At 39.9% G+C, this 576716-nt stretch overlaps 14 protein-coding genes and 4 long non-coding RNA genes across 38 annotated transcripts in view; 7 read left to right on the top strand and 11 right to left on the bottom strand.

Moving 5' to 3' along the window:
- FERMT1 (FERM domain containing kindlin 1) overlaps positions 1-9314 on the top strand; it is a 21031-nt gene extending 11717 nt beyond the window's left edge. The window contains exons 9-15 of the mRNA XM_064146100.1: positions 17-66; positions 2429-2553; positions 3792-3898; positions 4627-4848; positions 5493-5617; positions 7462-7603; positions 8871-9314. Of these exons, the coding sequence (XP_064002170.1) occupies positions 17-66; positions 2429-2553; positions 3792-3898; positions 4627-4848; positions 5493-5617; positions 7462-7603; positions 8871-9044 (945 nt within the window). The 3' untranslated portion in view covers positions 9045-9314. The remainder of the gene's footprint in view (positions 1-16; positions 67-2428; positions 2554-3791; positions 3899-4626; positions 4849-5492; positions 5618-7461; positions 7604-8870) is intronic.
- Positions 9315-15242: 5928 nt separating this feature from the next.
- Positions 15243-24115, top strand: LRRN4 (leucine rich repeat neuronal 4). The gene is made up of 5 exons (XM_064146099.1): positions 15243-15348; positions 16557-17280; positions 18457-18661; positions 20285-20422; positions 21410-24115. The coding sequence occupies exons 2-5, from the start codon at positions 16593-16595 to the stop codon at positions 22740-22742; spliced, it is 2364 nt and encodes a 787-aa protein (XP_064002169.1). The 5' UTR covers positions 15243-15348; positions 16557-16592; the 3' UTR covers positions 22743-24115.
- A 7771-nt stretch (positions 24116-31886) lies between these two features.
- On the top strand, positions 31887-39611 carry CCT4 (chaperonin containing TCP1 subunit 4). Its single transcript, XM_064146095.1, has 14 exons — positions 31887-32139; positions 32821-32873; positions 33116-33205; positions 33900-34008; positions 35128-35270; positions 35937-36058; positions 36164-36296; positions 36443-36582; positions 36875-36971; positions 37260-37370; positions 37596-37726; positions 37834-38068; positions 39012-39125; positions 39419-39611. Exons 1-14 carry the CDS (start codon positions 32022-32024, stop codon positions 39431-39433), a joined length of 1611 nt encoding a protein of 536 aa, XP_064002165.1. The 5' UTR covers positions 31887-32021; the 3' UTR covers positions 39434-39611.
- A 909-nt stretch (positions 39612-40520) lies between these two features.
- LOC135176765 (uncharacterized) lies at positions 40521-47723 on the bottom strand. Of its 2 annotated transcripts, XR_010302812.1 has the most exons (6): positions 47640-47723; positions 46126-46178; positions 43744-43866; positions 42892-43001; positions 42131-42206; positions 40521-41896 (listed from the first exon to the last, which is right to left on the bottom strand). It is a non-coding gene; the product is annotated as an uncharacterized LOC135176765 (long non-coding RNA). The 2 variants fall into 2 exon arrangements; XR_010302813.1 differs by lacking the exons at positions 46126-46178; positions 47640-47723 and adding an exon at positions 44839-44926.
- Positions 41265-51125, top strand: FAM161A (FAM161 centrosomal protein A). 2 transcript variants are annotated; one of them, XM_064146093.1, is made up of 7 exons: positions 41265-41471; positions 42628-42875; positions 43355-44536; positions 44921-45088; positions 47347-47446; positions 48818-48969; positions 49608-51125. In XM_064146093.1, exons 1-7 carry the CDS (start codon positions 41352-41354, stop codon positions 50074-50076), a joined length of 2439 nt encoding a protein of 812 aa, XP_064002163.1. In that variant the 5' UTR covers positions 41265-41351; the 3' UTR covers positions 50077-51125. The 2 variants fall into 2 exon arrangements, with proteins under 2 accessions (XP_064002163.1, XP_064002164.1); XM_064146094.1 differs by lacking the exon at positions 44921-45088.
- Positions 48759-91079, bottom strand: LOC135176763 (uncharacterized). Its single transcript, XR_010302810.1, has 3 exons — positions 90836-91079; positions 87445-87521; positions 48759-50578 (listed from the first exon to the last, which is right to left on the bottom strand). It is a non-coding gene; the product is annotated as an uncharacterized LOC135176763 (long non-coding RNA).
- A 21233-nt stretch (positions 91080-112312) lies between these two features.
- On the bottom strand, positions 112313-133171 carry LOC135176766 (uncharacterized). Its single transcript, XR_010302814.1, has 3 exons — positions 132530-133171; positions 118998-119037; positions 112313-112920 (listed from the first exon to the last, which is right to left on the bottom strand). It is a non-coding gene; the product is annotated as an uncharacterized LOC135176766 (long non-coding RNA).
- XPO1 (exportin 1) lies at positions 131366-177528 on the top strand. 2 transcript variants are annotated; one of them, XM_064146090.1, is made up of 26 exons: positions 131366-131783; positions 132197-132251; positions 135943-136074; positions 143636-143737; positions 147515-147587; positions 156003-156064; positions 156143-156187; positions 156277-156458; positions 157016-157064; positions 157150-157269; positions 157366-157494; positions 158222-158380; positions 163024-163221; positions 163816-163954; positions 165519-165700; positions 166469-166625; positions 166743-166906; positions 167647-167781; positions 168624-168807; positions 170151-170257; positions 170654-170848; positions 171751-171919; positions 173246-173380; positions 173478-173637; positions 173717-173813; positions 174356-177528. In XM_064146090.1, the coding sequence occupies exons 3-26, from the start codon at positions 135949-135951 to the stop codon at positions 174500-174502; spliced, it is 3216 nt and encodes a 1071-aa protein (XP_064002160.1). In that variant the 5' UTR covers positions 131366-131783; positions 132197-132251; positions 135943-135948; the 3' UTR covers positions 174503-177528. The 2 variants fall into 2 exon arrangements, with proteins under 2 accessions (XP_064002160.1, XP_064002161.1); XM_064146091.1 differs by lacking the exons at positions 131366-131783; positions 132197-132251 and adding an exon at positions 132979-132998.
- A 1070-nt stretch (positions 177529-178598) lies between these two features.
- LOC135176764 (uncharacterized) lies at positions 178599-184282 on the bottom strand. Its single transcript, XR_010302811.1, has 3 exons — positions 183401-184282; positions 183216-183274; positions 178599-179039 (listed from the first exon to the last, which is right to left on the bottom strand). It is a non-coding gene; the product is annotated as an uncharacterized LOC135176764 (long non-coding RNA).
- Positions 184283-184306: 24 nt separating this feature from the next.
- Positions 184307-315327, top strand: USP34 (ubiquitin specific peptidase 34). Of its 5 annotated transcripts, none has more exons than XM_064146086.1 (81): positions 184307-184858; positions 202957-203044; positions 206117-206534; positions 212799-212849; positions 213027-213176; positions 218308-218375; positions 225918-226110; positions 230956-231017; positions 238739-238820; positions 238911-239003; positions 241019-241144; positions 241510-241639; positions 242221-242256; positions 242650-242780; positions 243288-243904; positions 244358-244572; positions 246282-246397; positions 246482-246609; positions 247488-247577; positions 248385-248480; positions 249561-249643; positions 250926-251080; positions 251946-252059; positions 253002-253101; positions 253221-253380; positions 253736-253862; positions 253957-254104; positions 257189-257289; positions 258046-258255; positions 258858-258983; positions 259565-259687; positions 259802-259885; positions 260208-260294; positions 261866-262066; positions 263355-263437; positions 264502-264542; positions 265462-265586; positions 266639-266791; positions 267961-268065; positions 268610-268665; positions 268762-268882; positions 270230-270413; positions 275619-275782; positions 276494-276559; positions 279002-279148; positions 279234-279290; positions 279388-279465; positions 280192-280286; positions 281258-281430; positions 282076-282229; positions 283334-283412; positions 284761-284814; positions 284911-285006; positions 286708-286772; positions 286869-286944; positions 287054-287101; positions 287797-287862; positions 289399-289479; positions 290610-290695; positions 291854-292022; positions 293195-293269; positions 293538-293689; positions 294092-294140; positions 294247-294351; positions 294476-294520; positions 295861-295965; positions 297288-297435; positions 298365-298999; positions 300404-300561; positions 301491-301569; positions 304752-304878; positions 305590-305697; positions 306732-306836; positions 306959-307083; positions 308131-308283; positions 309202-309325; positions 312129-312208; positions 312790-312930; positions 313036-313182; positions 313693-313852; positions 314060-315327. In XM_064146086.1, exons 1-81 carry the CDS (start codon positions 184816-184818, stop codon positions 314665-314667), a joined length of 10803 nt encoding a protein of 3600 aa, XP_064002156.1. In that variant the 5' UTR covers positions 184307-184815; the 3' UTR covers positions 314668-315327. The 5 variants fall into 5 exon arrangements, with proteins under 5 accessions (XP_064002156.1, XP_064002157.1, XP_064002155.1 ...); XM_064146087.1 differs by lacking the exon at positions 184307-184858 and adding an exon at positions 192592-192662 and having other exon boundaries at positions 263376-263437; XM_064146085.1 differs by lacking the exon at positions 184307-184858 and adding an exon at positions 192592-192662.
- Positions 315247-330180, bottom strand: LOC135176762 (activator of 90 kDa heat shock protein ATPase homolog 2-like). Of its 2 annotated transcripts, XM_064146097.1 has the most exons (10): positions 330049-330180; positions 329734-329924; positions 325284-325369; positions 324598-324712; positions 323933-324024; positions 323422-323544; positions 322151-322252; positions 320566-320617; positions 319897-320321; positions 315247-319178 (listed from the first exon to the last, which is right to left on the bottom strand). In XM_064146097.1, the coding sequence occupies exons 1-9, from the start codon at positions 330126-330128 to the stop codon at positions 320146-320148; spliced, it is 1017 nt and encodes a 338-aa protein (XP_064002167.1). In that variant the 5' UTR covers positions 330129-330180; the 3' UTR covers positions 315247-319178; positions 319897-320145. The 2 variants fall into 2 exon arrangements, with proteins under 2 accessions (XP_064002167.1, XP_064002168.1); XM_064146098.1 differs by lacking the exons at positions 315247-319178; positions 324598-324712; positions 325284-325369 and having other exon boundaries at positions 320025-320321.
- A 1025-nt stretch (positions 330181-331205) lies between these two features.
- Positions 331206-350082, bottom strand: LOC135176758 (cadherin EGF LAG seven-pass G-type receptor 1-like). Its single transcript, XM_064146092.1, has 18 exons — positions 349937-350082; positions 348801-348969; positions 347315-347523; positions 345184-345363; positions 344372-344591; positions 343610-343746; positions 342591-342734; positions 340607-340851; positions 340047-340156; positions 338693-338827; positions 338047-338183; positions 337240-337437; positions 336810-336904; positions 335815-335970; positions 335130-335327; positions 332610-332735; positions 332031-332232; positions 331206-331655 (listed from the first exon to the last, which is right to left on the bottom strand). The coding sequence occupies exons 1-18, from the start codon at positions 349985-349987 to the stop codon at positions 331482-331484; spliced, it is 2886 nt and encodes a 961-aa protein (XP_064002162.1). The 5' UTR covers positions 349988-350082; the 3' UTR covers positions 331206-331481.
- Positions 350083-350372: 290 nt separating this feature from the next.
- LOC135177083 (protocadherin Fat 4-like) lies at positions 350373-375077 on the bottom strand. The gene is made up of 20 exons (XM_064146749.1): positions 374912-375077; positions 365619-365779; positions 364565-364609; positions 364119-364217; positions 363544-363633; positions 362780-362890; positions 361961-362077; positions 361229-361319; positions 360594-360706; positions 359619-359792; positions 358996-359124; positions 358341-358598; positions 357942-358040; positions 357664-357836; positions 355934-356082; positions 354669-354976; positions 353705-353974; positions 352399-352536; positions 351560-351776; positions 350373-350593 (listed from the first exon to the last, which is right to left on the bottom strand). Exons 1-20 carry the CDS (start codon positions 375075-375077, stop codon positions 350373-350375), a joined length of 3129 nt encoding a protein of 1042 aa, XP_064002819.1.
- A 3145-nt stretch (positions 375078-378222) lies between these two features.
- On the bottom strand, positions 378223-406219 carry SANBR (SANT and BTB domain regulator of CSR). Of its 7 annotated transcripts, none has more exons than XM_064146077.1 (22): positions 405911-406219; positions 404802-404854; positions 402677-402842; positions 400675-400861; positions 394111-394204; positions 393067-393305; positions 392168-392226; positions 391255-391415; positions 390327-390413; positions 390115-390225; positions 388267-388390; positions 387938-388090; positions 387552-387697; positions 387141-387240; positions 384902-384934; positions 383260-383359; positions 382337-382431; positions 382203-382231; positions 382034-382107; positions 380950-381038; positions 380560-380613; positions 378223-378468 (listed from the first exon to the last, which is right to left on the bottom strand). In XM_064146077.1, the coding sequence occupies exons 3-22, from the start codon at positions 402824-402826 to the stop codon at positions 378331-378333; spliced, it is 2223 nt and encodes a 740-aa protein (XP_064002147.1). In that variant the 5' UTR covers positions 402827-402842; positions 404802-404854; positions 405911-406219; the 3' UTR covers positions 378223-378330. The 7 variants fall into 7 exon arrangements, with proteins under 7 accessions (XP_064002147.1, XP_064002148.1, XP_064002151.1 ...); XM_064146078.1 differs by having other exon boundaries at positions 382337-382428; XM_064146080.1 differs by having other exon boundaries at positions 378352-378468; positions 380522-380613; positions 382337-382428.
- Positions 406220-410638: 4419 nt separating this feature from the next.
- PEX13 (peroxisomal biogenesis factor 13) lies at positions 410639-417214 on the bottom strand. The gene is made up of 4 exons (XM_064146076.1): positions 417069-417214; positions 414333-415027; positions 413815-413940; positions 410639-413326 (listed from the first exon to the last, which is right to left on the bottom strand). The coding sequence occupies exons 1-4, from the start codon at positions 417140-417142 to the stop codon at positions 413031-413033; spliced, it is 1191 nt and encodes a 396-aa protein (XP_064002146.1). The 5' UTR covers positions 417143-417214; the 3' UTR covers positions 410639-413030.
- Positions 417107-448548, top strand: PUS10 (pseudouridine synthase 10). 2 transcript variants are annotated; one of them, XM_064146074.1, is made up of 18 exons: positions 417107-417391; positions 418774-418910; positions 420627-420890; positions 422416-422502; positions 427943-427977; positions 430778-430889; positions 432458-432519; positions 434934-434979; positions 437078-437142; positions 438112-438197; positions 440702-440827; positions 442444-442500; positions 443366-443442; positions 443535-443590; positions 443715-443832; positions 445745-445887; positions 446486-446585; positions 448171-448548. In XM_064146074.1, exons 2-18 carry the CDS (start codon positions 418785-418787, stop codon positions 448207-448209), a joined length of 1599 nt encoding a protein of 532 aa, XP_064002144.1. In that variant the 5' UTR covers positions 417107-417391; positions 418774-418784; the 3' UTR covers positions 448210-448548. The 2 variants fall into 2 exon arrangements, with proteins under 2 accessions (XP_064002144.1, XP_064002145.1); XM_064146075.1 differs by lacking the exon at positions 420627-420890 and having other exon boundaries at positions 417113-417391.
- A 2475-nt stretch (positions 448549-451023) lies between these two features.
- On the bottom strand, positions 451024-482650 carry REL (REL proto-oncogene, NF-kB subunit). Of its 2 annotated transcripts, none has more exons than XM_064146072.1 (10): positions 482462-482650; positions 477085-477227; positions 474158-474306; positions 469895-469986; positions 458593-458733; positions 455326-455430; positions 454806-455018; positions 454414-454482; positions 454227-454301; positions 451024-453602 (listed from the first exon to the last, which is right to left on the bottom strand). In XM_064146072.1, the coding sequence occupies exons 1-10, from the start codon at positions 482466-482468 to the stop codon at positions 452851-452853; spliced, it is 1746 nt and encodes a 581-aa protein (XP_064002142.1). In that variant the 5' UTR covers positions 482469-482650; the 3' UTR covers positions 451024-452850. The 2 variants fall into 2 exon arrangements, with proteins under 2 accessions (XP_064002142.1, XP_064002143.1); XM_064146073.1 differs by lacking the exon at positions 482462-482650 and adding an exon at positions 482307-482357.
- A 28873-nt stretch (positions 482651-511523) lies between these two features.
- Positions 511524-527390, bottom strand: PAPOLG (poly(A) polymerase gamma). Of its 5 annotated transcripts, none has more exons than XM_064146067.1 (23): positions 527245-527390; positions 524551-524709; positions 524410-524476; positions 523684-523765; positions 523424-523533; positions 522580-522633; positions 521117-521228; positions 520502-520591; positions 519800-519938; positions 519575-519647; positions 519373-519493; positions 518970-519054; positions 518536-518589; positions 517830-517934; positions 517462-517571; positions 516390-516511; positions 516144-516313; positions 515098-515204; positions 514782-515020; positions 513800-513871; positions 513171-513227; positions 512519-512639; positions 511524-511890 (listed from the first exon to the last, which is right to left on the bottom strand). In XM_064146067.1, the coding sequence occupies exons 1-22, from the start codon at positions 527259-527261 to the stop codon at positions 512541-512543; spliced, it is 2244 nt and encodes a 747-aa protein (XP_064002137.1). In that variant the 5' UTR covers positions 527262-527390; the 3' UTR covers positions 511524-511890; positions 512519-512540. The 5 variants fall into 5 exon arrangements, with proteins under 5 accessions (XP_064002137.1, XP_064002136.1, XP_064002140.1 ...); XM_064146066.1 differs by lacking the exon at positions 527245-527390 and adding an exon at positions 524965-525301; XM_064146070.1 differs by lacking the exons at positions 512519-512639; positions 527245-527390 and adding an exon at positions 524965-525302 and having other exon boundaries at positions 511524-511893.
- Positions 527391-576716: the final 49326 nt, after the last annotated feature.

Raw genomic sequence — 576716 nt, 5'->3', positions numbered from 1 at the left:
TAATTATTCCTGATAGGAGGACATCACAGACATCCCGAAACTTGCTGATAATCTCAGGCTAGTTAGGTGAGTTATTAAAACTAATAACAAAACACAAAAAAGAGATCTCTTGAGCTTTTCGTTCTAACCTAACAGCAGATCCTACAGTTAGAAATTAACAAATACACCAGATAGGTCTAACTAGCCTAACACCACCCTCTTCAAATCTTTCTCTCACTGCTTCTGAGCAAGATTCTCAGCAATTCTTTCTGGCTCTTGGGGTGCTGGGGTGCCTACACTTGTGCTTATTAAAAGACTGAGCTCTTTTCCTAGTATTTCCTAGTGGTCATCAATCATCTCTAAACAAAAAGCGCTACAGTTATGTTTTCAATTGCATTTCACTGTTTTCTGCCACTGAAACACTGGAAAAAACTTTCATTTCTTCCTCAGAAGAATTTCTGAAAGGAATCCTGGGGATTTATTTATTTCTTTTAAAAAAAAAGAAACCAACAAATAACCCCTTTCTAACCAAACACACCATCTTTTTTCCTAACATCAAAAGGAGTTCCTGTGATCCCACTGTAGTATTTTGTTTGATGAGTTATCTAAATAGTTGTGGCAACCTTAGGTCTGTAAACACCTTTTATCACAAAGCAGGTTTTGTGTTTTAGGAAGACAAAGATTTCTATTGCACAAATGTTTATCACATTCTTTCTATTGACAAACTGTATTTGCAGTCAGTGAGCTGAAAACTGCACCTGAAAATGTTTAACTGTTAGGAATGGTTAATTATTAACTTCCAATAGGTTTTTTATTTGACATTCAAATTACTAAGGTGGCTTAAGATGAAAGGGAATTTAAGCCTTTTAAGTTCTGTGAGTTACTCACCTCTAACAACAGATTGTTTATTTTTGCCCAGCAGTAGAGCAGATTGCTTTGAAAAGCATTCAGTGGTTATATCTCATCATTAAAAATTTCCTATATACATAATAAATCACTTACTAAACCTAAGACATTGTAGGAACTAGGGAAGGTGTACACCATTTCTTAAAGGAACAACATTTTGTTACTACAATTATTTGCTTAATTGTAAACCTGACTGCAAAGCTCTTCACAGCATGCTGTCAACTCTGGTCATACAGTGAACTTTTAGTCACATTTAGTCAAATGCATAGCACATTAGCACACTCGTAAGTGCTGCTTTCAGGTGAGTGACAGTATTGTGGAGAATTACAGCTTTTTCAAAACCAATGACAAGAAGCTTCCCAAAAACTTTTTCAGCAACTGTTTTTGATAAATAATTTTGTTAAACTAAAAGGAGTCCCTTTGTTTTCACTTTATTTTTTAAAACTATCTCTGCACTGAGAAATCAGATGCCAAAATGTTTGGCAGCTTTGAAAATCTATTTTTTAAATTTAAACCAAAAAAAAGTAGTAATTTTCTAGCAAGGATTCTAAACTAGGATTTCTAGAAAAGCTCTGAAGAAAGGAGACAGAGCATAATAAATCAATGTTCTCCAGCTAGCCATATACTCTTTGTACTATCATCTTAAATTTGAGATTTAACAGAGAGACTTTTTAACTTCATTGTTCACCTTTGTAGTAGTCTTGAAGCTCATTTCTCTATTAATAAATACCTATGTTTTTCTCTCTCCTGAAATATAATGAACCTAGGGTTTTATTTCCCTGCCCCTCCTGTGGCTTTGTTAGTGTATTCTCAGTGGAATTATTTATGACTTTTCATCTAACTTGAGAAGTGGGACTGACACAATCATTATGTTTGACCATTAATATCTATCAGTTTATTCTAAATTCATAAGCATATACTTTTAAATTTACTCTGTGAAAGAAATCAGTTAAAAGAAGTTAAGTTAAATAATTAAAACAGGATTATATCCATCTATGTATATGTGTGTGTAGCTGGAATAACACTGCCTTAGAGGGAGAAGATGATTTAACTATTACCTTTCCTTGGAGAGCTGGGGAGCTTCTATAAACCTAGTGAAAGGAACAGGAATTTGTTGCATTAGATACTGTTCAGATAAAGCCAAAAAAGATGGTCTCTATTCCTTTACAATATAATGAATACAAGTTACCTTTATGGGTGCAACTCTAATTAAGGAGCTATAGGAAACTGAAGCTAATTTTGGTGTGTGTGAACAAACTAGTGTGTTACGTTAGTGTTACTGAGTTCCTGTAAAAAGCAGAATTAGTCTTGTTAGAAGGGAATGGCTTTGATTAGCAGCGGCTTTGAGGAGTAAAAACAACATCCATACCCAGGGCAATTTGGGTGCAGTGTGGAATCCAAGTGTTTGCCACCCCTTTAACTGACACAAGTATGAGTAACTCAACTGAAGCCATCTGTGTGACCTCAAAGCAGTTTGAGATCCACAGTAATATTTGTAAGTGATGACAATTTGTACAATATAAAATGTGATTTTTTATTTTAGGCCCAGGAAGCTGTCACTCAAAGCTATCAAGCCATATTGGTTTGTCTTTAAAGACACTTCGATATCCTATTTTAAAAACAGGGAATCTGCACAGGGGGAGCCTATAGAGAAACTCAACCTAAAAGGTAGGAATGGAATTTTCCTGTCTTTCCTTTTGCTGTTGTGTTTGTGAACTGAGTAAATCAAGACAGCCCTGCAAGACTCAGGAAGGGAAGCACAGTAGCATTTAGTCTTGGCAGTTTTTCAGTTACTGAGACTCAGAGCAGGCAGCTCAAAACAAGGTTTTCTGGACCTGGCTTGTAAAATGCCAGGTATTGATGAATTCACTTAAAGACAAGTCAGAAAATGTTAATCAGTGTGACACTTTTATTTCCAAATATTTTTACTCTCATTTAAATGGTCCTACTCACCTCTGTCCTTGGCACGCTGGTAGTAGAGGCTGGTGACTGCGCAGCAAACAAGAATGACATAGGTTGCAACCTATATACTGCTCTGCAGGGATAGCTCCAAGACCTTCTCTGGGCCTTCCTTGTTTCATGTGTGGGGATTTCCACAACTGTGTCTGGAGGAGAAACCACAGGTGTACACACAGCAAACACCATCACCATATACAGCATCCATCTACATTTACTCCTGCAGGGACTTCATTAGTTCAGCATCAGGGAGCCAGTGATGTCCAGGATTCATCCTAGAAGAAACCTTTGACATAGAAAGAAGATTGAACCCTGTGAACAAATGGCTCTGCATACCAATCTGCATATCCTCAGTAGGTCAGATAAATTGCATGGTAAAACTAGCCAGAGGCACTGGAACCTCACAAACAGCCCACAGCCATGGTGCCTCTTAACAGGAAGGAGGTCTGTAGGCATCCACAAATCCAGATGAATACAGAAGGCCTGTAATAGCAACATTGACTTGAAGTACCAGATCCCAAGAGTTCTCTGGGATTCCAGAGAACTGGCCAGCTCTGCTGTATATGTCACTGATGTCTCATTATCAGTACTAAGCTGCTTCTGAAAATAGAATCCAGGCTTTCAATTCATTTACACTAAAATGTCTACCTCATCAGCTCCTCTCCATTTTAATTGAGTGTTTCCTAAGATCAGGCTGAGGTTTTGAGAGCACTTGCATCCTCGCTCTTCTGCATTGACTAACATGCCCTGAGCTCCATCACCCTGGCAAGCTAGACCAGGCAGTGAACTAGAATCAAAACCTCTCATTAGGCTTAAGCTTCAGAAGTCTTGGCCTTTGATCTCAAAGAAAATCAACCATTAGCCACTGTTCTTTAGTATTAATTAGCACTTAAAAGTTACTGATATAGCAGTTAAATAAATTAATTTCTTTCTAATGCTCTGTGATCTAGGATGTGAAGTTGTACCAGATGTGAACGTTGCAGCAAAGAAGTTTGGGATCAAATTACTGATTCCTGTTGCTGATGGCATGAATGAAGTATATTTAAGATGCGATAACGTGAGTAATAAGAACAGGGAAAGTTTGTATTCTAGATTGATTGGTAGAGTGCCCAGAAGGCCCACTGCCCTGTCTTAGAATTTGTACAGAAAATAAGGATGCTGCAGAGAGTTTATCTGTGTGTTTAGTAAAATACTTAGTAGTTGAGGAGACAAAAGGACAGTAATTCTGTCTTTAGCAGTAGTTCCCAGGTAAAGCCACTGCATAGAGGATACTGTGATACTGTGAGGACAAAAAAAAGAATAAACTTTTTTCAAAGTAAGAAGAGGTAATATAATATTTTGTTCTGAGGGTTTTTGGAGTACTGAGGTTTGGAGTCTGTTCTCTTCTGTTTTCTTAACTAGAACTTTTCCCATTCAGATGAGGGTAGTGTGATAAGGATCTGACATTCATTTTCCATTTCCATTTATTTATTTGCATTGGAACTTATCAATCCAAATCGTGAAAAAATGTTCATTAGGTGGAAAAAAGTCATGCAAGAAAATGTTTTAAATCTATTCTAAAGTACTGAACTTTGAAAATTTAATCCCTAACTATTCTGCAAAGGCAGCTCTGCAGGTGGAACTAGCCCAGTTAGGGAAGGACGATAGTACTGTGGCAGCTACATGTCCACACAAATTAAGTGGAACAACCCAGAGTGGTTTTATCACACAGTAAAACATGTGTGAGCAGCAGCCATCTTCAGAAACGTTTTGTCCAAAGCCATCAAACAGTTGTCTTTGTTGCAGGAGAATCAATATGCTCGGTGGATGGCTGCTTGTGTTTTAGCCTCAAAAGGCAAAACAATGGCCGACAGCTCTTATAATCCTGAGGTCAACAAGATCCTTTCATTTCTAAAGATGAAGAACTGGACCATGTCTTCCCAGGCTGTCTCTGATTCAGAAAGCATAGATATGAAGCCAGAATGCCTTGTCTCACTACGTTACACCAAAAAATTCAAGTCCAAGCAGGTATGCTGAGCATGGCTTGATGGTTGAGTATGAGTGGTTCCAATGATTGCTTAAAGGTGAGGCTGAACAGAGCATCATTTGAAAACCATGCAGCAGAATCATCTTGCAGTACTCATCTGCCTCTTCACAAGAGGCCTTTCCTTTACAGTGAGCACGGAGACACTTGGCACATCTTCCAAGCACTCCTACATCCACACCATCTCCCAAGTCATTCTCATCATGTTCTCCTCCTGATAATGCCATTCCTGAAAGTCTTCAGAGTAAGCAACCAAAGTTTTCAAGGACAGGAAGTTACTGTCTTGCATCTTGAACAACAGTGCTTTCGTGTCCTCTCGACTGGCATGCCTCTCCTTCTTAATTCCTTGCCTACTGCTTTTGCTGCCTACCCATTCTCAGGACACAGTCTCCAGAGCAGTACACTGGAGCTAGACCCAGTGAAGCACAAACCCAAACCTGAGTCCTTGCTGCACTGTTCTTCTCTTGTACCTCGGGTTCTGTCCCCAGGTGCCCTCTGTAGTGTATGAATGGTGATGACTAAGTGTCTGAACACAGCATCAGAGCTAATGATGTTTCATTTAGTGAAAGCAATTAGATTTTTGTTCTCCAGTCAACTGAAAACTTCCTCTCTTCCTGTTTTTTCCCAGTTGGTTGCTCGTATTCTGGAAGCCCATCAAAATGTATCCCAGATGACCCTAGTGGAAGCCAAGCTGCGTTTTATTCAAGCATGGCAGTCCCTTCCTGAGTTTGGCTTGTCCTACTACATTGTCAGGTAATCACAGTGTCACAGTGATATCAAGCTGCCTTAGTGCACTCATGCTCAGTGACTTGCAGGAAGTTCTTTCACTCCCTGTTGTGGAAACATTTTCTATTTTTTTTCCTCCACATACCTTTTTTAATTCTAGTAATTTCCAAACTGCTGAGGTTTTTTTTCTGTAGTAGTAGCACTCAGTGGCTCCATGGCTGGAGTGAGATACTCTTATTATGCCTGCCTTCATACAGACCTGTCAGGTTTTGCCTGAAGTAACATCTCACTAGGATTAATCCTTTATTGACATAAACTCACTAAAATGCAGAACATGCATGTCTTGGTGTTCTCAGGTTTGCAGTACTCTTGTTCATTCCAGCTCTTGCTCTGTGGATTGATCAGATTCTATAATCTGATTTTCGGATTTTGGATCAGATTTTATGATAAGATGCTTTTTGCTGCACATAGTTTCTTTGATATTTAAAGAAAACAGCAAACATGACCCCTTTCTTAGGTGGATTGGAAAGCACAGTCAGCACAAGAAAAGTCCTGTTGTGCTGACAGCAGTTTCCTTGGACACTTAACTTGAACATGTCAGGGTTCTGACCTGCATTATTTCTTCTTAACAAAGCACCAAAAAAATTAAAAGTAATAACACAGCCATACTTGGAGGTACCTTCCTTAGTTTGTGCTTTACATCTCTTCCAGGGCTACTTAGGAATCAGCAGCAGTATAAACCTGAACCATTCCTTGGCACAGAAGTGAGCTGACAAAGAGCAGCTCTTATCTGTAGTGTTGAATTCTCTGGTTTCCAAAACCCAGTAGCCTCATGTGAAACTACCAGGTCACATTGGTCCTTAGATGTTCCAGCTCCTGAGCCATACCTGGGAGTCATTTGAAAGCACACTGCTTGGCTGCAGGCAGAATTCTGCCTGGGACTCTTTTCCCAGTTGAGCAAAATACAAGTTCAGCCCTTAGAATCATAGAATCAACCAGGTTGGAAGACACCTCCGGGATCATCCAGTCCAACCTATCCCCCAGCCCTATCCTTGTCACTATTCAATTTACTAACACAGATAGGGATGTTTTACCCCATCTGTCACCCTGAATTCCATTAAACAAACAAAGCAAACCAACACCTACACTGAATTTTGTTGCATAAACAAAACAATACTGAAAACATTAACAGTAGGCAGATGAGATTTCTTCCAGCCTTCAGAATTAGAGGAAGTGTGTTTCTTTACCAGAGTAATCTTTCCCTAGCTATTCCCAACTCAGAAATTTCTGTCCCCTGGAGAGTTGTGATGCTTTCATCTTTGTTTTTCATCTCTAATCAAAAGAAAGTTGAAATACCTCAATATTTTTGTAATTTGATTCATACCCAGTAATATATGATATTGCTAACTATTGATTTTGGTAAGTTAATGGTGATGCAGGATATAAAATTGTAACTATACTTAATTATGTATATGACATATGGTTACATAAATACAATTTTGGTGGATACAACTAGAAGAACATCTTTCGACATCAGTAAAATAAAACAAGGAAAATTATTTGGGACATTTTTCCAGTAAAAATACAGTTAAATTCTTGTATTTTAGCAAAACATGTATTTCAGCAGAAAACAATCAACTGGAAACATTTTGGTCAGATCTACCTCCCTGATTATTTTCAATCATGTACCATGATTTGCCAGCATACGTTTTTATGCTTTATAACAAATACTGTTCTTTAAAGAAGGGCTTAAGATCTCCATAGTCCCAGGCCATTGTGACTTGCTGCACATGTTTTGCATTTTAGGGAACACTTGAAATGTTTTTCTTGCAAACCAGACATGCTCAAAGGTTTGTCATTGTTTTTTTCAGATTTAAGGGAAGCAAGAAGGATGATTTGCTTGGGGTGTCCTATAATAGGCTCATACGAATAGATATAGCCACAGGAGATCCTATCACTACGTGGAGGTTCTCCAACATGAAGCAGTGGAATGTGAACTGGGAAATACGCCAGGTAAAACTGGAATGGCTCTCTGCATTCAGTCATTGCACTTCAGAGACATCTTCTTTCAGGACATCTTCTTAAACCTCAGTGTAAAAAGATTTTGAATGTGTTGTGACATGTTATTAAATAATCTGTCTATATTTTTTCTTAATGGAGTCTGTAGTAAAAAATCAGAAACTAAAAGATCTTCAGTTTAAAAAGTTCCTACCAAGCTTATTCTTTGTAAGTGGCCCTTGATTTTGATGGGGTGAAAGACAGAGATGCAGTGATAAATTCCAACCACTATGTTTATGCTCTGTCACAATAAAAACGTAATTTTCACTCTGTATAGGCTACCTCATGCATCACACATGTCGTGACTCAGTCTTTATTAACTGAGGAGACAGGAAGTCAATTTGTCTTTCAAATCCCAAACTAAGATTGCAGAGCCAAAGTAGGAGCTCCTGTGTCAGTATGTGGTCCTCTGTGATTTATAGTAGGGTGCTTTGTACCCTGATGAAGGCTGCTCAGTAGGGTCAGCTGTTGCCCAGCAATCCACTGGAGAGTTTGGGTTCAAAAGCTTGTAAACCCAGCTCTGTAAATTCAGGGTGTCTGAGGTAGAACTAGCATGACCTGATGTAAATTCAAGCAGCCTGCTTTTTCTGGTTCCACCTGCAGGAGGCAGAAGAGATCAGGTACTATCCCTATTGCTCTCCTACAGAACTCCCTGTGTGAGAGCCTCTAGTGCTGGTAAAGCTGCTGGGTTTGTTTTAAATCCTTCTGATTTAAAAACAAAACAAAACAACAAAAAAAAAACCCAACACCCACAAGTTTTTTGTTTAAATGTATCCAGTTAGCAACTAAGCTCAGTTTGCTGGAATTTAGAACTGACAGTAGCTGCAAATCAAAACCTCTCTCTGAAAAGCAGATTTAAAGGCAGCAGGTAACAACGGACAGTATTTAACATTATTAAGTGTACAAAGAATTAGGAATGCCATTCTTGCTCTTTTCAGTGTTCATTTTATATGCCACTAGAAAAAAATGTAGTTAAAAGCATGGTTTTGTTGCCTTCCTACACAAGCAAAAATATTCTGACCACAAGAGGGCCCTGCCATAGCAGAAAACTATCAAGCAGCCAAATGCCCTCAGCATGCAGCAGACCTGGAAATCTTGGTTAGCAAAGGCAGGTGCTCCTTTATCTCAGTGTTTATGGCCCAGCTGTGCTCTCACACTTGCTCTTTTTTCCCCAGGTGCAGCTTCTTTCTGTCCCTGATTTTGCCATGTGTATTTTCTTTAGGTTGCAATCGAATTTGATCAGAATGTGTCCATCGCTTTCACATGTCTGAGCGCAGACTGCAAAATTATCCACGAGTACATTGGGGGCTACATCTTCTTGTCAACCCGTTCCAAAGACCAGAATGAAACACTGGATGAAGAGCTGTTCCATAAGTTAACTGGTGGTCAGGAATGAGGTGCAGTAAATTCTTTTCCTTCTGCCTGCTTCTCCCAGCAGCTAAGAAGAACAGAGGCTAAACAAAATCTCTGACTGCTGTTTGCTGAATCTTGTATATGTCAATCAATTTTGTCATACCACTGGACTATTTACAGTTGTTGTTAAACACTGAAGCCAAGGTCACCGGATACATCATCAACATTAGGAAAACTAAATTGTCTTTGCTTACCTTTTGTACAGCTAGGAGTTTTTAATAAAACCAGTGTTGAGCCGCTTGCCATTTTTTCATCTAGTATTTTTAATTGCAACAATCTGTTTAAGCATCCAGAACAAGTACTGAATATAACACACAGCACATTTTTTTTCTCTGTTACAACCATGCAACTCCCACTGCTAAAACTAGCCATTGCTAAAAAAGTCAGTATTTAACAGAACCAAAGCTGATCAAATACTCATTTTCAAGCTGCATGACTTGTCTAGCACTTACACCGGGAAAAAATACATTCCATTCGTGTTCTGAAGGCCAGCAGACTGAGTTATCACAACCCAAGTACTGATTACACATTGATCAAAAATGTAACACCCATGTCTACCTTCAGCCCCTAAGCAGTTCCCTTAAAGCCAAAGGACATACCAGACACCTAAACCAAAGCAAAAACTAGATTCAAAACGTCAGTCCTTTGAGGAACTTCATTAATTTCCAGGTTGAAAAAAATGCTTTAGATACTATTTAAAAATACTTGCTTGTTAAAAAGGCTTCTAAGTGTCACCTTTCTGCCCACATTACTCTCCTTCACAGTGACATTAAACTCTAAAACTAGTTTATGAGTTGAATTAGGAACTAAAATGCCTGTAGAAATTATCTTACTCATGTATGTAACGCCAAATGCAAAGAAATTACTCAGTGGTGCTGTCTTGAAAGAGCCTGGTGTGTGGAGTTTATATCATACCTAAAGCCTCCACCGAGGCTTTGCAGTCAGGATGATCATGTTTCAATTGGAATAGGCCTTTAAAAGATTGAGTCCAATCATTATCTAAGAGCCAGGCAGGGTGATAAAGCACATCCCTTAGCACCACATCTTTGTGTCTTTTAAACACCTCCAGGGATGGGGATTCAACTACCTCCCTGGGGAACCTACTCCAGTATCTGAGATCCCTTTTAGTGAAGTTTCTTTTAATATCCATTCTAAACCTCCTCTGGCACAACCTGAGGCCATTTCCTCTCGTTCAATCACTTGTTACCAGGGACAAGGGACCAACGCCTATCTCACTGCAACCTCTTTGAAGGGTGTAAAGAGGAACATGGTGTCCCCTCAGACTCATTTTCTCCAGATTAAACCACCCCGGTTCCCTCAGCCATATGACCTGTTCTTCAGACCAGCAGCTTCGTGACCCTTGTCTGGATCCACTGCAGAACCTCAATATCTTTGTTGTAGTGAGGACCAGGCAATGCTGACTACAGAGGGACAATTAATTCCCCGGTCTTGCTGGTCACACTATTTCTGATGCAGGTCAGGCTGCTCTTAGCCTTCTCAGCCACCTGGGCACACCGCTGGCTCATGTTATCCAGCTGTCAACGAACACTCCAAAGTCCTTCTCTACTGAGCAGCTCTCCAACCATTCTTTGTAAGGTCTATAGTGTTGCATGGGATTGTTGTGACCCAAGTGCAGGACCCAGCACTTGGCCTTGTTTAGTGTTACACCTGTCTAAATCCTTCTGTCGAGCCTTCCCACCCTCCAGCAGATCAGCAGTCTCTCCCAACTTAGCATCATCTGCAGACATACTGAGGGTGCACTGAACATTCTTGTCCATATCATTTATCAAGATATTAAAAAGAGCTGGCCCAAATGCTGAGCCATACTGATGACTGTGCCTGAATTAGAGCCCCTCATTTGGCAATGACCGACCCCTGAAAATTGTTTCTGGGGAAGCACAAACTGTGCTTGCCACTCTGAAAGCACAGCTTGTCACAAAACTGTTGCAAGGAAGCCCCGTAGTTACTACCCGTTGTCTAAACGATTTGTGCAGATGAAGAGAGACAGAGGAACTGTGAATGCAATTGTCATTACCAGTGTGGCATATGTACCTACTTGCAGTCCAAGCTGTCTGCACTGGGATTTCAGAGAAACTGCCTACTATTTGCATTTTTCTTCCTGCCCCTCCCTTAGTCTCACTCCATGTGTCACAGCCTGATGAGTAAAACCTCTTGCTGCTCTGTACACAGGAGTTCCAGCTCATCCTAGCTGGCTGTGAGCCCCTCTGTAATTTTAGCTTTAAGGGAATAGTCTCTTCCTTGCTCTTGTCCTCCATTGTTCCTTTAGATCACCAGCTGTCTCTCTCCTTTCTCCATTCCATTCACCCTGCAAAGCTCTTCTGTGATAGATAAGGAACAGGTAGGAAAAGAATCTGTTTTGATCCAGATGCTTTCAGAGCTGCATATGACTATGGCTCTACTTCTACAGTCATCCCCAGAAAGACCAGAGTAGGAAGGCACAATCCAGTGCACTCCTGTACCTCCATAATTCCGGGCTGGATATGGCCAGCAGCTACTGAGGAGGCCTGCACCATCCTCTTCTACCTGGCACCAGCACCAGCCCAACTCAGGAGCAGCCAGTCATAGCATCAAGTCATCTCTGATCCCACTCTACCTCACCCAGCATGTCCCTGCTAGATGCCAGAGTGTACCCTTAATGCCATGAGGTACCACACCCTCCTTACTCATGATGAGACTTGGCTTTCACTTGCTCATACCACCTGATTTACACATAGAGTAAAAGATCATGGGTTCAGTGATCTATAGTAACCAAGCTATTAATTGCTTGGTGCCAGATATGTGAGATGTTTTACAGAGAGAGTAAAAGCAGGACAAGGGCATCTGCCCTGAAATTTCGCAATGCAGAGACAAAATCCTGTCAGGAATGTTGTTTAGATAAAACCAAAAACCTTTAGGAAACTAATACCTCAGCCTAGCTGCAACCCTATTCTGTCCATCCTGGTTAATTACACCAAATCCAGGACAGGGTAAAACACTGCCAATGTCAGACTGCTGCTGTTTGTTCTTACTCATCACAAATTCCACAGGGGATTTCACCACTGCCTTCAGCATGTGTTACTGCAGCAGACAACACACACCCCATAGTTTTCAGAAACCTCAGGCTAAAATAACCCTGCCCATGCATTATGTCCCTGTTCTCTTTAGGAAAATGTCTTGCTCTGTGGCCTGGCCTGTAAAACACTTATTTGGCTGGATTTAAGTGTCATTCTCCAGATTTTTTTCAGGATATTTTCATTATTAACCATCACATGGATCATAGCCAGAGAGAAACATTCATCTCCTGAACTTTACAACCTGGTACCATCCTCGCCTTCTCCTGCTCTCTCCTTGCTCTGCTTATCTGGGTGTCACTAAGGAATGCAGGGCTCATCCCTAGCATTCCTGCAAGCAAAGGGGTTTTGTGCCGCACTTAATCAGCCTCGGGGAGGTGTATCTTGTTTCAGCTCTGTGTGCAACACCCATGTAAAAAGGCTGATGAAAATGCCTGCCTTTACAAATGTTCTCCCAGGTTGCCACTGAAACTTTTATAAAAGTAGAAGAATAATCTTAAGAAACACAGCCATGAGACTCACAAGGGGAAATCTCTGCCTGCTGCTAACAGATGAGTTCAAGGAAAAGGGTAAGAAAGGGCTGCTGTCTGCCCTGGGAAACCTTCAACAACACCTGGGCAGCTGTTTTGAGTAGTACCTCAGCAGTAATACTGCAGGTAATTACAGTTTGCAGCTAGGCAAAGAGCTAAGAAAATAGGACATTTGCCTCAAAACCTCGGAATCTAAAAAGCAGAGACAAAGGTGGAAAAAAAAAAAAAAAAAAAAAAAGTTCAGTTTCCAAGCATGGTCTGCTTCTTTTGAGTGGTTATTTTAGCAGTGAGAAATCAAATGACTCTGGGTCTACCTCCCTTCCACCTTCACTGAAATGAGTGGCCCACTTGGCTGGCCACTCCACAAGGCTGCTTGTCTTAACCTCCAAAATGAAGTCGTGAGACCCCAGCTGGAGTACTGCATACAGTTCTGGAGCCCCCAACACAAGGACATCGAACTGTTGGAGCAAGTCCAGAAGAGGGTCACAAAGATGATCAGAGGGCTGGAGCACCGCTGCTATGAGGACAGGTGACAAAAGTTGGGGGTCTTCAGCCTGGAGAAGGTTTCGAGGAGACCTTGTAGTAGCCTTCCAGTATCTGAAGGGGGCCTACAAAAAGGCTGGGGAGGGACTATTTACAAGGTCTTGTAATGACAAGATGAGGGGTAATGGGTTTAAACTGGAAGAGGGGAGATTCAACTAGATGTTAGGAAGAAGTTCTTTACCATGAGGGTGGTGAGACACTGGAACAGGTTGCCCAGGGAGGTTGTGGATGCTCCCTCCCTGGAGGTGTTCAGGGCTAGACTGGATGAGGCTTTGAGTGACCTGTTCTGGTGGGAAGTGTCCCTATCTATGGCAGGGGATTGGAACTGGATGATCTTTGAGGTCCCTTACAACCTAAACCATTCTATGTTTCTAAGTCAGTAAAGATGCACACATTAGATGTATGGCAGCATTTGGCTCTCCAGGTTTCACAGAATAGATTTTTAAGAGCTTAAAAGTACTACAATACCCAATGCAAAGTCACTCTCTGTAAACGCTGAGCTAGCAGCAGAAAATACAAGTACTTAACAGCCCAAGGAAAGCGAGGCCAGCCCCCTGCTCCTTGGCTTCTCAAAGAGAAGCCTTGCAGCCAGCAGGTGTGCAGATCCGGGGGGAAGGCAGGGTTTCCACCACCCTGGCACGGGCTGGACCTTCCTATTATACCAAATTCTTCAGATTTTTCTAACCTACTCTGATCTGCCCTTTGAACCTAAGAAAGCACAGCTCTCTGAAGGTACCTGTTAGTGAACACGCTGACTGAAGTGCAGGCCTGTGAGCTGCTACACCAGGGTTCATCTGGGGGATTAGCCCTAATTTAGGAAACTATTTGTCTTGTCTTAGAGTCATTCCACATGGGAACAATATGTACACCTCCCCAGCCTCCAAGGGAACTGCAATGGCTCCAGAGAGTCCTACTAAAAGACCATATCTTGTTCTGTGGATGTTCTGGTGTTTTTCAAGGCTCTCTCCCCATGCAGATAATGAATGACATGGTCAATAGATAAGGTCTGCACACATGCAGACACAAAGTTTTTGAGAAAGCAAGACCTTTGTCTGCACTTTAGCACCAAAGCAGACAGGTCTGTGCTGCCTTTTGTTATGGAACTATTTTGCCGTCTTGACAAATTAAAAACACCGACTACTGTTCTCCCTGGAAATTTTGATCATTAATTGTCTTACAGTAGCAATTGAACATCCATCTCTTTGCTATTACTTTGGACCAGTCACTATCAATTCACCCCTTTCCAGTTCCTGGCTTTACCCTCAGCCTTTGGCCAGCCTATTTATTATCTGAACGGTGGGAACGCTGAGAAACCCAGCTCAGGGCAGATCCCTTGGAGGCAGATGTTTCGGATTGTCAGCAAAAGGAGGAGAGAAGGCGCAGGAAGGGAGTTCTTCCAAGCCACGCTGTATGGCTGATGCAGAACAGCCCACGCACAGCAGGACCAGGAGAGGCCCTCCAAATCCATCATGCGCAGCCTGAAATGCCACAGGTCCTCGCTGTCGGCAGAGAGAATTCCTCTCTGCAGCACTAGCAGGTGAGAGCTTTGCTTTGGACACTTCCAAGAGTCTTAGAAAAGTCATTTAACCTGTATGAACACTTCCAGAACTCAGTCTGAAGAGTCTTAGAAGAGAACTATAAATACTTGAAGCCTTTTATTGGCGCCCGGGAAGCCACCAAATCCCATGCCGGCACAAAGAGCCTTAGCTTTACATCAGCTAAGAAACACAATGATTCCTCTCCCTTCCCCCCTGTCAGAGGAGGACCAGAAAGCTGGTCCTATAGACAAAGATCTTTTCCCTCTATCCCCCCCCCCCCCCCCCCCCCCTTAAACAAAGACAGAGAGCAGCCCTGCCCGAGTGTTGGGAAATAAGAGCCCTCCCACCCACCTCCTGCTAGGGCCAAGGGAGCGGGAAAGCTGCCGGGAGCCACCCCCTCTCTAGGCGGGAGAAAGCTGGATGCGGGGGAGCAAGCCTGGAACAAAACCTCGCCTGCGCTTGTGAGCAGCGCCACAGCCAGGGCAAGCCGGGAGGAGAGGAGGCACTGCAGGCTCTAGGCTGAGTCACACCGAAGGGTATAAAACCGAGGCCAGGCCACTGCAGCACGCAGAGCTGAGGCACGACGCGCCAGGGCTTCGGGACAGGTATGTGCCAGCGGCTGCGGTTCGGAGCCAGGGACTCAGATTGAATCCAAGATTAGCATCCGGGAGCCCAATTCCTCCCGTCGTCTCCCTGCCATGTGCTGGGAATACAGCGGCTCCTGTGACTAGGAAGCCCTGAGGGTGCTCGGCTCTTGCCCAGATCCAGATGACAAAAAGGACACAGACAACTAAGTCATACCACTTCGCTGGTCCCCACTTCAAACCCAGAGTGGCAGCCACAGATGATGGTCTGGGCAAGACCTGGCACGGCTCAGGGAATAAATCAGAGGTATTTCATACTTCATGGAGCCTTCAGTCATCCCCTCCACTGTAATGTATTTCCGAATTAGGAATGCCCATTGTAACACGCAGCAGCACAAAAGACAGCAAGAAAAGCATCGGTTTGGAGCTCTGATTGATTGCTTGTTCTGACAGAGATTACCTGCCTAGGACAAGTCATTCTGGAAGGGTTGTTTTGTTTTTTAAAAGACAAAGACCAAGCAGGAGCGGACAAGGACAAGAAGGGAGCAGAGAGGGAACTGTAACACTAAGTAACATGCCTCTTGGTGAGCAGGCCTTTGGGGCCCTGATCCAGGAGCTTAGTTTTTGTTTCTGACTGCTTTCACTGAAATGTGGTTCAGGGGATGTATTTTCAACACATCCTTTCCGCAGGAGTTCAAGTGTGTAGTGTATCTGCAGCGCTCACCTGCAGCAGGACCTCAGCCCTGCCACTGCCTGGCACACAGGCTGTGGGCACTGCGAGCTGGAGTAGAGAAGGGCTTCCTCAAAGCAGTTTGTTCAGTGTAGTACCAACTCATATTTGTATACTAGAGTACCCCTGTGCAGCACAGAGGCTGCCAAGCAGAGAGACTGGGGAGCCCACCTCCCAGGCTGTTGCTGTTCGGGGTGCCAGACTGGTACTGAGGGTACTGATGTGGGAAACAGACATATAACACAATTCAGTTGCTTTCTGCATGAAAAACTGTACGTATGCTTATCTAAAGATTGCATACGTCTGTCCCCAAGGGCTCATGTTTATTTAGGCTTAATTACAGAAGAGACATTAACTATCACTTCCTTCCCCTGTCTGGGTGCAATAGGAAAGCACTTAAAAATATTTCACTTATAAATAGCTTGTACCTGCCTGGAGGAATTTAATTTAGCTCCTAATGCTGTTTTGTTTTCCCTCCCCTGAAACAAAAACCAAACAGACTTTGCAAGTTAATTGCAAGCTACTTAGGAGAAGAATGTTTTCAAGATTGCTCATCCTTTCTCTGCTGGTGGTAGCATCAGCATCAGGCCAGGTGAGCAGAGCCGAGCCTGCAGCATCCAGAGATGTCACCACCTTTTTCCAGCTGGCTCAGGAAGACCCTTGGGAGAACGTTAATCTCACCAGCATGTCTTGTGAGGATCGGAAGAACAGAACCTGGATCACCCTGCAGCTGACCAACAGCAGCCTGACAGCTTTCCCCATCTGCCTTCCAGATGCCCTGGAGACTTTGGATCTCAGCAATAACCTCTTAGAAGAGGTGAATGGCACAGATATAGCAAACCTCCCACGGCTGCGCATCCTCTCACTGAAGCAGAACCATCTTTGGTCGGTCAGATGGGGATCTGAAGCCCACAGCAGTCTCCTCTCCCTGGACTTAAGCTTTAATAAGCTGTCATCTGTGCCATCATACCACAGCTCTGCCCTCCCTAACTTGAAGTGGTTGTCCCTGGCTGGAAATCCACTACTTGAAATCCAGCCACTTGCTTTTTCATGTTACCCTCAGCTACAGTTCTTGAACCTCTCTGCAACACTGCTTGGCCAGGATGACAGCAGAGGAATTAGTGAGTCTGCTTTTGCCATCAGCACATCTCCCACTGAGGCCATAAATGGGTCTGGAAGCACCATCAACACACTTGATCTGAGCGGGACCTTTCTTGAGAAAAGTAAGTTTCCAGATTTCCCACTAAACATGGGGCTTGGTCAGGCTGGAGGGAGCAGAGGCTTTGCTGGGATGACAGCTCCCGTTCTTGCAAAGTCCATGGTGGAGAGCAAACACTGAAAGCTGCACTCAGCTGATCCAAATGTGCAAGGTACTCTCCAGCTGGTCATGTAACTGCTGGGGAGAAACCCTCAGAGAGAGAGCTTCTCAAAGTGCAGAGAACAGACGCCACCAAACAGGACTGTTTGTCCCACTGTAGTCCGTCACCTTTATCCTAATTCCACGGTCCGCCCTGAGATTAGCTTTGAGACGTGCAGGAGGAAATTAGCTTCTCTTTCCAGACGTGCTGCTGAAGTCTGTCTATTGCCACAGTTACACTTGCGTTATATAACTGCACTGAAGTACTACAGAGAGGCTTTTTGTGTCAACCACAGCAGGTCAAATACTTCCGCACAGGGAGACAGTCCCTGCCCCGGGCAATTTACAGCATGATTTTTAACTTCTGCTTGCCTGCCAGCCTCGTTTACAACTAAGGTGCTCAGGCAGACAGATGTTAGATGCCTTGCCCAGCTGCCCTCAGCCTGGGGCAGAACCAGAACCATAAGGCACTCCTCAAACTACAGGTTTCGCCCCAACTCACATTTTAACAGATATCCTACATTTCCTCCGTGAATTTGCCTAATTCCTCTTGCAGCAGCAAGTTACACGATTGTGCTAGTCTGAGGCTAATTCAGTCCTGGGATGGAAAGCACTTTTGTATAGAACCTATTCTTTTCATTTTATGCCTCAGCTCTTTTTCTTATGCTAGGACAAATAAGTTATTTGCCTTTCTCACGCTAGTCAAGACTTCGTAGACCTCCATCCACCACTTCATTGAACCACTGTTGTTTTAATCTCACCCAAAAGGAAAGTTACTCCACATCTCTTATCAGTTTTATTGCCCTTATATCTTCCCTTCTTTTCCTCAGCATGACCTGCAGGTAGTATTACAAAAGTGGGATTGCATAGGTATTTATGCACTGCTCTATTGATTTTTGTTCCGTTTCACTCCCAGAGAGAATAGATGCAGAAGACCTCAGAGATACTTGCTATCTCCGTGAATTCAAAACTTCTTTCTAGGCAGAAATGCACAGGAATACTCCATTTAGGGAGCTGGTATAAATCCTTTTTTCTGCTTCAGTTCAACCAGAGTGGACCAGAGACTTGAGCAACCTCAAATCACTTCACCTTACAAAGATGTCACGATTAAGAAGCCTTGATACCGATTTCTTGAAGTCCATGCCTGGTCTTGAAGAGCTGAACTGTCAAGACTCCCCCTCACTGAGTTTTGTGAGGACAGAGATGTTTGACAGCGTTCCTCATCTGAACTACCTCTTGTTTCAGAAGTGAGTTTTCTTTTTTGTGTTCTTCCTCACATGACTCTGTCTCACAGCACCATGGTGCCTGGGAGCTGATTTCTATGTAGAGTTTGCTGCTTGTCCAATATGTTTTTTAGGAAAGAGAAATGGTTTGGGTGCCATGGACAAACACTGTCTTGTAGTCTAACATGCCTGTGATGTAAATCTGACACAGCAGAAGAGCTGTTAACAGCCCTAAGAAGTGGCACAAGACCTGTAGCATAGTTACAGGTGGCTTGAGATCACATCCATCACGCTCCAGCTCTTCTGCCCTATCTACCAGTTCAATAGATGAATTTATCCTAGCACTCCTAAGATTAGCACAGATCCACTGAAGCCCAGATGTGATACAGGCTGTGCTTCCAACATCTATAACGGCAACATCTCATCAGAGACGAGGGTCACTGAAGGTTCTTCAATCCGTAAAGGATGAGTCATAGAATGGCTTAGTTTGGAACCTTAAACATGATCTAGTTCCACCCCTTTGCTGTGAGCAGGGACACCTTGCACTAAACCAGGTTGCAAAATCTGTACCTTGGAAGCTTGCAAAAATCCTGTCTCCCACTTCTAGTGTGAGAGATTCCTTGCTCAGCATTAGTAAAAGCAATGATTTCGTCCTTGTTCCAGAGGTAACACCTCAGTGTGATTTACTTAGGATGTCACGCACTTATTGAAATATTAAGGAAAACGAAAGCCTGAAAGTGATTTATCAAAAGAAGAGTTGGTAAACTGCACTCAGAACAAACAGTATAAAAGATTTGGAGAGCATTTAAAAACATTTGTATAGTAATATAGGCCCAGATTAGAATAATATCGGAAAACAAACACTCAAGCACTGGCTGTGCTCTAGGAATCAGTTTTAGGAAGACAAACCAAATTAAGCAAAAATCTCAATGCATTCCATCCCCAACTAGACTGCCACGCTGAGTTCACATGGCACTTTACAATACCTGCAAGAAAACCAATTCGAAGTGGTAAAAATCATGACCCAAACAACAACATAAAAAAAACAAAGGAGTAGCAGTTAAAGTCAGATAAAGGAGAACATCTCCTGAGCACTCAGACTGCGCTGAGGTCACACTGTAACACTTTCTGCTGATAGAACAGCTTAAGAAGTAAAGATAAGCTAGGTCTTCCTGTGTTAGTCATTTGACTTTGGTAGGTGAGAGTTTGTATTATGAGAGGCAATTAATAGGCAGGGATGTTTGTCACAGAAAAAGTCAAGCCGTTACAAGGAGGCTGAGAGAGAAGCTGGAGAAACGGTATTGTGTAAAACAGTTGTAGCTGAATGAAGGTGGAGAGGAGAGCATCTTTCTCTGAAGACTATCGCCAAATATTAAGTCTTTTCTCTTCCCTTATCTCTAAAGGTGTAATCCCCTTAGCACAATTTTGTTATGCTTGAGGACACAGCAGCTACACTGGGACAATGAGAGAGACCCATAAGTATTACTCTGGACTTTACAGTGCAGAAGTGTTGGTGTTTGTAACTTGGCTACTTCCAAGGGAACTGAGTACCTTGCTTTGTGACTTATACACGTGCAATACTAAGGACACTCCAATCCTCAGAAGGTAGCTCAACATTTGCTAATTATTGCATTTGTCATCTTTTAGCTGTAATCTGAGTTCCTTTAATCCCTGGAACGCCAGTTCACCAGACAGCATCATCCTCAATTTGTACGGAAATCCCCTGTCATGCGACTGCCAGCTCTCCTGGCTGCTCTCCAAACCCAAGAAACTTGTGCTGCAAAAGTAAGTAAGGTCGACAAGATAAAGTAATGCTCTTCACACAAAATGTCTAAGTTATTTGGGGACCAAACCACAGAATCACAGAACTTTAGAGGTTGGAAGGCACCTCCAGAGACCATCGAGTCCAACTACCATCCAAATTCATATTCCTTGTGTGTTGCTCCCTTCCACAAGAGGTAGAAACACAAAATAAAATCCCCTTTAGGGACAAAGCATGGCTGGATTACACTTGAATACACACAAATGTGATGGGTACGTGTAGAACAGTACACAATGTGTTACTACGTCTAGATTCTACTTTAAGGTGAGAATAGCTTATTTTCTATTTCAGTTCATATTTCTGTTAGCTGGAGATGAAAAATGAGCTAGCATGGTGGCCTTCATGAGCCAGCACTGGGAGCAGGAAACTGACCACATTGCAGAACTCCAGCTAATTATTTCCTCCTTATTCCTTCCCTCACATTCCCAAGGCCTACATCCGAACGGGCAATCAGCAAAGCCTATTTGCAAATAGCACCATTTTCACCTATTGTTTTCATGCTCTCCTACAGTTTTACAGCCTCATTACAATAAGCTGTAGTTAAAAGAAGTAGTTTGCATATGGATGATCAAGATCTCTTGCTTTGAAAGGCCACCAAGATTTGTCCCCTGTAGCCGAGAAAGCAGGAAAGTAGACTGTTAGATTGTTACTTGTCAAGATGAGCTTAGCGGTTGGATTCTTTACAAAAACATGCAATGCCTGAGTAAAGAGAGGACTTGAGCTTAGTCATTTAAAAGCATATCCCTCCATCAGCACAGCTGCAGCTGGCTTATGGATCTTGGGGACCTTGTTACATCTCTCAGCATGTGTTTCTCACAATGCATCATTGAAGTCTGACCTTTTACAGCAAGCTGGGTTTGGACAGCAAGTTGACAATTCCAATCCAAGCAGCCTTACATGAACCTGTAGTGTTCTTGTGCATCTTACATATTTTAACTTGAACTCTGCAGGGCTTCAGAGACGTTTTGCAACGCAAGCCAGGAAGGCTGGGGCAGACCTGCAACATCTTTCTCACTGATAGAGCTGTACGATAAATGCCAGTCTGAGAGAAACACTACGCTGCCTGATTCAAGCACATTTGCTGCCGTACTTGATGCTTTCAGCCTTAACAGTTACAATGCCACCGCTGTAGTAACAACAAAAGACTCTGCTCTGCTAACTAAAGACACTTACACCAGCTCCCTAATTCAGAGGAACACAATGAGCACGCCAGCAGCCAGCCCAGCTGAGCTGATGCTCATAAAGGCCAACAGTCCTTCCCACGAGATGGTGGCAGTTTCTGAACCCACAAGCAGTCCACCTTCCTTTGCATCCATAACCATCTCCCCTGGTTTTGTCCAAGAGCTTTATAGTCAGTCTTCAGCTTATGGTTTCACAAGTCAAACTGCAACAGATGAGCACAAGAGAGAACTCAGAACAACCAGTGCGACCACTCCCCAGGAAAGCCTATTTAACCGGCCCACTAGTGAATATTCCAGCAGAGCAACAGAAAATCCCACTGCCACTGATCATTATGTTCACTCCTTTGCCACTCATGCTGGGGAAGGTACACCACAAACAAGCTTCCCACAGATGAACGCCACAAGGACCAATGCTCAGCCAAAGCCTGCACCCACCAGATCACTGATACACTATATAGATGACTATGATTATGATGCACAGTCAACAGAAACCCCAGTGCAACAGGCATACATCTCCTGTGACTACAATCCTTGCAGGCACCTTCAGAAGCCATGCAGGGAACTTCAGAAGGCATCCCAGTGTTTATGTCCTGGCATGTCAAGGGAAGATGAGGTTCCAGATCCACCGAGACTCAGAGAGGTGTCTGAAATTACAGACAGCTCTGCACAGATACGCTGGTGTGCCCCGAATTCAGTTGTTCACACCTATGCGCTGATGCTTCATGCCCAAGGCGAAGAGGACAGACAGTTTGTCTTGGACAATATTTATTCCACAGCAAGGCAGTACACTCTGTACAGTCTGTTACCATACACCACTTACCACATTTGTGTGACTGCTTCAAACAAAGCAGGATCAAGTCAGACAGTAAAGCAGGAAATTCTGGGTAACTCATGCACCAGATTTAAAACAAAACCCAGCTACAAGATTGTCTTTGCTGCTCTGTCTGCAGCAAGTGGACTCCTTCTCATTTCCACAATTATTTTGTCCGTCTGTTTGTGTAAAAAATGTAAAAAGCCCCAGAGTGAGCAATATGGCACACACTTAGTCTCTTATAAGAACCCAGCATTTGATTATCCATTAAAACTACAAACAACTAATTAGCTCTAGGTGATAACTGTATACATTCAAAGGTCTCTATCACCTTGGTACAATTTTGTGAGACTCTCAAAATGTCTTCCAGCAAAGCTATGAAGTATCAGGCTTCATAGTCCTTACATTCCTAAGAGAGAGAAAAGCACAAGAAAAACTAATAATGAAGGTAGTGAAGCAGAACAAAAAGCCTTTGGATTCTTGTTTATGTGCTAAGAAACAGCAAACCTGGACACTAACCTTGGAAAAGTGTTTTTATGACTACCTAACACGTATTTTACACAGTAAGAGGCTGCCCTGAGAGCCACCTACCTCCAGTATCATGGATACACCCCACTGAGAGCTAAGATGCATCTAGCTAAACAAGACAGACTCTGCTTTATTCACATCAGTGAAGTCAAGTTTCCAGTTTCTTCTAGTGTCCATCTAGAGGTATTATCCAAAAAGAGATTGTTACTGGTAGGAATGAGAGAAAGGTCTGCTTGGGCTCCATGGCAAAGTGCTGTGTAGATCTAACTCTGGTGAGTGCAACTGCTCAGGCCATCATACTCAGGAAAAAGAAACATGAAGACGAATTGTAAAAAAGGAGAGCAAACTCCTGCAGGATCCTTGGGGCAGGAGTAATTGATTTGTTCTGGTTTTGTACGATGTCTTCCACAACTGAGGCTCCCAAGTGCCATCAAAATACCAACTGCAGGCAGTGAGGAGTGTGCAGTATAGCAATATCCCACAGAAGGAAGGAGGACGTCAGCATTTGCTCCACAGTTAGTTTTAAGCAGATATGATTGCTGATAATTTACCTCATACAGAGGCAAAGATCCAAGTAATGAAGCAATTTGATGCCTGTGTTTCTGAGACTTGAAAAATAAATCCCATCCACCAGCAGCACAATGTACTTTTGGGTGCTAATTTTTGCTACAAAAATACTAAGGTCTGCTGAGAATCCCAGTTCTTCAGCAGCTTTGGCCATGCCATTACAATTCAAATAGAAGTTTGTGTTTGTCCTGATCAAATACTTCATATTCAGAGAACTAAAGGTTTATATTCCAGTAGCTGTGTGTTTTTGCTGCTGTACCCTGCTGTACAGATACAAGATGTAAAATCCCCCCAGATCTTAGAATGTTTAAAGGTACTACTCAGTGTAAGTCTGTGTTCCATTCAGTTTTTGGTTTTTTTTTATGCTTCCAGTACTAATGGAAATAAAAGCTACAAAGTGAGGTTCTAGTTCTTTGTTAAAGTTCTAGATAGTTGTGTTGTCTTTACCATTTACAACATTTAGCCTGAGAAATTAACTCAAACATTATGTTATGTTGTTTTGGAACAGACTTTCATCATATAGTAATGTTTTGATTATAGTAAATTTGTGTTACCTGGTGTCATAAGAACTTTCATTTTGTATGTGCCATCCTCACCATTTTAGGCTTGCAGTCCATTCCTGCAAGTTTGTCCTTTCCCCCTATACCACTGGTGAGAATGACACCAGCATTGGTCAGATGTTCATTGCAGACTCCCCCTGTGTCTGTCTAGAGCTTGTCTGATCTCCATGACTCAAAACTCACGAGAGGCAAACCTGGGATGATGTTACACCTCACTTCGAAAATCTCTTTTATTTTTGCATTCTGGTTGTTCAGACTTTTCCTAGTTTGGACTTAAGTCTTTCACATTTATTTCAGGCCTAAGTTTTGCAGTATTTTCTGGAAGGTCTAGTAAACAGGCACAGATGATATTTGAACTAAGTAGGAGCCTTCAGTCTTTGACTCATAATTCCAAACTGGGGAAGAGATCATATATTCCCCTTGTGTTTGTACCACATAGCTCTAAGAGACCTTGACTGGGGTCTTTGGTATTACCAGAAACAAAGTGGAGAAACATGAGATTTGTGAATAGCAATTTATGTAATCCTCAAGATTAGCTCTAGGGCAGGATGACAAAAAAGATATTGCAACTGAAAATACTGTTCCAACTTAACTATGAGTTAGTCAAAGCAATGACTTTTAAATTATTGTAACTGTGCTTTCAAAGAAAACTGATGCATACTTCCAGAAAAACTGAATCACCACATTATAAATTCCAGACTTACTGTAGCTGCACCTACTGACTCTGAAAGTAAACCCTATAGAGCAAGAAAGATTTTAATTAATGGGGTATAGCTATCTTGAAGCTCATTTTCTGGCTTCTACATAATCCCAGCATAACTGCAGAAAAAAATTATCATCCCTATTCCTCAACATCAAAACCCAAAGCTATCATTCCTGTAAACACAACTAATAACCATTTTTAATGTTTCCTGTATTTCCATCACTGTGTATTGACACAAGCAGCAGAGCCAGCTCTCACTACTGGTTGGGACTGGGGCAGTGAGGGGGAAGCAACCAGAGAGCTAAATGGAAACTTCCCCACCCAGGTATAAAGCCATGTGACAAAGTTGCCCAGCTCTGTTCTGCTTGGTTGCTCCTCCTCCTCTTCCTGTTTACATCCAACAGCAAATTTGCTTTGTACATCCAACTGTGAAGACATGAGCCTTTAGCAGCACAGCTGAGATACACATCTCTGAAATAGTTTTAAAAGCTAACAAAAAAAACCCAAATTAACAACTCACTTTCACAGTTCAACCTGTCCTGTTTGCCTGAGAGGAAAGTGCCTTGGGAGAAGCACAGAGAGCATTTAAATACATCTTTAAAAGAACTTGTGTAATTTTTTGTTCTGGCTTTTCTTAAGAAATAATCTGCATTTCTAAGAACCTCCTCCATTCACACATCAGTGTTTTTCTTCTCGATGCAGAAATCAGGTGCAAGCTAAAGAAGTCTAAAAGAGTCAGTGACACATGTGGGTCACGGCCAAAGGCACACTGCTCCACCTCTAACTCAGCATCCAAAAATCAATTACAAAGTCTCACAGAGTCTTACAGAATGCAGCAGCACTCTGGGTAAGTGGCCTCCCTACAGTAAAAAAGCAGCTCTCCAAGAGTCAGAAATCATACAAGAAAAGGCCTTGCTGGCTGAGGGAGAACAAAGAGGGACCACCACCTTGTCTTCAGTCCAACAAATGCCATTTAGAAAGCCCTGTCCTGGCTGGCAGAAGCAGTGGGTGGGAAAGCCCAAAGCAGGAGGACAGGGTGCATTAGCCTGACCTGCCTTCATGACAGAAGGCAGTCTGCTTTTGAGAGCTGTCCCTTGCCAAAGGCATAAGGCACATTTAAGGAGCCGGCTTGGAGACAATGCAACCCAGGGTAGGAAGCTCACATCATACCACTGGCTTTATCTGCCTCTGTGTTAGGGTGCAAAAATCAAATCCTCATCTCACTTTGGCAGGTACTGCACTGGCACAAACATACTCCTCCGCAGTGATGTCCAGGAAAACACATTCAGTGGTAGTAAAAACAAGGATGCCCCTGACGGTTTGGAATCTTACTTGCCAAAAAGCATTCGTGCTTTACCTGTGAAACACAGAGATATTTATCACAGGTATGGGCATGTTTGGTGTTTGCAGAAATAGATACTCACAAAAGAACATGTTTGAATTCCTGGTGCCTTTTCATTTGACGCAGTTTCTTCTGGAGCAGGACAATGTATTGCAACACTAATTCCAGCCTCTTTAAAAAGTAATCAAGCAGGACAACAAACAACAATATTCTTTTCAAATACATCCAGGACATAATGCTTCACAGCACGGCTGGTGTTGTGCTGTCATCTAGTGGGAGATGGGGGGAAAAATCTCCCCAGGTATTCTCCCACATGGAAACACTCAGCAAAGAACCTTCAGCTAGCACCCTGCCGATCTAGCCTCACTAACTTAGGCTATTTGTGTAAGTTTTTGCGTGTCCCAGTTATGGCATCTCTATAGACACAGGCTGCTAAGCAAGCAAGAAACAACCACCATTTTCACAGCTAGAGCTGACCAACTCATAACTTCAAGCTGACATTTCTCATGCCACAACACATTCTAAAAGCTCTTTGACAATGAAGCTCCTTTTAAAGTACAGTCTTTAAAAAAATTGTGTGAATGCATAGGAATCCCTTTAACAAATGTTTCACGGAATTACCAGTGTTTACCCTAGTGTCTCAGCAGAATAAGCCCACTATAGAGTCTATTTCTTCTCTTCCAAACCACAGCTTTGTATTAGCATTGTATTTCCTGCTGCTATTTAACCCTCACACTTCAGTGGTGGATGTCATTACCTACAATACATGTAAGAATACTTCCATAGCACTTGGTGTATTTCCTGACATATTACAGCAGCACATACCCACATTTTTGCTAGATCCTTTGCCGAAAAGCTGAGCGAGACACCTTTTCAACTGCTTAACAGGGCTCTCAGGTTATGTATTATTTTAAAGGAACATAAGTGTGACGGTTTGGGTGTTACTTGCCCCCCCACTCTTATGAACTCACCCAGACTAGACTGAGCCAAGCTGGAAATAAGGAACAAAGCTTTATAATTACAGCTTTAGCACAATGTACAAGCAGGTATTTACAATATATGCAGCTATATACAAGTTAAAAAAGGTAATACAGAAACATAACACCCTTCCCAGAAACCAGAGTCCCCAGGAGGGGCTCCCAACCACCCTTCCACCTCCTTTCCACCCCTCTACCTTATCCCAGAGTTTGCCTTACATGCAAGGTGAGTTTGGAGGATCGGACACGGGGGTTAGAAAGCAGAAGGATTAGTTACACAGACAGCCGGTTAGGGAGAAAAAGTGCAGGCAGGCAGAGACACACAACAATTGTGTTATCTAGTTTGTGTTCTTCATTTTATACATCTCAGCAAGCCTATGAGGGAAGTAGACACCACCATTGTTTCCTTTTCACAGCCTATAATCTAAATTCTCTCACTAAAATACCCCAGCTGGGTTCAAATTAGCACAATAAGGGAGATAAAAACACACAGGAATCCTTACAAGAAATGGAGGGAGTATGAGAAAAGGAACAATAAGCCTTTCACAATACGCAGTCCATTGAATATACCCAAAGAAGAAACCAACAAAGTCAAAAGAAATCAAGTAAAAAATACCAAGTAAAAGCCATAAACCCTATAATCCCTCATTTAGTGTCTCCTCCAAACAGTGGAAGCATTGACATAGCCATCCCTGCCACTCAGGCTGGCACAGGGCTTGGAAGCTCCTCAGGGCTCAGACAGCAAGACAGTAACTTCTGGGATGAAACTCCAGATAGAAGAGGAAAAAAATCTCATTCAGCTCTAGGTAGATACTTTCTTCTTTGAACCATCAAAATCTATTCGATGTGCAAAACATTTTGTGCTGGGAAGGCACGAGTACTGCGGTTTTTAAATGCTTAGAAGTGCCTCACTCTTATCAGAGCATGAGTGAGCAATGGTACTTAAGTTATCTAAGGCCATTAGGTGAAATGATGTCACCCTCTCTTTGGCAGTCATTTGTCATGCTGTCATCACCATTGCCTTGACAATACTCAGCAAGTTATTTCCAGGAAAAAACACCCTACGCAAGTCTAACGCTCCTGTCCAACCTGATGTAAATGCATTGAAATAAAGATACACATCTTAAGCATTTTTCATCTTGCAGATATATCCCAGAAACCCCATTTTGCCCCATATCACATGTTTAGGTGTCTGCTGATGATACTTATGTTTTGAAGGTTGTTCATATTGCTCATATTGCAGAAGAACCAGCAAGGATCACTTGATATTTGGATTTGTATTTGACAAAATACTGCATAAACAGATAGTAAAGAAGTTTACGATCTAATTGCATCACACTAGAAACAGTGAGGAAGGAAAATCAGGAGACAGACGTGACATGATCTGTGCAGAATCACAAGCACATTGTACAGCAGTAACCATGAGGAACATTGGGAGTGACATTGATAGCAGTTTAATACGTCTACCCAAGTGAAATAAAACACTGAAAGACACAGAAACATCCCAAAAGGAGTCAGTCTTCATTGTGCCTTTAAGTAAAAAACTCTCTTTGTGCAGCTGCCTAGACACTCAAAACCAAAAAAAGCAGAGTTTCTACCATGTTTAGTCACAACTGGCTGCAGGTGCAAGTCCTATTTCAAGGATAGACTACTAAGCACACAAATCCCAGAAACTAAGCTTAAAACACCCTAAAAATTGCAACACCAAGATCATGTGTGGGTTTATTCTGTAGGATTTATCATCATGTCACTGCTCCTTAGAAATGCTGGAAAAGGCGGGTTGGACTTGATCATCTCTTTGGGTCCCTTCCAACCCCAACATCCTGTGATCCTGTCAGAAAACCAGGTCTGTTTTGCCACTGGCATAACCAAACCCAAAGGCCAGTTCAGCACTAGAGAGGCAGTATCTGCCACTGCCTAAATTTACACAACATCCTTAAAGGTAGCTAAGACACTCATTATGTACATGCAGAAGAATCCAAGACCTTCTGTGACACCGCAAGAAACCCTAATGATCCCTAACCTGAGGTGACAGAGATGGCTGGCTACAACGACCTGGACATACCTCAACAGCTCTTTTCAAAGTTTGTCTCTCTTCCGATCCTAGCTTTAACACTGCATTAGTGTTACATTTCCAGTATTTAGTACTGTTGCACTTAGTGCTTGATGCACTTTAAGATCAGGATCAGAAATATCAATGGTCTTAGTAATTCTAGATGTGTTTCTGAGGATTTAGAAGTTATCTAAATCGAGATCAAGATTCTTATTAGTAGATCTTTGCTCTATGATCAGGATGCATCCTTACCTTTATAACTAAAACTTTTCTTTGTGTGTTAAAAAACAGAATATAAAGAGGCAAAGACCATTTATTTCCAGAACCTTCTCTCTAGAAACAGTCTCCAATAAAGAGCAGTTAATCCATGTTTCAATGGTGCACAAATACAGTGAAAAAAATAATCAAAACCAGCTGTTCAGAATGTTTGAGGTATGATGAAATCCTTTCACTATAGTCTTTTTTCCTGTTTTCTTCTGTCACCAGAACTATCCAAATGCTTGATTTTTGCATATTGCCACACAAAGCTGCTACTGGCAGTAGAAAATTTCTCACCACAAGGACATGTTTTACTTGCAGTGAGCTCTTGAGACAGATGCAGATACTTGAAAGCAGAAAATAAGGTTTGCCTGTTTCTTATAAAGTACTTGCTTACCAGTGCAGGGAGGTATTTGCTGTGTAACTGTCTACATGGGAGCACTTCACTGGCACCGACATATTCTGATGGATGTGCTTGATCTGCTTAACTAAGCTAGCAGCAGTTTGTTACAGACTCCAAAGGAGGTGAAAGCCTGAGCTAGAGATTTCATAGAATCAACCAGGTAGGAAGAAACCTCCAAGATCATCCAGTCCAACCCAGCACCCAGCCCTATGCAGTCAAGTAGACCATGGCACTAAGTGCCTCATCCAGTCTTTTCTTGAACATTTCCAGGGACAGCAACTCCACCACCTCCCTGGGCAGCCCATTGCAATACTAATGAAATCCATGTAGCCAATTTCATTGATGTAAACTGTTGTCCAAGTCTGGGACTAAATCTGCACCCAGCTGCACCTAAACTCAGCTCCGAGAAGGAGTTCAGAAAGCAAGAGGGTCCGCTCTGAACTTCATGACTCAACAGGAGGCTCTCCTTCAACCTGTTGAGTCTCTGGTCTTTGTGTAAATCATTCTACTTCAATTTTACATCAATTCCCTTTGTTTCTTATTTGTACTAACAGCGACCCCTGCATTCAAGCCTTGCTAAATTACATTAAACCCACCTTTGTTAATATGTATGACAGTGATCTTGTTGACCTAACTTGCTCATCCATAATAACATAAATCCTGACTTTCCACATCCAGTCAGAGATGTGCCATAAAATGTATATGGTCGAGACTGGATTAATTTTGTAACAAGAACAGCAAGTCCTCTTTGTGGATTCATGCACGTGCTTTACACCAAAACATATTATGATTGTACTCTGTTCAGGGTGAAAAACATAATTTACCTAGCTACTCAGAAATCCCTCAGAAGACAAGTGTACAGAATTTTTACAGCAATACAACAATCAAGGAAAGGTTAACCTAACAGGTACTAGCTATATTTCAGCTGTAGCATGATTTTTACTGGTAATAAGCCTACCTTTATCCAACACTGCTGCAGGCTGAAGGCACTAAGACATATGGGAAGACCAGGATGCTATAAAGAAGTGTGTTCTTTTCCTGCAATTAAAGTCTGTCTTATTTCACTTGCTATAAAGCTGCTGCTTGAATTCCTTTTAGGTAGCAGGTTTTGCAAAAGCTACAACCAGTGCCACTTAAATCAGCTGAGATGGCAGCAGGAAAACAACTGCAAGGTGCCAGCCTTGGGTCAGACCAGAAAGGACACAGCTATGCTCTCACCCACTGGTGGTTAACATGGCACTACTGTTAATTGCTTTATAACTGACACTCAAATACTTCTTGCACAGCTGTGCAGCCTCTGGGCAACCTGAGCCACTGTTTCTCTACCCTCAGTGTAAAAAAAAACCCATCATTTTATCTAGCCTAAGTGTTCCCTCTTTTAGTTTAAAATCATCACCCCTCGTCCTGTTGCAACAGGATCTGCTAAATGATGTCTTCACCCTTCTTAGAGGCCCCGTTTAAGTACTGAAGGCCTCAGTAGGGTCTCCCTGGAGCCTTCTCATCTCCAGGCTGAACAACTATCTCAGCCTGTCCCCGTGTCAGAGGTGTTCCAGCCCTCGGACCATAACCTCTCACAACCATAGGTGTCTGCAGTAAACACTTTCCCTCAGAGCATTCTCCTTGCCACTAGCTGCTACTCAGGTGAAGAAATCCTCCAGCCCTCTGCTCCCTGAGTGGCGGGTGGAGAGGCAGTCGCCTGGACGGAGGGGCTGCAGGTGACACAACCTCTTACCCACTCCCGGGGTCTCACCTTCGCTGCCCAGGCTGAGGGGCGGCAGCTAACACAACCCCTCACGCACGGCCAAACCCCGCCCTCAGCGCCCACGTGCCACGGTCCTCCCTACCGCTTCACCGCAGCCGCACCCTGACGCCCCCCAGCGGTGGCGGCGCGGACCCAACCCCGCCACTGGCGCAGGGCCGCCCCGAGCGCCCCGCCCCGCCCCGCCGGGCGAGCATCTCCGCAAGGCCCCGCGGCGGGCGCGGCGGCGGGCGGGGCTCGCTGTGCTCCGTTACCAGGGCTCAGGCGCGACACGGGCAGCCGCGTGACGTAACGCCGGCGCCGAGTGGAAGGACCCGGGCGCGTTCTGTGGCGGCGAGGGGTGGCGCTGCGTTCTGGAAGGTTCCCGGCGGGGAGGTCGGTTCCGCAGGGTGTATCCGTTTCCATCGGCCGCGGGCGACCATGCCGGAGAACACTGGGGCCAAGGCCCAGGGTGGTGTGGGCAGTCGGGCCAAGGGCACTTACCAGGACCGTGACAAGCCCTCCCAGATCCGCTTTAGCAACATCGCTGCCGGCAAAGGTGAGGCGCGGCGGGAGCCAGCCGTGGGGGAGCTCCGCTCCTCTTTTGTGCTGAGGGGAGGCGGCCTCTGGCCTGTCTCCCGCAGGCAGCCCGGGGCCATGCCGGTAGTTCTCGAGGAGCGGCAGCTCTTCCCGCTCCAAGCCAGGAGGTCCCTGTGGGGAGGGACGGTGCGGGGTGGAAGATGTCTTACAGTGCTGAAGCTTAACAGCGGAGCGTGCATTGCTTTGGTCTGGGACAGCACTTAGGTGCGGACATTGTCGTCGCTCTCCCAGCGGTACAAGTTCAGTCCTGTGTTAGTGAAAGGTGGTTCTGTATTAGCGGGCGATTTCTTGGGGCAGGTGACTCCCCAAGCCTGGGGCCACTGCGTGTCGGGGTGTGCTATATTGGGCATTAGGCGCCAGCCTTGCTCGGATTACTTAAAATCCTTCAGTGTTACCCCATAGTTGTAAAATGGCTGCGATCAGGCGATCGGATGTTAATTATATTTGAAAACAGTTTTGCTCTTAATGCTGATATTGCAGTGTTTCATATCATACTGTTAAGGGTGACAGTGCTGGCGAAGTAACAGGGAACTGGTTACTACTGGGAGATACCTTCTTTTCAGAAAAGGTGTTTAGAATTATGGACTGAGTGCTTGTAGCTCTTGAGGTCAACTTACAGTTTTTTTCCCCCTCTTCCTAGCTGTTGCCGATGCAATTAGAACGAGCCTTGGACCAAAGGGAATGGATAAAATGGTAATCCTTATTCTTAAAATATTGCTTACTGGGAGATACTGTGAAGTCAACCTGGTTTATATGGGATATGTAATCATTTGTCTTGAAATTCTCAAGTTTCATTTACTTAAGCGAAAATGTGAACTAAATGCACATCTCAGTTTTAGAAATCATGCCAGGAAAAATATTTTACTTTAAACATCAAATGAAATTAAAGATACGTGGTGACTTATCAGAACTCTGTTTCTCCTTTTATTTCTCAGATACAGGATGCTAAAGGAGATGTGACAATCACTAATGATGGTGCTACTATTCTGAAACAAATGCAGGTTCTGCATCCTGCAGCCAAAATGGTGAGTGGTTCTTTACATTGCTCAGGCAACGATAGAGGTTACAGCTTAATATTTGGGCCAAAAAAATGTGCTAATGCTTCATGTGGATTTGAGCTTTAGTGACAGCAGTAATCTGTGCATCATGCTGCAGCATCACTTACTTTAATTGTGAGATGGGTTGAATTATTCCAAGTCCTTATTTTGGCATTTCATGCGTGTGATTTCTTTGAACATGTCTTCAGAGAATCTAGCCGAAACCTTCTCTCATCTACGGAGAAAAGTCAGTGATAGTCTACACTGTTCGGAAAGAAGAGAATGAGTTATGTTATGGTCAGGTGATACAAGGATGCAGTACTCTGTTCTTTGAGAAGTGTGGTTCTCTTAGATTTGGTTGTGGTTGGAGATGGAAATGAGCTTGCTGTGACCCTCCTACAGGAGAGGAAAAGGAAGATCCGTTAGATAGTAAATCATTTTCAAGGTTGTGAGAAAAGGTTTGCTTCTGTAAGGGATTTGTTTTACTATAACTGTATTTCAGCCAAATAGGTTTACAGATACGGGAAGCAAGGTGCAAAGGTGCAAAAAGTACATAATCAACATTGGAAAAGATGTTATTAGAGTTAATTCCAACAGTGCTATGTTTTTTACTACTTTTTAATACTTGTCAGTGTTTGTGATTAAGTAACTATATACACTTATGTCATGATTTGCCCTTTAGTTGGTAGAGTTATCAAAAGCACAAGATATTGAAGCTGGTGATGGCACTACATCTGTTGTTGTCATTGCTGGAGCTCTTTTGGATGCCTGTTCCAGGCTTCTTCAGAAAGGTAAATACATATATTTAATATGGAAGCATAATTGGAATTAAGTTGCCTTTCTGCTTGGACATGTATCATGAATTCAAAGTTGCTGGGTTTTGATGAAATGTGAAAGGTGTCTTGAGTCCCTGCAGCCAGGTTTCACTCATGTCCCACTTCTGGTTAAAAAAACGTTTTGGCCTTTCATTTTTAGTTGAATATATTACTGTTGATACAAGAAATTGTTCCTAGATGGTATGATGATAGTTGCCTTGTAAAAACTCAGTGCAATTAATACTTGTATTTCTCACATGGACAGAGAGATAGCCTATGAAGGTATAAATGAAATTTGGGATCAGTGATTCTACAGATGTACTGTCTTCCATCTCTTACAATATAGGGACCTTGGAAAAGCCTGATCAGGAACAGATATGAATTACAGAACACAATAATTAGTGCAGTTTCTGTCCTGTTAACTCAGGATCTCTATTCGCTGTCCAACCAGATAACACTTCAGTTTTTGCATGCACTGGACATGGAGCACAGGTGATTTGACCTGCAGAGTTCTTTTCTGTCTCAGATCCAGACTTGATGATGATTTGCTTAAACTTGCCTCATCTCAGTACACACCATGTTATTGTCCTCTTTCTGGGCCCTATCCTTTGAAAAGATAGAAGGGATACATCACATACTCCAGAGAAACTGGGGAACTTTGTACACAGTGGTGGGTAACCAGTATTTGAAAATGTGAAATCTGAAAAGCCCATTGGTGGGCTCCTCATAGGTATTACCCGAACAGTGGCAACATTAAGAATATCAAGGGTAAAGAAAACTTTGAGAGAGGCTGTTTCTGGGGTGTCAGACACTGCAGAGAAATGTGTTGTACTTGCCCCTGAGGTCAAATTATTTGCAGCATTATAGCCTTTTATTCCTCAGCTTTAACAATAGAAAGGAATAAGAGAGGTCATTTACTCTTCAAGAACACACTTTGATAAAAAAGTCTTAAATTTATTCTGACATGAGTCTCTAAGTTAGTTTTAAAATGGAAAGAGAGGGTAAGGAAAAAAGGCAAATCACCAAACAAAATCAACCAGAAGCCAATAATTTGAAAGCCCAACTATCCTAACAACCTTTTTGTACTGTCCACAGGAATTCACCCCACCATCATTTCAGAGTCATTCCAAAAAGCTTTGGATAAAGGTATTGAGGTGTTGACCAACATGTCACAGCCAGTTGAACTGAGTGACAGAGAAACCTTGCTGAACAGCGCAACTACTTCACTGAATTCAAAGGTGGAACTGACATTTGAATTTGGTACTTCCAGACTAGTTGAGCCTTCAGTGTTTCCCAATTTCTCCTACTGTTTATTCACTGAAAATACCAGCACATCACAAATCTAGCTGGTTTTCAGACACTGTCTGCCTTCTTTTTGACTAACCTGTCAGAAAGCTGTGGTTGATGCACATCAAAATGCTCAAACTGAATTTCAGTCTGCAATACTTAGTGGTCTGATGGTGACAAATCTAAATATGCTTCAACTGAAAACAGCAACAAAAAATGGGGTGGGATACTGGTTGCTTTTTAAAACAGTCTGTGCATGCAGTTCTTGCTCACATAGCAGGACTTTCGGAAACAGCATCAAAATATGGTGAGGTGTGCTATTTTCCCTTCCAGCAGAGTAATCTGGGAAGCTCTCAAAGTCTGATTTTAAGAATCATAAGAAAGAGAAATTCACATCCCTAAGCATATGTTTTCCCAACGAAGTAACTGCTGTTTCCTTTGAGTAACCCTTAAAAAGATACCAAATTAAAACATCTGGCTGATGGACAAGGAGCAGAAAGGAGCTTTGTTTCATAATACAGAAGTCAAGCACTAAGATGACAACTATTATTTTGAAATTGCTTGTTTATCAGTGTCAAATACCTCACTACTTTTTTCTCTGCTGTTAAATCCTTTAGGTTGTGTGTCAGTATTCTAGTTTACTTTCTCCGATGAGTGTGGATGCAGTGATGAAGGTGATTGACCCAACTACAGCTAGTAGTGTGGACCTCAGAGATATTAAAATTGTTAAGAAATTAGGGTAAGAAACAATTTGTAACCAAGACAAGTTTTGTTTCTCTGAAACCTCACTTTGGCTTCCCAAAGTGCCAGAGTCATAGATTGTTTTTTGATTTTTGTTTTCCAGAGGCACAATTGACGATTGTGAACTGGTTGAAGGATTAGTCTTGACTCAGAAGGTGGCAAATACTGGTGTAACCAGAGTGGAAAAAGCTAAAATTGGCCTCATCCAGTTCTGCTTGTCTGCTCCAAAGACAGATGTAAGTTAAGCTATGACCAGAGTGAAACCTTTTCCTCTAGGACCTAAGAGCTGCAAATGTAGCAATGCTTCTTTTTTTGTAAAAGATGCGTAGTGTCATTCCTATTCCACAGCTGTAAGGTCTGCTGCTTTCTTTTTTTAAACCAGATGGACAACCAAATAGTTGTTTCTGATTATGCTCAAATGGACAGAGTGCTGCGCGAGGAGAGAGCCTACATTCTGAATTTAGTGAAGCAAATTAAGAAGGCTGGATGCAATGTGCTGCTGATTCAGAAGTCCATTCTGCGGTATGTTAATACCAGTTTACTGGGTTACTGTTAGTGTTTGGGGGAACAATCAGTTGTTTGGAATGCATGGAAAATTGAAGCCAAAGTCACATTTGGCAGAGTGTCATTGTAGCTGCCAATAGTGCCCGTACATTTAGAAAGCCTTAGTATTGTGTATGTTTTGAGTTTAATGATAATTCCTAACTTCTAGTCTGAAGAATTTAATCACTGCTGGTAAGAAGCATACAGGTGGCTAATATGGCCCAGTTACGAAACTGGCACTGTAGACTGACTACTTCTCTCTTGTTTGTAGGGATGCCCTTAGTGACCTAGCTCTCCATTTTCTGAACAAAATGAAGATTATGGTGGTTAAAGACATTGAAAGAGATGACATTGAGTTTATATGCAAGGTAAAGTGAGTTATATAAATGGCCATTGAAGTAGTGCTGTTGAAAGTCACCTCAAAATTTAATACCCAGCCAGTGCAAGTGTAATTATTACACTTAAGAGCAGACATTTTCTGGAGAAAAAAGCCCACTCCATCAAGCGGTCATATTTTGAGAAAGATTTGGAACAGATGTGAGAGCCATTCTCCTAACTGCATTTCCCTGTACTATGCAGCGCATCTCTGTACGCTGTATACTTGCTCGCTGTGGTTCCAGTTCTGAAGTTCTGGGGTTTTGTCATTATTTTTGCAGACAATTGGAACTAAGCCTGTTGCTCATATTGACCAGTTTACTCCTGACATGCTGGGATCTGCTGAGCTGGCAGAGGAAGTCAACTTGAACGGTTCTGGGAAACTAATAAAGGTGAGTTAGAAAGTGTTAACACCTACTTAACACTTACCAACTAGTTAGCAGTTATGAGAATTTTTTACTGCTAGGGTTACTACATTTAAGGACCTACTTGTAATCCCTGAGTAGCCAGCGACTTGAAAAATGTGGTGGTTTAGCTTAGCCAGATGCTGGTACTGTTGTAGAACTTGTAAATGCCAACTTTTCTTTCCAGTCACAGTGTTTGTTTTTACGTTTCAGATCACAGGCTGTACAAACCCTGGCAAAACTGTAACCATTGTGGTACGTGGATCCAACAAACTTGTTCTGGAAGAGGCTGAGCGTTCGATTCATGACGCCTTATGCGTCATAAGGTGCTTAGTTAAGAAAAGGTAATGGCCTCCATTTGGTTAGAGTAATTTAGCCTCTTGATAATGTAGAAAGCAAATCACTTGTGTACTTATGTGAAGTGAGTTTTGATTTCAATTTCTGTCCTTAGAGCTTTGATCGCAGGAGGCGGAGCACCAGAGATAGAGCTGGCACTGCGCTTGAACGAGTACGCACGCACGCTGAGGGGCATGGACTCCTACTGTGTCCGGGCCTACGGGGACGCATTGGAGGTCATACCATCCACACTGGCTGAAAATGCAGGTCTCAATCCAATCTCAACAGTGACAGAGCTGAGAAACAGACATGCTCAAGGAGAGAAAACTGCTGGCATTAATGTTAGGAAGGTAATGAGAAGTTGTGTATGCCTCACACAGCTTTAAGAAACTACTTGGGCATGGAAAGGAAAGTGCTTGGCATTAGGACTGAACTAAGAAGAGGGCAAGTTTGTGTCTCATTGACAGTATTCTTTCTAGGTTTAGCTTTGAGGTAGATAACTAATATTGAGGGCTGGGACTCCTCTGCCATGTTGACAGGCTGAGAGGACTGGGATTATTCAGCCTCAAGAGAAGACTCCAGAGAGACCTTACTGAGGCCTTTCAGAACTTAACAGACCTCTTTCAAGAAGGATAGGGACAGACTAGTAGGGCCTGTAGCAACAAGACAAAGGGTAATGGTTTTATACAAAGAGGTTGATGAACACTATCCCAGGTTGCCCAGAAAGGTGTTAGGTGTCCCATTCCTGGCAACATTCCAGGTCAGGTTGGACAGGGCACTGCACAGCTTGCTCTACTTGAAGATGTCCCTGCTCACTGCAGGGAGGGTAGATGAAATGACCTATAAAGGTCTCTTCCAACCCAAAAATATTCTATGATTTATACCTTGCTTTCTTGAGGCTTTAACAGCTTTTCTTGATAATAGCAGATACTGAAATGCCGTACCCACAAGACAAGGAACTTCTATATCTCTTCCAAAAACTTTTGTCTACAGAAGTGGATTGATGTAAAACGATCCATAAATTTTATCTGCAGTGGAAGTTTGTTAGGAGTAGCACAGTGGGATAGTTTCTTTTAAAGTGTTGCCATGTTTAACCTGGCATAACTGTGTTTATCTTTAATCCTGGCTAATTTTAACAAATGTATTAAGTGCTCAGGGAAACAAGAGGCATACCATAGTATTTCTGGTGAGGACAGAAGAGTACAAGCCCTTTGATAGTTCAAAGTTCACTGTCCTGCTAAATCTTAACTGTAGTCTTGCCTTGCACAAAGTAAAAGCTACTTTTTTTCACAGGGTGGCATTTCCAATATCCTGGAGGAGTTGGTTGTGCAGCCACTGCTTGTGTCTTTGAGTGCATTGACTCTGGCAACAGAAACTGTGCGCAGTATTCTTAAGATTGATGATGTGGTGAGTAGTGTTGGTATTGGGCTTTATTTGATTCCCCCCCCAAGCACCAGGATATTTGCCATCTAATTTGCAGTGCTTCAAAGTACAGTTATTGTATAACGTCTTTGGTTTACATGCTGCTGAGATAATTTGTTCTTTTAATAACAGCAATTGGAACAAAATCAAATGCATTATAAATACTGTACCTTAAAGTAAGGAGTTAAAAGTGACTGAAAATCCAATCTCCTCAGACAAAGGAGAAATATGTAACCTGTGGACTTGTTACAGCTGTCTGACTGGTCTCTTCCTTGCAGGTAAACACTCGGTAAGCTGGCCAGAGGAAGTGGGAACTGTGCCCTAGAGCTCCTTCCCTATAATCTGGAATATCGTTTCCTCACCTGAAGCGCCTGTGTGAATTATCTTAAAGTCCACAAAGTCTTGTGTACTTTTACCATGTTTTCACAAAGGAAACGATGTTTATCAATAAACATGCAGTAGTCTGCCCGAGTATTTGCCTTGTAATTTTGCTATGAATAAGGTAAACTTCTTTTCTTTACTATGTGCTTGTATTTAGCTCTGAAATGTTCAGCATCTCTTTTAAGGTCATAGAATGGTAGGGATGGGAAAGGACCACTGGAGTTCACCTAGTTCAGTGCTCCAGGCAAAGCAGGATCATTTGGGGCAGGCCACACAGGAACAAATACAGGCACGTTTTGAAAGTCTCTAGATAAGGAGACACTTTACCCTCTCTGAGGAGCCTGTTTGAGTTCTTTGTCACCCTCACAGTAAAGTTTTTCTGAATGTTGAGGTGGAACTTCCTTTGTTCCAGCTCTAACTGTTCCCTGTTGTTTGTTGCCGCTCTGGTGTTCAGCTTCACGGTGTGTTCCCAAAAAGCCCCAGGGATGAAACTTTAGGACCACATCCACAAACACCTTCCACCCCTCAGATTAGGTTTTGCTTTTCCAAACGGGTGAAGTCAAAAGGTAGGCCATTTTATAATCAAATTACACTTTCCTAAACCAAGTCGCAGACTATACATCAAACTTGATAATGCCTGAAGGAAACTAGCACCGTTGTACGTGTCACTGCATTATTAGCTGCAGTCATGCTTAGGTGAGCTGCAGGGGGTTCTCAGCCACCAGGGAAATCCCAGCTGCCCTAGGTATGTTAATTTAACTTGTTCTTAATTTTGCACTGTGTGGTTTCGAATAAGCATTTTCATTTTTTAATTCTCAGCATGAAATTTCAAACTAACCCATCCATCTTTAAGACTAATCCTCTGTTCAAAGGAGAGTGTTTTTTCCATGACTCATTTCTATTTGATTGGTTAGAGCTGTGTGTTTTGAGGACCAGCTATTGCTGAAATATTTAATTATGACCCTGCTAAGTAAAGCATTCAGGATAACTTAAATACTAATGAGTTAGACAATCTATTTAGGCATTATTGCTCTGCATTAATTATGTATTACCTATTCTTACATTAAAAAAGACAACTTACCTCATGAGATCACCTCTACCACTGACCTCCATTTCGTTAGTAGCTTTGATTAATGCTTTCCTTACCCACCATTGCAAACTTTGAGTTCTTGACAAGAATTAGAACTACTCTGTGATGTAATATTTCCATCTGTGTCTTTACATAAAAAAATTCTTTAATGTAGTTCAACGAATAGGTTCAGAATTATTACTGCTTCTCTGCAGAGGTAGGAAAATTTTCCTGCCGATCCTGGGTTACCCTTTTCCTGTAATTGCTTATCGGAAGTGTGGAGGTTAAGACGGAAGATTGTTCAGTAATTTGAGAAGCAAAAAATATGCGGGCTTGTCCGGGAAAGAAGTGAAGGTTCCCACTAAACTCTCGAAAAAAAATCCTACAGACAGTAGTGAGCAAGAGCTGAAGGGGCAGAGGATGAAGTCGAGCTTCAGCTCCGCGCTCTGGCACTCTAGGGCAGGGCGAGAAGCGGAGCGGGGCTGGAAGGGGAAGGGTTGGCTCCAGGGCACTGCCGGCCTCACCTCACCCGCCCGCCGGCCGACCCGTGGCGGGCGGGGGCTGTTCGTCGCCCCGAGCCGCACCGTCGCTCACCCTGCAGCACCCTGCCAGGCTCCGCGCCAGCGGCCGCTAAATCCCTCCTCTTCCGCTCAACGCCCGCCTCCAGCCGCGCCGCGGAGGCGGAGCGGGAGAGTCGACCGCGGCACTGGGGGCGCCGGATCCCTGCTTTGCTTCCCCGCCAAGCCCGGAGAGCGAGCGCCATGGAGGCTGCGCACCGAGCGGCGCGGCTGGCCGCCTCCTGCCTCCGCACTCCGCTCGACCCGCGCACCCGGGCCCCCGCCGCGCTCTATGAGCGGGGGCCACCGCCCGCCGCAGCTCAGGTACTGCCGAGGCCGCGGGGTGTGGAGGGAGTTACCCGGGCCCCAACGGGCGTTGGACCTTAAGGATTGCTGGGCAAGCCGGGGACGCGACAGGCCTGAGCCTGCCCTGGCACACACAGATGTAGGAAAACTCGACAGATGGACCGGCGGCAGCGCCTCTGCAGCGCCGATCTCTTAATGAGCTTGGTGATGAGCCCCGGCGTCTAGGGAACAGATGTCCGAGAAGGACGCTTGGGTGGGTGTCTGCGGGTCGAGCACTGAAACAGGAGGTTCACACACGCAGTGTCAGAGCAGATTAGCAAGCGCTGGGCAGTGGGTCCCGTCGGGCGTGCTAGAACAGCTTTTTCAATTTGCCTCTTTGATGGTGTCATTCATACGCTGTTAGGTCACTGTACTACAGAGGAGGTAAGGTAGAGATTTGTGCACTGAAAACAGGAGTAAACATAGGTAAGATTTTTTCTGTTATTATTTTTTTAGGATGTCAAAGCGTTTAAAAACATTTCTATGTGGAAAAGTATTAGTCTCATCTTTTAGCTATTAAACTAAAAACATGGTAGATAAAAATAACGTAAAGAGAGCCTTTGTAACACAAACTAAGCTGGTTTTAATAACTTCCCTAACTTGTGTCAGCTTTCAAAATGCACAAAGAATGTGCTTACCTGCACACAGCTGTCACCACCTGCCGAATAGTAGTGTAACTCCAGCTGTGCAGAATCCGTGTTGTTGCACAGTAAGCTATGGAAGCAGGAGCTAACAGTTACACACGATACCTAATGACTTTTTAGTATGCTTCTGGAAACGGGAGGCAGAGAAGGTTCTGTTGGTTTGTTCTCAAATAAAGGGTTTTCGAGGGATCTTTTAGTATTGAAGGAGAAGTTACACTTTACAATAAACATTTTTTTTCTTTTATCACATCCTTTTTATCATAATTCCTGGTACAAATATATTGATTACAGAGCCAGACTTAGGACTTTTACATGCTTTAAGTAGGACTCTTAGAATATAAATTACTATGAAATTATTCCATGTAACTATGTTAGCATTTTTATCTCTGGTGTTACTGTGTCATTCCTTAGCCTTAATCAGGACAAGGCAACAATAAGAACCTTGCTCCCCCTTTCCACCAGTCAGAAATCTTTACAAACACCTCTTCTAGGACAGTTTTGATTTGGATACAAATACCAACAAAGATCAGACCTGCTCTCCAAATGGAGATTCTGACAAGTGGATGGACTTGTCCAAAATGTACAATTCAAATCAAGAGTATTACTTGAAGTTAGAAGAGCTGAAGAATGCTCACCTGGAGACCATGGCAAAATTAGAAACTATGTATCGGAATAAACTGTATTTAAAAGGAGTACAAGCCTTGGACAAGGAAAGTGCTGAGCCTAATGCGTGTTGTAGGTAAGTTTGGTGGTACCTTTTAGGTGAAGATGCTCCAATCCTTTGCAGACATCTATAAAACAGTAGTTTTTTTTTGGGGTATTGTTTGTTTTCTCTGGGGATGTAAAGTGTTACTCTTCCCGTTTCCTATAAGCAGATAATGACAGAAACGTTAGTCTTAATAATAAAAAAGCGTATTCTCCTTGCTAAGCAGCTGTGAAACGTATACCTTTGTGCAGTCAAGTCCAAGTAACATAGTAAAGAGAGGTGCCTTTCCTTAAGAAGAGCTGACTTGCTCATGATTAGCACCTACTTAAAAACTATGGTCTGGTGTGAGTGCCCAATGTGCTTCTCTTTTCCCTTCTCTTCCCCCTTGCCTCCTCCTCACTTCACTAGTGCCACTAACTTTTGTTTCTAGTGATAGTATCCTAAAGTAGAAGTTTGTGTCTTTACATGAGTGTCAGACTGGACTCAAACCAACTTTACTTTCCCTTTTAAAGGCCGACTTGGGAGAAAAGCACATACCAGCCTGTAAATTTGCACAAATCCTTTTCAGACTCTGACTTAAGTGATGCCTTAAGATCAAGTCTATCTGATGGGTCTGACAGAGAACTAGCATTCGAAGAAAGCAGGAGTGAAACAGGATCATCCACATTTGCTAAGGAAAGGATTGAAAAAATGTGGGATGGGTTCTCCGTGGAAGACTACATCTCCCGCATCAAACACAGCTTACCAAGCTCACCTGTTGTCAGAATGGTACGTAAGAAGCAGAAAGCATGGTCACCAAAGATTACTGTGCCCAAGCCTTTCCAAATGACTATCAGAGAAGCTAAAAAAAAAGAACAGAACATCAAATCCAAGTCACAGATTGAAATGGAAAATAACTTACTGAAGAAGCAACTAGAGGAACAAGCAGAGTGTCAGAAAAAATTCCGAGCTAATCCAGTGCCTGCTGCTGTTTTCCTTCCACTATACCATGAAATTGTGCAACGAAATGAAGAACGTAGGAGGTCTGTGAAAGAGAGAAGCAAAATCAATCTCTTGGCTTCTCAGAAGCCATTTAAATTCATTGAACGAGAGAAGCAAAGAAATGAAATTAGGAAAATGCAATTAAAAGACCTTTCTGCACCTGAAAAGAAAAAACTGTTCCAAGCAAAACCAGTTCCTAAATATGTTTATAGTCCAGCTCTTAAGGACAAGCTAAAGGAGAAAGAGCTCTACAGAGAAATCAGGATCAGAATGAGAGCTGAAGAGCTGCTTCGTAATTCGTCTCTACCCAGCAGCAGACTGGCTTTACCGAACGCCAGTAAAAAGAAGAAACACAAGTGCATTGACCCAAAGGAAACAGAACATAAACCAAAGACCAAGTCAAGTGTTCCAGATTTTGATCTACTACACCAAAAATTTCAGGAACGGCTCCTGCAACAAAAACAAGTGAAGCACCTTACAGTCTGTGAACCTTTCAATCTTCGTACTCCATATATTCCCTCAAATAGGGGTAAGATTTTGAAGGACATTCAGGAGGATGAAGAAAAGTTGAAAGAAACACGCTGGCCATATGCCTCTCCAAGATGCAGGCCTCAAATGAGACATTCAAGTACAAATTCACATCTCTCAGGCTTCGGAGACTTTAAATCACCCAGAAGTACAGAATGCACAAGACGACGGCTACAAGCCATAAGGTGACTGCTTTAGTGATGAGATTCTACATTTTAGATATAGTGTAAGAGTAGACTTTGTATTTTCACCTATGTAGTTAGTTCTTCCATGCAGCAAAACCATGACTTAGTTTATTAATAGAATGCCTTAATTATAGTACAATGCTTAAGATATTTAAATGTACCTCTGAATATTTATGATTGTTACAAGAAACAGTGCCTTCTTTCTCAGAACATCCATGGGAAAAGGACAAATGATTGCTGTCCTCTAGAATGTGCCTGAATCCTTTAAAACAGCCACATATCTTCTGTCATCTTAGGCCAACCTTGTTTCTCTGTTGAATCTCTTCTGCTCACGTTTTGCACTTGATTTAAACTGAATTCAGCCTTAGTTTATTTTTCCACCAGGAATACACTTGAGGGAAAAAGAAAGCTGGAAGAGCAACAAAAAAGGACCAGAACAAAGCAGAAACAAAGAACCAAAAAAATCCAGAAAATTGTAACAGCTCGGGCTGAGGCAAATGACCCACATCAGAGCCTAGCTCAGATGTCTAAATCAAAACTAAAAACATTCAGGTATTTTGTTGCATACCCCTGAATGCTGAACTGCTCATTCTACATTGTATGTTAGACATACAATGTAAAAAATAGCCTAGTCTAAGCTGACTTAATTACACATCTTACCATTTATATACTGTAGCTAGTAAAAAAAGTGGCCAAGTATAGTATGTCATCTGGGAAACTGTTGCCTGTCCTGTTGGTTTCAATCATTATGTTCCACCTTACAGTGTTGTGTCTTGTATTTTCTCAATTGACATACCAACTAAAGAGGAAAGCTTAAAAAAAAATAAGGAAGAAAAGGAGTAGTGTAACTACTTGGGGATGGTGAGAGGTACTGACTGCTCTGCCTCTGTTGCATCATTCATAGGCGTGATTTTCGGACTGCAGCTATGAATCCTTATTTCCAGTAACCAACATTAGCAGGGCAAAACAATACAACGATGAATGTGAGATATGCCTGATTAAGAGATTCATGGCTTGAAGTAGCAACTTCTGAGTTACCATGCAAAAGTTTAAGGGGGTTAGAATATGGAGAAATTAGGATAGAGGTTAGGGCTATCTTTATGGCTATGAGTTGAAAGGTAATGAAATAGATTTCTTCGCTCTCACTTTGCTTACTTGGAGTCTCTATCACTAACATAGAAAAGTGTGGAATTATTCTTAGACTTAAACCTCTGGGCTGGTATAAGCAAATTTGCTAAAATAGCAGCACCACCTGTGAGACAATACTGCACATCATAGTAATGATTATTCACCACCAATGTTACTTCACTCTGACCAGAAAGACAAAAATCAGCGGAAACTCAGAAGTGCTGTGGCTCAGTCAGAATATACTAGAAGCACCACTGTGACAAGCATTTGTCTTTAGCATGTGGGCAGTCAGTGACTGTCCAGCATGCATCTATAGCTACCTGCCACCTTCACCAAAGCACATATAGGAAGGATCAGTGGTGTAGGAGTAGGATTTATGCAGGCTCCTTGTGAGCAGAGATGCAGGTCAAAGAGTGCAGTGCCTCAAGTGCACTTGCTTTTGCAATATAACCAGCAGATACCATTAATAACAGCAGCTTTATAACGTAAGTGTCCTCAGGCAGATCTGCTGACTCTAGGAGAGAAGCAGAAAACAATTTGAGTTACAGTAGCAGGGAGCAGAATTAAAGGGAGACAGTGGGTGTGTTTACAGATTTAATTAATTCAACAGTGAGCATCACATCACAGTATATAGCTTAATCAGATTTCAGGACTATTGTAAAACAGTCATGCTTAGTTCTTGCCCACACAAAATTAGACTATTAGAAAGCAGGATTACTTCCTTAGTGTGATGCATTAAGGCTGGTAGAAGTGCTTAACTTGATAATGCTTATTTCAGCATAGGCTAGGTAATAAGGTATATTACTGTAAATGCTCTTCTAACAGGTAATTAGGTTTGCAGAAAGCTGCCCAACAGAGCAGGTAGCAACAATGAAGTTCACTCTCTCAAAATGGTGAATAACCTGCCTTAATGCACAGCATATTGCAGAAATTCAGAGGATGGTAAGGGAAGGAGGCAGGGGGAGACATATGGGTAAAATGCCCCATAGCTCTCATACTCACCCTTAAGTGTCTGACTTAGTAATGGTAGAGCTGGTCCAGTACAGTACAGAGGGTGCATCACAAACAGATGTCTCTGTCACATACCAGGGATTACAACCCCATACTATCTGGATTATCTAGTGCTTACTAAGATCTGACATACCATTTCAGTTGATCATCTTGCTACACTGACTGGACCCTTGACAAACCAGCTAGGAAAAAGCATATTATGATCCAGCACCTGGGTAGCCCTCTTGTGACACAGACTACTAAAATAGCAAGATTCTTACCACTTCACTTTAATGTTTTTTTATTTAATAACACTGATTTCCTATAGTGTATCCTAATTTTGCTGAGAGCAACTGGAGCATCTGAAAAATCTGTGTTAAAAAAATACACAACTAAATACCCAAATTGTAAAAAAACCCTAAGCATCCAAACCCAGCCAAAAATCCACAGTCACACGGCCTCTAAACCTCACTAGGCAGGACCTTTCTGCTTATACAAAGTGACTACTTCAGAGATAGTTTTGTTCAGTGTTTGTGGGCAAGCAGTTGCTATGAAAGTAAGGCAATATACCTCAAACCTTGTAACCTCCAGAAGTAGGACGATATTTAGTTTGTTATGAGCAGTTTAGCTGCTGTAGAAAATTCTTGTATTACAGATTAACAATAATTTTTCTTGCACTTTATTTCCTTTAGGAATTATGAGAAGCAGAGAATGCAAGAATATTTGCAAGAGTTGCAAGAAATGGAAGAAAGAGTAAAACAAAGGCCATTGCTTTTTGAAAGAGTCACTCAGGTTGTCTTGCTTCTGTATTACTTTTCTTCAAATGCTGCATAAGACATATGTAGTCAAACATTTTTAGAAGACACCTAAAAACTACCTTCCACATGAGTATATGACGTCCCTTCCAACCCAGACCATTCTCTATGTCTGTGTCAATCCCTGTTGCCCCATCTGCATACAAATGTTACTAATTGTTGTGACTAACCTTTCATGGTGTGCTTACACAGGGAACTGAGATGGCTGTTATGAACATGTTGTCTGATCCAAGTACTCTTAGTGCCTCCTGTAAGATCAGATACAGTGTATTTTTCTTTCTGCATTTCAGTACAACCATGTGCTGCTAGCATGGTCCCTGACCTGTTCCCAAAGTCAGAGAGGCAACAAGTCATAGGTCACTGATTTTCTTGTTGTATTGAACAAAATCATAGGATGCACTGGATAGGAAGTAACCTCTAGAGGTCGTCTAGTCTAAACTTTGCAGTAAACAGAGACATCCCTAACTAGATGAGGTTTCTCAGAACCCCATCAAGCCTGAACTTGAATGGCTTCTGGGATGTGGCCTCCACCACCTCCACGGCAACCTGTTCCAGTGTTACACCACCCTCATAGTGAAGAACTTCTTCCACATGTCCAATCTAAATCTATCCTGCTGTAGTTTAAAACCATTGCTCCTTGTTCTAGTGCTACATGCCTTTGTAAACAGTGCCTCCTGAGCCTTCTTATAGGGCCCCTTCGGGTACCGGAGGGCTGCTAAAAGACCTCTCCGGAGCTTTCTCTTCTCCAAGCCGAATAACTCCAACTACCTCAGCCTGTCTTCACATGAGAGATGACCCTGCCCTCTTTGTGTCTCCATCTCTGGATCCACTGTGTCAGGTCCGTGTCCTTGTGTTGGGTGTCCAGTATCTGGACACAATACTCCAGGTGAGGTCTCACCAGAGCAGAGCAAAGTGGCAGAATTACCTCTCTCAACCTGCTGGCCACACTTCTTTTGATGCAGTCCAGGATGCAATTGGCCTTCTAGGCTGCAAGTGCATGCTGTTGGCTCATGGCCAGCTTCTCATCCACCAGAACTGCCAAGTTCTTTTCTACAGGGCTGCTCTTTTAGGGCATTTTTTTCCCATGTCTACATCTTCTCTTTCCTTCCCTCCTCTATATATGGAATATATAGGTCGTTGCTAGCTGGTGGGCACAGGAAGCAATCCAGATTTGAACTAGTACAGGAAAGGAAAATCTGGTGTGATGTTTTCAAGTATTGCTTTCTCATTCTTACCTGCAGTGAATTTGCCAGATGCAATTAAAGAAACTCTATTATCAGAAGCAAAAGTATCAGAAGATAGGCATTTAATGCATTCAGGTAACACAACCATTGTGCCTTTCCTACAGAAAAACGCCAGAATAGCTGCAGAAAAGCATTATTCTAACAGACTGAGAGCCCTGGGGATATGCCCAGAGTTTGTTTCAAGGAAAGGACAAAGAACCAAATTGCTACAATGCTCCAGTGTTGAAGATCTTAACTCCACCAATGCCAGAGAAAGGTAGAGGTTAATGAAGGTTGTTTGGTGGGGTTTTTTGGCCACTACATACGAAGTAATTAGAAAGCAGATTTTGATGTGTACGTTTTGGTTGGTGTTTCCTTTTAAATTCTATGTTTGTAGTATTTGCCAGGTAGATATTTGACTGTGTTTATTAATGTTTGCATTAATGTGCATTTTTTTTGTTGTTTTCCTGAGTTAAATATTATTTCATTAAAGAGAAGAGAGCACTGCATGTGTTACATAATGTGCTTCAAAAAAAAGACAAAAGACTAATGAAAACATTATTATTTGTTCTTTTCACCAATAATTTGGTCAGGTTGCTAGCAAGTCAATTATGAATTACTTTTACTGAAATTTTAAATTAAACCTTATGAAACTTGCTTTTCCATATCCATTAGGTGTTATGATTTAAAAGGATGCAGAAATAATAAAGCTGAAATACATAACCAATAGTGTAGAGTTACTTTCTAGCATAAAAGAAGACTCTAGTGTCTTCAATTCCCTTTCCTTTCCCTTCCGCAGTTCCACCCCAGCCAAGTCTACCACGATTTGTCCTAGATGACTTGAAAGCAGTTAAAAACCTACTGGAAAACATCTTAGCTGAAAATAAAAATCACACATGCAAATTGTCTTTTCAGAGTCATCATGGAAGGGAAGTCCTTTGAGGAATCTGCTGACAGCAGTCCTTGGTCTGAGCAGTCCTGTGAGGAGGAAGAGGAGGGAGAGATGAGAAGAAGTGTGAAAACTTCCACTCCTGATGGCCAGTTCACTGAGCTGGAGAATGAAGAAGAGACAAGAGACAGCCCTCATGCAGATCAGCTTTGCCATGCAGGGGATGCTGAGTCGCATTCCAACTCTCATCAACGCCATGAAGAGGAGGATTACGAGGAGGAAGAGGAAGCAAAGGCAGGCCTGTCAGTTGACCATTCCCAGGATGAGGAAGAGGACAATGATCAGTCAGGACCCAGCTCTCAGTCCAACCAGTCTCATGAGCATGAAGAAGAAGGTCAATCTGACCCTGAAGCTGAGGATGCCTTCAGATGCGAGGATGAAGAATATGAAAGTGATGATTCAGAAGAGGAACCCAGCAGTGATGAAGCTGACTGAAAGGAAGACAGAGAGGATGGCCTGGGGCCCAGGAAGCTATTTCATTGCTGGCAGTGAAACAGGCACCACAGAAAAACTTGGCACTCTGCTACTGATACAAAATGTTGTGAATTTAAGCCTCTTAGATTAACAGTCTTTTCAGCACAGAAGTTTTGTCTGTTGTCTATTATGGAAGATGAAGTTACTAATTTATATCACCAAAAAAAAAAGAAAGAAAAAGTTGTATCAATCTTCTTTATTTCAATCTTCTGTGACACTAATGCATAAAACAAACTGCAAAACTGCTGTTTAACTGTAACCTCTTGCATGCTGTGTTGGTAAGTACCTGAGGTCTTAACGTGTCCGTCTCCTTCTGCATGCTAGCAAACTCAGATGAGATTTTGGAGTAGTCTCAAATATTCCAGTATTTCTGGGATCTCCTCCTGCAGTATCTTCAAGCATAGCAATGAATAGTCCAGGAGGTTCCGTGCAAGACCTTTTTAGATTCTTTTTAGCAGAGCAGCTGTCAGGAAGACAACAGTGTAGTGAGACAACATGGCCAATTTAATTGTTTAGTTCTGCCCTCCTCTTCCTATGGGTTTTGTCTTAAGCTGAATAATTTCAGACATGGGTGAGATGAGTGCCAGGGCCAGAAAAGATGACTGCTTTTGAAGGAAATAAGATGTTTGATCAGCTCTACTTTGCCCAGCTGAAATATTAACTACTGCATTTGCTGTGGGCTCTCTCTACAGAGGTGAAAATGCCTAGAGCACACTGAGAGCAGCCACTTAAGCTTTCACAGAAATCTTAATGCTTACAGAGAAGATGTAAGAGTAAGTCAACAGAATAAAGTTATGATGCAGTTCTTGTATTACTGTGTAACTGAGCCCCAAGTCTGTCCTTTCAGCTCCATTTTGTTTTGAAGAGCTCTTCCTGTGATCATGTAAAATTATTCTTAGTAACATAACAAATGCTGACATTAATCTTCATATTTCTTTACTGAGACATACACTGTAAAATAGAGAATCAGATAAAAATCTAGCCCTACATGCATTAAAATATGGAAAGAAGTGTGTCAGTACCTTTTCTTACACACTTGCTACTCAGGACTTCAGCTACTATGCAACGAAGAATGCAAATGGAAGGTTTGGGTTTGTTTTGTTTCTTCTGCTATTACTAAATCTGTTGATATTTCGTCCTCCTAATTTTGAGAAACTATGCAACAATTTTTATCACTATTACTTTATTTTTGAAGAGTGAGAATAGCTAATATGATTTTGAAACTTTAACTTAATAAAATGTCCATTGTGTGCACATATATATATATAAAATACATGAAAGTATCAATTATTACCTCAACAAGGAAAATCAGTTTATGGTCTCCAGTAATACTTCACCGTGCTACAGTACAAACTCAAGGTTGGTTTGCTTGTGCTTGTCAGTATTCTATGATTCTGAAGAGTTGTACAATAAGTTATCAAATTTATAGTCACATATTACTGATACTTGGCTCTCTAGTAAATCAAACTTGCTGTCAAAAGAGACAGAGTAACTCTAAATGTTTTTCATGAAGATGAATTGAAGAGATTTCAAATCAGAAAATTCAAATGTTTTTAAGATCTAACAGCACTCAACTAAGTGTTCCAAAAGAACATACCTACATAATAGCTGAACTGTTAAGAAAGTAAAAACATTACTAGAACTCCTTTGAACTGGAAGGAAGTAGCAAAACCAATGTTGTTTAAGGGTTTATAAGGTGTCACTGGGGACATGTGCATAACTTAGAGTCTGTTTTTCACTGAATTTTTAGTACAGTAAACTTACTAACAACAAAATTAATGAGCATGGCTAAATATAACAAGGAATCACAGAATTAATCAGGTTGGAAAAGACCTTTAAGGTCATGAGGTCCAACCTATCACCCAACACCATCTAATCAACTAATCAAGAACTAGTGCAGCTTTTGGAGGTGCCGTGTTTTTTTTTAAAGAGAGCCAACAGAGATTAAACTCTCTAATCTAATTGGAGAGAAAATACAGAATTATATTTAGAGAGAGAAAACAGCAATGGACATTACAAAGCAATTACCATGGCAAACCCCCTTGAAGTTTCCCCCATCCCCAAAAAACTAAATCTACTTTCCCCAGTGCTCAAATACTCCCCCCTCCAACGCCTCTGCCATCCAAGAGACCTACTGCTGACATGTTCCCGATAAATTGGCTGCCGCCACACACTCAGGGCAGGAGGAGGAGGAAAGGAGAACGAACTGACCTTGTTGTCAGTCTATAAAGACAGCAGAATTATGGGATTGAATAACAATCTTCTAGTCCCCAGAAAATGTTTTTAACCCTATGGCCTCAACCTGGGACAGGAGGTTATGCCACAACTTTTTTAGCGTTTCTAACAAGTTTTGTAGATTGACGTGAAATAAGGGGGTGCAATTAATAGGGTTTCTGTAGATTTCCAGTAAGCATTTGCTATCAAAGGACTTCAAAGAAACCTGCCTTACTGTAGGAGAAGGGTCTTTATGAATTAGCAACCAGTTAAAAGTTCAGGAAAGAAAAGGTCAGTTCTCAGTGTAAATGCAGTTATCAGCAGACGTTCCAAGAGATTGAAAGTGTTCAGCATATCCAGCAGTAGCTGTTCCAGAGGGTCTGCTGAGGCCACAGAGTTATTCATTGCTGTAGACAGAAACTGGCTGCAAACAACATAGTGAAGGGTCTCATAGCAATGACAGAACAGGTGAAATGCAGTTTTAATGAGTGGAAATAAATGCATGTAAAAATATTCCTAAATAGGCAGTACTGTATGCTGAAAAAAACAACTCCATCTGAAATTCCATTTCCTCTCATCTTAAAAGGAATGTATTATATAACTTGAAGACAACAAGAATGATCAAAGGTAGAGAGTGGTTTTCATATGAAAAGAAGGTAGTTTGGTTTTCATATGATAATACATGCTAGGATTCATGTTATTTAATTTGGAAAAGAGATGAGATTGAAATTTGAGATATTAAAGGAACCAGTTATGAAAATCACTTTGAGCAGCACAGCTTTTCAAAGGGGAAGAATCATTAAATTCAAGTTAAAAAAAAAAGCAAACCAAAAAACACTCACAAACAAACAGAAGTTCAATAATATCATTACAAATAAAAAGGGAGAAAGTGTTCCAATAAGGAATTAAAAAGGAAAGAAATAGCAAAGAAAAATCACGGACGAGAGAACAAAAATCAGGAGAAACAAGTCAGGATGAAGTAAACCTCATAAAGTTTGGTACAACGGTGAAAAATTCTTCAAAGACTAAGAAGTGTGGACATCATGCTGCTGAGATGAACAATAGGCTGGTCTAAAACCCAAGTGATTATTTGATTTTGATTTTTTCCTCCCCAGTCAGGAGGATTATCTAAACTATGGACAAAACAGGAATAAACTAATAGAATGTTGGCATTAAAATGAAAATTCCTGTATTTAAAGGGGAAAAAAAAGACTCTCATAGCCTCAACATGCAGATCCAAATCTGAGTGAAAGATTTTGCTAAAGTGCCAAGATGCAAAGTAATGCTATAGGAAAGAACAGAATATTTAGTACTCTGCTAGAACTCAAAACATTTTGATACAATTAACACGGAGGAGAAAAGAAAATAGTTCACAGGACATGACCTAATAGAAGCATTTAAGGTAAGAAGCTCGTTAAATGAGAAATGATGATAAGTTATGCTTTCAGGAGCAGGAGGAAGATAAATAGAAAAACTTTCTCACAGATTATGGAATATTGTCTCTTTAATATTTTAATGAATGGCCAAAGTACAAGAGTAGAAACATGTTCAGTAATTTGCAATGAAAATGAAAAAAGGTGTATCCAAGAAATGGATTAAAAATTCCAGGTGGGAAGAAGGGAGTTTCTCATGGCACTGAGTCTGAGCAGTAGCCTTGGCTGGGAATTGTGTACTACACCCCACTGCGTATCTGCTCACATCTGCCACAGGCTCTCCACTGAGAGAAGCTGTAGCCCTGTCTATCACACTAGCTAAAGTTGGTGTTAGAGGCATTGTTTGAGGGGTCAGCATTACTGCATGGCTGCAAAATATATGATGCAGTGTATATAATCTGTAGGGCATACACATCCCAGAAAAGGGACACAATTTCTGCAAGTTCACTGCTTGTAGGCAGTAGAGTTGCTGTGGAAAGGCTCTAATAGCTGGTGATCCCAGACTGAAAATGGTCATGAGGTTGAGGGACCTGCACTGTCATAGACCAGATGCATTTACTTAGAAGTGATATTTTTAGCAGTAGCAAAGCCCACAGGAAAAGGAGTGTCATTGTCAAGTAAACCAAATACAAGTAAGAGGCCCACAGAGAAATAAAAGCTACTTTCAAGTCACAGCCAGACGCAGTGCCCTGTGTGACTGTTCAGTGTTCAGCCCATCTAACTTGCACTGAATACAATCTGAAAATGTTGATATTGATAGGTGCATATGCAGCTTATTTATATATATTTATAACTCTCTGTGTATATAATTATATATATTTCAGTGTTTTAAAGGAAGAAGAAATTTATCTGCATTTCTCAAGCACTCTTGGTATGTACAACTCTGGTTCTTCTAGAAAAAAATCTTGTGTACATAATTACCATAACATTAAGCAGAAAATATTAGATTGTTACCTTTTACAGCTTCTGCAAATGCTTAGAAAAACAAAATAATTCATCTTCTTAATGAAAATGGTTCAAGTCATCACTATTTTGAGTGATGACTTTATTTAATTATAGTTTCATTTAGAACTCTTGGGATTCTGGAACTGCAGAAAACAGATATTTGCCTGAGCTCAGCCGATAAAGGCACTCTAAAGATCAATATATATAAATAAATCATTTCTAAAAGTACACCTATACAGTTGCCTACAAATTGAAGTAACACACCAGGTTTATATGCAGAAGACATTTGTCCAGAGATACTAACTATTCCGTTATTACAAGATATGGCAGTTGCATGCTTACAAACATGCATATGCAGATAAAAATGGAAGTGTTTTGAGCTTTGTCCTCCTCCTTCACCAGATTTTCAGTTACAGGTCTCTGACTGTACAATACTTTGATAATGACTTGATTTAAGGAAAAAAAAAAAAATCCTGCAGTACAGCAAAGATCAAAATTGCCTTTTTCTTCATCAGGAATTTCAGATATTTGAGGAATGTCATGTCAGAACTAAAACTTAACAACAGTATCAGAAAAAATACCAGTCCCTACTGTAAGTGAAAATCCCCAGCAGCCAGCTGAAGAGGCAGAGAAATCAGGAATCATGAGTAGGGCAAGCAGTACAAGAACAAAGCAAGCTGCAGAACCTGATGGACTGCTTTAGATAGTAGTTTTGTATGAAGAAGTAACAGCATGGAAAAGGCTTCCACTGTGCTAAGTGTGGACAGCACACAGAAAATAAATCCTCATCCAGTCTTGCCAGGCATCTCAGCATATATCAGAGCAAATACATCAGGTTCACTCACAGACCAAATCCTTTTATAAACTGCTGAGCACATAAACCAGCTTGCTTGTGCCTGAAGAACACAAGCTCTGTCCTCCTTTTCCTTTTTTTTTCCTCCTTGTTTTCCAGACCATTTAATTTAGTCAGATTAACTCACTAAAATAGCCCAGCCAAAAGGTGGGAGTGGGGTTGAGAGATGACAGGGACAAGCAAGACTTCATCTTTTTAGTGCTGGCTAGTTGTGATCAGTGTCTTACGGAAGTGCATCCCAGGATTAGCGACATGAGAACACCCCCCACATGCTCAAGCAGGACAGCAAAAAACACATGTTTGTGGACAGGAAAGATGGTTCTTTTCTGATAATTAAGCTTGTAAATGAGACCACCTTTAGTTTCATGAACACAAATGGTACCAAGGAAGCCAGTTTTCAACAGGACTCAAAGCAAGCATATTTCTACTTGTGCAGCACAAAACTTGCTACCAATAGTTAGGGCTTACTCAGAATAAGCCAATTACTAACTGTAGATAGGCAGGTTTACAATAAGAAGGTCAGTACGATTAAGCAGATTACTGATTAACAGTGAGCAACCACAATACTGACAGCTTAGGAAATTCTAGTTGCTAGCATAATGGGCGGTTACAAAGCATCCCATTGCCACGTTATTCATTCAGATCACTCTGTGTCAGACATAGCCTTCTACACTTAGAGATGCACGTCGTGCTTATGAAGGGCTTCTGTTCACTTGCTACACTTCAATGCACATTTCATGCCATCCTACACTTTCTAAAATGGATAAAAATTACAAATGTAATTTGCATATCAAGTAAAGCAAACAAACATAAATCAGCTCTTACAGCTCTCAATATGTGTGTCTCATTCTAATTAAGTTCTGCTTTTGTGAGCTCAGTCCAGTAACACCTTTGCTCCTGCAGGTATTGAAACTGCCAAGGGCACCATCACAGCTAGTCAAGCAATGAATTCTTTGATCTAATGGTGAAGATGCCACACAAACAGTTAGGTGCGAGCTACCACATTCCTTGATGACAGCTAGTCTAGTGTATCCAATGCAAAGTTTTCTAAGAGAAAAGGTAACCCCAAATATTACATAGCAGAATCTCAAAGTACTGAGGCTAGACTGACTTGCACTTGCCTGCTTACAGGACAGCTGCAAAATATACATTTCTAAGAAAACTTGTCAGTGGATTAATACATTTTTATGATAATGCACCAAGGGAGGTTTAGATTGGACATGAGAAAAAACTTCTTTGCTGAAAAGAGTATTCAGGCATTGGAATGGGCTGCCTAGGAAGGTTGTGGAATCACCATTCCTAGAGACACTCAAAAAATATGTAGACATGGCACTTTGGGGCATGGTTTAGTGGACACAGGGGTGTTAACTTGAATGTTGGATCTGATGATTTTAGGGGTCTTTTCCAATCTTAACATACTATTCTGCAGTTCTCCAAGAACAGAGGTGCTAGTACATTAGCACATTAAAGAACTTATGTTTCTGAGACTACCTAGAAAGCACTGTGACATTGTGCAATTACACACCACTTCACACCTGCTTTGACACATTTAGCACTGGTGAGGCACTAAGTGTACTGGGTATTATTCAACTTTTATACAAAGTAACTAGAACCAAGATGTTCTCTTTTATTCAACAGCTAATTCTCTTTTAAAAAGACACCTCTCTCTTTAAAAAGACACCAAAGTCGACTGTCTGCTCTCCTCACCCTAATGTAGTGCAAGCATTCCATTTATTTTTCTCAAATGTCTACACATTTTCATTTGGTTTAATTTCCTGATCTGTTTCCTTGCCAGCCATGCTGCTTTTGCCAGCACAAGGTGGCAATGAGAATAGCAGCAAAGAAGGAAAAAAACAACCTCTTTCAACAGTAATATCAGCATAAGGTATGTGAAAGAATGCTCTGCAGTCATAGGAGTCTGTCTGGGTCCAGTGACTGCACAAGAGAGCAGGAGAGCTGAGCGAAACAAATCTTGCCAAACACTCAACTCCAAAAAAAGCAAAACCATTGCCAATGCCAGACTCTCTTTCAGCAGTCAAAACCTATAGCCTCGATCTCAATTCTGGAGCATATCTTATTTAAAAACAAAACAAAAGTAACCCTTTTCAAAAACAACAATCCCAACAGAAATCTAGGAAAGCCACATTCCAAAGGATAGAATAATTGTCCACATGGGAAACAACAACAGTCTTTTAGAGGGTTTGGTTTGGTTTAGGCAGTTTGCTTGGTTTGGGGGTTTGGGTGGGTTTGGGTTTTTTTTTTCTTTTTCTGTCTATTTTTTTCTTTGTTTCTTGTTTTTGTTTCTGAGTAGGTAGGAGGGGATTGTGTGGGGTATTTTTAGAACTTCTTGCCATACAAGCTTTTTGGAGTCTGTATCCCAGACGTTTTGCTGCGGAATGTCTACTTATGTCCCAGTCATAGAAAGAACAATCATAACAATGTGTTGTACTAGGTACTGTAAACACTTTATATAATTAAATAGAAAGATAAGGGGGAAAAATAAAACCAGAATTATTTTCTTTTCAAAGGAAATCACATCCTTTTTACCCTTGCATCTTTTATCCTTGTTTTAACAAACATTCATTTTAGGCCATAACTTAACACAGTATCAGGAAGCCTTGGCACAAAGGTACTACAACAACGTGTACTTTCTTTGCACTGTGTGTGTGAGACAGCATTGCAGATTTCAAGGGACTTGCTGGAGGTTAACAAGTGTTTCAGGGGCTGTTTTCCTAAATCACAGCTGACAATCCCTGTAGCACTGGAAAGCACTGCAGGTTGTGAAAAGGAAGGTGACTTGTTGAAACATCTCCGCTCTCTAAAGTTGTCCATTTCACGATGGAACAAATTCAGTAATCAATTGCTTATCTGGCCCAGATCCCAGCTTGATAAAATGAGGATATATAGCAAAAACTACTCAGCAGCACATTTCCAAGCACTCATATTCACAGCAAGACCTCTACCTTTGACTTGATAGGAATTTCAAGAATTTGGTGCTCAGGATTTAACTGCTAGAGGAAAAAAACATTGTATCCCACTCCTCTTAGACACAGTCTTGTGACTTGCAAATTCACAGCGCTAGAGAACATGGAAGTGTCAGGATGTTTTAACTAATCCCCTCACTGCTTTGGCAAGAGGAGTACATCTTCACTAAAACACTTCTCTTTTCACTGTAACAAACACAAAGTTCACACTGAAGTTTTATGCTTCTTTCCTAATAGAAACATAAAGAGATCACATCAGTTATTTTTTACTGTAAACAGCTAAAAAGATGTTTCTCTATCTAATGGAGAAGACTGAGAGGGGATTTAATAAATGTTTACAAACACCTGAGTGCTGGTCAGGAGTGGGGGACAGGCTCTTCTCACTTGCTGCCTGTGATAGGACAAGGAGCAATGGGGGTAAGTTGCAGCACAAGAGGTTCCACCTCAACACAAGGGGGAACTTCCTTACAGTCAGGGTCACAGAGCACTGCAACAGGCTCCCCAGAGAGGTTGTGGACGCTCCTTCTCTGGAGACTTTCAAGGCCTGTCTGGATGTGTTCCTCTGTGATCTGTGCTAGATTGTGTGGTCCTGCTCTGGCAGGGGAGCTGGACTCAATGATCTCCTTGGGTCCCTTCCAACCCCTTATATCCTGTGATCTACTCAAATACCAGAGGACATTGAAAGAAAGTCTCTATTCTCTTGCAATTTCAGTGGTGCAAAAATTGCTCTTTATTAATCTCTCCCAATACAGAAGACAAACAACAAGACACCTTTCTCTCTTGTATTTCAAAAGTCAAAACACTTCAGAGTAAGTATAGGAACCAGGGAAAAAAAATGCTGTACATTGGCATACATGCAGCAATACATTTCCATTTCCTTTGATAAGCATCTTCTCACCTTCTAAAACAATATTTCTCTTCCCCCTTTTTTCCCCCTCAATCCTTTTGAGCTTGGATTTCAGCTCTTGCATTAAGACAGTTTACTGTGCTTCAGGATGGTCCTCTGGGTCTGCACCTCCTCTTCTCTGAGTTAAGGATGAATGCTTCCCCTCTTCCAGCTGCACAGAACATACATCTTCCTGCAGCTACCACAATAAAGTTTCATGCCCAGGGTCCTCTACATCTCTCAACCACAGGCCACTGGACAGCTGTAGTTCTTCACTAGCTCTCTTTGCTGTCTCTCCATTAGTATTCCTTCCCAGCTTCCCTATTTCCCAGCACTCTAAGGAAGGGAATACTTTGGCCAAGAACTATACTCATTTCCTCTATAATCTTAAGACTATGATGATGGTTCTTCCTGATGTGATAATTTAGAAGTATCTTCAATCCTCTGAGTTGCTTTAAAAGTCTCAAGCTTACATTCAAAAAATCCAAGACCTACATCTGCTCAAATCAACACCAATTTGAAGATTAGAGCTCACCTGCACTTTAAATTCCTCCCAGCTGCTTAATGCAATTATCAGTTCTGGCAAATACTTCCTAGCAAAGGAGAGGCCAGAGTTTATCCTAGTGTGTGGCTCACCACAAAGACATAAAGCTTTTGAACAAATTCAATTTGTGGTCAGAGATAAAAATAACATCAGTGAATATCCAAGGCAGTCTGCCTTCATTCTCATGATGTATGTGGCCTGCCAAAAAACAAAACCAAGCAAGCACACACACAAAAATCCCCAACAAACTCCAAACAAACAAACAAACAAACAACAGCACAGCACTCCATGTTCTAACTGAGCAGGTATCAGGGAACTTTCAGAATGAAGAAAACAACTGGTTGCTTCCAAGAGCCACTCTGCTGTGGCTGTACACTGAGAACACCAAACAAAGCAGTTTTCTTTATCCCCTCTAGTAAAGTTGTAAACTTATATGTCAGAGTTACTTTATCAGGAGGTGCAAGATAGTAGATACATTAGCAGAGAAAGGACTCTATTCAATCAATAAAGGAATTGATATCTGTCTATAGTTAGAAAATGCCTTTTACAGAACAAATTGTTCTTCTGGATCATTGAGACGTAAAAGAGTTTTATTGAGTTTCTAAATGCACAGGTACATGTATAATTAATATTGTCTATCTGCCAACATTAGCAGTGTTTTAGGATTTGTTCTTTCCTTTTCAAGAGTGCATCTAACAGCTATGGAAAAAGAATAGACACGCAAAAGAATTATGACTTCCCTGTATAACAAGCAAATACAGAGGCTGCTCACTCACACAATCTATTGAGCAGGAAAACAAGATTGAGTCTTCTCTTTCTGGCCTAATGGTGAGTGACAACACAGTGGGCCTCTGGCTTTTCTATTCATAAAGCACAAATAATACTCACCCACATACCAAGTATTGCCTGAGATTATTGAGCAGAAAGGCCTTGCACAAGCCAAAATACAAACTAGGACATCCTAGGGGAAAGACAGGGGGATTTTCATTGTGTCCCAGAAATCTATCTTCTGCCCAATACAGGCAGTGAGGCAAGAATGCTTGTATTTACAGCCAGGACTCTGCACCAGGCCTCCCCGACAGTGTTGGCAGTCTCACTAAGCTGACTTTGGAGCTCAGTGCAGACCTGAGACACACTGGCAGCACAGGTTCTCCTGCTAGAGGCTGTTGCATACTTGCAGGTCATCTGCTGCACGATGGTCAGCAGGCATGCTTCAGAAGAACTAAACTGATCTTCGAGTTTCTGAAGCATATAAAAGAGATTAAAGAAATCAAAGGGTACTTCCACATTGGTTTGTATGCAGAATGCACTCGATGCAAATCTAACTGTCCATGCATCTTGCCTTGTGATTCACATCACCAAGTGGTCTCAAAAAATTTCAGATCAAATCAACTGAAAGATGCATCCCAGACATCACTGGGTGCCTAGCCCCAAGGACTGAAGAGCTAGTCAAAAGCAGAACTATTGAAGCACATGTAGCTCAAACATTAGGTCGTGCACTGAGAGGTCCCCTTTCCAGACTGCTACACCTGCTGATGGAGGTGCAGCCAATGCCTCGAAGTACAGAGCAAGGACGCCGTGGAGGACATCCAGCAGGTGGCGATCTGCTGATAGCAGTGACAGTGAAGCAGAGTAGAAGGTCCTACTTCTGGCAGAGGGCTCAAGGACAAGAATGTGGGAAGAGGAAGATAGTGTGGGGGGAAAGCATACTTAAGTTTTACATTATCTACTTATTTTTCTCTTTTTGAAAAGCTCAAACAAAGCAATCAGCAACTGTGCAGAAATACTTGGTGTTACAGAAGAAGTGTTTTCTTAATGGTGTAAAATCATTCCCCAAAAGAACAACTTTCACTTCACCGATTCCCTGAAAGCTGTTTTATTAGGATGGGACTTAACAGCATGAGAAAAGCTTAGTGGTATTATTCTATGCAACGTTTTGTTAGCAGACCAAAGAAATAATGAACTATAACCCTCTGAAACATGAGTCTGTTACCACTAATTTCGTAGAGAAGTGAAGATGTTGATGAACAGTTGTGTTCAATGCTTTGAGTCTCCTTTAAAAACCAAACCAAAATACCCAGCAGACATAATCCATACTATCAATACTATAGGTTCTCATCCCTTCAATCTTGGCTCCAACATAATGAGAAAAGATGCACTTGTCATAAAGAGCACTGGACATGACTTTGTATAGAAGGGGTGAACAAATCCACATAGAACAGAATATAGCCCTTTTTTTGGTGAAGAATTCCCTCTGTCATGAAGCACTGTAACATACACTGGCAAAAAGCAAAAGAAACTGAAAAGAAAAGGCATGGGGCACTTAGTGCCATGGTCTAGTTGATTGGATAGGGCTGGGTGATAAGTTGGACTGGATGATCTTGGAGGTCTCTTCCAACCTGGTTGATTCTATGATTCTAAGGCTCAATCCTCTATAACTGAAAGGCATAAGACTTGCCTAAGGAAAGCAGACCTCTTCACTGTCTCGGTCTGGAGGCATTTCATCTGTTCTCATCTTTTCAGTTCAGCTTCCACAGTCCTTTTCTGCAAGGCCTCTTTGATACTTTTGGACCATGACAGGAAATTCTTGTACTTGTTCCAGATCCTTCTATCCTCTTGGCAGTCTGAACTTTGAAGTGTTTCAGCTGCCTATCTGAGGGAATCTTTGAACTGGGCAACTAACTTGGATTTGTTTTCCAGTTTCTCTAGTTCTACCACAGTGAAACTTCTAAACATTGAGTTTTACAAATATTCACCTAGGTACTCTAAGAAGCACTCAGAGCAACACAGAAAAAAGTACCAGAGACAAAAGGGGTTTCCTTTCACATACAGGGAAACAAACTTGGAAGCTGTAGATTATATGATGTATAGGTTCATAATCTATTCATCAAATCTATATCTTAACCAGGGGGGGAAAAAAACGGACAGAGTTTTAAAAGCATTTAGAAGGCTTGTAGCCTCAAATCATCTATTTTCTTTACCTCTCCAGCCTTCCTAACCTTCCACTAACATCTGTCCACTCAGAAGCAAGCATTTGTGCAGCTTCACTTATTTCAGCATATGCTTGACTCAATCCTTGCACTATGAGTTTCATAGAATAGTTTAGTTCTAGTTCCAACCTCCCGCCTTAGGCAGGGACACCTCCCCCTAGAACAGGTCACTCCAGGCCTCATCCGACCTGGCCTTGAACACCTCTTCTCAGCTATCTTTAAAAAGTTGTACTCTAACTGGGGGGGAGGGGGGAAGTATCCACAAGGCAGAGTGCGAATTCCCCACTCTAGGCAACTGAAATGTTCAAAATGCCTCTCTAGGCATTACTTACAGCCACATAAACACAAGTTCCTATATATTTCAAAAGCATTAGAGAACATGGTCACAGGTCTCCTGAAAAGAGTTCACACAGAAGATAGGGTTCAAAGTACAGGCTTCTGCCTTTCCTTCTCCCTTCTCTGCCTGCTAGTCTCACCAACAGCAGTTATTCCCAGAAAAATCAGCATCTTCAACACATGTACAGATAGCAAGTATAAAAGAAAAAAAAAAAAAAAGGAAAAATTATTTAGTTTTGAGGAGGTAAAACTTAGCATTTCTGTAGCAGATTAGGATGGCAGAGAGAAGAAAAGCAAAATTAAGAAGCACCAACATAATTAATTACACTTTTATATTATACAGTTTTATTCCTCGTGACTAACAAACAGCCTTAAATTTACCTTGGTCTTAAGGAGCTTTTATAAATTTCAGTCTGTAGCACTATTAGTTAGAAACAGCAGTTTGAAATTAAAAGAATTGCACTCTTTCATGTAGTTCAGGCAGCATGTCAGTACACATCCCTGCTTGCTGTTTCTTGGATGAACACAAAGAGCATTTACCAACCACGATTCAATCAAAATTAGTCTAATGGCAAAAAATTTGGCTTTGCCTTTCTTGCATTTGCCTTTTTTCCCTTTTGATTCTTCTGAGCAGAAAATGCAGTTTTTCTCCAATAAAACAGAAATAAGAGAAGATAAAGATTTCTTCTGAACAATAATAATAAAATCGAGTATGTCTCATGGAACTACAACTTGCACTTCCCACAAAGATAATTTTCTACTGGTCAGGTCAGTAAAAGACTTTCTTATTAAATAACTTTCAGTTAAATATTAAAATACAGCCTCACAAAAGCATCTGTCTGTAGAACTGGTCATATTATACAGATTATATAATACTACAGAAGTATTACTCATTAGCAAGTTTGCTTCTTTTCAGCAAGATTCACAGCTGCTACAGAACCACAACAAATTTCATCTAAATAAAAAGTGGCCTGCTATTACTTCCATACATGCTGCCATAAGACTCAGAGAGTCACTAGAGTAACACCACAGCATTGCATCAGCATTTTACAACATCACAGATCACCATTTAAGGGCTTCAGCTGGTATTTAGCATGCAGTCTCCAGCTCAGGGTGAGAAATATCCAACTTACATCCAGTTTCTGTCTTCATTGTAGTCGCACTCCTTGCAAGATACGTGGGAAGGACAGCATGTTATACCTTGTTCAACATTATGCAATTACAGCCACCTTTCTCTCCTCTCCAAACCCTTAAATGGCAAACTATTACTTACTAGCTACAGGCCAATTAAGAGATGAAGTTGGGTAAAAGTATTGTCTCAAAATAGCACTTAGGTGAGAGACCAAACTCCAAGCAGCTATAGAGAAAAAGGGGTATGTTAGTAGCAGTCCTTTGGGCACATCATTTTTAGCCTCCTGGTGGTCCTACCAATTTTTAAAAATCAAAAGAGGTTGTCATAAACATCAAACTTCTCTAGAACAAATACTGTCCTGTGCAGTAGGGTGTAAAGACTCAGATTTTTTGGTGAGCTTTGCAGCTGCCTACATTGAATACAAGGGAAAAGAAAGTAGCTTTAACTGTGTGGCGTCATGCGAAAGCTCTAATAAACATCTCTAAGGCTACCTTTTTGCAGACTCAGGAAGAAACTACATCATATGCTTGCATGCTGCCTATACTTACATGCCTATACTTAAATGCATACACCTAACTTGTTTTACAATTAGGAAAATGCAGTAGGGGCTAGAGAAAGTTAGGAGGACTATTCATTTAAACCTATTAATTTAGATGTATTCGTAGAAAAATACTTTAGAGTCCAGAGAAGTTGAGTCAACTCACCCGGAAAAGGCATCCATAATGAGTGCAAGTTTTTGTGATCTGCTCAAAAATCTTGCCATGAATAGGAAAAATGGATCTCTATTACATTGAATTAGAGAAGTCTTAATTTTTGATCCATCTCTTATATTGAATTAGAGAGGTCTTAATTTTTGATCCATCTTGCTTCATACTCAAAACAAGAGCTAAAAGGCAATTTCCAGAAGAGCAGAAAAAGAGAAAACGTGTGAGTTTTGATACAGACAAAGACTGTGCTATGTAATTTCAGGAAACACAGAGCAAGATGTGCACCCTTTTCAAAGGTTTGTCTCAGAAGCTCATTCAAATTAGGAGAAAAAAAAATCATGGCTGCATAATGCTCACAGCAGAAATGCTAGAATTAGCTCACTAGGGAAACCGTTTTGGAGCTGAGAGGAGAAGAATGAGTGATCTTATTTCTATAGCACTTCTTAAGAAAATGTGAGCTAGCCCAAGGAAAGAAGCACTTCTGTAGAGAAGAAAAGTAGTGTTTTGCCATGATCTTCAGTGGGTCATGAACCAAGAGCCAAGATCTGCTTCCTTAAATAAGATAACCTAAAAGGACTTGTATTTCTGTGGAAGCACTCCTGACAGTACCCTGAGTAGAACTGCATAGTATGAAAAATAGTTTCCAGCTAAGGCAGAAAAGCACAGATTTTTTTATTACAAATAATCTTTGTAGCCACAATATATTTTGATGAAGACTTACCTATAACTGAAAACTGATTTTATCACCACTTTTCCCTTTTAATACCTATAGTGTGACTAATTCATCTCCAGGAAAACCAAAAAGAATTAAGAATAGTACTATTAATACAAACTGTACCTCTTAATCAGTGCTTTAGTGCTTTGTTAAAGTTCCTGCTACTGGGGAAATGGCAAAGTCCAGATGTAAAACATACTTGCAGATCTCATTGGTTTTCAGTGAGAAAATATGCATTTTAAAGGCTTCTTTTAATATATTAAACCAGTAAGTCCTTTAGGCCATTAGTATCCTGTGTCAAACTCAGAGGGCTACACTTCATTGCTTGTAAAACTTCATTAGTAATTTTCTATCCAGCTGCCTGGCTTCAAAGACCTATGTGCAACTTAGGCCTTAAATGAGAAATTGCAAATCAGAATAGATAAAAAGAAAGATACTTTACACAGAGTTCTGCAATCAAGGAGGAAATCAATACACTTAACTTGTTATAATGCAAGGTAAAGAATTTCTACTGTCAGAAGTGGAAAGCTTGGAACTTCCTTGAATAAAAATTCCTATCTCAAGATTATGTCCTCAACAAGAAGAGGATTAAAATGTAGGCGAGCGTCCAGACTGCATGGAATAAATAACCATGCTGAAAAGGGTAAACATGAGAAATACGAGGTACTCAGAAAGCACATGGACATAGTACAACAAAGCCATCATCTTAGGTTACATTTCCAGGTGATAATGAAGTGTGGTGATAATAAAAGACTTGCCACTAGTAAAGATCGATTAGATTTCACAAAGCACAATAAAAAGGAGATAGAAAGAAGTTTTATGCAATTTTAATAGACCATCTCAAGGAATGTAGAACTGAAACTGCTGTTGGAGGAATAAACTACATTCCTACCTAACTTAAGATGAACACTGAAAATAAAGAGGCTTCAAAATTAAGATAAAATCTTGAAATTCCATATGACCATATTCAGTAAACAGTGAAAGTAAGTGGGGGTAGTATCACATTATAAATGTTGCAAAAATGGCATCAGTATTTAAAAAGGAAAATGTGACAGTCAGTTCTGGGGCTGCTAACCCAGCCTTGATAACAGGCAGAGTTTGAAGAGAGATACTTTTGTAAAAACAAAGATACAAACCTTAGTGTGCAAGATGAGATACAATGCAACAAAGATTTCCAAAAGACCAGTTATCTGCTAACCAGGCATTTGTCTTGGATTACTTCTACTTTATTATATACACTTAGAAGAATCACTTCTCGTGATTTCAGCCTGGATTTCAGAACAACATTTCATGTGAAGAGTTAGTTAAAATGGAGACAAGAATACAATTGTAGGATGGGACATAGCAAGCCAGGGAAGAGACAAAGTGGAAAGCATCAGACTAAGGAAAGGCTAAAACTGATTTTATTTAGCAGTCTTTCAAATAAATAGTGGAGAGAGGGAGGAAAGCAAAAGGAAATCAAGAGCATGCTAACAGCACAGAGCTCGGAAGACTCCAGAACTAGAAGGTATCGGCTTGTATTCAAGCTTCCAGTTGCACTAGGTTTTCACCTTTTATAGAGTTGCCCAATATTGGACAACCATTAAAGAACAAAGGCCAGAATAAAACAAAAGATAAAAAAGCTTAACAATTTCCTGTCCCTTCTAAGTGAGTCTGAGAGATTTTTTTACTAGCACATAGACACCTAACTTCCACACCCTCACCACAGAAAATCTTACCTTTTAAAAAGCCAAACACTCACATTTATATTTTTCACGAGCTGAATCTAAACACATGGCAGCCTGAGGGCCAATGTTTCGAGACATTACAATAAATTAAGTTCAATAAAAATCTTGCCTCTTGCCTCTAGAAACAAAACAGAATTCACTGTTTCTGTCCTACTCCGATTCAATTTTATAGGCAGTGTTTAAATTACATAATTAAAGATTCCTGCTCAAGAGCTGGTATTCTTGATTTAAACAGCATCATGGACAAAATAAGGTTTCAGTATTAATAGAGATTGCCACTTTTCTGGAATGATAAAGCGTTAAAAACTACACAAACCAAACTAGCATTTTGAAGTGCCATGAGAAGAGATGATATCATTACTACAGACCATCTGCTAGGAAGAGCACGGAGCAACAAATGATGAGCCAAAATCACTTATGGCATAAAGGGGCAGGGTTCCACTGACTTCGGGAAATTCCCAATGTTCCTACGTAGTACAGATTAATAAAATGACACACATTACAGACCAGTAGAGGTGAAATAAAGTTAAAACCTTGTAGATTTATGTAGCAAGCTCATTTAGAGCAATTTATTCTTTTCACTACAAATATAATAGTAGATGCTAAAAATCAAGACTGTGACAGCTACTCGTAGCAGTCAAAAAGTAGGATGTTTCTGCAGAGATAAGAAAGCACATATGGTCCTCACTGCCAGCTAAGGGTCCCTTTTAAAACAATTTTCCTCAACCTTATTTGCTTTACAATTACACTAAATCCTGCCATGATTGCTCTCCTAGAGCACTTAGAGAATTTGGCTTCCCCTGAAGATGTATTTTTCCTTCCCCTAGTTACCACCTTTATTATTGATTTTAAGATAATCCCTGCAGTTACTAGAAAAAAGCTTTGGCAAGTTTCCTTAGAGGCCTGCAGATGCCTATTACCCATATCAATAGAGCATCCTTTCACCCTCTTAGCTACCATCCTCAGTTACTAACTGTTTGACTATGCATTTATTCTGTTCAAGAACCAGCAGGGAGAACATTTAATATCCTCTCACTAACAAACAAGAAAGGCAACAGCTGATGGCCTCAGCAGAGGGTCTGCTTAGGGAATCCGTCCCGGAGAGGACTGGCTGGACCTAGCTGTTGAGAACTAAGCATTTTCCCTCCCCATGGCAGAATGTGCTGTAAGAAATTTGGCCCATTTGTTGGAGAGGAGATTACACTATTTGAAAAACTCTTTTAACTGATACAGAAGAACTGTAATCAGAAAAGTACTTTCACCAACATCTGTGACACAGAGAGGTTATATAATAGAGAAGGGCAGTTTCTAATTTCTAATAAGGAAAGCAAACCATATTCCTGAATATGACCTGCTAGCATGTTTGCTGCTTTCTGAGAACTAATTGGCTAAACTGAGAAGAAAAGCTTAAATAAACTCTTTTTAAGCTATTTGTACAAAACTCAGTACTAATAGCTGGCTAGACCTGCCTGTGGTGTATGGGGTTCGGTCATGCCTGCTACTCCAGCAACAGAATCAACCAGAAGGGCTACCTTATATAGAGGAATGCGACATGGCTGCCACTGTGTGGTGGTTTGGGTTGCTACCCCACCCCCCCACACTTTTAGAAATACCCAACTAGACTCAGCCGGTTCTGGGAATATACATGAAGGTTATATTTACAGCTGGCACAATATACAAGCAGATATTCACAATATATACAATTATATACAGAAATATACAAATGAAAAGGTAATACAGAAACACAACTCCCCTCCTAGAAACCTGAGTCCCCAGGAGGGGCTCTCAACCACCCCTGCACCTTCCCCCTGCCCCTCTCAACCTTACCCCAGTCCTAAGGAAGAAAAGAGGTTCAGCCAAGAGGTTAAGAAGCAAAGGTGAGTGGCAGATGAGGTTAGGGAGATGCAGCTCAGCCAGACCCCAGCCAGAGAGTGAAGTCAAAATGGTAAAAGTGTTATCTAATGTTTACATTCTTCTTCAGCGAGACTCTGAGGGAAGGAGACATCACCATTGTTTTCCTTTTTCACAGCCTATGGTCTAGTTTTTCTTACCAAAACATTCTATCCTGCTTCAAACTAGCACTCACTGCCAGCTTTGTTAGGTGTGCAGCCAATGTAGTTAAACCGCTTAAGCGTTTGATGGTTGTTCTGCTCGTTTCGGGTTTTTGAGAGAATCATCAACTGTGGATTTATTTTTTAAGGCAGAGAAGGGAGAATTAGATTATAGTCCTCAATTTTTCTATCAAATGAATACCTTGGAAATCATAAAGCAACTACAAGAATGCCAAGGCCTATCAAACACAACTCAAACATTTCCCCTTTTATTTTCAGGATTTGCAATCCTGTTCAGAGGATGGGGCACCAACACCTCAGAACACGGACAAAGGAAAACTGAAAAGGCGCAAAACTTTAAAGAGGGGAGTTGTGCTTTGTCTCAAAAAATGGGTAAGAAGCGCCTTTAAAAGAAGCTGTGCTCTCCTTGGCTTCCAATTGCTCCAGCTGCCACTGGAAAAGGGACAGAAGTGCTCAGGGTTAAAAGCTTCCCCCCTCCCAGGCAATCAAGAGATGAAACGACAAACTCGAACTCTGGCTCCAGGCCAGCCCCTTAAAAGGAAGCCAGAAGTGTTTGAAGGAAGAGGGCTGATGCTAGGATCTGGCCGCTGCCCATCTCTCCGACAGCAGTCGCTGCAATCCCAGGGCTGCAGAAGCTGCCCTGCACTGCAGGGAAAAGGGAGGAGTCTCAGCTGCTCTTCTTCTGGGCGGATCTAACACTATCAGAAATTTTGCTGCCTCTGTTCTTGTCCCGGCTTGCTCAGGTTCACCAGGGCTGGTGCAAAGCTGGATTGGAGTTGGGCAAATACCCTTGCAATTTAGAGCTCCTGCTTTGGTTCCGAGAGGAGGCAATCTACCAGTTTTCTACTAGTGTGAGTACAACCACGTGTGGGCTGCTATCTATCTGATAGATGGAAAACGGAAGCCTTTCGTTTATTTCCATCCAAAAAGTGCTGGAACTTCAGGCTGCTGGGCATGTGCAGCAGCTCACTGTATGGCATTCACAGCAGTGCTTACCACAACTGCACTTAAGCTACTTGGTCAAAGATTGCACAAGCAGCCACGGGTTGAGCCAAAGGACTTGAGCTAGCTGGCCACTGAGAAGATGTCACCAGAGACTCAGGCAGCTGACAGGATCAGTGGAATTCCTACTGCCGCCTCTCTGAAAGCAAAACAAACAAACGAACATCACACACACACAACTAAGCAACCCAAATAAAAGGAAAACAAACAAACAAAACTCCCCAAACCAAACAAAAAACCACACGCACAGCGAAAAAAAAAGAGTCCAGGAAATCAAACAGGCCTCCCCCTCCCCCCCTCCCCACCCCCAGTAGAAGTATTTGTTTTGTTTTTAATAAAATAAAAAAATATGAAGCATTTGACAAGAGACTGAAACAACAAAATAATTACTGGTGCGTGGAAATGTTTTTGACTTAATCCGGCGGAGTTTTGTTTTCCACCCCAGGTACAAACCTCTAGCACTCGGGATTAGAAACAAAGTCTAACAGACCTAACTCTTGAACACAAGCAGTTTCACTGTAACATGATGCCAATGCCATGACTGAAACCTGATCACTATGACTTTCTTCCATTAGAATTTGAATGCTGTTACTACCACGTACTCCAACTTTAAACATCAATAGTTAACATGACAATTCATTTCTACAGCATATCTGTTAAAAAATAAAAGCATATGAGAAGAGGGTCTTGGTTTATTTATAGGCAAACCAGCTGTTTTCTGCATTCCATAGGCTAAGCTGAGGTCTGCTCCAAGTCCCATGTGTACCGAGAGAGGCTGGGTACAGAATTACCCTGTGCAGAAGCAAAATGTGGAGCTCCTTTCCTAAGCAGTGACGCCCCTCTATTGTTTGCTGGCACCCTCTTATAGAACACAGCTTTACTGGTGATTCACTTTAATCATAATAAAAGTGCTAAATTTTGATGTTGGGGGCAAACTCACCCCAGCCTGGAGTTTGGGTTAATTCATTTTAGAAGGCAAAATAAAGAGATACCTTGCACACATGGAAGAAAATAATAGTCTCTAGTCAAAGCAGCCAATTCACCTAGATCAGATAAAGACATGTTCCTCATCTACACACAAAATTATTCTGGTCCTATCACACAGGTACCCAGATATAGCAATTTTCTTGTACTGTACATCTTTATCTACCCTCCTGTGTTGTTAGGTGCAGCACATCCTAACGTGCATCTGCCAGTTCCTAACTGAAGTATAAAGCATTATGTACTTTTGTTAGTTAACACTGGGTACATAAATGGGTATTATTACAAATAGGCCAAAAAAAATAAATCCCAAAACACAGTGTTGCATTTACAAGCCTCCTCTGCACAAAGATCCAGAAGCAATGAGTATTTGTTCATGTTACATGTATTTGTTCTCAAGCAATAACTTGCACTGCAACAAGAAGCTTCCAGGTCTGCCTAAACATTCACTCTTACATGGATTCATGCTCTTAAACCCCATTATTGAAATAGTCTGCACTTCTGCCCTTTTATGTTTTGAAGTTAATATTCTTTTAGAGGAGATTCACATCTTTCAGATTGATGCTTTTCTATCATAAGCTTAACATAGCTACCCATTTCTTAATTTCATGTACATAAATGAGGAGGCACGTCCCATGCTGACATCATCACCAACATTATGCCAAGCAGCAGACAGCATCTGCAGTCTTGCCATCATGCTGTGGAAGAAATCAATGACATGTTCTAGATTACTTTGCTTTACACATATAGACTGCAGAAAGTCAAACAAACACCAGCAAGCAATTCTTTCTCCCAAGAATTCCTATGTAGGATCCTTGCCCTGTTCTCAAAGGCCAAACATAAATCAAGAAGAGACTTAAAGTTCAAGACAGAATAAGAGTTCCTACTACTTACAGTTTCAGATCAAACCTCTACACAACCACGAATAACCTCAAATGAACTGTTAGCATAATAAATCTCTCCAAAACAGAACATTTGAACACATACTAAATAAAGGCTGTTTACTGGCCATTGTCATTTGGACTCTTCAAACACACTCAGTAATATTCATCCATCTAGTGAAATCTGCTCTGTAGTTTAAAGGGGCACACAAAACTTGTACAAAGCAACATAAAATGATGTGTGCACATACTCAGGTATTAACACTGATTACAATGATCAGTTTCATTAAACCAGGCAAGTTTAAGCACAGACAAGCCCTGCAGTGTTTTACTACTGGACACATTTTAAAAAGATTGGGTGGAAAAAACCTGCTAAGTTTAAAGTATTTTCCCCCTCCATTGCCCAAACATGCTCATCCTGCTGCTCAGATAACATGATTTGTGCTGTGCCATTCAGGTATTGCAGAGTAACTGCTGAATAGGTTTGCTTTAGGGGGTTGCCTATGAGATGTAGTGTTTTCCTACGTATAGCCAGCTCAGTCTTTACTACTACTTGCGACCTTCTTACTTTCACAGCCAGCAGGTGCTTCAACTGCTATCTGGGCTAAGCCTGTGATAAATTACACTGTAGACTGAAGCAGTTCTCAGATGGCTCCCTAACTGATGCAGCAGGCAAACGACTGACAGCCATCTTCACACAGCCCTGCTCTTGTGTTCTGAGCATAACTCTGCAGAGCATAAGCAATGCAAAGTGTAGATTGTGGCCCCAAGGTTTGTAAACCTCAGGCTAATCATACACAGCATATTGAAACAGGAGCTCAGTGTGCCTTTTTCCTCTCTGTTTCCTCTGCTTTCTCAAAAGCTGTAACCAACTACTTGGCTTATTTTTCATGTGAGGCTGCCAGCTTCTATAAACAGACTCAAACTCTGGCAATCATGCAGAATTCTGATTGCAATACCTCTGCTTTGCTATCTATTTTTGTAGACACTTATTTCAAATACTTACAAGCCAAGGGTATTTTCCTTTGGTTAACTATTCCATCTTAAATGGTATGTTTGATAAATTCACCCAGAAAAAGAATCCAACTATCCCTCAGGTGATTTGTACTACATGAAAGAGACTTAAAAAGAGAGGATTTCTCTCTATCATTGCCAGATTTGCAAGTCAGTATTCTATACACAAACATGCTAATTTATTTGTTTTTCTTATCTTCCTTCTTTCACTCTCTCAGATGACACGAGGCATGCCAAGTTCATGGTGCTTCCCTAACGCTGCACTGCTCTTCATTTACTCTTCCAAAGGGAACATGCTCTACATCCATTTGGCAAGATAGCTTTTAAAAATAGGAACACAAAATTTAGCGAGGAGTTCAGGATAACTTACAGAAGATACAGCAGGTGCAAGCACAGGACATTTTCTGATGGTAGAATGAAGAAAAACTTCACTTGTAAAGGGCTTAGAGGGACTTTTCCAGGTACTTCTGTTGTACAGCTTTTAAAAATTATAGTAAACAACCTCCTGTAAACAAGCCTGGCCAAACTAGTAAGTGAAAGTGTCATTTCTGAGTGATGTTCAGCTCACCTGATAAGCCTACCAGCATTTTTCACTCTACAGTCCACCAGGCTCCTGAGATGAACAATCTACATCTGCATCACAGAGCACTTTGTCCAGACTCAGAACGTTTAGGCTCCTAATTTCTCCTAGGTCTAGAATTTGGGACCCTAATTTCTTTGCAGAGATAAGCACTAAATAAGGCCTTTGCTACAAGAGATCCTTGAAAGCTACTGCTTTGGTTGCTGCCTAAAGGGAGGGAGCCAGCCTGGAGCAATACCACAAACTTATTTTGGTATGGCAATCAAAATCCCTTTCACCCTGTGTGTACTATAAGGTGGTTTTGATTCAGTTTTAGAAGGCCAAGTTGTACCAGACAAAACTGTACTTTCTGAAGAGGACCAGGAAGGTGTCCATGCCTTCTTAGTTGCTAGTTCTCTTCAGATGTCTCACTTTCATCCATTTCTTTCTGTCACAGAATTCCAGGTCAAAGACAGCAGAAGTTCAATAAGTGGAAATAAATCCAAAGAAAAACATATCTCAATTTAATCTGTGATTTACTGGAATTTTGAGTTGGGACCAGACATGTGGCCTTACATGCATACGTGGCCCTGTATTTTGAATGTGTGACAATTCCAGAAAGCAGCTCATGGTGTTTATACTCTAAAAATATCATGGAACAACTTTTCTGCATGAAAAATATGCTATTGTTTATTTTGGATTTCTCCCCCTCCTCCAATGCTGAATACATAAGATTTATTTGGAGATCAGCTTTTTCTTTTGCAGCGCAAGGATTTTTTTCTCATTGTTGAATTCAACACATTAACGTGGTAACTGGTTGATCCTGTTGAACTTATTTCAAATTCAGCCAAAGTCAGTCTAAAGATTCTTCTAGTTTGCAGTCAGTTTTACACATCCACTGGATTCTTCTGTTCAACAGCAGAAGCACTGGGGGACATGTTTCTTCTATGCAGAAGCACAGACACACTTTTGACATAAGATATGGATCAAATCTCCTTTAATAGACAGGATCCAATTTTATATTTAATTGCTGTCCATCTGACTGGTCTGCAGGTTCCATCAGTAGTAGGTGAACAAACTAGGAGCAATCCACAAACTAAGAACGTGAGTGTAACTACCTGAAACTACCCGTTTCAGTCCTGACAGGATTTCTGGCATATCACTGTCTTTGATCAGACAGATAACTCTGATCAGTGCTGTAAAGCTGTAGCTCAACATCCATGCTTAAACCTCTCCACTTCCAGCTGATGCTCTCTTGAGCGGTAACTCTCTATGCCATTTATCTTTGTCTTTGCTACAGCAAAGTGTAATCCAATCCTTTTATGCCAGACTATGTGCTGGCTATACTGCTCATCTGATATCCCTCCAGGGAACTAGTTCAGAAAACCAAATGGTCCCACAAAAACTTTTCTGCCAGCTAGGTCACTGAGGTATCCCAGTCTTCTTACAGAGACAATACAAGGCAGACGGTGAGTGCTCTCGGGGCAGTTATCCATCCACATATTCATATATAGCTGTAATGACAAATTTAATCTCATAATGTGGAAGCATCCGTACCTTGGACCACCCTTCAGTGGGCCATCTACCACCTTCAAAAGGCAATGCACTAGACAAAAGCACTATATGCATTCCCTCGTGTGCACCTTATTATTGCCCTGTCTTGGCATGTGCTACAAAGAACACCGGTGCTGAAAATACTTGGGTGTGCTTCATAGGTACTATTGAATTACACTGTTCAAAAGGCTCACAGGTAGCAATAAGCAGCAGAAGTCTCCTGGTTGAATAAAGAAAGCTAGGAAGGGGAAATAATTGTCTAAGGAAGTGTGAAAGATCTTTTCCATAAACTAAAGTTATCATTTTCAAATAGCAAAATAGTATATCAGGGCATAGTATAAATGCTATGAAGGACTACTACAAAGAAAAAAAAACCTGAAGCTTTCCCAAGTGTCAACACTGAATATAAGTCATTCATACAGCTTTTCTTTCTAATATCTCCCTTACAGCTTTAGTTTCAAAGACCTCAAAAATCTTCTTGCTTCAATATCTGAGGAGCAGCCATCTCCTCTGTTATAGCACAATAAAAGATCAAATCTAAGTCAAGCTCAGCTCCACTTATTTTACTATCAGGTACAACAACTGCAGGTTAAATTGTAAGCAAGTTTTGGAACTAAGGCAATGCCTATTTGTAAAAAAAAAAAATATTAAATACAGCCTAATTATCTTACTGTTTCCACAGTTTTTTCTGGAATGCAATTTGTCTTCATAGACTTTCCCCCCAAACTATATCAAGAACTAGGTAGTTCTTAGTGTCATCTTTCAAGCTAAACTAAATGCCCCACAACAGTCTCAAACTAAAGGTTTTATTGTTCTATGACTGAATGATTTAGGCTCATTAGTGATTTTTTAATTCCTTGTGCTTAAAATAGTATACTGAACTACCAAGAATTCAAGAAGATTTAGAGAAGCTGTATTTCCTAACGCTGACAAAATGGCAAAAAGCCAAAGACATCTCCTCTGGACTTCAGAAAGTGAAACAAGAGTAAATACAGCCAAGAATTAGACTAGAAATTCAAAACTAGAAGATGTGCAATCAAATCTTGGCTTCATAGTCATTATAACAAAATTCCCAGAGGGTTCATCTTTCATCCAAAAACATCCTACTTGAGGCACTACTCAAATTTTCAGTGCTTCAGAACACTGGATCTCAAATCCAGCAAAGTAAATGACTAAAGACTTATGCAGGACTGCTCTGGTTAATGTTGGCAGCCAGCATGCCTGGAGTATCAGACATTTCACACTCTCTCTCATTTCCTTATTTGACTTTGCTGACCCCAACTATGATATGGTGAATCATATCTTGTCCCCAGGCATTCCAATTCTACCCAGCCCTTAACTCTCACAGACATCCCCACTGCGGCTTGGGGATTTATTTAAAGGCACACAAGTTCTGAGTTACTGTTGTACCTTTCTAAGAAAAAGAGATTCAGTGCAACCTCTGCAGATAGTCTCTTACCAGCAAGACAATTCTCCTAAAGTTTCAAACCTGCTTCACAGACTGCTCATGCAGTGAACTTTATTGATCATACTGTTAGCATCTTGGGGAAAAAAAAGTGTGATTAGTAGTTCTACACAGCTATTAAGGCAGCCATTGGACAGAACTGACCACAAGAACATATCTGAGACCATTTTCAGGGGAACTGTTACTGTTTGTCCATCAACAACAAATACAGAACAAGAATATAACATGCATGTTATTGAAATAACCTGTTAAGCATTAGTATACAAGCAATAATCAGTGGCACTCAGTGGAAGCTTGGAATTATTTTGCTAACTAGACAAAAGAGGCTTATTTTGTGCTTAAGAATAGTAGTAAAAGAAAAATACTTAGATTCCTCAGCACTAAGTGCTTAAGGTTGTTTATAAACAATTGATAAAGCCTAACAACCATCACAGTGCCGATTATTTTTAAGCAGTCCATGCCAACATTTTCAGAAGGAGCTTTTACAATCCACTTTTGTTACCTATTCTAGACACTTAAATGGTGGTGATATGTATGGAAAAAAAAGATAGCCATGCAAATACAGGTTTTCAAAGTACAAGGATCTTTCTGAAATTTAGGATGTAAAGGACCAGTTCATAGATTATTTGGTATTCTTACTGCTGGATTTTCAAAATGCTGTTATTCTGCTTCTATATTCTATAGTGCCTACTACACCACTAGCACTCGAAATAACAACTGTCAGTATAAAGATATTACCCAAAACAGGTGTTATTTCAACTATTCAAAATTCCTTTAAAGACTATCCAAATTCCACTCTTCACTTTAAAACAAACAAACAAACAAACAGGCTGTTCAGAAGTGCTTCAGTTGACAACAGGAGAATGATGTCCCTGCAAAGGGGATTTGGCCAGCAGATGGTGTTTAGTTAAAACACAGCAGGAAGGACAACATATGAAATGATCTTTTGTTGCATTTCTTCTTACAAAATATTGGTCCTGCCTAAAGGGGAATAGTCAGATTTGCACAAAAGGCTTAATATCTCACATTAAGCAAGAGTAAATGATATTGCCTGCCAAGCAGCCACAGACAAAGGAAGTTTGCACAACAGATATCACAAAACAAACCCAAAAGAGCTTGCTGTCAAATTGCTGCCCTTATTCATCAAGGGAGAGTAGTATGGATGGCAGTCTCCCCAGGCTGTCTCAACAAAGACCTGGGAAAAGAACCTGAGGCTTTGCAATCATCCCTGTGAGACTGAATTATGCAGTTGGGGACCATTGATTCAGTTAAGCAGCAATGCCAGGTAACCACTCTGAGGTTTCAGGTTCTATGATGACTCAGCTGCAACACCCTGGGTCACACAGTACAGAAAGGACCTATCTGCTTCCACAGCCGTGGGATGTTACAGAAGCAAATTCTACACTTGCATACGCTCTGTAGTGGTTTGGGAGTTACCCCCACCTCCACACACCCCCACAATGGATTTACCTAGACTAGACTGAGCCAGCTGGAAGTTAAGGACTGAAGCTTTATATTCACAGCTTAGCACAATATACAAGCAGGTATTTACAATATATTACAAATATTAACAGCTATATACAGCAATATACAAGTTAAAAGTAACACAAAAACACAACACACCCCCCCAGAAATCAAAGTCCCCAGGAGGGGCTCCCAACCACCCTTCCACTTTCTTTCCACTCCCCTCTCTTACCCCAGAATCTGCCTTATGTGAAAGGTGAGTTGGAAGGATCAGCAAGGGAGATTAGAAGGAAATGATTAGTTGGGTTACACAGACCCAAGCAGAAGGGCAGAAGCCCAGGGAGAAAACGCAGACACTGACAGACTCTGACAAACTGTCTTATCTATGCTTGAGTCCTTGTGTTTATACATCTCAGCAAACCTATAAGTGAAGTAGGCATCACCATTGTTTTCTTTTCACAGCCTATTATCTATTTTTTCTCATTAAAATATTCCAATTAACCTCAAACCAGCACACTTTCATAGGATATCCAAGTACTCAATTAAACAGCAAACACACCCTACTTTATTTAGAACCAAAATGACAATATTCATGCAGCCTAAACTAGAGCAACATCTGTAATTTGTGGTATTTCAACACAACAGATTTACTGTCGGATTCAAAGACACTGAGCTGTGTGGCAGAAAGCAGGAGGCAAGCATCCACGTCACTCTAGGGCACAGCTCCATGGGAGAAAGGAATCTGTGTATCCCTCTATGCCAGACAGTGAAAGAGAAAATTTTCCTTTCTAAGGCAGACCAAAAGCAGAAAGATTAAATAACTTGTGACTTCACAACTCAGTAGGACAGCCAGACCAACATTAATACCCTGTTCTGCTGCAACATCTGCTTATAACAAGGAGATATAAATTGCAAGCTATGATGAGCAATGTTTGTACTATGGTTGCCAAACTAAATAAACACCTAAAAAGCTCCAAAACAAAAAACCCAAACAACCAAACACTAAAACCAAACCAGAAAAAAGACAGAGAACAAAGCAATTGGTGCTTGATAAGAAAATAATAAATCTCTCAGAGATGACCATGTCAAGGCCTGCATTTTCCCATCACCACACAGGTTTCTGGAGTATCAAAGAAGCATTTCCAAGGAGCAAATCATAGAATCAACCAGGTTGGAAGAGACCTCCAACATCATCCAGTCCAATCTAGCACCCAGCCCTAGCCAGTCAACTAGACCATGGCACTAAGTGCCTCATCCAGTCTTTTCTTGAACACCTCCAGGGACGGTGCCTCCACCACCTCCCTGGGCAGCCCATTCCAATGGGAAATCACTCTCTCTGGCAAGAACTTCCTTCTAACATCCAGCCTATACCTACTCCAGCACAATTTGAGACTGTGTCCCCTTGTTCTATTGCTGGTTGCCTGGGAGAAGAGGCCAACCCCCACCTGGCTACAATGTCCCTTCAGGTAGTTGTAGACAGCAATGAGGTCATCCCTGAGCCTCCTCTTCCCCAGGCTAAACAACCCCAGCTCCCTCAGCCTCTCCTCATAGGGTTTGTGTTCCAGGCCCCTCACCAGCTTCCTTGCCCTTCTCTGGACACATTCCAGTATCTCAACATCTCTCTTGAATTGAGGAGCCCAGAACTGGACACAGTACTCAAGATGTGGCCTGACCAGTGCTGAGTACAGGGGAAGAATAACCTCCCTCGTCCTCCTGGCCACACTGTTCCTGATGCAGGCCAGGATGCCATTGGCTCTCTTGGCCACCTGGGCACACTGCTGGCTCATCTTCAGCCTACTATCTACCAGTACCCCCAGGTCCCTTTCTGCCTGGCTGCTCTCCAGCCACTCTGTCCCCAGCCTGTAGCACTGCTTGGGGTTGTTGTGGCCAAAGTGCAGAATCCTGCACTTGGCCTTGTTAAATCTCATCCCATTGGCCTCTGCCCACCTATCCAGCCTGTCCAGGTCCCTCTGCAGGGCTCTCCTACCTTTCTTGTACCAGTAGTCACCAGCATGTCCAGTACATGAACAACAGATGTTGAGAAAGAGAAGGTATAGCAAGCAGAAAACAGTGCAACTAATACATATGCTTGTCAGCAGTTTTCATTGAGGAAGGCTTGAGAATGTTATGAAGATCTAAACCAGATGATAAACAATTAGTACAAATACATGAAAATGTGGGCACTCTACCAGTTGGCATAAACCTCCAAATTCAGATCTTTCTTTACCACACTAAAGCCTGCCTAACAGTTAGCAATGAACCACAAACATTTCAAAGGTTTCCTTCTCCCAGTTGTTGCTTTAACAGTGGCAGACAAACATACACAAACTACATTGCTAACAAATACATTTTCCCCATATGCTCTGCTTGTTTAAAAAAAAACCTCTTAAAAAACAAACAGGAAGGACAGTATTTTAAGGATGACTAAATACACCATCCTGATTATCATACTGTGTTATTATACACCACTTAAAGGGGTTAAAGCCAAATAATTTCCATGGAGGAGGAAGAGAACTAATAATACACTTTTTGGCACTTAGCATAAACATAATTTTTATTATAGTGATGGAGAAAAACAGATTACAATGGAAAGCAATTTAAAAATCTGTTTTAAGAAAGGGGTGATGTACAAATATGTTAGTGTTTGCAAGCCTCTCCATGCTATCACTGACTCAATATGCTCAAAAAAGCAGATTTCATTTTCCTAGCAGGTCCACTTCCTTAATTCACCTTCACTGTACTTGTGCACACTTTAGTCAAAGGCCAGAAGCCTTCCTTGGGTGTAGAGTTGCAAGTGAAATCTGTCCTAGGTTCACAATTAAATTCAAGTAAGGATTTTGGAATAATCTCTTTGTGAAACCACATGAAAGGGATATTTCCATTTGCTTTTAGATTTAAGCAAGGATCTAACTAGAACAAAGAGAATGTTGCCTTGTTGCCACTGAGGAAGAAAACAAACTGGCTGTCCCTTTGCAGTTCAGATACTACAAAGATGAGCAATAAGAACAGAAGCAGTATATCTGCAGGAAGAGCTGCAAGCCAGGTCCAGCTAAAACTAGTTCTAACCCATCCATTTCTCCCACTATTGCACCTTTCATGGAAGGTCCTGTGGAAAGAGAAAGAAATCATCAGAGAAAAAAAACAGATGCCATGGAAATAGATGTGTAGTCTTACTTTTCAAGCATTCTACCACACAACATACCCAGAAAAATGTATCTCACCCACACTGCAGCTCTTGCTACCAAACACAATCACAAATTTTCTACGTTCATCAAGATTAATTGTACACCAGGGCTAGTCTGAAATCACAGCATCCTTACATCCAGGAGTCTCTATACTCACCACTGAGCTATGCAACAGGCTATTTCTCCTCCCCAGAAGCCTGAAGTTAGCAAAGCCCTGTGTAAACAACCTACAATAAATACAACTGTCTCATTACCGTAGGCTTGGTAAATTATAGATTAGTGCAATGGTAGGGGTGGTATCAAAAGTCATAGTTAAGGAAAAAAAGCAGGAAAGAAAGCCCCAAACAATCTCAGTAGCTACAGTAAGGTTGGGTAGGGACATTTAATATCTGAAACTAGCCTGTGCAAATGCACTATTCAAAAATTAAAGCAACTCCAATTACAAGGCTTCTCACCCAGCAATTTCGGTTGCAGTTGTATCAATGATAGCTGCAAACATTTGGAGAATGAAAATCACACAACTTGCATAAAATTCCTGTGTATGTGTACTAACCAAGGAGCAATCAGAAGTACCTTGAAAGTACAGGGTCTGTCTTTGACAGATCTCTTAAAACAAGGACAGCAGTTAATTAAAATAAAAATACACCTCCCTCACTGGAATAGCCATTGCTTCCTGTAAACAGAAGCAGGGCTTGCTGTAGCCAAGAACAAATTGCTGCCAGCTGCAGGGTTTTGCAGCTACTGGCAGGTCAAGGATGGCTGCTTGGCAGGTGGGAAACAGGGGTGGGACACACACAAGAAAAGGCAAATGTCTAGAGCTGCTGCCTTTGTCTGGAGATGAGAAGGAATTCGCTCAGTACACAGAAGCAGCCCTCCCCAGTCATCATCCCTTCATTCCCCACAAGTGGTCCATTGCCTCACCAGAGATGTCCCTGGAAGAGTGGAGTAACTTATGGCTCCTCCTTGTACTCACCAAGGAAAAGCACAGAAGCAGCATCAGACCCCTTGACAAAGCCCTCCTCAGGCAAAGTCAGAGAGGCAGACCACTGTGCATTCATGGCTGCAGCCAAGGGGGCTGCTGGAACAGAGAGACTAAAGGTGAAAAGAGACACAACTAGAGAAAGTTAACCAAAAACAGAAAAGAAGAGGAAAAAGAAACTTTGAAGATAATAAAATGGATGAATGAACAAAATCAAATTTTACTTCTAGTTTTGTTTTCAACAGTGACCTTAATTGTTGGTTGGTTCAGCTGCACTTAAAAAAGCAAAACAAACACCAAGCCAGGACATTCCATGGTTGCCTGCATTCTAAAAAACGGATGTGAGAACAGAGAAGTGACAGATATCTGGATATTCTGGCAGAAATTCCAGTGGAAAAAATGAGTCCAGTTGATGTTTTTGTTCTTAGGAATGATGATTTTTCTCTTTAAATTCTCCTTGAAAGACTTTTTTCTTATTCACACTTGTCCTGATTTTGGCTGGGATAGAGCTATTTTTTTCCTAGTAGCTGGTACAATGTTATGCTTTGGATTTAGTGTGAGAATACTGTTGATAACACACTGATGTGTTAGTTATTACTAAACAGCACTTAAGTTGAGGATTTTTTTTCAGTTTCAATTTCCCATGTGCTGCCAGTGAGGGTGTGCACAAGAATTTAGGAAGGAGCATGGCCACAGCTGACTCAAACTAGCCAAAGGGATATTCCATGCCATAGAATGTCATGCTCAGTATATAAACTGGCCAGGGGGATGCTGATCACTGCTCAGTGACTAGCATCAGTCAGCAGGTGGGTTTATTTCTCTTTGTATTATCTTCATTTTAATTACTATTACTATTGTTATATTTTATTTAGGTTATTAAACTGCTCAGATGTCAACCTAACAGTTCTACTGTTTTTCCAATTCCAGTGGGAGACGAGAGGAATAGTGAGTGGTGCTTAGTTGCCTGCTAAGGTTAAACCACAACAGTACTTAAATTGTTTGTTAGGAAAACGTTTTGCATTTACATCTTTGATTCTAACACTAGGGCTTTTAAATCACTCAAAACAGCTGTTAATAATGCAGTTGCAGTTGTATTCCACTATTTGGCAACCTAAAACTTCAAAATTCCTATCCACACAATGCATGACAGAATCTGTCAACCAGAGTTAATTTAGAATCAGACAACAATGACTTAAGAGTTTATGCACAGGGCATGGTACACACTCAGGTAAAGAGCGTGGAGCATGCTTTGAAATGTGTCTGACTGTGCAAGCACATAAGCCACCAATAACATTACAACACTTTCTCCCTTTTATGTTAACCAAAGACAAATTCAACAACACTGTGCCTGAGGCTCTGCAAACACGAATCCCAAGAAAACAAACATTGAGTTTCTCAACTGTGATGATTATCATTTTTCTTTAATGCACACATAGAGAATAGCATTTTACACATATTTATGAACATGTGTAGACATTGTCTATTCATGCAACACCTAGTCCTAAGCTATTCAAGGAAGAAATGGCATCTTTAGAAACATCAAAGATTTATTTCAGTTTTATAAAACCTGAACTACAAAGTTCTATCTCACAGCTTCTAGCACCTTTATAAACATAAACTACTATTTTAGCAATTTAGTTGCGTGATGATGCTGTTGATAATATGTTGGCAAATGCACTGTCAAGCATTGATGTAATCACCTCTTAATAACTACATCTCTTCCCATTATCAATTGTTAATGTTCCCTGGGCTGGTGGAAGCTCAATTTGGCCACACAACTTTCACGGCTGTGGGGTTTTGTGCACTAGGAGCTCCTACTGACTTGAAACAGGAGCAAGAGGACTTAAAACAGGGCATAAACCAGTAAGAATCAAAAATATGCAAAACACTACTGGTTGATTCAAATGTAACAAAAAATGTTGCTGGATAATACTTGACAACGGCAAGGGAGAAAATACGATGGTAACAAAGTGTCCTGCGTTCCTCCTTGGTGTATAAACTCCTCAGTAGGTTAAGTACAACCTTGAAGAAAATGATGAGCTATGGATCTCTGCTCAAGTGCATAGATCTGTCTTAATATTGGTATCACAGTTTTCACATACAAGAAGTAAAAAAAAAAAGTTGCATGTGAGTTTCACTAAATTCCATGAATATTCTTTCTTAAGCTTCCATAATGATGAGTCTTACACACTGTGATCCCAACACTAGGGAATTGTGCCTTTTTTTATTCCTGTTAATGAAATAAGCAAGAGAAAAAATGCTTCTTTGTGCAGAACATAGATAAGAGCAGGTAGATCTAAAACTGTGGCAAAAGGACACAATCCTATCTGAAGCTCAAATATGAAATAAAATTAAACAGAAAAAAAAAAAAGCAGCAGAAAAAAATCTAAATCTTCCTATACTTTTCACCTGCCAGCTCCAAATGGGCACAGCAATTTACTGTGCCATACTCACAGGCTGGTATTGCTATCTTGTGGAACTTTGGTTTAGTCTGTGGTAGATGGCTGCATTTTAAACAATAATAGAAGAGGACTTTGTATTATCAGAACTCATGCCAAGCAACTGTACAGAATTTTGATTGCTCTTTCATTTTGCATGGGGCAAAAAATTACTTCCTCCAGCATGTGTGTGTTCCCTCTTGGAGACTGATAGCAACGTAAAAGCCAGGGTAACTGATATTGGCTACAACCCACTTGGATATGACCTTTACACTTCACTATTTTAAGTATTGACTACTCCCAAGGTTTAGTCCTCAATTCCTCACTTAGAATGCTGATAGATTCTAAATAGTGCAGGATTCTTGGTAAAAATACTTTTCTTATAAAACAGGAAGTGCCTTTTTTGTTTTCACCACTGGTCTCACTGTCACTATTTTAAGAAGATATAATTGTATGTATTGTGTTAGCGACTTCTTAGGGGTTTAAATACTACTTTAAAAATTAATAAAATAGTATAAAAGGGGAAATACTGAGACAATTTAGGGCCTATTAAATCAGAGAAAATGTTCCAGGACTACTTTCAAATGACTACTGAGTGCTGTTTTCCAGTTTACGATTGAGGCATGATTTTTATACCTCTTTTTATATCTTTTATCTGAATATTTCTGGATAGTCTTGGCTTTTAAGTAAGCTGGAAACCATTCAAAGATGGCAGTGATTTTTTCAGATCCAAGACTGAAAATAAAGCTTTCAGATCCAAGCCCACAAGTTCAGATATCAGTAGTTTGTGCCAATTCCTGCAAACAAGAGAATTTAACCTGTACATGTCTATGACTGAACCAAAACGTTTCCCTGGTTTGTTCTAGAGTTGCACTGTCTTCCAGGATGTGTACAGCTACAATATCTGTTTTGTAGGGGAAATGGATCTTTTGTGAAAGGATGCACTGAATGTAATTCTCCACACAGACTGCAATTAACTGATATTGCTACTGCTGCTAGCAAAGAGGGTTAAAGTGGTAAGATTTCCATTTTGCAAAGATGCAGATCTTCAGTCAAGAGCAAGATAATCTAAGTTTTTCTGAACAAATGAAGTTACAACAACTAGGTCAATGGTTTTTTTGGTTCTTTTTTTTTTTTTTTTTTTTTTTTTTTTTTAGTAAAGCACAGTTATTTGAGGCATTTTATTCCTATATAAAAATTCTATAACTTAAGCCTATCACCACTAGAAGAGGTATTCCCCAGCAGTGACCAGGGGGTAGTGTGTAAGACAGCAGGATCAGACTAGGATAAGATTATTTAGCTCTTCAGTTGTAGAAACAGCAGGTGTTTATCTGAAACCCTCATCAGCAGAATAATTGTGGATGTGTAACACTGCAGTGAGGTGAAAACGGATTGTTTACAGCTACACCAGAGATGCTGATTGTGAGCTCCAGTCTTGACTCTTACTGAGATTCTTTCTCTGTAACAGAGATCAGCAGTATTTCAGTGAGGTGAGGCTTTCACAGCTTTCTGAAAAGCTTAAATAATACAAACATTTAAGAGGCGATTTCTGAAAGCTCAGAGGTGGCTTTCAGCAGAATTGATACTTCTGAATCACCAAAAGAACTCAGGAAACTTTCCTGGGAACTACAGGGAATTATTACATCTTACTGAATCAGTGTGATGTTTTTAATAGGCAAACTAGTCTAATTACAAAACAGGCTCACCGACTCTAAATGCTACCCAGCATGACATCGCCCAGCTTTACAGCAGCTGTTACAACCTTAAACCTTTGTAGTCATTCAAGTGAATTTGAACTCCAAGAGTCTGCTGAAGGTGACAGATTTGCAAAAAGGCTTTACTATAGCATACTAATACAATTAAGCCTTGAAGCCAGATCCCTAAAATTATTTCAGATAGACAGGCTGTCAGTCTGTACAAACATCTGTCACAAGAGGCCTCCAGCACTACGAGGTCTTAGTGACAAGAAACAGATTAGAGGACTGGTGTCCATGTTTGTGTCATGGCAAATAGGTACTTAGAATGTTTTACATGTAATGAAGCCTTAATAGGCTAATTGCTGAGGAATTTTGTTTAAATCTTACTCTTGGAATTTCTCAAAATTCCTGTTTTTCTGTTGTTACTGCGGAAGAAGCAGAGCCACTACCCAAAAGCCCCTGATGAATAAAATACCATGAAGTCTTCATTAATCAACCATTATCACCCTCAGCTTGCAGCTGTGTGCTATTATACTGCATAGCTTATTAACTCAGCTGAAAAATAAGCCCACCTTAAAACAAGTACTTCCAAGGGCTTCAGTTCAAGGGGTGGAGTGGTCCAAGTTGCTGCACATGAATCAGTATTACTCTAAGTGAAGGAAGGAGAAGCCATCATCAAAGAAGAAACGGAATCAATTTGAGATGAGTGTCGATCATAAAAATCACACCTTCATGTTAATGATAGTGGTAAACGGGCTGTTTTGTGTGTAGTTCTCAGCCCATGAAAGGCCTCCTCTTCTAACTGACACTCTGTGATCTACTGACAGGTATCAGACAATATTTGACTTCAAAATGTAAGATACTCTACTAATGTAACAGCAAGCAAATTGATACTGTAAATCAGAGCCTTCAGGTCCTCATCATTAATAAGATGGATTGGTTATGTAATGGGAAACCTAAAATATCATATCCTAAGAGATATGTCAAATATTTAAACTAATTAAACATGATCTGAAGACTGAATAAAACTACCCCTCGATTATAAACATAACACAGTGGAAGACAGGTTCACATTTACCACAGACAAATTACCTTTTTTTCCACGATTAATTTCTGAAAATGCTCAGAAACTCAAAGTACCACTACTAAATCACAGAGTCATAGAAGTATTTAGTTTGGAAAAAATTCTAAGATCACTGTGTCCAACTGCTGACCTAACACCACCATGGCCATTAAACCACATCCCAGAGTGCCATGTCTACACAGGGTTTTTAACACCTCCAGAGACAACGACTCCACCACCTTGCTGGGTAGCCTATTCCAATGCCTGATCACTCTTTCAGTAAAAAATGTTTTCCTAATATCCAATCTAGACCTCCCCTGGAGCAACTTTGGACCATGTCTTCTCATTCTACCACTGCATACCAGAAGAGACCAACCCCCACCTCACTACTTCCTCCTTTCAGGTAGTTGTAAAGAGTAAGAAGGTTTTGGCTCAGCCTTCTCTTCTCCAGACTAAACAATCCCAGTTGCCTCAACTGCTCCTCTTAAGACTTGTCCTCTAGAATGTTCACCAGCTCCTTGTTGCCCTTCTCTGGACACACTCCAGCAACTCAAAGTCTCTCCTGTGGTGAGAGGCCCCAGGGGAATACATTATCTGAGTTATGGCCTCACCAACACTGAGCACAGTGGCAGTATCACTTCCCTATTCCTACAGGCCACACTATTCCTGATACAGGCCAGGATGCTGTTGGTCTTCTCAGCCACCTGACCATGCTGCTGGCTCATGATCAGATGGCTGTCAAACACCTCTAGGTCCTTTTCTGCCAGACAGCCTGTAGCATTGAATGGCATTGCTGTGAACCAAGTGCAGGTCCTGGCACTTGGTTTTGTTGAACTTCATACAATGACTTCAGCCATCAATCAAACCTGTCCAGATACCTCTGCACAGCCTTCCTACCTTTGAACAAATTGACACTCCCACCCAATTTGGCATCATGTTTATCCTGACAAAAGCAGCTCCTGCCCGACACAGGGCTGGAGGAGGAAAGGAGAACAAGTTGGCCTCACTTGAGTTTATAAAAGGGATAGCAAAATTATGGGATTGAATAATCATTTTCTAGTCCCTAGAGGATTTTTTAACCTCTAGGTTCCCAACCTGGGACAATGATCTAAATTGCAGTTTTCTTGTCAGTCTTGCTGAAAGAAGCGGTACTCAGATCGCAGACATATTGCATACTTAGGACTCATGATCCTAGAGACCAGGGGAAGAAAATAATTAATTACTGAGCTGAAATGGCAAACAAGTTCTAATAGCCTTACACACTTCTGCTAAACATCTGTTAAAGAGTGAAATAGTCATTGGCATAAAGCACTTGAATCCATCTGCACTCTTTTCTCTCGGCAGGGGTTGTTTTATGTGGAGCACAGAAGAGACTTGGATGTGGAAAACATAATATACTAAATATTAAGCACTCCTTAAAAATGTGAGTTATCTTTCTGTGCCTAAACACTTCAAAATGTGAGTACCAAATGGCACTTTTAATTGAAACTTTGATAAAATACAATGGGAGAAAAATTAATTTTTAAAAAGTTACATGAAATCCAGAGTTACACATTAGAAGTATTTAAAGATTTAAGCAGAGTAAAAGAACACTAGCATGTCCCACTGAAAAAGAAAAGCTTTCCTGCAAATGCATCAGTCAGAAAGAAGGACAAGTGAAGGAGACTCCCTGCAAGGCTAGCACAGGTGAGCATGTCTCTGAGGAGCAGGACCTTGCCATAAAATGTGCAGACAGGGTGCACCTCAGGCTGTGCTTCACCACCTCTCTAGGCCAGGCACACTGATGGGAGGAGCACATGGGCATCAGCCTGGCCACCTGGGAGACCTGCAGTGGGATAGGGACTATGGTGCCCCTGTAAACTGCTCTGAGGGGTTCTTGGATGCCAGGGCACATGTGTGGGAGTCTGAACCTGGACTCAGGCAACACAGCTGGTGCTTTTTCATGATTTAAGTGGCACTCATCCAGCCTCCAGTCCTGCAAGGCCCATTGCCTTGATGGAGAAACAAGGATGCTCATCACCTGAACAAGGAACTTCATATCTTATAGCATATGACCTTAACCTCCAAATGATAATTTAAACAAATATCCTTATTTACATGTGCAAACTCTGCAACACCAGTGAAACTTCTTGCATTATTATTTTCCTTTAACTGGTGTTCGATTAAAAGATACCAGTAAGGGAAAATACTCAAAGCATTAAATCCAGTTCTGTTCACAGTAAGAAGTACTGATGTTGGAAACAAAACACTGTCTCTGAGTACACTTTCAAGAGCAATGCTCTGCATATAATGACCACAAACATGCAACACTGCATGTGACTGCTCATATTTCTACTTTGTTTTGATTTGTCCTTGACCACCTTGAGAAAAAACTCTAGTACTGCACTGTTAGTCAACTCAGAAGTGATGTATCAGCTGCCATGAGAAAAGTCCAGCAATGCAAAAACTACTACTAGCAAAAAAACTTAAAGGAATCTGAATTTCACGTTATTAAATAAGTTTATAAACTACACTTGCTCTTGTTCTCAATGTGGAAATAAATTTCTCACTAGGTTTGCAGGACGACTTCATATGTATAATGGACATCTCATGCCATCAGTACTTTCCCTACATTGAGCTTTATTCTCTTGTATTTTTTGCCCTGACATTTGAAAGGAACTAAAATAGAAGCACTGAGAGATGACACACACACAAATTCATTCATTCTTTCAGCATAGACTAGTGTATAAATGAAAAGCTAGCAGCAGACCACACCTGTTTTGACAAAAATAATGGCCCTTTTCCTTTGCTAATACTAATAATTGCAAGAGAAGCCCAAAAGCAGTACTCAAATCTGTAAAGTGCAGACATTTTCAATGTGGTCTCTGATATAGGTAGAAATTCTGCAATTATGTCCTTACCATGAGTGTACTACTTTCATTGTTCCATCATCTCTCCTGTGGGCATCAGTAATCCGCATGACAACGCTCAGTTCTTCAAGTCCAGATAAAGTGTACCCTCATTGCCCTCACTGCATGCAAAGCAGCTACAGGGTAACCACCAGCAGAGTTGCCCTTATTGCCAGCAAAGGGATTTGTGAGGTGACTGAGTTAAGATTTGTGTGAACTGAAATGTTAATTGGTGACATGTGAAAACACTTTTTTCTGATCTTGGTTGAGATGCAACCAATCATGTCAAACTCTGCTGCAGGCTGAGTCAAGCGAAAGACCAAAATAAATTAATTGTGTGATAGGAACAAGCAGCAGCTGAGTGGTATAAGCACTATAGCACTATTGCAGATCACAATAGTTAGTACTCATCTATATTCTCATTGTTCTGCAAGGCACCAATTTAATAACAGATAACTTACCAAAACAGGAATATTCAAGCAGCTGATAATACGAAGGACATCCATTCCACAAAATAACTACACATAATCAACTCAAACCCCAATCAATTTACCAGGTCACCACACTACTTTGATGCTTAAATATCAGACAACCCCTTAACCTTCTTTTAAAGTATGTAGAGGATCATGCATTCAATTTCTACGGTGGGGGGGTAGGGGGATCAAAGATCTGCTTTACCTAAGCAAATGGCTGTGGTCACAGGTAGCATGTGGCAAAAGGTCACACACTTAGTACGCTCCAAGAGCATTCAGGTAACCATAGCTCCAGCCACGTGTACATCTGCAGCTCTAACTAAGCATCATGATGCTACTCACCTTCCCTAGTGATGCAGAAAATGTGCTTCTCTAAGTGCTTTTTTAATCCTAGGAGATCCTTAGGACTCCAGATTCCCTTTCACTTACCAGTCCTATCTTAGTGCTAGCACTGACATCTCCTTTCTGAGCACACTCTCAGAGACCCCAAACTTCTCACAGGACCCCTGAGGCCTCAGGGAAAGATGTTGAAAATGTTGTTGTACTCTGCTTCTTTTTTGCATTAAACAAATGGCCCCAAACTCCCAGTCGTTTTCCTTGCAGGGTAAACTCAGCAGCACAAAATCGTCTTTTAAGGTTCCATGTCAATAATGGCTCTCAGATCCTAAGCCAGAGGTAAGCATATTTCAGCTTGGTTAGCATGTTCCACGAGAAGTCTGATACACGTTTGCCTCACACTAAAACCAAAAATCCTTTTTTCCCCCCTACTCTTCTCAGTAATATCCACAACATTTCAGTTTCCAAGCGCCCTGTTCTTGCCCTGAAATATTCACAATGCACTCATTAAAGGGGCATGAGTTAGACACACAACAAGCATGCATTCAAGAAGTGTATCTGAATCTTACGGAATTCTTTTCTACTTCATGGAGTGTTATCACTGTTGTACCCCACTCCCTTGAGCAGAGAGATTCTCACATCTCATAGATGCCAAAATCAGATGAAATAACTCTGTTGTGACTGACTTTCACAAAGATGATAATTACTTACAGGTTTCAATCATGAGTGATGTCCCTCACTTGGAGTAACTTATTCAGATATTTTTCATTGCGGTCCATTGGCCCACAAATGTAAGAAATAAAATAGGTTGTAGGCTGAAGATGAGCCAGCAGTGTGCCCAGGTGGCCAAGAAAGCCAATGGCATCCTGGCCTGCATCAGGAACAGTGTGGCCAGTAGGACAAGGGAGGTTATTCTTCCCCTGTACTCAGCACTGGTCAGGCCACACCTTGAGTGCTGTGTCCAGTTCTGGGCCCCTCAATTCAAGAGAGATGTTGAGGTGCTGGAACGTGTCCAGAGAAGGGCAAGGAAGCTGGTGAGGGGCCTGGAACACAAACCCTATGAGGAGAGGCTGAGGGAGCTGGGGGTGTTTAGCCTGGAGAAGAGGAGGCTCAGGGGTGAGCTCATTGCTGTCTACAACTACCTGAAGGGACATTGTAGCCAGGTGGGTGTTGGGCTCTTCTCCCAGGTAACCAGCAACAGAACAAGGGGACACAGTCTCAAGTTGTGCCGGGGTAGGTACAGGCTGGATGTTAGGAGGAAGTTCTTCATGGAGAGAGTGATTGGCATTGGAATGGGCTGCCCAGGGAGGTGGTGGAGGCACCGTCCCTGGAGATCTTCAAGAAAAGACTGGATGAGGCACTTAGTGCCATGGTCTAGTTGACTGGATAGGTCTGGGTGCTAGATTGGACTGGATGATCTTGGAGGTCTCTTCCAATCTGGTTGATTCTATGATTCTATGATTCTAGGTTAATAACAAAATGCAACATCAAGTGAAGAAGTGAATACTCACACATCAACTGGAAATTGTGCTATCCTCCACTTTGTCTTTTCAAGATGAAGTTAATGTAGTTTTGATCCCTCCTCTCCTCCAAGTATTATGTTTGTGTTGCAAAGGGACGTAAACTAAAATGTCTGTCACTTATGTAAGCTACAAAGCCAAATGCTTAATTCAGTTTAAATATATTAGTTGATATTTGTAAAGTACATCAATATTTCCTCAAAAAAAACCCACAATTCATCACGCCATCATAATTCAGACATTGACCCTCTCCAATCTCTCCAATAGCACAAGTAAACTCGTGCAGTGAATTGCAACCAATCTGCAGTCTTATCATAATTCCTTCATGAATCCTGACAATTCTTAAAGACAATTAGAAATTTCACAAGAAAAACATTCTTACTGCATCTGAGAAATGGTGTGAAATGTTCTGCATTTATCCAAATGAAATACATTATCTAAGTCTGCAGAAAGAGGTTTCTTGAGAGCATTAATAATACTGAAACAGAGGATCAAATAACTGTATCAAGATGCATTCATTTTTACTTTCTAACACTGCACAAAGCTGAATCAAAACACCACAAAGCAAGAACTTGGCACAAATCTCTCCTACGTAAGTAATAAAATATAAAACAAAGTCTCAGTTCTCATCAGAGTATCATATGAAAAGTGAAAGTTTTAAAGGCATATTACACTGTTTAATCTCTATGCCCCTTTCAGAATTGTACTAGGATTTGATTCTAGAAGCGAAAGTGAGATCCACAACAATCCCAGAAGCTCAAGTTTTCTAAAAGCTAAGCACCAGCAGCTTCGTGGTAAAAAAGCTGATGGTTTCTTCATCCATTTTGGATGACACAAGTGGATCACAGGGTGACTTCCTCAGAAACTGTCAGGTGATTTAAGGCCAAGACTAACAATTTCTTTCAAGGAAATCCTTCTCCTTAGAGAGGGAAAAAATCACAATGGCAGGGTAGAGATAACACTTTACTGGCTGCTAGCAGACAGATAACAGCTGTAACTAGAGGAAAAGTAACTTTGAAGTGTAATGCAATTCCCAGACCATTCAAGGTCCAGAAGTAATCCATTTACAGCTAAGAACTATATAAATATCACATGCTAGAGAACGACAGGACAACGATATGAGAAACTGAGAAAGGAAAGAGGACTATTGAGAGAAATTAGGAAATCCATATCAGGGATTCTTTGATTAGAAGAAAAAAGTAGTGAATCAAGTCTCATGTGGGACACTGTATTTTGACATAGTCCTTAGAGGGCCAGAGAAGAGACTGCAGCATTGCCCAAAACAAAACAGATTTTCTTTTTGACTCTCCACGATTTCAGATGGAAGCTAGGCCTAATAGAAAGTATGGTAAACATAATCTTAAAAACCCAGACTCACCAAGGAAGATTGTAGATGATGAAATAAATGTGAACAGAAGCTTTTCTTCAATAACTACATGTTTAGCAAGATAATCCCTGAGGATTCCTCCAATCCTATATAAATTCTTGCCTGGCCCAAAAACACAGTACCCTTCAAGCCTTTTTTGTACTCTTTGGAGAAGTACTAAAAGGTCATTGCAGCTGTTAGGCTTCAGGGACCTTCATCAATGCTCTGCTTCAACTGAACCTCACTTGGCACTCAAGAAATAAGGAAAAACAAGAACAGGAAAAAGGGAGGAAATACAGCATATTTTGAGAACACATAGCACTACTTCCTAAACTATCTTAAGACTTACTTTGTCCTAATTAATGAAGAAGTGGAAACAAGCCTATATGTCTGCTGAGCACTGGATATGTACAGCAATCCCCCTAACCAGAATACACAAAAAACAATCCCCAAAAGCCAGGACAGATCAGTGTTATCAAAAACTGTCATATAGGGGGACATCTCTTGACAGAGCTCATCTCATGAGCCACTTCTAAACTCGTGCAGGCATTTGATTCTATAGTACTCCTGTACCAACATCTCTGCTTCGGAGGAAAAACAATGTGTGAGATCCTCAAGCACTGCCACTTGTGCTAGAGGAAGCCAATTACTAGCAAGTGCTTCTCCAACTACCTGCAAGCCACAAAACTGCATTACAGACTCAAGTGGTGAATATATAGCAACAGACAACTGAAGAGACTACTGTGCTAGGAATTTGTTAGCAAAAGTTGCAGTGAACTAAAAATAATTTTTTTAATTGCCACAAATAATTACCAAGTTGGAGGGAAAAAAAACGCTCTATCCTTTTCTATAACATACCAATTTTTGGTTAATTCTGTGGCACTCCAAGCATTTGTACATTAAGATTTTCATCTGGCTGTAGGAAACCTGTGCAACAAAATTCTAAGAGATCTTAGCAAAGGGAAGATGGTATTTCTCAAACAAACCCAAAACTAAAATAATCTGACTACACTGACTTTACTCATATTCTCACACTTAACACACCTACAAGCATCAAGTTTTCTTTATCAATATATTTTATGGCTGCAGTTTGGTTCCCCATCTTCTTGACACCTTATCTTTATGTTAGTTCCTCCTCTTAATTTGAGTGAAATCGCACATGTAGTCATCTGTAGTCATTAACATGCTTTTACCCCTTGTTCTACCACTCCCTCTGCAGCCACTACAAAACCCTCTTTGCCCCCATACTAGTTGTGCTAGTTTGAAGCAGGCTAGAATGTTTTGGTGAGAAGAACTAGATTACAGGCTGTAAAAAGAAAACAAGGGTGATGTCTACTCGCTCACAGTCTTGCTGAGAAGTGTAGGAACAAGAAATAAAACGATTAAATAATCACTCTCGCTTGGGCTGCTGGCTGGGCTGCATCTCTCTAACTTCACCCTCCATTTTGGGCTAACCCACTTTGCTTCTTAACCTCTTGGCCGAACCTCTATTCTTCCTTGGGACTGGGGTAAGGTTGAGAGGGGTAGGGGGAAAGTGAAGGGGTGGTTGAGAGCCCCTCCTGGGGACTCAGGTTTCTGGGAGGGGAGTTGTGTTTCTGTATTACCTTTTACCTTGTATATTTCTGTCTATAACTGTATATACTGTGAATATCTGCTTGTATATTGTGCTGCTGTAAATAAATGGCTTCATTCATATTTCCAGAGCTGGCTGAGTCTAGTCTGGGTGATTTCTAAAGTGTGGGGGGGGCACAGAACACCCAAACCATCACACTAGTCTTAAGATAGGTCTACATATTTTTAGTAACTAAAACAAAACAAAAAAAACTCCAAAGAACCCAAACAGCTGTACTCGTTTGTGTAAAGTCTGAGAAATTTGTAGTTCTAGAACTAGAAAATTAGAAATTGGAATATTTAAATTAAAAAAAAAAAAAGGCAGTATTTGTGATGTTATCACAAAGCATCAAATGGTTCCTTGTAATAAATAAATAATTCAATCCCTGTCTACTAAATGCATTTGTCCCTTGAAACAACTCCAGACATGTAACATGGTGCAAGGCATGACCATTATCTAGCATGGCTGACCTCAGTTTTTCCAAGTGTTCTAATGATCACCAATTGGGAGAAACAAGAGAGGATAAATTTCTTGCAACAGAAGTCAATTTTGGTTTAAGAATGCAATCCTGAATGTGTATTACTGTAATGAATTTATACATACAGTGTGCAGCATCTGCATAACAGAGTGTTTGATTCATTTGCTCAGTCCAACTACTTGTTTTGGTGGAAAGAACTAGAAATTAATTTTATGTGAGGAAGAAATCTGTAACAATACCAGCAGAGTCAGGGAACAGCAATGTAGGGAACAACACCAACTCTGTCACAGTAAGGACACCTGACAGGCAGATTAGTCACAACAGGCATGTTATATTGATTATGGCTGGTCATATGAAAGCCCCTCTGCTGTTTACATACAAGTAGCATCAACTTTCATCCTAGGCTATTGCCATTTTGGAGTTGATTTTACTTGGATCTGACTACACATGAATACATCTTCTGCAGTTGCATCCCTTGATGAGAGAGTATTTTTCTCTTGGAACTGATGACATATTTTCAGCATGTGCATCAAAATGCTGTAGTATATATTTCTGCCTTTAATCCTCTCATTTCAAAATGCACACTACACAAGAATAGCACACTGATACAGATTAAGAGTGCTCCATGACCTGCTTGGAGAGGTAAAACAGATACACCATCAGTTTCAGCTGGAGACTGTAAAAAATGTTTTGAATTGCCAATCAACAGCCTGGAAAGAAATTTTGCCTAGAATTGTCTTAAAGTGAAAATAATATATGCATTTGGATAGAAGACTTTCAGTCTTTTAAACTAGACCTTCACCCCAAGAACCCCCAAAATCTTCTATTTTCTGAACTTTTACTGTATCAGGGACTGACAACTATTTCTTTTGAGTTCAAAATTAATCCCTTATGTTCAGTTACAATCAGTATACATGTACTTGAAGCCAGGAAACCTGTAGACCAATATAGATTTCTTTAGGCATGCCCATGTTTCAGGTTTATTTTCTTCCCTACTTGTTCCTCCTTAATTCTTAAAGGATTTCATCACAGTGATGTGAAAGATCCTGAAATTTGAAGATGATTTGTGCTGCCTGTAGAAATACAAAGTGTTAGTACACTATACTGCTACCACAGTAATGTATCATTATATTGCAATATGATCTACTGTCCTCTGGGCCTATTGTGTCACTGCCTCACAGTCATGGTCCAAATGCCTTCAAACTTAGAAGTGTAGTGACTGTGGGCCAGTGAAGAATAAAGGGCAAGATCAGACATGTCCTGCATTGATAAACCCAACATGAAACCTGCATGGAAGAGATGGAATATAAAAGTAGTTTGGTTAACTCAAAGTGGAACTATGATGTATCTGTGAAGTAGCAAAGCCTGATCTCCTTTAGGATTCTGTCTCCCATTTATTTCTCAATTTCACCTGAAGCTTTTCTATTAGTTGTATTTGATGTAACCACACACCCACAGACTTTGAAGTTTAACTGTATTGTGTCACCTTAGAGAAAATTGTAAAACGACTGAATCAAAATGTAATCACATATGACTCATTTACATTTTGGGTTTGGAGAGTTTTTTGTTGTTGGGAGTTTCATTGCCTTTCACATTCTAAAGAAACCCAATTACTTGTGGAGCTTCGCTGCCCCCCTCCTCTTTTCAAACACAGGGCTGGCATTCTGCAACTCTCAAAAGTTTTCAGGCCTTCAGTGATGTAATAACCTTTGAAAAAATGCTTTTTATAGTCAAGGGGGTCTGATGCCTGCATTTTGGGAGAGAGCTACTGACCTACCCACATAATTTTTTGTTGAGATTATTCTGGAAGAGCAAGCCTGCATTTTTCCTGACCTGGCCATAACACAGTTGCAAATTAACACTGTAAAGTACCAATATCATCTCATTTTTCTGGGTGAAAAGATAAAGAGAGCTTTGATCTGAGTTCACGTTTGTGTCATTACCCAATTACGTGTTTGAGCATGAGACTAGTGATGTGTGCATTTTGAAATGACTGGATTAAAGGCAGAAATTATATACTACGGCATTCTGGTGCACATGCTGAAAACATGCTATCAGTTCCAAGAAAAAAATAGCTCTTTCGTCAAGGGATGCAACTGCAGAAGATGCATTCAGATCCAAGTAACGTAGTCAGATCCAAGTAAAATCAAATCCAAAATGGCAATAGCCTAGGATGATGCATCTCTGGAGATACTCAAAAGCCTCCTGTGTCATCTGGTATAGGCGATCTTGCTCTAGCAAGGGGGTTGGACTGGATAATCTTTTGAAGTCCCTTCCAGCCCCTAGAATTTTGTCAATCTATGTGATTCTTATGTCTAACATAAATCTACCCTGCTCTAGTTTAAAGCCATTGCCCCTATTGCTACAAGCCCTTCTGAACAGTCCCTCTACAGCCTTTCCATAGATCCCCTTCAGGTATCAGAAGGCTGCTATTAAGTCTCCGCAGTGCCTTCTCCAGGCTGACCAGCCCCAACTCTCTCAGCCTGTCCTTGTACGAGAGGTGCTCCTGCCCTCTGATCGTCTCTGTGGCCCTCTTCTGGCCTTGCTTCATCATGTCCATGTCCTTCTTGTATTGGGGCCCCAAAGCTAGACACAGTACTCCAAACGAAGTCTCACCAGAGCACAGAGTGATAGAATCACCTCTCTTGATCTGCTTGGCACAGTGTTTTTGATGCAGTTTAGGATGCCACTGGCGTTCTGGGCTCCAAGTGTTTACTGTTGGATCACATCCAGCTTTTTGCCCATCAATACCCCTTATTCCTGTTCTGACAGAATGCTCTCAATCTCATCATCCCCTAGCATATACTGATATTGAGGATGGCCCCAACCCAGTTGCAGGACATTGCACTTTGCCTTATTGAGCCTCGTGAGGTTCTCCTTCTCTAGCCTGTCTAGGTCCCTCTGGATGGCATGCCATCCTGCAGTCTTATCAACTGCACCACTCAGCTTGGTATTATCTACAAACTTGCTGAGGGTGCACTCAATTTTCCTATCTGTATTACTGCTGGAGACAACAAACAGCACTGGTCCCATTATGGACCCCTGTGGGACACCTCTTGTCACCAAGCCATTGACCACTACCCACTTACTGGCATGCTATTTCTTGCTTTTTCTTGAAGGGATCTAACACCATTTAAACCTTAAAAAGCAGATTTTTCCTTCAAGCATCCTCAGCATTTGCCCAAAGTATTTTTCTAAAGAGCAACAAAAGACCATCTTCCTGTTCACCTTTCTTAATGGAGCTGTCTATTCATTCAAGTAGCATTTTTCAATGCCATCTCTCAATGTTCTACACTGTAAGTCTGACATATCCTTCTATAGTCAGTTGTCACTATGGTACATTTCTGGTGATAATACCATGGGCAGCCAGAGCTGAGAACTAGACTTCCAAATCAAACAGTGGTTTGTATCTAGGCCCCACAAAAGAGAAGGAGAGAGAGGCAGGAGATTCTTTTCTTTGTACCTTTAGCCATCTGGTTGCTGAACAAAAGTTTATCCTTCCACATGATATGACTGTTCAAGAATGTGTTTCCCCACACAGGAAGGAAGCTTTATTGGGGTTTAACCCACAGCATCATTTGTGCCTGAAAATTATTTGCCCTCTGGGTCTCTCAGAAAGCATTTCCCTGCATGCACTGAAACCTCACAATGCAGTGTCAAATGTCTTTATTTCAGTCTTCAAGGACAAGAACATGATTAGATATTTCCTTAAGTTAATGGAGACAGAGATTCAGTACAGAGTATTATTTTTATGGGAGCAGAGCTCATAAAAATCAGTCAGTGTCCATTCAAATAGTCAGAAACAAGATTGGAAAGTAGATTTTGGCCTTTTCCATTTGGTCACCTTATGGTCATTCATGGACCTTCCCCATAATATTTCATGGAGCAGTTCATGAGCAAGCCCTAATGGTAACAATCTCATGGGCAGTGCAGATCACTAATAGCATAAAGATGTGGAGATGGTTTGGGGTCTAGAAATGACCTTGCTTCCTTTACCACAAAGCTAGGTATCCATTTAAATTAGCCTGTCTGAAGCTGTCTTTCTGTGTAAACAGCAGCTTAGAAGCCTTGTATAAAAGCACTGAAGTCATGTTTGCAGTGCTGCAGTTACTGCATGAGGTTGTTATTAGTGATTCAGGTAATTTTTTCCTAGGCTCAGTGTTAACAAGCCACCTCTCACAAAGCTGTGGTGTGCAAAATAGGAGCAGGTGATAAATACTATTTTTCAGCAGTTGTCCAAGGCATCTGTGGAGTATTCCCAAAGCTCTGCTGTCAGCTTGTTCTGACCAGTGCTGTAAATTACAGTGGTAATCTAGACTGCTGGTATTTTGAATTGTCACAGCATCAGAGTTTAGTCATCAGTTAGTGAGGCAGTTTCCACATTACTTGTAACCATACTGGTTACATCCTCTCTTTTAAAATCACCCTGAATTGACAGCATACCCTAACTTAAACTTTGAATTGTTCTTATCTTTCCTGATGAGAGTTTCTACAAAGATGCAACTATTCAAAACCACCATAACATGTTTATGTTATTGGATGTATACAAACAGAACAGCCAAACCACTTTCAGCTTCAAGATAAAATGGATTACTGCTGGTTTAAATCTCACAGGGTTCCCAAGATCATCAAGTTCCTGATCACTTTTCCTGCCTTTGGAAATTGCCAGAGATGCACAGCTGGGACAAGAGAGTGGCAGGGGCTGTGTATTTGCTGAAGACGTGTATGCAGCATTACAAAATGTGCAAAAAAGGAAAAGTATTTACCAGGAATTAATTAAGCATACTTTACAGTAAGGTCTAGTAAGGTCTTCGGTACTGATTGTGGTAAAGGCAGCATTTTGTGAACACTTCAAAAGGGTTTCTGAAGAAGCCAAATGATAGATTAAAAAAAAGGATAGATAAACATAACCCTTCTTTAGTACCAAGTGATCTACGTAAAAAGCCTGTGCTCAGCCTCAGCTGTCAAGACCTCTTTCTCCATTGCAAATTGTTTTCCAGGTTAATTTTACACAGGACTTCAGCTGCAGATGAGCCGGGTATCAACGCAGTGGGAGATGGTAGGGATCTGTGCACACCACATAGCAGTTACATCTCTACGGCTGTGGATGGCTATTTTCAACTAAAGGAAGACAGGCAGGGAAGCAGAGAGACTAACAGCTGAGGAACCAAAACAAAAGCCAGTACTTGCTTCTGTCAGACTTAGTCATGACGTTGATTAAAAGTCACTCAGTATGCCTGACCCTTACATCCTCATCCTCTCAAAATGCAAATAAGGACACTGTACATCGTTAATTTAACTATGTGCTCTTCGTGGCAAGAAAAATAATGTCACAGTATGCCTGTCACAGGTCAACACCCATTAGAGTGAGAGTTCAGACTTCAGGCACTACTGAAATATAAGCAACAACAGTCACTTTATTGTAAGAATCCCAAAAGCCAGACCCAAAATATGCTGCACGGCTCCAGCTACAACTTTAAAATATATCTTACAAAATATTTTTTGGGTACTTTTGTTTTGGAGGTTGACATGAGTTAGTGATATTTCTTACCATCTGTGGCACACTCATTCAGAACGCTTTGGGGAACTATTACTTCATGCTGGTCAAACAATTCACTGATCTGTTTACAGAAAAACTGTGCTAAATAGCTGGACTGTTGTCATGACCCTTCACCCAGATCTTCTGATAGCGGTTACTAGAATGTCACGTAAAAATAAATTAAACAGCATTGGCCAAGTTCTTACTAAAAGCAGTTAGGGTAAGCAGAAAGCTAAATTCCATATTACATTTAGTGAATGAAGTTCTTTCACAAACAGCTTTCTTGTGGATGAATTAGTTTCACAGCAGCATTTACCACTACGAGCAGTCTACATCCTTACGAAACGCAAATAGCTACAAGCAAATATTATTGCATAACTGCATATGTGTGCTCTGATCCAATACACAGAAAAGGAGTAAAGACTAAAGTAAATTCTTAATAAAGCCCATTCCTAATTCTGTAGATCCCTTTTCTCATACTGAGTCACACTTGCTATGATTTTCCTCCAGAATTATCATGCTTAAGGATCATGACAGTTTATAGTGAACAAATACTGGTAAAACACAGATGCAGATTCTGACATTACAAATAGCAGCTTTAGATTAGGGCAATTAAAGCAAATTTCTCATATTAAAAGTATATGAGACCAACCCCCAAACTCCTCCTTTCCTCAAATGAAACCAACCCTTTGCCACACCACTTCCAAGAGCACTCAGTCTTTCTTACACTGAATCCCTTCAGCAGGTATTACATTTCTGAAGGAGTAGGGCAGTTCTTGCAAGAGAAGCCATCTGCAGTCCAGCTGAAGGCCGTAACTTTCTACTACCAAGCCTACTTCTCCTCACTGTGTGCAGCCAGGCTGGCCTGACCTTTCAGCAGTGCAGCCCCTGTCTTTGTCTCCTGTTTATGTGCATGCCAGCAGCCCAGCGCAGGGTTAAAAATGGGGGGGGGGGGAAGAAGAAAGATGAGGAGACAAAAAGCAAACGAAAGAATTGAAATGCAAGATGAAATCAGGAAGCAAGGGGATTTGCTACACAGTTACAGCTGCAAGTAAAAGAGACTGATCCAGTTTCCAGTGAAGTTTGAGTTGCACTTAGTACAATCACAAAGCATGCTGAAAACATGCACCTTTTCAGTCGAATCTCTTGCTCAACTGGCACACATGGACCTGTAAATGACTTTGCAAATCTGGGCCCTAAATACAGAACCCTCTGCTGAGGGCAGTACAAATGTCTTAAGTACACACATTTTTTTTTATTCCCCTCTCCTTTTTTTTTTCTTAATTGACAACTTCAGATGGAAGAATATACATACTCCTTCCTCTCTTCTCCTTCCTACCTCCAAACCTTCTCTTTCTCTTATCCTGTCAGCCCCCCCAGGCACAATAGCCTAGCTGTGCTATTGAGCCCACCATGAACAGACAGGAATCACAAGAGGAACAGAGCCATGGGAATAGCAGGGCTGCACATTGCACACACTGTTCCTATCATGCAGAGTGCTCTGCTCTTAAGTCCAGATCAAACGAATCAGATGCCTGCCTTGAACAAATGCTCAGTCCATCATCCTTTGCCTTTCCTTCTCTTACTCTCTGACATAATAAGCCCTCCATCAAAGAGCTGGACCCTGTGCTAAGCTCCTTTTAGCTCCCAGATTAAGGTTATAAATTGTAGGAATAGAGGGAAGCCTGACTCAGAGTTTGCTGAGGTTTAAAATCCATCTGTCTGCTCCTTGTTTCCCTGGAACGGGGTGGTGGTGCCACACCAGACACGGTAAAGACCTGGCTGTGTAAGAAGTAACAGAAGTCATATGAGGTCAGAGGAGGAGCTTGGGGTCACTTTTTTTTTTTTGCACTGATGCTAAAAGCTGGGCTGCACAGTCAGTACACAAGGCAGCAAAAACTATAGAATGAAAGTTTCATTTTGGTGGGATAGAGAAGTTTGTCTTCTAATGTGCAAAATGTCAGGGAATATATTAAGTCAAAAAGGAAGGGTTGATACAAGATCATGGGAGGCTGTCCCTAGTTTGTTTGGCCCCAGAGACTGAGTATTCTGCAAAACTCAATGACAACAGAAATATAAGACATTATATTTTAGTGCCTTACTACTATACCAAATATTGTCTCTCCAACATGTTTTCATATACAAAACACAATCCCATGAAATAGACTCAGTTTGATTTTAGCTACAGCAGTGAATATTTTACTCACATGGAACAGCATGAGACTTTTTGCAGTCCAAGGCTCTACCATCCTTTTTCTGTTCAACAGAGTTCCCTTTGGATGAATAATACCCAGCAAAACTCAGAACAGAGGTGGAACCATAATAGCCAGAACAACTTTTCTAGTTATTAGTGGTTCACAATGATTAATATACTCTTTAAAAAAAATTACTCTCAAAGCCCAGAAATACTCCCTGCCTTTGATTGCTCTCACTAATGCAAATCATGAGCACCTTCTCATGACTGATGCCCTTTCTGAAAGTGGGTCCAGTACTTGACTGTTGAGCATTACCCTAAATCAATAAGTGAATTTGGACCATAGGTCCTTTTTCTTTGCTTTTCTGATCGTCTGAGACCTTATGGTCTCAGGAGGTCTAGCACTCAGCTGATTCTAAGAGCATATCTTTCCACTGATGGTAATTTCTATGATTTATTCTTACACCAGTATTATCACATCATCTCTTCATACAAAGAGCATTTATCATCCTTTAACCTCATAACTAAATGATAAAAGGTATTAAAATTTATTACAATTGGCTCTTCATAGCTTTCTGCAGTATCTTAGCCAGTCTTCATTATGCTAGTCTCCCTCATTTTGTTCTACCAGTATAAAACAGCATGGTCCCTAATCTAGGTCATGAATTGGTTGTTGTTGCTTCTTGTCTTTTCTCAGCAAGAGGAAAGTCTACTATGCACTATAAATCCTTATGGGAATGTTTTCACATCAGCAGTGGACCTCAGGACCCCTGCTGTTGGAATTAATGAGAACCTGCCAACTCCTGTCACAAAAGCAGCCCACCTAGAGACAGGTACTACTTTTATATCTCTTTGGTAAAAGAAAAGAGATGACTTGTTACTGAAATATTAAGAGGTATCATCAGAAAACAAACGAAATAAAAATAACATGAAATTCATTTACTACTACATTGTCTTGAAATGGATGGACTTGCTAGAAATGTTCTACCTATGTAATCATTGAATGTTCAGACAGTACAATTCAGGAGCATCTCTGGACTGAAAGAACCCCATGCCCCACTGCAAAGATATTAGCACAGGTAGCACTTTCAGGAGGTTACACTGTAGCTTTATTTCACTCTTTGAGAGTCACTTCATACCTCTGAAATTATATTAATAGCGTTGTACTTTGGTTGTTTGGGTTTTTTGTTGGTTTTGTTTGGTTAGGTTTTTTTGGTTGTTGTTGCTTGGTTTTTGGTTTTGGTGTTCTGTTTTGGTTTTGGGTTGGGGCGGTGACAGACACTGGGAATTGCAGAACTCCGTGTAAACATTAGTGAGCAAAGTTTTAAAGGTGTGCCCATTCAGAAGAAAGGATCACAGAAAGCAGAAGATAAATTGTCTCTCTTGATTCTTAACATTCTTGAAAGATGACCTGAAGATGGTGCTTTCAATGGACACAGCCCATGAAGCAAGAGACTAGAGCATTCCACTCAAAATTAAGCTTGCCTCCTGCTGTGTTTAAAAAACCTTGCAAGTGTATGTACACAAACCACAGGTAAGCTGTGTGAGAGTTTTGTCAATTACATCCCTGAGAGCAAAACTGAAATGCATAGGAACAAGAAATGTATTTGTAATTTAGCAAGAAAAAACAAAATTGGTGAAAAAGCACTCCCCATCTGAAATGAATACAACAGAAACTAAGTAAATAACATCTCCTATTAAATTAAGAGTCTTTTGTTGAGAATAGGTGTGAGTGGACTGTGTAGGTATTTGTAAACCTACAGAATTAGACAGAGCTGCAAACTCTTTGGATCTCAATCCAGCGACATCTGTTTAAATCTGGTAAAATACACTAGTTATGAATAATCATATTACAGTAGTACCTACAAGAAGAACATTAGTATAAACCTACAAATTTTGGACCACCTATAGCTATTTGCTCCCAGTTTTCAGGAGGCTGTAGACAAAACATATTTAGCATATTAAGGAATATGGAAGTTCCCTCTAAAACTAAGAAGCAGTTTCCAACTTGCCCAGAGTAAAGGAGGGTTCTTTTCTTCCAGCAACACAAAGTAGGTTAAATTGAGATTCCTGCCCAAAACAGAAATCTACAATACTTCCCATTGGTAGTGAAACCAATCCAAATTCATAGCATTTTTTATATTATGAAAAGAGTAAGTGTGTTCACAGAAGTTGTTAAAAAAAGAACAAAGAGGAAGATAGGAGTTAGGATCTTCTGCTGGTTGAGGCAGCGAAAGCGGGATGTGCCAGAGTCCTATTAGAAATACATTTTCAGCCTTGCTACTGGTTGGAACTGGGGGCAGGGAGCTGCAGCACTCTTGCCTCTTTCAGGCTCTGGGATATGACTTGGTATCTTTTCCTCACAGAATAACATGAAAAATCCTCCTCACAAATTCCATCAGACTTAAGGGGAAAAAAAAATCCTTATATAAGAGGTTTGAACCTGAGTTCAAACAAGTTACATGGACAATTATATACTTCACTTGGATGACTGTAGTAATGGGAATGTTGCAATAAGTATTAACTAATATGAAAAGGTTTTTTTTGCTAATTATTTCTTGGATTTGCTCCCTCTGTACATAACCATAACTAGAAGGACATTGGAGAATTCACAGATCTGCTTTTTATGTCCTTGAGAGATAAAAGCAAAATACAACAATGAAAGAAACTAAGCTCACTGCAGAATATTTATTAGAATGTGCACAAAGTGTATTAAACACACAGGTGATAACAATGATAGTGAAATAGCTAAGAACTGAGTGTGACATCTGAGCTTAATAAAAATCGCAGCAGATACCATAGTCCATTATAAGGCTGTAGATACAAAGACATTTCAGCTAAAAGACCTTAAGTAATCCTGCACTGTGCTATACAGAAGGTTCCCCCATACTAGCAGCTTCGTTACTTCAGGCTGGACACAGTCTAAGCAGACAGAATCCACGAGGGGGAACATGAGGGAGCTGTAAGGGGCTAGATTGTAATTACGAATTACTACAGAGAAGCATGAGTCCCTCTAACATGTCTAGACAAACTGTTCACAACACTGACCAAGTGTGATTGACACAGCAGTGAAAAACTTTTGCTGGCTCTATGAGAATGGACGGTGTAGGGGTGTAGGGCATGGGGGGAAAGCACAGGTGAGACAAGGGTTAGTGTACTAGCTTGCACTTTCAATCGGAAAAATCAGAATTACCTACCACCGAACACAGAGAACATAGAAAATTAAAAGTGTGCCAGTTATCCACGGCAAGTTTCTTTCTTTCTCCATACTGTGAAGTCACAATTCAGCTGGGAACTGACATGCAGATCGCATTCAGACCAGTAGATGGCACAAACAATTTATTTCACCATATTAATCCTCTTCTAATGGCTTTTAATCGATCACACCATAGTACCTATGAAGTCCACGTCATTTTGGTGCCCGGTCAAACACACCCAGCGTACAGGAAAATCAGTAGGTTCTAAATGCCAAAACCACCTAAATATTTACAGCTAAAACAGTTCATCTTTGGGCGTACTTCTGAGCATATGAAAGTGCAAACTAAATCACTCATAGCAGAGCCAGTCATGGGTTACCAAGTTCTGCAGAGGTTCTAAGCATGAAAAATAAATACTAAATTATAGATAGAATGTTTATTATTAAAAAAAAAAGAATACAGACTCCTGAAACATCAGTACCTTGCTATTACAAACGTGTTGGAAAACCTTAGTTCTTGGAAAGAAAAGGGAACAAAGGAGTTGAATCACACTGGAATACAGGCCTGGGGAAGTCTGTTCTGAACAGCATGGCTCTTGCTGTTGTACAATTTTGACAGAATTCTTGGAACACTACAGAAAAAAAAAAGATTCAGGCTACTAACTCCATTTTCTAAACTACAACAATAACCTACACATACATAATTATAGCATAAAATGATACTTAATTTAAAATTTAAAAAATGGCATGACATTTTATGGGGAAAACCACTTAGCTTTATAAATGTTATTCTCTGCAGAGGCACTATTAAGAGCTGTGCAATCATAGGGTAAATAATGCTTGTATCTGTTGGTTAAGCAAGAATGCTTTTCTGCACTGAGCCAAGAAATTTTGAACTAAAACCTCACTATTAAGAGCATATTGATTTTTCTTCTAATCCAATAGAACTGCAGGTAGACAAATCCCCAGGCAGTGCTCATCCCTCCTACCTCTCATTAGATCTAGTGTTCATGCAAATCTGTTCAACAGATTGATCTGAAATGAAATATTTTGGTTGAATAGGTTTATTTTCTGCTGAACCGATCCACTTTCTGCCACATGTTTGTTAGATCCAGTGCAAGGGTAGCATAGGGAATATGTAGGTATAAGTGGAAGAATCTCAGATGTACCTGACTTAAGCATAAAGCCTAACTCTGATTTAAAAGTGGGACAATGTGCTCTGGGACATTTGATGAGAGTATTTTAATGGAAGCATTTACAATTCACAGATTGAACTGAAAACAACAGACATTTTCTCATTGCAGCGAAGAAATATTAGCATAACAATGAGTTCATGAAATTTAGTGCTGTGTTTTCAAAACAGTATTATACCAACATTTAGCCAGTTTATTCAATAGTTTTACTGCAGGAATAGACAGATGGGCTGTTTGACTCAAATTCTGAACAGCTCAGACATCCACAAAACATTTCCAGGTTGTCATAGAGAGCAGTAACCTGGTCAACAAGTCACTAGAAAAATTCTCCCACTTGTCACTCTCAACCATCAGGCAAAGGTTCTAAATTCACTGATCTCATCTCACCTGGCAGTATGAATTTGGCTCTCATGACCACAACTATTCCTGCTGCTTTAGCCTGAATATAGCCGTTCCCTGTCTGAAGAGGATCTACTCTTCCTCTGAGGAGCTGGTTTGCTGAAGGCAGCAATGAAGGCAGAATTCAAAATTTTAATCACCCCATTAATGGCTGAGGAAGGGAGTCAGAGATACAAGAAACTTAACAGGAACCACAGACAAACATTTACACATTTCCAGGACATGTTAATTCATTCCTAACTGCAGCTCTTTCAGCTGAAGAGGCTGTGCTGTCTCTCCATCGAAGTCACACAATTTCTTTTTAACACATTTCTGTTAAGATGAGCTACACTGATCTATACCTGCTACTAGAGTTGTTTATAGTAGCCTGCCTCACTTTGACTTTCTTAGTAATATCTGCAATTGATATGTAACAGTATTGATAGTACTTTATATTGGAAACAGACAGTTACTGTATTTGTGACTGCGTATTTGTATGGTCTTCTCCAGACTAAACTCCCTCAGCCTCTCCTCACAAGGTTTGTGTTTCAGGCCCCTCACCAGCTTTGTCACCCTTCCCTGAACACGTTCCAGCACCTCAAAATCTCTCTTGAATTGAGGAGCCTAGAACTGGACACAGTACTCAAGGTGTGGCCTGACCAGTGCTGAGTACAGGGGAAGAATGACCTCCCTTGTCCTACTGGCCACACTGTTCCTGATGCAGGCCAGGATGCCATTGACTCTCCTAGCCACCCAGGCATACTGCTGCCTCATGTTTCACCTACTATCTACCAGTAACCCCAAGTCCCTTTCTACCTAGCTGCTCTCCAGCCACTCTGATCCCTTGGCCATTCTGTAGGTGCTTTGTGACGGCACTCAAGATGACCTGTTCCATCACCTTGCCTGGCACTGAGGTCAGGCTGACAGATCAGTAATTTCCTGGTTGCACCTTCTGGCCCTTCTTGTGGATGAGCATCACATTGGCCAGCTTCCAGTCTCCGGGGACCTCTCCAGTGAGCCAGGACTGCTGATAAATGATGGAGAGTGGCTTGGCCAACTGTAGTGGAGGCAGGGAATTAATGTGGCCGAGTCAGGAATTTTATATAAAAATAGAATTATTTTATTTTCCTGAAAACCCACCCCCAAAACTATATACACAGAAATTAATTTAGCTTTAATTAGCAGATTCAGTTCGGTTGAGAAGATCTACAAGGATACCATAAGTAATTTGACTATTTTGGAAGTCAGAAGTTGGAAAAGGCTTGAGCTATTAAATAATAGCGTTCCCCACTTAATAATAAAGCTGAGCCAGTTACTCACAGGTGAGCCAGGCTGGCTGAAAGAAGGGCGGTCCAGCTGCTTGTCCCCTCGCTCTCTTTCAGAGGCCTTCAGAGGGTCGTTAAGACCTACTGAGCCTGCATAAAGGGTGCTAATGGTGGGAAGCCTGCTTCGGAGCAGAGCGTCAGAGGCTCTTGCTGCAGAATCTATCCAAGGTGGGAAGTCCCCCAATATTTATACCCTTCCTAGACAAAGAGCAGAGTTACCACTTCCTACCTGCGAAGACCACAGCCAATCCCAGCCCGATTCCAGTGTGGGCACTGCACGGAGCAGGCCCCGTGCCAGAAGGGCCCCTCGCTCTCCCCCCTTCACGCCTGCAGGGCAGGGGTGGGCAAACAGGTCTTTTCCCACCTTTTCCTCCCCCATTCAAACCACAGAGGGAGAGGAATTTAGGGGTATACAGGACTCCAGGACACCAGCTCCTCTGCCAGCTCTCTCAGCATCCTATGATGGATCCCATGTGGATCCTCACAAGACCGTGGGACCAAGTGGCTCAGAATATCCTTTACTGCTTCCTCCTGGATTACAGGGGGACTACACTGGTCTCTGACTCCATTTGCCAGCTCAGGAGGCCAGCTGTCCTGAAGACAACCTATCCCACTATTGAAGACTGAGGCCAAGAAGGTGTCAAGTACCTCTGACTTTTCCTTATCCTTCTAATAAGGAGCAGAGGTTGTTCTTGGCCCTTCTTTTGCCATTAATATACTTATAGAAATTTTTTTAAAATTCTCTTTAACAGCAGTGGCAGCCTAAGTTCTAAATGGGCTTTTGCCTCTCTATATTTTTTTCCTACAAGATTTAGCAACATCCTTGAACTCTTCCTAGGATACCTCCCTGTTTTTCCAAAGGTGATACACCCTCTTTTTTTCTTTAATTCCTTTAGAAGCTATTTGCCCATCCAGTGTGGCTGTCTCCCTCATCAGCTCATCTTCCAGGACAATGGAACAGCCTGCTCCTGCACCTTCAGGAGTTCTTTCTTGAAGTAGGTCCAACCTTCCTGGATGTTGATGCCTCTCCTGGTTTCACCATATATTGAAAACTCTATAATTTCATGATCACTGGACCCCAGACAGCCTCTGACCACCATATCTCCCACCAGTCCCTCTCTATTTGTGATCAGCAGGTCAAGCACAGCTGCATCCCTGGTAGACTCATGTAACAGTTGAGATAAGAAGTTGTCCTCCATACACTCTAGGAACCTTAATACTACAGAGAAGAGGCAGCCTAGAAAGTCCCAGCAGATGTCTGGCAGGTTAAAGTTGACCACAAGAACAAGGGCAGGTGACCTTGAGGCAGCCTCCAGTTGCTTAAAGAATAATAAACCAACCTCTTCTTCCTGGTTGGGTGGTCTATAACAGACTCCAACCAGGATGTCAGCCTTCCCCTTAATTCTCACCCATAGGGATGCAACAATTGTATTTGTACCTCATGAAGGATGCCTATATAAACACAAATTGATTCTTTGTCACAGCTGCCCAGAGAAATCCTGACCCAAAAGCAGCTGTTGGGAAACTGTTTTTTCAGCTCTGATAGTATCAATGTTAGTTCAGGTGGGACAGCTGATCTTATTCTATTAGGACCAGATTAATTCTTGCCTAATCTAATCTCCCTTCAACTTTTGAGAAAATGAAATTCAGTAGACTTCTCCTTAAACGCTATAGATACAATAATGCCTTTGCTAAACACACACTGCAATGACAAGCCCAAATTTACAGGATGGTCTTGGACTTTCACAGGACAAGACCCTTCTGAACTGTAAACCAAACATACTTAACATTAGTATTCAAGCAATGAACTTCAAAGAGCAGTTTGTCATTTTGCATCAGTAGTAATCTAATGGTAGATTTGTAGGTGAGGCTCCATAAACTCTCTTTTTTAATTTTTAAACAATACATGGATAGAAATGAGAAAAGATATGTTCAAAGCAAAGTTCAAATCCCATGATCTCTAAAGTAAAGTGCTGGATCAGAAACAGGCAAAAAAGACTACCTCAGCAGGATACTGGAGAAGGATCAACAAGTGGAATTGCCCTTTGACAATGAGTATTGCTGAGATGAAAAGCACAAAGTACTAGCTGACAAACAGAATAATGATGATTACAGTCACATGCTTTTTAAATACAAGATGGAGTAGACAGAGTTACCCCAGCTGAACAACAAAACACTTAGTATTGGTTATTTCCTTATAAACTCCAAGCTACAGAAATGCTACAAACATTTGGTGGAAACTTTTCTTCCAGTACAATGTAAATACTATCCTCCCAAAACTGCAGTAAAAATCTCTGTTAACAAAGGAAATGTGAACTGCATTAGAACGGTGAGTTAGTTAAAAAGAAAGCTACTTTAGATGACTACATGGCTATGGGCCTCTGACAAGACTATTTAAGGGTTGTTTCTCCCAAGATTGTAACAGAAATAGCAGGCATATTGAGTTTTCAGACTGGTCAGCAGCAAGTTTCAAGGGTCCTCAATTTTCTGAAGGGACAAAAGACACATCATTTATTGTTGTTGAAATTGGCTCCTCTGGGTCAGGGATTACTATTCAAAGAGTGACTACAAATTCCATAGTTTTTCCTCTAGTCAAGGAAGGGAAACGAATGCCATACTTAAGTACTTTATCAACTCTTGCCACAGAGACAATTTATTGCCTCTGAACAATAAGCATAAATACAAAATTAAATACCCAATTGATAAATGCTCACTACAGTCTGCAAAAGGGGGGGGGAAATCCCTTACAAATAACAAACCAACAATCCAAAGCAGAAAAAAACCTTGTCACCTTCTCTCAAATATGCTAATTTTGAATGCCTTGCAAGACTACCATCTCACCTGTTGTGACAAAGGTCTTTCAGCTAATATGTTTGACTCCACAGTTTCAGGCAAAAAATATTCCTCTGCATGTATGAGCACAAAGTCCATGTACCTCTCAACTCTCACTTTGTGGGGATGCTGCAATTTATTTCCTATATTATCTTCTGTCTTGGTAAATTTGGGGACATAGCATCTGCCTTTGGCTGTGAGAGTGCACTATGCTGTGAACTACTAGGTCCTGGAACTGGTGGTACATGGAGTCAGTGAAAAATGAATAAAAATTATATCTAAGTGGTAAAAATACTTCCTTTTCCTCTTGTGAGTAGCTATGGCAAAGCTACAATTAACCTCAATTAACAGGAAGTGTAAACCTTAGACAAAGAATATATTGTTCAGGTGTTCTTAATGAGAGCAGCATTTGACACTATTTAATCTGTCTGTAAAGGGAGCTCTGGTGAGGTGAAAACAAAAGTGGCTAAAGCTTAATCCAGAAGGAAAAAAGGTGTCTCCTCATTCTCAACACAAAGAAACAACTCTTCTAATGAAAGCTACTCAGAAGAGTTCAGTCTATTTGACTGCATCAGTAGGTCTTAATGGCCCTAAACAGCCCTGTCCAAGACCTTCGCCCACATCCCATCTAAGATCTGATTGAAGTCCCTAGTCCTTTTCCAAAATGCACAGGTAAGTTGGACAGATCTGTGCTCAGTTTGCCTGACTTGAGTGGACTTCCTGCATTCCTGACCTCCAGGCTGCCTTATCACCACTCATGTCTAACAGTCATCACATTTCTGATGATCACTGGGTTGCACCCAGAATGTGTCAGTGTCACAAACCTCATCCAGCTACTGGAAAACTGATTTTCTGCAAACCTCACCTTAGACAGTAAGTAATGTAACAATTAAGAACTTCTTCATTGTTCTTGCTGTTCCTTCCTCCTACTGAAATAAATAATTAAAATGCCAACTTTATACTCTATCTACAAGTCTGGTGGAATGACAGAAAAAGATCCATTTGACTAAAAATAAAGGAAAATTAAAGGGGTCAGTTCTGTACAGGAGTTAGTATAGTTTCTAGTGTATTAACATTTTCAAGTAATGAAGTTTCCCTCAAAGCCCTTGAGATCAATTTTATATTCCATACACAAGAACTGTTTCCTATTGCCTTGCTCTGTGCCATTGCAGTTCTAGTAACCTCTTGTGGACTATGCAAAAAATAGCACTCCATGACTGCTCTTTGTATCAGTTATACAGCTGTCACATACAACAGCAATATTTACCTACACAGACTAATCTCAATGCCATCAATCCAGGCTGCTAATAATTTTCATTTACCAATGAATTTTTAAACAGCATTCCCCAAATTTTAATATCTTGGGCAATACATCATAGAAAAAAGTTAAGTCAAAGGATTTTAACTTTGGTTTCTTATTCTTAAGGTTGTTTTTTTTTTAATTGAAAATGTCTCCGTAGATATGAAATTACTTAGTTATATACATATGTAACTTGGCTATGCAGTTGTATACTTTTGAGGGGAGTTAGATTGCATCCTATTTCAGACATACAATTCACTCTGTATGAAGCAGGAAGTGACATTACTGGCTGGTTGGACAGCTGTTGACCTGGGAATGTCCCCATCTAACCTATACATTCTCATATAGCAGAAGATCCTAATGAGCTTTGTTAATTGAAGCATTTGATTACTGTAAAAAGACTGAACATCAGGAGCATACATTTATTTGTCTTATTTACCACATAGCTGTTTGCTTGGGTTTTTTTGTATTTCCAAACTATGCTTTTATATACAGTTAAGTAATTGCAAACCTCTACTGCTGTTACAAGTTCTGTCACCCTTCTTTTTTCCATTTAATCCTAGCTACATACCTATCCCTACTAGTAAAAATTTTCTACAGCCACAGTGATCCATACTCAAGTTAAAACTAATCACTTTTGTCAGGTTAGATTTCAGTGCCAGCTTAAAGCATATGTGGAACTATGGCCTCATTAAGCAGTCAATTTTATCTAATTACCAGAAGTCACAAAGGATGACCCTGCTACTGTAACATTTCACAGCTTCAATTCTCAAAATTTGTGGGTTATGTTCTCCCCTTTCATCAAACTTATGACCCAAATACCAGCACATATGAACAAATTGTTAACACCCTTGAGACACGTTTTGTATCTACAGTGGTCCTTGCTTCATAAATTACTGCTGTAGTACATGCTGAACAGTTCTTCAAAGAAATTTCTCACCTGATTTTGCAGGCATAGCCTCATACACACCTTATTCCACTTGGTGTCAGGAGGTAGAGGAAGACATGGTGTCAGGCTGGGAAAATTCAAATGCTTCAGGCCCCTTTTGTAAAGCTGTTACCCAATCCCCACTATAGGCAACACAGCATCAGACTAGGAGATGGCCGTTTCCCAGTTTGAAAATCTGTTACGTTCAGGATCCCAAACAACAAAATAATTTTATTCCAGCTAAAGTAGACAGCTTGGTTTGTGTTTCTGTTACCAACTATCTTATATACATGCAGCATACATATCGAAGAGAGGAAACGTTTTGCCTCTGGACCATTTATAAAATAACAGGCCTTTCATGAGCTCTTATCACTAACCGACCAGAGTGGGGGCTAACAACAGCACATTGTCTTCTACAACAATTTACTGTATCCATTTTTTTACCAAATAAAACAATAAAGCTACTCTGAAAGCTTATAGATTATCATAATTGTTTAAGATAGTTGAAACATTTCAGCTATTTAAAATAGCTGAAACAAAATGAAGTAGAAACATTATCTATTTCCATGAGAAAATCTCTTATTTCTCTTGACTTCCCCTTCTGTGTGCAGTCTAGACTATGATAATAGATTTGCCAATTATTTTTATTACATAACTTTGGAAACCAGACTCTCATAGAATTTGTTTGTTAGAAAAAAATCTGCTCTGAATAAGAGGACAATGTGTGGCTTCAAAAAAAACCAAACAAACCATGAATTCCTCTATCCTTGGTTTGCTTTCCAAGTTGATTTTTCAGTCTGGAAAAGCTAAAGCCATTAAATATATTTTAGATTGTGTCAAACAATTATCTATAGGTAGAACTCCTTTTCTTATACTTCTTCCTGTGCATAAGGAAGTAGTAGAACTTCTCAAGCAAGGAGAAACAGGATTTGGCAATAAATCACTACTCCCAATGATAAAGTGATCATCCCAAACCAACATAAATAAAACTTGTAGTCACCAATTCATCAAACTATTGGACTGAAAAGAGCCACATCAAAACAGCACATTCTGCTAGTTACCATTGAAAAATTCTGAAGTACTATTCCCATTGTCACTATCTACTCCTATAAGCAGAATGTTTCCTGTTTCCTACCACCTGAGAAATTAAGGGTAACAAATAATGTTAAGGAAATGTTTCATTCATGTCCTCGATTATTTCTCTATATACTGAAAAAGTGTTTTTCACTGTTCCTCTCAACTAGGCAAGAGATAGTCAGGCTTACAAGACATACTATATTTTTGTTTTAAAAATAAGGTTGGTTTAGATGTGGTTTCTGCTAAGTACTTTTATTTTTTTTGCTTTTGCCCTAAATAACAGAACCTTCTGGATTAGTTCTCTGTACTGTTTTACAGTTGAAATGGATAACAATTCTTAGTGGTCAGTGTTGTTAGTGGAGTCCTGCTAATGGTTATTGATCATACTTGAGCAATATATTGAGTATCACATGCAGAATGTCCTTCTCCCATTTAAGAATCTCATATAATGTTGTCATTTAAAAATTGTGACATTATATGCTAATTATTTTCATGAGGTTAAAAAATTAAGCTAGGATGTACATCTCCACTGTAAGAGGAGTTGGTGTCTTTACTTTTTAACCACAGATTTTTATGGAAGAATGTCTCAAATTCATAGAAAATATTTAGCAGAAAAATAAAAAACAATAAATAAATACCACACACCTCCCAAATAAAACACTAAAAGAAACCCCTGACCAACCCCTCAAAAAACAAACCCAAAAAACAAACTCAAAGAACCCCACAACCAAAACACAACCAAACAAAACCAAAACAAAGCCTCACAAACAAAACCTCAAACCAACAAAAAGGCAGCATGGAAATGTATTACTCTGCTACAACCATTTAAAATGTTGCAACCCAACAAGAATATGAAATAATTTTCTATCTCCTCACAACTTTAAATATAGCAATTTTAAATAAAGCAAGGGTGAAAGAATTAGCAGATGAAAATTAATTTTGTTTCATGTACACTATCCTTGATTTTTTTTTCAATTTTGTAGCTTGCAGTTCAATAAGTGACCTACAACTAAAATTTAGCATCCAAAGTCCTTTTCCATCTACAGTCTAGGGTGTTTTGGAGAGATCTGGGTTTAAGGCTAATTGCTGTTAGATGGCACTTTGCTAAATCATATTTCTTTCCTATAGCTGGAGTTACAAATGCCACTATTTTAGTTCCCTTTTAGAAGGAAATAACTTGTGAAACAGTTCAGCCAGAAAAAATAATCTACATATAAAGTTCAGGTAGGGGAAAACCAGAATCAAACTCGATACCCTGTGAACACACAAAATTTTCAGCTAAGTTTGTAATGAGGTTTAAATGAGTAAAGGCACATGAGGTTTGCATCTGCAAAACACTCACAGTGTTAATATAGGCTTTCATTCTGACCCAGACAGTTCACTGAACACTTACAAGAGAACACATGCTTCCAATTATCAATTTTCTCTGTGCTAGAAGATCCTAAGACCTGCATTTCCAAAATGATTGAAATCTAATTCCCCAGTAAGGAAACACATCCAGCCATCTAGCCTGCAGTCCACAAGGAAAGAAGAAATTATAAAAGGCCTGTCCATCAACATGTAAGAGTTGCCCAGCTATGCCTCCTAGCACCATCCTCTCCTCACATTTTGGGCAGTAACTGCAGTTATTTTGACACAATGTTTTCTTACAGGGAGAATTGTAGTTAACTTTTGACATTGAAGGTGTCACTGACATGCCCCTTGGAAGTGCAGTGACCTCTGTCACAAATGGAATGCATGGTGGCTTCTGCTACAGTGTGCTAAAGCACAAGGCTTACACAGTATCTCCTTCTCTTTAGCTCCTTCAGAGGAGGACTTGAACTATCCCTTGCTGACAGACCACTCTAAATCAATGGAAAGCTTTAGCTTTTCAAAATTTATATATTTTGCTTCTTGTAGAGATGTACCTAGTCATAAGATATCACCACAGACAATGGGAGAGTCTGGTCTACCATGTAATTGTGCACTGACAGAGAAACTGACATCTGTTCGTATCAAGCATTAAGTTTCCAACAGGTTTGGACACACAATACTGCCATTTGCTTTGGAGTAGGATTTTGTTGTGTCTTTTCTAGTCTGGATGCCAAATTTCTCATTCTATGCTGCCTCAAAAATTAATTGCCTATTAGTACCCAGACACATAAAACAGAGATTACAGGGATGCTGCCTTAAAAAAAGCAGCTGTCCAGAGAATTCTCACAAAGTAAAAAAAGAACTCTCAAGGATAAATGCTGCCTTTTTTCTTTTTCAGTCTTAATGTTCCCTTCACAGTCCACATAGGGCATTCAGAAAGAAGCATGATCAAAGATTAAGTTTAGTCACACTTATGACAGAAAAAAACCCTGCATTTGAAAACATAGCTTGCCAAAGGCTGAACATTGATTTATGGTAGACTGAAAAGACATGAGTGAATAGAATAAAGCTTACCACAGAAAAAGCCTCTCTAAATCAAGTTCACGGAGAAAACCTGGGGAAAAAAAAAATCAAAAGCCTTAACAAATTGAATCAAGATTGCTTATACATTAATCATTAATAGTAGATTTACTTGAAAATCTATAAGGTCATCTTCAGAAAAACTTGGGAAAAATGTTAGAGTGTTTATGTCAAAACAGTGTTATTTGCCTGAAACAGAAAGATGCAGTTTCCTACAAATCGTTTCTTAGTATCACCTCTCTGAGTACAGCCTAAGTAGCGATTCAGCTTGTATTCCTTTCCCTTTCTACCTGTCCCTCTTTCTGACGTAAGAAAATGTTCATTGAATTCCAAAATTTAAAGAAGCTTGTTTTGGAATTACAGTCAGGTGCTCATCATTTGTGGAAGAAATTTTAGTGCTATATGCTACTTAACACAGAACTGGGAAAGTGACCTGATCGTCACGGTATGATGGTATAGAAGGTAAAGACAATGAATTAAAAACATATGGACCTGCCCCACGGTAGTTCAGAATTTAGGATCAGAAACGATCCTACGTTATGACTAGACTGAGATAAATCAAAGTTATATAGCCATCTCACAAGGAAGTACAACCTGTATTTTATACTGATGTTTATGAATTTTGTAGCCATAAAACCTACCAATTATCCTCTACCACATTTATATCCTTGCATCCACAATCCCAGTTACAGAAGGGGTGCTACTGTTATCTGTGGATAGATTTTTCTTTTTTCCAGATATGCCTTCCTCACTGGGAAGTTTAAGTCAGATTAAATACCAAAAGATATATATAGTGAAACCGAAACAATAAAGATAACTGGAAAAAAAATGTTAATGTAGACAGACAAAAATCATTGTTATGAAGTAATTAAGCATTGAAAAAAAAAATAACAACATAAAAGTTGTAAAGCACTGTAAAGTTCCCAAAGTCCAGCAGATCTATATACCCACTGAAATCACAGAGGACATAAAGCTTTCTCATTCTAATAAATACCAAGAATTTACCAAAGACAATCAGCTTCAGTACATTTATTCCTAAACTACAATTCAATTTCACTTATTAGAGAGAAAATAGTCTCAAAAGTTACAAAAACTATGCAAGAGCTGGTAATATCAATACATTATCACAATTAAATATTAACATTTCCACTTTAAAAAGAAAGTGGATTTAAGTAACAGACAATTATGCAGAAAAAGATGTTGGATTCATTATTGGGAAAAGTTTATTGGTGGAATCGATATTTGGCAATGATATTTAGAGCGCTGAACATTATGGACTATTCCACCTCAGATTCCCAAACCACAGGTACAGTTCATTTCTTACTTTAGAACACAAACCCCGCTAAATATCTTTTTGTAATCCTGTAGGTGATTGAAAAGGTTCAGCAGGTTAGACCAAAACAAGGCTAAGAAATAATATCAACACCAGATAAGCCAACCCTTCTTACTTTTAGAAATAGTGAATGTTTCAAACCTTATCATAACTGGTTCACTGAACTCTGAGTTTACCTCCTTGCAGGATTCAATTAACATGGCCTTGTATCACTCACTGTTTGCACAACACCTCTGTTCTGAGACATACACCTCAGACTTACACCAGTTTTCTAGTATGGTTCGTGTCTGCAGATATCCCAATTATTCATAGAGCTTTATTTAAAATTTGGAAATGTTTATTACAGTTTGGCAGTTCTTGAAGAACTTAGTTTATCTAAAGAGTTCTCTTTGGTTACTGAGTATTACTACACTGAAACATTCCCTCCACATTATATATCTCTCTCTCATTGTTCACATGTTTACATGTTCAGTTCCATTTAAAACTTTTTCAGTAAAGATACTGTAAATTCCCTTCTTTGAATAATTTGACTGGAACAAAGAGGAAAGCTTCTTATTTTTTCCCTTTGCCTCCTGACCACACTCAGGCATCAGCACTATTCAGAGAGCAAGCAAGCATAATTCACGTGGCAAGCAAGATGTTTCTAGCAAAAAATTCCATTATCAGGAAATACCATAAAGATCACACAGTTAAAGGACCGCAAAAGGAGAATTTATACTTTGTAATACATAATTGTTTTTTCCCCACATTATTTTGCTTGGTTCCTTCTTAGAATGTAGTTTTCATGGATTTATACATATTGTGAAAACTTTTTACACTTGTCAGTATGATGACTAATCCTTACTTACAGCTATTCAAATGATCTTAAAATTGTCAGCATTAGCATTTACAGATCATAGCTTTTGCAAATTTATTAATTAATTTGTTCCCACCTATTTTTTTCCTCAGCCATGTTTTACATACTTCATACCTTTAGTATTTTTTCCTAATTGTTAATTACTTATCACCACAAAAATGAGCCCATCTGTTTCCAACGTACTGATAATTATATACCCAGGCTTATCTGCAATATCTGGAGTGGTCTCGAAACTACTTTAAGGCAGTCACTACCCTGTTTCTGTTCAAACTGATGCCCACAGACCCTTTCTAATTACACCATCTCTGCCCTGTTACTGAGCAAAGATCTATCTACTTTGGTCTTCACTTTCTCCCTCAGCTATTAGAGTTTTCCAAGTTCTACCTTGTACAGAATTTCTCATTTTTCCCCCCTAAGAACCCAATGGCTTATATTTTTCCTCTCCACTCAGTTACACTCAATTTCCTGTTTCCAAGATTTTTAGATTATGTTGTGTTATTTCTTCCTACTCAGTGCTTGAGCACCCAGCAAATGCTTTTAATACTCTTAATACAGCCTCTTTGAAATAACTGATCTAGGATGTTCATCAACACAGACAAAGTGATTTCTTCCATATGAGAATAAATCAAATGCAAAATTACCTTGCCCAAATAGACAATACAGTCAAATGCGATTGTGATACCGTACTAACTTTGGAACATTTAGGAATGGGTAATTCTCAAAGAATGTATCTATTGTGTAAACTAAAAATCATTAACTATGTAAACAATAAGAAATCATAACTGTGGGCTTGAGAAAGAAGAGCAGCAAACTGGTTTAGATTGACTCTGCAGTCAGTCTCATCAACTGTATCACAACCTAGGAAAGCATGCACAAAGAACTTCAGCTACAGGCCATAGGGAAGAAGAGAATGCATGTCCCAGGTGACCACCAGAGAATCCCCACAGTATGGAATGGGCATGCATACAGGAGATTCACATATGTAACTAATTCAATTAACTAACATGAACACCCTAATCACTTCTTAGAAAAATAGTGATTATATGTAAGTTGTAAGCATACATTCTCCAAAATGTACTGTACCAAAGTGATCCTCTAAATGTCTGGCATAGAAATAAAGAAATGCCGGCTTCCTAACACCTCATTGGTCTTGCTGTATTCAGTAAGAATTGGGGGGGGGGGGGGAAGTAATTTAGAAGAAAAAACATAAAACTATTAGGAACAACAACAGATGCTCAGCAAGAAGAGGGAGACTTTGGCAGTATTAGTTCTGTAATTTCTACAATTACAGGAAGTGAGAGTGTAAGGACATAACAAGTTTTCTAGAGTCCTTTCATTAGCCAAACATTTATTAGTCCTATCATATTAATGCGACAACTAAAGTGGATAGCTACATGATCAAGTGGGAGCTACAAGGCTTCCTTTCCTGCTTTCAGGAGAGCACTTTTGCAATGGACACTGCATGGTAAGGTAAAAACTCCAGTCAGTACACTCCCCACCAAAAGAATTATTTTAGAAAGGGACTTTTTCTGAAGAATGAAGTAGCTGAAGTTGTTCATAATGATACTCATGACATTAACATAGTGTTAGCTGCGTATTGCTCAGACATTCTTGGAAAGTTACAGCTGGCAACTTCCTCTGAATGCCTCATTCTTTTCACTTCAGTGTCACTCAACACCTCAGCCTTCTCCTTTCTTTCACTTTACTTTTCTTAGCTGCATTTTTCTCCCTTCTCCGGTCTTTGTTTACTAACCCTGCTTCACTCTGTAAAGAAATTGTGACACTAATTTGCTGTTTCTCTCTCACTTGTATGACTTCTCACTTTCAGAACATCAGCTTTCCTAGGGGCACACCACTCTCCTTTCAAAAAGCTTCAGGAGACCAAGTCAACTGTAGCTAAAGAAGACTGGCTAACAGAAAACTTAAAGGACCAAAAAAGCATTCAACAGTTAAAAAAAAAAAAAAAAAGTACATGGGATTATTCCACATATTTCAGTTTTGTTTTTGCAAAGGAAAGCTAAAGCTAAATAATCTTATTTCCAATTCCAATCTGTAATTTTTCTTCATGTGCTCAACGTGCAGTATCAGTGATACTGGCATACACACATATATGCTTAAAAAACCCAAAACCCTACACACACACCAGTTCAATGCACCAAATTTTCAGAGGTGACAAAGTAACAGAGGTTTGAATTATTGTGGAAGATGAGTACAGTAGATCTGTAAACACTCCTTCAATATGGCTCAACAATATATGTACAAGACAGCTAATTATTTCAGCATGCCTTTCATAGGCCACAAAGCACTCTTAACGGTGTTAAAATAAACATTAGTAATGTCTGTCAAATGAAGAAAATAATGTGGATATGCTAGGAACTAAACTGCATTCAAACAGACTTGAAATAAGCAACATTTTCACATACAAAATGATTTCTGAAGACTTATATACACTAATAAACACCCTCCAAGTTTTTCCAAACCCCACAGACAGGATGTGACCTTCTACTCAAGGTAGGATCAACACTGAATTCAGACCAAGATGCTAATATCTTTGTTGTGCTTAAGTATCCCCATGGTAAAAACCCAGCCTACTCATCTCCAGTAGCGAGAATACATCTGTTTAGGCCTACTGGCTCTAGTTGTACTACCATGTACTCAGTAATGCTCAGTGTTTCTTGTAAGCTCAACACAGGCACTGAGGGCTCCTAACAGGATTCCCCTCACTCTTCTCTTCTTCAAGCTGAAGCAGCCCAGCTCCTTCAGCATCTCTTCCATTTTGACACCTGTCCTCACACAGTTTTCTTGTGCTGATGGACCAGAAACCAGGCACAGCATTTCAAATGTAGCTAATGAGTGACAAGTAGCAATGGAATAATCCTTTATCTTGATCTACTGCTTATGCTCCTGTTGATAAAACTTAGTATGCCATTAGCTTTTATCAGTACCAGGACACTGCTGACCTGAAACTCAAGCAAATGGTCTTATTTATTTCAGCAAGGCCTAACTATGAGATTGAACATTTAATAAAGAAGCTGACAGACAAAACAGTGGCACAAAACAGCAAGCATAAACTTACAACAGCTAACAACATGTGTGGCAGAGAAGTTGAGATCCAAACATGCCCATCCTGTTAAAACAGCTGCTTTTTACATGACTGCTCAGTTTCTAAACTACCCTTCACCTTGCTCATTAGAGAGAAATATTCCATTTTTCTCATGCTACAGCATGTTCAGCCACAGCTTGCATAAAGATAGAAGGCCAATTTTGAAAAAATATTAAAGTACATTATTTGAGATAAGCACAGACAGTGACACTGCCTCCTACTACAGAAAAAACAGGAACTTCCTAGCCAAGAACAGGATTTAGCTGTTGTGTTTGTTGCTGGTGCAACTTAAGACCATGTCACTCAGGAGCATTACAAACACCTGGTGAAAATATGATAAAACTTTTCTGCTCTTCTCTTAAACAGAAACAGTTAACAGTCAGTTAACAAGCCAATTTCAAGGATTTAAACTGCTTTCACTTGCACAAGGCCCAAATAAAATAAATAAATAAAAAAAGAAAATAAGCAGAAGTAAATGTTCTGCACAAGCCAAGGAGTTAAAGAATCTCACTTTTTAGTCTCTTACATCAATTTGTTTTTAACACCAGGCTAGCTAGAACATCAAAACACACATAGAGATACTGTTTAAGTACAACAGCTACAGTTAACCTCATTTTAACCCATCAACAGCTGGCTACGTCGATTGGTTCTGTTTGAAGCACTTTAAAATTCAATCCCCTTGGCTACAACACTACCTTCAATTCTAAGTCACACTGTGGAAACTACAGGTTTCTTAATTCTTACACAAGCAGATCCACTAGAACATGATAAACAAGGAGAGTTAAACAACACACTATTACCATCATGACAGATGTTACAAGATGCAGCTACTTTTATTAACGATAAAAAAAGTGAGTGCAGTCAAATGCTGCAGAAAATTTCCCAAGAGATTTGACTTACGAAAGAAAAAAAAACCCACACCAAAAAACAACAAAAGAGCACAACCCCCCCCCCCCCCCCAATCAACCAAACCCCACAAAAAACCTCCAGCCCAGCAAGCAGCCCTTTTGGTGTGACTGTTTTAAGACAGTTGTTGCTTGTAAGAAAAATATCAAAGTTAGTTTCCATTCATAAAGAGCACAACTCACAATTTGTGAACTTGCTTACTACACAGATATATAAGCATGGGTCACAAAACTTCTACAAACACCTGCTCAAGCTAAGGCAAGCTCAGATAAAACATAACTACTGATCACATTTTTTTCTGTCCCTCAATTCTCCAGATGACCTGCAACTATCCTGGTGGCATGGCAATTTTTCCAGTGATGTATCAGATAGGATCTAATATTGCATCACATGGCCTTGCATCTTCCCAGCTCCAGACAAAATATAAATATGTATTGGTTACAAGTGTGATTTCCCTAACTACTTCAGAATTGTATGGAACTCAATGACAAAACACAAGCTCACAAACTGAAGATTGAGAAATTGGAACGTCCACAGCACTTCTAAAACCTGCAATGCAATTGCAAACCTTGCATATTACTAGAAATCTTCTGGTAGTAACTGTAGAAGATGGACCTTAAATTGTTACCTTTCACAGAATGAACAGATTAAAAATAATAATTAAATATATATATATAGGAAAAATGCAGGTTTGGACCATGATCCAGTAGTTTCATGATCACTACAAACTACATGTAAAGATAGAAAGCTAAAAGAAATATTTAAAAATTAAACAACTAAATATATTTTTTGTGACTTAGTAGAAAAAAACAGTCTAAGATTGTCCACTTTGTTTCTGCTAGGACACAAACTTCACAACAATGTAGTAGTGATCTTTATTTATCTTAGTTGATATTTTCTGTATGACCATGCTCCGTGTCCTACAGCACTCAGTAAGACATGCTACACTGAAGCTAGTTGTCTGAAACAAAAAGGAGCTTGATGTTTCTAAGCTGTGCCCATTCAAGCAGGAAATACATCACATCATTACTCAATATCTAGTGTTAATGATGTAAAATGAATTTTTTTTTAAACTGTGATCTCAAAAGCAGCCTGAGCTAAAGAAACATATGTACTGGAATAAGATAGCCTTCTGAAAAGTAATTTTTCAGTTAAGTTCTGGACTACTGCATATACTTTGCAATGCCAGGATTTCACATAGTATTGTAGAGCTAGTAGTTTAGCTTATTTAACATAATGGAGCAAGCTCACAGCATGAATATATAAAAAACCTGTTAATGGACTCCTAGTCAAAAGAGTCACTTCCCACATGAATCTACAAGGCCTTATATCCTTTTGTAGGAGCTGATTGTTTTTAAAGAAGCATGAAGCTTTATTTAGAGGTAAGCTTTAAGACTTTCTCAGCAAGCAGTCAAAATATTATATACAAAAATTGTAGAGAATAAGTTGTTCCAGTAAGGTTACCCATGCTCTCTGATAAAACTTCAACAGGAGAAACCAGGAGGGGCACCAACAGAACCTCCACACTGGACTTCCGAAGGGCAGATTTCAGCCTATTTAAGGAACTAACTCAGAAAGTTCCTTGGGAAAAAGCCCTTGAAAACAAAGGGGTCCAGGAAGGTTGGACCTACTTCAAGAAAGAACTCCTGAAGGCACAGCAGCAGCTGTGCCATTATGCTGGAAGATGAGCTGACGAGGGAGGCAGCCAGACTGGATGGGCAGGGAGCTGCTGAAGGAATTGAAGATTAAAAAGAGAGTGTATCACCTTTGGAAAAGAGGGGAGGTGTCCCAGGAAAAGTTCAATGAAGTTGCTAGGTCTTGTAGAGGAAAAAATAGAGAGGCAAAAGCCCATTTGGAGCTCAGGCTGGCCACAGCTGTCAAGGAAAATAAAAAATGTTTCTTTAAATATATGAATGGCAAGAGAAGGGCCAAGGACAACCTCCAGTCCTTATTAGATGGAGAGGGGAACATAGTGACAAAGGATGAGGAAAAGGCAGAGGTGCTTAACACCTTCTTTGCCTCAATCTTCAATAGTGGGACAGGTTGTCCCCAGGACAGCTGGACTCCTGAAGTGGTGGATGGAGTCAGGGACCAGTATAGTCCCCCTCTAATCCATGAGGAAGAAGTAAGGGACCTGCTGAGACATTTGGATCCTCACAAGTCCATGGGACCAGATGGGATCCATCCTAGAGTTCTGAGAGAGCTGGCAGCTGAGCTGGCCAAGCCACTCTCCATCATTTATCAGCAGTCCTGGCTCACTGGAGGGGTCCCCGAAGACTGGAAGCTGGCCATTGTGATACCCATCCACAAGAAGGGTCATAAAGAAGAGCCAGAAAACTATAGACCTGTGAGCCTGACCTCAGTGCCAGGCAAGGTGATGGAACAGGTCATCTTGAGTGCCATCACAGAGCACCTACAGGATGGCCAAGGGATCAGGCCCAGCCAGCATGGGTTTAGGAAGGGCAGGTCCTGTCTCACCAACCTGATCTCCTTTTATGATCAGGTTACCTGCCTGGTGAATGTGGGGAAGGCTGTGGGTGTAGTCTACCTGGACTTCAGCAAAGCCTTTGACACCATATGCCACAACAAGCTCCTGTCAAAGCTGGCAGCTTGTGGCTTGGACAGATTCACTCTGATATGAATCAAGAACTGGATGTAGGGCCAGGCCCAGAGAGTGGTGGTGAATGGTGCCACATCCTATTGGCAGCAAGTCACTAGTGGTGTTCCCCAAGGATCAGTGCTGGGCCCAGTCCTCTTCAACATCTTTACTGATGATCTGGATGAGGGGATTGAGTCCAGCATCAGTAAGTTTGCAGATGACACCAAGCTAGAAGAAGGTGTTGATCTGTTGGAAGGTAGGAGAGCCCTGCAGAGGGACCTTGACAGGCTGGATGGGTGGACAGAGGCCAACGGGATGACATTTAACAAGGCAAAGTGCAGGGTTTGGCACTTTGGCCACAACAATCCCAAGCAGCGCTACAGGCTGGGGACTGAGTGGCTGGAGAGCAGCCAGGAAGAAAGGAACCTGGGGGTACTGATAGATAGTAGGCTGAACATGAGCCAGCAGTGTGCCCAGGTGGCCAAGAGAGCCAATGGCATCCTGGCCTGCATCAGGAACAGTGTGGCCAGTAGGACAAGGGAGGTTATTCTTCCCCTGTACTCAGCACTGGTCAGGCCACACCTTGAGTACTGTGTCCAGTTCTGGGCTCCTCAATTCAAGAGAGATGTTGAGGTGCTGGAACGTGTCCAGAGAAGGGCAATGAAGCTGGTGAAAGGCCTGGAACACAAACCCTGTGAGGAGAGGCTGAGGGAGCTGGGGTTGTTTATCTGGGAGGAGGCTCAGGGGTGGCCTCATTGCTGTCTACAACTACTTGAAGGGAGGTTATAGCGAGGTGGCACTTGGTCTCTTCTGCCAGGCAACCAGCAACAGAACAAGGGGACACAGTCTCAAGTCGTGCTGGGGTAGGTATAGGCTGGATGTTAGGAGGAAGTTCTTCCCAGAGAGAGTGACTGGCATTGGAATGGGCTGCCCAGGGAGGTAGAGGAGGCACCGTCCCTGGAGGTCTTCAAGAAAAGACTGGATGAGGCACTTAGTGCCATGGTCTAGTTGACTGGATAGGGCTGGGGGATAGGTTGGACTGGATGATCATGGAGGCCTCTTCCAACCTGGTTGATTCCATAATTCTATGCTTCTATGTATAAAATAACTAGACAAAACTCGTTAAACTGTTGATGTAATTATCTCTCACCTTAAATAAAAAATGCTTTTGCTAACAAAAACAACAAAAAAAATCCTCCAAATGGCAACCATAAAAAACACCCAAACCCACCAAACAAACCCAAACAAAAAAAATTACAGGCTAACAAAAAGTAAAAGAACATAAGGAAGATCAAGGCAGCTTGGAAGAATAACTCTGATGTTACTGAACACTTGGTTTGCATTCATGTCTTACAGAATGATCCTAAAGCCTTTTTCCAGGTAGTTTTATTCTCCCCTCACCCTGCCCACCATTACCCCAAGCATGATATGGCCAAGTATTTCTTTATATACATACTCTATTCAGTTCTGCAACAGATTTTTAACAAAGCCATGGAGAACTTACTGCAGCAAGTTCAACCAAAAGGAAAAAAACAAACAGAACTTGAGAAGTTTGTATTTCACATGCTCTGATAACTACCAGGGCAGATCACTTAAAACCCTAACTGATAAAGAAATTATATGCATTGATATAGAAGCATAGACGCTGCTTTCTGCATTTTCCAATTCCTTTTTGTAACTTGTATTTTAACTAACACAACAGTCAGGAATCAAAAGGCTTGGTTTTGCTAAGCTTATCTTACAAGCTCATAATTGCTGTTTTATTTTATGGGTGGTTGAGAGTTGCAGTGCAAGAAAGTAGTGGTATAAAAAATTAATCTATACATATCCCACTCAGTAGTCCTGAGTAGTTCACAGGACTTGTAAGGACAACTTAAACATTTTTCAGAAGACCACTATTAGTACTTTCAGATCTTTGCTGGGTTTCCATTTTGAAAGCAAACAAAACCACACACGTCCCCTAAACAAAAAGCAAACAAAAAACCCAAACTCCCTGAAGTGCTGCAAAAGTATTTGAGAAACTGACCGAATACAACTGTAAAGACTTAGAATTTCAGACTGTAGACAATGTAAAGAGACTGGTTTTGTAATCAAGTCAGCATTTCTGAAAGGATGTCTTTGTGAAGTCTCAAGCAAAACACAAACAGTATGGTGCTATTCCTATTTGGATACCATCAAGAGTATCAATTTGGTAACAAGTTCAACTAATAATGTATTGCTATTCAAAAAAATCAAAGGGGAAATTTTGCTTCAGATTAGGTGATAAAAACAACAAAGTTCTTTCCTAGAAGGACATTTAAATACTTCACATCATCCTCATTTTGGAAATGAAGGCTTTCATAAGTTTTATATGGCTGGGTGTTTGATTTTTGGATTTTTTTTCAGATAAGGAGATAGGGTTGTAAAGAAATACATACACAGGTACCAAGTACCTTCACTGCATCAGTTTTTCCGTATGAAAGTTGGTAAACACATTCTTCTGCTCGTTCAGGCAGGGATGAAACATGCAACCATACCCCGCTGAATCTGCACCACACTGAAAAGCCACTCTTTGCCCTGAGATCACCTCTGTCCATATCAGGTAGACAAGCATTCCTTACCGAGTTCAAGATTTCTCTTGTGTGTGGGCAAATGAGCCTTGCCTGAACCACACCTTGGAAAAAACCAGTGAAAGGCTGTACACAGACGCTGCTCCAAGCTAGATACCCCATGACTCGTGGAGAACATCACACACACACACTGCCCCTTCTTTCAAACTGCACAGGCCTTGTTAGAGGAAACTTAGGTAAAGGGTAGGCCAGCACCCATCGCTCACTATTACCCAATCTGCTCACTACTACCCCGTCTGCCTACAAGCTGAACACTTAATCACCCAGCTGCCCTAGGACCCCAATCAAGACTACATCCCAGGGCTCCCATATGTGTCACAGACCGCCCCAGAACCCAGGAGTCCTGTAAGATAAGGCTCACCATTGCCATACAGCCCTAAACCGTTCTCTCAGACAGTACTCCCTCAACTCAGTGCGGCACTCCCACGGAAGCAACACCTCAACTGTAACGGGACTTGGGGCGAAGCCTCCCCAGTGGGCTGAGGCCCCCTTTGTCCCATTCCCGCTCAGGCACGAGCCGCGGCTTCCAACGACCGCCACCTACCCACGAGTTGGCACTGCCCCTCCCCCGCTCGCTCCCCTCAGCAGCCCGAAAAGCCGCGCTCAGACACACGCGTCACACAAACCCAGCCACCAACCAGGGCACGGCAGCCCTAGCTCCCGCGGTTTGCGAGCTCCAGGCAGCTCCGCTTTGGAGTGACGGTTCAGCTCAGCCTATCGGCCAGAAGCGGCCCGCTCCCGCTCCCGCCCCCGCCCCCGCCCCCCCCCCCCCCCCCCAGCGCACAACGCCGTTGGAGAGGGGGGCGGATCCTTTCTATCTTATTCCCCCCCCCGCGGCAGCCGCTCTCCCCTCCGCCCCTTCGAGAGGCGCAGATAATCGGCAGACCTTCTGCCCAATAAAAATGGAGGCCGCTTGCGCGGCAGCATGGCTCGGAACCAATGGGAACGGCGACTGGGCGGAGGCCCGAGGTTTCCAAACGCTCCGCGGCGCCATGGGCTGAAAACTAAACCGAGATGGAATCTCCCAGTCTGAACCGGTTTGAGCCGGTTCCGAGTCTGTGGCATTAGGAGGGGGAGACGCGCCGCGCTCAGTCCCTGCTACCACTGCTGCGTTCGCTGCGGTTCATGCGACCTGTTCGTAGGGAAGCCTGTAGAGGAAACCGCCGCTGCAGCTGAGGGGGCAAAGTTTAGTGCTAGCTGGGGGGGGGGTGGGAATGGGGAAGAACTGAATGCTGGCCAGGCCTAGGGGAGGGCGGCAGCAACAGGAGTAGCGAGAGACTGAGCCGCGCGGGCCCGGGCCTGGGCAGCCAGCGACGTGGGAAAGCGAACCGCGGGCTCGCCGAGCCGAAGACCCAGCCTAGGGTCGCGAGCAAGGTAGACGTTCTCCTTTTTCTCCTACCCGGGGCCTTGACAGACCGGAGCTCTGCGCCAACCTCCTTTTTCTCGCCCCGCACGAGAGGAGAGAAGCGCGCCCCGTCTGTTGTGCGCCCGGCGGCGGGCGGCCTAGGCAGAGGTGAAGGCACCGAGCGGAGCGTCCGGCGGGGGGGCGCAGGCTGCTTGTGGGCGTCTGGTGCAGTCAGGCCAGGGCACGCTGGCTAGGTGGTAGTGTGGGGAGGAGAGGAATAACGCTCGTACCACGTACACAGCGCTAAGGAGGTTACGTTCGTCTTTACCCTCACCACCACTCCGTGTTAGGTTTTTTTTGTTGGAAATTTTTTTTGGCGAGCGTGAGTGGTTTTTTTTTAGTCGTGTTTATTTAATTTTTCTTTTTTTCGGCGTGTGGCTAGAAACTTCGTTCACCCGCCCCTGCTTTTGAAGGAGAAGGCTGTAAGAAACAACTAGGTAAGTACTGAGGCTGTGGGGAGAAGGCGAGGGGTGTCGTTGCCATGAGTAACGCGGTGAAGGTGGGGGAGGGAGGTATGTGGGGAGATGGCGGGAGAGGGTGTGGGGGAGTGGGAGGGTATGGCCCTTCGTGTGGAGGGCCCAAAGTCTTCACTGTGGAATGGGAGGCGTAATGGGCTGCGAGGGGAAACCCTGAGGAGGGAGGGCGTTTGAAAATCAAGTGTGAGATACAAGCATCCTAGGCCTGGCAGAGCGTCTGCGGGGAGCGCATAGCTTACCGTGGATGCTGGTGCCACGGGAAAGACGGCAGAAGCGCCGGGAAGCCGTTGTTGAGGCGTACGGCGGAGGCCTGCCTTTCGCTGCTAGGAAGGCTGAACGATTTGGAAGGGTTTGGATCGGGTACGGGCAAAACTAGGGACATAATCTGTAAATTATTAGGAGTGGAAGTTTCCAGAAATATTTTTGTATGTCTGTGCAGCAGTATTGAAACGTCCGCCTGGATCACGTGGGGGCCCTGTATAGAGCGGAGGGAGGGAGCGGAGGGAGGGGCTGCGCCGCCGCGGGCCCGCCGCGCTCCGCAGGGCCCCGGCCCGCCCGCTATCGGTCCGGAGTGCCGCCGCTGTCGTACATTCTTGCCCCTGAGTGGTTTTCGCACCCTCCATTTGTCCGTGGGCTGGGGATCTGGCCATCGCGGGAGCAGCGCGGCCGTGGCTTTGCGGCGGGAGCAGGGCAAGGCCTCTGCTTTGGGTGGGTGTGAGTTATTTCGGGTGCGGCCGTAGCGAAAACGAATGCTCCAAGGTGTTGGGGAGATGTTTGTGAAGCCGTCTTATTTAGCCTCATGCGCGGGCGCACGTGTGTAAAGTAGCCAGGGGGAAAAATCGGCTTATTGCCATGGCAGGTGTAAAGTGAATGTATTTGTGATGTCCTCGGTTTCATACCGTGTAGCTGGAGGAATTTACAAGTAATGCAACTGATCTGTTGGAAGAGGATAGAGGGGCAGTAATTTAGTTGCTTTTAGCAGCGGAATTGCATGGTTAGGAATGGGGCAGAGTGACTCTCTCAGGGTTTCTTTTTTTCAATTGCTATCCTTAATGAGCTTTAAGTAGCTGGGTTGAAGGTGATCTGGGATTTATTGTGAATACTCAACATGTCTTATCAAAATGTGTGTTTCTGTTACGCATTAAATGAACGGGGTATATTGTAATAAGTTCACTGTTCTGTTAAACTTTAAGGGTCCCAGGGTCATCGAGAGTTGGAGTGGAGTAACTATGTAAACAGTACTGTAAATGCAGTTCTTTTGACCTTCGGTAGATGTCAGATTCTTTATACCTTGTTCAGATTTTTTTTCCTTCTGTTTATTCTCTGTTGGAGAGTTGATGAGTGGTGATTCTTAGAACCGAGGTTTAAACCTGTTCCGGAGTTCATGAATGGTGTGAGAAGGAAAGTATACAAAATAAAAGATTAAAAACTTCTAATAGGTACGTAGTTATGAGTAAGAAATCGAGTTGATTTCAGTTAGTACTGACCACAAAGCCGCCATTTCTGCATTTCAGTTTTCGAGTAGGTGGGTAGGTCATTGAAGATAATGCAGGGAGTGGCAAAGGGCCCTATTCAAAACATTTCCTTTCTGCTTCCATGTGGTTAATAACTTCTCTTGATCACGTGGTTCTTAGTTTGCGCTTGCAGAGCTGCTGAAAACCACCGAAAGAGCCTTAAATCTGAAATGATTGACCCTACCAGAAGAGCAGATGATTTACGGCGTTTATTGTAGTTTGAAAACCACTTTCCGAGTTCAGCCGAGTAATCCAGATGTGAACAAAAAGGGGCGTGCCTGAAAGCAAGCGTGGCTGGTAGGAGTATTAACCCTTGTAAGCCGCAAAGAATAGTAATTGGTGCAATTTAATTGTGGTGGTGGTGCTTAACTGATCCTCTGCGAGTTGAAATTTCTAGGCGCCCTTCTGAATTAAGGAAAAGAAACTGACTTGCAGTTTTATTGATTAGTAAATTTCAAAACCTGGAGTTGAGCCGGGATGTGTGTCTGTGGAGAGGATAGATGTGGAGTGGTAGTTTTAATTTATTTTGGTTTATATTTGATGTTTATTTCCTTTCATTTTTCAAGGTTGATACCGTAAAAAGAACGACTTCATGTGGAAATTGAGCCCTCAAAGTAATTGTTACTGTAGTAATGCTAACTGAGTTTTTACTTCAATATACAATTAGAATGTTTGGCCTTTAAAATGACTTGTTGTTCAGTAAACGGAATTGTTTGACATTACTTCCAAATGGGCATTTCTAAACAAAATATTTTCCTTGATTGTGTGCTACTGCATCACTTTTCACTTTATTGTTAGTTACTTGGAGTGAGGCACAGGTTTGTCTTGTTGTTTACTTTTGAGCCTGGCTTAAGAATGCAAGACGTGAATTCTTCCATACACAAGAAGTTACTTAAAGCAGATGTAACTTCTAGCTTGTTCTAAAGAGCAGGTTGGCTGAGTGCATGGCAGGGAAGAAATTCAGATTATATTGTTGTGAGTATGCATATAGCTGTTGGGTGACTTTTGGAGTGATCTTGGAGTTGTCCAAGTTGTCTTCTGGATGGTACACAAGTGAACAGTTTTATTTGAAATAAATAGCTTTAAAGAAGATTCTGAAAAGGTGATTCTGATAGAGCTGCTATAGAGGGGATGAATGCATGTTAGAGTTGTTACTGATTGTCAGGACAGGGCAGTAAACTTGGTCTCTGCTCCCAACGTAAGGGGTGGTGTGAAAAGACTTAAATGTGTATTGCTGTCTGTAATTCTGTGGTTTCTGCCTTATTTGTGTTTCTTCCGATTGCATTTATTGTTCCAGTCTCTGGCTGGAAGGCATCTCACATGCACACCCACAATCACCCCCCTCCTCACCTGACTTCCTTTGCATAATATCGAGGCTGCTGTATCTGGGACAAAGAGTTAATGCGCGTGTCCCTGGCTTTATGGGATTTGAAACTTCAGTAGAATTCTACTTCAGTTCAGAGTGATCTGACATGGTGCATGGGGTAACTTGCTGACTTAAGAGTCCCCTTACTTCGTTGTCTCTACGTGCCTTAACTGTTGTCATTTCAGTGGTAGTTTTTTACTGTTAGATAGTTAAAGGGTTTTTTTGGTTGGTTTGTTAGGTTTTGGTTTTTTGGTGTGGTCCTTTATTCCCCTCTCCCAAGTATATGAAAAATGCCTTCTGGCTTGTTTCTGACTGTGTATGTAGGTCACGTTTCACTTCCATAAAAAATTGTTTAAAAGCTTTTAGAACAGAGCTAAATGTCTTTGACCTCAAACTCGAAGTGGGACTGAGATTTCTCATTAGGGTTTTGATTTGTGATGATACTAAGTATTTCTTTCAGCAGATTTACTGGTTTACATGTTCAGAGCCTGATAAGGGTTGATGCCTGCTTTGAAATAAGTTTTAGGGTTTGTGTTAATACAGCCTGTTGACCAGCCAAACTCACATGCTTTATCTGCTGGAGATGGGGCATGAACTTTTTGTTCTGCTACTTTCTGAGCCTTCCAAGGAATGTTGTGGGCAGGGCTATCTGTTACTACTAGTGTAGCTCCTCTCATTCAAATGATATTCTTAAGTTGAAGCATTTGCTTTGCAACTACATCTAATAATCATTTCTCATTAACTGATCAAAGTTCTTCTGTTTATTTCACAGTAATCTATGCCAGCAATTATGACAATGTTAGCAGACCATGCAGCTCGTCAGCTGCTGGATTTTAACCAGAAACTGGATATCAATCTCCTGGACAATGTGGTGAACTGCTTATACCATGGAGAAGGTGCACAGGTAATACGGACTTGGAATCCATCTTTGTTAGCCATGTTTAATCTTAGAACAAATCAGCAGAGCAAAATTCAGTAAAAATCAGTAATACTGTTGAATTTACTCTGGTAGTGATTGGAATATTGCTAATAATTCATGTGCCCTGGTTTAAAGGCAGACCTCTTGTGTAATGTGAACATTGAGTTGTCTTAAAATGTTAGTTTGTTTTATCTTAATTTCTAGCATGCCTCCTGCTGTTGAAAGATACTAGCAAGTACAATTTGGTAAGAGCACTTCTGCATGCAGCCGTCCTTCTCTGACTTACTTGTTCAGGAAGGTCTGAGTTACCAGTTACAGACAGAGTTGTGCAGCTGTTGGTATAATGCTGGTCTCACTGAAGGATTGTATTTTTAGAGAAGAACCTTGATGATTCTATAACTGTACTTGTAGTGATAAAGAAGCATCTATATTGTATTTGTAGCGATAAAGAAACCTATATTTAAGGAAAGAGTTTGTTCTTGTGTCAAGTAATTTTTTTCTTGTTACTGTTTGTGTGTGGAAGTTGCACTCTCTTCTTGGGACAGTGCAGATTGTGAAGTCTTAAGCTTAAGTTGGACAGATGTATTTATGTGCTTGCATATATTGCCTTGAGAATTAACTTTGTATTGCTTTTATCTATGTCTTGAACTACTTAGGAAGTAAGACTTAAATGTTGAAAGCAAGTATTGCTGTAAGAGTGTTGACATGTATCCTTTCCTGGGAGATTTTAATTGTTCATACTTACCACATGGAGAATTGTGGTGTCAGGCATCTCTTAACTAAGATACTCCTGCAGAAAAATAAGTGAATTAAAACAAGGCAAAGTGTCTGGTGCTTTTCTGTCCCTTTCAGCTGGTAAAATAAACAGTAATATACTTGTTTATGCTCATTTTATATATGTCTTTAGCTTTTGTGAGGCTTGATAATATGAGTTCCTACAGATTGTGAACCTTGCTGGTTTCTGAAATACCTCTGTTTTGAGTTCTCAGGCTCAAAATAGTTTCTATGTCTATTTTTTTAAATAATCATATTACATCAAACTAGCTTTTCCCATGAAAGTATGGCTTTCAGTGATACGTTTGTTTACTGCCTTAAAGAATAGGTGGCACTTAGAGTATTATTTAGTACAAATGAAGTTGAAGTTGGGGAGGTTTATAAGGAAAATTGAGGATTTACACTAAATGATAGAATAAAGCTGCTTGGAAGAGGCTTCAAATATCATCCAGTCCAGCATCTGACCCAACACTGAAGGGTCAGCACTAAACCATATCTCGAAGTACCACATCCACATGTTGCTCGAACACCTCCAGGGATGGTGACTCCACTACTGCCTTGGGCAGACCATTCCAACATTTGGTAACCCCTTTAGTGAAGAAATATTTCCTAACATCCAACTTAAACCTCCCCAGTGCATCTTGAAACCATTTCCTCTAGTCCTGTTGCTTGACGCTAAGAAGAAGAGGCTGGCACTCTCCTAGCTCCAGTCTCCCTTCAGGTGGTTGTAGAGAGTGATGAGGTCTCTACTCAGCCTTCTCTCCTCCAGACTGAACAACCCCAGTTCTCTCAAATGCTTCTTGTAGGTCATGTGTTCCAGATCTTTCACAAGCCTCGTTGCCCATCTCTGGATACGTTCCAGCACCTCAATGCCCTTGCTGCAGAGAGGAGCCCAGAACTGAGCACAGTACGCGAGATGTGGCCTCACTAGTGCTGAATACAGCGGGATGATGACTTTACTGTTCCTGCTGGCCACTGTTTCTAATGCAAGCCAGCATACCATTGGTTTTCTTGGCTACCTGGGCATACTGCTGACTTGTATCTAGTTGACTGTCAACCAATACCCCCAGGTCCTTTTTCGAGTTGCAGCTTTCCAACCACACGTTCCCCATGAATTTCTGAAGGAGAATGCTGTGTGACACATTGTCCAAGGCTTTACTAAAGTCCAGGTAGGCAACGTCCATGGCCCTTCCCTCATCCACTCGGCTGGTCACCCTATGGTAGAAGGAGGTCAGATTAGTGAGGCAGGACCTGCCTTTCATGAACTCATGCTTACTGGCCTCATTGCCTGGTTGTCTTGTATAGGTTGTGAGATGGCACTCGGTATAATCTGCTCCATAACCTTTCCTGGCACTGAGGTCAGACTGATAGGCCCTGTAGTTCTCTGGATCATCCTTCTGGGCTTTCTTGTGTCACGTTTGCTAGCCTCCAGTAAACTGGAACCTCCCTGATTAGCTAGGACTGTTGACAAATAATGGTGAACAGTTTGGTAAGTACATCTGCCAGCTTCTTAAGTACTCTTGGGTGGATCCCATCTGGTCCCATAGACTTGTGCACATCTAAGTGCACAATAGGTCATTGGTCATTTCCTCATGGACTGTGTGGGCTGCTTTCTGCTTCCCATCCTTGTCTTCCACTTCAGGGACTGACCCTTCATGGAGTAACTGATATCACTGACAAATACTGAGGCAAAGTAGCTGTTCATCAGCTCAGCCTTTTCCTTGTCTTTGGTCACCAGGTTCCCTCCTCTATCCAGTAACGTGTGGACATTCTCCCATGTTCTTCTTTTGCTGTTCATACTTAAGAAAGCACTTTTTAGTATCTTTAATGACACAGGCCAGGTTGAGTTCTAGTTGAAATTTGGCTTTTTTGATTTTCTCCCTACCTATCCTTGCAACAAGAGCCTTGTACTCCTTCTGAGTTGTCTGCCCCTTATTCCATAGCCAGTGGATGTCCCTCTTCTTCCTGAGTTCTTCCCGAAGCACTCTACTTAGCCAGGCCAGTCTTCCATCCCATCGGCTTGTTTGCTCATTCTTGAGGACAGCTTGTTCCTGTGCTTTGAAGATTTCCCTATTGAGGAATGTCTAGTGTTCCTGAAAGGACTCCGTTACCTTTCAGGACTGCCTCTCAGAGGATGCTGTCAACCACTTCCCTAAACAAGTTGAAATCTGCCCTCCAAAAGTCCAAGGATGTAGTTCTGTTGACTCCTCTCCTAACTTCACTAACTCCACCATCTTTTGATGACTTTGTTCAAGTTGTCCACCAACTTTTATATTTACTAGTCCTTTTCTGTTTGCGAGCAGCAGCTCTAGTACCAGCTGTGTTAGGAAGTTACCTTCCATGGGCTTGAAGAACCTCTGAGGCTGCTTTCTGTCTGCTGTATTGTATTTTGAGCAGATACCTGGTAAATTGAAGTCTCTCACAAGAACAAGAGCTAGTGATACCAAGATGTCCCCAGACACCTATGAAACACTTCACCAACCTCATGATCCTGGTTGGGCAGTCTGTAACAGCCCCCCATCATGATACCTGCCTTTTTGCTATTTCCCCTGGTTCTTACCCACAAGCATTCAACCCTACCATCACTTTTGACATGCTCAAGACAGTTGAGGCCTTCCCTGACATGTAGGGCCACCCCACCACCTCTCCTGGGCCAGTCCCTTCTGAGGAATTTATGATCATCCAACACAACACTCCAGCAGTGGGATTCATCTCGTCATGTCAGGGCAATAATATTGTAGTTTTCCTGATGGACAGTAGCTGTGAGCTCTTTTTACTTGTTGCCCATGCTCTGTGCACTGGCATAGGTAACGCCTCAGCTGGGGCATCTTTTTGTGGGGTAGGGGTCTGTTCCTTCTTCCAAGGTCCTAGCTTATCAATGGCCTTTGCATCTTCTTTATCTTGTAGCTCCCTATCCCAAATCTCTCTTGAGATAGTGGAGCCATCACACTGTCCTATAGGTGTTTCAGGCTTGTCTTCAGCGAGCCTGGTCCTTCCCCTTTTCCCCCTTCCAATTTAGTTGAAATCTCTTTCTGTACGTTCAGCTAACTCCCACGATAAAATCCTCTCACCTGTTGAACGAGGTGTACCACATCAGCAGGCCTGGCATTGTGTAAATTGACCAGTGATCAAAATTCCCAAAGTTCTGCTGATGGCACCAGGCTCAAAGCCAGAAATGAATCTCAGAGGTCTTACTCAATCTGTCTTGATCCCCACTACTGGAGGGGGTGGTGGAGGAGAACCCTGTGCTCCTGTTACCCTGACCAGTTTGCCCAGAGCCCTGAAGTACCTCTTAACAGTCCTCATTTTGTTTTTTTCTAGTTTGTTATTACTTGTCGGGAAGGTCAATAACCGATAATAATCTGTGGATTCCCTATCAGGATGAGGAATCTTCTTGTCATGTTCTTAACGTGGACCCCAGGGAGGCAGCAGGCTTTCCTGTGGGATGGATCAGGTTGGAAAATCAGACCCTCTGTCCCTCTGAAAAGGGAATCGCCACCAATAATTACAACCCTTCTCTGCCTAGATACAGGTGGTTTTGATAGGTGGTGCTAGTTTCTTGGGAGCATTTTTGTCTTTGTCGTTGCTTGACTGTCCATCAGAGTCCAGGGCCTCATACCTGTTACGTAGGAGCGAATGGGAATGTGTGGGAGGCTTTGCCGTGCAGGGACTTGTTTCCATTTACTCTCATTGTGAGCTCTGACGATTGAGTCTGCTTTGGGGAAAGCAGTGTGTGACTGCAGTGGTCTGTGTCTGACTCACACTCCCTGATGCTTCTCAGCCTGCTGACCTGCCCTTGGTGTTCTGTTACCAAGTGGACGAGCTCCTCTACCTGGGCACATACCTGGCAGGTGAGCACTGTGCTGCCCTCTCCTGCACCGATGTCATAGCTGAGCACTCTGCAGCCTGGTGCTTGCGTGGTTGCATGCCTTCCCTCTAGCGCAGTCTGGATAGCTGCATCAGTGGCGGTGTGTGTGTGTGCGTGTGCAGCATGTGAGGAGGCTATCGCCTTCTGCAACGGGGCCGACAGTCTTTTCCCTGCCCTCTCGCCCCTGCCTGCGCGAACTACCGCGCAAACTGCTGTGCCACACCCTTCTTGGCGCGTCGTGCCTTTTTTGCCCACCCTGTTTGCCGGCGCTCCCGGGGCGCTTAAATAGTCTGAGGAGGATATGTCACTGTCCACACTTGGCCCGCTTCTCTGGTGGAAGGTGCTGGCTCCAGAGCTGGGCTGCATTTGATCTCTGACGGGCGTGGTTTGGAAGGAAAGAAAACCGTTTCTGCTGATTTTTTTTTCTGCCTTGCTGAACTGCAGCGTTGGTGTCGGCTGTGGAGGCTGACAGCAGCAGATTTACTGAGACAAATTGTCAAACAGCTGTATAGTGTGGTGTTAGAAAATCAGTGCAATGAGAAGCAAAAATTCAAGAGGTGGTGCTTAACTGGCAAAAGTGAACTATGATATAAATGTACTTTAAATACATGTACTAATACGTGTCACTTGATTGAAATTTTGGTTGGTTGATATTGTACGTTTCCAAAGGTGAAAATATTTCAGTGAGTCTGTGAGCTCTTCTCTTAAGGAGCTGAAAAATCCCTGCAGGTGAAGATGCTTTTCTCCGGAGGCTGACAGCTCAAATAATGACTTAAAGGTTGACAGGAATAATAGAAGTTGGGAAAAGTAAATACTAAAATAGAGACTAACAGTGGTTTGCCTGAAAGTAGATTAGGGTAATGCTAGGGTAAAAAGAATGCAGCCTGGATGGCTCATGCTGAACTTGCTTTCACATTCGCCACCTGTCTCCTTAATTCTTATCTCTTCTTGCAAACTTTGTACATACTAACCTGCATTAGGCGAGAAAGAAACCATTTTCTGTCCTAGATGTCTACACTTATTTTTTGTTTATTGGAAAAGAAATATCCCCAACTCAATTCCAGAACAACACCTTACTAATCAGAGGTAAGACGGTTCATAGATGTTTATCCAAACTCATCCCAGACTCTTGATTTTGTTGGTCTGTTAAGTCTTCACCTGTTCAGAAGAATTATTTGCTCACTGATTTTGGTAGCAACCACATGATGAGACTTCAGTTTTGATTATTATTTCTTTATTTGTATATTGTCTTCATGAAACTACAGGAATTAATACTCAGTGAAAGGGGTTAGTGGGTGTGTGAGAGCAAATTTTTCAGTGCTTGAGAGAAGGACATTGAGTCTCTGTATTTTGTTGGTGTTGACATTTGATCCTGTGTGTCACTCTTACTAGAAGCACTTCAGGAGACCTGTGTGAAAAGGCAGTCAGGTTGAACCTCGAAGAACTAGCTGTTCTTTCTGTCTTATATTGAACTGCATCAGAAGTGGTGGGTTTTGTTTTTGTTGGGGGCATGGGTGTTGGAGTTGTTTGTTGATGATTTTGTTGTTAGATTTTTTTTGTGTGTTTGGTGTGGGTTTTTTTTAAGCTCTGATCTCATGCTGTGAGAGTATGATTGTACTGCCTTTAGATGTAAAAGGAATATTTGTGTGGTATTTCTCCATATCAAATCTATAGGGACTTAGTAGTTAATACTAGGCTGGGAGTTGCTCCACTGTGTTCAACTGTATTAAGTGGGGATGCCCAGTTATCTACATATACTTCAGACATTGTTGCTCTTTACTCTCAAACCTTTCAATTTGGTAAATCCTATATTTGGCTTATCTGTTTCTCACATTATCACGTATATAGATTTGTGACCTTTTTAGGGTGTCTTAATGAAAATACATATTTTCTTAACACCAGTTGGTTAGCTCCATCACTTTATTGCAACAGACTAGAGGTTAGCATAATTGCAGTTAGTTCTAACTGCTGACTTAATTTCTAAAGTAAAACTCCTTAGTAATTCTACACTGCAGTGAATGGTCCAATCAGTTTGTGTTCATTGTGATACAAAATGTTCATCTTGCAGGTGATAAACTTTGCAGCAAGATTTGTCAGTACACTATGCTTTTGGAAATGGTGAAGGGCATTTGGCTTTCTGGGAAAAAAGCTAAAAACAAACAAAAAAAACCCTCCAAACCCCACACAACCTTAAGGACTTACAGGCTTTTGATAAAGCTGAAATTAATTCAGCTATTTCAATGTTTAATGACCTCAGATAAAGTTTTTGCAAGTTACCAAAGCTGTAGTATCTAGTACAGCAGTGACTAGTGTCCCCAGGAAAGAACAAACAATTAGCATGACCACCTTCCTTCCGCCCCCATAATTTTTTTTATTGCTGGTAGGTACTCAAGGGATTCCTCAGAAGTGGAGATTGGAGGCTGTAATGCTCTGCACCACAGTTTTTCAAAAGAAAATACATAGTTCCTTCGTTAATAGCTTTGCAGCATGTTAACAATACTACTGAAAGCTGGCTTTTTATATGAATGCTTCCAGTAGAACTGGAAAGTTTGGGTGCTCTTCAGTAAAATTTTAGCTAGTTGACTTCCTTGAAGGGGAGAGGTCTTCATTCCCTAGTATATTTTCCCTGTCATGTGTGCTGTTCATCTTTGTTCATTACTGGTCTAAGCAAATAATTTGGTACAGAAGAGGGAACTAAGCGGATGACTTTTTTTTTAATTTGGTTGTTAATAAACTTTTCAGTGGCATGCAGAAGGTGGCTTCAGGGACCTGATGTTCCTGATGGTGTTTTGCCAAACTCTTGGATAAGTGATTTAAAGATGTGTTATGTGTTAATGTCTTCACTAACAGTATGTAATTGCCTAATCTAATACTAATACTTCTATTTGTCAAATTTGTTTTTAGCAAAGAATGGCACAAGAAGTCTTGACGCACTTAAAAGAACATCCTGATGCATGGACAAGAGTTGATACTATTTTGGAGTTTTCTCAGAACATGAATACCAAAGTAAGCAAATTAACTTTTATTTATTTGGTGTTCTTCTTTCTTCCATTCATGAACTTTGAGGAAGGTATCTCATTTTTAGTGATAGACTTCCTTGATCCAAATCACATTTTTAATTGTCTCGTTCCCAAAGTTGGATTTAAACAAGAACTGTAAATGAACTAAAGAGATAAATTGGAAATAACAGGTGATTGAGCTTTTTGAAGGCACATACAAGCATAATGTTTGTTCCAAAGATTGATGTGTGTCTGTATACATCTGAGTAATGAAAAGTCTCCTAGAGCCACATTTTGTCCTTGGGTGAGTGCTTTGGCTGTGTTTGATCATACCGAGAGCCATGTGCACGTAACCGAGGAGAGAATTTGTCCCTAGGTATATTAAAGACAAAATAGAAACCTCCTTAGGCCAAGATTTTGAGTGGTCAATGGAAGTTAAACACCCAAAATGCTCAATAGTGTGAGATTAGTCTATTAATATGCAGAGAACATTTGCTTTGTGCTGCTGTTTAAATCCATCCATCATGGTAGAGACTAAAAGAGTCAGCATCCCTTTTTTTTCTGCCATTATAAGTGCTTTACCTAAGACTTCAGAAGTTTGAACAGAAAAGTTGATCGGAATGTGTTTTCACTGTCTTTAAACTCGATGATTATTATCTCAGATAATCAACATGCTTGTTTTTCTGGTTGATACACACTGTGTTCGAACAGAAAATAATTGTGTTTGGATGGTTTCTGAAATCAGGCAGTATTCATGAAACAGTTCCATTTTTTTTTCATTGCTCTCTGAAATTTAGGGGAAAACAGTTTAAAGAACTTCCTCAAAGTGCTAACCTTTAAGTAACAGTGTTTGCCTGTTTGCTTGCCTGGTAAACTTTGCTTTTTATACTGACAGACATTACTAATGTTTAAGTTGATTTATCAACAGTATTTTTAAAAACTCAAATTTGTCTTGTGAAAAATGAGATGATTAGAGGAACAGAAAGAAAGCAACAGGTAAAGAATTCTTCAATTTACATAAATTACAAATGATTTGGTGCTAAATTTATGCACTATGACATTTGGCTTTATGCAATCATATTTTTTCTTTAATTAAGCTGTTAACACTACCTGATATTAATCATAATGTTCCATTATGTTGATTGCTTGTAATAGGAAGAAAAGGGGTGTCTTCCTGTGCAACTGACACAGCTAGGCTTTGACGGCAGGCCTCCACAAGGTCTACCCTTTTGATTCCCTTTAACTGAATTCTGTTCATCAATTGTTTTTGTTTCTTGGGAGGTGGGAGGGAAAGGGATTCGGTGCATAGAATAAGTAATAATAAGGGTGCCATAGACATTTCTGCCATAGGGATCATTTCATGCTTTTTTTCAGTATTTGCTGTTACCTGTCCCTCATCTTCATAACTGGGCAGTTATAAGGCAGTTGCAAGCAAATCAAGGGTAAATGAATTCTCAGACTCCCATTTTAGGTACAGTTGAGATGTGTTCACGTGTACTGTTGCAGTAAACTTAATAAAAAAATGCACTGATAACAGTTGAAGTGGCAGAACTCATAACTGATGACAGTGAATTTTTTGGGATTGGTGTATCTCTTGATAAAGGAAAAATTAAAAATTTAAGTCATTAAATCAAATGAAACTTACAAGCAAAATAAAAACTCCAGAAAGCTTCTTGCAGAGTGTTCAGGCAGGCTGCTGAAGCCTTTCAGTGTTATATGGCAAGAAGGATACATAGGTGAAGATGGTATATAGTGATTTTATTACTGCTGCCATTCCATTTTGTGTGTGTGTGTGTGTGTGCTAGGAAAAGTTGGTATTGGTAGTCCTGAGCTGTCCAGGATGCAAGCAGAGGGCAGAATTGTAGCTGCCTATGTACAAAAGAATGTGTAGGAACCTAGGTAGCATGAATCTCATCACTCTTCGAGGTGCATGAACGTACACTGGGTATTTGAGAACATACTGAGGGATAGATGGGCAGATCGTTAGAGGTGCCTGTCTTTACCTCTGATTTGGAGAAATCCTAAGTGAGGAAGGACTGTAAAAATAAATTCTGTCCTTAGTATGTTTAAGCTGTGGTTATCTAGAGTTTCTGTAGACTATAACTAGATGTGTGGTTTTGGTCTTAAAAGCTAAGTTAACTTTTGGAAGACATTTTGGAAACAAACTCTGTTTTTGTTTAGCTGCTGTCTGAAAGGGCTGTGACTAAGTATGCCTGTAGAATGTAGAAGTTAAACTAGTTGAGAGCTTCTTCAGGAAAGTTAGCACTGTCTAATTATTGCTTATACTTGTAATTGTTTTTAGGAGGTTTTATAAGTATGTTTTGTATTGTGAGCCTTGATGAGTTGTGGGTGACATGTAAATTTACAGCAGTGACTGAAATCACATTGTGTGAGGTGAAGCATTTTCTTCAAGAATATTTTCATACATTTTTCTTTATTAGCATTGCCTTGATTTCATTTAGCTTTTACATTAAAGAAGTAAATTTGCAAATTAAAATCAAATTGATAAACTTTTGCTGCTGACCATGATAAAAATGCACCCACTTTCTATTAAAGTATAATCTTTTTTGGTACCCAAGATTGCAGAAAATGTTTTGAAAATACAGGGTGGGTGTAGCTCCTGGTAACCTGGATGCCATAGAGAAGCAAAGGAATGAAGGTTATGTTAAGATGAGAACAATGAAAGCCTTTTTTTTAAATACAATGTAGTTTGGACAGGCTACATTGTGTTTTTTTAATTGAACCAAAATTTATATGATCCCTTTGGTTGAAATTCTAATGATCCTACTTTGTGTAACAACTAACCATTTTAAAGAGGAACTCTTATTCTCAGCCAAACTTCATACTGTGAAATTTGGGTTTACCTTTCAGGCAATGATTCTATTTTATTTTTTTTCTTTATAATCCATGGCACATAAAGTAAACACAAAACTCTTTGTCCCTTTTTCTCTTCTGTCTATTCATGCTAATAGGGTTTTGCATATTAAAGTTATTGGATCATATAATCACAAACTTCTTTCCCTGTTACTGTGAGTTGGCAGTAGGGACAAATGGGCAGAGGGACTGGCCTTACTGATTACTTTGCAAACTTAATGGTTTTGGGTAAGAACATAGGAAAGAATTCCTGAAAGGTAAAAGGATTTTCTAGAGCTTATTCACATTTTTGTTATTCTTTGACTGAGCACAAAAGTTCATCTTTAAGTAGTAGAAATAGCTGCCATATTGGGGTGGGCATTGAAATTAAATAAACCTGTGGGTTGTCTTGCTGTTCCTGAAGTAACAAAGGAGTGCAGTTTGGGAAATACTTTCTTTAGAAAGTGTCAGGAAATGTGATGCTTAGGACAATATTTTTTTTTTTTCCAGCTCTTAGTGCAATGTTAGGAAGCTTGAGTCCATCCAAGCTGCTAAATACTTTAGGAGCCTGGTTGTGTTAATACGTGAACATATGAGCAGTCATTTATGATGCAAATTCATACCTGGCTGCCACTTTCTCTTTTCCAGATAGCCAGAATTGTCTACCAAAGGGCTTTTATTTTTTTTTTTCCCCTTTCCCTCCCCCTCCTGGTGTGAGCATGGTTAAACAACAGGACTTAGTATAGCAAAGAATAAAACAAAAAATAAATGCATGAAAACTCAGTAAATGGGTGAATAGACATGTATGTAATAAAACTATAATAATCTTGAAGTCTTAGGTGTTAAGTGTGAATGTCTGATTGAATGAGACTCCTAAAAATTAGGTAGTCCTACAGTAATGTACTCACATTTTGTTCTTCTCCAATTTCAGTATTATGGACTGCAAATATTGGAAAATGTGATAAAAACAAGATGGAAGATTCTTCCAAGGAACCAGTGTGAAGGTAGGGAGGGATTTTTTTTTCTTTTCCTCTTAATTTTGTGTGTTACCTGAGATATTTGACTATCAGCCCGTAAGTAGTCTTCAGATTCAAATACAATTTTGCTATTAACTTCATGTTGTAAAACCATCCATGCTTTTTTGGATGATGGAATCATGTCTTCCTTTTTGTAATAATGGTCTCAGCGAGATGGTGAGTACTTCAAATTCCATGCATTGAAATGGAAGGTTCAAGGTGTGAGGTTTTGAAGCATCATCACTTAAGTGTTATACAGACTTACAGGGCAAACTTATTCAAAGAGTTTTAACCCTAGGCAGCCTGTGAGGCTAGCTTCTGGCTTTTGAGGTAGAGGTTTTGGTTTCCTGTATTTGGCACAGCAGGCTGTTTTCAGGCAGTGAAATACTACAAAGTCTGTATAATTCGTGTTAAGTGTGCGTACAGCTAGATTGCTGTAGTTGTAAGTGCAGTGTTGGACAAACCCCAATCTTCAGTCATTGCAAGGAATCTGGAAGTCTTAAAATAAATGCTGTGGTTTAGTTTTGTGTAATTTCCTTCCTTTATTGCAAGCAATATGAGTTGAATTTTAGACAGTAGCTATGATAAATAATTTTAATATGGGATTGGTACTTATCCATGTTGCTTTCTATCAAGTCATGACTGAAAGAAATTCAAGTATTAAGTACAACTACTTAAATTTATTGACATAAAATGTTACCATTATATACTTGGGTTTATACTAAAAGCTATTTTTGTATCTGAACAGTTATTCCAAATTTTTTTTTTTTACTTCTGTGAGCTTTTAAAAACGTGAAGATGTGCTTTAAATTTTTACAATCAGTGCTGTTGTCCTGAAACTATATTGATTAAAACATAATTGTAAATGTCTATGGAAACAGCTGTATAGAGTGAGACATTTTTGCAATTAGTCTTCTCACTTTTCCAGCATCCTATATATAAGTTGACAGATAAAATGTATCCCTTTTTGGAAACAGAAATGCGGTTTCACATTCATTCTGCTTTTGGAGGCAGGCTTGTAAATTTCTACGGAACTGCTTCAGCTGTTCCTTAGACCCAACTACTACATTTTGAGAGGCATGGAGAGTACTGTGAAGTTAAGTCTTCTGTGTGTTTTTAATTTGAGATACCTCATCATACTCAGATCTTGTTACATTTCTGGCTATGAGCATTTGGTTTCAGCCTTAGGAAGTTTTGGCTGTGGGAGCAGAGCAGATAAAGTATGGAGTCAGCAGTCTGAGGCAGTAACTTAGCTTTCTACTGCCCACTGGTGAAGGCAAGTGTAGTAGAGTAGGAGATCGCACAGGTAGATTTACTTGATAGTCATGAATTCAACAAATGCTAAATCCAGAAAATAATTCAGTAATCATAAGTTTTTAAATGGCAAGATCTTGATGCACAGAGCAGGTGAGAAATAGTAGTGTATGGGATAATGTTGTTGGCTGTGTGTTGGGCTGAAACTGTTCTTGAGATGCTGAGATAATACTGGATACATAGCTGAAATGAACTGTCAAACTGATATATATGGCTAACTTAAATAAATTGCAGGTGCGGTAGTACTATTTGACTGGTTCCTGTCACCTGAGATGATATAACAGTAGCTCATTTCATTACAATGCTGTGTATAGTGTCTGTAGTTGTGCAGTCGACTTTATTTTGTGCTTATTTTCTTGACTCATACATCTTTCGAAGATACCAAAGGGAAAAAAGTCATCCTTCATACTAACAAATGAGTGTCCTTAGAAGAACCTTTAAAATAATTTGCCCTTCTCAGAACTAAACTAAAACTCTGAAAGTGACTTAAATCCTCACATAAGTTAATTTGCTTTTGCTTATCTGCCTTATCCTCCTTTTCTGTAGAGAAACCAAATGTATTTAATATACCATGGCATTTGATCCATCTCAGCCTCAATGATGGAGGAGGAAGTATAGGTCTCTTATGTAGTTCCATCTGGCCTGTGGTGGTTGTAGGATTTTACTTGCTGATGATACTGGTTGATAGAAAAGAATTGCTCCGCAGCTCATTCAGATGGTTTGATTACCTGGGAAATAAGAAGACTGCTGAAATAGAGGTTTCATTAATTCTCACTCTTGTTTTTTGATCAATTCACAGAATTCTGTGAAAATTCTGTGAAGTTCTTCACTGTAAGGGTGAACAGGTTGCCCAGGGAGGTGATGGAAGTCATGTTCTTGGATGTTTTTAAGGCCAAGCTGGATGTGGCTCTGGGCAGCCTGATCGAGTGGAGGGTGTCCCTGCCCATATCAGGAGGGTTGCAACTAGATGATCCTTGACATTACTTCCAACCGTGACAATTCTGTGATTTGGTGATCTCTCTGCAGGAAGTGTAACTAATGAAATACAGGCATAGGAAGTGGAAACTTGCTACAACAAAATAATGTTTAGTGAAAAACAGTGTGTGGGTTATTGATAAGTTAATTGTACCTTTTACCAAGCAACATGTCTAATAGGATTTGTGCTGTAAATACAGCTGACAAATCTTATTTTTTGTAAGATGAAATTAAATCCATTTGAGAAAATAATTGTTTTCCCTTTGTAGTGATATTAGTGCTTCAGAGTTAAAGTTAAGAGCATACCTAAGTTGAGAAATTACTTCCCTAAAGTTTATTGGAGAAATAAAAATATACCATTAATTACAGAGCCTAAGTGAATGGTCACCTCTTGTTGGGTGATCTGTTTTTCCCCCACTAGCTGTACCTGAAGTTGTGCATCAGAATGACTTGTTAAGCCTTGAAGTTAACCAGAGTTTTGTAATTGCTTCTATCAGAAGTTTCTGGGAAATCTTGCCTTCCACTCTGGAATTCCAAATGCAAGTGAATTTTTTTTTCAGATGTGTTGCACGGACTCCATTATTAAGTTTGCTTCTAGAATAGCTTTTAGTCTTTAGGTCTTTTAACTTGTAAATAGTTTTCCTGTTCCTCAGTTATAATTGGATTTTGAAGGTTGAGCATTAAGTACTTCTGGAGAGTTCGTGAGTAACTTCTTGAATTTACTTGTGTTTAGAATTAGCACTTTGAACCAGTTGGTTGTCTAGGCAAAAGTGGAATTTATGGGGCACAAAATAGGCAGAATTCAGTTAAATCAGATGCCTGGCCTGCATGTCCAGCTTCGATGTGTTTAGTCTTTAACTGTAGCGGTGAGTTATACCTGCTTTTTATTGTGTGTGTAGTACTTAAGAGAATGCTTTGGATTGCTGTTACATGTATGCTTATGATGTAAAGTGATGTTCATTCATGGTGCTTTAATGAAAGGTGGGTGTTATATTCCAGAACATCCCGCACAATGGTTAATTAGGCTTATTTCTACAACATTGTATTATGATTATCAAGTAAAAATGCTTCAGGTTGAGGTGACACTAAATTGCTTCAAACTCTGATATTTTATAGAGTTGATTGCTTAACAATACTTATAAAGTATGCAGTTTGATTAGTGTTGTGGTCTAAAAAAGATCTTCTGTCAGTGTGAAAACCTGCCTAGAAATGAAGGCTATTTAAAAGGTTTTCCAGTTAAATGATACATTTCATTAATCCTGTGATGTGAAATGAAATTCTGTTCCAATGAAGAGAGATTGTCTGGAGTGTTCTGAATTAGAATGGATAAGCACTTACTCATTATGAAACCTGAATTACTTGTGCAGACTTTCTCATTCTGAAGTAAGGAGAAGGAAAAATAAAAAGGTGAAGTGTTTAGAGAGAAATGTAGTTTAGTTGGCTCCTAGGAAGGTCCTGGAGCTGATGTAGAGGAAACTGCTGTAGGAGAGATTTTTCTGTAGAGTGGTTAGATACTTTAATGGAAACTTCTGGCCTGCTTCATGAAGAGCTTTTTTGATTCTCTGTGTAACAAAGGGGAGAATTAACTACATGACACTGACATTGAGGAGCACAAGCTTTATGCCATTTAGAATTATTTTCATGAAGTGGTTGTTGAAAAGCAAATACATGGAATGGATTTGGTTCAGCATGAGTGGGGGAAGATGATTTGTTGGCCAATGTGGAAAAGCATTGTTTCTTGATACTAGCTAGTAAGATGGTGCTTCACACATTTTTGGGAATACTTAAATAGTTCATTACAAGTGTCTATACATACAGACATCCCTGGAGGGAACAAATGAGCTTTAGGGTTTGAAATGGTAATTTTGTTTGGAAAACAATGTTAATCTGCTGAATTACATTGTTCCGGCTTCATTTATGCCTCTTAAGCAGATGTGTTAGTAAACTAATGAAAACTCGTGTCTGCAACACCAGCCAGAATAATCTCCAGCACTCATTAAATATTTTTGCTGTATAACTGCATAAAAGGATGTGCTTGTGTATCTTAAGTGTAAGGAGTGGTTTCATTTATTACAGATCTGTGCTTCCTAACTCTGATAATGATGGGTTTAGATTACACAGGTTAGATGTGTAACCTGTGTTACCTAAAAGCACTTCTAGAGATGAAACTGTAGGATTTCTTGGACTTAAGCAGTTTAGTCTGCAGAACTTACTAGTGTTTGATAATGTTATGTTCCTCACTGTCCCAGTCTAACTGAAACCATTGATAGGGTCACCTGTGAAAATGCTTGTTCCCTCCCATTTTGGTTTTACTGTGTGTTTGCTATATAGAGCAGCAGCTCTTCACGTAAGAGCTGAAATACCTGATGTTTTAGAAAGTCCTTGAGTTCATGTCCTTGCACTATCCTCCCTGTTTTTTCCTTGTACTAAGTTTAGCATCATTAGCATTTTCTTTTAAGCTGCCTAGGCCTTCTGATGATGATGGATGTTCAGCTTTTCTGATAATGACAACATATTCTGATGTTGCAGTTAGATTGATCCTCAACTGTTGTGGATAAAGTTACTCCTCACTGGTTCCCTTTTTGATGTCTCTGAACCAGTAGTGATGATTCTCTGGCCCTGTGATGGTTTGGGAGTTACCTGCTCCCCTCCCCTCGCTCTTGTGAAATCACCCAGACTGGACTCAGCTGGATGGAAGTTAAGGAATGAAGCTTTATATTTACAGCTTATCACAATATGCAAGCAGATGTTTACAATATTTACAGCTATATACAGCAATATATAAGTTGCTGTATATATAATACAGAAACACAATGGCCCTCCCAGAAATCAGAGTCCCCAGGAGGGCCTCCCAACCACCCTTCCACCTTTTTCTCTGTCCTCTACTTATCCAAGCATATGCCTTAAGTGCAACGTGAGGTTGGAGGGTTAGGGCAGTTAGAAAGTAGGATTATTTGCACAGAAGCAGCCTAGGGAGAAAGCATGGGCTCCAACAAAGACACACAGTCTTATCTATGTTTTGTGTTCTTGTTTTTATACATCTCAGCAAGCTTATGAATGAAGTAGACATCACGACTGTTTCCTTTTTGCTGACTATAACCTGTTTTTTCCTCAAACTAGCACAGGCCTTTTAGTGAAATGGTTATAGAAGCTGAGCTGATGGAAGATAGTAATAATTTTAGAAATACTAAACAATTTTAGTAACTATTTTTCTACAGGTTCAGCCTCTGAGTAAGTTCTTGGGCAGGTAGTGGGTCTGCCAGTTCTGTGTCAGTGGCACTTCTGGAATCAGAAAAAGGATCATCTCCCTTGTATCTCAGATTGTTCTGAGATCAGTGTAGTTTTAACATCAGCTAGTCCGTCAAGAATGCTGTGTGTTCTGAGTATTGTGGTGGTTGTGATTTCTTCCCCCTTACCCCCCTTCTGTTTTATTGAAAGATTTCTTCTCCAGGAATGTCTGTCTCTTCCTGTTTGGCTGAGTGAGGAGTCTGAACTTGGCGGTTGTATTGTTGCCATCTTAAAGGCTGGTTCAGCTGCTGCTGTGATGGAAGGAAGTGTTCTAGGCAGTGGATGCATGGCTCATGTATGTCCCTTGCCGCCTTCTTTAACATTATGCTTCTCTTGAAGTTCTCAAAGCTTCGGTGTTAGCAAATCCAGTTAAGTGTATTACCCTTGGACATTTTTTATGTTCTGCATGAAAATAGTATCTAGCCTATGTGTTGATTTTTGTCAGAATATAAAGTTGAAATGTCTTCATCCTACTGATCATTATCTGTCTTAACAGAAGGAACACAACGCTGCAGGTTAAACAAAAATTAAATTACCATGTAGGAAAAAAAAGCAATGGAGAATTGGATAGCTGCAGCTTTTAAAGGGATGAAAGCCTTCACTTTATGCACTGAATTGAAGACCTTAAGAGCCTGCAGCATATGTGAAAGCTAGCAAACTTCTCAGATGGCCTTTTTTTACTGTGATCACCATTATTATTCAACAGGGAAGCTTTGGAGCAGAACAGCTGTTTCATGTGCTGATCTCAAGGCCAGATCTATGGTAGCATAGGATATAGATTGTAACTGAACAGCATAATCCTACTGATGAAGTAAGATGGGAGATGCGTAGCTTTGGAGTTGGAAGCCTGAGGACAACTCACTTTTAAATTACTTTCTGAAATGCAAAGAGTTGCAGCTGTAGGCTTCCTCTAGTAGTTTGGCTAACAGTTACAGTAGTTCAGCTTCTGGCGCAGCAAACTTATTTCCATAATATTTTGGGGCTTTTGTTGGTGAATTATTGTGATGCATCAGCAAAGTGTGTGTTTGTTAGCTTCAAAATACTAGGGCAGGGGGGCTGTGATGTCAGACCAATGCCAGTGCTTGGTAATAACTTACCTAGTGAATGACACTGATACTTTATTAATGGCCATTCTTCTGGAGTGCTGTGGATTGATCCCAGTTGGTAATAAGTTTTATTTGTAATTGGAACTACTTGTAGAACAGCTCCTGTCTTGTTCATATCTAACGGATTGAAGTCAAACTATTTTTTTCTGCTTTTCATGAGAGTGCAATTACTAAGCTTTCTTTTAATCTGTTGCTCAGGCCTGAAATGGGGGCTCAGGTTGGGGAGAGGAGGGTTAGGTTGTGAAAATGCTTTAGAATAGTGACTAGGAGTTAAAAAATGTCTTCAACTGCTTGAGTCAGTTGACTGTCATGTTGAAGAAACGGGTGTCACTGGATCTTGGGTTCATACATTTGAACAGTGAAAGATAGACCTATTCTTTCTTCCTGTGACAGGAACTGTTTGCTCAGTTTGAAGTGATTAATTGCTGGTGTGTTCAGATTGATCATAGTCAAAGCTGTGTTGAAATAGAGCTCATGGTAATAATCAACATAGTTCATGATTTCAGATCTTCTGTACATACCTTGCGTTGGGGTCAGATATTCATGTACAGAATGATTTAAGATACATATATTGTGAAGAAGAGACACTTGGAAAGCAATTCTTTCTGTGTCTTCAGAAATTAATTGGTTAATGGTTAGGAGATTAACCTTTAGCTACCACATTGCTACCATGTTGTTTCTTTTGTGAGGGAGCTGAAAACTGAAGTAATAAGCATTTGTAGAAATAACAAAATGAGCAGTTTAAATATAGTTTGTGCCTCTAGTTGCTCAATTTGTTAATCTAAGCAAAAGCAATAAATTTTAATTTATTTACAATTTTGTAGTCCATAACATCCATGTGTGCTATGAAGCCACAGTAGTCCAAATCCAAGTGCATTATACTAGACTGATGAATGAAGTTGAAAGTTTTGTTCTTTTAAGGTAATGTAGGGAAATGTTTGCTAATCTGCCACAAGGATTTACTTTGCAATGCTGTGCATAGGAATTGCTTTGTTTAAAATGGATCACTGACGTATACTGGAGCATCTCTGAACTTTTGCACATGGTGAAGGTGATGTATCAAAGCTTTCTGTGCTTGGCATCAAAACTGGAGTCACACTTAGAAAGCTCTATTTATTCTTGGAGTGCACTTTGTTAATAAAGTATTAGTCAAAATACACCGAGGGATTTCTTGTTTGTATTTTGGCTTGCCATTGTAATCATTTGGCTAAGGCAGTAAGACTATCCCAACGTTGGAGTTAGGAGCATGATCTGAAAATGCAGAATGGATAAAAATACTTCACAGCAGCGTTTGTAAGTACCTATCACTATAAATGTCAAGGTCTGGACAGGGCCAAATGCCATGTTTTTATCTTCAGCTTAATACTGTGTTGTGCAGTGCTGTCAATGCACCATTACTCAAAACTGCATGCAGCCTTTAGGAAGCTGATGGATTGATTTGGTGCATATTACTACAAGTACTCTAATCCTTAGTCTGTTTTCCTTTTGTTTTATTGAAGTAGCTCAAGCATAAAGCCATTTTATACTGTGAAATGTACTCTTGCAGAAGTGATAGGAAGATGGATTTTTCCAAAATAGAACAGAAGTTGAGAGATCATCAGAGACATATGCATATATGTTCCTTTTTAAAAAGAGTGTGAGGAATATGAACTCAAAAATAGTAATTTCTACATTTGTGTTAGTTTCATAGTTGAAAATAAACTTCCTAACTTTTCTGCAGGTATTAAAAAATACGTTGTTGGCCTAATTATCAAGACCTCGTCTGATCCAACATGTGTAGAAGTAAGTGAATTCTCTTCAGGGGAAGAAGAGGGAAGGGACTATTATGCATAACCTGACCTCTTCTCTTCTCTTCTCCAGAAAGAGAAAGTATATATTGGGAAACTGAATATGATTCTTGTTCAGGTAAACTAGAATTCGTAGAGTTTTAAATCTTGTTGTAAAGTCTTTGGTTTTGTAGTCACTTTCTAACGTATGGATACTTCACTTCACAGATACTGAAACAGGAATGGCCAAAGCACTGGCCAACTTTCATAAGCGATATTGTGGGAGCAAGCAGGACTAGTGAAAGTCTTTGTCAGAACAATATGGTGATCCTTAAACTATTGAGTGAAGAAGTGTTTGATTTTTCCAGTGGGCAGATAACTCAAGTGAAAGCTAAGCACTTGAAAGACAGGCAAGTATACACATAGATACGAAAAAGTCTTAATTATTAAGGTAAAGTTTGTACTTTCTGCTGAATAGTTGCATTTGCTTTGGAGCGTTGAGTATGTACAGCTAAGCTGATTTTTGAGACTAAGCACATGACTGATTTTTCTTTCAAGCAGCGCTGTTAGATGATGCGAAACTTGGTTTATACATGAGGTGTATCTACCTTATTGCAAGCAGCATCTGTTGACTGGTGGTTCCAGCCCTTTTAAGAGAGCATTCTGTATTGCTTGTATTCTCAAGCCAGAATTCGCAGGCACCAACTTAAGGCTACTTTGATGCAGACATGTGGTGCTGAGGGACTTGGTAGTTAATGGTTGTACTCGATGTTATTAAAGGTCTTTTCTAACTGAGAATATGCATTATTACAATGGAAACTGGTACATGTCAGGTGGCATGTAAGTGCCTCCATGGATGTAGGTCTTTAGAACATGTCCTGTGAGTGCATATACGTTTTGGTTGAAGTAGATTGTTTTTGGTGTGTGGAAATGTTTAACTTTTTCTTGTAATTTTCTTCTTTTACAGCATGTGTAATGAGTTCTCTCAGATATTTCAGCTGTGCCAGTTTGTGATGGTAAGTCTTGTTTATTTAATGATGTGTTTAAAAATTCCACCCCATCACACTTAACAATGTCATAAACACTAATGATTGTTTACAGGAAAACTCCCAAAATGCTCCCTTAGTTCATGCAACTTTGGAAACTTTGCTACGATTTCTGAACTGGATTCCTTTGGGATACATATTTGAGACCAAGTTAATCAGCACACTAATATACAAGGTACTCATGCAAAAATTGACAGCTTTTAAATTACATTACAAAAAAGCTTATCTTGCAGTGGTTTTATAATGCTCTTTATTTTTTTTCTCTCACTAGTTCTTAAATGTTCCCATGTTTCGAAATGTCTCTTTGAAGTGCCTCACAGAGATTGCAGGTGTCAGTGTAAGTCAGTATGAGGAACAGTTTGTAACACTTTTTACACTGACCATGATGCAGTTAAAACAGGTAATGTTTCCTCTAAATCTCTTTGGACTGTTCAATTTTGCGAAATGAGCTTCTGTAGAGACTAGCTCAGCTTACAAGTTTATATTCATTATAAAAGCTGATGGCTTTATCAGAAGATGCTCAGTATATTTTTTTCTTGCTGTAGATCGCAGCTGCATTTCTGCTGCCTAGGTTTGTTTTGATTAACTTAAAAGGTACTTGGAGCACCCAGGCTGTCTGATGGGAAAAGCTGAGATGCAGCTAAGTGTACTGCATGACTTGTAAGATCTGAACTGATTTAAACCTTTCCCAGCTGCTGTAAAATTGTTGAAATTGACAAAATGTTTGTCATATAAAACCCATGTTTTGAATTTATGTAATGAAGTCTGAGCAGTTCAGATTCAAGTGCATGACTTCGTAGCTTTCCTCATTATATTGGTGTCTTTCTACTGGCCTAATCTTCCCCCATCTTGTAGTGGAGCTATAGGATTTTGATTTAGTTAAATTCTAAGGCAGATTGTTTGCACAGTTATTTTGTGAATCTGAAATATATTTGTGCAGTATCTACAGATGATCTTAATTTGTAAGTGCCTGTGCTTCTGGCATTTCCTCAAAACAGAGCTCTGTAAAGAGGGGATACCACAAACTGAAAAAGGACTTTTTTTGCTGAAAGAGCAAAATGCTTGCTAATATACAGTAGTTCTAAATAAAAAAGGGAAAATCTTTATTTTGTCTATTTTTTAATCAGATGCTTCCTTTAAATACCAATATCCGACTTGCATACTCAAATGGAAAAGATGATGAGCAGAACTTCATTCAGAATCTCAGTTTGTTTCTCTGTACATTTCTCAAGGAACATGGTCAACTAATAGAAAAAAGATTAAATCTGAGGGAAACATTAATGGAGGTAGGTTGCTCACTTTAGTACATAAAGTGTATTTTTATGCTTAAGGGATATGACACTAAAATCTGTAGCTCTTTATTTTATGTAAGAGGAAAAGAATAACAACTGTGTTCCCATTCCATTATTAGTAAATAGCATGGATACTAAAAACTTTTTCATTAAAATTTTTGCTTCCTAGTGTGCTTCAGTGCATCTGTACTAACACTGTACAAAGATGAAGTCTCTCTCCTTGTTTCTTTTTCAGTGTTTTCCATGGGTCCCTGCATAATGTTTTCAGTTTAGTTCTCTTACAGAGGTGTTGCTCTGGCCTTAACAAATACTCTGCTTCTAAATAGTTCAGTGATTCCATCATCTTCTAGGTTCTTGCCTAATTTGTTGTTTCTTGAAGTTTAACTGAAAGGCTTTAAATATAATCCTCAAGGGTGTTTCTGTTTAATCAAGATGATGTATGCCAGGAAAGCTTAATGGCAAACATGTACCAAATGATTATGCATGTTTTACTGTAGTATTATGGGTCTTAGAGGAGGGCTTGCAGTTCTCAATATTGAGCTATCTTACAGGAGTTACTGAGAATCAGAATTGCAGTTGTCCTTCCCCTTTGCTTGTTCCCTTCTCTTGGAGAGTGCTGTATTCTTTTCGTATTTGCAGTGAAGTGCAATTCCATTATCAAATGTACTGGGAGCTGTGGAGATGACTGGAAATTCAGTGAAGAGTGAAGGGTTGGAAAGGTGTAAATTCTAGATGACTATGAGACAGTCAAGTTTTTATCTCATAGTGGGTCTAGATCACCAAATCAGGATGTTTTCAGTTATGTATTTTTAACTGTGAGTAAAGGTTTTGCTGAGGGTGAACTGTTCTATGGCAATGTTTTTACTAGCTCACTCCCGCTACTGATCTGCAAGGGGGTGAAACTGGCCCTATAGCCCATTGGAAGCCCTGCTTCCCTGGCCCGAATCAAGCCCTGTGCAGGTATGAAGGTCATAGAATCAGCCAGGTTGGCAGAGACCTCCAAGGTCATCCAGTCCAACCTCTCACCCAGCCCCGTCCAGTCAACTAGATCATGGCACTAAGTGCCCCACCCAGGCTTTTCTTGAACACCTCCAAATGCAGCCCATTCCAATAGCAATTCACTCTCTGTGAAGAACTGCCTCCTGACGTCCAGCCTATACCTCTTCTGGCACAACTTGAGACTGTGTCCCCTTGTTCTGTTACTGGTTGCCTGGAAGAAGAGACCAACCCCCACCTGGCTACAACCTCACAGTTGAGGTCTGCCCTGAGCCTCCTTCTCTAGGCTGCACACATGCAGCTCCCTCAGCCTCTTCTCACAGGGCTGGGTTCTAGGCCCCTCACCAGTTTCGTTGCCCTTCTCTGGACATGTTCCAGTATCTCACCATCTCTCTTGAATTGAGGAGCCCAGAACTGGACACAGTACTCAAGGTGTGGCCTGACAAGTGTTGAGTACAGGGGAAGAATAACTTGCCTTGTCCTACTGGCCACACTGCTCTCCTGGCCACCTGAGCACACTGCTGGCTCATACTCAGTTTACTATCTACCAGTACACCCAGGTCCCTCTCTGCCTGGCCGCTCTCCAGCCACCCTGACCACAGCCTGTAGTGCTGCTTGGGGTTGTTGTGGCCAAAGTGTAGAACCCTGCACTAAGCCTTGTTAAATCTTATCCTCTGTGACGAACTGTGCTGAGACAGAAATAGTAAAACAATACTGCAGTTTAAACGTGGAGTGTAGATTCTGATGGGAGGGGAAAGTGCATCTTGCAGGTGGATCAGCTGTAATCTAAGGCTTCCGTTTTCTAGCAACTTGCCTCAATACATGTTTTCTGGAGGTAGACCTATATGGAAAATGTATACTACTGAGTTGGTTGCAAATACCAATTTGTAGTTAATTTAAAAGATGGACTAAGGAGTATAACATTTTTAGTTTAAAAAGAATGTCAGCAGTTCCTAAATAATTTCTGAACTTGCAAGCTGTAAGCTTTCAAAATAATTACCTATGTTGAAGTTTTCTTAGGAAGACCTGTATAAAAGAGCTGAAGCTGTTGCATGTCCTGCAGGATGGTAAGCTGGAGTGCAGGTTTTAGGTCAATAGACCTCCTCGCTTGTCCATTATAACTTACACTGTGTTCCTCAGAATTGAGTTTTGTAGACATCAATATGTTAAAGTGTTTCACAAAGTTTTAGGGTGGCCTAAAACTGTTTCAGATTTCACTTCTGTAAATTGCAATGTGATAGAATGTAGTTACCCAGTTACTTTAAATGTTCTATGGCATTCTAACCTGCTCTTGAAATGTATCTTGCAGCGTATCAATGATAACTTCCTGATGCAGGTAGTGGAGGAAGCAACAAGGAGAGGTGCACTGCTGGACCTTGTATTAACTAATAAAGAGGGACTGGTTGAGGACATTAAGCTTGGGAACAGCCTTGAGGACAGTGACCATGACATGCTGGAGTTTAGTATTCTACAGGGTAGAATCAGACCAATAAGTAGAATTGCAACCCTGGACTTCTGCAGAGATAACTTTGTGCTCTTCAGAGACATGCTTGCAGAAATCCCGTGGGCTAAGGCTCTGGAGGGTAAAGGAGCCTAGGAAAGTTGATTAATTTTAAAGACCACTTCCTCCAAGCTCAAGCTAAGTGTGTTCCCTTGAATAAAATGTCAGGTAGACATGCTAGGAGACCTGCATGGTTGAATAAGGAGCTCCTGAAGGAAATCTCAGGGAAGAAAGAAACTTAGAATTCATGGGAGAAGGGATTGGTCACTTGGGAGAACTATAGAGAAGTAGTCAGGGCGACAAAGAAGGCCAAAGCCCTCTTGGAACTGAAGGTGGCAAAGGAAATAGAATAAGAAGGGCTTCTTCAAGTACATCACTAGAAAAAGAAAGAATGGGGAAGGTGTGGGGGCAGTGCTGAACAAGGAGGCAGCCTTGATAACTGAGGATGCAGAGAAGGTAGAGTTGCTGGATGCCTTCTTTGCTTCAGTCTTTACACCTAAGGCTGAACTCCCCTATGTACTCCAGACCCTGGATGAAGGAGAGGAAGCCTGGAGGAGGGAACACTCCCCACTGGTCAGTGCAGACTGGGTTAGGGATCAGTTACACAAATTAAACATTCACAAGTCCATGGACCCTGATGAGATGCACCAAAGGGTGCTGAGAAAACTGGCTGATGTTATTGCTCTGCCACTCTCCATCATCTTTGCCAAATCGTGGCAGACAGGAGAGGTGCCTGAGGACTGGAGGAGAGCCAGTGTCACTCCAGTCTTCAAAAAGTGCAAGAAGGAGGTTCCAGGAAACTATAGACCAGGCAGCCTCACCTCCATCCCTGGAAAAATGATGGAGTGGCTCCTGCTGGAGGGCATCTCAAGGCATTTGGAAGAGAAGAAGGTTATCAGGAGTAGTTGGCATGGATTTACCAAGGAGAAGTCAGGGTTAACTAACCTGGCAGCATTTTATGATGCCATAACTGAATGGGTAGATTCAGGGAAACCAGTGGATGTAGTCTACCTTGACCTTAGTAAGGCCTTTGACACCGTCTCCCATGACATTTTAGTGATCAAGCTGAGGAAGTGTGGGGTGGAAGAGCAGACAGTGAGGTGGGTTAGGAACTGGTTGCAAGATAGAGTTCAGAGGGTGGTGATCAATGGTGCCAGGTCCAGCTGGAGAGCTGTGACTAGTGGTGTTCCCCAGGGATCAGTGCTGGGGCCAATCCTGTTCAGCGTCTTCATCAATGACATTGATGAGGGCACAGAGTGTCTGCTCAGCAAGTTTGCTGATGACACCAAGCTGTGGCTGTGCAGCCATCCAGAGAGACCTGGACAGACTGGAGAGCTGGGCACAGGGGAACCAGATGAAGTTCAACAAGGACGAGTGCAGAGTCCTGCATCTGGGGAGGAATAATAAATGGCATCAGTACAGGCTGGGAGGTGATCTGCTGGAAAGCAGTCCTGTGGAGAGGGACCTGGGGGTCCTGATGGATAACAAGTTAACCATGGCACAGCAATGTGCCCTTGTGGCCAAGAAGGCCAATGGGATCCTGGTGTATATTAGGAGGAGTGTGTCCAGCAGATCAAGGGAGGTTCTCCTCTCCCTCTACTCTGCCCTGGTGAGACCTCATCTTGAATACTGTGTTCAGTTTTGGGCTAACCCAGTTGAAGAGGGACAGGGATCTGCTGGAGGGGGTCCAATGGAGGGCTAAGAGGATGATCAGGGGACTGGAGGGCATGGCTTATGAGGAGAGGCTGAGGTACCTGAGGCTTTTTAGCCTGGAGAAAAGAAGACTTAGAGGGGATTTGATAAATGTTTATAAGTATCTGAAAGCTGGCCAGAGGGAGAGGATAGGCTCTTCTCTGTTGCTCCCTGTGATAGGACAAGGAGCAATGGGTCCAGCAAAAGAGGTCTCGCCTCAACACCAGGGGTAGGTTCTTGACTGTAAGGGTCTCAGAGCACTGGAATAGGCTCCCCAGAGAGGTCGTGGAGTCTTGACTTGTAAAGTTATGTCACTGCAACATTAATGTCTCTTGTTCCTAGCTTTTAATTAGGCATTTTATCAACATTTGGATAACTGAACTTGCCACAATGGCAGTGTATCTGCAGAAGTAACTAGTAACTAGATATTTAAACCACACTTTTCCAGGCTCTTCATTATATGTTACTGGTATCAGAAGTTGAAGAAACTGAAATCTTCAAGATTTGTCTTGAGTATTGGAATCATTTAGCTGCTGAGCTCTACAGGGAAAGTCCATTTTCAACATCTGCTTCTCCATTGCTTTCACCAAGTCAACACTTTGATGTTCCTCCAAGGAGACAGCTCTATTTGCCTGTGTTGTCCAAGGTAATCTCTGCTTAAGTAAAGATACTGTAAAATTTTATATGCTCTTCCACAGTTAGAGATTATACTTCATGTAAGAAGTGACATGATTGGAGAATTTGTAATGGATTCAACTCCAGCTATTTAATCTGTATTTCTGCAATTGCAGAAATACTTCACGATGACATGAGTATGCAATAGAAGTATTAATATATTTTTATTTTTAGGATACTTATGAACGTAAGACTTAAAGATGTATTGCTTATAAATATCTGTAAGTGTAAAGGCTGGAGTGTTGTAGTTGGAGGACAAAAATGTGTGCATGGAAAAACAGATCTTTGAAAGATACCTAGTATTACGTATGCACTTTGAAGGTCTAGAAAGTATACTTAATAGGTTGAGGGTTTTTTTCCAACTACTCAGCTTGTTCGTAGAGAGTGAAGTATCAGCAGGCTCTGTTCTTAATATCTTTATAGGTAACATTTTCCTGTGCAGTCTTAATGAGCAATAATAACTTTTAAGTGCTGGGTGGAGCAGAGTGCTTTGGAAACACTCATGGAGCATTCTGCATTGACATGTTAGCTTGATTTAATTTAAACTTCTCTTTGCAACATGCAGGTTCGATTGCTAATGGTTAGCCGCATGGCAAAACCTGAAGAAGTCCTAGTTGTGGAAAATGATCAAGGGGAAGTAGTACGAGAATTCATGAAAGATACAGATTCCATAAACTTGTATAAAAATATGAGAGAAACGTTGGGTAAGTGTCCTAGCTGTTTTTGTGCTGCAGGTCTGTGATGCTGCAGCATGTATGTTACAGAATATTAATGATCTGGATTACATGTGGGGTAAAATGATTATTGGTGAGGAGTACTATAGAGGTTTGAAAAGGAAGAGGCAGTGTTGGTCTGAATTCTGTTTTAAATGTGTAGTGTTGTGTAACTTTAAGCAATAATGCACTACTTAATTTACCCCCTTCTTTTGGTAGTCCTTTATGCGCTTGTTTCAGACCCATTGAAACCTCAGTTTTGTCAGAAACGTATTAAATTGGAAGGACTTCTCTGAAGAGGACTTGTTGGTCGTTTCACTTGCAGTTTTACTCTTCTGTAGAACAAGCACTCCTCAACACTCCTCATCTAAAATGTTTACAGTATTCATAAACAACACACAGAATTTCAGTCTGAACTTAAACTTCAACAATCTTTTTCCAGTCTCAACTGTGACTATTTAATCAATGAATTAGTATTTCCTTATGTATTGTAGTGTTTTCTTGAGGCAAGATAAAAAATTCAGTTGTAAGGGCAACTAGAAGGGACAAGGGTGGGTTAAGATCACATTTATGATGTTAAACCCTAAATAATATATTTGTTTGTATCAATGCAAATGCTTCAAGGCAACAGTGTTTAAGTTAGAACCAGGAGTGGGGTGCTAAAGCTGTGTTATGCAAAGTGTTTGTGGATTTTTTTTTTTTAATTCTCACATTTGTACTTGAAAGGCAGCATTAGATTAATTGTTGTAATACTTTTTCAAGTCTTATAACCTATTCAGTGCATTAACCAATTTATTGCATTAAGAGTATTGCTCTATATCCTGACAGTTTAGTCACATTTCCAGATAAAGGATTATGTGTATGGAAATGCAGATTGAGTTAGCGTTTGATTTCTGGTGTTAGCTATTGCTTGTAGCATGTTATCTTTAAGAATCACTTAATTGCAAGAAAAAAAGTGGAAAAGCTGTTCTGTGGCACAGTGAAAATCCATTTTCTGCACCTGGCCTTAAATTACTTGTAACTTCCGATTTCAAATTTTACATTGGAGATGTTCATCTTGGTAAGGATTGATGCAACAGTCTGAGTTCTGATATTTGACTCTTGCCATCTCTAGAGTTGTTCAAGAGTATCATCTTTGCTTTAATGGTGCGTTATTGCCACCAACAGACTACAACACTGAAAGTGCAGAAGAAAATTAGGTCCTTATCTACAGCCAATCCCATTTCCCTATATGACCATCAGTATACTTTTTGTTAACGATTTAACTTAGCAGCTTCACCAGTATATGAGTCATTAATTGATGTAGACTGCTCATGTTGCTAGCATGTGGTGTTTTGACAAGATACTTTAGAACAAACGGAAATTCTCAATGAAATTTCTGTCTTAAATACAGTTTTAGTGAATATTGTGTTTCAATTTTTATCTCATTCTGTCATGAATTCAGTGAGGAGCCTTGCACTTTCCTAACAACTTGGTTCAAATTTAACTTTGCCTGTGGAATTCCGATCCAACTTGTTGCTTTAAAATGTGCCTGTTCAATGTTGGTGTCTTTCAGTTTATCTTACACATCTGGATTATGCAGACACAGAAAGAATTATGACTGAAAAGCTTCATAATCAAGTGAATGGAACAGAATGGTCATGGAAAAATTTGAATACTCTGTGTTGGGCTATTGGCTCAATCAGCGGTGCAATGCATGAAGAAGATGAGAAAAGATTCCTTGTTACAGTAATTAAGGTACCATGATATAAAACTGACAGCTTTCTCATGCTTTGTACCTTATGCTCAAGCAACTAAGCTTACAAAAATACTGCGGTGTCATCTTAGTAATAAGGCCCCTTGGTGGGGCAAACAAGCTGATACAAATGAATTAATGGGAAATTGTAAGGCTGATAAAATCTTTATGCATGAGTAATGCATTAATCCAGATAGCCTTTTTGCAGTGAAAAACTCACAGAGAAAAGATCGTTTACGATGAAGTGTTTTTCTTTTCGGATGTGGAAGAGATGGAAAGGGGATTATTCATGAAATTAAGTGGCAAAATAACCCACATCTTTAACTACTTGGCACTCTGCTATTTTGCCATGTTTCAAATACTGATCAGAGAGGATTTTTGGTAGATACATGCATGAAAGAAGGTTTTACAACTGGAATGGATCCTGTAAGTGATATAAAATAATACAAAGGAGCTAATTCTTCTGTTTGATGTGGAACTTCCTGGTATCAACTGCTGGATCATTACTAAATATTGTGAGGCTTGTTGAAGACCTGCCTGAAGAAATGTTTAGATGTTTTGAAAACTATCACTTCCTAGTTGAAAATAATGTTTCTGGTCTGGTTGAAACTTTAATTGCATCATCCTGGTCCTTTGGACTTGGAAACTAAAAGAGTTGCCCTTTCCCTTTATCTTCAGCATACCTCCTTGTAGGATTTTACACTGTTTTATAGTGCTTTTATTTGGACTGGACAAACTTGACAGGAAACTAAAATTATGCTATTTTGTAGGATCTCCTGGGACTCTGTGAACAAAAGCGAGGAAAAGACAATAAAGCCATTATTGCATCAAATATAATGTATATAGTAGGTCAATACCCACGATTTTTGCGAGCTCACTGGAAATTTTTGAAGACCGTAGTCAACAAGCTGTTTGAATTTATGCATGGTAATTCACTTTTTTTGTAGCTTCTTTAATTACTAAAGAAAAGGTGTGATGGTCATACATGCACATATATGGGGTGGGGGGGAATACAAATCAGTAACTGATCTAATTTTAATTTAGAAACCCATGATGGAGTCCAGGATATGGCTTGTGATACCTTCATAAAAATAGCACAAAAATGCCGCCGACATTTTGTTCAGGTTCAAGTGGGAGAGGTCATGCCATTTATTGATGAAATTTTGAACAATATTAATACTATCATTTGTGACCTTCAGCCACAGCAGGTATGTTTAATTTGGGATCATGGATAATTTTCGAAGTTACTATGTGTTATAGTTTAGTAGTTGTTTCCTTTTTAGTAACAATTACAGCATCTAATAGTATCAAGCTGCAGTATTGAGATCTCAATTAGAATGCTTGGAAGGAGACCTAAAGTTCACTTAGTTGCACTTTAGTTGGACTTTTGATTTCTGGAATGTTTCAACAAGTAAATAAGATACACACTTTATTTTTGTGGTTCATATTTGGGAAAGAGTAATAGCACAATATAAAGGTATACTTACAGGTCTTGTCTTGGTGAAGGGGGGTGAGGAGCAGTCCAAAAGCAACTACATCTAGAAAAGGCACAGCTTGTCAAGTGTGCACATGCAGTGCAGTGCGGTGTTGCAGTAGGGTACTGAAACTTAAGGGAAAGTGGATCTGCCTTCTGGAAGAAGGTGCTTAAAGGAGTTATCTAATCTAGTCAGCAGTTTAAATGTCTGGAGTTAGGAGTTAAATGGCATATGTCTGAGCTTCTTGACTTCAGTATATGATGGTAGAATGAAGAACAACTCAAGGATATATGTAGTGTTTACAGAGAAGGGGATGGAGGTTGCTTTTATATATGATGAAGGAAAGAACAGAGAAGGATTTTGTGAAGTCAGAAGGTGGAAAGGTATTTAGACAGTGGAAGTAATTTTCAATCTAGTGTGGAATTTTCTGTATTCTTCATTTTTAACCTTCCTGTTTGACCTGTTCCAACCAGGTGCACACTTTCTATGAAGCAGTAGGCTACATGATTGGGGCACAGACAGACCAGACTGTGCAGGAGCATCTCATAGAAAAATACATGTTACTACCTAATCAAGTATGGGACAGCATAATTCAGCAGGCAACAAAAGTAAGCTCATAAATTTTAAGTGGTTTTTTTTGTGTTCAGGTAAAGAAATATGTTAAATGTATCTCGTACTCTGAGTTTATTTCACACATGGTATGACATGAAATGTACATAGCTGTGGTCGACTTATTAAATAATGGCTAAATAGATGTTTGACATGGTGGTGTTTTGAGAGAGGAAGTGTAAATAACAAATACTGTTCTTAATCTGATTTAAGGGACAACTTTTCTGCACTATGTGGAATGTTCAATAGTTCAGTTACTTTTTCCCCAAGGCCCACTTTTCACTTGATTTAGAAGCAAGTTTTCTTTTTCAATAACAGAAAAGTTTAAGTGCTAAAAATACTATTCATATATCCTTTCTCTTTCCACCATTTTTTAAAAGTACATGCTTCTTTATTTTCTTTTCCTGTCTTCTAAAAAATACTTCTGTTCTTTAACGTGTCAAGAGATAGTCTTGCACCGTGCAAAAGATCCATCAGCAGTCAAATCTAAGATCCTGTAACGTAAGCAAGCCTGAGTTAAGTTTCATGTTCTGGCTTAATACAAGAATATACTGCCTTGGGACAACTTCACCTTCTTAGTGTTTCTCTTGAATGAGCATACTGCTTGTAGCACTGCAGCAAAAATAGTGTTGTAGAGAAAGCAAAATTAAATCAGTTGAAGTTTTAATCTGTTTGAAGTAGTGGCAAGTGCCAGAAAGTAAACAGAAGTACATATTAAAAGTGTGGAAATTTAATAGCCATCTTAACGTGCTGTGTTAAAGAACGTACATTTAAATATAATTTCTTCTGTTGAAAGCTGAAGCAAAGTTTTATTGACTGAACTGGCTAACTTTTTTAACAGAACGTTGATATTCTGAAGGATCCCGAAACAGTTAAGCAGCTTGGTAGCATTCTAAAAACCAATGTAAGAGCATGTAAAGCAGTTGGCCACCCCTTTGTGATTCAGCTTGGAAGAATTTATTTGGATATGCTGAATGTGTACAAGTGCCTAAGTGAAAATATTTCTGCAGCTATTCAGGCTAACGGTAAGAGATTTCATCTTCTTGAAAATAGGGGTTAGCAGTCTGTTATTGGGGTATGTTCCAAGTAGACTAATTTTATACTGTGTTAAGTTTATTGTTTGGGACAGTAGTAAATGACTGAAAGTGCTCACTTAAGGTTTTTTATGTGTTTGTTAACCAGGTATTCAAATAAATAACTTATTTTGGAAGGAGCTAAAAACCATCTGTAAGCAAGTTTGTCAAAGATGCAAAACGCCATAGAGTTGGTTAGAATAAATAGGCATCTTGTGGAGACAGTGTAGCATGTGTGTGTTTTAGCTTATTCTAATTTTGAATATTAAAACACTATTTTAAAATAGAGTATTATCAAAACTTTCAACAGATTTTGGCAGTGTTACAATGGTATTAAATACCTTTTATTATTAAATGTTATGGTAGTGAAGATGTCTTAAAGTTGTCAACCAGGATTGCAGTCACTAAGAAAGAATTATCAATTACCTATTTTTATCAAATAAGCAAGGGCCTGTGCCACCTCAGAATGTGCGTTGTAGTAGCTGGAGTTGTCATTGTATTCTGTATTCGGACCAGTTTTCTTGCCAATGCAGATTATGGTATTTGAAAATGCTAATGTAAATAAAGCCTGATAATGGAGCAGGTGGTTTACATTGAAGTGTTTCTTACAGTTCTGAATAAAATCTGGCTGAGAAATTGGTAACTTTTGACTCTGCATCTCCGTAGTGGCCAGAATTTCTTCTGGTCAGGGAGTACAGAGTTGCAAAGGACTGTAGTCTTGATGTGCTACTTGATCAGCCCCTGGCTATCTCAACAGAGGTGGCTCTGATGCCAGCAGTGAGTGATCCGATCTTCTGCCTGCACTCAACAGATATTTCTCTGCATATACAGTAATGGTTACGTGCTGTGCATTTGATGAGATAGCTTTGCTGATGAGGGGAAAGAAACATAAGGATGAGGCTTCTTAAGGATAAATGCAGACTTTTTATGTAAAGACAAAGGGATTGTTTCTTGTGGATGAAATAAGGAATTTAATTGTTCTATCCCTTCTGCCCCCATCAGTCACTCAATGAGAATCACATGTAAACTCATTCCATGTAGTTAAATGAATGTGTGATTTCCCTTGAAAAGTAAGTTGCAGCTTTGGTTTTTGAAGTCTTAAGTTGTGTGCTAGCATTTTGAAGTTTCATAATGGCATCTTGGATGTGTGGAGCTAGAATGAGCTATGTGCCTAAGTTGTCTTTAATAGCCTTTGTACTTAGGGTGTAAAAAGCAAGCATTCTCCTCTTTGAAATGTCAAGTTAATCTTTTTGTTACACTTACCCTGATTTAACTGAAGTTTTAATACTTTTCAGGTGAAATGGTAACAAAGCAGCCCTTGATTAGAAGTATGAGGACTGTAAAAAGGGAAACATTAAAACTAATTTCTGGCTGGGTGAGCAGGTCCAATGATCCTCAGATGGTAAGTAGATAAGTTTAATACAAATAACTCATAATTACAGACAGAATTACGAAGAACTGTAATGGTTTTTCTGTTCTGTTAACTAGATCAGTTGGTGACAGGAACTTGCTTCAGGAGGTCTGTGAAATACAGGAAAAAGTAGGATTGTACAGATGCAAACTTAAGCCTGGTTTGGGATGTCTCAGTTAATTTTAGATGAAAGTTAAGGAAGTCTTGCTGGGTGGTGGGTACAGAGAGTGAGTGGGGAGTTAGTTTGTGGAAAATTAATGTATTTAGGATACACTTCTTAGGAAGTATATCTCCTGTCACTAAATGAGTAACTTTGCTATAAACTGTATGCTAGAGACTTTGTTTCATAACTGCATTATTATAACCATGGCTCACTCTTTCAATTAGGTAGCTGAAAACTTTGTTCCTCCCTTGTTGGATGCAGTTCTTATTGACTACCAGCGAAATGTTCCAGCTGCTAGAGAACCTGAAGTACTTAGTACTATGGCTATCATTGTAAACAAGTTGGGTGGACACATTACTGCTGAAATACCTCAGATATTTGATGCTGTTTTTGAGTGCACATTAAATATGATCAACAAGGTATTTATAATTAAACCTTGGATAAGGCATCTGCCTAGTGATTGAAGATAAAAAGGAGTTCTGTAAGATGTCTCAACTGTTTGTACATCTCTAATTGAAAGATAATATTTTTTGTGATGGAGACAGTGTGTGGTGAACATAGAATTACTGATTACACAGCTTTTATCTTGTGCGAAATTACGTGGGGGATTCGTGCCTTCTTCATCTGAACATTGTTTCCATATGTGGTGTCTTTGCAGTCACAAAGTGTGTTTTTGGCACTTGAAATTCCTGCTCAAACATACGTGTTTAGAAGCCTGGATGTCTGGGTAGAGATCTTAATCTCATTGCTTGAAATTTCTGTTTAGCTTTAGTATTAAGTTACTTGGGACTTGGCATGTTGTGGTTCTGGAAACAAAAGTGTACTTAAGTCAGATATCAGTGTTGGGAGTAACTGCTAAAATTCATAAATACTTAAAACTTAAGAATGTAAGTATTATTCAGTAATTTGGAGCATTTTCTCACTAATGCACCTCCCAATGCTATGGAGTGCAGTAGGTATTTGCATAATACTTGAGCACTACTAGCTTAATTAATGTTACTCTGGAGCAGGATATAACCAGAATAGTAGTACCCCTGTAGCAACATGGGCACTTACCATCTGTGTACTAGAGTAGGAGTTAAGGTTATGTAGTGACAAAATGTGCTTCAGCCTCTTACTATTGTGTAACTGTAGAACTGGATGGTTTTATCAAGCCCCAGTGAGAAGTTGACAGAGAAATGTAATCATTGCAGTTAAGGTTATTTTAAACTTGAGGTCGAAGTGCTGATCTGTGTCAACTATTGACCTACTCTACTTAAAGAGGCATCGTGAGATCACCTGTTAGGAAGTTTGATGGTTGCTTTTTTCCCTCTGCTTCTAGGACTTTGAAGAATATCCTGAACACAGAACAAACTTCTTCTTGCTACTCCAGGCTGTAAATTCAAATTGCTTCCCAGCATTCCTGGCCATTCCACCTGCACAATTTAAACTTGTTCTGGATTCTATTATTTGGGCTTTCAAACACACAATGAGAAATGTTGCAGATACAGGTAAAATGAAGTGTTTCATATGCAGACTTAGTTTGCAGTATCAGATATTATGGGCAAGTGTTCGTTTTCTTGCGTTTTTTTAAAGCCAAACTCAATATTCTAGTAATGTGATTCTAAACTGCATTAGCACAGTAATATTTTCTCTCTCTGTTGCAAGTTGTCAGGCCAGGTATACATTAATGGGCTTGAAACATTAGGCTGCTGTTTTGTTTCCACAGCTGTTTGAGAGCACTGCTACAGTTTCTGCTCACTTCCTTTTCAATGTGAGGGTTAGCACTTTCCTGAAATGCTTGAACTGATGCAACAGCTCTCTCTTGCTATAGGTGATGTCATAGCTGTCTTTTGTCATACTGCCTGTGGTGTTTGGCAGTGTGACAGTTGCTCAGAAGCTACTGAAAGGTTGAGCAGAAAAGGAAACTATTTGAGGCTGGATACTTCACTGTCTGGCAGCAACCCCTTGACACAAGGGAAGAGAAAGATCCTTTGTTGTTTAGAAGGTGGTTTGTTTCCCTTGGATAATCACAAGGTGTTTAATGGATGACATGTCATTGAGCAGCTGAGTGTATCACTTTTAACTTCAGAGGGTTATCAAGGATATCTTGGTCCTAGGGTTAAGCTATTGGATAAAAATATAGGTGAGTTGACATCAGTTTTTTAGCTAATTGTCTTGTATCAGGAAAGGATGGGGATAAAGGATACTTTCAGTGCCTTTTCAACTGGAAAGGTCATGATGGTTTTAGGTAATTTTAAAAACTAAAACATTTCACAGAATGCCAAACTTTCTTTGGTTGGAAAATACCCCAAGGATTGTTCAAGCCCAGCTGCTGACCTAACACTATCATGGCCGTTAAACCACATCCCAAAGTGCCATGTCTACATTTTTTTATGAGCACCTCTGTGGGCAGCTTATTCCCAATGCCTGATCACTCAGTAATGAAAGAGAAGGTAGTTGTAGAGAGCAGTAAGGTCTCTCCTTGTTTCTCCTGCATAGTGAACACTTATTTTGGTAGAGGGTTTCTCTCACTTTCACTAGTACCAATAGTGATGTGAATTGGTTCTGTGCCTGTCAATAGTGTAAATCAAAATAGGATGCCATGTGCTTGTGGCGATAGCCTTCCAGTGTCTACTTGAGGAAGTGCTGGAGAATATGAACTCGATGGAACTAAACTGATTTTTAAAGTTCCTTCCAACTCAAACCATTCTATGAATATCGCATGTCCGAACTTCTTGTGATATTTGTATCATTTTGAAAACGGAAAATTCTGTCTTAGAAGTTTAAATAACTGTTTTGTTGGTAATTGATTTTTTTCTATGCATGTTTCCTAGGACTTCAGATACTTTATACTCTACTACAGAACGTTGCACAAAAAGAGACTGCTGCCCAGAGTTTCTATCAGACATATTTCTGTGATATCCTTCAGCACATTTTCTCAGTTGTAACAGACACCTCACACACTGCTGGTAAGGATCTGTGTGATGTGGGTGGTGAAAACTCCTTTTGATGGTCAGAATGACATTCTGAATAATAACTGTGTATGTGTAACCTCAATCTCTTCAGGTTTGACAATGCACGCGTCCATCCTTGCATACATGTTCAACTTAGTAGAAGAGGGGAAAATAAGTACTCCATTAAACCCTGGAAATCCAGTAAACAACCAAATGTTTATTCAGGAGTATGTTGCTAACCTACTCAAATCTGCGTTTCCTCACCTGCAAGAGTAAGTCTGCTGTGTTTCTTTTACTGCTCCAAAGTGGATTCTTATGTCTTGAGATGCTAACTGATGTGTTTACTGTTAGTGCCCAGGTTAAGCTGTTTGTAACAGGACTCTTCAGTTTAAACCAGGATATTCCTGCCTTCAAGGAACACCTAAGGGATTTCCTGGTCCAAATTAAGGTAGGTTTGATGTGTTTCTTTCAAGAAATGAGAAATTATTAATGATGTCATCTGTTTCACTGTGATTTAAATTTTATAAATGAGGCCCAAATGCATACTATTCCTAAGATTGCTGCAGAACTTATTCCAACATGAAATAAGTTGGTTTTTAAGCAGATTTTGTTTCAGTTTTACTTGATATTTGGATGTTTTGAATCTTGCTAGAAATACTTCTTTTTCAAAAGACACTACAAGCCAGGAAGATTGTTGAGAAATATGTTAAAATCTGTAATAAATACTTTAATGGTGATAGGCTTTAAAGGCTGAGTTCCTAGAGCATCCTGTAGTGTTACACTTAGTAAAGACCATAAAATACTTTGCCCTTACATGAATTCTTACCTTGAGAAAGCAAAATGGGTCAAGTCCTGACAGGGAATGTGAAGGGAAGATGTTTTGTTTTCTGTGTCGTTCTGGATTTTGGATGTTTATTACTCTGCCTAGAGTATTTGACGAGTTTGTCACTTATTTGACAATGAACTAACAATTTTATTAAAATTATATAGGAATTTGCAGGTGAAGATACGTCAGACTTATTCTTGGAGGAAAGAGAAACAGCCCTTCGGCAGGCACAAGAGGAGAAACATAAACTTCAGATGTCTGTACCTGGCATCCTTAATCCACATGAAATTCCTGAGGACATGTGTGATTGAAAAAAAAATAAAACCAGTTTTGCAGTTTTCTTTCTGTACAGCTACTTTGTTGTGATAGAAGAGAACAGCACTTGGATATTTGTTGACCAAAATGATGCCAATTTGTAAATTAAAATGTCACCTAGTGGCCCTTTTTCTTAAGTGTTTTTTGTATAAGAAATTTTCTGTGAAATATCCTTCCATTGTTTAAGCTTTTGTTTGGTCATCTTTATTTAGATTTGCATGAAGTTGAAAATAAGGCATTTTCAAAGTAATTACTTCATGCCCATTTTGTTGCTAAGGGGAAAGTAGGCAAAATGTAACTTGTGAAAGACTATATCACAAAATAATACAGTTTCCTGTCAGAGTTACCAATTTTATTTAGGGATCATTTTCTTTCTAGTCTGTCTTCCAGTCTAGAAGAAATGGTCACAAGTAAAACAGATTGAATTAATTGTTAAGCAGAGGATTATAGTGCTGCATTTGTTTTGATGAGTTAGCAGCTTTTGGGACTGGACTGAGTGGTAAGGCTAGGCTACATGTATTTGCAAGTTGTATGGCAAGTTCGCAGCAAGATCATGTGCATATCATCATCCCATTGTAAAGCAACTTCTGAAGAGTATGGGAACACAGTACAGTTAGTTATTTTTACACAGTTCTTTTGTTTTTGTGTGTGTGCTGTCGCTTTGTCGACAACAGCTTTTTGTTTTCCTCAATGAGGAGTGTTGCTCATTTGTGAGCCTTCATTAACTCGAAGTGAAATGGTTAAAATATTTATCCTGTTAGAATAGGCTGCATCTTTTTAACAACTCATAAAATAATTAAAAAAACAACAAACTGGCTTTTGAGATGACTTATACTAATTTACATTGTTTACCATGCTGTAGTGCTTAAAGAACACTACTTAAAAGCAAAATAAACTTGGTTTACATTTATTTTTCTTTCTTTGGCTTTATTCTTTTATTGGATGGAAATGCTGTGATCACATCTAAGATCTGTATATTGAAGGTGTAGGAAAAGTTTCTTGAGGTCCAGGTAACTTGCTTCTGGCTTGCCCTCACCTCAAGGACTTTGGCTGTGCTTAAGGTGAACTAAGTTGGATTTCATTTGGAAGTAAAAGTAGCTGTTCTGACTTACCTTCATGAGTAAATATTCCATACTTCATTTACTGTAAAATGCCAAGAGTAAGGTACTTGTGCTTTCTTCCTAGATAGACTCCCTTGCAATTTACTTCAGAGGTATTGCACTGTATCTTGAATAAAAAACTGATGATAGGACATGTTAACAGGTGTACACAAAAGCTACCATTATTTTTCTATCTGAAGTTTTGTAGTTGAATCATTTTAAAAGCTTTACGAAGTGTGGATACAAGAAGCAGTATGAACAGTAAGAGTATGTTCAGATTTAGCTTTCCTCTTATTGTAATGTTTTCTATTTGCCCACAGTTGATGATAAACTCTCCCAAAGTTTTTTCATTGATTTGGTCTCTAATCTGAAGATTGTTACTGTGATGCAAAGTAATTCACAGCCATTCACAGAGCTGCAAAAGAAGGTTAGACAGTTGTGGAGGTGTTCTATGTATGTTTAGATACTGTTGTTTAACTTTGCTGTATATTCCTTCTGAAGTAGAACTGCATGAGTTACCAGTGTTCATGAATTTAGCTATGACCAGATGTTTCCAGTCTTAAGTATTGGCCCCTTCCTGTTGGTGAACATCTCTCCATTTGTTTTACTTGACTCTAAAAAAAGGCAAAGCTGCTCCTGTGTGGAGATTGTTTTGCAATGTGAATGTGGTGAGCTTACATTGCTACTGTTTGGAGAGGAAGTTCCTCAAACCCATTCTGACTAGGATTTAGACTACAGTCTACCAAAATGGTTGTTTTGATAGTTAAAAAACTCTCCTTCCGAGGCTTGTGATTTGAGCATTCCCCAAGTCTTTTGTCCGGTTGATGTATAGCATTCTGTTCCACTTGGTGAAGGTGGAATCATCTTGAACAGTTAGTTTAAAAGATCTGAAGTACTGTCAAAGGAGGGCATATCTGTAAAGGACAAAATATCTTGTGAACAGGCTGAGTTGCAGCAATGTAGAGCTACAGATTTATCAAAAGCTGTGCAGAGTATCTTACTGAAATAAACACCACTCTGTCAGAATGATCCCATGCTGTGAATTGCAGAATTAGATAGCAGCCTGGTTCTGACATCCTGTGGCATAAACAGTGTATTGAGAGTAGTTCTGAACCAAAAAAATGTATGTATGCTTTACTTGCATAGGACGTTTTCCCATATTGAAGATAGTCTGATGCTTATGGTCTGCTTATTTACTGAAGAGTTTAACCTGACCTAAACTCTCAAACCACAAATCTGAAATGTATTTTTCAAGTTGATTCAGAGTTGTTTCATTAATACTTCTTGGATTACCTAGTAGGAAAACTTCTATCTTAATTTTTGCTTCTTTTAGATCTAAAACTTTATTCTTCACTCATCTTAAGAATTGGTGCCTTTTTCTGATCTCTGCAAATGCTCTAAAAATGTGCAGAGCTCTGGATACCAGTAAAGATTTGAGTTGTGTGTGCATATTTCTAATGCATTTACCTTGAATGTTAAAAATAGTGGAAATGTACATTGAAGAAAGTTCTAGTTCTTACGCACACTCTGTAAATTAAAATACATGGATACAAAGCATGAACTATCATATAAACATCTGTGTAACTTGTAATTAACATGTAAACCAATGTTTTGTGCATATTTATATACAGATTTTTCAAACCTCAAAATTCTGTGTACTCCAGGTACATCCATAAATACAAATACTACAGGGTGTTTTCTGTGTTTACATAAATGGATTGCCTGTTAGCTGATGAAGACACCCCAAGTACTTGTTTCAGGCTACCATGATGTGTTTGCTACTGTAACTGAAGCAGATTATTTTCCAAAGCCTTTTAGATTAGGTTGTTTGGTTTGTTTTTTAACTAGAATAATTTGGTGTGTGTTAATCTGATTGGATAAGTGAACTATTTTCCAATAAAGCTAATATTTATGCAAAAAAATCTTTAGAAAGGCTCATCTCTCAAGGAAGCTTTAGGAGTTACTTCTAATAGTGTTTGGCACTAGAAAGGCAGTAAAACTGCAGGTATGGGTTTCTTAATGGAAATGAAAAGACAAGGAAAAGATGCTGTAAAGAATGCACTAAAAGGCAGAGAGGCTGAGTAAAGAGGAACTTACATTAGTGCTGAAGTGTGACTAGGAGTCAGTCTGTGCTGTACTCTATTTGGGATCTTTGCATAAATAACTGTTAATCATTCAACACTTTGAAGGCACTGCTTAGACTTGCATTTTCTTCTGACTGAATAGGTTTGTCTCCAAATAGAGCAAAACCAGAGAACTGAAACGGAGATAAAAATGTTTTGGTGTGAAACATGAGTAAAGCACCGTAACTATACCTACCCTTCATGAATGCACTTCTGCTCTTGATCTTTTGACAGAATTTAGACTTTGAGGTTTAGGAGATCATGTGTCATTGTCCCAGCTGGGTTATGGTGAGCAGTGTTCCTCTGGGAAAAAGCTTGTCTGTGCCAGTTGAGGCATTCCCTATCCATAAATATTTCACATACAATGCACCTTAAAGCACATACAATCACTAATGTCATACATACACACCTGCCCTTTGTGCTGCCATTGTTCTTTCTTGCTACCTGTGAGTGCTTTTGCTCTTAAGTGTATACTAGAAAATACAGCACTACAGAAGCATGGGGTTGATAGGAATATTTTTGAAGTTAGTGAGAATGATGGAAGTTAAAGATGAAAATCAGACACCCTTTCACCCATTGTAAGTTAAATTTGAAGCAGCAGGTTTTCCTAGGCTGTACAGTGGGTAGTATCTTCAAATCCTCCAACAGTTTTTGTTTTGAACATCTTTCAAGTCTTGAGAAGTATGTAGTTTTTCATTTCAAAGACCATCAAGAAGCACTGGATGATTTAGATCAGAGAATGGAGGGAGAAGTTAAAATTGTTTTCTGTGATGTGACTAAATGCTGAGCATGTATCTGCACTATAAAAAGCTGACTGGAGTTCATTTACTACGACTGCTGCTTACTTAAACACATGTACTGATAACCAGGCAGTAATGACCCATTTTGTGGCATCACTTTAGCATTGAATCTGGCTAAAGTATTTTTGCATCAACCTTTATTTTTTATGAGCTCAAATCTTTGCAATTAGCATGTGAATTCTACTCTGACTTCACTAAATTGAGTAGTTTGCTTTCAGGCTTAACCTGAAACCACAATTTTAATAGTCTCCCAAGTGAGCACTCTAAATGGGTGCTTTACCAGTAGCAAGTCCAAAAAGAGGTTCAGATGTAAAAAAAACAAAACACAGTAATCCCAAACAAAACCCCCCAACCAACCAAAGTCCAAAACTGTCCAAGCTGTTTCTCTTTTGCTGGTAAGATGGTTCAGTTGCTGGTGGCACTGTTGCTCGTGCTCAGGTATGTAGCTGTTGCTTTGCTTTCAAACACAAAGGATGAGCCAACCAGTTACCTGACATTGTACTTTGTAGACTGAAATTAAAAAACAAAGATTGAGCCACATTGTGAGCAATACTGTCCCCAAATGAGGTTGAAAATGTGGGTATAATCCTCAGGCTGTCTTAACTGCAAAAAGCAATATTTAGAGTAGCTGCATTGAAAGTCAGTGAAATCTTCACCAGGCCTTTATAGGTACAGGAGAACTCTGATAAAGTAACTTCAACTGAATTCATATAACCAATACTGCAACCTAAGAAAAAAGCTCTAAGAGGCAGGCTGAGACTACAAATTGCAGCTTACCCGTGTGCAGTGTGATTCTTGCCACACCCAGCAGCTATCAATAATGCTTATTATTGGACTATTTTCCTACTAAAATGCTGAGCAGCACTTTATTAATTGTGGTGTAAAGCATCTGGTTTTGGACTAGTAGGGCTATGAGTTTGTGTGTATTCTCTAGTATTTGGGCAAAGTTGTTCTAATTGAATTTGTCTTCACAGGGTGCTGGAATTGCATACTGTACTTGGATGTGTATCTTGTTAGTTTCATTACTGTATTACCAATTAATTGCTAAAAAGTGTAAGTCTAACTGATGTGACTGCACTTCAGCCAAGTTTCATTGGTAACTTTAGAGGAAGTGATGTTTAGAGAAAAGAAGGATCTCCTAGGTAATGGATTCCAACCATTTACAGCATCATTCCAGACTGGAGGTTACATAGAACTGAACTGGCCAGAATTCACATTTGACAGCAAAAATTACTTGCTTTCCAGCTGTTACAGTTCCTATCTCCTCAGCATATGCTGAAATCACCTTTCACTGTAAATCTAGAAGCAGAATAATAAAAGGTGTAACCTATACTGCTGCTACAGAAACTGGGAACCTACAGCAGCACAACAAAGTTCAAAGAAGGTAAATGCAATCATCCTATATTGGGCAGCTCTGGCTTTGAGTAGTCCATATGTTAAAGGACTTCTTAAGTTTTTCACATTCCACAACTCTGCGTCCTATTCCATAGTTCTCAAGTCAAATGACCATCTAGCTATGTTAACACAGAAAAGGTTAAGATACAAAATATGAACCTAGAAGAGGCTGAGAAATACCAAAGGAGGAATAGAGGCAGTAACCAGTCTTCCTACGTCCATTCATCAATCACCTCCTTGATTGGTTTCATTTTTTTGTGGTTTTGGTGAGTGTTTTTTGCCACCTTTACCATGAAGAAAAGACTTACAGTATTAGGACAGACACAGTAAGACATTAAATTTTGAAAGCATGAAAGTTCTTAAACTCTTAATACAGTCCTAAGTTTGTATTTAGAATTTTATTTTTGCTAAGACCTTGCATTTAACTAAGTTGCTCCTCTGGAAGAACTGTGCTGGCTGCTAACCAGAGCAAGTATTTCCAGATTAGGAGCATCACAGTTGAAGGAAGGAAAAGCAGCCTCCTGGGGATCAAAAAAACTTGCAAGGATAGCATATGGGGAGAAAATAAAGGTCAAGAGAGAAAAATCAATACATAGAAGGGCAGGAGGCTGACAATCACTGTAACCAGGCCCATTACAGCTCTTGTCTTATGCTTGAAAGTTAATTTTTAAAAATGCAGTTTCATCTCTATTGAAAAAAACCCAAACTTGTGTGCAGTAAGAATTTGAGTGGCAGTCTACCAGTCTGCACAAAATGAATGACTCAACATCACCCATACTCTTGTCCTCCCTGAACCACATGTCAAAAGGCCTTTTCCTAGTGCTGAGTCTGGTGTTTATGTGGTGTTGCAATCAAATCAAATGAATTGTGAAAAGCCCAATCTTTTTTAAGATATTTTGGCAGTTAATTCTATTATAAAATTTTATCTCTATGAAGGAGAAAAAATAATACAAATCAGATGATGCAGATTGTGGAACTACATGTTCTTCTTCCAATAAATATGGCACAGAACTCATATCGTGTAGCCACTGAGTCATTCCATGCCAGTGGGAATACCTGTGCCATGTGATGCTAGAAGTTAAGGAAGTGAGCAAGCATAACATTTTGGAGATAGAAGGGTTATATGATTTTTGTGTGATGAGGTTAAGGTGCTTGTTAAGCAATTTGTACAGCTGTGACTTCCAACTTCAGCAGCATTAGTTTTAATAGTAAGGGATTCCAGTAAACGAAGACTGATGATTCAGAAAACAGCATGTAGTGTATTATAAAGACAAGTTACAGAACCACAGAATGCTTTGGAAGGGACTGTTAAAGAAATTTAGTCCACAGTCTCTGCAATGAGCAGTGATGTCTTCAGCTACAGCAAGTTGCTCTGAGCCCCAAACAACCAGAGATGTAATGTTTGCATTCTTACTGTAAAAAAATTACCTAGTCTAAATCTCTCTTCTAGGTTAAAACCATCACCTTTGTCCAGTCACAATAGGCCCTGCTAAAAAGATTGTCTCTATTTTATAAGCCTCTTTTAAGTAATGGAAGACCATAAGGTCTGTCTAAAGCCTTTTTCAGGCTGAACTCAAACTCCCTTTGCCTTCATAGCAGATGTAGTCCAGCCCTGATTGTTTTTGTCATGAAAAAATGTGGGGAGAAAGACATACAAAGAAAGATAACTGAAACTGTCTCAGGCATTTAGAAGACAGCCTAACATCAAGTAAAAATAACTTTGTGTAGATATACAACATGAAAGCCTCTGACCCACCTTTGACACATCTCAGTCTTTGAAAATAGTGCTATAGAAATGAAAGGTGATTGTTACCTGAATTGAGGCATAAGCAGAATGTGCCAATTGTAATATTCTTGATTAGTCTCTTATTCTGCCATTTTGCAGTTTTCAGGCTATTTGGAAGAGATGACACAACACCAACAAAAAGGGCCTTAAAGGGTTAAGTACATCTGTGTCATTTTAATGTTATTTTAACTACCCCACCAGTATGGAGGTTTAGTTATTAAACTAGTTAGTTTAATAGATAACTAATTAGTGATGGCTAGATTTCTGTCTATCATAGAGAATAATATAGTTTATAAAAGTCTATGATTGTCAGGAAACAGAATGTCTTTAAGGTACATGTAATGAGAAATATCATAAGTTTCCACTATTTTTTTAGTTTATTTGCGGTCCACTTTCACTCTCTTGTATTGGCATGCTCTGTTACTCCCACAACTCCTCTTTGATAAGTACTTGCATTAACATGATGTGGATTAAAACGACAGACACCAAGGAACGTGTCTTTCATGTACTCTTGAAGAAGTTAATATTCCCCATTAGTTTAATATAACGGATATTTCAGCAGGCAATGTTTAAGAATAGCTTTTCCTGTTGATAATCTGAACTTGGAAAGCATTTCTAAAACAAGTAGTGATGAAGCCTAGGCAAAAGATAACCTAGCTATGGTCTCATCTACCACTGTAGTTGTAGCTGAGAGTAGATCTGTGGTTTACAGCAGCTAGTCTCTTTTTTGAAAAAATGCAGTGGACTTGTCTTAGCAATCCTTAAGGCATCCATTTATTAAACTAACCAACTAACCACACTACTGTTACCAGACTGTATACATATGTACACGGAATTAAGAACAGAAATGTGCTATCAGTCTTGTATATTTCTTCCATTTAAGTCACAGTCACAGAATTAACCAGGCTGGGATGGACCTCTAGGATTAGCGAGTCCAACCTATCACCTAACCCTTCCAATGAACTAAACCATGGCACTAAGTGCCTCATCCAGCTTCCTTTTAACCACCTCCGGGGATGGCGACTCCACCACCTCCCCAGGGAAGCCCACCGGCGCCTGGGTGACTGGGAGAAGAGACCAATCCCTGCCTGGCTACAACCTCCTTTCAGGTAGCTGTAGAGAGCAATGAGGTCTCCCTTAAGCGTCCTCTTCTACAGGCTAAAGAAGCCCAGCTACCTCGGCCGTTCCTTGTAGGGCTTGTGCTCCAGGCCCCTCATCAGCCTTAGTGCCTTTCTCTGGACACGTTCAAGCACCTCACCATCTTTCTTAAATTGAGGGGCCAAAACAGCGCTCCATTTTTAATGTTTTTTCCTAACTTGGAAATTCTGGGTTGTTTTGCTTTCTAATTAACTGTACCACACCTGCACTGCAGCTATTAATAAACTCACGATCCTAATCCCACGTACGGATCAGTGACCTAGAAGCCCTCGGAATAATACTGTAACTCACCACTGGGTGGCACTAGAGAAACAAAAACCAGTGCACGGTTCCAGAGTAATACCTACCCTGCGGAGAAACAGCCGCCAGGCCTCACCGAGGGATCCCGAGTTCCAATTAGGTGTACCTGGGAGAAGGAGCAAGAGCAAGGTTGAACAGACGGCAAAAAGAGCGGGTGTTTGTGTCTCCTATCGGAAACTGCGGTGTGCCTTAAAACTTGTTTTCCAAGGGTCTGGGAGCTTGTTAAGTGTACCTCGGAGTTAAGTGGTAGTTGTAATCGTTATAAATTATGCATCTTCATGTGAAGTTTCACTTGTTTTGCGAGATACTGTCTTAATTACAGGACGTGGTATTTCCAGCTCTTCACAGATTCTGTAGTCGCCATTAGCCATGTATTACGCAGAATAAATCGAAAACTATCCAGGGTAAAAATAATTTAATTTGCATAGAACCGTACCGCAGCACCTAAAAATCCCCTTTTTTCGGGAGGACCGACACGCGTCCGCCCCGGAGGCAGCTCTCCCTCTCCTCGGCCGGGATTGGGCGGGAACCAGATGGCCAAGGACTCTTCCGTCCCGTCAGCGGAAAGCGCTAGTAACTACCCAAAGACAAAAGACCTGGAAACCCGCCTGAACTCGGCGGCTGCCGTGCTCCGCAACGTGCTCATAAGGCGCCCGGTGGTGCTGTGGGCCGTGTGCTCGGCTCTGTCTTCAGGCCGGAAGTCCTAAACGTTCTCTGCACTCTAGGAGGACGGCTCCAGCTCGGACAAAGTATATCGTGCTAATAATGAAACAGGAGGGAGTATCCGGGCAGTGCTCCACACCCGTCGAGTCTGTCACTAGGGCCATCCTCCGGCAACCCTGGAAGAGGCAGGTGCGGAGGCAGCTCTGCCCCAGGGTCCCGAAGCGACGACGAGCGGATCACGCCTCGGCTGAGGCCGCTCGCTTTAAGCAGAGGAGGCCGCACCTCCGTCGCTGTCAGAGCGGCGCGTACGCGTTATTGGCGGAGACTCCCTCCCGGCGGGAGGGAGGCGGGAAAAGGGGCAGGGAAACGCGCTGCCCGCCCTGCCCCCGCCGCGCGCCCCGCCGCAACCGCCGCGGCCGCCATTTTACCCTCGCGGCTCCAACTGCCGGCCCGCCCCCTTCCTCCTCCTCCTCCTCCTCCTCCTCCTCCACCCCGCTCGCCAGCCCGCCGCTCGGCCCGTGGTGGGGAAGGCGGGGCAAAAGGGAAGAGAGGAGGGACTCTGCCACCTCCGCTTCGCTGCCTGGTCGGAAATTGCCGAGCTGAGCCCGAGAGCCCTGTCCCCCCTTCGCTCTCGTCCCCTCCTCCTCCTTCCCCCTCAGCAAAATGGCGGCGCGTGGAGTCACTGGGAGCCAGTGAGTGACTCGGCTTCTCCTCCCCGCCGCCGCCGCTACCGCCGCCGCCGCCACAGGCTCATTTGCATTGATCAACCTCCCCATCCCCCCCTCCCCCGGATCCCAGACCGGCCCCTGTCTCTCCTCCCCCTCCCCCTTCTCTTCCTATTCCTTCCCGCCCCCTCCTTCCCCTCCCCCCCCCCCCCCGACTGACCCCCGCCCCGGCCCCCATCAATCATCAATCAGCAGCACCGAGTGGATCAATCAATGGTCGGGAGGAGGCGGCGGCGGCGGCTGCTGCTGTTAATGAACAATGTGTGAGAGCTGCGCCGAGCTGCTGGAGGTGTTAAATGAGAGTAAGTGCGGCCGCCCTCCCCTGCTACCCTCCCCCCAACGCTCCTCGCCCCGGGCCGGGACCCTATGTACCCTCCTCTATACGGGCTGGGTTATAACCCCGCTTCATCTCCTTTCTTGTCGTTTCTTTCCCCCACCCCCACCCCATCCGTTGCCTTTCCCTGGTCGTCGCCTGGCTCGGGCCTCCTGGGCGAGGGGGTTGCTTCTTTACAGGGTGGCCATAGGGGCAGATTCTGCCTTGCCCTGTGGCTTCCTTCCTGCTTTTCCCTCTTCTGCGTACCGGGGCTGGGCTATTTGCGGCCTGAGGAGGTTGCGCCGAGGGGCTGTCTCCTCCGGGCCTTTCGCTGAGTGTCGTGTTGTGTATGTGTTCCCCCTCCTCCTTTCCCCTTTTCCCGCCTGCCCCCCGGGTGGCTGCGTGTGGGGCCGGGCGGGGACGTGACCCTGCCGTTGGCATGAAGAGCCCGCTCCTCGCCCTGCATCCACGGGAAGCCGCAGCGGGGCCTAGCTAGTTCCTCGCTTGGCTGCGGAGGTGCCTGAGAGCTGCTCCGGTGGCAGCTAAGCAGCTGGAGGCCGGGCCTGGGCTGGGTCCCTTTTAAACAGCAATCAAGGTGGCTCTGACTGATCCTGCCGCCCCCCTCCTCCTCGCCTATCCGCGGTGTGGTGTGGTTTTCGGGTACCCATTTTTCCGAAATGATTGCTTGGCTGAGAGGAAACTGGTGCCTAAGGAGCCTGGCTCGGCTTTGCGAGGGCCAGGCTGGCGGCGGTGGCGAGGGGGTGCTAGGGGGAAAGGTGCTCTTGGGTGTTTCGCTTCGGGGGTGATCGCTTGCGTCCTTCCGAAGTTTCCTCTACAGGTGTTACCTAAGTAGCTGAGAAGGTCCGAGGATTAATTCAGCAGGTATCGCCTCGGTACCGCTGAAATTTTCATTTTGGGCACGAAATCCCCTTTACTCCAATGTAGTAGGCCTCGCGTATCCTCTAGAACCAGCTCTCTGTTCTCCGTGGCAGTCAAGGTACCTTCCTAGTTTCTCAGAGACTTGTCTCCTTGCACTGCTTTATGAACAAAGACTTGAAAACATGATTTGTAGAGGTGCTGACTAATTTTAATGAACCTTGCAGTTGAAGTGTGTGATTAGCGGGAAGTTTAACTGTCTCAAATTTTAAACGTTTTTCTGATTTGTACACTTCTGTCTGCTTAGAGGCAAATCGTGTTCTAATGAAGTGAAGTATAGAATGCCTCCTAGAACAGAATTTGGGTAGAGTTTTATTTGTTTTTAGCTCTTGTGAGGCCAGATTTTATGTGGTGTATGTTTATTCCTGAGATGCGTAAGTAGATACTATGAATGTTGCTCTCTTTCGTGCTGGGGATTGAGGGAAGTATCACACTGAGTGATGGACAGTTTTCTCTGGGGAAAGGAGAAATGGATGTGTTGAACTAACTTTCAGGAGAACCCAGGGGCTGCACTAAAGTTTAACATCAGAGGGCTGTTGGATCTTCAGAATCATATGCCAAATTTGACAGAGCTTGTAATTCCAGTATCTTGGTTTGAACAATTGTTGTGAAGTTTACTTAATTTAGCATGCATATCTTATCTTTCTCAGCTGGAGAGGTGGGGAATATGTTGATAATATAGACCTAAATGCTTATATAAGCAGTAGGTTCAAAATAAGGGTGAACTTTCCATGGCATACTGATGACAGCTGTTTGAAGGTACAACTTCACTTGGTTTGATGGATTGGTGAATAATCATTGTTTAAACTTGGCCAAGATTGGCATGATCAAATAGAAAAAAACAAAAACCTATGTTAAGTTTGGTGTTTCAAGAAGACTCAGATATTCCATTATGAATTTGTTTTTAGAACCATTTAAAATAATTGGAATTTAGGCAGCTAGCTATTCCCTTATGGGTAAAGCAGAATCTTAAGTCACTTTTAGTTTTTGATATATGACTAAAGTATGGATAATTGAATGGCTCTGTCTAATCAAAGATACACCCTTGATATTTTGAAAAAGAAATTTGGCTTTTAAAGTCAAATTTACTAGAGAAATAGTGTGTTGTTATTGCAATATAGTTAACTTCCAGAAATACTGATCAGGGAACATTTCGTTTGACCTTCCATTCACGGAAACAAACACTCTTTGAATAGAAATTATTATGTTGTGTGTTTGAGTACAGACATACATGACAGTGTGTTGTGTGTGCCACTCACCTTCTGGCTGTGTGAAAATAAGTTGTAAGGGAGGTATACTTTCTTTTAAAACTTAAAGTTGTTTCCATTTCTTAGATAACAATTAAAAGGAATAAACATAATGTCAAGCCTTTTTAAAGTGCTGCAGCTAAAATGAAAAATGGTAGTAAAGAATGAGGTCATGCCCAAAATGTGTGAGCCAGAGACTGCCAGCAGTTTCCTTTTCTGCCTGCTGAGCATTTGGGATTGCCTCTTCCCTGAAACTACTGAAACAGTGTTTTGAATGAGGTCCAGGAAACATAATCTAGTTTGTTTTAGAAATTTCTTGCTAAACTAAGCATTTCTACACGGAACAGATATTGCCCTTTGTCTTAATTTACCTTAATGTTTACAAAATATTATTTAGCATCAGTTGTATGACAGGTCACTTAGTGAATTGGCAAACAGCTCTTAATGTAGTGTTTTAAAAAGAACGCACAAGAAGCTTTGGTTTTCTTTAGTTGTCAAATTACGAATGTTAGAGGGATGGATTTGAAAATCCTGCAAACAGGAATATTTTTATAAGTGTATCAGTCTCATTTGAAAATTGATTCAGTAGTAATAAGTTCTAGAGCTTTTGTTGAGCAGTGACCTTCTTGTAGGCCATGTGTTTGTTTTGCTAAAGCTCCTTACAAGGGTACAAGTTCTTAGGCCTGATGTTGAAATAGGTAGCAAATGGGGTTGCTTCTGTGCTGCTCATAAGGGCTGTCTGAGATGTAGTGTAGCTGAAAACCTGTAGTTTTAAAAACTTACTTTTTGGCCAAAGGTTTGTCTGTATATGCATGTATGTTTTAACATAAAGCTTCATTGCTGTGCTTAAGCATAAGAAGCAGGAAATGTTTTCTGGATAGAAGCAGCAGTGTTAGTGTTTTTGGTTGTTTTTTTTTTTCTCTTGCACCATCTTTATTTTTAGTGTTTGAGTGTGAAACCCAGTAAATTCCCTGATCTTGAAGTTATGTCATGAGAAGTAGTAGATTCAAATTCTGATTTGATTCGGGGACTCAGTAAAACACAAACTCCTATATGAGATACTCAGGCTTTAAAGCAGTTTTTGCATTGCAAGACAATCTGTTATTCTCTCAGAATCAATGGCTTAATTTTAAATCAAGTGCTATAGGTATGTCAGCGTCACGTATGTTCTCCCAGAAAGGGGCTTAATAGGAGTAGTCTATGAAAAGTCTGGTCTGATTTCTGAATTAATCTTCCACAACATAAACTTTTTTTCACTTTCTATTTAGTGTTACTAAAAAAAGAGGAAGATGCACTTTATTTTGAAGGTAAAGGCATTTATTTACAAAAGACTTTAGAATAGGTTCTCATGGCATTAAAGAGAGTCCCTTAAACGTGCACAGGTTTTAACCGGAAAAATGCATGGAGAACATTTATGCTTTTATGTTAATTTACAGCATTTTGTATCCCCAAGTGAACTCTGATATTGACACAGTCTACATTTCTTGGTTTCTCTGGATGCCAGTTCTTGTCAGTCTAGGAGGGATTATATTGAATTACATTTGTTCTTTAGTAATATTTACATTACTGTGCTCTTCAGAGGCTCTGATCAGGATATATCTGTTTTGCTAGACACTGCACAGATACCAGGTAGTCTTAATCCTCAAGTAAGCCAGAAAATAAAGGTAGCATTAAATGTGGATATTTGTGTTGCAACTTTTACACCATAGTTTTGCAGGTTGCTGTGTCATACCTGAAGCTATGGTAATGGTTTGTTTTGTTGTTCTTGTTTGTTTTGGTTTGGTTTTGTATAACAAAAACTGGAAAGAGGCATCATAGCATGGAAAAATAGGGGAGAGTTGTACAAAAGCTCCTACAGTTTTAGGTAATTTTTGTAGAGCTAGGTCATTCCAGTTCTTGATTACTGGGAGTTGAGTTTGTTCTCTGCCCAGCATTCTGCTTTGCTTTCTTCAGTGAAGTCCTTTTGTAATCCTAGCAGCTCTGAAACCTTACAAAATCAGTTCATATTGACGAAAAGAGGTCTCTAAGTGTTACTCTATTACCCAAGCTTGTAGGCCATTTTTTTCTTACATTTTCTCTTAAACCATTTGTAAAATGTAAAAAAAAAAAAAAAAAGGAAAAAAAAAAAGGAAAAAAAACCACCAACCCAAACCCACTACCAACAACAAAACCCTCAACAAAAATAACCAAACAAAAAACCTAAGCCAAACTAACCAAGAAACAAGCAATCCACAAAAACAAAACCCATACAGTTTACTCAAGCACACAAGATGGATGTACACTAATGTTGTTGTTTTCTGTTCATTATCACTATCAGATGGCCAGCAGAACTGCTCCAGTATGATCAGATCCATAAAATACTTAAGATACTTGTGTTTTACTGATTGTATAGCTTTAGGATAGCTCTGAATTTGGTTGCTAAAGATGCTTGATTCAACTTATTGTCACATAATTTTGGCATTTAAGAGGTACAAAGATGGCTTAGAGGTTGAGTCAGGCTATGTTTATCTGGAGGTAGGCAAGAAATTAGGAGTGTTGTGAAACATTTGCAGCATTCTGTTTGGGATACGGAGAGGATGAGTGTTTTATGCTGTTAATATATTAGGTACAGATACTGCGTAATTAACGTCGCTTGGTCTACATGAGCTTCTGTCACCTGTTCAGTGCTTGCTGATAAGCTTCAGTATTGATTTTTTGACTACCCTTAGTGTTGTGTGCAGGTCTAGTGTTTCATTTGGCTCTTTTATTCCTCTGTGCAAAACTGTAAGACTCTTGTCTTTGTTGTGTGCTGCTCATTCTTTCCCCCCTTAGATTCACATTTTCTTTCTACTTATATGATATTTCCATGTTTGGAACCCCTTCAGGGGTCCAACTTTGTTGCACTAACCTAAGTCATTACTGTCTGCTGCTGAAGAAAAGAAGCTCAGTGTTTATAAAACTTAAATTGAATAGTTGCTTCCCATTTACTTTTGTCTTTGACCCTTTTTAAGAGGATGAGGAGCTAGACTTGAGTGAGAGTGGAAATTACTTTCCTTGATAGCAGTATTGCCCGATGGTAGTTTTTCTGGACTGTGGTGCAGTGTTACCTCAAATAAATCAGAGTAACCAGAGGGAAAGAAAGTAGGGAAAGGAACTTGTATCCTCTTTAATTGAGAGCTTTCTCAAGGAAAAAAGAAAGGTGACACTGCGATTAAGTTATTCAGACTGGTTTGTAATTATAAAGAAGTTGAAGAAAAAACCTCCATGACTTGAATAGCTAAAAGGCTTCTATTTTTAGAAAGATATTTCAGATTTTATTCTGCTCAGAGAGTTTAGTTCATGCTACTTGATGTGATCAAAAATGAATTTGTCCTGAAACTTTTCCTGTTAAGGCTGTTCAGGACTCGTTCTTTCTTGCTGCTCAAGCCACTTGATCACTGAATCTAAAGATTAGTTACATAAATCCCATTGTGCTAATTTTTGTTTTGAGTGACAGACAGCTGACATGAATTTACTGAGATGTCTTTCTCTTTGTGTATGAGGGCATCTTCTGTTGGATAAGTACTTGGTAAAATAGACTTAAATGTTAGGATAGCTTTTAAGATTAAGCAAGTTCTGGAAGTGAGCATCCTTACGTTTCTTACCACATGAAAAATTAAGGAGATAATTCCTTTAGCTATAGTAGAGATTTTCAAGTTTTATGCTTACAGACGCTCTCAGCCTTCTTAGTAAAGGGCTGACACAGACTCTGCAATCACAATCCTGCTTACTTCTGTGAATAACTTCAAGAAGATCACTCACTGCATACTTCTAAATTTTTTTAAAATAAAGATATTTGGCTAGTGGAGAACTTGAAGTCATCTTGTCTCCTCTGTAGAAAAACTTCCTGTTAGACTTTTTTTTTTTTTCCCTCAGTATACCTGCAGGTGCTGTATGGCTTTTCTTCTGTAGGAATAGATTTCAAGTCATGAAAGTACCAGCAATTCCTGAGCCATGTCCAACATGATGTCTTTTAGGCTATTGTAGTCAATGTCAGTTAGGGAAAAATGAGTCATCATAAATGGCCTTAGATGCTGAGGTGTTGTGGAATGTAATGGAATCATTGTTGGTAGGGAGATGGTTGAGCTGGAAATTTCAGGCTGTTGTTGAAGGGAAAGTACCTTGGAGAGCAGACATTGGCCCTCTTTCACTCTGCCTCCTGCCTTGGAGGCAATGCCTTGGCTTTTGGATGACCATCAGTTTTGCTTTCCACAGAAGGAGTTGCATGGCTTCAGGGGATCATGAGATTCACACTTTCTTTCAACTTGTAATTTTTTTTTTTCTGTTTTGGTTATGTGTTTGTGTTGGTTTGTTGTGTGGGGGATTTTTTTTCCCTACCATGTTAAATGGTAAAACATATTTCTTCATTGTTAATACTGACTTTTCATTTTTGCCTTTTAATTCCTTGTAACTGTGGTTTCTCCATATTGCAGCACTTTGCTTCTATCTTCTATATTCAGGTAATGTTGAGTCAGAAACACAGATCTTGCTTCCTGATCATGTTTCATGAACCAAGTAATGATCTGTCTACGATTTGGCATTTTTGAGATCAGAAGGGGAAAGCAATATTTACTTCTTGATTCCTTTAATTTCTTGTATTCAAGTATGTAGTTTCACTTAAATACGTGATAACATTCATACTTCATCCCGTACCTCATCTTCATTGCAAATCTTGGGTTATTTTTCAAAGTTGTTTCTTCTTTTTTCTGTGCTCTTTTTCCATGCATCTGTTTCCATTCCACTTACCCATATGCTCTTTCTTCTCTCAATCCTTCACCCTGTTTAATTCTTAAGTGTTGCTGTATATATAGTTCTGTGTCCTCATATTGCTGTTTCCTTTAACAGGCTTCCATGATAGATTTGGTGTTTTACCTTTCCAGTGTTCACTTGACTCTAGCTCTGATTTAGAAAAGATGGAGGAATGTCACAGTCAGAAGTTGCCTGTGGATGATAGCAGTGCTACATTGGTGTCTTCATGCTTCCAACAAGTCCTCTTAAGTCTCCTGCTGTACAAAAGAGAGTTTCTTAGTGAGGGAAAGAGCGGCTTTTATGTTGTACTTAAAAATTTTTTTTAATGCAGCTCATCTACTAGTTTCACCAGCTCAGGTAGCTAGTATGTAAGGATTTTGCAGAGTAAGCTCTCCATTAATAGTTGTCATGATACTGGGAAAGTGTGAAAAATAAATCTTAACCATCTTCATTAGCAGATAGTTGTGATTACTCAAGGCTGCTTATATTAAGAGCATGCTGCAATTAAACATAGTTATGACCATTTAATTTTTGTTGTTTAAGCATATGTTTGGGTAGGTTGTTTTTTTTTTTCATTTTGTGTAGCAAATAGGCAGTTTCTAGAATTTCCTCTCTGAAGAGGTGAGATGCTGTTCTGTTCCCTTCACTTGTTTGGGAATTGATTGCAATCTGACATACCACTGTGAGGATCTCTGTGGTTTTCTTAAGGCTATGAAAAAATACAGGCTTATTTGTAACTTTACTAGTTGTACTTTTGGAATTTCCCAGGTACGGCGTGTATGGTGAATCAAGGTGAACTTCTTGATGAAATTTGGTGTAAATGCATTACAACTATATACTTAGGTATGGAACTCTTCTGGTGGAAGATGTAGTACTGGAACTACTTGTTGAAGAAGTTGAAACTTGTCAGGAAAAATCCATATAGAAAAAGGCACTTTTGGGTGTTGAGCACATATTTAGCTGATCTGTAGAAAGTCTGTAAATAAGGCTTTAAAAATACATGGCAATTGAAACATGATTTCTGGATTACCATTTGTGCAGATCTTTGGTTCCTTGTTAGGAAGTGAGTGGCAGTCTTTTTGCCTCTTCAGAATAGACTGATGACACCTCCAATTCTATTAACTGACTTCCTCTTGAGAGTTTTAAAATCTGTGTGGTTGTACACAGAAGTGAGGAAAGGTTTAGGATGACAACCATAGCAAAAGGCTTACCATATACACATCAAAAAGTTTTTCTCTACACTTACAAGAGCAGAAGTTCTGCTTTTGAAGCTGCAAGTGAATTTTCCTGGTAGGTAATCTGTTAACCTACTACATGTTCCTGAGGAAGAAACTGCATGGTATTACTGCATGCTTTATGCTGTGCTGCACAACACTTGTCTTTCTCAGCTTATGTTTCTCAACTAATTTTTGGTGAATTCAGTAATTTTTAGTGATAGCTTAATTTTGGGAAGTGGTCAATTGCCTGTTCATTCATCTTTGACACGTAACTATTAAATTCTTCAGAATGTAAGTTGTAGTGAAAACCAGAAGTTGATAAAATTTGAGTTCTATGTTTTCACTGCTAGTGAAATTGTTTTTTTATATAGCTAAGTGAACTGAATAATTAATATTTTTTAAAGTCATCTTCTGCCAGTATGTGATTTTTGCAAATCTGGTAACCAGTTTTCATTTTAAACTCTTGGCATCCACAAACCTGACAGTGCTTTCGCTTCTACACTCTTGTAGAAGCTTGAACAGTGCTGCAAATGGACAATAGCATGTTTGTAGAGGAGAACAGTGCCAGAAAAGCTGTTGAGCAGCCAGAATATTGAAGTCTGTTGGGAGATTTGGGAAATGGCCTGTCTGTGAAAGACTGGCATAGTGCAGTTTATGGCACCACTTTCAGTCACCCGATGTTTAGAACAAGAGATGTATGATGGAGTTACTGTCTGAGCTAGCAGCAACTGATACAAGAGTCAGTAAAACTTTTCCTTCTTGGAACTAGTATAGGGTAGCATTTGGTAATTTGAGCTCAAAAGCTTGTTAAAAGTAAGTTCCTTTGCTTGGTTTAAAAACAGTTAATACACTGAAGTCTGCACAGATGTTGCCTTCATCTCTTTCTTTCAATCTACTAGCTTTCAGAAAAAAATATTTGCTTTAGTCAGTAATTTGCAGAATGCATCATGTGTTTGGGTGAATTATTAAACACTGATTATCTAGCAAAATTGAATGCAAAATTTGAACATCCATTCAAAGTTGGGGGAGAATGCAGCCTTACTCCGTGTCTAACCTTTTTCAGTATTACCATTTTTAAGTGAGGGTTGCTTGTGTCTATGATGGGGGGGAAAAAAGATCCTTTGGTGTTCAAATGCTCAACAAGCTCTTCCTGGACTTTCAACTGAAACTGCCTTAAGCTCCATTTACAGTAATGAGCCATTGCTCATTTGTCAGTCTTATCTCCATTTTCAAGCCAACTCAAATACACTTTCTCAGAAATTAATCATATTTGACTCTCAAAGATGTTATTTTTGAAACTTGGAGCACCATCTTTAGGTGATCTGTTAAAAATTGGCTGGTAATCTGTTGCTTCTTATGGGCCATGGGGGCTCAGTAGTGGGCCTTTCTGGATATGAGGGAAAAGCAGTTGTTTTCTGTAATTGATTCATAGTGTATCAAATAGCACAGCTGAAGTAGTTTGCAAGGTTCTGTCTTGAAAATAGAATGCTTCCTGGAGTAACTATTTTAATTTTTGTTTTCCTTGCTATTTTCAACTAAGATTAATACAAAAACTCTTCAGTGTTGGGAGCTTTGTTCATGCAATTAAATATTTGTTCTACTTACAAAATAGTTTGATAAACTTTGCATTTTCTAATTTCACCTTAAAACAGTAGTTCAGAGCTGGAGTATTTAAAGAAAAGTAATCCAAAACCAGAGACATATTTGGAAAGTTAATATATTATTGAAAGAATGCAAGTACTCTGTTTTAAACTGAAAGTAAGCAGTCCTTTATCAGACCAGTAGTTTGGGCACTGACAGTGTCAGCTCTAGCTTTGAGATTTGCTTTGGGGTGGTTAGTGATGTGCCAGGAAATTCTGGGTTTATGCATTGCTTGTCCAATCCTGATTTGAACTCTTCAGAAACTTGTAGTGGCTGTTGTCAAAATATTAAGATGAACAACCCTACTGTCTGTGTTTGATACACATTTTGGTGATGTGAGGCAGACCTGATTGTATGAAAATGCTACTTAAAATGATCTGACTTTTTTTTTTAAGAGGAACTTTAACAGCTTAGTATACAGGCAAAACCAGTCTTCTCAGAATTGCAATGTCTTGTATTGATTCAAACCCAATTTACAATACTGATGTTAAATAGGACTCTTAAATAAGACACACATATACATATTTTTGTTTCTAATTCCAGCAAGTATCAGAAATGCTTTGAAATTTCTATATAGTTTCTTTTAATTTTTTTTCCCCTTTAGTAACACGCAACTTGCCTTTCCCTGGAGGGAGAGGGCAGTGATGTCTTTGCTGCTGAAAATCCTGAGATAACAGAAGCATTAGAACATACATTACAAAGATACCATAGCTAATTTCCCAGACATCTTCTGTTTGACACAACTAATGTTGAACCAGAGCTGAGAGACCCTGCTGGACTCAGGCTCATGCATGATGTACCATCAGGCTGCATCTCTCCTTGATCAGGCTTCCTGGCAACCTGGCCACACTGGTCTTGAGCAGGCTTTGTGTATTCCTACTGTGTGGTGCTGGGGTCATTGGGCCCTTTCAGAAGCTGGGAGATTGAAAAGGACAGTGCTGAGACTCCTGATGGATCTTCTTGGGTCAGCAAAACATGAGCAATATGCAGTTTGGACTATTTTGTTTTATCTACAACCAGATAATCCACAAGATGATCTTCAACCATTTCCTGCTAGTATGTGATCAAAAAAAGGCATACTTGTGTTTCAGTGTATTGATACAAGCTCATTATGCTTCTTCACTGCTTGATAATAGTCTTAACACTTCTCTGTATCCATGCCACTTTGGATGTGATACTGTTTCTTCTCCTGCCATCAGCATAACTCAACCTGAACTCTGTATTTCATGTTCCCAGCTAGTCCAGATCAGATTTCTACTGCTAGATCGCACCGCATTAATTCAGTCTTTGTCAACGTTGCTCATCTCAGCGGGAACTGTGAATTTACATGGCGTAATAACTGAAACTTTCCGTTGTCTGGAAATTGCAGTGCTGCTTCTGGACTTCGAAGTGGTTAATGAAGTGGCACAGTTGTGTTTTGTGTTTGCGATGGTATATCGTAAGAGTTCATCTAGATTATAGTTCATCTAGGTGTCTTTGAGTAAGACCATCTCCAGTGTTCTGGGGAAATCATAGCTGATAACTAAGATTTGATTGCATTTCAAACAATTTCATATTGAACTGTTCTTGGGAGGAGTTGCTGTGGCATGTTCTCTTTGGAAAGATGAAAGTTGCAAGACGCTTTTAAGATTAAGGACAGTTGTTGGCTTAAGAAGATGTCTGTGTCCCTTGTAAAGGTGGCATTTTAACCCAAAGCAATCATGGCCTAGCATGCTGAAAACATTAGGATGACCTCACTTTTGAAAGGTGACAATTCTTGTATTTCCTACAGCTGAAATTTTCCAGTTCAGTTTCTGTTATTTTGCTTCAGACTACATTAGCATATTATAGTAAAAGGAAAATAGATATTTGCTGGAGAAGATATAAGATAGAATGGAAAGGGAAATGTTGAAATTCCAAGAGAGACAATGTGGTGGTGTTTGTAGGGAAACAGGGAGGTATATAAAGGTAGCAATTACCTAATATAATCTGATTTACCCTATTTTGGCAAAGTTGTGTCTTAAAAGTGCTGTCTAGCTGTTGGACACAGCAAGTCTTGGGCTACTCCTAGTTGTGTAATTACAATGTAAGTTGGAATGCTTCAGTCTCTCCTGATCTTGTGGTGTCTATGAGGAATTATGCAGGTGCTGAGTAACCAGAAGGTGACTAATTTAGGAGATAGTTTGGGGTCCAGTTGTAACTGCTTTTTACTTACTCTCAAGTAGCTTTTGTATTTCCATTCATAAGAACACAGTATTGTGTAGACTTGCAGACTTTTACCAGATTTGTCAAAATTGCTTTATGTTCAAAAGTTTGTGTCTGACAGGCCATTTATGTGATCACATGTTTTTTTTTCCTAAGGAAATGAGACTTGAAGGGTTGCCTATTTCAGTTTTCAAACTATTATGTTGACTCTAATATTTACTTTGTAATCTCTGTGCTTTGTAATCAAAAGCTTGCTGAAAAGCAAATTGGAGTATTTATAAATACAGGAAGTGTAGAATTCAATCTAGTATTAAAGTGAATTCAGATGTTGTGCTAGTTTGAAGCTAGCTAGAGTGTTTTGGTGAGAAGAATTAGATTACAGGATGTGAGAAGAAAAGAGTGGTGATGTTTACTTCACTCATAGGCTTGCTGAGATGTATAAGAATGTAAATACAGATACAGCAGTCGCTCTCTGGGCTTTGGGCTGTATCTCTCTAACCTAACCTGCTGTCTGTGTGACTAAATCCACCTGCCTCCTAACCCCTCTGGCTGGCCCTCCAGTCTTCCTTGGGCATAAGGCAAGATCTGGGAAAAGGGAGAGGGGTGGGAGAAGGTGGAAGGGTGGGTGAGAGCTCTCCTAGGGACTCGGGTTTCTGGGAGGGGTGTTGTGTTTCTGTATTACATTTTTTAACTTGTATATTTTTCTATATAATTGTATATATTGTAAATATCTGCTTGTATGTTGTGCTAAGCTGTAAATACAAAGCTTCATTCAATTTCCAGAGCCACTGAGTCTAGTCTGGGTGATTTCCAAAGTGTGTGTGGGGGGCAGGTAACACCCAAACCATCACGGATGTGTTGTGGAATGGCAGTGAGTATAGTTACCCGTGATGCTATGCTACATTGGTTGGTGAGGATGAGCATGGACAGCTCAGATTGGAAATACAGTGTAAAGGCACTAAAAAGCACCTTTAGCCATCATTACATAATTTCATTACTGCAGAATTTTATATTATACATCTTTTTTTTATACTAACCTGGCATTTGTACACTGTTTACAATAGTAAAGAACTTGTATATTTTATTTGTTAGTGCATTCCAGAGTTGTTTTTTATCACTCTTTGGCTATGTGTATCTAGTCAGTGTTCTGGGAGGCTTTCATTCTATCAAGACTGAGGAGAAGAAAGAAGACTAGTTTTCCTCGAAGTTTTAGGGAATCTTTGACAGTCAAATTATCTCCACTGAACTTTTGAGTTGACACTGTTTAGATACTTGTATAAGATGGCTTTTTAAAAGTTTGGAAGACATCTGGTGAATCCGTATAAGGCAATCACATTTTTTTTTTATAATAAGAAAGGAATAATTCTAATAGATGAAAAGGGCATGGGTTAGGGTTACTCTGTGGGTATCATCTTAATTCCTGGTGATGATAAATGAAAATAAACTCCCTACAAATAAGAGAAAATGTGTTAAAAATGTTCTGGTTTTCTATGTGAATAGTACTCCTATAGAAAATCATGTATATGTATTTTTTCAAGATTAGCATTATTCTTTATGCTCTGGCATTTAGTGCCATGGATCTTGTTTTGTTAAGTCTGTATTAGGGAACTATTTCTGTGAATAATGTCCATTTTGAAAGTGATCTAGTCTTTCCCATGAGAAACTGATACCAGATGAGGCTTGGGGAAGGAGAAGGGAGCAGAATTTCTGTGCAACTATACCTCATTACAGCTTTGAATAGGTAGAAATTAGTTATGTATATTAAAGTTTTTCATTGTTTGCTTTCTACTATATTATGCTTCTGAAAGTAGAGAAACTGTATTTAAATTGTTTTTACTTGCCATTTGATTTTGTACTTAGTGTGATAGTGACCTTTGGATGTAAGATATTCCTTGTAAGTCTAGCATGATAGTTGTCCTTGAGGTCTAATTACAGTTTGTTCCTCCGGCTCTGAAGTTCGTTCTTATGACGTGAGCTTTGTTTAATCACAGTTGAAGTTATATTGTTCCTTCTTTGTAGTTGGTTTGTTTTTTTCTCATATTCTGTAGCTTTTTTTTGTTTAGTGTCTTCATTAGTGCTTTATCTTTCTTAGGTTGGGAGGTCGCATTGTTTTTAGTACTCAAAACACTTTTCTAGCACTCTTTTGTGGAAGATTGGGTAAATGGCCCACATTGAGTTAAAACCAGGCAAGTAAAACTTCAGAAGACTGGAGAAACAGAAAGAGAACACTGTTTTTTAAGTTTTGATTTTTTTTTTTTTTTATGTCCATCTTGAGTTTTGGCTTATCAGCTGCTTGAATAAACTGTTACATTTTAAGTATGCCTGGAGTGGTTTTCTTTCTGCCGTTGATGATGGGGTTTTTGTTTATATTTTAAAATAACACCTGAATACTGAAGATGTTTTTAAAAAAAACAGGGCAAGCAGTAATTATTACTTCAGGTCAGTTAAGCCGCTCTGCACTTACAGTGTTTGACAAAAAAGAAATCTCTAAACAATCTTGTAAAGATTCACTAAAATGAGACAATACAAGTATGCAAAAGGGACCTAATTTCCTACGTTGCATTTGTAGAATATGTTCAGCTGGAATTTACCTTCCGCTGTCTTTGTTCAGTTCTGACTTGTATGGATCTGTTTAAGACATTCACAGTTCTGTTTTTCATACTCTAATACTAACCATATCTTCAGGGTTTTTGCCTGTAGATGAGCAATGTTAAGATGAAGTTACTTCATGTGGAATAGGGCACGTTTATGATTGCAGTCACTACGAAGGTGTTTAATTCCCTCAGCTTCACACTCCTCACACTTTCTGTCCAAGCACTCCCAGCTTACGTAGCTGCCACTCTGAGTGTTCAATGGCTTGCAAAGCTAACGAAATTGTGGCTCGCTTTCAGTTAGATCGGTAAATTATATTTGCTCGTTTCCCAGTCTGACTCTGGGGTCCTGCAGGAAGACTGATTGTTGTTAAAATGCGGGGTAATGGATACTGTTAGTAGTGTGGACTTGAAGTGGGTTATGTTGATTTTGAAATTGGATCTAACACAGGGCAAAGGTGTTTGTGTGTGTGTAAACTAAGAGGGAAGCTGAGAAGAAAAATATGCTGAGTGAATTCAGGAAGAAGAAAGTTGAACCCAGAGAACTCGGGAGTAAATTACAGAAGGCATTTTTAATATTGCTAGCTTGTGAGTGCCTGGAGAAAAACAGCCACTGGAGACATGGGCAAAGGAGCTGACCTAGGAGTGGAGTGCCAGTGATGAGACAGACTCCAGTAGATCATGGAATGACTGGCTGTGAAGCTCTAGAGCACGTATTATCAATTCTTATTGATGGACACACAGAAACTGCTGCCACTCTGATGTGCTTCAGATGCTGTCAGAGTACGAGTATGCCTTAGCATATCCTGTGGGAATTGCTGCCTCGAGTACAAAACCAGGGAAAGGCTTATCCTCCAAATCAATTTTCAAGAAGGAGACTCATTACAGAAAGTTTTTGGAAAAGTTTTATATGGTTCTTACTACTACTTTTGAAACACTGAAAGCGTGAGAGACTGGGGAGACAACAGATCGGGACGATGGAAGGCAGGGTGCTTGGATATGGGAGAGAATGAAAGGACATGCTTTATTTGCACGTGAATGGATCTATCTGTTTTAAGTACTGTCCCATTCAAGGCAGAAGAAAAATATGTTGAAAGGACTGAGACGTCGTCAATTGGAAGTGAAATCATATGGAGCAAGGGAGTCCTTACAGAATTGACTAAAAGCAACAAAATATGCAGGAATCGTAATGAGTATAGTTGTTGCTATTGCTTTTGTTGTTGGTACTGTTTTCAATTAAAAAAAAATACTAGGAAGGCATCATAAGTGATTGTTTTTCAAGCTGCATGTGTCCCTAAAGAGAAGTACTGTAAATCAATAGTATCCACAAAATTGGTATGCAGAATGAGGTAGGAAGTCAAAAGCCCAGGATGTGTATTTGAGTTGTGAGGACATGAATTAGCTGAGTTGAAAAATATCCTTTCTGCTAGGGAGCGAAAGAGAGGGCTTCAACTGAGGTCCTGGAGGAGAAGCCCTGCTAGGTGTGTTGCTGCCCAATTTGGCAGGCACACAATCTAGTGTGTCAGCTCAGTGGAAAACTGCAGCTTCAGTGTGGCTGCTTCTGTTTTGACCTTCCTGAGTATTTTTAGGAACAAAGACAATATTATTTTTAGGTACAAAAGGGAAGTCACATAGGTAGTCACTACATTTATTACCAGTGATTAGTAAATAAGACCAATTGAAATGGGTCTGCTTTTGAGTTGTAGAATGCATAAACAGGGGAATAACAGTATTTTCCACCTAGTACATATACCTCCTGGTTATTGTAGCTTGGGGGATAAGCTTCAGTATTTCCATAACTTCTACATTCTGTATACTGTGGCAGTTGTAGCTTTTAAGAGACAGTTTCCTTAACGTTCAGGTTTCATGTTTCTCAATCTCATAGAGAGGAATCTCTGAGTATTTCAAACTATTGCAGTGAAAAGGCTGCTCTGGAAGTTAGGAGCCACTGTCCTGCTTGTTACAGTGTGTGTTTAAGCAGGGTGATGTGGAGAGTAATGTAGTTTTTTTTAATGTATGAATGTGTGTGTAAGATCCTACAAATTAGAATTAGGCTTGCTGCTAATGAGGTATTGTCAGATTTGAAGGAATTCATCTTAATGCAATAATGCTCATAAAGTTTGGAAAACAAAGGTTTCATAAGGCGTTTTCATGTGGGGGTAGTTTTTGGTGTGGTCTGTTTTTGTTGTTTTCACTTTTGTTAATTTTTTGTATTTTTTTTTCCAGCTACTATCTATAATTAAGGATCTGTCTTCTGTAGCATGCTTGGTCTGAATTAATTGATTGACAAAATTGTTGGTTTCTTCAGAGCTGTGCTTTGGCCTTAAAAGTCATGTTGAAAAGAAAAGAGATTTTTAAAACTTATTGGTGTTGTATCCTATTGAGGGAGTTTTTTTGGACACTTCTATATTTGTGTGTATGCATATGAAAAGATGTATGTAAGTGCACATATAATGCCCTTATTTCAGAGAACGCATAACTAACTGGTTTTGTGTGACAGCCCTCTGAAGTGATAGTCTTCTGAATTTACTTTCTAGTTACTGCCAGCAAACTTTTGTTAGCTTTAGTTTTTGGAAACCTGTATTGATAGCCCACATAGGACCTTACAAGGCTGAGGCTGGAAAAGAGACTGAGATAGAAATTCTGAAGAGCTTGCTTCTGTTAAAAGACCTTTCCTACAAATCTTGCTTGTGAATTAGATTCATGAACATGTAATACTTGAAATGTCATGTGAAGTGTAGAAATTATTTTGTTAAAAATGAATTGGCCATCTTAAAAGAAAGGCTGACATTCTTTTGTGTAGAAATTGGTAATTTAGGACGAAGGATGACGTGAGAATTGTGCTTTGATAGCTGGAGAAAGGGTGTGTGGCCAATAGACAGACTCCAGTGCCCTCATATACAGTTGCTTAATGTGTAAGTTCAGATGTGGACTGCTACTGATAGTTGGCTTCTTAGAATGTGGAAGTATTTTTTTAGATGGTGGTGGAAGGTATTTGATAATGCTTCATTGAACTATTGGGGATTTGAATTCATTGTGTAACTGCTCTGGTTTCTGGTTGTAATAAATGGGGTAAGCATTTCTCATTTTCCCAAGTAGTGATTCATTGTGGTTAAATTACTAGAATTGAACATGGCTAGTTTAGAATAACTTATATACACAGCACATTGTTGAATAGTTTTGTTGTGATGTTAGTGGATAAAATCATTGATGAAGGTTGGTATTTGAAAATGCACGTCAATTTGTAGTTCCCAGTGGATCATATGAGGAGTTCTTCATCAGTAACTTGCTCAGAATACTGTGCAGCTTTTGTTATCAAGTTAGTTGCATTTAAGTCTTCTGCTTACTAAAGCAAAAAAACCAGATTTGGTTGAGGACTTACATTTTGTAAATATTATTTTCATAATGGCAAATTATGTATTTCATGCTATCAAAGATAATTAATAAAAAAATATAACAATTGCATGGAAGTTTTTTTTGCTAATATGTTTCTGTTTTCTTTAGTATCAGATGTTGAAGGTGCTGATGGATTGCAGCTCAGAAAGGAACATGCCCTCAAGATATTTGCTTACATCAATTCCTGGACACAAAGGTAATTTTGGTTTGACTTTGAGTGTTGGTGATACTGTATCTCAACAGTAGGTTTCCCTTCTTAAAAAAAAGTGGAGTAAATCAGAATGGACAAGTTACAAATGTGTTGAAAAATGATACTTGGAGAGTAAAGAACATTTCACTACTTAGAAAGTTAAACACGTTAGTGCATTTTGGGCAAAGTGTCTTTTGATTCTGATGGCATTCCAGATGCTGTAACATTTGTGTATCAGTAAATAGCCATATTGCAATGACAAATACTGTGTGTTTCTGCTTTAACGTGAGATCTTCTGACCACCTTCTGTGGAGGCAGGGCAGGGTAAGAAGAATTTAAGAAGAGATCACTGTGAATGCAACCACCATGTTAAATATTTCTGTGTCCTAATACACTAAGTCGAGATGATGAAAGGTTGCAGTCCATAGTTACTAAACGGATAAAATCTGTTGCTCGTGGTTGTATTGAGTGAACTACATTATTATTTCTCATCTGTGACTTAAATTGCTGTTGGTAGTCATGTGGGAGTTTTTGGATCGTTTTGGGCTTGGTTTTGGTTTGTGTTGTGGTTTTGGGGGGATTTTTTTGTTTGATTTTTTCTGCTTTTTTTCTTTTTTTGTTTGGGATTTTGTTTTGTTGTTTGTTTTGTTTTTAAGTAGTTGTATCAGCTGTTCCGCTTACTGTACAGATACCAATTTTTTTTCCAGCACGAGGAATTATACAGATAGTAGTATTTAGAAAGAATCTGTAGTAAGGGTGTTTGAAACTCAGTGTGCAGTATGGAGAACAAATTGGTAAACATTATTCTGATACTTAGAAGACTACAAAAGAAAGTAATGTCACATTTTGAATACCTGCCCAAATCAAGTACTTAAATTCATGATCTTTTACAGTGTGCTGTTAGCCACAAAGTAGGAATTTTAAGCCAAACCAGCAACAACAGAGACCAGAATGCTATAGTTCTGACAGATCCTAAATCCCAAGTTTGTCTGAGAACAGTTACACCCTAGTCCTTTTTCCAGGTCATCATCTGTTTCAGAGTTCTGTTCTGTACAGCATCTATAGCTTGACAAATCCAACCTGAACTAAAAAAATAAGACTAGGTAACTTTTAACTCTTTATTTTCTTTTTACCTTCCATATGCGTGTTTTCATACTACAGAAGATAATAGAAAACTGTCCTTAATCTGCTTAAAGCAGAGTCAACTGAAGAGGCTGCAGGAAGGAGTTTTACTTTACAATCTAACTTAATGTCCTGTTTCCACCCTGTCAGATGGGCTTTGTAGAGTTCTTGTTGTTTTGTGCTTGAGACCTTCCTTAAGAACTACTTTTCATTTTGTCACATGTAGTTTAAATCCCTTTCCTTCAAAAGGTCAGTTGGCAATTAAGCCTAAGCAACACCTTTTTCTTCCATCTACTGGTAGTTTTCTTCTGGAAAATATTAAGTTCCAAGAAGTTGTGTTTGTAGCATACTCATTTTTTGGATCTTTATTTTTTTCAGATACAGGAAGATGTAGAGGGTTTACACATACCTCTGTCCTGAAACAAATAACATCTCTACAAGTCAGTCACAGGAATCTATGTTTCAAATAGACGAGGGCACACTTCATTTACGCAACATTAATAAGATTTTTCTTTCTGCGTAGGTGGAATTAGACGTTCTATATGCTTTATCACTTATGTTCTGGAATTGAGGAATACTGTAACCCAGTGAAAAAAGATACGTGTATTCAGAAGGTATATAGTTCAGGAGCTATAGCTGAAGGTCACGTTTGTATTGCATCAAGAGAGGCAGCACCATCTACCTGTCACAGTTCTGAATTCTCTTTTTTTTTAAAGTATATCTTATGGACTCTAGTGACTAAATGAAATTCTGTGCTTTGCAGAGAATATTTAACCACCACTTTTTGGTAGCTGCTCACCCTATCTTTTGCCTGGTAGTTTCTTTGAGAAATTGTGTGTGCAACTTTTCGATTATTTTTGGTATCTGATCTCTCTAGTCATGGACTGGAGTCCATTGTTCTCAGTTGAACAGGACAAAGGTCTTTACTGCAAGACAGCTACCACTTTATATGGCAGTTACATTGCTTAGAGTTTGAGCGAGAAGGAGCAGAGTCCAGATCAGAGATTGTTAAAAGCATGTAGTTTTTCATGTTAGTCTTCAGTGAAACACCCTTCCATATTAATTGTTTTCTTCTTTATATTCTCCAGTATTTAGATCCTTTTAGAGGAATATCCTCCGCCTCTTGTTCGGAGCAAGGAGGTTGCTTCTTTGTGTGGAAGAAACAAATGCTCCCAGACAGTAGGTTCTAGGATGCCTGTCTTGGGAGGTTTATGTACCCAGAATCTCTTTGACATATTGTTGCCCACAAACAGAACTGTATTACAGAGCTTTCTAGCTTGATCATTTGATTGATTTTTTTTTCTTATTACAGTGACAAAAGAGTGGTGTGTAACATCCCACTTTTTCTTTACTGTTTGCAGTATGTTGTTATATTCAGAGGAACAATCTCCGAGCTTGCAAAGTCAAGAAAGTAATTAAGATACTTGATGCTGCTTTTGTCCATGGGGTTTCTATCCAAATGCAGATACAGGAAGTGAACTTAAATACTCAAAATTGTTTTTCAACGCTTTTGATTTACAGGTTATAATATTTAGTTCTTACACAACTTACAAGCATGTCAAGTGGTTTATTGCAGTAAATATCAATAGGGAAAACCAGATGAGGAAACAGATTCAAGAATATACTGAAGAGTATTGCTTTTTTAGTAGTACAGTGACATTGCCAATAAGATTTCTTTTGTACATTTTACTTCAGTCACAGATAAGTGATAACAGGGACTTCATAGTTGTGTTAAGCATTTGGAAGTAATGGGATGCTCCCAAGGCTTAAGGAAGGTTTTGTGACTCTTGCTGGTAGTTGAATAGTCTGTGTCATTTGGTTTTCTTTACTTTTATGGATCTGTCAATTATTTCATGTAAAATGTTTTAATCTGAAGCATTGTTTTTTGGTCAGTTACCTGTTCTGATTTCAGTGACTTCAGGAATTTTTATTTTTATTTTTTCTGCTTTCTTACAGACAATGTCTGTGCTGTTTCAAGGAGTATAAACATTTGGAGATCTTTAACCAAGTAGTATGTGCGCTTATTAACTTAGTGATTGCCCAAGTTCAAGCTCTTCGGGACCAGCTCTGTAAACATTGCACTATTGATATAGATTCAACATGGCAAGATCAGAGTAATCATGCTGATGAGCCCCTGAATGTAGAAAGAGAATCTCATGAAGAAAATGGAGAACGACAAAAATCTATAGAGAAAAAAATAGATTCTGCAAGAACTTGTATCCTGACAGAGGAGGAGTCCACAAAGAACACTGATGCTTTTAACTTATGGAGCACTGATGAGAAGGAGAAGTTGTTACTGTGTGTGGCAAAAATTTTTCAAATTCAATTTCCTCTGTACACTGCTTATAAGCATAATACTCATCCCACGATAGAGGTATATCTTTATGTGTATATTATTTTGTGAAAGGTTATTTGTTCTCTTTGAGTATATGGTACATGTTTGGTGATAGTTGCTTTTACACTGGGATGGGCAAGTTCAGCTCTCCTGTTAACTTCAGTAGAACTTTTCAGGGAAACACGTAAAATTACACATACTCTTACACTTTCTTTAAAATATGCTTAATTGTTATAGGTAATAGATAAGTGTTGGATGGAACTGTCATTGAATTATTGTACTGTTTAATAGGAAGGCAAAAACGGGGCTACAGCAAAGCTTTTCTTCCAGAAGGTAGCCCATTAATAGTTGACTAATTTCTTTCCATTACAATTTGTGGTTCTAGAGGCAAAACTCCATGAACTAAAGTTTATAGACAGCTGAACTCACTTGTTAGAATAGCTGTTTAATTGATTGGAGTAACTGTGCTCTGCTCAAGTAGCTTTGTTCTATGGTGCTGATTTTTCTCTGTGGTATTTGTTATGGGAACAATTCACATTTTTATATTTTCTTCTGATAAAAACAACCAAACCCACCACCAACTGAACAACAAATGAAAACCCCCCAGAAAAAAAACTCCATGAAAACAACCAACCGCAAAAAACCCAAACGCCAAACAATGACAAACCAAACTACAAAATTTTCAGAAATCCTGCAATGTGCAGTTCCCAGTTTGCAAAATGCAGTGATATTAGCATTTTGTGATTGAAATAGTATAGGCCATGGGAAGATTGGATTTTGATACAACTAGTAGTCAAATAACATATAAACAGTCCTTTCACAATACTTGTATGCAAAGATGAGGTGTGGTTTTACTTACATATAAAAGCAAACCAAACTTTAGAAAGTCCAAATGAAGAATTAAAATACAGTTAACTCGGCCTTTGTTTTATGTGGAGAATTTTGGGAGTTCTGTTGGAGATCCAAGTAGTTAAGTTTGCTTTTCAAACTCAAGTCCATATGCTTAGAGGAAGAGCTACATCATCTTCTCCCAAAAAAATTCTTGGTCTGTTCAGGAATATGTTTAGCTGAAAAGTACAGATGACACACTTAAAACAGGATTTTCTGTTTTATGATACCTCCAAGTCTTACTGCAAACCTGATTTGAAGCAAGAAGGGCTCTCATATCTGAGACTACTAAGTTGTCTCAATTCAATGAAGATATGTTTAATATCGAAATTCAAAATTAAATTCTGAACTTCAATAAATGAGTTACTCATGATAGCAGAAATTTTTAACAGTAGAAGAGATAACATTGCTACTTTAGAATAGTAGAACTCTAGTGCTTCCAAAATGTATAAAAAAAATCTTAGTCTATTATAAAATAAATACTGAGGCATGTTACACAGGATCACAGAACTTCAGGGGTTGGAAGGGACCTTGAAAGATCTAGTCTAAGCCCTGTGCCAGAGCAGCATCACCTAGAGTAGGTCACACAGGAGCATGTCTAAGTGGGTTCGGAAGGAGACTCCACGACCCTTCTGGGCAGCCTGTTTCAGTGTTCTGCCACCCTTACAGCAAAAAAGTTTTTCCTTATGTTCATGTGGGACCTCCTGTACTCCAGTATGCACCCAATGTCCTTTGTCCTGTCCTTGGACATAACCAAGAAGAGCCTGGTTCCATCCTCCTGACAGTCACCCTTTACATATTTATAAACATTAATGAGGTTACTCCTCAGTCCCCTGTTCTCCAGGCTAAAGAGACCCAGCTCCCTCAGCCTTTCCTCATAATGAAGATGTTCCACTCCCTTAATCATCTTTGTGGCTCTGCCTTGGACTCCTTGAAGCAGCTCTCTGTCCTTCTAGAACTGAGTGTCCAGACCTGGATACAGTATTCCAGATGCAGCCTTACCAGGGAAGTGGGGGGGAAAAAAAAATCCCATCCCCCTCCCGCCAAGAGAAAAGAGATAATAATGAAATCTGGCAGGTTAGTGTGTCTCTCTGATCTGTGTGGACATTGTAGCCAGGTAGAGGGTGGACTCTTCTCCCAGGCAACCAGCAGTAGAACAAGGGGACACAGTCTCAAGTTGTGCCAGGGGAAGTATAGGCTGGATGTTAGGAGGAAGTTCTTGCCAGAGAGAGTGATTTCCCATTGGAATGGGCTGCCCAGGCAGGTGGTGGAGGCACCGTCCCTGGAGGTCTTCAAGAAAAGACTGGATGAGGCACTTGGTGCCATGATCTAGTTGGCTAGATAGGGCTGGGTGCTAGGTTGGACTGGATGATCTTGGAGGTCTCTTCCAACCTGGTTGATTCTATGATTTAAAATATCTAGCAGAAAAGTAAAGATACTTTGCCCTCGTTTGTCTGTACCTCCGGAAAATATTTTTTCATTCTCCACTTCCCTTTAAGCTGTATTTTTAGGGTGTGTTTTGGGTATTACTTGCGTGCCCCCACCCCCGCCTTGGCAAATCACCCGGACTGGACTCAGTGGCTCTGGAAAATTGAATGAAGCTCTATACTTACAGCTTAGCATAATATACAAGCAGATATTTACAATATATACAGAAATATACAAGTTTAAAAGTAATACTGAAACACAACAGCTCTCCCAGAAACTGGAGTCCCCAGGAGGGACTCCCAACCATGGTTCCACCTTCCTCCCACTCCTCTACCTTACCCCAGACTTTGCTTTATGCTCAAGGTAGTTTGGAGGGCCGTCCAGGGGGCTTAGGAAGCAGATGGATTAGTCAGGCAGGTTTGAGAGAGAAGTTCATGCAGCCCCAAGAGACAGAGAGCAACTCTGTTACCTATATTTATGTTCTTCTTCTTATACATCTCAACAAGCCTATGAGTGAAGTAGACATCACCACTGTTTCCTTTTCACAGGCTATAATCTAATTCTTCTCATCAAAATATCTCAGCTAGCTTCAAACTAGCACACTAATGAATGTATTCAATAAATTGAATGGCATGTGGTAGTGTCTAGAACGATAGCAAATCACAATACAGCAGTTTATACCATGTGTCCAAACCACTTTACGGCTACACATGAAGTCAAAAATAAATTGCACCAGGCACACTGAGATTTTCTTTTCAGTGAAATTGAAATGAAGAAAGAATACTTAAAATTGCCATTAAAAAAAAAAGAAATGTGCTTATACACCAAAAAGCTGCTCCAGAATTGTTGACTGCGTATTCCCTATGAAGCTAGTTTCAGTGGGTGTCCTAGAGGAGTACAAAAGATAAATCATTTCAATAGTAATTGATTTATATTTTCTAAATGACAAGATAGATCTACCCTGTTGTACAGTTACTACTTGCAAAGGGCTGAACTATGGATTTATTTATGTATGGTGAAAGTTTAAAAGGCAGGCCAAAATGGATGATGGGAAACCTGAAATCCACAAATCTTAACTTTGTCTTATTTTCATATACGCATATATTTGTGAGACAGCCACTGTTGACTTGTACCAATATGTTTTGCAATAAGGCAAACCCCCAAATCCATTCCATTGAAAACAACCTGCTGTGTTGGCAGGTTTTAACTTATTGTCAGGTATAGCCAAATTCATTCAACAATAATTAATTGTATCTTGTGATCCACTGTAGCATACACAACCACAAAATACTTATGGTCTGGAAAAAGGGAGATTTTCTAATGTGAAACAGACTCAGGTCTCACCTCTCACTGACTTCAGAAGTTCCTTGTACTGCATTCTTGAGGTCAGTTTATGCAACCTCATTGAGTCGTCATGGCCAGTATGGTTTCGCTTTGTCTAAAAGTGACCAGTCAGGCTGTCATTTACAGTTTTCCACTCTAAGGCTTTCACGTGGTCTTACTACCTTTTGGCAACAAGTAGCAGTCACTACTACTCTTAATCTTTGTTCTGTCTGCACTTCCAAGATCTTTGTTCTTAATGACAGCAGGTATCTTGAAGTAGGGTACTTCTACTGGGTTCTTGCCAAAGCCATTTTACACTTGATCATCTAGTGGAGAAGAAAAACATCCATTTTGAAGTAGGGGATTTCCCCTAGTTTGGGAGTTTATGAAGTTGGATGAAGGGTGAAGTATCATTTGTCTACAAAAGGAGGTTTGCCTGTGATCCTATTGATTCTCTCCTTAAATGATACTGGCTAAGAATTATTTGTGTCCTTCAGAACATTTCTGAAGTGAGAGTTAAGACCATGGTAGTCAGAAGGGCTGTGTATTCTTGACAGCAGAAGCTACCTTGAACAAGTGGCCTTGCAGGGGCCCGAAACGCCGCAGCAGTATACTGTGTACGAAGACAGTGAAACTACCTTATGAAATAAATCGTGTACAGTCTTAAATATGAGTCTGTATAGACAGAATGTCTCAGGTTTTCTCAGACTGATGAGGAGCTTGCTGAAAACTGTCTTTTGAAATCTTTCACATAGGTTAAGTTAAATCTCTATGACATGTTCTTTTCATACGTTGTTCAGCAGATGTAATACTTAGAGTGAACACTTCATTGAGAAAAAAAAAAACAACCTAGAAAATGGTGGATCTTAAAATCTTGCAGAGAAAGAAACAACAATGTAAAGTGCACTCCTGAATTTTGCATTGCCTTAGAATGAGGAATGAATCTGAAAGGAGTTAACCAGCCATTTAGCAGTTCTCAAGAGAGGGTGAAATGAAAGAGGAAAAAATCAGTTGCTTAGATGTCTGTAGCTGTAGTCTCTGATTCTTTGCTTTCAAGTGTCCTGTATCAAGACTGTGTGTCAGACCTCAGCATCACTCATCTGAAGTGATGATGGGTTTTAACACCATGTTAGATTCCCATGAAGTTCTTTTATATCTATATAAATGTGATCTTAAAGTAATTCTCAGTCTCTGTTCTGTTTCACATCTGCAAGAATAGAAGTCATACTTCCAGATTCAATCTCTCAACTGCAACACTTCTAGTAAGCTTTGCAGAACTTGCACAACAGACCCCTGTGAGTTTTTGATTTGTTTATTCCAATAACTGTATTTCAATCAGGAACAAATCTTTATTAAAACTAATCATATTTCTCACACACTCTGCACTTTTCATGAGCAGATCGTTGAACACCTTTTCTTGCTACTTGAAAACATACCACCTACTGGCTTCAAAGCTGTTTTAAAAATAGCTGTTAGAGTATCACAAGTTCAGGCATGACTTAGAGTTCAAAAGAAGACAAAAGAATGCTTAGTTATAATATGAGCATATTGAATAATTCAAAATATTTGTATCACACTTAATCCATCCAAAATTGCTTGCCTTCAGCATCTATGGTACAGTTCTAAGAGGCTTACTCCTACACATATATTTCAAATATGTTCAGGAAGCTTCATTTGAAAACTTGATGTTGAACTTACATTTGGTTTGTGAATATGAAAGCTAGGTGTTTGGCATGAAGGGATGGGAAGGAGAAGAGTGTGTGCTGTAACTATCTGCAACTATCCATAGAAATGTTGTATTTTTACTGTCGCATTTTATGCTATCATTGGTATCATTTTGCCCCCAACCATATGCAGGACACACACAATAAGTGTTACAACCCTAATGAAGAAAGCTTCTGCTTTATACTGTTCAAGAAGTGGATGTTGTGACCATGAAAGCCAAAAACTATTTTACCAAACGCTTTTCAGTTTAGTACTTCTAGAAAATAGATTTCTTGTTGCAGCAAATTGCTAACAGATTGATAGGGTGATAAAGTTCCTTACTCCTCTTCAGTTAGCTTAATCCTGAAAAGAGCATTAGATGCTTATATTTTATGATGTGTTTTGTTAAATATAGAAGAGTATAGTAGCTGAGGTTAGAATTTTAATATTCTGATGGGAAAGAATAATTTAATGGTTTACCCTTGTAAGTCACTAAATGTAGGATTGTAGAATATCTGACATTTCATTTAAATTCAGATGTTTGGATATATGCCATATCTCTGTGGAAAAATTGCATTAAAAATACTTAGGTTGTTTTCAGTTTTGTAAATCTCAGGCTGGTATGTAGCCAGACTGTCCCCTTTGCTGCTTTCCTTTTGGAAAAATTGTTGATCTGAAGGGGGCTGAGATTAAAGAATGGTCTGTTAATGCAGCTGTTGAGAGCCTCTACTGAGATGTAAGCCTAAGCATATATTTGTGCGCTTATTAGTAAAGGTAAAATGGGAAATTTGAAAACTATGTTTCGTAGTGTGAAAGTGGAGAAAAGCATCTGGCTTCCTCTAAATTAAGGTGGTTTTTTTTTTCCTAGTAGTTGACTGTAATACCTGGTAATGGTGTGTAATTTTTTTCTCTATAAATGTGTTTTATTGTTAATTGTATTTTTTTATTCTTTTTAAACAGGATATTTCTGCTCAAGAAAGCAATATACTAGGGGCATTCTGTGATATGAATGTAAGTTGTCAATTTTTAAACAGGTGCACATTTCCTAGAAACATTAAAATAGCTCTATTTGTTCCTCTGCATAGTATTGTATTACACTAGTGTAGCTTTGAATTTACAGGATGTATTAATGGATCTAGCATGTATTGTTCAAACTCTTTTTTTGTTTTTTAAATCAAATATTTCTAGGATGTAGAAGTACCATTGCACTTGCTTCGTTATGTTTGTCTGTTTTGTGGAAAACATGGCCTTTCCCTCATGAAGGATTGTTTTGAATACGGAACCCCTGAGACACTGCCATTTCTTATCGCACATGCATTTATCACAGTGGTATCTAATGTAAGTATTTGCTTTAAATCATTGAATGTTACAAAAAGTAAAAGGACTGAAGCTTGGAAGAATTCTGTGGGACCAACAAGTGAGAGAAATGTTTATAAGATTTTTCTTGTTAGAAATGGAGGTTTGCTTTTCCACTGGGTATTTTATCATGCAAACCCTATACGTCTCTTTTAAGCATACAGGTAGTTTCACAGGTTTTCACGTAGATAGGAAGATTGTAACAACCTCAGAAAATATTTATAAAAATGTTGTCAAATGATATTTCTGTCTCTATAATTATGCCATGGAAACATTTTAAGCTTTTTCAGGCTATATTAACTTCTTACCAATTTCCTGTGCAGCACAAAGGAAAAGCCTATGGATTTCTTTCTGTCTCAATTTCCTGTGATTTTATGTCGTACACAATTTCAGCATAGCAATAACTATCTTTTAGTTTCACTTAATTTCAGAATACATGTCCTTCATAATTTCTTCTTTTTGAAATAATAGTGGGTTTTGATTAGCAGAATTACAAACTGATTTCAGTGAAGAGTCAAAGAATGTGATTGATAGAAATAAAAGTCTCTGAAGAAGGACATATGTAATGGGAGAAGTTATGACCTGTCCGTTGATGTTACATGTGGACAAAAAGAAAAACAGTAGTTTGTTATGTATTGTATGAAGCAGATTTAACATGATTTTAACATCAATTGCAATCAGATTCTTCTTTGCATACATTTTACCTCCTTCCTTGTTGCTGTTACTGAACAGCCAGGATGATGTTTTAAATAAGGCCTGGAATATGTCTGCATAAAGGGAACCAGTAACTGAAGTAAAGCTAGTGTTGGTGATCTACAGTGCTTGCTCCAGATCCTTTTAGTTTAATAGTTCTTAACTTGTAGGCGAGAAAATAAGTGAGTAGGGCCATGATATGGTCTGTTCTTGTACGCTAGCACAGGCTGATCGTTGCAAAACCTCTGGATGTTAAATTGTGGAGGTTGGTTGTCTTCTGCCCCTTTCAGTATGATCTGATGAGCTTTCAAGAGATAATCTCATGAGTTCTTCATTCTCCAGCTCTTGTCACTGTAGCCTGTGATTCTCATCAGACCGTCTGCTGAAAATATGTGGTCTTGTAGGTTATTCTGATTTAGAAGTAAATTTTAGTCATAGAACCCAACTTTGCTGCATGTCTTGATTTCTTTTTTTTTTTGTGAGAATGAACAAAATGGTTCTAAATAATGAGTGGCAGCTCCCTATCACCCAAATATTTTTTTTCAACTAGAGTTCTGACTGCAAATCCCATTTCCTAGCTGCCATACTAGTGAATGTTGATAAACTTTCTACCTTTGTTGTCCTTTTTCTAGATCATTATTTTCTCCACATAAATTATTACTTCTTAGTGATGTTCCCTAACCAAAAATACTTTTCAACAAAGTTTTTGCTGTCTGATAATTGCTTAGCAACTGTGCATTTATCTCTTGTTCTAGTAGGTAATATGTTTTGCTGCCTCTTTTAGCTGTTTTAGATGAACAATATGGTTAAACCTGCCAGATAAAATGAAATTCAGCCCGGACCATAATCAGAAGTATTGTTTCATCAATCTTTTCCAGCACCTTTTCACCATTCAATTAGAAACTTTGTTTTGAGCTCTGTGTGGCTTTGCTGGCAAATCTGTGTGAGTTAGAGGAAAGCTGGTGTGAAAAACAAACCAAACCAAAACCAAACAACAAACAAGTGTGAAATATCAACCCCCCCAAAAAAAACCACTTTAGATTTTCTCTGTGAATCTACTACAGAAAGTGTAAGAAAGTGTTGTGTGTGTGCATTTTGGTGTCACTCAGTTTACCCATTGGCAGGGCTTCTGACTTTCAAATGCAGTATACTTATTAGTTCTGAATGAGGCAGCTAATTTTTTGACAAAATATATTTTACCTTGCTGATACACAAAAAGAAGATATTTTTCTTTCTCCTTATAATGATATATAAGATTCTAATTTTGATGTAATGTTTCTTTTTTCCCTATCTCTTTATATAATTGCAATATAATGTATACATCTTAGATAAATATAAGTAATTTAATAAATGTTTCTGATTGTCTGAAATTATATCCCAGTTCATGTGAGTTTATGCGAGTTGCAGGTAGTGCGAGACCTATGACTGACTATGTTGATAAAGCTCATTGAACAACTCTGCAATGTCAGGTGTTAACTGGTTCACAATGTATAAAGCCAAAACCATAGTTAGTGCATAATGACTCTTAAACAGAATTTCACAGTTATCCTAACTCTTGAGAATGGCAGTTGGGTAGCCATTATTGTAAAGACTCCCTAGAAATATCCGTGCTGAAATTAATTTTGAAGTCACAAGTCCATGAGGTGAAAGAGTTGTTTAGCTACTGCCTAAATGTTTCAGAAGTCTTTTCAGAAAAACTGCAGTGTGAACTAACCAACTTCTCATTAAAAGGCTAGGTTTAGTAGTAAGCTCTAGGACACGAAATAGGTGAGCTGGAAATGGTAAATTGAAATCAAGAAACATCCAGCCTTCACTAGACAAGGTTGCCTAGTGGTGCAGAAAGCATTTACTGTGCTTTCTCCACAAAGGAGGGAGAATGCCTCCTTAAGTGCACTCTACAGGTGCATGTAAGAGAAAACAAATTAATAAAGTCTGCGAAGAACAGAGATACTTGCTTGTGATTATTGGTGTCTCCTTAATATGGAGGACATGCAAATTATTTGAAGTTGTTTCTTTGATTTTTTTTTATCTGGCAAGTCTCATTTGAGTAAATGTCTTTGTCAGACAAGCTTATGTTTGTAATAGTAAAGCCAGAAAGTGTAATATTATGCAGTTTTCTTCATGCAGAGAGTTGGCTAGTTGGCACTCTTTTTCTTTCTCCAGCTCATGGCTCTACAAGCATTCTTAGCAGCCTCTATTGTGGGAGGACTGACTATTCCTTCTTAGAATATTTTTTCACTGTCTTTTTTTAATTAGATACATGGTTCCTCCTTTCTTCCCACATTTCATATTCCTTGGTATTTGCACAGTCTACCTGATGTTGTGTTGGTCTCCCTAAAGAGCTAGCAGACACAGGGAAACTGGTAACAGCTTGTTCTGTAAGGAGTTCAACTCTCACTGAAAAAGCCTTTCGTTACTTTGCTCCGTAGCGTCTCAGTTCTGGGGGTGCTGGGGAGGAGTAACTGCCCTCTTAGTGGAGAATTAATTGAAAAATGCTGATATTTTAAAAAAATGTTGGTTTAATTGTACTGTATGACAATTCAGAACTTCATTAAGAAGTAATAACGAGAGATGCACTGCCTTTTGTAAATGAGCTGCCTAGATAAAGAGCAAATAATAAAAAAGAAAACCAAAAACCTCTGAAGTTTCAGAATGGAACGAATGCTGTAAATACTTTGTCCTGAAAGCAATGAAAAAAAATCTGATGACAGTAGTGAGTTTTAATGTGACTCTGTGTATGCTGGTTTTATGTCACATAGGTTATGCCATTTTATTGAAATAATTTTGTATATTTGAGTTCATAATTAAAATTGCATCTTCATTTGTAATGAGAAATCCATTAATATGGTTCTGAGAGTCAAGGTTATATATAGTGCAAGTATACAGATGAATGAAATGGCTTTAGAAGTTTGAATTAAGGTAGAGTGAAAAATGCTGTGAACAATACACGATGTGAAAATGAAATTATCGAAACATTTCTTTCACAATTTTTAAAAATTTCATATTACATATGAAAAAGAGCATGTGGTGTTAAAAATCAGTCTGTGTAAATAGAGTCTTTGATATGCTTGCAGTTCCATGTCAAAAATATTTAATTCCCATTTCTGGAACAAGCATCTTCTAGTCACACTTTCTTTGGGATGTTAGCATTTTTTTTCTTCTTGAAACTGCTAATTGGATTAGAAGCTTATTCCACATTTTGTCTTTTTTGCAATGTGAAGATTTGTCTGGTGTGACTTGCAAAGTAGGTTAGTATTGTTACTGTGTAGTGTGAGTTGAACTGTAAAATCGTAAGTCTGAAAAAGTCTTTTCCAGAACTAACTAAAAAAAACAAAATTTGGCTACTTCTGGAAATGTTCAAATGCTGGTGAAACAGATTTATTACAGCCTGGTATTTTTCTTTCTTGGCAAGAGGAGAATTTAGATTTTTCTGCATACTGAATTTCCCAAAATTGCGGCAAGAATTTAGTCCTTAGCCAAAGTTTATTACATCAGTTGCAAAGATTGAAAGTTCTTTTCAGAATCAACATGAAGATGTAAATTGGCATGACAGTGTTGAATGACTGATAGCTTTAGCTGTTCACAAGATCTGTGTGCGCACATGACTAAAATTATGTGGGCCGTAGTAACAGCTGCTAATGTTTCATCTATGCTCAATCCTTACCTGGCACGTAGTTGTCTTTCTGTAACAGGTTTAACAGGCTCAGCATTCCTTTTTTGAAATGCAGATGGAACTTCTAACTTTACCTGTGTAAGTAGTTTGGTTAGTCCCCTTTTTCTTGCAGTAGTTCTAAATAGCTGTTTCAGGGTTTTTCTCTATGTATGTTTTCTTCCTGCATACAGTTTTGCAAAGGTGGTAATAGCAGAATGGTGAATATTGGAATGCAGGTATGGTAGTAAGAAAACCTGTGCTTAATCACTTGTTATAAACCATAATTTTATTTTACAGGATGTATAAGCCCTAAGAAGCAAAACATCCAGAGAAATCAAATAATTCTACTTGATTTAGAAAATACTTGCAAAGAACGGGAAGAATGGAATCATTTTATTTTAGACTGTGTAAGAAAAAGGAGTAAGAAACCTCACAAGGCTGAGCAGCATTTTTTCCTATTGGAGAAACTACAGAAAATAGAAAAAACCTGAGACATCTGGGCAGTATGATACTAGTTACACAAAGTTTGTACATACCAGTTGACTAGAAGAAAAAAGTGGAACTCCTGTTTTAAGCCACAGGAGCATTTCTAACATAAGTTTTGTAAATTAGAAAATTAAGGAGTTGAAAGAATGAATGCTGAATGAAAAACGACAACAAAGCCTTTTATTAAAGTGGGTTTGCACGTGCAAATGTACCAACAATATTTAATTTTTACCATCTCGTTAAATGTTATTAATGATTTTTTTTTTTCTATTTGCATTATAGATCAGAATATGGCTACACATCCCTGCTGTCATGCAGCACATTATACCCTTTAGGACTTACGTTATCAGGTAAACTTTTAATTTCAGAATTTTTCTTGTGGGACTTTTTGACAGCATCTATTTCTAATTTTAGCTGATACACTTTTAATTGTTCCAATCCTTGCTTTGACTGACTCACCAAGGAGAGTGAAGATAATGTTTAAAGTCAGTTTGGGCAGCTCCTTGCATCTGTCTGATTTCAGTATCAATCAGATCACTCTTGTTAATAGCATCTTTGGTGTGACATCCAGCCCCGTTCTGACATGTGACAAGTTCAGTTGTAATATAGTTCCACTTACCACAGTATCTTATAAAACTTTACATAAAATTTACAGTGAGACAATGTAAGTAGAAAGCAATGTGTAGTCACGGAGTTTTCCTGCACTGAGTTTCGCTGAGTTTTAACACTGCTTTGCATTTCGATGTTCTGCATTTCCAGCTGGCAGGAACTGAAGTGTGATCAAAAGTCTACTTGCACTTTTAGTATCTAAATATATCCATCCCTAAAGATTGTCTTTATATCAGGTTGCTTATCATGAAAGACACTTTAAAATTAACATAAAGATATTTAATTATACAGCAATTTATTCAGTTTCTCAGGACAACAGAAGAAACTCAATGAGCTGCTGATGAAATTATCTTGCAATGTCTATCTGCCCAGAGGTTGAAGGGCGTGGTTACAGCTAATTCTCCTTCCAGTGGCCCAGTGTTAAACATTTCTGGTGCAGACAACCTAAAAGGCCGCTGCTCTTGCATGGGGCCGTATCTCCTCCAAGGCTCTAGATTTTGTATAACCAGAATACTAGAAATGAACCAATCATAGCAATAGCAATAAAAGTGCCTTTACAGATCGTATGGTCTTAACTATGCAAGTATAAAATCACACTCATAACAAAAAATAATTACATTGCCAATGAAGAAGTGCATAGAAAGCGAGGCTTAGAACTATGTTGCATATTTAGAAATCTTCTGAGTTTAATTGTAAAAAAAAAAGACTAATAATGTAAGTACTGGCTTGGCTGTTTATGTGACTTGCCATAATGTGGTTTCTACCAAAATGATATCAGCAAAGAAGAGAGTATGCTCATCTTCTTTAAAGTGTAGCACTCTTGACTTACAGTCCAGCTGTGTGCATTCCTTTAATGCTGATGTGTTATTTTTTAAATCTTATAAAGATAATAATCGTTAATCACAAATCACTCTAGGAGAGAGAGACAGGGTATCTTCAATTTTTTGTCTCCGTACATATTCCATTAATGGCTGTTCATGTACCTGGAAATTTGATTCATGAGCCTTATCTTGCAACTTTCTTCTTGCAACCTCTGGAAATTTAAAAGAGTGTTGAAGGATCAACAATTAGAAATAAGTTAATAGGAAACTTGGGGGAGACAGAATGGCACAGTTTGCAGTCTTTGTTGTTAATTCTCACTCATTTGTCATCCTATAATTCTATAAAGCATTTTCTGATTTATAACTGTAGATGTAATTAGGGATACTAGGATGATTAGATTTTTTTTCTTGCAATTTTCCCTTTTATTTTTGTTTTTCCTTCATCGCTTCCTCCTTACCCAAAGAACTGTAGAACAGCTTGAGTTGGAAGGGATGTTAAAGATCATCTAGTTCCAACCTCCCTGCTGTGGGCAGGGACACCTCCCACTAGATCAGGTTGCTTGAAGCCTCATTCAGCCCAGTTTTAAACACTTCCAGGGATGAGGTGTCCACAGCTCCCCTGGGCAACCCATTTCAGTCTCTCAGCATCCTCATAGTGAAGACCTTCTTCCTAATGGCCAATCTAAATCTAACCCTGTTCTAGTTTAAAGCCATTGCCCCTTGTCCTGTCACTGCATGCCATTATAAAAAGTCCTTCTTCAGCTTTCCTGTAGGCCCCCTTCAGGTAGTGGAAGGCCACTATAAGGTCTTCCCTGAGCCTTTTTCAGATTCAGTAGACTTAAATCCCTCAGCGTGTCCTGGTGGGAGAGTTGCTGCCACCCTCTGATCATTCTCCAACGGACACATATCTTTCTTGTTTTGCCAGCTCCAGAGCTGAGTTCAGTACAAGAATTGGATGCAAAAATACTTGTATCTGATTTAAAATGTGATTTATCAGCACCTTGTTGCCATAAATAATGCCCTTGATGTTTGTTCTTAGCATTTACAATACCTTCATGTCATTTCAGAGAAGGAAGGTGATGTTCTTTCAGATTCTGTTTTTCATAGCTGAGATTTCGCAATGGGACATACGGCTTACAGGTCATATAGCAAAAATAATCTCTAGACCTATGCTTTCAAATGGGACTGAAGTTAGCACAGGTGCTTTTGGTAAAAGATTACTTTCTCAATGTATGTAACTCGTTATATTTGGCTGTCAGGCTTACAGATCTTGTCTTAGCAGTGTAGATCTCTATATCTCCATCTGCTTTTTACTTTAGTGAGGGGGAAAAAAAAAAGGGCAAACAATCCTCAACACAAGCTAAGAAAGAAGAGGCTTTGGAGAGGGTTTTAGTCTAGAATGAGCTCTTGGGACTCCAAGTGACTCATAATCCAAATGGTTGATCATGTAGATTCCTTGCAAGAATTGCATTTTAGCATGGTGATCAGCATAAGCAGAAAGAGATCATCCCACTGGTATCTTACCAGTGTTTTAACATTTCTGTGCCAGTTCTATCATTATTTCTAGTAGGAGTGAAAAAAATCAATAGCAAAGTGTGTATTTGTGTAGAGGAGACCGCTGCTGAATTTTGCAAAGAGCTCTGTGTAGCATTAGCACTACCTGATACTGTATTCAGTCCTAATCCTTTTTCCTGCCCTCCCTTTTTCCTCTCTCCCACTTCAAGATGGATCTTGGGAGATTTTTTACAACGGCTTCATGTCTCTGCCTGACTTATGGGTAAATAGAATGCTCTGTGCTCAAGCATACTGGGAGGAAATTCCAAGTGGCAGTTGCTCCTGTGTTAGTTGAGTACCCTTAGCAAAGGGCACCCTTTTGTGTGGTGTATGCAGAGGAAGTGGAAGCTTTGAGCAGAATTATTGGTCTGCAGTACTTCCTGTGGAGTACAATCAGAGAGTGCAGCTGAAAGAATTCAGATTGCTCCTCTACTTCAGAATATTTTTCTCAAGAATTTGGGCTTTTTTGAGAGTCCCCAAGACCACTCTTTGCTATTAAAATGAGCTTGTAATAAGCCTGTAAGTTTTCAGTTGCTCTCTCAGCACCCTGGGATGGATCCCATCTGGTCCCATGGACTTGTGAGGATTCAAGTGTCTCAGCAGATCAGTTACTTCTTCCTCCTGGATTACAGGGGAGCTATACTGGTCACTGACTCTGTCTGCCAGTTCGGAAGGCCAGTTGCGCTGGAGACAACCTGTCCCACTATTGAAGATTGAGGCAAAGAAAGTGTTAAGTACTTCTGACATTTCCTCATCTTTTGTCACTGTATTCCCCTCTGCATCTAATAAGGTGTGGACGTTGTCCTTGCCCCTTCTTTTGTCGTTAATATATTTATAGAAACATTTTTTGTTCTCCTTTACAGCAGTAGGCAGTGTAAGTTCTAAATGGGCTTTTGCCTCTAATTTTTTTCCTACAAGACCTAGCAACACCTTTAAACTCTTCCTGGGATACCTCCCCTTTTTAACAAAGGTGATACACCCTCTTTTTTTTCTTTAATTCCCTTAGAAGCTCTTTGCCCATCCAGTCTCTCTGTCTCCCTCATCGGCTCATCTTCTGGCACACTGGGACAGCCTGTTCCTGCGCCTTCAGGAGTTCCTTCTTGAAATAGGTCCATCCTTCCTGGACCCCTTTGGTTTTAAGGGATATTTCCTGAGGAACTTTCCGAGTTAGTTCCTTAAGCCAAAATCTGCCCTTCGGAACTCCAGTGTGGAGGTTTTATTGATGCCCCTCCTGGTTTCACCATATATTGAAAACTCTATAATTGCATGGTCATTGGACCCCAGGCAGCCTCTGACCACCAGAACTACCTAGGTGATAGAGGAAGAATGATGAGGAAGGTAGAATGTAAAAAGTTACACTGATAGGAGGAAAGACATAGTCTAGGATGTTTTTTGGACAGGGAAATAGTTATGTGAGTGATATGAAAACAATAAATAGGAAATGATAATTCACATTTTTTCAAAAGTGAGAAATGGAGAACATGCAGTGCAGTTGTCAGGTTGCAGATTTAAGAGTTAAAGAAGATTGTTTTTCAAACAAATGTAATTGTGGAACTAACAGACATTGTTTAATGAGAAAGCCAGAAGTATAAATAGAAAGAGATACATGAATTCACAGTGTTAGATAGGTTGGTCAATTTTTTTTATATGTATATGGGATAAATTTTTAATCTGCTTTTAGAGTGGCTGTTTTGGACTAAATAGAGTAGTATCGCTGTTCTTATGTAAGACAGTGTGGTAAATTTACAGTTAGTGTAAGGGAGGAAGAGTGTTAGTTGCCAGTGCTAGCTGAGTAGTTCTTTTTTGAAAATGAATAACATTCTTCTGGTGAAAATGAACCCAGTTTACTGATACAGATAGGTTTAGGCCACTGCATCCTTCCACAATAAAAATGGGGCTTGGGCTATTCTGCAGCTTTCTGTACTTTTAGTGCTTGTAGTAAACAAATGATAACATTTGATCTATGCCCAGTGTAAAAGTCTCAATAAATGTTCTAGTGCAGATACAATTTACTATCTTAAACATTTATGCTGTGCCTGATTACATTAAAAAAAGCCCTAAGCTGCATCTTAACAAGTAATGCGTCCTCTTTTCTCTGGAGCTTTCTGTAGGGACTTGGCAAAACAGATTTTACTGTTGAAGTGCTTCTTTAGCTGTGAAAATGCATCTGCATAATGGTTTCAGTTACTATAAAGTGGGATATTTTTCTTCAAACCACTACCGCTTAATATTATAAGACAAGTCTGATTGAGGCTTGGACTTCAAGAACCTCAAAAATGTTGTAGCATGAATTTTATGAATGAAGGTAGGTTTACAGTGATCCTCTTGCATTAAAATTAAAAAACATTTTATTGTGTAAACCAGATTAGCGTTGCATCAGCAGACTTTATCGTGTGAGGAAGGTTTCAGGTGAAAGTCCTGTTCAAGAAATCTAGTGAAGCCACTGAAACTCTAGTTTCTGTGTATGTAGATGTGTGCATTTCCACTTGTCTGTTGAATGCAAGCACTCTTTATGTGTCCTATGTATAGTAAGAAAATTATTACTATTTATTTTAACATCTTTGAGATCTTTAGAAATGCTTGACAAAACTATTGACTATGGCTCGATGTGCATTGTGAACATGGGAAAACTTTTGGAACTAGGGCTGATAATAGCTTACGTGTGAAGATGAGGAGATAAACACTGATCTGAGGTTGCTTACAGTCCTACTGAGTTTATTGTGTTTTGTGACATGGACCAAATGTTTGATCAGTGTAATACCTGGTTAAACGTAGGTCACTGGCACTGTTTCACTGCTGAGCTTTTCCACAAGAGCATTCTCTTCTCAGAGCTACTTTTACTTTGTTTAGAACTTACAGCACAGAACCATTACTTTCTTGCCATGATTTGATTTCTGGTGCTGCACATGAGAAGACAAGTTTCACATTTATTAACAGTGCCTTGGCCCTGAACAGTCCTTCTTTTGTCTTACCATTAATTTCTATCTACAGTCTCTGATTTTTGCAGTGAATTCTCTTCTGTGTTTGACAATGTTAAGTATCATTTAAGTGTGTTTATTTTAAATCCTCTACACAAGACCTGTGAAAAAAGGCCTCAGTCTAAATAGGAGTCAGGGCCTGTATTTTTACTTATGTTTAAAATTTACTGATGTTTATGTGATACTAATGCAAAGGAATGGTGCACAATGCTAGTTAAGTCTACTTTAATATCTTTTGTGTTTAAAAAAAATATTAATGCATCTATTTGGATGATCTCCAAGGGCAGATCCAGGCTTAGGCTGTCAAACAAAGACATTTTTAATGCACTTCTATGTGGTTATATCAGGCAGAGGTACTTAATGCTCTCTTTGCCTCAGTCTTCAATAGTGCAGCGGGTTGTCTTCAAGACAACTGTCCAGGTTAGGGGTGACCTCACTGCTGTCTACAGCTACCTTAAGGGAGGCTGTAGCCAGGTGGGGGTTGCTGTCTTTTCCCAGGCATCCATCAACAACACAAGGGCACACAGTCTCAAGTTTTGCTGTGGGAGGTACAGGCTGGATATTAGGAGGAAGTTCTTGACAGAGAGAGTGATTTGCCATTGGAATGGGCTGCCCAGGGAGGTGGTGGAGTAACCACCTGGTTACTGGTGGAGTAGCCATCCCTGGAGGTGTTCAAGAAAAGACTGGATGAGGCACTTAGTGCCATAGTCTAGTCGGTTGGACAGGGCTGGGTGATAAGTTGGACTGGATTATCTTGGAGATCTCTTCCAACATGGTTGATTCTATGATCTAATTTGGATGTAACAAAAACTTCAAAATGCTGAAATACAACAGAAAATAATGTGCTAACTTTTAATGCATGTCCTATGTAATGTTTAATTGCTTCAAATTAAATTCAGGAAAACTTGTTCTATAAATGTTTCTCGTACATTCACTTTAGAAGACATTCTCAGTTATTTCTATGTGAAATTTAAATGCATTTCAGTAGTTGTTTAGGTAAAGACTGAGTTTGCACTAGCTTCCATAACTTTTATAATTGATTGTTTTTTCCGCCTGCTATTTGCAGAGAATATTTATATTGTGATTCATTGTACATGATTAGGTGACCTCTTATCTAAGATGTCTGCAGTAGGAAGAACTTAGCTTTTTAAAATTCTTTAGCATTTATGGTTTCTGTGTAAGATTTCCTGTGATCTTTAACGATGTTTCTTAGGCATCCTTAAAGATCATAATTGCAGTCAATAGAAGGAACAACTTGGGCATGTGTTCTTTTACCAATCCATAGCAAAAGCAGTACTGTGGCACAGAGAATAGTGGTATACAAGCACAGATGGTGCATGGTTGTGACAGAAAAAAGTGCATGTACCACATTTACTGTTAATTTTATGAGAATGTGATTGCACAATTATATTGGGGGTTTTTTTCTGTTCTATGACTGAGGCTGCAAACAGGGATATATTAACCTTCAGAGTATTGTCACTGTTAGACCAGGACATTTGTGGTCCACCAACACTGTTTCCAGAAATTCAGTTTTAAAGTATATTAATATATTAAATAGATTGTGATGCTTGAGTTTTAAATAAAGTAAATAAACATGATGTAGCTGTTTGGAGGGGGCACCTTCCCATGAAACAGGTATGAGGTTTAGACTTCAATCTCTGTGGGTTTCCTGTCATTTTGTGGAATTAAGGAAATCTGCAGGGGTTTAAAATAAGAAATGGATTTACTTTTTAAAATATTCTGTGTAATTGTGTTTTTCCACAGTGTTTTGTATGTTTACTGTTGCTAACATCTGATAGAGTACTTTGAGACTTAATGCAGCTATTGGAAGTACATATTTGCTATAATGAAGATGGTGTTTCATTGACTCTTCTAATTTGAATCGTAGTAATTCTTTTTTTTCTTTTCTTCTATGTGTAATTTATTCTAGGTATTTATGTAAACTGTCAGACCAGGAGTTGCGACAGAGTGCAGCCCGGAATATGGCAGATTTAATGTGGAGCACAGTTAAAGAACCATTGGATACAGCCTTGTGTTTTGATAAAGAAAGTCTTGATCTTGCATTTAAATACTTTATGTCTCCAACTCTAACAATGAGATTGGCTGGGCTGAGTCAAATAACAGTAAGAACTTTTTTAAAAATATAAATAATATTTAGAAAAATATGTTTCTTCTTTAATTTGTTTTATGAGTTACAGTCTTAGTTTGGGGGCTTTTTAATATGTGAAACCAGCAGAATCATGCCTATAATTAGGAAATTGTAGACATCATTGTGAATAGATGGCTATGTTTTGCAGCATATGGAACTGTAACGCATTTCCTGAACAGTTTGCATGCTAAACAAGTCTCTTATATTTTGTGACAGTAACGGTGAAATTAAGTCCCTTGACATGGCTGTATTTGCTTTCAGTCTATCGTCACTTTTACCCTTATGGTGTCTTCATTCTGTTATAATTAGCTGCTTTTGTGCGTTGTACATACCTTTCTTTCTTGTTCGTTTCTCAAGTATAGTTTCTTTTTCAAGAGATCATTTCTGTGTTAATTAGATGACTGAATTGAAAAGATTAATATATGTAGCATCAGATAGAAAGAGATTAAACCAAAAAAAGAATCACACCTTTCTCTTTCCTATGAAATGCTCCACATACCTCCAGTCAAGATACATTGTGCATCTTTTTGTCTGTCATTGCTTCTTATGTGTGTTATGGCCAGAAGTGACCATTTTTATTCATCTTGGTGTTTTCAGTGTTTCATATCTTCTGACACTCACATACTTAAGATTTTTAGCTGATATTGTCATGTTTGCCTTAACGTTCAAAGTGGTGTATCATTATAAACTATATACTAGGATGAACATAGTTCTTCTCTAGTTTTGTAATATTTTTTGAACACACTTGACTTTCTCTGTTCTGACTCCTTACATAGTATCATTCAGTTGCTCTCCTCATTGCTGTCCATCAGTAAACACAAGTTTACGGAAATTTGATTTTGCTTTTCTCTATACTTACATGTAAAAGTACTCCTAATAGTTTTAATAAATGTTATAAGGTATATGCAGTCAGATTATTGGTGGTTTTAAACAAAAGTAAATTATGTAGGTGTGTGACTCACTAAGTTGATTTGGTTTGTTTTTTTTCAGTAAGTCCATAAATTACGTCAAATGTTATTCTAAGTGTGGCTTCATTTATCAGGCTTGAGGGCATTGGGCATTCAGTTTTACATTTATATGAATGAAAACATAATATATTTCATCCAGTAGAGATGCTGAAACAAGATACAGAGAAAGCTACCTTTGTGAAGAAATAGTGACATTACTGATGATGTCTTCTTAGGTGAAAATATAACATACTTTTTCATCTTTATTGCTACACACTTTATAGAGTTACAGATGTTTTCTAATATCTGGCAGATACATTTTAAAATATGGCCATTAACTGGACATAAAAATAACTTTCTGTTTTGTATTCTGCACAGTTTGGGAAAAAAATAATCTTCACAATCATTGATTTTAAAGTGTATTTCCAGTGTTTGCATAGTTACATTTTTATTTCTATAAGTACTGTCCTTAGGGTTTATACGGTTGTCCTTGTTCAACTACTAATGTATGTCTTTTTGTATATCACAACCAAAAGGAAGCCTGAAAATAAGAATGCATCAGTTTACTTTTTCAGGCATGTCGCTAATTTGAGGGTCTGTGAAATGGTGTAATTTTATGATTGATAAATATGACTGCGAAAATGAAATTTCATTAACAGAAGCAAAATTTTACAGTAATTTTAGCTTAAAGCAAGTTCCTTTCAACTTTTAAAAAAGTGGAGTATCATTAATAAGTTATTGGGACTTTATGTGAACAGTCTCTAAAACTGCTCTGAAACACTGATACAACTTCTTCTTCTTATTGAAATCATAGGAATTTTTCTCTTCTCTGTTTTTTTTTTTCTTTAAAGATCTTGTGATATCTTTGGAAGAAGTATCTTTTGATCTTTTTTGCTTCACCTTTGAGTCTGAGAATCATTTTGTTTTAATTTTGTATGCCTTGCCTGGAAGAACTTTTAACTGTCAGCTCTATGCAATTTGAATGTCAAATCTCAAGCACAGTTTAAAGAAATGTTGTCTGCTGAAGTTTTCTACTGTCTTTGAAAACAAAGATGTGATGTAGTTCAATTCCATTTTAGTATTTTCACACAACTTTCTCTATTACGGTTGTACCTTCATGACTGCTTTCTTGAAGTTTCTTTTATCAGTTTGTATGATGACTTGAATTTGTCAAAGTAATTTTACTGAAATGTTCTTCTCAAGCAACACAGTTTCAGCTTCCCGTTTTGTATGCATGACTTTACAACTGCAATACCTGTTTTTCTTTCTTGGTTTGTCAGAAGTTGAGCATTTGGTGTTCAAGCAATTCTTCACCTCGGTTTTGAACAGATATGAAGATTCAAATAAGATTTTAAGTGAAATTATGTGCAATATAATTTAGAGATTGAAATTTTTGATACATTATTTCAAAGAAAAGTGTCTTCTGAAAATTTGTATGGATAGCTTACTCAAATGCAGATTCTAATTTCAACTCACAAGATCAAGACTACAGTAGATTTGGTTAAATAATTTTTATAGCTTGCCTGATTGTTTCTAATGGAAGGTTTGTTCTCAGCATAGAGACAGAATTCTTTCACCAAAAATATCAGTGAATTTGAACAGATGAATCTCTCCTAGCAGGGAGGTGTTGATTTGTGTCTGCCAAGATAGTGGTTCTTTTTTTCCCTGTCTTACAGCCAGCATGACCAGTCGTAAAATTAAAGCTTTCACTTTAGTAGAACCTCTTGAGACAGAATACATGCTGCATGGCATGCAGGGATTATATTTGCTTACCACCAAATATAGACTTATCCTCCCACAGGGATTATATTTGCTTACCACCAAATATAGACTTATCCTCCCTTTGAAGAGTAACATATACATAATGTGTCATATCATCTGACTAAAGTCCTTATTTACAAAACAAGGTTGAAGATAGACACATGAAATTTAATTTTAACAAAGTGGAAATGTGATTGGTTGAATATGAAGTTGGAAATAGCTACAGAAAAGAAAAGCAAAGTGTAAACCAAGATATACCTGAAGCTTTATTTTTGCCGTTGCTTGTTAATCTGATTTTGTCTACGAGTCATCTGTTGAGGTGGTTCAGCTCCAAAATACTGTCTTTTCTCATCTCTCACAAATAGGACTGTCTGTTTTCCTATCATTCCCATTACAGATGAGCATAAGCATATGAAAATGAATATGCATCCATGATTGGGCCATCCTTCCTTTTTCAGTTTTTCACCTCCTTTTTGCTTTGGTCTGTGCATTAGTAACGTTTCTGGGTTTCCTGAACAAATTTAGTGCAACACTCAAACAGTGTGCTTTTATTCTTCTTGCATTGGATTCTTACATAGAAATTTTCATTGCTTTTGTGCAATGTCTTGTCTTGAGACAAGACAAGTTAGGGAGACACCTTTTTATTCTCAGCTTCCTTTGCTGAAGAGTTTACACCTTTGTAGAACTTGGCATCTAACACATTTGTGTTAGATTCATCAAGTATCAGGCCACACGTGTCTTTAGTTTCTTTAAATGCTACATGTATCTTAAAAAACACTGTCTTTTCTGCTCTCTGATATTTCATGGTAATGAAATGTGAAGTAAACAAAATGTTAGGAAATGAGTGAGAATAAGGTGGTGCAACTCTGTTCCCTGTGTACTTCATTTTGCACTATTATGTCAGAATTTTAAGACTTTAGTTGAAATTATTGTAAAATTTGTTTGAAAATCCCAGTGAAAAAGAACACCTTTTATCAAAATTCCTTTGAATAAGGATTTGGTGTGGGAAATTTGGATCAAGATGTGAGTATGGATTTAAAATTGATGATAGTAACAGTTCAGTACACTTACACCCCGTGCGTCCCTTACGAAATGTTTTCAGAAGCTTCCTTATTAGATGCAAGTCAAACTGGTCATAACAGTTTTTTCATGAAGCTCTATTCACACTTCTAAATGTGTTCAATTTGCAGATATCTGTAAATAACTTGTCAGTTTTGTAATCAGGCTGACTTTGCATGTTTTCAGTTTTGTTCAAAATTTTTTTTTTCTCATGAAAATTGACAAGATTAGGCATAAAAGATCTTTGTGTAAGGACTGCAGGAAATCAGCTGGTACCTGAATTACAGAGTGCATGTACCAGACTTGTATCAAGAAAGAAAAGCATAAATACTTTGCCAAAGTGACACAATAAGTTTAATTTGAATTTTAAAAAATGACATTACTGTGTCTTTAATTTTTTTGAAAACAAGGTGACAAATAAACATAATATTAAATGTTTTTTAAAATACTGTATACCTATAAAGAACTGCATACAAAGCCACCTGTATCTGAAAAGCTGAGGAAAAAGATAGGTAAGAGTTGTAAAACTTTTAAGAAGCTTTCTTTTTTCTTGTCTAGTATTTCTTGAATTTATTAGTTCACATACCTTTGAAAGCATAACTTAATATAAAAATATATTTTTTTCCTTCTTCAGTATTGTAATTTCAACCCTGATAATGTGACAAAAGAGATCTTTGCTGCTGTAGTAAATGTTATAATGATGAGGAAACTCATCCTAAAACATCCATTTCCAGAGTATATGTTTCATTCCTCATGAAAACCAATGTGCACAGTGACTGCTAAATACCTTGTCTTGATTTCAGGAGTGGGTGGAGTTTGGTAACATCATTTAATTGCTCTAAGGAAAGAAAGTTTGATTACAGAGGAAGACTGAGCCTTCTTGCCTGTTAGAACGCCTGTTTAAATTTTTGCCAAAGCAATGTATTTAAAACCTTTGAAAGTACCAGAAAGTTTTGTTTGCTGCCACTAACATTACTTTTAAATACAAGATAATGACCTCACAAAATGTTTAGATACAATTTTAATTTTTTTCTTCCTTTTTCTAACTGTAGAACCAACTTCATACCTTCAATGATGTGTGTAATAATGAGTCATTAGTTTCAGACACAGAAACGTAAGTAGGAACATTATTATGAATACTTCTAAGTTCTTTTGTATTGTCATTATAGATTATACACAGTGGGGAGTTGTGATAATCTGAGGGATTTATTAGAAATATTCCAATCAGTGGCTTAATAAATGTTTTTCAATAGTAAGTTTAAAAATATTTCTAAATGTTTCTGGATTTGTTTTACTGTGTTAAAAGGTAGAGTCAAGGTAACCTTTAGAAAAATGTAGACACTGAAATAAATGTCTGTAATGGGCTGTTATTTCCATTGTGATGTATGATAAGAACCAGCTAATTCGTATCTGAGCAGTATTTTTGCCACCTTCTTAACTTCTTCTGATTAGTTAGTCAACTAAGATTTGAGATTTGTCTTGCCATCACTGGCTCTCCCAGGCTTGTGGCTAGTTTTCCATCAAGTCTGTGAAGCTATGTTATTTGTTGTTTTTCTTGAAAGTTCTTATTTATATAATCTGGGTGTGTTTAACAGTTCTAAAGGGAACTCCTATAACAGGAATATTCATGTGTGGAATTGTATTCCAATGAGGAAATTTATTGTTTTCTGTAGTAACTCTAAACTTAGAACTGTTTAGAATTTAGACAAAAGGATTTCTTTAGTTAGGTGAAATAACATTCTTTTGGGATAATAGGAGAAATAGGTAAAATCTAGAATCTTACTTGTGTACCCTCTTTATGTTTATCTTGGAGTGTGATCTGCTCTTTGTGTTTATCCTGGGGGTTGCATCCACGTGCACATTTGTCTCAGTACACACATGCTCTCCACCATCTTTTGCTTGTTAATGAGGAACCAGTTGCAGTAGCAGCTGACTTCTTTTTTTCATTTGGGTAGCTTTATTATGGTTTCATTTTAAGACCTTCTTATTGGAGATCAAGTACTGTAGACTCCATGTAAATAACAGCTTAAGTATTTGGAGTGAAATTTATGGTAACAGGTTATTATTTTAAAAACAAAGAATCAGAAGCTAGGGCAGTTTTGCTTCATCAAGTTGAGAAAATACCTTGAAAATACAAAACAAATAACAGGTTGTGATCAGCTTTCTCTTGTTCTTTGTCACTAAGTCAATATGTAAACATGAATCCATGCTACTATTTCAAAGTAGTTTTAATTCATAGCGTCGGAAAAATCCTCAAGAATTCTCATCACATATGGCTCAAATTTCATACTGCAATCTGATGAAACCTGAATGTCATGTCATTAAGCTCATGTACATTTAAAAAAAAAACAAACCTCGCATGTAATCACACATTTATTAGTTTAATACAAGACTAATGCAATATATGCTTACATATCAATATTATTTCTATGTTTTGTGTCCTGGCAGCAGTGTTGGGTTTTATCCAAATCCTCCAGTTCCATAGCAATATAAGGAGCATAACACGTTGAGTCTGAGGTGGCTTGGTTGGCTGAGATGTTTTCAAAATTGTACTGCCAGTTTATGGTGTACTGTTAACACTGGGACTGCCAAATCTGTTTTATCTATTCCTTCTCTTCTTTGCTTCATGTTGAAAATCTGAAATTAAGGTGTTTCTGGTTAGTTTGTCTTTTAAAATAGTTTTTAAACTAGTAGTAACTAATTAAAGAACATTTACCAGAAGTTACTCTACCAGTTAAACCTAATAAAAAGTTTTCTGATTTTCTGTGTCAAAAGTAAGAAGGGAAAGTTCTTGACAGGGGAAAAGAGAAGGATGCTTAAATTTCCTTGCAGAAGAGCAGAGGTATTTTGCAGGAACATCAGAGTTATTTTAAACCTGGAGGAAATCGTCAAATTCTCATTTGGGATATTACTTTCTTGGCAAGGGCATCTGTAAGTGGCCTGTCATTTGAAAGGAATGCAGCATGAATAGAAGACCTTCTTTTCCACTTCTATAATATGTGGGGGTTTTTAATCTGAATTCCAGTCATTCTGGAGTTCTACCTGAAAAAGTTTGGTACAATTCCGTGTCAAATATTGCTGTTCATCTTCAGATATCTTTTGATGTCACTGATTTCTTGCTGGGAAGTAATCAGAAAATGCTGGTGCAGAAAATGGGGGAAATGCCTCACTTCTACACTTCGTTCAGTACAAAGCTACCCTCTCATTAGCGACCCTGTTCATGAGATATTTTTGGATGAGAAGGCACTTAAGGAGTTGGCAGTGATTGAATGAGCAGTAAAAGGAAAGCTTTTCATTCCTATTTTCTTTCCTTAGTGCAGAAAGGAAGTCTAAGATTTAATTTGTACCTTTGCAGCCTCTGCAGATTTGTCAAAGGAAGATGGTTTGCATTGTCTGGTCATCCCCATTATGTGTTTTGACTTTTCCAGATGCATTTGGAACTGTCAACCTTTGGGATTTCTCCTTCTGTATCTTGATAAGGTGGGTTTGCGGGAGGTATCTTCTTTTTCAGAAAGAGCTATCAGGTTAGCCTTGCTCTTCCCTTTTGTTTGGAAGTATCATCGAGATTTTTTTAGCAAGTAGTTTGCAATGGTAGCTTCCTACCTTTATTTGCATGGTTGCAATTTTTTCTATGGTGTAGGAGAAGCTAAATCATCTTCTGTTAAGAAAAATACTGGGTTTTACAATTTGCACTTCAAAGCAGCAGAAAGTTAAGACACAGAAATCTGTTTTGTAGCTGTAAGTATTTATGCCTTTATACATTTAGTTTACTGTCTTCTCTAGGGTTGAGCATTTGTGGTGATGAAGTATGTGTATCGTCTAGATATGTGCAATGTCTCAGTGACTCAACTTCATAATATCTCTGAGATACACTTTTAGCTGTTCCTTGCTCTTAAGATAGAATCAAATTCTTGGCAATCTAAGGTAATGAGGAGTATGAATTTACTGATGCTAAGAACGAGACTGACCACAAGAGTCTTCAAGTCTTGGAACAGTGGTTCCTGAAACTAGTTTGCTGATGTTGCTTAGTGAAAAAAAGATTGTGCCTTTCAGGGAGGGAAAGATTTTTTTGTGTGTCTGCTGTTTGAACCACAAGAGGAAAAAGTGTTTTTTTTTCCTTGATGAGTACACTGTCAGCTTGTGGAAATAACACGTGTAAAGAAGTATTTTGTTTTGTTCTTCTCTTGGCAGGCAGCCAAGAATTAGAATGTCAGGATTGAGGCTGATGCTGAGACAACCTACTGTTTCATTTAAAAACTTGATTACTCTTATTTAAAAAGCTTCCTGCAGAGTAATTTCAGGTGTCCAAAACTCCTTTAACCTCTGAACAGAAAGATCTGTACTGTTTATTCTCATTTTTTTCTCTCTTTCCTTATTTCTTGAGATACTACATTGCAAGTTCTGTATTACTTTCCCCCTTCACCTCTCTTTTCCTACTTATTGCTTTCTCAATTCCTGTCTAAGCTCACCAACTGAATTTGTGGCAGTGTCATTTAAATCCCTCTTCCTTCTCTGTGCTCAGTATTAGAGCGATCTTTTCAGATTTTCCCTGAAAAAAGCACTAGCAATTTTTTTTCCCTCAGCCGACTGGTTTTTTTCTAGTGGGTTTTGCAAAGATTAATAAATATATTCACAATAACGTCAGAGTGGTGGTTTTGGAGCATCAAATAAGAAAATGTATGCTTGTAAGCAAAAATATGTGCTCGAGTGCGTTTTAGGCAGGTGTCTGCTGTATCCTTCTTGCATTTCCGATTCTAAAGAGTTGAGATCAGTGTTCTCAGTCTGTTATGTAGTAGATGTTCTTTCAATGGTTTTGTCAGTAAAGGTCAATCTTCATCCTTTGCAAGCAGCTTGTTACATTTCTACATATTTTCTTTTTAAGATTTTCAATTACGTTTTTCAGTGATATTCACTTGCTGTAGTATTTCATCCTATACTGAGCTGATGTTTATTCTGAGCTGATGTTTTCTTGTAGCTGTGTGGTGAATTGTGTTGAGAATTGATTGATTGGATAAATACATTTTTCTTTGAGAGTGTTATTTTGATATGGGAATAGTTTCTGGATCATCATGTGGCTTCCATGTACTGCACCACAGTCTTAGATTAAAATGTTTCTAGGACTTTAACCCAGTCCTCTTATTGAGAGGTGTTCTTTGACCTATCAGGAAAATGTGTAAAACGTAGCTTCCTTCCAAGTACTTCTATTTACAATAATGAACAAAATTCAAACTCTGGTACTCACTTCTCATAGTACTGTTCACAAACATCAGGTTATATCAGAAACTTCCTGGCTTCTCCTCTTCCCTGCAACTTCATGGAATGCTTGCAGAAACTTTTATTGGAAGTAAACCAGTTATTTTTGGCAGGCATGAATTGTTGGTGAATTTAAACTACAAGTCTAGGGGGAATTGATTAAGTCTGGAGGTCATGTAGCGCAATGTGCTGTGTAGATTGCCAGTGTGAGAAAGATTTAGAGGCAATTAAACTGAAGTAGCTGCTGCCTTTGGTTTTTCATTCTCTTGTGCTTCTGCACTCATGACAGAGACTTGTAGAGAGTGTCAGGTTCTTTAAATGACTTGTCCTCTTGCTATCCCAGTTACTAGATCTGAAAAATACATCTTACTACCAAGGTGAATATTGTTACTATTAAGGCTTACATGACTTAGGTACCTAATCTGTAAAAACATTCTTTGTACTGCTACCTTCATATTAGAAGGAAAAGCATATCTATACTTCGATCATAATGCATGTTTTTCACTCTCTTTCCTTCAATATGAATCAATTTTTTTTCTATAACTTTTTGAAAGACTTCATTTAAAAGAAAATTTAAGCATGTTTTGATTTAAAATTGAGTTCTTGCTACAGTGCATCAATTGTAGTGCTGTCATATTATGTCATACAATAGTTTGCAAGTAGCTTTATGAAAAAGGACATTTGAATTATGAAAAATGCAGACTATATGAAAAAAATTAACACAGTTATAAATGTAAATGAAACTGCATTGAAAAATATTGAAAGATATACTTAATAAAAAGTTGTCCAAGACTGCTCTGTTTATTTGGGGCAGCTCAGAACTTGAACTTGAGTGTATCTGAAATTTCTTAAGGCTATATGGCTTTTGATAATTGTTTAAGTAAAAATGAGGTGAGTGGCAGTGTACAAAGTTCAATCATGCAGTAATTTATTCATAGGCTGAAAATTTATTTATGTGAAGTTCTGGAATCACTTGTGAATTAAGACGTTCAATCTGTTTGAAAATGCGGAGAGTTAGCAACGAGCTGGAAAACCAAAAAGTGAAACAAACTTGCCATGTAATGGAATTGTTTGGGAAATAAGTCAGGTATCCTTCACTTACACTGAAATTGTTTTTATTTGGTAAATCCTCGAATTTACTATCATAAATATTTATCACTACTCAGAGAACAAAATGCGTACTTAGTGCTGGCAATAAGTTCATCATCTTAAAAAACAGTGTATTTACTGACTGCTGTGCTCTCAGCCAAATCTTTCTGAGAGAAGCAGTCCTCTCTGAGAAACAGAAAGACTGCATTCTGCCTTTCACAAGGATCCTCTTGTTTTTTGTCTTCCTCAGTAATGAATCAAATGAATGTTTACCTTCAGAAGTATGAGATGTCATTTTATCACAATTGAGCTCACGAATAGGATAAAGAGGTTTTTACCTCTGAGAATACAGCTATTAAAAAAAGGCATTTCTTCAAAAGAGTAATGCATTATTTTCCAGTAAAAGAAATGGTGCAGACCAGTGATAGAGAACTGCCATACTCATGTCACAAAAGGTGATGGAATGCACCATATAAGAAGTTTTGTTCTTCCCTTAGGAGTAGCTAGAATGGAGCATATGACTCGGTACAGTGTTTAATGAATGATTGTGCTACTAGCAGGAGTATTTGATTTAAAAAGCCCCTGAGCAATATGTCCTTTCATATTAATAATGCCTAATGAAACTAGCAGTGTTTATGTGGGATTCATTCTGAAAGCTACAGGTTTGAAAAATCAGATCGAAAAAGAAACTAAGTGGTTGTGGAACAAAATAACCTCCACTGATGTATGACTTAGATGTTAGTGCTTTACCTTTTATGGAGGACCCTATGCAGTGATTTCTTTCATAACCAGAAATGAAATAATTAATGTGTCTTGCATCTAGTGGGTATTTGCTCACTCATGTGATCAGCTCTCTCTTACTTTTTTTGTGTGAAAAATGCAAACTATGAGACTGCTTTTATTTTGGTCATTGAGCATGAGTATTTCTGCTCACAGCAAGGGGAAGCAGTTTGAAGCCATAAGGAGGAGGCTGTGTGAGTAGACTATAAGTTCAAGAAACTTCTTTGCAGGCTGCATTCAGTTTTCAGAATGTGGGTTAGGCACTTGTGATTTAAGCTGAATGTGTACTATGAAAATGCCGACTGTCTGACACAGAATGGAAAGTAACAGAGCTATAGTCTCTTGAGATATATGGGCAAAGCCACTATGGTCACTTGGGCTTGTCTTCATGGATTCAGGTGGGTAAGAGCATTGTTTAGAGCTGTGTTAGTTGCTTAAGGAGACTGGTATTTAAGTTAATATTAGGTTCCTTTGGCTGTAAAATCTGCAAAACTGAATGTGTAAAGGTCTTAGTTCAGGTTTGGGTAGAAATCCTAGCCCTGAATGACTCTACTGTGCATGCTCTAAAGTTTGTTTTGGGCTAGGCATCTATGAATTGTTGGGATTATTTTGGCTTTGTTTTGAAATGAGGCTCTAGGAAGTTAAGTAGATCTGCATTTTGTGGAACAGATCTGGCTTATCTTTTTCATTCCTCTTTGAGCAAATACCCTGTGGAACTGACTTTACAGTACCTGAAATAATTTATTATTAAGACAGATTTTTGGTAAATTGTGGCATGTTGCAAGCCAGTTATTACTTAAATGTTAGAGGACATTATCTTCTTTGAGCAATATAAGAATATTTTATTCCATATGTCCTAGAATTAGAATAGAAAAGGATGGTATAGGAATGGTGTTGGGTGATAGGAACTTTGTTCCTTGAGTTCATCCGTAGCAATCAGGCAATTTAAAACTATTGAAGAACTAGCAACATGCTCTGGAAAAGTGAATCCTTTCCAGAAAATCTGCAAAGGCAATCCCCATTTTACCAAAAGAATCTTACTTTCTTATCAGGGATGATAAATATTGGCAATTCTGGAATTTTAATAGTGACCATAAAAATGACACAGATAGCAGTGGTGAAAGTAAGTCTTCCTGTAGTCTTCTAAGACACTGCCCAATTCATATCCTTTCCTTCGTGTGAAACAATGCTTTTATTCTAGGGCTGTTTCAACTACAGGCTGTGCTTTTAATCCAGTAATGTCCTAAATTGTTTCTGGTGCCATAATCTGGGTAAACAAATGTTTGCTTGAAAGGAAGGAATAGAAAGGAGCTTATGCACTGATTTCCAGACAGGGCAGTCTTTTCTGGAAGTTCAACTTGTATTTTGGAAAATTCCCTTTTTAAATGAATGTTTGCATATGGATTGACAGTGTGTAAAGTTCCCTGTTATTATGGATGAAACAGAATGAGAATTTTGAAGCATCTGTGTGCCGTGTGTGAGTATGGCCATGTAGAACAGGATTTTAAAGCTGTATTGGTGTTCAAATTAATTTAAAAATAAGTGTTTTTTCTTAAAAAATAGTTTCTATCACTCTCACTTTTAGCTGTGTTTGTGAACTCAATGGTCCTGGAGTGTCATTCTTAATTTGCAAGACATACTGTGTTAATTAAGACCATGGTATATATATCACAGGCAGATAATTTTACCTATTTCCACTCTTCTTTTCTCTAGGTCAATTGCAAAAGAGCTTGCAGACTGGCTTATCAGCAACAATGTAGTTGAGCATATTTTTGGACCAAATTTACATATTGAGGTTTGTCTATTATTATTTTTATAATGTAAACATGGAGCAAGTAACTTCTTGTTCTAGTAAATATTTCCTCAATATGTTCTCACTTTGCAGATCATCAAACAGTGCCAAGTGATTCTGAATTTTCTTGCAGCTGAAGGGCGGCTGAGTACGCAACATATAGACTGTATATGGGCTGCTGCACAGGTATATATAGAATGTTTATAATTGCAGGAGTGATACAAAAAAACAAACCAGAATATGGCAGGCGGATTTTGGATTATATTCATAAAGTTGAGTTTCTTACTTTTTCTTGTCTGTTTTGTTGATCAAATTTTTGTTAGGTAACTGCTACAACTAGTGGTTTTTCATTGGATGCAAGAATTCATCTAGGCTGCTGTTGTACAAGAAAAAATGAAGTTGTATAGCAAAGACTTGAGAATGGAGATAAAGATTGTAGGGCACATGGAATATTTGTACTGTTGTGCTAAACAGGCTTGCTCCTATGTAATGTAGATTCCATTTCTCTTACTCTTGGTGGGAGCCATCAGGTGAAAATTTTAAGAGTGAAGTTTACAGCTGTGCTACAGTGCTGATGTTAAAATCTGTAGAAAGCCCTGAGAGGATTTTTGCTTGATAAACCTGGAAACTGATAGGCTTTTTATTTTAGGTGGTTTGGGGTTTTTTTGGACGTTTGAATGCAGTAGACATTGTGGTTTCCTGCAGTGGAAACTGTTTTTCAGTGGTTTCATTCCACCTTTATTATTAAAGAATTGACCAAAAAAAAAAAAAAGCAAAAATCCTGCCAAAAAACCCAAACAAAACCCAAAAAACAAACCCTTCAAGGTTTCAGTATGAAGGTCAGAGAAATGAAAATTGATATTTTTGATAGGTATAGGGAACATAGATTTACACAAGCTAGAATTTGAGAGGGTTGTGTGTGCTTGTGCATTCAGTATTTCTCTATAATTTGTTTCAGTCAAATACTACTGTAGACACATTCTGAGACCTCCATAGCCCATTGTTATTATAATATGCAGCTGATGTGGTAATAAATACTCATTATAACAGCATTAACTCTAATATGCTCCAACAGTTTATCACAGTAATTAATTGCTTACATTTTTAAAGCAATATTTACTTGATGTAATACATAAATACACGTACAGCAACTCACACTAGTGTTAGATCTCTGCATTTTTTACGTCTTTCATATTATTTAAAGAACTTAATATATATATTATTTCCATGCATGTGATAATCCTTTTTCAGTTCACATGTTCATTTTGACATAGTGATATTTTCAAAATATGTATATTTGGTATCAGAATTAAGTATGTCATAATTAATTCTTTTGAAAGATTTAAACATCTGATATTTTTTAAAAGGTGGTGGACTCTTTTAGATTAAAATAAGGCCTTACAGAATATATTTTCCGCTTTTTAAAATACCTTTTGACAAAAAGTTACCTTCTCTGAGTCAAGGCAGATATCTCAAGGTGCATGATGCATCCTTGCATAGAACTCATGTGATTTCATTCCATTTTGAATCCTGTGAAAGATGACCTTTACCCTTAAGCTGCTCACAAATGTTATTTTATGTGCCAAAAGGCAAAATAAAATAAAGAATTAAAACAACTCTTTTGATGTCCATATTTGGTGCCCAACATTGAGAATGTGTTTTAGAAGCTTCCTTTAGCCTTTATTTTGTTTTTTTTAGTATCAGCATCATTACAAACTTAACAAAACCCTTTGAATGACTATGAAAAGCAGCATTTAACCTAAGAGGAAATACTTAAGAACAGAGTCACCTTAATGTGTAAATAGAGTAGTGAGCTTAAACACAATGTCATATTTTTTGACGTACGTTACTGTAAAGACAGAAACATTTAAAATAATCCTCACACAATTCACAATTCTCACAGTCTCTTTGCTCAGTCTCATATTAGCCTGCAATGTATTTATTTGTATTTACCACTGCTAGCAAGATAGTCATGGCACGTGTTATTTACCTCACAACTTAGCATCTACACTAATATTTTACAAGTTATATTTAAGTTAAAATACAAAATAATGTCCTAGATCTTCTTTTCACCAAATCTGTTAGAACTGAGGATTTGTGCAAAGATCTTGTTTAGTTGCTACAATTTTATGTCTTGGAATTTTTTTGTTGTTTAGAGTTATTTTGCTGTTCCTGTTACCTTCTTTGTTTGTACTTTGTAGCTAAAGCATTGCAGTCGTTACATACATGACTTGTTTCCTTCTTTGATCAAAAACTTGGACCCTGTCCCACTTAGACATCTTCTTAACCTAGTCTCAACTCTTCATCCAAGTGCTCACACTGAACAGGTAAAGGCAAGGCAAATGAAAAGAAATTATGTTAGTATATTAAACAGGAATTTTGTCTTTCTAAAGGAGTACACATATAGGTAATACTAATGCATAAGAAAGGAAACTGAGTAAAATTACCACGTTTCTTCAAGTAAACATTTTCTGGCTTTCCAATTACCTTTGTTCTTTTGAGATTTTTGAAGACTGTATCCACTGAGAGAAGATTTTAACTTTATATCTGAAGTTCAGTGTTTCACACATGATTTTGTGCATTTGTTTATTTTGGTGAACTGTAGAATTGGCACATAGAAAGAGTAATAGTGGATCTTTGCGTTCAGGACCTGCTGCTTCTTAATGGCACTGTTGTCTGGTTTTGCTTCTAGACCTTGTATTTGGCATCAATGCTTATAAAAGCACTGTGGAATAATGCACTAGCAGCTAAGGCTCAGCTGTCAAAACAAAGCTCCTTTGCGTCTTTACTGAGTACCAATTTACCCATGGGAAATAAGAAAGGTATGTGGGTTTTCCAATAGATCTGGTAGCTAAATGTTTGATTTCCATAGTCTCCATGTTGGCATTTGACAAAAGGGTCATACAGAACTTATTAATTGAAGTATTTTTACAAGTGTCATGCTGGCATATTTTTCAAGCAGAGGTTGCGGATAAAGACAAAAGCATTAAAACTTCATGAGCACATTTAGAAAGCTTTCTATTTCAGATCAATTCTGTTCATAAATCTAAAGTAGTCTGTATTTTTATGTGTTTTTTTAAATTCAGAGGATGGTCCATAAGTAATCAATCAACTATTGTTCTGCTGAATATATGTAATTTGCATAGGTACATAAAATCTTACAAAGCTTAACCTAACTTTTACTTAGTTTTTGATACTATATGCCAGTACTGGGTTTTTGTTGTTTGTTTTTTTTTTACCTGACTGTGTTTTGTCCACAGTCATTACTGAAAGTGCTGCCAAGCTATTTTACTGTAGTTTCCCTTTCTTTCCCTACTGCTGTTTTTTATGAATAATGGGACAACTATATGCTGACAAAAAGATTCTTAGTCACTTATTTTTTCATCCTGCTTTTTTCCTTCAGAAGAAGAGGAGCTCAGAAGAGCAGCCCCTTCACCTTGTAAGTATAGTTTTAGAAGTACACCGCAATTTGATAAGTTTGATACCAAAGTGTTTTTCTACAGCTGTTGAATTGGAATAGTAGAAGTTTGAAATTATGTTTCTGCAAAACATCAAATGAAAGTTGTATTTTGTGTATAAGCTAGGAAATTCATATAGCTCTGCAAGAAGAGTTTATATATACTGGCAAGAAGAGATACTAGACTACAAATTTTGTATAAAGTGCCTTGTTCTAAAAAGAATTTTCAGTCTTTTGTGTTGTTGGAGATACAGCCCTTGTTCAACTGTTTGCAGAAATAAAACGAGGTAAAAATTTGAGGCAGATTTATGTAATGCTGTTACATTCCAGTTAACAAATATCTGAAAATAATCAGGAAATGTGATTTTGAACTAGGGTCACCAGCAGCAAGCCCTCAAAGTAGTGACAACAGTGATACCCATCAGAGTGGGGGCAGTGATATTGAAATGGAGGAACAGCTTATTAACAGAACAAAACATGTACAGCAGCGACTTTCAGATACAGAGGTAAGAGTGTAAATCTTAGCCTATGAATTTTATTGCTGATTTGTGTATTATTAGCTGTAGAAATAATTGTTTTTTCTATATTAATTTAAAAACCTGATATTGCATCTGCTTGCCTGCAGCAGGATAGTAGATATCCTACATTCTTTGCAGTTTACTTATGAACAAGTGCACTGTGAAAAAACGCCTGAAACAAAAGGATTCTTTCATTGAAATTGTATTTCAATGAGATGAATCTGCTAGTAAGGGGGTTGCAGGACATACTGTTTATGAGTCACAGTTACTCTGTGAGCAAAGTGTGTACATAGCCCTATTATAAATAAGGTAATGCAAAAAGTGAAATTATTAAACCGTTTTGTCATTTGCCAACCCAATTGAGAAAGAATGAAGATTTGTAGATATTTCTTCATAAATGAAAAGTAGTGTTTGAATGATGATGATGTTGATTATGTGCTTGCAGTGGTGTTTTATTTATCCACCAATCTTAAAAAAAAACCACAACAATTTCAGGAATCCATGCAAGGAAGCTCTGATGAGACAGCCAACAGTGGTGAGGATGGCAGTAGTGGTCCTGGTAGCAGCAGTGGCCACAGTGATGGATCCAGTAATGAGGCCAACTCCAGTCACGCAAGCCAGTCTGCTGGAAGCCCGGGCAGTGAGGTGCAGTCTGAAGACATTGCAGATATTGAAGCTCTCAAAGAGGAGGAGGATGAAGAGGAAGAAGATAGAAGTCATAATCCCCAGAAAAGCAGTAGGAGCGCAGATCTACGAAACAGGAAACTAGAATCACAAACAGGCATTTGTCTGGGAGATTCACAAGGGGCAGTGGAGAGGAGTGGTGCAAATAATGGGGCAGGAAAGGACCATGTTTTTAATACTGACTCTGTGACACCTGTGGATAATCGAATAAGAATGCTGGATGCTTGTTTTCATGCTGAGGATGCAGAGCATGATATGACAGGGGAAATGAGCACAGCTCACATCTCACAAGGGTCTCAAGATTCTTGTATAACTCACACAGGGGACTTCCTTGGGGAAACTATTGGAAATGAATTGTTTAACTGTCGACAGTTCATTGGGCCACAGCATCACCACCACCATCACCACCACCACCATCACCATGATGGGTAGGTAGCTTGATGTTTCTTCTGATTCCTTCTGTAACAGAATTAAAAGTGGTAGCAAAACACTCAGGGCAGAAATTGGAATGGATTTTTTGGTATTGTTCAGGATACTTTTGCCTAATAGAAATTTCAGTTATCACAGATAGTTACAGTGATATGTTTTGTTAACATCTGATAAAGGGGTTTTGTGAAATTTCTGTATTTAATAGCATGTTTAACAAAATGTTAAAATTGTTCTGGAAAATGCTCCGTTTAGTTAACATTAATGGAAATTGACACAATCATCACTATAGTGAAGCCTTCAATTTGTGTCACAATTTCTCAGGTTCATACAAAGGTCTGCTCTTCAGACAGATGAGTCATCCTGACTCTATCTTTAGGGAGATGTTTGCTCACTTCAAATCTGCTATAAACAGCTTTCTCTTTGATAGTGTTCATTCTAACATTCTTTTATAGGCATATGGTTGATGATATGCTAAGTGCAGATGATGTCAGCTGCAGTAGTTCCCAAGTCAGTGCAAAATCAGAGAAAAACATGGCTGATTTTGATGGGGAAGAGTCTGGCTGCGAAGAAGAGCTTGTACAGATTAATTCACATGCTGAGCTAACTTCTCATCTTCAGCAGCACCTTCCTAACCTTGCCTCTATCTATCATGAACATCTTAGTCAAGGTAAGACTGATAAAAAGAAACCAGAAGAATGTACTTCCAACTGTTTTATATAATTTTGAATTAGTCCCCAGTAATTAAAATAATAAATTTATTTTAACCATACATGTATATTTGCCCAAAGAAATTATTGTGACTACTGAGATTTTACTGTTTCTCCAGGAGATTAATTTTTGTTAATACATTAGATGCATTAGATACATTAGATGCAACTGTGTTTACCTTTTTAAATTCACACACACGTACTTCTACTGGATCTTTTAATGCAAGTTAAAACAAATACAGGCAATAAGGAGCCTAGCAAATGTTTTTTCTAATGAATTATTGAAGTAAAAAGCAAGATGGTACTGAAATGCAAGATATTTTTTTTCTTTTGTCTTCCAAACCTTACTCGATATTTCCTCTGATGGATGGATCTTATTGTGATTTCATGCATTTGTCATCATAACTGACTTAACAGTAATAGGCAGCACCGAGGATAATTTTGAAATGCTGTTTCATCTTACACTGCCAAATCTTCTAGTTTACTTCAGGGTGCAATTTAAGATACTACTAAAACAATTCTCAAAAACTGTATCATCTCTCCACATACTGTTGTGGCAGCTTTATTTTCTATTTTATCTTCCTTTTAAATATAACGGAGGGCATGGTTGGTGAAACTTTGACCTTTTTTTTCACTGCTCTGACAGAACAAAGTTTGGTGTCTTGCAGCAGACAGTAAACCCAGTACAGTTTGTATCTGTGCCTAAAGCACAGCTGAGTAAGAAGTATCTTCTCTACACTTAGTGCTTCTTGTTGTGTGGAGCTGAATTATAATTTCAGCCTGACATTGAAAATTTGTAAGGATTTTTTCCTATATGAGAGAGTTGAATAAACGACTAAAACTTTGTCGTTAAAACATGCTGTAAATCAGCATATTTTTTCAATATTTTCCATAGATACTACATATCTTGCTGACGATCCAAATTATTGTTTGAGCATGAGGCAGTCAGTGCAAATTAGTTTTGACAACCGTGGTTTTGCACATGCAAATAATTAGTGCTCTGCATGCATTTGAAATGTTTTGCATGACTCTGCTGTGGCATGAAAATGGTATCGAATAGTAGATAAATGAATGGTGCCAGCTGTGGCTGTATAGGAGGAGGAAGATTTCTGTCAGTGTTTATGAAACATGGATGAGTTTCTGAAATGGTGCACTTTGATACTCTGTCATATATAAAAACTAGCATTTGTTTTTCCTGGTTTTATAGTTAGATATAGGAGATCATGGAGTATGAGGGGAATTTATTGAAATGCGCTTCTTTCTTGCTTCCCAACCATGGTATTTATAACAATACTTCCCTTTAGATCACAACATTACAGAAAGACCTAAGAAATATTTTAATTACACTGCAAATTAAATCTAATTACATTAAAAAGCAGTTGCACTTATATCTGCAGTTCTTCACTCGTGCTTTTATTGCACCTTGCCATTACCAAAACCAGTATAAATAATGGCTTAACTGTCCTGTTGACTTCTTGTATGGTCATGGTGTTTTGTCTTTTAAGAAAACCTTCTTTGGGAAAGGGCTGCATTTAGAGTGATGTTGTGCACACTTTAAAATAGCCAAAATGACAAACAAAGCACGTATTTGTTCATGCAGTGAGGGAGTAATATCCAGATAAGATAGCTCCTTCTATTTATTCAATAACAGTCTTTATATTTTGTTCAGGACCGGCAGTTCATAAGCATCAATATAATAGCAATGCGGTGACGGACATTAATTTGGATAATGTTTGTAAGAAAGGAAATACCCTTTTGTGGGATCTGGTCCAGGATGAAGATGCAGTAAGTTGAATGCCAGAAAATAATATTTTTTTAAAAGAAAATAAATATATACTATTCAGTGACCTCTCTTTCTACTTGCTGTAGATTCATCTCTCTGAAGGGTTAATAAATGAAGCAGAGAAGCTGCTCTGTTCTTTAGTATGCTGGTTCACTGACAGACAGATTCGAATGAGATTTATTGAAGGCTGCTTAGAAAATTTAGCAAACAACAGGTAACTTAAATTATCTGTTTCTACTTTTGTCTGTTTTTGCAACATATAGGAAATACAACTTAACTGTAACAGTTGTTTAATTTTACAGGAAGATAAATTAAACCAGAACAAAATAGAAGGATAAAAATATTTCTCAAGGTGTTACAGATGTATTTGATGTTCCACTTTTTTATCTGTCAGTGTTCTTAATTTCTCCCATCTTGTTGCATTTGTCTGTTCTCCCTTAAACTAGAGGTTACTGCCTTCCTACTATCTGATAAATTTAGGTCCAGTTCTTAGCCAGTTGAGCACAAGGTCAGGTATCTTAGCGTAAGCATGGTGAATTGAATATTTTGTTTTCTACATGCAAGCGGCTGAGGAGCAGGCAAATTCTTTTCGACCAAGTCTATTGTTGGGTCTAATTTCTGTGAAGAAGTAGCTGCAGACAGGCATAGTAACTTGACCTTAGATAACTTGTTTTAATATAAGCTGGATCTATGACACTGTGCAGTGTGAAGACTAGAAAAAGTGGGATTTATTTTGCTGATGCAACAACTGCTATGTCATTTGTTTGTAGAAAAAAAACACTACTTTTGCTGAAATTTCTAAAGATAAATATTATGAAGCTGAAAAAAATTATCTTTTCATATACATACTAGTTTGTTTTTATACTTGTCCAAGAGTTGTATGTCTAAGGTATTGCATGTAAAGGATTTGAGGTATGTGTAGTTCACGTTCAGAGAACTAGCTGTCTGACGTAATGGCGAACTTGACAGAGATAATTCCAATGCTTTGTTAGTTTATTTGCTTACTGAACCAAAGCTTCTTGAAGTGTTTTTAAAATTGATTATTTTAATCTTGTAACAATCATATATTGTCATCATTTCTCTCTCCTTTAGATCAGTAGTAGTTTCACTTCGTCTTCTTCCAAAGCTCTTTGGTACGTTTCAACAATTTGGGAGCAGTTATGATACACATTGGATAACAATGTAAGTAGCCCCTTCTCTACAAGAGACAAACAGAAGTGATGACATACAGTGGTCTGCTGCAAAGCTTGCTTCTTCAGAGTGGTCCATATTAATAATGACCTAAGGTTATAGTTCGTCTGTGTGTGTCCTAGATGTGTAAACTTATCAATCACACTAAGATTTCTTCGTTATATGCATTACTTTTCCATCTAAGCTGAAGACTAAGTTGTGGTTTTTTAATCGCCACCTCTTTAAATTCTAAAGAACTTGTAACGAGTACTAGACATCAAGTAGTTGTCATAATTTGATGTTCTGTCGCTGTTCTGATTGTGTATCAAATACTTCTCAGTAATAAAACATTTAGTTTATAAGAAAACCTTTGAAATATGAAGACAGATCGTATGGCCTTCCTTTCCAGAACAGACTATATTAACTAGCTGGTCTAACTGTAGAGAATGTACTACTGAAACGTCTGAGAAAGACTACTGTGATTATCAGCAATTTTTCTTGGCCTTTTTGATACGGCATTTAAATACATGCCCATTTTTGAGTTTCGGCCTAGAACTTTTCTGAAGTAGGGCCTTTCAGAAAAGTTCTCGTAGTCTCAAAAATGACTATTCTCCATTGGTCCTGTGCCTAAAAATGGTGATGGAGAAGAGGAGAGTGCTATACTGGAAAAATATTCCTGAATTTGTGGTTGATGAGAGATGGAATGTTTACTTTGGAGTTTTGCATATGCAGTTTTTCTGTAATGACTTTGTAATTTATGTATCTTTTCTGATGTTTTTTAAGCAAATCATAATATTTCTGCCCTTTAAATTGACACAGGTGGGCAGAAAAGGAACTTAATATGATGAAACTTTTCTTTGATAATTTGGTACACTACATTCAGGCAGTCAGGGAAGGACGACATAAACATGCATTGTAAGTATGCAACTGCAATTTTAGGATTTTAAACATTTCTTTCCTGCTTTTCTGGTGCTTTTGATATGTTCTTATAAGTAAATATTTCTAATAGAGACATTAAATACTTAAGGAGATAATGGTCTGTGAAGACAATAGCATTTAAAGTAACTTGTCACAAAACTCATTTCATTTTTCTTAGTCATTGCATTGACATTTTTTTTACAAATAAAGCACAAATATTTTATATGTCCAAATCAATTTCAGATGATTTCATATACTTAAACTATTTATATGTATCACTTTAAAAATCTGCTATTAACCTTTGTAGTAGGTTTGTTCCATTTGACACATTGATCTGCACTCTGATCTGTATGATTAAAATAAGTTGTATATACACAAATGGCACTATTTCTAGTTTTCCTAATCCTGGAGTAATACACTGTTCATGTTTTGCCAGTTGTCAAAGTCAGTGTATAAATATGGGTATCCATAACTGAAAAGTGGTGCTATTAATGAGTGAAATTTCTGCTTTACTGTACTTGTTTACATTGGGCATTGCTCCAATAAAGAAGGACTTCAAAAGCTGTTTGAAAGCGGGATGAATTGTTTTAAATTTAGGCAAAATAGTCTGTTGATCTGCTCGTTCGACCAGTAATCCTCTACCTTATAAATTTAATGTTTTAATGTAAGTTATGAAAGTATTTTTATAAAGACTGCATATCATCTGAGATTGGAAATTCAGAGTAGGAATCTCATCATTTTACAAGTCAGGGAAAATATGAAGGCCAGATTCTGCAAGGTACTAATGACAAAAAGATGTGCTTGGTTTGGACAACTGTATGCCAAAACTCCCATAGTCTCATCTTACCCCCATAAAACAACAGAATACCTAATCTAGTAACAGCTAGCATGCCCTTCCACTAATTTGCTGTGGTTCTGTGATACTGCACAAATGGAGTATGGATGTTATATTGAACTAGAAATTCAGAATTAAATTTAGAAGAAAAAATTACTTGTTCTTTTGAGAGACATGTATGAGTGGGAAAAAAGTTAAGCCAGTAAACAATTAAATAAACCTCTGGTTTTATACAAATTTAGATACAGCCACAGTGCAGAAGTTCAGGTTCGTCTTCAATTCCTGACATGTGTATTTTCAACTCTAGGATCACCAGACCATTTCAGTAAGTATTTGAGGTACTTTATCAGAGAGGCATCTCACAGTAAGGCTGACATCATTCTTAATAATAAATGTTACCTTAATAAATATAATACATGAAACAGAGACAGTTTTAAACAGTTTTAAACTCTGGTACTGTTTCAAAAGAAGGAGGATTTTTTTTTAAATGAAAGCACAGAGCCAGCATTGGCATTTTGATTCTGTTGCAGTTCTGTGATAACAAATGTTTGTTTTCTGTGCTTCAGTTATTCTAAATATTAGAATTGTTGTAATTGTAGAAATGAGGGTAATAGATATGGTATTTGTGGAGTTAGATTCATGTCCATATTGTTACCAGAGATCTTTTGTTGGAGTGCATTATAAGTTGTGATTCCAAAAAGGAATAATACATTATACTTTAATATTGTCCAAAATTGGTTTACTATGTAGTAGTTGATCTGTGCAGACGCTGAAATGTTTTCACTCTAAACGTTAAAAATGGAAAATTTTGATGTACCTGCTGGAATTTGAAATGAAACATTATTTTCTGTGTTTTTACTACCTGTTTTTTGGTGTCTTTCCATAAATTGTAATGGCTGCTCTCTTCTTAAGCCCTTGTAAACTAATAGCCTTCAGTGTTCTTTCATCATCAACTCTGTACAGACCTTCAGTTGATTGTATTGAAGTAATTATTAAAGTGACTGAAGGGAGGAGTCATTTGGGTAATCTCATTATAATTATTCACATTTGGGATACAGTGCTTGGCTTGTCCCTGTGGTCACTAGAGTACGAGAATATCTGTAGCCAAGAGAAAAAAAAAACTTAAAACTGCATTTGCTGTTAGGACAGCCACAGTTCTTTCTTAAAGAAATTTGTTGGGGTGACAAGTGTACATGCCAGCAAAGAAAACAAACCCACACATTTCTTGAAAGGATTAACAATACAGTAGTTACGGAGGTGCCGTTTTCAGCCAGTGTCAGTACCCAGCTCAAAGCTGGACTCTAGGTTGTGCAGCATGAGTAACAACCTGCCATTTGATACAAGATACCATGCCAGTCCTACTCTACTCATTGGTATATTGGAAACTGCCAGCACTAATCACCAACAACTGTAAATGATTGCCCACTCTAAGAGAGGAAAAGTCTGTGATTCCTGATGGGCAGGTGGTGCATTTTTCTTTCACTCTTTTTGAAAACTTCTTCACTTAACAAAAACTGTACCGATTTTTCTGTATGTATTCTTATAGAATATCAGTGTGTATATTCAGTGTTAAAGAGGAGCATTTAAAAAGACTTCCCTAATTTTAGGGTTGAGTTTAGAACAAGTGGACATATTGTGGCACTGCTTAGTAGAAGATTCTGAATGTTATGACGATGCACTACATTGGTTTTTAAATCAAGTTCGAAGCAAAGATCAACATGCTATGGGTATGGAGACTTACAAGCATCTTTTTTTAGAAAAGGTACGTAGAGAGTTAATTCCAGCCTTACTAATTCTAATAAAAATATTTGTCTTCATATAAGCACTATTTAACCAATTGTTTCTGTGAAAGATACGTCTTCAGTAGACTGTGAGGGCCCCACTTGTCATGCAGTAATTTTTCTTTGCTTGGAGGGAAGAGGGAAACAGAGTTGGTTGTTTCTTTCACAAAAGTATTAGAATGTTGCTTTGCAACTGCCCTGGGTGTAGCGTATCTGAAGCTGTGCAGCACTTTACAGCTTGAAAAAAAAAGCCACTGAGAACTACCCTTTCTTCTATGATGTATAGAGTACCTGGCTGAAAAAATGACTTATCTTCTTTTTGGGAGTGGCATATAAATAGTATCCATCCACTAAAAATAAGAACATGCATCAGTCGAACTTTTTGCAAGGGGTCCCATCCACTTCACCAGATGACATTACAAAAAGGATGCATTGGGCAGTAATTAGTGAAGGAGTTTTTTTGAAACTACACAGATTTTTGTCTAGTTTTGTAATTGTCCGAGTTTTTGAATGGACATTTCATATACCCTAACAAATTGTCAAGCTGTTTATAGGCAGCTAATGTTACAATAATACTTTTTGTTCCTTCTGCACTGTTAGCAGTCCAAATCAGTGTTAGAGAAAAAGGTTTAAGCCAATTGTAGTTGATTTTTTTTTTGGTATTGTATGTAAAATTCAGAGAGTAAGATCTTTTGTAAGAATATGTTTTAATTGATCTGCTTTCAGATCTGATTTGTAGTAACAATGAGGTTTATCTGTTCTAATGAAATAAATACATTGTAATTGCTGTTCATTCTACCACTGTTTGGGGTTTTTTCCATGCTAAAATGCATTTATTTTATTTAGATGCCACAACTAAAACCTGAAACTATTAGTATGACTGGCCTAAACCTCTTCCAGCATTTGTGTAATTTGGCTCGATTGGCTACTAGTGCATATGATGGTGGTTCAAACTCTGAGGTAAGCCTTGATTTTGTGCTCACCTTTTTGTTTTTTCTGAGCAAAAAGGGGAAAATTAAATTACTTATCGCAACAATATATATCTTGAGAACTTAATGACTGAAATACTTAATGGTTCAAGGTAGTAATTCTACAGCCCATAGAGATGGGAATCTGTAAAGATTTCTGCTTTGAAGAAAGCCCTGGAAGCTCAGGACTCAAAATTTTCAATTACAGTGCAGTGAAATGGCAGTAAAAGAGGCCAGTGATCCTGACCCTTTTCTTGTGACTTTGTGCATGTGTGGCTTTTGTATCTAGAGATAGATAGGAAACCACAAAGAAAGTGATGTCTGATGCCTGCATGTTTGTGCAGTTTATTATGTTCTTAGCATAACTGAACTATATTCACTATGGTGTTTAAATAGTGGCTTTGTAACATTTACTTATAGAAATTTGAAGAATCAGATGGCATTCTATTAAGCATATTTCGTTCTGTAGAACGAAAGTTCTCAGTTTACATATGATGTGCTTCAAAAGTTTTTCTTCTGTAGCTTTTTATACAGAGAAAACTGTCTTAGAAATAAAATATGTAGGATATTTTTCTGTGAACTGATTTGAGGCAGGTTTTAATTAGAATTTCTATTATTGATGTGAATACCACTAATAATTGTGGTTTTAAGACTTCATTTAAAAGTGTTCCTGTTTGTCAAAAAGGAAAACTCAATCATTTGAATTTTAACTACTTCTCCTCATGCTTCAAAATATGAAAATACTTCTGTGAAAGTTAGAGCTTTATGGCAATTCATGCATGCAGTGGTGAGAAACCAAACAGAGGAAAACCCAATACCTTTAGTAATTTTGTCAGGAGGCAAATGAAATCTCTCAGATCCAAAAATTATCATTTTTAGTAAAATGATGAGGAAATGTTTTCTTTCTGTGTTTCTTTTCCATTTGTCAAAACAGTTGTGTGGCATGGACCAGTTTTGGGGTATTGCTTTAAGAGCACAATCTGGTGATGTCAGTCGAGCAGCTATCCAGTACATCAACTCCTATTACATCAATGGTATGAATTTTTGTTTTCTGTTTAAAATACTGTGAGGGATATCTAGTGTCATGTTCTTTTTATTCTTAGTATTAAAATAGTCTCAAACTTGTGCTTAAATGGTTTAACTGATATTACAGGTAAAACTGGTCTTGAAAAAGAACAGGAGTTTATTAGCAAGTGCATGGAGAGTCTGATGATAGCTTCTAGTAACCTCGAGCAAGACTCTCATTCAAGTCTAACCGTTATTGAAAGGGGACTCTTAATGCTGAAGACACATCTGGAGGCTTTTAGGAGAAGGTAAATACCTCTATTGATATACTTGGATTCAGAATTTATTCCCATTCCACTTACAATGATTAATGAGTTATGAGTTATTAAGTCAAGTAATAGCTGAGGTGTTTATCTTTGTGTAAAGGAAGGATGGACAGTAGTGGATAATTTGGAAAGGGTAATACATAAGGCTTAAACAGTTACAGGAGTTACGCCTTATCCTCGTATAAAGATGTGTGGAAAAAGTAGTGTAAATATGAAAAATTGCCTCTTAGTTTGAGCACAGTACAAGCTTTGTCTTTCCAATCATTGTTTGTTAAATGTTTGTGTTAAATACATTTTTACAAAAATACTTTTTTGATACTTTTACCTGCTGCTTAAGGTTTGCATATCATCTGAGACAGTGGCAGATTGAAGGCACTGGTATCAGCAGTCACTTAAAAGCCCTGAGTGACAAACAGTCACTGCCGCTACGAATTGTATGTCAACCAGCTGGTCTTCCTGACAAGGTAAGTTAAAAGCCCTTTTACAAGTACATCCTACATGGTTAGGTTTCGGTAAGTCCACTGTACACTTGGAAAAATAAAATGTGGTTTATTTCAGATGACTATAGAAATGTATCCTAGTGATCAGGTGGCTGATCTACGGGCTGAAGTCACCCACTGGTACGAAAATTTGCAGAAGGAGCAGATAAATCAACAAGCACAGCTTCAGGAGTTTGGTCAAAGCAGCCGTAAAGGGGATTTCCCTGGTAAGCTCTACTGCTTAAAATTGTGTATTTCACCCTATAAGGTTTCATCAATTTACAGCTTTGAAAATGGTTAGCATTAGCATTTATTTAAAAAAAAAAAACATTTTAAAAATTAAAAAAAAAACATAAGCGAGCATTAGCATTTATTTTAAAACACCTACCTCAGTGTTTTGCTTACTTGCTTTCTTGTTATGAGCAAGAGTAAGTATGTAATGCATATTATTTGAACAAGTTTTGTCTGTTTATTCTAGCTGTAGCTATAGTTAGCATCACCTTCCATTAAAAGCTTTGTTACTTGAGCACTACCATTTATTTGAAATTGCAAAGAAAATGTAAATCTGACAAAGGTCCTTAGATCTTGCCAAGTGCCATGTCCCAACAGACTCTCCCCCACATCTTCTTCTTATGATTGTTTTAATAAATTAATTTGATTTTTTTGTAACTTGAAGATTCCATTAGACAGAAGTTTTTCTGAAATGTACACCTTTTTGGTCATGCCATTGATTCAGAATTGGAATTCATAACTCAAATCCATTATTGATACTCCATATATATATATATTCCAGTCAGGTATAAGATTTTCCTTAGTCCTGCAACTGCTTTTTAACTGCGCTGATTCTGTATCAAAAATGGTCATTCATTGTATTTTGATGCTCTTCATTGGGGGTATCACATTGCTCCTCAGATGGTATTTGCTTGCTTATGGCATGATGGATATTCATCCTCTTGCTCTGTTCCCTTTCTGTTATGTTCTTTTGAGTGAATGAAAAATTCTACTTGATCTTTTAGGAAAGATCTGTTTTCTGTATCATGGTGATGCTATATATTGTAGCAGTCTCATTGATTTTATTGCTGTTCAGAACATTACTGTTTTCTGAATTCTCCTCAGTGTCATTCTTTCCTTCTTGTTATGAACAAGAGTTAGTATGTAATGCATATTATCTGAACAAGTTTTGTCCATGAGCATCTTCTTCCAACACTGCAGACCATTAGTAAAAGTGTAAACATGAATCTTGCTTTCTTTTAATGAGACATGCTCTCAATAAAGCAGACTGAATTTTAGACAACCTATTTATCTTCTTCATAAAGTCCTTTTCCATTCACTCATCAGAAGTCTTTTGGTAAAGCCCTTATGTTATTTTCCACCAAGTATAGCCACATAGCAGAAATTTTTATCATTGTTTTAGCTGGGATTTTAAAAATGCTTGATTTAGAGAATTCAGAATTGCAGTGATACAGCTGCTTCAGTTTGCTCGTGTTATATATGTACAATGGCTTTTCTTTTGTAGAGTGATTGTGCTGATACCTGTAATTTTGTGCACTTCTCGTGGATGTTGCATTATTTTTCATGTGCTTATTACACTAAATATTAACATACCACATCTATGGAAAACTGGAGAACCATATAATTTTTAATCTATCAATTCATAAAGCCCAATGTCCTTTGCTGGGTTTAAAGTTGTATTAATGACTCTTCAGTGCTTTATCTTTAGATTGATATATGTGTCAGCTAATAGATGCATGAAATACTGTAAAAGGCTGAATCTCTTACTAACCAAACCCCTGAAGAAGTCTGTCTGCATTGTTCTCTATGTGCCACTGTGCACAGTTTTGCTTTTCAACTGCTGATTTTGAGAAGTTAGGACTGAAACTGAGACTTGTGGTTAAAACCTGTGGGTTTACTCATCTGTACTCTGAGGACTGTTTTGTATAACAAAAGGACTTTCTAATAACAGTTTATGGTTCAGTGTAATGATTGTTCACACTTAGAAACCATGGATCATTCTGCATCACAGGAGATATGTGCTGCAAGGTACAAGTGCACTCTGACCTTTTACTATGTCTATTTTAATATACTTGTATTAGTTAATCTACTGAAATGATGATTATTTCATCAGCTGAGGTAGAAACCTGAGTAATTTGTCAAATCCCAAGTAAAAATTAATGGCTCATGATGTCAAAGCACGTTTTATTCTTGCCTTTTCCTGATAAAGCTAAATCTCATTGTGCTTCATCAGTTTTTAGTTGCTTTCTCTGATGAGCTTTCAATTTCATTAAACAGAAGGAGATAAAATAATTTATATATCATTTTCTCACTCTTGGAATTCTAGACTTGCACATTTTTAAAACTTCTTTTTATTTGTTTCATCTTTTGTTGCCTGTGACTGTCACGTTTTTATGCTGTCAATCTCCTTGAGCAGTGCTTGAGCCTGCCCTTTTGCCACTGCATACGTGGCCAGTTCACTCCCAGATTGTTACAGAAGTGAGATAACTATTATTTCCAAAAGCAAAGCTGCAAGTCTTGAACAGGCTAAACCTAATGCATTTTGTAGTTGCAAATACTTTTCTGATGTTTTTATCATCATGCTTCTGTCAAGCAAATATCCAAGAATGTGCACTACCCAAAACTTTGAGAATATATCTGTAAGTAGTAGATGCAGTTCACATTAAATGTTCCTCTTAACTCTCCTTCGGTACAATAAACAATTTATATTTTTCCATTTACCAGGCATTTGCTACACAATTATTTTGAGGCCCAAATATCTTTTGTAACATCTCTTGATCATTTGAAATCTGCTCAGAGAAATGTCAGATTGCATTTGCTTCTCACTCAGATTGTTTACTCTCTTCTTTTTCTCAAACTTTGTTGCTACTTTGCTGAAGTGCAGAGGATGGTAGATTTCTGTTTCATTTTTGTGGGTGATGTGTTAGCCTGTTTTTACCTGTTTGACATTATTTTTCCTAACTGCCTTGATACATTTCAAAGCAGCCAGCTGAAGAGATTTGAAACAATAATAGATATGTAGGATTATTCACAACTCTTTATAAAAACCTCATGGATTTATTGTTAACTGACAGATGTCCTTGGAGGGTTGCTGTCTATTCATTTTTTTCCAAGAACATCCCAGAAATTTTCTGACTACGTGCAAGTAAATTTAGTTAAACATAATAACCATTTTTTTGAGGAAACCTCATTAAGTTTTTGCCTCATTATAAGTGCGACCAAAGGGTGTGCTGTAAAAAAACATCTTAGCACTTTCATTAGGGAGAGAATGAAATTTACTCAAATATGTTTTATCCTAGGTGGCCTTATGGGACCTGTGAGAATGATTTCATCTGGACATGAACTAACAACTGACTATGATGAAAAAACGCTTCATGAACTAGGTTTTAAGGATATGCAGGTATTACCAGCATATAAATAGCAGTCACTGAAAATGGTGAATTAATGTTGCGTTTGTCTTGTGCATCTGATACATGTATTAGTGGTAGAAGGTTTGTTTTCAATAGTTTTCTGAAACTAGGTGTTTCAGACTATTTAGCATGTGCCTTCTGTAAGTTCAAACCAATGCTGTCAGTCCTTGCTGCTCTCAGCCTTTAGTAATTTTTAAAGCCTAATTCAGCTTGTACTACTAGATGTGTTTTTGTGCATTTCATTAATGTACTGAGAAGTTAGACCTAGGATCTCCCCCGCCTGAATGGCAAAGTAAGGGATCAAGGATGAGGAAACAGGACTGTACTTGAAAAAAAAACAGCTTATGCAGTTGCACCGTAAGTCCTTAAGGAAAAGCAAACCCAAGCTTTAATTATAGCAGTTGCTCAAAATACTGCTCAGTAAAGATTTAACAACAAAGATATCAGTGTATCTTTAAGTTCTTCATTATAATCCTTTTGAAAACAGTCCATGGTTTATCATAGACATAGAACCATAGAATGGCTTAGGCTGGAAGCGACTTTAGAGGTTGTCTACTCCAGCCTCCCTGCCATGGGCAAGGATGCCTATCAACTAGACTTGGTTGCTCAAGGCCTCATCCAGCCTGGCCTTGAACAACTCTGAGGAGGGAGCATTCACAACAACTCTGAGCAACTTGTTGCAGAGTCTCACCACCCTTGTACTGAAGAACATTTTAAGAATTTTCTCTCTCTTTCTCTGTTTCTAGATGGTCTTTGTATCTCTGGGTGCACCAAGGAGAGAACGTAAAGGTGAAGGTGTTCAGCTTCCAGCATCATGCCTACCTCCTCCTCAGAAGGACAACATTCCAATGCTTTTACTCCTTCAAGAACCTCATCTCACCACTCTTTTTGATTTGTTAGAGATGCTTGCCTCTTTTAAGCCTCCTTCTGGAGAAGTAGCTATGGAAGATAGTGAGGTAGTGTAGATTAATATTATTAGAATAATTACATTTGAGTCTAGTCTGTTTCTTGTGTACTCTATCCAATTGATACATAGATAGAGATATGTCTGTATACTCATATTTCACTTAAAATATAATCATTACAATGAGGTTTTTTTCTGATTTCTTAACATTGTTACAGTTTTTCAAATGTTCTAAATATAGTAAAAGCTATAAAGGAATAATTCTTAAGAAAGTACATTGATTATTTAAGTACATGTAGTGACTAATAATGGAAATTGGCTTGAAGAAAGGTTTGTAAAGGTTTTATTGCAAAAACTCAAGCTTTATGTCTTATGGCATCATTAGCTTGTGGGAAATTAAATAATTACTAGTATATTTGAAGCAGTAGGTTATAAAGTGTTAATTTCACTCAAGTATTTAAAAATATGTGATGAACTGTAAAGATAATGTAACAATTTCATGCAGGTTCAGTGGGACTTCAACTATTATGTCCTATTTATAGATTTACGTCAGATGTACATCAGATCAACTTCTTAATTAAGAGTTATTTAAATTAGAAATCTTATTTTCACAACAAAGTTCACAATAAGAGTGGTTGTTCTCTGATTTGTCAGAGTGCAAGGTGTGAAGAACTTCATCTCCACGCAGAAAACTTATCCAGACGTGTGTGGGAACTGTTAATGCTTCTGCCCACGTGCCCTAATATGTTGCAGGCATTCCAGAATATTTCAGATGAGCAGGTGAACAAAGAGTTCTTGTTTTACATTTGTTATATGTGGATGTTTTAGTGTCTGATGTTTTAGCTGAATTTTCCCCAAACAGGAATGACAATAGTGTTAAATATGCTGAAACACAAGTAAACCTAATAAACTGAATAATTCTTATGAAATTAAACTAAACAGAAATGTCACCTCAGTTCCCAAAGTTTGTTTTTTATTATATTTTTTAGTCACTACTCAGAATCTTTTGTCTTGAATTGAAACATCAATTTTTTCATCAGCAGAATTGCTTTAATATTATAACTGATGTGACACTAATGCTTTTGTACTCTCTTCTGTGAGTTCAAAACAATGATAGTTGCCTACTTATTTTCTTGCCTTGTAAATGAGTATTTTGCCTCTTCTGAAGTTGTAGAATTTACAATTAAACAGTTTTTAAATATTATGATTCTTTACAGCATCAAAATTTGAGTGGAAGTTAACAGTTTAGAGTATAACCTTTGGCCTCCTGTATTTTTAAAATTGTGTGTACCTTAGCTTACAGTTAGATCTGCAGTACATATGATTGTGTTAATCAATTTCTGCCTTTTTTATATTTTAAGGGTAATGATGGCTTTAGCTGGAAGGATCTTCTGCGAATAAAAAGTGCCCATAAACTTTTGTATGCCCTGGAAATTATTGAAGCTTTGGGAAAGCCTAACAGGCGAATAAGACGTGAATCTACGGTAATACAGTTTCATGCACAGAGTCTGTTGTTCTCTCTGAACCAAAGTACATATTGATGAGTTATTTTAATTCTTTAACCATTTTTACAATTAATTGTTGTCATTTATTTTCAGGGAAGTTATAGTGATCTTTACCCAGACTCAGATGATTCGAGTGAAGATCAAATAGAAAATAGTAAAAACACATGGAGCTGCAAGGTTTGATTTTCCTACAGTATTCTGTGGTACCTAATACAGTTTTTCAGAAAAGATAGGAAATGAAAACTCATTTAAAATACTAAGAGATTTTGATCTTAAATTTGGGTATTATATTTAAAAGTGTTTCTTATGTTATCAGGCCTGTAAATTTGTCCTAGTTGTGTACAAATGTTACTCCCTCCCCCCAAAAAAATACCTAGCTTAGTAGTTGTTAGGGGTTTTTTTAATTATTTATTTGCAACACTTAGCCTGGTATCTAACTGATACCAGTGATGTTTCTGTGTTTGCTTTTTCTCACATTGGTTCCATAATATGTTTACAGTTTGTTGCTGCTGGAGGGCTCCAACAATTACTAGAAATTTTCAATTCTGGAATCTTAGAGCCTAAAGAGCAGGAATCCTGGACTGTGGTAGGTTTTCATTCACCCTTTTCTAGAATAACACAGCTGTCATTTATGAAGACTTGCATTGTTACAATTAGTTTCCTGTAGTAAGTGAAATTAATTCTTTAATTAAAACAACCAATGTCTATGCAATAGCAACTTTTTCATGAGTGTTTTATATTACTGGAAGAATTTGTTTCTTCCCAGAAACATTTGCATTTTTGCTTTTTATATTTTGAACCCATCCTCTGTATTCTGGGTTTTTTTATTTACTTTTTGCTCCAGTCATAGAAGTCCTGCTTTGTAGATTTTTGTAGGTCGTGGGAGCATCTTAGAGAAATAAAAATGAGTTCCATCTTTAGCAGTGACTGCAGCTGCATTAGTAACACTACTGCATATCCCTCTCCTTCAAAAAAAGACAATATTTACCAAGCAAGAAGAGGGGACAAAAAATGCTATTTCCCATTGTTAGCATTGAGACAAAGGTGGTATGGTGGCTATGGTGTTAATAAAGACACTTTTCAATAATAAACTTTATGATTATTCATTCTCATATAAATTGTCTTTTTCATCACTGTCCTGTTATTAGTTTGAGCTAAATCTATATTGTGATGAAAATGTTTTAAAATTAGCTTTAATTTTTCTCTTGTTTTCAATTCAGTGCCTTTTTATTAAAAAATTCAAATATCTCAAGGTCTGAGTCATATGCATATAAAAAGATGTAAATGAACAAGCATTATGCATGTCTAAAAATGACAGTTACTGACATACAAAAAGATAGCAGATACCCTTTTTATTAAAAATTCAATAGTTGTAAACTGCTTTGGATGTATTTGTTCTAAAATTATTAAATATTAGAACGAAATAGTTATTCTCTGTATTTAGCATGTAAATAAAAGTTTGTATGATTGCCTGTATTGCTCTGCCCAGAAAATATGCACAGCACTGAAAGTAGTAACAGATTAGTTAGTAGAAAGTGCTGACTTAGGTGTGTACAGATGCTGGACAGCTACCTCCTTCACGTCTTGCTATGACATGGCTCTTAATTTTGCTCTCATAACCCACTTTCAGCTGCTGGAGCGGAGCAGATGCTGTGTGTACTCATAGCCACTGGTGAGGGCCATGGAAACTGATCTAAAGAGTTACTTAATGGATTGATAGTTTTCATCTAATGAGATGTTACAATACAAACTCGCGTTTTTAAACTAGGTTTCATTTTCTGTGCGTAGTTAAATGGAGTCAACTTGAAAATACTTTTATATGCCATGCTTTGTATCCTGTGATATAGTTGAGTACTATGCAGAAAAATCTTTTAACTGTTGAGCTTATGTGCTGTACTGTTTCCTCTGTGTTATTTCATGCTCTGAATAATAGAACAGCTTGAATGCGCTGTTCATAGGACGGGATCATGAAAATAGTTTCATTATAAGGAATAAAGGGATTTTTAATGCCCTTTCTCTTCAGTGTCTGCTCTGATGAGCTTTTGCCAGTTAGTTCTAGAGGTTTAAACCTTACTTATGCTTCTTATTTCAAATTCTGTAGTAGCACAGAATTATATGTAAAACAATTCCCTGAAAAAAAATGTTTCCTTCTCACAGTGGCAGCTTGACTGTCTTGCTTGTTTGCTGAAGCTGATATGCCAGTTTGCGGTTGATCCTTCAGATCTGGATTTGGCTTACCATGATGTCTTTGCCTGGTCTGGTGTAGCAGAGAGTCACAGAAAAAGGACTTGGCCAGGCAAATCAAGGAAGACTGCAAGTGACCATGTGAAGGGCCTTCATATACCTCGTTTAACAGAGGTAAGAGATAACAGTGTGTCCGTTTTGTGACCTTTAGAAAAATGACTCGTTTATTGCATGAAGCCTTTGTTTTAGTAATAAATTAATGTAGTGGGAAAATTACTAATATTGATCTGTCTCCTACATGTTATTTTCATCTAAAACATATTTTAATTGCTTTAAACCTGGCAGTTTTAAAAGCTATAACCAAAACAGTGTTGGGGGGATAGGTGAGCATGTGAGTTGAAAAGTCAGAATTCTGGTGCTTTACCCCTATTTGTTAGATCCTGTTCCAATTGGATTGCTCCTTTAAAAAAAAGTGACAACCTGTTGTACAGGCTGTCCCCATTTTCATTAAATCAAATTTATATTCCTTCAGTAAACATTAAAATAATTTACTCTGTTAAGGATATCTGAGTGAGTGTGTAGTAACCTTCCTACCAGATACCTGCACTCTTATTTCCTAACATAGACTGAGCAGATGTAATATTTTGGCATCAGAAATGTGTTCACTGTAAACTGACTACTCTTAGGCAAGGACCAGCTGTGATTACCAGAAAGTGTCTATCTGCACTGAGCTGAAGCCAAACTTCCTATTTGTCAGTATTCTCCAGGTATTAGGTATTTTGGGCAAAAGTTGCCAAAGCTACTGTGATACAGGGAAGTGATCAAATGTATTTTTTTTTTTAACATTGACTGTGTGCAAGTGCTGCTTTCAGTTTTTAGAACTGTTTTTAAATTTTTAATTGTCAGTTGCTGAACATTTTGATGGCAATGGATTTGCTATCTTAATATTTAAAAAGATTTTTCTTCAGACTTTGATTTGAAAATTCCATGTAGTCTATCAAGTTCTCTAAAGATGAATAATTAAAGTGATTGTATTGTCAATAAAATGTGTTCATCACAGTGACAGGCAAGATGTCCAACCTCATCCTCAAGCCTAAGATTTTTTTTTTAAAGCAAGTAAATAGTCCATACTTTAAAAATCCAAACTGTGTTTTTTATGGAAAGGATTGAATAAGTGATTAATTACTCTGTTTAGTTCAACTGTCTTTCTTAGAGAAATAGAATGACATTTTAGCATCTAGACTTAGCCAATGAAACACAGGATTTTACATCCACTTCAATAAAAAACAATACACGTTTTAACTAAGAAGATGCTATGATTTGCTCTTCTTCCCTCTACACAGGTGGGTTTGTTTTAGATTCACACAGTGTGTATAATTTAATAACAGATCAAAAAGCTTGTTGTTATATTAACTGTTTTTTTTGTTTTTGTTTTTTTTTCTTTTGACTTCAATTTTTAAAGGTGTTTCTTGTACTTGTCCAGGGAACCAGTTTGATTCAGCGACTTATGTCAGTTGCTTATACATATGACAACTTGGCACCTAGGTACAATATCTTTTTATTTTTGTAATAAAGCTAATCAAGTGTGCACAATTTCATCACTGCTTTATATAAATAACTCTTTCAGTTGTAGTCCCACTTAACACCCATATCAGAAATTTAAGTCTATAGGTATTAGACTTGCTTTTCTTAGTCACCTCTTCTGGGACTTATCCTACCTATCCTTACAGGAGTGAGAGAGAAGAGAGCAGTCAGAGAGTGTTAAGAGAGCAGTAAATTATACTATAGTACGCTCTCATAAATTCTTATGCCAAAACTATTTTGTTTTTTCCATATATTCTCAATTTCAAGGCAGTGTAAAGGAGAAATTAGAATGAGTTCACTTGCAGGTTGCTTAATCATCTGCTGGCTTTGACTTGTTTTTCCAATCCTATATTACATTAGTGCTTACTAGTGCTGAAATTGTCCTTAGCGTGTAGTGAGTGCATGTACAGAAAGCAGAATTTTTTCTCCAGAAACAGGTTGTTAGATTTTTGTCCTTTTTTGCTTTTTTGTCCTGAGAAAAGCAATTCTGTGTAAGACTTCATCATTCAATTGGACTATTGGTGGGGGAGGTCAGGAATTTTGCTACATTTGGTGTCATAGAATTTCTGGGAATATTCCAAGTTATGGACAACGTGTTTTACTATATTTTAAAGAGATTGTTGAGGATGTTCAGAGCATTTCCAGTCAGATCTGCAAGCATGCCTAACTTTACCCTCTAGCTGAGTTGCAGGAATAACTAAATTTATGCAGTATGGTTTTGGTTTCATAACCTTTTATTGAAATTTATAGAAATGTAAGTAAACAAAGAAACCTTTTTCTTTTGAGGTAAAATTGATTTGGGGAATTTTTCTCGACTGTGTAGTCAATAAATCTTTAAGAAGGTGACTTGCAGATTTTCATTGTTTTATTACTATTGCTAATTTTGAATACTGCAAAAAGTGAGCCTTCATAAGGTTACAATTTTAGTTTCCTTAGAGGATATTTGAGAGTAACTCTGGTTTTGCTTGTATGTACTACTGCAGTCTGTGATAAAGTTCAATTGACTTTATCTTCTTCCTGTTCAGGGTATTGAAAGCTCAGTCTGATCACAGATCAAGACATGAAGGTTAGTGCTGCAAAATAGCTGTTGATCATGAATTAATAGTACTAAAAAAATAGTGAGGATAACAAGTAACATTTTCAATTTATTCCACCATACAGTGATAGAAAAATGTGTTTCTTGGTAGTGTGAGGGCTGTTACAGTGCAGGTGGGAATAAAGAAACGTTGCTTCTCTGGAAATTGTTTTATATTATTTGAAATGTACTATACCTATGTCTTCATCTCCAGAAGAGCAGTATATGTAATACCATAATAGTCACCAGTAGCGGCCTTTATTCTGATTTGCAGAAATCGTTCTGGGCCCAGAATTCCTTCGAGATCCTGCATCTATCCCTTTTGTTGAGGTCTTTTACAAAAGGACTGAATGACCTCTTGTCAGATTAAGTCTGTATCATAGTAATTGTCAGAAGTACAGCACAAGTGTGCATGAATATAGGTATGATGTCCTCCTAGGTTTATGTGTGGCTTTCAGTTTTTCCACTTTTTTGTCTTTTGCAGTTAACATCTATGAACTCAAATTCTCAGTAAATGCTATGAACCCCACCTGTTTGCTTCTAATCTTATTTATAGTTGTTAAGAAATGAGCAGATACACTGGTTAGTCCAGGAAAATGTTCATGTTAAGACATCATACAACGTTTTAGCAGAGTACTGGCTCACTGCTTAGGAAGTAGAGATGAAGGAAAGATCTGTGTCCCAGACTGGTAATACTTAGAGTAATGTAATTTAATTGTCATCAGGTCAATATGTAGTAAGCATATTGGTAAAATTCTGAGTTTAGATTGTATCTTATTTGTAGGAAGTGTTTAGTCTGTACTTTATTGTGACTGAATCATACATCATACGTGCTAGAAAAATGCAACTCTTCAATGTGGAAAGCATATTCTGTTAGAGCATGATTTACTTTCATCTCAATTTCTTTCAGTCACTCATTATTCAATGTGGCTCCTGGTGAGCTGGGCTCACTGCTGTTCCTTGGTGAAGTCCAGTCTGGCTGACAGTGATCATTTGCAAGACTGGCTAAAGAAACTTACCCTTCTTATTCCAGAGGTATGTTAGAGGAGCATAATATGGAACAAGATTAACTTTGGTTCAAAAGGTACCATTATGTTCAAAACACGTTTCATGCTTAAAGTAGGCAGGATCTGACTCAGTTACTTGCAATCTCTTTTAAAGAGTAAATCAGTTTTATTTCAAATGCTACATAAAGTGGCCCCTTTATTGGTCCTCTGCAAACCAGTTTATGAACTCTTGTCTTTGCTCTTAGCATCTGTTTGAATGTAATTTGTTCATTGTAATTTGCCGAATTCTTAGGATGTGCCTTCTGCTGTGGATTAGTCTAAACATACTTCTACCATCTTCTGTTTTCAGTTGAACTTTCTGTCACAAAATCAAGTGAATGAGAGTTGATATAAAATGTATGTTGCTGCTGGATCTTTGCCTAGCTTTAAGTAAATTTTCCTGATGTAAAATGAACTTGAAAATTGCATAAAGATGTGAATATTTTTTTTTAATTTACTAGTGACTGCTTAAAGGTGCAATTTGGATATTTTGTGACAATTTTTACCTCTTGTTTTATTACTCAAGTACAGAAAAAGCTTACATGCTGACTCCATTTAAAGACTCTGGAAAACCAGAGAGTCTTGAAACTTCCAAACTGGATTAGAGATAGATGGTGAATATTTTTCTTAAGACGAGAATAAAAGAAAGAAGAACATAATTCTTCTAGTGAAATGAAACAAATTAACTGTATAGCTAGGAAGAAGTAGGTGGAAATTCCAGCATCACATACTTTTCTCTAATTTGTCCAGATGGGAGGTGTTTTATTGTAGTAAATGGCTGTAAAATGTGGTCTAGAAAATATGTAACTCAAGAGACACGTGGCACAGACAAATCAGACTTTACATTAGAATGGTATTGTTTTGTATTTTTTCTGTAATTAAATATATGTTATTTGTAACTGCATGATTTTGGAAAGATGTGTTTGACTTTGATAACTTGACAGATGCTATGAGAGGAACATATGCTACATATGAGAGAAAGTCAAAAGAAGGAAAAATACCTTCTAAACAATATCTGTAATTCTTTTCTGTTTCATAAAGACTGCTGTTCGCCACGAGTCTTGCAATGGTTTATATAAGTTATCTCTCTCTGGTCTGGACGGTGGAGACTCAATAAATCGATCCTTTCTGTTACTGGCTGCATCCACGTTATTAAAATTTCTCCCTGATGCTCAAGCTCTGAAGCCAATCCGGGTAAGAATTTAAGAAATTGAAAGGCTTTATCAAAGATGTATTTAAACTTACATTTGTAATATCAAAAGCATGTTATCATTGTGTCCAGTTTGAGAGATCTTGAGGTGCTTGAACATGCCTAGAGAAGGTCAACAAGGCCGGTGAGGGGGGTGGAGCACAAGCCCTACAAGGAGCGGCTGAGGGAGCTGAGGTTGTTTAGCCTACAGAAGAGGAGGCTCAGGGGGGACGTTAGTGCTCTCTGCAACTACCTGAGGGGAGGTTGTAGCCAGGTGGGGGTTGGTCTCTTCTCCCAGGCACCCAGTCTCAAACTGCACCAGGGCAGGTTTAGGCAGGACATTGGGAAGAAATTCTTCACAGAACGAGTGATTGCCCATTGGAATGGGCCAGCTGGGGAGGTGATGGAGTCACCATCCCTGATCCCTGGAGGTGTTTAAAAGGAGGCTGGATGAGGCACTTAGTGCTATGCTTTAGTTAATTAGAAGGGTTAGGTGATAGATTGGACTCGATGATCCTAGAGGTCTTTTCCAACCTGGTTAATTTTGTGCTTACCTTGCATACTGTTCTGAGTACACTGAGATATTAATACTTATATTTAGATGCGTCCCAAAACTTCACAAAATGTGTTAAAGCTTGACATTAATTTAGAGCTTGCCATTGCTTTGGAAAATGCAGAATAATATTTAGGAACTGCTCTTTTTCTGGAAATTTAGTGTCCACGTAACATGCTATTAGAAAATAAGTAGTTGTGGTTTTAATACATGCTCAATTTCACTTTTAAATGTAAGTCCATAAATAAATTAGTACATTGTTTTACTCGTATATGGGTACCTTCTCTTGAGTGGCTGAATATTACTCTTCTCCAGTCAATTGATGCTGTTTCTCTTTTGGAGTATTATTATCCCTACAGTTCTACTAAGCAAAGAAATTTGTTTTTTAAGGGTCTGGCAAATAATTCTCTCAGTCTTTCATGAAATTTAATACATGTTACAGAAGAAAAATAGAATGTAACACTCTTACCATTGTAAAATACATTCTTCTTAAACTTGACTTATCTGAAATAGGGACTTCAAGAAATTAATATGCTTGTTAGAGTTCCTATGTTTACTGTGTTTTTTTAATACACAGGTTTTTCTGATGTACTTCAGAATAAAAGCAATTTGTTTTCACAGGTAGAGGATTATGAAGAAGAAACCGTTCTGCGACCAGGTTGTAAGGAATATTTTTGGCTGCTATGCAAACTGATTGATAACATACATGTCAAAGATGCAAGTCAGGTTGGTTTTGTTTTACATTCACAGGAATGTTGCCTTTTCTAAATTTCAGTGTTCGGACCTTGGTTTACTTCAGTGACACATTTTTACTTAAGGTGTGGTGAACTTCTGTGAATAGCTCTTGGATCTTTCCAACCTCCCAGCTTCCCTTAGTCTCAGATGTGTATTTAGTAGTTCTTGGCCAAAGGAAGCTTCAGATACTGAATGGGAGAATGGGTATGATATGGAAAGAGGGTGAACTTAAGTGAAGATAACAGACGTTAGGAATACTGTAGTTATCTGTGAGATAGGCTTTATCTGTAAGATAAAGCCTTAATCTGAGTTTCTCCAGATTTTGTCCCCTCCTGACTCTGGACATTTTTTTCTATTAAAATACTGTTGCAGACATGTTTGAAACATGACCTTTAATTGTCCCTGGTTTTCTGTGTGCAGTAACAAAATTTCATCCAGAAGCATAACCGTGGTTTCACACCAGGCTTATAGATTGTAATTCATGAAGCACATAATTATTTTTCACTTATTTTCCATTTTCTTTGTTTTTAATCAGACAACACTGCTTGATTTAGATGCACTAGCAAGACATCTTGCTGACTGCATTCGGAGGTAAGATTTGCTAACAGAAATTTCACTTCTAAGTTGCATTATACTTACTGTTAGCAAAACAGAGTTTTGACATTTCTTTTTTATATGTATATGTAGCAGAGAAATCCTTGACCATCAGGATGGTAATATAGAAGATGATGGACTTACAGGACTGCTTCGTCTTGCAACAAGTGTTATTAAGCACAAACCACCCTTTAAATTTTCTCGTGAAGGCCAGGTAAGAAAAGGACTCTGAAAGACTGTGAAAAGATCAAAATAGTGTCATCTTTTGTTAGCATACTTCCTTCATTTCACCGTTTTCCACCATTTTGATTGCAGGGCTCAATATATGAGTGTGTGTCTTATTTCTAGTCTTAGGATGATGGATAAAAATACGCTTATCATTTTTCTATAAAGAAGTTGTACATACACCCCCTTCCCTTTCTAATGATATTTAATTTCAGGATAGAGTTCCTATATCCTAAATGTTTTGTTTATTAATAATCTTCATCATTAGCTGATTTAAACATCATTAACAGCTGCTTCTTCTTGACCATATCCTAGAATGATTGTGATGATCTAGAACTGTTTTTTTAAAGCTCTACATCTACACAGTAGTTGACAGCTTGTTACAAGAATATTATTTTTCACCTGTGCGTGTAAGATGAGAGAGTGACTAGGCAGAGGAAGCTGCTAAAAAAATTCCATTTTGTGTTTTGAAGCCACATTGTGTTAAAAAAAAAAATCATGATGCAAGATACAGTGTAAAAGCTGATTTTTAGGCATATGCTGAGCTTCCAATTGGGTCTTTAGTGAGGTTTCACCAGGAAAACAGTCCTCTGTATCCAGTTATGTTCCATATATCTTTTTTTTCTTACTCTGTTACCATAAAATGTCCTTGAAGGTGGCCTTACCCTCTAAAAGTTTTAAGATTGTCTACATTGTGCACTACCTGACATAGGGTTATGCTGCTGACAGCATTTCAAAAGACCACTATTATGTCATTCTCAAGGAATAAGTGTATTCTAAGTATGCAGAGTGGATATTAGGAGGCTGGATATTAGGAAGTATTTTGTCACTGAAAGGCTTCTCAAACATCGGAATGGTCTGCCCAGGGCAGTTGGTGGAGCCACCATCCCTGGAGGTGTTTAAGCAGCATCTGGGCCCAGTGCTTAAGGACATAATTTAGTGTTGAGGGTTGGACTGGATGATCGTTGAGGTCTCTTCTAACTGGATGTTTCCTGTGGTTCTGTGACTATGCACTGTCTTTTAACTAGGACAGTGTAATCTTAATGTTACCAAAAACATATGTGGTTTGTCAAATTATTGATAATGAATCAACCATAATTTGTCATTCTTTATCGGTGGACATGTTCCTCTTTAGTCTGTAGTATAGTTACAGTGAACTTCATGTAGTATAAAGTACCTTGTTAAAATTTGTATTTCAGCATTTGTATACAAGCCAGAGAGTTCTTGACAGAAGTCAGAATATCTGTTGAAGTTTCTACAAGATTGCTAATACATGACTGTTGTCTTTCAAGAGTGTGTTCAGACTGCTGAATATGCTGATGGAACTGTTTTACAGGAGTTTCTGAGAGACATCTTCAATCTTCTGTTTTTGCTGCCAAGTTTGAAAGACAGACAACAGCCGAAATGCAAGTCACATTCTTCGAGGGCTGCTGCTTATGACTTACTGGTGGAAATGGTCAAGGGGTCTGTGGAAAACTACAGGCTACTCCACAACTGGGTTATGGCACAACATATGCAGTGTAAGATCCTTTATGGAGCTTTTGAGTATTTTGTGGAAAACTTATCCTTTTATGTTCCATTCATTTTGATTTTATTTTGAAGTTTCAGATTTATAAAGTTTAGTGAGAAAATAGGAGCATATGTACAGACTCCTGAAGACAGTATATTTATGGTGGGAATGGGTAGCCACTACTGTGAACCAGACTGCAGTCACTGAGTTTCTGATTTCTCCTAAAATGGATCAGAAGTGTTCTTATTTATTGAATTCCTAGACATAATGATCTGTTAAGAACGCTTAGGTATAAACAGGGAAATACAAAGGTGACACAGACTATTTTTAGACTTACACTGAGTAGTTTACTTCGTAATAAGTGAGACATTGTTGCCACTAACATTGCTCCTAAAATTCCGCTTTGCAGCTCTACTCAACCACCATCATGGTAGTGTCACAGAGTAAGCATCTTTTCCTCACCTAACAGAAGAGAGGATCTGGACAGGCTGGATGGGTGGGCAGAGGCCAATGGGATGAGATTTAACAAGGCCAAGTGCAGGGTTCTGCACTTCGGCCACAATAACCCCAAGCAGTGCTACAGGCTGGGGACTGAGTGGCTGGAGAGCAGCTAGGCAGAAAGGGACCTGGGGGTACTGGTAGATAGTAAGCTGAAGATGAGCCAGCAGTGTGCCCAGGTGGCCAAGAGAGCCAATGGCATCCTGGCCTGCATCAGGAACAGTGTGGCCAGTAGGACAAGGGAGGTTATTCTTCCCCTGTACTCAGCACTGGTCAGGCCACACCTTGAGTACTGTGTCCAGTTCTGGGCCCCTCAATTCAAGAAAGATGTTGAGGTGCTGGAACATGTCCAGAGAAGGGCAACGAAGCTGGTGAGGGGCCTGGAACACAAATCCTATGAGGAGAGGTTGAGGGAACTGGGCCTGTTTAGCCTGGAGAAGAGGAGGCTCAGGGGTGATCTTATTACTGTCTACAACTACCTGAAGGGGCATTGTAGCCAGGTGGGGGTTGGCCTCTTCTCCCAGGTAACCAGCAATAAAACAAGGGGACACAGTCTCAAGTTGTGCCAGGGTAGGTATAGGCTGGATGTTAGGAAGAAGTTCTTCACAGAGAGAGTGATTTCCCATTGGAATGGGCTGCCCAGGGAGGTGGTGGAGGCACCGTCCCTGGGGGTCTTCAAGAAAAGACTGGATGAGGCACTTAGTGCCATGGTCTAGTTGACTGGCTAGGGCTGGGCGATAGGTTGGACTGGATGATCTTGGAGGTCTCTTCCAACCTGGTTGATTCTATGATTCTATGATTCTAATCTTATGTATAATTTTCATATGGTCGGTTCTTAAATATGAGTAATTTTAAAGTATGTGGTCTTGTTAAATGACATCAACGCACAGAGATAACATTGTTAAAGTGGATTTTATATGTTTTGTGGGCTTACGCTGGATTTTGATTTTTGGTTTTTTTTCCTAACTTGAGGAAACATGAAATGTTTACATATAACCAAAATATATAAAGCACACTGAGGTACTGTAGGTGTTTTGGTTATTAACAGCCCTGTCATGTTTTCAAAACCTCTAGAATATTTGTAGTTGTCGTCAGTTTGTACCCAGATGTCTGCATGAAGTGCTAATACAGTTTGCTGTACCTTTTTGGTTTTCACACTTCCTGTTGAAGAAACAGTTCCTGTGTATAATATGTAAATTACCAAAATTTGGAGTTAGTTCATGTTTTATCTTTGATTTTCAAATTCTCGTTATGCATTTTTAGCTTGATACATTTCCCTTCACATGCCCAATTTCAATTCCTGTAACCTGAGGATCTGTAATATATTACAATATAGGTAATTGATACAGTGCCTCACAATTCAGGAAGCAAAAGAGAAATCTGATCGTACTAATGTTTTGCATTCTGTAACTATGTGCCCGGGGCCTTCTAAAGAGCCTCCAAAATCTCCTGTATTCAGGAGGAATATTATGAGGAACATATTTTATGAAAATATTGTATAGTTCAGTTTGTGGGGTTTAATCCCACTACTTGTAGATTTTTTGTCCCCTAGTGTTACTAATTGCTGTCATTTTTTTTTCACACAGTCCTAAGTAATGTAAGCCAAGATGCTCTTAAGAGAAGGCTGCAATTTAAGACAGCAAAACAAAGTAAAATATTAAAAAAATAAAACATCTTAGTAAAGGCTATCTAGTCTATTTCCCTTCAGATGAAAGAAAAAAATAATTCTAATTAAAAATTATGTTACTGAGGCTGTATTCTGGCAGTCATTTTTAAAATGTACATCCATATAATGTTCTTCAGACTTGTCTTCTATGAAGAATGTAAAGTAGCTGTAGCAAAACAACAAAACTTTGACTGCAGCAGCATATTTCTTTAGTTTCCATTAAAGTAGCTCCCCTTACTGATTGATGGAAGAGGAGAACAGCTTGGGTGCATTTTTTTGTACTTCAGTTACAGGGTTTTTAATGGGAGACATGAGGCTGCCCTCATGCATTTTCAGCAAGTGATGCTGTAGGAAATGAACTGCACAGCAGCTGATATCACCTGACCCCTCCTTCTTTTCTGCAACAAGGAGGGAGATTTAATGCAGTCTCTGATTTCACTGAAGGGGGGATTTAGATACCCTCTGTTGTTCATGACATTTCTTAGTGTTCTGGTGTTTTGTTTTTTATTTTTTTGAAGACTAGGATTAATAAAACATACCTTAAAAAAAAGGGAAGTAAGACCAGCTGCTTTGCTTTCTGAGAAATTTAAGGTTGTGTCTAATGCTATATTTTAGGCAGAAGCACAATCAGAAGTTGGAATACAGAGAAATGCAGTCATTAAGGAAAAACAGAGTTTCTGTCTCTTCAAAAGTAGAATGTGAATATTGCAAGTTTGGTTACAAGTCTCACTATTTTTTCCTGAGAAAAGGCTTATTTCTGTAAGACAGTGAGGAATAAAGAAGATAGACATAAATGAGGCTCCAGTTAGCCATTCTAGGTATTAGCCATGTGGAAAAAGAAAAGCTGTTATTATGAAAATGAAGGCAGTTGCTTTATCCCGTGGTGGAGAAAGGAAGATCTTGCTGAGAATTTCTTGTCAGATTTCTGAAAGCCCTTTGTCAGATTGAGGTAGGAGGAAGATACTTCTTACTGTTCTCATGAAGTATAAAGAAGTCACCCGATTTCTTTGTAGTTACAACTTGATGGGCTATAAGCAGGAGGATAGACGCTGAGTCATTACATCAGAAAGGGTGAATTAAGATATTGCAATTTAAGGATTTTAATCAAGGGATTGTTGTATTGTTTCTGCCAAGCTAATTACTTTCTTTAAGAGGTTAAATGGAGGAGGGCTTTGTTTCAACTGGCTGATCAGCCCAGTGTAACCAGGTAACATGAGGTCACACTGCTGAGGTTTGTTGAAATGAGAATTAACTCTTTCCTTCCCTGTTTGAAGCTGAGGGGCCAATAGTTGTTTTGATGCCACTGCCAGAATGAAGATTACAACAATTATTTGTTGTGCATCAGAACTTCTTGTGAGTGTCATCTCTGAAGATGTGAAGATCTGTTCAGAGGATGCCAAAGTGTTTCCTGAATTTTAGCTGGTAGCATGAATTGAGAAGAGTCCTTACTGAGCTTAGTAATCTTGGACAAAATAACAAAGGATTTAAAATTTAAATCTTGAATTTTCATGGATTTTAAAGTAAGCCCAGGCTACTTAAATAGCTGAACTTACACTTCAGTAGACATGCAACATTAAGTGTAGGAGATGCTACATTTTTGGAGAATGACATCCTTGGGGATGAATAGCAAAGCTAGATGCAGTGCAAGTTTTCGTGTCAAGCATCTTGTACACCAAGGAAGACAGGATGCAGTGAATCTTTGGACACTGGGTTAGTTCCTCTGCAGTTTAGTTCTTGTGTCCTCTAGTTGTCTGTGCAGCTCAAACTGCTAATTTCCCATTCTGTTCTCCTTTGTGGGATACTAAAGAGAGAAGCCTGTCAGCGTCTGGAAGCAGTACTGATCACTTACAAGTGGTTTGTCTAGTCTGGTTAGCGTCTTCTTGACTGGCAGATGAAGAGAACTTTTCCATCCTTCAGATTTCTTGGCAGCCATATCAGAACAAGGCTTATTAAGAAGAGTCTGTCAGGCTTGCCTAGCCTGTCTAATGCCATGCTATGTAAGAAATAGATTGCTACATATGAAATCTAGAGGAATGGAAAACTTACAGGACAAGAAAATGTCTTTTTAATCTGATTCTAAGCAATTAATTTCTTGCTTACCCCTGCTTTTCTTACAGATTGCCTGATTCTTTGGTATATATAGCTTTGAAGTGCAATAAAAACAGTTGGTTTTTTCCCTATAAAATCTGTTACCAAGTTTATTCAAGCTTGTGTACAACCGAGCTCTTCATATCACTGCACTTGTGCATTTTGTCTCTAATGAGCATCTATCCATCTTGTATACTGAGCAAAAAGATCTTTTGCTAGCCTGACAACCTTCATAGTAGATAAAATTCAGAAACTAGATTATCTTCTGAGAAGGGTCTTACTTCAAGAGTGGTTATCTCTGATAGGAAATCTGTGTTTGGTTACGTGAACAGAAGGCTCCCTAACTTGAGTCTTGGTGTAGAGACTGCTTTCTTTCAGTATATGATAGGGGATGGGTATTGGGAATCATGAGTAGATTTTGTACTGGGGGAATGACTGGCGTACATTTGGGACCTCCTAAGTGTTTTATGTTATCAGTTAAAGTGTATTCTCAGTGATTTAGGCAGTACAAATGTTGAGAGAGCTGTGGTTGGCTTATATTATAAAAACCCCACATTTCTTACATACTGAGAATGCTTGGCAGCCAGTGTGTAGCATTTATGGATGATCTTGATTATGTGGTTTCATGAGGTTTTACCAAAATTTACTTTGAAGATAGAGGCTGGGAGACCATTGCATATCAGACCATGTCTAATACTGCCACTAGAACAAGTGTGAGAAATGTTACTTGCCATGAGTAATACTGTGGAGAGCACTGCAAATCACCTGTGGTGCAAAGTAGCATGGGATCTAGAAATGCAATTCCTGATGTACCTATAGGACATTTTCTTAAAGAGCAAGTACAGCCTGGCTCATGTCTGGAAATGCAAAGTACATTTTGTTAATGACATATTTGATTTTGTAAATTGTACTTTGGGTTGTTTTGTGGCTATTTTCTGCATATGTGATTGATATTTTTTACAGCTTCCCATGCCCCATACAAGTGGGATTATTGGCCACATGATGATGTTCGTGCTGAGTGTAGATTTGTGGGTCTGACTAATCTTGGCGCAACATGTTACTTGGCATCCACTATTCAGCAACTGTACATGATACCAGAGGCCAGACAAGCAATATTTACTGCAAAGGTATGCTTTGGGATCTCACCTTCTGTGTGGATGTTGGTAGAAATTTAAGTTTAGAATCTGTAAAATTGCTGATGAAATATAAACTTACTTTTTGAAAAACTTACTTCTTGATAGAGACTATTTCTTAAGGATCAATTTTGTTTTGTGTTCAATTGGATTCTTTTGCTGATGTCCAAAATGAGGAACTTCTTTTTTAAAATAGATTTTCTAATGAAGCAGGTTCTTCAGGTGGCATTGTAATGAAGCACTCATTTCCCTGTTACTACAATAGGATTTATTCAAGTTTGGTTTTATGTGAATTGTCTGTTGTTTCGCACAAATCCAAGAAAGAGTGAAGCTGCTGCTCTGTGTGTGAAATGCTTTATATAGACAGTTGTCTAGAATGTCTATGAATTGAAAAAATCCAAATTTACTACAGACTTTCATAATCCTTTCCCAAAAGCTCCTAACTGCTGTAAAAGTTTTGAAAATAGAGTTGGTTTTTGACTTAGATTTGATATTGACATGCCAAAAAATGTGTAGGTAGTGCTTTATATAAAAGCGTAAAATAGCGTACTGTGTGTCCTCGTACACAATCACTTTTCTTAATTGTCCATAATAAAATGGTTGATCTTTTTATTCAAAAATATGATTGTTTAATCTCTTTTAAGGGCTGTTTTTTGGAAAGTTATAACCAAAAATATAATGTCATCTTTCCTGGATTTCTTTCAGTATTCAGAGGATATGAAACACAAGACCACTCTGCTAGAACTCCAGAAAATGTTTACATACCTAATGGTAGGTGCAGAGGAGATGTTTTCTGAAGTATCTATTTTCAGGGAAAAATTAGAAAGGCAATAAAAGTGTAGTTACCATTCTGTGTGTAAGTCTATTGTGCCCAAGTTTTGTAAATGAGTGTCGTGACTGAAATAGTTTTTACTGCCTTTAAAGCTCCTACTCATCAAATCAGTCTGTGTAATAGCCATTATGAAGAGGCAGTGTAAATCTTGATCTAAGGTGGGTTTTAATATTGGGCACTGAGAGCAATCACTAGCTCTCAGTGTTAGTAGTTGTCTACTATCTTCATTAAAAAATGCTTGTGAATTCATGGGAATGCCAGGTTCAGGTGCCACAGTCTGTTACCCCTACCATGTGAATGCTCCAGTGAACACAGGATATTTATCATAACTACGGGATTTCAGTTACAAGTGAGTTACAAGTATGGAAATCAAGTCTGTTTTTAGTTACATCTGTGCCTGTATGCATACCCTGTGCATGTACATTGGTAAATCATGGAGTGCTCCAGGAGCGTCTCCTTGCACGCAGTAATAGAGTGGCTTGAGACAATGGGCAAATTTAAAACTGGGCAATTGGCTGTAACCTTCCCAGTAAAGATGTGACTGATTGTTACCCTCGACTTAGAAACCTGGGACAGTTCTACTATTGCCTCTGCTGTGTCTGATCCAGTTTGCAAACCAGCTTCTGTGAATAGTCAGTAGAAACTGTTCCAGCAGAAAAGACTGCACTGGACAATCTTTGTATGGAGTTAAGATATTTAAGAGATACTTTGTATGTAGTTAAGGCGAACCAGTAGTAATGATACTTATCAGCTCAATTAGGAGAATTTAGCAAAATGGTGATTGGAGGAGTCTCTCCACATCTAACTGAATGACCCTAGCAACAGACTCCTGTCACCAAATAGTGCCTAACTCTCCCATCAGGATATGTCAACACCATGCCAAGATCCCAATAAATTGCTTTTTCTTTTTAACAAACACTCTGATAAAATTGTCTGTCCAACGCCATTGCTATTCATCTTGTTTCACATAGACCTTGAGGTAAGGAGTTCTGAGTTTGATTCTTCATTTCATCTTAGAACAACTTACTTGCCCCTGTTTCCCAAGTGATAAAATAAATATTTTTGTTTGTTGCATTGTCCTTGCTCCCATCTTTCAAAGGGTAATCTGTTGAAACAAAGGAGTAAAATGCAGCTAAACATTTTTTCAGTTCAGAGCATGAGGAACAATATTAACAGACTTCTCAAGTATTCACTGTTGTTAAAATAGTTGTTAAAATATTTCTGAAATAATGAAAAAAGACAGTCAAGGAGAGCTGAGTGGTTTTGTTCTTGGCACTGACCTACATCAAATACGCGTAAGATAATATAGGACGATAGAATCATCTGAAGATTTACTGTTATTAAAACCTTAAAGAGACTTGATTCCAGGAAAAGGTAGTATTTACAGATCTCACTGTCTTGGCACACATCCTTGGAAGAAAACAGTATGTACATACATATTGTTGTTTATGAGAATAAGCTCCTTCTGCTGTAAATAAGTTCTGCATTTCCAGTGCACAAGGGAGTGGAATGGGGGGATGTAGTCTGAAGAATTGCTTTATACTGGCTTTGAGGAGAACTTGCAGTAGCCTTTCAGTATCTGAAGAGGGCCTACAGGAAGACTGGGGAGGGACTGTTTACAAAGTCTTTTAATAACAGGACGAGGGGTAATGGCTTTAAGTTGTAAGAGAGGAGATACAAACTAGATATTAGGAAAGGGTTCTTTCCAGTGAGGGTGGTGAGACACTGGAACAGGTTGCCCAGGGAGGCTGTGGATGCTCCCTCCTTGGAGGTGTTCAAGGTCAGGTTGGATGAGGCCTTGAATGTCCTGTTCTAGTGAAAGGTGTCCCTGTCTATGGTGGGGGGTTGGAACTAGGTGATCTTTGAGATCCCTTCCAACCTAAACCATTCTATGATACTGCAAATTCTTTTCTCTGACTGAGCACACACAATTGAGAACAGGACAATATAGTTTTATACTGTAGAGAAGTCTGAAAGAGAATTAAGTACTTGCCAGGATTTAAGTTGCTAGTGTCCAGGAATGCATAATTACAGACTGAGGTCCTCCATCCTGTGTTTTGTATCTGAATATACATGCTGAAACTGGATACGTCATATCTTCAGCCAGATTATTTTAATGATTCATTTTAGTAAACACTTATTAAATAGTATTTAATACTGTTTTGTGAATGCTATTATAATAATGAGTATCATCATGATAATCAGTTAAAAATTGCTTTACATATCATCGGAAGTATAGACAACTTTGTTGTAGAGATATGGGGGTATTGTGTGTGCATGTCCTTCTTCAAGCAGTCATTCATGTAGGTATGTTCATTGTGTCTAAATTAAAAATGCAAGAGTTTGTGTTGATTTGTTTTGTTTGATACTTTTTCCTAAAGGAAAGTGAATGTAAGGCATACAATCCAAGGCCTTTCTGTAAAACTTACACCATGGATAAGCAGCCACTGAACACTGGAGAGCAGAAAGATATGACTGAATTCTTCACTGACCTAATAACAAAAATAGAAGAAATGTCTCCAGAACTGGTGAGTTAAGAGAGAACAAAAGGGAGCTTGAAAACCTAAAAAATTGCTGAAATGTCCTTGACAGAATTTATTAATTCATTCACAGAAAAATACAGTGAAAAGTTTGTTTGGAGGGGTTATCACAAATAACGTCGTCTCTTTGGTAAGTATTCTTTCCCTGTCCTTATTTTTTAAAGAAGTTTCTTTAAATTCTCAAAAGAGTTATTTCACTGCTCTTCCCTTTCGTTGCTATGATTTAGGACTGTGAGCATGTAAGTCAGACTGCAGAAGAGTTCTATACCGTGAGATGTCAGGTGGCAGATATGAAGAATATTTATGTAAGTAATTCCCAGCTGAGGTTTGTAGCATAGGTCCCAATTACAAATGGGCCACTCAAATATAAAGGACTGTACCATATGCTGTTGAATATGTTGGTGCTTTCTTTATCTGTACTATAGTTTTAGCATATTTTTAGGTAATTTTGGTTGAATTTGGTTTCATCTTGGCAGTGCAGCAGGCTTGTTAGCTAGTGCCATTTGGGGTTGACTAAAGACTGTGTTACAGTCAGTAATCACTGTGTGCTCATGTCTGTGTTTGATAAATGCTGCGGCCATTTGTTACAGGGGAGAACTGTGAATGTCAAAAGATGTTCCTTACGCATGTACTGTTGCTTATGAAGTTAATTCAAAACTTAAATCAGCATAATTTTAGGTTAACAGTTTTTTTTTTTAAATCTATTAATCCCCACACTTGGAATTTGAATTTGAAGTACTTGAATTCTTTGGGCAGCTTGAAATGTTGAGTGGAGTTTCTCTGAATTGGTTTCTTAATTTGTCTTTGGGTTAGGAACTGGCTTTTCTATGTAACTCTTCTCTTAATTCAGGTGCATGCTGTTGCAAATTTTTGGTGCCTTGGACCACCTTTCCTTTCATAATTTGTGGAAATGTTTATTAAACTTACTGTGAGATTGAAAGAGACATTTGTAAAGCAGGCCACGTGAGCACAAGATAAAAATATCTAAGTTAAACATAAGCTCATTTATTTTTGTTTTTTATTATATTTAGGAATCTCTTGACGAAGTAACTATTAAAGATACCTTGGAAGGTGACAACATGTATACATGTTCTCATTGTGGAAAGAAAGTACGTGCTGAAAAAAGGTACGATTGAGAAGTAAACAGGTTTCTTTGTAGCAAAATACTGAGTTTACTGTTGGAGTAGGAGTAATCCTTTAGGTGAAACAGGACTCCATGTTGCTACTGTGTATGCCTATGAGGATGTGGTCCTCGTGCAAATGAGCATATAACTATGAAATCATATTTCCAAAGCAAGGAATATAAGGTATGTTACTAAAAGATCACCTAGACAATAACGCATTCTGACTTTTTCTTAATGAAAATGAAAAGAAATATGTCAGCGTTAGTACCTTTTGAAATCCATTACTTCTCCCACTTTCAAAGAACAGATTCTTTCAGAGGTTGTTCAATACTTGTGTCATTCATTATGCAGAGTAATTGCTGATGTTTTATACTTAACCCAAAATTTCCTAATTAAAATTGGTAGTTCTAAAAATATTTCCATATTTTAAAAAGTCTGCTGATAAGGAGAAAGCTAAATAAAAAGTTAATGCTATTCTTATATTGCAACTGATTTCTTTTTTACTGATGAAAGACCTTATAGCTGTTTTTGTAGCTGTTAAGATGACATGGGTGAAGGAGTAACTTCCTTTAAAATCATTATTGTGATGTTTGAGACTTCATACAAGATGTATTCATCACTGAAAGTTGCCAGTTACAAGACAGTAACTCTGTCTAGTGAGGGGATTTACCTTGTTAAAATTGTTCGTGACTCATTTTGTAGTACCACTGTAGAACACTGTCATTCATGCCGTACAGGTAAGCTTGGTGTTTGTTCCAAGGCGTGATTAGGGTTGTTCAACAGGCTATATCTGATCCATCCGCTGCTGCTTAGACTGCCCTGCTGTACCACATTGTGACAGCTGGATTTTATAGGTGTGTGACTTAGCAACAGATTTCAATTTTCCGGTCAAAATAACTGTTTTAAAACCTTTGTGAAAATGCAATTCAGCCTACTAAGCTTTTGTTGGTCATGATTATTTCTAATTCTTCAGGGCATGTTTTAAGAAACTACCTCGTATCCTAAGCTTCAACACAATGAGATATACATTTAATATGGTAACCATGATGAAGGAGAAAGTCAATACACATTTTTCATTCCCATTACGTTTGGATATGACACCTTACACTGAAGATTTCCTCATGGGAAAAAATGACAGAAAAGAAGGTATGCCCTATGAAATTAATTGAACAAGCTTTGTCTCTTTCATCTATGCACCACTTTCTGCATATGTAACATAAGTCAACAATTTGTGATTAGGCAAATCCAATATAATTTCAACCTGTACTCCTGAAGTCACGCTATTTAATAAATGTGAGGAAAATGACCACATTTTTGTTCTCATATGCTGTTCAATTTCAATGATTCTTAAATTTATTTTTTAAGTATGAGGGAAATTACAGATAGGTAAACAATTTGTTGCTGGGATATTTTGATTTTGCAGAGTAATAGTTGACCTTGAGCAAAAGGCTAACTGCTATCATGAAGATGTGCTAACTTGGAGTATCTTTATTAGCCCTCGTGTCTTCTGTAGTGTGTTTAAAAAAATCAACCAACCAAAACATAACAAACATCAAAACCAACAAAAAAATGAAACAAACAACTGAAGAACAACACAACTGTAACAGTTCCATGGAGTTGGGATTTAATGCTGCTTTTTCTGGGTATAGAGTTTCCTTCTGTCATTGTGGTGCACTACTGAAAAGAAAGCAAATTAGATGCAACTACAAGAAATGTGTGTGTAAGACATACTGATGTTGAAATTCATGTGTTCAGGAGCTAACTGTTTAATACTGTATCAAATTATTTCAGGTTTTAAGGAAGATGGTGATAATGTGAGAGAAACTGAAAGTTACGAGTATGATTTGATAGGTGTAACGGTTCATACGGGAACAGCAGATGGTGGCCATTACTACAGTTTTATCAGAGATATAGTCAATCCCCATGCGTACAAGAACAATAAATGGTGAGTTGTGCAAAATAACATTTTGCAATTTCAGTTTTTCAAATAACTAAAATTTGGTGACTTTGTCAGATGTAGTTGTATAGGAGATACATGTGCTGTAGGCACCTCTCAAAAGCACCAGATGTTGGAATTTAATAGGCTTAAGTGTATTTATTAGCATTAAAATTTGTTTGCTGTAACTGTGCAATGCCTTGGACATAGAGGCAGCAGGATAATGCCATGCTAGTCTCACATGCATCCAGTGTTTTGTTTCTTGACAGGACTATTGACTGTATTTTAATCTATTTCATTACAAATGCACAATAAAGTGCAAGATTGTCCTTTGTAAAATCTTCTAGCACATATGTGATAAATAGATGAACAAACTCTTTGTTGGTTTTTTTTGTTGTTGTTTAATAAACTAAACAACTTCGAAATCCCACTTTGGAATGTTTCTGCGAAATGTTATTTGGAAACTTCCACATGCATTGAGCATGTCATGGTTGTGAAGAGGAAGAAAAAGTTGGGAGTAGCACGGGAAAGGCCTGAGACATGGGCATGAAAAAGAGGAGTGCCTTACTGTTTTATCTGTTTTATCTCAGATTCTCAGCTGAGACCTTGGAATAAGAGATAAGATTTTCTCTCTTCCTGTCTGTAGAATAACTAGCTGGAGCATTTTCAAAACAGTTCCAATTTGTGACTCAATCCCTTCTCCAAACAGAATCCATAATAATGTGCCATGTTCTTTACATCCTTCCAGTTTGAGTTCTGCTTTGTTATATGGAATGATTTTTCTATTTAATTTTTGTTTCAGTTTTACTCAAATTAAAAAAGAAAAGGCAAATAATCTTGGCTGTATTAAAGTGTTATCTGTAGTGGTGTCAGACTGGACACATGAGGAAAAGAGCATGTGTCTTGATAAACAGAAAAATCAAGAACTCTTGAAATACTGACTTCCTGATCTTATTGAAAGGAAGTCACTTTTGGGATCAGTTTCCAGCTTGCTGTGATACCAAAGACATTAGAAATTAATACTTAAATTTGAAGAGTAATTTTAAGTGTTTGTTATGCATTATTTGCCCTTGAGTCACACAGCAGTTGTTTGAAAAGCTTACTGTTTTACAGGTATCTTTTCAATGATGCTGAAGTAAAACCATTTGACTCTGCCCAGCTTGCTTCAGAATGTTTTGGTGGAGAAATGACTGTAAGTTGACCTTTATTTTTATCCCATTCGATATAGGATCTGTCCTGACAACTTTAATGAATGACTTCACAGCGTTCACCTTTTGTCTACCATGTGTTGTGAATGCATATGAAAGAATTAAAGTGTTAGCTGGGTTTTATTAAACTTTTGATGGCTTCATCGTGCAGGTGGTCCTCTGTCTTAGGTTCATGTAGATAGCTGTTCTTCCACCATCAGTTTCTTCAAAGAATGTTCCCTTGCTTTGTGCCAGCTAGTGATGCAAGCTTTCCCTTTTTTATATTTTCTGTGGAACAGAAGTTAAGATGAGAAAGAAGGAAGGGTCTTAATTTCTGCAGTACCAACCACCTATTATCTAATTTGTGAATAGGAATCCAGGTATTTTTATGTGCTTTTGAAAGATAGGTAGTATTAATGAATTAATGAAATCTCTTTCCAAAGAGGAGGTATTTCTTCATTATGTATGTTTTTTATTGCAATTTATTTACTTATTAAAAAGTGAGCATTTAGAAATCCTTCTCTTGGATAGCTACTTTGCTGAAACTGTTGACTGAAAGAATAATATCTTCAAGCTTATGCCTGTCCTGGAGAAACAGGGATTTTTTCATCTTTGTGTGTCCCTTGTGTCAGAAATTTCCAGATTCTTGTCTGTGAACATTTTAGGGTCAGATTCTTTTTCAGTGGTTGCAGCAATTAACTGAAACCCTGTAAGATCTGTATACCAGTGTGCTTCAGGAAAATTTGAGGTCTGATATAGTAAGTGATTTTCAAGCTAATGAATCTGCAAGTTTAAATAGTTTTGCTTGTTTCTTTTATTGTAAGAAGGTAACATTTCTTAAGGTGATATCTATTTGCTTTTAGTAGCACAAAGGTTCTTAATATATACATCTTTTTATTTCTTGATATTGTCATAGATCTTAGAATTTTGTCACAGCAGTCAAGTTATGCTTAAATTGATAATTTCTTCTAATTTTTATTGTTATATAAAATATGTTTTTAATAATGTAGGATCTTATTTAAAACAGTTCTATGAATAAGAAAAATCTTGTCTGATAAAGAGAAATAAAAGCAAAAAAAGTTATTTTGTTTGACAAATGAATAAAATACTCTTAAGTGCCTAAAAAGAGGTGTCAGTGAGATGGATGAGACAGGAAATTTTATGAGATATAAGTCACAATATTGAGTAACAACACTGAAGAATCAGAATAGGCCACTGTAGAAGAAATAAAGAAGACTAATTTGAACAAGAAATAAATTGTCAGCAGCCTCCCTGAAAATGTCCTGAGACAATTGTCTATAACCAGGCCATTAAAAAAGCTTGTAATTAGTGGTTTTGCTTTCTTCTTGGCAGACGAAAACTTACGATTCTGTTACTGATAAATTTATGGACTTCTCCTTTGAAAAGGTATTTCTCTTCCAAACACTTGTTCATGTGATTATGTTTCTACTTCCATGATTTACCTCTCAAAGCAAAAATTATACAGATGTTTTTCTCTTAAAGACACACAGTGCTTACATGCTGTTTTATAAACGGATGGAACCAGAGGAGGAAAATGGCAAAGACTACAAATTTGATGTTTCATCAGAATTGCTGGAGGTACAAGTTGATTTGTTTTAACATCAATTTTAAAATACTGTATGAAACCCTAATCAGATCAGGAATCCGAATAAACACAAGAAAGCAAATATAATTTAAATCAATAAAACATTTATTTAGCTTTCTTCCTTAGAAGAAGGTTATGTGATATATGTAAAGTTAAGCCATTTTCTCATTCTTTCCTGTATCTTTCAATTGAGATACCTGAATCATTCTTCTTCCTATTTGTAAAGAATGGCAGAACACGGTTTGCTGGGTTTGGGAGCACTTAGCAACATTTCCTGCAAAACAGGAGTATTACAGGAACTATTCTTATTAGTCGTAATCTTTTTCATCCTCCAGTCCCTCAGCAACTTGTTTATTTGAGTAGGGATGGAATAAAAGGAAGGTCCAGCTGTTCGTTTACACTTTTGCTAGTGCACTGTGAAATTCTGTAACATCATGACTATTTGTGCTTATGATGGCAAGCATCATTCAGAAAAGGATCCCTTCCTTCCCATAGTCATAGAGTAGCCTAGATTTTAGTGAAAGGGGAACATCCAGTTGGAGAAGACCTCAAAGATCATCCAGTCCAACCTTTTACCCAGTCCTGAAGGGTCAATTCTAAACCATGTACCTAAGCACCAAGTCCATGCACTGCTGAAACACCTCCGTGGATGCTGATTCCACCACTGCCCTGGGAATTTCAGTGTTTGATGACCCTCTCTGTGAAGAAGTATTTTATAGCATCCAGCCTGAACCTCCCCGTCTCATCTTTCTGTTTTCCTCAGTAATGAGGGCTGCCCTTAGGATACTTGGCCCTTCATCTAAATATACTATTTAAGGTACATATGTTCTGAGGAAATGGAAAATGCAGTGTACAGGAGCAGAGTATTTCCCAACAGATATTTTTGTGCTAGATAATATCCCCAGTATGTGATCTCTAAGACATTCTTCTCCTTTTTATTACTTGAAAAGCCAATTTTTCCTGCTCCTTCTGGCCAGAAGTACTGCTTTATCATCTCTCACATGTTAGGTTCTTAACTTAAAAAGACTCTCCATCCCCAGTCAGCAAATCAGGTCATGCTTCAGTCTTAAGAATAACACTAGATTTTATCAGAGTTAAACTTTTAAGCTGTTTTCTATGTGAAAAGTTCTAGAAACAAATTTGGTCAGAAACATAGTTTTGGAGAGAGGAACAAAGAGGGCTTGTTGTGAACTCCTGTTTTGGTTAATGATGGAGAGTCAAATATTGGTTTTTAAGGATTTGTCAGAAGTTCTCAGAGGTAATCAGACTTTAGTCAAAACTTCACCCTTTAGGTATACCTAGTTAGGTTAGTGGGAAGTCTTGACTGATGTCAGTGAAACTATTAGGAGAGTGGGTTTGGGTGCATTATTGCAAATGTCAAAACATGATCTTAAACTGTGGTTCTTTTTTAATGTGTTGTAACAGTTGTCAAATTTCACCCTGAAAATGTGAGTAGTTAAGTTGTACAAATGAGATGACAGAGAGGGTTCTGAAATCTGTTCTTAAATCAGATGGCAGGCAAATTAATATTTGTTGTAGTATGAACAAAACAACTTTAAGCCAATCCTTTAAAATAAAATGTGTCCAGAAAAAAAAATTCTTAGCCGTGGCAAGCATTTAAATATTCTTGAAATCATACTTATGTAGCGAAATAAACTGCTTTCTTGTATCTGATGTTAGCATTTTTTCTTCAGTGGATATGGCATGATAACATGCAGTTTCTTCAAGACAAGAACATTTTTGAACATACATATTTTGGGTAAGTTTTTCTTAAAAAATGTAATATTAATGCTTCTTTTCTTCTTGCAGATTATCATTATTTATTTTAATTAACAAATAAAATTACTGACTCTAGGTTTATGTGGCAGTTGTGTAGTAGCATCCCAAGCACACTACCAGATCCAAAGGCAGTTTCCCTGATGACAGCGAAGGTAAGTACTTCAGAAGTATATCATGCCTGCTGTAATGTTACTCTGTTTACATTTTCATTCAGGCATTCTGTATTTAATGGTGCAATCTTTTTTTATTTTTTCTTTTCAGTTAAGCACTTCCTTTGTACTAGAGACATTTATTCATTCAAAGGAAAAGGTATACTATTTACTTGTAAATTCTCATTAACTGCATGAATGTAGTGAAAACTTACCTGTATGTTTTCATTTTGAAAGTGTGATGTAGAGATGTGTTAAGTACCACAGTACCACAGATGAGACAAGGTTAATATTTAAAGAATGTCATTTGACACATTTATAGTGAACACTGCAAAAACAAGAGTGGCCACTGTGCCCCAACACTGCAGAGTGAACTACAGATGTCCTCTTCTTTAATTTGAAAATTTCTGCATGATTCAGATGTTAATTTGTAGAGGGAAGTGTTTACCACTGAGCAACAGTCGTACTCATCAGTTTTTAACATACAAATACTAGCATGATCAACAGGGAAGTTTTATCTGAAACATCTTTATTGTCAGTCAGACTTCTTTATCATCTATGATGGCAAAATGCTACTAATCCTATAGTGTATGGGATTAATAAGAATATGTAATGATGTGTAATTAACAGTCCAAAGGAGAGGTACTACTTGCATTATTTTCAGTGTACGTACCGTTACTTTTGTGTAGGTGCAACGTATTACTAGTTTATAAAATGTTTAGTGTTTGTAACTAAAATATTTAATATTTCAACTATGTTCTTAAGATTCAGTGTTCTGACCCTTTAGAAATGTTTAAAGATTATGTTGCCATTTTTTATTTTAAATTATAGTTTTCTCTGTATTTCTTTTTGCAGCCTACAATGCTTCAGTGGATTGAACTGTTAACAAAACAGTTTAATAACAGTCAGGCAGCTTGTGAAGTAAGTGACTTAGGAACTCAGCAAAGTACAAACCAACTTTCTATATATTGTTTAACTTTCCTGGAGGTTCGTATCCCTGGAATATTTTGGACTATGAACTACTGTATTTGGTGTATTTGTGCACTATGAGATTAAATCCATTCTCTGAATACTGCACATTCTGGGGAATGACTTGACTTTTGTGTTCAGACATCTATGGCGAGACCATAGGCCAAAGGAATTTTGTCACTACACTACAAGGCACAGTGTCACAACGTCTTTGATTATTACATACAGATTTGTGTAATAAGAGGTGTTTAAATGAAGTGACACATAGGAGATGTGTGGACAGACTAATGTTTAAGGACTAGAACAACAGAGTCTGGAAGGGAAGAGGATAAAAGTAATAAAAGGCTGTGGTGTGAAGTAAAGATGCTTACAAGGAGGATAAGAACAGGCAGTATTAGACTCAGGTGAAAACTAGTTTATATTGTGCCTTGCTTATGAAGCTGAGGATCTTGTGCCCAATATGTAGAAAGAATGAAAATGCTTAGAAGGAGAAAAAAATGGAGGAATGATTTTTATATAAAATTTTTCAGAATACTGTCTGAAGGGAGTCTGGGACAAAGTGGAGAGAGACTGAGAAACCATAAACAAAGAATTTACAGTGGTGTTGGCGAAAACAATTTTGAGATAGAAAAGTTCATATAAAATTTGTAATAGATTCACAGTTTGGATGTATAAGGACTCCAATATATACTGTATCTAGCATTAGACCTTATTCAGTACAAATTAATAAAATACTGTTTGATAAATTGTTCTAGTTTGTTAAGTTATGTAACATTCTGTGCTTGGGTGATAGTTTCATTAGTCGAGAGATATAGTAAAATAGAGTAAACTATATATATGTATGAAAACAAACTCTCTCACTATATATATATAAACTATAGTGAATGTAGTAAAAAATAGGTACAACAACAATGAAATAGAGCAACAACTTGGATTCTTTAATTTAAATTGTCTTTCCTTGTGAATAAAATTTGTGATATCAGAATGCTCAGCTGCATTGTTTGTGGAGTCTAACTTTAAATGAATCATTCTCTCTTATTTCTATATGTATTTTTTGTTCCTGGGGAATAGTAAGGCTTTTCCACATTTTAAAATGCAAAAGGGGTCTAATTCAGGACCTACATTCTTGTTTAAGCCTATCCATATTCTGCAAGACTGTTCAGCTCCTATTTCTTTGCAAGCATTGTTTTTATTCCATTGACATCGCTTTTCAGGATAAGCTTGTCCTTCCAGAGAACGGAGTAATGACATGCAGAATCCAGGGATAAGAAGATGCTGGATGTAAATTTATATAGATGTTTTCTGCTCTTGTTCTTTATTCCTTTCTTGTCGTGCATGGAAGATGTTTATATTTCACGTGGATTAATACTTGCTTTATCTCTTAATATTAGTAACATCAGTTTCTCTTCAGACTTTAATATCATGCAAAAAGAAGATTGGACTAGATCAAGTTTGGAACAAAACTAACAGAGTATGTATCTTCTGCAGTGGTTTTTGGATCGTATGGCTGATGATGATTGGTGGCCAATGCAGATTCTAATAAAGTGTCCCAATCAGATTGTGAGACAGGTAAGGAAAAATGTGAGTACTTGATACGTGAATGAACACAGGCGGATAATTATCACAACATATACAATGATTCTGCAGATCTTTTTGAATGCCTGTAATTACCTTATTCTGTTCTTGCCTATGATTTTGAGCAATCATAGGGAGCTTTTCTGTTATTTGAAACAAAATCACTATTACTATGCTGCCAGGATCACAGGATGTCACGATAGATACAAACAGGATTCTACACCTCCCACGTGATTTCTACAAATATAAATGCTTTACATTAAATGTGTTTTTCTTCTGAATTGCTTCAACAATAATGCATCAAAGCACATTCAGGAGAGAAAAAGAAAAAAAGTAAATTCAGTACTCCTAATGGAATGCCTCACTTCTAAACTTCTGGCTTTGACTTTTATCAAATAGAGTTGGGTTTGTAACCTTATGCCACAAAGCTCCGTTAATACCATTTTCTGGAATTGTTTTGAATTGAAAAAAACTGGCATTAATTAGCATTTGGCTATTCACAGATACAAATGCTATTAATAGTTCCACTTGAGCATACTCTCTTTACAAGTTGTTTATGTAAAACTTTTTTGCAACTACTTTATCTCCCCACAGCCCTTCAATTGATTTAAGTTTTCTGATCATTAAAGTGGTATTTGCATGTATAACCATACATAGTTTCTATATGCAACCCATTATTAAAGGAATTTATTTCATGAGAGAACTCTGTGCAAGACCTTAAGCAAAGTTCTAATCCTTGATGAATGTTTTAAAAATTTAAAAATTACTGGATTTTCCTTAAAATTTTCGTGTAGATTCAGCCCCCAAAAATCTGAACATTTCAGAAAATAGAGACTGGAGAAAAAATGTTATGAGTAGCAGCCTTAGGTCATGTTTCAGGAGGGTATAGTGCACACTGATGATGGCTTCCTCCATCAGATCTGTTTATAAAACCAGGTGTGACTGTTCTGTTAAAATATGATGTGTAACAAACTAAGTAATGGAATGTGGACATCTCAATCTCAGCTTTAATCCTGAATTACATAGAGATGGAAATTATACTTGGAGACAGACTCTTCTTTGCTTAGAAAATACATACTGACATAAATGTAACAGAAGGAATTTATTTACTTATGCATTTGCAGATGTTCCAGCGTTTGTGTATTCATGTGATACAGAGACTGAGGCCAGTGCATGCACATCTTTATCTCCAGCCAGGAATGGAAGACTGGTAAAACAATTATACCTGAAAAGTTCTAGTCATTGCTGCTTTTGTTTAATGAATTATTCAAAATGGTACTGTAAACCTAAAATGTTATTGAGTTAATTGTTCTTTATTATTCTTCTCAAAATGCCCTGATTTATTTAAAAATACTACTGTGGTTGGAAAAGTCAGTGTCTAAATATACATTGTTTGAAACATTTGTTACCTTAGGTTAGATTTTAATCATAGCCTTTATTTTCACTGGCAGTAATTCACTGCCAAGTGTAAATTTCACTACTTACACATGAGAATCTGATTGTAAATTGGATCCAGAGGCACAGTGATGCAAATTTTAATTTGTGTATCCAGTAAAAGGGGTTGGAGATGACAGTCTAGTCTTGTAACATATAACTAAATTGTAGTTTTTGTCAAGAAGTGGGAAAAAACTTACATGCTTTTGTTTTGTTCTGCTAAATACCACAAAAATGGTAACTTTGTCTCCAATTATGAAATATTTACTATTTTTGATACATAGAAAATAGGAAAGGGATTTTTCTTTCATCTCTTAAATTTATGATCCTGATGGGTATTTTCAGAGCAAAAATAGCAGAGATTGTAGTAACTGCATTGCCATTAACAAAATTCAGGATACAAAGATACAGTTTTCATGGCAAAAAGAATAATTTAATTTTCTCTGGAAGCTTTACTTTACAAGACTGTTGCTTGCTTTGTTCACTGATAAGATCCAACTTTCATTGGATAGAAGAGGTTGAAAGTGCATGTTTTCTGGCTTGTCAGGATCCTGTGTAAGTGTTTAAGAGACTGCATTTCCTTAGCTGTACAATAAAATTAGCTGTAACAGCATTCTGTCTTGAAACTCAGGAAACTGAGCATGCAAATCAAGATGATTTCAAGGAGCAGATCCCCTAATACTGTTCTTTCTGGCTAGAATGTTGATTCACAAAAGTAATTTTATTAACTTTGTCACTTTTTGAGTGATATCTTATATCAAGTTGTGGTTTTCTAGACTATACTTAACATAAAAGAAATTGTCAGAGGCATGAATATGCTAGTAGGACAGAGTAGAAAGCTGTAAATATTTCTGAATTTGAGTAGGAGAGATTTTTTTAAGTGGTTCAAGCTCCATGTGTTGTATGAAATATCTAAATTGGATTTTGTTTTCAGTTCGGATGACATGGATGGTCCCGTGGAAGATATTGGCAGTCGCTCATGTGTAACACGCTTTGTGAAGACACTCTTGTCAATTATGGAGCATGGTGTTAAGCCTCACAGTAAACACCTCACAGAATACTTTGCCTTTCTTTACGAGTTTGCCAAAATGGGAGAAGAGGAAGTAAGTAGAGTCTTGTAGTTTGGGGAATTAGGCATGTATACACATGTATGTATTTGCAAGTAATTTGACCTGAGCAAGGCCTTTGACACTGTCTCACATCACATCCTGGTCTCCAAGCTGGTGAAACATGGGTTTGATGGGGGACCACTAGTATATGGATAACGAACTGGCTTGATGGCCACACCCAAAGAGTGGCTGTCATTGGGTCCATGTAGTCCTGGGAACAGTCTTGTTCAACATCTTTGTAGGTGGCATTGAGTGCACCCTTAGCAAGTTTGCTGACAGCACCAAGGTGTGTAGTGCAGCAGACATGCTGGAGGGCAGAGATGCCATCCAGAGGGACTTGGACAGGCTGGAGAGATGGGCACAAGCCAACCTCATGAGGTTCAACAAGACCAAGTGCAAGGTCCTGCATCTAGATTGAGACAATCCTAAGCACAAATCCAGGCTGGGCAGTGACTGGCTGGAGAGCAGCCCTGAGGAGAGGGACTTGGGGATGCTGGTGGACGAGAAGCTCAACATGTGCCAACAGTGTGCACTTTCAGCCTAGAGGGCCGACCAGATCCTGGGCTGCATCAGGGAAAGTGTGGCCAGCAGGTCGAGGGAGGTGATTCTCCCCCTCTACTCTGCTCTGGTGAGACCCCTCCTGGAGTACTGCATCCAGTTCTGGTGCCCCTATTGCAAGAGGGATGTGGAGATGCTGGAGCGTGTCCAGAGAAGGGCCACGAAGATGATCAGAGGGCTGGAGCACCTCTCCTATGAGGACAGACTGAAAGAGTTGGGGCTGTTCAGTCTGGAGAAGAGGAGGATCCCAGGTGACCTTCTTGTGGCCTTCCACTATCTGAAAGGGGCCTACAAAAAGGCTGAGGAGAGACTTTTTAGTTCTCAGGTAGTGACAGGACTAGAGGGAATGGAGCAAAGCTGGAGATGGGTAGATTCAGACTGGATGTGAGGAGAAAGTTCTTCATGGGAGTGGTGAAAGCCTGGAATGAGTTGCCCAGGGAGGTCTTTGATGCCCCATGCCTGGAGGTGTTTAAGGCCAGGCTGGATGAGGCTCTGGCCAACCTGGTCTAGGGTAGGGTGTCCCTGCCCATGGCAGGGGGCTTGGAACTAGATGATCCTTGTGGTCCCTTCCAGCCCTGACTGATTCTGTGATTATCTGCCTATTTCAGAGCCAGTTCTTGCTTTCACTGCAAGCCATATCTACAATGGTTCATTTCTACATGGGAACTAAAGGACCAGAAAATGTAAGTTTGAGTATCTTATATGAGAACTAGTCCTTCATGTTTTACACATGTGATCACTACTGCTGTGTCTCTTGAACCAATAAAATTTGTTTCACTCAGGCAATCTATTTTTAGTATTTAAATCAACATGAAAATCAAGTGTTTAGATAGTTACTTGGTTTATTAAGTTGTTTTGAATAAAAGAGAGAGAATCTATGCAAAACCATGCAAAGGCTCTCAGAAATTAAGACTCAAAATGTCCACACTGAAGTTTGTTTGTTTTCTTCAGCCACAGGTTGAAGTACTTTCTGAGGAAGAAGGAGAGGAAGAGGAGGAAGAGGAAGATATACTTTCTTTAGCAGAAGAAAAATATAGGCCTGCTGCACTTGAAAAGATGATTGCCCTGATTGCTCTTCTGGTTGAACAGTCTCGCTCAGAAAGGCAAGAGCTTAAGAAAAAACAAAATAAGTCCTAATCTAACGTATTTCAGAAAGAAATGAGGGATTGTGTGGGTTTGGGGGGGTTTTGCTGGGCTTTTTTAACAGCCTAAATGAGCTTGTATAGGCTTCTGCTATACTACTAACCATTTAAAAGATTAATGTTTTGGGTTTGTTGACCAAATAAAACTTACACGAAATCCTCAAATACATTTAGTTGCTTACTTTTGGATTTCTTCTTTTAACTTAGTTTTAAATACAATTTTGTTTTGCCAATTTTATGTCAATACCTTTTCTAGCTCTTGTAATTTTAACACTGAAGAATATAAACTCAGTGCTCTATTTCTCCTTAACCTTACTTTTAATAATTGTTGAAGAAAAATGATTTTTTAAATTCTATTTTTAGGCATTTGACTTTGTCACAAAACGATATGGCAGCATTAACAGGAGGAAAGGTAATTTATCTAAATATGACTTTATATGCCTCCAAAAAAAAGCACATGTGTATGTATGCATACGTAATTGTAGACAGTGTACTGAATGCCTTATCATTTGTTGCAGGGCTTTCCTTTTTTGTTTCAACATATCCGTGATGGTATCAACATCAGGCAAACTTGCAATCTCATTTTCAGTTTGTGTCGGTACAATAATCGACTCGCAGAGCATGTAAGTATCGGAAACTACAGCTCTTTGTTGCAAATCTTAATCTAGTAAGTGTAATGGGGTGTTTTTTATCATTTTAATCGAATAAGCACAAGTCTGAGTGAGTTTTATTTGTTTTGTTTTTAAGATTGTGTCCATGCTTTTCACATCTATAGCGAAGTTGACTCCTGAGGTATGTAAACATACTATATTAAGTAATTTGTGTTAATATTTTTTGGTTTCAAATTACTTAATTCTTTGTTAATCAAAAATCTTGCATGGAAGATGATCCCTGAGAGTTTTTGTGACATTAAATGAAGTCTAACTGCATGGTATATTAAGTTTTCTAAAGCAGAAGTCTGGTATGCAGGTTAAGATGAAACTTTTATTCGAAGTCATAAAGTATATTTCTGGATTCTCCACCCATATGAATTAAGAATAAGTAAATTGGTAACAATAAAATTGGCATTCATGAATAAGTGCCGATATGTAACTGTCTTTGGTTGTTCAAGTTTTGGGGTGCTACTGTGCAGTTCTCTGCATGCAAATACTTTTCTTAGAATGAATACCTGCCCTGGTACTAACAAAAACACTGAGTGCTCCAAACATACTTTTCCGTATGAAAAGTATATACAGAGTGAGGAAGTGTATGCTCACACAAGGACTTTCTTCTGTGATGTTGTCAGAAAAGAAAAACTAATCAAGGGCATGTCTAGCAGGGGAGGCTAGAAAAGAAGCATACACTACATCGTTCTCATGACAGCTTTGCTTTGTGTGATAGAATGGGTACTATCAGCTGACAATCTGCTTCCCTCCCATCATGCTAACATTTGCTGCATTTTTATGCTTTTTCCCCTGCTTTGCACATTACTCATGCATCAGAGACATTTTTGGTGAGGTGCAAAATACCTAAGAATTAGTAGTAGCCACTTGTTAGAAGCTGGGTGAGTCTTAGCAAACTTTAAAATTCATGTTAGATATGACATGTTAGAGTAGAAATATTGGTGGTTTCAGAGGAAAACAGTATGCCAGTAGTAATGATCAGTACAAACCCACAATGTGATGCTTTTGGATACGCTTTCAGAATCCATGTTTCGTGTTACGCAAATACATAAAAATAGTAGTGTCTCTGAGACAGTGAAATCTTCTAGATGTGTAAAATGAGATAAATTGGTGAATTCTTCAAGAATGTAGTTTGATTTTTTTCCTTCCCCACTTTGTCCAGAATAATGCAATTGTGTCAGACATTGTGTACTCTTACTTTGTAACTGTATATTTTTACTAGGCTTATCCTATCTAGTATTGATAATACTACCTTGCAGTAGCTATAAAAAGTGGTTAATTCTACTATGTCCACATGTGTGTACGGTAGTATAATAAGGGATTGAAAGTAATATAACTGTTCCTGTCATAAGTTCATAGAAACATATTTTTATGCAATTGTCCAGTTTGATTATTTTTTTTAATCTCTAAAAAATTAGCAGATAAAATGAAATAGGTCAAAACGGATATTTTTCCTTTTATCCATTGCAGGCAGCCAATCCTTTCTTCAAATTGCTGACCATGCTAATGGAATTTGCTGGTGGACCTCCAGGAATGCCACCGTTTGCTTCTTACATTCTGCAGAGGATATGGGAGGTACAACATGTAAAAGTGAAGAGAACCTAAATTGTCTTTCTCTTGTTCATTTTCTTATATCTATGAAAGGGTCTTACTTTTAATTGTTATCCTTGCTGCAGCAATTCATTATTTTATGACCATTTCTCAGAAACAGATAATCGACATTTAGAAGTTCTGTTCTGACTTTTAATGTCATTTTAACAGTATTTTGATTGGCTGGTATTTCAGTTTAACTTTACATTTTGGTTTAATGAGAAATTTATTGATTCATAGTAATTGGTCTAGAATGCTTTTAGGCAAATTCCACTTGTTTTTCTATGTAATCTTTTTACGAGGACTGTAAAATGTTTCAAGGCCCATTGTTCGGGTTTGTCCATTATGTATTAATTTCTTGAATATCCATTTGACATTTTGTATTCTCTGTAAAACATTTTTAATCCATAGAAATAGTTCAAAATTTGATTTAGTGGGTAATTGCTATGGTGCAGGACTATTCTCACTTGCATTTCTTAAGTGAGAAAGTTTTTTAACCTAATGGGCACAGGGGTTAGTTCCTTGATCTGAGCAATAGATTGGAAGCCATCAGTTACATTTCTGGTGTTGCCAGCATTATTATCCTTACCTTGCTGATACAGGTCTAGAGATATACCTTGTGCTGGCAGGGAGGAGAGGCCCAGTAGTTAATGCATAGGCACAGATTTAGGGTGTAGAACTTGAGTTTTGTAGCCACCTGTTTTTCTAGAAGTCATTAAAAAGTGATTGAGCTATGAAGACACTGAACTGTGAGTCTCTGGGACATGCTCTCCAGCTATTTTGAAGGAAGCTTGAGAGATCAATTTGTCATTTCTTTAAAAAGGGAGGAGATTGCTCTTAATGTGTTTATTTTGAAATTGAGATTACAATTTTATAAGTAGAGTTTTGGTGATGTCAGCTGTTCATACGCTTCAGCTACATTACTGTATTTGGGAACAGCTTTAGCAATACAGTTACTGCCTCTGGTTTCTTAGAATTCCCTTTTCCTTGCCTGGGTACCTGGGCCTGAAGTAAAAGGAAACAGTTCTTACAAATAAATGGACAAACTACACCTTATCATTTCAACTCTTAAATATCTCCAAATATGCTTAAAGGATGTGTAGATTAACTTCCTAGATTTAGCTTGAACTTTGAAAAGCTTTGAACAAAATTCAGAAGCAGTTTCTCTGTCTCGCAGAGCACCTCAGTTTTGTAAGCACTTTAATAGGCCTGAGTGACTTTGAAAGTCTTCTTTAATTTTAGAGGTACAATCAGTAAATGATATCAAGGTTAATGCATTATTCTGGCTTTTTCCACTCTTGTTTCAGGTCATCGAATATAACCCATCTCAGTGCCTGGATTGGCTGGCTGTGCAAACACCTCGCAACAAACTAGCTCACAGCTGGGTGCTGCAAAACATGGAAAACTGGGTTGAACGTTTTCTTCTGGCACACAACTATCCTAGAGTGAGAACTTGTAAGTTATTAAGTTGAGGAACATGTTGTTCTTTTGTAGCAAGTTACTGTGTCTGGAGTATTCCTGTCACAAGTCTGTGTTCTTGTGCTTGTCTTCCCTTCGTTTTCCAATTGTTTTAGAATTGCTGTATTAAAAAAAATCTGGTTCCTCTTCAAGGCATGCCACCAGATTTTGCTGAAAAACTGGTTTGATTTTATAACTTTATCTTATGTGGTTAATCTACAAGATCCAGGAAAACCCAAAGAGGAAAAAGAGCTAATCCAAAAAGATCTCCTTAGATCCTATCACACAGTTGCACTGTAGGTAGCAGCAGTAGTACATCTTCTTTCAGCCCGCACAGAGTAATCTTGAATTAAGTCCTTTGAACTTGTCAATCAAGGAGAAGCTTTTGCTTCTCCTCAAGTCTGAGGTCTCCTGACTCTCTAGTTCATTCTGCCAGGAATCATGCTGTGAGCTTCCCAGATCACATTTTCAGCCTTCCCAGTGTCTTAATTTTTTTTGATGAAGGAGATTTCACAGTCAGAGACCACACGGAACTTTAATGCATTTTCTGTGGTTTAGGGAGATGGAGGCTGAAGGTATATTTCTGAAGAGGTAATGATATCTTGATGATGTAGTAGACAGTTTAGTCAAAGAAAACATCTGACTTCATATTTCTCTGATAGGATGTATTGTATTAGAACATTTAGAATAATCAGAAATGTAGGGTGAAGAGGCTTGGAAGCAAATTTCAGCACCACTGTGCTGAGTCTTGTGCTAATTTTACCTACATTGATATGTTTTCATCTCTAGTGTGGATATAGTAATACCAATTTCTGTAAAATGCTTTAAAATCTGTCAGTGGAACATATATTGTAATTGTAGTGTTAAAATACTGTTAATCATGTATGTCATTTCCAAAGGTGTAACAGACTTGTTTTTATTTGAAGCTGCAGCCTATCTCTTGGTGTCGCTTATTCCAAGCAATTCCTTCCGTCAGATGTTCCGATCGACCCGCTCTTTGCACATCCCTACACGTGATCTGCCCCTCAGTCCGGATACTACAGTAGTTCTTCATCAAGTCTACAATGTGCTTCTTGGCCTTCTTTCAAGAGCTAAGCTATATGTTGATGCTGCTGTTCATGGCACTACAAAACTTGTGCCCTACTTCAGTTTCATGACATACTGTTTGATCTCAAAAACTGAGAAACTCATGTTTTCCACTTACTTCATGGACTTGTGGAACCTTTTCCAGCCTAAACTTTCTGAGCCGGCTATAGCCACCAACCACAACAAACAGGCTTTGCTGTCTTTTTGGTACAATGTGTGTGTCGACTGCCCAGAGAATGTGCGCCTTATTGTACAGAACCCCGTGGTCACAAAGAACATTGCCTTCAATTACATCCTCGCAGACCATGACGATCAGGATGTGGTGCTCTTTAACCGTGGGATGCTGCCTGCCTACTATGGCATCCTGCGCCTCTGCTGTGAGCAGTCCCCAGCGTTCACGAGGCAGTTGGCTTCTCATCAGAATATCCAGTGGGCCTTTAAGAATCTCACGCCACATGCCAGTCAGTACCCAGGAGTAAGTAATCAATACCAAAAAAAAACCATTTCCTTGTTAGTATTGCCTCCCTTACTGAATGTCTCTTCTAATGACAGACATTGAAAAGACTTACTAACATATCTGGTGGTGATGACAGTGTTGTATTTTGATTTCCTGAGGTGATAATACGTTTAGAACTGATTACTACAGTTTGTGAGGGGGACTGTTGGATTTTTGTCTTTGCTGTGTAGCAGTTGGAGAACAGGGTTTTTTTTTTCTGGAAACAGCCACTGGTGTTTCCACTGTTCTTCAATACTCTACGTGCCAGACTAGTTGTAACAAACAAGGCATAGCCTTTAATGGTGGTCTTAAGAAAGTGTATTGCTTTCTAACACTAAGTTGGACGTAATTCCCAGGGAGTTTGTTTTTTTGCTTTGAGCTTCTGGCTTAGGGCCAAAATTCAGCCTGTTTCATTCAAATAGAATGTGGTCTGGTGTTCACCTTGGGAACACTTTGGTGCCTTTTGCAAAGCATCGACACACTAGAAGCACACTAGAGAGGAGATGCTAATTAAGATAGATCATATGTAATGGTGAAAAATAAGGGTGACAGTTTTCAAGAGGCAAAATACATATTTTGTGTGATGACTTGGTGAATATTGCTTTGAGGTCCTTTATAGGTGTGTAAGGACAGAAGAAGTACAGAGATTTCCTTTTCTAGGTAGGAGAGGAGGGAAGATATGTAAAAGGCTGTGTGTTGAACATCTTTCTAGTTCAGCTCACAGAGTAAACTTATACTCTTGACAGTCCTGGGAGTATTCTGTCTGCTTTCATTGTGTCTCCCCTTGGAAATCTCAGTTGGGCTTGCAAGGGCGCTTTAGCTACTCCACAGTGTCTAGTGTTTCCCATGTATGTGGGACTTCTGCGAGTTTTAGCATAAACAGCTTTGAGTTCTGTCTCAGTTATCAACAGAGAGTGCATATAGATCACTCTCTGTATTCCTTAGGGAAAGGTGAAAAGTTTGGTCACAGGGATCAAGATTTCAGATTCTTCTGTATCTATATGTACAGGTGTACATGTGCATGTATAACAATGAGCTGTGCTGTTAGGAAGTGTGAAAATATCCACTGAAAGTTTAGAAGTTATCTCAAATACCTGTGTCCTAATTCATGCATAAAAAGAAAAAGCTGAAAGCAAGCTACATTCAAGATAGAGAAGAAATATCCAGTATTTTTACCTCAGAATTTTAGTTGTTAAGAACCATTAAGTTTTAATTATTTAAGGTTAAAGTTGTGTCTGCTGATTTTATTACTTCCCATTTAAAGATGCTTATGTCTGTCTGTTCTATGTGTTACTTAGTAGAAGTAATACAGGAGAAGTAATACAGATAACATATAACCCCTATCATCCAGCATGACATTAACTTTGTCTTTTTTTGTTTTAGGCAGTAGAAGAGCTGTTTAACCTCATGCAACTGTTTGTAGCTCAGAGACCAGATATGAGAGAGGAAGAAATTGAAGATATAAAGCAATTTAAGAAAACAACCATAAGCTGTTACCTGCGCTGCTTGGATGGACGGTCTTGTTGGACTACTTTAATAAGGTACATAGGATAATAATCTAATCCCGTTTGAATAAGAGCTATTGTTTTACCAAATGTGAAGTGTGATTAAAATTAGTCTTGTTATTTTGATAAACTTTTTGGAAGAAAAAAACAATGAGCAGGTGTAACTAAAGATGTATATTGTTAAGGTTCAAAAAGAAACACTGTGACAAAATTGCATCAGTAGAGCCCTTGAAAAACTACAACCAAGTCAATCAATGCTCTAATGCAGCATCTAAGCCAAAATTCCATTTTCAGCCAGCTGTGGTTGGTCTAGATGGGCGAGGCAGTAATGTCAGCTGCTGTTGCTGGCATTTGTTAATTTGAGGCAGAAATGGGTTTTAGAAGTTGTGCTTGTGGGACAGAGGTCCATTGTATCTGCAAATAGTTTTTCATTTCTCATCTTAGTTGCACATCTGCAACAGTCTCTTGCTTGGTTATTTTCATTATAAATTGTCTGTTGTCCCAAATGCTCTGCAAGAATTGTGTTGAGAGGAATTGGTCATTAGCATGATCTTTTATTTTCTCTGCTGCTGTAAGCAATAACTCTTCCAGTAGAAATGTTCTTAAACATCTAAAAGTGCAAACACATGCTTCACTCAACCTGTTTAAATCAGTTTTTCTGTCTTCTGAAGGACATAATTGTCCACATTTTTTTCCAGACATTATTTGCAAAATAGTTCTATAAAGATTGTTTTGAATTACTTTGATACCATAAAGTTGCCACAAAGGAAGCTGACAAGAGGCATTTTTCCATGAAAACATGGTGGGGAGGATGAAGAGAATTATATTGTTTTGGGTTTTTTTTTGTTCTTCTGTGATTATTTCACAAAATACAGCACAAATATAACAATTTTAAGCATTTATATGAGTGATTAAAAGATGATCTGTCCTTTTCAGTGCTCTCAATGTTTGGATTTTTGTCCTAGTGCCTTCAGAATACTACTAGAATCTGATGAAGACAGACTTCTTGTTGTTTTTAATAGAGGATTGGTTCTGATGACTGAGGTAAATACTTATAAATACCTATCTTGCTTTCTCGTGAAGTCATCCTTTCCTTCCTGACAATGTTTGCTTTATATTATTTTAACATGATATCCTATAAAATATGCTGTTTTAAGTAGTGGCATATGTGTAAAACCTTAAAGAGTTAATAGGAGAGGAAAAAAAAATAACCAGCCACCTTGTATGCCTAAACACTAAAGCAGAAAAGTGAGCAAAATTTTAGGCAATACAAATCTTAATACAGGATAAAGATAATGGGTTAGTTGATAACGTTGATTGGGTAGGATAACTGTAAAAGAATGTAGCTTAAATAGGAAAGATAGTCAAGAAATAAAAGATGATGTGTCATTTCGTATATCAAGGACAAATGCAATTGCACTGAGATTCATAATGGGGAGTAAATTGGCTCTACTGAGAAAGTTGTAACTAGTAAGAGATGCCATAAGTAGTAGGAAATAGTCTTGGCTTTCTTCACATAGGTATTTCAACTGTTGTCTTTATTAAGATTTCTTTAGTAGTAAAAGATGATCAGGGAAATGTTTGCCTGTTTGTCCAGACAGATGGAAAGCCTCGAACAGATTAGGCTGGGCAGAGTAAGCTGATGCTTTTTTGCTGTCATTCTCTGCATTATAGATGCACTGTGGGCTAATGGCTGAGCACAGTCACACTATTACTAGTTAAGAAGTGTCAAGGCAGCATGTTATGATACAGAAATAATTTAAAGGTCACTTGGAAGTAATTATGATTAATACTTCCAAACACTTCTTTGAGGCATTTCTGAGGTAATTCTCCCTGTCTTTCCTACCTATTGTGTTTTTTTTTCCAAGAAGAGGGAGTGCAGTCTAAGAATGCATGAACTAAACCTAGGCTGCATTTCTGGAGCATATAGTGTATTCCAGTTGTAAATGGATATTTGGTCCATGAGACCAGACCAGAGTTAGCTCAAAATAGAGGCGGGGATAAAAAAGCATAAATAATGCAGCCCTGAAATGGCACAATTTGGATGTCCAGCCCCTTGCCTACCAGTGGTTTCACTCTACAGATCTGTTCATACTGCCCTGTGGTAATGTAGAAAAGCCTAAAAGACGTTGTAGAGAAAGCTCTGAACTGTTAATGGCTACTTTATGAAGATGAGTGAGATAACAGAAGTTTGAAAAAGGTCATGTGCTGTTTTGTTCTTTGTCTTCTTTTTAAAATAGGTATGAGATCTTGGATTCTGTGTAGCACTTTCATTTTGACTTAATGAATGAAAACATGTACTTACTAAATATACTATCAAAACAAATTAGGGAAGGATGTTAGAGCCTTTGAGAACATGAGTAAAACAAAGATGACCTGGATATGTTGGAGAAACTGTAAAAATAAGGTGCAGTTTATTTCTGGTGTATGTAGAATGGTTTATTGAAGGTGAAGTAATCAACTGGCCGAGGTGTGGCAGAGGTTGGGGCAGCTGTACAGTAACTGGGATATTGGAATAGACTGTGTCAGCCAACACAACTGGAAGTTATCAGGACTTTAAGCAAGCATCTGTCAAGGATGTAGAGCTATTTAGTATGCCTTAAGGCACATGGATGGATTAGATGATGCTTTGAGGTTAATTCCAATCCCATTTTTATGTGTTTTATATAAAAATATCTCTCTTTTTATCTCACTAGTTTGTGGTTTTATTTGGAAATGTGTGATAGAAAAAGCTGCAGATAAAGAGTCAGAAAAATGAAAATGTCACTGCAATGCTCTTTGAAAATGGAGTTTTCAGGAGCTCATGATAAATGTAATCCTATTAATTAATTAACTGTAGTTAATTACTCCAGAATATCTGTTCCCCATTGTCTTAAAAATGCCTAGACTTATTAAATTTTGTCTAAAAAGTTAGGAGCTGAGGTATAACTTAATAAATGAAGGATGCAAGTATTCTAAGATGCATACATACATATGTATGGATGGATAAAAAGAACTTAAGGGTTTAGTTAACCCTGATCCATACTAAAAATGGATAATTATGTTTATAAAGAATATGTAATTCCAGGTGCAATTTATCTTACCTAAACCATTGCTATGAATGTTACTTTGCAATCAGATTACCACGGCTTGTATGCTCAGTTGTTTGTTGGAAGTGTTTTCTGTGGAGAAAATACTGCATCAGGTTGTTGTCACATCCAGAGAAGTTTTCCACTGAACAGGACTGGCTGCTGGTCTCCTCTCTGCACTGAAATATAAAAATGTCATATCAACACTTTGCATTGTAGGGAATGAGATTAATGCTTCTTTAAAATATCCTAGTAGATTAAATATTTTCTTACATCTTCTGCCAGAATTTTGGCAGTTCAGAAATGAGCAGCTTTTCCATCCTAGTGTTTCCATAAATCATAGATGCCTAGAAGGTATTTTAGTTATAAAAGGAGTAGCAATTGATCTGATGAGAAATCATATAGCACATAACCTTAGGCAACATTTTGAAAAATGACTGACATCTATATTAATTTTAGTGGGTTTCTTCCCCAAAATTCACATCTCTCTATCTTCATGCATCTCTAAATATCACTTGGTATGTTGGTACAGAAAGATTGCAATTACAGATATATATAAAAAACTTCTCAGATTATGCTTTGCTTACTGTGTTTTAGATAGATGTGCAGAAACTATGCAATTACTTTGAGCCACTAATATAAAACTTTTCCCTTGAAAACAAATTATGGCTGTTTTTACATGGCTCTCTCTGTAAGCTGTACTGATGTGCTCACAAAATGCCCATTTCTTGATTTGAGGTAGGTGGTAGCTCCTTTTAGAGAGGAGTTAATGTTCCAGTAGATGCTGCGAATTAATTTTCCCTCTATGTGCAAATGACGAAAATTGAGAGTTTGGGTTAGGTGAAACAAGTTTCATTTGAACCCGCTATAGAAGACTACCTGTGGTTCAGCGTTGCCCAAAACTAGGTGTCCAGGTCCACAATTGCATTTGTTTTTCCCTAGAAGATACCTGGTCACTCATTTGTTCTCTTTTTCCTTCTTTTTTCTGTCCCTTTCCTCTGCTTGCCCTCCTTATGCTAATTTTGTACCCAGATTTATTCTTTTTAAATGTTATCTGAGTAATTTCTTGATTATATCTAGCACCATATATTTTGGATGGAAATAGAAACAATAACAAGTGTATTATCAGCATAAACCTGTGGTGTTTTTCCTTTGCAGTCCTTTAACACATTGCACATGATGTACCACGAGGCCACAGCTTGCCATGTGACTGGAGACCTGGTAGAACTTCTGTCTATTTTTCTTTCTGTTCTTAAGTCAACACGTCCCTATCTTCAAAGAAAAGGTTGGATTATAACTCTTCAAAGGATTATGCCTTTTGTCTGTTATTTAATTTTCATAACCCAAAGCCTAGTATTTTGTCTTGACTATTATCTACGTTTTAAATCTTCGTATACAGTAGGATATAGGATCATTAAAGGTTATTAAAGTGTTATTTATTGACATAATATGAAGCTAGATTAAATAAATTTAATAGCAATATACCAGTGAGCTATAACAAATTTCTAGATTAAAATCCTGCCATTCAGTGGGACCTGGACAAGCTGGAAAGGTAGGCTGAGGCCCTCCTGAAGGGGGACCTACCATAACTGAAGGCTGGGACTATTTACAAGGTCTTGTAATGGCAGGACGAGGAGTAACGGGTTTGAATTCAAATTGGGGAGATTCAAACTAGATGTTAGGAAGAAGTTCTTTACAGTGAGGGTGGTGAGACGCTGGAAGAAGTTGCCCAAGGAGGTTGTTGGTGCTTCCTTCCTGGAGGTGTTCAAGGCCAGGTTGGATGAGGCCTTGAACAACCTGTTCTAGTGGGAGGTGTCCCTGCCCATGGCAGAGAGTTGAAACTACATGATCTTTGAGGTACCTTCCAACCTAAACTGTTCTATGATTGTAAAATCATGCTGGAGGAAAAAGATTCTTCAGCAGAAAATTCTATGTTCTATTTAATGGGCTTCTGAGAAATGAACTAACCTGATTTCTCTGTTTTTTGCCCTGGCAGATGTGAAGCAAGCTCTCATTCAGTGGCAGGAGCGCATTGAATTTGCCCATAAGCTCTTAACTCTGCTAAATTCTTATAGCCCCCCAGAACTTAGAAATGCCTGCATTGGTAAGTTCTAACAGCGTTACTGCAGTCAAGGAGGGCCTGTTCTGCACAGCTACCCATTTCGACATTTAAATCCCATTTGCCAGTGCAAATCTTTCCTCGAGTCTGTGTAGGTTGGAACTGTTTATATTAATATTGTCAGCACCTAAATATTGCCTTTGGTTCTGTCCTAAATAACTCTGGATTTGTTGTGTTAAAATCAGCAGTGCTGCTTACCCAGGCACACAGCATGCATGCCCCAAAAAGCAGCCTTCATTTTGAGGGACCAACGTGCTACTTGACGAGGGACGTGATTGGAGAATAACTCCTGAATTCAGGTGCTGGGGAGTAAAGAATCAAATCCCACATCTTACATTAAAATTCAGACAGGTGCATGGTGATCATGTTAGCCCGAATAACAGCTTTTAGTGTTTGGTCTGATAGTCCATTACCAGAAGGTGTAATAACAAAGTAAAGCTTAAATATATTTTAGGATGGAATGGATTTGCTTTTCTACATTGTAGACACTAGATCTTAAAGTGTGTCTTCTAAAGACATTTTGACCTAGGTCTTCCAATACAAGTTTTTTCTAGGTTAGGCCTTCTGCACATTCTTTAATGGATATGGTCTACGTTTTTACGCATGCTCATGAAGGCCTAAAACTGTGTCCAGATTACCTTTTTGCTGTGTGACTTGTATGCATTTTCCCCTTGAGTGTCTTTCTTATTGTCCCTTGACTGCTGCTGGTTGACATTTTCCAGGCATCAAACCTGATGTGCTTAAGGCGGCGGCAAAAGGGTAACTTCTTTCTGCAAGCTGGCACCCCTCTCACTGGTGGTCGATCTACCACTGAGCAGGCTGTCTCCCAGTGGCAGAGGTGAAAAGAGTCTGGATTCAGGGGTGTTCACTTCACATGCTTTTCACAGTGGAGCCTACTGTGCACACTAAGTGCAGCAAAAGTGGTGTGAAAGAGTTTGCACGTGCATGAGCCTTAAGTTAAACTGTTTGCTGTTAAGAAGTAACAATATGTAATAGCAAAACCAACTTTTTGTTTGTAGATGTCCTCAAGGAGCTTGTACTTTTAAGTCCTCATGATTTCCTACATACTCTGGTTCCATTTCTACAGCACAATCATTGTACATACCACCACAGTAATATCCCAAGTAGGTATTTCAGTGATTGTATTTGAGTTCTCTTACACTATTATTACTCTAGCATGTTCCTTGATGATGTGAAATATTGACCTTTTTAATATATCCCTATTTTATCCTAACTTATACTACAGTGTCTCTTGGACCTTATTTTCCATGTCGTGAAAATTTGAAATTAATAGGGGGAAAAAGCAATATTCGTCCTCCACGCCCTGAACTTAATATGTGCCTCTTGCCTACCATGGTGGAAGCTAGCAAGGTATGTAATCATATGATCTTATAAATAGCTATTTCTCTGTTGTTTTCCCATTTTTCTAGAAATATTCTAAGAATCCAGTAGCAGAACACATTTACATTTTATTTGTAAAGAAAGCATAATTCTTCTTCAAGATGTGTTGTCCTCATATACTCCATTCTAGATGTGCACTCCAGAAGCACCATAGCACCATTTCCCTGCCCTTGGTGATACATAGCTTCATATTCCAAGTGTGATAAGGGTTTGAACCTTGTGTTCAGATGACTAAACAAAACACACATTTTGATAATTATCCAATCTGTCTGTGGCATTTGTAAAGAAAATGCAGGATCTGCCCAGGGATTGTCCAGATGAGGTTCAGAGTGTGCTAAAGATTTATTGCCATACAGCTAAATAGATGGAGATGGTCCAGGTTTCACTGGACTCCATTCCACCAGGACTGAGACACAGTCAACTAATTGTTTGGGTAAAATACCAATACCTGAAATATTGTGTAGGGTTTAAAGTCTTTCACTTTCCATTTTCCCTTCTGTGGAATTCCTGATGGGATGCTAGTGTCAGTGGAGCTACATTGTAGTCACTTGCCACCTCCCGTCATTAGAGTTCTAGCAGTGGTGGGATTCAGCTCACATAACTTTGCCTATCTAAAAAGTTAGCTCTTCTTATGGCTAATGGCAATAAATAGTTGCCTTCAGAAGGAGATGAATAGCAACCCTCCTTTCTGTCCTAGACACTCAAGTCCAGACAAAGTAACTTCCTCTGGAGGAGTCTGTCTTGCTCTTCACTGACTGCAGGGAACATTGAAATGACTAGATTTTAGATAGCTAAAGTCCCGTAAGGTGAATCCCACCCTAAAAGGAATATGTATGGACAATCATTTGAAGAAGGAAAACTGGTTACTTGCTGTACAGTAACTGTGGTTCTTCAAGATGCTTTGTCCACACAGATTCTGTGGTTCTCCTGTGCTAACTCCAAGTCCTGTCATAGGAGATTCTTATTGGTGAAGGAATTGAGTGGTGGTTGAAGCCGCCATACCCCTTATGCCCTCAGGTACAGTGGTCGCAAGGACACACTGGGTGCAGGCACAGCCCCAGTGGACACTGCTATTCAGAAAGAATCCAATCTCCTGCACATGGGGCCTATGTGCACGTAGATGGGAATCTGTGTGGGCAACACATTTCGAAGAAGCACGGTTACTGTAGGGTAAGTAACCCTTCTTTTTTACAGTTTTCCAAATGCTGCTGTGTAGATTTGTGCACCATCAAATTTAGAAATGCATAGAGCCAGAAACTATCTGTAGCGGGTTTTAGTCCATTATGTGTCCAGAAGTAATGAATGCGTGGTGCTAAATAATGTAAATACTTGAACTCTAAGTGTCACATTGTATGACATGGCATTTTACACTTTATCATGGATTCACATTCATTAAGAACTAGATTTTTAAGCCTCTAGAACCACAATTACATTTCCCTGTGGGTTTGCATGCTTATTTTGCATTCAGTTCTTCCATAGGAGATTGCACTTGCTTGCTTGAACATTCGAGATTTCCTTTTGGCTATCTGGTCTACTGAAACCGATGCCATTTTAAGCACATGCATCCAAAATATATCAAAAATACTGGCACACAGGACCCTTGGCATATATTTATCATTTGATTTGAGACATTCCTTAAAATGCTACTTTGAAAGCTTGTGGAGCTTGGTCTTGAGAAAATTCTGCCTTCTACAGATCGTAACTGACAAAATACAATTCTAAAAGCAGTAGCATATATGTATATTGCTATAGGATTCAAAATTACAACGTTCTTTTCTTTTTCATCCTCAAGATGAATTTGCATAACTTTGCAGCTTCTCAGACTGTTGATTCAGAATCCTACAATAAAGGTTTTTGCTGGTGAGGGAATCTCATTTGCTAGTCCTCCTCCAATCTCACTGTTGTGCTGGCCAAGAGCCAAGTGAGGTGACACATCTGGCCTGGGGTAGACATGGAAATGCCCATTGTTTCTTCCTGTAGCATTTGAGTAAACATTTTAGGGCAAATAATGCAGGAGCACTTGCTTAGGAAATCTGTTTGCTCTCTAGTTGCTTACATAGTTTAAATAAAGCTCTCTTAAATCTTCAGGGCAAAGATGATGTTTACGATCGTATGCTGCTAGACTACTTCTTTTCTTATCACCAGTTCATCCATCTACTATGTCGAGTTGCAATCAACTGTGAAAAGTTTACCGAAACTTTAGTTAAAATGAGTAAGTATGAAAGGATTTTTTGTTTCTGTGATAACTTAAGTGCTTCTCTACTAAGTTTTATATTCAGAATTTTTAAGAAGCAGCAAAGCTTGCGGTATTTGCTGCATTAATTGTTCTGGACATTATTTTTATCCACAAAACAGCACGGTCTGTATAACATAATGCAGTCTTGCTGTGAATGGCCGTCACACATTAGGCCTATCCAAAAGAAGCTGAGACAACCAGTGAGAATTTAGTCTCCTTGCATACATAGAATTTTATACTGGAATCACTGAAACTGTGTTGGGGTTTGCTTTGGGTCAGACTCTGGATCCTCAGTCTGCCCAGGAGCGTATGTGACCAGCCAGCCAGAATAAAAAAATGTTTCTATAAGTACATTAATGATAAAAGAAGGGGCAAGGACAACCACCAGTCCTTATTAGATGCAGAGGGGAATATAGTAACGAAAGATGAGGAAAAGGCAGAGGTACTTAACACCTTCTTTGCCTTAATCTTCAATAGTGGGACAGGTTGTCTCCAGGATAACTGGCCTCCTGGGCTGCAGATGGAGTCAGGGACCAGTGTAGTCCCTCTGTAATCCAGGAGGAAGAAGTAAGGTACCTGCTGAGCCACTTAGATCCTCACAAGTCCATGGTACCAGATGGGATCCATCCTAGGGTGCTGAGAGAGCTGGCAGCTGAGCTGGCCAAGCCACTCTCCACCATTTATCAACAGTCCTGGCTCACTGGAGAGGTCCCCGGAGACTGGAAGCTGGCCAATGTGATGCCCATCCATAAAAAGTCATAGGGAGGAACTGGGAAATTACAGACCTGTCAGCCTGACCTCAGTGCCAGGCAAGGTCATGGAACAGGTTGTCTTGACTGCCATCACAAAGCACCTACAGGGTGGCCAAGGGATCAGGCCCAGCCAGTATGGGTTTAGGAAGGGTAGGTCCTGCCTGACCAACCTGATCTCCTTTTATGATCAGGTTACCTGCCTGGTGAATGTGGGGAAGGCTGTGGGTGTAGTCTGCCTGGACTTCAGCAAAGCCTTTGACACTGCCTGCCACAACAAGCTCCTGGCAAAGCTGGCAGCTTGTGGCTTAGATGGATTCAGTCTGAAATGGGTCAAGAACTGGCTGGAGGGCTGGTCCCAGAGAGTGGTGATGAATGGTGTCACATCCAGCTGGGAGCCAGTTGCTAGCAGCGTCCCCCAGGGATCAGTGCTGGGCCCAGTCCTGGGGGATTGAGTCCTGCATCAATAAGTTTGCAGATGACACCAAGCTAGGAGCAGGTGTCGGTCTGTCTGAGGGTAGGAGAGCCCTGCAGAGGGACCTTGACAGGTGTGAATGGGTGGGCAGAGGCCAGCGGGGCGAGATTTAACAAGGCCAAGTGCAGGGTTTTACACTTGGCCACAACAACCCCAAGCAGAGCTACAGGCTGGGGACAGGGTGGCTGGAGAGCAGCCAGGCAGAGAGGGACCTGAGGGTACTGGTAGACAGCAGGCTCAACATGAGCCAGCAGTGTGCCCAAGTGGCCAAGAGAGCCAATGGCACCCTGGCCTGTATCAGGAACAGTGTGGCCAGTAGGACGAGGGAGGTTATTCTTCCCCTGTACTCAGCACTGGTCAGGCCACACCTTGAGTCCTGTGTCCAGTTCTGGGCTCCTCAATTCAAGAGAGATGTTGAGATACTGGAGTGTGTCCAGAGAAGGGTGACGAAGCTGGTGAGGGGCCTGGAACAGAAACCCTATAAGGAGAGGCTGAGAGAGCCTGGAGAAGAGGAGGCTCAGGGGTGACCTCATTTCTGTCTACAACTACCTGAAGGGACATTGTAGCCAGGTGGGAGTTGGCCTCTTCTCCTAGGCAAGCAGCAACAGAACAAGGGGACACAGTCTCAATTTGTGACAGGGGAGGTATAGGCTGGATGTTAGGAGGAAGTTCTTGCCAGAAAGAGTGATTTGCCATTGGAATGGGCTGCCCAGGGAGGTGGTGGAGTCACCGTCCCTGGAGGTGTTAAAAAAACAAAAAAGACTGGATGAGGCACTTAGTGCTATGATCTAGTTGACTGGATAGGGCTGAGTGATAGGTTGGACTGCATGATCTCTTCCAACCTGGTTGATTCTGTGATTCTGAGTGATTATTACGTGGACACACTGGGTGCAACCCATCTCACTGCACTTGTCTAAAAACGAGATTATGGCCAGATTTTTCTCTATGATCGGTGGAGAGATTTGGAGAGGCTCCTTCCAAGATAAATTTATCTTCTCATTCTTAAGTATCTTCAGCAGAACAAACTTGATCCCCCAAACCATCTGTTTGCTCACTGTTGGTTGCACTCTTCTGATGTTAACTCTAGCATTGTTAACATTTACTACAGGTCGTGTTAAAAGCATGTTGGGAATGTGTGTCACTTGCTGTTCAGTGTGTCCTTGAACTCTTCTTGGGTCTAGGTAACAACAGTGCTTGTGTTGATAGTGAAGATTACCCTTGTAAAATTATATACTGTTATTTAAAACAGATCTTTAAAACTGTTAAGTGTTGTAGCTGAGCAGTTCAAACCGTAAAACAGTAACAAAACATTCTGCTTGCAAACCCAGAACTAAAGCCAGCTTTTTGGGATTGTTCTATTTCTCAGAAATAGTGAAGGGTAGCACATATCCATTAACTGTCCTGTGGGATCTACAGATGATAGCTCTTGCTGATCATAGAAAGTGCTTTGGAGCTGGTCTTTTAAAATTATAGGGCACCTTGGTACTAATTCTACCAGTGAGCGAGGATTTCCAACTTAATTTTCACACCATAACTTGTTCTCATAAAATTTCAGGTGTCCTAGTTGCATATGAAGGTTTGCCACTTCATCTTGCACTGTTCCCCAAACTTTGGACTGAGCTTTGTCAGACTCAGGTAAGAGTCCGCAAGTCTGAGAACTAACAGGATGGAAAAAGTACGTGCAGGCAGAGTACAATAAACGCGAAACAGCTTAGCCTGTAAATTGTAACGTGGGGTATTGTTTAATCATGCAGAAATCCTTTGTATTTTGACTATAAAATACCTCTGTGTATGTTGTCATCTTATAAAATATGATAAATCAAATATAAAAATATGGCAAATTGTCTTTGCAGGCAGTATGCCCTAGGTCCTGCAAAAGCAACTTCACATTCTGCAGTGCTGGCAGGATGGCAAGAAGACCCTGTAGCTGGCTTATGAATTAGGAGATCTCAGTTCTCCACTTACCACATACTGACCATGACAAACTGGCATTCTTATGGCATATGCTTCATAAAATGTGAAATAATACTGGATAGTATTAATTTGTATAATTGACTGATCAGCGATAGACTTTAAGTATTTTTATCAGTAAGAATGGTCCACTACATGAGTGGGTCTGGTTAGATGTCTGCCGCAGAGGCCAACTATTGCAGGCAAGCACTATCACAGCGCTGTACTTCAGCGATGACTTTGCAGTCTTCTCTCTCTCTTCACAGTCTGCAATGTCAAAGAACTGTGTGAAGCTCCTCTGTGAAGATCCGGTTTTTGCAGAATATATAAAATGTATTCTGATGGATGAAAGGACCTTTCTGAACAACAACATCGTGTACACCTTTCTGACTCATTTTCTTCTAAAAGTAGGTGGTCTTCTAGTGCTAATTCTGATTTCATCAATTGTGGGCATATATATGCTATTCATAGTTCCATTTTTGTGCGGTTTAAAAAAGACATTATTTTCACAGGTCCAAGGACAGGTGTTTTCTGAAGCGAACTGTGCCAACTTGATCAATACTTTAATTACAAATCTAATAAATCAGTATCAAAGCCTGGAATCTGACTTCAGCAACCAGAGAGTTGAAATTTCCAAAGCAAGCTCTACTTTAAATGGGGTGAGTCCTTTGTAAGCCATTCAAGTACCAGCAGTTTTTAGGAGACAAATTATTTCCTGTGGCAATGCCTCAGTTTAATGTGCCAGGCTCTACTTAGAGGCGGGCATTGTTAGCTGTAATATGGAGAAGCCACCTGAGGTCTCCAGAACTCTCCATTCCATTTCAGCCTCAAGCTGATGGAGGAGATGGTACGAGTGGGAGGAGACTGACTTCTTGTGGGAAAAACAGGTAGTGCAGAGTGCAGTAGAGGTAATCATAGAATGTTCTAATCCAGTAAAAGACTCCATCTTGCAGCAAATGGTGCAGTACTGTCATCATCTTAGGACAGAGCTACATTAAGATCAGCATTTTAGTAGTGAGTGGGGAATGTCATTAGTGCAAGTATGTTTAGAACTTGATCTTTTGGATGTTTAGATCACGTTGAAGCTGCTGCTTACTGTATAGATCTCTCTGTGTGTAGGATTAATCAAGTAAGAGTCTGAAATAAGTCTGTTTCCTTGTATATTTTAGGACCTCCGGGCACTTGCCTTGCTGCTTTCAGTGCACACTCCCAAACAGCTCAATTCAGCCCTGATTCCAACATTACAAGAGCTTTTGAACAAATGTAGAGCTTGTCAACAGCAGAGGAACTCATTACAAGAGCAAGAAGCCAAAGAAAGAAAAACTAAAGGTTTGCCTTTCATAATGGTGTCACTCTGTTTTACAAACTTGGGCAAAATATTACTATGGAGCTAAAATTCCAGGCAATTATATGAGTTTTCTGTAAGGAAACAGAAGTTTGAGTGGAAGAGGATATGTATGTGAAAAGGCCTCTTGCTTGGTTGTATGGCATGAAACCAGTGCCTGTTCCCTAAAGGAGTTTTCCATTTTCTTACAGATGATGAAGGAGCTACTCCTGTGAAAAGAAGACGGGTCAGCAGTGACGAAGAGCACACTGTAGATAGCTGCATCAGTGACATTAAACCCGAACCCCAGGAGGCACTGACCCCAACAAGCACTTCAGATAATGAAACACGGGACTCTTCAATCATTGATCCAGGCACGGAGCAAGATCCTCCCTCCCCTGAAAACAGTTCTGTCAAAGAGTACAGAATGGAAGTTCCACCTTCATTTTCAGAAGACATGTTAGCAACACGGTCACAGCACACGGAAGAGCAGTCAGGAAATGGTAAATTTGAGGAATGCAAAGAATTTAAAGACCTGCAGACTTCCAAGGATTCTATGGGAGCTGAGGAGGACTCAGAGTTTCCTTCCACGTCGATTTCAGCAGTTTTATCTGACCTTGCAGATCTGAGAAGCTGTGATGGTCAAGCCTTACCATCCCAGGACCCTGAAACTAGTTTGTCCCTCAGTTGTGGCCATTCCAGAGGACTTTTTAGTCATATGCAGCAGCATGACATTTTAGACATCCTGTGTAGGACCATTGAGTCTACAATCCATGTGGTCACGAGGATATCTGGAAAAGGAAACCAAGCTGCTTCTTGACATTAGATGGAGCATGTCTGCTTTTAAGTCTTTTTTTTTTTTTTTTGGTTTATTTTCTTCTCTCAAAATGCTGTTTGTATAAGTTTTGCTTATTTCTGTTTTGTGCTTCAGTTTGTCCAGTGCTCTCTGCTTGAATGGCAAGATAGATTTATATGCTTCATTCTTTGTCAGGCAGAACTCCAGATCTTATTTTATTTTTTTGGCATCTACCGTACACTTTTTAAAGGGCAATCAAATAATGGGTATGTTTTATGTAATTAAGAGTTCACTGTAGTGGCTTTCATTTAATATGGCTGTCTGGGAGAACAGGGCCTCCTTGCCCTGGATGATGTAATTTAAACTTATGACATTTTTACTGTGTATAATATGGTGTCCTCTGTGCCAGTTTTGTACCTTATAATAGAGGCAGATTGCCTCAGATCGCTGTGGTTCTTATTATCAAAATTAAGTTTACTTGTATACTAAACAACCACAAGAAATTTGATTCTGTAAAGAATCCTCTTTAGCTGTGGCCTGGCAGTATATATATGGTGCTTTATTTAACAGAATACCTGTGGAGGAAATAAAGCACACTTGATGTAAAATTAATTGTTTTATTTTTATTGACATGATCGATTGCTATTCTGTGCACTTCATTAAACTGATTGTGATGACTTTTCATTTGTTTATAATATGTTGCTTCAGTCTTTGGATTTCTCATCAAAGACAACTGTGAAAATGAAACAGCTGCAGCAAGAAATGATGATCTGATGTACAGTACTGATGTAAATCTTGGTCCTTTTTTGGTTCACCTTGTATGAATATTCAGTCACACAGTTTGAGGGAGTGATGTTACTTTTTTCCCCCACTATGTTAGACTGTGGAGCAGTGTCAGACACCAGTGGAACTTTTCACTTCTCTAATTTGAACCTGTGTTGTATTTTCCTCCTGCACCATTTGCAGACTGACTTACTTTAGTCCCTCTGCCCATGCCACCCCTGGGGCCTGTCCATGTTGCTTCACCCCCTGCAATGCTGGAATGCCTTTATCACCTTTCCCTGTCACATTTTCTCCTTGCTGTTTCTGGGCAATATGCATTTCCTATGTGATCATCTGGACTTGTCAATTATACTGGTTTTAGTACTTGATTAAACTCCATTTTCAGCTTCACTTTCCACTTGCTTAGCTCATTTGTCTTCTGTTGTCTCCATAACACATCTATCTTGGCTTTTTTTCCCCCCTAAATTCCTTCACTCTACTGTTTAATGTAGGTAAGCATCATTTTGCTTCCCCATGCATCTATTATGTGATGCTTTTTTAACATTCTGTAATTAAGAATTTGTGTTTACCCTTTATAGTCCCCTTTATTAGCACTGTTATTCCTGCTTTTACAGACACTATATTGATGCTGGTGAGTGCTTAAATTGGATTCCTTATTATTCAAGCATAAAATAATTGTTTTCACTCTCTTTAGGAATAATTGTTACTTTTTCTGATCAAATTCTCCAGAGATTTTAACTTCAATGAATTCAATAGCTTCCAAACTTCTATGTAATGAAGATGAGAATTCATCTATTAAGTCTTCAACTAAGTCTACTCATTTGCTGCTGGGTTAGGATGTCTTTAGGATGATAGTCTCCTGTGGATCTAAAAATCTTCAAGAGATGAAGCAGCAGCCCTTAAGCCCTTTGGTGAGTAGAACTCAGTTAATTAATTGCTATTCTTACAAATGTACATCTGTTTTCTGGTACATTGTCTAACTTCAGCCGTTGCAATTTTCTTAGCTTTAGCTTCCCATGCAGGATGAGATCACACCGTCATTCCGTACCTGAAGGGTGGGACTGTGTCTTTTGTCATGTTTCTACTCATTCTTTTGAAGCCCCTTTTTGAGGTGTACCCCAAGTATAACCCCTCTCTCATCACTACTTCATAAATGACACACGAGGAAGTTGTAGACAATTCCTCTTCTCCTATGTGGCCAGATAACATCAGCCCTCCTGTGTTCAGTTGGTCACTACTGACTGGCTCCTCCAAGTTCTATTGAGAGTGTTTTCTCTGAGCAAAGCCCCTTTGTGCAGTAAGGCACATGTCATACATACAAACCATGTTAGGCAGCTCTCACCTTTGCACCTCTTCCAAAAACTGTTTCCAGTCTGATAGGGTATTAATAAAACAAGCATTGCTTACCTTTAATTCAATGATTACCCTGTAGTTCTACACTGACTGAATCTAATACTGGCTGCTCTACTGCTTGCTTTAAAATGCTGTCAAGATTAGCAGAAGTATAATGATTCTTACTGCTATTCCCTTACATTGCTTTCCCTTTTTCCCCTCCTGCTGTTTTTACTGTTTTCTTCCCAGAATTCACTTTGCAAAACAGAAGCAGTACCTGCACAAACTCGTCTGCTCTTCCTCATCTGTGACTTTTCTCTTTCTCTCTGTCCATCCTTTTGCATGTCCTGTAAGTCATGTTTTCTTCTGTAGTATTCACTGCCTTTAAGTCAGTTTTCTGGTTATATTTCTTTGCTCTCAAGAATACTTTCCTATCCCCACCTTTCAAAACCCACCTTGAACTGGCCTTCCTCAGTCTCTCAAGCTCTTAATTCTCTTCCATAGCTCATCTCTCCATTATGTATGTGTTTCTTTCTGGAAGTCTCACCTCCCATCTAACCTCTTGAAAATATTTTCTCTTCCCATTGTCCTCACTGTGCACAGTCATTGCCCCCCAGCCAGCCTTTACCTCCTGGATTCGCACTGTCAAGTCATCTTCTGTACTGATTTTTAGGTATAGTCTTACACATCTTTTACATGTAATTGTCATTCCTTTTGGCTTTCTCAGCGACTACGTGGTTGTTACTTTTAAAAAGCACCACATCACAGACTGTCTTTTCCTGTTTCTGCTTTGTCACTTCTCTCATACTACTCACTATCCCTGGAATGTCAGCTGTGCTTGTTAGTCTCCTTAAAACACATGAATTCCAATCAATTTCAGCATATTCCCCTTAAACTCCTTCCACGTGCCTCCACTCCTGTTTTCTCTGTTGTTGTATTAGGGAAACTTCAGGATAGGGAGCCCTTCACAGGGAAACAACTATATGTATGCTACTGCAACTTCATTACACGTTGTTATATTATCATCGCACTGTTGGTAAGTGACATGATTTCTAATGCTGCTAATCCAGCTCGAGGACTGAGGTTAACCAGTGTTGTTTTAATTCAATTCTTGCAGCATCTATGGGGAACTTTTGCACTTGGGAATAACCTGCTTTGCCTCTCCAAGATGGTGATTGCCCCTTTTATGCTATGGCTGGCTGACAGCATGAGAAATCACCCTGAAGGCCTCCTGCTAAAATGTGATATTGCTAAATGAACTTCTCTTCTGACTTTTCTCAATTCGAGAATACTGCGTGCAGAAATGGAACATCCTGGTTGGCAGCACAATACTAAGTCAGCCGAGTTCCAGCACATACAAAGAGGATGGGAAGAGTGCAGGAATGCTGATGAGGCAAGATGCCCTTCCTTTGCCTGCAAGGACAGTCACCAGGGGCTGTCTAGGGGCATAAAGCTGTCTGCCCATCACATAGACCAGGCTGCTTACAAGCAGGGTGACAAGGTAGGAACTTCATGTCTTTTAAATTTGGAAAGCTTGTACATATTATCAAAGCTGTCCAGACCTGATGGAGCAAGAATACTTAAAGATGTGTCATCTTCAGTTCGCTATCCTTCCCTGGAGGAGGAAGTGAGGACTGCCTGGGGCTGTTCCTCCTTGTGGCAGCTTGGGCCTACCAGAAAGCAGCTGCAGGATTTTGTGGAGGTCATGACTGTCCCACACTTGGAGTCATGGTACAACATTGGGAACACAAGTAAGTGACTTCTTTTTTAACACTTTTCTTAGCAATCAGTCTGGTTGAGTACTACTAGAGGAAGCAGACAAGAAAATATACTAGCAAAGCATTCAAGTAGTGGGCACTTGTGGCCTTCAGATAGAAAGGGGTTGGAAGGAAAACTGGGGTGGCCTGCTTCCCTCCTAAAGCAATACTAGGGCTGTAGGATACGCTGAACAAACCTGAGATTAGGTCTAGCGGCCTGCCCCCCAGATACTCATAGTCACAAAGGTCTCTGCTTAGCCTGATCTCCCTCCTAAACATAGATTTTCTATTTCTAAAAATTGTCCCTTTGTCAGCCAACAGACTAAATCCTTTCTGTGCTCAACATGTTACACACTTTCTCCTTGAACATTTATCAGAAAGGTAACTGATTAAAGAAAGATGCTAAAAAGTGATGTTTCTCAAGAAGCTGTTCTCCACCCTCTTACCTAGACACTAAGAACACAAGCCATGCCACCCTCGGTAAGCAGTCTGTGTCCATCCCATCACTGTGAGGTGCCTGTTCTTGGTACAGTAAACCTCACAACTTCAAAGGGGGTAACTGACTTCAAACTTCTTGGGGAAAGCCTTGCTTGTAGAAAAGCACATCTCTGCCTTCTGGGTGATAAACATTTGTGTGTGCTAAGGTTGCCACGTGCTGGCCTCCTGTGAAAATAAAATACATATACAGACTCCTTTAGCTATGCATAGTATCAGTGAATGGAGAAAAGCTATGTATAAACCATGTACTTTATTGAGCCAACCACAGTTTCCAAAAGCAGCTTGCCCTTTTTTTGGTCAATTTGTTTCAAATTGCACTTTTAACAAATTGAGTTATCCTTGCTAACCTCAGTGAGGTTTAAGAGGAACGACTCCTTTAATTTCAACATCCCAACCTCAATCCTGTGCAGTTCCTCTAATAAACAGCTGCTGTCTTTGATCTGAGCTACAGCATTGCAGAGTGCCAAACACGATTTAAATGGAAGTTTTACGGAACAGCAGAAGGAAGCAGCATTATTATTATTACTCTTTGTTCCTTCCACATTAATTATCACACTGTGGTCAAGTAAGGGAGCACAGTGTATGCAGGCTTAATAGTGGCAACCCTCATCCTAACCAGAATTACATGACAGCATTATCTTTCCCTAAAAGAAGTAAATTCAGTCTGCAGTTAAAGCAATCTCAAGAAATATTTAAAGAAGCTGTCAAGTCTATCCCCCACATTTCTCTGTGAGGGAGATGTAGTATTTCAGCAGTTTCAGAATCCCTTTCAGTTTGCCTCTGATAGGAACCCCATCTCCGATACGGGTTTCATTCTGCTACTCAATACACAGAATATTCAAGAACAGCACACACTTCCTATTGGTTCATGTAACTTACCTACCTCTGGTGGTACCTTACTGCAGCTGAACCTCCATTACAGCGAAGCTGGCTGACGATGCAAGCCCTTGATACGCATAGTGTGACTCATCTGCCACCTCATTCACTAAAAATCCATAAATAATGCTTAAATTATATACAGTATCATAGAAGTGGCTTTTTATTCTTCCCACAAATAAATTACCTTTTTTTATAAAACCAAATGTTAACAAAGTATAAAAAGTAATGCCCTAACAAAACTACAGTGCTGGTATCATTCCATGCTGGCTTGGGACTGCTGCAGTAAGATATGGATTTCTTCAAAATACTGCTGCTTCCAGCATTGTCTGGTACTGTCTTCATGAGAGACAGGCACGCCTTTGCACTCCAACTGCAGTTCCGTCTGCAGAGCCATCCCCTTGAAATTCAAGGCAACCGTTGCATAATGCTCTGGAAGAAGCAATAAAGACATTCAGTGAAGTGTTTTTTTCAAGGGTTACAGTTGTTAATCATTTCCTATCTGCTTTTGCCTGTGTCAGAAAAAAGCCTCTTCACAGATGACACCTGCTCTGGACATCGGCCTGTTCTCCAAGGAGCACAGTGCAAGTGAGCTTTCACATAGCGCTGTCACCTGTCATATGTGTTTCCTCTAATAGAGGCAGCACTTGTCAGAGAGAGGTCCTCAAAGACTCACCATCAGGCCAGCTTCTACACCTCCACTTCAGGACAATTCTTTGACCTGGGAGCTGTAAGAAGACAAAAGATTCTCACAAGTGGCATTTGAGAGAATTCACATTATGACTCGATAATGCTCCCCCGCAAACCAAAGAGAGGAGCATTATCTTAGGTAATAATACACGTGCCTGTAAGCAATACAATGACTGGTTCTCATTTGTGGTTCCTTTGGTTTTTTAATAAACCATTTTCAGCAGCTTACTCCATTCCACTGTTTTGTTTTCTCAAAGGGAAAAGTCAGGTTCATTCTTTAACAGAACATTGGCTTTCTTGGAGACCTGCAGATGGGCACCAGTAGGAGGCATGTTGTCACCTCAGAAAGGTGCAAGCATGACAGAGTATGCCTGTGATGTCCTCGAATGCAGAAGTTGGGCAGTACTGCATAGAAAAAAATTTCAGCCTCACACCAGCTTATGAGCAGGAGAAATACTGCCTCAGCAGAAGCATTTGGTCAGCTGATACCTGATCTAAATCAGTCCGGCTCATGGTGTTCACTAAGCCATTAAGTTTATATTTTGGCTGTTTTATCTAAACAGTTCCTTGTTTAATTGCAAAGGTTGATGAATACAACTGATGTCCCTCAGCTTCCCTAACGGGGTATTACCACTGACGCCAAGCTCAGCTGCAGCATTCAGCAGTGTGCAGTTACAGAAAGACCCCTCTGTAGCCAGCAACAAATTTTGTTAGGTTGACCAGAGAACACAATTTTCCAAGGCTCTGCTTTCCTAAAATTTGCCTAATTGTTGGTGATCCTTTCTGCCTTTCATCTGAATGGACAAAAGTGTCTAAGCTCAGCAAGTGTGAAAATGGTTTCAGAGGTTTCAAAAATGGAGCTGAACTCTAATTATCAATTTTCCTTTCTATTTGCAAAAGTACTCAGTTGGGGATAGTGTAACAGTTGCCCTGAATCCAACAGAAACCGTTTCTTCAGGTAGAGGTAGAATTGAAAGGGATTTGGGAGATAAACCTTAAACTTGCTTTCATAGAATTACAGAATCATAGAATCAACCGGGTTGGAAGAGACCTCCAAGATCATCCAGTCCATCCTATCACCCAGCCCTGTCAATCAACTAGACCATGGCACTAAGTGCCTCATCCAGGCTTTTCTTCAACACCTCCAGGGACGGCGACTCCACCACCTCCCTGGGCAGCCCATTCCAATGGCAAATCACTCTCTCTGTCAAGAACTTCCTCCTAACATCCAGCCTGTACCTCCCCCAGCACAACTTGAGACTGTCCCCCCTTGTTCTGTTGCTGGTTGCCCAGAAGAGACCAACCCCCACCTGGCTACAGCATCCCTTCAGGTAGTTGTGCTTTTTCTCACTCCAAGTAAAGAAAGGATGACAGTTTTCTCCCCAGCATGTAGTCTGTCTGCCCTTTTGATGGGGAAGCAAAATCACATAACAGCTTAGCAATGTTTTGGCTTTGAACTATAGGAACTGAATATGCATTAGAGAAGCTGAACTGTCAGAACTCCTACTACTTTTTAGCTAACAACCCCCCCTCCCCATTTTTCAAATGCCAAGTAGGAGATTTTTTTTTACCAATTCTGCATATTCACCGTTGACACAGCCATCAAACATTTGAAGCTTGCCTCCTTTCTCAGGTTCAATCACAGCAGGACACTTAGAAAACTTCTGTACTGACTATAAAAATACAAGCACAGTACAAGCCAGTTACTGCTAAAGTCTCACCATGTTGTGAGACAAGGGAATCTGCTGAAGAGATTAACGAAACTGCAACAATACACCTAAGAGGCTTTAAGCACTAATCATGCTTTCTGTTTTACTGAGGGCTGCGGTAGTAGCAGGGGCCACTGAGGTAGCAAAATGAGAATATAAACACTGGGAAGCCTGGAGTGGGAAACAAAGATCAGTGAGGATTCTGGCCATCTGCAAGGTGATCCATACATCCATAATGTACATAGATGCAACTGGCCGCTGCTCATTTGGAAATGAGGGGACAGAGCAACAGCTTGAGGAGGGCAGGCACTCAAGCTACTAAGCCATTGCTGTTTCCCATGGGTAGTATGAGGATTGTAATTTTAATGATCTCCAATACCAGCCCAGGTTCCTTTGAACACCACAACCCCAAAATTAGTATTTTTATCTTGAGTATCCTATAAGCAATAGTATCATTGTATCCCACAGTTAATCTCATTAAGCTGCAAGCTATGGCTAACACCAGTGCTGTCACTGAGCACTACAGACTTCTGAATGTTAAGTACCTACATATAAAAAGCTGTTTCAAACTATCGAAGGAAAGTGTGATGGAGCTGTATAGAAACTACATAAATATGTAACTTCACCTTATTTAATTGGCTTTTCTTCCTAATAAGGTGACAAATTGCAAAAAAAAAGAAAACTCAAAACCAAAAACCACCAAACCAAAAGGTCAAAGCCACACTGACAGGCTCTCATTAAAAAGGTAACAATAGAACGATCCTACTGCCACCTTTTAGCGTCAATTCTAAGAATGCATCAACTGGGTCAGCTCCCGAGCCCTTCTTTCTTGGTAGGTGACCAAAGTGACACACAGCTTCAGCCACTGTCCACTCCTTTTGTGTTTTCACCACTGAAATTCCTCAGTGGCTTAAAAGGTGACATTATTCAGCAAAGCTTCAAAAGCACATGATGACAACTGGAATTACTTGAAGGTAAGGGCAGCTCATGAAGCCTTCAGTTCCTGGATGGTCACATCTCTAATATACTTCAGAAGCATTACCTATACCTGATGATGTGAATACAACGTATCTATTACTTACACAACTATTCAGATACACTAAGTTGCATGGCGTATAGAAAGTATCACTTACTTCCTTAGTTGTGAAGATACGATAGAGTTCCTCTGCTGGGGAGTTGAATATTTCTCTCATCAGTATCTTCACTGTTGGAATTTTTACACCAACTGGATCCAGAGATTGTGGCGAAACAGAATCCTGCAAAGCAAGAAAAAACACTCACATGAATGACTGCAAGATAAACACTTCAAGGTTCTGGAACAACAGGATTATTGATACCTGTGCATTTGTAAACATCCTGTGTTGTGAATACATGTTAATTACATAGCATACTCCCGTGCTTATTTAACACTATTAATAATCAGGATTCATTACACTAAGTGAAAAAACTCTAAGTGCTAGATCTGTGAGGGATCATCTCAGTGTTATGGGCCCTGCTCACAGCAGTAAGGTGGCAGAGTTCCACCCCAACGGCTTTTGGTTTTTGAGGTAATTACAGGAACAGGCAATTGTTACCACAGCAAAACCTGTAGGGACTGTATTTATGGTAAAACTGAACTACTCCCAACACTTAAAGCCAACTTACTTGCACGGTGTTCCCACTTAGCTTTTGCTCAGTGGCCAGCTCCTGACCAACAACAGTAGCTTTTGTTGGCAGAATCATCCCCAAGGTAAACTCTGTAATAAAGAAAAGCACTGTTCAGTGTGAAAACCATCCTGACATTGAAGTATCTAATGAAGCCTACTGGCCAAAACTGTAGGGATTGGGAGCACAAAACAGGACATAAAGCTCCAACCCAGTTTCCCCACCTTAGCTGTATGTTTTTATTAACAGCAATTTCCCTTAAAACACAGGATTTCCAAAATTACCTGACCTGCAGCTACTAACATCTGCCATTTAAGGAATGTAGCCTCTCCATAACTTCTGAACAGCACAGCAGAGTATCAACCAGCTGAGAGCTGAGTGCTGCTTTGCTGTAGCCAGCCAGTCAACCTGCATGCCTCACAGCATCCTCTGTGGTTAAGGGTATGTCACACAGCAGACAGGTTTTGAGTGGCCACAGGAACTGTCTGGACACTGCCACCTTTGATAGCAATAAAGATTTTAACTGGTAGGACTAAGTTACTCCATCTCAGCTGTGACTACTGAAAATAAAAACCATATAAACCCAAGGAGCGGTCAGTGTGTTACTCATGTTCTCAAGAAAGAAGCATGCACAGAAACATACCCAGCACATTGGATTAATTTACCTGTTTTAAGTGCTTTCAGATAATCTCTCAAGGCCTCTTTGACTTTTGTGGTTCCTTCGGTTCTCATAAGCTCCTTCAGAACATCACCTTCCCCTTTCTTTTTGCTGACATTTATCTAGAAACACAAAATTGCAGGATCTAAGAAGCATCTAAATACAAGCCCTTTGGGTTCTAGCAAAAAAGGAAAATGTTTTGGCTTTGTTTGCTATTTCGGAGGACAACTGGAATTTCAAGTTCATTATCTGCTCAATTTACCTTACCTTTGCTAAAAACAAGAAGTTCACGAACTATGAATAGTTGCCTACCATATACAGAGGAATCTGTAGAAGCCACAGTATCAGTTGTGAGACAACCAACAAGGAGAGTCCTTAATTTCTTAGGTTCAGGGACTGCTTGTGATTTTTTGTTTGTTTTATTTAAGGCTACAACAAGCAGAGTTCTCTTAAAATTTGTAGTTAATATAGCAAACAATAATTAGCAAAGAAAATTATGCATATTCCTGCTATGTAAATTTGAGAACACAGCTAAGTCATTATTCCAAGTACAAAACTCAAAAACATTAAATAAACTAAGTGTAAGTATCCCACTTAATGACAGGACAAATCAAAACATGATGCTTATATGTTGATTAATGCTTTATTTAAGGATTCTGCACCTATATAGCCATATCAGTATTTCACACCTACCTCTGTATCATCTACCTCATTTTCTTCTGACAGGTTAGGAATTTCAACAGATCCCTTATGTTTCTCACCAGACTCTTTCACTGTACCTGTATTAACATAATGAATTCTTAAATGCATTACTAAAAAACTATTTCCCCCATTGCAAGAGATTTATGCTTGGAAATTAGTTGTGTGAAAGCATTACTTGAAGCAAGCTGCCTTGAATCTAATTTAAGGGAATTAAATAGCAACTAGAACTCTGAAATGTGTCACAGTAAACTACTCACAGAACTGCGTTTTCCTGTACAGATGCATTAAGGTATGTACAGCACACAGGTGCATCTCCTCATGCAGCACAGTCTACATTCCCTTTCTGCTACTGCACTGCTCCTCCAATGTAAGCTGTTCTAATGCTCTCCACTTACACAGGATGTGAATCTTGAAGGGTGATGGGGAGAAATAAGACTCCTCTTCCCCCAAACTACCTTTTATTTAGAAGCTCCCTAGATTGCTAACTATTTCTTGAACAGCTGAAAACCTCCCAACCTACAGACACGTTACCATAAAACATATGCATAGATAATGGACAGGTGTACAGCTTAAATTTTTCAGAAACAGGGAACTTTACATGCAAGTTGTTTATAATACTTGTTCTCACTGCAGACTGCCAGCAACCTCTGTACACACCACAGAAACTTTACAAGAACAACAATCACACTCTGCTTCTGCATACTCCCAGGCAAAGGCCGCCTACTATCACTAACCACACAGCACTAACAACTCAGTCTGGGCTATACCCTGTACTGTACTTCTCTGCCTCTGAACTTACAGTGAAAACATTGAACTTCAGGCCTGACCCTTTTTTTCATTACACTGAAGACTTCTTCCCCTTTCCCAGCAAAAGCAGTAAATTATTTAAATTAATTCACTACGTAGATCATGTTAAAATCTCTTTAGAAAGCAGCAGCAGAAACATGCAGCTCTACCCCAAATCCAGTTGTCTTCATATCATTTTATTGGCTTAGGTGTCAAAACATGGAAAACACAACAAGTTTTATCAGTCTGTCAGCAAAACTCTAAAATACAAACAACCCAGTGTTACACATGACTGCAGGAAAGGAATTACTGTGAAGGTAGGTGTAATATTTTTCTGGACTCTCACCTCCGAAGAGGCTGTCTAGATGGAGCTACTGAACTACAACCATCGTGCTATAATGAAGCACTACACAGGAGACACAACCTCAGGTGCTACAGGTCAAGATCACAGTGAAGTACACAAACTGAGGCCCAGACGTTTCTCAGCACAAAAACAAAAGAGTGAACAGGGGTTAATACACAAAGTACAGATCCTGTCCTAGCCACAATGAGAGTCAATACAGCACAGTGCAATAGGCAAAGTCTGTCCAGAAGCAGACAACCACATCCACACAAGGATCAGCTATACCAGAAGACCTCTCTTCGGCTTCTCAAAGTCTCCCAGGATAACCTGTTAGCTCAAGTACAAATGCACATGAAGCAGCTGTTTACAACTGCTAGAACACTTTCAGGCCCAACACAAACCACATGCAGCCATATCAATCTTCTCTTTCGTGCTTTCTTCCTGCTCCAGCATTAATACAGGCCAAACCACACCATGCTGTCTTTGCAAGGAGTGAAAGACATCCTATTTTCAGCTACTCCCCCTCAAAAGGAAGGGCAAGCATGCAGAAACTAGATTTTAGGAGCAAAACAAAAACCTGACTTCCATCCGTTCACCTACTCTTATTAGTAATTTTCACAATTCTAATAATAAAAGTTCCCAAATAACACAGGCCCGACAGCAAATTTAAATTCATAACAACAGTAAATAACTCTGTTGCCTAAGGATTAATGCAGATGGAATCTGTGCTGCACACCAAAGCCCAAACAGCTAACAAACAGAGATGGGTGTCTAACGTGACACAGACTGTTAGTGCAGCTTTGCATAGTTAGTATCACAAATTCTTTGTTTTGATCTCCCAGAACTCCAGGAACAGACCTATGGAAGAATGGTTTTCATTTCCTGCCAATCCAGCATTTTAGCCAATCAACAGTGAAAGCACATGTCTAAAAGACCCATCTACAGACTCAGTGTTGAAATATCCAAGTTTTAAAAGAGAAATACAGGCGTTTTCATCAAGTGCCCATCAAAATATAGAACAATCCATTAAAAGCCTCACTACATTGTCAGAAAAACAACAGAACAGACATTTTGATAACTTTTAGTGCCTTTAAGTTCCCTTAGTTCCTCACTTTCCCATTGCTCTATCATCTGAATTGCTACAGGCAATATTTTTCCAGCATTGGTCCAGATGAAAATTTCAGTGTTTATATTATCTTTAGTATCATAGTTTGAATCCCTAGTTATCCTAAAAGACTTGTAGAAGGAACTAATTACATCAATCAGCGTTTTTAGCAGCTCAGTCGATCTAAACTCTCTCAGAGCTCTCAAAAACACAAAACACGATGGCTGTCAAGGCAAAAAATAATCAGCCTCAGCTCTTACAGTTTCACTGCGTAGCAGTAAATTCTTCAACACTCCTTAAAAGCCTTCAAAGACATCATCCACTCAGTGCAACACAGAACTGAGCAACGCACCTAATGAAATTAATGAACCTGTAGTTAAACGCTACAAAGCATAAAGACCTAGCAGAGGAAAAAGGATTCAGAAAGACTTTGTATAGAAAACTAAACCAAATACTGCATCTGCCTACTTCTAAGCTTTATAAATGGAAATAAAACATACAAAAATCCCAGAGAAAACAAACTACTGTTTAAAACCTAGACGATTTTAGCTTATCTTAAAACAACACAAAACCACCAAAAAGCTGATTACAATTATTTAAACTGCACTGACACAAATTGCACAACAAAGTATAATGTTTGCCTGCCTTCCTCTCTGTTAATGTTTAGCTTACAATTTAAAGTATTTTCTTAGCTTTTTACACAGCTGTAACATTTAAATAGTTAACTATCAATGCAATTAAAAATAAGCATCAGTAATTCTTTCGGTCTCTGTTACTGTGGAAGCCGATTTTAGGTCAAAATCTGTTCTAAATCTATTCCAATAGGTGCAAATGACCTCAGCATAAAAATAAACACTCACGTTCCAGACAGTCAAGTAAGGCAAATCAGAATCATGGACAGCTGCGCTAGAAAGGACACCACAAAAAGGAGAAGTCCTGGAGCAGTCAACAGCGTTACCTGAAACACTGAGTGGCTGCAGCCCTGGTTTGGGCTGCAGGAATTAAGAGGGAAAATTAAGCATGGTATTCCCTCCTACAGTAACAACTGAGGTCTAAGTAGTAAATACATAATTCTGGGGAAGAACAGCCTGTCATTTGGAGTTAACACATCCAGGTACAAACTTCCATGCAAGCACTTTTTGTCAGCTCTCCCTGCTTCTTACTCCAGCGCAAGAGATGACCCACAATTTACCATCAAGGTTAGACATGTAATCAATGATTTGTTACCAGAAGATTATCAAGTCAGTCCGCAAATAAAGAGCTTGGCACGAATCAAGTAGAGCGAAGGGTGAACCTCCAGGAGCCGGGGCTGCCAGCAGACGTAACCCAACAAAAACGCACGGGTACAGATCCCGGTATTCCAAATAAACAAGAATCCTTTCTAGTTTCCCACTAAACAGGTTTTTTATTTCATGTAATTCATTACTCTCTGTGGAAACTACACTTTCTTTTTTAAAAATATCTATACTTTCACATTTCTCAGCTTCTCCTGATTCCCGTTATCCACATACATGCATTAAGCACATAGCTGAGATCTCTGCACACCGGGGACGGAGAGCGACTCGAGCACACACCTCTCACTCCAACACAAGAACTGACTCCCGCAGAGCAAGATGAGTAATGCTGCGCTGATACGCTGTTAAAATGCCGCTAAGCAAAGCGTGTGGTAGCAAACACTGGGTAAAGAGGGGAAGAGGACAAGCTTAGTGTTTCAGGGCTATTTAAAACTAAGCGGTTATTACAATCCAGGCCCACGTCCCTCCTGCAGTCTCCACACGATTCTGACTCACTGCAGCTCACTAAAGCATTCTTGTTTTGTCAGCCACGAGGAGACAGTTTCCTTTCCAAAATCACCAGTCCTAATCCCGCTCAGCGAGCGAGTAGAGCCAGCTTTGCCAAGTCTCGAAGGCAACTCCCACTAAGGCCCATGTCTCCATGAAAGCTGGTGCCATGGGTGGCACCACCGCTGGGTCCCCACTCCCTGCTCTCCTTCCATCCGGGAAAGCCTCAGCATACCCGCGGGGTCTCTCCCGGACGGTTTCTCGCTGTCCGTGGTGCCCTGAGGCAGAACCGCCGCTAGCCCCCGACGAAGCCCTCAGAGCAGCCCGCGCGGGCACCGCCTCACCGCCCTCCCCACAGGCCGAGGCCGGCAGGTGCCCCGCCGCGCCGCTCCCCTCAGAGCCGCCCCCCACCTCGTCGCCCTATACCTTTCCAGCTGAGACGCAGATTCCACTCGTAGAAGAAGATGAGTTTCCCTCTGCGACTATTGCAGGACGCTTCACCTTCCACGTGCTTCAGGTCGCTGATCTCGCAGCGCCCGGCCTCGCCCTCCACCACCAGCCCTACCAGCACCTCCTTCAGCTTGCTCTTCGACCAGCTGGTCGCGTCCCGCTCCGTCCTGGGCCGGCAAGCAGTGCCGTTAAGCGCCGGCCCGCAGGGCAGTCCCCGTGTTCCCCCTTCTGGTCCTTCCCGCCCCAGGGCCGCCGCCTCAGGAGCCCCCCGCCGCGGCCGCCGCCCCTCACCAGTGCCAGTTGTTGACGTTGGTGGCGTCCGCGCGCTCCTCCACGATCCAGCGCGGGTCTCCCTGTCCCCACTTGGCCATGGCGCTGACCCCGGCCCGCCGCCGCAGCGCCCGCCCCCGCCCGCTGCCCTGCCGCTTCCGCCCGCCGGCGACCCAGCCAGAAGGTGCCAGAAACTTCCCCTCCCCCGTCCCTCGCTCCCTGCCGCCGGAGGAGGAGGAAGGCGAGGCAGCGCCGCCCTTCCTACACATACTTCGCGGGGAGGGAAGGAAGGCGCTGCCGGGACCCCCCCCCCTCATTTGTAGCGGAGTTCCGCCGGCGGTGAGTCGCTGCTGCGGGGTGACACCGGCCGCCTCGGCACCTCCGCAACGAGGGTGGCTTGGGTGCGGGGCTCGGAGCAAGAGTCTCTCCTCCCGGGGCTGACCAGTGCTGGAGGGAGGAAAGGCACCTTGCAACTGACCTGCGAAATGAACCCAAAGCTCCTGCAGAGTTAGGAAGCAGGTTATGTTTTGTTACAGCGCTGGGGGCAGGCAGGATCGCTCCATCAATCCTGCACACCCCATGCTGGCACAAGCCACATTTGTGTCACAAGAGCAGGCATATCTATGAGAGGAGGTAGGGTTATTACAATTATTTCTTTGAGTTCATTAACATAAGTATTTTCCCATTCTCCACCCCAATTCCAGCAACTCCAACCCTAGTGGTCTGGAATGGTTATCTGCGATGAACATCCCACACAGTCTTCCTTCCAGGGTCTTTCTCATCTCTGGTCAAGTAGACCCTTCTTTGTTGCTGATGTCAGGATGTCCCTGCTCCTCCTTTATCTCCCTCCTGCTTTCCTTAGTCACTGCAGGCCTGGGTCCTTACAAGATTGCTTATCACAGATCTCCAAGGAGTAGCTGCAGACAATCCTACAGTAGCCCTTGTTAAGGTTTGCAGATTATCAACTGATTACTATAAACAAACATCTCTATAGAGTTTGGTATTTTACGACTTGTCACAGACACCCTCAAAATGAGCATCTGGTCTATGAGACCTTTTTACCAGTATTCCTTGATTTTTCTTACATCACAACTAGAAAATGTTAGGCTCTGCTTTTCAAAAGCTAGCTGCGGGGTTGAGTTTCATGCAAAATAACAGAAAATTGGTGCCAAATAAATAGTTGATCCAAAATAAGTTGGATTTGTTGGAATTGTTTTAATTAGCTTGCCCTTTCACACACATCATACCAAGCCAAATACATTGTGGGAGAGCACCACTTCAAGGGAAGTAACCATTCTGCAGCCCTTTCTTGTCCATCTGTTCCAGCACTAACTCCAGGAAGAGCAGGAATTACAATCAGGATCACATTCCCATGTCCTTATTGCTCATTTAATTCTGTACTGTTACAATGACTGTCCTTGGGGCTTCCCTTTGGTTTTCTTAATCAAGCTTTCTTACTGATAAAAAGATCCATCATCATCAGACTCAAAATCTTCAGGCTCTGCATCCAAAATAACTGCCACTTCTGAAAATTTTACTCCTTTCAGTTCTTTTTCAGGAGTATTCAGTGTGGGATCAGGTGTTAAGGAAAGAGATGATTCTTGATTTGTATCTGTCAGAAAGCAATCCTGCAAAAAACAGATGAGGCAGAAAGCTATAAAATGTTGGAAAAGGACAAGTTCTAAGGAGTAGAAGTTGTGTAACTTGAGGCTTACAATGAAAACCTCACTTTTAAGGCTGCAGGTTTTAGGAGCAACACATGAGAACTCTTTACACATGTGAAAAGTGGAAGACAGTCACCATTCTTCCCTGGATCATAAAGTTCACCTCGGCAGGGACAAACACAGCTCCCCTTCAGAGATTTTTATTACTTAATGTAAGTATTTTTCCTTGTATTATCTTAGTTACAGCACAACTTCACTGGAAGAGTTGTGAAAAATAATTTGATAAACGAGGATGAAATGTCTTTCACAACCATTCTTTGACACTGAAAAGGTAAGTACCTGTTTTGTTGAGAGTTCTGCAGTGGCCTGAGCATACACATTGCTAGGTTCAGTGGCTTTTCGAGATGCTACATGTTCTTCACATTCACTGTTGCAATTTAGTGTCTCGAGGTAATCACCTTTTTCATCAGCCGGGAGGTCTTTATCAGCATCACCTCCTCTGGTGTCACACAGGTTGCTAAAAGCTATTACTTCAGTTTTCCTGAAAGAGAGTTAAGAGAATTCATAACACCTTGAACTTGCAAATAGTTTAGTGACAAAAATCTTAGCCTCTCTCAAACTGAGAGAGCAGCATGTACACTGATCTCAACATTACTTGGATTTAACCCAGGGAAATGTTAAGTAGCTTCTTGTGTCCTGAAGTGGGTTTTCTGCATAAGGTTAACGATTTGCCAAAGAGTAAGTAGGAGACAAGATTAAAAAAGTATTAGCTTCCTTCAAGCGTGGAGGTTTTAACCTGTAAGCGTTTGTAAAAATTGGCCTAGTGAAAGATGCAAGGCAAACCCTATGTTACCAGGATAAACTAGAACTTCTGATAGGCTGTTTCTTAGAGATTTGTGATATTAGCATTCTGCTTACACATCATCCATGCACTCTGGTGTCCCTAGACCTTTCAGACTTCCATTTTTGTCAGCTGCACCTGGATTGTCAATTCCCTCCACAATTTCAGCTTGCTTCTTAATCAGATTCTCTTGATTGTACTTTCTGAAAGGGAGAGAAAAAAAAACAAAACAAAACAAAAATCATTATTTTCTAAAGCTGGTTTTACAGTTGTTTTAAAAACAGAACATGAAGAATTTGTGTCCTAAGTTTAACAGACATTTATACGCGGTATAATTCTGGGGTTAGTTCACTGTATTTCATAGAATCATAGAATTGTCAGGGCTGGAAGAGACCTCAAGGCTCATCTAGCTCCAAACCCCCTGGCATGGGCAGGGACACCTCACACTAAATCAGGTTGCTCAGAGCCCCATCCAGCCTGGCCTTAAAAAACTTCCAGGGATGGGGCTTCTACCACCTCCCTGGGCAACCTGTTCCATTGTCTCACCATCCTCATGGTAAAGAACTTCTTCCTAACATCCAATCTGAATTTACCCACTAATAGTTTTGCTGCATTCTCCCTAGACCTGTCACTACCCAACAGCCTAAAAAGTCCCTCACCAGCTTTCTTTTAGCCCCCTTAAGATACTGGAAGGCCACAATAAGGTCTCCTCAGAGCCTTCTCCTCTCCAGACTCAACAGCCCCAACTCTTGCAGTCTGTCTCTATAGGAGAGGTGCTCCAACTCTCCAATCACCCTCATGTACCTTCTCTGGACATGTTCCAACATGTCCATATCTTGCTTGTAATAGGGGCTCCAAAACTGGATGCATTACTCAAGATGGGGTCTCAGCAGAGTGAAGCAGAAGGGGAGAATTACCTCCCTAGACATCCTGGCTATACCTCTCTTGATGCAGCCCAGGATACAGTTGGCTTTCTCGGCTGCAAGTGCACACTTGGTGGCTCATGTTGAGCTTTTTGTCTGCCAGTACCCCCAAGTCCTTTTCTTCATGGCTGCTCTCAAGCCAATCACTGCCCAGCCTGTATCGGTGCTTGGGATTGCCCCAACACAGATGCAGGATCCTGCACTTGGTCTTGTTGAACTTCATGAGGTTGGTGTGGGGCCACATCTCCAGCCTGTTAAGGTCCCTTTGGATGGATCCCTTCCCTCCAACATGTCAGCCACACCACACAACTTGGTGTTGCTGGCGAACTTGCTGAGTGTACACTCAATGCCACTGTCCGTGTCACTGAGAAAGATACTGAACAATACCAGTCCCAGTACTGATCCTTGAGGGACTCCAGTTGTCACTGCCCTCCACTCAGACATGGACTGATTGACAGCCACTCTTTGGGTGCGACTATCAAGACAGGTTTTAATCCACTGAGTTGTCCATCCACTGAACCCATATTTTACCAGTTTGGAGACCAGGATGTTGTGTGGCACAGGGTTGAAGGTTTTGCTCAGGTCCAGGAAGATGACATCAGTTGCTCACTGCTCATCTATTAATGTTGTGACTTTTTTCATAGAAGGCTACCAGGTTTGTCAGGCAGGATTTGCCCTTGGTGAAACTGTGTTGATTATACCCAATCCTGTTTTTCTATAATGGTAACAAGGTAATGCCCACTGCCATCTTGGAATGTGTATCCTGGAATCATAGAATACTTTGGGGCAGAAGGAACCTTTAAAGATCACCTAGTATAAGCCCTCTGCATGTTTAACTAGAGCAGGTTCCTCAGAGACACATCCAACCTGACCTGGAATGTTTCCAGGGATTGGGCTTCCACCAGCTCTCCGGACAACCTGAGCCAGTGTTCCACCATCCACACTCTTCCTTGTATGTAGGCTAAATTTCCCCCCTTTTAGTTTAAAATCATCATTCCTTGTCCTGTTGCAACAAAAGAACTTGTCCTCATCTTTCTTATAGACCCTGTTTAAGTACTGAAAGGCTGTAATAAGGTTCCATTGCAGCCTTCTCCAGGCTGAACAACCCGAACTCTGTCAGTCTGTCCTCACAGGAAAGGTGTTCTGGCCCTTAAATCATTTCTGTGGTACTCCTATGGACCTCTCAAACATGTCCTTCTTATGGTGAGGGCTCCAGAACTGGATACAGTACTCCAGGCAAGGTCTCACCAGAGTAGAGCAGCAGAATCATCTCTCATTTGTTTTCCTCTATTATGTGGACCTGCTGCCACTAAAAGTTAGCAGCAGAACCTCCCTTGGTTTCAGCATTCATGGGGTTAGAGGAGACTTATCTGGGTATGACATGCATGCCCTCCTTCAAAGTTAAAATTTCTGTGATCCCCATTTCTCTGGTTTTAAAAGTATTTGTTTCCACTGCTGCTGTGTGACAAAGATAAGAAGAAACCAAGCGTTGATCATGTGCAGTGTGTCCAGTATCTGCAGCACAATGCCACAACTCTGATTTATAGCAAGTCTTGGACAATACTCCACACAAATACCAGTAATTCACCAGATAAGTATTTTTCAGGTTGACATTTAAAGTAAACTTATTAGTCGTAAGTCTAAGTTATGTTGTTAGAGGAAAACTGTTTGTACCTTTTCCTTTTTATAGTAAGAACGATGTATGCCAGGAAGGCTGCGAGAGTGCAGGCTAGCAGAACACCCAGCACGATGGCTGCAATGTGTTCAGGAGCTGCCGACTCTGCAGGAGGCTCTTCTATGGCAGCAGTTACAGAAGTTGAAAAGATCTTCTCCAGTTCCATCTCAATGTCACTGTTCTGCTCCCTTAGTTTTCTGAAGATAGATAGGTACAATGGTATCACTACAGACTTCATTAGTAACATCAACCATTATTACTAGTTTAAGAGAGGTGTTGAGTCTAGATAGCAACTGCCCTTCACAGGATGTTTATATGAATATGCCTCTCTTGTGTCATGAAATGACTCTAAAATACATTTTAAATACAAGCTTTTGATCAACATTCTGCAATTCCAAAAGCAATACATACGTTAATTGTAATCTTTCTGCTTCGGTTTTCTTTAAGGCTAACTTTTAAATGTATTTTGCTTCATTAAAGAGCCTGATGCATGTTTTTGACAGACATGAAAATTACTTTTCAATAATGAATGTAAGCTTTCTGAATTCTAAAAATCCCATTAGAGCCTCAAGATGAATCTCATATAGGCTGTTATCTGATCTAACCCTGTCCACTCCAAGATATTATCAATTTTAAGGGAAACCAAGCCTCTGACACCCAGAGGACAGAGTGTGCCATACAGACCGTTTGAAATCTTCTGCAGGTACTTCCTGGTTTTCCTCATCAAAAGCGATGATTTTCATGTAGGTTACATCAGTGCTGCTTCTTGCTTTTCTCTCAAACTCATTGGAATTAACATCAATGACATATATTTTCCATGCCAGTTTGTCTTCCAGAAGCCTGCAGTCATATTAACAAAACATTAACTGGGAAATGACCAATTATTTTACTCTGAAAATTAAATGACAGAATAGTAGTATCATTGCAGATATTTAGTATTTTAATCTAAGCATATAAAAATGTGAGAGAGTATCACTGAGTGAGTGAGGAATATGAAACCCTGTTCTTATCTCTGGTAAGCAAAGGTAAGTTTTCACTAGTAGATGCTACATAAGTTTTTTAGAGTCTGAAAATTCTTAGGTGCCATTAGCATAACTGAAATTAAAGAAGGGGAGGGTTAACCTTTGTCTCTAGATTTCATAACCAATATTGTGTGGCATGTCATATATGTAGTCATGCTTTTCAAAGAAACATAGGGGTCATTTTGTGCCTGACATTATTTGTTCTAAATACCTATAGAGTGTTATAAACAGTAAAGGTGGGGAGGATGGAACTCTGGCCTCATAATCTTCATTGTTTTCTCTTCCTTTTTCACAGACCGATTTTTCATCTGAAGAAAAGTTTCCATCCTGTCTGTCTCCACATTTGTATCTTGGGCCTACTATCCATGAAAAACTTTTTCCTAGGCTGTCAAAGAAACACTGAGTCCTCTCAAAATCATCTAGTCAAATGACCTCTGACATTTCTCCAGCTCAGGGCAACTCTTTACCAGGAAAAAATATACTGGCTTTCTGTGAATTCCTTGAAATTATTCTGAACTATATCAAGTTGAAGAAGTAGCTTTTCATGGGTGCTGGCTGTATCATCTTCACTGTAGGCTGTCAAACCCCTGTCTCAAAGGGACTTTAAATTTATCATTACATATTTTATCAGAGTAAGTTTTACAGTTTCAAAAATACCTTTTTACTTCAAGGATGTTTCTTTCAACAACATTGATCTTCTGATTAAGTACCATGACCACAATGTTATTGCTGGAACTGGAATCAATGGTTACCTAATAAATTAAGAAATCACATGTACAATTTTCTGACATGTTTGTATCACTCATAGATCCAGTTTAAACAAACAAACAAAACAAAACCCCCAAAAGGAAACCCAGAAACCAAACCCCTCTGATATAATGCAATTGTCCTCTAAAAGTTAGTCTTCATGTCAAGGTATCTTTATGTGTCAACGTAAATGGCAACCTTATATTTCAGTACTGGTAATTCTGCCAGTCTCATTGTGTGGTGAAAGGCAATTTTTTTGCCCTTACCAAACCTAGCTTGTCTTGTATATAGAGTTTTAACATGGAAGCAAATCAGGACTATAAATAACAATCTTGCTTACAGTGACTGTTGTCTGGGCTGTGAGTTTTCTTATGCCTTGGTCTGCAGCTTGAACTTCCAGATTAATTGTTTCAACCTTTCCTGCTACAGAAACTGTAAAAATCTGCCCTGTGTTTTCATCGATGTCAAATTCATTCATTTGGTTATTCACTAAGCTGTACAGCAGAAGTCCATTGTCTCCTGAATCTGGATCTGTGGCCTGTGTTAAAAAAAAAAGGTGATTTGTGAAACTCAGCTTGTAGCTTTTGGGCTGCACATTGCTCTTCAGTCATTAAACTCTGCAAGTGCTAATTGCAAGACAAGAAGTATTCTAGGACAGTGCTGTCCTGTATTCTCTGTGCACTAAATGAAGTGGGGCACAAACTACCAGAATCAGACCAAGGCTATAAAAGGGGAAACACATTTATCATAGAGTCTGGAGGACTCTGCAGCTTCAAGCGTAAGAGAAGCAGGCTAGTAATGAACCAGACAGAAAAAGAGGAGAATTGCTCTACTTTGGAATTAATTTCCCTTTGGGGACCGAAAGATAACAAAGTGGTTAAGGATGCCAAAGAGAGCAGTAGTTTGTGCACTCTGTAATCCCCAACAGCAGCATGAGTCTGAACAGATTGTGTAGCTCTCCTGACAGCCCCACTGGTACTAGTTCCCTGAACACCTCACCTCTCACTTGCATTAGGTTAAACTGAGAAGAAGGGCAGAAGCTCAAGTTTTCAATAACAGATTTAACAGCTCTTAACCCGTTTTAACAGTGTGAAAAATACAAATCTTCCAGAAGATTTCTCATGAAGAGCACAGAAAGATACTCTACCTGAACTGTAATAACAGGGTACTTGTATGGCACAGAATTTGGTATCCGAGCAGAGTAAGCACTGTTCAGGAACACTGGCTCTTCATTTACATCCTGCACTGAGATTGTCAGCATCACCACATTTGGGGCAAACAGATCTGTTAAACAAATACAATTTAAGTGCAACAAACACCAGCAAAGCACAAATTTCAAAGGCCAGGTCAGGCTAAAGCTTTGCAATAGTGTCTCTGCTGCATGTGAGGAAGAGGGGGAAGAAAGGGAATGCAGCAGCGATGTGCCCAGAAGAGCTCGATCTTAGGGCTTAAGAAAGAGCAGGTAGCCCAAGGTAAAAGATGACAGCACCACTCCTCCATCAGCCCTCTTTAGCTGGATGTGCTGTACCGAGCAAGGGACACACACCCTCCAGCTCCTGCTGAGGAGTCCAGTGCCAAACTGGACACAGATGTGTTCTGAAAGGGTCTGCACCCATGAAGGAAGGCTGCTGGATTTTCTCTGCACAACCTTGACCTTCAGCTTTTCACCTTTTGCACTGGACTTCTCAGTTAAAGAGAATCAAGGTTCCTACATTGCAAATACAGAGGTTCATTGTGTACAGTGTTCATTGACCCTGATTTAAATTGGAATTGCCTTCAAAGAATAAAGTTACCTGAACGCCGTATGTCTGCAGCAGATGAGAGATCTTCATTTGCCTCAATGAAAATCACATACTGAGAAACATCCTCGTAGTTCAAGTTAGTCGCTGTTCTCAGCTGACCACTTTTCTGATCCAATCGAAAATGACCTGAAAGAACAAAATTGCAACTTTGTTGTTACAGCTACAATTAATTTCACTGGTATCCCTCCTGCTTCATGTGTCTTAGCTGCTCTTAGGATGTTGTGCTAGTTTGAAGCTAGCTAGAATGTTTTGGTGAGAAGAACTAGACTACAGGCTGTGAAAGGGAAATGATGATGCCTACTTCACTGCTAGGCTTGCTGAGAGGTACAAGGGCAAGTGTCCAAACATAGATAAGGTAGCTGCTCTCAGCCTGGGCTGTGGGCTGCATTCTTCTTTCTCTAACCTAACCTGATTAATCCACTTGCTTCCTAACCCCCCTGGCCAACCCTCCATTCTTCCTTGGGCACAAGCCAACATCTGCGGTAAGGTAGAGAGGGGTGGGAGAAGGTGGAAGGGCAATTGGGAGCCCCTCCTGGGGACTCAGGTTTCTGGGAGGGCTGTTATGTTTCTGTATTACCTTTTACCTTGTATATTTCTGTATGTAACTGTATATACTGTAAATAGCTGCTTGTATAGTTGTGCTAAGCTGTAATTATAAAAGCTTCATTCAACTTCCAGAGCCAGCTGAGTCTAGTCTGGGTGATTTCTAAAGTGGGGGGGGGGGGGGGGAGAGGGAGGGCAGGTAACACCCAAACCATCAGAGCTGTATTATCAGTTCTCTTAGGATATTTCATCATTCCTCTGCTCTTAAGAACATGAAGCACAACCCTTCCCAGACCAAACAGGCCTCCAAACAGGTATGTAAAGAAACAAAACACGTAGAAAACAGAATTGCAGCCTCTTTTTCATTGATTTCCAGGTTTTTCTTTAATTTTCTAATGATTTGGTGCACCAAATGAAGTCACAGCACAGCTGCAAAAGCTTGAAGGGAGGCACATGTGCTGACAGGGGCAAGCACAAGGAAATGATAGACAAAAAGCGATTGGCAAGGAGGAAGCTGCTTGCTACTTTTGCTCCCTCAGCCTGCAAAATTATTCTAACTTAAGGCTACAGGAACTCGTTTTCTATTGAGTTATCACCACCTTTTTACTCAAAGATGATGAACAAAGTCCACGACCAAGAGCCTCAAAAGGATTTTTTTGTGTATTTCCTTTTTTTTTTCCCTAAGAAAACAGATTATTTTTAACCTTGCTCTCCATCTCACTTAGATACAGCAACATCTGCCACACAGAAGACAGGCTATTCTATCACTTAGTTATTTTAACTCATAGGAAATAGCACTCACCTTTTTCATTGCCAGATACAATTGTGTAACTTAGGGATTTTCCAAGAGCTCCAGCCACAGTGAAAACATAAATTAAATAATCCACTCCTGTGTTTTCCAAAACAGAAATGCTAAAATAAATGAGAAATCATAATGTTACTTTCTCCAGAAGTTGATGCACTAAAAAGCTTTGAAACTTAAATTCTATGAGCAATTTCTCTGTGGAAAATCCAGCCCACTCCCATCTAGTTGTTACTGACTTTGAGAGTGCTGCACAAGCACTGCTTTTCTAGCCAGACTTTGGTTTATCCTTGAGTGAAGCCTAAAGAAGAGTGTTTTATTAGTGTGCAAGAGGAAAGGGACAAAGAGTCTGGCTCATACAAGCTGCACAACAAAGAAACCAAAGGCAGTGCCTCACGTCGTGTTCACAGAGCAACTGGCATAGCAGACTTTCCTGGATGTTCTGCTGAAAGAAAACCTGATGTCATTTTTTCTGCATAGAAGATGAAGATTTGCTTCAGCTTTCAACTTGACTGTGTTTTTCACTACCTGGAGAATATATACCAGTTCTATAACCTCACCTGATTTCACACTCGTTAAACCGAGGAACAAACGGACGGTTGTCAAACACATTCAGAGTGATCATAGCAGTGGCATTTAAAGATGGCAAGCCTTTGTCCTTCGCCATCACTGTTAAGTGGATCTCTCTGAACTCAGACAGGTTTCCAGTTGTAATTATTTTCCCCTCACTCATATCTTCTATCAGGAAAAATGGGCTGAAGTTTCGATCAGGGAGAATGTAGTACTCAATAAGGCCATTTTCCCCCTGCCATGAAAGGAACACAGTGTCATGTAATGCTCGGAGGACCATGTTGTTCCATTGCCCCAAGGCCCAACACACAGAGTTGCTGGAATCTCAGTATTTTCATGCTTAAAGGGACAGAATGCCAGAGAAGTTTTTAATAACTACAGCAAACCAGATTCAGAGCTGCTTTGTGCTTAAGGTGTAGCACAAGAGCAGCAGTGGCAAAGAGAGCTAGTGCACAGAGTTGCCCTACCTCTGCCAAATTAATTTATTGCTAATTCCCATAGCTATTAGGTGTTGGAATTTTCCCTAAAAAACCTATGTGCCCTGGAACTACAATTTGAAGGGTACTATAAACACTGAAACAATAAATATGACAATGTCTAAATGTCTCTAAGTGAATTTCTTTTGAGAGTGAAAGCTTGGAGTTAGCTATCGTAGGAGAAGTGTCAATAAAAACACAAAGCAGAAGAAAATTCACAAGCAGTTTACAGTTATACAGTAATAATGGGGGGGGGGGGGGGAACACAAAAAAATCTCTAGTGAAAATAAGGACACATGTGGAGTAGGACAGTCAGAGTAGAAAGTCATCTAAAGTTGTGATGTCAGTGAGAATAAGTCAAAGTCCCTTAGATCTTCTTCTTCACACCTTTAGGAGAAGCACAGCCCCCAGCTGCAATGAGAACAAGTCACGTTCCTGCCTGCCACAGGAAAGATGGACACATTTTACTCTCTGCACATCACTTTCACTCTCCTGAGACAAGCCATTTTGACAAACCTTTACATTTGACTCTGTTGCAGTAGGCTCTGTGTTTCTGAAAAACATCATCTCCTGTTCTTCCATGGCTCTGCAGCAGCAAGACCAAACTCAACCATGAACATCTCTTGTCATTAAATAACCTGTGCATTTATAATTACTTCAGGAACAGGGAGGAATACAGGCAAAATGTAATAGTTTCAGTACTGGACTCTCTCCCAGAATCCTGAAGGGGAGGCAAAGAGTGATTGAGTGCCACTCTGCACGGTAGAGGACCAGCCATGTTGTCTGTAGGATAAGTTTCAAATCTCTCAGACTCCAGCAACTTTCATAAACAGTTTCACTTTTTATATAAAATCAAGAAGGATGATAAAGAAAAGGGGTTATTGAGTATTTACAGTAATATGCAGCTATTTTAACCCAGATTCTGGGTGAAGAAAAAGGAAGGTACCTGCTACACCTATTTTGTTGTCACTTCTACATGTTTCATCTTTTAAATGACATAATTAGTAGTGATGTTGTCATGGTGGTCTGGGTGACTACTGGATGTCTTGGCCAATGCCTGGATGCTACTTGATGGGTGCAGGATGGATATATCAAACAAAATTACTTTGAAAAAATGGGGACACAGAGAATTAGCTGAGGTACCACGCTTAAGAGGCAGACATTTTCATGTTTGAGCCTGCTAGATGATGTTTAGCCTTCGCCAATTCTTACATTCCAGAAGCTGAAATAACAGACACTAAATTGCTTTGGTCCTTGTACACTTCTGAAAGATCAGTACAATTCCATATAATAGAGGAAAAATCAAGGCTGAAGAAGCATGCCCAAAGACAGGAAGTTTGTTGAGTGGCAAGGTGGAAACATCAGAATTATTAATTACCGTTTGCAGTGCTGTTACAATCAGAATTAATTTTCTGCTACATTTGGTATTTCCTGCCTAGGGGAAAATGTATTTGGGGTGCAGCTTGATGCAGTGTCAAACTAAAGCAGGGGTAGTTACCTGATCTTTGTCGGTGGCACTCACAGTTATGACATGAGCACCTACAGGATTAATCATGTTTAGAGAAGCGGAATAGGAACTCTGAGCAAATACTGGAGCATTATCATTCACATCAATCACCAGAATAGTGACATGAGTAGTTGCCTAGAAAACAAAATGGTTTTATGCATTTTAGGCTATAGAATGTCTTACATGATGAGATTTGGGTTTTGTTACTTGCATATGCAACAAAAAGTATAAATTAGACTTAGAAAATGCTTTAATTTTGTAAATTCAACATCAGAGATCACTACAAGAGGCAGGAATTCAGTGTCTGAATAGGAAGAGGATGTATTTGGGAGGCCAACATTTGTTTCTGCTGCTGCAAGATATGGCTAAGAGACCCACACACGTTCTATTTCTGGTAAGTGTGTAATATCTTGTCAAATAAAAGAAATGCAGCAGAATTAGAACAATTTGATGAAAACTACATTTTCTCCCAAAAAAATTACAGAATCATAGAATAGTTTTGGTTGGAAGAGACCTTTATGAACATGCAGCCCAACCACTAGCCAAATACTGCCAAGTCGCCACCAAACTGTGGCCCTCAGCACTGCAGCTACACGTTTTTTAAGTGGCTCCATCACTTCCCCAGGCAGCCTGTTCCAGTGCTTCACAAACCTTTCAGTGAAGACACTCTCCCCAATATCCACACTGCCCTGGCACAGCTTGAGGCTGTTACGTCATGTCCAGTTGCTTGTTTTCTAGCACTTACAGTACTAACAGCAACGGGCAAGAGCTCCAACTCCCCAGCACGTGTTAGCCTGCAAACAATTCAGGGTCAGTTTCTACTATGCATGCTTTTCAAGTCTTTTAACTAATTATGGAGCCTAATACTACTTAGCATGGAAAAAGGACACAAGAGTTTGAGCCTAAGCATGTTTAGGTGGCTCATTTATTCTGCACAACTAGCATTTGTGATACGTCCCTCTTCCACCAATTCAAAATCCACTCTGTTCATTACAATAACTGTCTTCTACCTGATAGAAAGGGTCAGATTTATTGTTGACTGCATTCACTGTAAGGTTGTATTTATTCATGGTTTCGTAGTCTGGAGGATTCTTGATCTTAATCATGCCATGTATTTCATCTATTTCAAATACATTTCCTCCACCACCTGAAATACATTTAAAGATTATCAGTGACATGCTGTCTGTTTTGGCAATATTGCTGCAGAGGTAAATATGTCCAGTAAAAAGGTGAAGAATAAAGCTCTCCAATAGCCCTCCATAGTGAGCTGGGTCCCTGACACACCTGTGATAACATTTACATCTGCTTTTTGTAGCTGTGAAATGCTCACAATTCACAGGCTGAGGAAAGGCTTCATTTTGCAATATTTAATAACTGGCCCAGGCACAATACATTCTACAAGGCAGGGATGAATTATGAGACCCTTATTCCTCATTCAAGAAAGGTGTGGGCATATTCTTCATCCAAATAACTCCTGATGATTGCAGCTACAGCAATTAAATAGCTGAAGATATTTTTAAAGCTTATTTTTAATAGAATTAAGAGTATCATTAAAAGCACAACAGTTTGTAGTTTCTGAAAAGATATCTCTAATCAATCAGTGTGAAAGCTGTATGAGAATAAATTAGTAAAATACTGAACACTGTGAAACTGAACCTTCTTGGCTTACGTGAAAAGGGGTTAGGAGGTAGCACACATAATGCTGTTTATGCTTGGAACAGTATAGATGACTGGGACAGTTGTTCCAGTGCAGTATGAGAATTCCTTGTTACCTGTAAGGTTGTATAGAATAAAGGCATTGTCTCCTGTGTCTCTGTCTGTTGCTGTGATTTTTCCAACTAGAAATCCCACAGGCACATTTTCATTTACATTGAATTCAGTCACTGGATCAAAGACAGGTGGCCAGTCATTAACATCAGTGATCTTTATGACAACTGTGCAGTAACCTCTTTTCTTCTCAGGGATTCCATCATCTTCAGCATATATCACCAGCTGTAAGTTACAAGATTATTGGTAATGAGAAATCATACATATAATTACTTGTAAAAGGGCCAGAAAAATGTTGGTGAGTTTTAAATGTCAGAGTATTCTTAAAAATGTAATGTGAAATAGTGGATTCACCTCAAAATTATTATTGAAAACTTAATGTGTATTTGGTCAGTAAAAACACTCATTCTATGTAGAAGCAACACACTTACCAATATTTTTGCTTGAAGCAAAGTAAGATCATAAAAAATGTCCATCAATGGCAGCAACAATAAAGATGATTAACTGAGAATCTGCAAGATCTCAGTCCAGTCTGGATTCAAATAAACAGCACCAAACACAGGAACTGTCATTATGAAGTTAGTTATTCATGTGCTGAAGTGTTTGAGAGTTTGTAGGATAAGTGAACAAGGAGCCTTGCTTGAATTTCACTGTAGCCTAAGTGTCTTGCTTTAGTAATGCAACACATCTTGAGATGCTCTCAACCGACACATAAAGTATTCAGGCAATATCAAACTAAACAAAACCAGAATCTCTGTTATCCAAGAGAAAGGTAAAGAGTTCTGAACAATGAAGACTGAAGGAATCTAAAGCAAACCTGATACTCTGTAGGTTCCTCTTCATAATCAAAGGAGACAGTGGAATACAGAATTCCAGTTGTTTCATTTATCCTGAATTTTAGTCCATCTCCTGCTAGAATGCCATATGTCAGAAAACCATTTCTACCTGTGTCATTATCCTGAGCTTTCAGATGGACAATCTGAGTAGCAGGTAAATTCTGTGGACAAAGAACAGATTGAGGCTGTGAGAGACTGGATAGCTGCAGTTTCTTGAATTACGTGAAAGGGCAAAGTAACAGGTATTTGTGCTGGTTTGGGGCTAACTGGAGTATTTTACTGAGAGAAATTAAATCCTTAGCTGTGAGAAGAGAAGAAACAACAGTGCCCTATATCACCCATTCCCCTGATGAGAAATGCAACTAGTCAAAATATAGACAAGACACTTGCTTCTCACACACTTCTCAGCTCTCAGTTCTGCTCCTTCTTTCTGGCGGTCTGTATGGTTGCCTCTGCCTTAACTCTTTAATCCGACCTAACCCTTTTTTCTCTAACCTCCTTGTCTTCTTTTTGACATCTCACCTCAGATCTCTCCAGATTTATCACCTGAGATATACATGGGTTGATCTGGTTATTTCTGAAAGGAGGGCAAGAGGGGAGGAGGGGCAGTAGGTGTTTGGGTTGGGAGCCTCCTGGGGACACTGATTGTTTCTGGGAGGGTTATTGTGTTTCTGTATTACTTTTAACTTGTGTATAACTCTCTCTCTCTCTCTCTCTCTCTCTCTATATATATATATGTATGCTTGTAAATTGTGCTAAGCTGTAAATATAGCTTCATTCCTTAACTTCCACCCTGCTGAGTCTAGTCTGGGTGAATTTCCTAAGTGGGGGGGGGGGGAGGGGCAGGTAACTCCCAAACCACCACCAATATTGAATAAATCAAAATCGTGCAACTTGTTCGACTCAGTAAGAGAATCTCTTTGTAAGAGAATCTCTTGTTTTCTTGAATTCACAGAAAAGAACCACAGAACTGTTCACCACCACCACCATCACCACTGTATCTCTCTCTACAGCAGGAAAATCACTACGATTTCAAACAGGCTGAACACTGCTGTTGAGGAACTAATTGTGTTTAACAGCCACTACACCTACAGAAATGAATGAATGTTCTCAGCTTCAAAATCATGTTTCTTTCTGAACACCATTTGGCTGCAACTATTTTTTCCTATTTATTTTCTCTAATAGACAGTTATTTGCATCAAGTTATTTGACAGTAACTACAAGTGTTTCACTTGCATGGCCATTTGACACCTGATCTGAAGTTATGCGATCTTCCTGTGTAAATATTTCACATGGAAATAAATTTTTAAGGTTGGAAATCGTGGCTCTAGCTCTTCTCCATCAAACTAACTGGGAACATTAAAGACAGGCATAATATTTAAACCTATATTTAGCTCAATGTTAGAAATGAACCATATTCTAAATCATTTGTGACTCTTAAAGAGAGTGGGTATGAATCAGCTGGGAATCTCAAGGTGTGTGCTTCATACATAATAGCATGTGATCTATGTGCTTTAACAAAACAAACAAACAAAAAAGCTGGCAGATTAAAGCCTGACAAGTATTTTTGTTTTTAATTGAAGAATGAAATGCTGAGCTGGATGTTTTTTTGCATAATTAAATGCTGTGGCTCCTTTTGTAGGCTCTCATAATGTAACAGCCACAGGCTGAAATCTAACTTGTTTTCTGCTGCTGATTATTTTCCATCAAGAAGAGTGACAACAGATTGCACATGAGCAAGAGGAGAAATGTAGCTAGATTAGAGATTTATGCCTGATACTTCTCTCTGTGAAGCTCCCTTACAAAATGCTGAGTGAGAGTATGAGGTACTCAGCACATCCACTAGATTTCAAACGCACACAAATGTTCTCTGTGTACAAATATGCAAAATAGGGTGGCTTTTTTTTTTAACTTCATGTAGTACCTGAGCAAAAGATTAATTCTTCATTATGTCCACACTTCCAGATCATTCTCTTTAATTATTGGGATTTTCAGCTTGAAAGAAGCCTTAAAACATTATATGGCAGACCAAAATGGCAATGATATCGATATTAATATTAATAATATTTTTAATTGAGAATTTGTGATTCAATTTGGATAACATTTTCTTACCTCTTCTAATCTTTCTTCTATTAGAGCAGAAGGGAAAACAGGGGAGAAATAATTTTCAACAATGACTTCTACATTCACAGCCACTTCATTAAATATGCTAGCGTCAGACGAATCTGTTGCTCTCACATTGAAAGCGACTGGAAAATCTTCTGGTTTCAAAGTCTTTGTTGTTTTTACAATACCAGTGGATGGATGGATAAAGAAATATCCTGGGTTTGGGAAAAAAAACATAACAGTTTATGATTTTATTAGTTAAAACTGATGATATGAACTCTTCAATGCCAACTATCTGCAATGCGTATGAATATCGTATGTTACAGTTTTCTCCAAATGACAAAATAAAATTCAACTTCTGAGACTATCAGATATATTCAGTGCTGTAATTACCAAACCCAAATAATTCGGATGGTCAGGTGGGAACCAAAGGAGAGAAGTTCACTTCACCACTCTCCAGTCAGCTGTCTTCTCTGAAACAGTCAGTTTGTTCTTGTTTCAGTCAGAAATTATTTCAGAGAGTCAAAGGATCACTTCCAATGGAAAAGACCTTCAATACTGTTAACCCAGCATGGCCTATTTTCTATGAAATATTGTTCTGATGAGGATTTCTGCAAGGAATTTCATTTGTGCCAAGGATGCCCATCTGCCAAGACATCCTGCCCACACCAGAAAGTCTCCTGCCAAGATGGGAAGTCCTGGAGGGACAGATCATCCAGAGGAATCAAGACCAGGTCAGAGATTGTCTGTCTCCTTTCCCCAGCATCCCTGTAAAGCCTAAGAAGAATCAGAAGCCTTAGCAGCTAAGAAGACACCAACAGAACTCTCTGCAAGCGTTTGGGTACTCTTTGAAGCTGTAGCTAGTTCTGAGGAATCAGGAGATTAATATTTGTGAGTAAATACTTAAAGCCTCTTGTAATTCACCAACTGCCTTCTGCCAAAAGCAGAAAGTAGCTTTCTGAGTCCATCTAGTGGACAAGCAGTGTAACTGACCACAAGAACCTCTCTTCCATGTATTATTCCTAGTTATTTGTTCTGGATCTATTCATTCGCTTATGTAATGCTTTTCATGACTGTTGCAGAGATCCCGATAATTATTATTTAAAATTACTGGGCAAGTAGCAAGAGTTTTGAATATCAACATTTATAAATAATAGTCATTTTGAAAAAATCTCATCTTGCATTAATTAATACCCCTCCCTTACATCCAGTCACCATAACTTTATTCCTGATCTTCCTGTAGCAGACACAAGAAAGCATACAGTCAGTGCAGTCAGCTCTGTATCATGTGGCTCCAGCCAATCTGACAGAAATTCAGATCGTGTGCCCACACCTGATTCATACTGGATGTGTACACCTGGTTGATACACAGCCAGTATTAATGCTTGTAGAACAGCAAATAAAAGCAAAAGAAGAAGAAACAATCCAAACTGTTCTGCAGCACTAGCTGTTTAACACACCCTCTTCCCATAATTACACATAAATATCTTACCCTTTTCATCTCCAGAGACAATACTGTACAGCACAGAGGCATGATACAACACACTGATCTGTACAACAAATGTATCTGGTAGTGTCTTCACACTCAGAGGGGCAGGCTGATAGATGACTTCAGAGAATATCGGGAATGAAATGTTGATGGGAGCTATCACTACAGTCACCTGCAGAGAAAAGGGCACAACCATGGGGGTTATGTTTTCATATTTGACAGACTTTACTACTGAGGCATGCAACAGCAGAAGTCCAGAACACTGTCAATAACAAAAAAAAAACTACAATTGCAGCATGCCAAGTTTGTCACATTAGTGCCTTGAAGTCAGTGAAGGTTAGTGAAAAATCCCAGCAGCCTCATCCATTGAGGTTCACCCACGTGCTTTCCTAAACACAGAGAAGGATTCCAGTTCATCCTGCACGGCACATATCAAGTGACTTGGCTTGCTAAAAATGTTTCAGTGAGAGGGACTGATCTGTGTTTGCAACTGTTCCACTGGAGATGCATGACCTGAGCAGGTGCCTGTAAATACAATGATTCTGTTGAATAGAATTTCTTGTCCTTTTTGTGTAGCTCTGCTAAGATGTGATATTTAGTAGCAGCAGATCATCAACTAGTTATGAGCATTGTGTAAGAGAAATATTTCTTTTATCACATTTACATTTCTCAGTCTTCAATTTAGAGTTTATTTTATCTTGTATTATAGGAAAATTAACAGAAACACATTGTTTGGTGTCTCCTGCTTATTCTATTATATAATTCCATTACCTCCCCTCTGACTGTCCCACTCTTTGACCTTGCACAGAAGCCTCAACATCTCTAATCTTCCTCATGGCCTAGAGTTTCTACCTTTCTTTTCTGAAATGGAATGTTGAAACAGTAATGGGTGGTGTACCAGAAATTGCTATAGCAGCATAACCTTGTAACCATTACCATCTTGCATGGAAAAGAAGTGAGACTCTGACAATGATTCCAAGTTTTCATAGTTTTGTCTCACCAACAGGTATTTTCTGTAGTGCAGTCACACTCCATTTAGAATAAAAAAAAAAAAAAAAAAAAAAAAAAAAAAAAAAACCAAACAAACCAAACTAGGGAATAAGCTGTGCAAGTAAAAACTAAGATAAAAGATTTGTTACCATTACAGAAGTTGAAAGAGGTGGCAGACCCATATCTGTGGCAGTGACCATCAGGGAGTAATGCAGGGGAACACTCTGTTTGGATAAGTCTCTTGTTATTGTTATTACTCCTGTGGTACTGGAAATACTAAAGAGGCCTTCTGAGTTTCCACCTGAAGACAGAAAATGGTGGAGATGCTCAACAGAGCCAGCAGAGACAAGCAACTGAATCATATGCCCAGGATTTAAGAGCCATGGGTTGAAATCTTGATCTGTATGTGTGATTTGGAGCAAGACACCTGGCCTCTCTCAATTCTGCATCACAAAATCATTTAGGCTGGAGGGGCCCTTGTGAGCCCTCTAGTCCAACCTCTTGGCCCAAAAGTGGGTCACAAATGAAGTTAGAGCAGGTTGCCCAAGGCTTTAATACATCAGGTGCTGAAAACCTCCAGGCAGCTTAGCTGAAGAGCATGCCAGTGCTCCAATAATAAGCACCCGTAAGATCTATTTCTAACATACCTGAAATATTGTAGAAAATGTCTTCATCATAACCCTTGCTTTCATCTCTTGCATTGATATCTACTACCAGTGTGCCAGCTGTAGAATTATCTAGAAGGATCTGGTAGTATGAGGGTTTGTCAAATACAGGTGCTTCTTCATTGACATCTTCCACGGTAACTAAAAGAAGAAGGTCCACGTCTGAGTGTAAACATGAGTTCACCTAAATGGCCACAAACTGTTTATTCAGCTAATGTAAACCAGCACAGATATCTGAATTGTATTGGAGCTCTCTGTTTAAAACAGGTGGCAGCCTTGTTTTCTCTGCTTCAAAATGCTTGTCTTTGTGAATGAAATTATTTATTGCTCAAGCAAGTTTATCACAATGGCTGCATGCTGTCACCACTACCTGTCATGAATAATATCATCTTGTTGTTGCACTGCTGTCCCTTCAGTTTCCATAGTCATCATATTCATCTGGTATTCTCTAGTCGCTGGCTTACACTGCAAGCACCATTAAGACAGGATTGCTTAGTTTTATATTTGTACATGACCTGGCACAACAGGGTCATGGTCCATAATTAGTAAGCTGACCATGCAGGAACATAACACAGAACAAGTAGTAATAAATAACCCAATACTTCCAGTCATTCAGATCAAAAGTAGGGCTGTCTAAAATCTAGGATACCAACTTCACAGAGATCTTTTATGTCGTGCTGGGAAATTACTTTTTGTAAGGGAAAAAAAAACCAACAACAATCAAGTACTGCTATTCTAACAGCACTAAAAATCACTATCAACAGTGTTTTTAACACACTGGAAGCAAATTCTCTGTAAAGGAGCAGAAACCCAACCAAATCCAGTTTTTTGATATCTTTTCAATAAGAAGTTAATAGGTACCCAGATAATGAGAAGAAAATTGTGAATACATTTAAGTAAGTAATGTCAGTTTGTGCAAAAAAAAATCCTTCATTTTTGGAGAGCTGAACATATTTTGAGAAAAACTTAATCAGGCTATAGTGAAAAGGTCACGTTTTCTGATAATTTCAGCATACAGTATTACCACTGAAGGCTGTCTTTTTGTCTCATCATTGCACATGCTGAAATATTGTCTAAGAGAAATTTTCTGTGGCAAACTAGAGCTACCTGTAATGTTTGCTGTATCCTGCATGTATGGCTCTCCAGGATTGAAAGCTTTCAGAATAAATGTATACTGGGAATGACTTTCATAGTCCAGAGGTTGAAGAACTGTGATGTTTCCAGAAAGTTCTCCAACGTGAAATAAATAAGGCTCTGCAGTTATGGTGTAATGAATAATGGCATTGTAGCCTATATCTTCATCGGTGGCTGCTGCACTCAAAATCTAAATGAGAGAAAACAAAATCCAACAACAAAAAATATCACCAGGTTTAGAGTAGCACGAAGAGAGTGGCAAAACACACACAAGACTGGTATTTGACTGTGTGCTGCTTCCTGGCTGAATTGCTCATATGGCTGTTAACTGCATTGCTAGACTACTGACACAGCATACATCAGGGCTGGTAGCAGATGTTACAGGTTCTTAGGTGGAACCTCTTTCCTTAACTCCTGTAAACCAGCAGTTCACATCTGCAAGGCAGATATAGTGGCAGAAATCATACACTGGAAGACAATAAAAAAGCTTAAGACCTGAAGGATGCTGGATATATGCATAGCACCTACAGCATCTTAAAACTTGTTGCCCTTAAGTCCTCTAAAACTAGATACATGCAGTGTGGGATCACTGTTGGGGACAGGAGGGAAAGTGGGAGAGTGGCACAGAGAGCTTTAGGAAGAATCAGTGAGATAGGCACTGCACAAAAAAAACCCCAAACCAGCACACTGTGTGATTTTAAAGACTCCACCAAGTAAAAAAACAACATTCACCAGTGCAGTGTCATCATAGAACACTGCCATTTGCAAGAATACAACTGCAAAGCAGCCTGTTTATTCCTAATGCCACATACCACGTGTGGTGGCTCGTTCTCTTTTACAGTCGCAGAGTACAGTTTCTGAGGGAAGACTGGTGGGTTGTCATTCTCATCTTCTACAGTAATGCTTACAACTAAGCTTGCGTATTGTGGAGGTTTGCCAGAATCAGTAGCCTGTGAAGAAACAGCTCGTCATTAAATGCAGTACTGCATTGATACAAAGTTACTTTACCACTTCACATTTGCTCCAAAAATTGTGAAACCTAGTCTCAGTCTTTCTGATGGGTCAGGTACTGCCCGATGGTGTTGCTCTAGTCGTGTAGTTCATGAGATACTTCATGTCCTCCCGAAGCTGCTATCCTCACCATAGTCACCTGCTTTGCCTCATTTCATGGACAGTGAATCCAAAGCTCAACCTTGGATCCAGATCAGATGTGCCACTAGTCAATGTAAACCATAAGGGTGTACAGGTGTATAATTTTTACGTGGCATTTAACAGAACAGGGAAATCCCTGGCATTTTGAGGGTTTGAACAGTCTAAAAAGCAAGCTGTGGCCCATTCACTGTTAGTTTTACATTGCACAAACATCCAGGACAGGAAAATTCTGATCTGTAAGTCCATATGCTCAATCTTCAATGAATTTTTAAAAGTGTCCATTTTTATTCCTTCTAAAATGTTGAGAAGACAGCGCTCAGCTTTTAGTGTGTTTCCTTGCTGTCCTGAATGCATTCCACACGTTCCTTGACCTGCTGAATTACTCATTAGCAGTAAAGATCTCCTTAAAACATATTAATACATGACAGACAGTGTTGGAGCACTTATTTGTATGAGCAATAATTTATCTGATTAATAGCAAGAATCAATTAAATCAGCTCGAATAAATAGATACTCACATGAATGTTGGATGCAACTTTATGCTTTCATTTTTTACCTTGGAAATCTGTACTTCAGGTATTTTCTAAAAGGTCTAGGGACATTTAATTAAAAATTAAAAAAAAAAAAAAACAACCAAGGGGAAGGCACAAAAAATATGGATTGGAAAAGAAGTAAAAGCAATACAGCAGCATGGCAGCTGCATGGTCTAAAATGGACTCAGAAATGCTTTGCAGATTTCACAGTAAGCTATCATGTGATTGACCTTTAAGATCTGATGTTCATAGAGCATTTATTCCCTATTACCAATTTACACAGCAGGAATCAAAGCTCTGGGTGCAAAACAGTTGAAATACATTAGTAAATATTAATGGCATTCACTAAGAGGAAGTATTTGTCTTGAGATGATTTGGTATTTTCTCTTTGTGTTGAGGATTTTGTGAATTTAATTCACATTTGTCAACTTACTATTATTTTCAATTCATAACTGTCCATCATCTCTCTGTCTAAGGATCTTTTTGTCATCAGCTTGCCAGTAGAGTTATTAACATAGAACATTCCAGCAAAATCATCTTGCAGAGAGTAGGTTATAAGTGCATTAACTCCTGTGTCCAGATCAGTAGCAGGAAATACACCCAAGTCTAGATTAGCTGCATTCTCAGGAGCTGATAGTTTAGTTGGAGTCAGTGCTGAGAAAACTGGAGGATTGTCATTCACATCATTAACCCTCACAGTTACCTGTATTAAAAACAAAACAAACAAAAAAATTTTTAAAAAAGGAAAGAAGGAAAGAAGAACAGAAAGAAAAACAAACATATCTGAGCTGGGGGACAAGTATCCAAAGGAGAATTTTAGTAGGTGGAAGTCTATGGAAAAAAAAACCACAAACACCCAAGGGATAGACAGAAACTTGGGCATTTTTCAGCACGTGAGCATTTTCACCACTTGAGCATCACAGTATTTTTACCTTTTAATTGCTACACATGATATGTCACGTACTCTAAGTTGAAGAGATGAGCCAGACTAATAATCTGGGTCTCATGAGGCTCATCTGCCTCATGCATTTGACTGAGTTAGGCATGGAGTCAGTTTCAGTGTTAATCAGTTTCTCTGATTATAGGTTGTTCACGGAGGAACTCTCTGTCAAGTGGAACAATTGTGAAGTTGACTTTACACTCCTAGAGGAAAATGAGGAAAATAAAAGGCTCTCAAAATCCTCATGTCTGCATAGCAGAAGACACTTATGTGGATATTAAGGACGTAATTTAGTAGTGGATTGGCAGTCCTTGGTTAACAGTTGGGCTCAAAGATTTTAAAGGTCTTTTCCAACCTAAAGGATTCAATAATTCTGTGATATTGCTTAATTTAAAATACATTTAAAAATATTTTATATTCCTTTTTAGATAATATTTTTAGATGCAGTATACTGTACCAAAGCAAGAGCTGTATTGGGTGGCACCACAGAATCAACAGCTTCTACAATGATGCTGTATAGGTCCTCTTCTTCTCGATCTAGTTTGACAAGAGCCACAATGTCTCCTTGGTCACCAACAAAGAACTTGTCAGTATGAGATTTCAGAGAGTACACTACTTGTACAGCTATGCTTCCAGTCAGAGCCTTCACAAAGCCAACAGGAGTCCCAGAGGGTTCATTTTCTTGAATACTGAAGCTGTAGCTGGGGCTATCAAAAGTCAGCCTGAAGCTAGTGTCATTTACCAGCAAGTAGAGAGTAACAGAGGCTAATGAGAGAAAATAAAATAAAACAAAATAACATAAAATAAAATAAAATAAAATAATGAAGTTGCTTCTAAAATCATTGTGATCTGTTGCTCTGTGTTCCTTAATTTGTGGGGAACTAATAGAAAATGTCAGCACACGAGATGTAGGAATGAGAAAACAGAAATAAATCAATAGTAGTAAGGATTAATATGTAACACACAAAATATGATGTCTTTTATATCTAATTAATGCTCCAAAGTAACCATCCTTAACTGATTGCAGCACTGTTGTTTCAATGTGATAGGCAAGCAAGTATCATCAGTTTGAAGTCAATGTGGTATGCAAGTGTTTTCCACACCTTAAAAATCTTATGCTAAATTGCTTGGTAACCAAAGAGAAAGAAGATACATAAAACCATATACATGCAAATTTTGTCATGGCTACTCATCCTAAGAAAATCACTTGTTTTATCTGTTCATGACAAAGCAAAGCTAACCCCTAAACCCTAAAAATACATGAAAAAATTACAGAAAATGCCACGTGACTGAATTCTTTGAAAGAGCAGAAACTAATTTAGGGGTTATTTGCCAATTTCTAATTTGTTTCAATGTTTCTAATTGTAAGAAAATAAAGGAAAATTTAAAGAGAAACATAAATTATAAATATTGTTTTAATACATCTTTTTAGAGTGACTACTACTCTGAAGTCCTGGGTTTTGTACTATAACCACCACTGCAAGAGATAGAATAAAATAATAAATAAATAGAATTACTATACCAAGCTTTTTATTAATATAGTGACTGGGAATAAATCAAAGGATAAAAAGAAAATACTCATCATTGGTGAAAAGTAATGTGGATTCTAACTAAGATCTGTTCAGAACAGTGATAGGATTACTTTAAAAAGTTGATGTTTTCAAAGGTTATGTTTATGTGGGGGAAAAAAAAGAAAGAAGGTAGTGAAAAGATGTAATTTACCATTTGATGTAAGTGGAGGAACTCCATGATCAGTAGCAAAAACTGTCAGTGTAACAACTGTATCAGCTGTGATATGGTCCAGGTTACTGCTGAGGATGATGTCTCCAGTGCGGTTATTTATGTGGAAATCATCAGAGTGGCTGCTGAGGCTGATTGAAGAGAAATCAACAAAACATTCTTACTAATGACTTCAGAAATAGACTCTACTTACTGTTACTACTGCAACACTCAACAGACAATATTTCCCAATTTAGCTAAGCAGTAGGCTTTTATTGTCCTGCCATTAACCTAAATATCTTCGCCTTTTTATTTCCAAGCATGTCTTCCATCATAGAAAAAAAAAACAGCTGTCCTGCCTTCAGTTCCCATTGTACCCCAGGCTTCTGATCTTCCCACAAATAGAAGGTAGACATTGCATACTCAACTTGCACATTCAGCAAAATAAGAAATCCAGTTGACATTCATCTGAAGAATGCAGAAGTGCTGCAGAACTGGATTGCTCCCAAGGAAAGGTAACGTGTTCAAGGCAAAATGTCATCTGATAGCTGAAAACATTCTTTCAAGACACTAGCTTCAAACACCCACAGTTTACTGAGTCCCTTTCAACCTCTACATTGCACGTCCAGGTATCATGTTTTTTCCCACAATACAGGGCTCATACAAAAACTGTTCTCAATTTTTTTATGCATAGTTCATTATGATAGTTAGTGTTCCTCAATCTCCTCCTCTCAGCAAACAGATGATGTGTGGAAAGATGGTCATGCTCAGAGATTCCTGCACTTTCTACTCAAACTCAGCATATAATTCAAAATTTTAGAAATCCAAGTAAATTTTGCTTTTCAGTTCTTAGGCTTATAGAATGGTTTGGGTTGGAAAGGACTTCCAAAGATAATCTAGTCCAACACCCCGGCAGTGAGCAGGGAAATCCTCCACTAGATTATGTTGACAGAGCCCTGTTAAGCCTGACCTTGAATATTTCCAAGGATGGGGCCTCAACTACCTCCATGGGCAACCTGTTCCAGTGTTGCACTACCCTCATGGTAAAGAGCTTCTTCCTAAATTCAACCTAAATTTAATCTTCTCTAATTTAAAACCATTGCCACGCATCCTATCACTACATTCTTGTTGCTAAGTTTATCACAGTATCATCGAGGTTGGAAGAGACCTCATAGATCACCAAGTCCAACCCTTTACCACAGAGCTCAAGGCTAGACCATGGCACCAAGTGCCACATCCAATCTTGCCTTGAACAGCTCCAGGGACGGTGACTCCACCACCTCCCGGGCAGCCCATTCCAGTGTCCAATGACTCTCTCAGTGAAGAACTTTCTCCTCACCTCGAGCCTAAATTTCCCCTGGCTCAGCCTGAGGCTGTGTCCTCTCGTTCTGGCGCTGGCCACCTGAGAGAAGAGAGCAACCTCCCGCTGGCCACAACCACCCCTCAGGTAGTTGTAGATAGCAATCAGGCCACCCCTGAGCCTCCTCTTCTCCAGGCTAAACAATCCCAGCTCCCTCATTCTCTTTCTCATGGTGTAATCATGATTGAGAAGCTCTAAGTCACAGGTTGATGACTCTGCTTGTTCATAAGCTTAAAAATCATTACTGATTATAGTGCTTTTAAAACATCTATGAACACGTCTTATCTTCTTATGACCAATAAAAATCCTTTGTGAGAAATAAAAATACCTTTCTGATTCATTAACAAAAGACACTCACGTCCCAGGAATTTACCTGTATGTAATAACAGAATTGTTCCCAATGTCAAGGTCAGTAGCAGACACAGATATCACAGAAGCTCCTTCTTCTGCTGTTGCTACACGTACGCTGGCTGAGTACTGTGCTTTTGTGAACCGAGGAGGGTTATCATTCACATCTAATACTTGAATGCTAACGTATGTGAAATTCTGGTGGGTGACAGGAGAAAAGCATGAGTCAGAAAATGCACAGGTGATTGAATATGTGAATAAAAGGAAGCCTCAAATGAATATATATGGGTTCTTCTCTTTTACCTGCCTTTGAGGTACTCCGTTATCCGATGCCACCACCAGCAGCTCATACTTGTCTCTAGTTTCTCGGTCTACATAGCCATTAACCACAATGGTTCCGTTCTAGAGAAGGTAACACAGGTCAATGCACAGATCACTTTGATAACATTTGTACACCAGGTTCTCAAAAAGAGATAAGGAATTGTACTCCTTTGGACAAATATAGTTCAGATCCCAAGCAACATCTGACCCATATGTCTTAGTTTTGGACATCAACTTCTATCTCTAAACTACAGAGCGCATGTTGATTTTGATCCTAGAATGCTTACTGTCTTCTCTTTTTACATGACATATCTTACTATGTCAAGTAACTTCATAAAAAGCAGTATCTAACTATTGTTTTCAGCATAGCCAAACACTTACCTGTTGGATGCTATATGGATTATCCTCATCCTCAGATGATAAGTAATACGTAATCTGTGCATTCTGTCCCTCATCCAAGTCAGTAGCAGTCACTTGTCCAACTCTGGCAGGAGTGCCCGGTGTGTAAGCTCCTTCTGGAACCACAAAACTGTATGGCTGCATCTGAAACTCAGGGTTATTATCATTGACATCTAGAACAGTGATGTGGAACAAGGCACTTGAAGTAAGCCCATTTATTTCAGCATCAATTGCCAATACCTGCCAAAGTAAGAAACAGAAGAGGAATTTTAGTGGACTGCATTGCCTTTTTAACTATCTGATGAAGATACCAAAGGAAAAAAAAAGTTCAAGGGAAATGAATAAGCCAAATCTACAGAATCTGTCCACAGATTTACTTGCAAAGTGAATCCAGACGTAGTCTCTCTGTCCAGTTCCATGTCATTCCTTAAGGAAAGTGCTCCAGGGACATCTACAGTGAACGCTGTACTGTTATAAATAAAGTGTCCCTGAGAAAAGCCTAATGGGAATGTCTGGATTTGATTATTCAAATAAACTGTTGATTCATATCAGGAAGTCAGATTCTTGCCAGGATAGATCAGATATCAAGCTGTGTGCCTTGGGCTGCTTTGGAAAGGAGTAGCCTTATTTTTAATACCTCTAGGTGAATAGATGGCATTCTTTCCCTATCCAACAGAGTGGAGTTCCTCACAGTTAGGATTCCAGATTGACTTAGCTGGAAGGGACTGTCAGCTGAAGTCAGAATGAATGTTCCATTGAAGCCTCCCTGTAGACAATAATATTTGTTATTAAACACACAATCACTAAGCTAATCCCTGCAAATGTTTCCTTATTATTTCCCAGGTGGAGAGTATATAAATGTTCTGGTTTAGATGAAGTTCCAGTCAAAAAAAAAAATAATAAAAAGAAGGGAAAGGAGCAAATGACATGGAAGAAATCAATCATGCAGGCTGAGGGTGTCCTGCAGCTTTGTGCCCATTTTGCACTTCTGAACGATGTCCAGATACGGTAGTATTCTGGACCTTACTCAAACCCAAAAGAGACCAGAGCAGCTCCAGAGACAGCCAAATGAATGTTCTGGCTGCAGTAATCTAGCCCTTCAAGAAGTGAATTTAAGTTTCTTTGCTTAAGCATATTTAGGTAGTCAAGGAGAAAACAATCTGCAGCATTTTACAGGTATCATGAATAACACAAATACACTTTACATATAATTTCAGAAGTGCAGCAGCAACAGCAACCGTACTGACATTGTCATTTTACCTCATCTTTGTCAGTAGCTGTTAGTTGAAGAACTTCCATCCCATTTGGGAAATTTTCTAGAATTGAGACATTGTAACTTGATTGTGAGAAAACAGGAGGATTGTCATTCACATCTTCAATAGTAACCAGAACTACTGAATCCGTTGTTTTGAGAATGTTGTCTTGCTGAGCTGCCTAGAACACAGAATTTTTAGCTGCAAATGCCGTACCCCAGTAACAATCAGCTGTTACAGCTTAACACAAGAATGTAACATGACTGCATATATCTGATGAATTAACTTTTCCTTTATTTTCATAGAGTCATAAAATGGTTTGGGTTGGAAGGGACCTCTAAAGGTCATCTAGCCCAATCCCCTGCTGCAGCAAGCAGGGACATCTTCAACCAGATCAGACTGTCCAGAGCCCTGTTAAGCCTCACCTTGAATATCTCCAAGGATGGAGCCTCAACTACCTCCATGGGCAACCCATTCCAGTGTTCCACCACCCTCGTGGTAAAGAATTCGTTCCCAACATCCAATCTAAATCCACTCTTCTCTAGTTTGAAATGACTGCCCTTTGTCCTGTCACTACAGTCCTTCATAAACACTCTGTCTCCATCATTCTTGTAGGCCCCCTTCAGGAACTAGAAGGTCTCTATTAGGTCTCCTCAGTGCTTTCTCTTCTCCAGGCTGAACAATCTGCTCCTGGCTGCGTAGCAGAGATGCTCCAACCTGTGGTCATTTTCTTGGCCCTTCTATGCATTCACTCCTGTATTGAGGGCTCCATATCCTTCCTGTATTGAGGGCTCCAGAGCTGGATGCAGTACTCCAGGTGAGATCTTACCAGAGCAAACTGTCAGAATCAGAATCACCTCTCTGAATCTGCTGGCCATGCTTCATCTTACATTTCAATAGGCAAGATGAAGCCTTAGTCCCAACTGCCCTTAAAATTACTATGAGAGAGAGAATTTTAACAGAAGTATAAAACAATCACTACCTGAATGCCCACAACAAGATATGGACATTCTTCTCTGTCAATAGCAGTCTTCACTTCCAACTCTTCAGTGTCCTCATTGAATGACACAGTGTTTCTGTAAGCTGGGGGATCCACTGAAAAGGAAAAAATTGTAACAGGTTAAGTGAGCATGAACCAGAAAATCCTGGTCTGTCCTTTTAATGGCTGTTACCTTCTCAGACATAGCAAAAATTAACAGACATTCTAGATAAAGGCTTTTTTGTTTTTTAAAGATTCTGTCCTCAAAATGATGTTTAGGAAACTCACTTGCACTTCAAGCATCTCAAATTAAGCACCCTGTGAGCTTTCAGCAATTCTGCCAGGAGAGGGAAAAACTCCCAATGAAAGTGATTTCTCCAAAATGGTCCTGAATGGAAACCTTTTGATGAAATGCAAGCCTTTAAACTAAATGAGAGAGGTGAAGAACATCTAAACACTTTTTAAATGCTTGAAGCCTGCTTTAATGACTGAAATTTAGCCGGTTTATCTCATGGAGCAGCACTGTACATGCAGCTAAACACATCTGACTATACACTGCACTTTCTTTTCATTCTCTTCAGTAACACAGACATCAGAAATTACTGCATAAATGCCTAGAAGAAGATAGAAGCTCTTACCTAGTTTGATGCTGTAAACCACTTTTTCATTTATACCTACATCTCCATCTTTCGCCATTATCTTCTCAGGGAGAACAGACAGAGGACCCAGCTAGAAAACATATATTAACTTGAAAAAAGTACTCATAAACTTTTTTTTTTCATTAAGTCACAATTTTGATTAAAGAAACAAAACCCAACAAACCCCATGTATTTAATCACTGAGACCCAGAGAGAAAAAAAATCTGCCATACATGCCTTACAGAGCAAACTACTTGATTGATACACTAAGTTCAAGAAAAAATAGACTATGAAGCAGTAGTCACTGATGGAATTCTTAAGTACATTGCATTTTTCAGGTTCATTCCTCTCTAGGAAAACAACATGCATGCCTACACTGCAGTCTTAATAGAATCAGTACATTTTAAAAGATAAAAAACATTTTAGAATATCTAAGATGATTCCTTTCAGACAATTAAGTAAAAATTTCTAAGAAAAGGGATGCCAGTGGCATAACACCAGAGTGTTATGTGGCTTAAAATACATTCACATGAAGATAAGGATCAAGAAATAGGGACAATAAAGAAGATAATTAACCCTTTTAATTTTAGCAGATTACTCTGGTAATGTTATACCTTTCAATTCACCAGTTAACACAAAGCAGCCCTTCACCTTAGGCTGGTCAATGAAGAAGAAACCTTATGCACAAGAATAACCTATTTACATTTGCAGCATTCAGTGAAAAGCTTTTACCTTGTTTTCACTGATTTTTCCATAATATACAGGTTGAGTGAAATAAGGGTTCAATGTATCATAATCTTCTATATGAATTAGCAATGATGCAGTTGCACTGTTGTTTCCAAATGTTTCCTGCATCCCAAGAGAAGGAAGAAATGAAGAAATATTGTTATAAAAAAGCCATTTCTCAGTGGAAAATGCATCAGAATATAATGTGTTTTATAGTGTCAAAGAATTTTTAACCTGAAAACTCTCATCCTGTCAGATTTTTTTTCCATTTCTAGAAACCTAATCCTAGGAATAATACTATGAAAAGGTAATTGTTCTTGATTATTAATTTTTATATCAGGCAAGTTGTACACAGTAACACATACACTGTAATAACTACATTTGCTGGAGCTGTACTGTTTATTGTACTGATACTCCAATAAATGTGGCAGAATTACTTTCTAGTTCTACAAGGAAATGAAGGCAGATATATATTCAAATCTCAAAAAAATACAGGCAAAGAGACTGCAGGTGGCAAGATGCAGCAAAAATAGGATAGATACACTAGAGCAAATAGGTGAATGTATGTTAGAATAGTGGAGAATAAATATGTACAATATGCATACTTAAAGAAATACACAGAGAAAGAAACTAGGGCTGCTATTTGAGGGGAGACTTCAACAGTGGCTCAGATATTAAGAATGTGCTGCTTCATCTGCAGTAAAAGGCAAGATGCAAACAAAACTCCCCAAGTAGTAAATTTGTGAAAACAGTCATCTTGTTAAAAAAGGAAGTATCATTGTCAAACTGTCGTGGTTCTCATGTTTCTTTTAATTTAGCTCACACCTTTGCCTGGACTGTTAAATTGAACAGGTTGATCTTGTTGTAATCCAATGTCTTATTCACCATGATGTTTCCATCCCCTTCTCTTATATAAAAGTAATCGGAGTTTGGACCCTAGAAAAAGAATAAATCACATGCTTTACATTATTAACAATTAAATTTTCTTATCTCTCACCATCTTTATTATCAGGCTATTCTTTATAAAGGACCAGGAATCTCTCAAACTACACCACTAGAAGAGAAAATGCCTGTTCTCATCAACACCTATCTACCACTTCTTTCATCAGCACCATTAAACTTTCTGTCTGATTTATCTCATCCTATGGTCAAGAACTAAGACAGGTCAGAAGAATGGCATCACCTTCACCAGTTAGAAAAGGAGCAGAGATAGCAAACTCAGTTCAAGTGGATGACATGTATAGGATCTCAGCAGCACTGGAAATGAAGGGCAAATGAAATGCACACTTGGGAAAGAAGGGAAACAGTTTCACTCTTGCTTCTAAAAAAGGACCACCAAGTTTCTCAGCTGTAACTGAAGAGTGCCGCAAAACACTTCACAAATGTTAAGAAACAAGATTCAGGGCCAGCTGCATGTTAGCCTTATCCTGTGGCATAGTTCTAATTTTAAGCTGTCTTTTTGATGCTAGCTTTTTACAGACTGGTAATCTGAACTGCACAGCCAATGCAGCATGGATCAGGTCCCAGGCTGTATTTTGTATGAAATGGAGACTGGTATTCATAATCTCTGACAAACATAGGGCACTCACCCAGAGACTATAAGTAAGGAGTCTGAACCAAGGTGAATAATCTTTATCCACAGCTTCCACTTTTATAACCACGAAATTTATTTCAGATACCTAGAGGAATAAAGATCATAAAATGCTCAGTCACAAGCCCTTTTTGGTACGCTTCCCAATTTCTGTCAGGAAAGCTGTGCCACCTCCTTAGTATTGCTTATAATGTAGAGCAAAGTCATGACAAATTATTAATTGCAAAGTTTATTTGGCTGCCACTCATCTAGTGCTGGTACCCACTCACCTAAATCCCACCATCTCTATACCTGACTGTTCTCTCTGATGGAAAATTGACAGACAATATGTGTAAGAAGTGCAAAAATTGTTTCCACTTAGCTGTGCCACCTCCTGAACGCTTTTACCTCACCCATGCCTCCAGCTGTACGTGCAGCCTGGTTATTCTTTTTCACACCCACAGGAAGGCACAGAAAAGTCCCATAGAAGAGTACATGCTATGAACTAGTATTGGTGTAGCCATATTAGAACCTCATATGTTGTAATTAAAAAGTATCACAAGAAAAGAAGTATTAACATTTGCCATAACCCACCTCTGATATTGAAGCGCTATAATGAGTTTGTAGAAATTCTGGAGAATTGTCATTTATGTCTTCTAAGGCCAAGAGGCGTCCATTCTCTATCTCATTGATCTTTGGAAGAGAAGCAAAAGACACATTAAAAATGACAGTGATGAGGTAGCAGCATACTGCTGATGCTTCATTGCAGCATATAAAATGAAATCTTCAGAGATGCATCCTTTCTGTTTTGAAAGTAATATGAAAGACTTAGACTACCATTTCTAATAATGGAGTAGAAAGTTCCTGTAAACAAAATCTTTAAATGTGCCAACTGGTATGAGTGAAATACATCTTCTACAAAGCAGAAGTACTCTTAACCTCCTGCACCATACCTTTAAATGGAAGAGTATATCAGAAAATAATAATTTCCAGTAAACTTAGACAAAAAATGCAGCTGATAAAACACATCTTTTACTTACCGTTCCAATCCTTTGGCAAACAACAGCGTAGAAGAGGTGATCATTCTGAAAATCAATGAACAAGCAAATAAATAACAGGATTATCAAAGAATGTTTATGTCAAAATCACAGAAATCTTCTGCAACTTGAATCCTCAGGTATGCTGTACCAAACCACACTGCTTATAATAGATAGCAAAGTCATGACTAATTATTAATTGTAAAGTTTATTTGGCTGCTATTCATCTACTGCTGGTACCCACCCACCTAGATCACATCATCCCGGTGCCTGACTGTTCTCCCTAATACATAATTAACAGAGAATATGGTCTAAGATGCATTAAAAAAATGTTTCAACTCATTCAGGAAATAGCCAAATTAAGAAATGTGAAAATAAAAGGTGGAAATACATTTTCATCAATTAGAAGCCTCGATGGTGAGTTTTAAGATCCATATGGATCAATTCTGTCAAGTACAGTGCTACTCCAAAATAATACATGTATTAAAAAACAGGAAAAAAAGCCTCCACTTACTCTGCAGAGGTAGCCAGGAAAAGTAGTAATATTACTTCATAGATTCCTGGTCATTCTGGAGAGGAGGAATGGCCTCAAAAGGGCCTATGCTTTTGTTCATCAACCACCAGAAGCCAATGGACCAACTCGTGCGAAGTAAAGCACTTGCATAAATATTCATATGATTAAGGATCACATTCTGCCAAGTTAGAGCTGACCAATCTTGGTTTGATGAAATGATTTATGTTACTGAGAGAAGAGTTTTAGGAAAAGTGGTGCCTATCATCACAGTGTATTTACAACTTCCATTACAAGTGACAACACATGATTAGGAAAAAATCTGTCTGTCAGATACCAGATAAGTTTACAGTTGTAAGAAACTGAGGACATTTAGCATATTAACAGAAGTAGATAGTGAAGTCTAAGCTGCTCTTTCTGATGAGTCACTTTTGAAACACCAACCTCTACTGTGAGAGTGCAATCAAAATTTATGTCTTAGAGCTACTGTTTTCACCTGCCACTAAAACCTTTATATCTAGGTTTTACATGCGGTGAAAAGAATACCTGAAGGGCATCAACATCCAGTGCCATCTTAGTCCTCACTGTTGCATTAGTAGATCCAGGACTATAGATAAGGTCCACATATGGTAAGTGATCGGGGAAAATGTACTCTTTTAATTTCAAACGTGCATCAGGTGGGATATTTGTAATCCACTCTATATCACCTGTAAGAGAAAGGGTAACAGATTAGATTGCTTTATGGGAAAGAAATACATGGCTTCATTTCATAGGTATTGACAACTAGATTACTTAGAATCATAGAATCAACAAGGTTGGAAGAGACCTCCAAGATTATCCAGTCCAACCTATCACCCTAGCCCTATCCAATCAACTAGACCATGGCACTAAGTGCCTCATCCAGTCTTTTGGTTATAGTTTGTATCATTATGGCACTTTCAGCTAAACAATAAGAGCTGCTAAAGTCCCCTTAAGTACTATGCACAAGTGTACTGATGTGTTAAAACCACATAAAGCCACTTTTCCCAATACATTCACACTCCAACAATATGTCCAGAATGAAAAAGCTTGGCATTATTTACACCTAAAATCACACTACTTTCTTGAGATAGATTTATGGAGCAAAACTATTTTCACATTTAGTGTGAAAATGTAATCAAAGTGTAATCAAAGTCAGGAAATGTAATCAAAACCAGTGAGAGGCTAGCCAGAGCTGCATAGGACAAATTTTAGCATTTCCCAGACACAAGAACATTTCATATGTCTTAGTTGAATCTCTTAAGCAGGTATAATTGAGTGTGCATCTGGATTCAGGCTCACGGTTGTTTAAGCTGTGATTGTGATACAGGACAGTAAGCATACAACCCCTCCTTTAATCTTTTTCTATTGGTACAGGACACTAAAACACAGAACAGTGCAACCTTTGCATTGATTTGAATGTGACTTTCTACAGCCATATATTTAGGAACTACTGCTTTGAAAATATTAAAACTTGTAACTTGCAATTAGCATGATTTATATTTGACTCACTATCACTTCAGTAGTAAGTGTATTGCATGCTTGGTTAAACTCTGAATCTGTGTTTGAACTTGTATTTGAAATGTGTCTTTTCCAACCATCCACTGTCCTGCTACTGACAATTTTATCAGAGAGATTACAGTATCACAGTATCACCAAGGTTGGAAGAGGCCTCATAGATCACCAAGTCCAACCCTTTACCACAGAGCTCAAGGCTAGACCATGGCACCAAGTGCCATGTCCAACCTTGCCTTGAACAGCCCCAGGGATGGCGACTCCACCACCTCCCCGGGCAGCCCATTCCAGTGTCCAATGACTCTCTCAGTGAAGAACTTTCTCCTCACCTCGAGCCTAAATCTCCCCTGGTGCAGCCTGAGGCTGTGTCCTCTCATTCTGGCGCTGGCCACCTGAGAGAAGAGAGCAACCTCCTCCTGGCCACAACCACCCCTCAGGTAGTTGTAGACAGCAATCAGGTCACCCCTGAGCCTCCTCTGCTCCAGCTAAACAATCCCAGCTCCCTCAGCCTCTCCTCGTAGGGCTGTGCTCAAGGCCTCTCACCAGCCTCGTCGCCCTTCTCTGGACATGCTCAAGCATCTCGATGTCCCTTCTAAACTGGGGGGCCCAGAACTGAACACAGTACTCAAGGTGTGGTCTAACCAGTGCAGAGTACAGGGGCAGAATGACCTCCCTGCTCCTGCTGACCACACCATTCTTGATGCAGGCAGATTAAAGTTACCTTACTCATATTTTCAAGGTATTTGTGTTTATAAAATCAGAACCACAGCATATAGCTGTTTGGAAGAGACCTCAAAGACCATCCAGTCCAACCATCGACCCAGCATTGAAGGATCAACACTAAGCCATATCTAAATGCCAGGTCCACAAGCTGCTTGAACACCCCCCAGGGATGGTGACTCCCACAACTACCCTGGACAGCAGTATTTATCTTGTCATGGAACACATTATCTGGATTGGATATCTTCCAGTACCTGAAGGAGTTCTACAGGAAGGCTGGAGAGAGGCTTTTCTTAAGAGTGTCTAACAACAGAACAAGAAGGAATAGTTTTAAGCTGAGAGAGAGCAGGTTGAGACTGAATCTTAGAAAGAAGTTCTTCAGTATGAGGGTGGTGAGACTGTGGAATAGGTTGCCCAAGGAGGTTGTACATGCCTCCTCTATGGGGGATTTCAAGGCCAGGCTGGATGAGGCGTTGAGCAATTGAGTCTAGTTGTGACACGTCCCTGCCCATGGCATGAGGTTGGAATAGATGATCTCTAAGATCCCTTCCAATCTAAGCCATTCTATAATTGCAAATCCATAATCCAATCTCCTCTCCAATATTTTGTGAATATCTCTCATCTCCACAGAATCACAGAAACATTTAGATTAGAACAGACCCTCAGGATCACCAAGACCACTGATAACCCTACTCTACGAGGTTCACCCTAAACCATATCCCCATGCACCACATCCAAATGACCTTTAAACACATCCAGAGTTGGTGAGTCCACCACCTTCCTGGGCAGCCCATTCCAATGCCTGACCACTCTTGCTGGGAAAAAATTCCTCCTAATGTCCAGTCTAAATCTACCCAGTCACAGCTTGAGGCCATTCCCTCTTGTTCTATCACTATTTACCTGTGAGAAGAGACCAGCACCAACCTCTCCACAATGTCCTTTCAGGTATCTGGAGACAGCGATGCAGTCTCCCTTCAGCCTCCTCTTTCTTGAACTAACCAGCTCCAGCTCCTTCAGTCACTCCTCATAAGATTTACTTTCCAGGCTCTTTACCAGCTTTGTTGCCCTCTCTGCACTCACTCCAGCACCTCCACATTCCTCTTGTATTGAGGTGCCCAAAACTGAACACAATACTCGAGGTGTGGCCTCACCAGAGCCAAATACAAAGGGGACAATCACCTCCCTACTCCTGCTGGGCACAGCATTTCTAATACAAGCCAGGATGCCATTGGCTTTCTTTGCCACCTGGGCACAGTGCTTGCTCATATCCAGTTGCTTGTTGATTAGAACCCCCAGGTCCCTTTCTGCTGAACAGCTTTCCAGCCACACTTTCCCAGGCCTGTAGCATTGCTTGGGGTTGTTGTGACTCAGGTGCAGGACCCGGCATTTGGCCTTGCTGAAGCTCATCCTATAAACATCAGCCCACTGATCCAAACTATCCAAGTCCCTCTGCAGAGCCTCCCTACCCTCCTGAAGATCAACGCTGCCACCTAACTTGATGTCATCTGTGAATTACTGATGACACATTCTATGTCTTCATTAAGGTCATCAATAAAGATGTTTAAAAAAAAAACAGATGGTCTCCAACCTTTAATTCCCCCACAAGTTCTTCCCTGTTCACAGAAGCAAGTCCAGGAGGGCATCTTCCCTGGTTGGTTCCCTCACCAGTTGTGTCAGGAAGTTACCTTCCACACACTCCAGGAACCTCTTTGACTGTTCTCTGCCTGCTGTATTGTATTTTCAGCAGACATCAGGGAAGTTGAAATCTCCCATGAGAACAAGGGGGAGCGATTGTGAGACCTCTCTCAACTGCTTATAAAAAACTTCATCTACCTCTTCATCCTGGTTGGATGGTCTACAACAGATTCCCACCACAATATCACTCTTGCTGCCCTTACTACTGATTCTTACCCATAAAGACTCAACCCTATCATCACCCTCATCAATTTGTATGGTTTCCTGTGTGTCCCTAACATAGAGGGCCACTCTGCCACCTCTTCTTCCTTGACTATTCCTTCTGAAAAGTTGTGGTGTCGGTCTCTAAGTGCTTACACGAAGAGAACCTTGTCTTCTTCCAGCAGCAAGGAGTGTCTGGAATGTTGTCAAGATACCAGCCCAAAGATAATTTTGAACTATCACTGCGTGTAAGGAGAAAGTCCAGAGAGATAGCTCAGGACAACTGGGCTGTGCCTCAAGGGCACAGTGTTGCCTAGTATCACATTATTGTGTGCTGTTTTGAAACTGTTTTAAGAAAACATTCTTGCAAAACATTCTTTGCCTGTTGATAACCTGTCTAACCCTCCATCTAGAGCTGAACACATTGAGACACAAGTGTCAAGCAGCTGCCTAGGAAATAGTATTCTGTCCAATGGAGAGAGCTTAACAAAAAGGAAGTGCTGGTAACAATTGAAGCTGCTTGTCTCTCTTGCGTATTCATTACAGATATGTTACCAACTACACTTACACGTATGGCACACAGAAAGGGTCAGGCATTTGTCTACCTGATTAAAAATTAAATGGAGGGAAATGTGGGTGAAAGAGAATTCTTTTCCTTTCTATCACAGTGCAAGCGTCAGACACAGCAGCTAAGGTCTTACAGCTTGAAAGAAAGGTGGCAACAGTGGAAAAACTCACTGCTCTATCATAATTGTTCTCTGTACCTTGCTAACTAAAAGCCAGAAGCAGTGAAGTTTGCCTGTGGAAAGTCAGCATGGGCCTGGCACATGCTTCTGTGAGATCATAAGGGTTATGACATTGTGAGATTGCTGTATATCCAATAGACAAGTCAAATTCCAACTGTGGTGCTGCCTTTACCAGATGGCATAGTCACAGACAAAAGCCCTGCCTTTTAGCTAACAACAATAACCTCTCCAGTCAATGGTGGGAGGAAAGAAGGATGGAGCTATCCTCTACTATTGCATCTGCAATGTGAATACAAACAAAAAAAGTAGTTTGCTCTTCTGCATTGTGCCCTCTTGCAGCCACTGTATTTGTCTTAGTGTGGGATTTTGTCTTCAAGGCAATCACATTTTGCCAGCTAAACTAAGGAAGCATAGAAAATGTGGGGGTAAATTAATATTAATTTTGTCAGGTTACACAAATTAAATAACCATCATAATAATGCAGAGTGTGCCACACTAACAAAGAAAATTAGAATAAAAAAATGTAAATAGATGGAGTGGCTCTCACTGATCCTGTAATTCCCTGTACTTCAAGCCTGCTTGTCCCTCCACACCCCACCTGCTCTCCTCACTGTCTCAATAAATGAAAACATATTCTTTCAGAAAGGCTCCAGAGTCTGAAGCAGTGCAGACATCTGGAAGCAAAGCAGGGTTGTGGTGGCAGTGGGTCCTCGTGATGCAGGAGGGAAGGAAGAGATCAGCTTTTGTGGGCCAACTGGAAAAAGTGAACTGTAAACAATTTTCTTGTATTTGTTTCTATTCAGGTAGGGAGATCCTTGGGTTGGGGAATTTTGGAGTTTATGGCATCCAGCCATGAAGGCTACTGTAAGTCAGTTAATAATACAGATACATTATTAAATACACCATTAGGGAGTAAATCAGACAATTCTAGAATAGAATCATAACTTTACCTGTATATTCATCCAAAAAGCCTGTCAGTGTGAGTGAGCTGGGTACTGTGTCACAATTTATACTTGTGATTTCTAAAAAGAAAAGGAAAAGTCATGTACAAATGACACAGAGACTATTTCAAGAGATAATACAAGGTTAAAATTTGTATGCTATATAAATCCACATGTACACACTAGTTCAAATTAAGCTGAAAGACATTTATCACAGTAGCATCTTGATATACTTTTCAGGTTTTAAAACAATACAACATTATAAGGAGCAGGTAAACACTGGTGTCTTGGATTCAATCTGTCCTCACCCCAAAAAAATCTACAATGAAGGACTTCACAGCTTAAAATGTAACTATGAAAAAAGACATTAAAATACCTAGCTACAGAATTACCCTTCTTTTGCACCCTGGCCTGTCTGAAACTTGGGCTTTATTGCCCAGCAATAATAAATCACTCTTGATTCCCTGCTGAAACAGTTGTGGAAATCGTAATTGAAACTACGTTTGTACCCTGTCCTTGTAAATGTGTTGTGCTCCTGAGAGAACTGTAAACACAAAGTCATTCACCATGGAAACATTAGCAAGAACCCTAGAGCTTGGCGTAAAGGTACAATGGCTGACCTACCATAAACTTTTATACAGAGTTAGTACTTTTGAAATACACTTTTTTCCTGAGAAGTGGCTTTCATAAGTGGTTTATTGTACCTCAGTGACCTGTCTGGGTAGGCAGATACTGTCACATTTGCACCGCTCTCGAGGTTCTCATTTATAAGCGAGCGGTGGACACATTTCTACACAGGTATAACAGAATACTTCCACAGTCAGCAGCTGCTATTTATGGGTCTAATTTGCTGCCTTCTTCTCAGAATATTCAAAAGCCTACTTTGGAAAGCAGGGCTCTGGACTGCTGAAAAAGATTCAAAAAAATGGAAGCTTTGAAGTGGTTGGACTTTAACATCATAGTTAAATAAGTAAAATTCAGTAATTGAACATTCTTCTTGTTTTTATAATAAAGACAGAATTTCCCTCAGCCATTCCTGTTGATCACCCGGAGCCCTCAGAAACAAAAGACAGATGCTGGATCATTTTCACTGTTATGAAGATCCTCTAGGAAGGCTGAAGGACCCAAATGATATTAAAACCTCAGGTTTCATCACACAGACACTGTTTCTGCTCCCAGATTCAGCTAATGGATAGCTCAGTTTCCACTTTCTGGAAGCCCTTTCCTCAATGCACTAAAGAGAAATGTTAAGGAAGCTCTTAAACTTCAATGAATGCCAGATGTAAAAACAGTAACCAGTTCAATCAAACCAGCAGAGTAACAGCAGCAAGGAATTCAACTTACACATCCTCAGACTCAACCTCACTCTGGATATATTATTTAACATCTGCCGTAGATACAAGCAACACTACCCCTCTACCCCCAAATCAAAGAGAACATGTAAAAACCCACTGTACATAGAAGAGCAATGGATTCCAACTTGTGATCATGGAGCCCAGGAAAACCCACAGACAACTTCCACGGGCACCAGAAACGTTGTTTGCTTAGATGTTATTTCATCAGTCATCAGGGCAATGTATTTCAAACTTCTAAGACTGTAATTTGTATTAATTCATTAAGTTTGATTTTGCTCCTTTTCAATAAAAGCAGGGACAGACTCACAAGCAGTTACAAAAACAACACTACTTACTTTGTGCATCCAGACCGATGAATATAACCCAGTTGATCAAAGCAAAGCCCAGAGATCTAGAAAATGCCATGAGCACTGCTGAAAAAATATCCTACTGAAGGCAAGAATGGATGATTGTTTCTCACATACAATATTTGCAAAGAACAATTTCATTTACTATTAATAAACTCATTGCCACCTTGATAAATGCTGCAGTAAGAACAAGGTGAAAGACTGGAATAACCCTCTGAGAGAAATCTACAGATTATATAACGTGTGTAATTTTCAGCTGGCGAGTTCAAAGTCCCTTTCAGGCAATAAAAACCAACCAACAAGGAAACACCACTTTGTGTCATAGCACAAACAGCAAAATCTAGTTTTATTTTAATACTCCACACAGAAATGAGGATGCATTAGTTAGTAAGATTTCCTGACCAATAGCAGAAAAATCTATGTACTCCATAGGAAAGAAAACTAAGTGAGGTGTCAAGTGGCAGAGGGATCAGCATTACTCCTTTTGATTTCAGAACAGTATGAGTATCTTCTCATAACTCTGTTCCATAAGAAATAATTACAGAATTCCTGCTGCAAAAACAGTAGTTACTATTTGATGCAATAAATGGACGTGGCACTTGGTGCCATGGTCTAGCCTTGAGCTCTGTGGTAAAGGGTTGGACTTGATGATCTGTGAGGTCTCTTCCAACTCTGATAATACTGTGATACTGTGAAAAGCAGCACGTCTGAAGTATGCCTAGTGCTTTACATACAGTATACATTCGAATCAGGTTTAGTAAGCAGTTGAGACATTTTATTTTCAGTGAAGTTCCTTCAAAAGAAAATTGACACTAAAAGCTTGCAGAGACTGCTCAGAGGCTACAAATGACATAGTTAATCATGCAGTTTGTTTCAAGCATTTGGAGGTAAATGCACCCTTAATTCAAAGAAGCAATTGATTACGCAGTAAGGAAACTGCTGCCTGACCAAGGTATTTTCATGTTTGTGCTAACATGTTTTGTCACCATGGATATTAAAGTAATTGCTATAGTTTGAATGAAAATGCAAAATACAATAAAATTGCCTATACTAAGAAGATAATTTTGCTTTCCTAGCCTTAAGTAATTGAAATGGAAATGTGGGTGCAAGTCAAGAAGTGATTTAGATTACATATATATTAAAAGCAGTTCAATCATGGGCACTATCTCCTTGAACAAGGACCACATCCAAACTTGATTCAGTAGTGTTTAGTCTAGAGCCATCCTCAGACAGTTATCTTTCCTCCCCTATGCCCATGATTGCCAGGCCTTAGCAAGTTTATGTGACCAGCTGCCGAATACAGGTCTGCGCATAAAATACCTCCTCAGAGGAGACAATTTTCCTGATATTGTTCACTGAAAAGCATCACATGCCTTGGTGCTATCATAGCCAGGCCAGAGGCTAGATATGCCACATTTGTACAAAAAACTTCTAGCAACCAAGCCTCTTGACCACTGGAAATATTTATGTGCTGGAATCTGAATTCATGAAAAGATCTGCTTTTAGGTATTACAAATCACAGTGAAAGCAAAGCAACTTCAATGCTTTATGGACTCTCTGTTAGCTAGAGCCATCTTAGAGAACTTGAAGCCAAATGGTGAGACCTTAGAGAATAAAACTCCAGAATGATCTCCCTCCCCTACAGGAAGGTAGCTTAGTGTGCTAGTTTGAAGCTAGCTAGAATGTTTTGGTGAGAAGGATTAAGATCACAGGCTGTGAAAGAGAAACAAGGGTGATATCTGCTTTGCTCATAGGCTTGCTGAGAGGTATAAGAGCAAGAATCCAAACATAGATAAGGGAGTTGCTCTCTGTCTGGGCTCTGGGAATTTCCTCTCTAACCTCACCCTCCCTGTCTCTCATTAAGCCACTTTGCTTCCTAGCCCCCCTGGCAGACTTGCATTTTTCCTTGGGGAACAAGGCAAGGTCTGGGGTAAGGTAGAGGGTGGGAGAAGGTGGAAAGGTGGTTGGGAGCCCCTCCTAGGGACTCAGGTTTCTGACTGTTGTGTTTCTGTATTACCTTTTGCCTTGTATACTTCTGTATATAAATATATAAACTGTAAATATCTGCATGTATATTGTGCTAAGATGTAAATACAAGCTTCATTCAAATTTCCAGAGCCAGTTGAGTCTAGTTTGGGTGATTTACAAAGTGTGGGGGGGCGGGTAACACCCAAACCACCACACTTAGAAACTGAAGGAAGTGAATCAGACACAGACTCAGTGCAAAACGAAATAGAAGAAGCCACCTATAGGCAGGTGTAGAAGGAAAACTGGTGCAAGGATATAATGCAATGCTGTAACCTGCTCTCAGTAAGCTGCAACAGCTGTTCAGCTGGGAGGGTCCTAGTTTGAGGCTGCTGTACACAATTCCTTCTTCCTGTTCCATTGTTTTCTCAAGGATCAGTGCTCCAAGTCCATAAAGAAGCCACTTGAGTCCCATAATGGTATCAAGCCTGATGATGTTCATTTGTTCTTCACACTTAGGGAAAGAGGAGAGTGAAGATGTGCACATTTAAGGCAAGATGATTTGTAACACCAAACAAGCTATAAAAACAGGCAAGAATACAACTTGGCAAGGGTAGGCTGGTGGAAACAGTGCTTCAGGTTTTGTTTTAAAGTGCCATTGAAAACCATTAACCAGAAAACATCAACCTAGCATCCAGCTGTGACACTAAGGACAATGCACAACACAACAACAATGCAAAACAGCAGGACATAAATGTCTCCCACACCAGACTGACAAGCGACAGGCACCTACTCAAGGCTGTGCAAGAATGTGCAGCCTGAACCGAGGATGTTGTCTACCTATAGCAGTAGCACCTGTCAAATTAGTGTTCAAAGCCTACAGACCTCTGTAACTTTGTGTCATTTGCTTTAATCTTCAAGCTGGCTAATGGTTCCATCAACCTCCGTCATCATGATGCTCAAAGACAGGATGGGACAGTAACCTCAGGGCCTCAGCCATTCTGTGCTGTTTCTTGGCCTCAAGCCTGGAGAAGCCTTATTTATACATAAGGGATTCAACAGTCAATCTATTCCTGCGGTACAGTAAATTCTGCATGAGTGCAGTCTTCTTTACTTCCTAATTACAAAATAAAGAAAAAAACCCTCAGAACACAGTGATATAGTTCATACAGATTAAATGTCACCAAAAACAGATGCAAGAGGAATGTCTTCAGTGTATGTCTATGTATACTGCTCTCTTAGACATCACTAATAGCTTCAGATTTTACATTTCCCTGGAGTGGAGAGGATAATGCCTAAATAGAAGTATATTTAATTGCTCAAGCAAACATCTGGTGCACAGGAGCAGTTTCCCAACACAGTATGATTATGTCTGGACACTCAAGAAGAGCTTTTGTCAAAGTGTCCTCTCAGTCATATCAAATGCCCATGCTACTCTGTTCTGTTTACAGACTGGGGGCAATCATATGTCCACATTTCTCCTTAACATTTTTCTTGGAGCCATTACTGAGTTTAAAATCCTGTCTCCTTCTCCAAGATTTCTGGACATCAACCAAAGACAGCTTTGCAGTGCAGCAAGTTAAACATACATATGACAGCATGTGCAGTCTTCCCAGTACACCAACTGCACAGCAACAGGACATCCATACAGCATTTTCTAGAAGGAGCATCACAGAAACTACTCCTATTCATAGCCCTCAGTAGTGCAGCATATGAACTTTTAATCCAGTTTCAAAACACAATGCAGATAAAAAATTGTTTTAAATTCTGGTAGATTTGTGGCAGCTCTCTGTTCAATGACATCCTGTTCTTGACAGCAAAGAAGCCTGTCCCATGGCAGTGCAAATTAATGAAATACACGTGTGTGATTGAGACCATCAAACAACACTTACATGCTTAAAGGTATCTACAAAGAACTCACACACTTCATAAATCAATAAAATTTATTTCCATTGAGCCAAGACAAATTTTCAAAATTAACACATGATAAAAATCCAAGGTGGTTGGCAAGGGGGGGGAAAAACGCAAAACAAACAAAAAACTGTGCGTGATATATGTCGTTATTATTATATGCTCAAAAGAGTTCTGAATAGAGCAACACTGGCACTCTTCCACAGAACAAAACCAATGGCATTTTCCCTTCTCTTCATAATTCTGTGAAAATTAAACACACACACCTGCAGCCTGCAACTTTCATAGCGAAGGTTAATGTGGAAATGTGGAACAATCCTCTATCAGAAATCACAAAGTAGTAGTAAAACATTCTACTGCGCTTTTATACCCAGTGGATATTACTGAAAGGCCTTCCTCAGCAAACACTTATTGCTGTTCTGATGTTTAAGATCTCAAATCTGCAGAAGTACTTGCAAACAGGCCTCAGGCATTAATGAAGCCTTATATGAATAAAGCACTCTTGCCCAAAATCAAAGCCATCGAGATACACGGTTTTGTCTGTTGGTTTCATTGGGCTCTAAATCTGCTACAACATTGGACAACACACAATAAACAACATTAATTTTAAACTGTTTCAGTAAAAGTCTTTCACCCTCAAAGAAGTATTCTGAAGTATTGCTATCTTAGTATTCTAACACCTACTGAAAATCCTCAAGAAACAAGACAAAAAAAGGCCTGAATGAAGAGAAGAGTGCATTTAAACAACGATCCCCCTCATCTTACCTTGACCCACCCTCCCACCCAGGATCTTGCTTATGTAATTCCAAACTCACAATTTATTGTTCAGCCATGGCCTGGAGTAAGCTTTCCCTGAGCACTCTTTCTACCTGTTTCAAAAAGTCAGAATGTGGTTACTTGAATCCTGCCATTATTATTGCCATAATTGCCACATTCCTTGATAATATGCAACATATTTGCTAGGCAAATCATTTCATTTCAGTAGCCCTGGATTTCACATGTAGACAAACTTGTATTCTATTGCTCCAAATACAGAACTTGAAAGTGCATCTGACTTCTAAACAGTATTATTCAGGCACGTTTCAGAAAGTAACTAGACCCAGAACATGTACATGCACAAACATGCAGAATTATGAGCATGTCTGCTTGAAAATTTTGTGACACAGTACTGTTAAGAGAGAAGTGCTTTGCATCCTAAGGACTGAATACTAGAAAGGAACAAAACACTGTATTGTGCAAGAGGAGTCAGATACAGAGTGGGAATGAGTATTATAATTTCACATACAGGTAAAGCAAGCATTTCATGTGCAAGATGCAGCACTGCATCATCATGGCATTTATATCACCTTTGGAGGTCCAGTCTCTACCTGCCACCTGCCTTCATATAAATGGGAGTTGTGTGATATTCACAAGGAAGCCTCAGAGCTGTATTAAAATTTTGTTTAACCTAGTCTAGGTCACAGGTATTATCATGGACCTGAAATGCAAATCCCTGGAGGACTGATCTAAAATTGTACCACCAAATACTACACAAAATAAACACGAGGAAACTTGTATTAATGCTGCTAATGGTATTCAGAATTCAGTAGTCTTGCTTTTTCCTTTTCAGTATCTCTAATATACTAAAAGGCATATTTGTGTCTTCCTCCATAAATAAAGTTAGTCTGATAATTTAACTTTATAGATTTATAAAATATTTTCTATGCAACTTAATGCAACAGCCTAAAAAAAACCAATTCTATTTAAGAAACAGTATATTTACAATTAAAATAAATACAGACCTTTTTGGATTTGCATTAATTTATCACACAAAATAATTTACACGGATTAAAGTAATAAATAAGTCACTGGAAAGCTTTTGGAGATGTGCATTCTGCATATGTCAGAGTGCAGTACAGCTTCAGGAAGCAGTAATGAATTCTGGCTGAAGTTCTTTCGGGAGTCCTTACGTCGGACGGCCTTGAGCAAAACGGGATTTTGACCTGGAATAAGAATACAAGATGCATACATAGGCTATTCCTGATAGAATTTCAAATTACTGTCCAGTCAGCTCTCTAGTACAGTATTGGCCTGAAATTACTGTCATGTTGAATTGCCTTCTGAGAGAAGAGAAGGAAAAGTTAAAAAAAAAAATCTCAAAATCTATTATTGAGAAAGTTGCCTTTCTGCCAGGATATCTGCACCAACAAACTATATATTCCTACAAAGGAACACAGCTGAAAGAACTATGATGTCAAATGTCTTCTGAGATCACCAATTCTCCAGAAAGCCAAATGCATTTTTTTTGACAGACCTGCAAGAAATTCCTGACAATGTATTTGAAACTTCTGCTCCATCCCTTTAGAGCTGTTCAGCAAGAAGCTCATCTGCTGGGCAAACTGATGGCTCATTCTAGGCTCTACAACTGCACACTATGTGCCATCCAGTTTTGGTTTATCCACAGGAGACCAATATGTGATAGAGTAGGGGATTTGGTGTTTGTTTTTAGAAGGAGGACAAAGAATAGGATAAAGACTCTTGAGTAACACTCTTCCAATTATTCACAATTTCACAGAAAATTACAGAATCATTTAGGTTGGAAGAGGCTTTTAAGATCATTAGAGTACAACCATTAACCCATCACTGACAGGTCACCACTAAACTATGTCCCTTAGCATTACATCTAAAAGTCTTTTACATACCTCTAGGGATGGTGACTCCACCACTTTCCATGGCAATCGGTTCTAGAGCTTGACAACCCTTTCAGTGAAGAAATTTTCACTAATGTCTAGTCTAAACCTCCTCTGTCACAACTGTGGCTATTTCCTCTTCTCCTTTCACTTAGAATCAATCAGGTTGGAAGAGACCTCCAAGATCATCCAGTCCAACCTACCACCTAGCCCTATCCAGTCAACTAGACCATGGCACTAAGTGCCTCATCCAGGGTTTTCTTCAACACCTCCAGGGACAGCAACTCCACAACCTCCCTGGGCAGCCCATTCCAATGGCAAATCACTCTCTCTGGCAAGAATTTCCTCCAAACATCCATCCAGTACCTCCCCTGGCACAACTTGAGACTGTGTCCCCTTGTTCTGTTGCTGGTTGCCTGGCAGAAGAGACCAAGTGCCACCTCGCTATAACTTCCCTTCATAGCTGTAGACAGCAATGAGGTCACTCCTGAGCCTCCTCTTCTCCAGGCTAAACAACCTCAGCTCCTCTCAGCCCCTCCTCATAGGGTTTGTGTTCCAGGCCTTTCACCAGCCTTGTCACCCTTCTCTGGACACGTTCCAGCACCTCAACATCTCTCTTGAATTGAGAGGCCCAGAACTGGACACAGTACTCAAGGTGTGGCCTGACCAGTGTTGAGTACAGGGGAAGAATAACCTCCCTTGTCCTACTGGCCACACTGTTCCTGATGCAGGCCAGGATGCCATTGGCTCTCTTGGCCACCTGGGCACGCTGCTGGCTCATCTTCAGCCTACTATCTACCAGTACCCTCAGGTTCCTTTCTTCCTGGCTGCTCTCCAGACACTCTGTCCCCAGCCTGTAGTGCTGCTTGGGGTTGCTGTGGCCAAACCCTGCACTTGGCCTTGTTAAATCTCATCCCATTGGCCTCTGCCCACCCATCCAGCCTGCCTAGGTCTCTCTGCAGGGCTCTCCTACCCTTGAACAGATCAACATCTGCTCCTAGCTTGGTGTCACCTGCAAACTTACTGATGCCGGACTCAATCCCCTCATCCAGATCATCAATAAAAATATTGAACAGGACTATGCCCAACACTAATCCTTGTTACATAAGAGAAAGGACTGACATCTACATTATACTGGAGCAACAGCCAACCTTCCAGTGTAGAAGCTGTAAAGCATTTCTTCCAGGACAGGAAGAAAAGTTTCCTTCTCTTAACTCTAATTTGACAAACACAGCTTTGGCATCATGTAAGGGTAACCTGCTGAAAGGAATGTCTCTGTAACACACTGTATGAAAGAAGACATAAACAAAGCCTATTCATTCCCAAAATCCACATTCTGCTTTCTTTTCTTATTTCAGCATCTTACCTAGCGTTCTTCTCAGCACTGTTTTGTCGTGCACTGACCTGCGCTGAGGCCTTTATCTGAGCTTCAAGTCTAGAATAAATGCCTCCAGCATACTGGAATCCAGAAAAAAACAAGTGTTGACATTATTTCAATTTAATCATTCACCTTCCATAAAAATCACTAACACTCAGCAGAACCTATAGCATACTTTGTTTCATTACTATGACCACTGAAACCTTTCATACCCACCCTATTTCCTGTAACTGTTTTTTAAACACCATAAACTACCTCTCTCAAGAGATCATGATTGGAGCAACATGAAAATTGATAACATTCCATTCTTTAGCTGACGACTTTGACAGGAGGTATTTTAATTTGTGTTACATATTTTTGTGACCAAAGCTCACTTCAGTTCTGTAAATGCTACATTGCAACTGCATAAATCTTACTTCTTTGCTGTCTTTTGACTTGATTCGATCAAGGTCTCCCAGCCTCATTTTTATTAAGTGCCTTGTAATCTCAGACATTCTCCTCTGATCTGTCAGAAATAAGAAGCAATATTTAGAGCAGATATTTTACTTGCTAATGAGTACAAAGAGAGAAGAATTAAGATGCACACTTTAGTGATTCTCTGTTTGTAAATGTAGCAACTAAGATCCTGATCCTGACAGACCATGGCTTCAGCAGTATTCTTGGCAGATACCAGAATCAGCCTGAGGCATGACACAGAGATTAAGATCTATGGGAATGATTTTGAGGCAGATGTTTTCAAAATGGCAAAAATGCACAAGTGTCTCAGTAAAGCTTAAAACAGGTAGAACATCCAAACAGAATTCCAAGTATTTATCAAACTGCAAATGAAACAGAATTGATTTTTCTTCTCTGTTTATCTATACTGACAACAAATAGCACAGCAATGCATGAAAAACTATTTGCATACTTCTATAGTCAACAACTGACATAACTATAATCTCTGTAGGTTATGTGCTGACACTCGACATAAAGAACTTAAACCATGCTAACATAAGCTTAATAATGCATTTTTCCTTTTTCTCCCACAAACCTTCAACTCATTTCCAATTATTGCCAAGATACTAAGCCAAATGCTGCCCATTTACTTTTCAATGTGTGTAAGAGTACAACCTGTAGTTTATGCATTGGATTTTCTTTCCGTTTTCCTAATACCAACATTTTTTTTCTCTAGTAGAACAGATGAGATAGATAATAAATACCAATGAAATCCTAAACTAACATTTGAAAAAGTTGTTCCTAGCTGTATGAGTATTTTTGTACAGTTTGGAATTCCAGAGTCTGAGATCGCTGTGTGGTGTGGATACAGCTGATTACTCACTGTTAACCTAGCTGAAATCTGTTCTTTTCCAAATGCAAAGCAACCATAAAAACAGACACCCAATCCCCCATTGCTATTAATTCAACCTAGATTTTAAGAAAATCAGCCATTTCTCATATGAAATAATACTTTTCTTTGCATAATATTAATGTTATGAAAGCTGAACTCATGCAAGGACAGACCATCTTCTCTTTGAGCATCTTGGTTGAATCTCAGTGACCTGGAGGCATCCCATTTGTTCTGCTGCATACTCACACTGGTCAGAAAAGAAAGACACACGGCATGTTATCAGTAACAGTTTGCTAAGAGAGGTATCTAGAACATGTTCTGAAGACCTTCAGAATTACTTACATGAATGGAGATGCATCTCGAGAACTTGCCTGTTGAAGAAAGAGAAAGCATGTTGTTCTAAGGTCAAATCCAAAATTTAAGAGAGTTCTTCACTATTCAACCCAGAGAAGCTGACTACACAGCTCTGACTTTACCTTATCAGATGGCTTCTCCTTTTTCTGAACACTAGGTGAAGAAACCACTTTCCTTGGGTGCTTGTATGATTTCTTTAATTTCTCCTTTCTCCCTGTTAATTGAAGAAATATTTACTTATACCATCATTAATACTTGGAATTTCTCAAACACATAGACATAAAGGATTTTTCCCCCTTCTATTACTTCAGAGAGCAATATAAAAGGCTGGTTTCCTTTTGTTAGCATTGCAGGAGTGGTAATAGAGATTACTCAAAATCCTTTTCTCTGAGAGGTGTACAGGAACTCAAGTACATACTTAAAATGCAGTGTGGTAGCACTTAACCGCACAACTTTTCTGTTGCAAAATTGAAAGTGCACACATAAGCTACGTCTTTGACTAAATTACTTCAAACTAACATGCTCTGAGTTTTACCAGACTAAACAAATTTGGAACTTATAGTTCTCATTAGAGGTTGCAAAGGAGAAGCTGGAAGGTTTTTTTGCTTTCTGTGTTCCTAAACCCATTCTTATATTAAAACACCAGAATAAAAATCTTTCTAGATCATGCAGACAATTCTAGCTTCATTCAACAGTCATTCAACTATGTAACCAGAGGAATGTTATGCCAAAAAAACCCACAAAAATAGTCGTGTAGATACTGTCTTTTTTTCCAAAAATTATCTATAGTCTTTCCTGCAAAAGACAACTTTGAAGAACTTTGAGGTCATCTCAGACATGAATAGTTACAGCTTTCCTCATTTTCCAGCAATTTTTGACAACACTGAGTGGTGTTTCTAAACAAAGAAAAGCTAGAAATAAAGTTCTATTCTAAAATTTTATTCTAAGAAGGCCTGAAGTTTAAAATTTGTTTACAGGAGAATTCTGCTGCCTTGAATCCTTATGTCTAAATCCAAGGGAGGATGACAGTAGAGATTTGTTGTACCTGGTTTCCTGCATACTTCTTCTTCATCTCCTACTTCATCCTCAGTGACCTCTGAGCCAGTGGTGTATTCCTCTTCTTCAGATAACAATGACTGCTGTTTCTAAACAACAGGAGGATAAGTGAGGTTTGATTTCTATTAAACAATACATTAAATCCGTCTTTAAAGAGTTGACTTCAAATAAAGCTCTGTACATTAGTGATGCAACCATGTGCACAATTAGGTCTAAGAATGTTATTCTCAGGTGTTGAGAAAGTAATTTTGAACATTTGCTTCAAATGTTTTGATGAATGGTTTTATTTATGTCTCTTCCAAGTGGCCAAACGCTGTAAGACATTGCCCAGAGAGGCTGCAGAATCTTCCATCTTCAGACATAATCAAGATTTGACTGGATGTGACCCTGAGCAAAGTCATATAGCTTTGAAAATATTTCCAACTCTGAAAATGGGCCCTGCTTGGAGAGTGGGAGGAAATGTATAAGATCACTATGAGAGAACCCTTCCAACTTGTATTACTGTATGATTCAGCATAGAAGGTCCATTGTGTTGCTGACCATATTATTTTTCTAATTACTAATAAAATGTTATGGCAGCGAATATATGAGCTAGCCACATAATCACAGAACACAGGAAACTACAAGTTTACCAATGGTTCTCTTAAGGCTTGCTGTATCTTGCCAACTGCCTGGGGTTGCTGAGCTGCTGAGTAATTAAATACTGCAAAGCATGCATACTGTAGTGCAGAACACAGATTATGCACATCAGAGACATACACATTAATGATGTATTGCAAGTTGGTCTGGATTATCTGGTTGGCTTTTTTTATGGACTCACTCTAATAGCCAAAATATTTTTTTTATACATCTTGTACATCACCATAATCAGCAGGCTCCAATACTGTAACAGATAAAGTCACAATGAATAGTTCCTAACTGATGAGCACAGAATAATGAAAATATTAAGGAATGAGACGCTTACATTGTTTGAATACACGTGTGCACACACAGACACCCCTTTTAAAGTAAGAGATACCAAGTGCCTAGTACTCCTTTAGAAATGGTGAAGCCTAACATGGACTACAAGTTCAAAAAGTTTAAATAATCATGAATAATCACGGCTTTGCAAGAACAGTCTTAGTATAGGACACTAGGAACTTCAGACTGCAACAGATTCTGAAAAGCAACAAGGGTGAACTATTGGTCTCTAGAAGTTACATACAAACCCAGTAAATCTTGTGACATCATATGCTACTGGAAGAAGAATTCAACATAAAGAAAACGTGAAGCATCTCAGTTAAGCCATCAAAGCAACAGACACTTAAAAAACCTCTGATTTTGATGATTTATGTGTCTGTATGTTAGCCCAATGAACTACTAAGAACTGACATACGCAGTGCTGGTCCATTTTTTGTTGCAATTTAAAGACATTTAAAAAAATTTTTTAATTTTTTTATTCAGGACAAAGTAATGTTTCACTTTTCTTTACCTTTTCCTGTAAAAATTCTTGCTATAGTGCAACCACTAAATTAGAGTAAATGTAAGAAAATATACATTCAGCCAGAAGACTGAAAGACAAAAATCAAAGCTAATTCTTTGCTAGGACAAAAAAGCAATATTTAGAATTATGAACTAAATATTTTACTAACCAGTTGTAAAGTCCAGTTCTTCAGAGAAAGAAACTAGTCAGAAAGAAAGAAAAAAAGGCACAAGTTAAAGTAACAGTAATTTAAAAACAAGTGGAATTCTAAAAATAGGACTGGTATGTTATCACACAGTATCACAGTATCATCAGGGTTGGAAGAGACCTCACAGATCATCAAGTCCAACCCTTTACCACAGAGCTCAAGGCCAGACCATGGCACCAAGTGCCATGTCCAACCTAGCCTTGAACAGCCCCAGGGACGGCGACTCCACCACCTCCCCGGGCAGCCCATTCCAGTAGCCAATGACTCTCTCAGTGAAGAACTTTCTCCTCACCTCGAGCCTAAATTTCCCCTGGCGTAGCTTGAGGCTGTGTCCTCTCGTTCTGGTGCTGGCCACCTGAGAGAAGAGAGCAACCTCCTCCTGGCCACAACCACCCCTCAGGTAGTTGTAGACAGCAATAAGGTCACCCCTGAGCCTCCTCTTCTCCAGGCTAAACAATCCCAGCTCCCTCAGCCTCTCCTCCTAGGGCTTCTGCTCGAGGCCTCTCACCAGCCTCGTCGCCCTTCTCTGGTGTTACACTACAGCAACCTACACAGCTAAGTCCTAAAAGGCCTACTCCCATCTTTATGTCTTTTGGTGGAATCACTGGCCTTGAACAAGTTGTGAACCACTAACTGATTAAACACAATGAATTCAGAGTCATGTTTTAAAATGCCTAATCTTAGCCCTTAAAATATTTACACTTCATTTTAACAACCAAACCCAGCAACACCCCACCCGCCTACCCTCTCCCCCCCCCCCCCCCCCCAAATAAAAAAACCCACATAAATAGACAAACAAACAAACAAAAACCAAATCACAGTCTGGGAGAGGGGATTCCTAAACTCTGTAATAATCTACCAGATTATTCTGGAGTCCAAATTTAACAGTTTCTTGCATTTATCATTGGAGAGCTTCTGGCATTGTTTGAAATTCACAAAGAATCAGCAGCACTGTGCTACCATAAGGATCACTGAGTTACCAGAAGATCCAAGATGGGTGCACAACTTCTTTGCATGAAAGCTCTCTTTAAGACAGAGGTATGATTATTAATAGTCTCCTCAAAGTTGCCTTAGAAAGTATTTCCCATAGTTCTGGGAAGCAAAATCATGTTTTAGGAAAAATAGAGACTAAACAAAACAAAACTAACACACACTCACTCTCCCCACCCCCTACAAAGAATTATGAAAAAAGAAAACCAAACTCAAAACCCAAACAACCCAGGACAGGGAGTGGGGGGAAACACGCTGGAACACAACCTAAGTTTCTGTTCATTTATGGCCTTGCAGAGGCCATGTGGGCAGACTCAGATACATCGACACACACAAAACAAAGGCAACAATCATTCAAGTATCTGCAACAACATATTTCAAAGTCAGATTGCATGCTTAAACGTGAACAGTTTTGTCTTGGGTTCTAATGCAAGTTCCCAGAGACTCTAATAAATTTGATAGACCCAGTAACAATTTGTAGAGTGCCCTCCCCTCTTTCCCCTTCTTTCCCACAGGAAGGGATTAGATATAGGAAGAGAGAGAGGTAAACAAATAAATCAATCTCACTTGATTTGGAAGTTAAAATGAAAAGTTTAACAATAACTTAGATAGGTATTGGAGGTAGGGAAGTTTAGAAAGGATAGGGAAGGGAAAATAGCAAAATACAAAAGGTATAAAAACAACCCGAGTTGTGTGATGGTGGCTTTGTCTGCCTCGTGTCTGCCACGTGGTGTGTTGGTACACAGGCAGAGGTGTGTGGAGAGGGAGAGAGGGAGAGGGAGGGGGAGGGGGAGAGGGAGAGGGAGGGAGAGAGGGAGGGGGGGGGGGGGGGGGGGGGGGGGGGGAATAGGAAGTAACCCTCCTGGGGGAGTGGGCTAACCATCACCTGGTGGTGTGACCCACCCCTGGGGAGGGGTCAAGACCCCTAGGCTTAGGTTAACTCCCCCTGGAGTGTTAACCCTATACAAGTTTAAAAATGGGGTGGAAAGCACCCCATGGAGAATTACTCCTGATGTACAGAAATATTTCCAGTAGACATGGGAACAGTTTTGTCTTTTCACCAACAAGATACTTTGTGCCTATGCTATCATCCTGCAATGCTTAGCAATGCACTTCTTCCTCCAATGACTTATTGTTTTTATTAAATTTGTCTAATGAATTATTCAAAGTATCCCTGCAAGAAAAAAAAGGGAAGAACATTATCACTCACAGCATTGATTTCTCCAGTTTTGGGACCCCACAGTGTATTTGGATCTATCACCACATCACATTCGATGTCTTTTTCATCACAGAGCCCAATACCAGAATCACTTAAAGAGAAAGATGTGAAATTAAAATAATTTTGATTTAATAACTTTTGAATCAGTCTCTCTTTACTTATCATATACTAAGAGAGAAGACAATAGGACTGAATGCATACGGAGGATGACTAAATGCCTGCTTGAAATGTAAAAAGAAAAAGTATTTGTTCTTCTGTTCCCAATTCCCAACTAATCAATCAAAACTGTTACCTTTAAAATCCTATGTCTCTTTTTAAAATGGTAAAGGAATCAAATATAATGTCCATGTGTGTTAAGTGTTGAAGGCTAAGTTATTTCAGTCCACAGTACAATGTTCTTACCTATTCTCATCCTTAGTGAAAGGAACAACAACAATATCTCTATGATGAAGCAGATCATTCAGTATTTTAGTAGTCTGAGACTGCAAAACATCTCCATCTTCACTGCCTGAGGGCACATCTACCATGTGATCTCTCACTTGGCAGCCCTGCAATACATATACATGAGAGATCAAATACTTGATTTACTGGAAGAACTGATTTCAGTAGGTACAATAACAAGTTCAGCTTTCAAACTCTTGTGTCTCAAGGTCCAAAGTCTGCTTTCTGACAATTTACAATACTTCTTTGGACAAGGCCTATAATCACAGCACACTCATATACATACACCCTACCCTCCCATCCCACATGTCTTATGCTCTTTTAAAAGTGAGATAGTATTGAAGTACCTTTGGGAGGGTTGTAGGATCAAATCGAAGTACTTTTTGGTTACAACAGGGATACACTCCTGTCCCAGATGAACCCAGAGCACTTGCTACACCTGGATAAAGAACTGGCTGCAAGTGGTACTGGCAATGGGAGAATTCAGTACACAGGAAGGACTACATTAGAATAAAAAAAAGACAACAAGAGGTGAGATTACCTAAGGATGGCAGCATTTTGGACTATAAAAATTGTATACCAAGCTCTATTGCCAAATATTTCACAAACTGATTTAATCCCTGTCTCGTCACCCACAACAAACCACCTAAAGACATACGAGTGAAAATATACTAACTTGATTACATCTGGAGCAGGTCAACCAATTGACAGTCCCCCAAAGACGCCAATAAACATCTCGCCAAGACTTCAGTTCCTCATGAAGACAAATTAGGTACTCGTGGACTTCCCAGGTTTTGTCCCTGAAAAAGCAAAAGGTCAGATTGCATACAGTCATAAATCCATTTTGACTCTACCGTCAGAAGGAGCAGAACACCACATGTTCCACTGGTGAAAAGCCTACAGAAGAATTTAGAAGAGGGAGGATAAAACATGGAACAAGCATAATTAAATTCAGACCAGACAGAAGAGCCTATATTCTTTCACAACATCCTAAACTTACTAATCATAAAGAATTACAGCTCAATTCATCCCAAGCTCTGTACGCTGCACAAACTAAGACAAATATCAAGCCTTTTGGAAATCAGAACAACAAAACAAGTAGAAAATAAAGACAGAGTAGAAAAACATCAAAATATGCATGTGCAAAGAAGTTCAGTCACACTGCAGTTTCCTGGTTTTAAAGGAATATGTTGCACAACAGAAGTGATTTGTTGCTAAAACAAACATACCATGTTTCTGCATATCTGTGACACAATGGCAATTACTTTTTGATGAGTATATGTACCCGAGAATATTCCGTTCCTTCCTAGTGATAAAATGACACATGCTTCTTCAGAATTCAAAAGAGAATATGCAACTTACTCTGGTGCATGTTTTCTTCAGAAAGAGCAGATAATGTTTTGCCCACAATTTTAAGCCCTGGCTGGAACTGTTTGTTATTATATATACACATCTAGTACAGATTAAGAGAGCAGTGCTTCATACTGGAAGTGAGTTCTAGACACCACTAGAGGACCATAAATATAAACCTATTTTTAAATCATTAAAGATAGGCTTGCATTAGCTCATAAGCCTAAATTCCTTACTGGCCAGTGTCACTTCACCTATGGAACAGTAAATGGATTCTGTGTACAAAAGCAGTCACAAGTACAACAAGACAAATAATTAGAATCAGAATAATCCTTTGAGTAACTTTAAAACCCTGCACATTTATACAGTGGGAATTGCATAGCAGCTACATACAGTCAGCTTAAGTAAAGCAATACCTTTAATGAGTTTTACTTGGCTAATCACCAATAATCTCAACAGGGACCACAAGATGTGATTTTGTTTAGACTGAGTCAGAGTTTTATACACACTTGAGAATTTCTGGTGGGAGGAATCACTAACTGTGTTGCCTTGGGAGCTGATATTGAACCGTTTTGCTTGTTCTGAACAAAATAAATCTGATGAAAAAGGTCTACTGTATTAAATTATCTCCTCATCTTCCTTAAAGGAGGCATGTGTGGAGGGTAGGAACTGCAACTGATCACACAGATTGGCCTTCATTAAGAAGAGAATCCAGCTGTTCGCAAACATGGATCCAACAGCATCAAACATCAGACAGAACTGAGCTAAACTTCTATGCCAAATGCATCAGGCATGCATATGGAACAGGTCTTGGAGGCTCTTCCAACAAATTACTAGAGAACAAAAAAACAACTCGCAGAGTTCATTTGTGCAGCCTTTAAGCAGGCTAAGTATTTGATTTGTCAGTATAAAATCAGCCTAGGAAATACTCCTTCACATTTTTTTTGCTGGTAGAGATGGATCTATCATTCAGTAACAAGCCTTGTAATACACAGCCTTTAATTTAGTTTGACATCAACTATGTATCTTAAAGCCCTCTAATGAAAGAATTAGCTGAATATCTTCTATTTAAGGCAGTAGCACCCAAAGTAACCCTCCCAGTAATTGTAGCTGTAGCTTTTCCATTTACAGCAGCAGCAGCAGCACTGCCGAATAAGAAGTTTAGATGCTTCACCTTATATGAATATAGACAATATTGCCGTGTTGATCTATGTTGATTTTTCCTGGTACACAAGGAATTCTTCTCTCAGTTTCTTTAGTTAGCAGCTTTTTACACAAACAACACCTAGAATATTAAAAGAAAAGAGAGAAAGAAAGAAAGAGAGAAAGTACTCAAGTGAAAGCAGGATCAATACCAGGTGAAGTCCTCATATAAAGAGACCATACCTGTATAATGTTGCCGCATTTCCTCGAGAATCTGGATTTACATACTCCGGATCAAACAGCCTCTCAATCTTCTTGCAGAAAAGTTTACTATTAATGACAGCAACACAGCTCAACCATTAGAAAAAAACTATTTTTTTAAAGTATAGTGAGACTAACAATTATATTCTGATAAGCAATTGTCCATATTTCTCTTTGAATCTGACTTTTAATATGATTTTCCTTTAAGCTTTTTTGATAGCCGGTTCATGAACAGATCATCTTTTAATTTTACATAGCCATGAGGAAAGAGATACCTTAATTTTTCTTTTCCTTTATTATGTTGCTTGCCAGCATAAACCACTAGCTTCTACCTTGACTAAAAGACCTTCTTGACCAAAAGAATCCTTCTATGAAATTACACTTAACTGTAATTCTAGAAGTTATGATGTCTTCATCTCTATTGATTAAAATCCTTCCTTACTTGCACCTTGCTTGTCTGTCACTCTGCCCTCCAAAAACTGGCCCTAAGTCGGAGTGCTTATATAAAATAGTATTTCAAAAACTATTTATCCTTACAGCCACCCTAAATTGTCTAAACTTCATAATTCACAGGACATTGAAGCCAAACCATTCTCTATGAATTAGAAGCATGTCATCCCATAAAAGGTTCCTTCCTCTAATCCTGGCTCCCATGTGAGAATTCATGAATAATTTGTTCATGCCACATTCCTGCTGTGGCCTTTCCTTTTGCTCATTCTCTATAAAAAGTTCTTTCCTTTTGCTTGCATTTTAGTATAAAATTCTCAAGTCACTTCATGATATTATGTGTTAAAGATGCATTATATGAGAATACAAATTGTGGATCTGTCACTTCAACCCCCACAATATCTTAGCTGTTCTGAAAAGCAATCCAAAAGCCTGCAGTACTTCAGTGGTGTATTACAGTTACCTCTTAAATTTGTCTCTTTTGTCCTTCAGCTCTTCTACTTCATTGTGTGTGAAGAGATCAGCAATGTGCATAACAAGATTAGCATTGATACAATTCATGTTACATGGTGTGGCTACAATAGCATTCATATTTTTGTGGCAATAATGAATACATTTTTCCACCTAGAAAAAAAAGAAAAACAGAAACATTAAAAACGTTAAGGACTTCTAAATAGAAGTATCTCTAAATGTGCTTTCTTCAAGGTGTTTTTTTTTTAAAGCATAGTGTTCTGGAAAACTATTTCAGTTCAACTTAGAAATAAAACAAGTCTCATATTCATCTAAACAAGATTCTGAATTAACATCGCTCTTGAGTTAGTTTGGCCTCTTCCAAAAGGTTTCTAAAGACCAAAAAAACAACTCCACAAACGTTTCAACAAGTGCTACAGTCAACTGCTAATGAAAACAGAACCACAATACAATTTGTATTATACAGAGCACTGCTTGGATCTTAACTTAAACAGCCACGTATACTGACAAACATTTCAACAAACAGATCAGCAGATATTCCTTATACAGAGCTAGGGAACCAGATCCTAAGCTGCACAAGTGTTATTTGCATGAAAAGGATAAAAGGTATTCATTGACTTCATAACACTTTTTGATAAAACCTATCTTAAGTCACATGCTGATGTTGCTCCAGTAATCAGAAGGCAAATTCAAGATGCCACGAACACATTTAGAAATAGAATAGAAGTTTACTTGCACTGAGATTCTGCAAATTAGATTAGTCTATTGAATAGGGAAGGTGATAAAAATCTTAAGCCCCTCTCACTTTATCGTCTGTTTATGTAATAGTCAAAGCAGCAATGTTTGTTATGACTGGTAATTAACTGTGTCCTTGTGGCAGATAATATTTTTTTCTTCATACTTACTAATGAATCCATCTTCAAAAACTCAGAAGAAATAAGAATTGATATGACATTTGATGGTTCTAAAAGGCAACACAAGAAAATTAATTTTTTTTTACATGAGTTCTTTTGATTGCCTATCACATCCCTCCCTCTGTGTATTTATTATCTGTATTGAGTACAATTTTGGTAATCAAGCACTCACTGCATAGTCCTACACACAAAGCACTTTGGATCTTCAGAAACAAAGTTTTGGTCTATCATATAGGTGGCCAGAGTACAAATATAACTATCTGGAACTGATAAAAACTGGAAAATATGGTTTCATAGGAATACAGAGACTAAAAGATTACATGAGACTAACTGACACCTGCAGCCATCATACTCAGCTGAGATTTTACTTAACATAACCTTTACATTGCAAGTTATTCTCTTGGTTTGTTAAAATGTCAGTGAAGGCTCAAAAAAGTAAAAGTCTTGCTTCAAAATCCTAAAGGCAGAAGTTCTTCTGCCATTGTATCAGATTGCACTGAAATTTTAGAAAACATTGCAATTGTACTGATGGGAAGCAGAGAGGAAACAAAATGAAACCCAATAAACATCCATATGTTAAAACTACTGCTTTGGTTTTGTTCAGCAGCGAGCTGAAGAATCTTAATTAAAGCCACCAAGTCCCAAAATATATTAGCCCTTTCTCACTGTGCCAGCTATGACGATGTTTCCTCTAAACTGTCAGTGTTGACACATCAGGGGCATCTGCTGCTATCATGATCAGAGGATCTCCGTTGCAACATTTTTCTGACAAATTATAAGTTTCATTGCAACAGTTAGATACTGGAGCTGAACTAAATCAGAAACAATCATCTTGCATTAATATAGAACAAAATGAAGCAACAGAAAATGATGTGTAGATTTTCTTTTACCTAAAGTGGGCATTTCATTAGCTTCACAATCTTTAGTGTTCCTTTTAACATATTTTATCAACCAGTCAAAGATGTGAACATCACAATGCACTGAAATGTCCACTTCTTCCCAGCGCTGGGCATCCACTGACAGATATTCAGCAAAGTATTTCATTTCTGAAATCAAAAGGTCTCGAGGACACACAAAATCTTCTTTGAGGTTTTTTGCTTCATCACAGACATGGATTACCATATTTGGCCTCAAAAAGAAAACAAGCCAAAAACCAAATTAGGACCATAAGCTGATTAGAAAATGAAAACCGATCAACAAAGATCTCATCTCCAAATCTGGATCACATAGCGCAAGAACTTCTGAAACTCACACCTTGTATTTATGTATCAATATAAGGTTTAAAAAATCCTTACAGCATTTATTAGGATGTTCTCAGATGATTTCTTTATGACAGTAGACAAGTATGAGCAATTTAGAGCTTTCTGTCAGTGCTATGATCCCCTAGTGTAGTGGGTTTGGAGTTTCCCCCCCTACTAGATTAACCAAACTAACTCAGCCATCTGGAAGTTAAGAAATTATACAACTGGCACATTTTATAAGCAAAATGTGTACAATATATACAGATACATTTACAACTATACACAGTAATATGCAAGTAAAAAGTAATACAGAGATGCAAAACCCCTTCCAGCAGCCAGACTACCCAGGAGTGGATCCCAACCACCTCTCCACCTTCTTTCCATCCTTTACCTTATCTCAGAATCTTTCTTGCATGCAGGGTGAGCTGGAAAGGTCAGCAAGAGGTGTTAGAAGCAGAATGATTAGTTGGGAACGTGCAGGTTCAGGCAAAAGAGTTAACACAGTGACAGCCAGGCAGAGACTGACTTTATCTTTGTTTATGTCCTTGTTTTCATATGGCCAGCAGGACAAATGGGTGAAGTAGACATCATTATATTTTCTTTTCACAGCAAATAATCTAATTTCTCTCATTAAAGTATTCAAATTAGCCTCAAACCAGCACGCTTAGACAAAATACACAAAGATTTTCTTACCCCTGACTTTCGTCAGTGCTTTCTTCATCTTTATGTACAGGACCCTTTTCAGATTCTGAAGAACAATTCCTCGTAGAGGTTGTGCTAGGCCTTCCTTAAATGTAAGGAGAAAAGGCTGCATTAGAACAAAAAAAGCCTGACTTTTTGCTCTTCAGCATCTTGGAAATACAACTGAAGACAACTCTCTGATACCATAAGGGATATTAGATAATCCAAATTCTTGCTCTGAATGCCATGCATTGACAACTCAGACCAGCAGTATCGCTGGGTTGCCTTGACACTTGCCTGCAGACCTAGAGTGGTCCTGTCTCAATATAGAGCAATAAGATTCATACAGATCTTCAGAATTTCCTTGTAGGAATGCAGTCTGTTCCTTTAGTTCTCATGTGTTTTGTAGGGTATGAGTCTTAAGACTCTTTCCCATCAAAATCTGTTTTCAGGAAGCTTTCCTTGCAGGACACAAGAACTTGAGACCTACTCTGCTTCTTAATCATAATGTATTAACTTTGCTTCCCAACAGAAGCCCAGAAGTCTCTTAAGATGAATTTTTGCTGAGGTTCTCAAACACATGCCCTAAAGTAGCAGATTATATGAAACAGTGCTCAAAGAAAGCAGACCATGAAATTTATGTCACCCTAGAGCTACATTGTATAGCTTATTTCAGGAATAAAGGACAGCTGCACTTTAGTTCGAATAGATTATCTTGACAAATGCACTTTAAACAGTGGAACCCAGACACAAAACCCAGTGAAGTCCAGGAGGTCTAGCCACCAAATACAGCAAGTTCTGAGTCTAGGGTTAAGATGACCCCAGCATTCAGACATTGAGCACCTTTTCTGACTGATGACTGGATTTACTGCAATTTGAAGCTTCAATAATCTTGCTTGTAAATCAGAAAGATCATTATATTTTTTAAATAATGGAAGGCATATGTCTGTTTTCCAGTATGAAAACCCATAATCTGTGGTTTTCCAAGATTACTCCTTACTCTCAGATTTCTAAGAAAAGATTTCCAAAAGCATCTTCTCCCTTTTCACATCCTGTAATAGGTGGTACTCTTTTGAAGAGGACGAAGACAGATCTCTCATCTTATGGCTAAATAGCAAAAGATAGACTGATAGCAAAAATGATCTGCAAGCTCTGCACTGTTCAGAAGACAGTAGTTATGCCCTTGTCTACTGCCAAAACATGCATTTACAGGGACTTAACAGCAGTTTGTCTTATAATTAGCAAGTAATAATTGAGCTTTTATAATCTAGCCAAAATTAACTTGGTCTGACTGCTTTCTCTTGCTGTTACTCATGTCTACAAACCGTAACATGCTCCACACTCTTGATCCTAAGAGTAAGTAGATGTGGATAATTCTGCTAGGAAGTAATTAAACAAGAAAAACATTTATAAACAGTTTTTTCTCATATCCCTAGTTCTGAAATAAACAAGTACCTCACAAATATTAAAAAGGTGAGTTCAACTGAGTCCATGAGAAAAAGATTAATGATCATAATTTCATATAAACAAATGACATGTAAAGAGGGAAAAAATATTTACCAAAGTTGCAAGGGAAACAAAAATCTCAGGCTAGGATCTGGTCATAAGAAACATTAAAGTACTTAACTGCATTAACACTCATTACGTGTATTACACTGTTAAAAAGAAAACATGCACTAGGTGTCTAAAGAGTTCTATAAGCAGAGTTGGCTTGTTAACTGTCTCCTGGGAAGCTACTAATCTTATAAGTAGCCTCCTGTAGGTGTAAGAAGCATTTCTTCCACATCATGCATGTAACAATTACATAACTGAACACTCATTGGAAGCATTTTCATTAAGATACTTCATACACAGTTTTAAAAGATCTCTTGACTGGAGTTATTAAAAAGCATTCTGCTCTTTCTCCAGAGAAGATTTTCTTCTGCACAGATAACAGCAACTAGAAAGCTGCAACAGTGAAGGACATTGTGACAGAAAACATTGTTTAAGCACTTCCTAAGAATTAACATAGGAAGTTGTTTACTCATGACTAGAGCAAACCTCTCATCCAACACATTTGCCAATTTCTATAAAACACTGAAAACATCTCAACCTACAATGAAAACCAGAGAATAACTATCATACCATTAGTTATAACTGCTTATAAGAGAAGTACTGCTTATAAGAGCTGCTTACAATAGAAGTATCCAGGGGCACAAATCATTTTCTCTTCTGATATTCCAACCAATGGCAGAGATGATGGATTAAGCAGCCACATACAGTCTTTTAACACATGGCTCCGTGGATGGTGTCATGACCATGAATTTGGGTTCTTTGACAATGGCATGATCAATACAGCACCAGGGGTTGTTGACACCAAACAGGAGACACCTCTCTCGAAGGGGAAAGAGGATTTTTGCAGAGGAGACTGCAGGGCTCATTGACAAGGCTTTAAACGGGATGTGAAGGGGGAGGAGGATAATGGCATCAGGCTTCCATGTGGCAAGCTGTGGGAGGACACACCAGTGTGGGAGGCAATGGGGGACTAGTAAGGGCTCTCCACTTGCTGCCCAGAAGCATGCTGGGAACAAAATAACGCAGTCGAAGTCTTGCAGAGGTGAGCCAGGAAAACATCACGTGGTAATCCACATGGTAGTGATGACGTAAGAAGTAGGGATAAATTGACAGGTACAGAGCTGTCTGAGCATGGACAGGTGAGATCTGACCCTAGGGCTGAAGTACAAACTGAGAAAAGAGTGCCCAAAGAACAGAGTGAGGGAAAAATCAGTCAGCAAACCAGCTCCAATAAAGGCACGACCGAAATGCCTCTACACTAACACAAGGAGCATGGGCAACAAACAGGAAGAATTGCAAATATGTGCAAGTCTACAGGGTTATGTCATCACTGGCATCACTGAGACATGGTGGGATGGATTCTCATGATTGGAGCTTCGGGATAGATGGTCATAGACTCTTCAGGAAGGAGAGGCAGGGGAGAAGTGGAGGGGGTGTTGCCCTGTACATCAGTGATAAACTAGAGTCCATGGAGCTTCACCTGGGGACATGCAAAGCAAAACCAGAGAGCTTACAGGTAAAGGTTAATGAGAAGGCAGAGAAAGGTGACATCATAGTAGAAACATGCTACAGACCTTCTGCAGAGTGGATAAGGCCCTTTACAAACAAATAGAAGCTTCACACTCACAGGCCCTCATCCTCATAGGGGACTTTAACCACCCTGACATCTGTTGGAAGGACAACACAGCAGAGTACCAGCAATCTAAGAGGTTCCTGGAATGCATTGGTGATAACTTCCTCCTTCAAGTGGTAGATGAACCCACAAGAAAAGGTGCTGTGCTGGACCTAGTCCTCACCAACAAGGAGGGGCTGGTGAGTTAAGCTGAAGGGTAGCCTTGGCTGCAGTGACCATGAAATGGTAGAGTTTAACATCCTCAAGGCATCAGGGAGAGTGCATAGAAAGCTCACTGCTCTGGACTTCAGGAGAGCAGATTTCAGCCTCTTCAGAGACCTCCTTGGCAGGGTGCCATGGGAAAAAACTTTGGAAGGGAGGGGAGCCCAAAATAGCTGGTCAATGTTCAAGGATCATCTCCTCCAGGCCCAGGAGTAATGCCTCCCAAAAAAGGAGAAGGCAGGTAAGAATGCCAGGAGGCCTGCATGGATGAATAGAGAGCTCCTGGACACACTTAGATGCAAGAAGAAAGCCTACAGAGAGTGGAAGCAAGGACAGGTAATTTGGGATGAATACAAAGAAATTGTTTGTGCAACCAGAGGTCAGGTTAGCAAAGCTAAAGCACAGCTAGAATCAAATCTGGCTAGGGACATTAAGAGGAACAATAAGAACTTCTTCAGGTATATCAGTGAGAAAAGGAGGACTAGGGAGAATGCAGGACCCTTCCAGAAGGGAAATGGAGAGCTGGTGACAAAGGACATGGATAAGGTTGAGGTGCTCAATGACTTCTTTGCTTCAGTTTTCAACGGCAAAGACCCCAACTGCAATGTCAAAGTCCCAGAGGGCAAACATAAGGACTGGGAGAAGGAAGATATGCCCACTATGCGGGGTTGTTTTGGAGAAGAGGAGGCTCAGGGGTGACCTCATTGCTGTGTACAACTACCTAAAGGGAGGCTGTAGCCAGGTGGAGGTCAGTCTCTTCTCCCAGGTAACCAGCAACAGAACAAGGGGATACAGTCTCAAGTTGTGCTAGGGGAGGTATAGGCTGGATGTTAGGAGGAAGTTCTTGCCAGAGAGAGTGATTTGCCATTGGAATGGGCTGCCCAGGGAGGTGGTGGAGGTGTTCAAGAAAAGACTGGATGAGGCACTTAGTACCATGGTCTAGTTGATTGGATAGGGCTGGGTGATAGGTTGGACTGGATGATCCAACCTGGTTGATTATATGATTCTATAGTTGAAGATCATGTTCATGAGCACCTAAGGAATCTGAACATGCTGAAGTCCATGGGGCCTGATAAGATCCACCCATGGGTCCTGAGGGTACTGGTTAATGAAGTTGCTAAACCACTGTCCATCATATTTGAAAGGTCATGGCAGACTGGTGAAGTTCCTGCTGACTGAAAAAGGGGAAATATGATGCCCATCTTCAAGAAAGGAAAAAAGGATGACCCCAGGAACTACAGACCATTCACTCTTGTCTCTGTGCCTGGCAAGATCATGGAACAGATCCTCCTGAAGGCTCTGCTAAGGCAAATGGAAAACAAAGCAGAGGTGATTGGTGGTAACCAGCAATGGCTTCACCAAGGGCAAATCATGCCTGACAAATTTAGTGTCTTTTTGTGATGAAGTCACAGCAACAGTGGATAAGGAAAGGGCAAATGACATCATCTACCTGGACCTGAGTAAGGTATTTGACTCTGTCCCACATGACATTCTGCTCACCAAACTGGAAAAACACAGACTGCTAGATAAGGAACTGGCTGGATAGTTGCACACAGAGAGTGGTGATCAACGGCACAATGTCCACCTGGAGACTAGTGACAAGTGGTGTCCCTCAGGGACCAGTGCTGTTTAACATCTTTGTCAGTGACATGGACAGAGGAATCGAGTGCACCCTCAGCAAGTTTGCAGATGACACCAAGCTCTGTGGCACAGTCAACTTGCTAGAGGGCAGGGATGTCATCCAGAGGGACCTGGACAGGCTAGAGAGGTGGGCTCAGGCCAACCTCATGGAATTCAACAAGGCCAAGTGTAAGGTCCTGCACCTGGGTCGGCACAATCCCAAGCACAAATACAGGCTGGGTGGTGAATGGCTGGAGAGCAGCCCTGAGGAAAAGGACCTGGGGGTCTGGGGTGATGAAAAGCTCAACATGAGCTGGCAGTGTGCACATACAGCCCAGACAGCAACCGTGTCCTGGGCTGCATCAAGAGAAGTGAGGCCAGCAGGGCAAGGGAGGGGACTCCTTTTCTCTGCTCTCGTCAGACCCCACCTGGAGTACTGCATGCAGTTCTGGAGCCCCGAATACAAGGACCAACAAAGTGTCAGAGTGAGTCTACAGGAGGGCCATGAAGATGATCAGAGGGCTGGAGCACCTCTGCTATGAGGACAGGCTATGAGATTTGGGGCTCTTCAGCCTGGAGAAGAGAAGGCTTCGAGGAGACCATGTAGTAACCTTCCAGTATCTGAAGGGGGCCTACAGGAAGGCTGGGGAGGGACTATTTACAAGATCTTGTAATGACAGGACAAGTGGTAATGGGTTTGAACTGGAAGAGGGGAGATTTAAACTAGATGTTAGGAAGAAGTTCTTTACAATGAGGGTGGTGAAACGCTGGAACAGGTTTGCCCAGGGAGGCTGTGGATGCTCCCTCCCTCGAGGTGTTCAAGGCTAGGTTAGATGAGGCCTTGAGTGACCTATTCTATTGGGAGGTGTCCCTGCCTATGGCAGACAGTTGGAACCAGATCATCTTTGAGGTCCCTTCCAACCTAACCCATTCTATGACTCTATGAAACGTGAAGACTATTTAATTGTGCTGTGATTGAATTACACCTATTAGGACTGGTCCTCTTCTGCCAAATTACTACCGGTAGACAACTGACACATTATATGCCATTGTGAGACTGTCTGGCATCAAAAAGCAGTTACGCTATGCTCCAATTCCTATGCAGCCATCTTGTCACCAAGCAGCATGGCAACCACAAGCCTTCTAGCTGGGAGAGAAGGGTCTGCCCTCAGGGGATCAGCCTCCGCAGCTTTACTGCACAAGACTTTCTAATTATTTTAATAATACATCTTAATATGATTCCAAGTGGCTGTAGGTTTAACAGTACAGCACTGGGAATACAAAGCAGGAGAGTAATTCTCTTCCCACCAAAACTCCTGAACAGAGGATTCAGCACAAGGATTTATGACTTTTGGAAAGACAAGGTGTTAAAAATATCTGAATAAACAACAGTTCTTTGTCTAAAGTAACTAGAAATTACTTCATGTATACATTATATTTATACTTAACTTTCTTTTTCAGAAATGGACAACTATTATACCTGGGTGGACTTACCACTCAGGACAGAAAAGCATGCACATACTACTTATAACCAAAGCAAATATATTTCAGAATGACTGAAAACATACCAGTTATAGTAATGGAATCCTGCCCAATAGCAGGCTCCTGAAACTCTGTCTGTGTATCAAGCAAGGAGGATTTGATGTACGTAGCTAAAGTTTCCACAGGACTCCCACCAGCAGCCATCAGGGGATTATACTGGTTGTCAACAGGTGAACTTCCACTGCTTTTTAGTTCATCAAACCTTTTTGCACACTGTCACAAGATTAAATGATAGGACAATGAAGCAGTAGCTTTCAGTACATGCTTAATAGCTATAATTTGAGATGGATATTGTAGTTCATATCTTCTGCATGGGAATAGTTAGCGACACTAAGCTTGAAGTGCTTCCTATTTAGTTAGTGGTATCAGGAAAGTACATGCATAAGTAAAATTTACCATAATTAAACAATCTAACAGAAAAAAATAAGACAGAACCTGTTTCAACTTTGATTTCCTTAAACCCTGTGATTTTAAGTGAAACTTTCAGAAGGGAAAGTTAAGGAAAGAGTTTACATCATAATTTTGTAACTTATTATTTTACCATAGACATTGTCAAACGTTGTTACAAGTAGCTTTGGTAATTAGTTCACAATTAGTATTCTTTTATTTTATGACTTCCATTCCAATTTGGATACAAGGAAGTGGTGATTTCAACTGCAGTTCTATTAACTTTCCATTTCTTATTTTGGTAAACCAAAAAGTCTTTCTATTGGGTAAATTTGTACCGATATGGTGACAATTACCTGTTTGATTCAGCAAATCACAGGCAATTTACATATACATGTAAGTCTATTTAATTCTACAAGTAATCCTGCTGTGACACAGTTTGTCAGGCTCCATTCAAGCAGCTGGTTTTATTTGTTTCTTTTGGATTGAGTTAGCTGACATTGCTGCTTGTTACCTGTCCCTTTGGGAGAGCTGCACACAGCGACATCCTTCTGATATTAACATAGCTCAAATCTTTATACAACAGATATAGAGAAGCAGAGACAGACATTTACTTTATTGCCTTGAAGAGATACTCTCCATGAGACACACTTTGTTCTTTTAAATCAGAGTAATCAGACATGTATTAATCATTTCATCTTAATGAGCGTTCACCAATACGTTAATAATTGCTTGATGTACACTGTGCTGCTCGCAAACTGAAAGGTAAACACTAGAGATCCCCTGCTTCAATCACCTTGCCAAGTACTTGAAAGGATGTAACGTTTAACAGAAGTTTCTTTTTCCCATCATTTGCTTTTATGCTCCAAATACAAGGTTACAGTGACGCCCAATAGCAAGGCTGCAAGTTCAATCAAATGTCAAGAAAATAGACTGCTGGCTTGTTTTCTCCCAACTTTGCTAAATCACAAGGGCAAAAGGCATTTTCCTCTCTTAGCTCATTTCACCTCAGAAATGAAAAATTTGAGGTTATTTTAAAAAAAAACAAACTACAAGCACTACATCAGCAATTCAGAAAGATGAATCATATAGAGATACTTGACTCTTCCAACTCTGTTACAACCAAATTCCACATCATGTAGGACCAAATAAATGTAACTGCACTCTTAACTACCTCATGGAGATCTGTCATTCATACTTCCTTAGAACTGTAACCAGCATAGAAAGTTATTGTGGTTGTTAGTAGTAAGCATACTACAACCTACACAGGTTTAGTGGGTACTACTGTCCTATCAATCGAAACCTTAACTGTATAACTTGAAATATGTTAGCATAACTACTTTTTCTTTAATTCTTCTTTTAAATTTCTACTTTCCAGTTATTTTTGTGCCTATTCTGTATCAGTTCTCATGAAGCAAAGTGCAGAAGGCATTCCTTAATTTCAATGTTCAGGTTTTGCAGAAACAAGAAAATATTTTTAACCTACTGCTCATTTAACATTCTTAAGTATAAATTCTTAAGTATAAATTACTTCAAGAAAAAAAAAATCCTTAACTTCAATTTCCCACCTTCCTCCAAAGGCATTTTCTAGTTCATAAAACATTAATCAAAGTACAAAAATACTTTTATTGGTAAAATCACCTCTTTGGATGTATATCCTGGAACTAGCCTTGCCACGCTGTCCCAGTTTATAGGCTGGGGAACACCAACTAAGGAACACAGGATCATATCCAAAACCATTTGATTGTTGTCATATGGGAAGTTATTGTTTTCTGAAAGTCCGCGACTCATCTTTGGCTACTAAAGCCTAGAAGAGAAAATATTATTAGTAAGTCTCACTGCATGGTTTCCTAAAGCTTGATCTACCTTAACTGCAGCTTTCTGTAAATCACTGTGGGATATGTTTACTACAGCTTTACATCTAAGTACTAACGCTTTATTTGACAAAATGTATGTACTCACAAATGCATCCTCAAAACCCTAGGGAAAGAAGTAGATGTCCAAACCACGCCACACTCAACAGCAGCAGGCATTACCCATCACACCTTTGAGTTGCCTCTTTCCAGGAAGGACTCACAACAAAAAAAGAAAAAAAAAAGCCTCCCACAATCTCAGAATAAAGTGAACTATAGAAGGACATTTCAATTTAGATTTATTTACATGCAAATACACTTATCTACTCCCTCAAATTTTCTGCTACTCAATTTCACTCTCCTCTCTCTCTGCCTGTTTGTTTTGCACACCTGACTTCCACTTTGTAGAAGCTAACCCAGGTCACTTAATTAAGGGTCATCAACAAAACCTGGGAGCCAGGAAAATCCTGGATGTCATTCAACTCTCATCCTGAAGACCTGACTTCCAACTTGTCCTAAGGCACTTAACTCCTGATTAGCTGGGATTTACCAGCTCCGAAAAAACTTCAGCTTTTAAGCTGAACACCAGAGCAAAGCATATAAGGGCAGCAGTGAACGCCTTAAAAACACAGTTCTCCTCATTTGAAGAAAGTGCTGTATTTAGAGGTTTTTTCTTTTTTTATTTTTTCAAAACAAATCTTATGTAGAGTACCAGGAAACACAGCAAACATTCAAAGCACTTTTTTAGCATATGCTGGAAGAAAACTGCTGGCATTAATCAAGGTTTTCATATTCAAATAATGCATGGACAAAGAGCTCAGTAAGGATTCACATTTCTGAAATACCTTAAATAGATCACATAACTGAACTTAAGAATCATACAGAATTTTGACTCACAAAGTATTACAGAGAATTTCAGAGAAAATACATTTAGGTGGTAACAAATTTAGCTGATCAATTGTTACTAGAAGTATACTATACATAGATGTTTTCTTTTACATCACTCTTTAAAATAAGATACTTCAAAAAATACACAAAACAGCACTGATCTTGGTTCTGATACTAGAAGCCATTTGGCACTACTTGTGCTTCTTTTGTTTATAGAAACAGAAATCACAACAGCAAGTAACAGTAACCTTTCACTCTCACAATAGAGCAGATGAATGAAACTATCAGAAAGAAAAAAGACCCGAAGCCAAGGTTATCCTAAGTTTCAGGTATCAGGAGAATCACAAAAGGCAAGCAGGTAAGTCCAATAGAAAATGTCATACTGTTTTAACAATTCTATCTAAATGTGAAATGCACCACAAAGCACGCCAAAGGCCCAGTTTTAAGGGACAAAGGCCCCTCACACACAATATGAACCCAAACCCTCCATCTAAGAGAGATGCGACCAGGAGGTAAAGACAGATCAGCACCTACAGAGTCCCTCACCCTGATCATTCCACCCCATGCTGTCACTGCAGTAATTCTAGTAGAGACCTCTCACTGTCAGTGCCTAGACAGATGTCAGTATGAATTATATTTAAGCCACCGAATATCCACCATATCTGCTGTTCTGAAAAGAAATAACTGAGCCAGAATAGGTCAGCACCAGTAGCAAACCTGAGTGGTTATTAAATAAGAAGCTAACTTCTTGTGCTACTTTGTATGCACACAGCAGCTGGCTTAAAATAAGTTTGCATGCAGTAAGTAAATGGAGTATTAGAATCCTCTGGTTTTGCAACACAAAATACACTTCAAAGTAAAATTTATAGCATTATCCATATTACATAAATGAGCATTTTAAGAACTAGTTCCGAGGTATGATAATACTAGGTAATCAAAGAAATAAAGAATTACTTTGCATTAATTATAAAGTCTACACTTCAGAAGGAAAAAACTAGTACTTTGCTGGTAACAAGTTTACGTACACATCAGCACCGTGGACCATGAAGCAATCGACCATGAAGTGATGGCAGGCACCCTAAAACATAATGACATATTCAGAGAGAAAAAAAGCCTTTGCTCTGACTCCAGTTTAATGTATGTTTCTTACTGCAAAGATAAGTGAAGGAGCACACTTAATTACAAGCATGCAAAAGTTTTTTTACTTCTATTCTGGAAAAACCACAAGACTTGTCTTTTTGGCTTTATAAAAGCTCTTCCAATATTTCCCATTCTATCCTTTAGGAAATCCTATCAGAATTATAGTCAAAGATACACAAGATTCTGTCTCATGCAAGAACACTCTACTCCATAGGAAGAGTAACAAAAAGTCTATAATAAATTATATTGTTAAGAGAGAAGGCAACTTCTACAGATTCTCTCCTGTTTGTTATTGCATATGGAGCTCAAGTTAATTCCTTCGTCATCTATGGAAACTGCAGGAAAAGGTTTCAGTTATTTAATTCTGACCAACTCATTTGATATGCACAATACAGAGAGATAGGTAACAATAATCATTCTTATTAATACTGAGAATTCTACATTAAATGGTGCAAAAAATCCCTAGCACTTTAGTATTTCATAAAATTTATATGATTTAGTTACTTCATTATGCAGGAATGTATTAACATGACAGAAAGGCACCACTTCATTTAAGATGGATTAGACTGATTTTTTAAAAAATTATATTTAAGGGGAACAATCAAACGAAAAATGAAGATTACTGTCCTCATGTATAACCTACAGGAAGGTAAACATGGGACGATGCAGAATGAGGTAAGGAAGGAAAGAAATAACATCATCTTTCATTGCAGTTCAAAATAAAATTAAAATAAGGCATTTAAATAAACTAAAAACTAAAAAAAATCCCCACAACTCATTCCAGGTTTTGGGGCAAGATCCTCAAAGCGTAAGCAGACTCCCCATGCAATAATGGCCCGGCGGGATCCGCCTTCAGTAGTGGGGACCTCTGCCAGCTACCCGGACGGGCCCCGCCGCTGGCGGGCACTCCTTATCGGACAGAGGGACTGGAGAGTGCCGGCGCTCCGGGACGGCAGGAGGCTTTCTCAGCTTCCTCCGCAAAGGCGGGGGTTACCTGGCTGATTCCCAGGCAAGGGCTCGGAAGGACGGTAAACGGTGGTGGCTCCTCTTCGAAAGCAAGGGCCGCCGTGGCAGGCGGCGGGACGGCAACGTCACTCCCCTGAGGGGAAGAGCGGCGCGCCGGGTGACCGGCGGAGGGGAGCCCGGGCTTAGCCCCGCCCGGCACGGCTGCTCCCGCTGAGAGGGCCTCGGCAGAGCCACCCTGGCTCACCTCGCACCTCAGCAGCACCCGTGAGCCGCTGCCGTCCCCACCTGCCGCACTCGAAGCGCAGGAGCCAGCCACGCTCACACGGCGGTACCGCCCGACCCCACCCTCCGGGCGAAGGAGAGTGCACGGCGGTGAGCGCCGCTGAGGGGGGCGGCAACGGCCAATCGGCGCCAGGCGAGAGACGGGGCCCCGCCCCCTCCCTCCGGGGAGAGCCAATGGGACTGCCATGAGGGGGGTAAATGCGGGCTCGCGGGCAGGGCTGCGGCGGCGCGCCGGCGGCCCCGCCTTGTCGCAGTGCAGCGGCGGCAGCAGCGCCCCCTGCCGCCTCGCAGCCAGCGTCCAGTAGCCTAGCAACGCAGAGAGGGTGGGACGAGCTCTCCCGCCTCTGCGTGACGCAGCCGTGACTCCAGACCGCGCCTCCACGTCGACAGGCCCCGGTGACGCCGCCCGGCCTCCGCCCGTGCTTCCATCGCGACAGACAGGGCTCCCCCTGGTGGGCTCACACCTCACGCGCAGTCTCCCTAGCTCGGCGCCGGCGCAAGCCAAGCTCTGCGGGCTGCAGCTAGAGCCAGCGCAGCGCAAGCCTCTGAGCAGTGCCTCACGCCCCAGGCACAACTCTGACGCCACTTCTTCAGTTAAAATCCTGGATTGTGTCCCTATAGGCAAAAGCGCGAATGTGAAGGGAAAAGGTGGGCACTCCTTGCACGTCCAGTACTTAACACTTTTCCAAATAATGCATCAGACACGAGAATTAGTCTCACACTGCAAGCACTGAAAATTAATGAATAGGTCTTAAAACACTTTAGTAACAACTGCATCACACTGATGAAAATTGCTGACTGAAGACAGGACCCTTAATTTGAGCTTTTCCCAGGCTTTCAGAGAACAATCAATCCAGTTGTAACTATAAAAGCAATGACAGAACATCTACATCACAGCTTTCATACTGTCCCTCGGCAATCCCTATAATAAGCTAATGCTCCAGTAGTGCTATATTATGATATTATGACACTATGAATGAAGCTTGCTATGTCACAGAATTTGCCCTGTTAAGAAGAAATTCAGTCTCCCCTTTTTTAATAAGAAAAAAAATAGCAGTATCAGTAGTTGAGAAAAAACAGCATCTCAAATTTTACTCATTTGACAGTCTAGAGACTATGCTTGTCCAGTTATGGGTAACTCACAGGTAGCAGAACTACCTTTTGGCATTTGAAGCCTTTTTATTTCTAAAAACAATAAAGACACCCTCTGACAGCATAAATATTAAGTGTAATCCACTTGTGTCTTACAGCTTTTGAAGTATTATGAAATCTGGGGAGCTTTCGTACTTTAAAGGAGATTTAAAAATTGTAAGAGACCCAGGTTGTAGTAACACCTCACACTGTTACTAGCTAAACCGGTTACACAAGTATGTTTGCTTCAAGGAGAGATTATCCAGCTGCTTAAAGGCTGGGTTTGGTTTGGCCACAGCATCCAGGAGGAAATTTATCATCCCAAACCTGGTTCAAGTCCATCTGCACAGGAACCAGTCCCAAGACACAAGTGGACACGTACAATTACTATTTGCCATTACAGGTCAGAAATGCTTGCTGATCCCTACACACAGTCATGCCTCCATGGATAAACAGACTGGACAAGCAAATTAAGATATGCTTTTGTGCTATCTATGTTTTGTAAAATAAGTACCACTACCATTATGGACAAGAGTATATCTACACTATGTACCACTATATTACTTACCCTATGTATTGTAAAAAAAGTTCCACTACCACAAAATCACAGAATGTCAGAGGCTGGAAGGGACCTCAGAAGATCATCTAGTCCAGCTCCCCTACCAGAACAGGATCACCTAGAGCAGATCACACAGGAACACATCCAGATGGTTCCTGAGTATTTCCAGAGAGGGAGACTCCACAACCTCCCTGGGCAGCCTGCTCCAGTGCTCTGTCACTCTCACAGTGAAAAAAAAAAAAATCTTCCTCAGGTTCACATGGAACCTCCTATGCCTCAACTTCCACCCATTGCCCCTTGTCCTGTTACTGAGCATCACCGAGAAGAGGCTGGCTCCATCCCCCTGGCACTCACCCCTTACACATTTATAAACATCAATCAGGTCACCCCTTAGTCTCCTCCTCTCCAAACTGAAAAGCCCCAGCTCCTTCAGTCTCTCCTCGTAAGGAAGATGTTCAACTTCCCTAATCATTTTTGTGGCTCTGCACTGGGCTCTTTCAAGCAGCCCTGTCCTTCTTGAGCTGGGGGGCCCAGAACTGGACACAATTAACCCAGATGAGGCCTCACCAGGGCAGAATAGAGGGGAAGGAGAACCTCCCTCGACCTACTAACCACACCCCTTCTAATACACTGCAGAATGGCACTGGCCTTACTTGCCACAAAAGCACACTGATGGATCACGACCATCCTTCCATCCACCAGGACTTCCAAGTCCTTCTCCCCTTCACTGCTCTCCAGCAGGTCACTTCCCAACCTATACTGACACATGGGACTGTTCTTTCCCAGGTGCACAACTCTATACTTGCCCCACCATTATGGGTAAGAGTGGTGGAACAAGAAAATCACTCTCTTGGCTTTTAACTTTGTATCTCTTCAGAAAAAAAAATCATTGCAAACAGATCAGATTTATAAGAAGCTGTAATTTCATTGTATTTGTCTCACTAGTAAATCTCACTACCATCACCTAATCAGTGAAAATAATCTTAGTAGCTCAGATGCAGTCTAGTTCTACAGAAGACTTTTTTGAACCTGTGCAAAAGCAGCAGGTAATTTTATTAAGTTCTACTACACAGAGAGTTATTTTACATTTATTGTTTAGAAATCTGAACAAAGCTTTGAATATGTGCATGTTCATGTACTGCTAGCATCTAACGCAGCAATCAGAACTGCCCTCGGTTGTTAGTTCAGATTGTATTCAAACATAAAGTGGTTGGTATAATGAACAGTGTCAATAAGATTAAAGTTAGATTAAACTAAAATCTTACATAAACAGAAGTCATAGGCCTGTTACCAGCTTCCGGGTCTGCTATAGCATCCTTAGAATCCTCACATGGTCTGAGTCTGCTACAGAAAGCCAGAATCCTCACATAATAGGGGTTTGCAAGGGACCTCTGGAGATCATCTGGTCCAACTCCCCTGCTAAAGCAGTGTGCTGGTTTGAGGCTGACTGGAATATTTTAAATGAGAGAAATTAGATTATAGGCTGTGAAAAGGAAACAATGATGAGGTCTACTTCACTCATAGGTTTGCTGAGATGTATAAAAAAAAAGACACAGAGATAAGACATTATCCATCTGTCAGAGTCAGTGTTTATATTTTCTCCCTGAGCTTCTGCTGTTCTGTTTGGATCTGTGTAACCCAACTAATCATTCTGCTTCTAACCTCCCTTGCCAGTCCTCCCAACTCACCTTGCACATAAGGCAAACTTTGAGATGGAGGGCTGGAAAGAAGGTAGAAGGGTGGCTTGGAGCCCCTCCTGGGGACTCTGATTTCTGGGAGGGGTACTGTGTTTCTGTATTACTTTTAACTTGTATATTTCTGTATATACCTGTAAATACTTGTAATATATTGTAAATATCTGCTAGTATATTGTGCTAAGCTGTGAATATAAAGCTTCATTCCTTAATTTCCATCCAGCTGAGTCTAGCCTGGGTGAATTTCATTGTGTGTGGCAGCAGGTAATTCCCAAACCTTCACAAGCAGGGTCACCTAGAGGACATTGCCTGAGACCATATCCAGGTGAATATGAGAAGTCTCCAGAGAAGGAGACTCCACAATCTCTCTGGATAGCCTGGTCCAGTGCTTTAGCACCCTCACAGGAAAGATTTTTCCTATGGTTAGGTGGAATACCCTGCACTATAGTATGTGCCCATTGGCCCATGTCCTATCACTGGGCACCCATAGAAACAGACCAGGTCCATCCTCTTGACTCCCACCCTTAAGATACTCATAAGCATCAATAAGATCCCCTCTCAGTCTTCTCCAGGCTAAACAGTCCTGGTCTCTCAGACTTCCCTCATCACAGAGGTGCTCCACTCCCCTCAGCACCTTTGTAGCCTGCTGCTGGCCTCTCTGCAGTACTTTCCTGTCTCTCTGAAACTGGGGAGCCTATAACTGGACCCAGTACTCCACATGTAGCCCCACCAGGGTAAAGGAGGAGGGGAACCCAAAAGAATTTCAAAGAATAACATAGAGATAACTTAGTATGTACAATCTGAAAATCAGTCAGTTTTCTGATGCCTAAGAGTTTAGCAGTATTTCAACCACCTCTCTTTTCTGATCTCCTCTTCTACACACTCCTGCTGCAGCCAGACCTCTTTCTAGTCTGCTTGCCTTGGACACGTCTTGAGCAGTCTGTCATCTAGCCTCCCTTTTCCAGTCAGCATTCTTTGAGGTGTTTGTTTTCCTGTAGCCTGACATACAGGGAGAAACAGAGACAATGAAATTATACAATTCATTTTTTTCCTTATGCTAGGTTGTGCATCAAACAATAAAATCAAAATCTTAAAGCATGGTATTTATTTTACCCCAATACATTTTAATACTCTTCTGTAATTGGTACAATTAATTGTGAGTAAAATAATTTAATTTCTTCGGAGCCCATTTCCCCCATTAATCACTAGATCGAATAAAAATTCTTGTCAAGATTTAGCAGATGTAGTAATGACAGCAATTGGCAGACCAAGTCAAACTGTTATAAAGATAAATTGGTTAAATTATTAATAAACTCTCCTCCTAATAATTGCTTTCAAAATAGTATGACCTGAAAGTGAAATAAAATTCATCCTTCTAAAAATTACTAAGATTTAAAGATTCCTAACAAACATCATAGTATTCTCATCCCAACTTGTTCAGAGCTGGAAAAGAGCAGTCTGCTTGAATGGATAATCTACAAAACATTATTTACTATGTTAAAGGCCCTTCCTCTGACTGAAATCTGCCACTAAGAGAGGTTGATAGTCCATTAATTAAATCTCATGGCAGTAAATTAACACTCTCCACAAATACACACTCTAAGTAGAGCTGTACATTCAATAGTCCCCTCTCCTCCTTTTTCCTCTCTGTACTTTGTATTTCAGGATTGTCTGCTACTTTTATTTCAACAACAGATGTAATTTCCAAATAGAGACACTTCTCCTCAATGCTCTGGAAGACAGGGAAACCATATTCTGTTTTAAACCTACTAAAGTTAGTTTAGTTTCTCATTTGTCGTCTTCCCTTTTTCTTAGTACTTGAAGATCTAACAATTCAGTAAAAATGATTCTCTGCACCATATCTCAATACATGAATACAGTGATTTAAGTTCTTGATCTAACTGTCAACAACAGGCATTTAGAGATTACCTTAAAGTTCAAGGCTCCAGACTAATGTGTCTTTTCAGCCACATGAACACAACTGTGCTCACTTCTATTTTTTCTTGTCAGAGTTTTGTTGTGGTGAACAGAATTTTAAGAACTGAAGACCAGCAAATGCAATTAAAGTATAACATTGAAGCCTTTGCTAGCACAGGACAGGTGATGATCTCTGTAGAAACAAACTGGAACTACTGGATCACTTAAGCAAAGGCATGTAACCTACCTTTTACTAATACTTCTGAGTACCTTTTAAAGAAGAAAAACTATTTTAATGATCAAAACAAGCTTTAGTTATTTTATATCCATCACTATACCCTTCAGAAGCTCAATATATTGTACATATATACCACAAGGAAAAGGGGTTTAATTATCCTGGCTTCATTTAAAAAGAACCAAAACAAACCCAAACAAACTTAGTATTTCAATACAGAATTCTCAAACACCAATATGAAGAGAATACTAAATACTTTGAACAGTTATAACATTTTTATGGCTTTTGATAAACCAAAGCCCTCAAATTATATGGGCAGATGCAAAACCATCCAAAAGGCAGCATAATTACACAATCTTAGCTGACTGAGACAAGCTAAGTGAAAAATGTTACCTTTGTCTCTGGGATTACATTACACTTGCCCCCAACCCAGTGTTTTCCTACTGCACTTTAAGGTAGGATAGATACTTTGACATTCATCTAAAACAAATAAAGAACAGGGATAAATTGAGATGCTGATGGTAGTTAGTAAGATTATCGATAGACAGTCAAGAGGTTACAGCATGAAACAGCTAGGACTGATGCAGTCAGAAGGGAGTAACGACTAATAAATGAGTTGGAAAGCACCTGACTGCAGGATACCCTTTATTTTAATGTTCAATAAAGAAAAGAGAATTGGTTGAAACTACTGTTGAAGCCTCATCACTCTTTTTTTGTAAACTCTACTTCTCCCTTTCTCACAAGTCCCTTTTTCCTAAGGGCTCAGGTCTATATGACAGCAAGCCTGCTTCTTAGGAAAAGCAAGAAATTTCCAACTTCTAATTGTTCTATTGCGTCACCTAAATCTCTTGCAATTCTCCCCCTTTTCAGGGGGAATCAATGCACTGTTACTAACACCTCTGCATCGAGTTTTGGAGGGCATCTTACCCTTTGCACATGTACTGAAGATGTCTCTGTCAAAATGACATTTCAGTGAAGACTGGCTATTATTCCCAGGTTTAACCGACAGCTTGACTCAACAAGAATAGGCCAGCAGTGCCTACTTTATTTTTCTGTTGTTTGCTTTTTAAAGAAATGTCTCAATTCTCCTCTCTCAAGATCTAAGTTGCTACCGGGTGGTTGGGTAAAATCACTAATGTACAGCCTTAGATGAGTCAAAAATAAATACTACAAATTTGAGCAGTCATTTCTTCATCCCTCCACCAGTCGGCAGCAGCAAGAACTGGTATAAACCCATCAGTGTTCCACGACAAAGAGATTTTCCACAAATCCTGATTTTTTTAAAAGTATCACTAAAGCACAGTTCAGTTGCTTTGTTGATGAAAGCGCATTAGAGTTCCTGTTTTTCTCCGCCAACCGCAGCAGATTCAGATGCAACAGGATCTTTATTACTTCCAGCAAAAGCAGAATTAAAAGCAGCTTCCTGCTCCTCTAAAGTCACAGTAGCACTGGATCCTGTAACAGATGTGCCAGAAAAGGCTGGTCGTTGCTCTGTAATCCTTTCCAGGTCTGCTGTTTTCCTACCTCTTCTTCTGCCCAGGATTTTTATGTAATTAGCTGGCACAAGTCCTGTTGTTTGGCCATCATAACTAGCCAAAAGCCAACCACGGATTTTGGGCTGTTGTTCTGAAAAAGAAAATGCAAATGCATCAAATTACAAGACAATTCAAAATACACCAGAAGGTAGATAAGGGCTAATCACACAGAGAACATAACTCTGCAATAGAAAGCAAACACAAATTACTTCACAGAAGAGAGATGTGACTAGGGAAGCATTAGGAAGGTATGCCGAGGAGTAATGTGAATTGCAGGTTGTTCTGAAACTGATGACATCACCATATTGTAAATGCTCAGGGATCTTCACAGCTGTACAGCACATGAGAGAAAAAGGTAACCATAAAATACACCCCGAGTATGTTTAGACTGTCATAACTTAAGGAAATTGAACAAAAGTACTCTGCAAGTTTTATTAGAGAAAGTAGTTAGAGAAAAACAATCAGTGTGGATGAAGAGTTTGGTCAATTAAAGTCAGGGTTTTTTTGTTTTAATTTTCAGGTTTTAACAATATGACTTATTTCATGCATGAAGAGAAAAATACAGAACTACAAGTGTACCTTTGGGTGCTAATTTTAGCATGTCACCAGCATGGAAAGAAATTTCTTCTTCTGAGAGAGCATTGAAATCATATTCTGCTCTTCCAACTACGTGATCATCTTCTCCACTTGCCCAGTTACTGGATACTGTTTCCAAAAAGAATCAGAAGTTTATTTGTCTTGGATATAAAGTTTCAGAGGAAAACTAAGAAATCACTTAATTTCAACAGAGGAGCAACAAACAAAGTACAATTTGTTCAGTCAATCCAAACAATACTTCCCCCCCTGCACCAAATGCCACATTTAATAGAAAGGAATCATGATACTGGAATCACACAAAGCTTCCTAAGAAGTTGCACCCTAATTCAACAATGAGCTACTTCACAGGTTGTTACTTGTATCACGTGCCTTAAATTCAGCACTGCACTCCAGTATCTATTAACTTACACATTCCTGTAGCGCGAGATGAATCGCTACACATGTAATAACAAAAGGAACAATATACGTATCACTTCTCTTATGTTGCAGATCCTCTTTACCTGTTTCTTCATCACTGTATGTAGAAAGCAGCTTCCAAATCAGATAGGGACCTCCCAAGATAACAGCAAAGAACAAGAAAATGGGCCAGGATTTTGCTGAGTTAGCCTTGTCGTCAAGACCGACACGAGCTACTGTCCCCTCACTTTCAGCCCACAAATCTTCGTTCTCAGAGCTCTTCCGCAGACCTAGCAATCGTTGTAAACGTTGGTAGAGGTATCTTATAGTTCTCACTAAAGCAAAAGCTGAAAACACCTTTGTGAAGTGTACTTTGAGGCGGGAGAAGTGATTTGCTACATCCAACACAGCTCTGAAACTGTTGTACACAGCTGAAAAGGTAGCATCCATCATCATGCTGACCGAGGCGAAGGCATGCACAATACTTTCAATGGACTGGAATGCGCCTCTGCTGCTCTCTTCAGCCTGCTGGACAAACCTGCTGGGGGGAATATCATCTGCACGGAAGCGGTTATAACCCAAACCACCATATCCATAACTGTAAGGACTATAGCTTCCATAAAAAGAGGTTCCATATGAACCATAGCCTGGAGAAAAAGAACTAGTATATGCTGGCCTGAAAGTACTCAGACTACTGCTTCCCATTTGCTGCGATGGTCTTGGCAAAATAGGTGGAGGTATTCGTGCAGCTGTGGGTTGTCCAGGCCTGGTCAGCACGTTGTCACCCAAGTCGGCAGACCTAAACAAATTGAGACAAGCAAGATCAGTACTCATCTGCATCTTCATTGCCCTAGAACTCTTAGCTAACTATGTAACTAAATACCTTAGTGTGTTTCAGCAGTGCTAGGATAGGGAACCTGGTAGCCAAACACTCTGCACACTGCACAACATTTGTGGGAAGTAAAAGTTTTCATCAGGAAATAAAGGTCTTTCAGGGGTAAAAAAATCCAAACAAAACATAATGAGCTATTTGGTGTAAATGAGGAACTGCAGTGTATTTGAAGCATACACATTGTATGTATTGTACTGATTAAGAAAGCATGAAATGCTAACTCTCAATCCATCAAACCTGATGCTGTAACATGTAGGTCATCTCTCAAACAGAAGCCTCTTATATGCAGTCAAGAATATTTATGCACTCTTCCGTCTGAAAGCTTTATTTCCAACACTCCTCTATACAATAAGTCAGTGATACAGTAGGAAGAAAGTTTGGAAACTCCTTTGGATCCACCCTGAGAGAAAAGTGATGTGATCTAATTGAGAATCCAAGGAATCATACAACATATGAAAGGGTTTTGGAACCCAAACTTCCCCCTCAAGCTGAATTATCAAATTACCTCTGCGTAGCATGTCAAGGGACTGAATCTACTACTGTTAACTGTTGGAAAAACGGTATTATGAGCCAATTATTTGGTTTTTAACAAGCTTTATTCCTTGTATGTCTGTAAATGTAAGTAATCTTACCTCTGCCCTTCATAATACGATAGTAAGTACTAGACTGGGATTTAAATTCTGCCAAGTAGCTGTCCTGCTTTTGCTGTCTTATTAAAAACCCCAATCACATATTATCACCCTAAAATTCAAACGCTGTGACACTGTCCTGTGTTTACACTTTGTCCCATGACTTCCCACTTCTGTAGTCCATTAAATTCACAGGAGGGAAAAAAAGTCAAGTTTGAATTGCTAGGGAGCTGCTGTCTTCTGCATTGCTTTCAGTGTGAAGCATACTTACTACGCTATTTCCGTATAAGGTAAGGTTCAAATTCCTCTCACCAAATCTAACAGGTTCCCACAGCAAAGAATATTTACATCTCTACAGTGTTTGTTTTGTCCGTTGTAGACTTTCGTTCTCTCAGCAAAAACAGATGCAAAAATCAGTTATCACAGAAAAGAGTTACTGCAACGTACTAAGTCACACCGCAGTGCCCTCCCCTGAAGTCCCCACTTCTAAAGCCACTTGAAGGAATTCAAAATAAGCTAAATAACCCCACCAAGAAAAAATAACATTGACTTTCTTGCTCAGCAAGCTTCATCTTACAGTGAAAGCAGCAAAGTTTCCGTTTAATGTTTTAATCTTGGGCTAACCTTTTGCCCAGTTTCAGATCACTCTAACTGCAATCACTAGCACCCAATGAAAAACAAGACCAATCTTCAGGTACCAAGCCTCCCTCGCGTTCTGATAAAACGAAAGGACTTTGCAAACACTTTCCATACAACATCCTTCTCTGTGAACAGGTTGGGTTTTCTGCAAAGATTCAGATTGCTGGTTGACAAAAAGACAAAAACACACAGACGCATCTTTTCCACTTGTTGGGGATGACACCGCAGCTTCTCCACTCCTACAGGCATACACACATATATATATACACACACACAAACGATACAGTCCCCAGGAGGAACCCACACTCTGTCGATTCGTGGCAACACCTTCACAGTAAACATACAGCTTTCTAAAGGTACAAATGCGGTTTGAAACCACTGCTTTGCAGGAGCCTCTCACTCCCTCTCTCCACTGACAAGTATCTCACAGTGATCCTTCCCTGCCTGGCACACAACTCTCATTAAACCAGAGCGAACGACTACAGCACACCCCAGCTCTCTCAAGCTGCGCTCAGCCACTAGCTTGCCAAGGCTCTGCCCGGCTGGGCCCGACCTTTGAGCTCGCTTCAAGAGGCGAAAGCCAGGGCGGGAGGCCCGGGCAGGGGAGGAGCCGCTGCTCTGAGTGGGGCGAACACCCAAAAGACACAGGCAGAAGCCCGAAGGTCGGCGCAGGCACTCACTGGAAGGCCGGCGCCACGGCACCCGCCAGCCGCCGATTCTCCCAAGGTTTCGGAGGCGGCGGCTGCGACGCCATGTCCGCCTCGCTGTGGGCCCCGCTCTGGCGCCGGCCCGCCCCGGCCCGCCGTGCCGCGCTCTTCCGTTCGCCCGCCCACCGGCAGACACGATGGCGAGAGCGCCGAACTACTCAACAGCCGCCCGTGGGGCAGGGCTTCCCGCCACGGTATCCCAGCGATACGCTCTGCCTGTCCTCTGCAGAAGCCTGTGCCGAGTCCGGAGGCACATCCGGGAGAGGGGGCGAGGCTCCGCGTGGAGCTGCTGTGAGGTGATCTTCGCTCCCCAGGGAGCGCTCTGGGCAGGGGGCGGCGGCAACTTGGAGCCCACTTGCATCTGTTCCGACCTTCCTAAGGGAGGGCGTCCCGATGCTGTACTGTCCCCATTCTCCCCACCCCGGTTTAGCCGGGGAGGGTCTGTAACGGACCTAACGCTCGGGGCGCGGTTGTGTGGGATGGGGAGATGCGGGCTCTGTGCCCTCCTCGAGATGTGAGGCGTCGGGCTGGGAGCGGGGGCGCTGAGCTTCCCCTTGCGCTGCTGGGCCGGGCAGGGCTGGGCTGTCGAAACGCGCCTGTTGTGTGGCGGGGGCTGCGGTCACGGGGAACGTACGAGGTCTCGGGTGTCGGGTGGGGAAGCAGCTGCCTCGGCTCTGGTGAGTGCCAGGCGGGGACCCGCCTGTGCTGCTGCTGCTGCTGGTGGAGGTGGCGTTCAGTCAGCCCCTGGGTTTCATCAGAAGCTTCTCAGTGTTTTTTTTCTTCTTGAATCTCTTGGTTCAGACGATTAAACAGTATTGTAGCAGTGTTTTAGTTCTCATGAAGCTGGGTCGACCTAACAATACCTCGGAGTATGTTTGGGAATTTTTTTTCCTTTTAAAGAGGAAGTTTGAAGTTCTCTATGTAGTCCTTGATTTTTGCAGCTTAGCGTAAAGAATCCGAATCCATATCCATCAGAAACAAAATTAATTGCAGTAATAACTTCTCCCATCCATCCTCTGAAAGTTTTCCGTGGTTGAGATATTTCTATGAAAGGTACTTCTGACTAGGATGTGACATGAGAGATGTGACATTGTAGCTGGCATGAGAATGCTGGTGTATCTTGCCTCTACACCACTTCTTGCAATGGAAAAACTAAGAGGCTATCAAATAATGCTTATAAGAGCCATGTCCAAAACGAAATCTGGTGGTACATCCATCAGTAGGTGTTGTGGAGGCAAAGTAATTCCAGAGACACCAGAAGATTGTAGGAAAGATTTGTTAACAACAGACAAACTACACGGGATCAAAGGAATCTCCCACATCAGAAATAACTGCAAGCAGAGGTATATACCCTGCATACACATTTTCTTGTGATAACTGTTTATAGCTGCCCTGGGTGATAGTAGACTGGGCAAAAGCTCAGCATAGCTTTGTCAGAACTCTCAACTTGGCGCTTCTCAAGGAATCATAGAAAGTTTTCCCTGAGTCAGTGGTCTTTTTGGGTTGGTCTTCCAGTTCTGTTGTGCCTTTGATTTAAGTCAAACACCTATCCTAAACTTTTATAGGGAAAAAAAACACCTGTGATCTTAAATATGATGTAGTTAAGTGAGTCCTTTTGTTGTTCAATTGCTGAATGGTGTTTATTCTAAACATTTTTCTTCTCCTATTTTAATTTTAGAATTATCCATCATGTCTTCACTAACAGAAAAGGACAGAGCGATTGTTCAACTGTTACTGAACACTGGTACTTGCCCTCGGTGTATTTTGAGGTTCTGCCGTGTGGGATCACAGACACTTTACAGACGTGCATACAAGGTCGCTCTTTGTATTCCTAATTAGAATGTGTGAACATAGGAACGCAGTGTGCTTTGTGCTACTTTGGAAGACAAGGTGGTTGGTTTTATTCTTGTGTTCTTGAGTTGAGGGGAGAACTCTTCGCAGCTTGAGTTAAGAACAATGGCTGCTGCTACACTGTGTAATTCTAAGAAATTACAAGAATCATAGAATGTAACAACTGCTCTGAGTTAAACGTTAAGCTTAACTGTGGAAGTTGCTATGTGTTCCCTTAAAACACCAGAAAACAGGCCAAGTTAGCTTCTGCAAGGCATGTGTCTGTAACTTTTGAAGTGGAGCAGCTGTGACTGTTTGCTCTGTTCTTTCTCCTTTAATGGAATAAGTACTAAAGGGGCTGTCACAGAATCATAGAATCAACCAGGTTGGAAGAGACCTCCAAGATCATCCAGTCCAACCTAGCACCCAGCCCTATCCAGTCAACTAGACCATGGCACCGAGTGCCACCACCACCTCATCCAAACTTCCATGGCTCTTCTCGGTTCAGTTAATTTCCATGCCATCCATTTGCCAAGTCAGATGATGCAGAGGGAGAACCATCTATGCTGCGACTTTTTTGCTTCATCTATCCTTTCAGTAGAATTGGTAGAGCGATGTAACTGAAGAATTGCTGAGCACAGATTCAGGTTCCTTTCCCGTTAGTCAAACACTGTGTTATCACACATGCTTTTTATCAGACCTTAGTGCTGAAATTCAGCATTCTTCACATTATTCTTAGCTGTGCACAATCATTCTTGCCTTTGACTTATATTTGATAACCTTCAACTTGCTTTCGCCTATTTGTCCCTCCTCCATATAAGTTCCTTGAGGCCTCTTTCATCATGTAGTCCAAGTAAATATCTCCATTTATGTGGTCTAATCCCCTGTCTTTACACTCACAACTTTTTATGTCTGTCCTGATTGTTTTAGCTTTGTCTGAGTTTAGACTCTCCGTAATTAGTTTTAGACTTTGTTTCTTCCTTGTCCTTTTCCATTTTCTATCAATCACTTGAAAAGTGTTCATTCTAGATGCCATTTTTAATTCTTTTGCATCTCTACCTAATTTTCCTGTGAGCTGCAACAACACCGTAACTGCTGCCTTTGCTACTGAAGACCTTTTAATAAATCTTTCTCAACTTCTGAACGTCTTTCTCTCTTCCTAAAATTCAGAGGCATGCAGGTAATTCTTCTCCCTCCTCACCAGCACATCCTTTAATTTTTGTAGGCTTCTCTCTGTACATGAAATCCTTCCTCTGTGTATTTAATTTCACCCTCACCTGAATGTGCTCTCATTTTCTTTTACTAGCCGATTCTCTTCCTAGTCATCTGGACTAATGCAGTTGGAAGTATTAAATTCTAACATAATCTGAATGACAAAAAGGCAATAAACATCTATTTTCATTGGATAGTGATGGGACCAAAGATAAATGCGTTTCTGCAAATCAGGTCTATAAAGTGTTTTCACTCTTGGATGAGATGATAAAAAGTCTATTCAGCCAAATTCAATTTCTCTGGCTAGTGTATTGAAAGAAATATAGCTTGGAACTTTTTATTGTGTCTTTTGGTATACATTCCAAGTAATTAATTGCCATGTGCTAAGGCTGCACTGGAATGATTCTGCCTTTTAGAACTGTGTTTGTAAGGACTTGTTACAACATTGGAGAAAAGAGTAAAAACCAACGATTCCTCTCTTTATATTAGAATTTGATGAAGGATTTAGAAGAATTTCTGAGAAATAACCAAGAGAAAGAAGATAGGGTTTGTTTTGATGTAGTTGATCCACCGTGTAAGAGAATCAGACTTGAAAACACGGAAGGGCCTGACGACTCGAACCACAATGGAGCCTTCCAGCAGGTTCCTGTGGCTAATGATGAAAATACTGCAGTGGAGAACTCACCTATGAAGGTTTGCAATGTCTGCTTGGGAATTCTGCAGGAGTTCTGTGAGGCTGACTTTGTCAAAAAGGTAAATACCTGTCCTTATCTTTCTGTGTACTTTTTCTGGAGCTTGTGTACTCTGGGGCCTACAGCACAGAGCTGGTGATTAAGAACATGATGCAGTTAAAGAACTCGGGAAAAAATAGTGGATACCAAACTGCAATATGTACCTATTTTGACTATTTGAAACGTAGATGGCGCCGTTCAGCTATTAACTGCTTGTCAACAGTGTTTGCATCCCTCTTCTGCGCCTGGGAAATAAATTCTGTTGGTGTGGCTGTATTTTACCTGTAATGTAACCACTACGGGTGTGATGGAATGGCTGCTAGAGGCACATTTTCCTAAGAAACATTCTTAATGTAGACGGTAACCTGAAGTTCAGCTGCTTGGGTTACAACAAAAACCTCACAGTAAATGCCGACCTCTCCTCGCTTTTCTTTACATGAAGGGAAATGCAAGAGATATCAGCTGCTGTGCTCTTCACCTTAACTACATGTTATTAATATAGCATGAGCCTGTCTTTAAAGTGTACTACTACTTAGAAAGGCACAGAGAATGAAAATCTTTTGGTGATGCAACAGAGCGTAGATGATAGAGAAAATAGGAGAGAATTTGGCCATAATGAGTGTTGCAGACATCATCTCAGAGCAATAAAATTGCTTGTGTGACAAACAGAAAGATAGATGAACCATTTGAGATCGTTAGCAGAGTTTTAATAGATAAGAATTTGGTTTAATAGTATGGATATATCTGAAAATGGAGCTAAACAGAAATCATAGCATGTAGTTTCTGTTGCAGTGCATGATGGTGTTTTTTTTTGTTTCCATTGGTAGAGTATGTACCTGTTTACAGAATCCACTTCTAAGACTCATTTCAGAGTTGCTCTCTTGAGTAGTAATGGAGTATCTAGCAGCATTTGTTAAGGCACCACAAAATCTGATTATTTTATAAGGAGAGTTCCGTATCTGAGATGTTGATTTCACCTTAAAAGCTCAGCATTCATATTTAACATTCACTAAAATCACTGATGTTTTGGACCACTTCATGTGTATTTGCGATTACTTCCAGTGGGGACATCTGGCTGTCAACTCCTACTTGCCTGCTTTAAAATTATTGATGTGTGTCTGGGTTCTTGCTTGATTTCCAGTGACAAAACAGGGTTGGTTTTTTTGTGATGAAAAGCAATTATGAATTATACTGTGGATAGCTGTTTGTCCCTGTCTTATCCCAGGGTCTTAAGTATTTTTTGTTTCCATAGAATTATATCACTGCTTGGAAGAAAGACGTTCTGAGTCAGCTGTTCTAGACTTTGGTCACTGTGGTGTGATTTGTCACACTGAGATTTCTATAGTCAATTTGTCTTAGCCTTAAAACATTGATTTTGGTGTTTCATAGCAATAAGGGTACAGTTTGGTAGTAACTTTAAACAGAAGAAAAAAAGCTTGTGTTTAAATAAGTTGTTAGAGATCACTCTGGTTTTATGTTCAGCATCTAAATCCTAAAATATTATCAACTCCATTGTTGTGGGTTAATATTAAGTCCTTCTCTTATAGGTATGCCAGAAGGTTAATTCTGCCAACTACCAATTCACTGGTTTTGTGTTTTCTGTGTCACTACCACCACAGCTGTCTGTTAGGGAGGTAAGTGTGTACAGATACTTCTTGATAACTTAAATGCATATTAAAGAAAGTAACTAAGGAATGTACAAGCTGGAGCTGATTGGATTTTTAATTGCTATTGCTTAAAAAAAAAAAACAAGCCCAAAAACCATGTTAGAAGCAAAGTCTGCTCTCCCCTTCCTTGGTGGTGACTATTATTTTAATTAATAAAGTGTCTGAGTTGCTTCAGTTTTCAGTTAGCCCACGAGTTCCTTTACATCTGAAAATCTAACAGGAGTTTCTTTAAACCCTTGGTGTATTGTTCCCTTTGGTACAGATGCCAACTCTGCTTTGTGAATATTTGCGAAGAAGGAACTGCACAGCTGGTGCCTTTCCTGAAATAAATGATAATTGGTGGTGCAGAATACAAATGAAAGAATTTGAAGAAACTCCTTAGCTGTTCAGCATTTTAAATTATGTGAAAAGGGACATTTTAATAGTCACCTGTCTTGGGCACTGTTGAAAGTCTAGATTTGTAAAACTACAATTTATACAATCTAGATTCCTGAAGCTAATGATCCTGATGGCAATTTTAATTGAACTTAAATTGCTTACATTTCAGCTGTTTAGTTACAGAAAATAATGATAGTATGGAGCAGTGTGTAACCCTGGTAACTAATTTCTCTTAATACTAAACATAATATATCTTGACAATAAAGTGACGGGTTTTGCTTAGTTGTAAGATGTTTTATGACGTTCCCCTGCTTTCTGACATAAAGTGATGCAAAAATACTCTTCTAAAGGGCAACATGCAGATCTTTACAATAGATACTGGCGGTGGTAAGAGGTAGTAGAAGCATCAAGTAAGCGTGGCAGAAAGAAGTGTCTCGGACACCTCACTGTGGTGAGGTCTTTTCTCACCCCACACAGTTTGATTGTTAAATAATCTACTACACTTCTAGTGCTGCTTTGTACCCTTAGTTCTGGCATTTTGGGCAAAATGCCAGTGTAATAGCTGTGTTGTGCTAACAAATATTCCAATTCTCAGTCTTCTTGAACGTAAGATTTGCTGCTTGCCATCTGAGTTTAAGCATAGTTGATATGTTTGCTTCAGCTGCCACCGTGGCTGGTAAAGTAACACCAGAACAAAAGGCTTTGTGCTTTCTGTCTGGGTGAACTGCTGTTATTCCCATTTGAATTTATGGGTATCCAGAAAATGAGATGAGTGAAAAAAATCTCTTTCAGGCTAGGTGAGTTTATGGGTGCACACATGTGTGTCCATGATGCTCTGTAAACCTCCAAATGTAGGTCAAACTCAGAATATTCTGAAAAGTTTTTCCATCTTTATGCCCAGTTTAAGTGCTTAAGAAGAGGAGCTTTATTATTTTTAAGGTACTATAGATAAGTCTTTTCCATTTCTAGTCTATCTTTGCTAGTCATTACTGAGACCTCACTTACTCTTCATTACAGTCTCAATGAGGAAAAACCAAAGTGATGCACAGAATTATTTTGGCTGGAGTCCCAGCTGCAGTTCCCATGTTATTAGGCTCTTAATACATTTTCATTATGTATCTTTAGCTTGACAGCTACAGTTTATCTAGTTCAGAAATAACTGGGTTTTTTGTTTGTTGTGTTTAGTTTCGTGTTGTTTTTTTTCCATAGCATATTTAAGGAAGGGGGCAAGGAAAGAAAAATGCGATGTTGCTATTCTTCCTCTCCCTCCTCGTGAGTCTTTGCCAGAAGGCCTCGGTAGGGGGTGGTATTGCATCGCAGTTCTAGCTCCCACTGGTCTGAAGAAGCAGGACAAGTGTTTCTTTCCAGTGTTGAGACAGCCTTGCCTGTAAAAGGCATAAAAAAATTTTATATCCTTGGAGAGTTCCTCTTGCTGATTAATATGATGACAATATACTGACACTCTGTAAACTGGGAAAACTGACTTGGCAAATGCATTAGGTAGAAACCCAGTTTTATGTCTTTCTAATAACTTCTACATGCAATAAATTACTAGTTGGATAAAAGTGATGAGGTGTAATTTTTAACCTGTCCATTTGTTTCATTAAAGGTATCTTGTTCTTGTGTTCAAGCAAATAAAGAGTACTACAGTGCTTGCTACAGCCAAGCAAGTAAAAGTTGTGGTGTTGGTCTGGAAATGAATAGATGGAGTGAGATGAGGGAGTAGGAAGCTGAATACCAGCTCTGTTCTCTTTGCAAACAGTTTTTGTTCATCTTGGAGTAAGTCTGCTTTAGGAAGTTCTTGCTGTCCCTTCTCAGTCCCTTCAGACTTGTCAAAAGCTAAACCAGCTACTTGTATAGGTCTGCACTGACTGAAGGGTGGTGGCAGAGAAGGAACCTCCATAAAATCATGGGTCTTCATTTACCACCTATTCATTTACCACTTAAAAAAAAATTGGTAAAAACTGTTCCTGTTTTACTGTTGCAGAAAAGAAGCAATTAATATAATATGTCAGAATACCTCAAGTACCTGAATATGCTTTGTGTTGAAAGGAGGTCTTCTGGTAAATTCTGGTTTTAATTCTTTCAGCTGCACTGTTCGAGAACATATGTCATTGTATCCAGCCTCTTTCCCACTGACCTTTTGTCTGACACACAGATTTTTCTCTGGCTTTTTTTAACCAAAAAAAATCAGAAACTGCCTTTTAATATTACCTTCAACTAATTTAATTGTGACAGTTGTCATCCTGCCAAGTCTAAAATGTACAATAGGAGCCAAAGAAGAGTGGGGCATAAAATTTGCATTTGCATAGTATTTGTATCTGTAATGCAAAGAAGCTATCACCTCTTTCCACAAGTAAGATATTTGATTAAAATAAATCATAAAACAAGAGTCCCAAGTTTATGTCAGGCAACTATATTAGAATATGAAGTGAGTCATGCCCTTCAAAAGGGTGACTGTTAGCTATGTCTGGAGTCTCAGTTGTGATCCATCATCCTGGTACTTGCTACAAGGACGTTGATGCAAATAGCATCTGTAGTCATTACTCCCAGTAGGACTGTATACCTCATCAAGGAATTCCCCATCTTGAAGCTCTTTTCTAATGCAGTGAAGAAATGCTGTGGCTGGGATTGCACATGGTATTTCAACTGTTGCCACTGCGATCCCTCAGATAGCATTAGAATAATATCCTGCAGCTTGTAATCAATATGGTGCCTGAGCTAGTGTATTTCAGAAATATATTTGCTGTTAAGCAATGCCCTGCAGGCTTGAGCTCTGTAATGAGCATTTTTCATTTCCAAACCACTTCACAAACATAAAGTAATTATGAAGTAGAAGGATCTGATCCCTTGCTTCACATACAGCTGGGAGAGAGTGGAGCAGGGGGATGAAGGCATAGGAGTGGAGAAATTTGGCTGGCTTGGTGTTTGAATGTGATTTGGAATTTGGGATCATTTGGTTTCTGTGCTCACAGAACCCTTATCTATTGTTTGCTCTAAATTGAAGGGTGAAAAAGTAATTTTTTCAATTATCTTTCAATTTTGAAGTTGAGAGATGAGTTGAAATTTGACACATGGTCTCATTTTAGCATAGCTACTCAGGTGCCTAAGTTTTCTCTGTTTTGTAAGTGTACCCCCATATAATGGGAAAGAAGTGAGATTGTCCATGCAACTGAGTACCAAACCTGTATGTGCTTTAAATCAAGCTATGTGAGACTTTAAATTGACATTCATCAAATGGAAATCTAGACTGAGTCTTATGGTTGTCATGTTTTCCAGTTCAGAATTAGGTTCAAGGAATTTCAATTGGAAACTATTTTTATTTATGATTTCATCTGGGTTGTTTTGCAAACAGGATTACAATATACTTCATGGCGTTTTGTGAACTGTCTTATTCATACTGTCTACATATGCAGGATAATGAATCACACTGAATTCGATTAAACAGGATTCCATCAGTGCAACTGTATCTATTTTACTCAGTAGTGTGCAATTTTGTATGCCACATATCTAACAAAGTTTGTGTGTCTTCTCTCTGCCATCTCTCTTTCCCATTAATATTTCTAGCACTGTTTTAGGATTCCCTCATTCTTTTAGATGGACCAAAGGAAGAAGAATAAACGTTTTTTTTCTAATTGTGTTCCTCTATCAGTAAAGAAAAGAGATCTATGATGTGGTTCCCTCTGATATCAATGAAATGATAACACAATCCTGGCTTTGCTTCTGTGGCTGGGCAGTGACTGGCTTGAGAGCAGCCCTGAGGAAAGGAACTTGGGGGTGCTGTTGGACAAGAAGGTCAATATGCGCCATCAGTATGCTCTAGTAGCCCAGAAAGCCAACCAGATCCTGGGCTGCATCAAGAGAAGTGTGGCCAGCAGGTCGAGCTAAATGATCCTCCCCCTCTACTCCACACTGGTGAGACCCCACCTGGAGTCCTGCTCCTAGTTCTGGAGCCCCTATTAGAAAAGGGATATGGATGTGCTTGAACGTGTCTAGAGAAGGTCTATGAGGATGATCAGAGGGCTGGAGCACCTCTCCTATGAGGAGAGACTGAGGGAGTTGAGGCTTTACAGTCTGGAGAGGAAGAGGCTCCGAGGTGACCTTATTGTGGCCTTTCAGTACCTTAAGGGGGCTTACAAGAAAGCTGAGGAGAGACTTTTAGGATGTCAGGTAGTGATAGGACTAGGGGGAATGGAATAAAGCTAGAAATGGGTAGACTCAGACTAGATGTTAGGAAGAAGTTCTTCACCATGAGAGTGGTGAGACCCTGGAATGGGTTGTCCAAGGAGGTGGTCCAAGCCCCATCCCTGGAGGTGTTTAGGGCAGGCTGGATGAGGCTCTGGACAGCCTGATCTAATGTGAAGTGCATGGGGGGCGGTTTGGAACTGGATGATCCTTGTGGTCCTTTCCAACCCTGACTGATTCTATGATTCTAAGATTCTATGATTCTTTGATAGGTATTTTTGGACCTCTTAGTTAGAATTATTTCCTTGAAAGTGGTCAATAATTCTTTGGACATAATCACGTCTTTTATTTCCCATTTTTGTAAAGGATGATAACTGAATTTGTTTCTTTTGGTTTTGGGCTATTTAAGATTTATATGTCAAACCATGTGTTTAGGCACTTTGTTTCTCACTTCTCTGTATGGTGAATAACTGCTAGTTGCACTTGACTTAGGCCATCAGGGTCTTTTTCCAGTTATAATGTTAATATTAAGTTTCAAAATGTGTTTAATGCAGGCTGAGCTTGATTTCTTGATTTTTTCTGTTTTTTTTTTTAAGGCTGGATGGGATTTGAGATGAATTGCAAAGTGATGTCTTACAAATAAAACCAAACCTACTTTTCCACTTCTGAAGGAAAAGTTAAATTAAAATCCTAATATGTCCTTCTTGTCCTGAGGTTTTTAGAACCTTTTCCCTTTTGCTAAAAATATCTCAAATTGGGTTATTTTTTTTTTGTTCTTGTTTCTCCCTCTCTCTCTCTCTCTCTCTCTCTCTTTTCTTCCTGGACATGGCTGGTGACCTACAAGCATGCTGCTTGGCTGCTGGTAAAACAGGAAATGGGGTGAGTAATTTTTGTCTTGGCAACCTTCATACCACTTCTATTAAAGAGTTATCCAGATTTTTTTAAAAAGAGAGATACTATAACTGCATTTCAGCATAGCAGAATGAAGCATGATGAGAAGCTACATCATGCCATGGACCTGCTGAGACATGTGCGTTAAGAGAAAATTTTAACCAAGCAGTTAATGCTGTATTTTGAGATCAAGACAGTTGGGTTCATATGAAGGTATTTCTGATAACAGCTGTGGAAGGTGTAGACTCACTTCCTATGTCCTTGGCCAAGTTTTTAACTTGCTTCATGCCTTCAGAACTAAGCATGAGGAAACTAAAAATTAAGATGTGTTGCTGTTTTATTGGTTAGGGTTTTTTCATTGTTTGTAGCTTTTGCTGTCTGTCTGACAAGAACTCTTTTATACAGACATCATTAGTCTATATAAATGTTGAGCAGGCAAGAAGTAGAGTTTACAGTCTTGTCCAGTTCTCTAATTTGCTTGATGCTGATGCAGGACAAGATGGGAGCTGGTTTTTGTGTTTGGCTTGACCTCAGATGGGGTTTCTTAACTCTTTTGACTCATACTGTGATCATTGCTAGGATGTGGCATTTCAGCTTGGACTGCAGGCTGTGTAACTGTGCAGCTTTGCCTTAATGTTCCTGAGAAGTACCATGATGCCATCTGTGAGCCAGAATCTTGTACATGGACAACATAATGAAATGCAAACGTCTTCTTTTTGCCATTGTATCTTACATTAACAGTGACTGAATTTAGCTTACAGTAATAGTGACTGAAAATCCTTGGTCAAATCACAGAATCAATCAGTTTGGAAAAGACCTCTAAGATCATTGAGTCCAACCTGTCACCTAACCCTTCTAATTAACTAAATCATGGCACTAAGTGCCTCATCCAGCCTCCTTTTAAACACCTCCCCTCAGGGATGGTGATTCCACCATCAGCCTGGACAGCCCATTCCAATGGTCAACCAGTCTTTCTGTGAAGAATTTCTTCCTAGCAGCCAGCCTAAACCTGCCCTGGCTCAGTTTGAGACTCTGTCCTCTCGTTCTGTCTCTGGGTGCCTGAGAGAAGAGACCAACCCCTGCCTGGCTACATCCTCCTTTCAGGTAGTTTTAGGGAGCAATGAGGTCTCCCCTGCGCCTCCTCTTCTCCAAGCTGAACAACCCCTGCTCCCTAAGCTGCTCCTCACAGGGCTTGTGCTCCAGCCCCCTCACCAGTCTTGTTGCCCTTCTCTGAACACGTTCAAGCACCTCAATATCTTTCTTAAACTGAGTGGCCCAGAACTGGACACAGTACTCAAGGTGTGGCCTAACCAGCACCAAGTACAGGGGCAGAACAACCTCCCTTGTCCTGCTGGCCACACCATTCCTGATACAGGCCAGGATGCCACTGGCCTTTTTTACCTCCTGGGCACGCTGCTGGCTCATGTTCATACTGATGAAAAAACAATCGAGAGAAAGGTATTAGTGCAGTGTGTAGAAGTTAGTTTTGACTCTTCTTTTTTTTCATACCTCAGTGTGCCAGAATAGTTTTAAACGGTTGATTCTTTGCCTGCTGTAGGATATTCTTACTCCTGGCCAAATGAGAACATATTAGAGACATTTTGAACAGATAAATTGTTCTTATTGGCAAGAGGAAAGAAATCCACCGAGGATACTGAACTACTACAAGCTGTGGAAGCTGTCTTGGCTGGAAACACCATTTCAGGATATTCATAGAAAGCTGGAATAAATGATGGTGAATCACTTCCTATGTTGAGAGTAATTTAAAAGCAATTATTTCATTAAATTGTTGGGAAGAAAATGAGGCCCTGTAGGGCAGATACTGCCCACATAGCCTACCATTGGTGCCATTTGTAGAGGAGGACATGTGCTTTGCTCTATAAATTTCAAACAAGTGATATGAAATTATGTGCTGGCATCCTTGCAGGCATCCATACCTCTTCTTCTGCAGGCAAAGACGCAGAAGTCAAGGCCTGATCTTGTGCCTGCAGAGGTAGTTGGACCTGTCCTAGCAAGGTCAGCTGAAGCTGTTATCTGGGCTTGCTCTTCCTTTTAGGAATTTGTGCCCACTGGAGTTCATGCTCTCCTTTAATGATGGACTAGATTGTCTTCTTAACAATACATATAAGTCTAAGTAATAATTTATTAGTTGTTTGTTGTTGTTTTTTAAACAAATAGTTCTTATACATCTCTCTCTGCTCTCCTCTAGGTAGACTCTGGAAAGATTTTTTGCAACTTCTGATCTACCACAAAGCTGCGGCATGAATTCCCTCAGTGCATGTTCTTGTACAGAGGAAATAAAGACTCTGTTTAAATGTTAGTGAAAGAAACACTGGCAAATAGAAGCAGGGCAAAACAAGATAATACTTAGGGTGAAAACTAGGAAGCTCCTTAGCAAGTAGCTGTGTATTGTCAGCATACAAATGCTGGCAGAAATGCAGAGGCAAAGACAGGGAGGAGGTAACATAGTCCTACCTGTGCTTGAGCTGCTTGTAGCTTAGGTGTTTATCGGGAAGCATCTTACTTAGAATCCTGGTCTGACCTAACGTTTCTTTAACACTTGGTTTGTTAATTTTCAGTACAAAGATCCAGTGCTGGAATAGGAGGCCTTGAAACAGCCTTTCATTCTTTCATGCATGGTCTATATTCTTAGTACTTTTGTCCTTTCTTTATTTGTGCAGTGCTTATTTACCTGACACCAGTTATTTGAGTTTGTCTAGAAATGTTGTATGTCATGTATTTGTATTTGACAGACTTCTGTGCAAGTTATTATTTCTTTGTGATTCAGAAATCTGGGCCTTTCCTTGTCAAAGGATGACATTGTTCAGCTGAAAGAAGCTTATAAGTGGATTATTCATCCTCAGCTGTCAGAAGAGTTGGGTGTTCCTGCTGATGGAAAGGTGTTGTATAAAGAAGAAAATACTTTGTGTTTATTTTCTGCTCTTTTTATGTGTTCATTTGTGTGTGTATATTTATACAATTATATATATAACGGGAAAAATAATTGCTCTCCCCCATTATTAACAGATAAGCACTACTATGGTATTCATTGGAAGGGGGGAGGTTCTCTTAACCAGAGATCTCCTAGATTTCAGTGCTGAGTGGTCCTATCTTCATTTTTCTACACGTAGATCTTTGCATCTTCTGAAACCATTGTAGCCTTCTGCTAAACCTCTGACTTTTGGGCTGCAATGAGCCATTTCCAGTTTTTACATTTTTGAGCATCTCTGCATTTTAGAGGCTAAGGAACACTCACGCTTTCCTGCTTTGCTCTCCTGTCGCTGCCAACACTGTTACCATTCTGTGAGGTAAATCCTTCAGTTAGAACTTTAGCACAAAGGGATTAAGATACATTGCTGAAACACACTGAAAGAGGAAAGACTGGTCCTTGTTCACTGTAATGAACGTTAGAGATAGGTATGTTGGAACCTGCAATACCTGTAAGTAGGCAATGGAAATGTTTTCTCATACCCTGTTTCCGGGTTTCAGACTCTGACTAGCATTCTTTATAAACATGCTAAAATATCTGCTGAGGACGAGGCAGGCTGAAGTTTTTACTTGTCATCAGTCACAGGACTGACCCCAGGACCGGACTCACTTAGTCTTTACATTGATTTGTCAGCTTCCGTGATAATTACAGATTGTCTTTTCCCAGGAGTGCTAATTGAAAGCATCCCTTTTTTTTTCCTTAGTGAAGAAAGAAATGCTCAGTTGCGCCGAAGATGAACCAAGAAGAAACAAACTTAACAAGCCTTAGCAAGGCTCTACAACACTTGGCACGGAGCCACTCCAGACATCATTGTATCATAAAAGTTACTTGTCTAGTGCTTTTTATCTACAAGGCACTTGAATATTAGCCAATCTTTTCAATAGCCCTCTTGAGGTATTCTGGTATCTGAATAACAGAAGTAATGAGTGTTGTTTGCCCAAGGCCAAGGAGGGAATTGGGGCTAGAATTGAGATTACACTAGAGTTTCTGGTCTAGCTGTCAATCCGCTAGGACATGTTGGCTTTCTTTGCCCCAAGGCCATCCACTCATTGCAAATGAAGCCCCTAACAAAATTTTACAGTGGTGACTACTGCAGGGTTTTTATCTTGATTCCATGCTATGCACTGCTCTCCCAGAAGGTTTGTGAAGTTTAGTGACCCTAATAGGCTTTGAGCATACACTGTCTCTGACTCAGTTCCCCCTGTGCAGAGTGGGGCCGGTATCTGTGATGTGTAGGTCACTTCAGGTTTTTGAAGCGTGCTCCGATAATCTTTGGTTACTTCAGAAATGCAAATGCTATTATGACAAACGTTTTAGTGCCTTTAGATGATGTGGTAGAATAAATGGCTTACTTCCTCTTTTGTCTATCTCTTTACTGTTTTCTTAATATTACATTAAGGATGTTTGAAAATCTCCTCCCTATTTGTTTAAGAAATTCTCACCACCTCCTTCTTTTTCTATTTCTGTTTTTAAATTTAGAGTTTGTTTGAAGTTAGCGTGGTCTTTGCTCACCCTGAAACAGATGAGGAGTGCCATTTCCTGTAAGTTTTTGTAGAAATAACAAAAGATTCTTATCTAAATACTGTGTAACGTTGTTGGTTTGAATTTGCTACAGATGAGAATGTGCAGTGTTTATAAACTAAAATGGGGCCTGCATCTGAACTTCCTCATACTCAGATAGAGCTGCAGAGCTTAAAGTTACACCACTTCTAGTCGATTCTGTACATTAACCCCAGTAAACAAAATCATCCAGAGTTTTGTTTTGAGCTGGAAGGAGAACATTCAGAGAATCCAGTTTCTGCCCTTTTCAAACTCACTACCCTCTTGAATACAGACATATAATTTTTAAAGAATGAATTCAAACCATGTAATTGCAGGTGGGTGAATCTTTTGAGGTCATGCCTAGGCTTTCTTGCTCTTAGGAGACCTGAGTGAGAGGGAAGGCTTTTAAGTAAGTTAATCCATCTTCACTGGTTGATTAAAACAAACAGAAATTTCCTGGCTGCTACGCAGTTTTTGGCCTAGCCCAGTTAAGTGTCTGCTATGCACAAAGAAGCAAAACATTTCTGTGAATTTAGGTGTCATTTAATGTGACTTCTCAAAATCTAGCTGTAGTATATTATGAATAATTAGGTTCACTCTTCCTGTTTGCTGATTCTTCCTGGAAAACATAAGTTTCAGTTTCATCACTGCGAGGTGAATCTTAGCATAAAAGAAGGTTTGGCACAGGCTTGTTTTGTTACACAGTGAATTCATTTATTGAGACTAGAGACTTCCTTTCCAGCCTTTCTATATTTCCCTGACTTTACATCTTCCGGCAGTTTGTTATCTTCTTTTGAATGCCCACTCTACCAACTTGGCATTCAATAGCTTTATCTTTGCATATGTCTTAGGGTGGGGGATGAGGGAGTGTGTGCTTGGTGACAGACTAGGTATTAGGAAGAACAGATTTCCAGTGTTTGCAGAATATCTTTCCACCCTCTGGACTGGGTGAAAGGGGGAGGAAGTGGTAGGGCCAAGCCATAATTCCAAATAATAGTACTAATAATCTTGTAAAACTTGAGTATTTCTGAATCCTGCACCATTTTGTTCTTGCCTGTTTAATTTTACTTGGTCGCTTCTTGGTTTTGGCAGTGCTTTTTCTTTCTCTGAAGCCTCACAACTCTTATTTTTGTCACATCCTCCCATCCTTTTTGTGGTGTATGTTAGCCCTCCAAGAAGAATAGAAGTGACAGTTGTAAGGACTTTGCATTCCACATTTCAACTACTCAGGTGCATCCCATGATGTTCCTGACAATATCCCTTTATTTGCCTTCTCTTTGTAGCATACTTACACAGCAATTACAATTTTATACATTTTAATGATGTCTTACCTAATTTAATTACATAATAGTTTCTCAGGTGTCAAGGCATTCTACATACGTGAATGGCTGGCTCTAGGCATATTCTGAGGCAATGGTTTTGTTTCAGTGTAAATGTGGTCAATTTGGCTGTTCTCACAGTTTGAGTAATGGTAGTCATGGTTTTTGTGGAAGCCAGGTAGGACATTGTTTCAACCAGGCCAAGTCGCCCCAGGTGCTCTTTTGGCTGGGATTTCCAAGCATGGCATCTGCAATTTCTCATCTCTCAAGCTATTCTTACACAATTCTGTGTAAGGAGGCATGCTGAAATGACCCTTGGTTTGACATGGAACATTGATTTGACTCTTGTTAGTTTGTATTTGGAGATTTATGTTTAAAGGTAAGGTGAAACAGAAGTTCTGAAAGAGGGGGTTTGCAATCCTTTGTGTCACAAACTGGGCAGGCAAGTCACTTTTATTAGACCTGCTTCTTTTATAGTCTACGGTAGTTACAGAGGCTTTGAAAGGCACCAGTAAGTGTTATAGGCATACATAGTAATCCACTAAGAGAACACCAACTTCCTCCACAGTACTCAAAAAAAGTGTTTCACTGACTTTCACTTTTTTTAAACAACTGGTAATTTCCTTTTGAAGAGGCAAAGCAAAAATGGTATTGAACACCTGGAGTTACTTTTTCTGTAGTAAGTTGAATTTTCCTATCCAGAAGCAGCAGTTCAAATCTCTGGTTTGTTGTGTGCACTGTCTAAAAGCAGCAAGCACAGATGTCAATATCAGCAAACCTTGCACAGAACTTCAACATTTAGCACGACCTTTAAGTAGAAGGATTGGAATGGACCAAAAAGCTAAATTTCTTGTTCGCTTTCTCCTCTCAAAGCTGAGACGCATTTGTCTTGGTGAGAAGAAAAGAGACTTAAACAGCTTTGTCCATGATTCTTCTCTAGATTGAGCAATGCACAGCTTTTGCCATTTGAGTTTTAGGAAAACATTCTCTGCTAAGCTGTGGAAGTGAGGTCCTGGATACAGTGGTACAAAGACCATGTACTGTTTATTTCTTTTTCTAAAAGAGCAGCAGCTGACTTTCATTTCTGTATATAGAGCTACAGCCTGTCGAGACTGTTTCAAGCCAGCGAAGAACAAACAGGTAGGATCTCATCATTGTTGTGTTTCTTTTCTGTCTTTCAGAATCTTACAGCAATAGCTACAATGAAGAACTTACCCAGGTATTCAGTCACTGTTTAATGCCTGGTTTTCCTTCATCAATAATCTCTCTAGTTTTTGGTTGTCTGAAAATAAGACTTTCTTGTCTATTCACTCCAGATTTCTGTGCTTAGGAAAAGGAAGAGCTTGATGTTTTTCTTTAGGTCATTCATTTTCAATACTGTCTAAAGGCCATAATTTTAAGACCATTCTCTTGAAATACCTTCCTTAAGATCTAGGAATTTGATTGTCATGCATTAAAACTAACATAAAAGATGATACTCAAGCTCTCTCTGAGTAAAACATTTTGGATAAAGTCGTATTGTGAAGATGAGATTCTGCATCCAAAAGATAAATGATCACTCTGCAGTTTTCATGTCCTCTGATGTGAATGAAAGGCACGATACATGCAGAATGGTTTTATCCTGTTGGCCTCTGGAGGAGAGGAGGAAAGACCTTGTCACTCACTGCAGACCCTGAGGCTGCACACAGTCAGTGATGGAAAAGAGGACATGTAAGAAAGAAGAGAAACCAATACAGCAGTTGTGTGATCAAGGGGAAAAAAGTAACTTCTGTCAGAAGTCTGTGCAAGATCTTTTATTCTTTTTGGTGAGAAGTCTGCCAGCATTTGGTAGAGGGAGTCTGACCTCAGAATGGTGCCTACTCAGCTCCATGTGGCCAATAAATACAAGGGCTTTTTTTCAGAAGGATTGTATTGTTATAACTCACTACTTGCTGCACTGCTTAGAGGGGTGAAAAAATCTCTCATATAAGTATCTAAACTAACAGGGGCTTGACTGTTAAAACCACACAGGCAACAAGATGCAAAGGAACCTAAAAGAAAAAAATACCAGCCCTAGGTGTTCATCCTTACAAAGAAGCTGTGCTTGAAGGTTCGAGGGCTGTGTTAATCAGAGAAGTAGTACAAAATCTGGTTTCCAAGTGAAAGTTTCTGTGTCATCTGTTGTAGATAGTTGTTTAAACTTACTGCTAGCTTAAGGATTCTCCAGCTAATCTGTTCCATAAAGAAGGGAAATGCTAATGTGACCAGCTTATGTTTAGAAGGAGAAAGAGCAGCTTCCCTGGAGGCATTCAGGAACTTGCAAAGATTTGAATTGTCCCAAGCAGTGACTCAGAACTTTTCAGGTGTTTTGCCTATTTGCAAATCCAGTCTTCAAAAAGGGCAGCATTAAATTGGAAATTCAGTAGATAGCCATCAAGACAGTCAGCAAGTTGGAGCACAAGCTTTAGGAGGAGAGGCTGGGGGACCCGGACTTCTTTAGCTTGGAGAAGAGAAGGTTTTCAAGAGGACCTAGCTGAATCTCCACTTAGCACCAACAGAAAAATTACTAAGAACAGAAGCCAGGCTGTTCATCACAGTGCATGGTGCAAGGAGGAGAGATATGTTGAAATGAGAGGTTTGGAGTAGATAAAATAAACTTTTTACTATGAGGACAGTTGGATAGTGGAGCAGGCTATGCAGAGAGGGTGAGTGGGCTTCATCCTCAGAGGATTTCAAGACCTGACTAGATAAAACCCTAGGCAATATGATTTGGTCTCATAGCTGACCATGTTATGATTAGGGGGTTCATTTTAAAACCTACTGTCCTCAGCCTTAACAAAGGAGGATTCTACCTGACCTGATACAGTGATGCTTTTTCCTGTTGTAGGAAGCTAAATTCTGTGATCTCTGCCTTAACTTTGCTTGAGTTACCAACAACAGCACCTGAGTATGCTTGGAAGGTGGTGGTCTAAATAACTGTTATGAGCTATATTAGTTGCATTGCTTCCATGTTGTGAGTAAAGTTACTTGAATAGATGTTGGCAAAATTACCTATTTCTCTTGATTGCCCTGTTAAAGTTAGGGTTAAGATCACAGTGAGTTCTTGCTGATGCAGTGTTGCTTGTAGGTATTAGAAAACACATGTGAAAAAAATCTGTTTTGTATATGTATATTTTAGGGTTGGATTTTTTCCTTCCTTAGGCATAATCTTTCTTAGCTTCACATGGTTCTTGACTATTTTTTTTGTTTCACTGTGCAGTCTGTTTTCACCAGAATGGCAGTTTTAAAAGCCCTAGAGAAGATAAAAGAAGAGGATTTTCTCAAGTAAGTGCCTACTGAAAATAGGTCTTTTTATTGTGGTTTGGTACAGAATTGGGATGAGGAGGAAAATATTAAGTAGATGAGTAGTGTCAAGATACCTATAAAATAACTTCTATTTGTTTAAATTCTGCTAGTTTACTAGTTAAATTGTGTTGTGTTTTCTGTTCTTCTGGTAATAGAATAGCATTCCAAGTCTTTTAATTAAGGAGTATTCTCAACATGCTTAAGTCAAGGCATGGAAGATGGAAAATTTGATGTAACACAAATGGTGGTGTCTTCCCCATTCAAAATGCTTCCTGAATTTATTATCTCAGGAGCAGCAGAGAGAAGAAACTGTGGGGCAGAGAGTTGCAGTTCTGTTCTGTGCTTTTGGCAATACCTCACTGCAGATTTCTGGACTGGCATGGGATTTAGGACGGTTAGAATTGAAAACAGTTGTTGTATTGCCAGACATTTATGTTCAAAAATCTTTATGTACATCTCCAATACCACAGAAGAGATTTTGAAATCATGGAGCCTCTTTCTGTATTTTGAACCTTAGTGTTTCTATGACAATCTCTGTCCTGGTTTAATGAGCAGACAGATTGCTCTATTGCTTCAACATCAACAGACACTTTCTCTGTAGTTCACTTCCGAGCAAAGATTTAGTGATGGATCCTAAAGGTAGTTTTTTCATGCTGTATTTAGTCTCAGGATTGCTATAGCATGGTGCTGCTTGTTGTCACACACAATATTAATTGGAGTGTTAGACTTGGATAATGTTTGGTGATAGATAGACAGAAGTGTTCGCAATGTGATTTGCTTGATGTTTGTCCAGTTGTTGGTGTTCCAACTGTTAACATGAGCACAGTTTATACTCTAGCTGTGTTTTGTGTAACTGATGTACACATCATCTCTCATGCCATTATTGCTGTTGCAATCTTCCATTGTGTCTTGGTATTACTGGTAATGTTTAATTTTATTTTTATACAGACATTTTCCATGTCCTCCAAGTTCACCAAGGAACTTCTGTGATGTGCTGGAAATTCAGTGCAGTAACGGTGCAGTTTTTGTGGCTGGTAAAGTGATCCATTTATTTCCTGCTGTGTTCTCTTAAACATGACTTTTATAGTACTGCCAAGACACCCAGCAGATTCTTACAATTTGTTGCTTCCTGTAATTAAGGAGCAAAGAAACAAATCTATTCCATCCTTGCCGTTGTTTTCCTTTTGCTTCGAGAGGTGGAGTTCTCTCTTCTAGGGATAGTAACAGGGTTATGTGAAGATATAAACCAGCTTACTCTGTTCATTAAGGGGGCTTACCCAGAAGCAGTTTATGAAACAAAGAATTGTACCCTGTAGTCAAAGCTTGCTCTCTCCTTCAGAAAACCTTTATCCCTGCAAATCTTGCAGTTGTAATGTGTCCCTTTATAATAAGCAGGTGTTTAGAGAAAGGCACTTAAGCTCCCAGCAGTGCTGTTCACTTGCTTGGGTTTTGATCTGGATTCAGAGGTTTTCACCATCTGGATTTATCTGCTTATTATTCCATCCCAAACTGGCAGTCCTAATGGGATTAATAAAGGTTAATTTCTTGAAAGCTTCTCTCCTTCCAGTTCCTCCCTCCAAACTAGGATAGCATCTGCAATAATTGGCTGAGACAGGTAATGCGACACCACCTTGGTGTCCCTGAGTTGAGATGCACACTCTTTTATCAGCCGCCTGCAAGATTATCCATTCCTCCCCTAGTCCTGTGTGTAAACAACTGCTTATTCAAACACATGCACATGGATTTTTTTAAACCCTACGATTTAAATCCAGCATAAAAAAGACATTACAAATCCTGAATAAAGGGAAACATATAATTAATGGCAAAAAGGCAAAAGTTCATGTTCTTACGGCGTGCTGTTCCATACATACCTGGTTTGTGGCAATATGGTAATTATTTTTAATTACTGATTATTCAGCTGGATACGCATTTTCATCAATCCAAGATGTCTAGTGTCTTTTAGCCTTTTTTAAACACACTGGTTTGGTTTAGGTTGCTTTGTTGGATGTTTTTTGTGTCAGAATTCATCTGTCTGGAGAGAGAGAGGGTTAGGCTTAATACCGATGTTGTGATTTGTCATTTTTAGGTTGCTCCAGCCCAAACAACCCCCCACAAACAAATAGGGAGAATGTTGTCTTTAATTTTTCAGGAATTAAATCCAGGAGAGACTGTCTAGAGCGTGGTACAGTTATTTTGCTATTACTAAATGACATGGGATTTTAATTTGCAAGCACAGTTTCAGAGTTGATATTGCCCTCTTGACGTTGTCTTTGGAGTTTAGTGACCACTTCCCCGTCCCACCCCCCAACTATTTTTTTAAAGGTTCAGGAGAAGCTGTCAAACCAAAAAACACCACCTGTTGGGGTTTTTTTAAGCCACTCTTGGTCAGATTAAAAGCTAAAATTATTAGAATGGGGAGTTGAAAGGAAAAAATTCTATTATTTTCCTTTTTAATTTTATGGAAAGAGAATTTAGCAATGTGAAGCTGTTTTCTGAGTGATTAGTCACAGTACTTTCAGTCTTTGCCCCAGTGAAACTGTATTACTAAGTTTCCCCATTTATTTGTGTAAGTTTTTCTGCAGATCAAAATGCAAGGAGGAAACACTGTTAGAAATAGGAAAATATGATACTGAAAACCCCAACAATCGAGATGACAGAGGCATGGTATAATATGCATGGCTCCATTTGAACTCATCTTTTATTCTCTGTAGGCAAGGTTTCAGACTGAAACATGTTTGTGTAAGGGGATTACTCACTGTCCTTTATGAACAAGTTCCTTGTTATGTGCCTATTTTCACTTCTTATAAAACCTGTCAATAAGAAAGCTCATCGTGGTCATCTGTGCCAGACTTGTTGGTTCTAGCAGTCCTTATGTCACAGGAGACATAACAAGTCCATGACTGAAATATGAGGATGGCAATCTCTTCACATGGCAACTTCTGAAGGTTTTTGAAGTTCACACCACTTTTTTATTAAGACATTTTGCTCTCATGGTTTTCCTTCCAATAAGCCAATGCATTCTAGTTTGGATTTATGGAGTTCAGACAATATCAGAACTTGGATTGAAACATGAACTACTTGATACAAGAGAGTGTGGGAGCTGGTTTCCTTGGGACATTCTGTGCATTGTATAGCACTAGTTTGGCATATAGGAGGCTGGTTCAAGACCATGCCCTGATTACAAAAAAGCCCCAGCTTTTTCCATCCGGAATTCAGTCGACTCAGAGTAGGCACTTGAACCTCTGGGTTCTATTCTCAGTTGTGTCAAGTTTTGTTTCTGTGGTTATACCTGAGGGTTTGACTGCAGGAGTAGGCTCTCCAAGTGTAGCCTTAAGCTGGCCATCTTAGATACTGGACCTCTCATAGGTGCTGCATTGTGCGTTTCATACTTCCGCTGTAATGCTCTTGCCATAAAACAAGTTTAAGCATGTCAACTTATTTTCACAAGGCTCTTATGAAAGTTAAATGTGGTAAGCTGTGCAATACTGGAGCTTTTTTCTGCTGCTTTAGAATGATTCCAGACGAGGTTTTTTTACAGGAAGATACAACAAATATTCAAGGAATTTACCTCAGACTCCCTGGATTATTGATGGGGAGCGGAAGCTGGACTCTTCAGTGGAAGAACTGATTTCAGAGCATCTAATGGCAGAATTCAAAGCAGATAGTAAGTGTCCAGAAGCTTCTTTACCTTCTATATTTTTCATCTTTACTAGAATATTTTCTCTTAGTAGCTGACAAAAGTCTGATGGAAAAAGCATGTTATTCTTTATCCCTTTCTTAGGGATAAAGCTGGTAAACTTTCTTTAGGTATGATCTGTGAGTAATTAGATAACCACTTTGTTTTATTCAGTGTCTTTTAGCCTACTAAAGTATCTCCTCAGGTGATCTAATGATGCAAATATTATGGTTGTATGTGGTAGTATTTTTGTGAAGCCATGCTTCTCAACAGTTGGTAATTCATAAAGGAACCTCTTACAAGAAGGTTTTGACATTAGTGGTGCATATCTGCCTAGCCTTTGACCCTTTTGTGTTTCTTACCTTAATTAATTTTCTTCAGTGCTTAAAGTTCCACAGGCTGAATGCTTATCCAGGGACTATCCAGGTGAAATAATCACTGCCTATCATTTGTCATCTACTAGATGGAGACATAGAACACTCAAGGAAAAATTGCATTAAATATTAGTTTGGCAAAAGCACTACTTGGCCCTTCTCTCCTCCCTCCTGCCAGTGGGTATGTTAGTCTGAACACTGAGAAAATCCTCACTGTGTGCTTAGGCCAGATGCTATGTCATGCCTGACTTCAGCCTGCAGAATTACCACAGAAGTACACATGCAGTAGTGTTGTGAGATAAAAGAATAGTGCAGCCCATTGCTAGTAGGTCAAGGGAGGTGGGCCTTGTCTTTTCCTAAGCACTGGGGAGACACATATGGAGTACTGGGGCCAGTTCTGGGCTCCCCAGTACAAGAAAGACATGGGCATAACAAAGAGAGCCCAGCAAAAGGTTGTTAAGATTGTTAAGGTTCTGAAGCATCCCCAACTAGGAAAATTGTGGTAGTGTGACCAGAGAAATAAGAGAGAATAAAACCTGAGGAAATGTTTGTGCATTCTGTATGTTGCCTATGAAGTAAAAAAATTTGAAATCATCAGTTTTTCAGAGACCCTTTGAAACAGAGCTGCAAAGTTACATATAGTACAGGGTTTGGTCCCCCATTCCTTCTTCAGGCAAAGCTTAACCGTGGAAAGGGTGTGAAGGAAGATGTGAACAAACCCACATTTTTGTGTTTGAAAGATGAGGAGAAAAAAAAACACACAGAGCTTACTTTTCAATTTGGCCTTGAATTTTCTTTCTCTTTTGGTCAGGTGTGACTAGCAGAAACTAATATCTTTAGAAACCTCGGTGTATTTATGATTAAAAGTAGTGTTTTGGAGGAAGATAGCTCAGTTTGACTTTATTCATAAGCCTGACTTATCTGGATAAGAAATAAGCAATTACGTAGTAAGTGGAATTTGTTTAGAATGGTGTTGCTGTATTTTCCTCAGCCATTTTCAGAGTTGTAGCAGTCTTGTTCAAGTCAAGGAGCTAAGAATGTTTGTTGAAAAAGTTGTGAATCTGATGCAACAAAACAGTCTCTATCCCAGGTTTGTTCAAACATGGTGCAGGCTCTTTGAAATAGATTTGCAAACAAATTTAGAAAGAAAATATTTCACCTTTTAAAAGCTGAAGAGATTATTGAAAATGTAAAATAAAATCTCACCTGCCTTGTTCAAATCTGTTATAGGCTTTAATTTTTCTTCCTCTGGAAGAGAAGATGTGGATGTGAGAACATTAGGCAATGGTAAGGCTTGGAACATCACTTGTGAAACACAGAAACAAAATGGTTAACCAAAGCTGCCCTAACAGATCTTGCTCAATGCAAAGCACACAAGCGTGTAGCTGGGCATGCTATAAACTTTCTCTCTGAAATATTTCAGTGATATTTATGCATTTATTCCCAAAGACAGAACAATTTCGCTGAAAGAGAAGCTTTTTCTCAGTGGCCTTGGCTGCCGACGTGCATATTCATCTCCTGTTTTTAAGCCACTTAGGGCAGACTTAATACCTGCCTTGTTTTCGTTTGGATCCTTCTGCTTTGCCTCACTGTCACTGGTGAGTGCAAAAGCCTTACTTTCTTTCTGAACTTTTCAAGATGCTGAAGCTACTATGGGCAAAGGAGGAAGGGAAAGAAAAAGTGAAAGTTAACAGTGATGTGTCTCAGTTGCTGTCTGATTTACAGTGTATTTCTTGGCATTGCTTATACTGGGGATCATCCCTGGCCCTGAGCACAGAAGTGCAGCTATTCCAACAGATGTTTAGCTGAGGGAGTGGGATTTAACATCATCTTGCACCTGGGCATTGCTGTAGGTGACAGAAAATAAGCTAATTAACTTTTTTTCTTATTTTATTTTTTAATTAGCACAGACTTGTACAAGATGTCTTCTGGGAAGTTGTAATTTGCACTTATTGCTGATACTGGGGTTTAGTAGCCAAAAAAGGTCCCTTGTTTCTTTTCTTCCATCTGATGCTATGTCCCTAAACCTGCAAGTCGTCTGCCTGTTTGCATAACAGCAGACAATCTTCACACCTTCCAACTTTACTGCATAAATTCAAATGTTAATTTAGAACAACATGTTTTTATGTTTTATGGCTCTGCATGTTGCCAGGAAGGCCCTTTGCAATTGAGCTTGTGAATCCTCATAGAATACATTTCACTGCAGAGGAAATGAAGGGACTTCAGCAGGTAAATCTTTTGCACCTGATGAAGCTCATAAAGCATGTGTTTCTTCTCTAACTGAGCAGTTTTGCTAACTGATTCTTTTCTAAATATCACAGACAATTAATAATTCTTCAGACAAAATACAGGTTCGAGATTTACAGCTTGTCACCAGGTCAGTATTTATCATCACTGGCAAGAATTTCAAAGCGATGCTTTGAGAGTCTTGTAAGCCTTCTTGCTCACAGCCTTCTACAATTATGCTTATGTTATGCAAGTAATTAATTTCATTTGTTTAGAGAGGCCATTGGTCGTATGAAGGAAGGTGAGGAGGAAAAAACGAAGACCTATAGTGCCTTAATTTGGATAGACAAAGCAATACAGAAAGAAGATATTGCATTTCTAGATGATATCAAGGTATCTGTAGCCCTTTTTGCTGATTTATGTAGTACTTGTCTTGTTGTCTTAGGGGAGAGTTCATATACATGTACCCATGAATGCGTCCCTCTCTTTGTGGTTGTTTTTTCATCAGTTTCTTTTGCTGCAGGGACTGTTCTACCTGTCTCACCCTTCCTTTCACTTCACCAGTGTCATCCTAGCAGTATAGCCAAGACAACAAATCACTGTATAACACTGACCATCCAATAGACCAAATAATAAAAGGTAGTGAATGGAAGAAGAGGAAATCTGGTGCCTGCACTCCTTTCTTTACTTTAGATAGTGTTTTGCTTAAGTGAAAGGAGCAGAGAAGATCTGTTATGCAAGTTCCAAAGCCATTCTTTACACAGCCACAGCAAGTGGGAGTTTGAAATGTCTGTGGAAAGGGTCCTCAATATAAAGAGTAGCAAAGACAATGGCAAAGCGCACTCAGAAAAATAGCAAGAGTAAAATGGCCAAGCATAACAAGCTCATTGCCTTAACAAGAACTTTCTCAAATGCTGATTGGGGATGTCCTGCTGATGGAGAAGAACGTTAGTGTTTGTTGTGTTACGCCATTTCCTAGGGTCCTTAGCCATGAAATTATTCTCAAAGCAGGGGCTTGAGCCACTGCAGTTCAGGGAGACAACTGGTGTGAAGCCTCTTTTTTTTTTAGCATGCCACTCACTTCCTGAGAAGATGCCTTTCAAACTGCTGCATCTCATTTGGGAAAGGAGGTGGGGAATGAACTTCTTTCAAAACTGTTAGGAGATCTAATTTAGTTTTGTTTTATTCCTTTTCTTTCTAGGGGGTTGGCTGTAGTTTAGATAAAGCATTTTGTGGGTAGGAGTTTTTGTCCTTTTTTTTTTTTGATTGCCCTAAGGCTCTCGTTGAGCTTCTAAATCCTGGAGTCATTCCAGCAAAGGACTACAGAGATTTCAAGGTCATTCCTCTGTATTTGTGATTCCATTAGTTTGTGTTCATATGAGGCCTTCTGGTTTAGCCTTTGAGATGACTGTCCTTTTTTTTTTTTTCTTCACAACAACCCCCTGCAGAGATACAGGCTGGGGTTGGAGTGGCTGGAGAGCAGCCAGACAGAGAGGGATCTGGGGGTGCTGATTGATACCCGCCTGAACATGAGCCAGCAGTGTGCCCAGGTGGCCAAGAGAGCCAATGGCATCCTGGTCTGCATCAAGAATGGTGTGGTCAGCAGGAGCAGGGAGGTCATTCTGCCCCTGTACTCTGCACTAGTTAGACCACACCTTGAGTAGTGTGTTCAGTTCTGGGCCCCCCAGTTTAGGAGGGACATTGAGATGCTTGAGCGTGTCCAGAGAAGGGTGACGAGGCTGGTGAGAGGCCTTGAGCACAGCCCTACGAGGAGAGGCTGAGGGAGCTGGGATTGTTTAGCCTGGAGAAGAGGAGGCTCAGGGGTGACCTTATTGCTGTCTACAACTACCTGAGGGGTGGTTGTGGCCAGGAGGAGGTTGCTCTCTTCTCTCAGGTGGCCAGCACCAGAACAAGAGGACACAGCCTCAAGCTACGCCAGGGGAAATTTAGGCTGGAGGTGAGGAGAAAGTTCTTCACTGAGAGAGTCATTGGACACTGGAATGGGCTGCCCGGGGAGGTGGTGGAGTCACCGTCCCTGGGGCTGTTCAAGGCAAGATTGGACGTGGCACTTGGTGCCATGGTCTAGCCTTGAGAATTGTGGTAAAGGGTTGGACTTGATGATCTATGAGGTCTCTTCCAACCTTGTTGATACTGTGATACATGTTAAAAATCAGAACATTTCTCAGCTACCCTAACACAGTATTAAAAAGATGTGATTGCTAACAAATCTGACTCTTAGCGTAACGACTCTTGTGCAGTATGCTCCTATTTCCTTCCTCATTTATTTTGGTACCTCTTGTAACAGGAATTAAAACTTGACCAGAAGACCCCTCTCCGGGTTCTTCACAGGAGGCCGCTGGCTGTAAGATGTCGGATCATTCACACCATGAAAGCCGAGTACATAGACGAGCATCATTTCCGCCTGCACCTGAAGACACAGGCAGGGACGTATCCTTAGGTGCCGCTACACAACGCCTTTGCGCCACTGCCGGCTGAGGAGAGCAGTTCGGGTAATGGGAAGTCTCCTGGTTTTTATGGCTAGGATATTTCTACATCCCTGCTTTTCAGCACTCATATGTTGCTGCATCATGTTTGCTTTTATGTCAGAATTTCATGTTCAGGCTTTCATTCAAAAATTAAAGTCTGTGCCAGCTATAAAAATGTACCGGCTCAAGATACACCAAATCTGCTTTTTCTAACTTAACTGAAAGCTTTTTGCCTGGCTTGATAAATGTCTCCACAGGGTTTCACGCACTGCAACGCAGACTGGAGATTGCTGCTACTTACTGTGGTCTTGTCATAAAGTTGTCACTAACTTTGGAAGAAAACAGAAAATGTGGGTCAGTAGTGCAGATTCTGGCATTAGTCAGAAACGAAGAACAGGAAATCATTTGAAGATGGCTGTGGGCTTAACAGGACCACTGCAAGTTGCCTTAGAAGTAGAAAAAGACACTGCTTTGGCTTTGAGTGTTTTTCACTGTATTCTTTTTCTTTCCTTTTGGTTTGCTGAAGGTAAAATACGCCTTTCCTTAGCCAGTATTTCTAGCTATATTAAAGAGTTTGTGCATGGAGACTTTGGAAGAACAAAGCCCAATATTGGCTCCCTTCTGAACAGAACTGCTGACATTCTGGAGCTGGATGTAGAAGTAAGTTGTTTGCTGTTGACAGACAGTTGTGTTTGTGAAATTGCTTCAAGGGAATGGCTGTAACTGAAGCAGCATTCCTTACCACAGTTACTAGACTGATGTTATTGCAAAAACAGTGGTTTGTACCACATGTGACAGGCATCCTTTGTTGAATTCATGCTGGGGAGGAATGGGAAGATGTACCATGCACTGATGACACTCACTCTTAGCAGCCACTGGAACAGAGCTTGGTGATGTTACAGGTATCACATAATTTCTTTTCAAAACAGTGGTGGATGAGAAACAGGAGAGCTTTTACTTCCTCTTTCAGTGCTGGTTCACACCCAGCAAGAAATTATACCTGTTGACTTGTTTTGGTTTAAAGAGTGTTTGTGGAGATACAGGTTTAATATTTAATCTAGTGGCTTGGTAAGGCTTAGTTAAAACATGGGGTTACATTTCAAGGAGCCAGTGATCAGCACATTTGTTCCTACATTATTTCTGGAAAGCTGGCCACATGTGATGTTTGTCAGAAAGACCTTGCTGTTCTTTGTGTACCTTCTGTAGGATAAAACAGAAGGAGTAGTTGCTGAGGGCACTTTTGTCACCTCTGAAAACAGGAACACCTGACTTGAGGCTCAGGCTGATGAACATCACTCAGGGATAGGTGTCACCACAGTTGTTGGCCATAAGTGTAAAAAATGTCTAGGGCCTTGAAAAATAACTAGTCATCTTGCTAATTGTGCATTTTACCTCAGGCTAGGAGCCTAATCCTTTGATGAAGTTGTAGATGAGGGAAGGCATAGGTACAATGAATGCTGTCACTGTGTTGCAACCCCTGTGCTGTGACTGCAAACAGTGATAGTAGGGTAGTGCAGGGTGTGCTGCTTTTGGAAGAGAGTAAGCAGTAAGTTTATGCAGAAAGGGAAGCAGAGAGGTGGCCTTGAGGAGACCAGGGAAGACAGATGTAATCCCAGCTGCAGTAATTATAACTCCCAAAAAAGCATCAGGCATGTTCTCTGCCTTTTGACTAACAGTCAGTGTGGCTTGCACCTAATGTTGGACAGCTTATTCTTTTAGTCTAGTTTTCCTTGCTTAGAAGGCACATTTTGGGACAAGTGTGTTTTGTACTCTCTCCTTGCCTGCACTGCCCAGAACTCTCTGGCATTAATAATAAAACCATAGAGCGTATTAGGTTGCAAGGGACTCTTAAATGTCATCTTGTCCCTGCTCACCAGAGAGGTGTTGGACATCTTCAACTTGAGTGGGTTGCCCAGTTGTTTTTACGTAACAGCCCGTCTGTAGTATGGGTAGGAGATGATTCATGTTTTCAGTTATCAATTCTGGACACTGTAAATGCAGCCCAATATGAAATGATGCTGGGAAATAGTAGTAAAATTCTGCTTTATGAAGAAAGCTCAGTAGATAGGTGGCTCTCTCCTGGCGTATATGGATCAACTAGAACAGGGTGGCTGTTTCATGCTGCTGTCTTCTGCTTGTCTTGGGCCATGTCACTTTTCTTAATGTTCTTTACTGTTTCTTTGTCTCTTTATATACATAAATACTCTGCTGATTTTGACTGTTTTCCAACCCCTTGCTCTTCTAGTCTGTTGATGTTGACTGGCCTCCAACTTTGGATAATTAACTTTTCAAGTCGGGACAAGGAAAAAGCAGCTCCTCTGGCAGCAGCTGGTTACTGAACATTGTACAGGACACAATTTGCGTGCAGAGTATTTCCACTGAACATTTGGATCATGTTGATCTGCCAAAGGATACCGTTCATTTTGAAACCACCTCAGATGCTCTGGACCAGGTAGTATTCAGTCAGATTCTAGCCTTATTTTCATTTGTTATATCCTTAAAAAGATTTTCAGTAAGATTGTTGTGTTTTTTTAAAAAGCAATTAGAAGAAAGAGGATGGGTGCAATGTAGATGTGGTGTAGTGAGCAAGGACATCAGATAAAATAAAGCATTTTACACTTTCTGCAGGAGTTTAACCCTCAATACTTTTTTTTTTTAATACTGGATGCTGTAACTTTCCTGTCTGGATAGAGGTAGGACCGAGCTACCTGAAACTCAATTCTAACTTTTCCTGACCACTGTTCATGCAGGAAATCTCAGAAGCCTGGGAAAGGATCTGGAAAAAGGCAGCACTTCACTCTGCTGACTGCCTTTTGCTCAGATTCAGTTGTAGAGACAGGCAAATCTGTCTCCAGGACAAATTACTTTGCAAAGGGAAAAAGAGTTTCGAGTACTCGAGACCTCAGCAGCTCTTTGGCCTTGTTTCAGTTCTCACTAGATGTAGGATTTCCCAAGTTGAGTCACCATATATAAACAGACTTGGAAGTCCTGGCAGCAGTGCACAGTGGACATCTAGGGAGAAACAGGAAAACCTAGAACCTCAAAGTAGAGGCAGACATAAAAGGTAGTGAAGGAAGTTGGTACTAAGGACCAATAGAGAAAAAAAGCTTTGGTTAGTAGCATAATACCTTTTTTCTAGTACCTAGCCTTGAGTGGAGGCTTGAAAGAGTGGAACATTGCCAAGGAGGTTGCCTAGAATAGGGAAGACCTGAGGTTTTACCTTCCATCACGTGATTTGAAATGTTTCATACAAAGCATCACTTACAGACGTTGAGAGAGACACTTTTATGCCTCTGTCATGTTACACCACGAGAACAATGCTTCTGCTTACCTGAAGTAACAGAAGGGAATTAATCGATCAGCAAGAAATTAAGGTTTGGAATGTAAGGGCTCTTCATTAGTTAACATTTCAGAAATGAAAACTATTTGTATTTGCCAATACAATTCAGTGTGGCAACAGGGTGGTTACATCACTGGGATGTCTTACCTTCCATTCAATGGTGCTAGGGCTACACATAATAGAACAGCTACATGGTAACTTTAGCTGAAGGCCCAAACAGGCATAATAAATACATTTTTCAAGGAGCTCCTAAAACCCACTGTTGAAAAATTAAGTCTAAATATTATACACTCTGCCTGTGATGTGCTGTCAAAGCTTGTCTCTCCTCATTTATTTCCTATTCTTCTGTAGCATTAAGTATGGCAGCGGTTCAGAAGCTTCTTGTTTTCTAACACAAAAATAGGAACATGATTCAGACAGCTTAAAGAATATAAACAAAAAAATACTAGTTATGAGCAACAGATTGCAGGAGCAGTTGTCTCTGACAAGAATCTGTACCCAAAAAGCAAGTGTCATGAATGATGGAAAACTTAAGAAACTGAATTTAGAAAATAAAACAGCATTTCAGTCTCTGATTTCTTGCAACTCATTGTGAGCTAAAGTGCAATTTATAGATTCCACAAGCTGCAAGGTGAAAAGATGCAAATAACTCTACTCTGGCCATGACATACATGAGAAGGAAGAACTGTTCTAAGGAGAAAGTGGGGTTAAGAAGGCAGCAGTAGAAAGGGCTTATTGCTCCTGCCACAGTGCAGAGACCCACACCTCTTTCTGCACTACGTTTTATATTAACATAGTGACAGTGGGGATAATGTAAAGAATCCAAGTGCAGGTAGGGACAGCTGTAAGCATGCTAAAGCCCCTGCTAAGAAAGTGTGATGGGTCTTAATCTTTTCTCCACTCAAAGTAGGGAGGTCCACCAGAAAATCCCAGTTTGCTTAGTTTTATAAATGCTAAGTATTCAGAAGTGGGGTGGGAGGAAGGGAAGTGGGTGATGCAAATATCCTGCAGCTCTTGAGTTACTATTCAGCAATCATATGAAAAGTGAGAGATGTCATTTGTTTTTTTGAGCTTTGTTTGAAGTCTGCATTTCCAATACAAGGTAAACACTTTGAACTGTCATATTCTGTAATGACTATTGCAGCACATATTATTTATGTTGTACTCTGGTCTTCATCTTCTTTTTTTAACTAAAATACCTACATGTCAGTACTCAAAACAGATGTTTTGTCAGAAGATGATTTCATCCAGTTCATTAAGCACATGTGAAAGACGTAGATATTTATAGCATGTGAAAAATACTTTTAAAATGAGGTCTAGTGCTCTTTGCACCATAATTCTCTGCCCTGGAAGGATTCAAAATAAAGCCATTGTACTTCTCCAAATAGTTTGTTACCTATAATATCCCCCATTTATTATTTTTGCATGAGCTTAGCTGAACCTGAAGAAAGCTATCTCTGTAGCAGAGCTCCAGGTGAGCATGAAGCCTTCTGTCTTCTCTACCCCTCCAAGTAAAATCTCAGTTGCTCTGCCGTAAGGGATGGCTGAACCCTTAACTGCACACAGCACTTAAGGTTTTGCAGTGGCCAACAATCACTGTGAGTAGAACATGCTCTAAAAGGCCCCAGGATAAGCAAGCCGTAACCTACCTTCTCCCATTTCTCTGGTTATCCTGTGGTTAGGGATGTCATGAATCTGAAGAGGTGTCGGGAGCTGAGTACTTTGTATAACCAGTTCTTTAATTACCAAACCAACTCGTTTACAAAGTAAAACAGAACTTTGAAAATATTTAATTATACAGTAAAAACAAATTGTACTATAAAGAGCTTTCTATGAAGTAAAATGTTTACATTTAGTATACTTAAAACTGAGAACTTCAGAGAAAAGAAAGAGCTGAATAAACACCACATTTCAAACTTCCTTTGTGTTTCTTTGGTCCTTCTGTTACTTAAGACTGCAGAGGAGCTACACAGAAGTGAGAGAAAACTGCTGTAAAAGGGGAGAGCCAATTCATTGCCTTATGCACTTGGAGCTGGAGGAAGCACCTGGGTAACTGATGTAATGTGTTACAGCAGCAGTCTCATTGCTTTGAATGACTGCAGTCTGGACTCATTGCTTTCCCATAAACCACAGTATTCTGGAGCTCCTCTCTGCCTGGTGTAGGCAACTACATATCTCAAGTGGCTTTTTGATTTAGGGTTGTGTTTTGGGGGGAGGTTTATTGCTTCTTTCTGTGGTGCAGTTTTACACTGCCAAACTAACACATTCTTAAGCCTTATCTGCCATACAAAACAGGTGTACAACTTAAGAAATAACTCTAGGTTTTGCTGTGTTGCTTAAAAAAAATAAAACAATGATGATAAAATAGCAAAGCCTTACAATGCAGAATAGAGTGTCTTACCTAGCCCGTTACATTCATATATGCTGTCCCTCAACACCTTGCAACTCAGGCAAAGAGCAAAGACTGGGAACCAAGTGGAAGGGAACTTCTGGTTCCTGATACAGAGCACAGAGGAGTGTTTTAATTAGTACCAACTGAAATGGCCTTAAATTGTTAATAGAGTGCATCAAGATGAGGCTGCACTAAGACTCTAAGACTGCCACTGGCTTGGCCCCAAAGCTTTCTTGTGAGGGGTAGGATCTGAGCCTTTTAAGCAGTCACTTGCATAGCAGGAAACTGCTGGGATACCTGAGGAAAGAATAGGTAGATGCTTTGGCTCAGCACATTTGAGTTCAAAATAACATACACATCACACCTACACACATACAAAAAAAATTCCAGAGAAATAACAGCATGCTCCATTCCTAAAGCAACAGGGGTTTGTCATTTCAAACCGTGCACTTTGGATGAAGTGCAGAGAAGTCCTTGCTTTCTGTTTGTACTTTTGTGCAGTGATTCATTTACAACAGAGCTGGACTATTCAAAAACTCAAACCTTCCGGTCTTTTAAAATATATCTAACAATGACATAGTCATTAAGTTTTAGAGTAAATTTGCTTTCAAAGCAAATGGAGTGTGGTGAAAATGTGGGGGGAAAAAAAAAAAAAATCAATGTAGGATCTTATCTTAGGATAGGAAGATTTTGTATAGAAGAGGGTAAGAAACCTAAACCTTTCAAGTAAGTGGAGTAAGACTTTAACACCATTAGGTGAGTCTGAACTAGAGCGCACATATGCAGGTTTTCTCCCTAACTTCTGTCCTATCCAATTTAAATCTAATTTCCATAGCAAAAATAGTTATTTTTTCAAACAACTTTAACCCTCTGAAGTTGGAAATTTTAACCCTTCTGAAGATACCAGTTTGAGTCCCCAAAGGCAAGGAAGATTGAAGTGTTAACAGTTCCAACAGTGTTAAAATACGGATACAAGGTACTTTTAAGATAGAGAATCCCAAACCCTAGTCCCACCTCTCTTTATGGGCACCAGTCTTTGGGCTGTAATACATAACCTTAAGTTATAGTATGAAACTTGCATAGTAACATTCTGAAAGAGAAAGCAGGGACTCCAGAAGGGTAAGTGACTCCTCTTCACACAGCTAGCCATCAGAAAAGCCTTACGTACCCACCTCCATCCCAACACTGCTGGCTCAATGGTTATTGCTTTGCAACATGGTTTCAAGTTGTAAAGACTGATAGAGCTCTTCAGTGGAGACACCAACAGTGTCACAGTACTGGATATCTGCAATGTTATTCTGATGGCTTGGGATCGGGTTGGTGAATGGTCTTGATTGGTTTAACATTTGGTCTAGAAAGCCATAAACTGATGGATCATCTAAGTTAGAGTGGGAATTAAAAGGTGCACTGCCTGGGGCTGCTACAGTTGGGCAAGCTGGAGGTGCCTGCTGAAGTTGCTGCCTGTGATTGCTCGTGTTTAACACTGGATTATACTTTTCTAAGTACATACTAGTGCAGTTCATGTCATCAGTCTCCATGTTCACGATGCCAGCTGTGGAAGTGCTGGTGAGATGAGCCTGTTGTGTGATGCTGTTACTAGAAATGCTCTGCGGATCTGGAGTTGACAGCCCCACTCCCATCCCACTTATGCCACCTAAATTCCAGTCGAAACTTGAATCCTTCTCATCAGGCCAATTCAGAGAGTTCTCATGGTAAGCTGAAAGAGAGCCCTGAGGCAGCAGGCTGTGCTGGGGGTGTGTATTGAGCAGGCTACTGGCTGAAGAATTGCTGTAGAGCTGCTGGCATGAGGATAGTGTGTCCCGTTTCCCTGGCCCCACTGGCACAGGCGGATGTGTGAGCTGGCTGCCCACAGGGTACATCTGACTAGGGTTGTCCAGGGTTCCTATCCCTGGCATCATCAGTGTGGATGGACACAGGCTTGGCTCTGTGGGAAGAGATAACTGTACTTTAGTGTCATTTTTAAAATGTTATTTTGAAGATTACCAATGGTAAAAAGCAAACCAAAACCCATGCTATTTGAGTAAGATTAGATGTGCATTTTTACTTCCACACTTGCTGAACTGCTCTCCAGGGTGGACCACAGACTTCTGGACAGAAGCAAGCCAGCTTATCCACCTCATTCCACTACAACAAACGCTGCAGATACTTTTAAGTACAGAACTGAAGGGTTTAGTTCATAGTCAAAAGTATCAATAACTTACAGGAAGAAACCCCCAAGAGAATATTGCAAATTAAGCATAGAGGAGGGAAGGCCAGCAACTGAGTGTATGTCTGAAGTGCTGGGCAACTGAATACAGAAAAAGTAGTATCTAAACGAAAGCCAAAACCTGGCAATGTTTAAAGATGAAGAAGGTGTGACTCCCCTTTTGTGTTAAGGAGAAGCTGCAGCATGACTGTGGCTTTGGCAACAGTTTGGAGGAGGGAAGGTAAGAAGCTGGTACTACTGCTGGCTTGCAAACTTCAGTGTCCCCTTTAAAAAGCTCCAGCCCTTCCCTAAAGCAACTGGACACTGTTTCAAACCACTGTTAGATTGCAAGCAAAAACCTACCTTTCTTAATCAGCTTCCGTTCAGAAGTGATAGTGGAGAATGAAGTTACTTTGGGCCTCTCTGTCACATTTGATCCTGTGATGGAAGAAAGGATGAGTCTACACTGAGTGTATGCTTCTACATAAAATAACTGCATCTATGTCTTAAGTTTACTACTACAAGAAAAAATTCAAAATATTTTCCTTACCACAGTCCTGTATAAGCTTTTGCCAAGCCAATGTTGATCTTTGCCTTTTTGCTTTGTTGCCATATGGATCTGCAGAAAAAAAGTGGAAAAGTGTTAGTTTCTCTTGGACATAATTGGTAAAAGAGCTTCCTAAAACTTATACCAGTGGCAGTACACAGTATTTAAAGAAAAATATTTCAGCACTAACAAAGCAAGACAGTGTTATCCACCATGACTTGCAATATCTTCACTGAAAGAGGGAACAAACTGACTACTGTTACTTCTCAAAAACAAAGCTCCCACTTTGTAGAAGCAGTGTTGTAGGGTTTTTACTGCTTAAACTACTGTTTATTACCGACATGGGTTCTGCACTGGTAATGGCTTTTCATAAACTCAGCTAATTGGAACCATACCCTTTTCATCTGGTAGGTATCTGAAATCCATAGGCTCACTGACTTCCTGGTCTGAAGGTCTTCGCAGCTGCATCTTCACCGTGACTGGCTCAGTGATGTCTTTGAGAAACGGCGGTGTCTTGAACACAATTGCAACTTGACGGTGAACATCAGCTTGCGAGAAGGAACCTTTGGCCTCCCAGTTGTCCAAGACAAATCTGACTTCTATGTCATCTAGGCCATTAGAAACAGAAGATGCTTGTTAAGCTGAAGGACTGAAAACTTGCAGAATAAAAGGGAGAAGGGGAAGAAAGAAATGATCCTGACTCAGAATTCAGATGCAGAGTCAAACAGCTTGACTTCAAAAGCACTGAGTGTCTTTCAGAGCTGCTGAGAGCCCTTGAAGCTGAAAGCTATTCTGACGAGCTATAAAACCAAGTTACTTACACAGGAGTGTGGTGAAAGGCTTCAGTTCCTTGCTAGAAAATGGTGGTGTCAACCTTTTCAGGCACCAAGAAAGAAGAAAGCAGATCAATATTACCTTTCTGAACTTTGTCACACAGTAGAAATATTTCATCTCCTCCTTTTACACTTCCACAGTTCTTGTTCACACGGCAAATTCTCAATTCTGCGGTGTTGGGAGCTCCTGGAAACAAACAGCCACGTTTGATGATAGAGAAATACTGTAATGTCACCTCTTGAAGGGAAGGCAACAGTTGGAGGAGTGTGACACCTCGAAGTCCATACAAAACAAGTTCCTCCACACAGAAAATACAGAAGCAGTGCCTCACGTTCCATGATCCTACACTTCTCATCCATTCATCCCCAAACAAGATATCATCACAGGTATGCCACTCACACCCCATCCCTAGAACGGTCACAAAATACTTCCCTAAGTGATATGATTGCCAAGTGGCCTGTGCAGAGCCTGTGGTAGGATTCTGTGTCACAACAAATTAACCACCTCTGAAGTTTGCACACTGCACCCAAACAATCTGATGTGTACAGGGCACGCATGCAGGATGGAGACCAGCACTGCCTCACAGTGTCCAGCCCTACTCTGCCCAGCTGCTTTCCTGCAGGACAGCCCCCTTGAAGCTTTGTGGGCCATGTCACACTTTATTAAAAGGGCATTAGTGTCACAGTATCATGAATCAGAAGTAACAAAATGGAAGAACTCTCTCTCTAGAACTTCAAGTTCACCTCTTGTGCCTATGCTTTGTTGATACTCGTAAGCATACAACCACATACTGATTTTAGGACTCCATATTCATCTAGCATACAAAGTAACTGAAGCTCATTTTCATACTACTGTCTGGCCATATTCATAGCTCACTGCACCTTTTTCCACTCCTCCCATCAACAGAATAGAAGTATTCTGTGCCACAATGTTTTTGTTGCATAAAGCACCAAGACATCAACTCAATGTATACTAAAAACACCTCTGAGTATCTGGCTGGTGCCACTTTGTGATCCAGAAACCAATCCTCCTGCTGCCACAGGAGGAGCTGTTACTATTATTACTAGAAGTGGACGCTGCAGCCTTATTTACTGCATGATGCATGCCGCTTCATTTGCTGAACGAATGAGAAAGTTTGAAGGCTGGGGAAACAAAACAAACCCAGAAACAGCACAGGATCATATGACTAACACTGTCATTGTGCATTTTTCACAGGAAGGGTAAATTAAGAATTGCAAGGAGAAGCCTAATTTTACCTGTGTTTCACTTCTCTATGCTTGAATGGCACTCTGTGTCCTTTTAACACATCTTTGGGAAGGTCACCAAGGATGGAGTTTGGTGCTTTGTTTAAATTTAAAAGGGAAAATAAAAGGAAAGAAGTGCAAATGCCAGCAGACATTCTCTCTGTTGCCAGCCCTGATGGTGGGCAGCAATGCTGAGCTCAGCACCAGTCTCAGAGAAAGACATCTGCTGTGGCCTCCATGTTGCTTCTCATCTCTCTTTCCCTGTGCACACCCTTGCCTTGATGGGTTGTGTCAACTCCTGCCCAGTTCCTGTTCCTTGCTCCACAAAAGCCATCCCTGGTAACTAATCCCTAGAAAAATTAGTTTCTCACAAAAAATCATGTCAGCTTCAACATAGGCAGGACAACTTGTTCTCCCTAACCTCACTTCTCAGAAACAGTGAGCTGCTTTAGCTGACTTCTCCCAAAAGTTTTCAGCATGGTAAGAGAGGCAACTTGGGAAATTTTGCTTCAAAACCAGTTATGAGCAACTGAAAACAGAAGCTGCCTGTAATACTAAGTTTTACATGCTTGCAGCCTCTGATAACATGATTGTCCCTGAATGTTTGTGTTACTCTATATTTTTACTAGCAGGTGGAGACAATTTAAAATATGCAAAGCTCTGAGTTCCCTTTTTTGCTCCTGATCCGAAGAGATCTGCCAAAGCTCAAAAGCCTAACAACTCAGGATTTCCAAGCCCACTGTACCATATGATTGTCACCTAATGTTATAGCCTGACCTTCCCCAGTTCGGTATGGCAGAGGTGGCGTAAAAAGGCTCACATTTTGAAAAGAAAATCAGATCTGAAACTGCTGCTCCAGACCAGCACAGCATCATTTTTTATGAGTCGTGGTTGCAGCTGTGCACTGTTTTATTTATATCGCTGCTACGTTACACGGAGGATTTTACATACCTATAGTGTATCAGAAGCCGCCCACATACACCCACACCAGAAAACCAAGCTTCCCCCACCACAGCTATCTTTCATTTCAGCAGCTTGGCAAAGACTGACGTCAATCAATGCAGACAAGTAATCATGAATTGGCACATTTCTAAATGGCATCTGAGACATAGCTGCAAATCTTGTACATCAATTTTATCTCAATTCTCTGGCACCACAAGGGTTCTCACTAACACAATGCACACAGTCCTAGGTCCTAGATGATTCCAGAAGAGACTCTAAAAATACCAAAACGACCTTGAGTTAATATGCAACCTCTTCACACTGCCCACATCAACACATCGACTTTGTAAATGCAGGCCTCTCTTTACTCTCTAGTTTCTGTTACAGTAACAGCCTTAAGTATTTAGCATAGAAATACTTTCACTGCAGAAAAAAACAAAACAAAACAAAACACTAACCACTGCCCAAAAGTTTCCAATTATTAAAAGCTCTTCTGCTGCTCTCCAGGAGAAAAGTCCAGCACACATCAAGGGCTGCAATCCTCACCTGCAGTGACCTACCAAAGCCATAGGGAGTGTGGGAAATAGTGCCAAGGAAGGGCGTTTCACCTACTTCTGCACCCTCCAAGAGCACGATCAAACATTCCCTTGTTACTTAACTATACACTGAAAACAGCACCCAACAGGGATACAAAAGGGGTATGTAACAATGTTTCCCACTGGGATAGATCTCTCTCTCAAGTCATGTGGCAGATCCCTCACAAGACAAAAGCAAGACTCCTTATGGGCGCAAACAGGACTTACAGGGCATCCTTAGATCAGTCTTGGGGCAGCCATCCATCTCATTACTGTTTATTTTAATTGATAGGCACAGCAGGAGCAGCCCTTTCCTTAGAATCATGACTTCAATGCATAAACAAGGGCACCTGTGTGCAAGCCCATGGATTTGACAGACATTTTCTACCCTGGTTGGCTCACACTTCACCCTGGAATCATCTTCTGACTATGTGCATTGATCTGCCATGTGTTAGACATGCTTCTGTCAGTCTCAAGTCACACAAGTGGCCCAGAAGCCTGACAGACTTCACGAACTGGCCTGGCATTGTTTTATCCCAAGCAAAACAGAAAAACAAGAAGGAGGAAACAAACAAGTTGGCACTTACTGTTGTCATAGATGGGGTTGGAAATCAAAGGAGGGAGAGCTAACGTGTAGTTGCCATGTTCATCGGGGAGAAATGCTTGGAAGCAAAGGCGGACAACATTGAGATCATATTCATCGATGTTGTGCAGCTGTTCTTCAGGCACTTGAACAACAGAAGGAGAAGACAAGACTTGAGGTTCAGGCATCAAACCCAGAAGCAATTCTTTAACAGACTGGAGATGAATCTCCACTCATAAAAAGCAACGTGCCCGTAGCTCCTGCTAGCTTTACCAGGGCTGCATAAATAAATTCCTTGTACTCAGTAAATGAAACAGAAGGTTTAATGCTTTGTCTTCATCAAATAAGGACAAACTGTCCATGTTCTCCAGTTGTTTCTTGCATGTGAATTCCTCACTTCATCTGTCAGGCCAGCTGCATATAGATACACTTCACAAGTAGTTCCCTGGACGTGTTTCTCCTGTTTGTACATGATTAATTTTTTTAAATGACTACTTTATTATGAAGGTGTCCTAAGACTTATCTGAAGAGTTTCTGCAACAGTGAGAGACTTCAGCTACATGGTATTATTTTCCTGTAGAAACTGGGGCAATACTGAGAAGGCAGTTCCTGGGGCAAGAATGAAGCTGAAACAACCCAAACCATCTCCCCACTCTCATCAACACCTGCATCACTCCTTTACCTTTGAGAACTGTGATTAGTGGTGTCATTATGGTATGAACTTGTAACACAAGCAGTGAAGCCTTACTAGAAAGAATGTTTCCTTACACTCCTCCCAGTGTAAAACACAGTAATGCATAACCCAAGGTCAGCATTTCAGTTTTGTTCACTCACTTCAATTTCAATAGTACCCAAGATATCGTTACTGAACATTTCATGTACTCCTGGCTTAATGGACAATGCTGGAAAAAAAATCAGCCCTCTCTGAATTCCATACTTTCCTTCAAGCTCCGACATTAAACTATTACATTGACAGTCAATGCTAACAAAATGAGAAACTTATTTGATTTCCTTTAAGAAGTACTTATAATTAAAGTCATTTAGAGTGGCTCTCTTCTCCAGAACAGTTCCAAACAGCATTTCAGTATAGTCAGATACTCCTCACAATTACCTGAAGTGAACATGTGCCAAGTTGACAGATCATAACCTCTCAAGTTCATTCCTTCCCCTGCCCTTTCAAAGGCCTCTTGCAAGAATGAAAGATTAAATATGTCCATGATAAGAAGTCTGAGGATCACACTGTACTGATTAGATTGCAGTGCTCTGACCTGTAACATCTATCACTAAATCGGTCTCCACCCTGCCATGAGTGGGATTCCACAATACCCACGTGAGTGATTTCAGCCTTTCACCTTCTGATAGTGTGAAATAATAAATGCACTGAGTTCAGAATACTTTCCATGGGCAGTTTTAGTCTTTCTTGTGCTATGAATATCTCAAGTTTCTTCTGAGCTCCACTGTGAAAAGAAATCAAATCACCTTTCCCATTCACAAGCCCATGACCTGCAGTATTTCAAGAGAAATACACCAGCAAGTACAAAACTCTAACTTCAGAAATGGTGGGGCCCAGTGGAACTCTGCCAGCATGCATGCTGGTGGTTGACTGTTACCAGCTATGCAAAGTTTTATGATTTAATGCACTTTATCTAGTACCAATATGGGCTGAGGGATGATGGGATGGAGAGCAGCCCTACAGAGAAGGTCCTGAGGACATGAGCCAACAATGTGTACTTGCAGCCCAGGCCAATCACATCTTGGGCTGCATCAAAAGAAGTGTGGCCAGCAGGTTGAGAGAGGTGCTTCTGCCACTTGACCCTTCTCTGGTGACATCTCACCTGGAGTACTATGTCCAGCTCTAGGGCTCTCAGCACAAGAAGGACATTAACCGGTTGGAGTGGGTCTAAAGGAGGTCTCAAAAATTATTAGGGGGCTGGAACACGTCTGCTATGACTACAGGCTGAAAGACAGGGGGTTGTTCAGCCTGGGAAAGAGAAGGCCCTGGCAAGACCTTATTACAGCTTTTCAATACTTAAAAGGGGCCTATAAGAAAGATGGGGACACATGTTTTAGCAAGGCTTTTTGTAACAGGACAAGTGGTGATGTTTTGAAAGTGAAAGAGGAGATTTAGACTAGAGGGAAGACAGAAATTCTTTACACTACAGATGGTGAAACACTGACATTGGTTGTCCCGAGAGGTGGTACAAGTCCCATCCTTTGAAACATCCCAGATCAGGTTGGACAACCTGATGAAGCTGAAGATGTCTCTGCTCACTGAGAGAGGAGGGTTGGATTAGATATCCTTTAAATGTCCCTTCAAACCTAAAGCATTCTGTGTGTCATAAATAACATCTTGGAGAACAGGTTTGGAAGGGAGAATTGTCTGTGCCTAACTCAGCTTTGGCAAATGCCACAGCCCAACTGCCTCTTGATCAAGCCTGATTTAGCAAATAAGTGAAGTGCCTTCACTAGACTGCAACTTGTGAAAGGGAGATTCTGGAGTGTGGTACTTAGCTTCCAGCACTCAGGTGATTTTAATTCCAGCTATGATATCATGGCCAGCCAGAGAGCCCAAGTGGTGGCCAAATTTCAGATCTCTTAAAAATTAAATTGAGCACTTCTGTCTAAGTCAACTCCCAGTAGACAGAAGCCAAGCACAAAATCTGTATCTGGGTTTGGATTCTGAATCAAAAGTAAGGACTTCAGGATTGTGCAATCAAGTCTCTCTCTCATGTGAAAGCAGCACCTGTCCTGTGCCATGTTTTCTACACATGCAGCAGCCTCTTCCTCAGACATAATAGCAGACTTAAGCTTAAGAGAACTCTGTATCTCCAAAAATACATTAGATAAGAAGAAAAAACAGTAATGCTATTGTTCAAATGACATCATTTCCTACACTATGAATGCCCATGAATTCCCAATAAACCAGTTTAGCCACTTGATACAAGAAAGGTGTGGTGTGCTAATAACTGCAAGGAACAGAACTCCTGTATGCAGCATGTTGTACTGCAGAAGAAATGCTGCTCCTAGTTTGCATTTTCTTATAGACGATATAATACAGTTTAAAAAGATTCTGTAGTTTGAAAGAGGAACTGCTCAGTCAAGACTGATTCCTCTTGGGCTATTTTTAACCAGACAAGAAGAACATAACAGGGCCCAAATGGAGAACAAGACAGCTGCAACACTTCATCTTGTGACGAAATGCTTAAAAAGAGAGAGGCTAGATTCCATGTTTGTATAAAGAAGCACACAGCTTCCATCTGTTTCAAAACATATTTCATTCCACCTAAATCATCCCAACAAATTAAAATGTTGTTATTTTTAACAAACATCTAATTCTGCTCCCTCTGAAGTAAATTTTAGGGTAGCCACTAACTCAGACTGAATTGCACCTTGAGAATATTAAACACAAACAGAAACGAGGCAGACAAACACACTGACTAATGCCTGGAGCATGGCCTAACAGAGGATGGTCATGTCAGTCAATGTTATTTCACTGACTGCTGCACAGAAGGACAGCAGACAGGATTAAACCTGACAAACCTGATGTTACTGAAGTCAAGAAATGCTATGGAAGATCTGGGGAACAGAAAGGACTGAAGAAGAAGAGTAGCCACTTCATCAGCTTGTGCAAGCTCCACACAAACAGCTCTACTGAAACCAGTGACATTACACACGTGAAGTAAAACCATCACACAATGTGGTGTGTTAGGAGCAGAAAGGGTAAAAAAGACTCAAACATGACACATGAATAAAAGGAAGAAGTACTCCGGTTTTGGCAAGAGTTCAACTTCCTCCTCTGACTGCTGCTCACTGTGTGGCACCACACCTTGCTGTCTTCATATGAATCCAACTGCAAGACCAAGAATCCATGCAACGATCTAGGTACATTCCTGTGATGGCCAAGTCTAACAAAAAATTAGCCTCAGCCTGGCAGAAAGTAGTTTTCTATAGCTATCTATGCAAACAGGAGTATATGAAGGGATGTTTGTATGTATAGCTCTTTTTCCAGGGGAAGAGAAGCTTTCAAAAATAGCACTTAACAACTCAAACTCAAATTAAAACAACACTTTAAGAAAATAATTAAAATTCTAAGGTAATATAGAGTATGATGAAAAAAAAAAAAAAACAAAAAACACAAACCACCAAATCCAACAACCACCACCCAAAAAAATGCCACCAGCACATCAGCAAAAGAACATTCACTAAGCAAAAGTGCCCACTCACTAAGATTCTGGCACCAGGATTTCAAAATCAGTATCTGGAGTTACAGTCATAGGCAGGCAATATAAACTGTTCAGCCTAAAAAGGCTACAACTAGCAAATAATTTCTTTATAAATCTGTTGACAACTCTTCTGAAAGAAATGCTGATTACTCCACTTAAAAACTGCAGTTACTTTGAAGTAAGCCTCTAATCCATTCTCCACTAAGCCTCTAAACCATTACCCACTAACATGGGAAGAGACGAATACAGTCCTGGTGTAGGCAGAAAAATATCCTACGTAAGCTATACCATGAACTCCTTCCAACCTGAGATGGCTGAACACAGGTACTAGGTTTGGGTAATCCCTGTCTCAGAGCTTTATGTTACTGAAGTGCAGAGATGCCTCACTGGGTTTCTATAGAATATGAAAACTTCCTGGATTTACTTCTGTAACACAAAATTGAACTTTCTGGGTCCAACCCACTAATATGTAATTTCAAGTTCAGACACAAAAAATAAGTTGCTAATAATATCAGGCCTCCTGTTGGTTCCCCTTTATTTATTTCTAGTGGCTTTTACTATTTTAACAGTTTTCAACATTGGGGAGGGCCAATAAAATACCATTCATCTGATTAAATTACTGGGAGATTAAAGGCCTTGATGTTTACTCATAAGGTGATGCTACAGGGAAAGTGAAAGCTTATTCTGAACACTGAAAAGAAATGAAGCAGCGTTTGGGTTTTTGACTGATAATGTGATACCTGATTAAATAGCAGATGCCTCACGTACAGCCCTCCACCCAACTTCTAGACTAATGACATCAGAAACTTCTGGAGTGGGTGGAGTTGGAGGTACTTCAGCATCTAAACTTAACCTGCATGGAAACTTCCAGAACAAATAATGTGGTGTGACACATTCAGACAGGGTTATGGTGAGAATACCAGTTCACCCTACAAAGGAACATGTTGTGACCTTCCCTGCTCCACAAAAGGCTGCAGGGGCATGAGCTACACTAGATTTCTTGGTTAGAGAACGACCTCCAGCCAATAAAACCACTTCACCACAGAGACTGCTCAGGAACACACATCATTAATGATCATGATGAACTCTGTTCTGCCTTCTCGCTTACGCAGATGATGTTTTTTAATTTAGGGATATGCTGGGAGCTCAGTTTCATTTAAATGATGACACAGAGGTGGTTTGCCTCAAGTTTTGCTCCTGGAGCACCTCTGATACTGACTGATCAGTTTAACTCTGTGCAAAGGCAAGCTCTGCCCAACCTTCATTTCCAGTGCCACTCTTACTCTGGGCCTAGTTCTCAGGTGGTGAACCAGATCAAAGAACTGGTCTGGCTCAAAACTACATTACCAGAAAAATAGAGCAAAAGGTTTGTTTTCACCCAGCAGGTTCCCACAGCTGCTAATCCTCACACAAGGGCAATGGTGGAAGCAGAGGGACACTGCTCCAGTGCTAGTGCTGGTTTATGCCAGGCTCAACGAGTCAGAAAAATGGGGTGCAAAGTCATAGCTTTCAATGCCTGGGAGGTACATTTCAGAATTGATTTACTCCCTTCAGCTTGTGGCTGTACAGTTCTATGGCAGCCAGCCTTATCAAGGGCTACAGCAAACATGTATGGCCCAAGTATTTTACTGGTTTCTCTTGTATCCGAGCTCTGCACAGCTAAAATGGACACCGCTAGCTTGTTTAATGCTACGTTTGCTGTTTCTAAGTGAACTACAAAGGAAAGAGTAGATGTCCCGGTGTGCTATTTGTCCCTTGCTGTCAAAAGCAGAATACTGTGCTCTCTTCAGCAACTGGACACACAATACTACATGATGGATCAGGCTGCTCGGCTACATGTCCAGAGGCATTAAATACCATCTGCTAGCACTTGCTGAGAGATGGAAGCTGGGAACAAGGGGATGAAAGGAGCATGGCAGCACTGTGTCTTCTCTTGATACACACATGCCTCATTTATACCTCTGTGATCCACACAGAGGTAAGTTCCAATCAATTCTGCAGAAAAAAGAAGCCTTTGCATATACCTACAAGCAGAACATGCCTCAACAACACTCAATTTTCAAAAAGCAAAAGGAGGGTTGTGCAAATGACTATAAAACTCAGATGCTAACCTACAGTCAAGAAATGCCCAAGCTACTGTGGTTACATTTCCCTGCTTTACAGAAGAAAGGAAGGCAGGGAAGGGGAAAGGTCTGGCCTCATACCAAAGCCAAGGTAAGAACTGGGCATACAAATTAAATCTTTTGGAACTCATTCTTGGTTTTGTCTAGACAACATTTACTCAAGCTGTGTTCCTTCCCTGGTTTAAGCACAAGCTGAAAAAGGTAAAACTGGAACAGATTTAAGCAAATATATCCATCAGCCTCAGTACATTTCTGACATTTTTCAGACATTTCTGTTGATAGTACCCAAAAAAAAAAAAAAAAAGTCAGCATTTTTTGTCTCTCTACTTGGCAATTTTTGTTTCTAAGCAAAACAGGCTGACCTTTAGGTTCACAAACGCATTTCTGTGTAAACAGCAAGAAGCGTTCTCAGGAGGATCCAGAGAACAAAGGGCTTTCCAAGGTAAAAGCTTCAGTCATGTTAGGAACATGACATTTAGCTTTCCTCAGATTGATATCCTCTATGCCTCTTAAAAAGCTGACAGCTCTCACTTACTGAGATTTTCATCCTGAGAATTCAGTCGGGGGCAGGGTTTACACACTTGTTTTAATGTAAGGACAAAAGTTTTAAGTCTCTTCTCACACTTTAGGCATTCATTACAGAGCCTTTCATTTCCAGACCACTCCTGACTTTCTGCTAGCAGGTCTCCTTTGGGTTCTTTTTTGCGTTTGTTTTCTTTCCTCACCTAATCTGTGTCCCAGTAAGCCCCATCTAAAGCTGGAGGGGCTCCGCAGCATCATGTGGGCTGGGACAGGCGAATCCCGGCAAAGGCAGTTGACAGTGTGGAGGGGAGGGGAGGGCGGCCCCATGCGCACAGCCACAGCGGCCAGCGAGGGAAGTGTGGAGATGATGACAGGCTGCGTGGGCAGGAAGTGAGCGCAACTGGCGTGGGGACTAACCCAGGCACAGCGTGGAGGTGTGCTGGGGGTACTGTGGAGACTGTGACGAGCACAAAGCCAATGTGGGGTCAGCTGCTCGTGGGTGGAAAGGGGAAATGGCAAAGGAAAGACCGCGGAGGCAAATGGAGCTGAAGTAGTTGTGGGGTACAGGGGAGAGCCTGAAAATCATTTAAATGCTTTGCAGAGGCAACTATCAAGGCACAGGAACCTTAAGCATACGTCGAACTCCAGGGAAAACCTATTTATAGTCTCTTGATCAATTGCCTGAAATATTTCCAGGTTTAAGACAAGTCCAGGGTTTTCATGCTGTCTCCCATGTGGCTAGAAAAAGGACAGTCCTCTGAAATACTGTGCTAAATAGAGTTTCTCCCTAAATTTAAAGAACACACTTAGGGCTCTTCCTCATCAATAATTAACTTGAGTTGTTATTAACTCAGTTGTTGTCTCTATGTCAAGGCACACCCATCCACAGAAGCTCTGAACTGAAGACTGGTTCTTCTTTTAATTTGAGTTGGCCATACATCAGACAGTACATGGGAAGAGAAGGATATAGCACAACTCAACAACTACTGAAAGAAAACAAACACCCTAGAAAGCAGACGTGGACCAGCTCCACTGGAGAAGTAGCTCTGCTCCTTCAGTGCTGTGCTACTTCTATCATCATCACACCAAGGAGTCCTAGTTACACATGGGGCTCCACTGAACACCATTTCCCAGACACAAACCAGATTTCTAGAACTGTTAAAGGACAAAGTACATGAGATGTACCTTGTGACAACAATGGTGCATGAACACATCCAGTGATGGTGTGGGAACTGCAATTCTCTCTCAAACAAAGCTAATGCAAGAGGAGCGACCCAAGTGCAGGTCATACAGCTTGAACGTCAGTGAACAATTCATACAGACTCCACTGAACTTAGCAAGGGACAAATGCTGCCAGCTAAGAGAGGGGAATTCATAGTGAAACAGCCTCACAGGTACGCTTGCAGAATGATTCGAAGTGCAGACAGCTCCAGCAAAGCACATGGCATGATTTGCAAACACTGACTTCTAATCATCCGGGAATTCAGAGCCAGACAGCAGTTGCTTCAACAGTGTAGTCAAGAGTGCTGGAGAAAGTGATCTTAGAAGTCCCATAAGTCTTGGAAAAGCAACTTTCTGCTGTTGCTGATTGTAACCCTTAACCCTTACTCATTATGCATCCTCACTGTATGCTCTGGGGTGTCACCCCTCTTCCATGCCTTGGAAAAAAACACCACTGGAGGAGAGGTGACACCACCAGTTAACAGGTAATAGGGTATACTCCCACTTTGTCCTCCCCATTTTCTGTGACACCTTTGCTTCCCTGGAATACAATGGCCCCTTTACACAAGGAAATTCAGAAGCAACTTTGTGGACCTATATCTTGCTATTCATCCCTTTACTGACAAGAGAAGTAATACATATCTATGCTGGCAGGTTGGAGGCATTTTGCATCTATTAATAGGGTCATTATTGAACCTCTGCCCTGAAAGGAGACTCAAGACAAAGGCTGTTTGACTTACAGAAGAAGATGGAGGAAAAAAACCAACCAACACAAACATCCTGAAGGCTAGTTTTCAGCTCTATGATATTTCTTAGCTGATGTTCATTTATCCAAGAAATGAGTAATACTAACTTCTGACCTGCCTAGAGGATGCACCTAACTCTGAAATGCCTCTAAACACAAAAGTCAGATATGTTTCTGAAGACATACAAATAAAGCACAATGCAGGATGGGCATAACACTGCCTGTGCAGTCCTGGAGAATGTAGAGATACTTCTTTGACCTTGAAAAACAAACTAAATCTATACATAAAACTTTCAGTCTTAGCAAGCAGCAAACATGGTGACTGCTATTAATGAAACTCTGTTTTGATCAACTGAGTACACACATAAAAATATTTCTGTCACTAGTCCTGTTTTATTAGACCTTGGTCTTTCTGGGCTCTACTTAGTGTGGGACTGCCCTGGAGCATCTGGGGGCCATTCTCAAACAGCTCTGCTTTGTGCTGACACGTTAACAAGTGCCAAAAGGCAATTACGCAGGCTGGGGATTGCCAGCGGCCCCTTCTCAGCACAAACCCTGCCCAGAGCAGGCTGCTGTGCTGTGTGTCGCCCAAGAGAGGCTCTCCCTTACTGCCAGGGCAGGGCTGTGGTCTTTGCTGCTGGAATGGTGGAAAGCAGTCCAGGATCTGCCCTGTTGGTACCAAGTGCAACCTGTTGCAATCACTGTCATGGAAGGTAGCAGAACACTTAGCAGGCTTCATTTCTGCTCAGAGTCGTGGCTCACGTGAAGCCAGCAATCGCAAAACCCAAACAATATTCCCATGCCCCTGAGAAGATCATTTAATCTTTTACAAATCAGCCTCGCATGTTTTTCCCCATAAATTCCCCTAAACTGCATTCTGCAACAATCACCCAAAAATATTAGAGAATTGGAGGTTATGTACCAACCACTGTAAAAAAATCTACTTTCAAATGATCCGAGTTAAATGCATCTTCACTGCTACACTTGGCAGCACTAGGAACAGAGCTAATTACTTGGCTGCTCAAGTTTCTTTGGTGAAACACACACACACAGAAAGGGATTTTACCATGTCCTTTTACTGCATGACATAAAGAGAAAATGCCAAGTCTTGTTTATGGAGTAAAACAAAGCCAAGAAAGCTGAACAGAAGAGTTCCCCTTTCTTTGTGTGGAATCACAGTAGAGCTGGTTGAGCCAAGGTAACATAAGTAAAACACTGGAACTGTTTAAATTGTGCTGATGGACTAAACACATGTAAAAATTGATTCTATTGTGTGCATATATTATCAAAATGAAGACAATTGGTTAGATAGACCATTAGGACCATTACCCTTATTTTAAACAGCTATTCTAATCTTAAAAGAAGACACCTAAACCATTTCTTATTCTGTAGTAAGTTCAACATGCTTCTTTTTGTCCCAATTTTGAAGCCAGCTCTCATCTTTCTATAAACAATCTTAACTGAATTTAGGAAGACCAGTATAGGTATTAACAAAAACCCCAAAGTATTTGGAAAATCTCCAAACTCTTGCCACACTTAAGCAAATACATGCCTGCATTCATAACATTTAACTAACAGTTTGGGAGTATCAATCCTTTTCATTTAATCTCCCCCAATTATGTCTGCAAGAGTCAGTCCCATTCTAGTTAGCCCTACAGTTTGCTGTGTGCACTCCATCCTCTCTGTGCATTGAAGTTCCCAGCTATGTAACTGTGACATGAATTAGTCCAGCAAGCTGATTTGAGGGGACACTATTCTTTGGATTTGGGGTGGGTTTTTTTTCAAGGTGGCTTTCTACTGGAGCACCTTGCTGAGTCCATTCCTCATGTAGCTATGCAGCTTCTGTATCTGGTGTGAGGAAAGTAGCAGGAACATGTGACCATGGATGAAAGGAAGAGCAGGATTACTCCTTCAGAGAGCAGCCCACAGATGAGCTGTTATATAAAACTACAGTTCTTGACTAGGCCCTTAGAGGTGTGACTCTGTAGCAGCACAACTTGGCTCAGACTTGATCAAGACCAACACTACTGAGGACTTTGAGTGCCTGTATGAGCTTGCATGATGTAAAAATCAAGTGAAGGACAGCTTCAAGTTGTTCATCAGCTCCCTGAACTGTCTGGCTGAGAGGTCACAAACACCAGATGATGGCAAACTAGATTTATATTGGTTTATGTTGTTGCAGAGTTACATTAATTCAGTCTTTCCTAACTGCCAAAACCGAAAATCTGATTCCTTAGATAATTGTAGAAGTTTCCAGGCAAGCTTTCTACTGTTATCCTATTGCTTCTGTCCAGGCAGCAACTCATATTGCTGCTGGGGATTAAACAAAAAAGAAAAGGGGCAACTACCCAAACAGATCCATCGTGCGATGACAGTGAGCAAACACTAGGAGGGACGCAGAAGGGAAAGAATATCTCTCAAAAAAGCCCCATCACAAAAGCCAGTAGAGTGGATCAGCCAAGGTATACTCACCATTGAAAGGGTTAATCTTCTTCGAGATTCGTAAAGAAATCGATTCCTTCAGATCTTTTTTCTTCACACACTGAATACCCAAATTCTGAAAACTAAAGCACATGTGGCAGGATTTCAGCAACTAATAAAATCTTCAGTGTATAATGTCAAATAAATTATTTGCTGTTGACTAGTGTGATAAGATAGAAAAAAAGCTTATTTTGAGAAGGGTGTAAAAGATCTGAAAAGCAGGGATGCTGCCTTTCAAAAACATGTGCAGAAATAGATAAAAATACTAAAATAAAATTCTAAAGGATTTCTACTTTTAGGAACATATTTACATATTACAAATTACTCTGCAGTAAACCCTAGAGTGATTCAAAGTTAAATACTCAATTTAAATTAAAGTAACATTTTTCTTTTGTTATCAATAAGCTTGATGATTTGCATTAGTTTAGGATTTGCTGTCCTGCTTTTATCAGAGAAATTAAATTTCAAATACTATTTTAAAGGGGTTTTGAAGCGAGTCAAAACAGGTTTTTAAATCTCACATAGTTATGGAAAAGTTCTGAAGAGCTGCTACTCTTCCTTATTTGCATAATAGTGTAGGTCACCCTGATGGAGGAGGTGGGGGGAGTCCCAGGCGAGCTGACTCTTTCCCACATGGAAAAACCATGACATCAAAGATGAGTGGATGTAAAGCAGGAAGTTAGAAAAAAATAAAAATATCTGTTTCATGATGTTACAATAAGCTCAGTAGATGCCTGCTGGCACAACCTTTCTCCAGAAGCACAGGCAATTTCCCTTCTTTTGAAGTGCCACAAGATTCTTTACTTTGGCTATGCCTAAAACCCCTTAATGCACTTAAAGATACTCTCTGCCCTGCCAACACTCTCAAGAACAGTTCTACATTTCCCTGCTCTGAACAAGACTACCCCAGCATGATGTTACATTTAATTTCCCTAAACTCCTTTGCCTGTGCCAAATACACTCCATGCAGAGGTTCCCAGCTCTTCTGCAACCAGGCTCTACTTCTTTATTCACTAGAGGAAAGCATAAGCTTCTTTTTGAACCTGAACTTGATAGGGTGACGTGGAGGAAAATAAAACACAACAGAATCTCATCATTCACTGAAGTACTTTGGCTCTGTATTGTGGCTGACATTATGTGTTTGTACTGTACCTTGATAAGCAGTCCTCTTTCTCTCCTGGGGGTAGCACATATTACTGCTGTTTCCCCCCCTAGAATATCCCCTGTATTACAGAGATTTAGATTGAATACCCATCAAGTCCACGAACAGGCAGCTCCATATTATATCCCCAAACTGCCATCTAGCAGTTCCAGGCTCTCAAGCCATCCACCACAAGTTATCAAGCAAGTACATATGTGGAACCAGCCTTGAATAAATTTCCACCCAGATATGCAAAGACTGACAGCTATTACTTTCAACCATTGTGAACAAAGCCTCTCATGTAGAGAAATCAGGCCGTAATTATCAGAGTATAAACACTTTCTTAAACACGCACCGGCACGGTGAAAGTGTCTATTTAACTATCACTGAACAGAGGGACAAAACTTTAGAGAACCTCAGCAAAGCCGTGGGGTTTCACATTGCTCACTTCCTGTCAGCTAGTGTCAAAGTAATGAGAAGAGAGAGGGAGAGTAGGAAGAGAAGAAAAAAAACCCAAACAATAAATGTTTTCAAAACTATGATATCATCCATATAGAGAGACTTCAAACCAGGAACTAAAAATCTAAGTACATAGGTAGTCACACAAGCTCCAACATTCATACTTTCACCTCGATGTTTTGGCCAGGGAAGGCACTGATCAAGTTTAAGCAGCAGTCCAAAGATCAAGCAGAAAAAAACCCACTTTGTTCAGATGGAGCTATGTGGAACTTTAAACAAACAGAAAGCTGAGTGATTACTCAGACAAGCCCCAAATCTGGAATTAATAATTCCACTTCTAGAGAACAAAAGCCCTACTTCATAAATGGGACTTTCACTCCACTTGGGATGCTCAGCAAGAGTAAAGAGCCAGAAAGACAACCAAGAGAGGCCATCTCCTGGCTCACTCGTATTATATAAAGCTTTTCTCCAACATGGCCTCAAAGAAAAGAATGTGAAGACTGAGTCACCAGCCACAAAAAGGAAAAATTACTTTAAACATCCTGATCCAATTATGGATCATACTGTTCTTTCATCTTAGAGCAACCCATTATTTGTTAAAAAAAAAAAAAAAAAAAAAAAAAAAAAAAAGGGTGTACCTATGCTGGAAACATTTCAAAGAGAATGTTTTTAGGCTCCTCCCATCAGGATCTCCAATGTCAAGCTCAACTGAAGCTTACAGTTTCTTATTATCACTAAAGTGAAAAGTTGCCCACTTACTATTTTGCAAGAAACCAAGAGGCTTATGGCCTAACAAGACAGAAGAACTGATGGATACAGCAAACAATCACAAGTAAGTGCCTTAAGTGAAATGGAGACATAACATTATGTCAAAGAACAGGACTTGAAGCACACATATAATGAAGATGAAATAAAAAACTATAAATAAGTATTTGCAGAGTGTTCTGGCACTGCATCCTGTAATGGCCTCACTACAGGCCTGCCTTGTGCTTACACACTTACTCTTGTGCAATAAAACACCAAGAGGAAAAAACAATCACCAGTGTTTTCCTGCACCCAGTGAACAAAATATAACTAGAAATGGTGTTAAGCAATCAGACATTTTTGCTTCCAATCCAAAGGCACAGAGCTGAGTGTAGGAAGTGGGATGGGCTCACGCAGCAGACATCTTTTGACCTTGGTTGAGGAAGCCGAGGGAGAAGCTGGTGAATGAGTGGTCAGAGAAAGGCACAAAGCTCCTTAACAACTGAAGGCATTTGCAGCTGCCTTTCAGATGAGGTGAAGGTGAATTTTATTTGCATGAGGTCACGAGAAACAAGATGGAAAGGTAGTGCTGGAAGAGACAGCCCTCCCTTTCAGCAGCAGCATGACAGTGGGGGGGAAAATTACAGGAATTACATTTGCTAATTCTTTTCTACCACTTGCCAATTAGGACACCTTTGTGAGCAGAGATTAAAAACAATACACTAATAAAATAGCATTGCAGCAGCAAAAGAGAGTACAATGTGCTATGTGCCACCTGAATCCACTGCAGTACACTGATAACCCCTAGAGCTAGGACTGTATGTTGTATATCTCCACTATTAAAAACTGCTTATTTCACCATCAGGCAATCATCATCTTCAAACAGACTGTGTCTTCCCTTCTTTCCTTTCATACCATTCTCCACATAAACATGGAGTAATTTCACTAACATGAACAGAATCACACCACCCTGGGAGCAGTGTGTAACAGCTACTTGTACACTGAAATATTTACCTTATTTTCTTCCCAGCTCAGCTATGTTTACTCCAAAGCAACAATCTACTTTCAAATTTATTACATCACAAACTCTGACCCACACACGAATAGTTTGTTGATTCTAAACTCCTCTCTCTGGCAATAACCAGTTGATTACTTGTTTCAGATGATTGATTCTACTTTATCATGTAAGACTTAGTAAACCTACAGGAAATGACATCAAATACAGTTGTATTTTAGATACTGTTAATATCCCTCTGAATAGCACTGAGGAACATACCTCATACTCCTCAGTGCACCCAAATAGATCCTTTCTTGGCATGTTTCCTCTACAGAGCTGCACCTAAGCAGAATCTGTATTTTTGTCTTAAAAATCCCTAAATCCAAATAAACAGCAACAGAAGTGACAAGTGACAGCTACTAACAGATCTCTACATTTGTCACAACCATTATCTTCTAAGTGATGTGATATTCAGCCACCACAAATTCTCTCCACTAGTCTCCAGAAAGCGCATGTATAATTCCCACAGAAAAGGTGAATTTCCTTAATCACCATGAAATACTAATTCTAATGACGTTGTTACCTATTTTATTCCTCAGTGTTTTCATACGTAGGAAAGAGATAAACTCAAGAATAGAAGTGTTTCTGAAGGCAACTGAAAAAAGCAAAGTGGGAGAAAGGAAAAGGAAACAAACATTGGGAGAATGAACAAATGAAAAAGGGTAAAAGGAAAAGAATAGGACCAAACATGAGCTGAAACAGAAACAAATACTTTGAGGAGAAGTTGCCCTCTCTATGAGATGATTTAGTAAATTTCAGCAAAGGTAGCCTATTACTTGTTCTTTTAATCACTTGTTAGAGCGCTAAAACATAAGATCAACAAATCAAACTCCCAAGCAACAACATTACTCACGACAGGACTCGCCGTTCCGGCCCAAACTCTGCTTCGTAGTAGCCATCTCTGCAGTCTTTTCCAACCAAATCATGAGGGTGAGGCTTGTAGGGTTCATTCTTTGTTACCAATGTAGTTCTTATTTTGATTTTTCCAAAATAGTTCAGAATCTACAAAAAATGTGAGACATTTTTCTGTATTTTATATATCAGGGCTAGTACAGTCCCCACTCATAATAGAAAACATATTTTATCCTATAATACTCTATTGAGCAGCTACAAAAATTGCTCCATTGAGACCAAGATTATTCAGCAGTTGTGTTCATTCCATTTAAGTTCATTTTACACTAAAACCCCCAAATTCTTTAGCATAATATTTGAAAAACAGTAATTGTTTTCAAAACCATTACCTTTCAGAAAGTAACCCAACATATTTCAGCTGCTACTTTTGCCAAAGAAGCTGGTTCTTTGGAACAACAAAATTTTGCTAGTGCCAGTATTCAGCATTCAATCCATTCCAGTCTCTTTAATTGCTCCCTACCAAAGATCTGGGGGAAAAAAATATCCTAAAGCCTCTCGGACAAGAATACCACCGCAAGACTAAGTGGTGAAAGAGGATCTTAACAGATACAGGATGGCATAATCGACTGTGAAGTATCTTTTTCTCTTTAATTATCAGATGAAAAGCCAATCATACTTCTAAAGGAGGATACTGAACTCTCAAGCTCCTACTGGAGCCTTCACAGCAGTCAGCAGTCTAACTCAGCACGCATTTCTCAGGTGGATAAAAGTCTTCCCTCATGCTCATAGCTACCAGTGAAGTCACCAGGGATTGTGTGGGTGAATGTAAAAAAGTTTGGCCTAAATTGTTTGAAGCATAAAAACTTGAAAGCAAAGAGAAGACTTGCTCGGGCACACATTGGTGCAGTGGCAAGCTCTCTGCCTCCACGTACCCTGCCCTATAACTAACTGTTCCTCTCTTCTTCCAGCCCTTTTTTCCCCACTTCCTGAGTCTCCAAGGATCCATGATATGTCCTTTTCAGTTGACACTGCAAACTTGGCCTGTGCTCTTCTACTTTCCATCATTTGTTAACTTATTCAGCCTCCAATATAGCTTTTTCCTTGGCCTTCACACAAGTCACTGTTACTTTTCACCCTTATAATAAAACTTCCACCACTCCAACTTCTTCAACTATTACATCACTCCTCTCTCTTTTCACACCCCATCGCTTGAAGCTGAAGCCTGACCTAGCCACTTCTGATTCTCTGGTTCCTCCTTGATGTTCTGCACCACAAAATTTAATCTCTTTCTGGCCTCTGTTCTCATTCTCATTGATGTTTCCATCTTTAGAGGGGACTCCCCCAGCAACTCATCAGAAATAAAGCCTCCTACAGACTCTAGGGAGGCCAGAATTCACCTAGAAATCACCTGCCATGGGTAACAATCAGCTGTCATCAACAGTCACCTTTAAAGAAGTACAAACTTTGCCAGGATTCCATGGTCAGCTACCATGTCCCATCTTCCCAGTGAGAAATCCAGAGCTTATACTGCCGTTCAACCTGTGCCTTGACAAATCCTTTGGCTGAGAGTCTGTGAAAATATTTACTCTTGCCAGAAGTCTGCATAGCTCCTTGCTCAATTGGTAGAGTACTGAAAAAAAGGTCTGGCAAGATTTCTATTTCCTGCATTCCTTAAATCAAATCTGTTACTGTGATACTCAAGGGGAGGACCTTCTTGTTTGATTCTTCCCTTAGTAATTTTGGCTTCAGGGCTACATCAGCCTCCACAGCTGCTTTATGTAGTGGAGACTTGCTCTGCCGCTCAAAACATGAATGACAACACTAACTATCTCAAACTCTGCATCTTCAAGAACTTTTATGCCTCAGCCTAAAAGATTTCATAATATTCAGATTTCATGTCCTCTGTATCTGTTCTTTTTCTGCTGTGATTCCAATTACTCTGTTTTCAGGGTTTTTTTCCCCCCACACTTACATACATTGCAAACACATATATGCAGCTTGTGTTCCTGGGGACTGTAATGTACTTGCCGATGGTCAGCACTCAATTTCTCATTTATACTTGAGCTTTCTCTTCTAATCTCATCCATGACCGATCTTCTTTGAGCCATAAGAGATCAGAGAAACACTAGCAATTTAAACTTCAAGCATGAGACCAGAAAGTCTTCTCTCTTACCCTACCCATCTAAGGTCTCTGACACATTCCTTTGTCTCACCTATGAAGGCTACTGCCAAAGTGCTTCTCTTTCCACCTCTGTATCTTTGTCCCTTCTTGGATCACAGCTGCTAGGGCTACTCTGAATACCTCTATTCTGGATTTCCCAAGCTATCCATAATGCAACTACTCAGCTCATATTCATTGCAGGTGCTCTAACCGTATCATTCCCCTTTCTCAGCTCATTTTAAATTCTGTATCCCCTTCTGATTTCACATACTTCATGGTAGTTTCTTTTGTAGAGCTTAATCACCAAATCACTGGCTGCAAGACGCTCACTTGTACTAAGTACTTTCCTTCGTGTTGCACCCAGCAGCTTTTCAAAGCTTTTTCAAATTTCATACACAAGCTCTCCCAAAATTCATACTGCAGTCCAAACACTGAATACAAATCCAAGACACATAAGAAACCAGAACAATATGCATAGAGAAAAAGCTAATAATGAATGGTTCCCAGACAATTAATAACTTCATTGAACTCCCACTCTAACAGCACTTTGTTAACTACCTCTATACCTTCCATTGCAAATTTGAAATAAAATCTTTAATGAGTAGGAGCAAAGAACTCTTATTTTTCCACACTGTTGCAATGACATTAGCATGTCAAGGAAAGAATAACAGAACACAAAATTAAAAGTATTTTATTCACTGCACCAAATCCAACACATAGCTACAGCACAATGCTAATGGTAATACAAGGATAAAAGCAGTATTTACCTGTATGGAAGGGAATGTCTTATTGTTTTCAGTACTGTGTTCTCCTGGAATGCTGCCTGCTGACCTTCCCTCACATTTGTATCTGAAACGCATGCCCCTTTGTCTGGGTTGCTCAAAAATTTCAATGTAGGGCTCAGGGCCACCTTTGAAACAAAACATTTTCAAAGTTAGAACACAGCAGAGCAGAAAAAGCAGCAGATGATGCAAGAACTGTACATCTAGACTCTTTTACTGACATTACCATCTTTCCACCTGGTCTGCCTCCTCAAACAATGTCATCTTTACGTACACACAAATATTGAAGGTGGGGTGTAACAAGACAGAACAGACCTAAATGAAGCCTCAGGTATTGGTGTCATCTAAGCAAACAGCAAAGAACACTCCTCTCCATCTCACCTAGAACAGCTTCTTTTAGCTATCAGAAAACAGGTCTGCTGAAAGGATTTGTTTTCCGGTGTGTAAAATCTTATTTTACAAGAATATTTTATTGTTTTTACCATAATATACTTTTAGGAATGGTTGTCCTCTCAAAAGTACACGTAGTGTGAAGTACTATATTCTCTTAGACATCCTCTGAAAGTGAAGATGCTTCCTCAGAATTGACTGATTCAGAGACTATTATAGCAAAGCAGAAACTATGCAAATTATATGAAAAACACTCCTACTGGGTTGAATATCATCACTGTAGGCTCCAAAAATACCTGATTCCTGGTATTGAAGTCTACATCTTGAGCTGCCCATCTCCCACAAAGGGCAACTAAAAGCTGGCCATCTCCTCAGCCAATGAAACCTCAGTAAAAGCTATCAGGCACTCGTCAAAACCAGGTTTTAAGGAAACACTAATGACAGACAAGCATAAGAAACAGCTGAACTCCTACATAGAGGGATTAGAAAGACATTAACTTAGCAACAGTGTCAGTACTTTCCAAGTGATGTTTTATTGCCAAGTAGTAACAAATCATTGAATATATCTCACCAAGGACTTCAAACAAGATAGTCAATCAAACAATGACAATAGTGTGATGGCATGCGAAAAACAAACAAGAAGCTAGGTAAATATTGCAGAAGTTGAATCATCATGGTGCTGCATGATCAGAACATAGCTATGGAAATGCCTACTGAGCTCTCTGTCATCTTCATATAATAGCAGCCTACTCGAGGTTGAGCATCACAAACAAGCATGACAGCCAGTGTCTTGTGGCAGAGCACAAAAAAAAAAAGTACTTGGACTTTAACATAATAAGCAAAATAGTGACTAAATATACTGGACGTACTAAAAGGGTAAAAGATTCCCTACTTCCTTTTGCCCAAGGTCCATGCAGCCTCAGCCCACTACGTATGAGCTTTGGGAAAATACTGGATTAAAATCTTAGTTTTGTAATAAAAGCTTCTCTTTTGTTGCATCTACAAGAATTTATGTGTACCTGCCAGTACACAGCTTGAACTTTACACCTGAGATCTGCTGACCACAGGACAGTTCTAGTGCTGCAGCAGTTCATACTCAAAGCTAATGTAGTTAAGAGAAGTATAGAAAGGGCGGAAAGAACTACATCTCTGAGATACCACCTTAGTCTGACCTGAACGCAGGTTTCACCTGTAACACACCTACAGACAGCTGTGGAACAGCAGTGTGCAAAAGCAGCTCTTTTACTGAAATTGTCTTTAACCTGTGCCTTCTTAAAACCTGAATGCCTTCTCAAATAGCACAACACATTTCAACTTCAGGCTGTGTCTGGTGCCAAACCTTTTAGAAGTATGGTTTAGGAGTCTCTATATTCCCTTCATAATCTAACCCAAACACCACCCATAAAGCAGACTTGAAACGATTTTTTGAAATTAAATTATGAGCTGTCACATTAAATACGTATCAGCTACTACTCTAGCTTTGATTGCTTATAAGAACAATTCTTCTCAGACTTTGCCCTCTTTTAGATAGGCTTTGCATATTTTTTCCTTTTTGAAAAGTAAGTTCAGCAAAGGGGAAAAAGGGGACACACATCGATAACAAAAAGACTAAAAATGATGTAAAGCTGGTTTCAGAGAGAGCATAAGTCTTCTTATAAAACCAAGCTCACACACCAGCATATAGCTATTTAATTTTAATGCTTAAGTTTACTCACACTACTGTACTTATCAGCACAGCTCAGCAGGCCAGACTGAGGACTCCTGCCAGCGGTGAGGAGTGGCTGCTGTGTTTCAGGCAGCCTCCCATTTCCGCCACACAGTTGAAGAGAGAAAAGGATCTCACCTTTCTATTCCTATGTAACACAGTGTGACAGAAATAGAGACATGTATCCATAGACTAAATTTAAAAAATCTATTTTAGAAGTTACAATGAAAAAAGAAATCAGCAAAGTGCCTAGTAATGGTCTTTCCTTGGACATGGCACCTGCTAACCAGTGGTGCGGTTCACCCACAAACACAACTTATTTGTCAAAACTACCTAGAGCCTTGCTGCTCAGAACTACTACAAGAACCCAGTATTTGCTTTAACTACAACTTCCCCTCATGCTCTACTAATGCCTGCTGAAGAGGGCTTTTTTCTCACCCATTAGAGCAGTTCATTTTAAAACTCTAGGCTCAGTGATCTTTACAGGACTGTGGTTGAAACAAATGTCATTGAAGGCAAACCCACTGTTTAACAGCAGGTGTGTTTGTGGGTAAGTAAAGCTCAATGAGATAAAACATTAAACCTAATTTTCTCTTGGTTCTCTCACTCTATTTAAGAATCATGTTATTATCTCTACCATGATTATCAGTATCATCATGTTTTGTGTGGAGAGGAAACACAGAAGTGTTTGTGGGAACTACAGGTATTGCTCTGCAGCGAAGTGGAGGTCTGCTCATCCGTATTCCCTGTTTGTGTAAATCATCAATAGCGCTTGTGAAGTAGGAAGGCTTCACTGTTTCACAATCTACTCTCATAGAGAGAGGTCTGTTAGTTCCCACAGACTTGCTAAAGACCGATCCTCTTCAGGTTTTGTTGTGTTTGTCAAACGAGTACCAGCTATGTCAAAAAACAACCCCTTGCTCACCAGTTCTGGAAGGGAAATACACAGCTACTCACATCTATCCCAGCCTCAACAATTCTGTGATTACCCACCTGCCCACAACTGCCTGGAAAAGCATTTGACATGGAAGAAAAACAAGAATCTAGCTAATTCTTCATCTAAATATATATAGTGTTTAATTTGCATTTGTAATTAATTATAATTGCCTATATGCATGCTAGCAATAGAAGCATAATGCTGCATAATAAAATTTGCCTCTTGTTCATTTTGTTATAAAATTGTTCATTCTCTCTGCATCCTGAATACTACAGTAAATAACTTAAAAGATAACACAGGAAATCAAATGTCCCAGTCACACAGGCAAGGGAAACGGGTAAAAACTGTAACACTTCCAGGAGATCTGCCAGCTTGTACTCTTTCAAGAACTGACAGCTGCTTTATCCTCCTCTGTTTTGAGCGGTACAAAAAAGAACAACGGGACAACTTCAAAAACTCCACGCTTTCACTGGACCTCTCTACGATGAGAAATCTGGGTCGGGTTAAAGTTTTACACAGCTTGTGCCATTAAGGAGGAAGTGTAATATGCTGTCATCAAGCAAAGTGACAAGAGGACCAAGGGTTAGTAGATTTTGGCTCGTTCCTTCGCTCGAAGGAAGCAGGCTCGGGAAGGACTACACAATTTGTTATTTTCTAGCACAAGCAGTGAACGCTCTCCAGCAACATCTGCATGTGAAAGCAAAATAGCTGTGGGTCTTTGTGGAAGATGTGAAAGCACCGATGAGAAATCCTGTGAACCGAGGTGACTGCAGTGAGACACAGATTGGGGAAGTGTTGCCTTTCAACTTAGATGTCACTGCTCTCCACACATCATTGACGACCCTAGCTCCTTCACAGAAACAGCCCGTTCTGAGAAGCAAGAGCACATAACCTATACACTTAAAATGGTCTGCGACACCTCAGGCAAAAAGAGACAATGGAGAAAGATTTGTTATAGCGCATTCTTGCTCCACCTAAAACAACAGAACTGTAAAACCGTTCTTATTTTGGAAAGCAGTAATCTACCTCGGACTCCATAAACCATACGGATTCTAGCAGAAAGACAAAACTGCTCGCGAACTTCCTCCATGCTATCAAGTTATGAACAGCAACCAAAAGAGAAAAATAAATACAAAAGCTAGCTGGTACCAGGAAGTTATGAACTTCCCCTACTGAAAAAAAATCCTCATCTAGTTCCTAACTACAGTGAAAAAATACTAACACACAAAGAAGAAGAAAAAAAAAAAGGAAAAAGTAAATCCAAACCACAAACACCAAAAAGTGCTACCTCCTGCTTCAGTTTTGCCACTCTAAAATACCACTTAACTTTTAAAAGATACCTCGACACAAATCCAATGGTATTTTCTCGGTTGATAACTGGCATACCTATATCATTAGATGGAATGAAAATCATACCTCGTTAATCAGTCAAAACACTCCCTGCACCCCCAAAATTCTTAAGGCTGAAAAGTATCTTTCCTTAGAAATGCTACTGTGATTAACACTGCCAAGTCTTCAGTTTCGGGGGAGTTTTAAGCCCTAAGAAAGGTCCCAGAGAGACATCTTCTGAAAGGGTGACAAAATCAGTTTAATTTAGCCTGAAGAAACTTAATTGTGCTTTTTGTTGTAATGACTCAATGCATGATCCCTTATCTACACTACTTCGCATTTAGGCTGTCTCTATTTGTTATTCATTAGCATTCTTGAAGGCAAGTTCTTATGTGAACAGGATCCTACTGAGCATCACAGCTTCTTTGGCCTATCGCTGCCCAGACCCATGTGCTTCTATTTAATGCCTAAACATTTTAATAACACAATTTTAAGATTTAAAATATCCACTCCAAAACGCAACAGCGTTACAAGGTCTCCTTGCAACTAATCTTCCTTGTAGCGAGGAGCCCAAACCGAACACGGCATTCTGAACGACATTAGAAACTTTCTCCGTAAGTCTGCTTTAACGAGCTACAGGAATTCGGATTTAATAGCAAAAGCAGATGCTAGGGTGACGGGTAACAGCGCTGTTACTCATCTCTGCTTACGAGCTGAAAGCAATGGAGAGACGGTGGAAAAGGAGAAGCAAACCAACCCTCGCAGCCTAAAGCCTAACGCCATCCGACACTTCTCAATTCCCCTAAACCAGCAACACCCTCCTTTAGCAACGCAGTGCGAACTCACGAAACGGCCCGAAGCAGCGAGGAAGGGCGGAGGGGGAGCTTAGCTCTCTGCCGCTCGTACTGCAGCAACACTGGCAGCCGGCACTGGAGAGACCGTGACCGCTCCCCCGTACCTCACCTAAACCCCACCACCACCAGGCCCGCCCCATCACTCACCCGCCATGCTGACAGCTCCACGGCCCCCCTGCCGCCGCGCTCAGGCCCCGCACACCTCCGAAGGGACGATCGGTCGGACGGACAGACAAACGAATGCCTGCTCGGAAAGACAGTCGGGCCCGACTCCCCTCCTTCCCTCCGCCCTTTTCACAGGGGGAATTTCCCAGCAGGCGGGCGACCGACGAGAACGTAACCGTTGCCGCCGCCCCCTGCCCCAGCTCCACTTCCCGCCTCCGCCGCGCCCCGCCCGGGCTCGACTGTTTCACTCCTCCTTCCCGGAGCGGGTCGCGGGAGGTCCGGGGGCTGCTCTCCAAGTAAGATATAGCCGACTATTAGCGTGCCTTGGAAAAGTCATCGCTGGAAGTGACGGGAGATTTGCGAAAGCTCCGAGGAAAAGGCGACAAAGGCAAAAGGTGGCGGTTACCGAGAGGGTGCTTCCGCGTTGCTACGGGGAGCAGCACACGATTTCGGTTCTGACACTCACGAATTCCATTTATTGTTCCCAGTTTTAAAACGCTATCCCAGGTAGTCAGGTCCATGAAAATACCAGGTATGCCAGAACTAAGGGCCCGGCAAGCCAAGGAATATTATCTGCATTAAGGCAACTTACAGCAAGATGAAATCCTGCAAACAAAACGGTGGCCTGAAAACACCCAGGCAGTTTATCCTTGTCCTGAGAGGAAGGTTGGTCCTTTCAGCGATCAGTCTTTCACCTTCCTTCTGCTGACACAAGAGCATCAGCCCAGGTTTCTCTGGACCTTACATCAGTGTCTTCTGAAAGAACTGAGCATCTAATAAAGTCTTAAGTAATTTATGGAAGGTAAAGGAGGAAACTACTAAACTGCAGTCAGGATCTGGCCTGTGTCATTTTTGCTATAAGGTGCTAAACATAAATCTTACTTCTGGAGTTTAAGGAAGCAGCACATTTTTATAATCCAGATGCTTATTTTGCAGCTTAAGCGATTACTGTTGTGGTGATACAATGTCTCGATACCTGCTTATTGTTAGGAAGAAAGTATAAGACCCCATCCCCTGCTCCAGGGACAAGGAGTAAAACTGCAGAGGACACCACTCCCTTGCAGACAGAAGCTGCCCCTCCCCACTGTGAAGGAATGTAATTCATCGGTGGCTGACAATCTGAACGATTAATTATAGCCTTTTCATTTGTTACATAATAAACTCACAAAAATGAGATTTTTAAGTGCTGTGCAAGGTTAGTTTAAAGGTTTGTTTTTTAAAAGAGGTTACTGTCATCCCTCTATAGGCAAAGAAATACATCTGAGTCCCGAGGAGAAAGGATTCCTGGTCTCTGTTCTCACATTGCTACAGTGAATTCTGTGCAGCAAATCATCATGCTCTGAGAACTATCTTTTGCCAGCTTCAGAGCCACAAACTTTATTTTCAGTTTCCAGACAGAAGTCTATGTAAGGTAGTCTGGTTTTCAGTATTTCCAGCAGTGAACTCACCTAAATTCTGACAGATCTTCCACTTCCTGTCTCCACTGAATACTTATTTTCCCTTTCTTCCCCTAAAAGGCTAAAACAGAATGCTAAACTGATGAAAAATACTTTTTGTCATGTGGTTGATTGTGTCAGTAGCAGGTCTTCTCCCCTGGATGGCCTGCATGCACTCCTTCCCAGCCCCATTTCTTTTCCTTTGTGGTGGCCAGAAGTAAAAAAGTTAAAATTCCTTTCAGCTGAATCCGCTAATGTCAGAACACAGCAGAGGTATTTAGAGCATGCTTCTGTTAGAACCTTCACCCTTTTTCAGTACCTGCCTGTGAAGCATCTCTATCTCACTTTCCCGCTCTGGAAGAGACCAAGCTTTCCTGCTATCCATGTTTTCCTCAGCAGCATGGGGCCTGGTGGTCACACAGCTTACAGTAACAGCAAACTAAATATAGTAAGGATAAACTGATTTGAGGTAATGAGAAACTAAACAACAAGTAAATCAGGTAATAAATTAGGTCAATATAAAACCTACTTGACCTTGGCTCTGACATAGCTAGATCATGTAATGAAGGATATGACCACCATGGGAACAACTCTACAGCCCAAAATGTGGATCAGGTGGATGGGTCAGCAACAAGCAAATATAGGGTGACTAAAACCTCCTAGAAAGAGTGGAGCATGAAGAAACACCAAGTGCACACATAGCTGGGGTACAAAACTGCATTTGATTAGCGACAGAATTTAAATTTTTTGTCCTTAACTCTTCACTCTAGGAATGCAATACATTGTTACATGTATAATGCAGCCAAACAAACTAGTATAGTTGAGAAAAGGAAGCAAAACAAAGAACACTCAATCAACATACACAACTGTTGGTTTCTTTACTCTTCTTTCTCACTATTGTTTTTCAAAGCAAAGGTTATTGAGATGTACAGAAACAAACCACAGTAGAAGATGCTGTTCTATAATCTGCAAGTCCATATGCTTAACTCAGTTAAGTAGAAGATACCACCTGACACTCGTCCTCCTGATCTGTGGTCCACCTCAACTTCACAGGATTTTTCTTTATCACCTCAATTTTGCCCAACTATCATTGTATTTCCTATAAATGGAAATTATCTTTCTCCACCTCACAAGCAAAACTTTCCTAAGATTCACAGTGTACCATATAGTAAGATTATTACAGCCCTGTCAAATTAATAACTGAAATCAGGATAGATGAATCTTAAGGGGCACACAGGATAATCATCTGTGACATTGCCTCTAGAAGATTCAAGGGAAGAAGTGCTACATTATTATGCATAGATACTATACTGAAATAATTCTATGGTTGTTAGTTTCTTGCCAGAAAAGCAAGATTTCTCATTTTCCTTCCCACAAAACAAACAAATGAAAAACACCCAAGAAAGTTTCAAGCCAGCAAGTACCCTAAAACTGTGGAAAAATTACAACTAGGACTTTATGTCTTCAGAGATTTCTTGGATTGCCCATGACCAATGATGTAAGTCAAATAGGAAGGTGGTTCTAACATTATAAATCAAACTTAGAATGAACACACAAGCCCACAGCATGCACTTACAAAGAGACCTCAAAAAACACATTCATCAAGGTGGTAGCTGGAGGTTGAGGTGAAGAGAGGCGATTTTCTCTTGCATTTTCATCCATGGGGTTAGATGATGGCAACAGGATGGCACATTAACAAGGAGGGTGCTCAGAGCTCTCCATGTCACTGCTTCTACTGCTCTACAGTAAAAGCAGCAAACAAAACAAGGCAACCTGGATTTTTCTCCACAAGTGCTCATATCCAAATCCATTTAGCACATGAACATCTAGTATTAATAGAAGCTACTTCAGCTGTTTTAAATTCATCTGTGGCACAAAAGCTTTGGACAGCCTTCATTCACAAGGTGGAACAGCTGGATAAATGCTCCAAATTTGAGGGCATCCCTCCATGTAACAGAGGTGATCTAGATGAGATTTTAGAAGGGAAAGAACTGCTACTTCCCTTGGCTAGCTGAAGCTGGAATAGCCCTGGGAGGTTATTACCCAGGAGCTGGAGCACAGTTGTGAGTTTTGGGCATACAAAGTGAATAAACACCTTTCCTTTCTTATCTTCAGGCTGGTTTGCAAAATCTTGGGTACCAAATTGTGGTCTTTGAGGAATAGTGACTTTAGGTACTTCCCTAAATACAGTTTATATCCCTGGTTCCCACCTACTTCTCTATCTTGTAATGCTGCTGAATAGACACAGACCAAAACACCTGGGGAACTCAGTGGCCCAAAGCCACAGAGTATCTACTCATTCCTTCAGAAGGAAAATGTTATTGTGAGGGTATACAGTACAAAATGAGGTGAAATTAAGGGAAATATTCCAGGCAATACAAATACCATCTTATGACTAAAATATCAATAAACATTCCTTATTTCCCCCCCCCCCACACCCACCTCTTTTGAACTCTTAACTCTTAAGACTTGCAGAAATAGGCTACACAAAGATAATGCTTAAGACTACTGTTAGAAATGGAGACAGTATCTCACATACACATCAGTGTCTATGGTACAAACTCCTGCTTGATAGTGTTTTTAAGGAAAAGATCAGTGGGTTGAACTTCCAGCATTTCACAAAACTTTAATTGTATCCCTACCCATTCCCTAAAACGAGAACTACCTATAAGAATAAGGAAATAAGAGGAAAACCAACTGCCTAAGATCTATACACTCTCATCATCTGAATACATAGAGACAAGATCTGGATCAGAAAGTCCTTGAATAAAGTTGCTGGATGAAGCACAGTGTGAGCAGAGACATCTTCTCGACAGTTTTTCTCTCTCCAGCAATAGCCATGAACTCATGTTCAGGGAAATGCATGACAGAAGGACAAAGTGATCTTTTAGACTAAACCCAGCATGGCTGTTTAAGATACATTCATGTTCCTAAGGCAGGGAAAAGTTCTACAGAAACTGAGAAGCCTTCTCAAGTAAAATGCAAAAAAATAAGCAAATTAAAGAAGCCTTACTCAAAATCACACAAGTATATAGATAAAACCCTCTGTTCCTGTGACTGCCCTGTATGCTGTGTTCTGCATCTATGGCACAAGGACTATCCCATGAGAGCGAAGTAGAGAATTGCAGTATAGCACTGTGAACCATGGAAACCCAGACAGCAGCTGATGTGAAGAACATGTCATAACTTTGGGCATATGCAGATCTTTGCAAAAAGCAGGACGGAATTCCCCTCCTGTAGCATTGCATAATGAAAGCCAGGTGCATCACTATATTTTTGTCAGCTGACTGGCTATAGCCAAAGGCAATATACCAGAACTCTTAAGACCAGTTTGATCCAGTACTTCACTTCCTGTCTTCTAGTTAAAACAAGCATTTTAAGATCCCATTTTTCTCCACTTATCAAGTCTTAAGACAAGTCCTACCTCCTGCTCTTCACTGGATTCTGTACTAGCACAGCTAGCATCCAGGTCGCTGTAAGGAATGAAGCATCCTGTTCTGGCAGGGCACATTATGGGGCAAGAAACAGGAGAAAAGGGTAGAATGGGGTTAAAAAAAAAAACACCACAAGACTTCCTGCAGCAAAGGATTGAGTGCCTGACACTACTATTTGTCAAGCTGAGGATGGCTCTTTAGTGATACCACTAAAGGGCTCAATGAAGCCAACTGTGATACAAAAGCAGAACAGGCAAACTTAAGTCTTTATTTCCTGTTCCCAGCTATCTGACTTAGATCAAAGATGAGCCACTTGCCTGCTTAACCAGGCCAGTGACAAGCAGACACTAAAGGTACTGCTAAAAGATGTCTGTCCTAATAAGGTACTTTGTACTAGGAATAATGAGAAGAAAAAGACCAACCAAACTTTACTTCTCCCCATACAGAATAAAGTTAAGGCCTGTTTTCTTGTCCACTATCTCCAGCTTCACACACTCCCCCGCTCAGTAATTACCAATCGTCTATGTCTTAAGAAACCTTTTGCTGCTTGAAGTATATTTTTTAAATCTCAGAGGCCTCTTATTTACACTGTCAGGCCTTTTGACAGTTAAAGCTTTTGTGGTTATCAGTCCTGAGGAAGGATCTAATGCAGAAGTTATTCCAAGGAAAGTCATGGCTTCCAGATTAACGATAAACTCTGCAGTTGTTCAAGCCATTCTCCTGAAAATGTCCCTGTTTGACACAGAACAATGCTACCATGCCTCCTCTCAAAACAGGGTGGAGGGAAAGGAAATGCTAATAAAGAAAGGTTGGTCTTGTGGATAAGGCACAAGGCTATGATTCAGGAGACTGGAATTTCATTCTTGGCAAAGTCTGCCTCTTAGGCAAGTTGTTTAATTCTATGAGCCTTGATTTCCCCAATAGAAACCAGAAAAGACACTTCCTGTTCACATACTTCCACTTTACTCACTCAAGATGCAGCTGCTTCAGGAGATAAACCACTCACATAAAAATGCCCAGCACAATAAAATGAGAGTGCCATTAATACTTTCGATGGTGGTAGTATCAAAAAGGGGCAGTCTCCCTTTTTTCTCTCCTTACGTTCAGGCACCTCACTCATATTCTTACAGTGCTGCAAGCACTCCTTTGGCCGTATAGGAGCAAGCTTAGAAGGAAGATGTGGGAAACAAAAGGATTGGTTTTCTGCTGGCTCAGGTTTTGCTAAGCCAGCTCCATGTGCAATCACAAGAATGGCTGTGCCAGCAGCAATGAATGTGGTGGCACCAAAGCCAGAACATGTTTCAGGAAGAGAGATTTGGGCAGATGTGCCAGCTTCCTGACAGAGTGCTAGCTTCCTGGAACTGTAGCATAACATTGTCTTTTTTAGCTTGGGAAACTGATAAATCTATCTCTGAAATGTCTAATTTACAGTCCTTCCTCTCAGACTTAGTTTTCAGTGCAGAACTTCTCAGGCACATTCTGTCCTGGCTCTTTCAAGTGGTTCCTATTCCTTTCTTCTTTTCTCAGTGCTACAAACACAGTTTAGGAGTTCCTGCATCATTTTATTAAAGAAAAATCTTTCATGTTTCTTGGCAGGCAAAAAAACCCCAAACACCAAACTACTGAGGAGTGTTTTCTTTTTCCACTGGGCTACACAAAAGCCTCTTACAGTAAGGCTCATCTAGTGACCTCTGAAATGGACAAACTGCAAACTTCCTTATGCCACAATCAAGACTAATCTGATACAGTAGTGCTGTAGTAAGAGGACTTAGGGAAGAGATGAGCTTGGGCTACGCAAAAGGAACTAAATCAGCAGAAACCAAACTTTTTCTGCCCAGAGTGTTGGTTTTTTGTTGTTTGTTTTTTTAAAATCTCTACAGACTAGATCACTATTGCTTGTACAAAAGGAAGGAACAAAAATGCTCTAGTTGCAGCCAGAAAAGGGGGAAAAAAAAAGAGGCATGGAGAAGGAAGGATGGGAATCATCCCTTTGGCAACAAGTTATTAGAGTACTTTATTTGTAACGTGAAAAATACATACTTAAGAAAAACAAAAACCACAACAGCCACCAGGCAACATACGTTCATATTAATTTTCCTGCTCCCCAAAACCCCAGCACATACCATGAAGCCATTATGCACTGGATCCACTAACAGAGGATAACAATCGCTCATGCAGGTTTTTATTACGAGGCTTCTCTTTTTCCTCGGGGCTTGCAAGAAGTTCAGGCTGCTTAACATCAACCTGAGTTTCAAGAGTCTCAGAAGACCGTATCTGCAGCCAATAATAAAGAGATAAAAAGACTGCATTGTTTCAGTACAGCTCCACCAGGTAATTTGAAGGCTGACGCTTTCCTTTCAAATCTCTATTCCAATGACTCATGTAGGTTTGACTAGTACAGTTAAAGGATTACATCCAGGAATCACAGAGAGTGACACCACTGAACACAAACACAAAACACCTACAGGACCAGTTTATGCTTAAAGTCCTCCTACATATGCAAAGCATATCTACGACTCGTTAACTGGCCAGCTGCTCGTCCTATCTGGACCCACATTAGCCCTCTGTATAAACTGCCTGGGGCTGTGTGTCACAGTGCCACCTCACCGTGCAAAGTCTTACTGTCAAGAATTGCAGGTAAGTCACAATCAGCACCAGTGCCTCACCTCATTTGAATAACCTCCGCAGTGCAGTTCCAAGTATATGGCATATACATCTAATTTACTAGTATGCTGCAACAACATCATTTAGATTTACTAAAGTGAGCGACATTCTAGTAAGGCTGCAATTATTACTCTGAGCTTTCCTAATTACCAGGTTGAAACTGCTCACTTTCTGTCACAGAACAGAGATGGGGTTTGCTGTTTCATAGTCTTGGTTTCATTTGGCAGTTGCTGCATGACTTATCAATTTTGCTTTAAGAGCATTTGCAAAAAGTTCAACATCCTTTTTGTAACCACTGTAGTGATTACATAACAATTCATTTGATAAATACTCCTTCATTGGCACACCAATTCTACTTTATAAACTTTAGTATTGCCGAAAATAAATAAACCCCAAACAACATCCTCCAAGTTTTCAGTCTGAAATATTGTGTCTTAGGTATAGCAAATATGTCAAATACCATGAGACTCAAAACATTTTCAGGTGCCTGGACAAAGTACTTTCCTCTGTGTAAAGAGCATATGTATCAATCTTCTTTTATTTGTTTATTAAGAGAAACAATAAGTTAGGAAGAATAATAACTCTTCAAGACATTTTGGAACAACACACATTCAGAGAAAGGAACTGAAGAGATTCTTTGCCCTCTGCATCAGGAAAAAGATCTAAACACACAGTCTGTTGGAAAAAAAAAAAAAAAAAAAAAACAGACAAGAAGGAAGAATCATAGAATCAACCAGGTTGGAAGAGACCTCCAAAATCATCCAGTCCAAACCTATCACCCAGCCCCATCCAGTCATCGATACCATGGCACTAAGTGCCTCATTCAGTCTTTTCTTGAACACCCCCAGGGACCACCTCCCTGGGCAGCCCATTCCAATGCCAATCACTCTCTCTGAAGAACTTCCTCCTAACATCCAGCCTATACCTACCCCAGCACGACTTGAGACTGTGTCCCCTTGTTCTATTGCTGGTTGCCTGGGAGAAGAAACCAACCCCCACCTGGCTACAGCCTCCCTTCAAATAGTTGTCGACAGCAATGAGGTCACCTCTGAGCCTCCTCTTCTCCAGGCTAAACAACCCCAGCTCCCTCAGCCTCTCCTCATAGGGTTTGTGTTCCAGGCCCCTCACCAGCTTTGTCGCCCTTCTCTGGACACGTTCCAGCACCTCAACATCTCTCTTGAGTTGAGGGGCTCAGAACTGGACACAGTACTCAAGGCATGGCCTCATCACTGTTGAGAACAGGGGAAGAATAACCTCCCTTGTCCTACTGGCCACACTGCTCCTGATACAGGCCAGGATGCCATTGGCTCTCTTGGCCACCTGGGCACACTGCTGGCTCATCTTCAGCCTACTATCTACCAGTACCCCCAGGTCCCTTTCTGCCTAGCTGCTCTCCAGACACTCTGTCCCCAGCCTGTAGCACTGCTTGGGGTTGTTGTGGCCAAAGTGGAGAACCCTGCACTTGGTCTCATTAAATCTCATCCCATTGACCTCTGCCCTCCCATCCATCCTGTCTAGGTCCCTCTGCAGGGCTCTCCTACCTTCCGACAGATCAACACCTGCTCCTAGCTTGGTGTCATCTGCAAACTTACTGATGCTGGACTCAATCTCCTTGTTCAGATCACCCATGAAGATGTTGAACAGGACTGGGCCCAGCACTGATCCTCGGAGAACACCACTAGTGACTGGCTGCCAACTGAATGTGGCACCATTCACCACCACTCTCTGGGCCTGGCCCTCCAGCCAGTTCTTGACACATTTCGGATTGAATCTGTCCAAGCCATGAGCTGCCAGCTTTGCCAGGAGCTTCTTGTGGCAGACAGTGTCAAACACTTGGCTGAAGTCCAGGCAGACTACACCCACAGCCTTCCCCACATTCACCAGGCAGGTAACCTGATCATAAAAGGAGATCAGGTTGGTCAGGCAGGACCTACCTTTCCTAAACCTACACTGGCTGGGCCTGATCCCTTGGCTACCCTGTAGGTGCTCTGTGATGGCACTCAAGATGACCTGTTCCATGACCTTGCCTGGCACTGAGGTCAGGCTGACAGGTCTGTAATTTCAGTTCCTCCCTCTGACTCTTTTTGTGGATGGGCATCACATTGGCCAGCTTCCAGTCTTCGGGGACCTCTCCAGTGAGCCAGGACTGTTGATAAGTGATGGAGAGTGGCTTGGCCAGCTCAGCTGCCAGCTCTCTCAGCACCCTAGGATGGATCCCATCTGGTCCCATGGACTTGTGAGGATCCAAGTGGCTGAGCAGGTCCCTTACTTCTTCCTCATGGATTACAGGGGGACTATACTGGTCCCTGACTCCATTTGCCACTTCAGGAGTCCAGCTGTCCTGGAGACAACCTGTCCCACTATTGAAGATTGAGACAAAGAAGGTGTTAAGCACCTCTGCCTTTTCCTCGTCCTTTGTTACTATATTCCCCTCTGCATCTAATATGGAGTGGAGGTTGTCCTTGCCCCTTCTCTTGCCATTAATGTTTATAGAAATATTTTTTATCCTCCTTAAAGAATTGTCACCATGAGCATCTTCTGGCAAGTAAATGCAAGAACTAAAGGAAGGAAAAGTCCTAACCCCAGAAGGAGATGAAAGAAATGAGCTGGTGGCAAGGATTAATTAGAACAAGCCTAGAGTTGGCTAGAAGGGCAATGTCATACATAAGCTGACTATAAAGAAAAAAGAGAACGCTTAATGGAAAAGGGTCCTTAACTTGCAGACAGAGAAAAGACAAATTATACATAATGAAGCCACCAGTATCCTAGCTCCACTTCTGATAGTCTCCAGAGAGACCCTGAAGTGGAAGCCAAGTCAGCAGTGCTGAAAATCAATCTGATGAATTATCTGTTTCACAAAGGCTGATGCTTGCTCAAGTTTTCCATTGCACCAGCCCCATCAGTTAGAAGATAAGCTCTAATATCAGAAGAGTAGGAACTAAGAAGGGGGCTGATTTGGAACAAGAGGCCTGATTGTTGCTGTACCGGCCTTACTTCTGGCTGCCACAATAGCTTGCCCTTTAGGGCCTTGATGACACTGCCCCAGCGATGATGAGCAACACGTTTAGGTCTGCGGTATCTCAAAATGCCCCCTCGTGGTCACTGCCACCGTTTCCTCAAAGGGCACATACGATGTTGCCTTCCCAGTAAACCTCACAGCCTCTGCCGACCTGTTGGTCATACTGCTGTGGTTTCATGCTTCTTCCGGGGCAAGAGGGTTAAGATTTTACAGTATCACAGTATCACAGTATCACCAAGGTTGGAAGAGGCCTCACAGATCACCAAGTCCAACCCTTTACCACAGAGCTCAAGGCTAGACCATGGCACCAAGTGCCACGTCCAATCCTGCCTTGAACAGCCCCAGGGATGGTGACTCCACCACCTCCCCAGGCAGCCCATTCCAGTGTCCAATGACTCTCTCAGTGAAGAACTTTCTCCTCACCTCAAGCCTAAATTTCCCCTGGGCGCAGCCTGAGGCTGTGTCCTCTTGTTCTGGTGCTGGCCACCTGAGAGAAGAGAGCAACCTCCTCCTGGCCACAACCACCCCTCAGGTAGTTGTAGACAGCAATAAGGTCACCCCTGAGCCTCCTCTTCTCCAGGCTAAACAACCCCAGCTCCCTCAGCCTCTCCCCATAGGGCTGTGCTCAAGGCCTCTCACCAGCCTCGTCGCCCCTCTCTGGACACGCTCAAGCATCTCAATGTCCCTCCTAAACTGGGGGGCCCAGAACTGAACACAGTACTCAAGGTGTGGTCTAACCAGTGCAGAGTACAGGGGCAGAATGACCTCTCTGCTCCTGCTGGCCACACCATTCCTGATGCAGGCCATAAAGCAGAGAGCTGTAGTCGCTGTGCTATCTTCAGCTCTCATCTCCAAGAAAATCAGCCAAGGATAGCTGGCTGTGCTCTTCCCAGGAGTTTCCATTAAAAGGAAACCTGCACAAATAATTTTCTGTTATGCAGATCATTAACTGAGACCAAAAGCTCCTACAAAGAATTTCTGTAAATATACACAATCACTCACTTGAAAAAGAAATTAAAGCAGCCAAATCTTTAGAGCTATTTTAAGAAGTTTAATTTTACAAAAATTAAACCAGCTGCTTCAATTTTTGTTACCTTTTCTTACCCTGTTAAAACAAACAAACAAAAAAAAAAGAGTAAACCAATTCAGATTTAATAAGAATTCAAAAGTTTTGAGATACTAGAGACTCATAGTTCAATAAATGTGAACCACCAACTCTGTTCCCAGCAGCATGGATGGTGCCTAGCCCAGTAAAAAGTGAATTTTGTATAGCTGGCTGATTCTGGCATACTCTAGCATGGAAACAGCAGAGAGACTTAGGTAAACTACAGCTACCTACTACACATACTTCATATTTGTTATGGTCCACAGCACATACTTCATATTTGTTATGGTCCACACTCACCTATAAACAGTCTGAAGACAGAAATTGGCATTAAGACCTGATTCACTTCTGGATGCTTTTACTGCTGCAAGTCTTTCAAACTTATTTGGCCTGCCAAGTGAAGATCTAAGTCCCAGAAGAAAAGGCCTTAGCTGCAAAAAAAATGCTCATTCCAGCTTTCTTTACAGACACTGACTGGCTTGATGAGAGTCCCTGTGTTTTAAACTGCTGGTGCTACTTTGTTTCACCATCTTCACCTGTCCTATTGCTGTATGTTTAGACTCTATAAGTGCTTTAGGGCAATTCGAGAGGGGGGTTTATCATCCTGCCTTCTCAACACAACAGGGTGGTCTAAAACTACAGCACCTTGGCTGCATGGCAACCCCATGGTCTAGCTGATCTCTTACATGGTGAGGCAACTACATGTGATAATACCTACATAGAATTGTTTAGGTTAGAAGGGACCTCAAAGATCATCTCCCTCCAACCGCCCGCCATAGGCAGGGACACCTCCCACTCGAACAGGTCGCTCAAGGTCTCATCCAGCCTGGCCTTGAACACCTCCAGGGAGGGAGCAGCCACAGCCTCCTCGGGCAACCTGTGCCAGTGTCTCACCACCCTCACTGGAAAGAACTCTTTCCTAACATCTCCCCTCTTCCAGTTTAAACCCATTATCCCTCATTCTGTCATTACAAGACCTTGTACATTGTCCCTCCCCAGACCTCCTTTAGGCCTCCTTCAGATACTGGAAGGCTACTACAAGGTCTCTTCAAAGCCGTCTCTTCTCCATGCTGAAGAGCCCCAGCTCTTGTAGCCTGTCCTCATAGCAGAGGTGCTATCACCTTCATGGCCCTCCTCTGGATTCATTCCAACACTTTGATGTCCTTCTTGTGTTTGGGGCTCCAGAACTGCACACAGTACTCCAGGTGGGGTCTGACAAGAGCAGAGCAAAGGAGGAGAATCCCCTCCCTTGCCCTGCTGGCCTCACTTCTCTTGATGCAGCCCAGGACATGGTTGCTGTCTGGGCTGCATATGCACACTGCTGGCTGATGTTGAGCTTTTCATCAACCCAGACCCTCAGGTCCTTTTCCTCAGGGCTGCTCTCCAGCCATTCACCATCCAGCCTGGATTTGTGCTTGGGATTGTGCCGACCCAGGTGCAGGACCTTACACTTGGCCTTGTTGAATTCCATGAGGTTGGCATGAGCCCACCTCTCCAGACCCCTCTGCATGGTGCCCTGCCCTCTGGCAGGTTGACTGTGCCATGCAGCTTGGTGTCATCTGCAAACTTGCTGAGGGTGCACTCGATTCCTCTGTCCGTATCACTGACAAAGATGTTAAACAGCACTGGTCCCAGCACTGACCCCTGAGGGATGCCACTTGTCACTGGTCTGCAGTGACATTGTGCCATTGATCACCACTCTCTGCTTGAGACCATCCAGCCAATTCTTTATCCAGCAGTGCTCCACACATCCAGTCTGTGTTTTTCCAGTTTGGTGACCAGGATGTCATGCTGGACAGAGTCAAATGCCTTACTCAGGTCTAGGTAGATGGTGTCAGTTGCCCTGCCCTTATCCACTGTTGCTGTGACTTCATCATAAAAAGCCACTAAATTTGTCAGGCATGATTTGCCCTTGGTGAAGCCATTGCTGGTTACCACCAATCACCTCTGCTTTGTTTTCCATTTGCCTTAGCAGAGCCTTCAGGAGGACAGGAATTGTTCTACTGTTTCATAGTGGTTCATGCAGTGGTACACTGATTTATTTTTGGGGTCCCTGAGCACTGTTATTACTATTAATCCTCTATTTCCAACAGTAAGAAGCTCTCAGGGTGCAAAAACCCTGTCAATAATCTGTAAACCTGAAAGACTTACAATGTTTCTTCAAAAATGCCTGCCATTTTGTGACTGTTTTTGTAAAAAAATGTAATTTACATTCTCTTTTTTTATGTCTTAGTTACACATGGTATTGTGGTTTTGCCTCCTGAATATGCTTCTTTAAAGCTTTGGTGTCAACAGAAAAATGTGGTACAACTATGCAGCTGTAGCACTTTTGCTTCCGTAAATACTCTTGTGACATACACCACACACACACACAAAATGACTGAAAAAAAAATCTGTGGCAGGTAACCCAATCACTACAGAACTTGGTCAGTTCAGGACTTCACACCTGAAACACAGCTAAAACCTGATTTACAAAACAGCACTTGCTGTAACTGGTGAAATTGAAACCATGTGACCCCATGTTTCAGTTGTAATGCAGATAGAACTTTTTATTTACATAGCCCAGGACTAACATACACTCTGATGTCAGAGGACACCAGAAATTCAGGAAGTGACAAAACAGAGAGTAGGCCACTTGGATAATTTACTCAGATAATTACTGTCTCATCATTACTATCCCCTTCCTTGGAAGAATGTTTACTAGTGGCCCTAGAAGAATAGAAAATATACATCTGAATGGAACCACAGAATAAATTATATTTAGCATAGCAATTACAGTTTCTCCCAGACTATATGTATTATGAACAACCTGTATTTGTGTGGTCAACAACCCTGCCTCATAAATATCCCTGTAGTTAATTTGAAATAATAAAAACCAGAGGTAAATAAACATATTTACTCCCTTTAACAGTGTTTAGCTCCTTACCTATACGCAGACAGTTGATTAACCACAACTGATGAAGCAAAAGTCTCTATCCAGGAAAGAAAGAAGGTCCAAGGTATGCTGGCAACGAAGATGGTGACAATAACATGCTGAACTGACAAACAATATTCAGTTTGAGGTTTTTATGAAAATATAAACAGCAAATTGGCTCCTGCTTAACAGCTAAACTTATTTTTATCCTTCCTCTTTATAGTGACCATAGCCACTCTATCAGTTCTGCCCAGTTCTCTCCCCTCTGCAACATCCTCCCCTTAATACAGGGTCTAACCTGCAATTCTTTAAAACTCAACCAAAAATATAGGCTGTCTTCCAACTCAGAGCTTTCTAATGCAGTGTGCACAGCAGTGCTTTACAAACAGGAGTTTGCTACCTTCATAAATTCCTATTCTAGTTCGGTAAGATAGAAAGGAACTAGAATTCTCTTGCTCCCATTACAAGTGTCTCAGTCTTTGCTCAAAACATACAACCGTAGAATGCTAGGGCTTGGAAGGGACATGCAGAGATTGAGTCCAAACCCCTGCAAAGCAGGACCACTTAGGGCAGGTTACACAGGAGCCAGGCAAGTTTTGAAGATCTCTAGGAGACTCCAGAACCTCTCTAGGTGGCTGTTCCAGTGCTCCGTCAACCTCACAGCAAGATTTTTTTGATGTTGAGATAGAATTTGCTGTGATTGATTTTACATCCATTGCCCCTCATCCTGTCACTGGGGATCACTGAAAAGAAACTGGTTCCATCCTCCTGACAGCCAGCCTTCAGGTTGTAGACACTGATAAGGTCTCCTTTCAGCCCTGCCTTCTGCAGACTAAACAGCCTCTGATCTCTCAGTATTTACTTGCAAGAGAGATGCTCCAATCCCTTAATCGTCCTTGGAACTCTCTGTTGAGCTCTCTCCAGTAGTTGCCCGTCTCTCTTGAACTGGGGAGCCTGAAACTGTATGCACTATCACAGATTTGGTATAACTAGGGCTGAGTAGAGAGGGAGATGCTCAAGCAGCAAAGACCAATCAACAGATTCATTCAAGAACCTAGAGAGATTTGCACTCCTAAAGCTAAAGGGAAGAGGTATGTCGCCTTCCCTCAACTTAGCTCTTTCACTTCTGAGGGACTTTAAGCAACTCATTAAGCAATAGCACATTCTTGGGGCCTGGAGGGTCATTGTTCAGTGCAGTGAATGAATACAATCTTTGATTACAGGAGTAAGTTTGTATTATTGCATGGCCCCAGTTTTAATAATCATAGTAATAAAGTGTTACAAACCTAATCAAGCATCTTTCTTACAGGCATAGCTTTCACCTGGGTTGACTAGAATTTTGTCTGAGCAATATTAAACACACAGCCCTGCAAACATAACTTTCATTTACTTATTGTAAAGGAGACAGCTCCCAGTAACTTGCTGTAAACTGTTGTTCACGCAGAGAGTTAGAACAATGCACCAGTTCACATATGTAACATTCGTAATGCAATTGACTTGATTCAATACTGCAGCTCTTCCCTAAATAAAACAATTTCACTGCTACTGAAGGAGGATAAGTTTGGGCTCAAAATGCATAGCAAAAAAAATGTGGTAACACACAGCTGTGAGTTGGAAGCAAACCCATGTCATATGCTGCCATGTCTTGCAGTCTGTAACACACATCTTAGGGATTCATATTTCACCAAGCAACAGAGCCTCTCCAGTTCATGCAGTTCAACAATACTTTGTGATGCCCAAGTCCTTTGTGGCTTTAACACATGTTCTAACACATGATTTAACACTGAAAGGGTAGCATGAGATATCTGATTTTGCGTAACAGCTGGAACGATACCTCTGCAAATACTCACTCCATTGATTACGAGTTGACATACATTAATCTTTCACACAGTCCGGTTAGATACTGCAAAAACATCTCTAGCAGATCTCTAGAGATCTAGAGCCTCAATGAAAGCTATGTAAAAAGCCATGACATTTTGGACATTTAGAACTATACTACCTTGCCTTTTTCCTTTTTTCTTTTTAAGAACACACACTTTATTTTCTGTAGGAACTAGTATCAACTCCTTTGAAAATAGGTCACTCCTCTCCTCCTCCCCCTAACTCTACTCTACTCTCAGGAATTGCTGTAACCAACCTCACTCACCCCCACGATTAGTAAAATACAAGAACTTGCCCTTCAGCATTGAGCAGGGTGTTAGCTGGGATGTAACAGCTCTGTGGCGCTACATAATGTGCTCAAGTTCTTAGCAGGATTTTTTTTGTGTGTATGAAGAAGGAAAAAATAAGCACGCAGCAGATTTGTGATTTTTTTTCTTCTAAAGAAGGCAATCATGTGTAATTTGCAAGCTATTATAAATTGTTTTAAAAGGGTCAAACACCACAATCTGACAGTCTACGAATTTGGGTTCTGGTACTAAGCACAACATTTCTACCTGACTCTTCATAATGAAAATTGTTAAACTCAATGGCTTAGATGCCTCACCTGTTAAGCAAATGGTTTAAAATACTGCTGACTTTTTGTGATGATTCAGAATTGTATTTGACAAGATGTCAGAGTAAGTCTTGAAAAATTACCACCAAAACTTTGTAAGGAACCTTTGGTTCATCCTCTGCCCAACGATCTCAGGTAAGAAACTATATTAAACACTGCTGTTAGAGGCACCCATGACGTAAATACAAGAGCAGCCCGGCGCGTGGCTGTGAGGAGAGGAGGCAGCGGGGACCAGCTCAGTTCTGGGCGCTCGTTCGTGGCTTCTCTTCCCCTTCTCTCCAGGCGACGCTGGGCTCCCGCCCCGCAGCGCCCGCAGCGAGCAGAGCGGCGGCAGGCGCGGGCGCCTACGTCTGAGCGCAGTGACGCAGCAGGGGGAAGGCTGCCCGGGAGCCGCGCGACCGCCGGAGAGAGGGCGGCCCGCGGCTGTGGGGGGCGGCGGCAGCGGCTGCGGGGAGCGGCGGCTGCGGCTGCCTGCTCGCTGACAGCCAAAGGGGAAAGAAAAGGCGGGGAGGACAGGGCGGTCACCCTAAGACGTGGATACTACTCGGACAAAGGCTAGCGGAAAAACCGTGGGCAACCAAACAGAGGCCACACGCAAGCATGCAGACGTTCAGGCACCTGGCTGCAGAGAGTGCTGGAGTCTGGCGCTCGATGTGCAGGATGGCAGGGACAGCAGCTGTGTTAGGTGTGAGCAGGTCAGAGATCTGATGAGCATGGTGGCTGAACTAAAAGAGGTACAAATATTAAGAACTATAAGAGACTGCAAAAGGAAAATTAATTATTTCCATAATCTAATCCCCACAAAACCCGAACTGGGGTTAACTCTTAGTGGAGTGGGGGGTCTGGTATCCTCCCATCAGCAAGTCTCTCAGCCTCCATACAGTAATCCACAAGAGCAGAGTCAATGGGAAGAGGACTCTGCCTGACAGAACAAATGCAAACGGAGCAAGCGCATTACTTTAAGAAGCACACTGCCTACAGTGCACTTGCAGAATAGGTATGAGGCTCTGCAGGAGGAACAGGTCATCAGCAAGGATGAGGACTCAGAAAGCCCAGAAGGTGCACCAAAGACAGCTTGCCTCAGGCCAGCCATCAAAACCCATCCTGAAAAGAAACCTCGAAGGGTCGTTGTAGGAGACTGGCTACCGAAAGGAGCAGAGGGCCCAATATGCAGACTGAACTGACTTCATAGAGAGGTCTGCTGCCTCCATGGTGCCCATGTAAGAGACATCGTAGGGAAAATTGCCAACCTCGTGAGTCCTTCAGACTACTACTCACTTCTGGTCTTCCAAGTGGGTAGTGACAATGCAAGAATGAGAGGCTCATACTCAGTTAAAAGAGACTTAAGGACCTTAGGGCAACTGCTAAAGAGGTCAGGAGCTCAAGTTGTGTTCTCCTCTATCCCTCTAACATCAGCAACAGACGAGGGAACATGCAAGAAGAGCCAACAGCTCAATTCATGGCTCCTGGGCTGGTGACATCAACAGGGGTTTGGATTCTACTATCATGGTTTGGTTTACAAGGCACCAGAGCTGCAAACAACTAACAGGATGCACTTGTTCCAGAGGGCAAAAAGGATCCTGGGGCAGGAATTGGCAGGGCTCACTGATAGGGCTTTAAACTAGATTTGAAGGCGGAAGGGGTTAAAAGTCTCATTCTGGCTAGTGACAATGGGGCAGCTCACCAGAGGCAGAAGGATGTCTCCATGAGGGCCCTCAACTTGCTGCCCTGAGGCAAGTCAGAAATGATGCACCAGGACAATCTGAGGAAATCAGTTGGCACAAGAGGATGACAGGACCAGCCCAGCTGAAGTGCCTCTATGCAAGTGAATGGAGCTTGGTCAACAAACAGGATGAATTAAGGGCCACTGTGCTGCTGGGATGCCATGACATAGTGGTTATTACTGAAACTTGGTGGGATGATTCCCATGACTGGAATGTAGGGTACAAGCTCTTTAGGAAGGATAGGCAGGGAAGAAGAGGAGAAGGCATTACTCTCTATATCAGTGACCACCTAGAATCAGTGGAGCTCCACCTGGGGAAGGATGATGAGCTGGTTGAGAGTGTATGGGTTAAAATTAAAGAGAAGACAGAGGAGGATGATGTTACTGGCAGGGTCTGCTACAGGCCACCTGACCAGCAGAATCAAGCAGATGAGGCCCTTCACAGGCAAATAGAAGTGACTTCCAGGTCACAAGCCCTGGTCCTCATGGGGGATTCCAACCACCCTGACATCTGCTGGAGGGACAACACAGCAAGGCATCAGTAATCCAAGATGTTCCTGGATTGGATAGATAACTTCCTCCTCCAAATGGTAGAGGAACCAACAAGAAAAGGTGCTATGCTGGACCTTGTTTTCACCAACAGGGAAGGGCTGGTGACCAATGTGAGGCTAAGGGACAGCCTTGGCTGCAGTAACCATGAAGCAGTTGAACTTAAGATACTCAGGGCAACGAGAAGGACATATTCTAAGCTTACAACCCTAGACTTTAGGTATGCAGACTTTGATCGCTTCAGGGATCTGCTGGCCAAAGTATCATGGGACAAAGCTCTAGAGGGAAGAGAGGCCCAGGACAGCTGGTCAGTATTCAGATCACCTCCTCTGTGTCCAGGAGCAATGTAAAGCAACAAAGAGGAAAGCAGGGGCGAATGCTAGGAGGCCTACCTGGTTGAGCAAGGAGCTCCTGGATGTGCTGTCACACATAAAGAAACTCTACAAGGAGTGGAAGAAAGGACAGCTGGAATGGGGTATATAAGCAAGTTGCCTGAGCAGCTAGAGATCTGGTTAGGACAGCCAAGGCACAGTTTGAATTGAATCTAGCCAGGGAGGTCAAAGGGAACACCAAGAATTTCTACAGGTATATTAATGGTAAAAAGAAGACTAGGGAAGGTGTGGGCCTCCTCAGAAAGGAAACAGGTGAAATGGTCACAAGTGACATGGAAAAGGCTAAGGTTCTCAATGAATTCTTTACCTCAGTCTTCACTGCAAAGGCCTCCAGCCACACTCCTGGAGTCATGGAAGATAATGGCAGGGATTGGAAGGAAGAACTGCCCATCATAAGTGAAGATCAGGATTGTGATCACCTGAAGAACCTGAAAGCGTTCAAGTCCATGGGACCTGATGGGATACACCCACGGGTACTAAGAGAATGGTGGATGAGGTTGCTGAACCCCTCTCTCTTATATTCCAAAAGCCATGGCAGTCTGGTGCAGTCCCCACTGACTGGAAAAGGGGAAACATAACTCCCATTTTCAAAAAGGGTAGGAAGGAGGAGCCAGAGAACTGCAGGCCACTCAGTCTCACCTCTGTGCCCAGTGAGATCGTGGAGCAGATCCTCCTGGAGGCACTACTGAGACAGGAGAATAGTGAAGAGGTGATTGGCTACAATCAGCATGGCTTCACCAAGGACACATCCTGCCTGACAAACCTGGTGGTCTTCTATGAACAGGTCACAACATTAATAGATGAGGGGTGAGCAACTGATGTAATTTACCTGGAGCAAAGCCTCTGACACTGTCCCGCACCACACCCTGGTCTCCAAGCTGGTGAAACGTGGGTTTGATGGGTGGAGCACTAGGTAGATAAAGAACTGGCCTGATGGCCACATTCAAAGATTGGCTGTCAATGGGTCCACATCCAAGGGGAGGCCAGTGACAAGCAGCGTCCCTCCGGGATCAATTCTGGGATCAGTTGTGTTCAACATCTTTGTCAGTGACATAGACAGAGGCATTGAGTCCATCCTCAGCAAGTTTGCTGATGACACCAAGCTGTGTGGTGCAGCAGACATGCTGAAGGGAAGGAATGCCATCCAGAGGGACCTGGAGAGGCTGGAGAGGTGGGCACAAGCCAACATCAGGAGGTCAACAAGACCAAGTGCAAGGTCCTGCATCTGGGTTGAGGCTATTCCAAGCACAAATACAGGCTGGGCAGTGACTAGCTGGAGAGCAACCCTGAGGAGAGAGACTTAGGGGTGCTGGTGGATGAGAAGCTGAACATGAGCCAGCAGTGTGCACTTGCAGCCCAGAAAGCCAACCAAATCCTGGGCTGCATCAGGAGAAGTGTGGCCAGTGGGTCGAGGGAGGTGATTCTTCCCCTCTACTCTGCTCTGCTGAGACCCCACCTGGAGTACTGCATCCAGTTCTGGAGCCCCTATTACAAGAGGGATGTAGAGATGCTGGAGCATGTCCAGAGAAGGGCCACAAGGATGATCAGAGGGCTGGAGTAGCTTTGCTGTGAGGACAGACTGAAAGAGTTGGGGCTGAGGAGGTGACCTTATTGTGGCCTTGCAGTATCTGAAGGGGCCCCACAAAAAAGCTGTGGAGGGACTTTTTAGGATATCAGGTAGTGACAGGACTAGGGGGAATGGAGCAAAGCTGGAGGTGGGGAGATTCAGACTGGACATGAGGAGGAAGTTCTTCACCATTAGAGTGGTGAGAGGCTGGAGTGGGCTGCCCAGGGAGGCAGTTGAGGCCCCATCCCTGGAGGTGTTTAAGGCCAAGCTGGATGAGGCTCTGGCCAGCCTGATCAAGGGTAGGGTGTCCCTGCCTACAGCAGCGGGGTTGAAACTAGATGATCCTTGTGATCCCTCCCAACCCTGACTGATTCTATGATTCTTAATAAAAGTTGTCCTTAAGTGGCTGAAAACAAAAGCAATCTAAGCAAGCAGTAACCAAGAAGAGACCCAAGTTCACATACAAGGAGGAGCTGATGAAATAATGCAGTCTTGTTTCAGAGTCACTAAGAAGCTGTGGTTAGTTCCTATGCTGAAGCCTTAAACTTTTCTAAGTAGTCATGTTGATTTTATTTGACCTTCACACAAGGACAAACAGAAGTGCAGCAGAGTTTCCCCACTGACATCACAGCCACTGAAATCAGGGATGACCTTTAAGGCTGAACACACACACACACACACACACACACAAAAGACTTGAGTCTGACCATACAAGCCTCTATTTGAGCTCCCTGGTTGGGATTCTGGCCAGTCCATCTCAGCTGAAAGGTGAACTGAAAACAACTTTAAGTAAGCACAAACTGGAGGAAATCAAGATCTTAACATAGTGAGTTTTTCCTCACTTGAAGTCACATCATGTTAAGATTGGAAAAGAAAAATTAACACTGTTGATTACTTATTTCTGTACAGGAAGATAATTTAGTAAGTGGGTTTATAGTCTTACAGGCATATGCCAGACATTTACCCTGAATTACAGTAAACATCTCTGTACTTGCACAACTTAGTGTTTGGTGTAACCCAGTGATTTAATAGGTGAATAGGGAACAGAAACAGGGGATTCCCTTGTCTTCTCATTGCTGGTTGCAACACAGTAATTTTCCTCAGAATGCAACTCCCAGAGGTATGCATTTTTAATAACTAAATAACTCTAAATGACCCCTGTATTAAAAATACTATTTTATGATCTTCCTGTTGTTTATGATTTGGCAGATTGGATTTTTATTTTCTAAATGCATTGAGTGAAACCTACACTCTGCTGCTTTATAGACTCTACCAAGAGCTGATATCCTGCAGTGCAGAAAAGATGCAGTATGGGTGAAGACCTGTAAATAAGCACTTAAAGCGAGCTGGGAAAACTAACATACACTTACTCCAGCTAGACAAAACCAGAAGTAAATGTAATGACCAGCTACAGGTCTTTTGAGAAATACTTCAAGACTTCTGGGTTCATGTGCACAATCCAGAAGCAGCATCACCTTTCCAGTTCCTGATGGTCTAATGCCTGTCACTTTTGAGAGTAGAAAACATGCTACTTAAAATAGCTGTTACTTCTTTAGCTCAGTTATTAGAAATCTGTTATATTGCTCACAGTGACAGGTTTATGCCTTTTTACTCAACTAGTAAAGGCTGTACATAAAATAATGCAAATTTGGTATCAAAGGAACGAGAGGAAAAGCAATCTGATAAAAATCACAACGAAGACGACAAAGCAGTGCTGAAGACCTATGGCCAAGTACTTCTAATGTCACACAGTATCACAGTATCATCAAGGTTGGAAGAGACCTCATAGATCATCAAGTCCAAAGTGACTTTCACAGATTTTGCTTTGCTTTTTGTGTGCATGCACTTAGCTACAGGTTTATGAGAACTTTCTGTTCTTACCAAGTGACCACACAAGAAGAATTAAAACTGTGGGGACAAAAAAAATCTGGCATTCTCTAGCTTTAAAGCTGCAGCAAGTTGGTGTCTTGTTTTATTTTTGTCTTATTACTTCACTGGGTATGGCTAGTCAACACTTCCTATTTTAAGGCCACAGTTGTAGTTACTCCAAATTTGCAACAAATTTTTTTTTGGAGAATGATTACATACACTACACCTCCATCTGATTTTTAGGAAAGACAAAACACAAATGACTCCATTTCTAAGAACAATCATGGGGGAACATACTGCTTTTATAATTTTCACAGAATTCTAAAAACTTCATTATTAAGAAACTCTTCTTCACATTCAGAAACAGGGATGTGAAATTAAGTACAGAGACTGTGTTAGTATCACGAGATCACACAGAAAGTTAGAGGTTGGACAAGACCTTGAAAGATCATCTAGCCCAATCCTGCTGACAGAGCAGGGCAACCTAGAGTAGGTCACACAGGAAAGCATCCAGGTGGATTTTGAATGTCTCCAGAGGAGACTCCACAACCTCTCTGGGCAGCCTTTTTCTGTGTTGTGTGATCCCCACAGTGAAAAGGTCTTTCCTTAGGTTCATATGGAACCTCCTATGCTCCAGCTTGCACCCCTTGTCCTAGCCTCGGACATCACTAAGAGGAGCCTGTTTCCATCCTCCTGACACTGAGTCTTTACATATTTATAAATGAAGGCACCCCTGTCTCCTCCAAGCTAAAGAGACCCAGCTCATAAGAAAAATGTTCCACTCCTTATTCATCTTTATGGTTCTGCTATGCTGGACTTTTTCAAGCAGTTCCCTGTACTAGAACTGAGTGGCCCAGAACTGGACACAATATTCCAGATGAAACCAGGGCAGAAAACAGGAGAACCTCTCTTGACCTACTAAGTACACCCCTTCTAATGTATCCTAGAATGCCATTGGACTTCCGGGCCACAAAGGCATATTGTCAGCCCATGGTTGCCTTTCTGTCCACCAGGACCCCTAGGCTCCCACAGGTCACTCCAACCTGTACTGGTACATGGAGTTGTTCTTTCCCAGATGCACAACTCTGTACTTGCCTTTGTTGTATGCTACAAAGTTTCTCCCTGCCGAGTTCTCCTGCCTGTCCAGGTCTCACTGGATGGCAGTGGAGCCTTCTGGTGCATCAACCACTCCTTGCAGTATTCCTCTGGAAAACACCTATCTCGGTACGTGCTAAATACCTGAAAAGTTCGAGCTGGCCAAACCTGCTGCGTAGGCAACATTATCAACTTCTCCAATGCACAATCCAGGGAGTGAGCTGCTTGGGTCTCCATAGCAGGCAGCTGGTTGCCAGGCTGCCACACAATAAAACTGAAACCAGGCGAGTTATTTCTTTTCTGGCTTCAGGACTCCTGTACTGATGGAGTGACAAGCCCGGTATAAGGTGCCACACTGCTCAAATACAGAAGCAGCTAACATGGATTTGGATGAAAAATGAAGATGTGGATTATGAGACAAGAAAAAGAGCAATGAAGAGTCAGATCAGATGAACTAAAAAGAGATGAGATGTAAATAAGAAACAAAGTTGGGTGGAGAGAACAGGATGATTCAGACAGGGTCTTCCCAACAAAGAGGAACTGCCCAGGGACAAGCAGTCCCAATTTGACTTTTTTCTTATTTCTATCAATTTCTTGAACATCAGACAACTGAAAGGTCAAGAGGCTGTGTGGTGGTTTTGGGTGTACCCAGATCTCTTCTGGAACAAGAGAAGAATCAGTCTTCAGGTTACTGTTCTGCTAAGATGCCCCCAGAAAATTACAGCAAGTCCAGCAGCCTGGAGCCCTGAGCCCTTGGGCCACACTCAGAGCTTGAGACCTCAGAAACACAGAATGTTTTGAAGAGAACATGACTTTTAAAGGTCGTCTAGTCCAACCTCCCTGCAGTGAGCAGGGACATCTTCAACTAGTTCAGGTTGCCCCATCCAACATGACCTGGAACATTTCCAGGAATGGGGCTTCTACCACCTCTCTGGTCATCATCTGCCAGTGTTTCACCACTGTCAATGTAAAGTATTTCTTCCTTGTCTATAGTCTAAATCTATTCTTTCAGTTTAAAACCATTGCTAAAAAGTTGTCCCTGTTTTCTTATGGGCCCCAAGTACTGAAAGGTTACAATAAGGTCTTCCCAGAGCTTTCTCCTTCCCAGGCTGAACAACCCCAACTCTTTCAGCCTTTCCTTATAGTAGAGGTGTTCCAGCCCTTTAATCATTTTTTGTGGCCGTTTCTCTGGTGCTGCTCCACTGAGGACTAGAGAAACCCTCAGCTACAGAAGAGACCCAGGGAACAGTGTCATGGAGGGCCCATAGGCCCCAAATAGGCTCGTACATGCTTTGCCTTGCCTGGACATGTTTTTCTGCCCACACCAGAGGTAAACACATTAAACAGACACAAACGAACACACAAGGGGCACAGCAGACCTGGCGCCATGAAGTCTGGCCTGCCCAGGGCCCAGGTTGTGTAAGGCAGTTGTATAAGCCCACGTGCCTTACACCGGGTGCAAGGCCCATGCTCGTCCCGTATTCGGGGGAACAAGACCCGTGGACCTTCCCTGATTTGGTATGTTTTGGCCGACTGCCGAAAGCCGATTGGATGACATCGTGGCCAAAGGAGCATTCATCTTGGCCCACATCTGATAAATAGGACAATCCAGGTAAACAAGAGGCTCACTGCTCACCTCTCCCTGCCTGCCCGCTGCCACTACCTGTGTCGTCGCTGTCCGTGCTCCTTTGTTCCGCGACACTTCGCATGGACCCAGCGGGTGATGGAGCTACGCGTTCCTGGCCAGCCGCTGCTCCGGCCAGCCGCTGCTCCAGCCCGCCGTGCCAGCCCGAGAGCCGCCTCCTTGCTGCACACAGCACTCAGTCGGACTGCTCCGGCCCGCAAACCTGGAACCCTGCTTTGTCCAGGTGGCTGCTGACCACCCGATGATGTTCTGAGAGCCACGAAAGACCCGTATTGTGCCCGTGAAACCCTCTCAGACAGTGTACCCCAACTTTGAAGTGGACAGGCAGCTCCACGGGAAATCAACCACGTGGCTTTCACTACATATATATTTAGGGAATGCAGACACTGACTTCCAACTAGTGAGTATTTGAAATCTCTTTATTCAAGTTGTTAAAAGAATTTCATTAACTTACCAGCAGCAGTTTATGCCAAATGTTTCTAATGAGAAACATTTCTAAAACCTTTACCAAGTTGCTTAATTTTGTTGTGTAGAGACATTCTGCAGAGTAGTTTTACCAACCGCATCATCGAATGTGTGTGGGTTAGTTGTATATAAGTTTGGGGGAAAGTTCTCTTTGTATATATTAATATTCAATAACTTTTACATCGGCCTCAGTGCATTTATACCCCAAACCCAGACTCAAACCCCTCCTTAACAAACAGCAAGGAGTGCTTGCCAGCCCACCACTCCCCTCCTTTTCAGCTCCAGGCTGATAAACACCCCATTGTAGCCTGGCCCAGCAGGATCTGAGAAAAGGCACTAGCAGAGCTTGTCAGGAAGCAGGGGGCTGTGACTGGCCCTCACAACACCTCCAGGCTGGTGGTCAGGGGTGACAGGTGGTGTTTCCCACCACCAGCCCTCCAAGCACTGCAGCGGAGCAGTCGCGTCCTAGCACCGTCACAGCACAAGCAGCTCTCAGCCCCTAGCCCGCCCCCGCTGCAGAAAACCGTTCCCAGCGTGGGAAGCAGTCTCGACCGAGGCTCCGCGGCATCCCAACAGCTCTCCCTACTGGGGGAACGGCACACAGCCCCACAGCCGCGCTGCAGTGGGTGGATGAAGGAACAAGGCTGCATTCAATCGAGGTGAACCTGCTTGAAAAGACGTCTCTTCTCACAGAGGCAGGTTCCTACTCAGACCAATGCGTCCCCTACAGCCATTTGTTTGCCCGAGCGACAGGGCACAGAGCACCTCCAGCCCAAGGTGGTTGCTGGGCTTTCCGATACTCAGCTTTGCAGCACACTAACATCACAGCTTCTCATTTACTGGAACGATAGAGGACAAGGCTCTTTATAAGAAGCACAATGATGTAACTGCAAAACCACGTCTAGGAGTTTTTGCTTGGGTTTTAGGCCAAACAGGTTATGTCACCAAGTATGGTATAAAGGCAGCATTAAGTCCTTGCTCCCTAAATTGAGATTAACAATTTTTAATTTGCCTTTTACTGGTTAAGTCAAAAGGCAAATATTCTATTGATTGCTTATTGTGTTACAAGGATATCCATTTAAGTCACCTCCACTTCCGCTATTGCACATTAAGTGTTTCTTTGCTTATATCTAATAAGCAAAACCAAGAGATGTTAATTCCTGCAACAGATTTTTTTGCACAAACTAACCACACAATTTCAACATAGAGCTGCTGCTCTTTCAGGAGATGCATCATGCATCCCTCACCCATTCCAAGTCACACATACAGCCATCAGCAAAGTAAGCAGGTAAGAAAAGAGTAAAGTTTTCAGGAAGCCTGATTATCAAAAAGCCTCCATCACTGAGTCTTTACTCACAAGAACTTGACCTGCTCCGGAAAAAAAGGAGAAGATTGAAGTTGAATTGTTGCAGTTAAAAACTGATGTCTATTTTGACTAGTCCCAGGGTAATATCAAAGATTCAGCAACATTCAGGGAAAATCCAGAACAGTTATGTCACTCAGCACTGAGCCATGTATTGAGGCAGGTATATGAAAAGTGTGTAATCTCACCTATGCTGGATCAAGTCCAAAAAAACTATTAGACTAATTTCTTCCTACACCACTTTTTAAAGCCTTAAGAGTGAGGGAGAAAAAAAGGCAATTAGAAAAATCAGAAAAAAGGAATGGTGTTAAAAGAAAAATCATTCTGTGGAAAAGTATAGAATTTAATGTCCATTAGGTAGGTTACAAACTACTTGCATAAATAGATGTGCTGAAATGCTGAAGTAGAATTTGTTTAAAGCACAGTAATGTTACAGAGCTCTAGACTGCTGTAGAGCACTCTCCACATCTGCTTCACTGCTTTTCTTATCACCTACTTCAGTCTTAATTACTCCAAAGCCACAATTGATTTTTATTTACACAGGTGCTGAAGTTGTATAGCTACTGTAACTAGTGCACTGATTTGACAATATTTAGATAGCATGGTTTTAACTCGGCACAACACTGAGGTTGCAATTTTATAATCTAGTTGTAGTTCTAAAAGCCACTTATGTAACATGGGTTCTCTGTCTTAATTTTAATGTGTAACTAAACTAAGCCTTCCAGTCTAAGTTTTTTGGGGGAGAGAGAAGAATAAGACCTCTTAAAACCCACTAATATAAATTTTCTAAGAGATAAACTGCACTTGAAGCAAGGTGGAAAACAGAGGTGTTAAGTTAAAACGTAAGTATATTGTGATAAGTATAGTCATGCTTTCTCCACAAGTTTGGGGTACTAGCAGAAGGTGGAATGCAAGAGCATGGAGACCTTTCAATATATGTGACTCTTCTTACTCCTTCACAGTCCATTGGTCTTATCACTAATGTTTAGGTGGATGCTTAAAGCAATCAGAACTCAGAACTGCAGTTTAAGCCAAGTCATTACTTTCAAAAGGATTCAGGGGTATCTGCTGTCCACACTAGTTCAGCTGTCAATGTAGTTTGCAAACTACACTATTCAGATGGTGTTAATTCAAAACCTGGAAATTCTAGAAGCAAGCAAGCAGTATCCCCAGTCTCTTCAGACTTACTCTAGCATGACTATTATTTTCTATAACACTTTTAGTGTATAGTATTGCCCACTTGGCTTATGATTTAGTTATTTGGTGTTTTAAGCAGATCTCATTTTCATTAAAAAAAAGGAGACTCAAGATTTTCAATTTCTCTTTGGAAGATATTATTTTTCAGTACATACAAAAATACTCTGGAAAAAAACATACTATTTAATTTACAAAACCATCAAATTATGAAGAAATTACAACAACAAGGTAACTATATCTGTTTCATACAATCAGAATTTCCCCCCACCCCTCAAAACAATCTTAATGTACTTAACTGGGTAAGCAGTGTTACAGTTTACAGACCTGGACATAAGACTACTACAAGTTTCCCTCTAACTATCTAGAACAGCTATCAGGTTTTCTCCGGAACCAGTTGCTTTCATGGCTGCAGCTTGCATGTGGGTAGTATCGTCTCAGCAGCCCCGGCTTCATCTTCATCTACGTGTTCCGAGTTCAGTTCTACTGCCCAATGACAACAATAAAAAAAAACACCTCAATTCTCATGTCTTAAGGACAAAAATACAGATATGGCATTATGTCCATACTTTGGTAGAACCTTCTGCTGCATTTTCTTCAATACCTGAATTACATACAGGCCTCCATGGGAGGCAAAACATGTGGTACATGACTGTGATAGGGAGTGGAAGGCTACTAGCTGAGGAAAATGTGCCCCAGTATCAAATGCACAGGGGTGTATGTGCCAAACAGGAAATTAAAAAACTATATATGTACATGAATGAGGGAAGCACAAATGAATACAAGCATACTCATTTACACTTGTAACCAGAATGTGTTTGCAATGACTAGTTAACTCTGTTTACAGACATTCAAGTCAGACAACAGGTGCTTTTTCATGGCTTTTTTCAGAAGCTGTTTCAGCTAGTGACAGATAAGGCTTCTAGGAAGATTAACAAGGATAACTGTTAGAAGGACATGCAAAAACATCAAAAAACAAGCAAGCATCTAACAATACAATAAAACATCTTAACTGGCCAGTGGCAGTAGGGCAACGGTAACCTCCCATATTTTGTTAGTAACCACAGTACAAATTGATAACATGGATCACTAAATGTGCAGTTTTCATCACCTTTACCCAAAAGAGATACTGGTTACCCATTAAGGGTAAGTTTGATGGATCTTTTAATAATACGAATACTATTTGAAGGAACAGGAGATGAAGAGTCTGGGAGTTCTTTACTGGAGAGCCTCTAAAACACATAAAAAAAAGGTGCCACAGGGAAAAAAATTAGTTAATTAATTCAGAAGTACTAGTAGACAAAGCCTCTCCTAGCTGAATACTGCAACATTATTTAGGTACTAAACAATATGACTCAAGCCCAAATAGTTACAGAGGAGGACTTTTCTCCACACCACTTCAGTTAATACCAGTTTACAGAGGAAGAGCATTTTCTCCACTGCACACTTCTTTCCCAGGATCAGTTGAGATCATTATATTCCCAAGGGAGAGAGAAATGAGTTGGAAGCTGCTCTACAGCTTAACAGAGAAAGCTAACAGTCTGCTCAGGTCTATAGTTCAGGAAAGTAAGAATGTCAGTACTGTCCAAGTAACTTGCAGTCTTCCGATCCTCTATTGCAGAACATTTCACATGACGCAGAAGAGTTGCACAATAGGCAAAAGCTTAGCAACTATTTAGATACAAGTGTTCAGGGATTAGTAGTACATAAGATTTTGTACATAAACATTCTACCTGTGAACACAAAGTCACAATAAATAATACCTGTGATCTTGATGTGTTGACAACTGGAATCTGCATGGAGGTTTCTCCATGAACATCCTAAAAAAGCCAGAAGGGATTTATTAGGCAGTTTTGTCAAATTCATGACTTGACATAGCAAGGTCTGGCCGTTAGACTACTTAGAAACATGTAAGCACTGAACAACCAACTTGCTGCCCTTTCTTTTTTGTTAAGAAACCCTCTACATACACATACAGCACTACAGGTATTTCAGCCTTTGCTCTAATAAGACCACGTCTTGAGTTGAGGGTGTGCCCTCAAGAGTTTGCTTCAGTAGCAAGTAGCCCTAAACACAAAACTCTGTCCTCCCTTTGAGAGGCCAAATGCTTTAGTCTTTATAGTAGTTTAGTTCACAACAGTGAAACAAGTAGTTTAAAACAAAGATAAAATCCAATTTCAAGCATGGCAAAAAGCTAGGTACTGTCAAATCATCTGGAAGTAACAACTAGAAGATGGGTCACACAGGCGTAATATTTAGGAATTGATGACTGAAATAAAACTAAAAAGTTTATGTCAATAAATGTGTGGAGTGTTTGTGAGGTAGCCTAAGCGCTAGAACAGTCCATTCAGCTTTTCAGGTAGTCCACCAAGGAAAATCATGTCAAAATTACATTTTCCGTAGATGTGCTCCCAACATCTTCTGGACTGCCACCAACTCCAGATGCTGAATGCTGTCCAGTTAACTAGAACAGAACACACATAATTGCTCGACTAAAATTACCAAATATTTGAGTACAGCTTCCAGTCAACATATTAACACTCATTCTTAAAACAACATTTAGAGAAGTCTATGATTTCCACCCAGGAATCTCAAGCCTCTTAGGCTTAAAATACTCAATAACAATTCTGCAAGTTGACTCTTTACAAGCATCGAAATTGAGTTCATTTCCTAGGTGTTCCTTGCTTCTGCCTCAAATGAGGGGGTAACCCACAAGAACAACTATTCAAGTAGATTTATACATAGCAATAAAACATATCAAGCATTAATCTGAAGCTTCCACAAAGCCAAGATGTCACAAGCAGCTCCACATTGTCATTTCAGCAGCAAATGACCTACTAAGCAGGCTGCTGATTTTAAAGCAGCAGAACTATCAAATAGGCATTCAAAAAATGTCTGCCAGAACAAAATGAACTCATACTTTTACAGTTATAAAAGTCATATTCTCTTTTTTGCCTTTTTTTCTGAATTGTTTTAAAAACTGCTTTCAAATGAGTCAGTTCACTCAACAATTACTCAGTGTGGTAGAAGGCAAAGACAGCAGTATGTAGAGACCCTGCCACCAGACCAGAAACAGTCACTAGTGACATCTTGGAAAATAATTAATAGCTACACATTATATCCAAGACAATTTCTCATAACTATATCCTAACAAAACTATTATGCTGAAATTTAGATTCCTAAATCCATTTTGTTTTTTATATATATATGTTTCTCCTCAGTTCACTCACTCTACATCAGTGGGATTGGACTATATGACTTTTCAGGGTCTCTTCCAGCCCCTAATATTCTGTGATTTAGTGTAACATTCTGTAAATAATTCAACTGTAATCAATAATACTTCAGACCCTCATGGGTCTAGCTCCCCTCCTTACCTTTTCTTTGTGTACTCTTTTCTTGGGGCATTCTTCCAGTGCAGGCAAAGAACATTCTTCAGAGGTTGGCGAATAAGGTCGTTTAGGTGCAGCCTTCCTAGGGTCTGTACTTGAAGTCTCACATAATTCACGCTGTCCATGGACAAAACGTGCTCTGAATTGAGAAGCTGCATTATGTCCTGGGTTGGCACAAACAACTGGAGGTCCTGATGTTCCTACTGCAGCTGCAGCCTCCATTTCTGTAGGAGACATGGAGGTTTTACAGCTCATCCACTGAATTAAAGGCTGTATGCCACCCATTTCCTTCAATACGTACTTGTATCAGTAGCAGGAGAGGAGAGTCCTGTAGACACTGATGGCACATCAACAGAAGGCATCTTCTCCCTGTGGTTAGGACTGTCGGATCTCTGACACGGAGCATTTCTGTAAACATCAGATACTTTTATCAGCCTCTTTGTAAAATACTGTACACTTAATTTCCAGAAAGTTCATTCAAGACAAACATCTATTTTCTTAGCTCATTGTCACAGCTGTATACTATACACACTCACAGGCAACCTAGTACAACATCTTCATTTTGTTGAACTTCAGACCACAAATGTAAAGTTCAGTATTTTCTTTAGATAGCTTCCATGTACTTTATTTACTGGTACTGTACTTTATGTACTGGTACTGTTTTCCAGCTTAGTATATCCAGCACTCTGTGCTGTTTTTAAATGAATGCATCTGCTTTATCCATGTGTATGTGATTTTTTACATTGTTATACTTTCTTCATTCTATTTCTACAGGACCACGGGGTCTGAACACAGCAGACATCACATATTTGGTAGTATTGAGGTATTACTCTTCAGATTATATAGTCCTCTTGTGCTGAAGTAGCTGATGGACAGAAATCCCAGTAAGTGATAGTTACTTTTACTGCATGAGTTGACACACTACTCCACTAAGTCAGCAGCAGCTCTAGAGTTTCTGTGATCAAGATTAGTATTTCACTAGAACTGAATACTGCCTGGCATTAATCATGCTTTTTGTTAGAAAGAACAATTATCTACACATGAAATACTCCATCTTCAAGCTACACAGTAACCTAATGAGATGTACAATAAAGTCCAAACAATTTCTCTAGTATCAAATTCTTCTTAATTCTCATGTGTTCATGTACATTATTTTTTTTTCAAGGATTTCTTTAACACATCTCTCCCCATATGCCCAAAGGAGATACCAGCTTTGTTCCTGAAGCCACTAGAGCCCTTCCACATGCTTAAAACACACATAGATTCAAACAAGAAATTCTAGATCTCGGTTACATTGTGAGTCAGTTAAAAGCAACTTCTTCACAGTTATAAAGTTATGGTACTAACCTTTCTGTCTCTGCTGCAGAGTTGTCCAGTTTAGGTATCTTATTTAATGGAGAGGAATTATTTGATGTTGTGGAGTCCACGCCTTTAGAACTGTCCAAACAGCTTCTATCTGAAGATGTCCTTTTGCAGGGACGCCCACTAACATTTTGACTAGTATCTGGCATGCTTTGCTGAAACAAAAATAATGAAGTCTTCAAGAAACTATTAAAGAAAAAAAAAGCCATAGGACTCAAATTTTTGTAATACCTTCTTTCTTTTCTGTAAGGTTTCTTCAGGCAAAAAATAATGGAGATGTTTTCTCTTCACATAAGCTACCTCAATCTTCATGTCTTCCTTTAGCATGTTAAGGCTGTTGGCTTGTCTATAAACTAAGAGGAAATTTGATGTACTTTAGTGGGAATGTTTACATTAAGTGCTTGTCAGAGTTACACATAGTTTCTTCAGAAACAGCAAACCTTTAAGTGTATCCAGCCCAAATGAACAGCAGGAAGTTTCTAGCCTAACAACATGAACAATGTGAACTCCACATACAGCCTCAAGAAGGTGAATGTGACTTAAGATGCCCCATTCACATCTAATATAGACCAGAGCTGTAAGTTCCTATATGCATTTATGTGCTTAGTTACAGCTGTGGTTCACTGATCATGCAGCTCACTTCTGTTAGCTAAGCATGAGCTTGACAGAACTGTGCACCAATGAAATGCACAACAGTAGTCAGAATCAGAACAGATATTAGAAAAGATCTATATTTTCAAATGACTGCACACCCCAAAACCTCTTTATTTACATTACAATTTGATCTCTACGTCTGTCAAAAGTAGATGATCATGAAGGTTTAGACAGAAGACTGCATGTAATTACAACAGGACAAGTCACTGACTTTAAAAGGTTTGAGATAATTTCATCCACAAACTTATTTTGGAAAAATACTGTTAACAGGCACTAACAACTCTTTTTAGAGTCTGATACAGCTAATTCCAACTTCTAAAGTTCAGCAGCTGACAACTGTTTTTGACAAGTGCACCTACTACACCCAGCAAATGGACATCTTCTAGCTTCACTACATAAGATCCCATTCCTTTGGGCATGTTTTTACAATCATCTGCAGAACTGTTATTTCAGATATGCTATATGACAGTAATATGCACTTTTATTTCAAGGTGGGCTCATCAAAATATTTTAAAAGCTAATCAATACATTGCTCTCTATAGAAATGCCTAATACCAGAAGGAAGTACAAGTCACTTTGCAAAGCAACTTCCACTAGAACACAAAAATGAAACTCAAAGAAAGACGAGAACAAGCCATAGGCTGCTTACCTGTATCTGTGAATGACTGTATAACAGAGGTTAAATCAATGTTAACCCTTTCTGCATTTTCTAGTTTCTTAAATACTATTCCAAGGAACCACATTGACGCACATTCACTCCTAAAAAGACAGGTTCACAAATCACTTAGGCATAGATGCCAGTTATTTGGATGCTAGTATTTACTCTCAAGAAAGGATTAAACCAAATGGTTTAATTGTACATAGGAGTTAGAGTCAGCCCATTCTTAAGTTCTTCAGAGAGAAGTACTCTGAGTTCTCCCTTCTCTAAAGGCCTGATATGCTCAGAACTTTGCCTATAGTGAATAAACAAGCAACAATACTTTGGCCAAACTATTGTAAAGAAGTAACGGAACTCACTGTTTGCCAGGGAAAGCCTGTGGCTTCACATGTGCAATGGTGATAAATTCATGCCTTTCTAAATTGGCAACCAGAACACGAACTTTTGATTCAACCAGACCAATCCTAATAAGAACAAGAGACATTTGCTCCTTTTTAACAGTGTCCACTATCTAACAGTGTCCAACACAGTAGTTATATTTAAATAAGAAGATAGGTATTTCAAATACATGTTTAAAAAATTTTGCTGATGAGAGTTCATGATAAAAAAAATTATTGGAGACCACTGGTGTAAATCAGTGAAACATCTAGTTCTCCAGTGTCCATTACATACTGAGCAATTTCTATTTGCTTCAGTCTCTGCAATGAGGAACATCTTCCTAACTGAGCAATACTTATTACCAGTTATCTTTGACCTCTACCATTTGCTCCTCCAGATGATATGGAGCATCTGACCTTCAGGCACATGCACACTAGCTCTCTTTGTTTCTTGTCATCATGACTCAGATCTGTAGCTTCACCTCTTAAACAGCATGACGTATGTTAATTTCCCTTCCCAAATTAAAAGAAAGCTTTTAATTTGGCTGATGAACTATCTGCTTAACTTAATACCATATTCCCTGTCTAGTTACGCAGTTTAATACTTCACTTGTGAATAATGTTAACAACAAGTGCAACGATTTGAGTTTCAGTTATGAATTGAATCTACATTTGAAACATGACTTACCACTCCAAGTGATGTTTTTCAGTAGAGGCACTAGCAGTCAGCACAATGTAGTGCCTAGAAAAGGAAAAATAATATAATTTCCCAAGACATTATATTCCTTCAAGGGAAACCAAAACTGCCTTAAAATGACATCCAGGCAAGATAGATATGCTGTATTTCCCATAGTAATAGCTGAAGGAAATCTGATTACATCTTTTAGAATTTCATTCTGATGCATTTTAAATATCAGTTGACATTTTCTAATAAAAATAAGGTGTCATAACATATACAGTTTTATCTTCCCGATACTTATCCATACCAAAATTTGTATGGCAGCCTCCAGTTTGTGAAATACAGATTCTAGTGTCATTTTCTATTTAGATGGCAAGTTAAAAATCACTTTTCTAAGCAGTAGGTAAATCACTTAAATTCCAGACAACAGATCTCATACGTACTTGTACTTCCTAAAGAAGTTCATTGGTTCAAATAGCTTGGACCACCCACATTTGCCTTGAAGAATCTCGTTTGTGACTGCAAGTCCTAGAATTTATGTTGAAAACCTGATTACTATTTTGTTCTTAAGATTAGCAGAGCATGATATAAACTTTTCAAGATAAAGGTTATGAACAATAACTGACAAACACAAAAGCAGGAATTCCCTTGACACAAGGCAAGTCTAATTACATCAGTTCAGTGTAAACCTGGCACCTTCTTGCCTGCAATAGGCATACTTCCTAGAGACCTGCTCTACCCAAAAGGGCAGAACACCTTGCCAAATATAACCAATGCAGACAATGAAGTTGCACAGAGCAAGAAGAATACTTTTTAGTTGATTAATAAGCATGGAAAGAACTTTACCATGTTTAAACTCCTCTACCATTACTGCTCGCGTTGACATAGATACATTGTAGGAGGAGTTCTGCTGCGGGTAGGCAGGCGTGATGATAGGCATTACATGGTATCTGTCTGATACGTTCACCTGCAATGTTAAAACAATTTTGCTTAGCATCAGCTCAGGTTAGGAGAAAGTTTAAGACTTCTGAATTCAGTAAATACATACCCTAGGGTCCCACACTGGCAAATTAAGGTTGCTGTCTTCTGGTTTTTTGAGCAAGACGGGATTTGGCCACTCCCTGTAGAAAAGAGGTCACTCATTAATTGTCCATTTAAAACTGCTATGTAATTTGGGGAAGGATTGAATGTTGGTAGTGTAAACATAAACAGCTACCTCTGAAAGTGTTACTTCCATATGCAAATTAATTTAGTCATCAACAATAGATCTTACCATTTTGAAAAAATCAAGAAGAACTTATTGACAAGAGTTGAAGCTGAAGCATTTGGGTAGAGCTGGCATGTTCTGGCCACAAGCATTGCCCAGGAAACACCACCGAGGAATCCCAGAATGTTGGAATAAATGCCACGTCCTGCAATGGATGTGTCATAGTTAGCCTGTAGTCTTTCAAATTCCAAATATGTTCCTTCAGATTGACAGCACTGCCTTCACAACCTATAGAATTCTTAGTGTGTTTCAGCCTCCAAGTCAATTATTTTTGCAGTGAAACCCAAACTGTTGGTCTTGACAGTCATGAGAAAACAAATTGCCACACCACTTCCCAAAATGCTGCTACTCTGGCATCTGCCTGTACAGCTACAGCTTCACTCCACCTTCCTTTAGGAAAAAAATTCTGCCATTCTCCTAGCACTTGCTCAATGCATATGTGCAACACAGTGTTTTCTTACTCCTTATGTATCAAGTTTTTATACATAACTTGTAATTTTCAGCATTTGAGGTTCCTCTCTTGTCCCCGCTCTACCCCCATTAAAAACCACACAGATTCTACCACAGGGACAGACCTTGAATCAAAACAAAAATAACCCAGTTTTTAGTTTAAAAGTGTACTTTAGCCATCAAAAGTTGAAGTACTTCTCATGGTCTTATTTTTTCAGCATGAGCTGCTATTTAAAGAGTACATCAGACATTACTCACTTTTTGCCCAGAGTTTAATTGCACGGAGTGCGAGACGGAAGTTCTCTTTATTTGGCACAAGATTTAAAATTTCATCAGTAACCCGGCAGCCTGTAAGAAAGAAGTTGAAGTACTGAAGTCAATTCTATGCTATACAGGATCAAGAGCTTACAGTTTATCATCCAAGTTTATGAAAACAGGTTCAGATTACTTGCTTTGTATCATGGCTTACATATATCATTAGTAAGTACTCCTCCAGGTAACTGATGCCCTCAACAACTTTTTCATAGTTTAGACTACAGTTAACAGGTTTCTGTTGACAGCCAGGAACTATTAAACGAGTGTTGAACAGTGAAGCAAGTCAGGCTTCAGGTGTTAATTTTTTTTAAATTCCTATGAACTACCACACATTCTTTATCAAGTGCTCTACCTATTCTGCGGCAAAGTGATTAAAGAAACATGACATACTGGTCTATCTAAACACACAGGTCCTTGAAACACCTCAGTTTCAGCTCACCTGCCACCTTCCCAGATGGATTTCTTTCTGCATCTCATACGAAGATTTGGGTTGAGTAATGTGCATTCTATACCAATTTAGGTAACACTTTCTTTTCAAAGGTGTGTAAATATGCTTACCATTTAAGCTTCGTATGCATCTGATATCCAGGCTACGCAAGCATGAGTCATCTTGAAGATCCAGATTGTCAGGAACAGTTGGCATTGATAATCTTGCAAACACCAGGTCAATCTTAAGAGAGAAAAAAGGTAAACCATGAGTTCAAATGCTGTATAGCTCGCAAACAGCAAGCTGGCTGGGAATAGTTAGCCAAGTCTTTATAAACAGTATGGTTAACATGTATATAGAGTTGTGTGGCTATACGTACATCTCCAGAGATTTATTTACCAGGAAACTTAGGAAAATTGTTAGAAATTCCATATTTTATTTACAAAACCTTCACCACATCACCCATTTGTTTTAGAGCTAGAGAGAGTTTATAAGATTACTCTAAACTTAGAATTTCGGTTAAAAGGAAGCTTTACGTAAATCAAAGAATGAGGACATAAGTTCAATCACCTCAACTATACTTCAGCAAAAAGAACATTTATGCAGTAAGTCTTTCAGATTCTGAGAATCTGGGTTTTAACATAATCTGAAGAAAGAAAATTATGCTGTGCATGTCTGTACCAGATAAAAGGCCACAAAAAGGTCACTGAATAAGTGTCTTTATGATACTGATGCCAAGCAGTAACTTGCTTAGGTGCTACAGCATGTAGGTCTTTATTCACTGTATAAGATACATTCAAGATAGGATTCCTACAAATCTAGGGAGGAGTCAAGTGAGTCCATTTACTTATTTTCCAGATTGTCTCATAGAATAGCTTTGGTCGGATGAGACCTTTAAAATCATCAACTTCAACCTTTAACACTGCTAGGTCACCACTAAACCATGCTCCTCAGCAGTAACACACATTTTACATGCCTCCAGTGATGGGGGCTCTACTGTCCTAAGCAGCCTGTCACAGGGCTTGACAACCCTTTCAGGAAAAAAAAAAAATATCTCCTCATATCCAACCTAAGCCTCCCCTGGCACAACTTCAGGACATTTCTTCTTGTTGTATTGCTTGGTACCTGGTAGAACAGACTGACCCCCACCTTGCTACCACCTCCTTATAGGTAATTGTAGAGATCAACAAAGGTCTTCCCTGAGCTTTCCTTTCTCTTAAGCAACTCTCAGCTTCATTTCTGGTTTGCAACAAAACATTTAGTCTGCCCACATGATCCATACAGGACCAAGTATATACTGACCTCTCTAGAAACTGCCTCTGCTCTCACTCTGCACAATCCTTGGTGAGATGATATTCAAGTAGTCTGTTCTGGCCTACAGCATAGGCTTAGAAAGAAGTGCCCCTGATATTCCCCCATGTCTGCTAGGCTTTCTAGTGGCTTACTTATCCCACGAGCTCTGATGTACTGCAGTGTCTTCTCCGGGGATGGGTTGTGAGCAAAAATAGCACAGCTACTAATCCCTGGAAAAGTTATCCTATTCCAAAGAAACAAATAAATAGTTGTCTCTTAATGAAAACAGTTAAATGCTTACCTCAATGCCATCAAACTCAAACTTGATCACCGGCACGTACGCATCCTCAACTGTCTGTAAAGGAGAGGATAACTGCATAAGAAAGTATTTCTTTGCTACTTAAATATGTTTCCTAAATGACAATAAACCACAGGATTTACAGTGCTAAACTACTCAGTATAAAGTCCAAGTGCCTTCTGAACAAAAACAGATAATTAGGAAATAGGAAGAACTAGGCTAAGATAAGCGCTTCTCAGGAGTGCAGTTATATATGCAAGAAAGGTCCACAACATCCGTTTCTAGGAGTGATTTTAAAAAGCAGTTTCATGTGGTTAGAGTACAACTCCTATTAATTTTATGACAAGCTGACAGTGCATTCCTTCTGCCAAGTCTCGGACCAGAAAGGAACATGACCAGAGGAGAATGAATTAGAGGTTTTACAGTACATCCAGAACACTACCACAGCGAAGGTACCAACGGAAGTCTTTTCACATCACATTCAAATTCCTTTGTTTCCAAGCTGCCCCTCCTTCCTGAACACAATTACCTCATTTCCAAGTCTCTTACTGTCTCTAAGACTAAAGCGAGATTCCCAGGGACAGCCTTACTTTTTGATACAGCTGACTCATATCCAAATCATGGATGGGAAGAGGCATTCCACAAAAATTCTTACGTGATGTAGTTATTGGGGGAGCTATCTGAAAGCTTGACTTCAGCATTTTCATGGTGCATAAAATAGTGTTTTAGAAAATGCTCAGAAACTATTTCTTGTTGACTTTTGGCTTGTAAGATGTCTGCTACAAATATGAACCTTTAACAGGAATATTCTTACTGCAGAGGTTGAACAAGGAAAGAGCTTACTCACCCTTAGATTCTTTATTGCCTCCTGCTGTTTAAGTTTGTCAACGAAAGACTGAAAAAAATCTGATCTTTCAACATGCCTGGGGGCAACACAAAGAGCATCTATGTCTGCACCTGCAGAGGGATTTAATTTTTTTCTGTTACTGCTGGAAGTCACTTTCAAACATTAAAACTATCATCTGGTGGAAGTTGTGTCCCCCAGAGAGTAGTTGGAACTAGATGTTAAGGTCCTTTCCAACCAAAACCAAACAATGACAGTCCTACCTTTTGTGTGTACTCCAAGTCTATAAGATCCAAATGTAAAGATCTTTCCACCGACATTTTCTAGCACTAAGGGAGGAAGGTTCTGGAGGCAGAAGCACATGAGTTTGAGAATAAGATACATTGACCTACATGCAAGTTTAACTAGCATACAAGTTACATAGGAAGACTGCAACAGGCTCTATAAGCAATGTCTCATCCCTCCTGTACTAAATAGAATAGAATGATACTGTTCTTCAGTGAGAGTTTGCAGCTCAAAACGATGAGTAAAATAGCAGTCCTTTCATTAATTTACACAAATTAAGGCTTATTATTAGCCTTCCCTGCAGCAGACACACATAAATTAGTGCGACTAAGAGTCATAAATAAGACAAGCATAGTGTAATAACTTCAAACAAGACTGAGTGCTGTAGACTAGCTGGGGCAAGACTAGTGCCCCTTTACCATCTATCTCTCCCCACAACATGTTGTTTCAGCTTCGTAAACTGTTAAAGTCAACTGACACAGCCACTTTGCAAATGTACTAAGTGCCCCAAAGACTTTAAGACCTTAACCTGAAGTATCTTTTATGCCTAGTTTCAATGACAGCTACTGTAACTCAAGAAGAAAATGATAAAAGTTGAACTTAAATATAAACCCTCATAGTATGGCCTTCAATAAGTCTTTAATAAATAAACATTTTAAAGACTTACTCTGTTTTTTATAAGAATGTATTAAAAAACTCCTTACTTTGCTTTCACCAAGTTCAGCAATCCACTCTTTGACCAGATTGTTCAGTTTGCCAAGAACAACGAACCTAGAAAGAAAATGCATGCTAAGTTTGCCTTTAAAAAAACAAAAAAGGTAGCAAGTTTTACAGTCTTGTTGTACCTGTGATTGAGTTCTTTATCATCTTCAAACACATCAAATGGCTTCATTGCTTCGATCAGCCTCTGAGTTTGAATTAAATCAATGTTCCTTGGATAAGCCAAGCTAATTGGTGATGTAATTCCATAATATCTTGGAGCCTGCTTAGGCAGGCTAGAACTTCTGTGGGAGGAAAAAAAAACCAAACCCTTAAGATTTCAAAAAAAGCAAAACAACTTAGTGGAAGACACCCTTCAGCTTACAGGTTTCCAAATCAGTTTCTGCTCTTTAATGCAGCATTAACATAAATGAGAAAAAAAAATCCACTGCTTACTTTTTAGATAACTTGACCTAACTCAGAAATCAGAACTACTTTTTTAAAAGCAATCTGAGCCTACAAGAAAAGATTCAAGTCACTACCATCTTAATTTCACTTACTTGCGTCGCTCTAGATAGATGGAACTCATCACTCACACAAAAATGTTTGAAATCCGCTAGTTTGTAGGTGACGCTATGTAGAGCAGTTTTGGACACAGCTTCCTGCTGACATTAAACAAGACAATTTAGCACCAGCTTCTTCAACTTAAATGTGTTTCCTGTGCTTCTACTCATTCTGGAAGGGCATTACAGCTGATTGTAAGACAAAGTGCATAAGGAAGTGGTTTGTTAAACAGACCTACTGCAGTAAATTCAGCATTACCTTGGTTCAGCTTATGTAGAATATGAATGACAATATCAGCGAAGGTTGCTAAGAGTGTCTTGCACTCTTAACACAATGTTCAGTTGTTATAGTTCAGCAGGTTACCTGTACATATACCTGTATTCAAATCTGGCTTAGCCATCCCACTGCCCAGTTAGGCCAAGCAGGACATCATGCACCTGCGTTTGGAGGCCCACAAGGTCATTAGCCCTGGAACTCGTTACAGCAAGGTGTAATTTTTACTTTGAATCCTCTGCTTGCCCTGCATGTTTCGACTTACTTGCAATCAGAATCAGGAGAGTGTGAGACAGGAAGTAAGAATTGTTCTTAACAATCAAGGGTCTCTGCAGAAAACACCAGTAAGGAGGTGACACATCAAAAGATCTATACAATTCTTCATGCTTGTAAAAGAGTCTATATCTAGATGCTAAGGCTAAAGGGATTAATTATGCCATTATTCAAACTGGATATTTTCCTACTTCAAACGGGACTACAACTTTTTTTTCCTACATGTTTCCTGAAAAGCTGGGGCATTATTAGGACCATAGCCCTATCAATTTGTCTCCCCAGTTTGAGCACCTGCTTCTTGCAAGTGTAACTAGGCATTTACCTAATTGCTCTTGCCTTGATTATAGGCACAGTCAACTTCATAAACAAAAATACTCATAATGAATAGTCTCTTTCTTAAAATACTAGTTTCTTAGCAAATACAGAAAGAAAGCCTTTAATTGGTGTGCATTACATCCAAGTTAAAATGCTCACAGCAGCAAGTTCCTACACATTTTAGGTATTAATTGCATTGTACAACTTGATCTTCACAAAAATTTTACCGAGCAATAATGTTTTTTAGACATTGCTAGCACCTTTCCAATGTACAGAAGGCCACCACATGCCTTTCAGTGCCCTATTCTTCCTACAGATTACACTCAGAAATTAGCATAAAGTACAGTATCACTTAGATCAGATATTAACATCGGTTTTGTCAGGAGATTTTTTTCAGTTGCATTTATGTATGAGTGATGATTTGGTTTTACAAGTTGAGGAAAGCAGCACTTAAGTTCACTTGAGCAACTTACAAAGAAGAGATTTTAAAATATAGTGTAGCATAGATGGCACACCACCTACTGATCCACCAGTTCAAATGAGAAGCCTATGAGAGTTTCGTATTTTGCCAGCTCTCACTAGAATTTGCCCACTATTATGAACAGCTCCAACATACCCCTATTCTGATGGATCCTAATTTTATGCAAGAATTTAACTTAAATTGATTTAGTTCAGGTTTTGTCATTTCCTTATAGCATCACAAAGCTGACAGCCGTTTCCCCTGCACTTTCTGAAGTGGATACATTTACACGGAGGGTTCAGTGAATTGCCTTCAGCCGTCGGCACGTTGCAGGGAAGTTTGCGGTGAAGGCATTTATCCAACTCTTGATGTCAGCTTGCCTCAAGCCAGCTTGAAATTTATCACCCCAGCCTCTTCCTCTCTCACTATCTGGGAAGAGTAACTGGAAACCAGCTCCTCAACCATCAAATCTGATAGCCCAACCAACCAGTCCCTAAGCCTGTAGCCTTCACCAAATGAACGCTACACTTTCACGCTAAGGGGAACTACAGACACCTGCCAGAGAGTTAGAAACACCTTGCCCTGGACATCATCGCTCACAAAAAAGAGAACATTTTCCCGAGCATAAGCTAGACATCCTACCGGACACCTCGCCAAGTCGCAAGCAAACAAGACGTTACCAGGACACGGGCAACGACACAATAAGAGTCGTCAGAGCTTTACGCAGCAGTAGGGGGTTACGACAGTAGCGCAGAACGCCGCAGAGCCTCTAACCCATGCCCGCCAGAATAAAGAAAAAGCGTAACGTTTATTTTCAATACGGGTTTTCCTTCACAGGAGGCAGTTTCCCCACTCCAACCCCCTCCAGGGCTCGCAGCCCTCCGCCCGGACGGGGCTGCGACGGGAAGAGACTGTGACTGCGGGACGAGCCGCAGCGCCGCCGCCGCCGCCTCACCCGCACAGCTCCTTCATGGCGCGCGCACGAGCCGGTGCACGCCGCGCAGCACGCGCGGCCGCTTCCCCCCGCGCCCCGACCGCCTCCTTCCCGGTGGCCACCGCGCTGCCGGCCAATGGGGCGGGGCGGAGCAGCCGGCGGGGCAGCGCAGCCGGCGGGACAGGGCCGGCCGGCCGGCCAGCGCCCCCTGGCGGCGCCGGCGCCGGCGAGCAGCTGAGATGAGTCCCTCATTGGAGCTGCACAGGTGCTGCGGCAGGTGTTCCCCGAGGCCCTGAGCCGAGAGATGCGCAAGCTGCTCTTCTGGCAAGGGAGAAGAGATGGGCAGCTGAGGCAGCAGGGCTACCTCTGAGCGCGCGGAGAGAGGGCGGGCAGGATTCCCTCCTGAGGAGACGAGGGAATGGCTGTCTCCCGCTCCTCACCCGCGATGGGGAGACTTGTTTTACCGGCAGGACAGCAGGAAGATGCCTCTCGACATTTCTGTCGACGGCTTGGAAATTGGTGAGGAACTCTCCTTGGTTGGCTGCTTCCTGCCCCGGGCAGGACTCACCGGGGAGCGAGCTAAAGGCGCTTCCTCCAGCACACCTGCCCCTCCTACACCTCAGAGACGTTCCCATGCTACCTCCTCGACGTTCCCATGCCACCTCCTCGACATCCCTTCTCAGAAGGTAAAATGACAGAAATCATTCCTATATTTGTTGGTGATCAATGACAGGACGAGGGCCAATGGGTGGAAGTTGAGGCATAGAAAGTTTCATGTAAACATGAGGAGGACTTCTTTGACCGTGAGGGTGACGGCACATTGGAGCAGGCTGCCCAGGGGACTTTGAAGTCTCCCTCTCTGGAGATACTCAAAATACTCAAAATCCACCTGGATGCATTCCTGTGTGATCTGGCATAGGTGATGCTGCTCTGACAGAGGCTTGGACTAGATGATCTTTTGAGGTCCCTTCCAGCCCCTGATATTCTGTGATTGTGCAATTCGTTTATTTTGTTACAGTAAGCGCTGAAGAAGACCAACCTAAGTGTCTCTCGACTTAAGTTGGTATCAGGAGGATTTAACATATGCTGTTAACGACAGCAGGTACTCACCATCAAGTGACTCACTATGTCATTTCAGGCTGACATAGTCTAGATATTAAAGCAACTAAAATACCCTGAGACTGTTCTGCAGCATGACATTTAGGTGACAGTTCTCCACTCACATTCGAGCCTGCAAAAAGTTAAGAAATGTTTTTGTAAAGTTTTTGGAAAAGGGTTTGCTTCCCCCTGGCCTTGATGTCTTGCCGCAGCAGAGCCTTCCACTGAGATTAGCACACCTGTCACTTCTGTTGTTTTCTGAGTTGTCTGTAACTGCCTTTGTTGAAGTAAAACACATTTCGCAACAAGCTTTGAAGAAACAAACATTTTGTTCTGAGTTTCCCATAAGCTAATAAATATTTGGTGTTCAGACACAAAGATACTCGCCCAGAGAAGGGCGACGAGGCTGGTGAGAGGCCTTGAGCACAAGCCCTACAAGGAGAGGCTGAGGGAGCTGGGATTGTTTAGCCTGGAGAAGAGGAGGCTCAGGGGTGACCTTATTGCTGTCTACAACTACCTGAGGGGAGGTTGTAGCCAGGAGGAGGTTGCTCTCTTCTCTCAGGTGGCCAGCACCAGAACAAGAGGACACAGCCTCAGGCTGCGCCAGGGGAGATTTAGGCTTGAGGTGAGGAGAAAGTTCTTCACTGAGAGAGTCATTGGACACTGGAATGGGCTGCCCGGGGAGGTGGTGGAGTCACCGTCCCTGGAGCTGTTCAAGGCAGGATTGGACGTGGCACTTGGTGCCATGGTCTAGCCTTGAGCTCTGTGGTAAAGGGTTGGACTTGATGATCTGTGAGGTCTCTTCCAACCTTGGTAATACTGTGATAGTTTTAGCAAGACAGCTCTACCTGCCCTTCCTAAATAGCTTCATAGAGAATTAAAAATGACTTTATTTATTGGATGTTTGTATAGCAGTACTTGTGCTGATATTTCAGATTCTTTGAAAATCAGATTTACTTCAGCAAGGAGTTGCACCAATAAAGCAGAAGAAAAAAAATAATTGTTTCCAAGGATTTTTTTTGAGAGCCTTTTGTTTTTTAACCTTCTAGTGTTGCCCTTTTTATTCTCAGAAGTTTAACATGGTTTACTTCTACATTCTATGATCCTTGTGATACTACTGTGTTCCAAAATCAGGAAATTGATTGTTTCTATACTGCTTTTTTTCTCACAGGCTAATGACATCTATTTTGTGTGAGGAAAACAACTTGTCCTTCTAAATCTGAGTTTAGATGGCTTGTTTAGGTGGATATTGATTGGGTTTTTGGTTTTCTTTTTTCCATCTTTAGTATTTCAAGGGTAGCTGCATTTGCCTACAGATGATTTATTTAAATCACCTGCATCAGGTAGGAAAAATTAATGGGTCATCCAGTGGAAAAGGTGCAATTTTAATGTTAAATGGAAATTAAGTCTAATCAGCCTTAACTTGTTGTTTGCCAAGTATTTGTGTCCTTTTTAACTTGCAGCTGTTGGCATTCTTCCTGCTTTGTCACCACAATATTATACATAGCAGTGGCTAACAATGTTTTGGTTTAGGGTGTGTGGAATTTGGGGAGAGTTTGTTTCAAGGTAATGCTTTCCTGTGCTGCATGTGTTGTATACACTTCTGTGTATTGTCTGAGCTATAAAAAGGCCTCCTGAGTGCTGCTAATTTGGGCTCTTTTTTGGTGTCTCTGTGTGTTATCCAGATAACATGTTGAAAAAGTAGACTCTATTCCGTGGGTCATCTAGATTAGGGGAGATGCTTTGGGTTTGTTTGGTTAGGATTTTTTAATTGCTGGTAACATTCTAAAGGAGGAAGTAATCCTTGTGGCACAAATGAGGAAATGGCTTCTAGTGTTTTAGGTAGTACTGAATTGATGGAGATATGCTATATGAATATATAGACTGTGCATTTTCATATGCCATCGTCTGTGCATCTTGTATTTTAATCTTATTTGTAAAGATAGTAGTAGTGTGATGTGTTTCAGAAACCACTTGGAGGAAATGGTGTGTTTGACAGACTTCTGAAACTTCACAAAGTTCTCCTCCCAACGAGGGAAAATTGTGTGCTCAGATTTGCACTGTAACAGATGTGCCATCGATCAGCTGACCTTCTAGCCCTGCTGTCTATGTTTCAAGATGTTTTTTTGACTGTGGGATGTCTCTGAGGTGCTAAGAGTGTGTAGTCATATGATAGTGGAAACAATGAGCAATGTGCCTATGCAAATAGAAAAAGAGTGATATTTTACTCTCTTTTCTTAGTTTTGTGGCTTTTTCTCAGATGAATTGTGTGTTGCAACCCATACAGACATTTTTATCTGGAAAGATTTTTATCTTTTTTGTTTGTTTGTTTGTTTTGGCAGAGTACTTCATTATTCTTGTTAGGTTTTAATGTTCTAATATTTTAATGATTAAAGGAGAGTGAAACTTTAAACAGGTCTTTTTGAAGGCAATTTTGAGGAACTTAAGCTATATGTGTGAGGAGTTACGTACCAACTACTGCACCTGAACCTTTCTGCTTCAAGATACAAAATCTGACTGAGAGGTGAAACTGATGCAGAGAAAATATTTTTGTAATATTAAAATATCCATAGGACAGAGGTAAAATTTATCAGAAAAAAAGATTTTATTCAGACTTAGGATTTTTCTTTAAAATGTAGAGGATCTTATCTGTGTAATGTAGTGTATTTCACCAGAGAAAGATTTTTGTCAGCAGTAGCTTGTGTATATATATTTAAGCCTTGATGAATATCAGCTAAAAATAAGATGAAATTCAATCCTGGGAAGTTGCATTTTATAATAAATGTTTTCAAGCTTTACTAATCTGTCACCTAAAATGGAAAGATGTATGGCAAGAGATAACAGTGAACAGCAGAATGTGGGATTGCTGAAGACAGATTTCAGATGGATGGATTTAAACAAGTGGTGGTCAAAGTCTTTTTAATTTTGTTGTGTTCTGGTTTTATTTCCTTTAATCATAATTCTAGGAAATACTGACATTTGTGACGTCACCAGCTACTAAAAATGTAAATGCATAACATAGTCATGTTATCATAGAATAGAATCCTAGAATGGTTTGGGTTGGAAAGGGCCTCCAAAGGTCATCTAGTCCAACCACCTCTGCAGTAAAGCAGGGGCATCCTTAATTAGATCAAGTTGCTCAGAGCCTTGTTGAGTGTCACACTGAATATCTTCAGGGATGGGGCCTCAGCTACCTCCCTGGGCAACCTGTTTCAGTGTTCCACCACCCTCATGGTAAAGAACTTGTTCCCAACATCCAATCTAATCTTCTCCAGTTTGAAACCATTGCTTCTAGTCCTATTGCTACAGGCCTTTGTATTAAGTCAGTCTTACTGTTGCTGCTGAAACACTAAGCCTGCCTTGGAGGGCCTGACTTTGGGACTGTGTGATCACCCTTGTGTGTCTTCTTCTGGGTGCACTTACTGCTAATGAATATTAGCTCCTCATACTGGCAATTACAGTGGATTCTGAGCTTAACTGTCATCACTTGGTAGGATTTCAACTTGCCACTGCATATGGAGCCAGCAAAACAGTGCCTCTGCTCTGCTTTGCCAATGAAGTCTTGAATGCTCATGTCCCTCATTGTGAAATCTGTTACGGCTTTTCACTTGGTCAACAACAACAAAACCAAAAACTTGTACTGGGTTGTAGGGCAGGAGCAGTATCATTAGGAGATGGATGGGTCACTCCCTTGTTTCACTTCAAATTGAAGCTAAGATTAATTACGGTCTTACTGGCTTCTAAAACAGGTTAGTTAATGGGCACTAACTGTGAGCTCACTGAAGCAGCACTAATATTGCTGCTCTCAGTGAAGTGTCTCTTTGATCAGCTCATTCTCTCTCAGCAGGCCAAAAAATAGCCACAGGATATGAGTGCTTAGTTTACAATCATGTTAATTTTGCTTTAGGTTTGTCTCTAGCTGTTGGAGATTAATGAATCAAAATGGTGTTTAAATTTACAGCCAGTTCTCTTCTAATCACTTGGCAGTATTATTTCTAGCTGTTTTCTACTTCGATTACCTGAGCCAAGCACTTGAAGGACTCTGCAATTTTGCCATGTGATAGTAGAGCACAATCTTATGTCTAGGAACTACCAAGGTAATAGTGAAAGGTATTGCGGATTTTTCCTGCTTTTCCAACTATTTCTGATGCTGTGTATTTGTCTCAACAGTGTCATAATCCACTGTTTGCCTTTTACCCTTCACTTCTGCCCACACAACAATCTTCTCTGTCCTTAGATGAGCCTCTTTTGATTCCACCAGCATGTGTAGACATAGAAACAGTATGCTGGCAATATTAACTTATACTGAAGGTATTATGTGCGTCAAATTCTTTTGCCATTGCTGTTTGCCTCTAAACTGTTTCCTTTGGGGGAGAAAAGTTAAGGGAGAAGTGCACTTGTTCTAGAGAAGCAACCTTAAATTACAAGAACACTGATCTCTACTGTGATATCTATCATGTAAGGAAAAAGTCTTTTATTAGATGTGAATTCATAAAGTCTCTTGGGTCAGAATTAGTTGCCAGGGAGGTATTGGCCAAATCTAATGGCATATATCTCTGTAGTTTTTCTTTCTTTACTGTAGTACCTTCATTTTACAGTTGATTATAAGCTTGCAGAAGAGGAGTAACTTTTTAATGTTTAAGAAGTGTTTTGTCTGACCTGAACAGAAGTTTCTACAGATTAATGTGCAGTATCTTTCTGTATGAACAGCTTTACAGAGAGATCAGAAATGCTTATTATTTTCCTCCTAATAGAAGAAGAGAGCAGCCTTGTTTAATAACTTTTATTTTGTGTGGGAACGGGCACTCAAGTCCTTGGACAGCTGATGTTGTGTCACACTGGTATTCTAGTTCCATTATAGTTCGAACGTGTCTGTGAGATTGTTTTGGGGCATTAAAGCCTGATGTGAATACTGCCAGTGCACTCTCTCTTGTCATGTTGAGGAGTTGTCTTTGCCATGAATTCATTAGTTTCATGCAGAGATCGTATATAATTCTGATTACTGCTTGCAGGGAAACTTTGAAGAGAGGAATGGATACCGATAATTACTGAAACACCTCAGTTCTTCATGAGATTGGGAGAAATTGTCATATCCACTAATCTTGTAGTAAGACCTTGCTGAAGTTCTTTTTCCCTTGCCCTTTTACATAGTAGCAGTATGTTCAAGTTTATAGGGAAACTTAACATCTGGCATAAAGTAGTCAATTGGATTGTACGCTTGAGCTTGTATCAGAGAGCACTCACGTGATGGCTTCATCATGCTTGTGAAGGCAGACACTCACCTCTTTAGCTGGCAAGACCCTAGGAAGATTGTGTAGGTGTGCATGATTTTAGTATGACCTGTTGGAGGAAGGGAAAAAATCCCAAACAAAAAAAACCCAAATACCCAACAACAAAACATCCCATAAACCAAATAATTCTACTCTAATGTAAAAAAAAAAAAAAAAAAAAAAAAAAGAGAGAGAAAATCATATGGATCCTTGTTAATAGAATTGTTTTGAGTTGAAAAGACCTTTAGGATCATTCAGACCAACCACTGGTACTCAAGATGATCTGATCCATAGCCTTTCCTGGCACTTAGGTCAAACCGGTGGCTCTGTAGTTTCCCACATCCTCCTTTCAGCCTTTCTTGTAGATGGGAGTCACATTTTGCTGATCTACATTTGCTCCCTTGACGGCAAGGTGGTGGATAGGCAGTGCATGCAAAGTGTATAATTTTTGGGTCAAGTTGTGCTCTTGTGGGGACTCTGGCTCATGGAGTTTGCAAGGAAGATGTCCTTTTGTTTTGCTGCTGTTTAGCCCCAATATTTATTTTCCCATACTGTGTGCATTTTGATGATCCTTACACAGCAGTGGGAAGGGAGTAATTGAAAGGTAAAGACAATCTCCTGATGTTCTCTGTAAGCTTGTTTTCATTACAGCATTCCTATTGGATATTTATGTATTTGTAGTGTGCTTTCCTGGGTAATTATGAAGGGGTAAGTGCAATAAGAATGATGAAGAGGATGAGAGGTTCAAAAAACACAGTGTGACATAAACACTGTTTTGGCTTTTCTGCTGTATTTATATTTCTGAATTTATGTAGGAAAGTAAATTAAAGTCTACTGCCATGTTCTTCTGAAGTTAAAAATTGGAGAACAAGAGTGTGGATGTTGGTAGAGGTCATCTTCTTTTAGAGGGTTTTATGGTTTTGACACCTGTACACAACTTGGTGCTTTGTTCATGGGGACTAATTTGTTGTAGTTGATAGACTACCAGAAATAATTGGGTTTTCTATTTGGTCACTGATCTAAATTGGGAAATTTGGTATGTGCAAAGTAAACTTGGAAGTAGTGCTGACTTTCTCAACAAGTCTTTGTAAGCAAAATAATTCTAACCAAAACCAAAAATTAAGCAAAGGAATGGCAAGTAAACCATTATGTAGTTGATGTTAATATCCTTTAGAACTTCTTGCCTATCTGTGTATATATGGATATACATACCAAATCACTTATTTTTAATGACTGGCAAAAAATATATGGGACAGAATTAACATCACAGACAAGTATTAAAGTACTTCCAGTTATGTTTTTGGTGGTTTTTTTTTAAATGCATCTATTATATATTCTTTCAGCTACAGGTAAAAATTGAGAGAGAATGGAAAGTGAGAGCAAGAGACTGACAAAATAAACAGTGGAAAAGATGAGTGTAATGTTCAGGACAATTGCTTGTAAATAAAGCAGTTCAAGGGCTACCTTTGGGAATATAGTGGCCTGGGATGAATGTTCCAGTGTGTGAAATGTTCTAGGCTCCTGAACAGAGAGTTCCTTCTTAGGTACATAAAATCTGCTAAAACACACTTTCCAGGTGGCATAAATATAACTTACTCCTGGTTTAAGTTTTGGGTTTTTTTGTTCTGTGAAAAAACAACAAAAGAAAATTACAATTGTGCAAAGAAGCTCACAGTCTGAGAGTTCACAGATTTTTACAATACATATAGCAGCCACATTCATGTCTGTATTGTACTTTCATCCACCAGGTTCATGTTAAATAATGTATATTTGGCTTCTTGGCATTAATAAGCTTCATTTTAGCAGAGAAGTTTTTCCTTCTTTTCCTTGCTCTTTGCAGCAATCTAATAAAAGGGAGATGTTCTCAAGGAAGGTTGCTGTGAAGATTTTGGTTGTTGTGTGTTATTGTTTTCCGAGGTTTCTGAAAGTTAATTCAGTAGGAATTTGTGGCCACAAAAGTTTTCCATCCTTGAAGCACTCTGTGCTCCCTAAGGAGCTCTTATTTAATCAATGATAATTCGATAGAGTACCCCTTTCTGGGATGGCTCAGCTCACTCATCAAAGAGCAGTCTCGAGGTGTTCTTTCCTGTTTTGTACAAGAATATTTAATTGTTTCAGATATTCAGGAAATAATACTAACTTGAGCAAGGTTGCTTTTAATTATGCTCTCATCTGCCAAACTTTGGGAATGTTTTTACCCTAGGGTAAAACCAGAGACAAATGTAAGCTCCAAAAGTCATGCCTTAAAGATTGTTTTGTTTTGTTTTGTTTTGTTTTGTTCTTGAAGCATCCTCTTAACACTTGAGTTAGGTTTTAGTCATTGGTATATGGTATGGGTATGACTTCAGTTTGGTGCTTCTGAAATATGAATGATTCTTGCGTAAACTTTAGGCTTGAGAGGCTTATGCAGGCAGTTTCAGTGGACATAAGATCTTTCTGTGGATGACTCTGCTGCAACTCTCCATGTTCTCTAACCTGACTTTTGCATGTCTCCTGGTTATGTCAGGTAGTTTCCAGGTCACCTTCCTGAGGAACATAGCAAGGTAGGAACTTAGCTCTGAAGTGTAGGCTACAGGTTTCTAGCAACAAAACTACAGTGATTTTTGTCCCTCTGAGCATTGTCTTCAGTGTGTCATCCGTGTAAGTGCAACAGTATCTATGAATTGTCTGAGTTTGCATGAGGATTTATTTCAATGTCCACAATTCCTTGAAGCAAAAACCAGGATGTAAATTTTTGTTGAGGCATACGTAATGTGATTAGGCATTCAGATATTTGTGGTATGTGTTACCACCTCTAGTTAGTCATGGTTGTGGGAAGAGTTTATTTGCCAAATTCTTGACTCATGACATGTTCCTGCCTGTGGCAGGGGGTTGGGACTAGATGATCTTTGAGGTCCCTTCCAACCTAAACCATTCTATGATTCTGTCAAATCTTGTTATTGTGTAATAGCATGAGGTAGAATAAAGTCTCAGGGAAGGCCAATCTTAAAGGTTGGTTCTGAGGTGATAACAGAGAGACTGAATCTGGACCTATCACCCTGCTGCTCAGCAACTTGTTGTTTATTTTTACTGATGTAGAAAGCTTCTGTATTTGCACTGAGAGATGAGTGCATAGGCTGACATCTTTCCTGTGAGTATAAGTTTGTTGACTGTTTTAATTTTTTTCTAAACTACATATGAATTCCTTCAAAATCTCCTCTCCTGTACTCCATCAATGAATCATGTAGGAAGACAAAAATATCAATTACTTCATCTAGTCAAGAATAAATAGATTTTAATGTTTCTAGTTTCATACTGTGCACTAATTAACAGCATTCAGGAGTTGCCAGTCGATGTGAAGTGCAGAACTTGAAGATTAGAAGAGAAACCTCAGTGCAGTTCAGCCTCTACTTCCCGCCCTGCAGCTTTCAAAAAAATATACAGGAGATTGTCAGTCCACTGAATATTTCTTGGGTGGCAACAGATAACAGCCTTTGCTTTCCTGGGAGAGGATGGAGCATAGAAAATGCTGGTTGCATGGGCACTTGTGGAATCTTGTTAATGCAGGCTAGAGCGTTTTTAACAGAATGATAAGGAGAATCTAATTTCAGCGAAGCAGAATTCAGTCTTGATTAAAGGGATTTTTAGAAACCAGTTCATTGTAACAATAGAAACACCTAAATTTTCTTATCTTTGATGGAGAATGCAAACAGGCTTTTTTGAATTCTTGTTAAATCCCAAAGCTAATACTGAGTGCTTAATGTATTGAATGTAGTAAGGAGGCTTTTTGGAACATGCATCCAGTAACACATTAATAATACAAATTAAAGGGTTGTATCCTCACTAAGTGCATTTAATAATGAAAACAGTGGTCAGAGGAGTGTAGTGCTCAATGTCCTTGGAGGTGTAAGGAAAAAAAGCTGAAGCAATGTCAATTAATTTTCTGAATCTTTCATAAAGCTATTATCTCTGATCACAGCCCTCTTTTAGGGAATTGGAAACAAACCCAAGATTACTACTACTTATTACAAACAAAACTTATGGTAGTACTGAACAGGTGTGGAAACAACAGAGACTAACTGCTATATAGAAAACTAAAAATCTGGGTAATGAAAAGCTGCTCTAAAACTATAGCTTTACTGTAAAAGGGGGAAAGTCACTAAGAAACCAAGCACCCTACTTGTATTTGAACAGAGTTTGATATGGAGCCAAGTTCAGACTGAAGTGATAAGCTTTGAAATGAAGTAGTTATTAAAATTTTGCCAGAAAACCTGTGGCTTCTCCTTTAGCTGTTTTCAAATGGGAAGGAAAGCAAAAGACAGAGAGATGGGAAAGATTTTGCTGAAGGTGCTTTTGGGTTTCTTTTTAGTTGTAAGGGGATCTTTATTTTGGAATGCTCCCTTACGTGGTGTGATGGTTTGGGTGTTCCCCCGCCCCCTGTTTGGAAATCATCTGGACTAGACTCAGCTCTGGAAATGTGAGTGAAGCTTATATTTACAGCTAGTACAATATACAAGCAGATATTTACGGTATATAAATTTATATACAGAGATGTAAAAGGTAATACAGAAACACAGCAGCCCTTCCAGAAACCTGAGTCCCCAGGAGGGGCTCCCAACCGCCCTTCCACCTTCTCCCACTCCCCTACCTTACCCCAGGCAATGACTTCTGCCCCAAGGAAGAATGGAGTATCAGCCAAGGGAGTTAGGAAGCACATGGATTAATCAGAGAGACAGAGGGTGAGGGTAGAGAGAAATGCAGCTCCAGCCTCCCAAGCAGAAGTGCCTTATCTATGTTTGGATTCTTGTTCTTATACCTCTCAGCAAGCCTATGAGTGAAGTAGACATCACCCTTGTTTCTCTTTCACAGCCTGTAATCTAGTTCTTCTCACCAAGACATTCTAGCTACCTTCAAACTAGCACATATGGTTAACATAGCAATCTTCAGAATTTGAGTAGAAAAACACAGTTAAAAAATATCAAGGTGAGATAAGTTATGTCACCCTAAATAATACTGATAAAGCACAATGCAGTGTTCAGTGTGACTGTTCACACATAGTACTTTCAACACCATGCTTTACAGAACACTTAGTTTCCTCTTTTTCCTGTTCAGAATGTTGTAGATCTTGTCACTGAAAAATGACCTAATTCTTAGCTGGTGAAAAAATCTGTATATGCAATCAAACTCACATAGTTTAATTGCAACCACCTTAAGTACTTCTGTAGTACAATGAAGACTATTTTTTTTCTCTGTCAGCTGGGAATGCTGCTAATGCAATGGATAAAAACTTAGTTTGCCAGCAGCATTACTTGAGAAGGATGATTCTTCCCTCCTCTGTCAAGGAAGAGAGGAGAATATAGTATGAACGTAGCCTCTTAAAATTTCCGAAGGAGCTGCATGGGTGGTTAGGCTCACAATGACTTCTACTTAAGACAAGTTAGCTTTAATAGGAGGTATGTGGCTAAATAACCATGTAGCAATTTGAAAATACACAGCTGGATTGCAACAAGCCATAGTAACTCAGTGCTGTTAGAGGAAATTTTATTTATTGGTCCAGTTCTTGAAAGTCAGCCAAAGTATTTCTCACTCTGTCACGCGGAATCTTTCTTTCATAAGAGAAAGACTCTTGTTAGGAGTACGCAGCAGGATTTTAGGATGTTCTCTATTTGACAGCTGTAAATTAACTGATTAACTGTGATTGCATAGTTTTAGGGGTTTTTAACTTCCTTATTAGGTTTGGTGACAACGCTTCTCAATGCTGCTCACTCAACATTTGTTGTACGCTGGTTAAGTACCAATGCAATTAAATACCACAACCACCTTCGCCTCTTGGAAAAGGGGGCTATAATTTCAGTTAATACTTAGCTCTTTTGTGGAGTGACTTCTTCATAAATATCAAGAAGGGTTTATACATCCCTTTTCCAGGATCACATGGGTGCAGACTTTTGCTCTCTTAGTTGATCTAGAGAAACAGAATCCAGGAAAGTGGGCTGGGATGCAAAACCCAGCATCTTTTAGATAGTGTTCATTCTGTTTGAATGTGAGAGTTTAAGACTGGTATCACACTCTGCAGGTGACTCATCTAACAGAGCTCTCTAAGCTTGTCACTCACTCAGTCCCTGAGGTCAGGAGAGACAGATCCTCTGGTACAAGCTTGTGCAGCTGTTCTGCTTCTAGTTCTGCTGTCTGAGGCATGGATGAGAATGACCATAAACTAGTATCTAAGTAGTGCGTTGGTATTATTTCTCTCTCTCTCTCAGAAATACCTCACTTGCTATATTCTGTGACTTAATTTTTGGACTTTTTTCTCTTATTTTTCAGGCTGAGATAGTTGCTCCGTGGAAAAGCTGGAGAACACACAAGTAAGTTTTCAGTCTTTTGGGGTTTTCTTCTTCCTTTTTGGTGTTGCCTTCAGCTATTCTGCAGCATTTGTCTAAAGAGCTCACAAAGGCTATGCTTCCTAACACAGGAATTTAACTTGCTTAAGGTCAGGTGGTAATTTTTTTTTCCAGAATTCTTGGAAACTTTTGAAGCTGTATTTTGGGCTTTGCTGCAGATGAACCTGAAGCAACAGCACATACAGTCTTTTCTTGCTAGCAGCAGCAGTGCAAAAGTCAAAATCTGTGTGGGAATGCAGAAAAATAGCCACTCTGGGTGGGTGAGTGCTTTGTGGTTGGTTTTTTTGTTTGTTTGTTTGGGTTGGGTTTTTTTTTGTTTTTTTTGCAGGGATTTTTTTGTGTATGTTCCCCCCCGACACTAGACCTTGTATGACTAGAGACAGAAGAGTAACAGGATCTAATTTTATTTGACCTTAATATCGTGTTTTGGCCAGCATCTGCACAGTTCCATGCTTGCAGGTGACCTGGATTTATGTTGTATCTTCAGCAGGGTGAGCACAGAGCTTGTGCAGATTAACCTGAGCAGACACCTGCATATCTTTCCATCCATCAATGTGTGAGATTGATTTATTTTTTACAAAGCATGTCACTCTTACCTGAAACTTTCTTATGACAGAGATGCTTCTCTTCAAGTGCAGGTTTTCCTGGGGGGAAAAAAAATATCTCTGGTCTTTGAAAAAGAATAGTGAACAAAGGGTGCAACCTTTTGTCTACGGGGGAACTGAATATTGCGCTTGACATCCAGAGTGTTGAATTTTCTGGGGAAAAATACAACCTGCTACTCCCTCTCCTGGCCTCACAGGGGAAATATATGGAATTGTCAATAGGGGGCAGTCTTGGTTTTTCGGATAAATGAAAAATAAGTCATAAAGTAAGCGTTCTGGTTGGAGCTGTCATTTAGGTGGAGCAGAAATTGCTCAAGCTGACAGTCTTTAGCCAAAGCAAATACAACAGATGGAATATTAAATATCAGAAGTGATTTGCAGACTAATTTAATCTCTTATTTTGTGGACAGAGGTTTAATCTATTTCACCCAAGGTTTATCCAAAACTGTTATTAATTGATGAAAATGGCCACTGCAGTTACACTCTGTGTATAAAAATACATAACCCCCCAGCTGTCTGTTGTATGTGACAAAGTCCTGACTGTCTAGTATAAGGATTTACTACAACTGATTTTGCACTTTAATGCGTCACATGTGGAGTTGCAAGTAATAGTTGGGCAAAGCATGAATGCTTATAAAAACCTCTTAGAAGGACAAATCCTTGTGTAGCCAGTCTAGATGTACCTCTGGAAATGGAGAAATTACTGATGCCCTCTGTAGTTCTTTCTTCATTGAAACAAGCAAATCTAGGAGTGACTGTGCAGATAGAGAAGGATGTTGGTTATAAGCTTCCGGGTTAAGAGACGTCAACAAAGGTGTTCACTCCTGAGTTTGCCTGAGCCCTTATAGATTAAACCTGTTAACAACAGGTTCAAGCTAGTGGTGAAAATAATAAAATTCTACTCTGCCTCACAGGTATTTGTAATATTTTTATTTAGTGTAGTGAAGGAAATACTTGTTATAGCCCTTATGATTAGGTAAAGTTTTTCTATATATGGTAACTAGTGTGCTTTATCATTGATATCCTGGACTGAGTAGGGAAAATCAAACAAATGACCTGCATTTTAAAATCATCTGAGACTAGAGTTTCTTCCCCCCCCCCCCCCCCCCCCGCCTAAAGAATTTTTCTCCTTGTAATTCATCTGCTCTAGCTAATGCAAATAAAATATTTTTAGTTACATTCTAAAGATGCTTGGTTTTACACCTCAACATCTAATTTAAGCTTAGTGCAGTGGTAGGGTTGGCATAAAGCTGTTTCTCATGCCAGAAGGGATAATCAGAAGACACCAGCACTACAAACAGGTTAAGGAGATGACAGATCTTTTGAAGTATGTAGCTTTAAAGCAGCTGTAGAGATGGCCATAAAAATACTTCAGCTTTAAAACAAACAAAAAAATTTAGTGATCTTTCTGCACTAGCAGTCACCTCCTGTAGCCATTTATACTTAAGGAAGGTAGGTGCAGGCACTACTAGATACTACTTACCTACTGAACAAATGTGTAAGTAATCACTAAGCTGCAGAGAAATAGGCAGTGTTTACACTGACAGTTTTCTCATAGTAATGGAAGAAGAGCATTGGCCTGAAGCACTTGCCTCTGAGCTCCTCATATGTCTACTTGGACTGTGTGGGAGGTTAATTTGGAGTTAAATATTTGCATCAAATACTCAAGATCATTATGGTTTAAATTGCTAGTGTAGACATACCCTTATAGAAACTTGGGCCTGGCTAGTTGTAAAAGATCAAGATGAAATGAAAGTTAGGAAGAGACAAAGGACTATAGAAAAGCAGCTGTGAGAATAAGGAGAGCTCGCAGTATGATCTGTACTCATCAACTTAGAATAAAATGTGAGTGGATAAGAACTGGACTTAGAACCCACTAAGAAAACAACAGCAAAAATATTCTAAAAGGTTAAAAGGTGGACAAAAACACATAGGCAAGATGGTCAGTCCCCTCCTTTTGGTTAAGTGACTGAGTATACATTTGTTGTGATTCTACCTGTGAATGTTTTTTCTCTAGAAGCAGAGTGACCATTTCTAGGATTACTGACTAGAGCAGGGGTCAGATCCTGTTTTGTGCTGCTTCATGCCAAGTGATGCTCTTTAGGATTTAAAAATTGCTATTTTGGTTTGGCCCAGGTGTGTGCTTTGAGCATTGCTTTAACACCACTACAAGTTAGTAGGTCTCTTAAGATAAATGATAATTTATTACTATGACTTTTGTTATCAATATGTTACTAGTAGCCTTTTGGAAAACAAAACGTTGTAGCAGAAAAGTGGTTGTATCTAGAATATGTTTACATACAGAGCAGGTGTGAGGGAGTGTAAAATATTTCCTTGTTTAAAATAAGAATCTCTAGTGGGATGATGTGTGTTCTTGGTGTGAAGCCTGCAGCCTGGTCCTTGGGCAAGTCAGGCTCCATATGATTTTGCCACTGAGGAACATAAGCCTGGAGGTAAACCTTGCTGCAGTCGCAAACTTGTTCTTGAAGTTAATAAAGAATTCTTTATTTGCAGTATCATATTCCACTGTGGTTTCACAAATCTTAGTATGCTGTTCCAAAGGATCTATCCCATCTTTTTGTGCTCTGGTTTCAAGTGTCTTTTGTGTCATTATTAACCAGTGAAGGTTTTGGGTGCTCTTTGAACAGTTCCCTTATTACTCATGAATGTCCTCTGAAAATGATAGTGAGTTTGAAACAGTACAGCTGCTTCTGGAATTGTTTTATTGAGCTGTAGCTTGGTGTCTCCAAGATGGTTTTGACTGCTGATTTTGTAGTTGGTGTTAGTTCCTGGGAATATGTAGTTTACACAGACATGCTGTGGTCCAGAGAACTGAGCACTTCAGTTATTTCAGCTTCGAGTGTGGGAAGAACAGAAGCCTTGCACACAGTGTTTATGGAGGGTCACTGCCCTGTGGTCAGACCTAATTCCAAAATGCACAGGAGGAGGGAAGGAACTTGCTGTGATTGTAGGGAGGTATTGATTAGGCTATAAGCTAAGAGGGTAAAGGGCCACACAAACAGCCAGGAATAATCATTTGTGGGATAGCATGGAGCAAGTTCTACGTCCTGGAGCTCTGCTATTAATGATAAGTTCAAGCAGTCAAAGTTCTTTTGGTAAGGCTTTAATTGCATAGTGAAGAATCTGTATTGTTTCAAATATTGCTCAAAGAGGAAATAAGCCGAATAACTGAACAGCCTGCTGACAAGGAAACTGAAAGTTATCTGAAACCTCTGCTGGTTTACAGCACTAGAAGGCATATAAAGGCAACCAGGTGATGCATAAACACAGGAATCTAAGTCCTGAGAAGAGCAAACTTAAATTGACAGGAAATAAGATAAGTAATCTTAAGGACATGCTATTACAGCAGCTTGATCTAGTAAAATGCTTCAATTAGGGGCCATTGTTGCCTAGTTCATGTTTAACTAAATGGATTTGTGAGAGCTGAATATTTCATATTACTGGACTTTCGCTGACTGCACTATAAAACTGTCAGGATGACAATTGTTTCTGGTTTGCCTCAATCCTATGGTCAGGACAATCCAGATAGAGAGACACAATTATGATTCATTTAATATTAATGAATTCTGTATCTATCCAGTTTTAGATGAAACTGAGTGCGCAGCACTCTGCTGACATTTTCCTGCTTTAATGTGAGCCAGTAGTGACCTGTTTTAGGCTGTTTTCAGCTCTTGATAATTTTCAGGTCTCAAAAGCTTCATATGCCTGGTTCTTATTCCTTTAAGTACCTCTTTGGCCAATGCAAGAGTTAACTGTTTTCATCAGTGCAATGGACTCCAGTTTAAGAATCAGCAGAAAAAGTTTTGATAGTAAGTTTGAACTTGATTCAGTACAGAGTTCAAAACTGATTAAAAAGGTATTGCAATTTGCCTGTCAGTCTGGCTGTGAATTTCCACATGGGCTGCTGGACACACTTCACTTGAAACCATACTTCTGGAGGCATTTATTTCATTTAAAGGAGGAAAACAAAGCCTCAAAATCTTTGAGAAGAAGAGCCAGGGAGCTCTAAAACCAGTCTTTGAGCTTGTACCTGCAATAAGAGTAGGGAAGAAAATTATTAGAAGAACACTTTCTTAGGAGAATTGGGAAAAATTAATCTGTTTTTCAAACTTCCCTCCAGAAACTACTTGCCTGATATGACACAAAAGATGAACATAAGCCAAAATTCCCTAGTCAAGCATCTGCTTACCTCTCAAGTAAGAGCTTAACTCAAGGATTTTTGGCATTTTGGAAAATGCAGAGCAAGTTCTAGGACTCCTGGCTTGGCTTTGGCTTCAAATATTGCATGAAGTAAGAAATGAGGCAGGGAAGTGCATTTGAAGTTAATGGGGAGTGGTAAGCGAACGTAAGCCAGATATGATAAATAATGTGTTAGTCTCTGAAAAGAGAGATGTAGTCTTATTCCTGACACACTGTCAAGGAGACGTGTTGCTGATTTGACTTTCTGTGTTGAAGAACATACAACAGTTACTTAGTAAGTGGTTTTATGGTGGATGTCACCCATGTTACAATAAACAGAGCTCAGAGATAACATATCTTTTACGCTTTTACGCTTTTTGGATGATAACTGTGAAAAACTACCTGGTTAGCAAAGTTAGCAAGCTGTACTTGCAGCCATTTTCTCATGACCCCTGAATGATAAGTTTACTATCTTGATTCATGAAGTATTGTCAAATTACAGGTGACTGTACCTGACTACCAAAAAGTAACTGGGGAGTGTTATAGTTTTACATTCCACCTTTCACCAAATTTGTAGCTTTTTGAGCTGTTAGACCTGAACAAAACAGGTCAATGCTGACAGAATAAGGTTGACTTTTATTTTCCTTCAGTATTTGACTGCTTCTATGTGTGTATGTGCTTTGTGCCTAAGAGCATAACCTAGGAAGCATAGAGTTTTCTGGAGATACCACTGTTATAACTTCACTTATACCCTAGGTTATGATTTTTTGGTCTTACGATGCAGTAACTTCTTGTTTCTGTGGTTGATATTCTAAAACCTGCATCTGGAATCTCAGATCTGCATGGACTTAAGTAATTTGACAGACTCCTGTGAGGGATGAGGAAATCCCTACCAGCTGGAACTGCTTAATAGTGGAAGCTTTTCTGACCTTAGGTTAGCTGTCCACAAGCCATTTATTTTTGTAAGTACAGGACCAAGATACAGTGCAGCAAAATTGCTTGTCGCTCACGCTCACCCCCATGCCTTCAATAGTGGTTTCATCTACTGCACCCACTTTGTGTCTCAAAATACATCAGTAACTGCAAAACAACAGCACACACGCAGACCCCAAAACCCCAAACCAACCAACCAAAAAAAAACCCCAACAAGACTCCACACAAACAAAAGTGCCCCCACCACACCAGAAAACAAGTGACAAAACCAACCAAACAAAAATAGGGTTGGCTTTTTGTTTGTTTGTTTGTTTTTGTTTTGTTTTTAAAATGTCCTTTAGGCTTGCAGGAGCAGAATCTGTGTAAATAGATCCTTATATCTGACTTTCTTTGAAGCTATTCAATACCTGCTGGCTCTGACTAGCTTGGTGATTTTTTCGATAGCTTCATCTTCAGATACCTTCATCTGCATGAAATGTCTTATCTTGCCACTCTGAATTTGTATGAGTAGCAAAATATAAAATCTAAGAAAGGCTCCATTACACTTTTCCAAGCAAGCTATATCTATCAGGAGGAAATACTAAAGACAAAAAAAACCCCAGCTGCTTTGCCTATAGAACATGACTTTTATTTCAGCTCCTGTAGGGAAACAGACGAGTGGCACCAAACACAAAAGAAAGCATGTTACTCTGCACAGAGTGCAAGAGCTCTTGATCCTCAGGTGTAAGAAATCAATCAAAGGGGAGAGATCATCATGGCTCAGTTAGGACCTGCTGGTCAAAATAAAGAGCAAGAGGGAACTACACAGGCAGTGGAAAGACAGGTAAACTGAGAGGAGTAGGGGAACACCACCCAGTTGTGTAAGGTTGGGGTCAGGAAGGCCAAAGCACAGCTGGAGCTAAACTTGGCATAGGATGCAAAGAGTAACAAGAAGGGCTTCTACAGGTTAGAGAAAGCCTGCCTACTCTGAGGAGTGAGAATGGAGAGCTGGTGTCAACAAACAAGAAGGTGCTTAAGGTACCGAATAACTTTTTTTTTTGCTTCAGTCCTCACTGGCAACCTTGCTCCTCACCCTTCCCAAGTTGAAGGACCCCTAGTTGAGCACCATGAGGGTAAAGTCTCTCTCCCTGTAAGGGAAGATCAGATTTGGCGCCACAAGAGGAACTTTACTGTGGGACCTGATGAGATGCATCCCAGAGTCCTGAAAGAATTGGGTGATGTAGTTGCCAAGCTATTCTCCATGATATTTGAAAAGTCCTGGCAGTCAGGTGAAGTTGCTAGTGATTGGAAGAAGGGAAATATTGCATCCGTTGCTAGAAAGGCTGGAAAGGAGAACCCTGGGAACTACCAACCTGTCAGACTCACCTCTGTGCCTGAGAGTATCATGCAGCAGATCCTCCTAGAAGCTATGCTAAAGCACGTGGAGTATGGGAAGGCGGTTTGAGACAGCCAGCATGGCTTCACCAGGGGATTAGTCCTGCCTAACCAACCTACTGACTTTCAGCAATGGACTGACTACATCAGTGGAGAAGGGAAGACCAATGGATATAAAGACTTCTGCCTTTGGTATGCCCTCCCACAACATCCTTCTCTCCAAGCTGGAGGGAGATGGATTTGATAGGTGGACCATTCAGTGGATAAGGAATTGGTTCCAAGGGTGATGATCAGTGGTGTCATATCCAGATGAAGATGGGTGATGAGTGGTGTCCCTCAGGGGTCTGTACTGGGACCAGTGCTGTTCAGTATCTCCACCAATGACATAGGGAGATTGAGTGCACCTTCAGCAATTTTGCTGATGATATCAAGCTGAGTGGTGCAGTTGACACATCTGGGGGACAGGCTGTCATCCAGACAGGCTAGATAAGTGAAGGAGAACCTCATGAAGCTTCATAACATGAAATTCAAAGTCTTGCATCTGGACTGGGACAATCTTTGGCAGTAACATAGGCTGGGCAATGATGTGATTGAGAGCAGCCCTGAAGAAATGGACTTGGGGTACTGGTGGGTGATGAGCTGGACATGAGCCAACAGTGTGCACCTGCAGCCCAGAAATTCAGTTGCATCCTGAGCTGCATCAAAAGCAGTGCAGCCAGCAGACAAAGATTCTGCCACCCTGCTGTGGTGAGACCTCACATGGAATACCGTGTCCAGCTCTGGGGCCCTCAACACAAGAATGACATGGACTTGATAGAACAGGTTCAGAGGAGAGCCTAAAAGTGATCAGAGAGCTGGAGCATCTCCCCTATGAAGACAGCTTGAAAGAATTGAGGCTGCTCATCCTGCAGAAGAGAAGACTCTGAAGAGACCTTATAGCTGCATTTCGATACCTTAAGGGGGCCTATAGGAAGGCTGGGGAGGGACTGCTCAGAAGGAGCTGTAATAATAGGATGAGGGGCAATGTTTTTAAACTAGAGCAGGGTAGACTTTGGTTGGACATTAAGAGGAAGCTCTTTGCAGTGAGGGTAGTGAAACACTAGAACAGATTTACCATAAATGTGGTGGAAGCTCTGTCCCTAAGACATTCAGGATCAGGCTTGATGAGGCCCTGAGCAGCGTGTTAAAGATGTCCCTGCTTGCAGGGGCTTTGGGCAGGATGACCTCTAGAAGTTCCTTCCAACCCAGTGCATTCTATGATTCTATGACACTTGATAGATACTGTGGTACTGTGCAATGTGCAAGATGCTCAATTTTGAATTGCACTGACCTTAGGTTTCAGGGCTTGACAGAGAATTGTAGATGAGGACAGGCAGGCAAGATCTATACTTGGTGAGCTGCCACTTCTCTGTGCTTTAGGATATTCTCATGTATCTCAGAAGCCTGGTCTTTAGGAAGTTTACTATATCCAAAGATGGACTTCTGGAATGTTGTATGATGCACTGCTCTAGAGAAAGATATATGGGGAAGATTTTAAATGCATCAATTTCTTGTTGACTAGAAAACAAAGCCTTGCATTAGTCACTGTAACTCCCAGAACAACATCAGCACTGATAATCCTCCACTTCTTCGTATTTGTTGGAGAAAATAGAGATCTGTATTTATGTTACAGCAGTAAGATATTTCATGACCAAATACAAAGAGCATGAAAAAACCTTTCATTGAAGGCATTGGATGAACTGGAACACCCCAAGTTGAAAACATGCTTTTCAGGTGAGATGTTGTATAACTGTGCTAGCACAGCTGAGATGAAACTGGTATTCGATATACAAAAAACAGTAGAAAAGGTATAAAAGGAGCTGGGAAAATTAGGAATGATTAAACTGGTGTGGGAACCAAATGCTGCTCCTTCATATGAAGTGCCTGAACTCATTGGTATATACAGACTCTGTGTAAATATGTTAAGGGCAGATGAAGCAATTACAATATCACAGGAATTACGAACCAAGATTCCAAAGCAATTGAAGTGCTTAAATATAACAATATTTTCATTTCTAGCATATATTTGCCCTGGTCTTCAGTGGAGCACATAATAGACTGAGGCAGCTTTGCAAAGGAAAACATTTGTGGGAGAAAAGTATGTAATGGACAAAGTTTAAGCTGATTCCTTGTGCTTCAAATTCATTTTTTTTTAAAATATTGTGTTAAGGACTTTTTTGCTGCTCCTGTTTGGTGTTAGGAAAAGTGTTTTACAGGAGACCGAGGTATGCTGCAGTTAGGCATTTTTGTAAATTGAGCCACATCCAAACAACAACACAAAAAATCCCAGTCTGAGGGAACTCTAAGGAATTTGCTAATACATTATTCTGCCCTGAGGCAGGATGAATTTGCCTCTTACTCAAGACCAAAGTTTGTCTCGCTTGCCTTTAAAAAACATTATGATAAAGACTTAAGTCTTCCTACTTTCATCCATTCACACGTTTGCCTATCTTCACCTGATACATGAGAATTGAAGTCTCTTATTTGTTGGCTTTGTCAAATTATTTGAGAATCTTTGCAGCAGCCTTTCCTATTGTAAAGGATTTACAGCATCTCCTTAGTAGGCTTTGTTTCACAAAAGAGTTCTGCTAAAGGCAGTCAGATATAGCCCAAAGACAACTATATAGTTTAGGAAAGGCAAAAATGATCATAGAATCATAGAATCATAGAATCAGCCAGGTTGGAAGAGACCTCCAAGATCATCCAGTCCAACCTGATACCTGGAGCCAAATTCAAATGCCAGTGTAGAAAACAGTCACCCTGTTTGGTTATCAAATCTTTGCTTCTTGGTGTAAGAATTGTTCCTCCTAAATATCTCTTTTTAAAATAGGAACAATTCTGGGTTTTGCATCACTGCTCCTATTGTTAGAGGGTGCAGCTTCCTCCACAATGTGCATGTGGTTTCATAAAATTTGTAGCAAGTGGCTTTTTGCTGTGATCTGCATTGGACATAATACAATCCTGTGTGTATTTCACTTCCACATTAGGGAGGGGAGGGACTAGAGTAGATGTTTCGTGAACTACTACTACTACAAATAGCCTGAGACACCTAGCCTCCCATAAGATTGTGCACATTTGAATCTCATCTATCAGAGGAAAGTCTGATATTTTCTAGGATGCCACAATTTGTGGAAATGAATGAGCTTAATTAAGCTCATGGGAAGCTCTCACAAATGGCTAGAGATAAATATCAAATGGGGTCAATACACTGTCATGAGACTTTTGCCTTGTTACTGGATGTTCCTGTCCCTTTGGGATGGCCTAGAGGGCGAGGACTTCAGAGAAGATTGGGGTCGGCCATGATTAAAGCTATATTTAGAAACTTTTTTAATTGCATAGACTTCAGGCACATTAGAGCTGGCTTTTTTTTTTTTTTTTTTTTTTTTGTGGAATGGTTTTCTGTTAAAAAATGCACATTAGTGGAAATCAGAATGTTCCATGGGACTATGTCAATCTGATTACCTTTTGACAGGAAGAGAAAATTAACTCAATTTTCCAGTGTTCTAGTAATACAGGAACGTGTCATTTGGACAATGTATGCTTTGTTGAACTATTTGACATGTTTCATGTTGAGAACAAGGCAGAATGAAATCAATCATGCTAATTACCAAAATATGAGTTCAAGTATATAATATTAAGTATTTTGCCTATTACACAATAATTTGCTGGCAATAATTAATGCTAAAATGGAACATATGGGTAGCCACAACTTTTTGCCAAGTGTTCCCTCTGTAGAATGTTTTGGTATTTTTATTCTAGGTTGGAACAAAACCCCAAAAAACCAAAACCACTAAATGCTAGAATTTCTTGGAAAATAGAGATTCTGCTCAGCTTGAGGGACACTTGATAGAATAAAAACCAAATCCTGACACAATCAAACCTACCAGTGAAAAAGGTATTGGCTGGTCCTGTTAATCCAGAAAGAAAGTGTTGGTCCTAGATTTTGCTATAGGCTACACAGGAACATTGGAAAGTATTTAATGAACACAGAGTGACCAACCTGTTAGAAGTGAGTGAACTGGGAAAAGACACTGTAGGAACAAGAAGACTGGATGAAGTAATTTGGAAACCCAACCTCGGGAAGAACTTGGCCTGCTGTTCCTCAGGGTTGGCTGGAAATCAGGAGCTGACAATGACACATGAGGAAATGACTACGGGCAAAAGCTATATAATGGTCTTGAATGTACTCTAACACATTTATGTAGATAAATCCCATGAAGAAATTATTCTTGAGTAAATTAGAACTCCTATTCTTACAACTTGCCAGATCACATCCCTTGCTGAGGGGCACAGATAAATGTTTGTTGGGATGATGGGATCAGCTCCTGGATTTGCAGTTGTAACTTGACAGCTATGCAGTAGGTTGGTGGGCAACATATTTATATGAACTTCTTCACCAGGAAGAGAATGGTGCTTGCTGCCTATCAATTTTGCATGTGCCTTAAATGGTAAACTGCTTAAGATTAAAATCTAAAGGAGGGCTAGTTCATGATTACAGTGCTAGAAACCACTAGAAAAGGAAAATGTAGAAGTATAACACATGATTGAGAGTTTCTTGCACTAGTCTCTTGTTTTAGTTTTTACTTGAGATGTCTCCTGAGGTAATCACTACAAACACCTGAGGATCTGCTTGTTTGTGCTATATCATAAGAGGAATTCCACATCTAGGTTTGATTCCTGTTTGAATTGGGCAGCTACTTTTGCATATTGTGCTATAGTTTGGAAATTCATAGTCTTCCATCTAGTCATTTCATGGAAGGAAGGGTGCTAATGCAACATTCTCAGGCTGGAAGTGGATCACACCATGTCTGCATAGGAAAAGTGCAAGGAAGACCCTGCAGAGGAGATAGTTCTGCCTTGATCCTTCCCCAAAATCAGCTGCTTTGTAGTTCTGCAAATCAAGTTTAATATTGTGATCTACCTTTCAGAAGCACTGTTTTTAGCACAGTGGTTTATTTTTATTTCCCTTTTTCAGTGTCATGATCAAAGGCCAAATATGAGCCAGCAGTGTGCCCAGGTGGCCAAGAAAGTCAAGAGCATCCTAGCCTATATTATAAATATTGTGGGCAGTAGGACTAGGGAAATGATTGTACCTTTGTACAAATGTTTTGTTCAGTTTTGGCCCTTCACCACTAGGAGGACATGGAGGTGCTGAAGCAGATCCAAAGAAGGGCAGTGAAGCTCATGAAGGGTCTAGATAACAAGTCCTTTGAGGACTGGCTGAAGAAACAGGAGTTGTTTACCCTGGAGAAAAGGAGGCTGAGGAGAAAACTGGGTGTTGGTCTCTTCTCCCAAGTAACAAGTTAACAGAGTATGAGGAAATGGTCTCATGCTGCATCAGGGGACACATGGTTGGATATGAGGAAAATTTTCTTACCCAAAGGGGCTGCCAAGCTCTGGAACAGGCTGTCCAGGGAAGTGGTGGAGTCACCACCCTGGAGGGATTTAAGATGTACAGATGTCATGTAGGGATATGATTTAGTGGTGACTTACAAGTGCTGCGTTAAGGGTTGGAGTTGATGATCTTTGCATCGCTTCCAGTTGTGTTGGATTCATGGCTTGAGCATTTTCAAGCATTTTGCTAACACTGACTAATGTTTTCAAGCATAGTGTGGGGCCTCATAATCCCAACACAAATCTTCAGTCTCTAGATCTAACTGTATATCAGTGGCAGTCATAGAAGTAATAGTGCAGAAGCAAAATCTACGAAACTTAGTTTGCTTATTCACTGCTTTCACAGCATATTGCTTTTGTGGAATTGGTAATGTGTTCTAATGATTTATTTTCTGAAACTTGCAGGAAATGCAAACAAAATATTCTTGCAGCATGCATTACACTAGTTCACACCAGTTATTCACATAGCTGTGTCAGCAGTGGACAGTTGCAAACTCTGGTGTTTCTGCATGTGAATCTACCTCTGAAGCAATGCTTTCCCTTCCTAGAGCAGTTCCAGGTTAGTAACCTTGATTTTACTGCTGCATTTGGGAGAGTGAGAGGGCCTCAGACAATGTTTCCTGGTCCTGCCTTGGTAATAACCAGTTCTTCATGCATCACACTGAGAAGCAGAACCATCCTCTGGACCCACAAGTTAAAACTCTTAAGGGTACCTTAAGAGTCTGATGGATATACCACTTAAGTTGATGGAGGAATAACTGTGGTTTTGATGGAGGAATAACTATGGTTTTTTGCATTAGATGGGCACACAGGAGTTTTTTTTCTGGGTATGTTTTTCACAGCAAAAATACAGAGGAAAATGATATTGCACAACGTAATGTAGGCTACGGTGGCCCATCTTGGGGGGACGAATGTGTTATTTCATATGCTGTAGCTAAACATAAATGAACTGTTATTAATGATTGCCATAATGTTTTCTAGCAGTTAGCTGGCTGTGATTCTAGGAATTTTTTTCCACTGTGTTTTGAAGGGTTAGGTTATTTAAACTTACTATCAAATAGAATCAGATCAAAGTGAGCTAATTTTTCTTAAACACTAATCATTTTAAGGCTATTGAACTAAATATAGAGGCAGTTCATTAAATCATTAAAACAGCCTGCAATAATGCTCACAAAGTCATTATAGTGCTATTCCCTAGCCAGAGAGGTGGTGTTGCCTTAAGCACAGTTTAATCAAATTAGATGGTGGGCTATGTCCTGGGGTTTCTCCTATTGATATTCATTAAAAATACATGATTTATCACTAATCTCTGTAAGGTATATCCTACTCCTCCAAATGAAATTTGTAAATGTCAGGGGGAAGAAAACAGAATAGTTTATTGTTAAAAGAATTTAAGTGTAGTGTGATCACATTTACATTTGTATATGCTGTAATTTAGCGATAGATGATAATTTTAATGTGCCTGTAAAAAAATTTTGTCCTTAGTTAAAAAGTGAACAGAAAATGGAAAACCCTCAGGAGTAGCCATTTTATATTTTAGTACTCTATAGGCATATAAATTAGCTTTAGAATTAATGTTTTAAATCATAATACATTTCTTATAGGTTGTCTATAAAAGTTCACTCTTCTGTACCAAAAGGAGCATATGAAATTACTTTCCTTAGTTTTCTTCTTACCTGGGACACTTCTGTGTTGTAACTTACTTGTCCTTTCCCTCTCACTGTTTTGATCTTCTTTTAGTTGTTTTCTCTTGGGTCGAAACATTAATGAGAAGACCACACATGAGTGTTCTTATCTGTGGTGGCACCAGCACTTTTTAGTGATAATTTCTTCATTTACATAATATTTCAGTCCTTTAACACTCTACAAATGGGGTAGATCGATTATGCCACCTAACACCTATGCATGCAGTCTATTAATGGTGTGAAGTGAGGATCTACAACACTTCAGACCAGGAAGAAACACATCTCTGATTACAATGGCCATTTGGAAATGGTACAGTATAATTACTTAAACTGGAATGTGCCTGAATTATCCTGATTCTTGAGTGCCCTGTAAATTTTCATCATTTTGATCATGTTGTTACTTAGGATAGTGCTTGGTGATATCTGAGTTGAGAGACTTTCTTGGTGTTGTGTTGGGTCACTTCTGTGCAGGTAAGAGCCATCCATTGAACTTAGTAATGGCTAAGCTGGTGCTGGCCTTATTGTTGCTTATCTAGGATCAGAGTTCACCGAGGTCAGTTTAAAGAGGGAGACAGAAGAAAAGGGAAAAAAAAAGGGAAAAAAAAGTGCTATAAGACTTCTAGAGGACATGGATCAAATTCCTAATGTCTAGTAAATCTGTCAAAGCTCAAAGTTCAGCCAGTGCTGCATAGCTTATGGGCTTTGCTATGCAGATACTCATTAGAAAGAAACTATTTCCTTGATTGTTGGGTATTAATCTTGTTACCACAGAATTGCCCTTTCATTGAGACTGACTCGAATATAATATGTAATAGCTCTGTTGTAATTACTGAGATGCTGTTGTAATTACTGAGATGTTCGTATAACAATCCTTGCACTAGGAACTTCAGATGTGGTTTTAAATACTGTCCCACTTGCATTTGTCAGATGTGCCAAAAGCTATTCTCTATTACACTGAGGTAAACCTGAACAGATTGCTGTTGCTGGCTCTGCTGATTTACACTGGCATGTCTGAAAGAGCTTATTTCTAGACTTTTTGGAAATCGAAAACGTTCTTCAAGACAAATAATTATTCTTCTGGACACTTGAATGCTGGTGGGTTTGGTTTTGTTGGGCTGTAGCTAAATGTAACTGCGATTCCAGTGCAGTTGAATCCTATCTGAATGAGGGCTGTTTCCCCTGCCTCCCTTATAGTGCACAGGAGCTTGTTTCATGCTAACATAAGGAAGTTCAAGAACCTAAAACTGTAGAAGAGGTTTCACGTTGGCGTCTGAACTCAAGATATCTTTCAGGTTCTAGGTGTAAGAAAGAGGACAGGGATGTACAACGTGGTGCAGGGCATGGCAGGCCATGAATAGTGCTGAGAGTGGCTGGAAAATTCACAGAGCTGTCACCTGAATTAAAAAGCAGCAGCGTTTTGTGTTTAAGCTCCTATCTCCAACTGCATGTGGAATTGAGTGGATTTCTTAAGAAATTGTATTATGCTACAATTTTTGTCTGTGTTTTTCATACTGAAGTGCCAGTTCTTGGAATGGTAATGTTTCTGAACATTGGAGATTTTGTTCCAAACTTTCAAGCCCTTCTGAGCTTGTGAAGGAAAGCTTGATAACATGTCCTAAATGCAGTGCGCTTCCATTGACTAAGACTTCACAGGAGTTCAAAAGCTACAATTCAAGTAGAAAAGATACTCTTTTCTTAACTGGCTGATAATGTCATGCTTTTTTAACCAACCTCCTGCTATGTTTGGAGTATGAGTTGTGAGGTGTTTGTGGGGTATTTTTTTGTTTAGTTGGGGTTTTGGTTTGTGTCTTTGACGTGGTTTCATTTTTGTTTGTTTAAATTACCTGGGTTGCCTGAAGTAGAATAGAAGGAGTAACTGCAGAGGTAGCCGGATGGTGTAAAAGGTTTGTGTCACAGCAGGTGCTGCTCCTGCTGGGTGCAGCATGTGTGTGAGTGCAGCTCTAGCTGCACACAACCCCAGTGGAGCTGTAGTGGGTCTGGCAATCAGCCCACAAGCCTTAATCCTGCAAATATACATCACACGCTTCATTTTATACTCGTGAGAAGCCCAACCTAAATGAAATCCTATTAAATTGTGGGTCTAGAGCTAATTAAACATCTGCCTTTCAGTGATTTTTTTTCAATTGGTGAAAGTACATATAGTATATAGAACTAGTTCTACCAATGTGTACTTGGCCTATCAATTATTTTAGAAAACATCAGAAAAAAATATTTGTGTTGTGTTTTCCTATAATAGATCAGAATAATAAAGTGCCAGTGACAGACATTACCTAGTTTTAGTTTTGTTTCAAAACTTTTCAAAGCAAAATGTGAATAGGGCAGCTGGCTATTATCCATGGGCTCTTTAGCTCCAGAGCCTTTAAGGTGAGATGTGAACAAGGCTGTGCCTTAATTATTTGCAACAGCTAGCTTTGCTTTTCAACCTAATAAATGAGGTCCTTGCAAAGTCTCTTCTTAAGTAGCTAAATGCATAATCCATCTGGGATATTGTTTTAAAATTCATTTCATCTTCAGTAATTTGATCAGAGAAAGAGTTGTATTGGTCATTTCTCTTGTGTAAGAACTGTGTTGCACCTAGGGGCAAGGAACATTTATTTTCATGATTAATACCTGTGAGTTTCATGGCCTAATGAGAAAGCCCTAGAAGTATCTGAAATGAAATTGCCTTTTTCCCCCACCTTTCGTTCAACTTATGTAAACACCTTGGCTACTATCCTTTTCCATTTGGGTGCAAGGATGCTGTATTGCCCACTGACACACTGGTGACACTGTTTGTATATGTGGTGGCAGTATTAAGGTATATGAGCTCCAAAACAATTTTAGGTGGACACTTCTATGCATTTCTGTAACTTATCACATTTTTCAAATATGAATAGCCCTAGAATTGTGAAAATGAAAGTTAATGAAATATTTTGCCCTACTTTCTGTCACCTATCTAACTTGACCAAGAAATCTAGTGCTACAGTAATTCAATCAACCTTTTACTGCAGCATCCTACTTGTTCAGTTGAAATGTGTAGGTACCCAAGGTAAACAAAACCAAAACACATACCCTCCAAAAAGCCCAAACAAACAAAACCTCCGAAAACATGAAACCAAACAAATCAACACCCCCCGTCACCCAACCAAACAAAAGATCCCAAACCCTAAATAAACCAACCACTCAAGTGGGGAAAAAGTCCAGACGGAACCCCACAACAACAACACCCCCAAACAACTGAAAACCAAACCAAAACAACACCTCGGAAATGGTGCAAGTCAGCATGTCATACTTGCGTAATTTCTCAGCTTGAAAGTAGTTTGAATGGATTTGAAATTTCCTATTATTTTCACTGCCCATCTCTGTAGGCAGCATTAGTGCACTCTGCAATCAGTACAGCATTCTTTTGCTTTTTGCTTATGTTGAATCACCTTACGTACTACAGCTTGTCTGCATTAGATTGAAGATCCTTGGGGTGAGATGCATGTGTTAATTCCTCAAACCCCTTACACCCTTAGAGCTTTGAGTAAATACTAAACCATTCATACCTTATGTGCTGGTGTGTTTTTACATTTTTACATTTGACTTCCCCTCTCCCCTTCCTACAAAAACATTCGCTGAAAGTGCAGCTTGCTGGGTGAGATGCAGTGAAGTGGAAGGAATGGATTGGGGTTGGTGAGGAGGACATGGAGCCCTCACAGTAATGAGGAAGAGGCTGAAAGATGTGTTCACCTGTCAGAACTACCAGTGTCATTATTTACTCTATGGTGCCCAGAACCCCAAGTGGCTAGACTGAAAGTTATTGTATTAGGCAATGAAGTAACTTTGCTGTTTTGTATTCTTTATCTTGATGAGCTGGCAGCCTGAAGAACTAGTGGCAGCATGTCTCATTCAACTCGCCTGTGTTAGTGTGATGATCTACTTGTAACACTGACAATGTCCAGCTGCTTTGCTGTTTCAGTGCATGTTAGAACATGCAGGAACACACCTCTGCTGAAAACAAGCCACTTCAACAGCTAAGGGTCAGAATCCCAGTTGGCAATCTTTAATGGGACTATATGGCACAGTTCAGTGCCTTGTAGAAAAGGTAAGCTGGTCTGTGTTAGTTCCTCAGTTGATAGACACCTGCTGAGGAGCAGGTAGTGACAATGCAGATATATTTCATAAAATCATAGAATGGCTTGGGTTGGAAGCAGCCTTATATATCATCTAGTTCCAACCCCCTTGCCATGGACAGGGACACCACCTGCTACACGTGGTTGCTCAAGACGTCATCCAACCTAGCTTTGAACACTTCTGGAATTGGAGCCTCCACAATTTCTCTCAGCAGCCTGTCCCAGTGCTCACCACCCTCGTAGTGAAAAACTTCCCAATGTTTAGATTTTTCACCTCAGATAGTAGTATCTTGCTGGGCAATATACATCTTTTGTCTGAAGTGAAGTTAGTTGGCCCTTGTTTGTGGCAAATGCCATTAACTTTAAGATGCTGAGCCTGGTTAAACAAAGCAAGTGTTATATTAAAACATAATTGAGCAAAATCATGCTAGAGCAAGCTACACCTTGCAAGATATAGCATATCTCCAGTGGATGTTTGTCAACAGTTATAACAGTTTAGCTGTATCACTATGAAAGCAATGCTGGTAGAGGTAGTGCTCCTTTTTTTTTCATGCTGCAGTTGAAATTCATTTGAAGGCTTAATTTCCCTTGTGCAGAGAAGCAAGCACTTTAAACTGTGGTTCATAGAATCAACCAGGTTGGAAGAGATCTCCAAGATCATCCAGTCTAACTTATCACCCAGTCCTGTCCAATCAACTAGACCATGGCACTAAGTGCCTCATGCAGGCTTTTCTTAAACACCTCCAGGGATGGTGACTTCACCACCTCCCTGGGCAGCCCATTCCAATGGCAAATCACTCTCTCTGGCAAGAACTTCCTCCTAACATCCAGCCTATACCTCCCCTGGCACAGCTTCAGACTGTGTCCCCTTGTTCTGTTGCTGGTTGCCTGGGAGAAGAGACCAACCCCCACCTGGCTACAGCCTCCCTTCAGGTAGTTGTAGACAGCAGTGAGGTCACCCCTGAGCCTCCTCTTCCTCAGGCTAAACACCCCCAGCTCCCTCAGCCTCTCCTCATAGGGCTTGTGTTCCAGATTGTTTATACTTACTGTGTCCCAAAAGGACAGGGCAGCAAAGAGAAGCAGACGCTTTATTCTACCAGAGAAGAGGAAGTACTAATATTGAGAGGATCTCTGAGGAGTTCTGCCATGAAGTCAAGACAAGAGTCTGTAAATTTAGGGTGGAATGGAGTTCCCCTTACCTCAATATATGAATGCTGCTTCTTGTGACCTATCATATAAGCATGGTCTATGAGTCTTTTTTTTTTCCTCCAAAAACTTGTGCAAATAAACCAAAAACATTCTTTCATGATAGTGAAAAAGTTTAAATATTTAATAAAATTATACTTTAGTTAACAACTTCTGTGATAGATTGGACAGCCACTCCCCAAAATAAAGACTGGTGTTCCTACTAATTACATGATGATTACTTTCCAGCAGGATAAATTAGCCCCTGCTGAGCTCCAGGCTGCTACAGCTAGTCTGTTACTCAGGCCTAAATTCAATGCTTTAAAGCTTACTTTGATATTTCCTTCACAAGGCTCCTAGACATAACCATAGGCACGCATAATTTCTGTAGAATTCCTGCCTTCTGAGTGAATATGAATCACTTCCTTTCAGTTGTATTTATCAGAGATGAAAAGTAAGCATGCTTTCAGATTTTTTTACTGTATTTCCGTAAGCATTGTAGTATCACAAGGGTGCACACATCTGAATGCACAAACATAGTGAGTTCAACTTTTAGAGCATCTGTTGATTGGCAACTTGGATATTTCCCTGTGAGCTTGAAATCATCCTGACTGTGTTCTCTGGGGGATTTTGAAAGTGTCCAGATATTCATGAGCTAATGTTCTCTTTTTTTTTCCCCCCTCCTTTCCCTCAGTAATTCAGCTGGAGCAAGTATTTTATCACTTTCAACATGTTCTACGTTCATCACTGCATCTGATGTGTGTGGTCGTGTGTGAACACATTTGCTATCTTGGTGAGAAAGATGATGCCATAGCCATGCTGCCTGAATGAAAATGTATCTGTTCAAAGAACTACCTAGAAGTGCATGATTTGGCAAAGGAAGTAACTTTATTCTAAGGTCTGATTTAGTTCTAACTGCTGGCTTTTCATACTAGGTGCATTTTGGCTCTTGTATGTTTTAGCTCTGCTCCATCCGTTGTTCTTTCTACCACCAGTTGTTAGAAAAGCAGCACTGGGACTGATGTGTATTCAGAGATGAAATTTGAACTGGGCTCCTCGCAGTGCTGTTCTAGATGTTTCCTGGTCTGAAATGACTTGCCTGTCATTGCTGTTCATAGTTTACCTGTTCTGTTTGTTTTAGGTTGACTGTTGTGGTACTGAAAGACTACCTGTCTGCATCTCAGAAGTCAGAGCAGTCATTTACCATAAAACCAACATTTAAAACAGTGGGGTCAGTAGTTCCATTCCTGTGCTACTTTATGGTCTCTTGGGAGTCTTGTTTATGTTTAAAGCCACTTTTTTTTGCTTTATTTGCACTTCCTCATGCGTCTTCTCTTTACTCAACATGATATTGATACTACATGCTTGGCTGGCATGCAGCATCTGTTACTTTCCATGCTTGGGCCTCTACTCAGAAGAGTAGAAGGAAGGTTCCTCTCTTTTTAATGATCTATGCCTGATGTTTTGCCTGCCTTGGATATGACTTCATACCTGCTCACAGTATTTGCACTGCTCCCAAGAAGCACATTCTGAGTCACTGTTTAGGTAGCCACTGTGAGAGAAAGATGGACACAAACATTTGTAAAACTTTTGGTCCTGTAGGGCTCATTTCATATTCTTTTCATCCCATCCTTAAGAGTAGTATGCTCAGCACCCTGAGCCAGTTGCTGTTGTATTTCTGTTCTCTGTGTTTATCTGAAGATTTTGGTTATGTATCATATCTTCCCACTGTCATACTGCTGTCAGAAGCTGAGTGTGGTCCTCTTATTAATTAATTTTATTGCCTGTATTTTCTAACCATAGCATAGTATCACACGTATCACATGGTGAAAGTATTTTGGGTACCAATTTCCATTTAATTGCATGTAATGGTGATGGAGAAAGAAATGCTTTTGTATTGAGCTGTAACTGAGTTGTCCAGACCTGCTATGAACATGCATGTGAGACCTGGTTAGCTTCTAAGGGGTAGTTTTTGTGACTTCCAGCTCCTTCTTACACTCCTGAACAGTAAGTAGCCAAATGTTCACATTCATGCAGTCCTGCACCAGTTGCCCATTCAAACTGGGTCAAGTACAAGATCCTCCATGACATTTGAAAAATCTTGGCAGTCAGGTGAATAACTTCTAACCCTAGATGCATTTTTAGCTGTGGAATCTTCAGAGTCACTTTTCAGGTTGAACTTGTAACATATGCAATAAAAGCAAGGAATTGATTGTGTGTAGTTCTGCAGCTGTTTCTTCTTTAAACTTGTCTAACTTTACCGCATTAGTGTGTTCTAGCAAACGCCTGAAGATGTATCAGTCCTCTGACACCTCTTCTGCCACGCTTTCTCCTGAGCCCTTAACACCAGAATATCATCAACTTTTACTCCAAATCTCAGAAGTACTATTGGTTACTTTTGCTGATGGCATTACCATTGCTTGGTGGCAAGCTGAGTCTCCCATTGCATTTTTTGCTGCCCACATATGATGTTCACCATGCAGTGAGGCAACTGTTAGTCTTCCACAATAGCTTGTGCTTTTGTTTGTCTTTGTCAATGAGCACTGAGACTTTGCTCTTGGCAAGTCAGGTAGTATTTCTGTATTTCTTGAGGAGTGCTTTTCAGTGGCTTTACAAAATTTCTGTGTCTGTGCAAAACCACAATTTACCTGGCTTTTCAGTAGTCTCATCCTGCTTATTCAGTCTGTGGGTTCTGTGACTTCAGCAATAATGTTGTCTTCAGCATTCATTTTACTGTTCCTGTTGTTTTTCTCTACTGTGATGGAGACTTGGTTAAACAGGTGCAGTACTGGCCAAACTGTCCTGGCTGTTTTCAAATGCCTGAAGGGGCATTGTAGCCAGGTGGGGGGTGGCCTCTTCTCCCAGGCAACCAGCAATAGAACAAGGGGACACAGTCTCAAGTTGTGCCAGGGTAGGTATAGGCTGGATATTAGGAAGAAGTTCTTCACAGAGAGAGTGATTTCCCATTGGAATGGGCTGCCCAGGGAGGTGGTGGAGGCACCGTCCCTGGGGGTCTTCAAGAAAAGACTGGATGAGGCACTTAGTGCCATGGTCTAGTTGATTGGTTAGGGCTGGGTGATAGGTTGGACTGGATGATCTTGGAGGTCTCTTCCAACCTGGTTGATTCTATGATTCTATGATTCTAATGTGCCCAGAAGACGTCCAAGTAGTTCAGAAACACCTTGATAATATCAGAAAGATGTCTGTACTTTCTGAGCTTGGGGCTTTTTAAAGTCTATGCCTGTGTATGGCTGGCAAAGTCTTGAAAGATGCTTCTATCCCAGTCATACTTGCAAAAAACATGCCTGATGTGCTCCCTAAACTTCATAGGCACCCTCTTGTCATTGGTCTACACTGTCGTGGAATCATGCATTACTTTGGACTGGAAGGAACCTTTGAAGGTTGTCTAGTCTAACCCTCACACTCCTGTGCTTCCTTTTTCTGCATGTCTTTTGGTATTTGTACAAATGTAGAAACGAGACTCAAGAGGGAACACTGAGAGAACTCTCCCAAGGGCAAAGTACTAGGTGGTTAAGATGTTCACCTGAGGTAGAGAAGTCTGAAGTTTGTGTCTGTTCAAATTCAGAATTTCCTGGGAGGAGTACTTGAATCAGTAGAAGCTCCATAGATTTTTCTCTTACTACTTCTTTCTTTGTGTGACAGAATTGGTCTGAATGCTGATTTCATCTGGTGCTAGAAGGAAATCTTGTTTACTGCTACTGATTGCAGGGGAAACCATCTTTGTGTAGAGATAGACAATATGCTGAAATGTCACCAATGCCTATACATTTCATGTCTGGCCAGTTTAGGAGATTGGTTCTAGATGCTTCCCTATTTAGGTACTGCTCTGTGCTCATGGAACAGCTTGCATCCTAGTATCTGGATGTCTTTGGATGTTGCAATAAAAAAAATCATAAAATCAGAATCTGTTAGAAGAGAGACTTCTCTCACTATGAGGGTCGGTGCACTCACAACTGCTTTTGTTTAGGAGGAATAGCGGCTTCTGAGCTGGAGGGCGTTTAACCAGGTGTTTTCTCCTTGGTCTATTTGCATATTGAATGGTATGGCCGTTTACTGCTGTGTCGTTTCGGTTTTGGTTTTGTGGATGCAGTGTTGCTTTCTTCTTTTGTGTAACTCAGAGGAAATTTTTGTAAGCTGCTCTCACTGATGACCTGCAAACAATTTGGTGTCACTTTCTTTTGTGCACTGTTGCTTTGTCTTTGACTTCTATACTATTTCAGGCTTTACAAATCACTTAGTTTTGCTATTCTGCATCAGATTAATATCACATATGTCTTAAAGTTAGAAGCACTTGTTTTGAGAGTATTAGGAAAGTTGCAAAGCCTCTAGAAGAAAAAGCAGGAGTCAAAACTACTTGGAGAACTTTCAAAGTACTTGTGAATAACAAGTAACATGCAAATTTTAATTAAATGGTTAATTTTTTTGGGTCCTCCTTGCTATTGTACTCACTTGGTTCCTTCCTGAAGATAGGTAAAATATACACAATGAAAACACAAACACTTTGGGGTTTGCTGCACTGATACCACAGGTTGTCTAACATAACAGTAATTCTGTTATCAATTCAAGATGCCTCTCCAACCTGATCTGCTTCTATGATCAGGTGACACTCTTGGTGGATGTGGGGAGGCCTGTGGATGTGGTCTATCTGGACTTCAGCAAGGCCTTTGACACTGTCCCCCACAGCAAACTGCTGGCTAAGATGTCAGCCCATGGCTTGGATGGCAGCACTCTGTGCTGGGTTAGGAACTGGCTGGAGGGACGAGCCCAGAGAGTGGTGGTGAATGGTGCCACATCCAGCTGGTGGCCAGTCACTAGTGGTGTCCCTCAGGGATCAGTGCTGGGCCCCATCCTCTTTAACATCTTCATAGATGATCTGGATGAGGGCATGGAGTCAGTCATCAGCAAGTTTGCAGATGACACCAAGCTGGGGGCAGATGTGGCTGGGTTGGAGGGCAGAAGGGCTCTGCAGCGGGACCTTGACCGCCTGGACAGATGGGCAGAGTCCAATGGGATGGCGTTCAATAGCTCCAAGTGCAGGGTGCTGCACTTTGGCCACAACAACCCCATGCAGAGATACAGGCTGGGGACAGAGTGGCTGGAGAGCAGCCAAACAGAAAGGGATCTGGGGGTGCTGATTGATACCTGCCTGAACATGAGCCAGCAGTGTGCCCAGGTGGCCAAGAGAGCCAATGGCATCCTGGCCTGCATCAGGAATGGTGTGGTCAGCAGGAGCAGGGAGGTCATTCTGCCCCTGTACTCTGCACTGGTTAGACCTCACCTTGAGTACTGTGTTCAGTTCTGGGCCCCCCAGTTTAGGAGGGACACTGAGATGCTTGAGCGTGTCCAGAGAAGGGCGACGAGGCTGGTGAGAGGCCTTGAGCACAGCCCTACGAGGAGAGGCTGAGGGAGCTGGGATTGTTTAGCCTGGAGAAGAGGAGGCTCAGGGGTGACCTCATTGCTGTCTACAACTACCTGAGGGGTGGTTGTGGCCAGGAGGAGGTTGCTCTCTTCTCTCAGGTGGCCAGCACCAGAACGAGAGGACACAGCCTCAGGCTGCGCCAGGGGAAATTTAGGCTGGAGGTGAGGAGAAAGTTCTTCACTGAGAGAGTCATTGGGCACTGGAATGGGCTGCCCAGGGAGGTGGTGGAGTCGCTGTCCCTGGAGCTGTTCAAGGCAGGATTGGACGTGGCACTTGGTGCCATGGTCTAGCCTTGAGCTCTGTGGTAAAGGGTTGGACTTGATGATCTGTGAGGTCTCTTCCAACCTTGGTGATACTGTGATATTAACCTGTTTTCAGGCTGGCATTAATTTGCCTTAGTCACGTAAAACGAGGAAAGAACGTAAGGCTTTGAAATCATGCTTTGCTTCCACAGCTCAAGAATAAAAGAACAGACTCATGGTAGCAGTAGAATAGTATGTGGTCACATAATTAAAGACTGTTTCAGAATGCCCCAAAGGGCCAAACTTGAGGAATTACTAGTAACCTTCATCTTAAGTTTTCTTAACCTTTTAAACATTTAACTTGTCAAACTAAAACATTAAAGTCTTGTAGGTTTTGGTGAGTAAGTTCCCATCTTTTGAAGACAACAGAAGACATTCTTTAGGTCTGCCCTATGGATAGTCAGTGCCTGTGCTAATTGAATATTCAGGGGCTGCAACAAACTGACAGCCTGGAAGCAGGATGGGTTGCTCTGTTTGTAAGAGTTTATAAGTTCACAGGCAAGGCTTAAAGGCATGGAAGTTCATTACACAGTCTCAATGAGTACTCCAGTTCTCACCCAAGGAAAGGATGCTGAGAAGAGGTGCTGAAGACAGTGATAGTTTCTTTTACAAGAAGCTTAATCAGTAGATGTGGGCAGTCTCTGACAAATGGGAAGATTTCTGTTCTGATGCCTGCCTACCAGATTCTTGTGGGAGCATTGAGAAGAATACTTTGTGGGTTTTAATCTGCAGTAGGCATCTCTTGAGCCAGTGGTTAAAAAATGAAGACAATTTGGTATGCAACTTCAGTTACGTTTCTTTTATCTCGATACTGCAAATTCAGTACGCTTTATGACTATGACAAAACAGGGAAGTGAATTATCATGTGCCCTAAAACTATTGTTGGGGAAGGAAAAGATGTGTAGATGCTAGTTAACATACTTTGACAACTGTTTGCCAAAGCCATTCATTACATCTGCCTCTACATTAGAAAGGGCACAATATTTCATTTTCCATTTCCTTTCACAAATAGAAAATTAATTGCATAGACCTGCAGAAAGTGTAGCTATAACTCGTTATGTATTGTTAAGACTGTCTGTGATAAATTTATCAAGCTTAGTCAAAAAGTACTCTGAAATCACAATGGATCCATCTTAATTAACACTCTTTAAGTGACAGGTACACCTGTTTGGAAATGGGAGGTAATAGCAGAGTTCTCTGGAAGCACAGCAGTAGTGGCCTCTGGTTAATAGAGGAAGTTGGAAAATGCAAAACATGCTTTGACTTGAACCCTGTTACTACCTTCAGAAACCAAATTCAGAGTCCTGTTTTGCAAATTTATTATCCCATTCTATCTGTAAAAAAAATATACTAGACTATTACCTCCATGAGATAACTATTGTCTCACTGTTGACTAGTGGTGTAATCAAGCAGTTAATAGGTTCATCTTCTCCCCATATAAAGTCCAACTCTATAGTTACGACAGATGTTTACAGAACTCTTCAGCCAAAAAAAAAATCATGTAATTATTGTCCATCCTTTGTCATATTTGCTCATACAGCTTATATTTGCTGGTGGTATGCACGGAGTGGTGCTGTTGAGGCAGTCCTCAGTGACAGTAGAAAGCAGAGGGTGAACAGAATAAGTGACAAAGTGTACAAAGAAAGCAGGTGAAGGAAGGTCAGGGACATGTAGACACATTACTGCAATGTGCTGAGTTGCCTTGGCAAGAATATACCACAAGACAAAGATTAGTTAAATAATAGAAAGTACTGCACTTGGGGGTGAAAGCAGCTGGACTTGCTGATGGATTCCTGAGCACCGAAAAGAGTTTTCAAGAAGTTTGTATTTCATTGTGGTTTCCTCTGGATTCAGGTTGCATACTGGCCATAGACTCCATGGGGGAAGAGGGCTAATCAACCATCAGATGAAAGCTCTCAGACTGAGGCCTTGCGTGGCCACTTCTTCAAGGCTGAGCAAGATTTGGGTGAGAGTGTGGTGATGAGAACCTGTGTTCCCATCACTGTCAACCTGCAGTAAAATACTCCCTACAGAAAGACAGGCCTGATGTGCATTTTAAGATCTAACATTGAATTGTGCTTTAGTTGTTATATTGCTATCTGCAGTCTCAGCTGCACTAGAAAAGGCTTCAGAGACTGTCAGCTTTCAGAGTCTTTCAGCTGTTAGGTCATAAACAGATTTAAACTGCTTTTCCCATGTGCTTTTCAGACACCATATTCTGACCTATATTTCACCCCTTCCTGCACTCCTTTCTCCTACTTCTCTGAATTTTTGGGGTGCTGACATCAGCTTTTTTTTTTTTTTTTTTGCCAGTATTTTTTAGGTTTAGATTTTAACAATGAAATATATAACTCAATTTAATGCAGTTGCCTTTCTGTATTTCTTGATGCATTTGCCAAAAACTCAGATAAGCTTTCAAAGAAAAGCAACCTGCAAAAGTTAGTGTGGGCCTATTTCCTTAGTTAGTTAGAGTAGTTCCAGAGTTTCTTGAGTTTTTCTGCTAAGCTATCTAGATAGGAAACATTCCTCCCTCAGTCTGAGCACATACTGACATCTCAGTGGTGGAGCATGATGGAATTTGGGTGATGCACAGTAACTCATTCCAGTCACAAGTGTCATTAACAGCAGCAGTATGATACACTTTTCACTAGACAAGCCTCAAACAGTTTAAACTACAAAACGCAGTTGCTTTGTTTTTCTGAAATGCCCTCTGTTTTACTTTGTTCCTCAGATTCTCATGGATTTAGTAATGCTGAGGATCTGTCTAAATTAGCAAGTTAAAAGTAATCTGGGGAGTAATACCTAGCTGTACTTTTTGTAGGCTAACATGAATGTAGAGCTCCCCTTCCTTCAGACTACAATGACACTACTACTGATGTCACTGGAAGGAGTCCACAAAGACATTTTAGTGCACTCACTATTTTAGTGGTAATCTGATTTCCTCTGTTTAGACCTTGTTACAGCCCTGTTCAGTAGGAAAATATACCCTCTTTTAGGCCCACAGTGTATTTCCCTTCCTTTCGTTTCTCCTCCTTTTTTTTCTTTCTTTTCTTGCTGCAGCTCCAAACTCTACTTTTTGCTATTCACCACCTGTCCCATTTTATCTGTTAAAATGTTCTCAGCAGAACAGCTGATGCTGACCTTCTATGTGCCATCATTATGCTTTGGTAGTAACATCCCGAAGTAGGTGTGAGAGTTTTCATTTCTTGGTTGTTATTTGAGATTCAGACTCAAGTAGATTTTACTGCCTTGGTTAAAACTCTGAGCAGGAACTGAAGGTTCTCTTTTACAGTTGGGCGACAGCAACAAAATTTTGGACACCATAGATTGGGATATACTGTTCAGGCTCAAAAAATACACCAAGTAGGAAGAATGGAGGTCTTGGCTTTGAACTTACCACATGAGTTTTGTGTGGTCTTAGATTGATGATGTATCAGCCCTATTGTTCTCCTGCACTTGGCAGTAGTGGTCATGCTATTCTATTGGTAGAAAAGTTTGAGATTTAGACACCTTTGACTTTGATCTCTGCTAATGCTATTCTTAGACTGGATTAGAGTTTGTTTGCCATCTTCCTTTTTATTCCCTGCTCCTACTCCTGCCTCTGCATATTTGAGTATACTGCCTGCTAACCTCTCGGATCAATTTCAGATCTACTGCATTCAGCAACAGACAAATCTGTGCCTGATTCTGTTGTCTGAGCTCCCTTTCAGTCAACAATTACTTAGAATTTACCCAGGTATATGTCCCTGTCTATTCCAAAATGCTCAGCCCTTTCCCTTTCAGTCAGAGAGTGAAAGGCGAATGGAAAAAAAGAAGTGTCTGATATCCATGAGGACTTGAATATTTTTGTCAGGTGCTATAGAGCTGCTTTGCCATACTGGATTTACAAGTCAATTTCTGAAACCTTTGGCTTAAACCTTGGTTTCCAGCTAAGAAACAAGATACAATTACATTGTGACAAACTTGAACAACCATTTCTGGTGTCCACCTTTCAAAACCTTACTTCTTTATAAACAGTATTTAGAAAACAGAAGAATGACCTGGTTGGGTGAATATGCCTCTGACTGGCGGTTGTAGATACGAAGTACAAGGTTTGAATCATAGATAGAAGATGGATACAAGGCTAAGTTTATTTACAGGATTGGTATGTATCACACAATGTGAGCTCACGTGAGTCAGCACAGTACATGAAATATCTAGATAACCTTAAGCAATGGACTGATTTTAATTAGATCCTTATCAATTTAAGGAGTAGAAGGAACAGCATGTAACTTCTGTGACATAGATTTCACAAACTGGATAATTCATAATTAAAACTATGCAGAATTAAGAAGTAGAACAGTGCACAGGATACTCTCTACTCTCTTCTGTCTTGATCAAATACTTGATACAGTGAACCTTTAATGACTGGAATGGGTTTGAGTGAGGCTGAAAGCTTCAAAGAACTTGTGAATGCTAATTAACTACTGACAGCATAAAATAGGGAAGTCGTTCAAGTAAAGTTCGTGTTAACTCACCTGGTAGGCATTACCTGAGGCTGGTGTGTGTGCATAGATGTGTGATATGACCAGATACTTATTTGGTAAAACAAAAGCACAATGATTTTAAGATAAAAACCTGTGATGGTAGAAAAATGGGTGGGAAAGCACCCTGTTTCCATATTGGCCATCCTTCCAATTTAATAGGAATAGCTGAAAGGCATGAATCTCCCTCAGCAAGGCAAAACTATTGAGAGGTGCCTTCTCCTGGTTCCTTCTATGGAGGCCAAAGGCCTTCAGCTGCAGATCACAGCTAGATGCAGCTGGCAGTGCTGTAGAGGCAGCATTGACACCAAGTGTGTCTCATCTGCGTCAAGCAAAAGTAGCCCATACAGCTTAACCAGTTCAAACAGCTGGCTTGAACTCACCTGCGTGATTGTCTGACATGTATTAGAAAGTGAACATCTGATCTCTTCTGCTGACAAGAGTGGATGGGCAGGAACAGTTCACAGCAGCAATGCCCTTAGTTGGATTGTGAAAAATTTATCTGTCAATGGCTTAACTATCTTCACAAGGTCTTTTGTGGTACAATTAAAGCACTACCTGTTGTGTGTGGATAGGGCTGAACACAGAAATAAATCTGCTTCAGTCGTAGCCACAGCTGTAGGAAGAAAGATATTTCTGCATTGGACAGCTGCACAGTTTAAAAAAAAACCCAAGACACACAAAAAACCAAAACCCACACAAGCAAACAACACCCCCTAAAACAAACAAACACAACCTAAACCCACAAACCCAAAACAAAAACCCAAGAACAAACAATAAACTCCCAAAGACTACTAACCCCCCTAAACCCTGCCCCCCCAAAAAAAGAAAAAAAAAACCACTAAAAAACTAAAGCAAAGGCACCCAACCAGTGAAAGATCACTTCTCCATCTAAAGATAACATTTCTTTTCCACTCCATGCAACTCTTTGGTTCAAGCTGTAGTAGATTATCTGCCGAGTCTCTTCATTCATCCCTTTCTCTTCTGTGGTTAGCTTTAAACTTTACAAATAGGATTGAGAAACAAAACTTTATAGCAGAGGTAGAGGAGCTCAGGAATTTTTCTGATGCCTTGGTACATTCCAAGTCAAAAGGATAGCCACCAGGCTATATATGTTTTGTGGTGAGGGAGGAGACAGGACTTCTCAAAACCTTTTCTCTTGTGAAGTCAGCAGGAGTGTGCAAGGAGATGCTTCTTGTGGAGACGATCAACTTCCCTCTAGAGATGACCAGAATGAAGATGGCAACGTTTATCCCAAAGGGCAGAATGGGCTCCTTTTGTTTCACAACCCATCATGATCCACCCGGTCATGCTTACTTCTCTCTGTTTCAGGGAACGGATGTATTTCACGCTGAACTGTTTTCTGAACTGCACTCAAAGCAGTCGTGTTTGATCGGATCGATTATTTGTAGATGAACTATTTTCTACTCCACAGCTAAAGCTCAAAACGTCAAAGTAACATTCTTTCTTTTGATTTTTTTTTTTTTTTTAAATTTTGGAAAGGCTGCCTCTTTTCCCAGGCAGGAAACAAAAGCTTATGATACAGAACATTTCTTGGAACGCATATAAATTACTCTTGTGAGCACTTAAAATACACCAAAATACCAAATCTAGTATGAGCCACGGAGGAAGTTTATGCAGAGCTGGTTATTAATTTGACATTTGCATCAGTGTGCTTCTTTAGCCCACAGTATATCCATGGAGAGGCTGCACACTTGTAAGTGCAGCATGACTGCACATTCTTAGCATTGCTGCATGCAAAGTGAAACCAGGGTTGTGTATCTGAACCTGGGGTTAGAAAAGTGTTTTAACTTTTCAGGGTATGTGCCTCCACTGAAGTTAGAGCAAAAGGTGGAATAAGATACAGCATTAATATGCTAGATTGAAAGCAATTAAAATATCTGTATCAATACACAGCAACCACGGGGAGAAGGAAGTTGTGCTCCAGCTTCCTGTTGTGAAGCGGTGGCCACACTTCTCTACCTTTCAGACTCACTGCTTTCAAGTATTTTCTTTCAGAATCTATCTTCAAAATGCTTCTAGTCTTCAGTCTCCCCTGAAGTCTCCTTTGTCTTCAAGTTAGTTATTCTTCACAAAGCTGTTCTCTGAATTTCAGGAAATGCCCAGGGGATAGTTGGCAATCCACTGGAACTGAGGAAAGTTGCAATCATGATTTGTCTTGGGTTCAAATGCAAGTTCCCAGAGACTCTTATAAATTTGGTAGACCCAATGACAATTTATAGAATTTATAGAGTGCCCTCCCCTCCTCCCCCTCCTTTCCCCGAAAGACAGGGAGAGAGATAAGAGGTAGGGACACCCCCAATAAATCAATCTCACTCGATTTGGAAGTTAAAAAGGAAAAGTTTAACAATAACTTAGAAAAAGGGATTGGAGGTAGGGGAGTTTACAAAGGATAAGGAAGGGAAAACAGCAAAATACAAAACAGGGATGGATACAACCCGAGTAGTGTGATGGTGTCTCTGCCTCGTGGCTGGTATGCAGTATCAGTGTGTGTGTGCGGTCATGAACGCAGGTAGGGAGCAAGAGGGCGAAAAGAGGAAGAGACAGGAGAACTCCTGTCTTTTATACCGCAGGAAGTGGGGGGGAGTGGGCTAACCATCACCTGGAGTGTGGCCCACCCCTGAGGAGGGGCCGAGACCCCTAGGGTCAGGTTCAGGGTCACTCCCCCAGGAGTGTTAACCCTATACATGATTTCACAATCCATTTTTGAGAAACTACCTTTAAGGCTTTATTCATTCATACTGTGTGTGTATGGAACTCAATCCAGTAGGCATAAATGACATATGAGCATTGGAGAAAAGGCTTTACTCTCAAGGTGTGCCTGTTTCTTTTTTCCCCTGTTTTTAAAAGTAGTCGCTGTAACTCAGCTATTCAAAATCACTTGTACCATTGTGGGATGACTGCAGAAGTTTTTGATGTCCAGACATTGTCCTTTAAAAGTTTAATTTTTCAGAAGACAGATGCTTAGCACATTTTTGTTTCTTAGCTCAGAGAAACGAGGCTATTTAAATCACTGCTGTGCTCAGTTGTTCTTTTTGTTTCACCTGCTTTATACAAACTTTGTGTGATATAGGCTGATTGTACCCAGATAGTGTCTTGTGGATGTTGCAAAAGCACTGAGTCCTGTGTTACATTGTGGAGGAAGAACAGGGCCTTACAGGATCACTTTATGGAGGGGGCAGAGGTGAGGAAGGACTTTCTGCGTGGCTCTTTGTGAAGCTGATGAGATCCCCTGTTCAGCTACGATGTTGAGTGGGCTGCATGGTAAGACACATGGATAAGTGGAGCAGGGAAGCTGGAAGCTCACAATGCATTTGAAGATGATGTGATGAAACAGTTTGGGTATGTTAGAGGAATTCAAAATATTGAGTAAAATGACTGAGGTAAAAGGCAAAGAAGGTTGCCTCCATAATCTGTATGGGGTGGAAAGGATCAATAAGAGCCTGAAGGGAAACCATGGGCAGAAAGAAGGGTTATTGTGACATGCTGCCTCAGAATAGGTGATGAATGTTTATTCTCTGAAATCAATTGCTGTAGAAGAGTCCAAAAGGACTAAATAAATGTAGAAACCTGCCTTGTAGGTGTCTCATCTTAACTAAATGTTCTGCATAGTAAATACATGGCAGGGGAGAGGAATACTTCTAGAATATAGAATCAGAATGATTTAGGTTGGAAGTGACCTCAAAGATCATCCAGTTCTAGCCCCCTGCCCTAGGCAGGGACACCTCCCACTAGAACAGGTCACTCAAGGCCTTATCCAACCTGGCCTTGAACACCTCCAGGATGCTCTAGAGGGAGCATCCACAACTTCCTTGGGCAGTGTCTCACCACCTTTACTGTAAAGAACCCTTTCCTAACATCTACTTTGAATCTCCCCTCTTCTGGTTTAAATCCATTACCCCTCATCCTGTCATCACAAGACCTTGTAAATAGAATCACAATTTATTTGTATTTGTCCCAGGTTACCTGTTCTTGCTTCTACTCTCTGTTTTGTTTTCCCCCCTCATGGTCTCTAAAGTAGACAGTAGCTCAGAGGTGAGTGACCTTCTATATGCATATATGAATAGTTATGTGTAAGTGTATATATACACACTTCTGTAGATAGCTGAAATGTGGTGACATGAAGCCCTCAGTCCTACCTGTGAAAAGAAAGCAATATAAGTCCTGTGATGATTAATATTTGCTCCAACACCTTTGCACGCTGACTGCAAGTCAAAATGTCAGCACGGGCAGAGTTCTTGGGCCATCTCTGTCAATAGCACCTAGCTGGGCATAAAGCAGTGAGCGTACAAATTAACATACTAGGCACTGTCATTAGTGGGTTTGGTTTCTGAGGGCAGAGTCTTTACAAAACCCTCTGACAGTTACACAATTTAAAAAGATTCTCGTCATTCAGTAGGCCATTTCTCACCAAAATTCCTGTAAATCGCTGGTCAGTTACCAGGTTGTTTTGTTGGCAGTGCTTAAACTTAAGCTGAGTTCTTCTGAAAAGAAGATAACAAAACAAAGCCTACATAGCACTTCTAAATAGCTGCCTATTCAGACCCACATTTCATTAGAAACCTGCAATGTACCCGAAAATGAGAAAGCAAGTATCTCCAGTTGATAAAAACTGAAGGCAGAAGAACGTGATGCTGTGGTAACTGCAATAGTTTGACTGTATTGTGTAATAACTATAGTAGTGGCAGTATCAGAAGGTGTAACCTTTAATTACTCTGCTTGTTTCTCCAGACTCTTAAGGAAGGAAAAATAACACTTATTCCACACGTGAAAATTAATTTTCCAGGAGAGCATAGGAATGTTGCTCCAATGTCAAAGCAAACTCCTTTCTAACACAATATTTTTTTTTAAATTTTCAAAGGTGACCAATTGCAGATAAAATGTGGCAAGCAAAGAGTGGCACTGGAGTGTAACTTCCTACTTCGATTTGTCTGTAGATTAGGAATTTTCTGAGTCTGAATTAGCTTTCAAAGCATCTTATGTAATTGCTCAGAATAGTGCTTTCCCTTATTTAATGCAGATTTGCTTTAAGATTGCTGTTGTCCTCTGGTACGCAGGTCTTCCTGTTCAATTCAGTACAGTGCATTCCAGACGACTTAGGAGCCTGTTAACCATTTTCAAAAGCAATGTAAGAGCCAGGTCTTTTGAGAATCACTACTTACTGTTGGTAATGTGAGTTGAGTTCTACAGTGATTTTTGAAAAACGTTGCCAGAATCTGTGTGGGATTTTGGAAATTAAGGTAGTGAAGCAATTTGAACACTACTTTTTTCCCCTTCAAAACAAGGATAGTAGGAATAGGACATGTTTAACTTGGAGTTGTCCACGATTTAAGTAGGGAATTTGACAGGTGACATTACAGAGAACTGAAGTAAGATGAGAGGGTAACTTTCTTGATGCAGGAAGTATGTGCAAGTGACACCTTGCAAAGCTTTTGTATTAATCTGAAACAAATCTTTGACCTGGTAAAAAGAGTTCTGCTATCTCCAGGAGAGTAGTGATGACATGGGGCAGGGAAGTCACAATCTGATTAGAGAAATTACATAACTGGCTGGTTTGTGATATCGGAACATCTTGAATCCAAAGTTAAGAAGCACAGACAATAAGGATACATCAGCACTGCACATGCCTTTACATGAGCCAAGTTACCACTGACTTCTGACACGGACAATATCCCAATTGCTAATCAAGCTCTGACTTACCTGCCCTGCCTAGAAGCCTGAAGACAACCAATAGTCTTAGTGAGTCATACAGGTATCAGGTAGTCTCTTGTCCTGAACATACTACTGGTTTTGGGGTGCTTTTGTTTTGGTTTTTGCTTGTATTTTTATTGTGTGTGGTTTGTTTGGGGTGTTTGTTTGTTTGTTTTGTGTGTGTTGTGTTTGGAATTTTGGTGTTATTTTTGGGCTGTTCTTGTTTGGTTGGGCGTGTGTTTATTTGGTGTGGGGTTTCATTTGTTTGGGTTTTTTCCTCCATTTGTTATTGTTTCTGCCACTGGCATTGGATATCTCTGAAATGTTTGGGTTGGACTACTCTAGTACCCCCTTTAGATGAGATGTAAGCAAATAGAAACCTGTATCCTCTGTGGCTAGTGCACTGTGAAATGTTTACATATCGACCAAAACTTTGGCCTGCCGAGCCTCTGTTATAGGTAGAAATGTTAGTTTCTTTAACTTTTATGGGTGGTTCCTGTCAGAGGGTTGTTTGGGTGGGAGGGGAAAATTCCTGCTGTTCCCCTTTTTGCACTGACTTCTCTCCTCGCACTTGCTAAAAGTAGCACTGACTGAAATCAGTCCAGATTCTTCAACTTCTCCCAGGGTGGGGGAGGGATGTAGAGAGAGGTGAAAGTGTCTACCACAAATACATAATTTTCTTTTCACTTCATTGTTCCTTCTCTGTCTGACTTGGCAGGTGTGCTGAGTGGGAATGGTGCGCAAATCGATCCTGAGGCAATCAATGACATGGCAGCTGGCCAGAGCTGAACACCAATGCACTGATCTTCTCCAAATCAATTCACACTGTTCTTGCTTCAGTTACTTACCATTGTGGCAGAAGAGAGGGATGGGGAAGTGAGAAGAAAACTGCACAAAAAGAGTTCTGGGACCTTTCTAAATAGGCCACTTACTTGCAGCCTTTCCGGTCTCATATTTGTGCTTATACTAGATGTAAGAAGGTGACAAGGTTACAGTGTAATGTCTTGTTTGACAACTTACATACTGCTCAAGAGGGAGCAGAGTGGGGGCCTGGAGAAGGTCTGGTAAATTTCATGGAAGAGACAGAGCAGTCCTGCATCTTCACTCTTTTCCACCTTGCACGTTGTCTATTTAAACTAGTCATACAATCATAGAATGGTTTGGTTTGGAAGAGACTTTTAAAGGTCACATAGTTCAACCCACCCTCCAGTAAGCTGGAACCATTTTAGCTAGATCAGGTT

The sequence above is a fragment of the Pogoniulus pusillus genome, chromosome 7 (genome assembly GCF_015220805.1).
Source record: "Pogoniulus pusillus isolate bPogPus1 chromosome 7, bPogPus1.pri, whole genome shotgun sequence".
Taxonomy (NCBI): Eukaryota; Metazoa; Chordata; class Aves; order Piciformes; family Lybiidae; genus Pogoniulus; species Pogoniulus pusillus.
The sequence above is the reverse complement of the archived record's forward strand: the minus strand, read 5'-3'. Positions and strand labels throughout refer to the sequence as shown.

Excerpts from the sequence above, each read along its gene's own strand:
- LRRN4 (XM_064146099.1), top strand. The coding sequence starts at position 16,593 with ATGTTTTCAAGATTGCTCATCCTTTCTCTGCTGGTGGTAGCATCAGCA. Across the intron at positions 17,281-18,456 it reads CGGGACCTTTCTTGAGAAAA|TTCAACCAGAGTGGACCAGA; the intron begins GTAAGTTTCCAG and ends TTTCTGCTTCAG. Across the intron at positions 18,662-20,284 it reads AACTACCTCTTGTTTCAGAA|CTGTAATCTGAGTTCCTTTA; the intron begins GTGAGTTTTCTT and ends GTCATCTTTTAG.
- CCT4 (XM_064146095.1), top strand. The coding sequence starts at position 32,022 with ATGCCGGAGAACACTGGGGCCAAGGCCCAGGGTGGTGTGGGCAGTCGG. Across the intron at positions 32,874-33,115 it reads CAAAGGGAATGGATAAAATG|ATACAGGATGCTAAAGGAGA; the intron begins GTAATCCTTATT and ends TTTATTTCTCAG. Across the intron at positions 36,583-36,874 it reads ATTCAGAAGTCCATTCTGCG|GGATGCCCTTAGTGACCTAG; the intron begins GTATGTTAATAC and ends TCTTGTTTGTAG.
- FAM161A (XM_064146093.1), top strand. The coding sequence starts at position 41,352 with ATGGAGGCTGCGCACCGAGCGGCGCGGCTGGCCGCCTCCTGCCTCCGC. Across the intron at positions 41,472-42,627 it reads CACCGCCCGCCGCAGCTCAG|GACAGTTTTGATTTGGATAC; the intron begins GTACTGCCGAGG and ends CACCTCTTCTAG. Across the intron at positions 44,537-44,920 it reads CGACGGCTACAAGCCATAAG|GAATACACTTGAGGGAAAAA; the intron begins GTGACTGCTTTA and ends TTTTTCCACCAG.
- XPO1 (XM_064146090.1), top strand. The coding sequence starts at position 135,949 with ATGCCAGCAATTATGACAATGTTAGCAGACCATGCAGCTCGTCAGCTG. Across the intron at positions 143,738-147,514 it reads CTCAGAACATGAATACCAAA|TATTATGGACTGCAAATATT; the intron begins GTAAGCAAATTA and ends CTCCAATTTCAG. Across the intron at positions 156,188-156,276 it reads TGAATATGATTCTTGTTCAG|ATACTGAAACAGGAATGGCC; the intron begins GTAAACTAGAAT and ends TTCACTTCACAG.
- USP34 (XM_064146085.1), top strand. The coding sequence starts at position 192,599 with ATGGTGAATCAAGGTGAACTTCTTGATGAAATTTGGTGTAAATGCATT. Across the intron at positions 203,045-206,116 it reads ATCAATTCCTGGACACAAAG|ACAATGTCTGTGCTGTTTCA; the intron begins GTAATTTTGGTT and ends GCTTTCTTACAG. Across the intron at positions 287,102-287,796 it reads TTATTCATTCAAAGGAAAAG|CCTACAATGCTTCAGTGGAT; the intron begins GTATACTATTTA and ends TTCTTTTTGCAG.
- LOC135176762 (XM_064146097.1), bottom strand. The coding sequence starts at position 330,128 with ATGGCCAAGTGGGGACAGGGAGACCCGCGCTGGATCGTGGAGGAGCGC. Across the intron at positions 324,713-325,283 it reads ATGAGGTAGATGATACAGAG|ATAAATGTCAGCAAAAAGAA; the intron begins GTAGGTGTGAAA and ends TTGTGTTTCTAG. Across the intron at positions 320,618-322,150 it reads ACGGTGAATATGCAGAATTG|CTCCCAGGTCAAAGAATTGT; the intron begins GTAAAAAAAAAT and ends GTCTTCTTACAG.
- LOC135176758 (XM_064146092.1), bottom strand. The coding sequence starts at position 349,987 with ATGGTCACTGCCACAGATATGGGTCTGCCACCTCTTTCAACTTCTGTA. Across the intron at positions 338,828-340,046 it reads TGTATCTGGCAATGAAAAAG|GTCATTTTCGATTGGATCAG; the intron begins GTGAGTGCTATT and ends TTGTTCTTTCAG. Across the intron at positions 332,736-335,129 it reads CTTACTATAAAAAGGAAAAG|AAAGTACAATCAAGAGAATC; the intron begins GTACAAACAGTT and ends TCTCCCTTTCAG.
- LOC135177083 (XM_064146749.1), bottom strand. The coding sequence starts at position 375,077 with ATGAACATCATCAGGCTTGATACCATTATGGGACTCAAGTGGCTTCTT. Across the intron at positions 361,320-361,960 it reads GAAAAATCAGTGAAAACAAG|CTGGGTCCTCTGTCTGTTCT; the intron begins GTAAAAGCTTTT and ends TATGTTTTCTAG. Across the intron at positions 358,041-358,340 it reads ATCCATATAGCATCCAACAG|AACGGAACCATTGTGGTTAA; the intron begins GTAAGTGTTTGG and ends TACCTTCTCTAG.
- SANBR (XM_064146077.1), bottom strand. The coding sequence starts at position 402,826 with ATGAGTCGCGGACTTTCAGAAAACAATAACTTCCCATATGACAACAAT. Across the intron at positions 391,416-392,167 it reads TTTTGAAGATGGATTCATTA|GTGGAAAAATGTATTCATTA; the intron begins GTAAGTATGAAG and ends TTTTTTTTCTAG. Across the intron at positions 382,108-382,202 it reads CGAGATGCATCTCCATTCAT|TGTGAGTATGCAGCAGAACA; the intron begins GTAAGTAATTCT and ends TTTTCTGACCAG.
- PEX13 (XM_064146076.1), bottom strand. The coding sequence starts at position 417,142 with ATGGCGTCGCAGCCGCCGCCTCCGAAACCTTGGGAGAATCGGCGGCTG. Across the intron at positions 415,028-417,068 it reads GCCGTGGCGCCGGCCTTCCA|GTCTGCCGACTTGGGTGACA; the intron begins GTGAGTGCCTGC and ends CAATTTGTTTAG. Across the intron at positions 413,941-414,332 it reads ATACAGTGATGAAGAAACAG|TATCCAGTAACTGGGCAAGT; the intron begins GTAAAGAGGATC and ends TTTTGGAAACAG.
- PUS10 (XM_064146074.1), top strand. The coding sequence starts at position 418,785 with ATGTCTTCACTAACAGAAAAGGACAGAGCGATTGTTCAACTGTTACTG. Across the intron at positions 445,888-446,485 it reads CTGAAGACACAGGCAGGGAC|CTATATTAAAGAGTTTGTGC; the intron begins GTATCCTTAGGT and ends CAGTATTTCTAG. Across the intron at positions 446,586-448,170 it reads TTCTGGAGCTGGATGTAGAA|TCTGTTGATGTTGACTGGCC; the intron begins GTAAGTTGTTTG and ends TTGCTCTTCTAG.
- REL (XM_064146072.1), bottom strand. Across the intron at positions 469,987-474,157 it reads CCGGAACGGCGAGTCCTGTC|TTTTCAGAATTTGGGTATTC; the intron begins GTGAGTAATGTT and ends CATGTGCTTTAG. Across the intron at positions 453,603-454,226 it reads ACGGAAGCTGATTAAGAAAG|AGCCAAGCCTGTGTCCATCC; the intron begins GTAGGTTTTTGC and ends CTCTTCCCACAG.
- PAPOLG (XM_064146066.1), bottom strand. The coding sequence starts at position 524,993 with ATGAGTTCCATCTATCTAGAGCGACGCAA. Across the intron at positions 519,939-520,501 it reads AATTAAACTCTGGGCAAAAA|GACGTGGCATTTATTCCAAC; the intron begins GTGAGTAATGTC and ends CATCCATTGCAG. Across the intron at positions 519,494-519,574 it reads TGCCAGTGTGGGACCCTAGG|GTGAACGTATCAGACAGATA; the intron begins GTATGTATTTAC and ends TTAACATTGCAG.